The 481401-nt window shown below is 32.7% G+C and overlaps 25 protein-coding genes, 2 long non-coding RNA genes and 36 other non-coding genes across 77 annotated transcripts; 43 read left to right on the forward strand and 20 right to left on the reverse strand.

The window, feature by feature from the left end:
• Nucleotides 1-10710: 10710 nt before the first annotated feature.
• On the reverse strand, nt 10711-40959 carry LOC144843019 (dynactin subunit 6-like). The gene is made up of 9 exons (XM_078699661.1): nt 40950-40959; nt 20563-20644; nt 19518-19582; nt 19102-19207; nt 18468-18556; nt 17952-17999; nt 17359-17501; nt 12060-12213; nt 10711-11208 (listed from the first exon to the last, which is right to left on the reverse strand). The coding sequence occupies exons 2-8, from the start codon at nt 20580-20582 to the stop codon at nt 12100-12102; spliced, it is 585 nt and encodes a 194-aa protein (XP_078555787.1). The 5' UTR covers nt 20583-20644; nt 40950-40959; the 3' UTR covers nt 10711-11208; nt 12060-12099.
• On the forward strand, nt 21699-23642 carry LOC144843026 (ornithine decarboxylase antizyme 1-like). The gene is made up of 5 exons (XM_078699675.1): nt 21699-21983; nt 22171-22316; nt 22405-22556; nt 22768-22853; nt 22946-23642. The coding sequence occupies exons 1-5, from the start codon at nt 21899-21901 to the stop codon at nt 23056-23058; spliced, it is 582 nt and encodes a 193-aa protein (XP_078555801.1). The 5' UTR covers nt 21699-21898; the 3' UTR covers nt 23059-23642.
• On the reverse strand, nt 23931-40436 carry LOC144842932 (AP-4 complex subunit epsilon-1-like). The gene is made up of 22 exons (XM_078699548.1): nt 39879-40436; nt 39641-39712; nt 39333-39456; nt 38782-38977; nt 38440-38599; nt 37873-38039; nt 37547-37620; nt 37283-37405; nt 34735-34844; nt 34281-34420; nt 33593-33702; nt 33047-33162; nt 32711-32923; nt 31955-32038; nt 31637-31751; nt 31401-31548; nt 30787-30958; nt 30264-30374; nt 29313-30056; nt 28995-29197; nt 28454-28608; nt 23931-28085 (listed from the first exon to the last, which is right to left on the reverse strand). Exons 1-22 carry the CDS (start codon nt 40008-40010, stop codon nt 27931-27933), a joined length of 3624 nt encoding a protein of 1207 aa, XP_078555674.1. The 5' UTR covers nt 40011-40436; the 3' UTR covers nt 23931-27930.
• LOC144843008 (transcription initiation factor IIE subunit beta-like) lies at nt 40440-43452 on the forward strand. Its single transcript, XM_078699652.1, has 7 exons — nt 40440-40591; nt 40856-40991; nt 41142-41371; nt 41902-42084; nt 42376-42472; nt 42696-42811; nt 43208-43452. The coding sequence occupies exons 2-7, from the start codon at nt 40856-40858 to the stop codon at nt 43310-43312; spliced, it is 867 nt and encodes a 288-aa protein (XP_078555778.1). The 5' UTR covers nt 40440-40591; the 3' UTR covers nt 43313-43452.
• Nucleotides 43453-45958: 2506 nt separating this feature from the next.
• Nucleotides 45959-49068, reverse strand: LOC144838243 (uncharacterized). Of its 3 annotated transcripts, none has more exons than XM_078693665.1 (5): nt 48915-49068; nt 48315-48355; nt 47843-47998; nt 47178-47402; nt 45959-46869 (listed from the first exon to the last, which is right to left on the reverse strand). In XM_078693665.1, the coding sequence occupies exons 1-5, from the start codon at nt 49016-49018 to the stop codon at nt 46115-46117; spliced, it is 1281 nt and encodes a 426-aa protein (XP_078549791.1). In that variant the 5' UTR covers nt 49019-49068; the 3' UTR covers nt 45959-46114. The 3 variants fall into 3 exon arrangements, with proteins under 3 accessions (XP_078549791.1, XP_078549746.1, XP_078549852.1); XM_078693620.1 differs by having other exon boundaries at nt 47732-47998; XM_078693726.1 differs by having other exon boundaries at nt 45961-46869; nt 47732-47998; nt 48919-49068.
• Nucleotides 49069-50482: 1414 nt separating this feature from the next.
• Nucleotides 50483-54132, reverse strand: LOC144843001 (hydroxysteroid 11-beta-dehydrogenase 1-like protein). The gene is made up of 5 exons (XM_078699639.1): nt 53924-54132; nt 52487-52617; nt 51968-52265; nt 51564-51692; nt 50483-51276 (listed from the first exon to the last, which is right to left on the reverse strand). The coding sequence occupies exons 1-5, from the start codon at nt 54006-54008 to the stop codon at nt 51041-51043; spliced, it is 879 nt and encodes a 292-aa protein (XP_078555765.1). The 5' UTR covers nt 54009-54132; the 3' UTR covers nt 50483-51040.
• Nucleotides 54133-55089: 957 nt separating this feature from the next.
• Nucleotides 55090-72556, reverse strand: LOC144842973 (uncharacterized). 2 transcript variants are annotated; one of them, XM_078699609.1, is made up of 8 exons: nt 72367-72556; nt 68823-68976; nt 68169-68230; nt 66738-68004; nt 65353-65468; nt 60565-60709; nt 57415-57476; nt 55090-55963 (listed from the first exon to the last, which is right to left on the reverse strand). In XM_078699609.1, the coding sequence occupies exons 2-8, from the start codon at nt 68924-68926 to the stop codon at nt 55095-55097; spliced, it is 2625 nt and encodes an 874-aa protein (XP_078555735.1). In that variant the 5' UTR covers nt 68927-68976; nt 72367-72556; the 3' UTR covers nt 55090-55094. The 2 variants fall into 2 exon arrangements, with proteins under 2 accessions (XP_078555735.1, XP_078555742.1); XM_078699616.1 differs by lacking the exon at nt 72367-72556 and having other exon boundaries at nt 68183-68230; nt 68823-68892.
• A 3353-nt stretch (nt 72557-75909) lies between these two features.
• LOC144834899 (adhesion G-protein coupled receptor G7-like) lies at nt 75910-149797 on the reverse strand. The gene is made up of 21 exons (XM_078689883.1): nt 149704-149797; nt 149048-149170; nt 147004-147126; nt 146779-146907; nt 146492-146614; nt 146269-146391; nt 99554-99676; nt 82727-82852; nt 82376-82636; nt 82062-82174; nt 81186-81393; nt 80785-80886; nt 80159-80289; nt 79918-80064; nt 79290-79647; nt 79015-79193; nt 78598-78765; nt 78353-78462; nt 77879-78144; nt 77690-77759; nt 75910-77398 (listed from the first exon to the last, which is right to left on the reverse strand). The coding sequence occupies exons 1-21, from the start codon at nt 149795-149797 to the stop codon at nt 76960-76962; spliced, it is 3516 nt and encodes a 1171-aa protein (XP_078546009.1). The 3' UTR covers nt 75910-76959.
• On the reverse strand, nt 120577-131957 carry LOC144842990 (adhesion G-protein coupled receptor G7-like). Its single transcript, XM_078699627.1, has 15 exons — nt 131953-131957; nt 130084-130203; nt 129508-129768; nt 129231-129343; nt 128736-128943; nt 128345-128446; nt 125547-125677; nt 125306-125452; nt 124666-125023; nt 124391-124569; nt 123949-124116; nt 123711-123820; nt 123205-123470; nt 123010-123085; nt 120577-122718 (listed from the first exon to the last, which is right to left on the reverse strand). Exons 3-15 carry the CDS (start codon nt 129608-129610, stop codon nt 122280-122282), a joined length of 2400 nt encoding a protein of 799 aa, XP_078555753.1. The 5' UTR covers nt 129611-129768; nt 130084-130203; nt 131953-131957; the 3' UTR covers nt 120577-122279.
• LOC144842964 (adhesion G-protein coupled receptor G7-like) lies at nt 120577-197663 on the reverse strand. Of its 3 annotated transcripts, none has more exons than XR_013612207.1 (15): nt 197499-197663; nt 194780-195040; nt 193230-193342; nt 192418-192625; nt 192044-192145; nt 191709-191839; nt 191468-191614; nt 190839-191196; nt 165578-165756; nt 165146-165313; nt 164891-165000; nt 164397-164662; nt 164237-164306; nt 162438-164004; nt 120577-121519 (listed from the first exon to the last, which is right to left on the reverse strand). XR_013612207.1 is itself a non-coding variant. In XM_078699590.1 (14 exons), exons 1-14 carry the CDS (start codon nt 197635-197637, stop codon nt 163566-163568), a joined length of 2691 nt encoding a protein of 896 aa, XP_078555716.1. In that variant the 5' UTR covers nt 197638-197663; the 3' UTR covers nt 162303-163565. The 3 variants fall into 3 exon arrangements, 1 of the variants encoding a protein (XP_078555716.1); XR_013612208.1 differs by lacking the exon at nt 120577-121519 and having other exon boundaries at nt 162303-163052; nt 163098-164004; XM_078699590.1 differs by lacking the exon at nt 120577-121519 and having other exon boundaries at nt 162303-164004.
• On the reverse strand, nt 150382-159220 carry LOC144852147 (uncharacterized). Its single transcript, XM_078709894.1, has 8 exons — nt 159127-159220; nt 158618-158734; nt 153763-153879; nt 153235-153357; nt 152583-152633; nt 150704-150826; nt 150479-150607; nt 150382-150407 (listed from the first exon to the last, which is right to left on the reverse strand). Exons 1-8 carry the CDS (start codon nt 159203-159205, stop codon nt 150382-150384), a joined length of 765 nt encoding a protein of 254 aa, XP_078566020.1. The 5' UTR covers nt 159206-159220.
• Nucleotides 197664-198392: 729 nt separating the features above from the next.
• Nucleotides 198393-334482, forward strand: LOC144843042 (small ribosomal subunit protein eS26). Of its 3 annotated transcripts, none has more exons than XM_078699716.1 (4): nt 198393-198396; nt 333149-333327; nt 333807-333940; nt 334309-334482. In XM_078699716.1, coding segments are annotated over exons 1-4 (357 nt in total). In that variant the 5' UTR covers nt 198393-198394; the 3' UTR covers nt 334351-334482. The 3 variants fall into 3 exon arrangements, with proteins under 3 accessions (XP_078555842.1, XP_078555834.1, XP_078555825.1); XM_078699708.1 differs by lacking the exon at nt 198393-198396 and adding an exon at nt 223083-223086; XM_078699699.1 differs by lacking the exon at nt 198393-198396 and adding an exon at nt 332182-332287 and having other exon boundaries at nt 333150-333327.
• LOC144843060 (uncharacterized) lies at nt 202673-203624 on the forward strand. Its single transcript, XR_013612220.1, has 3 exons — nt 202673-202789; nt 203178-203204; nt 203609-203624. It is a non-coding gene; the product is annotated as an uncharacterized LOC144843060 (long non-coding RNA).
• LOC144838515 (prostatic acid phosphatase-like) lies at nt 216932-221780 on the reverse strand. Its single transcript, XM_078693948.1, has 10 exons — nt 221674-221780; nt 221278-221373; nt 220595-220834; nt 220012-220104; nt 219621-219713; nt 219331-219454; nt 219090-219184; nt 218860-218966; nt 218446-218621; nt 216932-217946 (listed from the first exon to the last, which is right to left on the reverse strand). Exons 1-10 carry the CDS (start codon nt 221749-221751, stop codon nt 217816-217818), a joined length of 1233 nt encoding a protein of 410 aa, XP_078550074.1. The 5' UTR covers nt 221752-221780; the 3' UTR covers nt 216932-217815.
• LOC144842952 (electrogenic sodium bicarbonate cotransporter 1-like) lies at nt 222707-235862 on the reverse strand. The gene is made up of 23 exons (XM_078699580.1): nt 235733-235862; nt 232519-232661; nt 232257-232415; nt 231821-231977; nt 231405-231565; nt 230696-230932; nt 230068-230231; nt 229711-229953; nt 229479-229572; nt 229160-229298; nt 228795-228969; nt 228572-228705; nt 228161-228373; nt 227527-227779; nt 227284-227397; nt 226997-227164; nt 226686-226864; nt 226201-226273; nt 225926-225994; nt 225343-225516; nt 224585-224728; nt 224235-224368; nt 222707-223730 (listed from the first exon to the last, which is right to left on the reverse strand). Exons 2-23 carry the CDS (start codon nt 232616-232618, stop codon nt 223634-223636), a joined length of 3381 nt encoding a protein of 1126 aa, XP_078555706.1. The 5' UTR covers nt 232619-232661; nt 235733-235862; the 3' UTR covers nt 222707-223633.
• LOC144842939 (sodium-driven chloride bicarbonate exchanger-like) lies at nt 237839-286455 on the reverse strand. 2 transcript variants are annotated; one of them, XM_078699560.1, is made up of 22 exons: nt 286196-286455; nt 281025-281109; nt 277901-278068; nt 273120-273291; nt 264181-264341; nt 263716-263928; nt 262831-262967; nt 259157-259405; nt 257300-257393; nt 256707-256866; nt 256257-256431; nt 254891-255024; nt 254538-254750; nt 254056-254299; nt 253249-253362; nt 252713-252877; nt 252036-252287; nt 251870-251938; nt 251530-251703; nt 251147-251320; nt 243451-243653; nt 237839-241916 (listed from the first exon to the last, which is right to left on the reverse strand). In XM_078699560.1, the coding sequence occupies exons 1-22, from the start codon at nt 286247-286249 to the stop codon at nt 241754-241756; spliced, it is 3573 nt and encodes a 1190-aa protein (XP_078555686.1). In that variant the 5' UTR covers nt 286250-286455; the 3' UTR covers nt 237839-241753. The 2 variants fall into 2 exon arrangements, with proteins under 2 accessions (XP_078555686.1, XP_078555695.1); XM_078699569.1 differs by lacking the exon at nt 286196-286455 and adding an exon at nt 284958-285050.
• LOC144851633 (uncharacterized) lies at nt 287691-288368 on the reverse strand. The gene is made up of 3 exons (XR_013614199.1): nt 288345-288368; nt 287890-287958; nt 287691-287790 (listed from the first exon to the last, which is right to left on the reverse strand). It is a non-coding gene; the product is annotated as an uncharacterized LOC144851633 (long non-coding RNA).
• On the reverse strand, nt 289597-294558 carry LOC144852164 (medium-chain acyl-CoA ligase ACSF2, mitochondrial-like). The gene is made up of 9 exons (XM_078709917.1): nt 294385-294558; nt 292715-292843; nt 292498-292551; nt 291185-291286; nt 290907-291052; nt 290377-290468; nt 290033-290106; nt 289800-289901; nt 289597-289692 (listed from the first exon to the last, which is right to left on the reverse strand). The coding sequence occupies exons 1-9, from the start codon at nt 294556-294558 to the stop codon at nt 289597-289599; spliced, it is 969 nt and encodes a 322-aa protein (XP_078566043.1).
• On the reverse strand, nt 295097-302008 carry LOC144852173 (medium-chain acyl-CoA ligase ACSF2, mitochondrial-like). The gene is made up of 17 exons (XM_078709927.1): nt 301841-302008; nt 301443-301571; nt 301126-301179; nt 300798-300889; nt 300141-300258; nt 299597-299695; nt 299106-299251; nt 298869-298960; nt 298562-298635; nt 298189-298290; nt 297610-297758; nt 297439-297493; nt 297070-297156; nt 296746-296798; nt 296443-296500; nt 296054-296122; nt 295097-295837 (listed from the first exon to the last, which is right to left on the reverse strand). Exons 1-17 carry the CDS (start codon nt 302006-302008, stop codon nt 295760-295762), a joined length of 1623 nt encoding a protein of 540 aa, XP_078566053.1. The 3' UTR covers nt 295097-295759.
• Nucleotides 306134-364610, reverse strand: LOC144843035 (ubiquitin-conjugating enzyme E2 G2). The gene is made up of 6 exons (XM_078699687.1): nt 364601-364610; nt 308689-308814; nt 308370-308451; nt 308132-308250; nt 307591-307731; nt 306134-307361 (listed from the first exon to the last, which is right to left on the reverse strand). The coding sequence occupies exons 2-6, from the start codon at nt 308729-308731 to the stop codon at nt 307249-307251; spliced, it is 498 nt and encodes a 165-aa protein (XP_078555813.1). The 5' UTR covers nt 308732-308814; nt 364601-364610; the 3' UTR covers nt 306134-307248.
• On the reverse strand, nt 311877-330895 carry LOC144842894 (DNA topoisomerase 2-alpha-like). 3 transcript variants are annotated; one of them, XM_078699495.1, is made up of 30 exons: nt 330814-330895; nt 329903-330061; nt 329512-329602; nt 329155-329218; nt 328716-328861; nt 327984-328081; nt 326456-326668; nt 326136-326309; nt 325655-325756; nt 325195-325332; nt 324873-324929; nt 324395-324634; nt 323675-323911; nt 323224-323329; nt 322859-322968; nt 321192-321284; nt 320916-321030; nt 320544-320665; nt 319552-319700; nt 318935-319166; nt 318591-318790; nt 318121-318256; nt 317587-317782; nt 316945-317279; nt 316372-316572; nt 315641-315761; nt 314777-315025; nt 314349-314447; nt 313882-313994; nt 311877-313361 (listed from the first exon to the last, which is right to left on the reverse strand). In XM_078699495.1, the coding sequence occupies exons 1-30, from the start codon at nt 330853-330855 to the stop codon at nt 313167-313169; spliced, it is 4533 nt and encodes a 1510-aa protein (XP_078555621.1). In that variant the 5' UTR covers nt 330856-330895; the 3' UTR covers nt 311877-313166. The 3 variants fall into 3 exon arrangements, with proteins under 3 accessions (XP_078555621.1, XP_078555612.1, XP_078555629.1); XM_078699486.1 differs by having other exon boundaries at nt 314777-315028; XM_078699503.1 differs by lacking the exon at nt 330814-330895 and adding an exon at nt 330528-330662 and having other exon boundaries at nt 314777-315028.
• LOC144842910 (uncharacterized) lies at nt 334987-382059 on the reverse strand. 4 transcript variants are annotated; one of them, XM_078699518.1, is made up of 8 exons: nt 382017-382059; nt 368200-368485; nt 347420-347774; nt 346443-347000; nt 343132-343989; nt 341121-341514; nt 340220-340926; nt 334987-339935 (listed from the first exon to the last, which is right to left on the reverse strand). In XM_078699518.1, the coding sequence occupies exons 3-8, from the start codon at nt 347567-347569 to the stop codon at nt 338229-338231; spliced, it is 4374 nt and encodes a 1457-aa protein (XP_078555644.1). In that variant the 5' UTR covers nt 347570-347774; nt 368200-368485; nt 382017-382059; the 3' UTR covers nt 334987-338228. The 4 variants fall into 4 exon arrangements, with proteins under 4 accessions (XP_078555644.1, XP_078555637.1, XP_078555652.1 ...); XM_078699511.1 differs by lacking the exon at nt 382017-382059 and adding an exon at nt 376692-376814; XM_078699526.1 differs by lacking the exon at nt 382017-382059 and adding an exon at nt 368642-368657.
• A 4639-nt stretch (nt 382060-386698) lies between these two features.
• On the forward strand, nt 386699-390644 carry LOC144838684 (uncharacterized). The gene is made up of 2 exons (XM_078694164.1): nt 386699-386743; nt 387206-390644. Exon 2 carries the CDS (start codon nt 387233-387235, stop codon nt 388916-388918), a length of 1686 nt encoding a protein of 561 aa, XP_078550290.1. The 5' UTR covers nt 386699-386743; nt 387206-387232; the 3' UTR covers nt 388919-390644.
• Nucleotides 390645-408070: 17426 nt separating this feature from the next.
• LOC144834908 (melanoma receptor tyrosine-protein kinase-like) lies at nt 408071-457439 on the reverse strand. The gene is made up of 29 exons (XM_078689895.1): nt 457265-457439; nt 449206-449580; nt 444814-444939; nt 436214-436279; nt 433335-433447; nt 429229-429277; nt 429055-429141; nt 428503-428623; nt 427882-428049; nt 427084-427286; nt 426377-426518; nt 425786-425861; nt 425483-425610; nt 425265-425355; nt 425053-425124; nt 424461-424700; nt 423784-423839; nt 421038-421179; nt 420746-420781; nt 420460-420573; nt 418534-418629; nt 417918-418103; nt 416867-417022; nt 416583-416658; nt 416107-416253; nt 415705-415802; nt 415455-415616; nt 413810-413915; nt 408071-411935 (listed from the first exon to the last, which is right to left on the reverse strand). Exons 1-29 carry the CDS (start codon nt 457332-457334, stop codon nt 411517-411519), a joined length of 3921 nt encoding a protein of 1306 aa, XP_078546021.1. The 5' UTR covers nt 457335-457439; the 3' UTR covers nt 408071-411516.
• Nucleotides 457440-457808: 369 nt separating this feature from the next.
• On the forward strand, nt 457809-469223 carry LOC144843064 (transmembrane protein 237-like). Of its 2 annotated transcripts, none has more exons than XM_078699747.1 (15): nt 457809-457925; nt 459425-459479; nt 460322-460372; nt 460484-460711; nt 461493-461603; nt 461712-461793; nt 462201-462244; nt 462850-462984; nt 463474-463574; nt 463940-464163; nt 464579-464655; nt 465527-465614; nt 466426-466455; nt 466974-467095; nt 469144-469223. In XM_078699747.1, exons 1-15 carry the CDS (start codon nt 457920-457922, stop codon nt 469221-469223), a joined length of 1434 nt encoding a protein of 477 aa, XP_078555873.1. In that variant the 5' UTR covers nt 457809-457919. The 2 variants fall into 2 exon arrangements, with proteins under 2 accessions (XP_078555873.1, XP_078555863.1); XM_078699737.1 differs by lacking the exon at nt 469144-469223 and adding an exon at nt 467630-468549.
• Nucleotides 468082-471717, reverse strand: LOC144843075 (uncharacterized). The gene is made up of 5 exons (XM_078699759.1): nt 471645-471717; nt 471163-471539; nt 470810-470961; nt 470326-470608; nt 468082-469809 (listed from the first exon to the last, which is right to left on the reverse strand). Exons 2-5 carry the CDS (start codon nt 471491-471493, stop codon nt 469664-469666), a joined length of 912 nt encoding a protein of 303 aa, XP_078555885.1. The 5' UTR covers nt 471494-471539; nt 471645-471717; the 3' UTR covers nt 468082-469663.
• A 252-nt stretch (nt 471718-471969) lies between these two features.
• Nucleotides 471970-473654, forward strand: LOC144838852 (uncharacterized). Its single transcript, XM_078694397.1, has 4 exons — nt 471970-472286; nt 472484-472629; nt 472785-473214; nt 473361-473654. Exons 1-4 carry the CDS (start codon nt 472070-472072, stop codon nt 473510-473512), a joined length of 945 nt encoding a protein of 314 aa, XP_078550523.1. The 5' UTR covers nt 471970-472069; the 3' UTR covers nt 473513-473654.
• A 1691-nt stretch (nt 473655-475345) lies between these two features.
• Nucleotides 475346-475417, forward strand: Trnac-gca (transfer RNA cysteine (anticodon GCA)). The gene has a single exon. It is a non-coding gene; the product is annotated as a tRNA-Cys (tRNA).
• Nucleotides 475418-475482: 65 nt separating this feature from the next.
• On the forward strand, nt 475483-475554 carry Trnac-gca (transfer RNA cysteine (anticodon GCA)). Its single transcript has one exon. It is a non-coding gene; the product is annotated as a tRNA-Cys (tRNA).
• A 202-nt stretch (nt 475555-475756) lies between these two features.
• Nucleotides 475757-475828, forward strand: Trnac-gca (transfer RNA cysteine (anticodon GCA)). Its single transcript has one exon. It is a non-coding gene; the product is annotated as a tRNA-Cys (tRNA).
• A 65-nt stretch (nt 475829-475893) lies between these two features.
• Trnac-gca (transfer RNA cysteine (anticodon GCA)) lies at nt 475894-475965 on the forward strand. The gene has a single exon. It is a non-coding gene; the product is annotated as a tRNA-Cys (tRNA).
• A 65-nt stretch (nt 475966-476030) lies between these two features.
• Trnac-gca (transfer RNA cysteine (anticodon GCA)) lies at nt 476031-476102 on the forward strand. Its single transcript has one exon. It is a non-coding gene; the product is annotated as a tRNA-Cys (tRNA).
• A 65-nt stretch (nt 476103-476167) lies between these two features.
• Trnac-gca (transfer RNA cysteine (anticodon GCA)) lies at nt 476168-476239 on the forward strand. The gene has a single exon. It is a non-coding gene; the product is annotated as a tRNA-Cys (tRNA).
• A 63-nt stretch (nt 476240-476302) lies between these two features.
• Trnac-gca (transfer RNA cysteine (anticodon GCA)) lies at nt 476303-476374 on the forward strand. The gene has a single exon. It is a non-coding gene; the product is annotated as a tRNA-Cys (tRNA).
• A 65-nt stretch (nt 476375-476439) lies between these two features.
• On the forward strand, nt 476440-476511 carry Trnac-gca (transfer RNA cysteine (anticodon GCA)). The gene has a single exon. It is a non-coding gene; the product is annotated as a tRNA-Cys (tRNA).
• A 201-nt stretch (nt 476512-476712) lies between these two features.
• Nucleotides 476713-476784, forward strand: Trnac-gca (transfer RNA cysteine (anticodon GCA)). The gene has a single exon. It is a non-coding gene; the product is annotated as a tRNA-Cys (tRNA).
• Nucleotides 476785-476849: 65 nt separating this feature from the next.
• Trnac-gca (transfer RNA cysteine (anticodon GCA)) lies at nt 476850-476921 on the forward strand. Its single transcript has one exon. It is a non-coding gene; the product is annotated as a tRNA-Cys (tRNA).
• Nucleotides 476922-476986: 65 nt separating this feature from the next.
• On the forward strand, nt 476987-477058 carry Trnac-gca (transfer RNA cysteine (anticodon GCA)). The gene has a single exon. It is a non-coding gene; the product is annotated as a tRNA-Cys (tRNA).
• A 339-nt stretch (nt 477059-477397) lies between these two features.
• Nucleotides 477398-477469, forward strand: Trnac-gca (transfer RNA cysteine (anticodon GCA)). The gene has a single exon. It is a non-coding gene; the product is annotated as a tRNA-Cys (tRNA).
• A 405-nt stretch (nt 477470-477874) lies between these two features.
• Trnac-gca (transfer RNA cysteine (anticodon GCA)) lies at nt 477875-477946 on the forward strand. Its single transcript has one exon. It is a non-coding gene; the product is annotated as a tRNA-Cys (tRNA).
• Nucleotides 477947-478011: 65 nt separating this feature from the next.
• Trnac-gca (transfer RNA cysteine (anticodon GCA)) lies at nt 478012-478089 on the forward strand. Its single transcript has one exon. It is a non-coding gene; the product is annotated as a tRNA-Cys (tRNA).
• Nucleotides 478090-478154: 65 nt separating this feature from the next.
• Nucleotides 478155-478226, forward strand: Trnac-gca (transfer RNA cysteine (anticodon GCA)). The gene has a single exon. It is a non-coding gene; the product is annotated as a tRNA-Cys (tRNA).
• Nucleotides 478227-478428: 202 nt separating this feature from the next.
• Trnac-gca (transfer RNA cysteine (anticodon GCA)) lies at nt 478429-478500 on the forward strand. Its single transcript has one exon. It is a non-coding gene; the product is annotated as a tRNA-Cys (tRNA).
• Nucleotides 478501-478702: 202 nt separating this feature from the next.
• On the forward strand, nt 478703-478774 carry Trnac-gca (transfer RNA cysteine (anticodon GCA)). The gene has a single exon. It is a non-coding gene; the product is annotated as a tRNA-Cys (tRNA).
• Nucleotides 478775-478839: 65 nt separating this feature from the next.
• On the forward strand, nt 478840-478911 carry Trnac-gca (transfer RNA cysteine (anticodon GCA)). The gene has a single exon. It is a non-coding gene; the product is annotated as a tRNA-Cys (tRNA).
• Nucleotides 478912-478976: 65 nt separating this feature from the next.
• Trnac-gca (transfer RNA cysteine (anticodon GCA)) lies at nt 478977-479048 on the forward strand. Its single transcript has one exon. It is a non-coding gene; the product is annotated as a tRNA-Cys (tRNA).
• Nucleotides 479049-479113: 65 nt separating this feature from the next.
• On the forward strand, nt 479114-479185 carry Trnac-gca (transfer RNA cysteine (anticodon GCA)). The gene has a single exon. It is a non-coding gene; the product is annotated as a tRNA-Cys (tRNA).
• Nucleotides 479186-479247: 62 nt separating this feature from the next.
• Trnac-gca (transfer RNA cysteine (anticodon GCA)) lies at nt 479248-479319 on the forward strand. Its single transcript has one exon. It is a non-coding gene; the product is annotated as a tRNA-Cys (tRNA).
• Nucleotides 479320-479384: 65 nt separating this feature from the next.
• On the forward strand, nt 479385-479456 carry Trnac-gca (transfer RNA cysteine (anticodon GCA)). The gene has a single exon. It is a non-coding gene; the product is annotated as a tRNA-Cys (tRNA).
• A 70-nt stretch (nt 479457-479526) lies between these two features.
• Nucleotides 479527-479598, forward strand: Trnac-gca (transfer RNA cysteine (anticodon GCA)). Its single transcript has one exon. It is a non-coding gene; the product is annotated as a tRNA-Cys (tRNA).
• A 65-nt stretch (nt 479599-479663) lies between these two features.
• On the forward strand, nt 479664-479735 carry Trnac-gca (transfer RNA cysteine (anticodon GCA)). Its single transcript has one exon. It is a non-coding gene; the product is annotated as a tRNA-Cys (tRNA).
• A 64-nt stretch (nt 479736-479799) lies between these two features.
• Nucleotides 479800-479871, forward strand: Trnac-gca (transfer RNA cysteine (anticodon GCA)). The gene has a single exon. It is a non-coding gene; the product is annotated as a tRNA-Cys (tRNA).
• A 65-nt stretch (nt 479872-479936) lies between these two features.
• On the forward strand, nt 479937-480008 carry Trnac-gca (transfer RNA cysteine (anticodon GCA)). Its single transcript has one exon. It is a non-coding gene; the product is annotated as a tRNA-Cys (tRNA).
• Nucleotides 480009-480073: 65 nt separating this feature from the next.
• Nucleotides 480074-480145, forward strand: Trnac-gca (transfer RNA cysteine (anticodon GCA)). The gene has a single exon. It is a non-coding gene; the product is annotated as a tRNA-Cys (tRNA).
• Nucleotides 480146-480210: 65 nt separating this feature from the next.
• Nucleotides 480211-480282, forward strand: Trnac-gca (transfer RNA cysteine (anticodon GCA)). The gene has a single exon. It is a non-coding gene; the product is annotated as a tRNA-Cys (tRNA).
• A 65-nt stretch (nt 480283-480347) lies between these two features.
• On the forward strand, nt 480348-480419 carry Trnac-gca (transfer RNA cysteine (anticodon GCA)). The gene has a single exon. It is a non-coding gene; the product is annotated as a tRNA-Cys (tRNA).
• Nucleotides 480420-480484: 65 nt separating this feature from the next.
• On the forward strand, nt 480485-480556 carry Trnac-gca (transfer RNA cysteine (anticodon GCA)). The gene has a single exon. It is a non-coding gene; the product is annotated as a tRNA-Cys (tRNA).
• Nucleotides 480557-480621: 65 nt separating this feature from the next.
• Nucleotides 480622-480693, forward strand: Trnac-gca (transfer RNA cysteine (anticodon GCA)). Its single transcript has one exon. It is a non-coding gene; the product is annotated as a tRNA-Cys (tRNA).
• A 70-nt stretch (nt 480694-480763) lies between these two features.
• On the forward strand, nt 480764-480835 carry Trnac-gca (transfer RNA cysteine (anticodon GCA)). The gene has a single exon. It is a non-coding gene; the product is annotated as a tRNA-Cys (tRNA).
• Nucleotides 480836-480900: 65 nt separating this feature from the next.
• On the forward strand, nt 480901-480972 carry Trnac-gca (transfer RNA cysteine (anticodon GCA)). The gene has a single exon. It is a non-coding gene; the product is annotated as a tRNA-Cys (tRNA).
• A 64-nt stretch (nt 480973-481036) lies between these two features.
• Nucleotides 481037-481108, forward strand: Trnac-gca (transfer RNA cysteine (anticodon GCA)). The gene has a single exon. It is a non-coding gene; the product is annotated as a tRNA-Cys (tRNA).
• Nucleotides 481109-481173: 65 nt separating this feature from the next.
• On the forward strand, nt 481174-481245 carry Trnac-gca (transfer RNA cysteine (anticodon GCA)). The gene has a single exon. It is a non-coding gene; the product is annotated as a tRNA-Cys (tRNA).
• Nucleotides 481246-481310: 65 nt separating this feature from the next.
• Nucleotides 481311-481382, forward strand: Trnac-gca (transfer RNA cysteine (anticodon GCA)). The gene has a single exon. It is a non-coding gene; the product is annotated as a tRNA-Cys (tRNA).
• The last annotated feature ends 19 nt before the right edge of the window (nt 481383-481401 follow it).

Genomic DNA, 481401 nt, shown 5'->3' on the forward strand with positions numbered 1-481401 from the left:
GAATGATGTAAAATATTATCATTTTACAATATAATGTGTAATAGTAATAGTATATATTTATTTATAATAATGATAGTAACAATAATGATGATTAATTAATATTAGTATTTTTTATTGCTATTTTTATAAATTCTAGTTCTATTATATTCCATTCTTATATCACTCCATCAATTCTGGAGATAAACCTATGACGTTTGCTGTCAAACGGCTCACGAAAGATCATTTTTATCATCAAACAATATTTACAAAAGTCTCGGTATATTTGTGAAACCATTCGTTTATCTCATCGGGTCACGTCCCTCAAAATAATAAATTAGTCTTCTAAACCTATCAAGTTATCTCGTATAGGCCTAGTGGTAGTCAAAGTATGACTGTTGACACACACGTTTAGGCCGACGGTTAAAAACATATTTCTTAGCTTTTGGTAATTTGTAACCCATTCTATAGTTTTTCAGTAGTAAAATAGCAATAGAAGCGGGAATACAAGCAATCACATTTCCTATATGAAACTGTATTGTACTGTATTGTATTAATAACTTGGATACACTTGTTGCCGCTTGTTTTGTTCTGGTCACTGATTGGTTAATTTATCACGTAACTTTATAATCCACTCTGTTTGGTGACTTATTTGTGAGGGCGCTAGACGATGATTTGTGTTCAGAGAGCCTTGTAAAAGTTTCTCTGTGATCAAATTGTTTTCTTTTTATATTAAACAGAGTAAATTACAATTTCTATACAAAGTATAATATTAGACGAAATGTCAGATCAAGATGTAATAAATGTATTCGTGTAGGATTTTGGTCGACAATAATTTAAATGATTTAGTCGTAAAATAGCTTTCATAATTAATACAGTAATAATATCATGAAATTATCGACTTATAAATTAAATGCGAAATAACAAGAACAGTATCAACATTAATCATGAGTGTAAAAAGTTAATTACCAATTACCCGACGAAAACAATATATTATGTGTAAGAGATTATGTAGAGATTATACACATTTTATTTTTGTATTTTATTATTTTTTTTTTTTTTTTACTAACTACTGAACTGCTTTTATTTGCACTTTGTGAATTGTGACAATGAAACAAACACTTCTGTGTTCTTCTTTGGTTTCTAATTATTGTTCAGACATAGATTAACATTTTTATTCCCCGGTGACAGCAGACGCGGTTGGTTCAGACCCGATATTTTATATAAAACTCATGAAGATTGAAGGAAAATAACACTGTTTTTGGAAGAAATTAGAACTTCAATTAAATACATCATTTTACACAGAATGGAATTAGGGCAATAAAATGTTAAATGAATAAAAATGGCGATTTGGTTGTGGTGCAACAATAATAATTAAGCGCTAAGAAACTGCGCGAATTGGTAAAAAACAAAGGCGCGCTATTTAATATTCGGCCTATAATCAAAGATAGACATAACTCAAAATTTCAATAAGCTTTTGTGACGTCACCAATATTTATCGATCATATTCAATAGGAATAATGGTTGGTACTAACCAAACATACATACAACATAATGTAATAGAACTGCCGGAACCGATTGCTCTGTGCTATTTTTTAAAAATTTCATATTATTTTTTTTTATTATTAAAACGTACTATGACTCTTATGAGATACTTTATTTTGTATAAAAGATTATATTAAAAAACGTAATTTTTACAAAATAATCTTAATTTGAACATTTCGTAACGATTTGCGATGTTGTTTTCAATAAAGCTAACACAGCCATTGTGCTTAAATCGAGGTTAATTGCAATGTATGTTCTAAATGAACATTACGGTAATCAGAATAGCAATAATAATCGATTTCCTTAACTATGTTTACTACGATACTACCTGTGTCTCGGTGAAGAATTTAACTCTTTCTCGTATGCACTCTAAAGAATCCAGTTCATCTTTCGGAAGAGTGTACTCGGTGTACTGTCCATTCGACCTCTGTCGTTGTGGACACGAACGGGCGGCCGTTTAATGGCAGCACTCGACACGAAGTTATTGTATGTGCCGTCCACACATGTGGGCAATTCAGCCCAGTTCTGTAAGTCACGTTATCCCCAACATTTACATTTACACTCTAGACTACCCGAAATTTGGAAAGATTCTCACAAAAAATGTTGAGAGTTTTAGTCAGAACAACCGAAGTGTGGCAACACTCGACACGAACTTAGTATGTGCCGTCCACACATGTGGGCAATTCAGACAAGAGAGTTTTTAGTCAGAACAACAAAAGCAAACATTTGAGACGATATCGACATTTTCAAATGTGTATTTCAAGTTAAGGAGGCTTTTAAACATTGAATGTAATTCCTATACAGTATATCAAATCGCACTAACGTTATTTTGATTGATTGATTGACTTTAGTCGATGTTCTTCCATACAAAGTAATATTGAGAATGGAAAATAAAGGTAACACAATGATGCAACGGCTCTTAGCATATAAACATGCATTTGATCATTGAGTTACTACTGACGTATTTCTCTATAGGCCTATTTCAAATATAAAGAAAAAAATACTTACTTATAATTAACGAAGAATTGAAGAGGCAGCAAACTATGCAGTTTACTGTATTCTATATTTCACGTTGCGCGTTTCAAGTACATACGTTGAGCCAAATATAAAGAATTAACGCGTTTTGAGATGGATGAGACAGAGACAATACCGATGTGATGCTTATCTCAAAGAGAAGCGCGTAGTCACTGTTGCCGGGAGGAAAATGAAAATAAGTCGTAAGGTTTGCTTGTGTTCAAGGCACGATTAAAAGTGTATTGCAGCTAAGTGATTTCTCGTTAACAACTCAGACACAAACGGATGGATTATGTGCGGATGCTATCATTCGATTAATAATTAGTGTTTATCGCGTTTTGTGGGACAACGCGCATATCGTGGAAATGTGAGAACGGTGTGTGAAATCGAACCGCTATTGGGTGCGCTCTCAAAGATCATTAGGAGCCATCTTAAGGCAATATAGAAACACAAATACTGACCACTGGTCCCAAAGTCATTTATAGTTTAGATGCCGCATTAAGGTATATTTCAAATAACATGTCCATTTATAGAGTTTTAGATTGGGGTACTGGATGGCAATAATCAAATAAGGAATTGTTATTTTTCAAATCATTTTAGTATTTCGACTATTAATAAATGTAATATGGTAATATTATTTAGGCTATAGGCCCACGTGGCTCTACACCATAATACGGTAAATTCACGATGAAATTAGGTGAAACAAACACTGTTTTGAAACGAAACATTGGTAAAGGAACATTGCAGCATATACAATTTAATGTATAGAGTGCATTATAATTTGATGGCTTGTTTTCCACTTTTAAATGAAATTAAATGTATCGAACCTCTCTTGTTTGTTGTTACAATATTGGTTCAGCCCTGTCACTCAAGCAAAAATCATCTTGTAACCCATTCTATTAAAACTTAACATTCTTTTCGATCTATTTTGTCTCTTTTAAAAACGTATGTCTGTAAAGTCGGACAATAGCGTCACCACAAAAGCAAAGTGTGAAAAACGAAGCACCTTTGGTGTTGTTGTTCTCGGTTGCCATCCAGATTTCAATGGTATACTTAAGTGTCAGTCATCGACCCAAAAAAGTTTCAGCTAATTGTTTAGTTTAAAAAAAAGAATATTTATTTGTGTGGTAAAAATTAGTGTTAGTAGTGTAGATTAATCGTTAAAAAATTGCCTAAAACTTTCTGACAGTTTGGAACATGATGTTGTATACCGTGTTGAGATGTGTTCATTAGGTATGGAGCTTTTGATTGGTGAGGAGGGGGGACTGGATGACTATAAACAATTATTATTATTTTTCAAGAAGCAATTTAGGGTTAGGCACAGCAGGCTATGGGATTTGCGGAGATACCGTATTTTAATAAATGTATTTATATAGGCCTATACGCGAAGATGTGGATACAAAATAATGTGAAATGCTTTCGGCGTACTCATTAGCAACCCAAATTACGAACTATGTAAAATCGCAACGACTTTAGGCCTATATATAGACATTTCAAACTCCGCATCCTGTGTTATTGTTATTGAAGATATCTAAAATATAAACAAATTACTCTAACAAAGGTTTAATTTTCTAGGACAACATCGATACCCGCAGCTATGAAACGTGTGTATAGTTTTATAAGATAATAAAGCTACGATTCTATTGGAATGTACATTTTGAGATGACACTGTTGTGCACGATTTGTATAATATGGGAATATACTAGTGCACGCACGCACGCGCGGTAGCGACCGGTTGGATGTTTAATATAATTTGGATATTTAATTGTTTAGATTGAATTTGTATTTATTTATACGGATACATTGCTTAATGCATTGTCTCCCTGAAAAAAACCCCAATTTGCATTTGTTGAATAGGCCGCATAACAATAAATTTGATCAATAATAGGATGAAACCGTAGTTTTAAGAGAAACCCATTGCTGCTCTCCGTGTGTTCAAACTTGTGGGTTTAAACATGTAGATAGCACACCGTCCTTCGGATGAGACGTTAAGCCGTTGGTTTCGCGTGCAACATGGTTCACTCTTTGAAAAAAAGTATATGGGATCGTCTCCCGTTGTACTTCCCAATGGACCACGCTCGAAACAAGTCCACGGACCTTGCGCAGCATCACTATTTTTGTTAATATGTTTTGGCCAAAAGTGAACATTTAAAACTACAAAATCGCCCGGTATTCAAAGTTTGATTTTTCTTTATTTTTCATGTTTTTTTTTGGAAAAAAACATCTTTAAGTTAAATATTAAAATGAATTTTCTGTGTCGATGTCTTCAATATTGTCATATACCTTAGGCAGTGTGTCAATTAGAAACATCTCCTCATTCTAATTAGTTTACAACGACAATGGAGTTAAGACATGTTAACGTTAAGGTCATCCTTTGCATTTAATATTAATAATCGATAACATTTTGCTAATGACAATGTAAGGTCGAGTGTCCATGCTGACCGTTAGTATTGTGTACGTGTAGTCAATAGAATGAGCTGTGGTTCACATCGTATACTAGCCCATATCTACGTAGGAATTATCCCCAACCTAGCATTTTTGAAATGTATATATACGGTGGTTACCTCATCATACAGATAGAAATATCAATAATAATTAACAATTCAAATTCAACCAATAGGGCTAATCGTTCTCTCATATTTTAATTTTTAAAATTCATAAATGTCATATTTCTCATTCTTAAGAGATAAAATAAGTTTAGACACTCGGACAGGTGTATAAATATGGCTACATAAAATGAACAGGTCAACGAAATCAAATTATTTCTAATAGGATGGACAAAAAGATGATAACAAAAAAAATCAGCTGTTGCGCGTACTTTTGTATATTAACAGAAGGATTAAATTAACCTATTTAAAATCTACACTCAAATTGGAAAAAGTGGCTACAAAAAGTTGTGTTGCAAGATAAAGTCCGATAGAAAGTGAGGTTCACTTTTTGGATCGATCCCACTTTTTTATATGGTTTATTTGGTAATTGTAATAATTGGTGTAGAATTAATATACAGGATTAGTTTGTAAGTTTAAATTTCCCGGCAGACAGCTTTCATTTTCTGTGACACTTTATGCAAATTACCTTTAGTAAAGTCTAGGCTTCACGTGTGCACATCGTTTCATTTATATATGAAATGTGTACGGGTGAAAGCTAACTATTTCTCTCAAAGCCTACAAAATAAATCAGGTATTTTGAAAAATTAGAGAAACGTGATTTCCATTTTAAAATATGAATGTAAAAAATCAATGTCAGTTGGCACGTTGTTAAAGAGATAATAATGTTTCTGATCAAACTGTTGTTTCCTCGTAAATGTCTGAAAATATGACAGGCCTAGTTAGTTAATGAAAACGTCTTATTTAGGATTGAGAATAACAGGAAGAGAAGAGGATTGGACGAAGAAAGGACATATAAATTACTAAATAAATTATGCTGTTTAAAGGATGAAATGATAAACAAACAAGGCTTGGTATAAAGCGTATTGGAACTATGTAATGAATATTGGGTCAAAGTGGAACTTGGGCTTACTCCTTTTGAATAACTAAATGGAGAGAGCGTTTTGTTTGGAAGAAGAAAGTTTGATGGCGACGAATTAAATTCCACATCGAGAGACAAGATTCCAGAGCAATATACCTTACATGAGAAATAAAGACAAACGCATCTTGTTAATGTACTATTCTGGTAGGTTACCATGGCCACAGGGCCACGCGTGTCAACATTTATTTTAAATTAGATATAGAATCTGTAAATATGCCTTAAGATAGCTGATTAAACCGATTCAAATAACATTATTAGCATCGTAATTCCCCTATGGGTCTGATCTCTATCTAATGACCAATTAAAACCTGTGCACCGACTGTGTTAGTAAGTCATCTATCAGTTTAAAAATATATATTTTAATTTGCATTCAAAAAGTGGCACCATTTAGATACGGTAGTAATGCGTTTAAATGCATATTACGTAACATCATGCGTAAAGGGCGTGTCACATTCAATGTTCTACTGAAGGCGAAGAACTCCCCGCCAAATGTCATGTCCATGTTGATAATCATTAAGATCATCGTCATAATATCTCAACACCACATTAACAATCCTCATTACCAACACCACCACCAATCTTTATCATCATATTGTTTGCTCCGTATATCGCGTGTGTAAACAATATTTATTTGCAGAGAGAATATTACTACATACTAAAATAATAATTATTATCATATACGCAGGGTGATCATAAGCCTTTTTAGCTCATGCAGCAACGAATATACGACATAAGATTGATAAATATTGCATGGATATTAATAACAATACGAAGAAAAACAAGGTATCCTAGCAACGCGGAATGAATATCAATTATCATTATATTTTCAAGTCAGTTTTCCAAAATGGAAATTAATCGGAAGACTTACAAATAATTAATGTTTATCATTTTCACAGTATTTCGTTTTTGCTAAGTAAAGAAGTTAAGAGGCCTACAAAAGCACATGGAAACTAGTATTTTATAAGATATATTGTCCCCCTAACAAAATTATATTTTTTAAATATGTCATTTTAGTCACATTTTGACCAAAAACTGGATCGAAAAAAAATTGCCTTAAAAAAATGTAATTTTAAGCAAAATATACCTAAATTGTCTGTCAGACAATGGTTTTTGGTTAAAAATAACCGTTTATTTTGTCGTTTTTATAAGTTAAATAATTATTTTTATTGACTTTTTTTTCTACAGAGGTGAATAACTGTATTAAAACTGTGAAATGACCTATTTAAAGTCTGATTTTATTAATCTTGAATTTTCATGTTTTTAGGGGACAAAATATCTTTAAGTTTGTTTATAAAATATAAATCTTTGAAACAACATTAAAGATGTATTGTCCTCCTGAAAAAATAATTCTTTGAATATTCCATTTTAATGTAACATAATGGTTATCCACCTTGACCAAAAATTGGATCGAAAAAAAATGCATTTACCTGAAAAAATGTAATTTAAAGCAAAAAATTGTCAAATTGGCTGCCAGCCAATGAATTTTTGGTTGAATTTATATAACCATTTATTTTGTCATTTTACAAGTGAAAACACAATTTTTTTTCGGTTTTTTTTCTATGGAAGTGATTAACTTGATTAAAACTACAAAATAACATATTCAAAGTATAATTTAATTAATCTTCATTTTTCATGTTTTTGGAGGACAATACATCTTTAATAATAATCCAAATTTATTTTTCTTTAGCGGTTATAAGGATTTTTTCGTGGTGCTACAGGACTCATAATGTTATAAGATTTCAAACCCGGAGGAGCTACCCTTTAAAATGAAATCAAATATTAATACGGAATCCAGAAGGAGGTAGTTTAACCTTTAACGGTTATATTCTTAAAAACTAAGCCCACCGACAATTTTGTATACGGTCATCGGACCGGAATCGGGCTCAACCGTATATACTCCAAACAATACACACCATCACGATAGGATTTAATTTTTCGACATACATTAATGTCATCATGAAGATGATGATCGTAAATTTTAACTCGCATGGAAAGCGATGTAAATTACAATTCAAACTGACAGATATGAAATAATGCATTGATCATACAGTATTAACCACACTGGTATGTTAACACCCCAGCCTCTCCATTGAGCGTTTTTCAATTCCCATTATTCAGTGTTGTCAATTCACATGAGCAATGTTACCACGTCATCCGTGTTTAACTGGGGACAGCAAAATAAATTTGTCTTCAAATTTATCTTTGTCTCTATCCGCAAACGTCACCTTTTTTGAGACAATTAACTTGATTTATCTAATTCACTAATTATATGTTTTATATTGTATGTGCGGTAAAACAATAAAACAACAAAAACTACTTGGGCTACCACCGTCATACACAACACTGACATCACAGCATAATAATCCACACGACATATTTAAACAAAATGTTTACAATAACACAATAATTATCAAATTGTCTATGTCTCGTTACTATATCTTTATTTTTCATAAATAAATATGAAATATATATTGACGACGTGGGCGATTGTAGTAGGCAAGGTTCTTGATCGCTTGGGAATTAAGTAATGAGAACTGGAATAGGTCTGATGTCTTAATCAGTAATATCAATTTAACAGGGAATTAAGTGTACTTTGTCAGTTCTTATTTTACTTGATAACAATGATCAAATCGGCATTTAGTTTATGTATACAGGTTATAAATACACTAATTAGTGCAAATGTGCTTTTGGTAATTGCATTTTAAATAGGCCTCCGTAATTTGAATCGAGTTTCCAATGATCAGCGTGTCATTCATATAACTTTAGACGGACATTCGGGCTACAAAAACACAAGAAGGAGATAAATATTTGTAACGAGTTTATATAGGTTAATCTAAAGGTATTAAATAAACAGTCTTATATTATACTGTATACAATTATCGACAATGAAATAATGATTCGAGATGGCACCGACGGTTTTGATTATGACCTAATTTTTTTTCACAAAACTAAACATTTTTCCCCATGATTTTTTTTGTATTTTGAGTTTAAGGCAGGACCACAATGCAAAACAGGTTTTTCTTTTACCTGATTGTGTAATCCTGTATAAAGAAGTTGTTAAATAAATAAGGACGGTGGTCATTGCATGTCCGCGTAACGGTAACAACAGACAAGCATGCTTACAATAAAGACGATGATACGTTGTTTACGTGTACTACGATTACGATATGTGAACGTACACTTGGTAATCTTCATCGTATAGCGTTGTTATACATTTGCGTTATAGTGCCACGTTTTCCGACTGATTTCCACAATGTTAATATAATTTATAATGTTTATACTCATCTTAATTTGTTGAAGGCGTTATTATCATCATTATTGACTTCTTAGAAAAACAAGTACGAACTAAGTCATTGTATTGGCTTATTAAGAAACCATAAACAGCAGACTTATACCGGATTAATTAAACCTAAACAAAATAGTACATCTAACAAAAGAATCAGCATAACGATACTGATCACAACAGTACTATAAATATTTTAAAAACGTGTGACCTTCCATGTAGCATTGCCGGAACCCATCTGTCGTAAAAACGGCTTTTATTTTAGAATAATAATGTTTTTCATCCTGCGACTTTAGTAGGAATTTATGCAAATGACGTAATCATTTGATACTATGTCGCCACCTGGGCATGACGTCAGAAATGCTTCGCAAGACGTGAGTGTCTCCATACCGAGCTCTAAAGCTCTGTCTACACTATCAAACTAGTAGTAGTAGTAGTAGGAGTAGTATTATGGTAGTGATATGCCAAATATCGTCGTATCATCATATCCATATAATGGACACATCATATTTTTTTTGTCACATAAAGTTTGATAAGTAGAAAGAGCTTAAAACATGGCAATAGCAACATCAACGTTGCAAACACTTTTTTTCCTAAGGAACAGGAAAATATACATTTCTATATTTTATAATAAATATAATTGCAGTATTTCTATAATTACGCTTTATCCGCTCCAATAGAACACTGTCGGATAATAGGGATAATAGAACAATATTAATTAGAAAACCACTGCCAGAAATTACAGATGCAAACACAATTCGCCTGACGATTATTTATTTATGTTACTATCATTTGTTGCCACACAGAACAATATTAATAATGAACACAATGTTGATGTCAATTATTAAATATTGATTCATTCTGAAAAAAAAAATTAACTGAAAACCAGAACCCGTTGGGATTTTGGTTAAATCTTAACCGTTCAATACTGTCTTTTTCATAACTTTATTAGACACATACATTAACAGATGTAAATGTATTAATACTTTTTTTGCTTTTCATGTTTCGGGGGACAATACATCTACAATAGGCCTACTAGTTAATGGTAGCAGGCTATGGTATATACTCTGTCGAAAAACACACAACGTTCATACTTAAATAGATCAGGTATTAGGCTACGACCTCCAAGAACAAATCTTTGTAGAACTAGAAAATCCCTCGTTGTAAATAGCATTCATATTTTTAATTCTAATGTAAGACGATAATGCAATTTTTAAATAGTTTTACATTTTTAACTTTTTATCTTGTATTTTATCTGCTATAGTTCTGCACGTTTTAAATTGTTGCAATATTGTTGTTTTAATCTACCAAGCAAAGTGAATTTCCATTTTTATGGACAAATAAAATTTCTTGAAACTTGAATCTTGAGTTCACATTTATTTATTTCATAGAATAACACTGACATGTTCATTGTATTTATAGTATATATATAGTGCTAGTGGTAAACTGTATTTTGTCTCATCTAAGTATGGCAAGACAACATGCAATTGATACAATATCGAAGGTACTACTTGTGGTACTCCAATTGGTCCAATTTGAACCGAGATGAAGCTGGTTTCTTGACAAACAAATTAGAACCCTTGGATTTCAACAAAATGACTGGCCTCTTCTCAATCTATATCTCTCTCACTTTGCTCCATCCAGTCTTGCTGCATCCAGTATTGCTCCAACCCATCTTACTCCAACCCGTCTTGCTCCAACCAGTCTTGCTCCAACTAGTCTTGCTCCATCCAGTCTTGCTCCAATCAGTCTTGCTCCAATCAGTCTTGCTCCAATCAGTCTTGCTCCAATCAGTATTTCTTGAGATTCATGTACAGTACAACAGCATATTGTTACAAGAAGGTGCCTGTATCCCCAATTTTCTGTAATGTAAAAGGCAGTATCATAGGTAAATTCTGTAATACAGTGTAACATATGTATCACATGTGATGCCTATGTTTAGGTTAGGGTTAGGTTATGCTTATTTGATACATATATGATCATATGTATCATATAATTTGCCTTTGCCAAATTACAGATACATTCCTGAGAATTGACTAGCTTTATCCCAATAGCTGGAAATAAATCTATTACCAGTGCTTATTTGTTAGTAAAACTTTAATTCAGAGATTAAATAGTCCCAATTTGGCTACAAACAATATTTGACCAATAAACTCAGTAGGTGCCTTCTAGATAAAATAGGTTAAATCTACTTTTACTAAAACTTGAATGAATCAACTATGTACTATTGTTCCATCTGTTGATATAAATAAAATACATAAATAAATTATGCTCTATACTGGAATTGATCATACAGGTGTAGAACTAACAATACTGGAAAATTAATTTGCATGAATTTTTAAAAATAATTCAAAATGTTTGTTTGGTTAAAACACCCATATGACGATGTTAGAAACGTTTGAACTTAGTATTCAATAAATTTAATCTATATGCTATTCTCATAAAGAACTGATTAAAGTTTTTGAAAAGATTTTGAGGTTTGTCGGCCTGAGCACCTCAGCTGCGGACGACTTAAATTTAAGCATCTTAAAACCATCGCAGGAAATAAGTGAATGGTTTATTGACAGTTTCTAGGGTAACAGTATAATCATGAACATTACTGGCACCATCATCATTAAATTGCATGTGTAACCAAGACAACGGGTAAACATTGGTTTTATAATTTCTGCGGCTGAATCTAAAACTTGAAAAGATAATCTATATTTAATGTTACCTTGAATGGACTAACACAGGCTTGAAATAGCTGTTGCAACTCATTTATCAGAAGTAGAAGACGATGTTGAAGATGCTCTTATTTTTGTTGACTTCTTTAGATGATGGTAATTTGGGAGAATTTTCATTAAAAAATCCAGCTGCAATGTTTGTAGCTAAAAATAAGATAAAAGAAAAATCAATTAATATTTTTTTGCTGTAAAGTAATCAAGAAAAAAACTTCATAAAAGCTAAATATACACACTATAATTGAACGTGATAAAAAGATGTAGATTATCAGTGGATAATAATACAGGAGGAGCACTATCTAATCTTTTTTTTTAGAAGAATCAATGAGAGGTGAAGGTTGCTTAAAAGTGTCTGATAATTAGAAGGCATGACATAAACAAGGTCTCTGATTAGAGGTTACTCAGACATTTTGATGATGGAAATCAACAAATACATGTCTTTGGCCTTGTAGATTCCCTGGATATTAATCTGTATAAAAAAAACATTTTAGCAAAATTTTACTAAAGTAACATACACTACCCTCAATTTTACACGATCCTCTTTAGCGGCATGCATATTTCATGTGAAAACTATGGTTTTGTAATTTAAATTACATATATGTTAAAATTTCAGGAAACAAAATATGTTTATGGCCATTTTAGATTAATAGAGAATTAAGAACTCGTGACTGGAATAAAATATAGATACGATGTAGCTAATTTGCATAACACTTAATTTGCATAACAGAAGGTAAGGCGGATGGTAGATAATACTTATGATCACAATGGTACTTAACTTGAGTATGCAAAGAAAAACAACAAACGCGAGAGAAGGAATTGACAGTATAATATTATTCTTAAAATTGGAGACAAATTATTTGCATTCGCTATAAACCTAATATTGAACTTTAATTTCCTAAATAGTAGTATGCTAATAGTATGTGTAAAGTAGGTATAAGATCACAATTTAATTTGCAACAATTCAGAAAAAAATACTTTTAAACCAGCAAATACAGAGCGAGAACTAGCCTACCTTACACTTTTTCTGTTTGGGAAGGGAATATATGTTTTAAAGAAACATTTCATATTATCCGGTTGATTGTAATACAGTAGAACTACAAGTCTCCCATCACCCCCTCCTTTTTTTAACAATTTTTTTAAAATTCAGAGGACACCGCTATTAAGGGGATACTTTATTGTGAACAAATGAGGAAATATATGTTTTAACACTGTGGACAACCTCTATTCAGGGGACACAACTTTGTTTCGTCCTGAATGTGTCCCCTTAATAGAGGTTGTAATGTAAAAACAATCTGAACCCTCAAAATGCATGCTTGCATCATTTGTCTAATTTTTGTATAATTAAAGACAATAAATAATTGATATTATATCCCCACGCCATGATCAGGGTCCTATCTCAAGTGCATCTACAAATTAATAATTTTAAAAGAATTAATTTTTCAAGGGAATAAATCAATTTTCTGAAAGGTAATAAAAATTGAATAATGATTATGAAAAAACATATGGTTTTTTAATCAACAGCTGCTTAGCATATTGTCGTACGTATTATGCTAAACAAACCAGAATGGAATCTATTTATTGAATATATTATGCATTTAATTATGAAAAATTCAGGTGTTGTGGTGAATTAAATGAGAAAACACATTTTTTATTACACTATGCAACGCCATAATGTCCCATCTGAAAGATGAGACAATGAGGAAAAAGTATCTTGCCTCAGATACGTCAACATTTATAGGGATAAATAAACTATTTTTATATCGCTCCAAGCTAAACAGAAATCAAAAACATTTGAAGAGCAAATGGAAGTGCTTTTTTGTGGTTATAATTAATGTGGTAAATAAACATTGTTAATAAAATTATTTAATCACAAGTCATTTTTCCTTCTTCAATTCACAAATGTAAGACAATGTTCAATAAAATATGAAATAGTTATTAAAATAGGAATTTTTAAAAAAAATTGTTTTATTGCACCATAAAATACACATGTTGCAGCATCGCAATATTTGATGATAGATAGTGGAATATAAATGAGAACAATAATTGTCAAATGACAATATCTTGTCAACGTGGCATTTATGATATAAATATAAAACATGTATTCAGCAGTCGATATAAATCAGTCATTTTAGGATGAGCCTGTGTGGCACAGGAGCCCTAAACATTCAGTTATAAGAAGATCTTTATTGAAGTTATACTGGAGTTATCAATAGATAAATTAAAACATTGGTTTCAGAGGTTTCCATTTTTATAGTATCAAGAAAACATAGGTGATTCCAAGCCGAAGTAAATTCTAAAAATTACAATACAAAATATATGACAGAGCACTTCATTATGGGAGTGTGTTCCCAGATGTGTTTGCTCCTAAACATGACCTGGGTAATAATGTGAAGTGCTTACAGGCCTTGTGCATTAAGCGCTATATAAGATCAAAGTATTATTATATTTTTAGGGCCTGTGCTCCTATGCTAAAATACTTCGCAACAGCCAAAGAACTTTAGATGAAAAGCATATTAACCACCAAGCTACAAGTCTTGTTTTTTTGTTATATATATGCTTAGGAAATGGATTAGAAAGCTACATATGTTTTCAAATTATAAATGTGTATTAAATCACCATTTACACTTATGAAGTGAGTTGTTTTTCAGAAGAAAACATTGTAGCAGGATTTGAAACAAAGATCTTAAAGATCAAGAGCTGAATTTTCCTTTTCTTAACTAAGTCTCCCCGATACCATCTATTCAGTATACACAGGGCCGGCAAAGCAAGTAAGCATATTAACCACAAAGCTCTGCACCACCATATTGACTAAGTAATAATGTACAGAGGTCATGTTTAGCAATCTTACATATATTATAGTAATATGCCTGAAACAACATCATCTTAATAATCCAATATATAAAACAACAGAGTGTGTAAATGAGTTTGTTCTTTATGATATAAACGCTCATAATTCATACAATTTCATATATTATTATAGATTGCATTCATCAATCTTGCTCATGTTACATTTATGATGAGCATGAAGATATCACAAATAATAACTATAGTGGTATTTGCTGGCATATTTGCAGTTTAATTATTTCTTGACTAGAATAGGTGCCGCCAGAGATCTGAGAGTGCAACCGACCTATTTTTGTTCGAAATTACAAATGCATATTTATAATATGTTACAGCAGACTCTCTGATATTTTGAGGCACCATCGTGCCTCTTGGTATGGTGCACTTTTTCACGACTGTTTGTATTAAAAAATACCCTGATACACATTTATTATCTACACTTCTTAACATGGACCACCTACAATGTGTTTCCATCCATTTTCCGCTTTTGAAATATACAAAATGTTGCTGTGTGGCCATTGTTTGCTATAATAGATGTCCGCTTTTGAAATATACAAAATGTTTCTGTGTGGCCATTGTTTGCTATAATAGATGTCCGCTTTTGAAATATACAAAATGTTGCTGTGTGGCCATTGTTTGCTATATAATAGATGTCTACTTTTGAAATATACAAAATGTTGCTGTGTGGCCATTGTTTGCTATAATAGATGTCCACTTTTGAAATATACAAAATGTTGCTGTGTGGCCATTGTTTGCTATATAATAGATGTCTACTTTTGAAATATACAAAATGTTGCTGTGTGGCCATTGTTTGCTATAATAGATGTCCGCTTTTGAAATATACAAAATGTTGCTGTGTGGCCATTGTTTGCTATAATAGATGTCCACTTTTGAAATATACAAAATGTTGCTGTGTGGCCATTGTTTGCTATAATAGATGTCCGCTTTTGAAATATACAAAATGTTGCTGTGTGGCCATTGTTTGCTATAATAGATGTCCGCTTTTGAAATATACAAAATGTTGCTGTGTGGCCATTGTTTGCTATAATAGATGTCAATACCTAAGATTTTTTCTAATACTAATAGCACCCTCTATAGTTTGATGTATTTTTTAACATTTCTATAGCGGCTCTATTTGTTTGGCAATGGTTTCATAAATTTCCTTGATATTTAATTTTCCAAGTCAGAACCACTGTTACATTAAGATATTCAGTTTCCGAAAAAATATGGACAAATATATAATGAACAGTAAACATTCAAATATAAGTCACATTTTAAAGCCAGAAAATCTAAACCATAAAAATATTATATTTTGCAATAAAAAATACAAAATTAAACAGCTTTAATCTAAGACAGGAAATGAAATCATTTACTTTTACATTAGTGTTCTCTGCTGAATAAGAAATGATGATAAAGTAAAATCTATTGAATGTAGATAAGCAAAGTGCAAATTAGGAAAGAGATAAATTAAGTACAGATAATATTCCTAATACCATAGCAACGTACTAATTATCATGAGATATAGCGAAGGCCATGATGAAAGGCCAAGAGATGGATGCATTATTGTTTTCCTGTCTATTGTTTAGAACATATTTATATTTTTCTAATAATATTTTGTTTGGCAAAACAAACAGAGTAAGCAATCATCATCAGTGGCAAGTTAATATACTGACGTTAAATATAATCTATTTTTACAGTCATTTATATAATTTAGCGTCTTCAATTTCAGTAATCATTTACATTTTGCTATTCTCATAACTATGTATTATTTTTGTTATTAGTATCTGAAAATTGCTTCAAGAAGTTTTCTGCTTATAATGAAATTTGTAAAAATGACAGGCTTTCCATTCTAATGTGCGCCTGATGAATGCTAGTGCTATAGTTGAGAATCAAACTTTATATTTTTACCAAAAACATTTTAAAAGGTTATACTAAAAATGCAAAAGTTTAAAAAATTGCTTTGGATATAATATGAGCTATGTTGATATAAAGTTTGGTGTACCGCAAACTTTATATCAACATTTGATTTCGCCACCTTCAAACAATATAATATAAGCTATCTTCTTCAAAATGAAGTAAGCTGATGGAATATTAACAACTTATAAATTTAACCCTTACATTAACTGAACACATTACAAAATAAATGATTGATGTTGTTGTTAATATCCCATAAGCATGCTCTGGACTTCATTTTAATAATACGAACATATCTGTATAATCATGAGGGCAGCAAATATAATTGTATTTCCTCTAGGCCATAGGTTCTCAATTCTCAAAATTGTCTCATGTATACTGCATGTATACCTCATAGACAATACTTAGCTTTACAGATCTATAAAGATGCAGCCAATAAGATATATTCGAGCTTTTCTTTCGCAAAGCAAGTTGATAATGCTGATACTAAATCATGACTAATTATATGTTATTTGACCTTGCTGTAAAAAAACTTACTTGAGGCTTTTCTGCTTGCACCCTTCGACTGCAGTTCTCACCGAATACAACAGTGTTCTCGGCAAGAACTTCACTACTGGTAAGCTGGCAAAATGCTCCTACTATACAACCATTAGATAATTCTGATTTATGTCCTACAACAGCTACAAAAAAGACATAATTAAAATAAATAAAGCAGTCTAGAACAGCGTTCCGCAACCTTTTTTGACCGCGACCCTGTGATCCTATTTTGGGAATTTTCTCACACACCCCATGGCGGGGCCTTCGGCAAAGCCAATTTTGTTAAATGACACCCCTATATGGCTGGAAATGGTACTCTCGCACCTAAAAATCTTGATAAATGGCACCTCTAGTTGGCCGGAAATGACACTCTAATAATAATAGCGCGCTCGCAATTGGAAAAATGATTGTAGCCTACTTTTCCGCCGGTAAACACATTTTCTCATATAAACTGGTACTATAATAGTATAGCAAACTATGTTAATCTTATTATTAATCAAATACTACAAACAAAAAATGAAATGAATTAATTTCCTTGTGACAAAGCAAATATTTTGTTGTCAAATGCAAGAATTAATGTTCATATTACCCACCTTTTGATTCTATAATATTATTATTACCAACCCTTAGAGCTTCACAGCCTGTGTAAAGGATGGTTAAGTGGAAAATACTAGCCAATTGAGTGCTATTGAATTATGTACACATGTTTTACTAGACTTAGTGTCTGAGATATGATAATTTATCTTCTTACAGTAAGACTTTGCAATTCAATTGAGTATTATGTTTAAAACTAATGCTTTTTATTTAAAGTCTGACAGTTCTATTATTAGAGCTTGAAGGATTTGATTCTTGAAAAATTCCGCAAGTAGAAACAACCTTAAAAGACAACCATCTTTGCCGAGTCTATAGTTTTCGTCTTTGGAAAACTCCAGTAGGCCGAAAGCTCTGTCTACATTATCAAACTTTATGTGACAAAAAAATGTGATGTGCCCATATATGGACATGAATGATGTCATATTACTACCATATATATTGGTATATCACTACTATATTTGGACAGAGCTTAAAACAACCACACTCAATTTTATAATAATTCATTAGAAGGATACGACAGCCAACTTCCATAACATTGTTTGCACCTATGATCATTGTCTGTTTAGTTGGCTGTTGAGATGATTCTTCATTTGTCATTAATTTTCTAAAAGAGAAAAAATATTCAGTAATACATGCAGTGTGGTAAAAGTAAGAAAGAGTCAGGAATGAATCTATATGTTATATTAGTTGCCATAAAATTATTAAATAACTTGCAAGGTAGAATTAGAGACGCTTTTCTTTGACAAAGCTTTTAGTTAATTAAGAAAAGGATGACAGACATAATATAAATCTGCGGACATTTTGATAATTAAGACAGAAATGTTCCCTATTTGCATATACAGTAGATGCTCACACTCAAAATCAATAAAAGAATTCTTAGTGTCACCTGCACGGAAGACCCTTATATAAAGCCAATTTCTATGGATTTTATTTACAGTACCTGATCATATATTTGGGCATACCCTGCCATGTTAAATGAGGACTCATCTTACACACACACTTAACCCTAAGTTATTGTATTCCAGCTTAAGTATTGTATGTATGAAACAACATGTGTGCAATAAATAATCTTTTAATTAACAAAGTCAAAATGTTTTACATAAACAAATTTTACTCTATTTATATGCATAAAAAAAAATATTGACATACTTATTAACGATAACAACTTGTTCTTCTATCAGATTACTTTCGCCAATGATGATTGGTCCACCTTCTGCTATGATCCTGGCTTTGGGATGGATCACAGTACGAGCACCTACAAAAAAGGAATGTCTTTTACATCTAATTTACATAAAGGTTATTGTTTGATCAATCATTTCTTCATTTAAAATAAATATTTACAAAGTTATGTTTACTTTCTGCAATATTGGCTGATTGTTGAAGTGTTAAATTACATAATTTTGCATAAAAATTAATAACGAATTAAAAGAAACCAGAGATTATTTGGTTAAGGCTGAGAATTTCACATGGGATTGGTTGTTCTGGCATTTTTTTTTCTGAGTCTGTGAGGTCTAGATTTAGAGATTTCATTAAATCTAATTATTTATTATAAAGAAGAACCTTACCAATTGTAATGTCTCCTTTCAGTTCTGCTTCTACACATACAACAGCACCTGGTGCAATTTTAACACTAAACAAAAACATACATTTTATTGTATGCACCTGTATCATACCAGTGGTACAGGTAGTAGCAAAGAACTTATAACACAAGAATCTCCTGTTCGTCCGAAGCGCGTAACAATTTCGAAAGGCATTGTGGGATAGAATAGAGCTAATGGGTGGCGCCATTGTGAGCCATGGAATAGCGCGCCCGCATCAAATTAGAAAGTCAAAATCATAGAGGGGATCTGCTAATACTATAGAGGGGGGATAGAGTAATTGACTGAGCCCTCTATAGGAATTAATAGTTTTGACTTCCTAGTTTGGAGGGGGCGCTGCTCCATGCTGTGAAATGGTGTCGCCCAGTTTGACCTTTTAACCCTGTACTTCCGATACTGTGTTTTGAATGCAAATTGAAGAACAGGAGATTCTTGTGTTATAAGTTCTTTGGTAGTAGTGACAAACTCGGTCTCCATACACAAGTTGTACTGTTTCTTCTATTCTACAGTGGATTGAGCAGTATATATGACATCCATAAGTATTAGTCTGTAGTAGGACTCCCAAGATTTGGAGAGCATGGGCATATAATACTTTAGGTCTTCTTCAATTCAATGCAGAATATGAAGTTAGAGATAGTCCTCAGTACATATGATGAAAAATTCTTTATTTTTATTTAATTATTCAATTTCAATCATAATATTCATAGATTTAGAATTGATAAGTAAATATGCATTGTAATAATAGACAGTACACTATTGTTTCAACCCTCTTTAATACTAACAGCTATTTTATTATTTGTTATTTACACTAAAATCAGGCGTAGGCCTTGGTGATCACTTCCTTTCAAAGACTGTAAACAAGTTCACACTTGCTTTGGTTGGGTTAGGATTAATAAGAAGTGGGTGTGTCTGTCAAAGCATATGGGGCCTAGGCCTGCTATAATATGACTTAGAAGATGGTTATTGATAATAAATTCAAAGTTAAGTTAATAAATGTACTTTAAAATATTACCTTGGTCTATGAGAGGTCATATTCTAACCTATTTGTCGTGAAATATCCAAAAAATAAAAGATTTAAATAAGCTGCAGAGCACTCACGACGTATTTTTTTCTTTATTTTGGTATAGCGCCCCCATTCTATGAAGGGCATACGCTGCCAAAATTGCCTTCAATATAAATTACACCTTCCCACCCGGCCCACCACCACACACGCCCCCGTCGTTGTCGTACCAGGAGGCATTACTGGACCACTTTAATTAAATTAATATTTCTGTTAAAAATGTGTTGAAAAAAAATATATACATAATTTTACTCAGCAAAGTATAGCAAATCACCATCTAGACGAATAAGTCGCATTTTGGATCCCATAAATTGAACATAAAACAATCTTCAAAGAGAAAAAAATTGGCCCACCACATTTCATACAAACGAACGTCTTATATTATATGCATTAAAGATAATTGTACCGCTGAAAAATAATTGTTAAACATTTGTTTATTGAATTTAATATCACAAAATAGTTTTCACTTTGACCAAAAATCGGATAGACAAAAAAAGATTTACCTGAAAAAACTGCAATTTAAAGCATGATAATAATAACATGATTAGATAATGGTTTTCTGATAAATTTAGTTTATTTGGTCTTTTAAAAAGTGAAATCATTATTTATGTTGGAAGTTTATTTTACGACGGAAGAGAATAACTTCATTAGGAGGAGGGGGGGGGGGGTGGAATCTTTGAAGATGGATGTCCCAAAAGTTCATTCAATAAGGAAATATTTCAATAATTATAATAACAGTACATGTACAAAGATGGTAGCTTTACATTTTAGACGAAACAGTTGTATTTTTGGGTATTTTATTCAGTGTGTGTTTATTGCATAAATTCAAATATGTTAAAATCAAATGTGAAAAAAGGGTTTTAACAACTGGATAGTAAGATTGTGTCATTGAGGCATTGAAAACATTTTCCAAAAAAAAATGTATTCAGGGAGGCCAATTGTTACAAACAATGAGCTATTTAGAAAAAAAATAATAATTTGAACTTTGCATGCAACAGGGAATTATGAAAAAATGTAGTTTGCGCCACCATACCAAAAATAGAAAGGCTGCCCTCTTGATCTTGCTGCTGGATGATCGACTGGAAAATTAAATTGCGTCATTTGAGAAATATAATTCGCTGCCTTGGTTTGTTTTGTGACACGTACCGTAAATCCCAACGAAAAACCTTCAACCAAAGTTACTTTTATACTTAGTAATACGTTTTACAATTTTAGGTTGTTCTAAATAATATCTAGATGGTTATATCAACTAATAAAACCACGTCCTTTGACCAGAATTTTATACACAATGAAGAAGAAACGTCGCAAGGTAGCAGATCTTTGTTTGGCAGCAGCGGTGGAACGATCTCGAATATTAAAATGGAAGCCAATCTGTAAGTATCTTAGGCCTAGGCCTCATTAGTTACAGTAGGGTAGGCCTGGATGTATCGGAGGAAAGATTAACTAGCCTAGGCCTAGAGTAGATAACTTATTTGTTTGTTTTTTGTGGGCATGATGATTGATGTCATTGTCAACCGTAATTTTTTAAAGAAATATAATCTATCATCAACCTTATTACAGGGAGCGTGGAAAACTGCATTGCTTCAAACTTGGCCGCCGCCCAGGGTGGTGTTCCTGATGATTCTTCGGGTTTTGAATCCTTCATACTCGAAGGGTCAGAAGATGAATCTGACTTTGATGACTTCTTCGTCAGTCGCCTTTTCTCAGTAAGTCACAAGCTTCATTGACAATATAATGTGAATATAATATCAATATTAAATACATATTTTTAAAATGTTTTATTGTATTTTGCAGAAGGGCGATCCATCGAGCACCTCGGAGAATCGCATCTCTTTGAGGTTTTTGCACAAGCTGACGGACAATTTAATCGTTAAATGGGATGCTGTGATGTACAAGAGCTGCCTCTATGTAGAGATTACTGATCTGCCAGACGGAAGTAGAGACAGGTTTGTGAAATAATTTCCCCTCTTTCAAAATAATAATAAACAAGGTAATATAATAATGTATTGTAAGTAAATTAGGCTGATCATATTACTTTACCAGTCTCTTCCGGATGTCTGATCTTCACTTCCTTTCAGTGGTAATACATATAATATATCATTGATTGTAATTGAAAACAACTAGAGAGATACTAATTTTTTTTCCTTTTTTTTATAGTTTTGTTTCTCTGCTTGACTTTGCTGAAGAAAGTCTGAAGTGCAGTCACGTGGTGGTTTGCTTCCTAAAAGATAATAACATGAGAAGTAAGTTTTGTAAATACTGTATACATTTAAATAAATAATGATTAAAATATTTTAAAGTAAAATTCTCATTCTCAATATTTTTTTTCCCTTAGGTATGTTTATAAAGACTTTCATGTATCAAGGATTTAGTGCATTGGCGCCACAGAGTCCACTGGTTTTGAACAAAAACACTGACTATTTCTTCATGGTGTATGAAATTGACTAGTCCTAGCCCTAACTGACATGGATTGAAGTGTTTTTAAATACTATAATGCTTTTTGTTATTACTACATGTTATGTACTTTGCTTTAAGCTTTAAATTCTGAAAGCGGTTATTATTGTATTTTGTATAAATTTATGCATTTATGAATTAAAGTTGAGCAAATAAATAAAACTTTACTGTATGGTAAAATTAATCAAATAAAGCATAATGTTGCAGTATACAAGTTTGACAAATAAAGATAAAATAAATTTATCGCTGATCCTATTCATAAAATGTGATTAGTTTGCATTTCCCTTTTTCGTTATCTTATAATAAAAGTGTTGTTTATGTATGCTTGTTATATTTAAGTTTTTGTGTATTAAAGCTTTATGTATTGTAGTACTGTATATTTTAGTGTTCTAAAAAAAAGGTATTTAACGGTGATAAGAAATTAATAAATTGGCTATATTTATAGGTAAAAAGCCATTTTTTTTTTATTGGGAAGAAAATATAAACGTATATGGTTGGTGCTTTATATTAAATATTTGTACCGAATTTACACTTCAGGTTTGCACATTAGTACCAAATAAATTTGACTGATTGCTAGATTACTGTGTCAAGTGTTTTATATATGATTGTGTGCAATTTTGGAGTGACACTGTGGGTTACCACTGAATGAGTTGCCATTTTGTGTTAAATACTTGCAATGAATATTTTAAACACATGGTAAAAAACACCATATGGTCAATCAATTGAATATACCGATAGTGCCCATTTATGATTACAACTTGCACATGGTCATTAATTGAATATCATTTATTTTAAGCATGAATACGATCAATATATTCATATTGGAGCGACAATAAACAAGACGTAAATATTTAATAAACATTATGAATATGATCTACATCACCTGATATGGATTTGAGTAAACAGGGAACTAGATCTACCAGGTTTTAGCCAGTATCATCTTGCAATGCAGTTAATAATCTACAATGTACATGAAGGGAAAATAATTAATAATTTATTGTATCTATATCCTGTAGTACAAGACATATGCCTGCAATTCTTGTACCATTAATGCTAACACAAATATTCTAACTAATAGGCAATCCCAATAATGGAGAAATAAGTACGCTACCTCCTGCATACAAATTTCACCTGTCTGAACATATGATTATTGATTGTCACACGTACAGTACTCTGTTGGTGACACGATCAAGCCTATTCACACTTTATCATACATGCTAAGGTCGAGGTCAAAGCATAAAAATACATTAAATCAAAAGCATGCAGTTGCATACTTGATTTTTCTGCGTTTTTATAACCATGACTAAACGGAGTTAGAAGTGTGTTAATGGATCTATATTTATTTTATTTTACATATTAATATCACCTGGAATGGGAAAACTATGCTTTTAAAATGTAAAATATTAACAAACTGTGTAAAATTTCAATGCAATTATTTGTATTCTCAAAGAAAATTTTAAAAAAAAAAGCACTTTTCGAAACTAGCCATATGAGGGGATCCAGAATATATACGGTGGAGAACTAACATACAATATTACAGTTTGTCAGATATAGATATCAAAAAGTAGTTTATAATTTCATTTCAGCTGTCAAAAGGGGAAGACCACGCGCTACCCTACTGCCTCAGGGGCAGTAGCAGGACTATTTTAAGGGGTTGCCCAAGAGTCCAGGTAGGCTGTAGATAAATAAAAAAATATGCTGACCACCGGTAAATTGTGCGCGGTATTGTTGACTGCTGGTTAATTTTATGCTGCAGTCTGTCAATTTACATATAGGCTCTTCCAACCCTGGATCTAATTTTAATTTAGTGGCAGAAAAAATATTTAGTATGAAATTAAGGGTGTTGCCTGAGCAACTGGGGCTACACCCCTGAATTGTTTTCCATTTAAATACACTTTAAAATTTGTTATTCTATCTACAATAATAAAATCATACAATAATTTCATAGAAAGGAAAGCATATTATAATTTAGTGTATCCTATCCTAGTATATACTCAGCTTGAGTCGATATCTCAATGTATACTCTAACTACACTTTGAATATATTCATTTGATAAACTTGTTTGCTCATCGATCAATAATGTGTCGGTAAGGCAATATTCAACATCAGGCTATGTTAGAATAAATCTCCAAATCACTATCCATCAATCAGGCAATGTGTATCTTGATATGTTTGTTATAATAAGTAGTTTCATTATCATTGATTGCATACTGCTGGTTCACATGAACTTATGTGAAATAAATTTCATTCATGGAGGTATTTTATGCTTCTATTTTATAATTTCGATTCTTAACTTCCAGGTCCTGTACAAAATTGAATCACCATTTTTAAATGGACAATTTGGTTGAAATTCATTACCTACACAGCTGCCGGCACTGAATGTGTTTATAATCATATTAACCAATCTTTGAACTAACAATACTTTCTAAAAACCATTTGGTCATGCCTTAACTACAACTTTTGTGAGGTTTCCAATTCTAAAGACCTCCATCCTAAACAAAAAGACAATCATGCATTGCCTCAGATAATTACATTTAAGCTGGTAGCCATGCTTGGAAGGCTGTTCTTGTGTCATAGGCAAAGTCTGTAATACAGAAAGTATATGCACAGTATCACAAGTACATCTTATTCTGTTAAGGTTAGGCATATTGCCTATGATACAGGTGTCACATGTGATTGCTGTTCTTGTGTCATAGGCAAATTCTGTAATAATACAAGTATATCCACAGTATCACATATACATCTTATTCTGTTAAGGCTTATTGCCTATGATACAGGTGTCACATATGATTTGCCTATGATACTGATTATAAATTATAGATACAGTGCCAAGAATGAGCTACAATATTCATATGCAGTGCAACAATATAAATATTGTTATAATCATTCTTTGTGCACTCTATTGATTTTGTTGCCACTTTCGCACAATCATACTAGTCAATATAAACAGCATATAAATGATTTACGTTTACATATCATACATGGTTAATCTATTACGAAGGTCACATCAAACAATAAAGGGGAGGCATAAAAACAACGCTAGATGGGATCAAATAATTCTACCAGTCTGAGGTGTCAAAATTAGTAGGACACTCTAAAAAGGAAACAGGAGCATGCGTCATCTATAAAACAGATGGCTGGAATCTCACCCAATATTATTAAACCAATAGGAAGTCTGACAAGTTTATAACTGTACTGTAATAATCCTCTATTTTTTGGATCATAAAAAGAGTTCAATTTCCATGCAAATTTAACTGATGATACTAGCCACAGCTTCTTTATAGTATGATAGATGCAATTTGCTTATGGCGCCGGCAGCCAATGTATATATATTGCATTGTAATCAATATAATGAAATTAATTAATACTGTACTACAGCCTAGTCAGTTCAAAGTGCAAGGTAAAGTTTTAAATAGACAAAATGGTTTCTTTAATTAGCAATTGTCATTATCAATCCATACTCTTATTGATTTAAGACCCTGACATTAGTTCAATATATAGAGGATTATCAATACATTATAATTTATTTGACCTTTTTTATATAATACAAAATAATTGGTGTTTTTAGGCTTTTCATGATTTTTTGACATAGTTTAATGCCTGGTTTTAAGGTTTTTTTGCACTACTGCAAGGCCCCTTGAGCTCCAGGCCCCTGGGTTTGGCCAGTGAGCACTCATATGCGTTACGCCACTGTTTTCAGTTCAATGCATTACAAGATATGATAAAATGTACAGAGTAAAGAAATATTAATCAAATCATAACTTTGAAATTCACATTTCTTCATAAATGGATAAACTGAGTAATTAATTTATTTGTAACTGATTATTTGTATCATTATCCTTTGTTACATTATATTAATTCTCAAAGATTGGCTAAAACATCAGACATTTTTATGCTTTCGGCGACACTTTATTCAGCGACACAAAGTACTGTCGTAGCGAACCAGCGAGCAGTTTATCTAAAACACTTGATTGTTTTTATAGTTATATTTTTATTTATTTTCCTTTTTATATTATTGTTCTTTTTTTCTATATTAGATTATTAATATCAACATATCAAGAAACATCAGTATTGTATAATACTGTATATATGAGCAAATTTATGATACACTAAATTATGTATAGATTTTTTGCCAATTTTTTAACCAAAACAATTTAACACAACCTGTTGACTGGGTTTTGACCATTGGCTTCCTGCCTTTAATCCACCCTTGAACCTGAATTAACTGCAAATCCAACTACACTATTTGTTGAAAATAGATGACTGAATTTCAGAGGATAAGAAAAAAAATACAGTATGAGCTGTGATAATGGACAGGTCATAATATACAAAATACAGTATTCATTAATTATAATCAATAATAATATGCAAAAAGTCTGTTTATATATACTCTATTACTATACTATACCTTTACATTCATGTCTAATGTAAACAATTTTGATAGTACTCTGATTGCCTAATAGATGTATATAATTAATTCATCAGTTATTACACTATTTTAAGTATTGCTTATCAAATGTAATTATTTCTAGATAGCTAATACCGTTAGGGCCTACAACAGGTTGATACGATGTTCAGACTGCTGGAATTAAAACACTACACTAAAGTTTCTTGGCTTAGTGTTTTCATGATTTTGAGAATATTATGAGCATTATTAACATCTATAGTGTTTTCTATTTGGTTTAAAATGAGACTTCCCAATTTTCTTTTATGAGTAATAGTTGCACATGGGTTATGATTGGTTAAACGTTTAATTTGTTTTTACAATCACCAATTATTAATTCATCTTTATTGGAGGGTTTGTTTTTTTTTCAATTCAAGAGGTTTTTTTTAACATCATATGTTCCTAATTAGAAAGACCTGATACTACTTGAACAATTTCTTAGTCTCCTGAACCAGACATTCTGCCAGTAGTTTGCTAGTTGTTCTGAACCAGAGCTGGATGGATTTCACATTGAAATTGACATGAAGTAAGCATGGAGTGGAGTCTAATATTGACCCCGATGCTATACCTTCTTCACCTGAAATTGAAAGAAATAAAAGTTTTTTTAAACCTTTGTCTGGGAAATATAGTATGATTAAGCTTTAAAAGCAATCAAGCAACTCAACAATGGTTATTAATAACAATGATAATAATTCTAAAGCTCTGTCTACACTATCAAACTTTATGTGACAAAAAAATCTGATGTGCACATATATGGACATGGTGACATCATATCACTACCATATTTGGGCACATCACACTTTTTTGTCAATCTAATGTGATAGTGTAGACAGAGCTTACTACTAATATCTCTCTTCACTGTTTTGGAGTTATTTCCTTTTCCTATTTACCAATAATCAGTAGATTAAACCATTGACGAAAAAAATCCTGCATGATTTAACTTGCCTATAATTTGCACCTGGTGAAAGTTAAGCTTTGTGGTTAGCGCTTCTAGTAACTGCTCAATATTTTTCCATCTACTTTTCTCAATGTTTAACTTGCTTTCAAGCATTGAACTCTGCCACTTTTTACCAAACTCATCTGTAGTAAGTTGCAGAGGCCTAAAATCAAAGACATAGTTAGTTGTAGAAATTGTTAATCTTAAAGTTTATTTTACATGCCTTTGGATAGACAATGAAAATGGGGTAAGTATATTTCTACTATAAAATATCAGTTACCAGCATGAAATTCTATGCTGTAGAATTTTTTACAGTATATAGGTTTTCTATCTGTCTCATTAAGAACATGGGAGGATCCAGGATTTTTCAAAAGGGAGAGTGTTAACATTATAATATTCTGTCAAAAAGAGATATCAAAAAGCTGGCAAAAGGCTGGAGCACATTCTCAAAATGCAACCCCTGGACACATCCAACAAGGTTCTCTCAATTTATTATTGGTTGGTGGAAATAGAACACATATGGGCAGCAATATTGGCAGGCATATTTACCTGATAAAATCTGTTAAAGTGATATCAGTTGAGAAAAACAACTTCTGTTGTTTTTTATTAGTATCTCGGAAACACAGATGACCTCCTAAGTTCATGTTTAATGACGGTGATTTATACTTGAAATATATAGCTATATTTTCTACTGAACTAGGGGGTAAACTCTCCACACTCCATTTATTTATTTCTTGGTCATTTATAGAACACTGAAAATAAAAAGAAAGTATATCAACATGACAGCTCAGTACAGTATATGTCTACCATACAATTTGTTTTAAATAGTTTACAGTGAAATAAGTAAATAAATGACACGAAATTTACCTTTAGATTACTGGGACAGTTAAGTGTAATTTCAATATCCATCACGTTAAAATTTCTGCTTTTGTTGACTAAGAAGAGAAGGACTACAAAACAGTCTGGCTTCCAAATTCTGCACATTCTTAAAGACATGACATCATTCATACACAACTCATGATGCGTTGATGACGAAGGGTAACATTTTAGAGATTCTGGGATCGCTGGTATGACATCATCATCCTTGTCTAATAAATGTGTGTGGTTGTTTATTGATAAATTAGCATTTGGAGTTATTGCACTCTTTTCAGATTCAGCTAAATACATCAAATCTGGTAAAGATTTGTCAATTCTACCTATTGCACCAGAATCTGGCATATTGGCTATACTATTTTGGTTTGTATAATCATTTTGCTTTGGTATATTAATCTCTTCGACAATGTTCATATTTTCTTCAATATTCAGCTGTTTGTCTGTATGTGATGCATTAAACAGATTATGTGGAATATTATAAGTAGCATGTGGCATATCATCATGTGACACAAAATCTAAATCATGTGATATCCTGTTGTTTTCATGTGATTTCATAGTTTCATCATGTGAGTGTTGACTCTTCTCATGTGATGCATCCTGTTCATATGACTCAGGATCAAGTTTTCTGTCATTGTCAAGATCAAGAAGATTTAAATCGGTAATCATGGTAACGTCTTTGTCTAGCAAACGATCAGTATTTCGATCTACTTCATCCAATGATCGAATTGAAATGCCATTCTGAAAAATGTATAACTTATTTAATAAATATACCTAAAGTAAAACCATTATTACAGTACTTGAGCTGTGGTAATAAAACAGTAGTATACTGTAAATAATATTTTTCTTATTATGAACAGCAATATGCTATACAAACTAAAATAGATTACACTATCTATTTCATGATACAAGTGTACTACTTAATACAAAATATGTCATCATACTTACCTCAACCTGTTGGTTTGACATTCCACCAAATAGTTTATCTGCTAAAAATTGTTTTTCTTGATTGGTGACTGATTCCTCACTTTGTATTGCTGATGCAGAAGCTGAACTCAACTAAATAAAACAAATATATAATATAATGTATCGTAATTATATATAGAATAAGCCACTTTTAACTTTCAACCTGCCTAGGACTCACTTTAGTTATCCATCTTCAGGACCCAACAAGTGTTCTTATATAGGAGGTGTTCCTTTAATAGGAGTTTACTGTGGTATTAAGACATACATTGCCCCTTGTAAGTGTCCACTTAATAGGGTGTTCCCTGAATAAGTGTTGGGCTTGGGTAAAATGAGCAGCATTTCATTTATTTGTTCAACATAATGTCTAATCAAGTCAATCAAGCTCTATAGGTCACAAGCCAGAAGTCCTAGATTTGTTTTCCCCCCAAATTACAACATAATATACAATTAGTTAAAATTCATAAAAACGAATACATTTCATGGATCTACAACAATTAATACTAACCATAGCAGGGGTTTTAACTTTGCTCTTGGACATTGGTTGAAATACAATTGGATCTTGATTAGAAATATCTGTGTTCGATTCAACCTCAGTACTAGTCTTTGTAACAGACATCTTCACATAGCCTTTCTTGTTCCAGACTTGTCTAACACCTCCTAGCTGCAAACTGTCAGTGCTGCGGATAATAACATAAACACTTACTTATATTACTAATAAGTACTTTTTTTCAGTACTGTATCTCAGTACTGTATCTCAGTACTGTATCTCAGTACTGTATCTCAGTACTGTATCTCAGTACTGTATATCAGTACTGTATCTCAGTACTGTATCTAAGTACTGTATCTCAGTACTGTATCTCAGTACTGTATCTCAGTACTGTATCTCAGTACTGTATCTCAGTACTGTATCTCAGTACTGTATCTCAGTACTGTATCTCAGTACTGTATCTCAGTACTGTATCTCAGTACTGTATCTCAGTACTGTATCTCAGTACTGTATCTCAGTACTGTATCTCAGTACTGTATCTCAGTACTTTATCTCTCTCCAGTAAAAACATCTCCAAATTATAGTTTATAAACGAAGGTTTGGTAATGTTTGATAGTGTAGACTGTGGTTACCTTTCATCATGTTTTGATGAGTTATCTGATCCCTGTGTTGATGTGTTGTCCAATATATTGAAACTTTTTGGTGGTGTACTGGTGCTGGCAAGAGATGTAGTGGGACTTTGGTATGGTTCGAACTTAAGACCACCGAGCAGTGTCGCACCTGTAATTAAAAACAATATATAACTTCCTTGTATAGAATAGATGTGGACAGTTATATGGCATTTTTATCTTATTTATTTTAAACTTACTAACAACTCTTCTATTGCGTTCAGTGTGTCTTTGTTGTCTTGGTATGTACGGGGTAGCCCCTTCATCCAATGCGTCACTTACATATTCATCTAAGAAAGACAACGTGCTATCTACCTGAAAAGTGTAATTAACATTAGATAGCATAAACATTGGGTAAAAAAATAGATTAAATATTATGTTATTAGAACTATGAGGAGATATGGCTTATGCCTGTGTATCGTATCATGATGAGTACTACTGTACTGCTGTATCTCATCTGCCACGCCCTATGATCCTCTAGGTCATGGGACAACTAGAACTAGAATTATGTAAGTTACCTCATTTGCTAACTGTTGAGTTGCTAACCCTACATTTTCAACTAATTCAACATCTTGGCAAAGTTCCTTCAATTCAAATATTCTCTGAAAAGTTAGATTGAACGATTTAAATATAAAAACACATGTATTACTACACAGAAAAATACTTATTATTACCTCCGTCAAGGAGGTTATGTTTTCACCCCTGTATGTTTGTGTGTGTGTGTGTGTTTGTGTGCCTGTGAACAGCCTGGAGGCCACAGTTTTTATCCGATTCTCACCAAATTTGGCAACAATGATCTATGCCCCAAAAGTTCGGACGAGTTCGAATTTGAGGGGGAAAGGTCATAGGTCAAGGTCACAACTAACAAAAAACTATTTTAATGCCTAGAGACCACAGTTTTTATCCGATTCTCACCAAACTTAGCCACAATGATCAATGACACATCATATAATTGTGGTTAAATTTTGAAGGGTCAGGGTCAAAGATAAAGGTCCACAAAAAACTAAAAAAAACGAAATAAAAAAAAAAAAAAAACCTCAGTGGGACTTGAACCAGCGATCTCAACTGTGAGAGGCTGGATACATAACCATTACACCACACTGTCATCGACAACTTTGTAGTGTGCAGTTAACATATTTACACTTAGAACTAATAAAAAAAATGTAAAAAAAAAATATTCAGGGGGCATTTTATGTAGGGAATTTTACAGTAGGCGGAGGTTTGTACTCTCGGAGTACCCTCTAGTTATTTAATAATATTATTTTTTAACATACCTGTCTTGTTTCTACATTGCTTGTATTCATTCTGTTCTCCAATACTTCAGGAATTTGTGTAACTTTTGATTTGCACAGAACCTTGCCTAACGAAGTTACCAGCCAAGGGGAATGCATACTACAATCCGTGCCAGCTGTTAAAAGTTTGCAGAGAAGATCAAGGACTTCTTGGACAGGGGCACCAATCTCAGGCTGCCAAAATTCACCAACAACCTGGGGAAAATGGATTTCTATACTGTTGTAGTCCGAGAGATCTATTGTATTTTTCTAAAACCTTTTAGTATTACAATTGTAGTAAATGTGACTTATTTGTATTTGTCATATTATCAGACTTACCCACACAGCAATTTGAAACAATGCTTGTGATTGGATAGTAGTAGCACACAGTAATTGATAGTACACTTGGAGGGCTTGCATGTGGACAGCATCAGCATCTTTCCATCGACCTATATCTAAATAATAAAAACATCACTTCAGTAATAGATTGTGTTTAGTCATTACTCGTATAGTATGCACTATACAAAATATAGTGTTATTGTATAAAAGTTTGCATGGCAATATCAAATGTTGATATAAAGTTTGCACCACATATATTTAGTAAAAGAACTGTTGTGTTTCTCGACGTTTCGATTAATATACTTTGAACCTTGAGCATTCTCACTCCTGAGGATGATCAAAGTATATTGATCGAAACATCGAGAAACACAACAGTTCTTTTCAACTAAATATATGTAGTGTACCGCAAACTTCATATCAATATAGTGTTATTGTCGTTGCAATCCATCACTGTTTTTATCCAACAAATTTGAAATTTCAATGAAATACATCCAACTTCTTTTTTTAAAGAAATAAAAAAGGCCTTATGTTTATATATTTCATTACCTTTAATTTGAGTGATAACTTGATTCCTCTGTTGAACATTCACCTGGTCACCAGCTATAAGTAATACTTTATTGATTGTGTCTACATACCACATACAGTTCTGACCATAAGTGAACATCCATAAGGTACAACAACAAATAAATTATGATGCAAAAAAATACCTATTGAAATTTATGCTTGGAAATTTATTTCGGTTTCAAGTTTTTGAGAACATTACAGCGTTTCATTAGGCTTTTATTGTTTGTTAAAAGTTGTTACACCAGAAAATTCCATATGTTTAACCTCATTAAGAGTGCAGAAACACTACATCAACCACTTATATATCATTCACTCTGACCACAGGGTTAATCCATGATACAGAATAGTCTCCCTTCCGCAGTTGTAAATTCAACAAGCGTTTTTAACTTGAAGAACAAGAAATCTTTATAAACTATGGCACGATCGACGATATTTAACGTAGAAACGGAATCATGCATGTGCATACAATTCAAGAACTGATACTGAACTGATGTAGGAGTCTTGAATAAGCCTATTATCAGAAATATTCTGAAATAACACACTTATATTTTATTCACACTGATAAAACTACTGAGACTTTCTTGCAAATATTCTTGTACTTATTTGACGATTACCTCTAAATTATAACTTATTTCTCCATGCCCTAACATACACCAATCATAAAGGATATTTGTTTGCCATTTCAAAGATTCTTTGTAAAAGGGTTTTCTTAATGTAGACATCCTTATTGTTTTCCAAATATTCCAGATACTGGTTACAGATGACATCAACATTACTTGATTTACACATCTTATACAGAAGCTCTAATGTCTAGATATAAGACACAAAATAACTTTTAACCAAATACTATCAATTCATAAATATATAAATATATTTGTGTATAAATGTTTTTATTTTTAGTAAGTTGTACCAAGGCAATCTAACAACAGGGAGGGTGAACTCCGGCGATCAAAGGGTTTACTTGTGGCTGTGACACGATCATTTCCATGCCCAACAGTACAATACTGTTGGTATTTGTCGCAGCCAGAACTAAGATCAAAGGACTGTTCCTATCTTGGCAAGGTGAGCTTAGTGTCCCGTTGTTAGATTACCTTATTTGTACACCATATTATATAATAACTTACCTTAATTTGTATTGTGTTATCTGAATCATTCAGACAGTCAATAACCATCATCTGATGTTTACCTGCATGTGTGGCGTCTACTTGCACAATACAGCTTAATGCAGTAATACCTACAAACAATTTTAGTTATATATCATTAGAAATGAATACACAATAGGTGTAGGTGGCGTAAACAGGAAAACTGGCAATCCTGGAGATTCTTAATGGGAAAGCCTGGGTATTCCGCCTGGGTATTCCAATGGGAAAGCCTGAGTATTCCAATAGGAAAGCCTGGGTATTTCAATGGGAAAGCATGGATATTCCAATAGGAAAGCATGGATATTCCAATAGGAAAGTATGGATATTCCAATGGGAAAGCCTGGATATTCAAATGAAAAAGCCTGTATTCAAATGGGAAAGCCTGGATATTCCAATGGGAAAGCCTGGATATTCCAATGGGAAAGCATGGGTATTCCAATGGGAAAGCCTGGGTACTCCAATAAAAAAGACTACAGACTCCAATGGGAAAGCAAGGAAACCCCCAATGGGAAAGCAAGGAAACACCCAATGGGAAAGCAATGAAACCCTCAATGGGGAAGCAAGGAAACCCCCAATGGGAAAGCCAGGAAACCCCCAATGGGAAAGCAAGGAAACCCTCAATGGGAAAGCAAGGAAACCCTCAATGGGAAAGCAAGGAAATCCTCAATGGGAAAGCAAGGAAACCACCAATGGGAAAGCAAGGAAACACCCAATGGGAAAGCAAGGAAACCCTCAATGGGGAAGCAAGGAAACCCTCAATGGGAAAGCAAGGAAACCACCAATGGGAAAGCAAGGAAACACCCAATGGGAAAGCAAGGAAACCCTCAATGGGAAAGCAAGGAAACCCTCAATGGGAAAGCAAGGAAACCCCCAATGGGAAAGCAAGGAAACCCTCAATGGGAAAGCAAGGAAACCCTCAATGGGAAAGCAAGGAAACCCTCAATGGGAAAGCAAGGAAACCACCAATGGGAAAGCAAGGAAACACCCAATGGGAAAGCAAGGAAACCCTCAATGGGAAAGCAAGGAATCCCCTAATGGGAAAGCCAGGAAACCCCCAATGGGAAAGCAAGGAAACCCTCAATGGGAAAGCAAGGAAACACCCAATGGGAAAGCAAGGAAACCCTCAATGGGAAAGCAAGGAAACTCCCAATGGGAAAGCAAGGAAACCACCAATGGGAAAGCAAGGAAACACCCAATGGGAAAGCAAGGAAACTCCCAATGGGAAAGCAAGGAAACCACCAATGGGAAAGCAAGGAAACCCTCAATGGGAAAGCAAGGAAACCCTCAATGGGAAAGCCAGGAAACCCCCAATGGGAAAGCAAGGAAACCCTCAATGGGAAAGCAAGGAAACACCCAATGGGAAAGCAAGGAAACCCTCAATGGGAAAGCAAGGAAACTCCCAATGGGAAAGCAAGGAAACCACCAATGGGAAAGCAAGGAAACACCCAATGGGAAAGCAAGGAAACTCCCAATGGGAAAGCAAGGAAACCACCAATGGGAAAGCAAGGAAACCCTCAATGGGAAAGCAAGGAAACCCTCAATGGGAAAGCAAGGAAACCACCAATGGGAAAGCAAGGAAACTCCCAATGGGAAAGCAAGGAAACCCTCAATGGGAAAGCAAGGAAACCCTCAATGGGGAAGCAAGGAAACCCCCAATGGGAAAGCAAGGAAACCACTAATGGGAAAGCAAGGAAACACCCAATGGGAAAGCAAGGAAACCCTCAATGGGAAAGCAAGGAAACCCTCAATGGGAAAGCAAGGAAACCCCCAATGGGAAAGCAAGGAAACCCTCAATGGGAAAGCAAGGAAACCCTCAATGGGAAAGCAAGGAAACCTCCAATGGGAAAGCAAGGAAACCCTCAATGGGAAAGCCAGGAATCCCCTAATGGGAAAGCCAGGAAACCCCCAATGGGAAAGCAAGGAAACCCTCAATGGGAAAGCAAGGAAACCCTCAATGGGAAAGCAAGGAAACCCTCAATGGGAAAGCAAGGAAACCCCTAATGGGAAAGCAAGGAAACCCCCAATGGGAAAGCAAGGAAACCCTCAATGGGAAAGCAAGGAAACCCCCAATGGGAAAGCAAGGAAACACCCAATGGGAAAGCAAGGAAACCACCAATGGGAAAGCCAGGAAACCACCAATGGGAAAACAAGGAAACCCCCAATGGGAAAGCAAGGAAACACCCAATGGGAAAGCAAGGAATCCCCCAATGGGAAAGCCAGGAAACATCCAATGGGAAAGCAAGGAAACCACCAATGGGAAAGCAAGGAAACCCCGATGGGAAAGCCAGGAAACCCCCAATGGGAAAGCAAGGAATCCCCTAATGGGAAAGCCAGGAAACCCCAAATGGGAAAGCAAGGAAACCTCCAATGGGATAGCCTGAAAACCCCAATGGGAAAGCGAGGAAACTCCCAATGGGAGGGCATGGAGACTCTAATGGAAAATCCTGGAAACCCTAATGGAAAAGCATAAAAACTCTATTGGGAAACCTGGATATTCCATGACAAATCTGGAGGCTTTCAATAAACTTACCCAAATATTTAAGATTGTGATTAGTTGATTTCAGGAATTTATCAATACACTTGGAGCATGCTGCCAGCATTTCCTGCGTGCATTCTATCTTTGTTATCGTCATAATACATTCATACTGTAATGCTGTGAAAAATCAATTTATGAATTTATCATCAAAAGCAAAATATTTCGCTTCAATATATACACTTGCAAATCAAATTTAACCTTGGATATTTTTGTGTACTATTTTGAATTTCAGTCAAATGTAAATAGTTTATTGTTTACCATAAGAAATGGAACTGGATTGCTTGGTTTGTTGTAGAACATCACACAGAACATCATGCATCAAAGAACTAGTCCTGTTATCAATAAATAATATATCAATCCAATTACTCTTTGATTTTACTTTCCTCAACTCATCTTCTTCTTCGACAGACAGAGAAGACAGTCAAATGTAAACAGTGCAAACAATTACCAATGTGTCATGTTAGGATGTTGAAGAACAAATCTTTTGTGTGTGTAGTTGGGCTTGCTGATTGAGATATTTGGTCATTTTAATTTGCCATTTCAAACCACATTACATTTTTAAAAATCCACATAAAAGAACTTACTTTTGATCTCCTTGTCCTAATATGGACAGCATTTTGAGAATGTTAATTTGAGTCCATGGTGCAGGGATGCCATTAAAGTTAAAATCTTGATGTAGCTTATGATGTACAATTTGATGCAGAATCTTTACAAGGCTGGGTACAATATCTTTGTACTTCACATAATCTTCCTATAAATACAATCAATAGATGACCATTTTGTTTAGATTGAGATCTCTGTTAACATAACTTCGACTGCTAGCAACTAAAAATTAAAACCAATTTTTTGGAAAACCAATATTTATGGGACATTTCTATTCAGTAAAAACACTTCTTTGGGAGAGAGCCCTATTAAGTGGAAACTTATCTGTGAAACAATCAAGGGGAAATGTATCTTTTAACACTATTTGAGTATTAAAGGTGTCCCCTTAATAGGGGTTATACTGCATTTTAAGTTAAGTTCCTTATTCCATGAGTGTATTGTTCATCATACCCGTAAAGCTAAAACTCCACTCTTAACATATTCTTGAGAGCACAGTGAATAGGTATTTAAGTGATATAAGCTTTATTTATACAAAATACAACTAATACCTTTATAAAGAACTTAAAGACATGTAAAGCAGCCGACATTACAGCAGGTTTTGAATCACACAAAGCCTTTTTAAATAATTCGTAACTCTGAACCATTAACATTGGTGACTTTCGGTAGAATGAAAACAGCGCCATCACAGCTTTCTTTCGTACAACATCCCTAAGTGATATAACATACAACGGTAATTATTATTATCATTATTATTATTAACGTGTAAATCTTTTTTATTGCATTATCTTTGCTGATGATAATTTATCCACACCTTTATACAGTATATTATGCTTTTTGGATTACCGCTGGGTGGTTTATATTATATATTCATCTTTCTGTTAACCATTTACCTTGGATGAGTGCTAAGGTTCTCAATAAGTGGTAGAAGGACTGGAATCATGTCAGCAGTGCCCAGGTACGAGACTGCTGTCAGTGCCATGCACACTTCTAGAAAGTTAGTGCTCTTTAGATCACGTTGAAAGGTATTCACCATTAGTACCAACAGCTCATGATTCTCATGTAACAGTACACATATTGCTAAGTATCCTGATACAGTTTAAAAACAAATTGTTTATTCATTAATGACAACGTACACTTAAAAACTACTGTATATTGGTACCTGGAAATGGAAACTAAAACTTAAAGATAAAATTAGTACTATTTTCATCCAGACATATGTTGCACAACTAATCTGATTTGTTTGATTATACAGCACCATTTTTAAAGAGGATGTAAAGAGGTTGTAAAGTTACCCTATTATTAGGGTAAATTATGATGAAAAATAAACAGAGTAGACAGTCTTGAATTAATCATTAAGTTGGGTTATCTAGGCCACACCTCCAGCCAGCACACAACATCCATAACATTGTGCTTAATAAGTAATACTGTAATTGAGATTTACCAATTCGTTTTTCTTGTAGATTTGCTTGTTGAGATAATTTAACAGCATGAATATGGCACGCTGTTGTGTCATGCCCAAGCATCTCACAGTATAGTATACGAACAATGTACTCCTTGATCTTGTGCTAAAAAATAAATTAAATTATATAATCCTAAAAAATAAAATTGTATTCAGCAAGAGCAATAGATTAAACTCAACAAAGAAAAAGATTAAATAAAAAATAATATAAATCACATTGTACTTTTTGAGACTCTCTAAGTTGAAGGTCTACATTTAAACATAAAATTAATTAATAATTATTCATTTACCACTCCATTGTCTGGTTGAGACAGTTTCTTTTTCAAAAGATCAATTTGCTTTTCAATAATTCTGTCAACTTCCTGCAAAAAAAAAAAGAAAAAAAAAAACGTCATCACAAATATACAGCAATAATTTCAATTTAACTTTATTTAAACATTGAGGCCCTGATAAATGCATGTTTGTTCTTTTCTGGGGCTATATTACAGAAAAAATAATTATTAGGCTTTTCTAGAAGCAGACACTAACCACTTTTCCTGATCGCTTGACTGTTTGCAATAATTGATCAAAACCTGGTGAAATATCCAAATTCCGTGGACCAAAATTTCCAGTGAAAAAGTTTGACACAGAATTTAAAGTTTTCTCCATTATATCCGACATGCCGATTACTACTCGCTAGGCCTACTCACAATCATCGCAATCATTTTAATTATTGTATGGCTAAAAATGTAAGCCGAGGCCTAGGCTCAGTTCTTAGTAAATATTAACTGCTCTTTTCCCTGCGTGCACTGCTACTCTGTATGTTAATGTGCACTCTGACTGCCTATCATCGTGTAGGCCCACTAACTAGTCTCTACTAGGGGGACTAGACTAAGCCTAGCTGCCTGGGCTTATAGAGTAGTGACTGACTGACGTTCGTATAATACAATGTCACTTTCAAAGTTCATTGTTAAGTGCAATCCATTGGAGAAGCATTAACACATAATTAGCAATATTTCGCTACTTTTACATTCTACTACTACTCTTCTTCTAGGCTTAGGTCTCTAGGCCCTACATCAGGTTGCTATTTCCGCAGATTCCCCGCGGACCAAAACAAACAAAACAACCCATCCGTTCCAATGGAGAGAGAGGGCGGTATGCATGTTTGTGTGAGAGAAACGAAGGGTCTGCATCAGAATAAATAAGTTTATTTTTGTCAATATTTGAGCTACTTCAGCATATCAAAGCAGATAATAACCAAGGTTTCTATATTCTTGATCAATTTCTTGTATTAATTATAGGTATATGTTATATTCTAGTACTGAATGAATGTCGATTTACTTGTTCATTCTATGCTAAGCTAGGATCATTGAATAAATGAAAAGAGAAAAGGCCGTCTACAAGCCGTTTGCCACACATTGAGAGTCATTTCGCACCCAATAATGCAATAGCAGTAAAAAAAAAACTGGGCTTATTGAAATGGTGTATAGATTGGAAGTAACTTAAAGACACATTTTTTTATTTAGATGGATCAGTCATTGATTAGTCAACGAGAAGCCTTTCAAAAGAGAGCATTGGCTGTTCCTGTTATTGAGAAGAGAAAACCTAAAACAGAAACAAACTCACAACCTCCTACTAAAAAGAAAAAGAGGCCTCTTCCAGGTAAGTCTTGCCTTGAATTAATTAAAGTCCTTACAATGAGTTTATTGCTGAATCCTTCATGAGTATTTAATTCTTTCTCCACTTGACTGGCCTGTTTAAATTGTTTGTATTAATTTAAATATAATCTAATAATTGTTTTTATTTTTGTAGATTTTAAAAATGAGAAGTCAAACAAAAATCAAATTGGACATGGACTCTTTAATAATAAAATGTTTCAAGGAACGTCAAAGAACAAATTTAGAATTTTAGCAAATATTGTCAACTTTATGAGAGATCGGTTTAAAAAAGGAGATAACTACAGCCTGACTGTAGATGAAATACTGGATGAGACGAACATGATGGATATTTCAACAGCTAATAAAGCCTGGTTGACAAATGATGTAAGGCTGTTTTCAAAGCGCTGTCAAAAAAATGTGATGTGCCCATATATAGACATTATGATATCATATCACTACCATATTTGAGCACATCACTACCATATTTGAGCATGTCACACTTTTTTTGTTGTCAAACTTTGATAGTAGACAAAGCTTTACATATCTACATTATATTAGTTTATTTTTATGTTCTGTTCTATCTATCTACTCTATGTTATCTTTATGTTGTGGTTTTTTTTCTCAACAATTTTCTTTAGTTCTTGCAGCTCAAACGAAGCTATATTGAGTGCAGATGAAACCTGATAGGCCCCATAACTGCTGTAACATCAAAAATTTGAACAAGAACATCGGAGTTAACCCACAAATTATGCCCTGGGTTATTATAAAGTACACACTATATATGTATACATATAAGGGAGCCTCAAACTCTTTTTCCTATTAATCTTTTCAGCAATTTAACCCTCCTTTAAGAGTTTATACACCGGCTCTTCACCATAGCACATTTTCAATCAATATTCTAACTTCTTTTTCAGGCATTACCAAATAATCCTAAGATTGCTGCTGAAGATGGAAGATATAAATACAAACCAAAATTTAATATTCGAGGAAAGAAAGAATTACTACGACTTTTAGACAATTACGATCAACATGGTAAAGGAGGGATCTTATTTGACGATGTAGTTGACAGCCTACCACATGCAGAGAAAAAAATAGAAGTGAGGCTGCCCTCTTTGTTGAACATTATTATTTTAATGTACTTTGAATTTTAACAGTAATGATAGAAACTCAAAGCAGTAATGCTTAAAAAATAAAAGAAATGTGAAACGGTAAAGACAAGAAATTGGAAAGTGAAAAAAGTCAAAGAGAAAAGCAACACAGGTACTTAACACCTGTAAAATAAAACATAAAAAAATTTCTTTTATCCCTATTAAATATTACTATTTTTTAACATAATTTTGAAAAGTATAGTGACAAACTAATAAAATAAAATTTATTCTGACTTTCAGGAATTAAAAGATCGGGTAATCATAGTTACACGGCCAATAGATAAGAAGAAAGTATTATTTTATAATGACAAAGGATGCCAATTTACTGTTGAAGAAGGTACAGTATAGAAATCTGTGTAAAATGATGTTAGGGGGAAGGGGGGATGAGGGAAAGGGGTAGAGGAAAAGCGGAGATTATTGAATTGAATTGAATTGATGAAGCCAGAAGAAAAAACAGACATAAAACATGTATGATATACACTATCATCTGAAAAAGCATGTATTTGCTGAAATGCATACTAGAGGTTGTTTGCTTTATTGTGGTTTGTTTTCTATTCCAGAGTTCAGGAAACTTTGGCGAGGTGCAGCAGTGGATTCAATAGATGAAAACAAAATTGATGAATATCTAAAGAAGCAGGGAATCACGTCTATGCAAGATTCAGGTGTTAAGAAATTTGTAAGTAAATTGATTTTCAGATGCACCTTCACTAGCGGTGTAGTGAAGACAATTGTGAAAAACATCTCATTCTCTAGTGTTGTTTGTGTCAACCTCCTTTTTTTATGCTGTGCCATCAATTATCTGAATAATAAAATATAAAGCTCTGTCTACACCATATTTGGGCATATCATTACCATATTTGAACATGTCAAACTAGTTTGATAGTGTAGACTGAAATAGTATATCATGGTAACCACAGTGACATTTGCAAAATGATAACCATGTACTGTAATTATTCACTTGTATTACTCGTAATATCCTGTATTATAGTAAAAACAATTTATATTAATTGATTTATATATTTAATTGATTTATACAGTGTATTTATTATTTACTTGATTTATATATTTTTAGACCCCAGTACAAAAGAGAAGAAAAGGTGGAAAGAGAAGAAATAAGCCACTATTGAATGAGCACGTGGCAGATCAGTTGAAAGACTATACAGAAGGAAACAATTGACATTGATAATCTTGATCAACACATGAACATATGCACTAAGGATACACAAATGCTGCTGTGCCGTCATAATTTACAGTGGAATCCCCAAATCCATGGATTGCCTCTAAGCCTACTAGATCCATACCTGTCACTTCAACTAATGCAATGAATGTTTCGATATAGCATTACAAATAAAAAACATCAAGAAGTATATTGATATTTTTTAAGGCTTAATTTCATGTATATTTTGTAAATACAGTAAAAGATGGAATACCTTTGTTCTTTTTATCTTTATTTATTATTGCTTGTGTATGGTGATAACTTAATTAAAGGGAGTACCATTGCATCAGAGAGCCAAGTCAGAGAAGTAAACATCTGACCAATCACTGATGTACCAATGACGATTGATTATTACCCAATAAATCTGTAAACGTACGGACTGCTAATAAATGAAAAATAGACAATAAGATTTCACGTTAAAAGGTTAAGAGAGTATTGCATCATTTTAGATGAATGAACTTGGCAATACTAACCACTACCCACATTTTAATTGGTTACTGGATGCTGTTGATAGACATTAACTTGTACCCAGTAAACTTACAATGTACCCATAAACAACAGATTAATTGTAGATTCTATATTTCCTATCAATTATTATGCATATCGTGTACAAAATGACTAACCGTTTGTCAGACAGGGATGTGACGTAGCGATACTCGGACAGGGAAATACCAAGGCGACCTTTGTTTGTTATTTGGTTTTTCCTAAAAGCAAGTCATTACCTTATAATCAAGACAATCACTTATGTAGTACTTTACAAGATATTAGTAAATTACGTGCTAAAGAAAATTTTCTCAATTTAATCAGAATATTTTAAGAACGTCACATAAATGGGTTGTTACTTTAAAGGCTATATCACGGTCACTCGATTGTTTCTATTCAGATCGATCCAGCAACCTACAGCATTGTCATTTTAAAATACATAATTATTATTAAATGTATAGCGAGGTAAATGAGTAGTAACTATATTACGGTATCGACACGTCATAAACGGATTAAGATACATCGTAAACGGATTAAGATACATCGTAAAAGGATCGCGGAACGTCGTAAAAGGACCATCGACACGTCATAAAATGACCTCGACACGTCATAAACGGATCTCGACACATCGTAAACGGATCGCGGAACGTCGTAAAGGGACCATCGACACGTCATAAAATGACCTCGACACGTCCTAAACGGATCTTGACACATCATAAACGGATAGCGCCACGTCTCAAAATGACCATCGACACGTCTAAAACAGACCTCTAAACGACCTCTACACGTCGTAAACGGATCTCGACAAGTCGTAATCGCTCAGCGTCAACTAAATTCGAAAGAATGGTAGTTTCACTTCTATCGATACCGATACCTTTTTGAGTATTGAACGTAAAATGTAACTCAAGACAAACCAAGTTACTTTAGAATAAATATACAGTTTGATTAGCAATTGCCTAATCACGTTCATTGTTTTCGGTTTATTTTACATCACTTTGTATTGAGAAGGAAACAATTGGAAACAAGTGATCCATTATGTCGACGACAAGGGAAGTATTCCAAATGGTAATATAGGAAATCAATTTCACTAGTGTACCAAATTTAACTTTCCAGAAATGGTAATAAACTTAGAGGTTCCACACTACACTACGTGTATGAAATTCTGGAATCGAAATTGAATGAGTATCTATGGCACACCGATGCTTATCTTATCACGTGCGCACTCTAAGTTGAGAAAGTTCTGGAGATACCCCTTTTGCATTATACTTTTGATTTAAGACTCAGTAAAGTTATAAGCCAGGAGAATAATCAACATAATCGTATTAGATGATGTTCTATAATTTTAATTGTTAGCTTATTTTGGTCTATAGGGATTGTGTTGTCGTAATCTTGTGTCACATCCGGGCCTTTTCAATGCTATTATTTCCCTTTGATTAATCCTTTAAAACAGTTTTCACAGGAACTGATGTTTCTAATTTCAAGTAAACCGTGATTTAATCGATAATTTAATTTTCTACCGGAATAAAAATAAAATTTAATATATATAATAATATAATATATTACTGCGTTAAAACTATCTAGTAATATCCATAAACATGTGACAAATCATTGTAGGCTACTTTTTGAAACCGCGTATCACACAGGTCTGGTAATTAATCTCTAAGCAGTGTATTTCTGCCCGAGATATGCATGGCTGCATTCGCGTGCGCAAATTTGAGTTTACCGACCGACCGACCAACCAACCGACATAGTGAGCTGTAAATGTCGTGTACCGGTAGACATTTCATATAAACTTCAGATCTATGATGTAAATTAATCCATGTAAAAACACATTATAATGTATAATGGTAATTTAATAGTATACAAATAATGAATGTTTATGAGTGTAATGGTACAAATAATGGCATGAGGTGAATGATGAAAGGTTATATATCAACATGGAATGGACAGGAATTTATTTAGGTGTTATATAATATACAAATAATGAATTTTCTCATTATATTTATTATGGAGCTGTTATTTGAAATTGTATTAGGTCTATAAACTAAATCGATACACTTCTGACAATCAAAATGTTATCTGTAATGAAACCTTGTGAAGTGGAAGTGCTTAAAACTTGGTTAAAAAAAACACATCGAGTAAAAACGACGCACAAGAACTAGAAGCTGGACTGTTCAAATTTTTAATTATCATAATTTTATAACAAAGAACTCATAAAACACAGAATAAACACTAATATAAGCCTGCGTTTTCTATACATATAAATTATTATATTACAAATTATTTGTCAAGAGTAAAATATTTAGGAAGACGATCGTCGTCGCGACGTGCTTCAGGAATGCTTTCTCCAAGTGATTGGTACTCAGACGACGTCTCAGCAAAACATGCACCAACCACTTCTTTCTCTTCGTCAGATTTCTCCAGTAACTGATAATGATGCTGTTCCTTGTCTTTAGTCGTATTTAATTGAAAATAAACCGGTAATGGAGTTGTATTGGGAAGTGTGTCCGAATTGGACGCATTTGGAAGAGTTTCAGCTGGAGTTTGATCCGTTGGTATCTTATCATTAATTTTCATATAGGTGTGTGAAGGATCTCGTTTGTTGTCATCTCCTTGCTGTAGCACTCTTTCTGGAAGGACTTCCTGCGCTTCAAAATATACACGTTCGCTTAAGTTTTCTTGTTGGCTTTTGTCTTGATTTCTTTTTAGACCAGTGTATATCGTTGGTCGGTCAATACGATGTAGGCCGTGATTTGTGTTTTTAGCTCGCGCATTATGTCCATGGAAGCCACTGTAGACCGATGGTCTGTCCGTTTTGTAGAAGGCATAACCAGTCGTAGGATCGACTACTTTTCCCATGACGTCTGGAAGACTACAATGTGATAGCCGGTTGTCCAACATTTCGTCGTCAACTTCAGCGTAACAAGCACCTGGTGGGACGGACGTGCGAAGGGTTGACGCAGAAGCTGAAAAGAAACCTCCACGAAGACTACTTTTCCCGTCGTAAGCTTCATTTCCAACCATGGCAATTGAACCTAAATAGATAAGATATAGTTGAATTAATTGCGACGTGGCAATGTGATTCCAATACTCTGTATCTATGATTTTAGGACAAACATGTTTTTATTGTTACCATATTTTAAAATAGTCATATCACAACCTAAGAATTTAGGAGCTATGCTTTACTATACTAATTTTTTTTCTATGGACTTTGTCTGAAATAAAGTTATTATTATTATACTCGTAAATCTCAATCTTTAGGTACAGATCTACAACTTTGGTGATTAACCGACATTTTATTAGACGGCGTCAACAGTAAAACTGACCCGTTAGGCCCACTTACCGTCTTTTTCGTATCTTTTTTCATAACTTTCTATGATTTCTCTACGCATTCTCTCGTTCTTTGAATAGCAGACGTAACACGTGATAGACGTTGCAATGACTACAATGCCGACAGCAAGAGCTCCTGTAATCATCCCGATTATAAAATCCTTACTAAAAACTCTATCTTCTTCATCATTTGTTGTATTGTTCCTTGCAAGCTGGTTATTCTTTTTTAAATCTGGAACTACGTCAAAGAAATTAATGATTTTTTTATATAATTATCAAAGTAGGCCTACATAAAATCATAATTTGTCTGTTACTACTCTTTTACTATTTTTTAAGATGATGATCGTAAATAATTATATAGGCACGACTTTATTTCAAAATCAAATAACTCTGAGAATTGTACGATTGACTTTATAAAATAATCAAATATTTCGTAACATTTTAGTACATTTTCAGAGACCATCAAATCGGAAGTCACGCCACGCTAGCCACACATCCTGTTTTTGGTTTCCTATAACTGGTTCAACTATTGTAAAAGTAAGATAACAACAAGATGCCTTTGTTTACTTTTCGTTAGTGGCTTTTCACTTGGTTCAGTGACGATCCTGCTAAAACCTGTACTTGGTCTTGCACTAAGAATGTCAGTGGTTATTGGTAGGCTTCTTGTTAGTCCTTTACCTGATGTAGATACTGGTAGGTGGTATGTTGTTGGGAGATTGGTTGATGTATCTATAGTAGTACTGTCTATGGTATTGTCTGGGGTCGTTTTCGGCGAACAATCGCATTTTGTACACGTCTTCATCTTCTTCAGACAACATTTTTCACAATCTTTCTCTAAAAAAAATTGCCATGAACGATGTTTTTTATTGTTGAATTTAGAATAATGTTTTTGAGTGAATTTATTCATAAGAGAAGTGTGTTGTTAACATGTCTACTACAATAAAAGTATGTTGGTAAGAGAATATCCTCGGATTTCGGTTCCATACACGTGGAAATACGAGGTTTTTTAGATTGTAAACGAACATAGGCCTATTTGTAATTTCAACCAGGGGGAACTATTAACCAATCCTTTTATCAACAAAGCTACTCGCCGCACGGAACAAAGTAATTAACAAATATAATCCAATATTACTTAATCCAAATGACATACCGTTACCCGTTTTCTTTGGCGAATCACAGTTCCCTCCTCCTCTAAGAAAATATAAGAACATTATTATCAATATAATAGCAATGCAGTTGAGCTATGATTAAAAGCATTATTTTTACAAAAATAAGTGGGCCTAACTAATTTGTGGTTTAGGCCTAATATTTTAGTTCGTGTTTTTAATTCTAGCGATAATGTAGGCGTCACTGAACCTTAAATCCACATTTAATTCGTCATAAAACAATTTGCATTTCCTGTTATTATGATGCTATCGTATTATGTTTATTATAAACGTGGAGGAAACATATTTTTACTTCCATAACAAAGCAATATCATTAAAAAAATTGCCTCAGCGATTCAACTACTAACTATTTTGGATTCATTGAGGGTATAAGACGTGCTTTTTCAAGAGTAAGACTAAATAAAATATACGTCTCGTTTTTCGGAACTTAAAAGATGCAGTCTCTATATCTATGAGTGGCCCGAAGGCCTACTTTCCAAACGACTCTTTTTCTGCAGTGTATTACAGAATGGAGGTAGAGTGCATCAAATAAAACGTAAGACATTTTTTTAAATTAAGCTATAAATACAAGAACGTCTACTTACTCACAAGTTGGTACCGATATAGGACCTGCCATACAAAATACATCAAGTGATAAACAGGTTACAGCAATTATAACAAAATAAAATCCACATTTTGTTTTTGTCATTATTATTTACTACTTTTAACCAGTTTTAACACACCGCCACAACCCGGTATCACGACGATTTAAACACAGGAACTAATTCAGTATGTACATGTAATCTTCTTTTAAAGGGTTTGCTGCTGCCAAACCACACAGCGTACTTCCGGTATAATATGCGCGTTTGTTATTGGCAAACTCGTCATCTTGTTGAAACACTTCATAAAAAAGAGACAATCATCAGCTTTAAAGAAAATCGTAGCAATCTTCAATCCATGAAAAATACACGCAATCGTGTCTATAGCTCTGTAAGTGTTTGAATAGACAGAGATTAGTCATTATGTAGAATGCTTTACGATAAACAGTTTTTAAAATATATTTCAAAAAACATTCATTATTTTAAACACCGCGTGTTTGATCCCTCGAACTAGTCACACTGGTTATAAATTTATGATTGACGACATTTAATAACTGCGATTGTTATACTTAGATTTAGATTTATACCCCCATGATCTAACTATAAACCTCAAAGCAAGGTTAGCCGGAATGTAATAAATATACGTCTCGCCTATTACACTTCATCTGTATTTCTCTATTAATATAATTAAAAATGATGATGATTTTATAAATACGACAAGTTTAGATACAGAGCAAAATAAGCGTAAATCATCGGCACTGTCAAATTAGGAAATCAATATACAAAAAATAATACGCTAAAATTAATATGATTATGTTAAAATGAATATGCAAAAATATGATTACGTTAAGAAATGAATTTGCTAAAATTATGATGTATGTTAAGAAATGAATTTAAAAAATGAATGTGTTAAGAATACGTTAAGAAAAATGAATACGCTAAGATATGAATACTCTAAGAAATGAACATATTAATGAATATTTTAAGATATCAAGATTATGAAATGTCATTATGAAATGAATATATTTTAGTAATAAAAGAAAAAAAAACTGCCAAATTAGCACGGTACTCAGTGACGAATAAGCAACTCTAAACAACGTAAATGTAAAAACCATTTTCCGAGGATGCTAGGTTTCTACTAATTCAGAACTGAAACAAATGTTCAGAACTGAAACATATAAAGTAGTCATTATTTGTTTAAAGTGCAGTTTAAAAACAAAACAAGAACATTTACGCTGGAATTTGCAGTGTAGACTCATCCGGGTAGACCAAAGAAAAAAAGTTAACTGCCCGATACTGGCGGCGAAAACGCAATCAAAGCATGAACACCTCGTAATGACTTATTATTTCTAAAACATTACCTAGTGTTAGTATTAATTACAACATTAAATGTAATTGGACTAAGTGCAGAGTTTATTGACCGAAATAATGTTTTATTTCTCAATTACTTTTACCGGTTCTCATCGTCTACTTTAACCACAGTCGAATCCTGTTTTGGTGAACATACTTCCTCTCAAACAAAATGGAGATACACGCAACTTCCACGAAACAAATTGAAATTTTTCACAGAAATGTAAAGAGAACGTTTTATTTTAATACTGATTAAAAGTTCCATTATTTAATACAAAATTTTACTTACAATTTGCAGCATTGAAATCTATTTTACAATTAATATAAAATTAATACAAATCAATAAAACATGATTATGGTCCAAATCACTGTTTCTACATCATTTTATTTTTTCTTTTCAATTTTTATTATCGTTATACTTTAGAGAAGATATCAAAATCTTGCCGCCCTGAAGAGACAGCTTCATATTCACAGACGGTGCTTATTACTGGGTGCTGCTTGTCGCCCTCCTTTTGTTCAATGCATGCATGCGTTTTTTAAAACATAAACATAACTTTTAATCTATTGTAACTATAGATGTATATTTATCTAATAAAAATATATATTTCGAGATGCTTGCTTTGTTTTGTAAGCCAACAAAAAAAAAGTGACATGTTGAACTACCATATTTAACCCCTCCCAAAAACATCCAACCCCATCCCAATATCCAACCAACCACTTTTCGTATTTAAAACCCACCTCACTCAATCCAACCATACCAATCCAAACACACTTCAGCTGTACTACTTTTCAGCATCAGGTTTTATTTGAAATCTGACGGCGCTGTCTATAATATCAGGGATCCAATCACGTAAAAGAACCAAAGGTTTCATGGAGAAAGGAAAATAAACTTCACGTTGTCTAGTAACTGTACCTTTGATGATTGCCAAAGCAGTGTCACTTGCAGAGGTTTTAAATAAAAAGTCGGTGTTCAATACATCCTTGGAAAATTCTACAGCATTTGTTGTGTTAATACTCCCTGTTGAATGGAAAAATAAAAGAGATGAATGCAATGATGTCATCATTTAAGGTGTGTGACATCACAGTAATGAGGGCTAATGCTAAAATAAACATATATACAAAGCATGCTTGTTGATGTTGTGCACTCTTTGTGTTCATAATCAGTGTACCATGCCTCATCAAATATATTGTGTCAGTTCTGGGGTACATATCATTTCGCAACCTGAGCTGCACTGACGAGATCTAATAAGATTGAAACAGTACTGTCTGCAGATTGGATTATATATACATATATAAGTTACCTACCAATAATACACAATGTTATGGACACATCTTGTTCTTTAAAGATCAGCTCCTGTCGTAATGCACCAAAAAAGCCACCAAGAGCAAACTTGGAGGCACTGTAGGATGCCGAGTATGGTATGCCTACTTTTCCTAAAGAAAGAACAAATCCAACATTATTGTTCCTATAAAAATCCAGTATAACATTCATATGCTGGTATTATTAACTGCAAATATGAAGCATACTCACTATAGAATAGTATAATATATTTGAATAATATCCTTTTATATATTTACATTATTTGTAGCTAACTTGAGAGCCACAATATTATAGAGGGGGCTATTACACAATTGTATTATCTCTATTAATAAATACTGGTTAAGAGAATTCTCATAATACGAAACAGTATCTACAGCAACTACTGTACCTGCAAAAGATGAAACCACTGCAATAGATCCATTACTAGCATCTAACATTGGTAACGCTTCCGTTGCTAGACTGACATATGCATTAAAATTTATGTTGATGACATCATTCAATCTCTCCATATCACCTTTCCATGTTGTCAAGTAGTTTGACGTTATATGGTTTAGTATGAGATAGTCTAGGCCACCAAATTTATTTTTAGCTTCTTGTATAAGCTGTTTGGTGTGATTCATATTTCCCATGTCGAGTGGGAGATAGAAGGCCTCTTCTGCACCTAATTCTTTACACTTTGCTACAACCTAAAATAAAGCAAAAAATATCTACCATAAAATTCTTAATATAATGTTACTTTTACTTCAGTTCTATAAGCTTATTACTTATTATTTCCTATATAAATTACTTAAATATATATCCATAACCAACAAGGCCTGTGGTTACATTTTGTTAAATCCCAGGTTTCAGCCAAAGGAATCGAGTCATATTTATATAAAAACAACCAAGATAGCAAAAGCTGTGTTACCTTGTGTAGCACTGCCTCCCTCCGTGCAGTTACAATAATTTTAGCTCCAAATCGTGCATAATGGTAGGCAATCTGCTCACCAATACCAGTGCTTGCTCCTGTTATCACAACTCGTTTCCCCTTAACCGATTCTATATCGGTAGAAATAGAACACAGATTTTTGGTGGTTATGCAAAATGGATAATGTATTGCATCCACTTCAGTACTCAGGGTGACAAGTTATAGTGGGTTCATGCATAATATTGTCTCACAAGTTTTTAAAAAATGGACAATTGAAATGCTACAAAAATTATCAGTATATATGCACGGTTTTGTTTAACAGTGCTTATGCACGGTTTTGTTTAACAGTGCTTATGCACGGTTTTGTTTAACAGTGCTTAAGCACGGTTTTGTTTAACAGTGCTTATGCACGGTTTTGTTTAACAGTGCTTATGCATGGTTTTGTTTAACAGTGCTTATGCACGGTTTTGTTTAACAGTGCTTAAGCACGGTTTTGTTTAACAGTGCTTAAGCACGGTTTTGTTTAACAGTGCTTAAGCACGGTTTTGTTTAACAGTGCTTAAGCACGGTTTTGTTTAACAGTGCTTAAGCACGGTTTTGTTTAACAGTGCTTAAGCACGGTTTTGTTTAACAGTGCTTATGCACGGTTTTGTTTAACAGTGCTTATGCACGGTTTTGTTTAACAGTGCTTTATTAGATTAAAAAGCAAATTGTACTGTATGCCTCACTTGTATTTGTTATGAAGGTACAGTACAGTATGTCACACCATACAACTTTTTATTTACAACTTATGGGAGTATGGGCTGTTTTGCATCTTCTACTCATATTTGTGGGTCTTTATTATGACCAAAACCAATAGAGGGTGCTATAACATATCAAAAGTGAAAAAATAATTAAAAATTGTCATGCAATTTTTAAAAGTCGACAATAAATGGTTATTAATTCACACAAAATCACATATTTAAACAGCAGCATCAATTACAATTTATTAGAAATATATTTTGTTTAATACAAAAAATTAACATTAAAATAAAAGGCCTAAATGAAAAAATACAACAGTCATTCAAAACTATCAATTTAATAATAGTTAATCGTTAATCCAAGTATACTGTGGGTATAGTGTAGCCTAGCTAGTCTAGCACATACCTACAATCTAGGGCCTAGGCCTAACTAGAAAGGTAGAGCTAGGCCCCTACTCTAGTACTACTCTAGATCAGTACTAGTAGTAGAAGTGGCATAACTGTGGGCATAGCCTAGTAGTGTAGCTAATACCACGTCTACCTAATTGGAAAGATGGAGTGGTGTAAGGGGCTAGAGCCTCTATCTAGACTAGGCTACACTTTTTCTCCTCTACCTCTCTCTATTCTAGTCTAGGCCTAGCTAGCACCGCTTGATTTGAGGAGTATACTGGCAGATTATTTGCACATTTCTACAAACCTTCATCAAATCCATCATACATAAAATAGGCAACTGCAACCATTAAACAAAGTACATACAACACATTCTTGGTAAGGAACGCCATAGCTATATTATTGACCTTGACCACCTAATAAACTACATGAATGAATGAATAGCATTTCATAACTAAACACATGCTGTGTTCGATTCAGTCGGTCACATGACTTTATATCCAGGGACGTGTGTTACGTAACTACGGTATTTACTTCACATTACGTCATCGGAATGCGTATCGACAGTGAAGAGGCCCACTTTTTGACTCCGGACTACAGTATAAAAAAGACAGGCTTTTAGTACAGATATTCAATCATGTTTTTAAAGAATAAAAGATGCTATATTTTCTACAATTTTGTATCTGACAACCACCATAGTCGATAAGTGACTAAGTATGCAACGCCATATAAAAAAAGAATTGTACAAATAAAGTGATAGAATTTGCTCTTTTCTTTAATGATCCACTGAAAGTAATGTGAAATGTAAACTAAACGATCTTCATCAAATTCATAGATTAATTGAATAATTTTGGTCATTATATTATATAATTGAATTTATATTAAAGAAAAACTATTTATAAATGCACAGTGATTCCTAATCAATGTTTTTTCAAATCTGCTGCATATTTCAAGAATTTATCCTTAATATCCATCTAGAAATTATTATAGAACAATCTTTATCAAATTTTAATCTATCAATCACGTCTTGTATTAAGACATAATTTACATAATTGTTAATAAATATATAATCCAACATATATACATCACATGAATATAGCAGAGATGGCAACTAAAAGTAATATTCATCCCCCCTTTGCTGCTACAATTAATATATCTAGCTCCCTCTATAATTACCATATAATTACCACATCTAGCACTCTGCAGTTGTTAACGTGAGTAGGTTATAATGTTTATATCTCCCTCTGGTTTAATGTTGAGCTTTGTATTACTAACGAATAGGAAGCGATTAATATATTTAATTTATTGATAAATGCTGGTAGATGTTGGAACATTTCGTACCATTGAAATAAAAACAGAATTTAATTAGGCTAAGTTTGTACTACATAAACATTATTTGAATAAAGAGCTATAAAAAGTTTAGGATGATATGATTGCCTTGACCAACTCTGTTCTTAATCTCCAGTTGAGTCTCTAAATCACCTATTTAGTGATCCATAGTTATTGCCTGTTGGAAAGACAGCCTTCCCAACTCTTACTGATTTTGGACCAAATTCAAGCTCATTATATCCATCTTGGACTTTGTTTTCCTTTTGTAGTCTGCCATAATTGCTGTTATTTCCATTGAGCTTACTCCTTTCTGAACTAATTCGTTTCCGCCTCTTGGCACTGTGACCTAACAAGTCATATTCATTCTTTTTACTTTTAACAACAGGACCTAATGTATGATGTCGCATCAATGGGTTTGTCACTTCTTCGTATGTGTCAGAGACTTCAAATGATTTTGACGGACCCGACACATTAATGGTGATATCCTCATAGTTATTAGGAACGGGTAAACATTTATCGGTTTCTCCATCACTGATGCTATCGTAATCATCATCTTCATTTTCTGGTACCATTGGTTCCAGAACGTAATACTGATGCTGCGACGACATAGGTTTTGGTTCGTCAGTTTGAGCTTCGTTAAGGAAATCATAACAATTATTTTCAGAATTGCCTATTTTATCAGAATCTTTTCTCTCTATTGATGAATAAGCTTCATCGTAAAAATCCGCATTGCTATCTGTTGGTTTATCTGGTGTTTCGCATGTGTTTTGTGCTGGTAGCGCTGGCGGAGTTGAATATGTGTACTCGTTAAAGCTGCTTGTTGAGTGACACATGTTAATCTCAACCTCTGTGTAACTGTTATCATCAAGATCAATTGGACAAGAAGTTGAGTTGCTCGCTATAATATCTGGTGTGTCGCCCTCTATATGTAAGCGAGTAGTGAATTCACATACGCCACTGTCACCAGATGAAGTGAACGTCTGTATTGTAGTCCTCATATTGTAAGGTCTATCAGTACCTTAGATACAAACAAATGTAAACAAAAATAATAATGTGGGTGCATAATAAATATTCAATAACGTTATGTGGATAGGAAAGGGAATTTTAAGAAGAGTCAAACTTTATGAATAAGAATACAGTACATAATAATAGATCAGTTGGCTCTTCCAATCTTCACTTTTCTCACTCTGCTTCCACATGAAGTATACTACCACATTCAAATTGCCTAGTAAAACTATACACACCAGGGCCTCAACACTTTTGTTTGGTATGCACCCCGATGTGTCTAGAGATTTGATAGACAATGTGAAAGGGTACAATATTAACATTAATCATTAATTATATAGCACCCATTTCTATTAAAAGCTCATAATCAGCGCCTTTTCTTAAATTTGTAGGATTGTTAGCTTAACATTACTAGAAGTAATTAAATGATATAAAGATAGATTAATACAGGCGGTTTTGCGTATGATGGGTGATGTCGGCCATCCCCTAAATGATCAATTTATTCGATCCCGAAATGGTAAGCTCTGTGTCCCTAAGACAAGAACAAACCGATCCCGTTTCCCACAAAAAAGATAGGATACTGTAGAGTTAACGTATCATTGTGCAATTCTTCCTTTTTAATATTGTATTTTTAATAGTTTTAATAATTTTATGATAGAAGCTTTAATCTGTATGTATTATATATAACCTAGCTTTTAATGTATTTTTGTGTATTTTATTGTAATCTTCTGAATTTGTATATATATCTTTTTTTATATTTCATGCCAGTTTTTAATGTATTTCCATTTTATATTACTATGGACAATAAAATAGTATCAGTACTAGCATGTGTACTGTGAGCTAAATTCCGTATAGAAAGTAATAACAGAAAACATGGCTTGTATGTAAAAACGTTTAAACTTTGCTTTGTTCCATATCAATTCATTATTCACTACTGTAATCATGTTTCTATTGCATAATTAAACTTGTCCTAACAGAATTCAACAAAGTAAAAGTTGAAATTTTGAATCAATGTTCATTGTTCTTCTTGCATACATTTTCTTGAAAGAATATTTGCATGCCAAACAGCTGAAATTTCCCACTTGTGGTGCCGATAAAATATACAAAAAATCATAAGTTATTCATTCAACATCCCGAGGGAATCCCTAAAATCTCTGTTTGAAATGTTGAATATAAAATTTATGTAATCGACCTATATGCTGTCATTAAATATGTGCAGTCAAACTCATTATTTTATATTCATGAAATAAATAAATAATGTAAGTTAAAAAACATAAGAAATTAGTTGGCATCCCATAGAAATGCATACAAATCTTTGTTTAAAATACTGTGTATGGAATTTATAAACTTGGCCTATTAGTTTATCATAAAATATAGTCTACTACATTCTGTTTGATTAGTTAGAGTTTTCAGCATTACCATGTATACAATGTGTTTCATTAACAACATAACCGGAATACATACCATTTGAAGAGTTAATAGACACGACATCATTCATATTTTTAGACCTTGACCCATGTTTGTACCTAGTAATATAAAAGAGAGAACACATAATCAGTATCTAACTGTTGAAGATTAAATCATACTTTGAATAGGTTATTTTGTAGTTTTAATTAATTGAATCACTTGCGTAAAATTAAACAAATATTTTCACTTATAAAATCAACCAAAAACTATAAGACTTTTTTTAAGGTAAATAATTTGGGTTTCTTTCGATCCAATTTTTGGTCAAAGTGGATAACTAGTATGTGACATTAAAATGTCATATTTAACAATACTTTAAAGTGATTTTAAACCATATGTACATACAAATATGGATTTTAACTCATCATGGACCATGACTTGTCCGTACATATATAAATATACACACTTGTTTGGTAACCCTCTTAGCTACTTTTCAGAATGTATATCTCATTATATTATTCTATGATGTTCACATATTTCTTTGTAACAACAATTCATGCTTAAGCAATTATTCATAATATCATTGCAATGTTACTGCATTCCAGACATTTGATATTCTACTCATGTCCAAGGAATAAATTCATAATGTTCTCTAATTTCATTCACTTCCAACATGATGTATTTCATGTGAACTCATATTTGAAATGATTTGGAATGTTTAAACCAATTATACTGAATATCACATCAACAGATTTCAATAGTGGATTGTAAGTTTATGGTGCCACTGTATATTAGTGGCTAAGTTGAAAATATATCAAACAGTGGTAAAGAAGGGGGAGGGGGGAGGGGGAGACAGACAATCTTTTATTTAATGGGGTTTAAGGACAAGAACTCACATACATTGATGTACTAGAGACAGATACTGGTATGCAGAGAGAAGAACTGGCTGTCACAATGGCAGATAGGAAATTATGGAGGAATCTAGTCATATAAATTTGGGAATTTTGGTCCCGGAATAAGTACTTAAGTAAAGGACACTAGTGTAAGGACGACAGATGGGAAAGAAGACTACTTTATAATAATTATAATTATAATCTAATGGATTGTGTGGGAATACAGTACAGTATGTCTACAAACTTTTCTTGTAATGCAAATTAAATGCTATGAAAAGTTTATTGCGAAATGTCACTGAGCAATTGTACATTTTTGGAATTAAATGCATTGCGGATACAGACTAATAAATGTAATTGGAAAATTAGTTATGTGAATTGCATAGAATAATTGCATATTAGATTGAAAGATATGCTATACATCAAACGTGCCAAATTTTGCCTGTTTAGGTTCTTTGATAATGGCCACACGATTTTGGATATCGGCCAAAATTATACTAACTTTTGAAATATTGTATTTTAACTAAATGATATATTTAAATGACCAAGTGATTGTGTTGAATAAGACAATTTATATGACACCTAAATAAATTTCTGTCATTTGATTGGATGACTGTGGGTCACTTGGCATGAAATAGTATGTACTGTTTCGTGATCATGTAATAGTACTGCACTTTTTTCAGCATAAAATCCAATAGCAGCATTTTCTTTACGACGCAACTCTCCTTCACAACAAGATCAGAACAATGGCAATGACAAGAATTTACTTAAGATGTTCTATAAAACAAATAATGAATGTTTTTATATTCTTGAATGGTAGAAATAATTTTATTCGGTGTAATATGAAATTCTATTATCACTCAGGCTTCACCTCGTGAAAATAAAAATTAATTTTTCACCTCATGAAATTGTTTGTATTGCACTCATAAACAATCATTATTTGCAAGGAGTGACCATGTGTTTTAAACTTTTACTAATAGTCAGCTAAAACTTTATGAGATGTCAGGTTTATGTTTATTGAAAGTAATCAAATATAATGTACCACCATAATTGTTTAATATAATATCAAAACATTTGATTTTCATTTTCTTCACTGTTTGATAAACTATTCTAAGGTGTATATTCTTTTACTGTAGTGATTCCAATCAATGATTGAGTTGAATTAATATCATGGTTGAATGGAAGTGTCTTGTCCTTTCCTTTTATAAAAAGATTTTAAACTTTGATAACCCAGATACAATATACTGTATAAATCATTATCTTTTTTTTTTTTCTCCTCATTGTGGTATCTCTAGATAAAAGATTTGAACTTTGTTAAGACTGGTTTTATTTTATATCTTTCTGAGAGGATCTTTGACAGTATCCTTGAAATCACAGATCTTTTCACTATCTAATTCAATAAAAGTTCATTCAATCAATTTTTACGGGCAACCTCCATATAATCAGTCAAAAGAAATAATAAATTTCCCAACATTTCAAATTTTCAGAAAACGTAAAGTGTGGTTAGTGGAATTGCATATAAACCTACTTTAGTATTGGGAAATTATACATATTTTCATAAAGAGAAATAGGTCTGTTTTTTTATTTTATAATACATTGTCAAAAAAGATTTATACGATTACGAGAGGCTATCAAAAATCATTGTGTGCATTAAATTCTCAAATAGGCTCCAGAGATTCTATAATGTTTATTACATTGAATATCACAAGACACAGAAGCATTGTTTATGGCTTTTTGTAAATTGCTTGGCAAGAACAAAATTATAAAAATAATAAAATCAATTTTTCTATAATCTCTAGGCTCTACTTTTTAACAATATAATTTATTCGTTATTATTTTTTTCCAATTTGTCTTCAATTTCTGAATTTCTGTTTGCAGTTTAAGTAACATTTGTGCAGGCAGAGTAACGTCTAGAGTTATAAATACAGAATATCGCAATAAATATAAAGTTACTTAATCATGGATTATTGTCATCCAGAGTATGATAGAAATATGAACATTTTTGCTTTTCTTCTTATAACAATATACTAATTTTCATCACAATTATAACATAAATGATATTACAATTTATCAAAGTGTCACAGAAAGTGGTTCCCTCCGACTTTAGTGGGGGTGGGGGGATATTAAAAGCTACGAGGTGCCAACTCATCTAAAATAACCATGCAGAATTTATTAATATCAATAAGTTTTGTTGGCTATAATGGATTCCCACTCCTTTAGCCATTTTTTCAACAGGGCCAAGATTTTGGTAAACCTCTACTCCAAATGATGCACTGGGTAAATAATTGACAGTAAATAAATGTTAAATAATAATACAAACCCTTTCTGATAGATCCTTGTACCAATGAGAATGATTAACATAAAAATTAGAAGAAAACTCAGTGTTGAGGCTGAGATGATGATAAACAAAGGAAAATCACTATCTCTTTCTTCAAGTACATAATTCATAGCAATTGTAGAAGGACCTGAAATAAAAAAAAACAAATATAAACATCAGTATATATTTGATTAATATTGCATTGCAATATAAAAAGTTATGTTATTTATGTTAAATATTGATACATAAAGAATTAGCGGATTCAAGATTTTTAAAGAACAGGAGGAGCGGGGTGAAAGAAAGGAGAGAAGGTGCTGTCCCTACTGTTCTATCTTTTATTTAATATCTACAAAATGTAAAGGAAGACAGGCCAGAATCCCCCAGACCTTAACATTTGTACATCAAAGAGCATAAGAATGTATTATACTGGGAATACACCAAATTGTATTTTACAAGGCCAGTAAAAACTTAAATTAGATCTATAATAACCAGGGAAGAATGAATCTTCCCTGATAATAACATAATACAATCATTTTTCTAAACTAATTTACGATTTATCATCAAGGGACCAATAGAAAACAACTGTTGAGTTAAATACATACATTATAATATTTTAACTTAAGATATATATTAGTAACATTGTTATAGTCAGACAGGCAATGGTTAAATTTGAATCTCTGGAGACAGTAGTTAATACATTTTGATTGTTGGCCATAAACTGTCTACTTGTTCATCTTTCATAAAATACTTTAAACACACTATATATACAGAGTTTGAGTAAGTACTTTGATTTTGTTTAGTAACCACCCCTCCCCTGAACCCCATACCCTCTCTAATGAAGAAATACACACCAAATGGTTAGCTGACGTAATTTCCACAAACATAAATCAAGATGTTTACAACTAATACACAACATAGGGTTTTAAAAGAAGATACAAACAGGTGTTATAATTAATCAAAGTAATTAATATAATTCTCATCAAGCAATACCCTAATATATCATCACAAATACACTAATGTCAAGGTGTATACTAATATATCACAAATATACTAACATTAAGGGGTATACTAATATATCACAAATACACTTAATATATGAAGGGGTACACTAATATATCACAAATACACTAATATATGAAGGGGTAAACTAATATATCACAAATACACTAATATATAAAGGGGTACACTAATATATAACAAATACACTAATATATGAAGGGGTACACTAATATATCACAAATACACTAATATATGAAGGGGTACACTAATATATCACAAATACACTAATATATGAAGGGGTACACTAATATATCACAAATACACTAATATATGAAGGGGTACACTAATATATGAAGGTGTACACTAATATATCACAAATACACTAATATATGAAGGGGTACACTAATATATCACAAATACACTAATATATAAAGGGGTACACTAATATATAACAAATACACTAATATATGAAGGGGTACACTAATATATCACAAATACACTAATATATGAAGGGGTACACTAATATATCACAAATACACTAATATATGAAGGGGTACACTAATATATCACAAATACACTAATATATGAAGGGGTACACTAATATATGAAGGTGTACACTAATATATCACAAATACATTAATATATGAAGGGGTACACTAATATATCACAAATACACTAATATATAAAGGGGTACACTAATATATCACAAATACACTAATATATGAAGGGGTACACTAATATATCACAAATACACTAATATATGAAGGTGTACACTAATATATCACAAATACACTAATATATAAAGGGGTACACTAATATATAACAAATACACTAATATATGAAGGGGTACACTAATATATCACAAATACACTAATATAAAGGTGTACACTAATATATCACAAATACACTAATATATGAAGGAGTACACAAATATATAACAAATACACTAATCTATATTATAAGTGAGAGAGTTTGTACGTCTGTTTGTTTGTTCGTTATACAAATTTTTGTTACTGCACGTAACCTTACACATGGGGTATCAAAATGACCGGTATTGTACCGGAAAGGTTCTAAACTACATTTCAACATCATCCGCCATCTAGGATCCAAGTTAGGGACCAAAATGTGGTCAAAATGGCCCACTTTCGATGTTTGTTCGTTATACAAATTTCTGTTTCTGCACGAAACCATACATATGGAGTATCAAAATGATCACAATTGTACCCGGAAGGTTTTAAACTACATTTCACTAATATATGAAGGATATCAAATACACTAATAGTAATTTAAAGGGGTACACTAATATATCACAAATACGCTAATATCAAGCAAGGTGTACACTAATATATCACAAATACGCTAATATCAAGCAAGGTGTACACTAATATATCACAAATACACTAATATAAAAGGGTACACTAATATATGACAAATACACTAACAAGGTGTATACTAATAATATATGAAGGGGTACACTAATATATTAAGAATTCCATTAGTAGTATTATAACATCTACAGTAGCACCCGCTAGGCTTGATCTAAAGATGATATCTACTCCTCCATTAGTTGTAAAATGAATAGCGGCTGGTTTTTAAGGTTTTACAATATAGAATGATTGATATCGTCAATATTCCTAACTAACGTCATACAAGATGTCACTTACCGTACTAAAACCTTACTTTGGCGATTAATCTGATATACAGCATGCAATATAAAAGTCACTAGTGCTAATACTAAGTTATAGTTTATGACCAAAAACTAAATGCAAAAACACCAACTTAACATTAATAATCAAATCTCTTTAATACAACTATAGTTTCTTTATAGTATACCATATAGTTGTTTTATAAGTATATGTCAAATTATCATTGATCTAACTAGTATTTTATGACGGATTGGTAGCCAGAGGTATTAAAAAGGAAATGTTGTTATTTACAATGCAATTTCATTAGTTGGTTTCAGGTGTTTCTCTGATAGTATATATACATACATACATATTCACAATACTATCAATTATTAGTACAGCTAATAATTGTGAGAAGGAGCCACTGCCTGTGTCACTTTGACAAGTAATATCGTTTTATGTTAAAATGATTGTTTAATCAAATATAAATAATTTAAGTATGATGACTTAAATGAGACTGTCTGCTCCATTAGGCAAATGGGAATCAAGTATTATATAATATATACAAATTTATCATTAGATTTTAAGAAATTTAATACTCTAACAGCAGACTATTTGACGCATAATATACTATTTAATAACACTAAAAATATAGGTCTCATTTCCATATGCTTAAAAATGGATAAAAGGTGATTACATTTAATTTATCGAAGTAACACTATCATTATCATTAAAAACAGAGTGACACAATTTATATGTGCATATTATATCTGAGATAGGATATTATGCTGATGATGTTGTTTTATATTTTACATGATGGGGAAGTTTGGATGACAGTAATTATCATAAATAAAGTTAGGCCTATATATAGTTTTAAAACTAACTTCTAAGATTTTTTTTTTCTTTTTCAAAGTTCCTAAATAATTGATTACAGTATTTTTAAATTGTTAAATTACTTGTTACAAACAAGAAAAATAACATCATTCTTTGGAATAATTATTTGAAAAAACAAAAACCAAATAAATATAGATTAAATGAGTACCTTTAGCCCGTCAATAGTACAATAATACTAAAAAAGTAGAAGTAAAATGATTTACTTGTTGAGTACAATAATAATAATGTATTCTCTACAGTAGGCCTACAAAAACCTCAGTAAATTTGCAAGGCTTATCAGAATTAGCAATGACTCAATATTCGCATTTTCTCGTTTTATGAAATCCCATGACTACAAAATGTGGCTTACGTCTAGTATACATGATTCATTGTATGTATGGTTGCGTCTTGTTTATTTAGTGATATGTATTGATAGTTTGTATATTACGATTTTAATAACATGTGTAAAGAACCTCTCGATGTTTGGCTATTGTGTTCTTTATTTTTTTGTTGAGCATTTTAGACTCAAACTGCTCTTAGTATCACTCTCCTACAGTATTTAATTATTGTACATACAAAATAAAAACAATAAAGGTCTATAGGTGTCTATAAACATGATGCATTAGAATCCATTGCTGTTTAAGTACAAAATAAAACATGGATTGTATACTGCAATATAGTTTACAATATTTCTGTTTTTAAAATCTGTAGATGCAGTAATTACACAGAGTACATTGAATTTCCAGTAAGGAATGATTAATTGAATACATTAGTGCTTGTTGTTACATAAACACATTAATGAAACATGGGAATTTTAATACGTATTTGATATCAAATATTCAAGGTTAAAACAGATTCCATATGGAAATAGAAATTGATATACTGGTAAAATGAGGATGTTAATTAAGTTAATAAACAATTTTTATAGATTATTATAAATATTGGTAACTCCTGGGACTGGAGTTGATGAAACATAATTATTACATAGAAACTTGCTGCTTTATAGGGAAACTATATGATAGCCCACACTTCTTCATCAAATTTAAACAAGGAACATTCATGCAGCTCATGTTTAAATATTCATTCATTCATATACATTTAATTCATCAACAGTTTCAGATAATTTAAACATAAAAATTAGAATAACTGTTGATAGGGCCACAAACTAGAATTTGGAGCCTTGTTCATGAGGACCTTAATTAAAAACATAAGAAACGAAAATACAGTGGGTAAAATAATAAAAATGTAATATTCTATAGAAAAAATGGACTATAAACAGATTTTAAAGACTTACTTTGGGAATATGGTAAAGGACAGGCACCATTGATGGGGTTACACATCCCATGATTACATGTACATGTATGTAGACAACTTGGGCCAAAGAATCCTCTTGGACAAGAAACATTACATCTGAGAATTAAACAAAATATATATGAAGATACAAGATAATGTCTATTGCCTTTTCCAATGTTTTGAATGGGATCGTAAAACTGGATCATATGAGAAAATAATTAATAATTACTGTAGGCCTACTGCCTTATATTCCAATCTCCAAAATTAGAATTCTTTAAGTAATGATCAATGTGAAGGTATAAGGTTTACTGAGTCAGACATACAATTATTTAAAATTTGTCTTGCTTAAATTACAAGATGATGGTTTCACTTTGATTTGGATGACAGTGTGCTACTTTAAGTCAAACAATGAGTCATGCAGATAAATGATATACAGTAGTCTACAGGTAGTTACAACACTATGACATATAAGAGTACTGTATTACTCGCATGTTTAAATATAATTAGTTATTTAATCATTTATAATAATAATAATAATAAATAACATTTATAAAGCGCAAGAGACAAAGGTTTCAAAGCGCTGTAATCATTTATGAATAATAAGAGTTTTTATATTAAAAAAAAACATGGAAAAACCTGTGTTTATTTAGGATACCATGATTATAAGTTAAAACAGAAATAAAGTATCAAACTGGATATGTTAATAATAATTGCAGATAGAACATTTTTCGAGAAGTTGCATTTAAAAATTATAACATAAACATTGCATAGATGAAATATGATAAACTGTTTGTGATGACTTGTGCTTTTAATAGCAGACCGCTCATTAAATACCATTTCTATATGATGAGTTATAAATGGACTAAACTGATGGTGTTATGATGAGGTTTCACCCGACACATTAAAAGCAGTATACATGGTGCCATTTATGGAAATGTATCAAGAAAACATTTTGAATGTTTCAAACATTTTATGTTTAAAGTAAACATTAAAGTAAATTATAAGACATCAGAAGAAGTAGAGAACATGATAATTATATAAGTGTATTATTTTAAGAAATAAAATTGTACAAAACTTTATTAAATTGCAATATTTCTTTGACTTTCTTTGAATTTGTTGTATTTCTTATCTGAGCACATTTCTTTAATATTGTATAAAGTGTAACATTGTGTAGTCCACAAGATCTATTTTGCACTACAGTATGTAAGTACTATTAAACATTTATGCAGGGCATGGTAAACTGGTAAAGGTACAAATTCTTTGTTTGGTATACTCAATATATCAAATATTCCCACTAATTTGTATTTGTAAATATCTTGACCTAAGTAAAAAGATTGATAAATATATAAAATAAAAGTACAGTACTTTTAAAAACAAAAATCTTACCTTTCACCTTTAAATCCTGATTCACACATATCACACGACCCATTGACATGGAAGCATACATTGAGTCTTGGACATTTGGGGCATGTTAAACTACATGCAGGACCAAACAATCCAGGAGTACACATTGCTTCACATTCAGCTCCTGTCCAACCAGGTTCACAGTTACATTTACCAGAAACTGCATCACATGTTTCATTACCACGGCAGTTGCATTTATTTAAACAGCTTGGTCCGTAGTAGCCTTCAGGGCAAGGTAGTGTGCAGGTTGGTCCTGAATAGCCAGCTGGACAAACACATTCATCATAATCATCATGGCAGATAAGTGGACCTTCGCACAAGCATTGCTCACAGTTGATTCCGCCTCTAGAAGACTGACACATCTCTTCACAGTCTTTACCCTGGTACCCTGCATCACACAAACATGTGCCTGTTTCTGGATTACATTGTGCCCCGTTCTGACAAGTACATTTCTGTGCGCATTTATACCCGTACGTACCCTTCAAACATGGTTGACGACAATCTTCCCCTCCCCATCCTACCAGACACTCATTTAAACACTGACCTGTGACATGATGGCATGGTAATCCTTTACAGTTGCATTCCTCGCTGCATCCTATCCCATAATAATCACTATCGCAAGGAGAATTACATGATCTACCTGTCCAACCATTTGTACAATCACATTGTCTCGTTGCTGTATCACACATTGCATCATTTGCGCATAAAGTACTTTCGCAGTCCGGTATACATTTATTAGGATGAATACTTGGATCGCAAATCTCACAGTGCTTGCCAGTATATCCTACAGAACAGCTACATTGTTTTACAATTGTGTCGCACACACCTCCATTCATGCATATTGCATTACAATAATCAAAACACTGCATTGTTGTTGATGCAGGTAAACATATCTCGCATCTTTCTCCACTAAATCCAAGAGGTTCACACATGCAGATCCCATTAACACTGCTGCAATCTGCGCCATTAAGACAGTCACACTCTTCTCTGCAGTACCTTCCAAAACTTCCACGTGGACACTGTTTTTCACAAGTGTTGCCGATGAATCCAGGAAGACATACACAGTCACCGTTGACAGGTTCGCAGTCAGCACCGTTAATGCAATTGCATTCGTACATACAGTCTTGACCATATCTACCAATATTACACGGGAGCTCGCACTTAGTGCCCTCCCACCCTGGAGGACATAGGCACTTCCCTGTGTTCATATTACAATTCCCACGAGAACAATGAAGCTCATTTGAACATTCTAAAACAAATTAATAAATATTTATTAATAAGATATATTATTTAGACACGGTAAAACATTTCATGACATGACATTGGCTCAACTTGGTCAATTACAAAAACATTATCATTATCTTTATTATCTTTCACATGCATTAATGCTTTTTAATTTAAAATGAAACATACTCCATACAACACACATGTTCCCAACTTGATCGTACCCATTACAACAAAACCAGAATCCGGTCCTAAAAAAGACAAAATTCATACAGTATTATACAATTAATGAATGTTGAAACACTTCATAAACATTTATGTACATACAGTATGTATAAAATGAGCATGTAATAGATCAAATGTACATGAATATAACAAATTTGATTGTCATGTGTTCTGTATTCCTTCAATCAAAGGGTCTCTTCTACTTAGGCCGTGTTTCCACAGCCACAAATTAACCGATAATTAACCGATAAACTGCCCTGTGGAAACGGTTTAACCGATTCCACTCGAGAAAAATTAACTAATAATTATCTATCGGAAAATTATCGGATAAATGCGATAATTTTTAACCTTTGACATGAAGGAAAAATTGCTGCGCTGTGATTGGGCATCTGGTTGTTTGGTAATGACTGATCATGCGCACTATATTGGTTAAAAAATTAACCGACAATTTTTTTTTGGCTGCGGAAACACGGCCTTATACATATATTTTCAGTAACCTGAGATTAGTGAAAGCGTTTTTATTTATTCTTAAGTACATACTTAAGCCATGTTTCCCACCAGAAATGTTCCACTGTGTAACAATCTTTTTATAAATAATCGTTTAATTTGTTTACTTACTCTTTATCTTGACATGCGTTTGGTACATATGATGACAATTGGGTACTGATGATTCTTGCTTCCATGACAACCATAAACAAAACACAACATGTGAACAGTGCCATTACTATGTGCTATTTATAGAATGTCCAGTTCCTCTCCAAACATTATTGATCTGGAATGTAACCAAAGTAATTATTCAAATGTAAATGTAATGTAAAAATACATATGCAAATTTAAAATAGTATGCAAATTTAATTTGTTTTCTTCATTAAAGTGGCAAATGCCACCTTTAAAAAACTTTGGGCATGTCAAAACACCAGTTTTGGTGTCTTTATCATTTATTTTAGCAGAATTTTATTTGAAATATAGTATACAGTAATTATACAACAAAACAAATTGCTAGATACTGTAGATAGCTCATTTTTATAATATATGGATTATACTTCTACCTGTCAAATAAACTAATCCGCAGATTACCACTCAGTTTGATTCATCTAGATAAAATACTTGAAAACAGATTCTTAAATTAGCATACCATACCTGAGGTAAGCATAGATAGACTAGGCCTAAAGGTTCTAGCCATCTCTATAATCCATTCATAAAATGTCAATTGACAATTTTACACTTTACCTTTTGAACTGTCAATGTCGATTGAATTAAAATATTTTATGCATATCAGTTTTGGATTACTAATATTTGATTATAATAAGACTTATTTATTAATGTCAAAAAATACTGATAACTGTTAAGTGGCTTTTATTAATTATACATACTTTATATATCTATATACTGTAGAGAATACGGATGTATTCTTTATGAAACATATGATAATCAATCAATAATAAACATATTTAACAATATTTGATACAGCATAGAAGAATTAATTTAATTAACAAAATTATATTGCATACTACCAGTTCAACATGCTTATTATAATACCTTTTTTTTAGGATAATTCAAAACAGTATGTTTAGGAAAAACAAAAATAGTTTTTAATTAAGTATGTTTATAATCCCCCCCAAAAAAATGGAAATTGGAAAATTTCGAAACCAGTCACTAATTTAAAATTCAGGATAAATGAAAAAAAAAGTTTGTGAATAAATTAACAATCATTTTCTTATTGGAAATTTTTAAAAACAATATTTGTCTGGTTGTAATGGTACAGTTTTTAGCTGATGAAAATGTCCTTTGTTGGAAGATGTTCATGGGTTCACTTCTCAAACAAATTTGTTCAACTGTGACCAACACTTATTTTAGGGAGGAAAATGCAACAGCTAATAATAGCTGAAAAACTGACAATAAATGGAGATAAACTACAGAATACTAGAATATTCCCACTACTAGTTATGGAATATCATTATCCCCATGACCTTTATTTATACTCTTTCTATGCCTTTAAAAGCAAAATAATATTTATTGTTAAAACTCTACAACAGATGTTGTACTGTAATTTCTTTCCTCATTTCTTGTGACCATTGATCACCACCATGGGATGTCTTGTCTTTATCTGTTAATCTGTGGTCACTGAACCAGAAAAATATTGTGTGGATATGCATAAGGCTGAATTCCATGAGCTACCTTTTCCCATTTCCTGTGGTTACTACATCATCGCAACATGTGTTTTAAACTTTCATTTTGTCATGTAACTTTTATTCAACACACTATACAAAATGGAAGTTGGTGAGGTATGGGTTGCCCTGGTTGCCCATTTCAACATTTTATCCTCAAATGGTACACATTTGGAAGCAATGCAAAACCTACTGTACTGTAAGTAATGTGACCATTGACGACATGAACTGTCACTTGTGATTGGTCAACACACTTGCGTTGCATATAATATGTTGTTGCATTGCGTCCAAGTTTTTAGACAAATTTTGAACACAAACTACAAATGAATACAGGGCAATATGGGAGAATCTCAAAAGTCAATTCATTTCCAAATATACTTTTATACAAACAGCTGTATAAGTATTTGCGGTCTAAAAATTCATTTATACCGTGTACACAAACTAATTAAATGCACTTTATCATATACAACCATCTTTCATAGGCCTAACTGACCGATAAACCTTTTATAGTGTACTGGGTACAATTACTTTTAGCAATGTCATCAAATATCTTATTCATATCCAATTTCTTCCCTGTATTTGGAACAATTACAATTAATGGAATTTAAGTAAACTTAAACCACTGCATGTGTCAATGAATTAAATCTGCTGTACCCAACAGGAATTTGTTTACAACCAAAGATACAGATTTAAAGGTATTTGACAACTACTTGTTAAATTCATGAGAAATTTTGGTTTTATAAAAATGAAAACATCTTTACATCGTTATTTATGCTCCATTTAACGTATATAGCAAATCTTTACCATTTTTTTCCTAATATTTTTATGTAGCTATTCTGTGTATTTATAATCAAATATATAATTAATTGGTTGTTAATTTTGACCAAATATAACAGGCCTTCCTTAGTAGAGTAGTAACAAATTGCTGATATAGTAAATTATAGTAGAAATGATTAATTGGATTTTACTTTTACTTAGTAACTCAAACATGGAGTTTGAGAAAAAATAAATTCCTGATAAAACTTCAATTGAAACAGAAAATGAAGAAAAAAAAACGTTATGCCAAAGGGGAAACTGTCAACAAATTGCTAAAAAGGAAAATTAAAGGCTTAAAAAGTGTTAATTAAGTCATTTTATCTTGCATAATTGCCTCTCATTTTAGGAACACACCTTAGGCAAGTAGTAGTAGTAGATAACTTATTAAGGAGTTAAACTTGAAACATACAAATTGAAACTTAATAAATAATAATGGGTCAATTTATTCTCCAGGGAAGCTCTATCAACAATCACAATTTAAAGTGACTCATTTTTTTCATACATGTGTCTACTAAAATGCTAGAAAAAGAAAATACTGTGTATTGTATTCCAACACCTTGAGTTTAAAAATCTACCAAATGAGTCATTATTGGTTTTTTGCCATAACAGAATTGGGATACAGTTCAACATCTAGATGCAAAACTCAAGGTCATGAACGTTTGACATATAAAATGGTTATTATAGGAACAGCAGGTAAAATAGCCTATTTTATGAACTGAGTGATCGTTTTGTATATATTACAGAAACTGTTAAAAAAACTAGATTTTTTCCAAAAACATACTGTATATGTTTCAATATTTAAAGTTATTTATGCATAAATATTAATTTGTGGTCATCACTTGAGTCATGAATCTCATGTTCATAGGCCTAGTTCCACTGGGCAACAAAAAGTCATTGACCTCAAAATAATCTTTGTTGTATGATTATTTTGTGGTTTACTGATCTTTTAGTTATTAGGCCTGCCACTTTTCATATTAATACACTATTCTAGTTACTACTACCTAGCTAGGTATACATATTTACTAAACAACATAATTCAGGAAATTGTTAAATAAATATATCCACAAAAAGTATAAGCATTTTTATAGTATGTTTGTGACAAATCACAATCAATGTACAAACTTAACTACATACACGCATATAATATAGTAGTCATAGTACAACATGCTCATACTTACATTAAGTAAATACTTTGGTGATCACATCCTAAAGGCACTATCCAAAATAATACTTGCTGTAGAAAAATGGGACCAGTGTTTAGAAATCAATTATTTCCTGAACATGGCAATGCGTTCATATAGCACACAATGAACACACACTGACTGTCACGTTCCACTGACTGAACGTACATAAATATAATATCTACACTTTCTTATGACAGAACCTCATGAATGAGTGTGGTCTGTTATCCCATGGCTTTACACACAAGACATGGTCATGGATCACTGATCTCAAATTAACCAATCACCACTTGCATTGAGATGAAGAAATATACTGTATGAAGGCTTGAAAAGTATACTCTAACCATGGTAAAGAATAAGTTACTCCATGCTCTAACCAGGTTACAACTCCCTGCTCTAAAAAGTCTAGGGATTGTATCTCCACACTAAACTGACATTTATGAATTGCTACAAAACCACACCATTAAATGTCATGTTTATAGCAGTATGTTTACTAGGACTGAACTGTTCATATGTTTGATTATTGTTCTGTTCTGCCAGCTGTCCCATGCATATCATGTGTTATTTGCCATTTACGTTTATATGTTTGTTGGCAATAAAGTGAAATGTGGGCTTATCAAATAGTGTACAATTGCAATGATTTTTCTAATTTTTAAATTGGGTAAGAGAAAAAAAAGAACACCAGTATTTGATTATCAATTACTTGACTCAACTCAATTTCAATAAAACATTCTTTATTTTCGTTTGCATTTGTCATTCACAGTACAAAATCTTCGCCCTTGGTACATAATTAATTCTTTACCAATAAATCATGTACGCCCACCATATATTGGTATAATTGAACCAATATGCGAAACGCAACCACCATAGGGTGACAAACCACCTGTGTGATTGAAGGAAACACTACCTTTCAAAGACAACTATAATGTCAAGGTTAGAATGTTTACCTGATTACAAACAATTTGGCAGGATGAGAAGGTATGACTTTTAATGGCTTTAACATTTACACATTAACTTCACATTATTTAATTAGTATCTATAACACCTAAATAAATTTAAATTCCTGTCATTTGATTGGACGATTGTGGGTCACATGACGGGCACTAGCATGCACTATTTAACGATTGCTAAAGCCAATCCTTACATTATGGCATTATTTGTACCATTCCACTCATAAACATTCATACAGTATACAGTCACTTATCCTAAGCAATGCTAATTGATTTTTAAATCTTTTTAAAAAGCACTGAATTGAAGAGCCCGCTAAACAAAGCTGAAAATAAAATAGAACCAGTTCATGAGAGATTCAAAGGGTATACAAGTCATCAGACATAATAATTTAATGTTTGAAATTCCGGAGGCTGAAGTAAATATAAACACTACAACCCATGGTAGATAAAGATATAATTTAATCAGAAATTAAAAATATTACAATTTAAACTAAATACATTAACCATGAATTAGGACAAGGGTTTACTACGAAGCAATCTTTTTTTTTATAGAAAATATTCTGTGGTTTTAGAACAATTGGTCGTCGTCGTGTCTATATATAGTTATAGAGGAAGTTCTCACAATGATCAATAGTGATCAAAAGATTTAAATAGTGAATTATATTATGTATCATTGTGTTAGATAGATAGATAGATAGACCGGATACAGCAACTTGTCAAAAAGTATGTGAATTTAAATGGTATTGAATAAACAAACTGTGCTTAGATTCATGTTCACAGACAAGGAAGGAAGGAATATGTTGCCCGTAATAATATCATTTTTTTTGTATGCGATTAAAAAAGTCATACACTATGGAACATAACAAAACATGATTGGTTTGGTGCATCCGTTGTGATACTCCTTCCATTTTAAGCCAAATTGCATCTCAAATGTCTCGATATTTATAGAAAAAATGTCTTTTTGGTAGTGTAGTATGTAGGCCTTATAGTCAGGTGGCTTAGCGACTAAAACGTTACACGGTGGACAAAAGCACCAAATTTGGCATGAGGCTTCTTTTAGGCGTACTAATTGATTTTTGCCTAGGAGCCACCCGATCAGCTTCCGATTTTCCAAGATGGCGGCCAAAATCCAAAATGGCTGCCAGTAAATTGGTATATCGTATATCTCTGGCTGTAAAAGTTACAAATAGACAAATAATGTACTGAATCGAGAATTTCTGAGGTCAGTAAAACCGATTCAGGAAATATTATATAAAGTGAGTTCCAAGATGGCGCCCAAAAATAAAAATGGTAGCCATTGAAATTGAAATACATATAATCGTATACAACGTCACAAATAGCCAATTCCTAATGTATTTTAGTCTACAAATCAGAAGGAAAGTGCAAGCATTGCATTTTATGAATTTTTTAACTATGCTAGTTATAAAAACCCATGTTATCAAATTTCTAAAGTTTTTCCTTGACCTTTGACCTCAATTTGAATATTTTAATCCAATTGAAAACAAAATAACCATATCTCCGCAACACTTACATTAAATTAAATAATTTTAGTGTCAAATTATTTGGAAGATGCCTATGCGATTTCTGCAACCAGAATGATATTCCAGTTTAGGCTACTGGCAGCCATGTTGGATTTTGGCCACCATTTTAACAACAAATGACCCATGTCATGCAACATGTCTAAAATATGTTTCAATGACCATGAATACTTATGTTTTGATAGTTCATTTGCCTATATGTGACTTCTGCAACAAATGAAAATGTGATTTTCCAATTTATTGGCGGCCATTTTGGATTTTGGCCGCCATCTTGAAAAATAAATTACGACCAGAGTGGCTCTTAGGCAAAAATCAATTGGTAGGTCCCAACGAAGCTCCATGCCAAATTTGGCGCTTTTGTCCACCGTGTAACGATTTCCTCATTTTTTGTTGTTAAGCCACCTGACTATTATGAAAGTTTCAGTGGACTATAAATAGCGCAAATTAACTTTATGTAACAATGTTCTTTACCTAATGGGTCAAAGCGTTTTTTTCACTTTTGATAAAGAAAGTAAAGCTAGCAGAGGGTTGAGATAGGGAATTCTGTTTCGTTCTTAAAATCCAAATTAAAAAAATTATTTAAATTAATGCATTACTTATTGACACATACATAAAAAAATAAAAGGAATGGCTGGACAATCATATAAAAGTGCAATTATTGTACACTCTACAAATAATAAAATTAATTATGTTTAATATATATAATAATCTTTATTGTGTTCAATACATTTTTTCAAATTGATTGAACATTGGCCCCTAATGGCACAAATCCTTACATTATAAGGCCTAGTTTAAGTAAAAGTGTCTATTCAAACATTTGGCAAATTGTTACATTTTCTTGATTTATTAACTTGGCTATCTTTCAGCTCTTTGTAAACCCAGTGACCATTCAGATGTCGAGAGACTCGAGTCAAATAGAAAATAGATAGCATTGCATTTGTCTTTGAATTCAAGTCTGTCAAATGTATCTTATATTTGTTATTATTTTGTATTCACATAAAAAAAAAGAAATACTGTACTACATTAAAAAAAAATTGTTTATTCATCTGTGTATCCTATTATACATCTGTGTATCATTAGTATTATATGTGGGTATATATATAGTAAACACACAATCTATTTCATAAGTATACATTTTCTGGGTAAATAAAAGAAGTAGGCCCCTTTAATCCTAAATATATTTTTATTTTATTTTGTATTCACATACAAAAATTGAAATACTGTACTACATTTAACAAAATGGTTTATTCATCTGTGTATCATTAGTATTATGTGTGGGTACATACGGTAGTAAACGCACAATCTGGGTATATATATTTCTGGGTAAATGAAAGAAGTAGGCCCCTCTAATCAACAAATATATTTGTTATTATTTTGCATTCACATAAACAAATGAAATACTGTATCCTATTATACATCTGTGTATCATTAGTATTATATGTGGGTAAACACAAAATCTATTTCATAAGTATACATTTTCTGGGTAAATTAAATAAGTAGGCCCCTTAATCAACAAATATCAAAATAAACAACCTCAATCACCAACGAAATACTGAATACTTTCTGCTGAAATAAGTTATGTCTCCATGCCTAAACTAATAATATTTCATAATTATATTCAATCAAAACTGTAAAAGTCAACATTATTTATAAAATGAATTAAAAAAAAAATAATTAAAGGCCTAAAACAATAAGTGAACTTATGTCTAATGGTTCCTTCGATTCTGATCATCATATATATTGTTGATTCAACACACTAACATTTGGTGTGGCCATTGTTTGATGCTCATATTGTTTAAAATCTACACTCATCAGACAGAAAATGTTAAAAAGTAAATATACACATGGGATCAATTGGTACTGTAGGTACCATACATTGAATTTTGTCAACCTAATATAAGCAATTCAAGAGGGCATTTTGTTTTGTTTGTCTCTTGGAGTGAGTGCGCAGGAAGTGAGCAAGAAATAACAAAACATTTATATAGTTCAAATTGTACAGTACAGACCATCGATGAATAAAACTCACTCACCACATTCATTGAGATTAGTTTTAAATGAGTGACAAATGTCATTATCCCTCTATATACTCACCTCACACTAGTCTAAGCATGTCTGGCTTGGCTACTTGACGGGTTAGTGCCAAGTTCTAGGCTACCCTGAGAAGTGGAAGGCAGCTCACTTGTCCCGGTCACGATCATACAAATATTTTTCCAGTAATTTCTAACTTCTTTATTTCTAACACAATACATCACAAAAATGAGAAAGCCCTGCAGTGTGTTAAAGATACAGAATAATAGGTTGTTGATTCTGGAAGCCTCTCCAATCGCAAAGAATCCAAAAAGCCATGTCAAGCCCATTACCAATGTGATACTAATTGCATTTTGCAACATTCGGATTCCATCATTTTTCTTTTGCCTTTGAAACTTTCCACGTTGGGACAAGCTATGCATCACCAGAATAAACACCATTGTGTTGAACAGCAGTGCAATAGCCACAGGAACAGCAACACTTACATACATTCGACTCAAGACCAAAAAACAACTGGGAAAAGAGATAATCCATTTATATACTTTGAGAAAAAATGAGGTCAATACAAAACAAATAAATAAAGATGTTACCAACACTTGATTTAGTAAAATAAGTTATTTATAAACATCACATTTTTGCCACAATATGATTCATTTTGTCATAATTTACATTTTTTTACTTTAAAATAAAATTTAATGACAACAAAGATCTAAATTTCGGAACCATTTTTTAAATTTTAAATTTGACCAATAATAAATTATATAATATTACTGTATTTTTGTAAAATTATGGTGCATTACTTACTAGTTATTTTCATCTACATATTCATCAATATTCACAAAGATTGTGGCCAATACAATAGCAGCTGGTGCTCCTGTAAGAGACAATTTTTATTTCAACACTCAAAACTCACTGTGACCAATTTTTACTGTATGTTTTGTGAATGATACAACAAGTTCATTTACCTGATTTAAAGTAAATATTTAAACTCACCCCATGCAAAAAGAATGGATTTAAAAAGAAAATTGGAAACATGGGAATTCAACACTTTCACGAACAGATAATACATCATTACAGCTTGCACGGTCATCCAGAAGATTGAAGAAAGCAGAAAGTAATGCAATATCGCCCCCACAGCAGTACACCCATATTCATTGCGCTTGTTTTGGTCGATTCCTGCAAGGAACACGATGTACAGACAAAGCAATGAGGCACATAAATTACACAGGATTTTCTTTGGTTCAGGTTTTCTTAAATTTCTAAAAGAAATGGTACAATTATCATATTTAGAAAAAAAAAATATAACAATATAGGCCAATTAATAAGATTATTAAGAAAAATGATAAATCACTAAAAATAATATACAGCTGTTGGTAATTATTTTGATGATTAACTAGGACAAGTAGACATGGTCTAGCTTAATAAATAAATATTTATTTTTCAAAGGATATCCCATATTATACTTACCTATTAGTTAAGAAAGTTAACAATGTGAGACTAAGCCCTGTTATTGATAGAGCTAAACCTATTTTGGTGATTACTTCAAGAACTGGATCATCATCATGAGGGTAAAAATCCTATAAAGACAGTAAATTGGCTTAAAAACAGCAAACACGGTTCTATGTTCTGTGACTTATAAAATGTTATTTACAAGATTAGAAAATTAAGAAAGCTATAAATATTTTATATATACATTAATTAAATTACTGTACCATAAGAACAGCAAAATTAGTGAGATGATCGCAATTGCAGTACTGTCTATCTCTACCATCGAGGGATCCACCAATGAGAACACATCCCTCACTTGACCACCCTCCAATACCATTCTCCAATTCAAAATCCCAAAAAACACATTCAGTGTTATCGTTTTCCTCAGTTATCTACACAAGAAGAATGCAAACATAGGCCTACAGTATACTATGACAATTAACACATTGGTTTTAGGGTTACTTTCTCTTGAGCAAATATTTGAACTTTCATGAGCTTAATATGTGATTATAAAATAATAATGATTTATTAAAAAAACACCCAAATCAAAATCTTCTCTGTAATAATTGTAAAAAGGTTAATTTAGAAGACAACAATTTGAATTTTTTAATCAGTTTTAAATAATTCTTTCTAAAAATTACCTCTGCTGGAATGAATGTGGTTGTGAGCGGCTCAGATAAAGAAATTGAATCTGGTGTGTCTGGGACCGAGAATGAAATAACTGGGCCATTGGGTCTCCGCTTCAAACTGTCATATTGAGGTGATTGAAATAGCCTACTATTTCTGTATGCAATCACAACAACCCGAAAATTATCACTGCCTAAATTGAACAATTACAGATACGTTGAGCAAAAAAACATAAAAATAAATTAATGAAACATACTGACCATGTAATTATGAAGATACAAACACTTACCATTTTTATTCATAATTTCTGATGTGATAATTGGTGGTAATTCAATAGAAACTTGGACATCATCAGGCACTTTATTTCCTTGTAAAGTTGTGACATCTTCCAGGCCGTTTAAACCATCTGTTGACCCATATGCCAATCCAGTGCTGCTTACATCATCAGTATTTAACATCTGTCCAAGCACTGCAACATTCATCATACTTTCTTTGTAAACACCATCTTGTAGTCCAACTTGCCCGATCTGTTTTTCTAGTGACACAAGAATGCTTGTTGGTGCTTGCGACATCATTTGACTTTCCATCAAAATCTCTTCACCTATACTAAACAGGTTATCTACTGAACCAACCATTGATGATGTCACCTAATATTGATATTTAACAAAGGAATGTATTTAGTTTTTTAGCCTTATGCCACTTTTCCATTACTGAACTGCAGTGCAACAGAATTATGAGGATTTGAAATTGTACTACGGAAGCAAATTTTTCTTTATCACAATTTTTTATATTGAAAAAAGCTTTACAAAATGTTACTTCAAAATTGTAGTAGGAAAACAGGGAAGACAAGATGATTATGTTTTCTTTATTACTTTTAAATCGGTTGTTAACTAATTGAACAACTACAAAAAACTAACCACTGTAGAGTTGGAATTAACAGACACAATATCCTGCAGAATAACAGCTGTACTTTCAAGTGCACTGTCGGTAATCTCATCAGTTCTCAAAGTTATGTTGTACACATCCTCACTTACAATCTCAACATTATATTCTGTTACATTCATCTAAATGAAAAAAATGTCTTTGTTTATCACTGGAAATAAGGTATTAAAACATCTACAAGAACATTTAGAGATAATATGAGTACAATCATCTTACGGCTACTATTCTTGCAAGTAGATCTTCTGCAGTTGCCTCTCCTCCGCAGTCGGATATCTCAGGTGTAGAGTACCACATAGCTGTACTCAATCCATCACTAACACAAGTCCAATTAGCCGCTGGCTCACCATCTAAAACAAGAAGTTTACATTTAAATTTATTAAATTACATTTGCAACAACCCGGACCTAATAGTGTGATGTACACAGGGTGTGCATAGCCCCATATACAATTCAAAATAAAGCATAAATATTTCTCCCTTTTTGGCAAATAAGTGAGTGAGTAAGCGGATAAGCCGAGAGGGTAAGACAGTGGAAACGTAATCCAAACATCGGCAAGGGTTCGAGGCTCACTCGCTCCATGGTTCTGGTGGTAGAACAAGTCTTCTTGGATAAGGACTATAAACCGTAGGTCCAGTGTAATCACATTGCTCATGTGCACTATAAAGAACCTAGTACATCTTTCGAGACAAGTATGGGGTTACCCCGGACCACTGTGTCATGGACAGATGAGAGAGCGCCTTGTAGTGGCTGAACTGACCCTTAGGGGAGAAGCATGTAGAAAAGTGTAACATCTGAGTCTACAGCGAAAGAGATTGTATTAAGCACTATACAAATTTAAACTTACAATCTTTTTTTGTTTCATCACACTTTTCTTCTGACTCGGCAGTGTGTCCAACTAAGGTATCAGGAAATGTATAACCATTATATTCATCTCCAAAGCACATTTCTGTGAAGACAAGTCATCATTCTTACTTCTTAATGTGCTAATTGTGTAGATATTGGAATTGTTAAATATTATAATTCAAATTATTTATAGTCACTTTGTGACGAAATTCTCAACTGGTCAGTGGATAATACAATAACAACTGTCATACATACACATTCACTAAGCGATTTAAGTATAGAAATAACAGTAAGTACAGTTATGAATAAACTTATTATGTCGGGTATTTAGAGACTGGATTGGTGGGTGGTTGAAAAATGTTTTGCCCATCAAACAAAACTACTTATTGTAATTTACTTTACCAGCAGTTTTAACATTGATGATGTTCGGGTCAAAATATCCATTTGAATTTATTCCAACTTGCAACAGTGATGACAATAAAATATCAATATAGTCTTTTGGTGAAACATCTAACATGTACACATAGAAGTTGAAATCAGCAACAACACTTCCTGCTTGAAAACCTCTCACTTGTATGTAAGGATCATTCGGCAATGACGAGTCATTCAACTAAAAATATAAATAAATAGTTTTGTATCATTGTATTGTGGTTTATGTACAAACTTTTTCACTTTTTTCTAAGGGGTGGGTAGAAAAAAAAAGTTAAATGTTGAATAAAATGACTAATATGGGAATGTGAACATAAATTAGGAATGCCAGGGCATGGAAAAGTTTCCTAATACAAATTTAAACTGTAAGTAAGGCTACATTGAACAAATTTTAAAATAATATTTTGCTATTTATATTAAAATCCCTTCAAATTCCTTGCCTGCTTTTATTGTATTATAACTATACATTCTTCAAGAGATCTTGCACATCTACTTCAGAGTCTCTACTCGCTCATTCCATCCATCCGTCAACAAAACATTATAGTTTTTGTTCCTTTTCTTGGGCCTCTGTTGCCCTTTGGAACGGTTTACCAATCTTTATCTGTCAGGCTACTACAATAGCTTATTTTAAGGCTGCTCTGAAACTCGCCTTTTTAACTCTTATAGTAGTTTTCCGCTTTTTATATCTTTTGTTAAGCGCATTGAGGCTTTGCATAATGCGCTATATAAGTCAAATTTATTAGTATTATTATTTAAATCATTATAGGAGATGAGTTCAAATTGTATTATTTAGTAAAAATTTAGTATTTTAAGTAAAGTTGCTTTCAGAAATTGAAGTAAACAACTTACAAATGCTGTGATAGTGGCAGACATCTCTTGATAATCAACGCTAGATGGATTCTGCAAACTTTCAGTAAACTCCAATTCTTGAAATATCAAAGTGACCTGAAACGTTGACATTCCTAAAGACAATATAGCATAACCAATTGACATCATACGTTCAATTAATCTTATTATATTATACAAAATCAAATGTGTAAATAAATAAGACACAGAGAACCCCACAAAAAATAGTATGTTTAAAAACCATTTATAGGTGTGTTTTGATGCAAATGATATTAATAGATGGAAATGATGTTTCCACTAATAAATGAATGACTCACCGATAATAGTTTGAGCAGCTTTAAAAGAGGTGCTGATAATGCTGGAATGTAGACCAACACCTGAGCCACTACACCAGTAATAACCTTGTGCACCAAACGTCATTAATACTGATAGCACTTCTTTATTTACAGAATCAGTAATAGGAACATCATCTTTGAACCATTGCCAATCAACAGAATTGTCAATCTTACAATAGAGAGACACTGTAGTATACAAACTCACTCTATTTGAAAGTGGAGATCTTGAAACAAAAGGAGGATCTGTAAACCAAAATAAAAGTGTTAATACTTTGTTTCACTAACTAGTCTTATGTGTAGGTCTATATGTAGTCAACAAGAAAAAAGTCTTACTTGATTGAATTTCACAGAATATTCCTTCAAATCCAGGTGCACACACACAATATGAACCACAAGATGATTGAAGACAGGTTGCACGATTCTGACATAGATTTCTATCACAGGCATTGTTACCTGAAACTGAAATTGCAATTCAGATACAGATACAGCAGATTATGTTTATTTATTATTAGTAGCAACACAGGGCCTGTTTCTGCTGCATATCCTCAAAATACTGTATAAAATATGGTATATTTTATACCATATTTTTTAGTACCCCGTTTCTGCTAGAAGTACTATCTTTGGTGGTCGTCTTAAAGTTCATCTTTTTTATCCAACCTGCCTTTTGATCCCCCAAATTGGGGACAAGTATTCCTTCCTTGCCCGAATTAGAACTGCTTTCACAGTCTGTTTGTTTTGTTATTTACTTGTTTTTACGACGACAAGTTCGCACACCCCATACTCTCCTTAAATTTTTTTTAAATTATCTTTCTAAATCTTCTAAAGCTTACAGAAAATCAAAATATACGAAATTTTTTATTGGCAGCAAAAATTGGTACCCAAAATACGGTATAAATTTATAAATACCATATTTTATCAACAAATTTGGTGGGCAAAATATGGTATTTACTTGGCAGCAGAATCAGGGCCACAGACAAACCCAATGTAGTTAAGTACTGCATATTTCAGAACAGTTTGTTATATTGTCTGTCCATAGAAACATACCATAATTCATAAGAAGTAATAGAAAAACGGTATCTAAAATTAAGAGTATTGTAGCAAAGCAAAGTGGCAAAGTAGTATAAAAGAAATTTTTTTTTCCAAACTTACATGTCTCACAGAACTGTCCAGTGTAGCATGGTGGACAGCTACATGTGTAAGCAGTACAGGAACCAGCAACCTGGACACAAGCACCTCCATTTTGACAAGCATTATTGGAACAAGCATTTAATACTGAAACATTGAATAAAAGATATATTCTACTTTCTATTGATATAATTATTACCTCCGCCAAGGAGGTTATGTTTTCACCCCTGTATGTTTGTGTGTGTGTGTGTGTGTGTGTGTCTGTGAACAGCCTGGAGGCCACAGTTTTTATCCGATTCTCACCAAATTTGGCAACAATGATCTATGCCCCAAAAGCACGGACGAGTTCGAATTTGAGGGGAAAAGGTCAAGGTCACAACTAACAAAAAACTATTTTACTGCCTAGAGACCACAGTTTTTATCCGATTCTCACCAAACTTAGCCACAATGATCAATGACACATCATATAATTGTGGTTAAATTTTGAAGGGTCAGGGTCAAAGATCAAGGTCCACAAAAAACTAAAAAAAAATAAATAAAAAAATAATAAAAAAAAAAAAACATCAGTGGGACTTGAACCAGCGATCTCAACTGTGAGAGGCTGGATACATAACCATTACACCACACTGTCATCCACAACTTTGTAGTGTGCAGTTAACATATTTACACTTACATATACACACTAATAAAAAAAAATGTAAAAAAAAATATTCAGGGGGAATTTTATGTAGGGGAATTTTAGAGTAGGCGGAGGTTTGTACTCTCAGAGTACCATAATTTCATCTACTTTTTGTGTGGCTTTTAAACTTACATGTCTCACAAAACTGTCCAGTGTAGCATGATGGACAGCTACATGTGTAAGCAGTACACGAACCAGAAACCTGGACACAATCACCGCCATTTTGACAAACATTATTGAAACAAGCATTTAATACTGAAATAGTAAATAAATTATATTTTAATTTCTCTTGAATTACTTGGTACGTGAATAGAATTCCTTCTGCTTTTAAACTTACATGTCTCACAGAACTGTCCAGTGTAGCAAGATGGACAGCTACACGTGTAAGCAGTACAGGAACCAGCAACCTGGACACAAGCACCTCCATTTTGACAAGCATTATTGGAACAAGCATTTAATACTGAAATATGAAATAAATTATATTTGAATTTCTGTTGATATACTTTGTACTTCAATAGAATTTTATCTACTTTTTGTGTGGCTTTTAAACTTACATGTCTCACAGAATGTTCCGGTGTAGCAAGATAGACAGCTACACGTGTAAGCAGTACAGGAAGCAGAAACCTGGACACAACCAGCTCCATTTTGACAAGCATTATTAGTACAAGCAATTAATACTGAAATATGAAATAAATTATATTTGACTTTCTGTTGACATACTTGGTACTTCAATACAATTTCTTCTACTTTTTGTGTATTTTTTTAAACTTAAGGCAGGCATACACAGTCATACATTTGTCTGTCATACACATCATACAATGTATGATCAGACAAAGTCTGATCATACATTGTCAGATACACACACATACATTTGTCTGTCATACATGACTATGCATAGTAACAAAATGGCAGACAATAGTCAACATCTGGCTGCTTGTGGGCTCATAATTTCTTTAATTTTACGAAAACAAAGAAAACAAAGACGGCGGAAACGCAACGTATGGGTGCGGACATGGATTGCCAGGAGGCAACATTTAGGCGCTTACCATACTTTAGTTAAAGAATTGTGCTTAGAAAATCAAAACGATTTTAAAAACTTCCTGCGCATGGATAAGGCCACCTTTGATGAGCTTGCAAATTTAGTGGCTCCATTGATAAGCAAGCAAAACACTACGATGAGAGAGGCAATTCATCACAAGGAAAGATTAGCTGTTACTCTAAGATTCTTGGCAACCGGTTAGTTATTTTTTTCGTTGAATCACTTTATATAAATTAACTAATTGATTACTAGGCCTAGTAAGTACTACTACTTGAGTTCTAGGCCTAGCCTATATAAACTAGTAAAAGTCAATACAATCAATGCCAACATTGCACTCAATATTTATTAATCAATTGATTATGATATATATTACATTTGCAATATAAATTATCTTTACCAATACTACTTTAAACTACAATATATTATATTACCAGTCGATAATCACCAGGGATCATTATAATCTGACATTTTTTAGATTTTAGTTAATTTTATAGTATATTTATTATGTTTTAAAGTATATTAAAGAATAAATTTGTACAGTGGAAATATTTATTTTCTCAAGCATGAAAATTACTCAAATGTTGCCCACATTGGTACTGGATTGAAACTTTGTCATTAATAAAGGTTGTAAAACTGTTTTTCTTATAGGAGATTCATATAAAAGTTTGGAGTATACATACAGAATTCCTGCCCAGACAATTGGTAAAATTGTTCCGGAAACATGCAAGGCTATTTATGAAGTTTTAGCAGACAAGTATCTTAAGGTGAGATATATATTGATTGATTGATTAAAAATTTATTTAAAAAATGTCCATAGTAAGTGAATCATTTTGAGCTTCAAACAAAAGGCAATTTATTTTGTGTTTGGTGATTAATTTTAGTTTCGGATCTTTAATCGCTTTCAGTTCATCTACAATGTAATTTGCATAATTTATATCTGGATCATCTTTTGCAGCCGGTTTGTTTGTAGCCATATCCAAGCAAGTGATGGCCTTTTCCAGAAGCTTCTGCTCATCAACCTCACTTTTTTTGTTTAATTTTGATTTTTTAAGGGGTCGCTTTGTAGAGAATGATGTTTCTGCAATATCAATATTTTCTTTATCTTCTGTTGCTGATTCTTCCTCCATGTCCTCAAGCATACAATCAGCATCTTCAAGTGGTGTCTAAAAAATAGATATTATTATATGAGTTAAAATATTTGATTCATGGCTATAAAGTTTTACTTCATTAATCTTGCAGGTCCCAAATACAGAAGATGAGTGGCAAAAGATAAGTCATGAGTTTGCGACGCGATGGAATTTTGATAATTGCATTGGGGCTTTGGATGGCAAGCATGTTGTAGTATCTGCGCCGAATAATAGTGGTTCTTACTATTTCAACTACAAGAACAGCTTCAGCATTGTTTTACTTGCATTGGTAGATGCAGATTATAAGTTTTCTTATATTGATGTTGGGTGCAATGGTCGAGTTTCTGATGGGGGTGTGTACAAAAATTCAACGCTTTCAGATGCTTTAGATAAAAATCTGCTGAATATCCCTGAAGCCAGACCTCTCTTTGAAGATGGTATATCTATGCCATATGTTGTGGTTGCAGACGAAGCATTCCCATTAAAGAAGTACCTGATGAAACCCTACAGCTCAAGAGGCCTTACTGAAGAAAAGCGGATATTCAATTATCGCTTGAGCAGGGCACGAAGAATTGTGGAGAATGCTTTTGGAATTCTGTGTAATCGTTTCAGAATCTTTCTCAAGCCAGTTAATCTACAACCAGAATCTGTTGAGAAGATTGTGCTGGCAGCCTGTGCGCTTCACAACCTCCTCAGGGGTCAAAGTGCTAATAGAAACGTTTATACACCATATGGCTATACAGATGTGGAGGACAGGATAACGCATGAGGTGCATGAAGGGCAATGGCGACAGGAGCCTAAAGCAGGGGAAATGATACCTTTGGCTCCACAGGGTAGCAACTTTTACAGCAACGATGCCAAAGATTTCAGAGACAGATTCTGCAATTACTTCAACTCAGAGGGTCAGATACCATGGCAGTGGCAAATGATATAGATGCTTTATGTGTGGCGACATTAGGCTATAATTTCAAAATAAACGGATCCTGTTATATATTACTCAATAGCTTACCTCCATATTACAAATTGTTTTTCTTGAGGACAGGCTATCGTTTAAAAAAACAAGCCTATCCATAAATCTCCACCGACTTTTGTATCTCTCACTGGTCCCACTACCACTCTTTCTTACCCTCTCTTTCATTCTTTCTCGTCTATATTGGCTTCTTATATTGTTCCATTTTCGTTTAATTAGGTCCACTAAAATTTAAAAACAATTTATATAATTTTGATGATGTCAAATACTGTAAGTGTAAATAAGTAATGATTATTACTTAAATAACAATGATTTTTTATGATTTCAATACTTTAAACTGAATATGCAATGAATACATTATTACATTGTATGTAGACTTATTGTTAAATACTGTATGAATTGCATTTAGTAATACAGTACTAGAGTTTTTTTTTAATATTACAGTATAAATATTTTGGCAAAACATTAGAAGAAAAATAAAGATATTGCCTATACAAATAGTAAAAATACTAGTTTGTTTTGTAAAATTTGTTTTTTACTTCTCCTATAATTTACTAACTAAGCTAGGCCTAGCCTAGGCTAGTCTTGGCCTACTAGCCTACTACTAGTAGTAGGCCTTTTCTACCTTTAACTAGGCCTAGTAGAGGCCTAGCTAGACCATATATTATTAAATAGGCCTACTATTATTATGATGATTTATGGATGACATGATATTTAAATTATAGCCTAATAGGCCTAGCTAGCCTAGGCCTAAGGCTAGTTTAGTTGTAGGCTAGGCTAGCCTAGATAGGCCTCCTAGTAGGCCTAGTAAACATTTAAAAAAAAGATCTAGCCTAGCCTAGGCCTAATTTGAACCACCATGGTCTAGGCTACTAGGCCTACTGATTTTTATAAAAATAATATTGGCTGAATTGGGTAAGGACAATAAGCATTTTGGCCAAGGCTAGGATAGCCTTACACTTAGGTTTCGTTTGCTTTTAAGTGGACTGAAGCACTTCTGACAGGCTTTTAAATTGAGTTCTAGCCTAATGCCCTAGGCTAGGCCTAGCCTAGTAGGCCTATAGTATAGCCTAGGCCTAGCTTTAATCATACCTTCTGATTCCAACCGTTCAGCAATTTTACTGTAGGTTGCCGTCTTGAGAGTTTTATTGTGATAATCATGGGATTTAACATCCCATAAACATGGATTCTCTTCAAAGAGATCAATTAAATTGTCAGTGTCAATAAAATCCTCGCGCTCAACCATCTTGATCTTGCAAAAATAAAATAATAGTCTGTCAAAATCTCTGTGCTCTGATTGGTCAATAGTTAAAATTGTCTTCAGACATTCATAATACATGTATTATGAGTAGAGCATTGTTCTACTCTCATCAGACACTGACAGACACATAAAATGGCAATCAGACAAAGTCTGATTTAGGCATACACGATCAGATTTTGTCTGATCATACATTGTATGATGTGTATGACAGACAAATGTATGACTGTGTATGCCTGCCTTTACATGTTTCACAGAATGTTCCAGTGAAACAAGATGGACAGCTACATGTGTAAGCAGTACAGAAACCAAAAACCTGGACACAACCAGCTCCATTTTGACAAGCATTATTGTCACAAGCATTTAATACTGAAATATGAAATAAATTATATTTGACTTTCTGTTGACATACTTGGTACTTCAATACAATTTCTTCTACTTTTTGTGTGTTTTTTTAAACTTACATGTCTCACAGAACTGTCCAGTGTAGCAAGATGGACAGCTACACATGTAAGCAATACAGGAACCAGAAACCTGGACACAACCAGCTCCATTTTGACAAGCATTAGTTGTACAAGCATTTAATACTGAAATATTAAATAAGTTATAGTTTACTTTTTCTTGATATATTGTAGTTGGTAAATGAATAGCTTTTCATCTACATTTTGTGTGGCTTTTAAACTTACATGTCTCACAGAACTGTCCAGTAGAGCAAGATGGACAAGTACACGTGTAAGCAGTACAGGAACCAGAAATCTGGACACAAGCAGCTCCATTTTGACAAGCATTATTGTCACAAGCATTTAATACTGAAATATTAAATAAAAGTTATATTTTACTTTTTATTGATATACTGTAGTTGGTACATGAATGGAATTTCATCTACTTTTTGTGTGATTTTTAAAACTTACATGTCTCACAAAACTGTCCAGTGTAGCAAGATGGGCAAGTACATGTGTAATCAGTACAGGAACCAGAAAACTGAACACAAGCACCTCCATTTTGACAAAGGTTAACATCACAGGAATTTATGTCTAACACTAAAATAAAAGAAACATTTTATTTTATACTTTCTCTTGATACAGTTAATATTAAGAAAATATAATTTTATCCACTTTTTGTGTGATTTTTAAACTTACATGTCTCACAGAATGTTCCAGTGTAGCAAGATGGACAGGTACACGTGTAAGCAGTACATGAACCTGAAACCTGGACACAAGCAGCTCCATTTTGACAAAGGTTATTATCACAAGCAGTTGCTGAAGTGAATTATAAATGTCAACGATACGTTATAAGTAACCAAATCAACTTCTGTTCTATAAATCATATCGTCTATTGGTTTTATGCTTTATTTCTTTACTAGGGCTTACTATTGAGTGAATAATATGTACACTAACTCAAACAATTCTATACAGACCAAACTTGAGTGCTGCAGGTAAGTGTTAAGAATGTTATTGTTACAATGCTTTCAAACTTTACCTGTTTCACAAAATGTTCCAGTGTAGCATGATGAACAACTACACTGGTAAGCAGTACAGGAACCAGAAACCTGGACACAAGCACCTCCATTTTCACAAGCATTATTAGTACAAGCATTTAATACTGAAATATTAAATAAATTATATATGAATTTCTGTTGATATACTTGGTACTTCAATACAATTTCATCTACTTTTTGTTTTTTTTTAAACTTACATGTCTCACAGAACTGTCCAGTAGAGCAAGATGGGCAAGTACATGTGTAAGCAGTACAGGAACCAGAAACCTGGACACAACCAGCTCCATTTTGACAAGCATTATTGTCACAAGCATTTAATACTGAAATATGAAATAAATTATATATGAATTTCTGTTGATATACTTGGTACTTCAATAGAATTTCATCTCCTGTTTGTGTGGTTTTTAAACTTACATGTCTCACAGAACTGTCCAGTAGAGCAAGATGGGCAAGTACATGTGTAAGCAGTACAGGAACCAGAAACCAGGTCACAACCAGCTCCATTTTGACAAGCATTATTTTTACAAGCAATTAATACTGAAATATGAAATAAAATATATTTGACTTTCTGTTGATATACTTTGTACTTCAATACAATTTCATCTACTTTTTGTGTTTTTTTAAACTTACATGTCTCACAGAACTGTCCAGTGTAGCAATTTGGACAGCTACATGTGTAAGCAGTACAGGAACCAGAAACCTGGATACAAGCAGCTCCATTTTGACAGGCATTATTAGTACAAGCATTTAATACTGAAATAATAAATAAGTTGTAGTTTACTTTTTCTTGATATACTGTAGTTGGTACATGAATAGAATTTCATCTACTTTTTGTGTGATTTTTAAACTTACATGTCTCACAAAACTGTCCAGTGTAGCAAGATGGGCAAGTACATGTGTAAGCAGTACAGGAACCTGAAACCTGGACACAAGCAGCTCCATTTTGACAAGCATTATTAGTACAAGCATTTAATACTGAAATATGAAATAAATTATATTTGACTTTCTGTTGATATACTTGGTACTTCAATACATTTTCTTCTACTTTTCGTGTGATTTTTAAACTTACATGTCTCACAGAATGATCCAATGTAGCAAGATGGGCAAGTACATGTGTAATCAGTACAGGAACCAGAAAACTGGACACAAGCACCTCCATTTTGACAAAGGTTAATATCACAGGAATTTATGTCTAACACTAAAATAAAAGAAAAATGTTATTTTATACTTTCTCTTGATACAGTTAATATTAAGATAATATAATTTTATCTACTTTTTGTGTGATTTTTAAACTTACATGTCTCACAGAATGTTCCGGTGTAGCATGATGGACAGCTACACGTGTAAGCAGTACAGGAACCTGAAACCTGGACACAAGCAGCTCCATTTTGACAAAGGTTATTATCACAAGCAATTGCTGAATTGAATTATAAATGTCCATGATAAGTTATAAGTAATCAAATCAACTATGGTTCTATAATTCATACCATCTATTGGTTTTATGCTTTACTTCATTACTAGGGCTTACCATTGAATAAATAATATGTACACTAACTCAAACAATTCTATACAGACCAAACTTGAGTGCTGCAGGTAAGTGTTAAGAATTTTATTGTTACAATGCTTTCAAACTTTACCTGTTTCACAAAATGTTCCAGTGTAGCATGATGGACAGCTACATGTGTAAGCAGTACAGGAACCAGCAACCTGGACACAACCAGCTCCATTTTGACAAGCATTATTAGTACAAGCATTTAATACTGAAATATTAAATAAGTTATATTCTACTTTCTATTAATATAATTGTTATGTAAATAGAATTTCATCTACTTTTTGCGTAATTTTTAAACTTACATGTCTCACAAAACTGTCCAGTGTAGCATGATGGACAGCTACACGTGTAAGCAGTACAGGAACCAGAAACCTGGACACAAACACCTCCATTTTGACAAACATTATTGTCACAAACATTTAATACTTAAATATTAAATAAAAGTTATAATCTACTTTCTATTGATATACTTTGTACTTCAATAGAATTTTATCTACTTTTTGTGTGGCTTTTAAACTTACATGTCTCACAGAATGTTCCGGTGTAGCAATTTGGACAGCTACATGTGTAAGCAGTACAGGAACCAGAAACCTGGACACAACCAGCTCCATTTTGACAAGCATTATTGTCACAAGCATTTAATACTGAAATAATAAATAAGTATATTTTACTTTTTCTTGATATACTGTAGTTGGTACATGAATAGAATTTCATCTACTTTTTGTGTGGCTTTTAAACTTACATGTCTCACAAAACTGTCCAGTGTAGCATGATGGACAGCTACATGTGTAAGCAGTACAGGAAGCAGAAAGCTGGACACAAACATCTCCATTTTGACAAGCATTATTGTCACAAGCATTTAATACTTAAATATTAAATAAAAGTTATAATCTACTTTCTATTGATATACTTTGTACTTCAATAGAATTTTATCTACTTTTTGTGTGGCTTTTAAACTTACATGTCTCACAGAATGTTCCGGTGTAGCAATTTGGACAGCTACATGTGTAAGCAGCACAGGAACCAGAAACCTGGACACAACCAGCTCCATTTTGACAAGCATTATTAGTACAAGCATTTAATACTGAAATAATAAATAAGTTATATTTTACTTTTTCTTGATATACTGTAGTTGGTACATGAATAGAATTTCATCTACTTTTTGTGTGATTTTTAAACTTACATGTCTCACAGAATGTTCCAGTGTAGCAAGATGGGCAAGTACATGTGTAAGCAGTACAGGAACCAGAAACCTGGACACAACCAGCTCCATTTTGACAGGCACTATTGTCACAAGCATTTAATACTGAAATATGAAATAAGTTATATTTTACTTTTTATTGATATACTGTAGTTCGTACATGAATGGAATTTCATCTACTTTTTGTGTGATTTTTAAAACTTACATGTCTCACAGAACTGTCCAGTGTAGCAAGATGGGCAAGTACATGTGTAATCAGTACAGGAACCAGAAAACTGGACACAAGCACCTCCATTTTGACAAAGGTTAACATCACAGGAATTTATGTCTAACACTAAAATAAAAGAAAAATGTTATTTTATACTTTCTCTTGATACAGTTAATATTAAGATAATATAATTGTATCTACTTTATGGCCCTGTTTCTGCTGCCAAGAAAATACCGTATTTTATACGGTATTTTTTGAATACCGTATTTATACCGTATTTTGTTGGCAGCAGAAACTGCGCTCATAAAAAAAATACCGTATTTTGTATACCGTATTTTCCCCACAAAATTTGTGGATAAAATACGGTATTTACAAATTTATACCGTATTTTTTGTACCCTTTTCTGCTGCAAATAAAAAATACCGTATTTTGTTTGACCTACGACATGAGGTCAACATCGTCTTTTTATTTTCTGTTGCTGTTAGCTGTATAGATATATTCGGCGAAAATGTGGAGCGAAAGACGTCACAGTATTTACTATATAAATCTGTGTGGGGAAGGAGGGTGTGGGGAAGGAGGGTGTGGGGAAGGAGGGGGAGGGGAAGCTAAATGTCCGGCCAACTAAAAGGTAATAAAAGGGACAACCACATTTATAAAGACATTTCTAAAAAAATAAAGCAGGAGTACGGAATAGACTTGTCTCCAAAGCACGTAAACTCAAAGCTAAGAGCCTGCGAAAGCAGTACAACATTGCAAAAGACAATAACTCGGGGAGGAACGAATTTAGTTGTCCCCATTACGATGTTTTCTGTGCTCTCACAACATCTCTATCACTAGGGCTAGCCTGTTGAAAGTGAGGTATTGCAACTTTTAATTATCGACCAAATTAAAATGAATGGCAATTTGGGTAAAAAGGATGAAATTTAACACGACCACCCAAGAAGTATTGTTAGCAGAAACGGGGTACTAAAAAATACGGTATAAAAAATACCGCATTTTATACCATATTTTTATACCGTATTTTGAGCAGTTGCAGCAGAAACAGGCCCTAAGTGTGATTTTTAAACTTACATGTCTCACAGAATGTTCCGGTGTAGCATGATGGACAGCTACACGTGTAAGCAGTACAGGAACCTGAAACCTAGACACAAGCAGCTCCATTTTGACAAAGGTTATTATCACAAGCAATTGCTGAATTGAATTATAAATGTCCATGATAAGTTATAAGTAATCAAATCAACTATGGTTCTATAATTCATACCATCTATTGGTTTTATGCTTTACTTCATTACTAGGGCTTACCATTGAATAAATAATATGTACACTAACTCAAACAATTCTATACAGACCAAACTTGAGTGCTGCAGGTAAGTGTTAAGAATGTTATTGTTACAATGCTTTCAAACTTTACCTGTTTCACAAAATGTTCCAGTGTAGCATGATGGACAGCTACATGTGTAAGCAGTACAGGAACCAGAAACCTGGACACAAGCACCTCCATTTTGACAAGCATTAGTTGTACAAGCATTTAATACTGAAATATTAAATAAAAGTTATATTCTACTTTCTATTAATATAATTGTTATGTAAATAGAATTTCATCTACTTTTTGTGTGATTTTTAAACTTACATGTCTCACAAAACTGTCCAGTGTAGCATGATGGACAGCTACACGTGTAAGCAGTACAGGAACCAGAAACCTGGACACAAACATCTCCATTTTGACAAACATTATTGTCACAAACATTTAATACTTAAATATTAAATAAAAGTTATAATCTACTTTCTATTGATATACTTTGTACTTCAATAGAATTTTATCTACTTTTTGTGTGGCTTTTAAACTTACATGTCTCACAGAATGTTCCGGTGTAGCAATTTGGACAGCTACATGTGTAAGCAGTACAGGAACCAGAAACCTGGACACAACCAGCTCCATTTTGACAAGCATTATTAGTACAAGCATTTAATACTGAAATAATAAATAAGTTATATTTTACTTTTTCTTGATATACTGTAGTTGGTACATGAATAGAATTTCACCTACTTTTTGTATGGCTTTTAAACTTACATGTCTCACAGAATGTTCCAGTATAGCAATTTGGACAGCTACATGTGTAAGCAGTACAGGAACCAGAAACCTGGACACAACCAGCTCCATTTTGACAAGCATTATTAGTACAAGCATTTAATACTGAAATATGAAATAAATTATATTTGACTTTCTATTGATATACTTTGTACTTCAATAGAATTTTATTTACTTTTTGTGTGATTTTTAAACTTACATGTCTCACAGAATGATCCAGTGTAGCAAGATGGGCAAGCACATGTGTAAGCAGTACAGGAACCAGAAACCTGGATACAAAAAGCTCCATTTTGACAGGCACTATTGTCACAAGCATTTAATACTGAAATATTAAATAAGTTATATTTTACTTTTTCTTGATATACTGTAGTTGGTACATGAATAAAATTTCATCTACTTTTTGTGTGATTTTTAAAACTTACATGTCTCACAGAATGATCCAGTGTAGCAAGATGGGCAAGTACATGTGTAAGCAGTACAGGAACCAGAAACCTGGACACAACCAGCTCCATTTTGACAGGCACTATTGTCACAAGCATTTAATACTGAAATATGAAATAAGTTATATTTTACTTTTTATTGATATACTGTAGTTGGTACATGAATGGAATTTCATCTACTTTTTGTGTGATTTTTAAAACTTACATGTCTCACAGAACTGTCCAGTGTAGCAAGATGGGCAAGTACATGTGTAAGCAGTACAGGAACCAGAAAACTGGACACAAGCACCTCCATTTTGACAAAGGTTAACATCACAGGAATTTATGTCTAACACTAAAATAAAAGAAAAATGTTATTTTATACATTCTCTTGATACAGTTAATATTAAGATAATATAATTGTATCTACTTTTTGTGTGATTTTTAAACTTACATGTCTCACAGAATGTTCCGGTGTAGCATGATGGACAGCTACACGTGTAAGCAGTACAGGAACCTGAAACCTGGACACAAGCAGCTCCATTTTGACAAAGGTTATTATCACAAGCAATTGCTGAATTGAATTATAAATGTCAATGATAAGTTATAAGTAATCAAATCAACTATGGTTCTATAATTCATACCATCTATTGGTTTTATGCTTTACTTCATTACTAGGGCTTACCATTGAATAAATAATATGTACACTAACTCAAACAATTCTATACAGACCAAACTTGAGTGCTGCAGGTAAGTGTTAAGAATTTTATTGTTACAATGCTTTCAAACTTTACCTGTTTCACAAAATGTTCCAGTGTAGCATGATGGACAGCTACATGTGTAAGCAGTACAGGAACCAGAAACCTGGACACAAGCACCTCCATTTTGACAAGCATTAGTTGTACAAGCATTTAATACTGAAATATTAAATAAAAGTTATATTCTACTTTCTATTGATATAATTGTTATGTAAAGATAATTTCATCTACTTTTTGTGTGATTTTTAAACTTGCATGTCTCACAAAACTGTCCAGTGTAGCATGATGGACAGCTACACGTGTAAGCAGTACAGGAACCAGAAACCTGGACACAAACACCTCCATTTTGACAAGCATTATTAGTACAAGCATTAAATATTGAAATAATAAATAAGTTATATTTTACTTTCTGTTGATATACTTGGTACATGAATAGAATTTCATCTACTTTTTGTGTGGCTTTTAAACTTACATGTCTCACAGAATGTTCCAGTATAGCAATTTGGACAGCTACATGTGTAAGCAGTACAGGAACCAGAAAGCTAGACACAAGCAGCTCCATTTTGACAAAGGTTATTATCACAAGCATTTAATACTTAAATATTAAATAAAAGTTATAATCTACTTTCTATTGATATACTTTGTACTTCAATAGAATTTCATCTACTTTTTGTGTGGCTTTTAAACTTACATGTCTCACAGAATGTTCCGGTATAGCAATTTGGACAGCTACATGTGTAAGCAGTACAGGAACCAGAAACCTGGACACAACCAGCTCCATTTTGACAAGCATTATTAGTACAAGCATTTAATACTGAAATAATAAATAAGTTATATTTTACTTTTTCTTGATATACTGTAGTTGGTACATTAATAGAATTTCATCTACTTTTTGTGTGATTTTTAAACTTACATGTCTCACAAAACTGTCCAGTGTAGCATGATGGACAGCTACACGTGTAAGCAGTACAGGAACCTGAAACCTGGACACAAGCAGCTCCATTTTGACAAGCATTATTAGTACAAGCATTTAATACTGAAATATGAAATAAATTATATTTGACTTTCTGTTGATATACTTGGTACTTCAATACAATTTCTTCTACTTTTCATGTGATTTTTAAACTTACATGTCTCACAGAATGATCCAGTGTAGCAAGATGGGCAAGTACATGTGTAAGCAGTACAGGAACCAGAAACCTGGACACAACCAGCTCCATTTTGACAGGCACTATTGTCACAAGCATTTAATACTGAAATATTAAATAAGTTATATTTTACTATTTCTTGATATACTGTAGTTGGTACATGAATAGAATTTCATCTACTTTTTGTGTGGCTTTTTAACTTACATGTCTCACAAAACTGTCCAGTGTAGCAAGATGGGCAAGTACATGTGTAATCAGTACAGGAACCAGAAAACTGGACACAAGCACCTCCATTTTGACAAAGGTTAACATCACAGGAATTTATGTCTAACACTAAAATAAAAGAAAAATGTTATTTTATACTTTCTCTTGATACAGTTAATATTAAGATAATATAATTTTATCTACTTTTTGTGTGATTTTTAAACTTACATGTCCCACAGAATGTTCCGGTGTAGCAAGATGAACAGGTACACGTGTAAGCAGTACAGGAACCTGAAACCTGGACACAAGCAGCTCCATTTTGACAAAGGTTATTATCACAAGCAATTGCTGAATTGAATTATAAATGTCCATGATAAGTTATAAGTAATCAAATCAACTATGGTTTTATAATTCATACCATCTAGTGGTTTTATGCTTTACTTCATTACTAGGGCTTACCATTGAATAAATAATATGTACACTAACTCAAACAATTCTATACAGACCAAACTTGAGTGCTGCAGGTAAGTGTTAAGCATTTTATTGTTACAATGCTTTCAAACTTTACCTGTTTCACAAAATGTTCCAGTGTAGCATGATGGACAAGTACACATGTAAGCAGTACAGGAACCAGAAACCTGGACACAACCAGCTCCATTTTGACAAGCATTAGTTGTACAAGCATTTAATACCGAAATATTAAATAAAAGTTATATTCTACTTTCTATTGATATAATTGTTATGTAAAGATAATTTCATCTACTTTTTGTGTGATTTTTAAACTTACATGTCTCACAAAACTGTCCAGTGTAGCATGATGGACAGCTACACGTGTAAGCAGTACAGGAACCAGAAACCTGGACACAAACACCTCCATTTTGACAAGCATTATTAGTACAAGCATTAAATACTGAAATAATAAATAAGTTATATTTTACTTTCTGTTGATATACTTGGTACTTCAATACAATTTCATCTACTTTTTGTGTGGCTTTTAAACTTACATGTCTCACAGAATGTTCCAGTATAGCAATTTGGACAGCTACATGTGTAAGCAGTACAGGAACCAGAAAGCTGGACACAAGCAGCTCCATTTTGACAAGCATTATTGTCACAAGCATTTAATACTTAAATATTAAATAAAAGTTATAATCTACTTTCTATTGATATACTTTGTACTTCAATAGAATTTCATCTACTTTTTGTGTGGCTTTTAAACTTACATGTCTCACAGAATGTTCCGGTATAGCAATTTGGACAGCTACATGTGTAAGCAGTACAGGAACCAGAAACCTGGACACAACCAGCTCCATTTTGACAAGCATTATTAGTACAAGCATTTAATACTGAAATAATAAATAAGTTATATTTTACTTTTTCTTGATATACTGTAGTTGGTACATTAATAGAATTTCATCTACTTTTTGTGTGATTTTTAAACTTACATGTCTCACAGAATGTTCCGGTATAGCAATTTGGACAGCTACATGTGTAAGCAGTACAGGAACCAGAAACCTGGACACAACCAGCTCCATTTTGACAAGCATTATTAGTACAAGCATTTAATACTGAAATAATAAATAAGTTATATTTTACTTTTTCTTGATATACTGTAGTTGGTACATTAATAGAATTTCATCTACTTTTTGTGTGATTTTTAAACTTACATGTCTCACAAAACTGTCCAGTGTAGCATGATGGACAGCTACATGTGTAAGCAGTACAGGAACCTGAAACCTGGACACAAGCAGCTCCATTTTGACAAGCATTATTGGAACAAGCATTTAGTACTGAAATATGAAATAAAAGTTATATTTTACTTTCTATTGATAAAATTGTTATGTAATATAATTTCATCCACTTTTTGTGTGGTTTTTAAACTTACATGTCTCACAGAACTGTCCAGTGTAGCAATTTGGACAGCTACACGTGTAAGCAGTACAGGAACCAGAAACCTGGACACAAGCAGCTCCATTTTGACAGGCATTATTGGTACAAGCATTTAATACTGAAATATTAAATAAGTTGTAGTTTACTTTTTCTTGAAATACTGTAGTTGGTACATGAATAGAATTTTATCTCCTTTTTGTGTGATTTTTAAACTTACATGTCTCACAAAACTGTCCAGTGTAGCATGATGGACAGCTACATGTGTAAGCAGTACAGGAACCTGAAACCTGGACACAAGCAGCTCCATTTTGACAAGCATTATTGGAACAAGCATTTAGTACTGAAATATGAAATAAAAGTTATATTTTACTTTCTATTGATAAAATTGTTATGTAATATAATTTCATCTACTTTTTGTGTGGTTTTTAAACTTACATGTCTCACAGAACTGTCCAGTGTAGCAAGATGGACAAGTACATGTGTAAGCAGTACAGGAACCAGAAACCTGGACACAACCACCTCCATTTTGACAGGCATTATTGTCACAAGCATTTAATACTGAAATATTAAATAAGTTATATTTTACTACTTTTTGTGTGGTTTTATACACTTACATGTACAAGCATTTAATACTGAAACATTGAATAAATTACCATTTACTTTCTTTTGACTTATATCTTTCACTCACAGAACTGTCCTGTGTGGCAATTTGAACAGTTGCACAAAGGTTAAAGACACTTCCCTACAATTTGTGACGTTTTGTAAAAATAATACATATATATTACTTTAAAAACATTAAACCAGGTCATTCCTTGTCTTAAATGTACGTTTTATGATAAATTATGAAAAAAGTGAGAAACAATGCACTACCTAAGTAGCTCGCGGCGACTGACCTCTCGTGGACGGTCTTTAGGCCTAGCCTAGCCAGGCTTAGTTTTGTAGGCCTAGCTGGTAAACATCAGTAACGTACGAACATCGTACGCTAGCTATATACCTAGCCTGACGTTGTATAGTTGCTGCATTAATTGTCTTTCTATTTTTGCCAGACTCCGTTGATACAAATTGGGGAAAACGGTATTTTCGCTGAAAAGTTAGGAGTCTTCCATTTGTTTTGGCCTCACGATCGATCGAAAAGTGGGTGAATTACAGAAGAAAAACAGAAATATCAATCTGCGCGCAATGCATTTTGGGATTTACCGCTATAATTATTAGAATCAACTTATTTTTCACATTTTTAACCATTTAAAGACGGAAAAAGTTATCGCAATAGGACCATATAGTATTATTTTTACATTAACTATAGTTTGTGATCTTAAAATAGATCTAAAAAACGTAGGGAAGGTGTCTTTAATATCACAAGCAGTTGACAAGTGTCATCGATAATTATAAAAAATATTAAACAATTTAGTTTAGGTTTAGAGCGGAAAAAGGCAATGGATAGCAATGATTTGCCAGAGGAGCAAAGGTGACAAAATGGAAGGAAAACCAAGTTCCGTAGTTTGAATTAAAATACTATTGCAAAATACATTGCCTAAATCCAAATAAATTTAATATTTATTATGGAATTAAACGTTGCCAAGCAAAACTATGATTTTGATCTTTTTCAATTTGAATTCACAAAAAGGTCAATAAATTGAATTATCTTGTTATATTATTATTATTATTATTATTACTACTACTACTATTATTGCTGCTGCTGTTGTTGCTAACCAAAGTCTGATAAAGTTTTAGTTTTAAGAAGGCCCCTTCACTGTGGCTATATTACAGTTACCGACATGGAGCTTTCACAAATGGAAACTGCTTCATTTGATGGCAAAAGAGCAATTGCATAAAAAAAATGTTAGAGCTAATCCATGTTTCATATTTCTCAATATTATTTTTTTTACAAATACTTATCAGCTAGGTCAGTAAATCTGTATAAACAGGATTACCACTGTCATTTTTTGCACGGGGCCCTCCATATTATAATTAATTATAAATCAAGCAAGTCTACAAGAAGGTCCATTAAATATGTTAGAAATGTACCAAAGAAATTTAATAAGCTTGTACTCTGTGTAGAATTGGTATTCTCAAAATTCATTCACTGTGTGTGTGTGTTATCAGAGAGAAGGTTGTCTCATGGCCCAGCCCGGCAGGACATTTTAACCTAGGCCTTTACTTTACAAATCTGAATATATAGTACAATAGATTACTTGCCTGTTTCACAAAATGGTCCAGTGTAACATGATGGACATGTACATGTGTAAACTGCACAGGAAACAGCAACAGTGTTACATGTAGCTTCATTCTGACAAAGGTTATCACTGCAAGCATTCACAGCTAAAACATTAAATAAACCTTCTTTTTTTTAAAAGGTTTTAACCTTTTTACTAGATACCGGTTTCACCCTGTATAGGTATGTGCACAGGACACAAAAACAACATGAAATAAAACATACTGATTGACAGGCATTATTATCACAAGCATTTAAAGCTGACATTTTAAAATGATATAGACCTATAATTACAATCCTCTCAAATTAGGACAGACAACAAGACAACAATAATACTAAGCCATGTCACACATCCACAACTATTCTAATCTAACATAATCTTTCTTTTACACACACATGACAGTGAAACAGTTTTACAATACAATATAAGCTGAGACATAGACAAAATCTGAGCTCACAATCTTCCGTAACACAAAAAACAAAAATGTAACTTACAATCTATATTATAAGTGAGGGAGTTTGTACGTTTGTTTGTTCATTATAATACACACTTTTATTACTGCACGCATCTATACATATGGATATCAAAATTACTGCAATTATACCGAGAAACTATAATGCGCCATCTTGGATTCAAGTTAGGGGCCAAAATGGGGTCAACATACCCACTTTTCCTCACTGTTGATGTTTGTTTGTTATACAAATTTCTGTTTCTGCATGTAACCATCCATATGGGGTATCAAAATGACCGCAATTGTACAGTACAGTACTACTGGGAAGGTTTTAAACTACATAAAAAAAATTCCTTGACTCTGGGGGTTTCAAAAGTGGGTTGAGGGGTTGAGGGGATGATGGGGATTTTTGCTTGGGCTAGGGGTAGTAGGCTATCAAATTGACCAGAATTGTAGGACATTTTTTTCATCATCAATTCAAGTATTTTAATCATCCCTGAGAAGGGGTTGGGGATTAGAGTGGGGGTAGGTTTATCAACATGACCGTATCTGTACTCAGAATGTTCAACATAATTTGTACTGGAACGTCTTAAACACATCACCCAGTATGGAATGTGATGGGAGGGGGAGGGGGAAAGAAACTAAATTAAAAAAATGTCATGGGGTGGGTATAATTGCTAGTATGAATATAAATAAAAAAGACTTGGTAAGCCTGTTTTCCTGTCGACATCATTCGACGCTATCGTCGTTGATCGTTAACAGTTCAACGACAATCGTTTGAAAACGATCAAGTTGAAATAATAACAGTAGCGGTACCTTTTCCTGTAAATCGTTAACATTGCAATGTTTACGTAGAAGATCGCCGATTATTGTTAACGATAGCGTCGAATATGACAGGAAAACAGGCTGTAGGGAGGAAATAAGATATGATATACTTCATATTCATTTTAAAGTGTTTCTTTTTAAAAACTAAACAAACCTGTTTCGCAATTATTTCCTTCAAAGCAACTTTGACAGCTACAACTATATGAAGAACCAGAGACAGCACAAATTCCATTATTAACACATGGGCTTGACGAGCAGGGATTTACTGAAAAATTAAAAGAAAAAACAATACTACATAAAACATCCCTAATAACTGTATAAAACAGTGTGTGCATAACATGTTTCAAGAGGTTTGGATCAATGCGTGATATGCAATATTACAAAGTAATGAATTGTGTGTGAGCAAAGAATTTACATTGTGCCATAGATATATTAAAGTAAAAAATGGCCCACAGTTCACACAATAGTAAATGCGAGGTATAACCTGTGTCTAACCAGCCTAACTGAACTGAAATGCGCACAGGTGTGGACGACACATACAAGAACTTTCTGTAGTGTCGTGTTTGGCACGCCATAGTCAGCTGGTTTTAGTAATGAAGTAGCATCTCTCACAAAATCGTGTTATTCTATTCATTTGACACATCATTACATTGGCGAAGAGTATGGCGACATTCACGATACCCGCGCATGCCTCTAGACATGGATTCAGACTATATGACTGAAAGCTGGCATCGATTTGCGCAAAGATTTGAAAAATTTTGAAATAGCGACAGGCGTCAAATTCCAACCCGAGGCAACACGCGTCGCTACACTCCTGTCAGTGATCGGACAGCACCCTGTTAACACGTTCACATGGGACGCCGAAACCGGCAAAACAAAGATCGACCTTGTCTTAGCAAAGTTCAAGAAATTTTGTGATGGCAAGCGCAATATAACGTATTAGCGATATATTTTCAACAACAGAGTTAAAAAAGAAGTGAGAAATTCGATTCCTTTGTCACTTAGCAGAAACATGCAAGTTTGGTACCTTGAAAGATAGCCTCATTCTCGATAGGATCGTGATAGGGAACGCCTAATCCGTACGAAAAATTTAACACTAGACACAACGATATCTAAAATATGTGCAGAAACGGCAGCTTTCGAACAAGCAAAGCGGGTGACGTGTCTGATGCAACTCATTAACACACAGGAACACGACGTGCGTTCACAACAAAAACAAAATTACCAAAGCACATGTACATGCAAGCCGTTTGAGAAAAAGTTCAGCAATCTGCATATACTGTGGAGGTGAGTGGATTTCACTAATAACCGTTGTAGCAATTAAAGCCCAAGAAATCGGACGAAATACGCATCTCTGTGGACATGAGGGCCGCAAACAAAGCGATAAACAAAGAGAGACATGTGACACCTACAATCAATGACATAATCAGCATTACGGAGCCGTAATGTTTTCAAAGATTGATACGAACGCAGGTTATCATCAGGTAATGCTAGCGCCAAAGTCGCGACATATTACTGTCTTTTTGACACATGTTGGCCTCTTCAGATATAAACGGTTAAGCTTTGGAGTTTGCTCAGCAGCAGAAAAATTTCAAAATGTTATTCAATCAGCGCTTGGTGGACTAAAATAAGTCATATATAAGCAATGACATATTAGTGTTTGGTAACACAGAAGCTGAACATGCCAGTAATCTCAAAGCCTGTATGCAGTTACATTAAACAAAGCTAAGTGTGAATTCTTCAAACGCAGCGTTGAATTTTACGAACACATATTTAGTGATACCGGAGTATCACCAGCAGATCCTAAAAAGATTGTCTCACTCCAAAAGCAGCAGCACCGACCTCTAAAAAATGCCGCTTAGAAAGCCTACCCACAAAAACACACCATGGTCCTGGGGTAAAGAAGAACAACAAGCATTCGACACACTAAAGAAAACACTAACCAGCTCGCTCGTCATGGCCTATTTTGATCCAGAAAAAAATTAACAATCATAACTGACGCAAGCCCAAGTGGACTCGGGACTATACTAAGTCAAAGCGGTCAGCCGCTAGCTTACGAAAGTCGCGCACTTACAAGCGTTAAAACAAGGTACCCTCAAATAGAGCGTGAATTGCTAGGAGTCGTATGGGCAATTCAACACTTGTACTTATGTTGCAGCGAATTCAATGTAGTGACAGATCACAACCGATACTTACGCTATTCAACAATCCGTCATCGAAACCACCACGTATCGAAAGATGGATCTTAAAAATCCAAGCCTACAACTACACGCTGAAGTACCAACCAGGACACACAAACCCAGCTGACTATATATGTCAAGACACAGCCTTACAATAAGCGACGAAAACAAACTGGACACCTAAAATAAATGGAAGTTAAGCTCGAGGGGCATGTAGTTGCCTTTTATCTCTTTTCTTTTTGTCTACATTTCATCACTTATATTGATGTTTGTGTGCTTTTTGCTATATTTTCTTATGGATGAATAAAAGAAACTTATGTGGACACAGGACCTCCAGTTTTAAGTCTTTACCAGAGCATTGTTCAATCGTCAAAAAGTGAATTGAACCTGTGCCAATGTATAGCTATGGTTTGCGATGCCTCTGACTTAATTGCTAGATCACTTGACTCAAATCAGATAAAAACACATACAAATTATAATCAGCAAATAGAACATCATTCTCATTAGCAAATCCTTCAAACATATACTAGTTGCTGGATTCCAGCATCTATGGGAGCAAGAACATTGGCGAAACCAAAGTTGGTGTAACTAAGATGGTTTAACATAACACTATGCATATTTATTAGTACATTGGCAATATGGTGCATTTATGTTCCATCATACAATTACCAGTAATAATAGCCTTAATGTTTAAACAAAACACTACATGGTGAAATTAATTTAGATATTTATTTAGAGTACCTTCTTCACAAGCAGCTTGACATGAAGCCAAGTCAGCAAAGTTGTTGTCATTTCCATTACAATAATAAGCAAATGCTTCACAATTTGAAGATGCACTGTTGTAGTAATATCTTAATTCAGCAATGGCACCTACACATGTAATCTGGTCTCCACTGGCCAATGGTAAGGCACAGATTTCTGAAAGAAACATTTAAAAAAAAGTAAAATCAATAAAAAATCTAATATTATTTGTTTTCAATAAGTATAAATAATAATAAAGGTTTTATATCCATGGAGGTATAAAATATTGTATTAAATGTTTTATACTGTACCTCTATGGTTTTACCTCACCAGTTACAATAACGAATGCAAAAAAACAATGCTTTTCATTTTAGATTCATATAGCATACATTTATAAACACACGAAACTAGAACATTGTATTGCAACTACTCAACATACATACATACTGTACTATAAATTGATTTTTGTACATATAAAAAAGTGGAACACCACCACCAATCAATCATACTAGAACTGTTTCTAAAGACATTCAATATTCGGCATAGAGCAATTGTTATAGTAGACATTAAATAAGTGATCTAATGTTCATTATACAATAATTACACCAAAGGCAGCAGTATAATACAGATTCTTACAATATGATTGTTAAAAAAAATACAGAATTGAGGAAGTTGTTTCTTTCACACAAAGACCTATACTGCCTTTGAATTAGCCTCATCACTACAATCACACAGAAGAATAATATGGCCAAGATACTGTAGATACTTTATCAACATATAAGTTCTTTACGAATAAACATAGACACAAATATATAGAAAACATTGTCATTGTAGACCCACTGCAACATCAAGTTTACCCACATCATGCAATAATGTTAAAACTAAACACTACATGCTAAAATTAATTTAGATGTTTACACAGTACCTTCACAAGCAGCTTGACATGAAGCCAAGTCAGCAAAGTTGTTCTCATTTCCATTACAATAATAAGCAAATGCTTCACAATTTGAAGATGCACTGTTGTAGTAATATCTTAATTCACCAATGGCACCTACACATGTAATCTGGTCTCCACTGGCCAATGGTAAGGCACAGATTTCTGAAAGAAACATTTTAAAAAAAGTAAAATCAATACAAAATATAATCTTATTTGTTTTGATAAGTATAAATATTTTATATCCATGGAGGCATACTTATACAGTTTTAGTTTTTTTAAGGGTTATAGTACATTTATTTCAAACAATAATAACATTATCTAAAAACATTACATATAAAAGAACTATAATTATTTGAAACAATAGCTTAATATATAATTTATATAACAATTTCTTTAAATGCTGTCAATGATGAGAGCCAACATTCCAAAGAGATCACTCTCCGATGAACAAATAGGGAGATTTTAAAAATGATGTGGCTTATACAGTAGTTAAAAATGTAACGTTATCTTGCAGTTATACCAGGGAAGAGTTAACAGTTCCCTGGTTATACTGATTCATTTGATTGGTTGGTGTAGTGCCACTGTAGTAGGACCCGGTATCACCCAGTAGGATTTTATGATATCAAATGTTATCAAGTGCATGCTAACATTATATTTAATGTTATTGTGATATTTAATTGTACATTTCATACAAATGTAAAAACTGTCAAAATACTGATTATATTATTACAGTAGGTAAAAAAATCGTTTTCGGCCACTCTTTCTAAAAGAAATCATTCTTGTAAATAAATGAATAAATCACAGAGGATTTAATTTCTCTATTTTCCAATCAAAAATCAATCAATCTAAAAACTAATTTGTATACTGTATTTTAGAAATAGAATTCTCTTAAAGGGAAACAAACAAAAGGTTAATTCACAAATGAGTTTACCTCAGGGTAATACTTAAAGGACAACTTGACCGAGAACCATATTTTAACAACTATTATTAGGGATGTAAATATAATTTCAGAACAATTGTGAGATGTATGCTATTGCCAGGCAAGCTCGGCAATCAATCCATATCCGTAAATTGCTGTGTCCTGATACTTTAGCGGGATAGGGACTGAAAATTCATCATTAAAAAATAAAAATTCTTGACTTATATCATAATCAACATAATTGTAAATATAATTATTACATAAACCAAAGATAATAACATAGATATTGTTTTTTTATAACAATGTTTCGGCCAACCCTAAAATCTCATGTCCCGATCGTACATCTCCAATTTTATGATCGGCGTATATATTGATAACAGGACTTTTGTTCCTGAAAATATTGTAAAAAGTTAGTTAATCATGATTTGATGCGATTTTATTATTCAAAATACATCTCTACATACATTAAATTTCACTCTTTAAAGTTTTTGTTTGGAGAAAGCTTGTCCCGCAGTTTTGTGTCATATACCGTCACATAATTTAAATGTGCCATCTACAGTTTATTGAACAGCGGGGAAAAAAATTGATTGTGCTTTGTAAATATGCAAAGATATGGAAATAAAACTAGCTGCACATTATTTTCAATAAAAGAGGATTAAAGCTAATAAAACAAGGTTTTAGAAAAATTTCAGTTGCATACCTTTATTGAACGTCATATCCGAACGGTATAGAACTCATTAAATAATTATAATTTCTGGTTTTTTTTCAACTGGAAGTACAATTTATTCACGGTATCTAGCAGTATGTACCCCGTCCCCGCTGTTAGACATGCCTACAGGGTGATCCTGGGCTGTCCTAAGCTAAATACATCATCTCAGAGCTGACCGTGATGGAGGAGCCAATGGCGGATATGACTTTTTGTTATTGGCAAGGCCTTTTTTGTTGTACATTTTGTTTTGTATATTTTTATTATGTTATTGGTCAATAAACACATTCAAATTATATCTTAGTCATTTCCGTCACATGATTTTTGAGGTTCGTCATATCCATCACGGTTTCATCTCCGTCACATGGATATTTTATCCCTTTAAATCCTAAAATATTTCAGTAATGAACGCAATTATGTGGTACAATTAAAATATAAACAATATATGTAATATTTTGTTCAAAAAAATCAGTGACAGTCATACTATTTTCTGAAAATTATTATTTTTTGGAGTAGTAAATGGTTTTGAACGTATAACATTATACTAATAAATGTTAAAACAATAATTTTTTTGATTAATCGAGAAAAAAATACTGTATGGTATATTTATAATTCCTAACCCATTAATTTTTTCTATCTTTGTATATTCCATAAATGTCACGGATATGACAGTAACATAGAACCATGTATTTATAAATACGAATAAAATACCAAATATATAATAAAGATTGCGCCAAACATACGCTTTTCATGTAATACATGTTCATTTATCGGAATAAACTAAACTAAGTTTTAAAATCTATTTTTTATAAACCTGAAATTAGACACCTTTACTGAAGAATGACAGGCCCTAGCATTTATTTTTTTGTTATTATAAAAAAATATATATGTTACCAAATCAATACCATTAATACAATTAATTACTAATACTAAAATAAAAACAGAATCTAAGCGTTATTTCATAGACAAAATCTAAAAATAATGCATGAACTACAGGAAAACTCAGCGTGCGAATTCTTTGGCACAAAAACCGGAACATTTCATGGGTGTTGTTTCTTGCTATCCACCTAAAAATAGACAGCAAATTACCGACCAGGGTGCTAAGCTTTTGGAAAGGATCAGTACATTAAGAGACATCACTTTTGATAATTATTAATTATTATAATTGTCCAAGCATTGACCTGAATCCTATAGTGATTTCACCGGCATTTACTCATTGTCTTATGTACAAGACCAAGTTACTAACTAAGTTATTTCTTTGTTCAACTGCTCTTCATTAAAATCTGTTGTTAAAATTTCTACAACCAAACTCTTAAACTTGTGAGTGCAATGGGATTCATATGAATCGTATTAGGAATAGATGAGTTCCACAATCTGATAGTTGGCCCTATTATATGCCATTATGTATATTGCCTGTCAATTTGTACAAAGATTTCTCAACACTGACTGAGAAGGAATCGCTGATCAATGTGAAGTGTCTTAACCAAACTCTAGGACGTAGATTTTGCAAGGTTTTAATTTGTTCAGATCTCTTTTTTTGCAGCATTTTACAATTTACAATGTTATTGTTAAGCTTCTTAATTATGATTCCTATTGCACTAATTGGTTTGGAACCCACCAAATAAAATTGCAAGTTGTTGATTTTAACAGCTTTAATGAAGAGCAGTTGAAATGTTACAGATATATTCGATAGTTTAGTTTTGCAACTTGGTCTTATACAACATGTAGACTAATTCCAGATTCAGGCCAATGATTGCAACACATTAACACTGATTTTATTACTCATTGTTATACATAATGCATAATTCCAGACCAGTTTGTCCATCTTTATATTGGGGAAGCTGTACTGTACTTCAGTATAATTAATCTTGGTCCCTAAAATATTTCAAATTGTCCATGCATATGGTGATAAGCAGGAGTAATAGTATACCACCTAATTTTGGAATTTGCTATAGTTTAATATTCAAAGGTAGGTAAATGGTCTGAAATATCACATGCAATTGTACCAGAATGTATTGAATTACTAACAACATTATGCACTTATCAATTGTATGACCCACTATACGACCCCCGGGAGAGGTGCGTCATGGGTGCGTCATTTACATATAATTACTGACGCAGGGGTACGTCAAAAAACCTAGAAGGTACGTCACATCAATGAACAAGGTGTGTCAATGTCCGTCACTTTACCACCCACCATATCATAAACAACATGGTCACAGTGCGTCAAAATGGGTGCGTCATGGTCACCTAAAGGTAAGTCACATTTTTGACGCACGGGTGTGTCATGGTATTCAAAGGTATGACGCACATCGGACAAATGACGCACCTCTCCCGGGGGTCGTATAGTGGGTCATACAATTGACAAGTGCATTAGTATAGATATGATCTATGATTGTCGATGACATTTTCGCAATCCTTGTAGGAATGGTTATGATTTGATTTAAATTAATACCCGTAAGTTAAGGCTGCAGAAAATTCATCTATCGACTTATCATCGTCCGATTTGGACAGATCAATATTAAAGTCTCCTAGCAGAATACATTGATGTTTATCTATTTTAATAGAATTAAGAACATGTATTAATATGAAATTCATGTATACATTACTAGTGTTTAGCTTTCTATAAATAACACAATAATAAAGTTATTACAATCTGAAACCTCTAACTACAAAGATTCGTATTTGGAACAGTATTGGGAAGAACTTTATATTTAATTGAAGAGTGAATAATATATGACATCGATACTATATTCCTCGACGCAATTTTCATTGCATCGACGCGATTTTCATTACATGATGTAAACGGCGTTCCATACTTGTTATGAACAGTGTTATATAATATGGCTCTGCTGCGCTTTCATATGCCTAGGGCGCCTATGCCTAGCCTCCTCCCTAGGCTAGGTAGGTAGGCTAGATACACTGGGCTAGGCCTACTAGGCTAGCTAGGTATCGAGTCGGTCTGATTATTTTGACCGCCGTTTATGAACGCTTAAATTACACAAACCAACAGTGGTGTTGGTAGTCTATGAGTGAGATACCTACCTGTATAGACTCTACATATGCCATTATTCCCAATATGGACACCCCTCGAAAGGAAAATGGAATAGTCCAGGCGCCGTAGCGGGCCGTACAAACGTCTCTCACGCATGACATCGTCCTCATATTCCGAGATCCACGTGATCACGGCGAGGGGAGGCGGGAGGGATTGCTATACAGGTAGGTATCTCACTCATAGACTACCAACACCACTGTTGGTTTGTGTAGTCTATTTCGTGAGATCCCTACCTGTATAGACTCTACATATGCCAGAGTAGCACCGGCATTAGGAGGAGGGCGTGATTGTGACTAAAACCAAACTTACCCTACTTAGAAGGCCGACAAATCGCCGACGCTACGGTCGCCTGGGACGAGACAACGTCCTGAAGGTAGCACGATGAAAAAGTGGTCTGAGCTCTCCACCATGCCGCCGCTAAAATATCCGAAACGGGCACACCCCGAAATAACGCCCACGAAGCCACTGAGCCACGCACCTCGTGCATATGAGCTGGCGGCGGCAAGCGTGAAGATGCACGCATACGCTGACTTGATGGCGGAAACGACCCAACGGGCTATCGTATCCTTAGAGGCGGGGCCATGGGGTTTTATTGTCGTCACAAACAGATGTGACGTTCCGTTTCGTAAATGTTGCGTGCGATTAACATATATTTGTATCGCACGCACTGGGCACCAAAGCCTGTCTTCTCGCACAGAGGAGTGCGAGGAAATTTTAGAAATAAAAATGGTTGGTGGAGAGTGATTCAGGGTTTGGGTCTTTGCTAAGAACCGTGCTCGGAAAGTGAGACGAACATCGTTGTTCTCAAACCGAATATGGCCAGGGTCTAAGGAAAGTGCGTGAATCTCACCCTTACGCTTACATGACGCTGCGGATACTAGAAACGCAGTCTTAATAGAAACCTCGAGCAGAGAAGCTGAACCAAGGGGTTCGTATGGCGGTTTTGTAAGGGCCTCAAGGACCGAGTTTAAGTCCCACCGGGGAAGCAAAGACCGCACGGGAGGTCGAACATTAAACATTCCTCTTATCAGCATCGATAGTTCTAAAGAGGAGGATACTGACGATCCGTCGGGAAACCTCGGTAATACTACCGCAATAGCTGACCGGTACCCCGCTATGGTTCTGACCTGGAGTCCCGACTCAAATAGGTCATGGAGGAACCGGGAGACTTCGCCTAGAGAGGCGGAATGAGGATCGATTTCATAACCGGCACACCATTGATAAAAACGCTTAAGGCGGCTGTTGTATAGTGTTCTTGTCGACTCCCGTCGAGACTGGGCTGCCAACAAGGCAGGCCCGTCTGGAATTCCTGCACTTCTGAGGCGATTCCTGACAAGGGCCAGGCAGTCAGCGTCAGGGATTGCAGGTTGTGAAGGCCCAGCCGGGCCCGGGATTGAACTAAGAGATCGGGCCGAATTGGCAGGGTCCTGGGCTGAGAATAAAGCAGACTCAGCATTGTGGGAAACCAAGTTTGGCGAGACCACCATGGAGCTACCAGGAGGATTTTGCATTGATGGCGGCGAATGTGAGATATGACCAGAGGGATGAGGGAAAGAGGCGGAAAGGCATACGCCCACATCCCGTTCCATGAGATCGACAGGGCGTCGGAGGCCCAGGCCGTGGCTTCTGGGTACCGGGAGCAAAAAATCGGAAGTTGAGCATTCCGGTTCGTCGCAAACAGGTCGATGAGAGGTCGTCCAAACGTGTTGAAGATCTGTTGGACGACGGCTGTCGATAACATCCACTCGGTCGGAAGGACAGAGCCCTTGCGACGGGAGAGGGCATCGGCAATCGTGTTGAGTTTGCCGGGAATGTGAATTGCTTTTAGGTGGATCCCCTGCTGGTGGCACCAGTTTAGGAGCTGCCATGTGTAACAACACAGGGTTGGGGAGTGCGTCCCGCCCTGACGGTTGATGTAAGATACCACCGTGGCGCTGTCGGACAGCACCAAAACAGCCTCCCCGTGACATAAGTGGAGCAGGCTGTGTAGAGTATTTGAGACTGCAAGAAGTTCTAGGACATTTATGTGGAGGGCTGATTCCAACATGGTCCAGGTTCCCGCTACCTGCTCGGAGGGCGCATGACCGCCCCACCCAGAGAGGGAGGCGTCGACGGTGACTCGCACCGACGGAATAGGATCGGAGAAAGGTTTTCCCCCGTCCAACCCTCCTGGTTGAAGCCACCACTGAACGTGAGAAGCTACGAATGTATTTAGCGGGACCTGGGCCAGAATGTTTCTGGAGGAAGGGGAAAAATGATAAAGGAGGTGGAGTTGCATCGGACGCATGTGAAGTCGGCAGCCCGGAACTAAATCTACGAAACTCGCAAGGTATCCCAGAACTTTCAGCCACATCAGGGCTGGAGATGATGGTCGGGACAACAGGAGTTTTATCGCTGCCCGACAGGTCTCTATGCGAGCTTGTGATGGGAACGCCAGGGACCGAATGAGATCTAGACGGGCCCCAAGAAACAGTGGGGACTGAGACGGGGTGAGAACTGATTTTTGATAATTGATAATGAAACCTGCGGCTTCTGTGATCTTCAATACAAGGCCGACGTGGCTTACGAGGGCCTGTTTGGAATTTGCGAGAATTAGCCAATCGTCCAGGTACATGAAGATTCTTACCCCCATCGAGTGGAATACTGCCGCCAGTGCCTTGACTACCCGAGTGAAGACCCGTGGGGCAGTGGACAGACCAAACGGAAGGGCTCTGAACTGGTATAGTTCCCCGTCCAGGAGAAACCGTAGCCAATGACGGTCCTCTGGGGAAATGGGAATGTGGAAATAGGCGTCTTTTAAGTCTAGAGATGCTGCCCAGTCCCTGGGACACAGGCCACGTAGGACCGTGACCAGCGTGTCCATTCTGAACCTTACCGGGATTATAAACTGATTTAAACTTCGGAGGTTGAGAATAGGACGCCAACCCCCCGATGCCTTTTCTGTGAGAAATAGTGTAGAAAGGTAGCCTTTTGTAAGGGATGTGAGAGGGACTCGTGAGATTGCTCCCTTCTGCATTAATTCTTTGACCCCATCGAATAAGGCCTTCTTCCTGATTGGGCAGGAAGGAATTTGAGTTGGCTTGGCACCTGGTAAGGGTTAGTGGCCCAGCGTTGCGAGCGAGAAGTGCGACGGTCACGACGCTTAACGCCGCCAGACGCTTTAGAATTGGTTTGGCGACGCGCCTCTAGCTCGCGGGCCCAAGCCTCTTCCCTTGATGCGAACAGACCGGAAAATAAATCTTCGGACTGGAAGGAAGGGGAATCCATGAACCGTTCAAAATGACCCGGATCAATAGACGACGCACGCAAGACGTTTGTGCGCCGGGCATCCCCTGCCGAGACCACTACGGTGTTGAACTGATCGGCAATAAGCCCCATACATTCCCGGAGAATGGTAACGGCGTCTGGGACCAACGTCGGAGCCGCCTCATTGTCCGAGAGGAATGAGAGGAGGATCCCGCAGATGTTAACAGCGCGGATCCCTTCCCGGGCAGCCCTATCCTGGGTGCGCAGGGTACTTTCCAGGATTGCTTGCGTTTTATCCGGGAAGATGTTCGCTGATGGCTTTAATTGCTGATCATCCCGGAGCCGATTCTTTGCGGCCCGGGGTATCTGTGGTTCCCGAATCATTGTTTTAAATTGGTCTTCGGGAACGGGGAAGGTGCTTGCCAGGCACCGGGCCGATGGTTTTATGACCTTAGCGGTCCTTAATATTTTGGCCTGACGGTTAATTCGTCTCAGCAAGTCTGGGTGGATCCCCACAACAGGCACATTAGAGGTCGTCGCAGTTTGGGAGAGCGAGTCCCAAAGGCCACCGCCCAGAGAACCTCCAGAAGCATCAGGTGTTTCATACGGGATTCCCAAGTGGGAAAGAATACCCGGTAGCGCCCTAGAGACGAGCTGCTGAAGTCCAGACGGGAGAGGCGTATCATCGTCAAATTCAGGCTCCGACCCATTATCTATGTCAGTGGAATCCCCACAGACCCGCACCTCGATACCTGGATTGTTAAGCGAGGGGACGGGAAGAGGTGCACTGGACGATCCAGTTTTAATACGCTCCGTCTCCTCTAGGGTCTTACTGACTTGCTCTGATATTAATTTCAGCATATCCGGGCTTAGCACCTGAGGTACAGGCGGCGGGTCAGGGAGTACGACCCCGGAGCTAACAGACATGGCTCTACCAGGGGGGCTAGAGTGCGCCAAGGCCCACTCATCGGCGGTAATGAACTTCGCCGCAGGCCAGCGTATGCATACCTCGCAGGTCGCAGATTGGCTGCATTTGCGGCAGCGCGGGCACGCCAAATGGCGGTCCAGCTTCGTGGACGGGCGGGGCCCGCCACACACGGAACAAGCTGCGGCTTTACGAGCAGACATGGCTACAAAACAAGTAAGGATACTGTTGGTAGAAGCTTCCTTCACAAGAATGCTAAACACAATAAATCCACAAAGGTATGCGTTGCTAGCCAGGTGTCCTTTGTTATTGTTCTTTTAATTAGTTTTCCTTCAAGGTTTCAAGGTCACACGTCCGCTTTCCATGGAAAGCGAAAGGAATATGAGGACGATGTCATGCGTGAGAGACGTTTGTACGGCCCGCTACGGCGCCTGGACTATTCCATTTTCCTTTCGAGGGGTGTCCATATTGGGAATAATGGCATATGTAGAGTCTATACAGGTAGGGATCTCACGAAATAGACTCATGAACTTTTATAATTAATTTACTCACCATCGTTTTTTAGTATAAGGGTTAGGCCGGTGGGTTACATAAACACCATCGTCTTTATTCACCAAATAATCACCGCGATCGTATTATTAAAAAAGTTTTTAGTGCGATATGGTTGAATGATTCCAGAGCATCATTTTGGTGTTTTAATTCTAGCTACGGGCCAATAATAGACAAGTCTGTCACCAAAGCGCGAAAATTTCAAGTAAAAAAATATAAATGTTGAATTCTGTTTCTTTTCCCTATCTGGATAATGAAGTGTTTCTTCAAAATACCAGACTAAACATTTTGGCAAATTTAAGCCTAATACAGGTCAAATTAGCAATTGAAGTGAAGTACCTATCTGTTGTATGTTAACAACAGTGAAAACTCATGAGGTAGATTTTGACACGCACTTGTGACGTCACAGCAATTTAAGGCGGAAACGGCGGTGAGCACGCGCGGCGATATCGTCTATCTCGTGATTGTTCTGAAATCATATTATGTAAAGTATATAGTATAGTATATAAACTAATATATAAACTTACGAGTTTCACATCTGGTTCCAGTATAGGTACTTGTACATGTGCATGTGTAAGATATACCAACATTAGTACAAAAACCACCATTGAGACACGGAGAACTGTCGCATGGACCGTTGGCTGGAAAATAAGAATCATTATACTTAGTTAAGTACAACATTGACATCAACAACAGCTTCTACATCATCAGACCAACAAACCAAACAACCAAAATTATTATTAATCTCTCTTCTAGGTTTAGGTGGTGATGACTGTAGCAAGCAATACAATAAATATGTGAGTAGGCCTACAAAAACGTAACATACGTTGTCAGAATTATTAACACCTTATAGGCCTACAGTAAGTAGGCTCATTCTCTACTTATTTGTTTTGAATGGTTTTGATTCGAATTGACACAAATATTAAGTAAACCTACATTGTGAAGATGTAACATTTACAAGAAACGAAAAAATGATGCCACACACTAAGCGCTTCATTATTTCTGTAAAGCTGTAATCTGAAAAATAAAACTTAAATTTATAAGTCAATTTATGAGTAGGCCTAAGTTGATTATTGAGTTGAATAATGTTTTTTTATACACCTCGGATGATGATAATGATGATGTTGTTTTGTCAGAACGAATCCAGTTAACTGCCTGATGTTTCGGTAACGTTATAATTATATACGTATATTGTTTGGTTATGTAATCATTTTGCTGTGCTCATTTTTCAATTCCATTCATGTTAGACATAAGAGGTTCAAAATATAAGTCCTAAGTTACAGTATTCATGAAAATAATAACAACAGCAACAGCGACAGCAGTAGCGACAGCAATAACAATAATAATAATACTAATTCTACGATACATCCAACCATAAATAAACAAATGACTTTGTAAGTTTTTGTGGCTACTATTCGAAAAATATTCCATAATACTAGGCGAATATATATTTTGTGTTTATTAATTTTAATATTAACTAGCGTACAGATTATAGACCATCGAATGCATTGGTGCAATGTGTGTGAAGAATGGGAGTATGGCCTATACTTTTCTGTAAGTATCAACAAAAAATTAGTAAATTCATAAATTAAGTTCAACGTGCGAAACTATAGTTTTGGTGTATGTTAGCTAATGTTGTATAAATGTATTGTAATTAAATAATGGGACTTCTAAACTCACGAACCAATAAGTGCAAATTCTTCTTTATAAGTTACTGGACCGCAGGGTAAAGCAAATAGAATAAAATGAAAGGGAACGCATTATGATTGTATAAAGAAACCCAAACTAAATAAATAAATTGTAGGTCTCTCTCGAAATTTCATATTGAATTTCAAAGTTTACTTCAAATACGATACAAAAACCTTCTTTGCTATACAAAGTAAAAATAACGTTTGAGAGATACGTTTCTATAGTCACTAAAATGTTAAAAATGACAAGTTTATGGGGGAGTGTGCAGAAGATCACCCTCCTCATCAAATATATAATAATATATTACCTGAAGGCTAAATAAAGAATGAATGAATGAATGAGCGGTTGCTGATTATGATTATTATTCTAGAGAAATGTGCCATAATTATCAAAGTTTTTTAATCTAATATTAAATAGCATACTAAAATTCTTAAAAGTGTTTTTGGCACTAAATTTTACTTTAAGAAATGACAAAGTACAATGAATGCATTGGTTCAATGTGTGTGGTTGGTGGGACGAAGAATGAGAGTATAAATATGGCCTATTCTTTTCTGTAAGCATCAATAATAAGGAAACAAATTAGTAAATTCATCGCGATTTGGTTGATTTTACGTTCATAAAAGGGTGAAACGAAACTATAATGTGGGTGTATGTAAGGTAATGTTGTATAAATGTATTGTAATTAAATAATGGGACTTCTAATCTCACGAACCAATAAGTGCAAATTCTTCTTTATAAGTTACTGGACCGCAGAGTAAGGCAAATAAAACAAAATGAAATGAAATTTTGATTGTATATAGAAACCCGAACTAAATAAATAAATTGTAGGTCTTTCTTGAAATGTCATATTGAATTTCAAAGTTTACTTCAAATACAATACAAATACATTCTTTGCTATGCAAAAGAAAAATTACGTTTAGAGATACGTTTCTATAATGTTAAAAATTACAAGTTTATATAGGAGCGTGCAGAAGATCACCCTCTAATCTAATATAATAACTGGTCTTCCAAGGCCGTAGCAAGAGGTTAAAAGCAGATGAGGCAAAGATGCTTTAAATATAATTATATATATAAAATATGACGATATGTGCTGGGGAATTGGGGTGGGTGGTGAAAACTGAAAATTTCAGTTGAGGCGAGCGCCTCGTCTGCCTCATGCTGGCTACGGCCCTGTCTTTCATGCATCCAAGCCCCCACCACCTATTTTACCTGATGATTGTAATTAACTATAGGCCTACTAAACTAGTACCAGTTTCCGATGAGATTTACCAATAATTCTGTTTTTTAACCGCCCCGCATGGAAATTGATAGCTAACCTATATAATGCTATAAAATGTTTTTAAAAAATGGAAAAACAAAATGCTTTACCTTAGAAAAGGAACAAGAATACTAAATGTGTTCTGCTGTTGTAATATGGTCACTGAAACTAACTATCATGTTTATTTCCTTTTCACTGATTAAACATTGGTATAAAGAACCATTCGATTGAATACGAAAAATCTCAATTGTCATTTAAAATGTCTTTATGTTCACAAGAAATAAGTGTTATAAGCTCCACTAAACACCAGTGGGCTAGTTCTTCACGTTCACCCATGTTCTGGTTTCAGTTGGTAGAACTAGTGAAATGTACGATATTTACTTTATAATGGTTCTTGATTATTGTATTGCATGCATGTTTTAAAGTACTGTACAACGTCTTGTTGCGATAATCTTCGGCGTAAAATCAAAAAAGACAATGAAGTTATGTATTCCAGATACGCACGATTATAATGTATAAATAAATGTTTTTTATGATAGCGTAGGGAATTCTGTCCAGTTGTTTTTAAAATCCGAATTTCTTTACGTTGAACCGTTCATGACCGTACGTTTTTTTTTTATGGCAGGCGAACGACAATGTCAATTAGTCTACATTCATCTGTATGATGGATGAAACTAAGCACATTGGTTCGTTCGTCCGTTCGTCGATCAAGAGCTTCTCTCGTCCAGTGTTCACCCTGACCACAGAGAAGACAATGCCATAAGAGTCAGAAGTGCTGATTTCAGCTGGGGACCCTAACTTCATTTGTCTAACTCGAGAACTCGATATTGCCAGATGGTCTCGCATCCAAGCTCTTCTTCGGTGATCCGAATTAAAACATTATTTACTAGTGCACTATTCATTAACATTAAAAAGAACTGACTGGAAAATCATTATCAATTAAGTATCAAAGACAGTGATGTAGGCCTACAACTAGTTTATTAATCTGTGTATCATATCATGTGTGGGTACATACAGTAGTAAATAAACATAGAAAATAATCTATTTCATAAGTATACATTTCTGGGTAAAAGAATTAGACCCTAGACAAGTTACATTTAATCAATATGTACCACCTAAATCACCAACAAAATAAATATACTTTCTGCTTTCTGAGAGGACGTTACCTACTGTTACCAGTAATATGTGTTGATAAAATTACTGAAAACATTCCCTAAACTAATAATATTTAGTAATTATTTTCATTTAAAACCAAATGTAAAAGTGTTTTTTTATATTTGTTATTATGTATTCACATTTAAAAAAATAAAATACTGTAGGCTACTACATAAAAATAAAATGTTTATTAATCTGTGTATCATATCATGTGTGGGTACATATAGTAGTAAATACACATAGAAAATAATCTATTTCATAAGTATACATTTCTGGGTAAAAGATTTAGGCCCTAGAAAAGTTACATTTAATCAATATGTACCACCTAAATCACCAACAAAATAATATACTTTCTGCTTTCTGAGAGGACGTTACCTACTGTTACCAGTAATATGTGTTGATAAAATTACTGAAAACATTCCCTAAACTAATAATATTTAGTAATTATTTTCATTTAAAACCAAATGTAAAAGTGTTTTTTATATTTGTTATTATGTATTCACATTTAAAAAAATAAAATACTGTAGGCTACTACATAAACATAAATGTTTATTAATCTGTGTATCATATCATGTGTGGGTACATATAGTAGTAAATACACATAGAAAATAATCTATTTCATAAGTATACATTTCTGGGTAAAAGATTTAGGCCCTAGAAAAGTTACATTTAATCAATATGTACCACCTAAATCACCAACAAATAAATATACTTTCTGCTTTCTGAGAGGACGTTACCTACTGTTACCAGTAATATGTGTTGATAAAATTACTGAAAACATTCCCTAAACTAATAATATTTAGTAATTATTTTCATTTAAAACCAAATGTAAAAGTGTTTTTTATATTTGTTATTATGTATTCACATTTAAAAAAATAAAATACTGTAGGCTACTACATAAAAATAAAATGTTTATTAATCTGTGTATCATATCATGTGTGGGTACATACAGTAGTAAATAAACAGAAAATAATCTATTTCATAAGTATACATTTCTGGGTAAAAGAATTAGGCCCTAGACAAGTTACATTTAATCAATATGTACCACTTAAAACACCAACAAAATAATATACTTTCTGCTTTCTTTGCCAGTAGGCTTGAGAGGGCATTATCTACTGTTACCAGTAATATTTGTTGATAAAATAGTACAGAAAACATTCCCTAAACTAATGAATATTTAGTAATTATTTTCAGTTAAAACCAAATGTAAAAGTCAACAAAATGAATTAAAAAAAACAATTATAAAACAATAAGTAAACATATGTTTAAAGGGTCCTTTGATTACGATCGTCATATTATATATAGTTAATTAATAGTTGTTGTGTCCATTGTTTGATGCTCATATGGTTTAAAATCTTGACTGGTCAAACAGAAAATCTTGACTGGTCAGACAAAAAATCTTGACTGGTCAAACAGAAAATCTTGAAATGTTAATTAATTAATCAACTGTTGTGTATTATGTATTGAATTTTGTCTACCTAATATTATATAAGCAATTCAAAAAAGTATATTGTTACCGCACTAAATTTAGGTAGTAGGGACGGGGGATGGGGTTCGGGGATGAGCAAATAAAAAATACTAATCTAATGATAAAGCAAGTTAGTTTCGCAATATAGCTAAATATATAACTTATTTCTCCATGGTTACATTTTGCTTAGAGAGAAAAAATGTTTTGATTAATAATCCTATTTTGTTTTCAAAAGTAAAGAAACCCTTATAAATGTTCCAACCACCAACTTTAAATGGTATTTTGTTACATATCTACTTATTGTAGATGCATGATAATTGGTTCTAAACGATGATTAATTCCAAACATATTTCTAAATATACTTGCCCAAAACACTCAATAGTGCCTTCTTAATGTCTAACTCACTAAGCATGTCTGGTTTGGCTACTTGACGGGTTAGTGCCAAGTTCTAGGCTACCCTGAGATGTGGAAGGCTGCTCATTTGTCCCGGTCACGATCATACAAATATTTTTCCAGTAATTTCTAACTTCTTTATTTCTAACACAATACATCACAAAAATGAGAAAGCCCTGCAGTGTGTTAAAGATACAGAATAAAAGGTTGTTGATTCTGGAAGCCTCTCCAATCGCAAAGAATCCAAAAAGCCATGTCAAGCCCATTACCAAGGTGATACTAATTGCATTTTGCAGCATACGAATTCCATCATTTTTCTTTTGCCTTTGAAACTTTCCATGTTGGGACAAGCTATGCATCACCAGAATAAACACCATTGCGTTGAACAGCAGTGCAATAGCCACAGGAACAGCAACACTCACATACATTCGACTCAAGGCCAAAAAACAACTGGGAAGAGAGATAACCCATTTATATACTTTGAGCAAAAATGAGTTAAATACAAAACAAATCAGTAGAGACGTTACCAACACTTGATTTAGCAAAATAAGTTATTTATAAACATCACATTTTTGCCGCAATATGATTCATTTTGTCATAATTTACATTTTTTAACTTTAAAATAAAATTTAATGACAACAAAGATCGACATTTCGGAACCATTTTTAAAATTTTGAATTTGACTAATAATAAATTATATAATACTACTGTATTTTTGTAAAATAATGGTGCATTACTTACTAGTTATTTTTTTCTTCATCTACATAGTCATCAATATTCACAAAGATTGTGGCCAATACAATAACAGCTGGTGCACCTGTAAGAGACAATTTTTATTTCAACACTCAAAACTCACTGTGAAAATGTATTACTGTATGTTTTGTGAATGATATAGCAAGTTTATTTATCTGATTTAAAGTAAATATTTAAACTCACCCCATGCAAAAAGAATGGATTTAAAAAGAAAATTGGAAACATGGGAATTCAACACTTTCACAAACAGATAATACATCATTACAGCTTGCACGGTCATCCAGAAGATTGAAGAAAGCAGAAAGTAATGCAATATCGCCCCCACAGCAGTACACCCATATTCATTGCGCATTTTTTGGTCGATTCCTGCAAGGAACACGATGTACAGACACAGCAATGAGGCACATAAATTACACAGGATTTTCTTTGGTTCAGCCTTTCTTAAATTTCTAAAAGAAATGGTACACAAATCATATTTAGAAAAAAAAATGTAAACATGTATAAATCCAACAATATATTAAAAAGATTATTTTAAAGAAAAATGATAAATCAATTAAAATAATATATAGCTGTTGGTAATTATTATGATTATCTAGGATAAGTAGACATGGTCTACCTTAAGAATTTAAGAAAAGGGAAGGGCTCTATACATTAATGTTTATTTTTCAAAGGATATTCCATATACTTACCTATTAGCTAAGAATGTTAATAATGTGATGCTAAGCCCTGTTATCGATAGAGCTAAACCTATTTTGGTAATTAATTCAAGAACTGGATCATCATCATGAGGGTAAAAATCCTATAAAGACAGTAAAATGGCTTAAAAACATAGCAAACACGGTTCTATGTTCTGTTATTTATAAAATGTTATTTACAAGAATGGAAAATTAAGAAAGATGTTATATATACATAATTAAATTACTGTACCATAAGAACAGCAAAATTAGTGAGATGATCGCAATTACAGTACTGTCTATCTCTACCATCGAGGGATCCACTAATGAGAACACATCCCTCACTTGACCACCCTCCAATACCATTCTCCAATGCAAAATCCCAAAAAACACATTCAGTGTTATCGTTTTTCTCAGTTATCTACAAAAGAAGAATGCAAACATAGGCCTACAGTATACTATGACAATTAACACATTGGTTTTAGGGTTACTTTCTCTTGAGCAAATATTTGAACTTTCATGAGCTTAATGTGTGATTATAAAATAACATCCAATGATTTATTAAAAAAAACAACACCCAAATCAAAATCTTCTCTGTAATAATTTTAAAAAGTTAATTTAGAAGACAACAATTTGAATTTTTTAATCAGTTTTAAATAATTCTTTAAATCTTTTTTTCTAATACTAAAAATTACCTCTGCTGGAATAAATGTGGTTGTGAGCGGCTCAGATAAAGAAATTGAATCTGGTGTGTCTGGGACCGAGAATGAAATCACTGGGCCATTGGGTCTCCGCTTTGAACTGTCATATTGAGGTGATTGAAATAGCCTACTATTTCTGTATGCAATCACAACAACCCGAAAACTATCACTGCCTAAAGTGAACAATAACAGATACGTTGAGCAAAAAAACATCAAAATAAATTAAAGAAACATACTGACCATGGAATTATGAATATACAAACACTTACCATTTTTATTCATAATTTCTGATGTGATAATTGGTGGTAATTCAATAGAAACTTGGACATCATCAGGCACTTTATTTCCTTGTAAAGTTGTGACATCTTCCAGGCCGTTTAAACCATCTGTTGACCCATATGCCAATCCAGTGCTGCTTACATCATCAGTATTTAACATCTGTCCAAGCACTGCAACATTCATCATACTTTCTTTATAAACACCATCTTGTAGTCCAACTTGCCCGATCTGTTTTTCTAGTGACACAAGAATGCTTGTTGGTGCTTGCGACATCATTTGACTTGCCATCAAAATCTCTTCACCTATACTAAACAGGTTATCTACTGAACCAACCATTGATGATGTCACCTAATATTGATATTTAACAAAGAAATGGATTTAGTTTTCTAGCCTTATGTCACTTTTCCATTACTGAACTGCAGTACAACGAAATAATAATAAGGATTTGAAATTGTATTACGGAAGCATATGTTATATAGGATTCTTTATCACAAATTTGTGTATTGACAAAAGCTTTATAAAATGTTATTTCAAAATTGTAGTAAGAACACAGGGAAGACAAGATGATTATGTTTTCTTTATTACTTTTAAATTTGTTGTTAACTAATTTTACAACTACAAAAAACTAACCACTGTAGAGTTGGAATTAACAGACACAATATCCTGCAGAATAACAGCTGTACTTTCAAGTGCACTGTCGGTAATCTCATCAGTTCTCAAAGTTATGTTGTAGACTGCGACACTTACTTCCTCAACATTATATTCTGTTACATTCATCTAAATTAAAAAAATGTCTTTGTTTATCACTGGAAATAAGGTATTAAAACATCTACATGAACATTTAGAGATAATATAAGTACAATCATCTTACGGCTACTATTCTTGCAAGTAGATCTTCTGCAGTTGCCTTTCCTCCGCAGACCGATATCTCAGGTGTAGAATACCATATAGCTGTACTCAATCCATCACTAACACAAGCCCAATTAGCCGCTGGCTCACCATCTAAAACAGGAAGTTTACATTTTATTAAATTCAGTGGTGGCGCCAGTGGGTGGGGGGGGGGGGGGGGGGGGGTTGGAGGGGGAGGTGAAGGGGGGTTTCGGGGGGAGGGGCGGCGGCTACAGGGGCTCTAGCCCCCTCGTCGGGGAGCCTAGCCCCCCCTCCCCCCCCCCCCGTCGGGGAACACGGGTACTTTTTGTCGGGGAATATAATATACAGTAAAAAACGTTCGCGTTCACTTCATATAGCTTCAGCGCCTTTGACCGTGAGAGTACGTCAGAGGGCTATTATGCACTTTTATGCATTCATTATTGCCAGCGATCTAACTACTAAACAATAGCTAGTACGCACTTGTTTGGCGGTATCCCTTTGTACGAATCGTTCAACGTTGGGTCGAGACATGTGATATTATGTTCCATCCAGGGACCAAAATGTGTAATGTAGTTATTTTCCAGGCAAAGTTTACTGAAGGTTACCAAAGGGAACACGGGTACTTTTTGTCGGGGAATATAATATACAGTAAAAAACGTTCGCGTTCACTTCGTAGCTTCAGCGCCTAGAAAACCGCGACGTTTCATTGACCGTGAGAGTACGTCAGAGTGCTATTATGCAATTTATATGCATTCATTATTGCCAGCGATCTAACTTACTACTAAACAATAGCTAGGTACGCACTTGTCTGGCGGTATTCCTTTGTACGAATCTTTCAACGTTGGGTCGAGACGCGTGATATCATATTCCATCCAGGGACCAAAATGTGTACTGTAGTTATTTTCCAGGCGAAGTTTACCAAAGGGAACATGGGTACTTTTTGTCGGGGAATATAATATACAGTAAAAAACGTTCGTGTTCACTTCGTAGCTTCAGCGCCTAGAAACCCGCGACGTTTCATTGACCGTGCGAGTACGTCAGAGTGTTATTATGCAATTTATATGCATTAATTATTGCCAGCGATCTAACTTACTACTAAACAATAGCTAGGTACGCACTTGTCTGGCGGTATCCCTTTGTACGAATCGTTCAACGTTGGGTCGAGACGATATCATGTTCCATCCAGGGACCAAAATGTGTACTGTAGTTATTTTCCAGGCGAAGTTTACCGACGGTTTACGTCGTGTACTGTGTCGACGTACGCTACACTACAGCGAAAACTAATTATGTTAATTGTTCTTATGTTCACCAATCAAAGAAGTAACCTTCTGTACCGCGGGGCACCTAAAATAAATATTTCATCCATTACTAAACAAAAAACATGCCATTTTCGCCAACATCTTATTATAGCTAAGTTATTAAATTTTCAATGTCCTGTATGTCATGAATTTCTCACCACTCGGAAGACCAGATGGTACGCACGCATACACTTGGGAGGAATAAACTTATTTCCCCCGACTGAAAAAGGTCTACGCTTGCGTTTTTTAAGCCTCTAGGCCTGATGTTTCCAAAGTATAAGATGCAATTTTTTGAAGACCTGCAGCTCTAGTTTTAAACATTTTCTTAGCTCAGTCACAACCGTGATAGGGACTTATATATTTTGTTTCATGTTTTGAAGTATAATAAGTCCAATTTCCGGGACCTCCAACTCTATTTTTCTAAATTGTCTTAGCTCCATCCCAACCACGGTTGTCTGGTTCTGTAGACCTGTAATTTCGTTTCATAGTATCATTAATGTATAATTGCAACTTCCGGGGACCTAGCAGCTCTATTTTTCAAAATTTTCTTACAGATCAGCTCAAGGCACACATTTACAATTGTTGCACCCCCAGACAATATAGGCCTACCTCTTCGCCTCTTCGCGTATATTAATTTTTCTATGCTACAATTTGCCAGATAAATATAGGCATAGGCCTATTTTGAACTTTTATTTTTTAAATTGAAAAATATGGATTGAAACAGTCATCGCGCATTGTTTTTTTGCACGCAGTATTTTATTTATGCATTATTAAAAATGGAAAATGTGGCTACCCTAAATCTGATTAAAATGAACGCGTTGCTTCCGGGGGCTTCGCGCACTGGACCCCCACCGGGGGCCCTCGGCGGCCCCCTGGCCCCCAGCCTAGTGATGCTCACTTCGCTCGCATAGCCCCCTCGTCGGGGAAAGTAACCCCCCGCGTCGGGAAGATCCTGGCGCCACCGCTGATTAAATTTGCAACCCGGACCTAATAATGTGATGTACACAGGGTGTGCATACACCATATAAAATTCAAAATAAAGCATAAATAAGTGAATAAGTGGCCGAGCGGGTAAGACAGTGGAACTGTAATCCAGCCATAACATTAACAATGGTTCAAGGCTCACTTGCTCCATAGTTCTGGTGGTAGAACAAGTTCTCGGATAAGGACTATAAACCAAAGGTCCAGTGTAATCACATTACTCATGTGCACTATAAAGAACCTAGTACTTGTTTCGAGACGAGTATGGGGTTACCCCTGTGTACTAGTTCACACTCAGCCATTGTGTCGTGGACAGACGAGAGAGCGCCTTATAGTGGCTGCACTGACATGAAGTGACCCTAAAGTGTAACCACCATGCATAGAGATTGTATTATGCACTATAAAAATTTAAAACCATAAAACTATTAAATATTGCTTAACACATTGAAGAGTATTGCTAGAGTATTTGCATCAAAATGCGAAAGCAAAGTAATACTAAACTAAGATAATATTTTCTTACAATCTTTTTTTGTTTCATCACACTTTTCTTCTGACTCAGCAGTGTGTCCAACTAATGTATCAGGAAATGTATAACCATTATATTCATCTCCAAAGCACATTTCTGTGAAGAAAAGTCATCATTCTTACTTCTTAATGTGCTAAATGTGCAGATATTGGAATTGTTAAATATTTTAATTCAAATTAGTTATAGTCACTTTTTCAAATTCTCAACTCGTCAGTGGATAATACATTAACTGTTATACATACACATTCACAAAGCGTTTAACTATAGAAATAACAGTACAATAATGATTCAACTTAGCCTCATTGTGTGGGAAATTTAGAGACTGGATGATGAGTGAAAAATGTTTTGGCTATTAAACAAAACCATTTATTGTCATTTACGTTACCAGAAGATTTAATATTGATACTGTTCGGGTCAAAATATCCATTTGAATGTATTCCAACTTGCACAAGTGATTCCATTAAAATATCAATATAGTCTTTTGGTGAAACATCTAACATGTATACATAGAAGTTGAAATCAGCAACGACACTTCCTGCTTGCAAACTTCTCACTTGTATGTAAGGATCATTTGGCAATGACGAGTCATTCAACTAAAAGTAAGGAGTCGGTCGGTAAACACTAACTCAAATTTGCGCACACTGCAGCCATGTATATGGCCTTGTTAACTCTTTTTTCTCTTAGTTTTCCGCTTTTCATTTCTTGCGCATTGAAGCTTTGCATAATGCACTATATAAGTCCCATTTATTATTATTTAAATCAATATAGGAAATGAGTTCAAATTGTGCTATTTGTTATTTTAAAGTAAAGTTGCTTTCAGAAGTTGAAGAATACAAAAGGCAAGAATTCAGCCATAAAAATATAAACGATAACAACTTACAAATGCTGTGATAGTGGCAGACATCTCTTGATAACCAACACTAGATGGATTCTGCAAACTTTCAGTAAACTCCAATTCTTGAAATATCAAAGTGACCTGAAAAGTTGACACTCCTAAAGACGATATAGCATAACATATGCATAATTGACATCATAAGTTCAATTAATCTTATTATATTATACAAAATCAAATTTGTAAATAAGACCAAGAGAACCCCTAAAAATAATTTTGAGCAAAATATCTATGATGCAAATGATATTAATAGATGGAAACTCACCAATAATAGTTTGAGCAGCTTTAAAAGAGGTGCTGATAATGCTGGAATGTAGGCCAACACCTGAGCCACTACACCAGTAATAACCCAGTGCATCAAACGTCATTAATACTGATAGCACTTCTTTATTTACAGAATCAGTAATAGGAACATCATCTTTGAACCATTGCCAATCAACAGAATTGTCAATCTTACAATAGAGAGACACTGTAGTATACAAAGTCACTCTATTTGGAAGTGGAGATCTTGAAACATAAGGAGGATCTGTAAACCCAAAATAAAAGTGTATATATATATATATATAATAAACTCATCAGGCAATGAACATTAATTCTAAACCGCCCGGTGATATACTGAAATTTAATTAATTAATTAATTTGAAACGATAAAGATGAGGAAATCTGTGAGAATGAGAAAAAGTCGCCCCAACCGAGACTCGAACTCGGACCGTCTGCTTGATATGCAGATGTCGTAACCATTAGACCACTGGGGTCTATATATATAATATATATAATACTTTGTTTCACTAACTAGTCTTATGTGTAGGTCTATATGTAGTCAACAAGAAGAAAGTCTCACTAGATTGAATTTCACAGAATATTCCTTCAAACCCAGGTACACACACACAATATGAACCACAAGATGCTTGAAGACAGGTTGCACGATTCTGACATTGATCACAGGCATTGTTACCTGAAACTGAAATTAAAATTCATTGTACAGATACAGCAGATTATGTTTGAATTGCTTACATTTATATGTTGTATAATTTTTGATTTTGATTTGATTTGATCACTTTATTTCAGAATAAATATTCCATATAATATACAACAAATAATACAAAACCGGAAGATCAAACTAAAATAGGAGTTTTTCCCACTTAGTGTAGAGCTTTGAATCTCGTAACAAATGGTTCGTGGTACACCTAACCAGATCGTTTTCACTATTCACAATTCTTAATCTAAAACCATAGACGCACTTACGTACATGCTCGTAGAAAGAGGGAATTCTCCTCGTGGCAAACATATTACTAGCACTACAGTGCTTAGGTAATCCTAGCAACATTCTCAATGAATTGTTGTAGCACACCTCCAAAGATTTAATAATCTTAACAGTGTGGTTAGACCATAACATACAACAGTACAGATTAGTACAAAACGACCTGAACAGATTACATTTAACCTTCACATTACATCTACTAAAACGTCTACAAAGAGTGTTACCTCGAATGCAAAGAGCTCGATACTGGCGATTAATGTCATTAGAATCATCTAAATTATTACGTAAAATATGACCTAGGTAAGTCACTTCATTGACGTAAGATAATATATCATTATTTAGCATAATATTTGATACCACTTCACCATGTTTCTTCTTTGGAGAAAAAACCATACAGACAGATTTTTTTGCGTTATAAATAACATCATGTTCTAAACCATACTGCTCACATATTTTAACCATATTTTTTAACCCATAAAAAGATGGAGCCATAATAGTCATGTCATCAGCATAACTTAAATTATTTAGGACAGTATTTGAGGTTCTACACCCGTAACCACATCTACTAAGTGTTACATTCAAATCATCAATGTAAACATTATACAGTAACGGAGACATGATTCCACCCTGTCGCACTCCGTTTCTTACATAGAACCATCGGGAGATGGATCTTCCCCATTTAATACAAAACTGTTGCTGTGAGTACCAACACGATAACAATTTTACAATTGCGGTTGGCATCTTTCTGTTTAACAATTTCTTAAAAAGAGTCCAATGATTTACTCTGTCATATGCCTTAGAGGCATCAAGAAAGCAAGCATATACAGGGCTATTTTGCCGAGTATAAAATTCAACAACTTGTTTTAAGACAAATATACATGTATCTGTGGAGTGACCCGATTTAAACGCAAACTGATGGTCAGATGACTTAAGGCTATCTCCGGACAATAATAATACATACATAATAATAACTACATTTTATAAAAATAAAAATAAACTTTTTTCATGTTTCTTTCTTTTTCTAAGTTTTCACCAGAATAATTCAAATATGGTCTTATTTGATAATAACATTTTCTTTATATAAAAAAAAATTAAATACACATAATTCTGTTAAAATCAGCAAATATAACACAAACGCCTGTGATGTTAATGTCGTGGTTCGGGAATCCTTAATATTGATTTGCTAGGTTTAGACCATTAAGGTTTGGTTTGTGAAGCCATGTATCCCATGCAACAAAACAATACGCAAGATGAGGCTGCATTTACTCTGTATCATTTATTTTTCTAAACAGGAACAAACCCTGTATAAAACAACGTCATAATTATTATTTTTCCAGCAGTGTAATATAATTCAACAATAAAAACAATCACAAGCAAGCTTACTATAATATGGTCACTTCACTAATTATCAATTAGTATTACTGTATATAACATTTAACGAACTTATACCTGGATCCAATACACCAATTTCATACTACTAATCACATCAACCTGGTAAGTTATCCAATTAACTTCAACATGGTATGTGATACAACTAACTTCAACATGTATGCTATCTAATAAGACAAAGCTGTATATCAAAGAGAAATTATAAACAGTGAATTCATTGTCGTTACAAATAATGAACGATAACAACTTAACTCGGTTATGCACATGGAGTAATACTGTAAAACATTATGGTTGTATAGAAAATAATTATCTACTCACAGTATTGGCGAGAATCCACACTTAAAAGAAATACAGTATATAACATGTCTTACTCAGACAACAACTAAAACAACTTCTGCAGAACCAACGCTCACGCAGCCTATTCGATATAATCATTCACCTGATATGCAAATACGCCCGCGAATACCAGTAGTGAACAATAGCAATGCAATGCAATATATTGCGCCACCAATAATGTAGGTATAAGAAACTTCGGAAGCTTTCCGATCCATTACAATTTCCCCGCTTGGATGCCCTTTTGACCCAAAAGGAGCGAAACAAACAAATTTATTTTTGAAGAGTGGACATGGGTAAACGATATCGATTTTTGTGAACACCTTTTGTAGAACGAGATGATCGCCTTGGAATTACTCCCGAATCATCACGCTCAACATCTATTTGTTTATCAGAATTCACATCTACAACAATCTTAAAACTTTCAACATCATCGTCAGATTCAGACTCACAACTTTCATCTTTATAGTTTACATCCGCTTCTAGACCATCATACGGCAACCACTCATTCCAATCAAAATGTACCGGTTCTTCCACCACACTCCTAGGATCTGATCGCAATCGTCTGCGGTTAACATAATTCAAAGGACCCCCAACTGCAGAGCGGATACCAAAAACGTCTGCTTCTTTGTTAATAGTCTCAACAATATATGAGTGCTCCTCGAACTTATTAGCCAATTTATGTCTAGTATTAAAATGTCTTCGGCGAAGTAAAACCCGATCACCAATTTCTAATATTTCCTTCGGAGAACAAGACTTATAACGATGCTCTTCTTTAGCTGCTGCTGATTTGATTCTACGTGAAACCACTTCATATGCCCTCTTCATGAGATCAGCTTCTTTAGTCAAATAATCCTCAGACCAATCTTGTTCCGCACCTCCAATAAAGTGATCTAATGGAATTAATGGTTCACGACCAAACATAAGAAGATACGGTGTTACACCTGTAACGGTATGAGGGGTGGAATTATACATAAACACAATATGCTGCAGCAATTCGGGCCATTTGTGTCGATCTTTCGGGCTTAAAGAACGCAATAAACTGCATAAGGTCTTGTTGAAACGTTCGCACTGCCCATTACCTGCAGGCCAATACGCCGTAGTGCGAGATTTTGTCATGCCATAAAGACTACATATACCTCGAATAATTTTACCCTCAAAGGATCTACCTTGATCCGAATGTAACCGTGCTGGCACACCATAATGGGAAAACCAATTATCTCTCAATACACGAGCCACTGTATCAGCCGTCTGATCTTTACATGGGACCGCTAGTGAAAACTTACTAAACACATCAGTCATAACAAGAATGTCCTCATAGCCTCCCTTTCCACGATCCATCTTTAAGAAATCTATAGCAAGAATCTCTTCGGGACGAAAGGCTAGAATATGACGAAGAGGGGGTTTGACCGTTGGTGTAGGGACTTTACTAGATACACAACTAAAACACTTGGAAATATGCGTACGTACATCACCGTTCATACCTGGCCAGAAACATCGACGCTTTAGAAGTTGTATAGTCCGTTGAACTCCTTGATGAGCCCATTTATCATGACATAAATCTATAAAAAGATTGCGCAAATTAGTAGGCACTAACAATTGATGAATTTTACCATGGATATCTTCATTGATCTCTCTATACAGAACTCCACAAATCTCTCTATAACTTGTCCACTGTCTCAACCAGCCCAACATTCTAGAATTATCTGTATTGTAGCGGTCACCAGGACACCATTTTTCCATCCATAATTTCCAGATTTCTCCCAATTCCCTATCTTTCTTCTGACATTCTGCCAACTGCTCATGAGAGTAAGAAGGAAAAATAGACAATGCCTTGTTAATACTACGTGATGATTGATCAATTTCAATACGTGGTTTACACTTATTAATTGAGGGATGAGAATCAACATATATATTAAGACATGAAGCGATAACTCCTAGATCTGACTTAAAATCTGTACACACGCTAATCGGACGACGACTTAAAGTATCGGCACATTTGTTGCTAGAACCTGGCTTATATTTGATTTCAATATCGAACATAGCTAACTGAGAGACCCATCTCATTTCTGTAGCGCCAAGCTTTGCAGTTTTTAAATGCGCTAAAGGATTATGATCAGTAAAAATGGTAACCTTTGAACCCTGAATGTAAGAAGCGAATTTATCCACCACTGCCCATTTTAGCCCCAACAACTCCAACTTAAAACTCGATAAATCAGGGTATCGGCATTCAGCACCACGAAGACTTCTACTTGCATAAGCAATTGGATGAAGAGAACCATTAGAGTCCTGCAACAAGCAAGCACCTAAACCTTTCAAACTGGCATCTACTTCAATAACAAATGGTTCATCAAATTTGGGATATACAAGAACTGGGGGTTTAGTTAAAGCATTTTTTAATTCAACAAATACAGCTTCTTCAATTTCAGTCCAACGAAACCTGTAGGCCTTCCCCGCTTGTGTGTCAGACAACCGGGTTACCAAATGCAAAGGCGCAGCAATTTTGGCATAATTACAGATAAACTTTCGATAGTATGAAGAGAGTCCCAGAAATGATTTAAGTTCAGTAATGCTGTTTGGCGTTGGCCAGGTCAGTATCTTTTCTATTTTCCCATAGTCTACAGCAACTCCAGCAGATGAAATAACATGACCCAAATAGGTTACCTCCGTCTTAAAGAAATCGCACTTCTTGCCCTTAACCTTTAACCCATACTTAAACAATCTAGACAACACATTTTCTAATCTAGATAAATGTTGTTTAAACGAAGAAGAAAATATCAAAATGTCATCCAAGTAAATTACAAAGTTAGTGATCATAAATAGAATTCTTTTACATTTTTATAAAATGTTCCATATAATTTGATACTAAAATTATTTCATTTAATCTAAGCGTTGCAAAGATATGACCATTATGTTCTAAATGGTTCAAAATATTCAAATTGAGGTCAGAAGCCATATTTTTGTTATACCTTGCCAAGCTTTTCTTAAGCTCTACAAGGGTTGCTTCTATTTTACTCCTATAATTTGCTTTAGCTACACAAATGTCTCACTTCCCTGTTCATTTCATTTTCATATTTAGTTTCGGTAAAAAATAAACGTTTCTTTAGTGATCCGTGGCTTTTTGTTGGAAAATACCATTAATTGTTTTGATGGAATTACCTGTTCAACACAGTTATTAATATACGCGGTAATTACTTCGAATTCATCCAGATCCGGCGACGAATTGTAACAAACATGCCAATCAGTGTAGTCAAAACACCCTCTTAGGGTTTCAATACTATCTTCTGTCCAAATTTTAACTGTATTAACCATTGTCTTTGCTCCCTTAACTAGAGGGGTATACTTAGGAGTAACCGTATGGAATTGTGGTCCAAGAGGCGGGAGAGCAAATGATGTATACGCATCACGAATGACATACCGCATGTATATATTTAATTCGTCCATTTTATTTTTAATAGACCTTACAGTTGACAGAATAATTGTAGGTAATGGTAGACGGTATTTGTTGTTTGTTTTATTCCTCCTTTCCTACCTCGCTTTCTTTTCCTGACTTGAGTATGTCCGTAAAAACCATCTAGTGTAGATCTGGTACAAGGCGGGTGTGTTTGACCGAAGATTCAACAGCATTTCCCAAGTAGGGCCTATCACATCAAATATCCCACGAACAAAAATACTGAGCAGCGCCCGTCCCAAGTATTGCATATTTTTCGGAACAGTTTGTTATATTGGGTACTCAGACGTTATACGGAATGCCATGCCGACCATAAATTTTGTCTACAGGACATTGGGCAACCTGGAAATTGGCCAACAGGACTTTTCGCTGACAGGACTTTTTGCCAATACTGGTTGGTCCTGTCCTGTTGACGAAATGACCGGTTGGTGAAATGTCCGGTGGCCGAATAGCCTGTCGACCAATTTCTTTCTGTTTATATTGTGTCCATCCATAGAAACATATCAAACAGAAGTATATTTAGTATTATGCAGTATTAAAGACATTAAAAATACACAAAGAGCCAAGATAAAGACTTCCATAACAGTGTAATGTAAATTAAGCATGATTGTGTAGCATAGTAGAAAAATAGTAGAAAAGAAAATAAATTTTTGTGATGTTTTTAAACTTACATGTCTCACAGAACTGTCCGCTGTAGCAATTTAGACAGCTACATGTGTAAGCAGTACAGGAACCAACAACCTGGACACAACCAGCCCCATTTTGACAGGCATTATTGGAACAAGCATTTAATACTGAAAAATTGAAGTTATATTTTACTTTCTCTTCATATAGTTGGTTTATAAATACTATTTTATCTACATTTTGTGCTGTTTTTCAACTTACATGTTTCACAGAACAGTCCAGTGAAGCATGTTGCACAGCTACACATGTATGCAGTACAGGAACCAGAAACCTGGACACAAGCAGCTCCATTCTGACAGGCATTATTGGAACAAGCATTTAATACTGAAATATTAAATCAATTATATTTTACTTTTCCTTGATTTATTGGTACGTGAATAGAATGACATGATCTGCACACACACGAAAATACATAGGGAATTAGTCTATAAGGTGAACCTGTATTTATAACATACCATCCATTGTTAACTAAAAATCTAAAATTAATAATATTAAATGATCATTTTATTAAATGCAGACGAAAAAACGGCAAAGGATATTCTGTGAGCCTGGCAACTCAAGATGCTTATAAGTAGTATTTAATAAAAACAGTTTGGCATCTTCAATACGTCCATCAGTCTATACGCTGATTGTAAGTGATCAAGCATTGGTTTTAAGGTAAGACAAGATATAAATGCTTTGATTATCCGTTCAAAAATCTTCATAACTAGAGATGTAAGAGCAACTGGTCTTTTATCATTTAGTTGCTTAGTACTATTGTTTTTGGGTACTGCAATTATAGTGGATTTTTCCATAATTTTGGTGTCATACATAAATTTAGCAAGGACTTGAAGAGGTGATGAAGAACACCACACAGTTGGTCCAAACAAAAAAAAACGTTTTACCCTCAATGTGGTCAGGACCATAACTCTTTTATCAATATTATTCTTTCTATTTGTATTATTTTTAATATTAATATTTTGTGGAACTTGATCCTGTCTTATTTAATTATTTATTGACACCTGATTTTCAAATCTTTGTGTAAATGTAAATTAAGCATGATTGTGTAGCATAGTAGAAAGTAAAATTCATTTGTGTGATTTTAAACTTACATGTCTCACAGAACTGTCCAGTGTAGCAATTTGGACAGCTACACGTGTAAGCAGTACAGGAACCAGAAACCTGGACACAAGCAGCTCCATTCTGACAGGCATTATTGAAACAAGCATTTAATACTGAAATATTGGATAATTAAGTTATATTTTACTTTCTCTTAATATAGTTGCTTTATAGAGATTATATTTTATCTGCTTTTTATGCTGCTTTTAAACTTACATGTCTCACAGAACTGTCCTCTGTAGCAATTTGGACAGCTACATGTGTAAGCTGAACAGGAACCAGAAACCTGGACACAACCAGCTCCATTTTGACAAGCATTATTTTCACAAGCATTTAATACTGAAATATTAAATAAATTACAATTAAATTTCTCTTGATATAGGTGGTTGTAAATACTGTATTCTTTTATCTACTTTTTGTTAATAATAATAATATAGGCCTATTTATTTTCCTCAAAAAATATAAATAATTGCATAATAAATGAATAAAAAATACAGGGCAGACAAACTGAGGAACAAGTCCCTATAACATTAAAGGTGTTGACTGCCCTAAGAAAAGACAATATAAATTATAATTTGAATTTAGAAATTAAACAAAACTTTAAACTCAATCATGTTTAAACTTACATGTTTCACAGAACTGTCCGGTGTAGCAATTTGGACAGCTACACATGTAATCATTACAGGAACCAGAAACCTGGACACATGAGCCTCCATTTTGACAAAGGTTAACATCACAACCAGCTATCTCTAATACTGAAATAATAGATAAATCATATTTTACTTTCTCTTGCTAGAGTTGGTATTAAGAGAATACAATTTTATCTAGTTATTGTGTGCTTTTAAACTTACATGTTTGACAGAACTGTCCTCTGTAGCAATTTGGACAGTTACACGTGTAAGCAGTACAGGAACCTGAAACCTGTACACAACCAGCTCCATTCTGGCAAGCATTATTGGAACAAGCATCTAATACTGAAATATTAAATAAATTAAAATTAAATTTCTCTTGATATAGGTAGTTGTAAATACTGTATTCTTTTATCTACTTGTTATTAATGACTAGCAGTAACCTGTGCTCTGCACAGTCTTTTCTACCTTAAGATGTGGTTATATACTTTGCATGGGCAAGTATAATAAAAGCGCACTCTGATAAAAGTATGTTGACAAATTATCAAAATAAAAACAAATTGTATCAAAAATAAAATTCGGAACTATTTTATGGCCGTTGATTTTGTTATACACTATCTCTTCACTTTAAAATATCTGTAAGCTAAAACATGAAAGCAATACTGGATATGGAACTTTAGACTTTACTTTTTACTATTCAGACTTTTCGAAAATAAAAGACACTAAACAAAAATTGTGCTGTGTGAATTAGTTAGATGATGCGAAAGTATAAAATATCAAACTATATTATTTTGGGTGTTTTCGTGGTGTAGGCCTATTCATTATTTGATACATATAGATAAAAATAAAAAAGTAGACATAAATCAAATGAAAAACACATTGCTGCGGAAACACAGATTGTTAAGTTGTTTTCATGTTCAATTTGTAATCGTTTGTTTGTGTGTGTTTTTTTTTTATTTACATTTTTTTTATTTCAGTAGTTTTAATATTTTGCAATTCTTTTGGTTTGGGAGATTTGTTACCTATTTGCTACTTTTGTAATATTGAGGAGGGCAGACAAACTGAGGAACAAGTTCCTATAAAAGTTGCCCTAAGAAAAGACAATATAAATTATATTTTGAATTTAGAAATTAAACAAAACTTTAAACTCAATCATGTTTAAACTTACATGTTTCACAGAACTGTCCGGTGTAGCAATTTGGACAGCTACACATGTAATCATCACATGAACCAGAAACCTGGACACATGAGCCTCCATTTTGACAAAGGTTAACATCACAACCAGTTATTTCTAATACTAAAATAATAGATAAAACATATTTTACATTCACTTGATATAGTTGGTATTAAGAGATTGCGTTGCAAAGGCTATTTTGGTTTCAATGGGTCAAAATATTCAAATTGAAATCAGTGATCAAAGATGAAGTTTAGAAATTTGACAACATGGGTTTTTTTAACTAGCATGCTTCATATTCATAAAAAACAATGTTTACAGTTTCCCCATGATCTGCACACACACGAAAATACATAGGGAACTAGTCTATGAGGTGAACCTGTATTTATAACATACCATCCATTGTTAACTAAAAATCTAAAATTAATAATATTAAATGATCATCTAGATTAAAATTTATTTTCAGTTTCCTGATCAGTACAGCATTGTATTAAATGCAGACGAAAAAACGGCAAAGAGTATTCTGTGAGCCTGGCAACTCAAGATGCTTATAAGTAGTATTTAATAATAAGCGGGACTTTCAAACGCAAATTTTTCAATGCGCCCATCCGATACTATCATAACTCTCAAAGTACATTTAACATGTCAGAATTATGTATGTGTGGAGATATTGAATTAAACCCTGGTCCACAAAATGGCAGACATTACGGAAATAGTAATCATCAACCCGGAACGAATACCATTGTTTGCAACAACAACAATCAAGCTCAAGTACTTCGAGGGAATACCCAGCTTGATTTGAATGCAGGTGGCAGCCGGAGATCCCCAACGTTTGATTTTATAAATCAATGCAAAGGATTACGAATTGCGCACGTCAATATAAACAGTTTAACGGACAAAATCGATCAACTCCGACTGTTATTGCATCGTACTCAACTACATATTTTGGCAATTTCGGAGACTAAACTCTCGGATATAATTCACGATAATGAAGTATCACTACCTGGGTATACTCTCCTTCGCCGTGATAGGAATAGACATGGAGGAGGGGTGGCAATGTTTATTGCCAGCTCATTGTCTTTTACCCAGTTAATCGTGGATCCTAAACATGCTAGTATCGAATCCCTTCTTGTAGAAATTCATGTGGCTTCAGTCGTAATACGGGCATCAGTTGTCTACAGACCCCCAAACTCGCCTGCGATATATTTTACTCATCTTGAGAGTTTCCTGGAAGACTATTGTGATTCCAAGGATTTTATCATGCTAGGCGATCTTAATGTGGACATGCTGAAACCACACACGAATAGAAACAGTCTCATGCATATCATGGACTTATTCAATCTGACACAGATTATCCCGAATGCAACGCGTACGACCAGAGACTCTCAAACGTTAATTGATGTTATACTCACAACCAACAAGGAATTACACGACAACAATGCAACGTTGTCGTCAGACATAAGTGATCATGACTTTATTTTTACATCAATACGTACCAAACCCCCCAAGAATGTACATGATCAGCGGACCTTCAGAGACTTCCGAAATTTCAATGAGGATAACTTCATTAATGACCTGAAAAAACTACCTTGGAACATAATTCCTCAACTTGATGACGTGAACGTCTGTTTAAAAGTTCTTCACAATTTCCTTGGTGGAGTAATTAATGTCCATGCTCCAGAAAAAACGAAACGTTTTAAAAAAAGTTTGCCCTTGTGGTTAAAAGGTCGTGATGACATATTGATTCTGATGCACGAACGTGATAGATTAAAGTCAAAGGCAAAACCAAACGGTCAAGCTGAACTATGGTTACAAATTAAAAAATTAAGAAATCAGATTAATAAAATGTGTAGAAAGTCAAAAGTTAATTATTATAGGAACTTTTTAATTGAATCTGCGAATGACACCAGCAAGATGTGGAAAGGAATGAAACATTTGATCTCATCAAAGTCTAACTGGTTGCCATCTTCTGTTAGGATCAATGGTCATGCTTCTTGTAATGAAAATGAAATTAGTAATGCATATAATGATTATTTTGTAAATATAGCTACTCATCTTGACAATGCACTTGCAGCTAATAATGTTGATCCATGTTCTTACTTACCTTTATTTGATTCTCAATTTGATTTTCAGAGGGTATCTTGTGAGTCTGTCCTGGAGCAGCTTAGTCGATTGGACTGTGGAACGTCGCTTGGAGTAAATTGTTACCCTATCAAATTGCTCAAGTTGGCAGCCCCTGTTATTGCGCCTTCTGTGACATTTATCTGTAATCTTTCACTTTCATCTGGTATTTTTCCAAATGACCTAAAAATCGCCAAAGTTGTTCCCATATATAAAAGTGGGGCCAAGGACGAACTCAACAATTATCGACCTATATCCGTTTTACCGATCCTTTCTAAAATCATTGAACGCGCTGCTCATATCCAACTCTATGACTATCTTACAGCACAGAACATTCTCTCAGATAACCAATCAGGCTTTAGGAAACACTTCTCTACCACTACAGCACTTACTAACACATGTGACAACTGGCTCGATGCTATGAATGGGGGTCGCCTCACCGGGTCAGTTTTCATAGATTTAAGAAAAGCTTTTGACACGGTCAACCACAAGATCATGCTTAGAAAATTGACTCGGTGTGGTGTATCCTCATCTGGCATCGAGTGGTTCACATCATTTCTAACTAACCGCACTCAAACAGTTAAATTCAAAAACACTTATTCTAATTTTCTCACCATAACACACGGTATACCTCAGGGGTCCATTCTTGGACCCTTGTTATTCACAATTTACATCAATGATCTTGCCACTGTTCCAGAACATGGCACTCTTGATCTTTATGCTGATGATTCCACCCTCTATTATTCGCACTCTAACATACATATAATTAACAGAAACATCAACTCTGACCTCTCACTAATTAACACATGGCTCACCTCTAACCGATTATCATTACACACTGACAAAACTGAGGCGATGTTAATTGGCGTCCCTCAGCGGCTTAAACACAAAACAATAGACGTATCGATTGCTGCACAACCGATCAAAGTAGTAACTAACCACAAACACTTAGGTGTGCACATTGACAATCAACTTAACTGGCATACCCATGTCAGTAAGTTGAGCTCTACACTTTCTTTCAAAATCCACACACTTGCACGAATTAGAAAATATCTTGACAAACGTACAGCACATTTATTTTACAACACATTAATTTTACCACACATTGACTACGGTGCTCTTCTCTGGGGCACCGGAAGTAAAACAAACATTAATAAGATTCAAAAACTTCAAAATCGCGCTATGCGTGTAGTTCTTCAAGCTCCGCCTCGCACCAGCACTCACATTCTTCTAACATCTCTACACATCATGAATGTGTCACAGAGGGTGCAGTACCAGGTAGGCTGCCTAGCTTTTAAAGCTATGAACAATATTGCCCCTCGATACATCGCCCAACGATTTTCCACTGTTCCGATACACTCTATGAGGACTAGGGCTGCTTCCAGGGGAGACTTACTGGTACCCAAAGTTAAATTGGAATGTTTCCGGCGCTCTTTTATTTATTCTGCTAGTATTTTATATAATGTATTACCTTCTGTTTTGAAAGAATGTACCAATATTAACTCGTTTAAATTTAATTTTAAAAAACACATTTTATCGTAATTGTCTAATTGAATTTTTTTTTTTTTTTTTTTGATAATTATTTTTTTATATAATAGTTTTAAATTTAAATGTATATAGTAGATTCGTATTAGTTAAGTATAGTTTTATATATTTTGTCATTTTTAAGAGGGCCCCTGAATATCAGCTGGCCTGCGGGTTCAGCTGGAAGGGTTACCCTCTATAAATAAAGTTGAAAAAAAAAAAAAAAAAAAAAAAAAACACAGTTGGTCCAAAAAAAAAAATGTTTTACCCTTAATGTGATCAGGACCATAACTCTTATTAGGTTATATGCATTATCATACATATAACCGCTTGATTCTGTCAGGATCTTTATTAGGTTATATGCATTATCATGCATATAACATCTTGATTCTGTCAGGATCTTTATTTATTTGTTTATTTATTCTTTCCTTAGCACTATTTTGTCCGTGAATTATCTTGATATCAGTTTCATCTAGCTAAGTCAATTTTTCAGAATATATTCCTTATGGCCAGGAATCGATGTGGTTATGTTTTCATGGTGCGCAATCAAAAATTACGTGGTCTACGTTTGTAATCATATCTTCACAAGCATGAATCACAATTAAACAAAATTTGGTACTGATAAATGTCAGGTCATATTGCATCATATGGCAATAAAATTACGTGCGTAGTGCATATAACGCTTGCGTACGTGCGCTTAAAATTTTCAAAATTGTCCAAATTTATTTTCGATGAAATTAGAGTACGTTTCAGGCAATTTTAAGCGTTTAAAAAATTGCCATGAGTGCGCAGATTTTTGCACGCGCACTGCACGTTAAACGTTAATGCGCACTCTTTTTGCCCGATTTCTGTTTTACAACATTTCTTTAATAATATCATCATATTTGATTCACTTTTCAACTTGAAATTGCGTTATACGAGCACGTCAAAAGTGACAGGCTACGCACATATAAGTTAACAAAATGGTGAAAATATGCTAAATTTAAAAATTAATATAGATCGTCAGAATGCTGGGGAATACCTATTTTTTTTTTCATTTTCTTGAAGTGTATGTATCATATGTATGATTTATTATCAAATTAAGAGAACAAAAGTTGATTAAGTCAAACAATTTATGACATTTTCTTAGGCCAAAATAACAAACTTAACATTAACTTTCTTCCTTCAAAAGTTCATATATTAAAGTTAAAAGTATATAGTTTGACAGTGTATCATTTTTTTACATTTTTAAGGATGTCATCATAGTAAAAAGCTATAATTCATTGCGGTATGTAATAATCTATCTGCACCAAAGTGGTTACTGCATAGTATAAATACACGGAGGAATTTTTCTGCAACTTTTAGTCAGTTGTGTATGGCTCGGTGGTCTGTGCTCGTGTCTATGGCATTCAAGGTACCGAGATCGAGTCTCACCTTGGGAAACGAAATAAGATTTTTTAATTATCCGTATTGTTTGTTAGTTATCCGGATTCAGCGGATAACTCCTTGTAACTGTATGAAATCTTTTTTTTTTTTTTTTTCTGTATTATTCTTTCTTTCTGTCAATTTTGTGTCTCGTGTAACTCAAAAACGTGTAGACATAACATTTTATAACTTTGTCAACATGTGGGCATTCACGTGAAATTGTGCACCTCCTATTGTGAATGACGTCAGAGTTGCGCAACATGACTTACGCGCGTTTTAATGAATTTCGCGTATTTAACATAAATCGAAAACCATATAACATTTTAAATTGAAACTTACTAAAAGTTTAAGTTATATCCTGCGCTAACTGACTGTGAAAAAAAAGGCATGTTTCACACAAAGTTACGCGCGCACGCACGTTTAAAATTTCAAAATGCGAAAAATTACTTAAAATTACGTCATACGGGCACGTTGAATTGGATAACTTACGTGCGTTTTTGATGAAAAAGTTAAAAAATTTGTAAAAATTTGTCAAAAATATATATAAGTATACCCTTTTTTAAACAGTCGTAGTTTCTAAACTAAACGTTATTTTTATTACCTATTCTGGAAGTTCATGAGTTGTAGATATTGGGTCATGCATTAATATGGCTAACCGAACATTGTGACGTCATCGTGTGGCCACGCGAATATAAAATATAGGATTTTTGTATCTTTCGTCATAGCGTATCACATTTAATTGAGCGCATCTTCACTTATCCGTTTTTCATTTTCACCCCGATTTTGATATTTTGTAGGTAAATGAACTATCTTTCGCATGAGTTAAAAATATTTTAATTTTATGACGTCATCATGTCGAAAAAATTTAAATAACGTGGGTCACATATTTTCTTCTTTAAAGTAACTTTCAATCTGTTATAGCTCGTCAGAATAAAAAGCTATAACCATGATTAAACGTTTTCTGGAAGCTATTGGATTGTAGATACGAATTCTTGTGAACATTTTTTCAATCCGACGTTGTGACGTCATTATATGGCCAGTTGAATAAAAAGTCGTATTTTCATCTTTTGCGTCATAGTTCATCACATTTAAAAGAGCGTGCATCTATATTTTACGTATTCAAATTTCTTCTACACGTTAACATGTTGTTGCTGAGATAATGCTATCTTAGTGTTTCATTTTGATACAGTCGCCATGTTAAAAATAGGAATAAACGGGGTGGTCCCGTAATTTCACCTATTCTACACTGTATATGTATACGCATACAGATTATACTGTATATACTATATGACAAAAATTGACAGAATTCAGCACTAACAGCATATGATATTCTTCAATTCAGGTCATAATGCCATAATCTTTTTCCGTGTGCAAAATTCCAACGTATGACGTGCGCGTGGCGTTTGTTGTGCGGATAACTAACCCGTCAAAGTGACGAGTTCAAATCTAGTTCAATTTTATTTTTTAGTGTATAGATTATACACATAATAATGAAATCTAGATAAAAAGTAAGTAATGTCTTTATTACTATGTAACAATGTGGTTTATGACATTATACGCAGAGGGATCTTTGACCGGATTATGATACCGGCTATTGTATTCGCGTTAGCAAGATCCTATCATGTATTCTGAGAAAATCAATCAATCAATATATCTTTTAAAAATCAATTATCTTTATTTAAATCAATGCATATAACCTATAATTCGTCATAGTGACGAATTAAATTCTAGTTAACATTTATTTTTCCTAAAAATGTTTTTATGTTATTTTTTTCAATATTAGGCCTAATCTTTCTATTTGTATTATTTTTAATATTAATATTTTGTGGAACTTGATTCTGTCTTATTTCATTATTTATTGACACCTGATTTTCAAATCTTTGTGTAAATGTCAATGAAGCATGATTGTGTAGCATAGTAGAAAATAAAATTCATTTGTGTGATGATTTTAAACTTACATGTCTCACAGAATGTTCCAGTGTAGCAAGATGGACAGCTACACATGTAAGCAGTACAGGAACCAGAAACCTGGACACAAGCAGCTCCATTCTGACAGGCATTATTGAAACAAGCATTTGATACTGAAATATTGAATAATTAAGTTATATTTTACTTTCTCTTAATATAGTTGCTTTGTAGAGATTATATTTTATCTGCTTTTTGTGCTGCTTTTAAACTTACATGTTTCACAGAACTGTCCAGTGTAGCATGTTGGACAGCTACATGTGTAAGCTGAACAGGAACCAGAAACCTGGACACAACCAGCTCCATTTTGACAAGAATTATTTTCACAAGCATCTGATACTGAAATATTAAATAAATTACAATTTACAAAACTGACAAACTGAGGAACAAGTTCCTATAATATAACCTTAAAGGTTTTGACTGCCCTAAGAAAAGACAATATAAATTATAATTTGAATTTAGAAATTAAACAAAACTTTAAACTCAATCATGTTTAAACTTACATGTTTCACAGAACTGTCCGGTGTAGCAATTTGGACAGCTACACATGTAATCATTACAGGAACCAGAAACCTGGACACATGAGCCTCCATTTTGACAAAGGTTAACATCACAACCAGCTATCTCTAATACTGAAATAATAGATAAATCATATTTTACTTTCTCTTGCTAGAGTTGGTATTAAGAGAATACAATTTTATCTAGTTATTGTGTGTTTTTAAACTTACATGTTTCACAGAACTGTCCAGTGTAGCATGTTGGACAGCTACACGTGTAAGCAGTACAGGAACCAGAAACCTGGATACAAGCAGCTCCATTCTGACAGGCATTATTGAAACAAGCATTTGATACTGAAATATTAAATAAATTAAAATTAAATTTCTCTTGATATAGGTAGTTGTAAATACTGTATTCTTTTATCTACTTGTTATTAATGACTAGCAGTAACCTGTGCTCTGCACAGTCTTTTCTACCTTAATATGTGGTTATATACTTTGCATGGGCAAGTATAATAAAAGCGCACTCTGATAAAAGTACTTTGACAAATTATCAAAATAAAAACAAATTGTATCAAAAATAAAATTCAGAACTATTTTATGGCCGTTGATTTTGTTATACACTATCTCTTCACTTTAAAATATCTGTAAGCTAAAACATGAAAGCAATACTGGATATGGAACTTAAACAAAAATTGAATTGTGAATTAGTTAGATGATGCGAAAGTATAAAATACCAAACTATATTATTTTGGGTGTTTTGGTGGTGTAGGCCTATTCATTATTTGATACATATAGATAAAATAAAAAAAGTGGACATAAATCAAATAAAAAACACATTGCTGCGGAAACACAGCTTGTTAAGTTGTTTTCATGTTCAACAATGTATCAAACCATTTGTAATCGTTTGTGTGTGTTTTTTTTTTTCATTTACATTTTTTTTATTTCAATGGTTTTAATATTTTGCAATTTTTTTGGTTTGGGAGATTTGTTACCTATTTGCTTCTTTTGTAATAAGTGTGGTCTAGCAATAACCTGTGCTCCGCACGGTCTTGTCTGCCTTAGTAATAATTCGCATGGGATGTATTATAAAAGCGCACTACTGTGTGAATACTAATCTAGGTGCGCAACAGAAAGTGACTGTTAATCAGTCGTTAGATTAAAACATTATAATGATAAAATTTAAATATGAATTAAGTTATAGAATTAAGTATTGGAATAATAAAACAGACTTTAAAATCAACACAAAAAGTGCACTCACTACTCGAAATTAGATGATGCGCTCGGACACAAACTTTTATATCTGATATTTTGTGGAAACAGGATTTTGAAATCATTTTATTTACATTTTTAAAATGTTAATAGTTCTTATATTTTGCAATTTTTGTGTGTGAGGTTTGGTATCTTTTTTGCTACTTTTTTAATTACATTGTGGTTTAGATTTTTTGCTTTAAGCGGAGATAATTATTATTTACACATATTGCGGAGTCGAACCTACTAAGCATTAATTTCAATGGCCACAGCGTTTTACTCACTGAGCCACACCGTGATTTACAACATCCATTCTGTTCCAAGGATAGGTGTAATTAATTAAAACTTCAACGACGCAATTAGTCGATACGGTTGGGCGGCTGCCAAGACTAAACACTGTTTTAATTCGGCGGCTCGACATGGTGTTTGTAGATCATGCCATTGCGGTACACAACGGAGAAGGTTGTGTAGTTGATACGTGACGTAAAAACTTGCGAAACGTGGTCAAATTACTGTTATTTTTTGCATTTGAGATTCGTAAAATAGGTAAGATAAGATATAAATGCTTTGATTATCCGTTCAAAAATCTTTATAACTAGAGATGTAAGAGCAACTGGTCTTTTATCATTTAGTTGCTTAGTACTATTGTTTTTGGATACTGCAATTATAGTGGATTTTTCTATAATTTTGGTGTCATACATAAATTTAGCAAGGACTTGAAGAGGTGATGAAGAACACCACACAGTTGGTCCAAAAAAAACAAAAACGTTTTACCCTTAACGTGATCAGGACCATAACTCTTATTAACATTTATTTTTCATAAAAACGTTTTTATGTTATTTTTTTCAATATTAATCTTTCTATTTGTATTATTTTTAATATTAATATTTTGTGGAACTTTATCTTGTCTTATTTCATTATTTATTGACACCTGATTTTCAAATATTTATGTAAATGTAAATTAAGCATGATTGTGTAGCATAGTAGAAAATAAAATTCATTTGTGTGATGATTTTAAACTTACATGTCTCACAGAACTGTCCACTGTAGCAAGATGGACAAGTACATGTGTAAGCTGAACAGGAACCAGAAACCTGGACACAAGCAGCTCCATTCCGACAGGCATTATTGAAACAAGCATTTAATACTGAAATATTGAATAATTAAAGATGTATTGTCCTTTTGTCAAATTCCAAAAAAATAAAAAATAAAAGATTTGGAAAAAAAGTGGGTCATTTTGAAGTATCATAATAGTTATTAACTTTCACCAAAAATTAGTCAAAAAAAAATCATTGCCACTTTGTATGCATAATCATAAAACTTCCTCGCGATCTGTGTGAAAACACCTTCTCAACCGTGACGAGTTGTAAAAAATCCTAATTTGCATCATGCATAATGTATAATCATGGTTTGAAATCTTTGTTTACGTTCGCTCGCGATGATTTTCCAGACGAAATGTAATCAAATTAATTTAGCTGTTAATTACGTAAAATTGTTGTTTTTGGCTCGAATTTTCAACTTAAAGTGAATAACTTTAATATTACTTTGATATGGCCAATATTCCGACCTTCATTTTTTTGTTTCAAGGGACAATACATCTTTAAGTTATATTTTACTTTCTCTTAATATAGTTGCTTTGTAGAGATTAAATTTTATCTGCTTTTTGTGCTGCTTTTAAACTTACATGTCTCACAGAACTGTCCTCTGTAGCAATTTGGACAGCTACACGTGTAAGCAGTACAGGAACCAGAAACCTGGACACAACCAGCTCCATTTTGACAAGCATTATTTTGACAAGCATTTAATACTGAAATATTAAATAAATTACAATTAAATTTCTCTTGATATAGGTGGTTGTAAATACTGTATTCTTTTATCTACTTTTTGTTAATAATAATAATATCTTTATTTTCCTCAAAAAATATAAATAATTATATAATTATATATAAATCCAAAGGCAAATTACTGAAAAAAATGACAATGCTGTGGGTATCAGTGGCTGGATCTCAATGGAGATACAAAAAAAAAAGCGAAAAGCTAAATCAAAACGATAAAGTAAACAGCCAGAAAACTTAGCAGAGCTTTCGGGCAACACTAGCCCTTCATCAGTGCAAGTGAGGGAATTTGGATAAAGCCATAGCATATGAGTTGGCAAGTGCTGCCTGGGTAGACAGGAATAAAAGAAATATAGCAATAGAAACAGCGTGTTGAATAGTGGGTGGAGACTGAATAAGAGTAGAAAACAAAGAAGGTAGCTTGGTAGAGACATAAACAATTTTGGTATATATATAATATATATATATATTATATATATAAATGAATAAAAAATACAGGGCAGACAAACTGAGGAACAAGTTCCTATAACCTTAAAGGTTTTGACTGCCCTAAGAAAAGACAATATAAATTATAATTAGAAATTAAACAAAACTTTAAACTCAATCATGTTTAAACTTACATGTTTCACAGAACTGTCCAGTGTAGCATGTTGGACAGCTACACATGTAATCATTACAGGAACCAGAAACCTGGACACATGAGCCTCCATTTTGACAAAGGTTAACATCACAACCAGCTATTTCTAATACTGAAATAATAGATAAATCATATTTTACTTTCTCTTGCTAGAGTTGGTATTAAGAGAATACAATTTTATCTAATTATTGTGTGCTTTTAAACTTACATGTTTCACAGAACTGTCCAGTGTAGCATGTTGGACAGCTACACGTGTAAGCAATACAGGAACCAGAAACCTGGATACAAGCAGCTCCATTTTGACAGGCATTATTGGAACAAGCATTTAGTACTGAAATATTAAATAATTTATATTTTACTTTCTCCTGATTTAGCATGGCATGTGAATAGAATTTCATCTGCTGCCCATCGCATTCTTCAATTGTCGCCTATTGTATATTGCATCCCAGACTAATGGATAAAGAGGAATTAAAAGGTGCCCCAGCTCGAATGGCACTAATATCGAACTTGCGGTTTAGGAGGAGTTTCTTGAATTAAATTTCACAATATTCTTGAAAAAACTTATTCAATGTCAAACTATTCTTGTCAAGAAAAGGTTCACAAATTCAAGTATTTTACTTAAAATAAGAAACTAATATTATACTATCCTTATCAAGAAATGTTTTTCTTAAATCAAGATTGATCATTTTTTTTAAAGCAAGACGTATTTTACTAAAAAAACAAAGTTTCTTAAATTAAGTTCCGCAATACTCTTATTTTAATTTATTTGTAAGAAATATTTTACTTAAAATAAGAAGTCAATATTTTATTAACCTTATTAAGAATAATTTTGAAATAAAGATTGACAACGTCTTAAAAAATCCTTATTTTGAGAAATAATAATAATATATAGATTTGCAAATTCTTGAACATATTTATTTTAAGAAATATATTTAAAATATTGAACCATCCTTATCAAGAATATTTTTGCTTAAAACAAGATTTTCAATTCTTGAAAATAATTATTGTGATAAATATTTTACTTAAAGATGTATTGTCCCCCTGAAAAAATAATTCCTAAAAAAATGTTTGTTGAATATTCCATTTTAATGTAACATAATAGTTATCCACTTTGACCAAAAATTGGATCAAAAAAAATGTATTTACCTGAAAAAATGTAATTTAAAGCAAAAATGGTCAAATTGACTGCCAGCCAATTGATTTTTTGTTGAATTTTAACATTTATTTTGTAATTTTGTAAGTGAAAACATGATTTTTTTTATTTTTTTTCTATTGAAATGATTAACTTTATTAAAACTACAAAATAACATATTCAAAATCTTTAAAATAAGAAATCAATATTATACCATCCTTATCAATAATAATTTTGCTTAAATTCTTTAAAAATCTTTATTTTAAGAAATATTTTACTTAAAATAAGAAAGCAATATACACTATCATTATCAAGAATATTTGTTCTTAATATTAATTAATTATTAATACTTATTTTGAGAAATATTTGAGTTAAAATAAGAAGTCGCATACTGCTGTGTATCCATCATTATATATCAAGAATATTTTTGCTTAAAACTAGAAACTAAAAATTCTTAAAATAAGAAGTCAATAGAAACAAAAATCGTTATTACTATAGGCTTTTTGATTCAAAATAATTTGTAATATTCTACGATACTATGTAATAGACCAGGGAAGATTGTAATTTCACTCTTCCCTGCGTAGGCTTACTAAAGCTTGGTTCCTACTAGCAACGCAACATAACGCTACATAAGAAAATGCCCTTCCAATAATTGTGTTTGCCCCCACTTTGCATCAATACGTCGCTAGTGGGAACCACACTTAAGTAATGATAAACAATAGCCTACAGTACTTTAGTAAGTCCATATGGTTCTTAGAACAAATATCATTTATATTAATATTTAGTAAACAAATGATGTATAGTGGTTGTACACTTCTAACCTACAAGTCTTAGTTCCTTGAGTTTTGTGTCACTGTTTTCATCTCAAATAGGTAAGGCTTTTGTTTCAAGCAAGTCAAAGATTAACATTTTTACACGGCACTCAAAAGATACGGCAATAAGCACACAAACTTACATATTTCACAAGTTTCTCCTGTATAGCAGACTGGACACGTTCCATTGAAAACTAATAAAACAGTTGACAAAAAAAAACACATTTAAAACGGCATTAAAATCTGTAATTGTTTGTGTACTGTATGTTGCTTCTGAGAATTTGCGGTTGGTTCCATTTGTCATCAGTATATTCTTTCCGCACAATATTCTACAACTGGATGTTCAAATCGGATTGTAGAAATGGGCAGTGTCATTATCGATCGCATGCCCCACAAGAAACGATGCCGTAGGTCGATACTTCATATGCAGGCACAGCTGATCCTATAATCTGGAATTTATTTTATTCATGCCAAATATAATCAAATTTCGATCAATACACACGATTTATTTATTGTCATACACATACAGTAAGGATTGTTTATTAGTTGGTGTAATGATATAAATATTTTCATGAGTTGAAAGATAAAATGTTTTTTTTTAGGACATCTGCATATTAATTAAGCAGAAGGTTCCAAGAGACATTTTTTCAAACAACTAAAAAAAATATGGAACTTTTGCCTATGAACTATGCTCTACGCGATTATGAGATCATGTTCCGAACATGAGCACTGTTTCAATAATTTGACAGTATTATTTATACACATATATGACGGTGAAATGATGGTGAAAAATACCTTCACAGTTATCACCGGAGAATTCATCTTGACATATGCAAATGTAGTTTTCTCCAGTTGAGGTCTCGAGACAGGTTCCTCCGTTAAGACATGGTTCGGATGAGCAAGACAAATCAACTGAAACTTAACATTGATAATAATGATTTTAAATAGTGCCTATGAAGCATTATACGTGTATCATTTCTTGTTATAGCCTAGATCGCACGACAAAACACATTTACATATATGTGTATAAATACGGAATAGTACAAATATAGAAAAGAACAACTCCCTGGTATAGTTCACTGAAAAACAACAATACAATTTGTCATTTACTGTATCTTTTGAATTGCACCCAAATAATAGAGATGCTTTTCTATGCCTGGGTGTTGAATTTGGACTGGATGTTTTATTTCAAATTGTATGTATATTTTTTGTTTGATTGGATTGGATGTTCAGACCGGATTAGTAGATATCTTTAAGTCGGATCATGGAGTAAAGAATATTCTTTACTCCATGGTCGGATTGTGAGAAATTAATTTATAATACCTTCACAGTTATCACCAGAGAATTCATCTGGACAATTGCAAATGTAGTTGCTTCCTGTTGAGCTTTGAAGACAAATTCCTCCGTTAAAACATGGATCGGATGAGCAAGACAAATTAACTGTAGCATAAAATTGATTATAATTAGCATGTAATTGAAACCTTTCATCACAATGTAATTGTTATTATTTAAAAACGTGGATAGCCCGGGACGCATTATTGTTTTTTTTTCCTATTAGGTTAAGGCAGAAACTATAGAGGGCCTGAATCCACACATGAATATTCGCGACTCAACGATCGACAGGAAAACATGCAACATCGAGAGAAAAAGAGAACATTAGGCCAACTTCGGCCACAGACAATTTCGGCCACAGACAATAATACTACCATATCTATGGAACGCCCATAGTGCCATTGATAGAGGAACAATGAGACACGACAATGTAATACAGGATTATCGATTTCATTGTGTTTTACTTTTGTTTTTTGTTTTTACACAGGAAAACACGGACAGAGACAAACTTGGCAATTAATTAATTAATTAATAATGAAAATAAAATACGAACACGTATTTTGTAGCTAGGTGCCATGATGAGATAAGAAACAAAGAATTACGTAGATACCGATATTTCAGAGTACAAAAAATACAATACGGTTGAAATTAAAATGTATAGTTTTTACAAATAAAAGAAATGAATTGAATGAGGCCTAAGTGATACTAATTGTATGTACATTTTTCTATAAATATAAAACGAATTGAAGTACGTAGGGATATATACTAATTTTATTGTGTCGAGGTACAATAAATATAACTTTGAAGGAATAAGAATCGGAAGAAACAATTAAAGAGTATATAATTATTAAGAATTAATGTTGTAAGATGTAAATGAAACACTGGTAAATAAATGTTAATAGAAATGCGTGCGTTTGTTTTTGCGTGTAAAATTTTACCTAATAAAATGAACTTGAAATATTAGTAAAACACCACTACCCAAGAGGAATTATGCGAAGGCATTGAAGAATTTTTTTTTAGATATGTTTCTGAACAGGCTCGGAATGAATTTCTGCCTGTGTGCGTCATGAGAAGGTACGTGGAAAACCCCATCCTATGGGTCGTTGATTTGTCCGTAGTCATTGCATTTTGCCGGGGATTCCCCATCATTTAAGTATTTCCGTAGTACCCTATTTATCTTCATTTCCCTACGTCCCCGTAATATTGGGCCGAATTTCCGTAGTAATTACGGACGTTCCAAACTTTGAAATAACAGTGTTTGATTGCTTCTTTCTGCAAATTTCTTTCATATTTTCTTTTCCGGAGTGTGGTTTAAGCAACACTGTTGTACAGTTTAGTGGATAAATGAAAATAAATTTTTTAAATTGTTGTTTTACTGACTTACTTAGCATTTTTTGAAAAATAATACAATTCAACGTTTTGCTCAATATATTTATAGCAGCAATTATTAATTGATAATAGGCCTAGTAATTAGTTTGGGGACTTCCTCTGACGTTCGCATTGAACGCAACAAATGTTATCCTTAGTCGCATTTCAGGCCCGTAGCCAGGGGGGGTTTTTATGGTTCGGGCGAACCCCCCTTTACAGCGAAATATTTTATTACAAAGAAATATTTTGGTTGTGAAGGTCGTTTTAACAATTAGGCTAATATCAAAACATTCAACAATGATAAAATGCCCTGCAACTCTGTAACTACTTTATGACTAAGCCTATCAAGTTCCGGGTCCGGATGGATATTGTATACGATGAAATGGAACTCAATTTTAATTTAGTGGCGGCAGAAACAACATTTAGTATGAAATTAAGGGTGTTGCCCGGGCCACAAGGGAAACACCCCTGGGTCCGCCCCTGGCTATAATAAGCATTGAATTTGCCTTCTCACCCAAATTGTGCTTTTTTTGGGGGGCTTGTAACTTGAACGCAAAACAAAATACCGAGTGAATGATCAAACAATCGGCGGTGGTTCAGCACACAGAGCACGCGCATCTAACATACGGCAACAAATATTATCGTCCTTTAAATAGTCCACGTGTGTGAGGAGGAGGAAAAAAGTACGATCGTTTTGTTTAATGGTAGCATGCTGCATGAGAGTGTTTTTTCCGGCCAATTAGAGGTGCCATTTATCATGAATGTTATGTGCGAGAGTACCATTTCCGGCCATCAAGGGGTGTCATTTATCAAAATTCGCCTCAGACCCCACCGGGTTGGGGGGGGGGGGGGGTTGGCGCGGGGCAGTGACCCAAATACTTAGTGTCTGAACCCCCCCTTGACAGATCCTGGCTACGGCCCTGAGTATAATGTATCATAGAGGATTATAGTGATACACTATAGTATCTATGGTATCATGTACTGTAGTTCACATGACATCCGATTATTTTTTTTCTAGACCACCAGCCGATACGTACTCAAATGTATCAATATCACCTATTTACATTGGCATATTTAATTTCCTCAACAAATTGCTGTAAATAAATATTATAGAGAGCTATAATAAGCAAACAAAATTCGCTTGCCTCAGGCCCCACCCCCAGGTGGGGGGGGGGGGGGGGGGGGGGGGGGGGAGGGGGAGGTGTGACATGACCCAAATACTTAGTGTCCGAACCCCCCCTTGACAGATCCTGGCTACGGCCCTGCATTTTTATCCGAATTATTACTCATTTTGTTTGTATATTGACATGATATGATATGTTCATTTATTCTGTGCATGTTAAAATATGACCTGAGCTCCATGATTAAACATTGAATTACTCCTGTGTTGTATTAAAAACCAATCAAATTAATGAAGACGACAAAGTTTTATTAAATTTATTTTTTTTATCACTAATTTTCTTCTTGATTCTGCTTGTATTGATGTGTGAGTTCCTGATATTCCTCTTTGTTCCTTAGGTCACCTAAGCAATGGAAGGAAAAACGTTTTAATTAAATTTCTTTTTTTTTCTTAGCATTTCTTTTTTCATAGCCAAACTATTAATACGTCTGTACTAAGAGAGTATTTAACTGTGTCACTGACAGTTGAATTTGTTTTTCGCCAAGACTCCATGATACAACTAAACTGGAATGGAAACAACAAATCTAATAAATGCAAATTGTAGTGGAATAACGTTAAGAATGATAACACTGTAATGTGTAGTAATAGTCATAAAAAATACTATACAACAAAGCATGAGATGCGATAACTAATAGCAAAAACAATAGCACGGTCTAATATATGCGTGAATGGCGCGCCATAGAAATCTGTTGTGGCCGAAACTGTCTGTGGCCGAAACGGTCATATGCCCTACTACCTAGAGATAACGATGCAACATTAAAAGTTAATATCACACATTTCCTGTTGATATTTTGTATCAATATTATGATTAAGAAAGAATTATGAAAATCTAACTTGTAGTTTTCGAAATATATAGGGTCCAAAACATCGCTGAAAAAAATCGTTTTTAGCCACGAACAATGTAAATAGATTGCGCCCTCAGTCAGTAGGAAATCGTATGAACTTTTAAAATTACCGTTTTTAGTAATAAATTGTGTATATCAACATTGTAAAATTCAAGCAAATATGATATTACATGTTTATTTATTAAACAGAGTGTTTATTTAACCAAAGAATTTCAATACATTATTATTATCTCGTGTATTGGACATGCAGCCCTCTCAGAAAATTCTTCCACAGACGTTTTTTGGACCTATACATTTAGTCGAGTTTACAAAATTCCAAAGACTGTCATCCGTAGATATATAGCTTTCGCGTTGATAAAGCTTCTTATTGATTAAGTCCTCTGGGAATATAGCTAGCTGCCTAGAGGCGCTGCGCAAAAAATAGGGGGTCACCAGCTATCTTGAGGAGCAATCGATTACAAATAGGTACATTTTTCATAAATTTACACTAAATAGTACCCATTTTTTAGCACACGGTTATTATTAAAGTTAATTTATTTTGCAATTAATCATCAAAATTAATGAAATCTACTACAGAAGGTATGAAAAACAAATCGATTGCAAAAACCATTTTTCTACACTATATGTATGAGCTGTGCGCACATATGGCATACCTCTATTGTATGTTTAGCTCTCTGGGCTGCGGGCTGCAGTAGTTAGTTTTACCTTTTACTATTTGTTTTGTATATAAATAAAACATTTTGGATCTCTCTATTCAAAAAGATAAATCATCCTTTAGATAGACCTACTTTAGCTAATGATACTAACAGTAAATCATGGTTCATTAATTTAAATGACCTCTGTGCATAGGTATAATGGTTGGATGGAAATAATAATTAAATAGTGCAAAACGAAAACAAATTTGAACATTTGGAAATTCTCAAAATTACCTGAAATGTACGCGAAATTGATTAGAAATTCTTTTTGCGCATTTTTAATTTTCTAATTTCGTGTGAAACACGCCATTTTTACTCCATAGAAAGTTGACCCATAATATGAATTATAATTTTATTAAGTTTCGTGGAAGAATCTTTGTTGGTTCTAAATTTATGATCAGGTCATAGAAATTCATAAAATGAAAGAATAACAAAAAAGATGAAAAAAAGATCTTGGCAATCACAAGGGTTATCCACCACAAAAAGAGAAAAAAAAAAGAAACAGGACAGTAACAAGGAGGTATTCGCTATAGTGCGGATAGCGGATAACTAAAAATAAACAGGAGAGTAACAAGAAGGTAGCCGCTATAGTGCGGATAACAATTATTTAATGAAGAAAGTGAAATAATTAAAACTGTTATATTTCATGTCTACACTAACTTAATTGTATCTGTTCTGAGGGTCCCAAATGATCAGCAAATGCTGGATGGATCACCCTCATTAAATATGTTTAAAATAAAAAAAAAAAAAAAAAATACCTTCACAGTTATCACCAGAAACCCAAGCTGGACAACTGCAAAAGTAGTTTTCTCCAGCTGAGCTTTGAAAACACGTTCCTCCGTTGAGACATGGTTCAGATGAGCAGGACAAAATAGCTGAAATATAATAGATAGTAATGGGCCTATGCTTTTTAATTTGTATATGAACAAAACCTTACGAAATGTATCTTTATATTCAGAAGCGTGTTATCAATTAACATTAAATACTGGTACGGTAATAACATATGGCATACCTCTATTGTATGTTTAGCTCTCTGGGCTGCGGGCTGCAGTAGTTAGTTTTACCTTTTACTATTTGTTTTGTATATAAATAAAACATTTTGGATCTCTCTATTCAAAAAGATAAATCATCCTTTAGATAGACCTACTTTAGCTAATGATACTAACAGTAAATCATGGTTCATTAATTTAAATGACCTCTGTGCATAGGTATAATGATTGGATGGAAATAATAATTAAATAATATAATTTTAATAATTTAAACTCACATTGTGCAGAAGTTAAATTTACAAGAAGAGCAGCAACAATTATGCCACAAACTATGCGCATTGTTTGGTTTTCGCTCATATAGTTCAGTAAGTTGAAAAAACAAGCTGAAAATCATACACATTTAGGTTACTCATTTATATACACTGTAGGTAGTATGATACTGTCTGCCTGATGTTTGTTTCTGTTTTGAAATATACATGGTTGACGAACTTAGTAATTAAGCCTATATATAAGCGTTCTCCAAATCTATATTGAAAGGATGTAAGATTGCTTTAAGGCAACCAAACAGTGTATGTAATTCATGACAAATATTCTTTCTAAATGTATAATTTTTTAAAATATGTATACCATTTATAAACTTTGGTTTATGATAATAAAAGAAATTAAATTATGGTTTTTCACAATGATACATTCAATATTTGAATGAAGGAAAAAAGTAAATGTTTTTACCTTAGTCAGTAGACGAATATCAAAACTATGTAAAAATACTCGGTTGTTCCTTGTGAATATAGGTAAGCCAGTCCTTATAATATTATTTTACAAAATAGTAAAAGGACATGGCCGATCCCATATAATTATTGTCATTTAAATTTAAATTATTAAATGCTATATGCTTCGGTACAGTAAACACAAGTAATTGTAACTGTGCTAATGTTGACTGACTCCCATGAATCGACAAGCTGGTTATATTCTTTGTACATATTTCACACACTTACAGTTATTATTGTTGCAAATCAGCTTTGTTATAACTATTTTTCACACATCATTAATTTATTTAAAATTTGGGAAAAAGATAAGAACGTTCATACAAACGTTTGCCATTTGTTTTATTACAGATGTAGATCAATAATATAAATTAATTCAATTCAAATCTATTCACCTTCCTTAGGAGAAACATAACAAATACTGTACAGTAAAATAAAGATTCACACAAATCATAAAAAGAAAATAAAAAATAATGTCAAAATAAATGTCAAAATAATTGTGAAAAATGGATAATCCGCCCTGACGAGTTCCCTTCAAAATGTGTATTCTACCGATACAGTTATTCCACTTGACCCTGACATGTATGTTGGTATACCAGTTATGCATACACCTCCACCAGCTGTCAGTAACGACTCTACATACTTTTTTGAAAAATGATGGAATGATTAAACATTAGTAGGCCTATAAATAACCATCCGGTTGACAGACACATCGACAGATATTAATTGTCATTTAAAATGTCTTTGTTCACACGAAATATGCTATAAGCTCCACTAAACACCGATGGGCTAGTACTTAACTCATGACCTGGTTTCAATTGGTTCAACCAGTGAAATGTATGATATTTACTTTATGATGGTTCTTGATTATTGTATTGCATGCGTGTTTTAAAGTACTGTAGAACGTCTTGTTAATCTTCGGCGTACAATGATATATTATATATTATATATATAATAATATATTAATTATAATATTATAATGTATGAATAAATATTGTTATGATATAGTAGGGAATTCTTTCCAGTTGTTTTTAAAATCCGAATTTCTTTGCGAGACCCCAGCTTCATTTGTTTAACAGAACTCGATATTGCCAGATGGTCTCCCATCCAAGCTCTAAACTAAACGTTGCTTAACTTCTTCGGTGATCCGAATTAAAACATTATTTACTAGTGCACTATTTATTAACATTAAAATGAACGGACTGAACAATCATATAGGCCTAAGAGCGCAGTTATTATTAGACACAAACAAAAAGTAATTTAATCTATTTTAGTGTTACAGATTATACATTTTTTCAAAATTCAAAATAATTAAATAGTTGTCTCTATAGAAGGAATCAATTGTTTCATTATGGGTTATACGAGGGCCTAGTTTAGGTAAAACTGTCCATTAAAAAATATATAGCAAATTGTTACATTTTCTCGCGATATAATTGATTAACTTGGCTTTCTGAATGTGAATCATGTCAAATAGTTACATTTGCTGATGATACATGTATCACAGGCTTAATTGTAAACAATGATGAGAGCACTTATAGAACTGAAGTTCATAATTTAGTTAATTGGTGTGATAGAAATTGTCTTAGTATCAATGTACAAAATGTATAGAAAATTTGATCAATTACCTTTAGGTATCAAAGTCAGTGATGTAGGCCTACCACTAGTGAACATAAATACTTAATGTATATGGATAGATGAAAAATTGTCATGGAATACTAGCACTGCCAACGTATATGCGAAAGCAAACCAAAGATTGTACTTTTTGAGAAAATTAAGAAACTTTAAGATTGGTAAAGATGCTCTATCTTTTTCATCAGGCTGTGATACAGTCCGTATTAACTTTTTGCTGTACTGTTTGGTTGAATAGCATAGGCCTATCTAAACACAATTGAAATAAATTACAGAGAATAATCAAAATGGCTAAGAAGGTAATAAGTGCAGACGTGCCATCTATTCAGGATATCTGCAATAAGGCTATAGAGAAAAAGCTAAAATGTATCATTAATGACAAATTCCACTCTCTTTTTAATTATTTAAACTTTAGTAAACCAGGTATCCCTTGCAAAAGGAAGACCGAGCGTCATAATAATTCATTCCTTTCATGTGCAATTAGAATATTTAATAAGCATTTTAAACAATAAGTGTTCGTTATTTTAAAATCTTAATCTTAATGCAATTTTATCAAGTCCAGTTTTTAACATTTTTACTGTTTTAACCTTTTACTGTTTTTACATATTTTATTATTGTGTTTTGTATGCATTTGCGTTAACTATTTTTATTGTATTTTTTAACATTGGAATACGAATTTCAATTACTATGTATTTGACAGTAAATTTTAACTTGAACTTGAACTTTCTTTCAGTATTGCTCTTTGGAACTCAGTCATATATTGAGGAACCACGGGAAAATTGAAATGGGACATGGATCAGGCAATGCAAATTGTCTTTGAATTCAAGATGTTCAAGTCCGGAATGTATTTTACATCTAATCAGTTTGGAACTGCTTAAAATCGAAAATGTCTATAGGCTATTTGGCATACGTTATACTCATTTGAAGACGAAGTGTTTTTATATTTGTTATTATTATGTATTCACATTAAAAAAAATAAAATACTGTAGGCTACTAAATAAAAACAAAATGTTTATTAATCTGTGCATCATATCATGTGTACATACAGTAGTAAATACACATAGAAAATAATCAATTTCATAAGTATACATTTCTGGGTAAAGGAATTAGACCCTAGACAAGTTACATTTAATCAATGTGTACCACCTAAATCACCAACAAATAAATATACTTTCTGCTTTCTGAGAGGACGTTACCTACTGTTACCAGTAATATGTGTTGATAAAATTACTGAAAACATTCCCTAAACTAATAATATTTAGTAATTATTTTCATTTAAAACCAAATGTAAAAGTGTTTTTTATATTTGTTATTATGTATTCACATCTAAAAAAATAAAATACTGTAGGCTACTACATAAAAATAAAATGTTTATTAATCTGTGTATCATATCATGTGTGGGTACATACAGTAGTAAATAAACATAGAAAATAATCTATTTCATAAGTATACATTTCTGGGTAAAAGAATTAGGCCCTAGACAAGTTAAATTTAATCAATATGTACCACCTAAAACACCAACAAAATAATATACTTTCTGCTTTCTTTGCCAGTAGGCTTGAGAGGGCGTTATCTACTGTTACCAGTAATATTTGTTGATAAAATTACAGAAAACATTCCCTAAACTAATGAATATTTAGTAATTATTTTCAGTTAAAACCAAATGTAAAAGTCAACAAAATGAATTAAAAAAAACACCAAAAAGTAAACATATGTTTAAAGGGTTCTTTGATTACAATCGTCATATTATATATAGTTAATTAATAGTTGTTGTGTCCATTGTTTGATGCTCATATGGTTTAAAATCTTGACTGGTCAAACAGAAAATCTTGACTGGTCAGACAAAAAATCTTGACTGGTCAGACAGAAAATCTTGAAATGGTAATTACTTAATAAATTGTTATGTACTATGTATTGAATTTTGTCTACCTAATATTATATAAGCAATTCAAGCATTTTGTTACCGCACTAAATTTTCTGAGTGAGTAGTGGTAGTGGATGGGGTTCGGGAATGAGCAAAAAAAGTCACTGCAATTCAAATAAAAAATACTAATCTAATGATAAAGCAAGTTAGTTTCGCGATATAGTTTACATTTTGCTTAGAGAGAAAAAACTTTTTTGATTAATAATCCTGTTTTCAAAAGTAAAGAAACCCCTTGTAAATGTTCTGTTGAGTACAACCACCAACTTTAAAGTGGTATTTTGTTACATATCTACTTATTGTAGATGCATGATAATTGGTTCTAAACGATGATTAATTCCAAACATATTTCTAAATATACTTGCCCAAAACACTCAATAGTGCCTTCTTAATGTCTAACTCACTAAGCATGTCTGGTTTGGCTACTTGACGGGTTAGTGCCAAGTTCTAGGCTACCCTGAGAAGTGGAAGGCAGCTCATTTGTCCCGGTTATGATCATACAAATATTTTTCCAGTAATTTCTAACTTCTTTATTTCTAACACAATACATCACAAAAACGAGAAAGCCCTGAAGGGTGTTAAAGATACAGAATAATAGATTGTTGATTCTGGAAGCCTCTCCAATCGCAAAGAATCCAAAAAGCCATGTCAAGCCCATTACCAAGGTGATACTAATTCCATTTTGCAGCATTCGGATTCCATCATTTTTCTTTTCCCTTTGAAACTTTCCATGTTGGGACAAGCTATGCATCACCAGAATAAACACCATTGCGTTGAACAGCAGTGCAATAGCCACAGGAACAGCAACACTTACATACATTCGACTCAAGGCCAAAAAACAACTGGGAAGAGAGATAATCCATTTATATTATTTAGATCAAAAATAAGTTCAATACAAACAAATCAATTCCAACACTTGATTTAGCAAAATTAGATATTTATAAACATGTTTGCCGCAATATAATTTACATTTTTTAACTTTTGATCAACATTTCGGAACCATTTTTTAAATTTGACCAATAATAAATTATATAATATTACTGTATTTTTGTAAAATTATAGTGCATTACTTACTGGTTATTTTCATCTACATATTCATCAGTATTCACAAAGATTGTGGCCAATACAATAACAGCTGGTGCTCCTGTAAGAGACAAGTTGTATTTCAACACTCAAAACTCACTGTGACCATTTTACTGTATGTTTAGTTAATTAGTATAGTATTTAAACTCACCCCATGCAAAAAGAATGGATTTCAACAGAAAATTGGAAACATGGGAATTCAAGACTTTCACAAACAGGTAATACATCATTACAGCTTGTACGGTCATCCAGAAGATTGAAGAAAGCAGAAAGTAATGCAATATCGCCCCCACAGCAGTACACCCATATTCATTGCGCTTGTTTTGGTCGATTCCTGCAAGGAACACGATGTACAGACACAGCAATGAGACACATAACTTACACAGGATTTTCTTCGGTTCAGCCTTTCTTAAATTTCTAAAAGAAATGGTACACAAATCATATTTAGAAAAAAAAATGTAAACATGTATAAATCCAACAATATATTAAAAAGATTATTTTAAAGAAAAATGATAAATCAATTAAAATAATATAAAGCTGTTGATAATTATCATAATTTTCTAGGACATGGTCTAGCTTAGTTAAGAAAAGGGAAGTGCTTCATACATAAATGTTTATTTTTCAAAGGATATTCCACATACTTACCTATTAGCTAAGAATGTTAATAATGTGATGCTAAGCCCTGTTATCGATAGAGCTAAACCTATTTTGGTGATTAATTCAAGAACTGGATCATTATCATGAGGGTAAAAATCCTACAAAGACAGCAAATTGGCATTAGAAAAGATCATTTAAAAAAAAAAAAAACACAGTGATGATATGTTATTTATAGAATGTAATAAAAGAATGGAAAATTAAGAAAGATGTTATATATACTGTACATGAATTAAATGATTGTACCATAAGAACAGCAAAATTAGTGAGATGATCGCAATTACAGTACTGTCTATCTCTACCATCGAGGGATCCACTAATGAGAACACATCCCTCACTTGACCACCCTCCAATACCATTCTCCAATGCAAAATCCCAAAAAACACATTCAGTGTTATCGTTTTCCTCAGTTATCTACACAAGAAGAATGCAAACATAGGCCTACAGAATACTATGACAATTAACACCTTGGTTTTAGGTTTACTTTCTCTTAAGATATCTGAATTTATAACATCCAATGATTTATAAAAAAAAACAACACCCAAATAAAAGTTTGCTCTGTATTCCTAAACTGTAATAATTTAAAACAATGAGAAGTTAATTTAGAAGACAACAATTTGAATATTTTTTAGTTTTAAATAATTCTTTAAATCTTTTTTTAGTAATACTAAAAATTACCTCTGCTGGAATGAATGTGGTCATGAGCGGCTCAGATAAAGAAATTGAATCTGGTGTGTCTGGTACTGAGAATGAAATAACTGGGCCATTGGGTCTCCGCTTCAAACTGTCATATTGAGGTGATTGAAATAGCCTACTATTCCGGTATGCAATCACAACAACCCGAAAACTATCACTGCCTAAAGTGAACAATAACAGATACGTTGAGAAAAAAAACATCAAAATAAATTAAAGAAACATACTGATCATGTAATTATGAAGATACAAACACTTACCATTTTTATTCATAATTTCTGATGTGATAATTGGTGGTAATTCAATAGAAACTTGGACATCATCAGGCACTTTATTCCCTTGTAAAGTTGTGACATCTTCCAGGCCGTTTAAACCATCTGTTGACCCATATGCTAATCCAGTGCTGCTTACATCATCAGTATTTAACATCTGTCCAAGCACTGCAACATTCATCATACTTTCTTTGTAAACACCATCGTGTAGTCCAACTTGCCCGATCTGTTTTTCTAGTGACACAAGAATGCTTGTTGGTGCTTGCGACATCATTTGACTTTCCATCAAAATCTCTTCACCTACTCTAAACATGTTATCTACTGAACCAACCATTGATGATGTCACCTAATATTGATATTTAACAAAGAAATGTATTTAGTTTTCCAGCCTTATGCCACTTTTCCATTACTGAACTGCAGTACAATGAAATAATGAGGATTTGAAATTACAGTACTACGGAAGCAAATTTTATATAGGATTCTTTATCACAAATTTTTATGTTGAAAAAAAGCTTTACAAAATGTTACTTCAAAATTGTAGAAGGAAAACAGGGAAGACAAGATGATTATGTTTTCTTTATTACTTTTATATTGGTTGTAATTGTAATGTAATGCAACATTTATATAAAGCTATTTCATGAAGATCAGAGGGCTGTGGACTTAGACTTTTCAACAACATTCTTCTCCCCTAAGGGTCACATCATGTCATCGGCAGCCAACTACGGCGCTATTACGTCTGTCCACGACAGTGTGTGTGTCTACTCATTAACTAATTGCACAACTACAAAAAACTAACCACTGTAGAGTTGGAATTAACAGCCACAATATCCTGCAGAATAACAGCTGTACTTTCAAGTGCACTGTTGGTAATCTCATCAGTTCTCAATGTTATGTTGTACACATCCTCACTTACAATCTCAACATTATATTCTGTTACATTCATCTAAATGAAAAAAATGTCTTTGTTTATCACTGTAAATAAGGTATTAAAACATCTACAAGAACATTTAGAGATAATATGAGTACAATCATCTTACGGCTACTATTCTTGCAAGTAGATCTTCTGCAGTTGCCTCTCCTCCGCAGTCCGATATCTCAGGTGTAGAATACCACATAGCTGTACTCAATCCATCACTAACACAAGTCCAATTAGCAGCTGGCTCACCATCTAAAACAAGAAGTTTACATTTAAATTGATTAAATTACATTTGCAACAACCCGGACCTAATATTGTGATGTACACAGGGTGTGCATAGCCCCATATACAATTCAAAATAAAGCATAAATATTTCTTCCTTTCTGGCAAAAAAGTGAGTAAGCGGATAAGCCGAGAGGGTAAGACAGTGGAAACGTAATCCAGCCAAACATCGGCAAGGGTTCGAGGCTCACTCGCTCCATGGTTCTGGTGGTAGAACAAGTCTTCTTGGATAAGGACTATAAACCGTAGGTCCAGTGTAATCACGATGCTCATGTGCACTATAAAGAATCTAGTACATCTTTCGAGACAAGTATGGGGTTACCCCGGACCACTGTGTCATGGACAGATGAGAGAGCGCCTTGTAGTGGCTGAACTGACATGACGTGACCCTTAGGGGAGAAGCATGTAGAAAAGTGTAACATCTGAGTCTACAGCACATAGAGATTGTATTACGCACTATACAAAACTATACAACTTACAATCTTTTTTTGTTTCATCACACTTTTCTTCTGATTCGGCAGCGTGTCCAACTAATGTATCAGGAAATGTATAACCATTATATTCATCTTCAAAGCACATTTCTGTGAAGACAAGTCATCATTCTTACTTCTTAATGTGCTAAATGTGTAGATATTGGAATTGTTAAATATTATAATTCAAATTATTTATAGTCACTTTGTGACGAAATTCTCAACTGGTCAGTGGATAATACAATAACAACTGTCATACATACACATTCACTAAGTACAGTTATGAATAAACTTATTACGTCAGGTATTTAGAGACTGGATTGGTGGGTGGTTGAAAAATGTTTTGTACATCAAACAAAACTATTTATTGTAATTTACTTTACCAGCAGTTTTAACATTGATAATGTTTGGGTCAAAATATCCATTTGAATTTATTCCAACTTGCAACAGTGATGACAATAAAATATCAATATAGTCTTTTTGTGAAACATCTAACATGTACACATAGAAGTTGAAATCAGCAATAACACTTCCTGCTTGCGAACTTCTCACTTGTATGTAAGGATCATTTGGCAATGATGAGTCATTCAACTAAAAATATAAATAAATAAATAGTTTTGTATCATTGTATTGTGGTTTATGTACAACCTTTTTCACTTTTTTCTAAGGGGTGGGTAGAAAAAAAAAGTTAAATGTTGAATAGAATGACTAATATGGGAATGTAAACATAAATTAGGAATACCAGGGCATGGAAAAGTTTCCTAATAATAATAAACTGTAATTTAAATATTTCAAAACTGTAAGTAAGGCTACATTGAACAAATTTTAAAATAATATTTTGCTATTTATCTTCAAATCCCAAAATTCCTTGTCTGCTTTTATTATATTATAACTATACTTTCCTAAGAGATCTTGCGATCTAGTTCAGAGTCTCTACTCACTCATTCCATCCATCCGTCAACAAAGCATTATGGATTTTGTTCCTTTTCTTGGCCTCTGTTGCCCTTTGGATTGGTTTTACAGTAGTTTTCTGCTTTTTATATCTTTTGTTAAGCGCATTGAGGCTTTGCATAATGCGCTATATAAGTTAAATTTATTAGTATTATTATTTAAATCATTGTAGGAGATGAGTTCAAATTTTATTATTTGTTATTTTAAGTAAAGTTGCTTTCAGAAATTGAAGTAAACAACTTACAAATGCTGTGATAGTGGTAGACATCTCTTGATAATCAACACTAGATGGATTCTGCAAACTTTCAGTAAACTCCAATTCTTGAAATATCAAAGTGACCTGAAATGTTGACATTCCTAAAGACAATATAGCATAACAAATTGACATCATAAGTTCAATTAATCTTATTATATTATACAAAATAAAATGTGTAAATAAGACACAGAGAACCTCACAAAAAATAGTATGTTTAAAAACCATTTATAGTTGTGGTTTGATGCAAATGATATTAATAGATGGATTAATAGATGGAAATTATGATTCCACTAATATGAATGAATATACTCACCAATAATAGTTTGAGCAGCTTTAAAAGAGGTGCTGATAATGCTGGAATGTAGACCAACACCTGAGCCACTACACCAGTAATAACCTTGTGCACCAAACGTCATTAATACTGATAGCACTTCTTTATTTACAGAATCAGTAATAGGAACATCATCTTTGAACCATTGCCAATCAACAGAATTGTCAATCTTACAATAAAGAGACACTGTAGTATACAAAGTCACTCTATTTGACAGTGGAGATCTTGAAACATAAGGAGGATCTGTAAACCAAAAATAAAAGTGTTAATACTTTGTTTCACTAACTATTCTTATGTGTAGGTACAGTATGTAGTCAACAAGAAAAAAGTCTCACTTGATTGAATTTCACAGAATATTCCTTTAAATCCAGGTGCACACACACAATATGAACCACAAGATGCTTGAAGACAGGTTGCATGATTCTGACATTGATCACAGGCATTTTTACCTGAAACTGAAATTACAGTTCAGTATTGTGATGCGCAGTCAAAACAAATATAGCAGATTATGTTTAATCATTGCATACGTGCCAACACTTCCGTTTTGGAAAAGGAGACTCCCGAATTTTAGATTTGTCTCCCAGCCTAAAATTGCAAATTGTTCTTAAACAATTTGAATTTGATTTTTGTGTGCCTAAAGAAACGGATATTTTAGAGCGACACAAGTTGATTTATTTTCCATATTTTTTTTGTTTTGTTTTTGTACATTGCAATATTTGTTGTTATATATGTGTCCATAGAAACAGACAATAATTATATAAACATAATTATACTTAGTATTTATGCAGTATTAAAGGCATTAAAGACAAGAGAAAAACTTTCATTGGTGCATTGAAAATCAAGCATGATTGTCTGTAGCACAGTAGGAAAATAGTAGAAAAGAAAATGTATTTGTGTGATGTTTTTAAACTTACATGTCTCACAGAACTGTCCGCTGTAGCATGTTGGACAGCTACATGTGTAATCAGTACAGGAACCAGAAACCTGGACACAACCAGCTCCATTTTGACAAGCATTATTGGAACAAGCATTTAGTACTGAAACATTGAAGTTATATATCACTTTCTCTTGATATAGTTGTTTTTTAAATACTTTTTTATCTACATATTGTGCTATTTATAAACTTGCGTGTCTCACAGATATCTTCCAGTGTAGCATGTTCCACAGCTACACAAGTAAGCAGTTAAGTACAAATATTTGATACTGATATCATTCTCTTTTCTATTTTTTAAATCTTTAAATAAAATATTGCAAAATTAATGTTGGTATAGTAGCCTCTTCATGTTGGTTTTCTTAATAACATTATTAAACAATTATCATAGCAAACTTTCATTTGTTATTTTATAATTCATATTTTTTTTTTTGTAGATTGCAATATTTGCTTTAATTTTAATTGTTGTGACAAAACGTAGCTCATACAAAGTTAACACTAACACTTAATAGCACAAAATTTATAGTATTAAACATAATAAGCTTAAAATAAAATGTTACAATGATTCATTTAAAACTTACATGCCACTTTCAAATGTTGTGCTCAATTAACATGAATTAAGAGCCATTGACTGTAAGAATGAAAGAAATATCAAAAATAGTGGCAGACTAAAAAAAATGGATTTCTTTCAAATTTTGCACATGGCTATATATGTGTTGAGAGAAATCAAATATGAAGTATTTTTTATTTCACACATATATTTCCATGGCAACGGCCAAATTTGTGTTTTTGACAAATTTTGTCCTTTTTTAAGGTTTTTTAAAATGGATATTGGTACTACTTTGATAAACGATATTTTTGTTTTGTTCATTTAATTATAAAAAATAATTAGTGTATGCATAATAACAATGCATTGTGTACCTGTTTCATATTTTTTTTAAATTTTTGATTTCATACTTTAGGAGATACCATTTATTTAAAAAGGGGTGTTTTTCACTTTTTTTAAATTGTTAAATGCAACTAAACTTTACTTCACCATAACGCCCAAAGTGGTGTATTTTTTTAGCTGATTTATTACAAATAGGTAGTTCTAATGTTTAATAATTGATTTCTAAAATAAAATACTGGGTTAATTTAAAAATCTACAAGCAATGTTGCGAGAAACATAGGCATTTTTATAAAAAAAAAACATAGTATATTAGTAAAAGCATTTTATTTTCTTTGATTATCTGATTTGAAACTCATTGGTCAGAAAAATTCTTAATGTTTTATATAGTTCTAGTTGTGTTGTGAGAAAAAAAAACAATATTTTTAATTATAGATTCAGTAATTCCCAGTTTTATGTCATTTTATAGGTTTTCCTCTGGAAATTTGAATAAATTATCAGATCGTTGTGAATTTTAATCTTTGCAACAAATTACTCCTCTCTTATTTTGAAGCTCCTCTTTCATTTTTTTACTTCTTTTATTTGCTAACTTAAGCAGATCCCACATGCCCATCCACCAGCACTTTCGACTACCACCCCCCCCCCCCCCCCCCCCTACTCCGACAATAACCACAAAAAGATAAACTGCAACACTTTGGTCGATCATCCACTATAGAGTGTCAAATGCATGCATTCAAGCACCACCCACACTGCCGCTACCATCGCCCCAACCAATATACGGATTCAAACACCTCAATCCCACCCCTCCCCATTTGTCCAAGCCCCCACCCACCACAAGTTAAAAATTGCAATGCAAAAGATAGGACATAAAGTTAAGTTTTTAGACCGTCGCCTCCAACCCGCTAACTATTTCAAACTCCTGGATCCACCACTTTCCCCTCCCCAAAATTGAACCAATCAAAAGTCAATGATATACTCAGGTATGTTAATGCTACATAACAAATATTGAAGCCCTGATGTGAAATTTCATTTCATTTAAGGTCAGCATGTAAAATATCACACTTTATATTAAACATTGGTTTTAAATTGAAATTCTATATTTTTGTTACTGTGATGGTTGGATTCAGTAATTATTATTAATTAATAATTATCTGATAATTATTTAATTTCCCTTAGTTATGCATAGCAACAGTTACTATGGTAACTAAATATTCTTTAGATTTTTCATACCTATCTTATACAAATTTAAATTTGTAGATTATTAGCAGGCATGCCTTATTTGCATTTTCAAATTACCGTTTTACAAGGTCATATTCGTAAGGACTTTCTTCTGTGATTACTTTTATTCATGAAAACCCCATATTTTATTTACAGCGGGCACCTCCCGTAAGCGGCCAGTTCTTCCTATCTAATTACTGCATTTGGTACCTACCGTAAGCGGCCTCCCGTAAGCAGCTGCGGGCACCTTTTTATACTAAAAATTAGATTTTTTGTATGATATATGACCTCCCGTAAGCGGCCACCCGAAAAATGTGATACTTATTGCATGGACCTATGAATTAGAGGTCCATGTTTCTTTATATATTAGCTTTATTTCGAAGCGGTTTTAAAAACATTACTGTGAAGAGATGAGAAAACTACACAGATTTTGACCGACCATTTTTCATATGATAAATTTAAAAGCTTTTAAAATTTGTCTGAAAATGCTAAAAAATACTAAACCACCTGATTATAAATAATAATACAATTAGCTGGAAAATTGAGAGGCTCGTTTCGTTAAGAATATCGTGTATAGCCATAATACGTGATTTTGGCCCTTTATCGGCAGAACCTCCCGTAAGGGGTCACCGCCTGTAAGCGGCCACTTTTCCAGGTCCCGAGGGTGGCCACTTACGAGAGGTTCAACTGTATTTAAAAAAACAATTATCCTTAGTTACGCATAGAAACAGGTTCTAAGATAACATAAATAATACATTTTGACATAATTTGACCCAACAAATGACACAAGGTCAGACATTTTCTGGGATTCAGTAGATAAGTAAATTTGGGAAAAAGTAGTAAAGCTATGTAATCAATTGTTTATAGTCATTAAACCCCATATTAAAAATATTGTACTAAGATACGTAGAGAAACAGTTGCTACAATACAGTATATAGGTAAAATGCTGCTGTCATTTGACCTCAATATGTAAAATATATGTTTAAGATAACACTAAAGGTCAATTTTTTACCTTTATTCAGATTTGTCAAGACTTTCTTTCTGAGATTATTAGGATTCAGTATTTAAAGTAAATTTGGCAAAAAGTAGAAATGTAAAACTATGTAGAAAAAATGTTTTGTATTTATGAAAAACCCCTTATTTTTAAAATATTTTCGCATAGAAACAGTTACTATGGTAATATCTTGACCTCATTTGACCTCAAAATGAATGAATTTACAAGGTCAAGTTTGTAATCACTTTAAGATTATTAGAATGCAGTAGAAGTAAAATTGAGAAAAATTACAAATGCAATCAATTCTTTGTATTCATAAAAACGCCATTTTTTATGTTTTTTTTAAAAATTACTTTCCTTAGTTACACATAGAAATGGTTGCTAAGGTAACACTATAGGTAAAAAATGAAAATTGTTGAGAATTGTTATGAACTATCTTGTAAATTTTGATCAAACATTAATAGTTGTAGTAAAGTGGGGACCTGTCCTGTTTTGCATTCTGACCCCTTTTGACCTCAAATGACCTATTTACAAGGTCAGATTTTTTGGGAGGTCTTTCTGTATCTCTTTACACAAAATAGATGTAAAAATTTATAAAAACCATTGACGCAATTATTTCAAAGTTTAACATTATTTTCCATCAACTAAATATTTCAATGCAAAATACTGTTTTTCTGGCAATTAATTGAAATAAACCTGGCAACACATTCTCCTATTTTATCTAAACTATTCGTATGACTCAAGTAGCATTATGACAAGCCATATATACATTTTATTATTGGATTAGCCATATTTAAATTGTGTTTCACGTGTTTTGTTTGTTGATATTTTGTTTGTATTTTGTTGTATTTTTCGTATTTTCCTGGCAACACAAAACCTATGTAAAAAATTTACCCCAGTGTTTTTTTCGTGATTATTGTTGACAAACCTATTGACTATCAAATTACAAAACCTCATTGATATAAAAACACCACTTTGGAAGTTATAGGTACGTTTATGAGGTATACTTTTATAAAAAAAATATTTTTTAAAAACACCCCTTTTTAAAATAATGGTATCAACCAAACTCCATTTTGTAAATTTTTTTTCTACATTAAATGGAACTCAATACATTTTGTTTACACTGCTATAAACAAAAACTGTATACTGTAAGTATTTTTGGTTAAAATAAGTATACAAACTTGTACTGTTTCACTATAGAAAATCTGTGAAAAATGGCAAAAACATCAAAATTTGGATAATTGACCGTTGTCATGGCAACGGAGGCTAAAAATTAAAATGAATGTTGTAGATATGCTTTTTATTGAAATGTCTATTCATGGTAAAAATTTGAGAGAAATCCATTTTTTTACATCTGCCACCAAATCTTTGATTTTTACAGACAATGGCTCTTAAATGTTCATTGATTATTTATTTTAGGTAAATAGGTAGGTCTTTCCAACTTGCCTGCTTCACAGAGTGCTCCAGTGTAACATGATGGACAGGTACATGTGAATGAAGTACAGGTACTAACAACAGGGGTACAAGTACCTCCATTTTGACATTGGTTAACACTACACCCACCAGATGAAACTGAAACATACATAAATGTTGTTTGAATTATTTAAGCTGATTGAAATGAATAAACAATACAATGTGCAAGGTAAAGTAGCAGATTATGTTTAATTATTGCATACGTACCAACACTTCCGTTTTGGAAAAGGAGACTCCCGAATTTTAGATTTGTCTCCTGGCTTAAAATCGCAAATTGTTCTTAAACAATTTGAATTGGATTTTTGTGTGCCTAAAGAAACGGATATTTTAGAGCGACAAAGTTGATTTATTTTCCATATTTTTTTTGTTTTGTTTTTGTACATTGCAATATTTGTTGTTATATGTGTGTCCATAGAAACAGACAATAATTATATAAACATAATTATACTTAGTATTTATGCAGTATTAAAGGCATTAAAGACAAGAGAAAAACTTTCATTTATTTATTTATTTATTACCATCTTTACTGAGGGTAGCCTATCCAGTTCCGAAAAGGACTGATCATTTAGGGCCCTCGATAAAACATACATACAGTACAACACATAAAATATTAAATATTCAAATGACATAATATAGGCCTATAAATTGGTGCACTGAAAATCAAGCATGCTTGTCTGTAGCACAGTAGGAAAATAGTAGAAAAGAAAATGTATTTGTGTGATGTTTTTAAACTTACATGTCTCACAGAACTGTCCGCTGTAGCATGTTGGACAGCTACATGTGTAATCAGTACAGGAACCAGAAACCTGGACACAACCAGCTCCATTTTGACAAGCATTATTGGAACAAGCAAGTACTGAAACATTGAAGTTATATATTACTTTCTCTTGATATAGTTGTTTTTTAAATACTTTTTTATCTACATATTGTGCTATTTATAAACTTGCGTGTCTCACAGATATCTTCCAGTGTAGCATGTTCCACAGCTACACAAGTAAGCAGTTAAGTACAAATATTTGATACTGATATCATTCTCTTTTCTATTTTTTTAAATCTTTAAATAAAATATTGCAAAATTAATGTTGGTATAGTAGCCTCTTCATGTTGTTTTTTTTAATAACATTATTAAACAATTATCATAGCAAACTTTCATTTGTTATTTTATAATTCATTTTTTTTTTTTTGTAGATTGCAATATTTTGCTTTAATTTTAATTGTTGTGACAAAACGTAGCTCATACAAAGTTTGTAATTGTAGTTTTTGCGTCAGGGAGTTGAGTAATTAGATGATTTTTGCCCTACTCTGACGTAATTTGTACTTTATAATAAGTAAATTTGAGAATACTTGCGAAAAAATTCGCAAGTAGTTCTCGGGTGTGACTCGAACCCAGCCACTAGCTAGCCACTAGCCATCAGCGCAAGCTCGGTGGTCTAGAGGTATGAACGCCAGGCTAGTGATCTGGAGGTCGTGGGTTCGAGTCCTACCCAAGAACTACTTGCGAATTTTTTCGCAAGTATTCTCAAATGTACTTAGTATAAAGTACAAATTACGTCAGAGTAGGGCAAAAAACATCTAATTACTCAACTCCCTGACGCCAAAACTACAATTACAATCCTGTTGGTGCAGTACCCGCTGCTTACTTGGGCTCGAATCTAGCCACTAGCCATCAGCGCAAGCTCGGTGGTCTAGAGGTATGAACGCCAGGCTAGTGATCTGGAGGTCGTGGGTTCGAGTCCCACCCAAGAACTACTTGCCAATTTTTTCGCAAGTATTCTCATATGTACTTAGTATAAAGTACAAATTACGTCAGAGTAGGGCAAAACATCTAATTACTCATACAAAGTTAACACTAACATTTAATAGTGCACAATTTATAGTATTAAACATAATAAGCTTAAAATAAAATGTTTTTTTATTTAAGCTGATTTAAATGAATAAACAATATAATAAACACATAGAAATAATTGCTTGTGTTTTTGTACACTTTGATTATTTATTTTAGGTAAATAGGTAGGTCTTTCCAACTTGCCTGCTTCACAGAGTGCTCCAGTGTAACATGATGGACAGGTACATGTGAATGAAGTACAGGTACTAACAACAGGGGTACAAGTACCTCCATTTTGACATTGGTTAACACTACACCCACCAGATGAATCTGAAACATACATAAATGTTGTTTGAATTATTTAAGTTGATTGAAATGAATAAACAATATAATAAACACATAGAAATAATTGATTGTGTTTTTGTACACTTTGATTATTTATTTTAGGTAAATAGGTAGGTCTTTCCAACTTGCCTGCTTCACAGAGTGGTCCAGTGTAACATGATGGACAGGTACATGTGAATGAAGTACAGGTACTAACAACAGGGGTACAAGTACCTCCATTTTGACATTGGTTAACACTACACCCACCAGATGAAACTGAAACATACATAAATGTTGTTTGAATTATTTAAGCTGATTGAAATGAATAAACAATACAATGTGCAAGGTAAAGTAGCAGATTATGTTTAATTATTGCATACGTACCAACACTTCCGTTTTGGAAAAGGAGACTCCCGAATTTTAGACTAGAGGGTGCGCGAGCGAAGAGGGCGAACCCTATATCAATGCTTCTTAGTACGTTCGTGTTCGGATCCGCGATATGTGTAAAGAATAAGTGTCACCGCTTAAAGCAAAAATTCAAAACTAGACCACAATGTAATTACAAAACTTGCAGATTTATGGGTTCATTGGGAACTTTGAATATTATGAATTAAACATTGTTTTGTGAAATAGAAAAAAACCAGAAAAATATAACATTCTGTTAAAAACATCTCAATAGTAGACACTTTTGTATTGAAGAAAAAAGATATGATATACTTCATATACATTGTAAAGTGTTTCTTCTAAATAATATAAACAAACCTGTTTCACAGTTTTTCCCTTCAAAGCAACTCTGACAGCTACAAGTATATGAAGTACCAAAGTTAACACAAATTCCATTATTAAGGCATGGGTTTGGCGAGCAGCGATTTACTGAAATATTAAAAGCAATAAAAATGCTGGTTAACAATGTTGGCGTACAAAAGTCATAACAATTGTACAAAACATTTTTTATCACTATAGAAAAATATTAGTAATTTGTCAGGTTGTTTTGCTTGCTTTTCCAAACGACACGAGAACCGTCCCTGGAGCAAGAACCTGACCCCACGTTTGTATGCATAGTACACATGTTCCAAGTGTATTAATTTCGTTTGTGTTTATTTTTCCAGTCAAACATAGCTAGTATGTTAAGTTACAGATTAATATTATTTATGATACTGTGCGTACTAGTACTGGTGCACCACAAGGTACCGTATTGGCACCTTTTTTGTAGACTCTGTACACGTCAGACTTTAGGTCAATATCCTCGAGTTGTCCAATGATAAAATTTGCGGACGACTCGGCTATGGTTGGACTTATTAATAACAACAATTCTTCTCTGTACCTTTCTGAGATTATTAGATTTACCGATTACTGTGGCAACAATTTTCTTGAACTAAACATAAATAAAACAAAAGAAATGCAGATTGATTTTCGAAAACATAATTGGTCTGACAGTATGGACCTGGTATACATTAAAGGAAAGGAAGTAGAGATTGTTAACAATAATATTAATAAGTGTCTGGGAGTAGTGTTTGACTATAAGCTTAAATGGGTGGATCATGTTGACCATAGTAAGAAGTTAAATACAAGACTGTACTGCTTGAGGAAACTCGTTTCGTTTGGGGTAAAGCAGGATATTTGTAGAATCAGTGATGATATCTATTTGGGGTTATTGTATGTTGGGCTGGGAATATCTGTAAGGGGGATAAAGACCGAATTGAAAAGGTGCTGGGTAGAGCGGAGAAAGTAATTGGTTTGTCTGCAAACGCTTGACTCTTTCTACAGCGAAAGGCTTGCCGATGTGTATTATGCTATATTGGAAGACACCAATCATCCTCTTCATAGCAACATTATCGGCTCTGTTATCGTTAGAAGTGGTAGGATGAGGACGGTGAACGCACAGACGGACCGTTACAAGTACTCGTTCTACCCAGCTGGGATACGACATTATAACAAAAGATTTGTTAGATAGTTCTTTTTTCCTTTATATTTATTTTAGGCAAGCCAAGATATGAGCACTGTAATTTCCATTATAGTGGATAATAAAAGGAATCTGTATCTGTATGTTTAATGTACAACAGGCCAAAAATGCACAGAAGAAATTAGAACATTTAAATGGAACATCATTGTGATTAGCAGAACCTCCACAAACGTATATCACACTTGATTTTTTTTTATAAGGCTGAATAGATACATATAACCATACAAATGTATTAAAAGACCAAATTGAACTTCTATAAATTGGTTATAATGCATAATACATGTTATAATTTGTCAATTTTGAACTTTGACCCCTTATATCTCAAAAACGCTTCCTATCCTGATTGATTACCTAACTGGAACAGCTAATATTCGCCTGGTAGGGCCCGGTAGCGCCCGGTAGGGTTATATGATATAAAATGATACCAAGCAAATGTTATTAACACACTTTAGTGGTAAATTTAACTTAAATATATTTTTATTTTCCAGAAACAATTTAAAATCAAACTTTTCGATCGTCCCAACGCGTCAAAACATCGGTACATCACTTATCACCAGAGGGCGGAATGTACAAATGGCACACCCATAGTGCCTTTAACGTTTTGACGCATTGCGATGATTGAAAAGTTTGCTTTGATTTTAACTTGTTTCTGGAAAAGAAAAATATATCTAAGTTAAATTTACCACTAACATTTGCTTGGTATCATTTTATATCATATAACCCTACCAGGCGCTACCGGGCCCCACCAGGCGAATATTAGCATGACCGGCCTAACTAAGGTTGAGAGATTGCCTTGGCTTTTTGACTAAGATGGGTTGAGATAATTAATACTACACATTGGTAATGTGTTTTTATCGTCCATCATGCAATTACTAATTTACTGTACCAGAATTTGAACATACAACAATGAATGGCATTACTGTGAACTATAATGGTGAAATTAATTTACTAGATATAAATTAGAGTACCTTCTTCACAAGCAGCTTGACATGAAGATGAGTCTGCAAAGTTGTTCTCATTTCCATTACAATAATAAGCAAATGCTTCACAATTTGAAGATGTGCTGTCGTAGTAATATCTTAATTCAGCAATGGCACCTACACATGTATCTGGTCTCCACTGGCCAATGGTAATGCACAGATTTCTGAAAGAAACATTTTTGTAAGGCAAAATTATATTAAGTAAGGGATTTAGATAGGCTAGCTTAGTAGCCTCTAGTAGGCCTAGCCCACTACACTTGGACTTAGGCCTAGATTGGTAGACGACAGCATGTATTAATTTGGATCTACATTAATTAATTAATATTGCTAATGGATATAATATTACCATTCTAGGCTATTTATGTTTCAAAGATAGTGTGTAGGCCACTAGGAAAGATTTGGATTTTGTTGACGCCCTCTATGAAGAAAAACTTTTTGCCATCATCAATTGTCAACTCATATCTAATACATTTGTATGTGACTAGTCAAAAGTGCAAATTTGAAAAAATAACAAAATATATATTTAAATGTAAAAACGAACTGTAATTGTTGTATAGTTGTTTTTTGCTTGTTTTCTTTCTCGGTATTGAGGGGAAAATTTTGAGTTTTTGGTGGTGTCCCTGAATAGGGAAACCCTAAATACTATTTATTAATGAGATACACCATTAAGTGGACAATTTATCGAAGGTATTACTGTATTTTGGTTTGGTCAGGATTCTTAGCAGCATCCAACACGCAGCAGTAGCCTACAATTAACAGCCACTTAAAACATTTTTTCAAGCAGGCCTATCATAGAAACTTACGAGTTTCACATCTGGTTCCAGTATAGGTACTTGTACATGTGCATGTGTAAGATGTACCAAAATCATTACAAGCTCCACCATTGAGACATGGAGAACTGTCACACGGACTGCTGGCTGGGAAATAAGAATTTATACTTATTAGTATATATTGAGTACCCTTCAACTAAATGGACATCAACAAAAGATTTCTACAGCGTTAAAAACAAACATTTCACAGTTTGTTTAACCAACTGATTATACCTGTTAAATCTCTCTCTTATTTCTCTCAATATAAACGAACATATAGGCGCATCCCCTTGTCATGAATTGAGATCATGAGTTGTGTAATACGGTAAGGCCAATGTTGTACTTATTTGTGTAGCAGAAACGACATTTAATTATAATATTAAATAAACCTACAAACAAACCTTATAAGAAGAGAAAAAATGATGCAACACACTAAGCACTTCATTAGTTTTCTGTAAATCTGTAATATGAAAAATTAAACTTTTGTAAGTAAGTTTAGTATTAAATATATTATATGAGTAATGTTTTTTATAAATCCGATGATAACAATGATGATGTTTGTCATAATTAGTCCAACAATAACCTTTAAGTATGTAGCTATTGGTATCATGTGTGGTTTGAAATTGTTTTGCTGGACTATATCACAATTCATAATGTGTTCGACCTTAGATGTTTAATATAATATTTTCTTCAGGTCTTAAGTATAGTATTAGTTAATTCCACGATAATTCCAACTATAACAAAAGACCTTTGCAAGTAATCGTTTTTGGTCGAACCTAAATATGGAATAACCTCCAAATGGCATTAAACATTTGGAGATACATTTAATTTATAAACAGTATATAGATTTTATTTTAAGCAATGTTGCAATTGATGGATAAGCAAGCCTGCGAGCTATAGCCTAAATCCTTGCCTCCTTAGATTTCCGTCTGTCTTGTTTTTGTTACCTATGTTTAAATGTATTTCGATTTTTTAAGGCTAAATAAAGAATGAATGAATGAGCGGTTGCTGATTATGCTTATTATTCTAGAGAAATGTGCCATAATAATCGAAGTTTTTTAAATCTTATATTAAATAGCATATAGTACGGGTTATTATGTCTTCCAGCTCGACATTTGTGCCAAAATAGATTTTTTAAGCTAATTTTGTTATTCTTTATATGCTGAATCCAAAAAAAGTTAGGTGCCACATAGTAATTGGGCAATAAAACAAATCACGTGACCAATTAAGGTCAAGAGGTCAACATTTTTTACCAAATACTGTACTGTTTGGTATCGTTGGATAGATATTTTTATTCTGAATACAGTTTTATTATGTTTGTTTGATTTTCATTCTACTTTGTCATTGTCCATTTATATGTTTTATAATATATTATATATTATCTTAATACTGAAGAAGCACGGTACCGGATTACACTTAACTTCAATGTTAAGTTTCCGAGTTAGGCCTATTTAAAATCAAAATAACTATAGTCCGCGATCAAAGGTGAAATAAACTGTTATCAATTCACATCTTTGTTTTGTTTCGTTGGATAGCTTTTTAAATACTGAATCTATTTTATTTTTAGTAGTCTAAATTTCTGAAAGTTCCCTTTGATTTTTACGTATGGTTTGTGATTATCGCAATATAAATCCTAACTATACGTTGTTATTATCAAAAGTCACATAGAATAATTAATCAAACTATACTTGGTAATTTAACTTTAAGAACTTATCGGAAAGAAGGGAAACAATATCCGCTTTTTGTTTTTTGTTTTGTTTTTTATTGATTACCACACAAACTTAATATGATAATTAAGTAACAATAAACATAAGAAAGAGGTGTGTCTGGTGGGCAACTAAGTTCAAAGAACTTTAAGGCTTACCAACCAGAAAAAGATACATAAACATAATCACATAAGACGAGTAAGATATGATAGTAAGAATAAATAAAGTAAATAATAAGTAAAATATAAATTATTAAATAAATGAATCATAAGTGTATAAACTTTAGCATTTGCATAAGTAATAATAAGTTAACGTAGTATTTAAGTACAGTTCAGATCAAAAAAAAAACTATTTAATTATTTATCATATTCAGAGACTAAAAGCTTTTTGTAATTGTAATTAAAACTAAAGACTGTAAATATTCTGTTTAACTCTTGTGAGATAACACTCCAGAGCTTAGGTCCAACATAAAAAAACAGAGCTTTCCAGCAATATTCAAATTAGTTTGAGAAAAAACAAAATTTATTTTACCTGCATTTCTCAGTTATATTTATCAAAAATGCAGAGGTGTTTTATTAAAGAGTGCGACCAGCTTCGAACACACACCGGTAGGGGATGGAATCGGCTTTTCAGTCATCGGTGCTTTTTTAATTATTATTATTTTATTGTTCTCGGTCATGATCCCATTGTATCCGTTTGTTGTTCGTATTTGTATTCTTATGAGTATGAGCATATGCCACCGATTTAATTTACCTCCGCCAAGGAGGTATATGTAATCGGTAGCGTGTGTTTGTTTGTTACTTGGCAAACAGAATTTTGCCAAGTATAGTATTTACTTTGTTTGTATGTATGTATGTTTATATGTTTGTTTGTTTGTTAGCACGATAGCGCCTACAGTTTTCAAGTTATCGTTTTTGTGTGTAGATAGGTATATGCTTTCAGACCATGCCTATTGAAAATCAACAAAATTGGTTTATTAATAACTTCACAAATAACAAAAATGATATTATTTTCAGAACTTGATTTAATGTACCTGCTTTTTAATGGAGTAATCTTAAAAAACCTATTTCTTTTAAAATCCACCCGCTTGTTTTTCGCGTTGCTGTTCCATTGTTAGTCAACTGAAGCTATTGTTAATTGAAAGGCTTGTCACAAAACCATTACACCAAACTCGCATACGCATGCTTGTAGTGAAATTAGCCTAAATCACAAACAGCATTAAGACACACACAAATATATATATATATATTTTCCCGGAGAAATCTTATGTAGGAGGAGAATTTTACTTATGCACTCTCGGAGTGTCTTTCTAGTTGTATATTCAATACATTATGTTATCATCTGAAACGGTGGAAGATTATTCGCCTAATTATATACAGTATAGATGAGCTGTTTTCTATCCTGCTACAACATAGACACCACTGCACTGGATATAGTTATAAATAAAACTACATTAACTAGCAGATAAGACAAATCTAGATTACTTTCCAAAGTTACGTTTCTGCTGTAGTAGTTGTATGAACTTGCTCGAATAAAAGGTACTAAAATCAATGACTTTACCTCCAAGATCAATCAACATGTTTGCATCGCAACTAATTTACCTGCAAAGCAATGGTTGTTTGATCTTATTTTTTACTTGCGAAAACCGGGCATATCTAAGATCTTAATAGTTAAACTTAACTTATACTAAAGTATTTTCACACAATGAAATTGTTATTATAACCAGATAAATGTTACCAACATTTGAATGAAATTGTAAAACCAATAAGAAAAACCGTATTTATCTTTTACATATGTGACTTTAGCCTACTAATTGGTTCAATGCGTGTGGGGTATTCTTTTCTGTAGGCCTAAGCATCAACAAATTAGTATATTCATCACGACCTGGTTGATTTGATGTTCATAAAACGACCGAAACTATAGTGTGGGTGTATGTAAGGCAATGTTGTAAAAATGTATTGTAATTTAATAATTGGGACTTCTAAACTCACGAACCAATAAGTGCAAATTCTTCTACTCTACTGGACCGCAGAGTAGCAAACAAAACAAAATTAAATGAAACGCGTGTATAAAGAAACCCTAACAAAATAAAGTAGGTCTCTCTCTAAATTTATTGAATTTCTAAGTTTACTTTAAATACGATACTTTGATATACAAAGTAAAAAAATTACGTTTCAGAGATACGATTCCTTAGTCACTAAAATGTTTAAAAAGACAAGTTTATAGAGGGGCGTGCAATATCACTCTCCTCATCTAATAATAACAGCTCTTCTGTAAACTGATTCATCTTTCACCAATAAATAACAGCATTCTTGTCCGCATCCAAGCCCCCACCACCTATTTTACCCGAAGGAGGTAATTACTATACTACTATATAGGCCTACTAAACTAGTACCAGTTTCCGATGATTCGAGATTTACTAATAATTCTGTTTTTCTAACCGTCCCGCATGGAAATTGATAGCTAACCAATACAGTCTGATAATGCTATGAAATGTTTAAAAAAAATGGAAGAACAAAATGCTATTAATTTTTACCTTAGAAAAGGACAAAAATACTAAATGTGTTCTGCTGGTTGTAATATGGTCACTGAAACTAACTATTATATATATTTCCTTTTCACTGGTTAAACATTAGTACACATAACCATTCAGTTGACAGACAGATCGGCAGCTCCCAATTGTCATTTAAAATGCCTTTATATATGTTCACACGAAATATGCTATAAGCTCCACTAAACACCGATGGGCTAGTACTTAACTCATGACCTGGTTTCATTTGGTATAACAATTAAATGTACGATATTTACTTTATGATGGTTCCTGATTATTGTATTACATGCATGTTTTAAAGTACAGTACAACGTCTTGTTGCGATAATCTTCGGCGTACAATAATGAAGTTATATATTCCAGATACGCACGATTATAATGTATAAATAAATATTTTTATGATAGAGTAGGGAATTCTTTCCAGTTGTTTTTTAAATCCGAATTTCTTTACGTTGAACAATTCATGACGTACGTTATTTATGACAGGCGAACGACAATGTCAATTAGTCTACATTCATCTGTATGATGGATGAAACTAAGCACATTTGTTCGTAGTATCGTCGATCAAGAGCTTCTCTCGTCCAGTGCCCACCCTGACCACAGACAAAAGGCAATGCCATAAGAGTCAGCAGTGCTGATTTCAAATGTCTGATGGGACCCCAGCTTCAGTTGTCTAACATAACTCGATATTGCCAGATGGTCTCGCACCCAAGCTCTAAACGTTGCTTAACTTCTTCGGTAATCCGAATTAAAACATTATTTACTAGTGCACTATTTATTAACATTAAAAGGAACGGACTGAACAATCATATAGGCCTAAGAGCGCAGTTATTGTTAGACACAAACAAAAAGTAATTTAATCTATTTTAGTGTTACAGATTATACATTTTTTCAAAATTCAAAATAATTAAATAGTTGTCTCTATAGAAGGAATCAATTGTTTCACTATGGGTTATACGAAGGCCTAGTTTAGGTAAAACTGTCCATTAAAAAATATATAGCAAATTGTTACTTTTTCTCGCGATTTAATTTATTAACTTGGCTTTCTGAATGTGAATCATGTCAAATAGTTACATTTGCTGATGATACATGTATCACAGGCTTAATTGTAAACAATGATGAGAGCACTTATAGAACTGAAGTTCATAATTTAGTTGGTGTGACAGAAATTGTCTTAGTATCAATGTACAAAATGTAAGGAATATTTGATCAATTACCTTTAGGTATCAAAGTCAGTGATGTAGGCCTACAACTAGTGAACATAAGTACTTAGAAGTATGGATAGATGAAAAATTGTCATGGAATACTAGCACCTGCCAACGTATATGCGAAAGCAAACCAAAGATTGTACTTTTTGAGATAATTTAGAAACTTTAAGATTGGTAAAGATGCTCTATATTTTTCACCAGGCTGTGATACAGTCCGTATTAACTTTTTGCTGTACTGTTTGGTTGAATAGCATAGGCCTATCTAAACACAATTTAAATAAATTACAGAGAATAATCAAAATGGCTAAGAAGGTAATAGGTGCAGACGTGCATCTATTCAGGATATCTGCAATAAGGCTATAGAGAAAAAGCTAAAATGTATCATTAATGACAAATCCCACTCTTTTTAATTATTTAAACTTTAGTAAACCCGGTATCCCTTGCAAAAGGAAGACCGAGCGTCATAATAATTCATTCCTTTCATGTGCAATTAGAATATTTAATAAGCATTTTAAACAATAAGTGTTCGTTATTTTAAAATCCTAATCTTAATGCAATTTTATCAAGTCCAGCTTTTAACATTTTTACTGTTTTGACCTTTTACTGTTTTTACATATTTTATTATTGTGTTTGTATGCATTTGCATGTAACTATTTTTTAACATTGGAATACGAATTTCAATTACTATGTATTTGACAGTAAATTTTAACTTGAACTTGAACTTTCTTTCAGTATTGCTCTTTGGAACTCAGTCATATATTGAGGAACCACGGGAAAATTGAAATGGGACATGGATCAGGCAATGCAAATTGTCTTTGAATTCAAGATGTTCAAGTCCGGAATGTATTTTACATCTAATCAGTTTGGAACTGCTTAAAATCGAAAATGTCTATAGGCTATTTGGCATACGTTATACTCATTTGAACACGAAGTGTTTTTATATTTGTTATTATTATGTATTCACATTAAAAAAAATAAAATACTGTAGGCTACTGTTTATTAATCTGTGCATCATATCATGTGTACATACAGTAGTAAATACACATAGAAAATAATCAATATTCAAGTATACATTTCTGGGTAAAGGAATTAGACCCTAGACAAGTTACATTTAATCAATGTGTACCACCTAAATCACCAACAAATACATATACTTTCTGCTTTCTGAGAGGACGTTACCTACTGTTACCAGTAATATGTGTTGATAAAATTACTGAAAACATTCCCTAAACTAATAATATTTAGTAATTATTTTCATTTAAAACCAAATGTAAAAGTGTTTTTTATACTGTATTTGTTATTATGTATTCACATTTAAAAAAATAAAATACTGTAGGCTACTACATAAAAATAAAATGTTTATTAATCTGTGTATCATATCATGTGTACATACAGTAGTAGATAAACATAGAAAATAATCTCTTTCATAAGTATACATTTCTGGGTAAAAGAATTAGGCCCTAGACAAGTTAAATTTAATCAATATGTACCACCTAAAACACCAACAAAATAATATACTTTCTGCTTTCTTTGCCAGTAGGCTTGAGAGGGCGTTATCTACTGTTACCAGTAATATTTGTTGATAAAATTACAGAAAACATTCCCTAAACTAATGAATATTTAGTAATTATTTTCAGTTAAAACCAAATGTAAAAGTCAACAAAATGAATTAAAAAAAAAACAATTATAAAACAATAAGTAAACATATGTTTAAAGGGTCCTTTGATTACAATCGTCATATTATATATAGTTAATTAATAGTTGTTGTGTCCATTGTTTGATGCTCATATGGTTTAAAATCTTGACTGGTCAAACAGAAAATCTTGACTGGTCAGACAAAAAATCTTGACTGGTCAGACAGAAAATCTTGACTGGTCAAACAGAAAATCTTGACTGGTCAAACAGAAAATCTTGACTGGTCAAACAGAAAATCTTGACTGGTCAGACAGAAAATCTTGACTGGTTAAACAGAAAATCTTGACTGGTCAGACAGAAAATCTTGACTGGTCAGACAAAAAATCTTGACTGGTCAGACAGAAAATCTTGACTGGTCAAACAGAAAATCTTGACTGGTCAGACAGAAAATCTTGACTGGTCAAACAGAAAATCTTGACTGGTCAAACAGAAAATCTTGACTGGTCAGACAGAAAATCTTGAAATGGTAATTACTTAATAAATTGTTATGCACTATGTATTGAATTTTGTCTACCTAATATTATATAAGCAATTCAAGCATTTTGTTACCGCACTAAATTTTCTGAGTGAGTAGTGGTAGTGGATGGGGTTCGGGGATGAGCAAAAAAAGTCACTGCAATTCAAATAAAAAATACTAATCTAATGATAAAGCAAGTTAGTTTCGCGATATAGTTACGTCAAAGGGTACATTTTGCTTAGAGAGAAAAAACTTTTTTGATTAATAATCCTGTTTTCAAAAGTAAAGAAACCCCTTGTAAATGTTCTGTTGAGTACAACCAACAACTTTAAAGTGGTATTTTGTTACATATCTACTTATTGTAGATGCATGATAATTGGTTCTAAACGATGATTAATTCCAAACATATTTCTAAATATACTTGCCCAAAACACTCAATAGTGCCTTCTTAATGTCTAACTCACTAAGCATGTCTGGTTTGGCTACTTGACGGGTTAGTGCCAAGTTCTAGGCTACCTTGAGAAGTGGAAGGCAGCTCATTTGTCCCGGTTATGATCATACAAATATTTTTCCAGTAATTTCTAACTTCTTTATTTCTAACACAATACATCACAAAAATGAGAAAGCCCTGAAGAGTGTTAAAGATACAGAATAATAGGTTGTTGATTCTGGAAGCCTCTCCAATCGCAAAGAATCCAAAAAGCCATGTCAAGCCCATTACCAAGGTGATACTAATTCCATTTTGCAGCATTCGGATTCCATCATTTTTCTTTTGCCTTTGAAACTTTCCATGTTGGGACAAGCTATGCATCACCAGAATAAACACCATTGCGTTGAACAGCAGTGCAATAGCCACAGGAACAGCAACACTTACATACATTCGACTTAAGGCCAAAAAACAACTGGGAAGAGAGATAATCCATTTATATTATTTAGATCAAAAATAAGTTCAATACAAACAAATCAATTCCAACACTTGATTTAGCAAAATTAGATATTTATAAACATGTTTGCCGCAATATAATTTACATTTTTTAACTTTTGATCAACATTTCGGAACCATTTTTTAAATTTGACCAATAATAAATTATATAATATTACTGTATTTTTGTAAAATTATAGTGCATTACTTACTGGTTATTTTCATCTACATATTCATCAGTATTCACAAAGATTGTGGCCAATACAATAACAGCTGGTGCTCCTGTAAGAGACAAGTTGTATTTCAACACTCAAAACTCACTGTGACCATTTTACTGTATGTTTAGTTAGTATAGTATTTAAACTCACCCCATGCAAAAAGAATGGATTTCAACAGAAAATTGGAAACATGGGAATTCAAGACTTTCACAAACAGGTAATACATCATTACAGCTTGTACGGTCATCCAGAAGATTGAAGAAAGCAGAAAGTAATGCAACATCGCCCCCACAGCAGTACACCCATATTCATTGCGCTTATTTTGGTCGATTCCTGCAAGGAACACGATGTACAGACACAGCAATGAGGCACATAAATTACACAGGATTTTCTTCGGTTCAGCCTTTCTTAAATTTCTAAAAAAAATGGTACAAAAATCATATTTAGAAAAAAAATGTAAACATGTATAAATCCAACAAGATTGTTTTAAAGAAAAATGATAAATCAATTAAAATAATATATAGCTGTTGATGATTATTATGATTATCTAGGACAAGTAGACATGGTCTAGCTTAAGAAGTTAAACAAAGGGAAGGGCTCTATACATAAATGTTTATTTTTCAAAGGATATTCCATATACTTACCTATTAGCTAAGAATGTTAATAATGTGATGCTAAGCCCTGTGATCGATAGAGCTAAACCTATTTTGGTAATTAATTCAAGAACTGTATCATCGTCATGAGGGTAAAAATCCTATAAAGTACAGTAAATTGGCATTAGAAAAGATCATTTAAAAAAAACAAACAAACACGGTGATGATCTGTTATTTATAGAATGTAATAAAAGAATGGAAAATTAAGAAAGAAAGATGTTATATATACATGAATTAAATGATTGTACCATAAGAACAGCAAAGTTAGTGAGATGATCGCAATTACAGTACTGTCTATCTCTACCATCGAGGGATCCACTAATGAGAACACATCCCTCACTTGACCACCCTCCAATACCATTCTCCAATGCAAAATCCCAAAAAACACATTCAGTGTTATCGTTTTCCTCAGTTATCTACAAAAGAAGAATGCAAACATAGGCCTACAGTATACTATGACAATTAACACCTTGGTTTTAGGTTTACTTTCTCTTAAGAAAGATATCTGAATTTATAACATCCAATGATTTATAAAAAAAAACAACACCCAAATAAAAGTTTGCTCTGTATTCCTAAACTGTAATAATTTAAAACAGTGAGAAGTTAATTTAGAAGACAACAATTTGAATATTTTTCAGTTTTAAATAATTCTTTTATTTTTTTAGTAATACTAAAAATTACCTCTGCTGGAATGAATGTGGTTGTGAGCGGCTCAGATAAAGAAATTGAATCTGGTGTGTCTGGTACTGAGAATGAAATAACTTGACCATTGGGTCTCCGCTTCAAACTGTCATATTGAGGTGACTGAAATAGCCTACTATTTCTGTATGCAATAACAACAACCCGAAAACTATCACTGCCTAAATTGAACAAAAACAGATACGTTGAGAAAAAAAACATCAAAATAAATTAATGAAATATACTGACCATGTAATTATGAAGATACAAACACTGACCATTTTTATTCATAATTTCTGATGTGATAATTGGTGGTAATTCAATAGAAACTTGGACATCATCAGGCACCATATTTCCTTGTAAAGTTGTGACATCTTCCAGGCCGTTTAAACCATCTGTTGACCCATATGCTAATCCAGTGCTGCTTACATCATCAGTATTTAACATCTGTCCAAGCACTGCAACATTCATCATACTTTCTTTATAAACACCATCTTGTAGTCCAACTTGCCCGATCTGTTTTTCTAGTGACACAAGAATGCTTGTTGGTGCTTGCGACATCATTTGACTTTCCATCAAAATCTCTTCACCTATACTAAACAGGTTATCTACTGAACCAACCATTGATGATGTCACCTAATATTGATATTTAACAAAGAAATGGATTTAGTTTTCTAGCCTTATGCCACTTTTCCATTTACTGAACTGCAGTGCAACAGAATTATGAGGATTTGAAATTGTACTACGGAAGCAAATTTTTCTTTATCACAATTTTTTATATTGAAAAAAGCTTTACAAAATGTTACTTCAAAATTGTAGAAGGAAAACAGGGAAGACAAGATGATTATGTTTTCTTTATTACTTTTAAATTGGTTGTTAACTAATTGTACAACTACGAAAAACTAACCACTGTAGAGTTGGAATTAACAGCCACAATATCCTGCAGAATAACAGCTGTACTTTCAAGTGCACTGTCGGTGATCTCATCAGTTCTCAAAGTTATGTTGTACACATCCTCACTTACAATCTCAACATTATATTCTGTTACATTCATCTAAATGAAAAAAATGTCTTTGTTTATCACAGTAAATAAGGTATTAAAACATCTACAAGAACATTTAGAGATAATATGAGTACAATCATCTTACGGCTACTATTCTTGCAAGTAGATCTTCTGCAGTTGCCTCTCCTCCACAGTCTGATATCTCAGGTGTAGAATACCACATAGCTGTACTCAATCCATCACTAACACAAGCCCAATTAGCCGCTGGCTCACCATCTAAAACAAGAAGTTTACATTTTATGAAATTACATTTGCAACAACCAGGAACTAATATTGTGATGTACACAGATATAGTGGATATAGTGGATGCATTGACATGACGTGACCCTTATGGGAGAAGCATGTAGCTGAAAAGTGTAACATCCGAGTACACAGCGCATAGAGATTGTATTATGCCCTATACAAAACTATACCACTTACAATCTTTTTTTGTTTCATCACACATTTCTTCTGACTCGGCAGTGTGTCCAACTAATGTATCAGGAAATGTATAACCATTATATTCATCTCCAAAGCACATTTCTGTGAAGACAAGTCATCATTCTTACTTCTTAATGTGCTAAATGTGTAGATATTGGAATTGTTAAATATTATAATTCAAATTATTTATAGTCACTTTGTGACGAAATTCTCAACTGGTCAGTGGATAATACAATAACAACTGTCATACATACACATTCACTAAGTACAGTTATGAATAAACTTATTATGTCAGGTATTTAGAGACTGGATTGGTGGGTGGTTGAAAAATGTTTTGTACATCAAAAAAAACTATTTATTGTAATTTACTTTACCAGCAGTTTTAACATTGATAATGTTCGGGTCAAAATATCCATTTGAATTTATTCCAACTTGCAACAGTGATGACAATAAAATATCAATATAGTCTTTTGGTGAAACATCTAACATGTACACATAGAAGTTGAAATCAGCAATAACACTTCCTGCTTGCAAACTTCTCACTTGTATGTAAGGATCATTTGGCAATGATGAGTCATTCAACTAAAAATATAAATAAATAAATAGTTTTGTATCATTGTATTGTGGTTTATGTACAACCTTTTTCACTTTTTTCTAAGGGGTGGGTAGAAAAAAAAAGTTAAATGTTGAATAGAATGACTAATATGGGAATGTGAACATAAATTAGGAATACCAGGGCATGGAAAAGTTTCCTAATAATAATAAACTGTAATTTAAATATTTCAAAACTGTAAGTAAGGCTACATTGAACAAATTTTAAAATAATATTTTGCTATTTATCTTCAAATCCCAAAATTCCTTGTCTGCTTTTATTATATTATAACTATACTTTCCTAAGAGATCTTGCGATCTAGTTCAGAGTCTCTACTCGCTCATTCCATCCATCCGTCAACAAAGCATTATGGATTTTGTTTCTTTTCTTGGCCTCTGTTGCCCTTTGGATTGGTTTTACAGTAGTTTTCTGCTTTTTATATCTTTTGTTAAGCGCATTGAGGCTTTGCATAATGCACTATATAAGTTAAATTTATTAGTATTATTATTTAAATCATTATAGGAGATGAGTTCAAATTGTATTATTTGTTATTTTAAGTAAAGTTGCTTTCAGAAATTGAAGTAAACAACTTACAAATGCTGTGATAGTGGCAGACATCTCTTGATAATCAACACTAGATGGATTCTGCAAACTTTCAGTAAACTCCAATTCTTGAAATATCAAAGTGACCTGAAACGTTGACACTCCTAAAGACGATATAGCATAACAAATTGACATCATAAGTTCAATTAATCGTGACAAAATCAAATGTGTAAATAAATAAGACACAGAGAACCCCACAAAAAATAGTATGTTTAAAAACCATTGATAGTTGTGGTTTGATATGGAAATTATGATTCCACTGATATGAATGAATATACTCACCAATAATAGTTTGAGCAGCTTTAAAAGGGATTCGGCCACAGACAATTTCGGCCACAGACAATAATACGACAATATCTATGGAGCGCCAATGGTGCCGTTGGTGGGGAAACAATGACGCGACAACAGCATAATACAGTAATATCGATTTCATTGTGTTACCTCTTTGCTTTTTGTTTTTACACAGGAAAACAACACGGACAAACTCAACACGGACAAACTACAAATGTTGCAATTAATAATCACTATACAGTGAATTTGAAATAAAAATACCAATTACATATTTGAGGGCTATTTATATTTTATTAGAAATATATACAAGAAGAAACGAGGAGTTAAGTAAATGATACTAAAGTTTATGTTAAATATAATGTGTCGGGGTAAATGATACTACAGTAAAGTTTAAGATAAATAATATATATATATATATATATATATACAGCAAAATGTAATTTGTCTAAGTGATAAGAAACGTTATATATAGTAACTTTATTCAAAAACTGAAAAGTAACTCTCAATTTCTGACAAGTCTTGTAATCCATGCATTAATATGTAACATTCCTTAATGAAAAATAAATATATATTAATATAAGAAACGAATTTAAATTATTACTTAGGCCTATACTTATTTAATGTGTACAAATAATTTTGTATTTTATGTCTAAAGAAAGGAATTAGAAAGAATTATGCAAGTGATAATAAAACTTTAATGATATAAACGTTATTGATCGTAAACGAATTAGTACGTAGGCCTATAATATATAATGTTTCTTGGTAAAATAAAAAAGATTTGAAGAATTACTAAAGTTATAATAAACGTTAATGAGAGTAAGGTTTAAGATAGATATAAGAAACGAATTTGAACGTAGGCATATACGTATATATTTAATGTGCTGGATTTCGAATGTAAATTTGTAGGCCTAAGAAACGAAGAATTATTAAAGTGATAATAATGTGGTTCGAAAATGTTTAATAAAACAAATTAAATTAATTGTTTGTTTTTCGTCTTTGTTTAAGAGCGCATTGTGCAAATAAAATCAAGGCGCTAAAAAAAAACAATACACAGATTCCTCAAAGACGATCCGTTTCGGTGTCATAATAAATCATAAGTTTAATTAATTTTATACATTATACAAAATAAAATGTGTAAATAAATAAGACCCAGAGAACCCCAAAAAATAGTTTTGAACATAATTTCTATGATAAATGATATTAATAGATGGAAATGATGTTTCCACTGATAAATGAATGAATATACTCACCAATAATAGTTTGAGCAGCTTTAAAAGAGGTGCTGATAATGCTGGAATGTAGACCAACACCTGAGCCACTACACCAGTAATAACCTAGTGCGTCAAACGACATTAATATTGACAGCACTTCTTTATTTACAGAATCAGTAATAGGAACATCATCTTTGAACCATTGCCAATCAACAGAATTGTCAATCTTACAATAGAGAGACACTGTAGTATACAAACTCACTCTATTTGAAAGTGGAGATCTTGAAACATAAGGAGGATCTGTAAACCAAAAATAAAAGTGCTAATACTTTGTTTCACATCTCTGTGAAGTTGGTTACTAGTTCCTAGTTCCTTATTCAATTAAAGGGACAGTCACAAATATTTGAAAAAACAGATTTTAATACGTAATAACTGTCTAATTGAGTTGTTATTGCATCAACATGTTAGCCTTGACCTCCTCTACTTCTTGCGGTCAAAGTTCAATAACGTTTTATGCATTTACGCCCTCTACGGCGAATAAGTAACTAGCTTTTACGAACGTTATAACACTTGACCTACTAAATATTTTCAAAATATTTTGGTATAGATCGATGACCCTTGACCTACTCTAACATTTTCCACCCTAGTTCCGCGAACTTTTTTGCATCTACGCCCTCTACGGCGAACAAGTAACTGGCTTTTACGAACGTTATAACACTTGACCTACTTAATTTTTTCAAAATAATTTGGTATGAATCGATCACCCTTGACCTACTTTACCATTTGCCACCCTAGTTACGCAAACTTTTTTGCATAGTTTTGCTATTATAACGTCTATAAGCCTAAACCGTTTTCAGGTAGTTTTTAAAAACATTATTTCAACATTTATTTTTGTGCGCTATAGACGGGTACTGTAGAAAATATAGATTAAAAAATATTGCAATCGATCACAACTGTTGTATTGTGTTGAAAACGACTATTATCACTCAAGGACTAATGTGCGCTTTTAATTGTTAATTAATAAAGGATTATTAATGAATATGTTTTCAGGTAACAGTTGATATAATGAAAGTACAAAAAAAACACATTAATGCCTATTTCACTTAATTGTTTAGTGGGTACTGTACTAATATAGTTTAAAAATGTTACTGTATATTGTGTTTAAACATGGAGTAAAGAATTGTTAATTGAATTGTTAATTAATTATTAATGAATATGTTTTCAGGTAACAGTTGGTATACCGGTAAGGAAATTATAAAAAAAAAACACATTAAAGGCCTATTTCACAATATGTTAATTTTGTTGTTATAAAGTCTATAAGCCTAAACCGTTTTTCACACAATATTTCACCCAATTGTTTAGTTTGTGAGGTATAGACGGGTACTGTAAAATATAGTTTAAAAAAGGTATATTGTGTTTAAACGACTATTATCACACTGAATATTGTGCGCTTTTAACGGCAACAGTATTAATGAATATGTTAATTTTGCTGTTATAAGGTAGTGTAAACTGTTTTTAAGTAACAGTTGCTGTAATGACATTTGAAAAAACCGTCAGTACAAACTTGTTTGTTTGTGCGCTTATAGAATGGGTACTGTAAGCAAGTTTACAAAGATATTACATTTGATCGATTGCAACTGTTGCAATTACTGAGAAAAAGTAGGCCGGCATAACAGCATTTAATGAAGTGGGGCGGTATTGAATAAACTATGCAGTGTGTCGTCACATGTTGACGTAAGAAGTTATTTATTAGTTTTAGTTTATATACTAAGATAGAGTCTACTTTAAATGCTGTTTTAATTTCAGATAGTTATGTTTTACTTGTGTTGAAAAGTCTTAATGAATAAAACGGAATAATGACTTGTGGTTATCGTTTATAACCAAACTGTTGTATTTGTGTTTGCCTCAGAAGTTCTTCTAAAATCGCATGTTGTGTAACAAGTCAAAACAAAAATATAATGAATTCGCCGTAAAAGTACATAGGTACAAGTTCGTGGAACTAGTTTGGCAAATGGTAAAGTAGTCAAGGGTCATCTACCCATAACAAATTACTTATTCGCCGTAGAGGACGTAGACGCAAAAAAGTTCGCGGAACTAGGGTAGCAAATGGTAAAGTAGGTCAAGAGTGATCGATTCATACCAAAATATTTTGAACAAAATTAAGTAGGTCAAGTGTTATAAGGATCGTAAAGCCAGTTACTTATTCGCCGTAGAGGGCGTAGATGCAAAAAAGTTCGCGGAACTTGGGTGGCAAATGGTAAAGTAGGTCAAGGGTCATCGATCCACACCAAAATATTTTGAAAAAATTAAGTAGGTCAAGTGTTATAACGTTCGAAAAGTCAGTTACTTATTCGCCGTAGAGGCGTAGATGCAAAAAAGTTTGCGGGAACTAGGGTGGAAAATGATAGAGTAGGTCAAGGGTCATCGATCTATACCAAAATATTTGAAAATATTAAGTAGGTCAAGTGTTATAACGTTCGTAAAAGCTAGTTACTTATTCGCCGTAGAGGGCGTAAATGCATAAAATGTTATTGAAATTTGACCGGAAGAAGTAGAGGAGGTCAAAGCTAACATGTTGACGCAATAACAACTCAATTAGACAGTTATTACGTATTAAAATCTGTTTTTTAAAATATTTGTGACTGTCCCTTTAATTGAATTTGAATAAGGAACTAGGAACTAGTAACCAACTCATTTCTTTGTTTCACTCTAGTCTTATGTGTAGGTCTATATGTAGTCAACAAGAAAAAAGTCTCACTTGATTGAATTTCACAGAATATTCCTTCAAAGCCAGGTGCACACACACAATATGAACCACAAGATGCTTGAAGACAGGTTGCACGATTCTGACATAGATTTCTATCACATGCATTGTTACCTGAAACTGAAATTAACATTCAGTGTTGTGACGAGCAGTCAAAACAAATACAGCGTCCATAGAAACAGACCATAATTATATAGACAGAATTATATTTAGTAACATGCAGTATTAAAGATGTGAAAAAACAAATACACAAAGAGCCAAGAGAAAGACTTTCATTGGTGTATTCAAAATTAAGCATGATTGTAGTAGGAAAATAGTAGAAAAGAAAGTTTTTAAACGTACATGTCATCACATGACTACCGCTGCGAGGATCGTAAATCGTATATATACTCGAGAACGATGATGGGGGGAGAGAGAGAGTCATTTTCGCGTAATTATCGTGTCCCTGTCATTAATCATATAAATTCTCGAGTTCGATGATATTGACTGTGTAATTTTCGTGTGGCAATACTCGCGTTAAACAAAAGTCATCTACTGGATCTTGAACTCGCGCCGCGATGGAATTGTCACTCCATCACAAGACAACGCTTCATGCGCTGCGCCACGGAACTTGCTTGAAGAAATTAATCAACTAAACTATTTAAACTATGCATATATAGCGCCCTCATTTGTTATTAGTCCTCCCTAGATGTGATGAAAGACCATTTGTGATTGGTTAATACTCACAGTAGTAACCGGTACGCGCGCGACGCACTGAACATCCGGTGATTCGGCTCGAAGGAAGAAGACGAATTATTATTTATTCGGCCTATGATAATATTATTATTATTAATGTAGGTTTATTGATGGAAATTCTTCTGTTATTATTTAAACGACCTAGGCTAGTGAATATTTTATTGCCAAGGAATCATTTAGTAATTATTTATCTGTATATTATTCTTCGCAAGGTAAGGTGTCTTAGGCAGCTTGTTTACATACAATACAAAAAGGAGGCCTAGCCTAGCCTAGCTTCACCCGACCCAGCAGACTTGTTCTTGGCTATGTAATATAACAGATATCGCCTTTTATATCGGTAAAATATAAGATTTAACATCCCCTCGGGATGATATTATGTTCTCGGGGAATTATATATAACCCTCAGCTGCCGCTTCGGGATATATAATATTCCCTCGAACATAATATCATTCCCTCGGGGATGTCAAATCTTATATTTCACCTCTAAGCAGGCAATATCTGTATAATATTTTACTTTCTCTTGATAGAGTTTCTTTGTAGAAATTATATTTTATCTACATTTTGTGGTGTTTTTAAACTTACATGTTTCACAGAATGTTCCAGTGTAGCAATTTGGACAGCTACATACGTAAGCAGTACAGGAACCAGAAACCTGGACACAACCAGCTCCATTTTGACAAGCACTATTGTCACAAGCATTTAATACTGAAATATTAAATAAGTTATATTTTACTTTTTCTTGATATACTGTAGTTGGTACATGAATAGAATTTCATCTACTTTTTGTGTGATTTTTAAAACTTACATGTCTCACAAAACTGTCCAGTGTAGCAATTTGGACAGCTACATGTGTAAGCAGTACAGGAACCAGAAACCTGGATACAAGCAGCTCCATTTTGACAGGCACTATTGTCACAAGCATTTAATACTGAAATATTAAATAAGTTATATTTTACTTTTTCTTGATATACTGTAGTTGGTACATGAATAGAATTTCATCTACTTTTTGTGTGATTTTTAAAACTTACATGTCTCACAAAACTGTCCAGTGTAGCAAGATGGGCAAGTAATTTAATTACACAAACCAACAGTGGTGTTGGTAGCCTATGAGTGAGATACCTACCTGTATAGACTCTACATATGCCATTATTCCCAATATGGACACCCCTCGAAAGGAAAATGGAATAGTCCAGGCGCCGTAGCGGGCCGTACAAACGTCTCTCACGCATGACATCATCCTCATATTCCGAGATCCACGTGATCACGGCGAGGGGAGGCGGGAGGGATTGCTATACAGGTAGGTATCTCACTCATAGACTACCAACACCACTGTTGGTTTGTGTAGTCTATTTCGTGAGATCCCTACCTGTATAGACTCTACATATTCCAGAGTAGCAGAGATGCTGAACTAAGGGGTTCGTATGGCGGTTTTGTAAGGGCCTCAAGGACCGAGTTTAAGTCCCACCGGGGAAGCAAAGACCGCACGGGAGGTCGAACATTAAACATTCCTCTTATCAGCATCGATAGTTCTAAAGAGGAGGATACTGACGATCCGTCGGTGAACCTCGGTAATACTACTGCAATAGCTGACCGGTACCCCGCTATGGTTCTGACCTGGAGTCCCGACTCAAATAGGTCATGGAGAAACCGGGAGACTTCGTCTAGAGAGGCGGAATGTGGATCGATTTCATAACCGGCACACCATTGATAAAAACGCTTAAGGCGGCTGTTGTATAGTGTTCTTGTCGACTCCCGTCGAGACTGGGCTGCCAACAAGGCAGGCCCGTCTGGAATTCCTGCACTTCTGAGGCGATTCCTGACAAGGGCCAGACAGTCAGCGTCATGGATTGCAGGTTGTGAAGGCCCAGCCGGGCCCGGGATTGAACTAAGAGATCGGGCCGAATTGGCAGGGTCCTGGGCTGAGAATAAAGCAGACTCAGCATTGTGGGAAACCAAGTTTGGCGAGACCACCATGGAGCTACCAGGAGGATTTTGCACTGATGGCGGCGAATGTGAGATATGACCAGAGGGATGAGGGAAAGAGGCGGAAAGGCATACGCCCACATCCCGTTCCATGAGATCGACAGGGCGTCGGTGGCCCAGGCCGTGGCTTCTGGGTACCGGGAGCAAAAAATCGGAAGTTGAGCATTCCCGCTCGTCGCAAACATCCACTCGGTCGGAAGGACAGAGCCCTTGCGACGGGAGAGGGCATCGGCAATCGTGTTGAGTTTGCCGGGAATGTGAATTGCTTTTAGGTGGATCCCCTGCTGGTGGCACCAGTTTAGGAGCTGCCATGTGTAACAACACAGGGTTGGGGAGTGCGTCCCGCCCTGACGGTTGATGTAAGATACCACCGTGGCGCTGTCGGGCAGCACCAAAACAGCCTCCCCGTGACATAAGTGGAGCAGGCTGTGTAGAGTATTTGAGACTGCCAGAAGTTCTAGGACATTTATGTGGAGGGCTGATTCCAACATGGTCCAGGTTCCCACTACCTGCTCGGAGGGCGCATGACCGCCCCACCCAGAGAGGGAGGCGTCGACGGTGACTCGCACCGACGGAATAGGATCGGAGAAAGGTTTTTCCCCGTCCAACCCTCCTGGTTGAAGCCACCACTGAACGTGAGAAGCTACGAATGTATTTAGCGGGACCTGGGCCAGAATTTTTCTGGAGGAAGGGGGAAAATGATAAAGGAGGTGGAGTTGCATCGGACGCATGTGAAGTCGGCAGTCCAGAACTAAATCTACGAAAGGTACCCCAGAACTTTCAGCCACATCAGGGCTGGAGATGATGGTCGGGACAACAGGAGTTTTATCGCTGCCCGACAGGTCTCTATGCGAGCTTGTGATGGGAACGCCAGGGACCGAACCAGATCTAGACGGTCTAGTGGGGACTGAGACGGGGTGAGAACTGATTTTTGATAATTGATAATGAAACCTGCGGCTTCTGTGCTCTTCAATACAAGGCCGACGTGGCTTACGAGGGCCTGTTTGGAATTTGCGAGAATTAGCCAATCGTCCAGGTACATGAAGATTCTTACCCCCATCGAGTGGAATACTGCCCCCAGTGCCTTGACTACCCGAGTGAAGACCCGTGGGGCAGTGGACAGGCCAAACGGAAGGGCTCTGAACTGGTATAGTTCCCCGTCCACGAGAAACCGTAGCCAATTACGGTCCTCTGGGGAAATGGGAATGTGGAAATAGGCGTCTTTTAAGTATAGAGATGCTGCCCAGTCCCTGGGACACAGGCCACGTAGGACCGTGACCAGCGTGTCCATTCTGAACCTTACCGGGATTATAAACTGATTTAAGCTTTACGCCGCCAGATGCTTTAGAATTGGTTTGGCGACGCGCCTCTAGCTCGTGGGCCCAAGCCTCTTCCCTTGATGCGAACAGACCGGAAAATAAATCTTCGGACTGGAAGGAAGGGGAATCCATGAACCGTTCAAAATGACCTGGATCAATAGACGACGCACGCAAGACGTTTGTGCGCCGGGCATCCCCTGCCGAGACCACTACGGTGTTGAACTGATCGGCAATAAGCTCCATACATTCCCGGAATGGTAACGGCGTCTGGGACCAACGTCGGAGCCGCCTCATTGTCCGAGAGGAATGAGATGAGGATCCCGCAGATGTTAACAGCGCGGATCCCTTCCCGGGCAGCCCTATCATGGGTGCGCAGGGTACTTTCCAGGATTGCTTGCGTTTTATCCGGGAAGATGTTCGCTGATGGCTTTAATTGCTGATCATCCCGGAGCCGATTCTTAGCAGCCCGGGGTATCTGTGGTTCCCGAATCATTGTTTTAAATTTGTCTTCGGGAACGGGGAAGGTGCTTGCCAGGCACCGGGCCGATATGGTTTTATGGTTTTTGTACACTGTTGAGCTATAATAGTTTTGTATTAAAGTGTGTATATTTAGTTTTTTTGTTTCAAGTGATTAAACTTATTTTTTAGATTAAATCTGATGACACATTAACCAATTGAACTAAATTAAATTGTTATTGAATTTTAAAAATTAAAGAAAAACTAGGATTTTGATGGGTATCAACAAACATTGTAATATAAAAATAGTAAACAAACCTACTGTACATGTACTAAGTACTAATCATTCTCTTTTCCATATTTTAAACCTTTCAATAATGTGTTGTACACTTTTCCAACTCATATAGGTATAGTAGCCTGCTCATGTTGGTTTTCTTAATAATATTCTTAATCAATTATCATAGCAAACTTTCATTTGTTGATTTATTTTTCATATGTATTTTTTTTTTGGTAGATTGCAATATTTTCTTTAATTTTAAGTGTTGTGACCAAAATTAATGTTAACACTAACATTTAATAGTGCACATCTCTATAGTATTATACATAATAAGCGTGAAACAAAATAATGTTATAATGCTTCATTTAAAACTTACCTGCTTCACAGAGTGCTCCAGTGAAACATGCTGTACAGGTACATGTGTAAGCAGTACATAAACCAGCAACAGTGTTACAAGCACCTCCATTCTGACAAAGGTTATTACTACAAGCACGCACACCTGTAATATTGAATAAGTATGGTGAAATTATTTATCAATAAAATAGTTTTTGTACACATTGTTGAGCTACTAGTTGTATTGCAATGTATATATTTATTTTTTTTTTGTTTCATTTAAAATGATTAACTTATTTTTTGTGGGTAATTTTCTAGATTAAATCTGATGACACATTAACCAATTGAACTAAATATAATTGTTATTGAATTAAATGTTGCAAAGAAAAACTAGGATTTTGACAGGTATCAACAAACATTGTAATATACAAATAGTAAACAAACCTACTGTACATGTACTAAGTGAGGTTTATACAACATCATTCTCTTTTCCATATGTTAAACCTTTCAATAATGAATTAACATAGCAAACTTTCATTTGTTATTATTTTTCATATTTAATTTTTGTAGATTGCAATATTTGCTTTAATTTTAAGTGTTGTGACCAAATGTAGCTCATACAAAGTTAATGTTAACACTAACATTTAATAGTGCACATCTATATAGTATTAAATATAATAAGCTTGAAATGAATATTATAATGCTTCATTTAAAACTCACAGAATGCTCCAGTGAAACATGATGGACATATACATGTGTAAGAAGTACAGGAACCAGCAACAAGGTTACAAGCACCTCCATTCTGACAAAGGTTATAACTACAAGCATTTAATACTGAAAAAAAAACATGAATTACCCCATTGTCATGTATTCTGCAATTTTTTTTTTTAATTTAGAGATTGATTGATTGATTATCAGAAGAAAAAATTTGTACAAGTCTGCAGGTTTTTTTGGCATATGTTTTTCGTTGGCCATGAATTTGACATAGTTTTTACTTAAAGATGTATTGTCCCTTGAAACACAAAAAAATGAAGATCAAAATATTCTAAATTTAAATTGGCCACATCAAAGTAATATTAAAGTTATTCACTTTAAGTCGAAAATTCGAGCCAAAAACAACAAGTTTACGTAATTAACAGGTAAATTGATTTGATTACATTTCGTCTGGAAAATCGTCGCGAGCGTAAGTAAACAAAGATTTCAAACCACGAGTACGCATTATGCATATGCTCATTAGGATTGTCAGTTTTATTACAGTTAGTCAGCAATCTGTGTTTCATATGTGGTGACTAGTTTCACATGCGACAAATTGGGACTCGGCAAACTGGGATTCGGAAAAGTGGCCTACTTACATGTTTCACAGAATGATCCAGTAAAACATCCTGGACAGCTACACGTGTAAGCAGTACAGGAACCAGAAACCTGGACACAACCAGCTCCATTTTGACAAAGGTTATTATCACACGCATTTGATACTAAAATATAAATAAACATTCTTTGAACTATTTAAACTGATTTGAAAGAATAAAATGGATTTTTTCCATCTAATTGAAGGTCACAAACTACATTTTATACAAAATGATTATATACTATATTCTGCCAAAAAAAAAGACAATTAATTCATTAATTAAAACGAGACAATGCCATGCTAGGCCTATTAGCTAGCGTACAATATTCGTACAATACCACTGTTTACCAGATAGGACTAAGACTAAGACAGTCTGCATTCAATGCGAGCTACTTAGGTAGTGCATTGTTTTTCTCTTGTTATCATAATTTACCATAAAACATACATTTAAGACAAGGAATGACCTGGTTTAAAGCTTTCTGAAGTAGTATAATGCATTTTTACAAAATTGCAGGTAAAGTGTCTTTAACTTACATGTTTCACAGAATGATCCAGTGTAGCATGATGGACATGTACATGTGTAAGCAGTACAGGAATCAACAACAGTGTTACAAGCAGCTCCATTTTGACAAATGTTATTATCACAAGCATTTAATACTGAAATATCAATAAATATGTTTTACTTTCTCTTGATACATTTATTTATATTGTATTTTTGTTGGGATATATATGAATATACAGCCTTTATTGGTGCATTGTTATAGTTTCATATTATACAAAAAAAATTACAGTTGCTAACGATAATTTCCAAATCAATTTTAACAAGAGCAGGTTCCACAGAGAATTTCAGTATGAACCGGTGTTAAGCAGAATCAAGTTTTGTAGTTTAAATTATAGAGGAAATAAGTAAATTTATTTCTATTTAGATTAATTTAAGTTGTACAGGACACAAACGCAATTACTAAAAGCTTTTATAATACCAATAATCTTAAGTAAAACTTGCTAGATGATATAATAATTATAATCTTCTGGGACAGCTAAAAAATAATCTTTCTTGTACACACATGTAGGTGTTTACACAGTTTACAGTGCAATATAAGCTAAGATATAGACTAATCTTCCTTAACAGCTACTTACAATTTTTAATATAAATAAAAAAATAGCCATCATTTATCATAACAATTTATGATAATAAAATTGAAACAGAGGTGGTCTGTAACTTAATATGTAAAGATTTCCAATATTTAGCGCCAAAAAAAGAAATAATGAATTGACCCTAAATACTATAACTGGGTATAATAGTCAAATTATATTCTTTAGAAGTAGAGTGATTTAATTTCTTTAACCAGCCACCTGAAAAGCCTCCTTACCTAAATTACAATACATCATGTTCTAAATATACAGACAAAACAGAAACAAAACAGAAAAAAACACCAAAAAATATTAACATTCTGTCAAAAACATCGTAATAGTAGATACTTCAGATTTTGTAGGGAAGAAAAAAGATGATATACTTCATACATTGTAAAGTGTTTCTTTTTAAACTAAACAAACCTGTTTCGCAGTTATTTCCTTCAAAGCAACTCAGACAGCTACAAGTATATGAAAAACCAGAGGCAGCACAAATTCCATCATTAAGGCATGGGTTTGGCGAGCAGCGATTTACTGAAATATTAAAAGAAAAAAAATGCTGGTTAACAAATGTTGGCGTAAAAAAGTCATAACAACTGTATAAAACATTTTTTATCACTATAGAAAAATATTAGTAATTTATCAGGTTGTTTTGCTTGCTTTTCCGAGAGAGAAACGACACAAGGCCCTGGAACAAATCGAGCCAGAACCTGACCCCATGTTTGCATGACACAATGTATCAGGACAAAAACGCACAGAATATAAATGGAACATCATTGTGATTAGAAGAACCTCCACAAATGTATATCATATCTACGGGAGTAAGCAAAAAAAGGATCATCTGGCCCGACCAAGGTTGTTAAATTGCCTAAAGATGGGTTGACATAATTAATAATACACATGGTCATGGTAATGTGCTGTTATCGTCCCAGCATTTGAACATTACAAAAATGGAAAAAAACTAAACACTTCTACATGGCGAAATTAATATTTTATATTTACAGTACCTTCTTCACAATCGGCTTGACATGAAGCCAAGTCAGCAAAGTTGTTGTCATTTCCATTACAATAATAAGCAAATGCTTCACAATTTGAAGACGCACTGTTGTAGTAATATCTTAATTCAGCAATGGCACCTACACATGTAATCTGGTCTCCACTGGCCAATGGTAATGCACAGATTTCTGAAAGAAACATTTTTGAAAGGCAAAATTATTAGTTAGAGATTTAGTAGATAAGCTTGTAGTCCATGGGATTTAGACTTTTAACTCACACAAATTGCAAGAAAAGGTTTTTTTGATGAAATGTGTTCTTTAGACCCTACTGAACACATTTATCAACGTTAGGACATTTTTCGACAACGGGAAGTAGCCTAATTTGCATAATTAAAAATGGCCGCCATTTTTAATAACATACTCTGTATCTTGGAAACCGCTAGTCACAGATACTTAATTATGGTGTCAAAATCGTTAGAATATATGTTTTTATATTCACTTTAATGAAAAAGTTTGTCCAAAAATGAATGGAAGTGCTATTTCTAACATTATTGACCTTTGACCTTGAATTCTCATATCTCAGCAACCACTAATCGGAGATATACAAATTAGGGCTTAAATTGTTCAGAAACTACACATTTATATCCAGTCTAATGGCATGTTTTTGCAAAAAATGGCGGATTCTAACATTATTGACCTTTGACCTTGATTTATCATATCTTAGCAACCACTAATCTGAGAGACACACAATATGGCTCAAACTGTTCAAAAACTACATATTTATATTTAGTCTAATGGCATGTTTTTGCAAAAAATGGCCGATTCTAACATTATTGACCTTTGAACTTTGCACTACATACAATCGCATAACTTTGAAAATATTGTACATATGAAATTATTTTTAGTGTCAAATCATTCAGAACATACATGTTTCTATAGAGTCCAATGACACATTATGTCCAATAATGACCTATTGTATGGTTATTAACATTTGAACTATATTTGAAAAGGATTTTCTAATGGATGTCCACATGAAGAAGATTCCGGGTTTAAAGGCTTTTCAAATATAGTTCAAATGTTAATAACCATACAATAGGCCATTATTGGACATAATGTGTCATTGGACTCTATAGAAACATGTATGTTCTGAACAATTTGACAAAATAATTTCATATGTACAATATTTTCAAAGTTATGCGATTGTATGTAGTGCAAAGTTCAAAGGTCAATAATGTTAGAATCGGCCATTTTTTGCAAAAACATGCCATTAGACTAAATATAAATATGTAGTTTTTGAACAGTTTGAGCCATATTGTGTGTCTCTCAGATTAGTGGTTGCTAAGATATGATAAATCAAGGTCAAAGGTCAATAATGTTAGAATCCGCCATTTTTTGCAAAAACATGCCATTAGACTGGATATAAATGTGTAGTTTCTGAACAATTTAAGCCCTAATTTGTATATCTCCGATTAGTGGTTGCTGAGATATGAGAATTCAAGGTCAAAGGTCAATAATGTTAGAAATAGCACTTCCATTCATTTTTGGACAAACTTTTTCATTAAAGTGAATATAAAAACATATATTCTAACGATTTTGACACCATAATTAAGTATCTGTGACTAGCGGTTTCCAAGATACAGAGTATGTTATTAAAAATGGCGGCCATTTTTAATTATGCAAATTAGGCTACTTCCCGTTGTCGAAAAATGTCCTAACGTTGATAAATGTGTTCAGTAGGGTCTAAAGAACACATTTCATTAAAAAAACCTTTTCTTGCAATTTGTGTGAGTTAAAAGTCTAAATCCCATGGACTATAGGTCTAGTAGGGTAGTACTAGGCTAGTAGTAGACAAGCCTTATTATTACTACCCTAGGCTAATAGGCTAGTCAATCTAGCAAAAAAAAACAGCCCAAAGTGAAACAAATTGCAAACAGAGATTTTTTTTTAAATGGTCATATATGATGAGGAGATGAAAATTTGAGCATCACACCTCTGTCACTCATCCCGAAGGTATGCAAATTAGCTTAAATATGCAAATTAGGGTGAAATTACAGGGTAACCATATCTCAAAAACTACTAGTCCGAGAGAGTTGATTTTTTCACTGATTTATTCAAAATGTATATATTTATATTTACTCTAATGAAACATTTTACGAAAAAATGACCGGAAGTACAACATTTGACCTTCGACCCCATTTCTCAATGTTTGCATATACAATGTGACTAAAATGTCTGTAGAGACTTTATTTTGCCCTCAAATGACCCAGACATAGGTTCCTAATAGCCAGCATAGGACCACTTTGTAATTCCCAAAATACACCTTTGTCACACACCTCGAAAGTATGCAAATTAGTAGTACAATTTAAATAAAATATGCAAATAAGGGAAAAAAATTACAGTTGTCCTATATCTCGAAAACCACTAATGCTAGAGAGTTGATTTTTTCACAGCCGTATTCAGAATGTACATATTTCTATTTGCTCCAATGAAACATTTTACAAAAAATTGACCGAAAGTATGACATTTGACCCTCGACCCCATTTCTCAATATTGCATATATAATGAAACTAAAATGTCTGTAGAGACTTTGTTTTGCCCTCAAATGACTCAGATACAGGTTTATAATAGCCAACATAGAACTGTTTAGTAAATCTCAAAATCACACTTGTATCACTCACCTCCAAAGTATGCAAATTATTAGTACAAGTTACATAAAATATGCAAATTAGGGGGTGAAATTACAGGTTCCTATATATCGAAAACTACTAAGACTAGAGAGTTGATTTTTTCAAAAACTTGTTCAAAATATACATATTTATATTCGCTCTAATAAAACATTTTACGAAAAAATGACCGGAAATACAACAATTGACCCTCGACCCCATTTATCAATGTTTGCATACATAATGCGACTAAAATGTCTGTAGAGACTTTGTTTTGGACTCAAATAACTCTGATACATGTTTCCTATAGTCAGCATAGGACCGCTTTGTAATTCCCAAAATCACGCCTTGGGATCGTCATGCACCTCAAAATTATGCTAATTAGTAGTACAAATTACATAAAATATGCAAATAAGGGGGTGAATAAATAAATAAATTACAGTCTTCCCATATCTCGAAAACGATTAATGCTAGAGAGTTGATTTTTTCACAGCCGTACATGTACATATTTCTATTTGCTCCAATGAAACATTTTACAAAAAAATGACCGGAAGTATGACATTTGACCCTCGACACAACTGGTGCTGACCGGGGTTCAATTCGGTTTGGGTTTTTTTTTGGCATGGTTGGAATTCCCTTTTTTCATATTAGTTTATGTACAGCGCTTAGAGGTTTCACAACATTAGGCGCTATATAAATCCAGGATATTAATATTATTATTATTATTTCTCAATATTTGCATATAATGCAACTAAAATGTATGTACAGACTTTGTTTTGGCCTCAAATGACTCGGATACAGGTTTTATATAGCCAGTATAAGTCAAGCACCCCGAAAGTATGCAAATTAGTAGTACAAGCTATATGAAATACGCAAATTACAGTGAATTGCCTTATGTATGCCGAAAACGCAACTTTCTTGTACTACTAATTTGCATACTTTCAAGCGAAGTAACAGAGGTGTGATTTTGAGAATTACTAAACAGTTCTATGCTGGCTATAGAAAACCTGTCTCTGGGTCATTTGAGGCCAAAACAAAGTCTGTACAGACATTTTAGTTGCATTATATGAAAATATTGAGAAATAGATTTGAGGGTCAAATGTCATACTTTCGATAATTTTTTTTTTCGATAATGACCCAGATACAGGTTTTCTATAGCCAGCATAGAACTGTTTAGTAATTCTCAAAATCACACCTCTGTTACTTCGCTTGAAAGTATGCAAATCAGTAGTACAAGAAAGTTGCCATATCTCTCTCTCTCGGTCATTAGCGCTTTCGAGATACATAAGGCAATTCACTGTAATTTGCATTTTGTACTACTAATGTGATGAATTGAGTATTGAGGGCGCTGCGTAGTCATTCTGTAATTGGAATACAGGTGACACTGTGTGATAAAAGACCGTGCGTAAGCAGGGCGGGTCTTTTGTTCGTTTTGTTTCAGGCTCTCGCTATGTTACTACAGTTTTGTTTGAGAGTTTGTTTAAGCTATTGCTATGTTCTTATTTTGTAAGTACTAAGCTTAACTTGTATATGTATAAGCAACTGATTTACCATATGTTAACTATAATCATGCTTACAATTAATGAAACTTGCATTTACAATATTTATCTTAGTTTTGCTCAGTCGGAAGTATAATAATCAGGAGTTGTTATCTTGTTATCACGAGTTGATGCTGTGTCATACATACGTTGGTGTTGATAACTTGAGGTACTATTATATTGTGATTGTTCGTTGTTGTATTAGTGTTGTGAATTATTACATTATTACTTATTGTTATAATTGACTGTTAGATACAGTGGCAATTGTTATTTGTTATTCGTATTTTGCAGGGCTTGAATCTTGAATCTTGAATCTCGAATTCTTGTACCTGAAATGACTTATGCCTATGTAATGATTTGATGCTGAAGTACAATATATACGAAACTAATAAAATCGCACTGAAGGAAAGAAACCAAGTGTTTTCTCCTCTTTATTTGTTCGGAACCACGACACTAATTTGCATACTTTCGAGGTGCTTGACTTATACTGGCTATATAAAACCTGTATCCGAGTCATTTGAGGCCAAAACAAAGTATGTACATACATTTTAGTTGCATTATATGCAAATATTGAGAAATAATAATAATAATATCCTGGATTTATATAGCGCCTAATGTTGTGAAACCTCTAAGCGCTGTACATAAACTAATACGAAAAAAGGGAATTCCAACCATGCCAAAACGAAGGCGTGATTTTGGGAATTACAAAACGGTCCTATGCTGACTATAGGAAACATGTATCCGAGTTATTTGAGTCCAAAACAAAGTCTCTACAGACATTTTAGTCGCATTATGTATGCAAACATTGATAAATGGGGTCGAGGGTCAATTGTTGTATTTCCGGTAATTTTTTCGTAAAATGTTTCATTAGAATAAATATAAATATGTACATTCTGAACAAGTTAATGAACAAATCAACTCTCTAGCCTTAGTGGTTTTCGATATATAGGAACCTGTAATTTCACCCTCTAATTTGCATATTTCATGTAACTTGTACTAATAATTTGCATACTTTGGAGGTGAGTGATACAGGTGTGATTTTGAGATCTACTAAACAGTCCTATGTTGGCTATTAGAAACCTGTATCGGAGTCATTTGAGGGCAAAACAAAGTCTCTACAGACATTTTAGTTTCATTATATATGCAATATTGAGAAATGGGGTCGAGGGTCAAATGTCATACTTCCGGTCAATTTTTTGTAAAATGTTTCATTGGAGCAAATAGAAATATGTACATTCTGAATACGGCTGTGAAAAAATCAGCTCTCTAGCATTAGTGGTTTTCGAGATATAGGACAACTGTAATTTTTTTCCCTTATTTGCATATTTTATTTAAATTGTACTACTAATTTGCATACTTTCGAGGTGTGTGACAAAGGTGTGATTTTGGGAATTACAAAGTGATCCTATGCTGGCTATTAGGAACCTATGTCTGGGTCATTTGAGGGAAAAATAAAGTCTCTACAGACATTTTAGTCACATTGTATATGCAAACATTGAGAAATGGGGTCGAAGGTCAAATGTTGTACTTCCGGTCATTTTTTCGTAAAATGTTTCATTAGAGTAAATATAAATATATACATTTTGAATAGATCAGTGAAAAAACCAACTCTCTCGGACTAGTAGTTTTTGAGATATGGTAACCCTGTAATTTCACCCTAATTTGCATATTTAAGCTAATTTGCATATCATCGGGATGAGTGACAGAGGTGTGATGCTCAAATTTTGATCTCCTCATCATGACCATTTAAAAAAGAAAAATCTCTGTTTGCAATTTGTTTCACTTTGGGCTGTTTTTTTTGCTAGATTGACTAGCCTATTTGTCAACTCGTCGTATCTAAATCATTCTTATACATGTTTGTATGTGACTAGTCAAAAGTGCAAATTTGAAAAAATCACAACAAATATATTTTAAATGAACTGTAATTCATGATAATCAATATACCTGCTCAATACTATGAATTTCGAACAAATAAGAAATAGGCCTGTTCATTTATATCGTTATTAATACAAAAAAAATAGTTTTCATTGTTTCAGTTTCAATTCTTCTCAATTTCTTGAGTCCAGATCATCAATTAGTGTTAATTGTTGTATAGTTGTTTTTTGCTTGTTCTCCTTCTGGGTATTAAGGGAAAATGTTGAGTTTTTGATAGTGTCCCTGAATAGGGGAACCCTAAATACTATTTATTAAGGAGATACATCTATTTGTCGAAGGTGTCCCTTTAATAGGGGTTCTACTGTATTTAAACAATTTTGGTCAGGATTCTTAGCAGCATCCAACACGCAGCAGTAGCCTACAATTAACAGAAAACATTTTCTCAAGCAGGCCTATATAAACTATTATAGAAACTTACGAGTTTCACATCTGGTTCCAGTATAGGTACTTGTACATGTGCAAGTAAAAGATGTACTAAAATCATTACAAGCTCCACCATTGAGACATGGAGAACTGTCACATGGACTGTTGGCTGGGAAATAAGAATTTATACTTATTAGTATATTGAGTACCCTTCAACTAATAGATTTCTACAGCGTCAAAAACAAAGATTTCACAATTTGATTAACCAACTGATTATTAATCTGTTAAATCTCTCTCTTATCTCTCTCAATATAAACGGACATATAGGCGCATCCCCGTTGTCATGAATTGAGATCATGAGTTGTGTTACGGTAAGGTTATAATTATAATTAATAATGTTAATGTTAATGTAAAGTAATGTTATACTTATTTGTGTAGTAAAAACGACATTTAATTAAATATTAAATAAACCTACATTGTGAAGACGTAACATTTACAAGAAACGAAAAAATGATGCAACACACTAAGCGCTTCATTAGTTTTCTGTAAATGTGTAATCTGAAAAATAAAACTTTTGTAAGTAAGTTTAGTATTAAATATATTATATCAGTAATGATTTTTTATACACTCGATGATAACAATGATGATGTTGTTTGTCAGAATTATTCCAACAACATGGTGGTTTGAAAATGTTTTGCTGGACTAGATCACAATTCATAATGTTTTAGACCTTAGAAATAGTATAATAAATAATATGATATTTTCTTCAGGTATAGTATTAGTTAGAATAATAATTCCAACTATAACAAAAGATCTTTGCGTGGTCGAACCTAAATATGGAATAACCTCCAAATGACATTAAACATTTGGAGATCAACATTTAATTTTAAAAACAGTATATAGATTTTATTTTAAGCAATGTTGCAATTGTCTAAGGATGGATAAGCAAGGTCTAAGGATGGATAAGCAAGCCTGCAAGCTACAGCGATTTGAATTGCTTTTGCTTATCCTTGCCTCCTTAGATTTCCGCCTGTCTTGTTTTTTTACCTATGTTTAAATGTATTTCAATTTTGAAGGCTAAAGAATGAATGAATGAGCGGTTGTTGATTATGATTATTATTCTAGAGAAATGTGCCATAATTATCGAAGTTTTTTAAATTTAATAAAAATAGCATACTAAAATTCCCCTCCTTTTTAAAGGTGCTTTTGGCACTAAATTTTACTTTAAGAAATGACAAAGTACAATGAATGCATTGGTTCAATGTGTGTGGTTGGTGGGACGAAGAATGAGAGTATAAATATGGCCTATTCTTTTCTATAAGCATCAATAATAAGAAAACAAATTAGTAAATTCATCACGACTTGGTTGATTTGATGTTCATAAAAGGGTGAACTGAAACTATAGTGTATGTGTGTGTATATGTAAGGTAATGTATAAAATGTATTGTAATTTAATAATGGGACTCACGAACCAATAAATTCTTCTTTATAAGTTAATGGACCGCAGAGTAAGCAAACAAAATAAAATGAAAGGAAACGCATTATGATTGTATAAAGAAAGCCGAACTATATATATATAAATCCAAAGGCAAATTACTGAAAAAATGACAATGCTGTGGGTATCAGTGGCTGGATCTCAATGGAGATAAGTAAAACAGCCAGAAAAGTTAGCAGAGCTTTCGGGTAACACTAGCCCTTCATCAGTGCAAGTGAAGGAATTTGGATAACGTCATAGTATAAGAGCTGGCAAGTGCTGCCTGGGTGGACAGGAATAAAAGAAATACAACAAAAGGAGGCAGGGTGGAGTCTGAATAAGAGTAGAAAACAAAGAAAGTAGCTTGGTAGAGATATAAACAATTTTGGAATGTAACTAAAAAACAGCTTAAATGGTGGTTAATATTGAAACTTAAATTTTGGTAGTCAATGGAATAATTTTGCCGATCTTGGAGTATGTTCCTAATGTTAAGTCCAAAAGGTTTTGTGGTTTAAGTTGTAATTCCCAGTGGTTTTCTTTGTCTTTGCGAGTTTTGTCGCTCCATTTGACATCGTGGTCTATTGCAATTACTCTGAAATTTTCAATCGAGTGACCAGCTGAATTAAAATGTCTGGCTACAGGTTGATCAAGCTTTAATGTTTTGATAGCTGATCTGTGTTGTGTCATTCTCATACAAAGAGTGTTTTTTGTTTCTCCGACGTACTGTTTGCCACAAATATTACAGTATATGAGATAAATGACGTTTTTGGTTAGACAATTAATTGATTGTCTTATCCGAAAAATGCGGTCAGTTTGGTTACTCTTAAATTTTTCAGTAGAGTCAACCAATGAACAAGTTTTGCAAGATTTGCCGCAAAGGTGACTGCCCAAATTTTGGCTGTCGTGAGAGTTAATTTCACTCTTAAATTTGCATCTGACTAATATATCACGAAGGTTGGGAGGTCTACGAAATGCAATAATGGGTGGTTCCGGAAAAACAGTTCTGAGACGTTCTGTGGACTGTAGAATGGGCATATATATATATATTTATCGTTTCAAATTAATTAATTAAATTCCAGTATATCACCGGGCGGTTTAGAATTAATGTGTGTTTATATATATAAAAGTATCTCTTCGGAGATCCCGCCTCGTGTATAAAAATACTGAAAGATGAGGGCGTATCAATTTGATCTCTGTTGCGCGTGCGTACAACTGAGGACTAATGCTGTTCCGCCGTAGAGTCGCTATCCAATTTCCTCATCTTTATCGTTTCAAATTAATTAATTAAATTTCAGTATATCACCGGGCGGTTTAGAATTAATGTTCTTTGCCTGCTGTGTATATATATATATATAAACACAGTAGGCAAAGAACATTAATATATTGGATTTCAAAGTTTACGATACAAATACCTTCTTTGCTATACAAAGTAAAAATTACGTTTGAGAGATACGTTTCCTTATAAGTCACTAAAATGCAAGAGGTTAAAAGCAGATGAGGCAAAGATGCTTTAAATATAATTATATATATAAAATATGACGATCTGTGCTGGGTGGATGATGAAAATTGAAAATTTCAGGCGAGGCGAGCGTCTCGTCTGCCTCATGCTGGCTACGGCCCTATCTTCAGTAAACTGATTCATCATTCACCAATGAATAACAGCATTCATGTCCGCATCCACGCCCCAGCACCTATTTTACCTGAAGGGGATAATTAACTATATAGGCCTACTAAACTAGTACCAGTTTCCAATGATTAAATATTTAAAGATCAATACTAATAATTCTGGGGGTTTTTTTCAGTACCGTTCCGCATGGAAATTGATAGCTAACCAATACAGTCTGATAATGCTATGAAATGTTTAAACAAAATGCTTACCTTTACCTTAGAAAAGAAACAAGAATACTAAGTGTGTTCTGCTGTTGTAATATGGTCACTGAAACTAACTATTATATCTTCCTTTTCACTGATTAAACATTAGTATAAAGAACCATTCGGTTGACAGACAGATCGACAGCTCCCAATTGTCATTTAAAATGCCTTTATGTTCACACGAAATAAGTGCATAAGCTACATTAAACACCGATGGGCTATTCGTTAACTCATGAGCTGGTTTCATTTGGTATAACCAGTGAAATGTATGATATTTACTTTATGATGGTTGATTATTGTATTGCATGCATGCTTTAAAGTACAACGTCTTGGTGCGATAATCTTCGGCGTAAAATCAAAAAAGACAATTGAGTTATATATTCCAGATACGCACGGTTATAATGTATAAATAAATGCTTTATGATAGGGTAGGGAATTCTGTGAGCACCTCGTCTGCCGCATGCTGGCTACGGCCCTATCACTGATTCATCATTCACCAATAAATAACAGCATTCATGTCCGCATCCAAGCCCCCACCACCTATTTTACCTGAAGGGGGTAATTAACTATATAGGCCTACTAAACTAATACAAGTTTCCAACGATTCGAGATTTAAAGATCAATACGAATATTTCTGTTTTTAAAATAACTAACCTATTCAGTCTGATAATCCTATGAAATGTTTTAAAAAATGGAAAAACAAAATGCTTACCTTTACCTTAGAAAGGAACAAGAATACTAAACGTTCCAGAGTAAAAGTGTGTTCTACTGTTTCAATATGGTAACACTAGGATCACTGCAAATACCAATATATTGGTATAACCAGTGAATTGTACAATATTACTCTTATGGTTCTTGATTATTGACTACATGCATTTTGAATCTTAAGCGTATAAAATAGGTAGACAACACAGTATCTATATTCCAGATACGTACGATTATATGTATAAATGTTTTTATAATGGGCCTACATATTTTCTCTCCCTCAAATCTGTGTATGATATGAAGCAAGAGGTGATGGTGGTATGAATGTCATCCAATTGCTTACATAAAGCTCTGTCTACACTATGAAACTTTATGTGGCAAAAAATGTGATGTGCCCATATATGGACATGATGTCATATTACTACCATATTTAAGCATATCACTACCATATTTGAACACATCACACTTTTTTGTCACATAAAATTTGATAGTGTAGACAGAGCTTAAGCTAAGACTCACAGTCTAGGTATTTTAGTAATGAAGACAACACAAACGACAACATTAAATCATAATTAGGCCTATATTATAATTATATAATTAAAATCAATGAAATCACTATTGATAAAATAAGAAAACAAAATGAATTATGTACAGTTTCGAAACAGATACGGTACGGTGGTTGGCCAGATTCTTTTCGCCATGCCTTACGGGTTTTAAACATTGTAATACAGTTATAAGAGTTATAAGCACGGAAGAGTAGCCTACAATCTCTTCTCTGGCAAGAACTTACTAACCTTTTAAAATATGATCGAAGACCACATGTTTATCAATTGCAAACGGGGAACAAATTTATAAATACTACTACTAAAGTCTACTTTATCGTCTGAAATGTTCAACCAAAAGAAATTAGAATATTCTCCTTATGATTGAACAAGTTGATGCTCGGAAAATAGTACATTTGAGATACGTTTAAAGGATGCAAGAGAATACAGTTTTAGCAATGTTTTAACATAATATGTTTCTCTTTTGGTTTATAATAAAATGTTATATTTCTGTGTGATCCTACGACTCAAGTACAAGAACCTATGTAATGTTCCGAGCATTTTCTAAAAAGGAAATGCGAGAAATGATCAACTATTCTCGTCTTCCGATTCTTCAGATGATACAGAGACTTTCATGTATTGTCATAAAGTCTCTCCGTGTTTGTCGATGAGGTAACGTTTGTGGCGCTGTTTTACTTCACTTCGACAAAATAGTACGGCCAGAACCAGCAACATAAGGAACACAGCTCCAGACATAAATGCTATGATAACGTCTAAAAGGACACAAAATAAAATGGGCATATCATAAAATCATAACATATGGAGATCACTACTATTCTTTATATTGTAAAGTACGAGAACATAGCAAGCTATTAATATTTATAGAAACCTTAATTATTATTATTGAAGTATATTAATCTAAGTGGATTGGTGAACGCAACATTAGTGTAGTACAGTAGAATGTTTCAACAAGGGGATGAAATTAAAGTACTTGGCCACAAAGGGCGCATGTTGATATTTCGGCACATGTTAAAAAAATAAAAAGTGTTCTTTTTTTTCTTCTTTTTTTTGAAGTTATTAATGAACGGTTTTTCTTGAATTTCAATAGGCATGTTCTGTAAGTATATACCTATTAATTTAATTTTACTTGGCAAAATAGAATTATTCCAAGTAAAAAAAACAACATTGTAGACACTTAGGCCTACTTATGCATTTTTTAATGAATAAAAGATAATAATGTGCAATAATAATGGTAGTACACTGAATGCTTACATTCGTTCATATAGAAAGGTAGTCTGCATGCGGCATCCAGATCTCCTGGTAGAACATCAGCAATCAGGCCTTTGAATCTTGCATATGGGCATAATGTATGGTTACATCCTGGTATTTCAAGTACATACGGATCTGCATTCGTGTCATTCTTGTACCATAGATTCACATAATACGTTCTAATGATAAATTAATAATAAGTCAATTTGGTTCGATATATTGTAGGCCTACTACTATGAATAATTAGCAAAATACGCAAGAATAAATAACCATCTATTTACTAATTAACTAACCAAGTGTCAAATCAATGAAATGATAATATATTATTTAAGGTAATAATAAATCAATATTTTGTATTAATGTTTATGAAATGACATTTTAGTCTACAACGATTCAAGTAATAGTAGTTTTTCTTACTCGTTGCTGTTTTTCCATAGTTCTACTCCTACACATGCGCCGTAGGAAGGCGCAACACCATTGTATACACCTAACGCTGACATAAGTGCCACAATCGTCGTATCGTGCTGCAATAAAAACAATGCAACATCTACTATTGAGGCATTTTATTGCCAATTTGATTATTTGCTTTTTAAAAATGTTAATATAATATTGTTTTTGTTCTTCGATCATTATATTTTAGTATTTACCATTGAGTACATGTCCATACGTCTTTGTTTCTCAAGTGGCAGGGTAGATATAATTTTCTGATCCATATTCGATACAAGTTTTTCGAGTAGAGAACCTTTAAAAAAATTATAATATGTATGTTTTGTTAATAAGAAAGGTTAAAAAACATTACGTTAACAGTTAGTTAAAGATCTACATATATACTACAAATTTGTGCAGACAGTTTGTTTATTAACCGTGCATTACAGTTATAATACATACCCCCTATGAGTCGTTGTATGCCATGCTGTTTGTAGATGTACGTTAGAAACGCGTCACATAACGTCACAAGTTTACTATAAACGTCATCTGTGATCCAATCTGGTTGTGTATGATTGTGAAATCTCTAAAATGAAGATTACAAAGAAAAGTTTCTACAGTTTTATATATTTCAACTGATGGTGTACCATACTGTAATAAACAATAGATAAAATATATAAATAAACAGGGAACTTTCTAAATATTATATATAATATTCTCTTAATCTCTTATATTTAAAACAATTTGGTTACCTCAACTTTGATTGGATCAACAAGGCTGTAAACATCAGACATATTTAGCGAGTGTCCATATCCTGCACTTCTTGAAATATTTTTCAAAAATTCCTGTACAAAACAGAATTCAATATTTAGTGCCTAGGCCTATAATACTTATATAAACTATTGCAGTTTCGGGTAAAGAGCACCTCATGATTTACAATGTGGCATGCCTCCTTTTTTTTTTAAATAATGCAAGGTTTTTCCGAATGTTAAACGATAATTAAATTTGTTAGTACGTTTTGTTTTGTTTTATCTCATCTTTATTATCAAAACGAATGCCTAGGAATGAAAATGAATAATTATAGTACCCGGATGTGGTACCACAGCGATGTATATTGATTACAACGATATACATATCTCTTACCGCATTTTCGATGTCCATTTTCTTGAGCCAATCACCTTTCAACATGTTCATGTATAACAGATGATAATACGGGCAAACTGTGACGTTTGGGACCTAATAAACATTATTAATTGATTACTACACAATTAGGCAATTATCAATCTAAGTGATGCTAAAATTGCATTAATTTGAATACTAAAACATGCCACTGAATATAGGGTTAAGTTATATCTGCATGATTAAAAGGAGAAGATGTTGGGCTTTTGTAGATCTAGATGTTATACTTTACCATTTTTATAAATTATATAAGTTATTTGCACATTTCTTTCATTTAGCTACTGAGGCTGGAATACAGATGTTAAGTTGGTAGTACTTATTAGTTAATTACTAATTCTTAGTAAGCCTACTTTTATATTAATATTTAACTTTTGCATTATTACTGGTACAGTGTTACTGGTGAGTACACGTAGTACGAGTGGTACGAGGCATTGCTATTTGTTTTCACTACTGTTTTCTCCCTAAAACAAGTGATAATGAACCTACATTACTCAATCTCTTTTCATGGTTACTCACTCCATTCGTTGAAAATTAGTTGTATACTTACGTAATGGCTATATATAGAACCCGTATGCACTGGGATTGGTTGCCATAGTATGGAATTGTTCCATGTCTGCCGATGGTCTGGAGGGTAGAGACCAGCTAAGGTGCATTCTGCCGACATTAGTGTCCTATCCACATCTGTACTGACCACTTTCAATTGGTATCTTGAATAATCTTTACTGAGGAATCCATTGTATTTTTGTCTTAGAAACTGGCCTAGTTTATACTGCTGACGCATCCCAGTCTAAATGCAATATAATAATAATAAAATGCTATAGGCTTAATAGTTAATAGATAATTACTGACAACCAAGGAGAGAAAGCGAGAACTAATATCTAGTCATCAGGAGCTACTGAACATGATGAGCAAACATAGTTGGTTTTCAGTATTGCTGGACCTAGGCTCTGGAACCACATACCTTTGCACATTAACAAACATTATTATTGAGCAACTTCAAGTCACTACTCAAAATTCACATTTTCTAATAGCAGCGCCATGAGCAATGACTGTTTGAATGGCGCTATATAAATGGAACGAACGATTGATTGATTGATAATAAGTAACAAACAGTAATGATAAGTACCAACGATGAATATGACTATAAAGAGGAATATGGAAAATAAGGCAGAACTACCAAAAATTTAAAACGGAACTTTCGTTCGTCAGTAAATGTAAAGCATTACATACCTGAGTTAATTGTCCAAATCCTTGTTCCCAAAAGTCCTCCTTATATCTGGAGTTTGGGTACGTATGCATTGGAGATCTATCTCCATGGCGATATATCTAAATTAGTAAAATAATAATCCAGGTTCCATTACCAACATACAAATAAAAAAACAATTGTTAAAACAATATTATCTAACATAGTAAGCATAAATGTATAATGACAAACTTTAGAAAAAACAATTGAAGTACTGTACTTAACATTATCATCTTAAAAATATCTCATACTGTCCTTTAAGGCTATTCTAGAATAAAGGCCTTTCAGTTATGCTTTGAGAATACAATCAAATCTAAACAGATAATGCTTGATTTGACTATTAAAAATAGGATAGACAAACATTTAACATATAAAATACTTACCAAATTTACAAATTGCAATTCGTCGGCGTTAACTAAAATCAGCAAAATACCCGAAAAAAATAATTGCGGTAAAAACATACTGACGAGTAAATAGGTTGCAGATACTCTGTGAACAGAATAGAGATATGCAGTGTCTCTAACAGTCTACCTGGACTTTTAAAATCTCAATTGGCCACTTAAAAATGAATATAATTATAACGGTAGGAAAATACTGTTTATACGTATAAGTGGAAGTCTACGTAAGCCAAAAAATTGTATATAGGTAATGACGGAGGTCCAAATTCCTCGACACGTCATCATTACTGGATAGCAGAAGAAGTACTAGCGTGTACAAGAAGGTGCAACGATTGTTATAAAAGTGCGACAGTACACATCACCACCCAATTCTAAAAACACGCCATTCGATTCCACAATTTTAAGCCGATGATAAGGTTCTTAAGATTCGAAAATTAGGGCCTATGTATCTGGTCTACAGTCTGACTTTAATTTGGACAAACCGTCAGAGTTTGGCAAACTTTGACAACTGCATGAAAAAAAGTTTGCTTAAAGGCCCATTTACACTAGGACGATAATGATCGACGATAAATATAATTATAAGCATGCATTTGTTTTACATAAAACAAAAGAAATTAGAAAGGTTTTCGTTCTAGAACTATAAGACATTCATTTATGCTGTCTTTGATAAAAATAATATTTTTAAAATTCCAATCAAATGACGCCATGATAAATAAAAACAATAAAATCATTGTATTGTCACGATATTTTTGCTCTTGCTAATCATGACGTCGTGTGAAAATATAATTTTCATCAAAGGAAGCGTAGATAGTTATTTTATAGTTCTAGAATGAAAAGTTTTTGTATTTCTGTCCGCACTTTAGTCGAGCAGACTCTGAGTTTAAAAACACACATTTGGTGTTAGTTTGCAAGTGGGCTTAATGTTGAATTAGCTATCTATTTCTTGTTTATGATATAAATAATGAAGGAACTATTTAATTTTTGTGTAATGTTTTATTCATTCAAACCAAACACATGTGATTGAAAGTAGCATTTCATATACATTACTTTTTTTCTACACAACACCTTTCTCCAATATTGCAGCCGATTTTCTCTTTCTTTATAAACAACTTGTACGTTCTTTCTTACACCTCATTACATTATTGCATAGCTTTAAAGAATATTATACATTTATTTGTTTGTCATGTTTTCTTGCTATATTGTTAGTTAATTATTATTTAAAACAAAAAAAACCAAATATGATAATATAAATATCCTTATACATTGATATTTATCTGCTTTAAGGTAAAATAGAAACTCAATCATTTCAGTAAACAAAAACAAAAATATATATACAATAAACAACATTATCCTTTCGAATGACGTAACGTGAATATGCATGTAACGTACCGTGAATATGCATGTGACGTCGTATAGCTACTAGAATGACGTACGGTAATATGCAAATTCATATCGGTCTTTCACGTTACGTCATTCGTAGAGATGGAATCTACTGACGATCAATTGGGTTTCAAGTGTTATATTTTCTCTTAACTGGCTTAGCTTGCTTATTTCATTTCATCGGAATTTGTTATTAGAATCGATAATTTACATCACTTAAAACCATAATCATATTAAACACTAATTGATATATAGCCTTCATTAAGATGACAAATATGCACTACATAGTTTACGTATAAAGTATAAACTTAAATAGATCAGTTAAAACCTCTATCCGTGATAGATTGCAATAAATGTTATAATAATCACCCTAAATAATTCATTCATACAAGTATATTAAATTATACGGATACCATTTCCTTTATTAGGTCTTATCCCCTCCATCATGTCTGTGTATGAATTAAAATGAATTCAGGCATTTTTACCTAATTTGCATATTGACCCAACAGGGAATAAGTTTGTTTGTAGGGATTACTTGTTTTTAATCCTTTTAATATTGTAATTTCTATAGTTTTGTTTCCGCTCTTGCTGGCATTTGGATCGTCACGGCGTCTGCAGATTCGTCAACTTCCTCATCGACTTCTTTAATACCAGAAGCATGTCTATAAAAATAAATGAAATTAAGTTATAAATAATATCGAAATATGCGGAGAAGCTTCCCAATGAATCCGTCACAAAAGCTTCGTTACCGCTAGAGACGCAAAACGTAACGCAACGAAATTGGATTATTCAAAGAGTCGCTTTCCATTGGCCAAATCGCTTGCGTTGCGTCTACGTCCTTGCGTTGCGTCTCTATTGGAAATACCCGGCCCTCTCGGTTTGTCCTGATCAGGTAATGTAATTTGCCGTTATGCGTGGTTCCCACTAGAGACGCAACACAACGACGTAACGCAACGTAAGGGATTTGACCATTCACAACCGATGGATTATTCGAACAGTCGCTTGTCATTGGTCAACTCGCTTGCGTTGCGTCTACGTCCTTGCGTAGCTATAGAGAAACGACGTAAACTGAACAGTGTTGAAGTCGTTTCTTTACCCGTTTTCACTGGACAGTTAGTTGGATAGTTAATTTCATTTTTATTACGTAACATAATGATAAAGGTTACCTCATTCTGAGTGCATTGGTGCCTGTGATTGTCTTTCCATCTTCAGTGTTAAACATTATCTTGTCCGCTGGAACAGTAAGCGTTTGACCTCCTTCCAGAACTACACTGATCGTACCTCCACGTGTGCGAATTTCCTTTAAATATAAATAATGTATTTAAAACACAATTGAACACACAATTTGGTTTTATAGGTACTGTATCATGGTCACAAATGTTCGGCTCGAGAATATTGTATTAAAATCAAGATTGTGAGGTAGTTTGCCTATTCATCAAATGCCTCACAATCATGATTTTCACTCGAAAGTTTGATCATACATGATTATATGGTATAAACTATAATAATTAATTACCTCTTCTTTCAACTCTTCTTCAAATCTGATTTCGTCTTCTCGGACCTTCTTCGTACTCTCGGGTATGATATCATCTAAATAGCTCAATTCATATTCAGTGAAGAAATACTCCATCACCTTTCGGATGACTACGAGTGCTAAGACCTACAAACAAGACATTACTAAAATTAATAATTCGCAATAAGGATTAAGGAAGCCGGTCTCGCATTGGTTGATCAACATGGAGAGGGTGGATTTGTCTGATGTTCATTTTGAAACATACAAAATGCAGTTCATATCAGGGATGTGATAGCGCTGTTACAATCCGTTATGCTTGATTAATATTAATGAATGACGTAATGCATAAATGGTCATAAATAGAGAGCATGGGTTAAAGAAGGTGTAGACCTACAGTATGCCTTCATGCAACAAGCCAGATATGTTTTGTATTGACCGGAATAACAGGAGGAAGCTGTGCATAATTCATCGTTCAAAGATGCGTCTCATGGGTTGACACACAGGCCAACTCAGACTGCGTCGTACGACTGAGTCGTCTGATTCGCCTCGTCGGGAGAAAATTAAACATGTTTAATGTTCTCCAAACTACGCCCGACGCTATGATAAGACGACTCGATCGTCTCGTCGGGATTCAACTCAGACAGCACCACACCGTCTCGTAAGACGCAATCTGAGTTGGCCTTAAGAATTATAATTTGACGTCCTCGGTATTAGCTACTTAATGATTCTACATTAATATATATATAAATATTCAAACTTACCATGAGAGGGAAAATGATACCAGCCTTAGACTTTTTGATTACCCATAACATGGCCAGACAGATAGCTTGAATAAGGGTGAATATATGAACACGCCATAACTTAACATGTCGAAGGAAGGTGTAATCCGGCTGATATTTTGCTGGTGTGATCACCAGGAAGATACGTTCTACAAACTGTAAAAAAAGGTCTGATTAGTCTACAGCCATCGAAATATATATTGTAAAAGCATTCTCTTTGACGAGACGACGGTAATCTATTTACACTGTTACGCTGCCTATAATTATTGTTTATAAAATATTAACGATTCATCGGCACTATTTTAACTATAACATGCCACTACTTATAGCCTAGATTCTGGACTGGGATTCAACTTAATTAGTAGTAAAAAGGTAGAAAAAAAAACTATTTTGGCACATATGGCGTTTCATGCGTATAATACTTATTATTATGCTCGGATCGGATGTTGTTTTCAGACAAAAATTGAAATGCCGACAGGTGGATTAACATTAAAAAATACAATAACTACAAAAGGAAAGTCTAACTACTACTGAGTAATATTGAAAATAATGAAGGGGTAATTACCTGAACACCTCTGAGAGATGAAATTCCCATATATAAGAACACTCCATATAAAACAGGCATAGGAATAAACTGAAAATAACAAATAAGAACTAAGTATAGATAGTTTATATGAGAGCTGAAAACAGTATAGTATATTGCTATTTGCCTTAGATTATTGTTGAAATTCATGTTAACATATGTACACCTTTAGGCATAATTAATGTGCCATTAATACTGGATGTTGTAGATATGTTACCAGTAACCAACAAAACACATTCGAATTATTGTTAACTTACAGATAAAAAGTCCGTCATCAAAGATGAAAGTCCTATCATGATAAAAACTAATAAACCAGTTACACGCTGTTCCCTGTAAAACGTTGAATTTAATAAAGTAAGATTGTTAGTTTTAAACAACAATGTTATTGGATGTTCACTGTTATAACTGTTGGCATGATATTGCGGGAACGTTTGTGTCATGCTCTCTTTATATTATTTAGTTTATATTTATATTTTTAATGAGATTCTACAATAATAAATATATACATTTTTGCTTGAATGACATGGATATTATAATGATAAATCTTTATACTTTTGATTTGTATACAGATTTTATAAGCTTGAAACAGGTCATGTAGGAAAAAAGTGGCTGATGCAAATTAGAGCAGAATCGGATATAGTCAATGCTAGTTATAATATGATTTGTATAATGTACTCCAAATAGAGTTATTACAAACCCAGTTAACTACTTATGATATACGTATAGAAGAAAAAATCTTTACCTGCAACCCTGCACTTTAGGAGGCTCTCCTGGTATTTTTGTTTCTGACATGACCCTTAAACTATCCACGTGATTGATAGACAATACGGTTGCAGCAACAAACCATGGTAGACCCAAAAATGACATGATCAAAAGACCAATACCGACAATCAACAAGTCCAAATGATAGCCATAGCCTTTCTGTACAAAAATGACATCAAACATCAACAAAAGTTCTTTTTTTGTTCGTGTTCGTCTGCAGCCATTACTAATTAATATTCATGAGGTATACTTTTGACACATTAATAATTGCTATAAACGCATATTATTTACCTTCAGTTTGTTTTCTTTTCGGTTAACAATGACTGCTGTAATCTGCTGGTCCATAAAGATGAGAATAGAGCAGAGAAGAGCTGGAAGGATTGCCACGATACATAACCACCAAGGATTGTCCTCTGGGAATGGATTCACAAACCAACCTGTTCGTTCAGGATTTGTAGGCTAGGAAAAAACACAGAACAATTAAAACGATCGTATAATGACCTGTTTTATCTCCTCTCTTTACACTATTCCGTTTATTTATTCCCAAACTCCTCTTCCAGACCTGGATTTACACTCACCTGGAAGTTAGATGGGACGGTCAGTTTTGGCGTCGGTAGATCCATAGCCCAGTCAATAAGCGCCATTGCAATGAATGAGATGAAGACACCAAAATCAGAAATCAGAAAGCGAACCTAAAAACAATGTATTTAATTAGTAAATCACAATGATTTTGAATTCGTTTTAGTTTTCGTTTATTCCTATAGGCCTACTCATAATTTTGCACTTTACATCACATAAATTTGTCTTTAATGACGTCTTACCCATGATGGGAAGAATCGAGAAAACCTGAACATCTTTGTTGACATAGCAAGAACAAACGTCACAAGGAAGAGGATTACAGAGAAGAAAAATACATCTGGCACTGGCATATCTTCACAGTACTCTCCTTCAAGCTCTCCACCAGTGTCCTGACATTCCCCTGGAGAGACCATTGCAAAACTGCTGTTGACGTCAGTGTTGTTGTCTAAACACATACAGTCGTACACTGGATATGGATCGTATAATTCCAGATTTCTGTGATTCGATTAAAAAGAATGAATTTGAAAAGATTTTTAAATGTTCAATATATTAACTAAATGATAACATTAATGTTGCCATTTTGTATTGGGATTGTTGTTGTTTGTAGTATTGATATTATCAATATCCTTATTGTAAACAATACCATGCCATTACCATCATCATATTCAAATTCAAATTTTACAGTAGAACCCCTCTTTTGATACACCCATTATAAAGGGGGCATACCTATTAAAGGGGCACTTTCTATCAAACAAACGAGAGGCAATGTATATGTTTTAACATGACAGCCTATAAAGGGAACCCCTATCAAGGATACACTTTATTAGGTCCCGAAGCCTGATGTGTTCTACTGTATCTATTATTATAAATACTCACCTAGCAACAGGATATTCATGCAACACGTCAATCATATTATGGAACGCCTCAGCTATAAAAATGAATGAAATCAAAGCCGAGAAAGATTCTTCCGTAAAACGAGTAAAGTATCGAACCAATGCACTGGCATCTGTCGCAACAAGCACTATACATAGGAAGCACGTCCATATACCAATCCATAGACGAAATGATAAATAGTACCACCCTAAGCTCCTGGAAAAAATTGTTGTTATTACTTTCAGTATTAGTTCGTAGCAAGTTAAATTTATCGACATAATGATATTACAATATAGAAATAAAAAAACATTGGATCCATATACAGTATTGGTAATAACGACTAATTATAACTATTTTTAGGTATCAGGGACACTCTAGTTACGAAATTCATATTACTAAAAAAGCTGTACTTACTCGCAAAGCTTAAACATAATTTCTTCAAAAATTAGAATGGGTCCTGTACTTCCAATAATGGTAAGAGGTTGTCCCGAAAATAAATGATACATAATACCACAGATAGCAGCGCCTAATAAACTTTCAAATGCTGCCTGAAAAAGCGAAAAGATATTTTTTTAGTTAAGGATACAAGATGTTTTTTTTAATATCTGATTGTTACTTATAGACAAATTAAACTTACTATATTATCATTTGTGGCAGCACCTAGAAGACCTCCAAATGTAATGATAGGTGTAATACAGGCGATGTACATAAAGATGAATGACGCAAAACATTGGATATTCAACGCGTCCGTGAAATCACTGAGGTAGAAAGGAGCTTTGGTTTTTATGTCCTCAAGCAAACCACCAAATATCCTATAGACAGAAATTCAGAGTTAGATTCCATGATATTTAGACAACTACTTTTAAGCATTCTTAAAGGTAACCAAACAATAATATGCCACAAAGATAGATACACATAAACGGTACATTATCTGGTCCTACTGATAAAAAAGATAAGGAATGCTTTTGTAAAGGAATGAAAAGTGTCAAAAAGATGAATTACTTTCCCGTTCTTTGAAGCGTAAACCCGTGCCCTTCTTCCTCCTTCTCATTATCTTCACCTTCTCCATCAAGTCTTCTTCGTTTATCTTGTGATATGGTCTGCTTTGGCGGTTCGATTCTAATTGAAGGATCCCAGCTGCCTATTTAATAGCCAATAAAAAAAAACCATAGTTTAAATCGTATATTGTTTGCGGTGCTGTAGGCAAATATCGTGTATGGCACCTTCTTGACACAAATGTATGGACGTTACACCAGTATTTACTATCGGTATGTTTTTTATGTGATAGATTCTCTCTTTTACTCCTTCTTAAAATGCATACCTGGAGGCAGCACAGTTACTTGATCCATGAACTCATCGATACCAGCCAACAAATCTTCTCTGCTTCTTGCTTTGTATGCAACCTCTTGGAAAACCTGTTATAACAAGAACATTAGCATTAAACGTTGCCATAAGTAACACACAGACCTACTTTCTTCTGGATAATGGACACACTTTTTGATTGTCAAACCATTACTTCTACTAAAAGATATAACATACAAACCGTTGCTTACTTCGTCAGACATAAGTGTGGCGATACACCTTCCAATTTCGTGGTAACGTCTGTTGTTTTTTGTTGGTGGTCCAAGAAGAAGGAAGACAAATCTTGTTGGGATTGGAACTTCAGTAAGGTCATGCAAGATAGAGCCCTCCTGAAGACGCACAAATGCTGTCATTGGTGTTTTCAAAAACTCCACTTCTCCAACAAGAACATTGGCTGCTTCTGATCCCGCTGGTACTTTCTTCATAAATTTGGCCTAAAAGAAATTTAGATCAAAATCAACATTGTTTAGATTTTTGATTGAATTAGTTTTTATTCCATTTTCTACGATAAAAATTGGCTTAAATACGTAAATGAAATCATATCTTACGGTGGCTGATCGTTTTTCCTTGTCTTCAAACTCTAACGTGCCAAACGACCCACGACTGGTGGCACTGCTCGCCAGATTGTCTGATGATTTGTTATACTTGCCAAAGTTAGGTAATGATGCATTTTTCCTGATTCCACCACTTTCTGCGTCTTTCGCTAATGCAACTAAAAATAGATATGAAACTTATAGATTTCTAAAAGGTTTGTAAGCCTACTGTATATTGATACCCACTCAAGTAAATGTTTTTGGAGTCAAAATATTAAGTTGTAATTGTTTATATTGTTTATTCAATGCAGCTTATTTTTAATTGGTTTATCTCATTATAACTTTGTTTTGTTTGGTTTTGACTTAATTTGTGCTACTTAGTTTTGTTATTTTTGTATTTTATAAGTAATGATGGAGTAAGAGCAGTTTTCTGTTTGGGCTCATTCCTATTACTTGCTCCTGGCAAGATGAATTGTAAAATGTACTTTTATGAACTTTTGCCGAATAAATATTATTATTATTATTAAAAAGTATTAAAATCGGCATTTATATTCGATACCCGGGTAAAACTATTATAGTTTATTGAAGCATGTAAAACATCCTTCACACTAAATGGCCCTGCTGTATACGTTATGACACCCACCTTGCTCCATACTTGCTGACCCAGACCCACTAGCAGTTCGTCCAATCTCAGATAGTGTTCTGTCGATTCCGGGATACAAACTGCTCCTTCGCCGGCCCATGTTCTTATCAGTCTGCTTCTCTGATTTTGTCTTCTTCTGCTTGTGATGTCTATGACGTTGGAGAATAGCATCACGAACACTAGCTCGATCATTCTCCTCCAACATACCACGGTTAATTATGTTGTCCAATGTAAGATCTACGATAGTACAAATACATACAATAATTACAAATGTTCGATTCATGATTAGTACTAATTTATTCTATTTACTATTTCAAATTATTCATTCATCAACATCATTATGTATTAAAGTTCCTCTTTTTGCTGCGTAGTAGCTATTTATATTCTGGACAGCAAATTGACCTCTCGTCACACTTATTGCTTGTCAGATCCGAAAGTTCACTGTTTGTCTACAAAATATGGCCTAAGACGACCTAGGCTAAGTTTACGGCTTTCGCTTTCTGCAGTGAAATCAGTTATTGATTGTACACTTAGTTCATAGGAGGTATTTTGTTATCCAATGAGAAGCGTTCTAATATAGACATTTGGTTTGTGTCTTTAGGAGGGTCCTGCGTCATCACTAGGCATTATAGGCCATAGACATCCGCACAACACTCATTTGCACTTTCTAGTTACTAATCTCTTACGTAAAAGTAAACTGTTAACCTACTAGTGATTTCTATTAAATTCTCAGCATCCATGTCCAACATTATCGATCCATTCTTGATACACCTTCTTAGCTCAAATAGACTGTGCATAGATAGTGCAGCGACGTGTGGCTTACTCCATCGACCAGCTCCATGATCTACATTCTCTTCGTACTTAATCCACCTGAAAGAAACCATGAAGGAATCGTAGGTTGTTCAAAATCACATTATTTATGTTTCTCATCATGATATTACGCCTCGTTTCTAACGTAATATATTACATGTTTTTAATTGTTTCTTAAAAATCAGCATTTTCACGTCAAGATATTATGAGCAAAATTCAATCAAAAAGTTGAATAACAGTCATCACCACCTCCTCATATTTATCCCCCAACCAAACTTAATTAACAGCAATACAAAATGTAACTCTGCAATATACCTGGCAGTTTCTTTCCACTCGAGTACCTGGCCATTCTCATCATAAAACAACTCCTCCATTTCAGAAAAGATTGGGTGCCTTGGACCTTCTTTTTCCTCGTCGTCACCATAATGTTCTCCCTCACCAAGTAAAAAATGGACTCGTTCCGAATACTCCTCTGTAAAAAATACGATTGTCATTTTTATATTGATCGATTTTCTGATTCAAACTTTAAAAATTTGGCCTATACATATATACCTGGTACTTACAGTGTATTGAAAGATTGGCTCAAAATCGAAAATGAGTCGTTAATACCTCACATATGCCATAAACAAAAGACAACTCGTTGGTTGGTTGTCTATCCCATTTTACATGCAATATACGTGGCAGTTTATAGAGGTACACGCCACTTATAAATCTTTCCACTCCGTCTAATTCATAGTTATATTGTACTTACTTCCTCCACTCAAAAAATCTCCACCGTTCGGTAACTCCTTTGTAACGTTGCCATTACCGGTACTTTTTTTGGGTTCTCTGTGTCTGTCTCTTTCATCTTTTTTGTTACGTGAATGTCTTATTGGTAGATGTATTCCAACACACATATCTCTATGGTTACCTGCAAAAAACCATATTAAGAAAAATATATATAAGAAATTAGATATTTAGATATTAGATATAATACCGTACAAAAATCGGGAATGCCGTTCACTCTCACTTACTAATAGCATTTTGAATTTCACGGTTGTCACGTCCAAGCGAAGCAGACCGTGTGTCTACTATCACCTCGTCATTATCGTCTCCAGTCGGTATCGACATCATCTCGAAGTAAGGTATATACTACGCTTCAGAATAGTGCCGGTATCTGAAATATATAAGAATATTAATATACCTTGAGAAAAAGTTAACTTTAATCGATTGTTTTTACACACTGTCCCTGATTTGTTTTAAATGATGATCAATCTCAGGTTTAAAACATGTGCATGCGATTCCCATTCTCGTTTTTGTAATGCAACACAGTCAGAGATAAATCTCTATAATCAAATAAAATTATTTAATATATATTATATTGTAATCTGTCTTTTATCATTTTTTTATATGTATCGTACCGGTTCAATATCGAAATGATGTTTCCCTATTCTACACTATTCATACGTTGGGTAACCCGGATGTTTCTGATTATCCTTATGACACTAACGTACAATAACAACCATTCAATAATTGAGGTATACTGTACACATGGGTTAAATAACAAATCTCCAACTAATTACTAAATATTACATGTTAAATTCAGACGTTGATGATGAATTCTCGTACCAACTTCTAGCTACCACCGTAATAATTATTATTGATCCAACACACGAATGTATGACAATTTTAACAATGACAGATACATAAATTATTCAACAAAATAACTAACCAGAGCCAGTCTATCACACCGGATATAAAAATCATGTTCAAGTGAAAATTTGACAGTAAAATCCAGAAAAAAATATGACGGCGTTTGCCTTTCATAGACAAGAAATTAAAAGACAAAAAAAAAAATATATTCATAAATATTCATGAGAAGTGTTTTTCAATTAATAACGGATCGGAGTTTCTGAACTTAAAATTTGGTTCCGCCTAGGAACGCAACGCAGGGACGTAGACGCAACGTAAGCGATTTGATCAATGACAATCGACAATTCGATCGTTGTGGTTGGCCAAATTACTTGCGTTGCGCTTACGTACGTTCTTGCGTTGAGTCCAAGTAGGAACCAAGCTTTAGGATGAGAAAGAAACAGAACATTATGATAACGTGGATGAAGTGTGAAACACAAAAAGGAAGCTGCGGTTAGAAGTAATCTCACAACTGACGAATACGCTTAGATGACCAGCTAAATAGTCCGAAACGTGTGGAGGTTGCCAAATTGATATTTTACATATAAAGGTCAAGAAAGGGTATTTTGTAAAATTAAGTCTTAATTATCTATTTCCCGCCAGACATCCAAGAGTCTCTACACAAGGCAACCTGGGCCGGCTATGATCTATCTTCAAATAATATAACAATATAACCTATGGCAATATTAGAAACAATGTATATACCGTATCTCTTTATACAGAAATCTTGAGTTAGTATCGTTTAAATAATTAACTTTCTCACTATGCTTCAAATAGTTAGTTAATAAAATCTTATATTGCGCCGGTTTCCATTACAAATTAGATGCTCATGGCGCATTGACACAACAATGCAATTAATGAAATTATGCAGTAAAGTCAAAGTCTGAGCTGATGATAAAGGTCTGAAGCGCGCAATCTCGGTTCTATCTTTGATGTGGGCATGACTTTGAAGGCCATGTTAGTCAAATTTCTAAGTCATCATCTTTTCATTTGAGAAAAATTTGTCTCATCAGGAAGTACCTGAACAATTATGCTACTGAACAACTATAAAGAAGCATAACGATAAAGCATAGGTTTACATTTAACATAAGACAAATAACATTAGAATATACTGCTACATATCATAGTTATCAAACATAATTATGAGATGAGTCATAAAAAGTGTGAACATTTATTATTATGAGCGACAGCTAAATTCATAATGAAGTTTAATCCGTTGTTTTGTATACAAAGTGTCAATGTGACGGGAAATTATTACAAATTGTATCGGGATGATGTCACAAATTAAACCAAATATGACAAATATTACCAAGGAAGAGTTACATTATTATTATTGAAGTCATTTCACTCCCTGATACTACACAATGTTCGACAAGATGTAACGTTTGGTTTCCAGGTACAACAACTCACACATGTAACGAAAAACCGAACTTAATAAATTCGCGTTATATAATTAAGACTACTACAACTACAGTGTCACATTAGCACTTATATATCAAGGGCGTAGGCGCAAATGAGGTTACTAATCACAAGCGATAGTTCTGTGGATGCTCCATCGTGTAGTGAATGCTCAAAATACTTGTGCGCTTACGTACGCTTTTGCGCTGTGCGCATCCAAGTGAAAACCAATCTTAAATAGTGAAAACCAATCTTAAATAGTGAAAACTTTGTTACGAAAAAATGTAGCAGCACCTGTAATACCGTTGATCTATGCGACAAATTTGCTATCAAATGGGAATTACAAAGTGCGAATTTACGTAAGGCATGGTTTATAGAGGTTTTAACAAAATCATTACAAAATATACTATATTATATATATTGCAATTGTTACAATGTTCAGCCGATAATTTATTAAATAGTTACATAGTGGATACATAGTTGACACGGAATCATTTCTGAATAGGATATATAGATAAGAATGCTTTACAATTGTTATCCTCTACAGGTCTATATTCGAACTATTTTGAGTTTTGTTTGATAGGTGCATATCCTAAAACATACATTGCTAAAGATTAAAACAGTATTTACTAACAAAATAATGTAAACCGTTTGTAGAGATAAACATTAACCGATGCAAACACAGACCTCTTGAAATGCTATGTAGGGTAAGGGTTCGTACAAACAAAATAAACGCATTAGAGGCAATTATTCTAAGGATGTTTGTGTTTAATCATAAAATGTGTAAACGGGTTGTAAAGATAAATAGTAGAATAACAGAATTCATGTCAACACCTCAACATCCTATTTAAACAAAGTTGATACGTTACTACGCACGTTAAATTAAAACTTCTTTTTGTAGATCTAAACTTATTCCGGAACATACACTATTAAGAGCATATTGTTATCATATAAAATAACGACAAAAATGTGATTCCTTATTATAGTATGTACTAACAATTGTTCCATTTTAGAATAACTTAAACGAATTTGTGTCGAATACATCAGATGATACATCACTAATTTAATATTGTTTGCTATTAAAAACACATTCCAATAAGTATTGAAAACACTCACAAATGCTTGTAAATTTAGGTTAGCTGTATAACTGCTACTTACCTTTAAATTGTACGATATATAAAGTTTCCCCTGCCAGCAGGAGCAATGCTGATCCAAGAACGTAAAATTCAAAGAATCACTCCCTAGCCTGAGTCATTTGAGTAGAGGAACAAGTTTAGCAAAGTTTTTGCTTATAAATGCGGAAAGGACGCGGCCACGGTTACTGAGTCATACTACGGATGGTTAGATTAAGCCAAATTTGGAAAAGAGGAAAACATTATTATAACAAGCCAAGGTGCTGAATTTGTAACTCAGTTGTACATGACACAACTGAGCACACTTCGGACATAAATGTGATTTTCGCATCATATGGAAAGATGTTAAGAATTAGAATCACACTTTGTGCAAAAAAAAAATACTCAAGAATGTGCTCCTCGAATTTAACTAAAATTGCACGCGAGTATCTTGCGTGTTATTGTATACAGCACTATACAGTTAGACCATACGTTCTAGTTGTACAGTTCCATCACTTCACTTACTCACTCTTGAACGATAGGTTTAATCGTGTACTTTGATTTCCATGAGAAATCGATAATGAAAATTGCAATGTTTATAAAATGATAGCAAGTTTCCTACATATTTGTTTACTATGATTGTTATATAAGAAAAAAATACAATCGAACGATTCCTTCTTTCAAATTTAACTTCCTCTGGTACGTTGCACAGAAAAACAATAAAAATGGAAAAGCAAGAAAGAAATTTGCATTATTTTCATGGTTCACACGATTTTCTATCGAAACCATTAACTAAACTGCAATATTTCATCTTTCTGGGGTTCAAAAGCATTGGCTCTATAAAGACATACGATTAACTACAAAAACCAATGGGTATAATAAAATCCTAATCATAACATGCAATACTACAATTAAAAGACTTTTGAAGAAGATAAAGATGTGGGAAAAGGAACATAGTTCCAGTACACCGTCTCTTGAATGTGTCACCAAATGTCTTGTTTTAGACATTCACTCTTATTTAGGTTATCCAGGGAGTCGTTAATCGGAGCTACCTCTATGCGTATGACGAGGGAAGAGCAACTCTTCCGATCCTTGGCATGACTAATTTTCAGAAAGACAAACAAAATGAATTACCGTAAATATTCTAATAGTAACCCACACTCTAATAGTAACCCCCACTTTTAATAGTAACCCATAGGGGTTACTATTAGAGTCACAAAAACTATTGATCGTTTATGATGCAGTCGTATTTTGAAAATAAGGAATTAATGCATATTGATCTCGGGAGTGGGGGGAAGGATTGAGTGGTTTTTAGTTCAACCAAATTTGTTTATTCGTACTGTTTTAGTATTTTGCTATGAGTTGCTGACCGGAAAAGTTGGGGTGGGTTACTATTTGCAGGTGCCTAAATTAAGATTAGTAATAGTAACCCACTACTCTAATAGTAACCCCCTTCTAATAGTAACCCACCCTAAAAAACAATCAAAGAATAATAACTCAGGGTTACAATTAGAAGATTTACGGTATGAACAGTGAAAAAATATTCTATATTAAATATTACAAAAATAATACCTTTGTCCAAACGGGAATACCACTGTTGTGGTCATCAAAATAATGAAATCTTTCAAAATACGCAAGATGACTAGCTGTATATCAAAATGATAGTATGATTGTTCAGTTCTGTCATTTCAAATGGTTTATCAAGGCTCAAATAATGTGTTATCTGTGGTTTAAATAGATGAACCAACCAGCAAGTGTTAGGGCGGTTTACATTTTGGGTAGGAAATCGTATCACCTTCAACCGGGGACAGAGTCCAATACTCATAATCACTGTGGGCCATCAGTTGAAAGTTAATGTACATTAAAAGAATAACTGTTAGATCTATTAATAGTACGTTTTGTATGAATATTGTATGCAGTGTAGTAGGCGTACCACGCTGTGCAGTTGCGTAGACTTTCAGTAATACTGAATTGACTGCTGCATCAAAATACAGCTTTGGCGTGCCATATACACCATTTTTTAACAAATGACCATAGGCCTAATTATACTAGATAGATGGTTTTTCTCAGCAGGTTATGAAAGCATACCATAGTTTATCATGCTAATATCTGTAAACAAATAGTACAAAACAATAATGCAATTAAAAATGTGTTTATAGGATTAACAATTTGACCAATTTATTATTCACTGAAAATTATGAAAACAAATTCGCGGTTAGTTAAGAAAAAAAAAAGTGACACATTTAAATTCATCAGCACTTAAAATATCAACTAATCACGGAATGAAACCAATAAATATAGGATACTAATAAAATTTCAGGGCATAACCACATAAAATAAATAGGAAAGTATCATATATTTATCGGCTATAACTTAAGATATTTACACCACACAAATATCAAGGTTGCTTAATCTTTCAACGGCGGTTCGTGCGCCCAGTCTTTTCTAACGGAAATAATCACATCACTTAAATATCATAATATAATAATATAATATCAAGAACCTTTTAGGAACTGTATGTACTATTGGAATGCATTACTTTATTACTTGTAAAATGCTTAACTAACACGTGAATAACAGTGGCAGATCCAGTAAGCGCAACATTTTTAAGAAACGAAAACTTGTTTAATTGTTGACGTGTACACTTCCAAATGACCCAAACATGTCATCAAACCAACCAATCAAAAGAACGACTGCCCTCCCCCGCACCCCCTCCAAATAAACAATATCTTTCTCATTGTGGATCTGTCACTGAATATCACCTTATGTCAACGATTTGTAAACTAAAAATGTAATGAACCATTATTTATTTGTTCTATACTGAATAACAAACACATTTTACATTGGCTTAAATGTTGTAAGGAAGCACTCTCATTTCTCCACAAAATGGTGTCGTTTATACATAATCTAATGACACACTACAGATGGCGGATACGTGGTCCAACTCGATTTTGAATACATTTACTGTATACAACATTCCACTATTTAGCAAAGCACCACATCTTAAATCTAATCCGGCATGTAATACAAGTGTTACATTAATTGGGAGTACTGAGCAGAGAAATATTACATGTTCAACTGAAGTAATTGTCATCTATATTATTATTATGTCGAGTCCTATTGAATTGTCGTTCACAGAGTTTTGTCAAATTATTATCGGTTTTTGTCTATCAGGCTTAAAATGTATATTCTTATATTTGCATATTTATGTTCTTAATTAACCCAGCATTATTCGGATCTAAAAGATGATGCCATTGTTTATCTCGGTTACGTTTAGGATTAGGATTCCCATATTCCCTGAGTACACTATCACATTCATCGAAATATCCGGGATTCGGAATTGTAATACATATATCATTGTATGAAATCTAGTTTCTTATTTTACTTTACCAAGCTTAGACGTACCGGTAGGCAATATGAAGACATTCGATACCCAGTAAAGAGCTTAATACAAACACCATTAATACTTGCCAACATTTATACTTAAAATTAAACCTACATATTACTACTTCAGCTTCTATTAATTTTTAGAGTACCGTTTATATCGCAATTTACTCAACCTAAAATGCAAGTTTATTTAAAGCATTACTACAATTAACACTTTATTTCATGTGGTATACGATTGGGTAGACGTCACTATTCTTTTGAATTATGTAATTTTTCGTAGTTTTAATGAATTCTTCTTACGAGTACGGTACTTTACAACATGAAAGGAAATACACTAAATATTTGTGTATAACGTATATATTTACGTATACCAGTTGCGTTTAAAACTAAAGTATATCGGAAAGAAAATAGTGAATGAACACAAGTGGTGGATACACCGTAGGAAAGAATCTATCAAGTACTAAATGTTACAATATTCAATCATATATTGACACATGTAATTTCCCCACTGATCTTTTATACATATGATAAAATGCCACTTTGTTTTACTCCGATAATAGTAGGCCTACTTTTTGTCTCTGATTTGATGTCATTGACTGCATAAGAACAGTTTCTTATATTAATCCACTATTTAGAGTCAGCCTCATAAGCCCTTAATCCATAAAGATCTAACCTACATACATTAAATATAATATATGTTTAATTGGTACAATAAGTATAATCCTATATCATATTATATACTCCACTGAATGAAACAGACTTCACCCGAATAAAAAAATAATTTCTGCAGAAATGTACAGGTTCTATTATATTTCATTTCAACAAGGTGGTGGGTTAAATGAAAGGACCGGTGGGTTTGAAGGGAGAGGGTTGGATGTTTACTAAGACTGTACATGTCTCCCTCCAAACTAAAAGAGCTGAATAAATGGAAATAGAACAACAATGTGCATAATGCTTGGTTCCCATTAGAGACGCAAAACAAAGACGTAACGCAATGTAAGTGACCAATCACAAGCTATGGATTATTCAAACTGTCGCTCATTGGTCAACTCGCTTACGTTGCGTTTACGTCCTTGCGTTACGTCCTAGTGGGAATCAAGCTTAACAGTTTGAAATGTGTAGTGCGACGACAAATAGGTATTTTAATTCTACATGATCTTTTTCAGAGAAAAAATATATTAGTATAAGTATACACACAATCCTATTACAAGATTTATTAACATACTCTTGATTTTTAACTTACAATATACGAAGAAAACGTAAACTCTGTTGGTCCCAGGTGTGAGCTTGACTTACCTACTATAGAATATAGTAATCACTGGTTTGACTAATTTTTTTTAATTAAAAAAAATAACATTTAATTACGGAGGACCGATAATAGTATTGCCTAATTATGGTGGTAACTATTTCTCTTAAAACATTTTATCTATTTAAAAAATACCTATTTTAAGACAAAATCATGTGTGTTTTATCAATAGTAAGTGTATTATATGTGTACAACCTCAAATCTATAATGATTACACAGTAGTAAAACCCCCTTTCTGTGAAATTAAAGAGGGGAAATATATTTTCCACCACTACAGTAACCCTTAATAAGATTAGTAAGGTGTTGAGGCCTGAGGGTGTCATCTTAATAAGAATTCTACTGTAATTCAATCACCAAACTTACAAACAAATTAATGTGATTAAACAGAAGAACTTTTTCTAGGAAACATAATATCATAAATAATAAAAAATTCATTATTTAACTTTGCAAGTGCAATATACATTTGCCATAGGTAAGATAAAATTAATCTAACTAATGAATTTTAAATAAAAGGCTGGTTTCCACAAGATTGCTACAAAGTTCCATGCAGCAATACTGTGGAAACAGTCATATTAATCTTTGCTGTACATTTAACTAAAGCACTTAATAATTTAAATTGCGAAAAACAAATTGCTATATTATAAAAAAAAAAAGAAAAGAAAGAAAAAGTACAGTATGATAATAAAACAAAAAAGGTATTCAAAAAATGAAAGTTATTTTAATAAAAATAACAATTTTTGTAATTGGTGATCAATAAAATGTAATGAACAATTAACAAATGATGATTTTACAATCGCAGATTAATCAAAACGATTGTATAAATGATAGTTAAAATCAATCATATATATGATCCAATATTGTGACTAATCAAGATTTCAATGATTATGATGTGTCATGTCCAATAAAGACCAAAGCTTGTTAGTCGTGTTATCTATATTTATAGCATTAGCATGAAATTGTTCATTTGTAAATTTATAACGTATTGTTTGATTTGCAAACTATTGATGTTTCAGTGATTTTCAACATCGTTTGAACTTGCTTTTTTTACCGACGCAAGTCAAAATGTGCATACTTTTGATACTCGACCGAATTTCATGAATCATACAAGATTTCAATGATTATGATGTCATTGATACTCATTCATCTCAGTTCCCACCACCATGCATGTTACCTATCAATCAGGACTAAAATTATTATATATATCTATAAACTTTTATTACAAGGCTTAAATAGTCTTGCTATAAATAGAATGATTTTTTTTTTGACATTCCTGTGAAATATATTGCCGATAAAATTTCAGGTTTTCTTGAAACTTTGAATGAGATAGAAGTTCAATGATTGATAATAATAACAATAACCTTTGTTTCATTATTTCTATATAGTAGTTTCAGCTGATTGTGTTAGTATTTCTGGAACTTCAATTATTATATCGCCATCTTGATTACCTGGGGCCAATAAAGGCGCCCTCTCCGGGCTCGGACTACCTGGTATTGTTGAGAGTTCTTTTCCACAATTGTTCATTGCTTTTTCTTTGGCTCTGTACAAAAAAAAAAGACAATTATTATAAAATGATAATAATGTAACATATCCACTTAAAATTAAGGCTATGTTTTGTGAGACCATGTTGTGAAGTCTATGGCAATATATAAATTAATACATTCCCGCCGTACCACGCCAAGAGGATTGAAGAGTCGCTATCCAATCGAGTTTGAACAATACCATAAAAGCCCCAGTGGTCTAATGTTTAGGACATCTGCATATCAAGCAGAAGGTTCCAGGTTCGAATCTCGGTTGGTGTGACTTTTTCTCATTCTCACAGATTTCCTCATCTTTATCGTTTCAAATGAATTAATTAAATTTCAGTATATCACCGGGCGGTTTATAATTTATTTTGTGCCTGTGATGTTTATATAAATAAATACATTTATTTCTTGGAGCTGTGTGATGCAAAAGTCAGTAACATTTATATAGCAGTTTTCCAATTATGTTTAAGTAAACAGATGGTGTGAGGACTGCAAAAACAGATAGTAAAAGAGAAAGATTAAGTTCATTGGGTCCATGTGTGAACTATTACACTGAAATTAGGTCACAAATCTAACAAAATTGAAAAAAGGACGTTGTTTATTTAAGATAAACTTTACAATAAGGGACATAATAAATGTCAAGTATTCAGGAAATTAAGTTAAAAAATGCAATAAAATATAGCTATATAGAAATGATAACATTTTTAAAAATCCTTCGGAACCACAATGGAAAGAAATCGCATTTTAGCATTTTTATTTTATTGTGTGTAAATGTCGTATATCATTCCTATTTATCCAATTTTAAATAGTTGTATCTTATCTTGTAAATTGTTTCTGCATTTACTTATACTGCCAAATGAAATCAGTAAGAATTACAGTGGTTTATGACGTTTTGAATTGAAGAATAACTTGAATTTGTTCTTCTGTACTAAGTCCACGGTAAATAGGTAGATTTTTAAATAGAATATAATAGTCATACAAAATACAGTAGCAGTAGAAATGGGTTCTTCATGTCATGGTCTATTAATCGCTTCTAGGAAGAAGGTCAAACTTTGAAAGTAAAGCATTTACTAATGACAAGTTTAAGGGTTAGTTGTAGCATTGTTAATTAAATTAAGTTATTCTGTCTAAATACATATCTTCCTTTATGACTTTTTGAAAGATCTTGACCACTTCCTAAATTTATTATTCATTTTATGATAGAATGAAAAGAAACTGAGTAATTGATAAGCTACTTCAAAATAAACTTTCAGCTTCAGCTGCAACAATAGAACAGTATGATACCATTGATGAAGCTTGGATGAAGGTAATCTAACACTGAGCTCCCCTTGCCAAGATAGGAACTTGTAACAGTCCTTTGATCTTATGTCTGGCTGCGACAAATACATTATTCTCTGCGGCACTAGGTATCTGTTATGTCACAGCCACAGATAAACCCTTTGATCTCTGGAGCTCAGCATCCTGTTGTTAGATTGCCAAATTAAGGAGGGGAGGAGCCAACCTAATTGTTAGATCTTACAAAAAATTAAAGAAATCCACTGTACTTACTGCTTATATTCTATAGAGTTCTTGCGTGATAGCTCAGCACTACTAGCATTGTTCACCAGCGCCTTCCAGATTCCTGTTTTTGCCATCTCATCCGATATATTGATCACCTTCCTATCGGGATGGAATTCTACCTTCCCGACGGGAATGCTTAACATATTGCCATCGGAAAGTGGTAGTCTAATTGATCCTGGCATGTTTTTCATCTGTTAATGACAAATTACAAATAAATTCATTAGTAAAGTAATTGTGAACAAAATTATCAAGATATTTGTTACACAGCTATAATACAAGTTTTGTTTGATAGTATCATCTTCAAGTTGTGAGAATTCGAATTACAGTAGGTCATCTAGGAACCATACGGTGGCCACAGTACATAGCCTACCATGAAACATTGCCTACCATGACAAATACACTGGGGTAACCTCCTACTCTTCTGAAAGATGCACTTGCTTCTTTCAAGTACACACACGCCATATGGACCTCCAGTTTAAGTCATTATTCGGGAAGACTTGTTCTACCACCAGAACTATGTATTGTCCTGACCTATACTGATTTTATGGCTATGGTTTTTCATCCCAGATGATGAAGACTATATATTTCGTTGAAACTTTTTATAGTTACAAAACAAGACCATTTTTTCAAAGCTGATTATGAGATATTTGTTGTCAGTGACTTAAGAAAGTACACAGTAAAAATAATCGAAGATGAAAGATTTGTTAAACAGAGTTTATCAAACTATTTTTTAATGAATGAAGGATAAAGATTAGCACTTTAGATTATAATTGTCTACAAGGAAGACCTTAGGCTCCACTGACGATAACAAGAACAGTGCTTCTTCACCGGGTTAATTGGTTGACTAAACCTCTTGGAGACAGGCTAGAAAATGACATATTTTAATCATTTGGATGGACAACTCAACTAATTTAGATCAAGTTTTTTGGTAAATATACAACCTTTTTTTTTTACTTAATCGTGTTCCAGTAAAAACTAGTATAATCTTAAATGGCCCATGAACATAATTACGATATAGGAATATATACTATATTGAAAGAAAGTTATTTTCAGGTAGATCTCAAGTACCATGTTACAGTAGTTCAATGCCCGAAAAGAACATGCTGGCCAAGACATAGAATACTCCAGACTTTATCATGCGACTACATTCAGTTTAAGCCAGGGGCAGATCCATTTTTCAAATGAGGGAGCGATAGCATATTAATAATCTGTGAAAAATAGACATAAAAAACAGCTCATAATTTCATTTTAACTGTTAAAAGGGGGAGTGCATGCCTGCTCCAAGCAACACCTTGAACTTAACTTAAATGGGATCGACCGTGTTCTCCCATGTGATTACACCCAGTAAAATCAGTTAAGTTACAGATCAAGTAAAATGAGTAAGCATTCAGGCTGGTGACAAATTCCAATATTTGTTTGTTGTTTGTACAAACTAATTGGATATTAATTAAATTAAATGCTTATTCAGTAGGCCTAAACAAACTTAATTTACTGTACTGGATATCATCACAGGCATTCTCCAAAGAAAATGTTAAATGAAATAATTAAACATAAATAGTAGTTACTAACTATACACATGGCGGTAAAAATAACAAGAACAACAGGCGTTGTTTTATCAGTCTTGTAATTGGCTGTTGGTAAAATCATCAGGTCTCTATTCACCATGTTTTACTTTCCCCAACTTCTATTCTTGGACTTGTGCATCCTGTTTGACTAAGCCGGATGACGACGTCATCAAGTTCATTCAAAGTACATGTCCTTAAAGGACGTTTAGGTAAGCTAAAAATTCAGCGTGAAGCCTGGATGGTGAAATACAACGGTAGCAAGACATGTGTGTGTCTTGAGCTGAATACGCATTGCGGAAATATGTAACAGTCTATTTACTTTAGATGTGCCGGGAATGTTAGATTTGAGAATAAGGTTTTGTAGAGTGACTCTAGGTGGTACATACACTTTCCTGACAAGGTGTATATACACTTTCCTAACAAGTATAGATTAGACAATTGGCATGTGCAATTTTAAGACATTGACTGTCTTATCGAATAACCATCAAGTTTGGCTCACATATTTAGTAAACAAATACAGTACAATAATATCTCTTCCAGGAACGAAAAGTCTTCCAAGATCAGACTTTTATTATGGCCCCAAATGTGTATCTTAAAATGCATTCTAAAAATAGACACTTGTAGGTCAGCCCAAAGGCAGGTTCTCAGCATTGTATATTATTGATTATATCAATGATAATCAATAGAACTTTCAGCATTGTTTAAATACTACAAAAAACGAAAGCTTTCATTCAGCTGTTGATTAATCTAAAGCGATGATCTAGGGGCATGAACCTAATTCAACAGGAAAAACAGTCAGAAAGAAGTGCCTGTCAAAAGTGATATAAAAACTGAAAGGATAAAAATAGAGGACATTTGGACTATACTACGGGAATCTACTCTGAGAATCAGCTGTCCCTAACAAAAAGGAATGTTACGATAGTAGAATGCAGGCAGACACTCAATTGACTATCTTGGAGAACGTTACGCCCAGTCGATGCAGGACAATTGTCCCTATTAGTGATTCTCATCATTTTGTATTAGTACAAGAATATTGGATGGTAGCAGATGCATAAATCTTTATGAAAAGGCCTTGGACTACTCACTGAGATTAGAAGAAAAAATATAAAGTTTCTTAATTTTTAATTATTAAAAGGGTAAGAAAAATAAACTGAAAAGAAATAATGCTACTGCACTCTACCACAATAAAGTGAAAAGCACATAATATACAGTACATATTTAGGGCAATAGAATTGTAACATTACATTTTTATGGAAACAAATACATAGACTTAATATCATAATTTTGTTTCAGATTACATTTTTTTTTAATTAGAAGAATCTGTTTACAGCGATATATTTGGCTTCTTGATAATCTGCCAAAATAGTGTATGGTTTAATTGTTATACTCTAGGTTATTTGATTTTTGTGCATGATTATATAAATAAATGCCGAATATACAAAATATTAAAATAATAGTTTTTCAATAATGCTCTATTTGTTTAATTTTTGTTAATATTTATACTATGTTTATTTCAATAATATTACTAAAATAACTTCCTTTTCACTTGCTTCTTTCTACTTTAATTTTTCTTTCCTTTCCTTCTTGAGTCATCCTATTAAATCAATTTATCTTGCACGAATTTTCTATCAAAATTATCTAAGACTGATCTAGGGATGCTACAGATTTTAAAATGACTAAGAGATTATACTTGGAAAAATGAAATCAAGTACATGACAGTAATATAGAGGGCAATCTATAAAAATTGGGGAGTTTTCTATTTTCAGAGTTTTATTTGAATCAAAAGCGTCAGCTTATACGTATGTATATTTATCTTCTCATCTTCCAAATCCCTTTCTGCGACAAATTTTAGTTTGTTGATTTTTTTTTCGCTTTAGTTTGAATTGCGAAGCAGGAAAATTGCGATGGAAATGAAAATTGCAGCTATCGCTCTTGTAGTGGAAAGGGCAGCACAATTTTTCTCTTATGTGAAAAATTGGATACGCACGAATAAATTTGCCTAGTGGAAAACAGGTTTTAAGCTAAGGGACACACTTGCCTTTAAATAGTGAGTGAATAGTCCTCAAATACAGTATTTGATTTAATTGAAATACTCAGTAAATGGAAATATCTAACTTGTGTGTGATGTGAATACGAATACCACCGGTCACATGAAAGAGAAAATTATTAAAATATGCTAGAAAAAAGATAAGAAACCTCGCTATAAATGACGTCAAAGGTTCTTGAGTATTTGTTCTGAATTACGTCATAGTCTACCTCCTTATTCCCTAAAGCAACAATCAGTTGTTACGCAAGTAATAACACATATCATAACGATAAGAATCTTGTTTCCTAGAAAGGCAATTATGTCAATAAAAACCTGTCTATGCTAAAAACTGTACTATTCACATTAAAATGTCAAACTTCACACCTTCAGAATTAGCTAGGGATAAGAACCTAAGACACCTAAAGGAAATAATAAGGTCACATTTTGCTCATGCTTTTTGTAAACATAGGCTGGTCTTGTTTCGTTTTTTCAAATTTCCAAATAAGGACATTTTTTTCCATTATAATTATGTTTTAATGTTTATTGCCTATTGCTGTTTAGTAGATAGAAGCTTTATTAAATGATTTGCATTTATTGTGGATTACAGTGTCAGTCTAGTATAGAAAACGTGCATGTTCAAGGAAAAAAGGACTCAATAAAAGTTTCTATCTTTTTAAAACTAATAACTATCATTGTTTTATCTGTTGGAGTCACTCACCCTTGAATCTAAATGAAGGTTGAAATTTATTGCATCATGGATTTTTTTAAACAGATCAAATTATTTTTCAAAATGGCTTTAACATTGTCACATAGTAGTACTGATATGGAGTACAATATATTTCAAAATTACAACATGTTGCGCAACCTTCCACAAACCCAGGGAAGTGGTCAGTTTCCTAGCGCCCTAATAAAGTAGACACAGTACCCAGTATTCAATGCTCTGGTGTCCTAATGCCTTTTAAATATTATATATAATAAGCAATTATTTACATCAGCAACCGTAAAAAAGAAAAACAGATGTGAGAATCAATATCATAAGGCATTTAAATGCCTTATGATATTCATTCTCAACCGAAATTGTGGTGGTATTATACATGATTTAGCTGAAAAACAGATGTACAGGCAATTGTTACCATTTTCGTAGTAGTAAACAAAAATGAACTGTTATTGTTAGTCTCAACATAGTCAAGGGTAGGGTTTAAGTAATTAATTACATCTAGATCAAAGTTTCATCCATTATAATACCCATGTATAAGACACTATACTCAATTAATCACACTAATTGATAGAAAAAGTGTAAATATCAGTTAATTTGACAGGAAGAAAGTAGGAGGGCACTGTACTGAAGGCTACCCCCTATGTCCATGACGGTCACGCCACTAACACAGGACATGAGATCATGTCGTGGGCTGATAAGCTAGGACTTGTTTCAATTTCCTTTCCACTCTTTATTGGCTTCCTCAACCTAAATCTATGCATGTCTTATCAATCCATAGGTATCAAATGGTGAATAGAAATTAATAAAAACTAATTTTTGCAATGGCACCTTTCGGGCATTAATGAGGCATGGGAAGGTCGTTAGAAATGTGACTGGCACAATGCTTGTTGGGCATTATATACAACCTTGTAGCCATGTTTGAAAATCATGTGTGTCACTATGAGCCACATATCAATGTCTCTAATAGACAACAAGCTAGCTTGGACACATTTTTGCTACAATAATTCCAATATATGTAGCATTTGAGATCTAAATTCTGTAGTAATGACTTTAATTTGTTTACTACACAAATAATACAGATAAACAATTTATATTGGCACCTGTTAATCCAAGTTTCTAGATGTTTTATTTCACACTTTGAAGCAAACTTATTTATTTCAAATAAATTCTCAAAAGAAAAATACAAAACTGAAATTGAAAAGCCATCATTCACTAGAATCAGGTCGGATTGAACAGAAAGATGAATAAAATATCAGTAGTTAAAATCATTAAATTAAAAAGCAGGTCGATGAGATGAACAGTAAAATAAATTACTCAGCTTTGAATGATTATTATTATATAAACTTAATTCTTGGCGCTATAAAATTAATCCAAGGTTTACTCAAAGTGAAAGTAATGTTAAAAAGTAGACGATGAGGAAACTAAAATGACCGCAAAAAAAGATGGAAAAGTGATCCACCTGCCAAATTGATGATTGGCTTGTGTTCAATAAAACAATTCTTACGGCAAGCATTTGTTTAAGAATTCTGCAAACAATCAAATATTCTTGCACAGAAATGTGATTGCGTGATGGTCTGGGGGTTGTATAGCTAAGTTATTGTACTCACTAGGTAGGTGGATAAGTAAGGGCTTACATAAATAATTGAAGTTTAGTACTCGCTTGGTTAGATGAACAGGTGCTTATGTAAATAATTTAAGTATAATACTAGCTAGGTTAGACAGAAAGGGGCTTATGTAATTAACTAAATTATAATGCTATCTACGGGTTATGTTAAATAACATAATTCTTGCACAGAAATTCGACAGCTTGATGAGCAGGGTGACAAAATTATGTTAAATGCTATTACTAGCTAGGTTAGGTGGGCAGGGCTTAGAAAACATCCAGGATTACAGCACAGGAAGGATGATGTTCGGATGGCACCAGCAGATCTAGGGAACTTTAAAAAAAGTAGAATTGGAGGTCAGTTGCATATACAACACTTTCACTTTCAAATGAAAAAAAAAAATAAAAAACGATCATGAAGTGACCAAGATTTAACACATCCGAAAGAACATAATACAAGCCACTCAGAATGTTAACCAAACCAAAGTAAACATTCCCTTATCTAAAGATAACTGCTTGGATTTGTTGCGTGTATTTGACATCCACAAAATGTAACTGTAGTTCTATGTATGTGAATTATAACTCCTATTTACTTTAACTAAACTAGGGCATGAAAGTTAACATTCATATAAGTCTCCTATGGGGCTTAGAATCACCCTTGCAAATTTAATAGCATTCTTCAGAGAATTCATACAGAAAATGATTGATATGCTCAGTGAATGATGGACTTTACTACGACTCATAAGAGATAACAATCACCCTTGAAAAGTAAATAGGTTATAGCTTAAGCCTTATATTTATTATGTGTTGGGTCTAGATACAGATATCCAAGTGGTGAATAAAGAAGTATTATTAACAAATCAAGGTTAAAAGTATGCAAAAATAAATTATGCACTAAGATTCGATTTTAGAAAGTGAATACATTTAATTAAAAGTCAGCAGGAAAATAAAGGAAATTGGTGAAGGTAAAAACAATTGGTAGGGGCTTAAAAAGGTACTCAAGAATTGCAAAGACTTTAATTAGGAAAACAAAATCTGTCATCACAAACTTTAAATCCGCTCACTATCAAAACTGCTTCCTTTTTGTTTAAGAAAAACATTTAGAAGAATATCATTACACCAACTAATTTCTACATTCTTGACAATCAATCACCTCATAGAAATGGAAAATTATTAAATTCTCTACCACAACAAGAAAACTCAATCAAAATCAGCTTTGAAAAATCAATGTCATCTCTTTATTTTATTCTTAAGTAAAATAGCACCCTTGGTCATGATTAAGATTTGGACATTTTGGAATTCAATTATTTTTAAAATACTCCTTACTATTAATACACACATTGATTGGATCTTACAAAATATACTTTTTTAATGGAAGCCTTAAATATTGCATAAAATTGTACAAACAAATATTAAAAATTGATGAAAATAGTAATTATTACTGGTATTACTACATTAAAATGGCAGTGATAAGACAAAAAAATGATGAAAATATAAATCAGTGACTTTTGATGCAAAGAAGAAACAGAGCGTAATGTTTTACAAATTGGTTTGTGAGTATCGCACTCTTGCATCATAGCATTTTGTGTCATGCAAAATCACTGTCTACATCTACTAATACTAGTTTCTAAGACCTGCTACCAATGATAAAGCAAGCAGATAAAAGAAAACAGATAACCAAATGTCACAAAATGAGTTGAACATTTAAAAAATATAAAACGGATAAAGGAAGACACTGAATTTTAAGAAGTGAAATGCAAAGATTGAATCACCTCCTCACAAACCGCCATTTCCCGCTCTTCTCGCGCTATCATTTCCTCTTCTTTTTTCTTTTGGTCCAATTTGTCGCGCTTAACTCGTTCAGGCATAACATCATCCAGCATGCCCAACTCTCGTTGCGTGAATACATAGTCAAGTAATTTACGAACACCTACAGTTCCCAGAACCTGACAATGATACATTAAGAATCATATAAACAATAACAGAATTGTAAAACAGAAACGTTAAAGTAGTTTTTTTTTCTATGCTGGACAGGTTTGAAATCATTTAGTGTATGATCTAGAGACTTGTCTGCAAAGAGAGGTTAAGATTGTTCCAAAATGGATTTTAGAAGGAGATTATAACCAAAGTGAGGGCGATTGGTAAATTATCTTACCATGACTGGGAAAACAAGTGCCGCTTTCGTAGTCTTCATAATCCAAAGTATAACAAGACAGCTAAGTTGAACTGCAGTGAAAATATGAACACGACGCAGTTCAACTTGCCGGAGAAAGATGTAGTCAGGTTGATGCTTAGCAGGCATAAAGAACAGCTTAATTCTGTCAACAAACTACAAAGATTAAAAACAGATATAACAATAATAATATCCTTGGCAACTTTGAAGCTGAGAAAAACGGGTTGTAGTATCATCAAGAATATATATAAAAATAAGCAAAAAAGAGAAACATAGAATTAAATGTTAAATAAGAATATCTTAAGAAAAAAAAGATTGTTACCTGCACTCCTTCTAGAGAGGACACACCCATATACAGAAATACACCATATAACACAGGCATTGGAATAATCTATATAATACAAATACAAACAAGTTAAATTTCAACATACAAGAATACAGGAAAGCAGTGAGTCTATACATCACAAGAAAAAATGAACACTACATACCTGCAACAGAGGCGTCATCAACACAGCTAACCCAATCAAAATAAAGACAGCAAGACCTGTTACACGTTGCTCACGACATCCAAAGAACTTTGGTGGTTCTCCAGGAGCTGAGCACTCAGACTCTACCTTAAGACTGTTGACATGGTTGATGCTGAGGACAGTGGCTGCTACAAACCATGGTAGCCCAAGTATTGAACATAATGCTAACATTACGGCAACTACAGTCAAATCAAGGTGATAACCAACTCCTTTCTATAACGTAAAGCAAAATATAAAGTATAATAATGTCAACCCTGTAAATTTCTCGATACTGCATTATGGGGAAAATAGTTCCAGAATACATCATTTGATAAACATTTCACTAGCTAGCAACCGGACACATGGCTGTAGTAGGTGTGTACCTTATTTATTCCAAATGTAGGGGAATAAGCTGTTAGGAGCTCATTGTACTAAGCCTTGGCATTATGTGGTAGGGTGGCCAGTTCCTTTCCATTCCAACTTGGAGTCGTCATATCAGGAATAGAACCTGGGTCTTTCTGTATGATGGTCAATTGTCCTAAACACTTGGCTACTGTCTTTACCTTCCAAGGTTTTATTACATATTTTCAATCTCAAATTAAAAACCAAATGAGTGTACACTAACATCCTGCTGGTAATAAAAAGTATATTAATGTTACCTTTAATTTGTTCTCTCTTCTGTTGACAATGACAGCTGTGATTTGTTGGTCCATAAATATAAGAATAACTGCTAAGAACGCTGGGATAACAGCAGCTATGGCTGTCCACCATGGATTGGTTGCAAATGGTGGCACAAACCAGTAATCTCTGGTTTCAGCTGTGGGCTGAAACAAGTCATGAAAAACAAACTCAATGAGAATATTCACATTATAAGATTCTGTGGTGATAACAATAATACTTTAGGCTTATATACCACATTATGCTAAAGCTTTGGTGCGCTTAACAGTAAAAATAAAATGACGGATAAACGGGTGAATTTTTAAAATTGTCTTATCATTAGCAATTAATGTTGCCTGAAAGAAAAATTCCAAAGACAAATGTGCAACGATGACCATAATGCTTTGATAAATGGATGAACCGTCCGAAAAAAAATTGCAACAATTTATACACGATAAAATCATGCAATATTTGTAGCACACAGTATTTTATAATTTAATTGTGATATTTTTCCTTGATTCATGAATATGCATCATACCTTGAACGTTGCAGGAACATTTAATTTTGGTGTATCAACACCACAAAGATAATCAACGAAAATCATCACTACCACAGCAGAAAATACGGAGAAATGGCTGACAATAGTACGGAACTGAATGAAAACAACAAAGAAATAATAAATAATTATTATATCTTATACAAAAATATTAATTATTTTATATAAACATTCTTAATTGTGTTACATAAACATTTTAATTGTTATATAAACATTCTTAGTTGTGTTATATAAACATTCTTAGTTGTGTTATATTTACATTTTAACTATGTTATATAAACATTCTCAAATATGTTTTTCTTAATTGTGTTATACTGTATAGACATTCTTAATTATGTTATATAAACATTTTTAATTATGTTATAAACATTCCTAATTGTTTATTAATATTAACTTAATCAATTGAATATTAATAATCAAACAAATATCAAAACCTTCATGAGATGAGGAAAGAGTGATTTCACTCCTCTCTGGTGAGGACATACACATAAAGTTGACTCAAAGACAAGTAAAGTTAAACATTGCTTTTAATTACCAACTTGGGCTCGAATCTAACCCCTAGCCATCAGCGCAAGCTCGGTGGTCTAGAGGTATGAATGCCAGGCTAGTGATCTGGAGGTCATGGGTTTGAGTCCCACCCGAGAATTACTTGCATATTTTTTCGCAAGTATTCTCAATGTACTTAGTATAAAGTACAAATTACGTCAGAGTAGGGAAAAACATCTGACCAATTACCAACTTATTAACACAACATTATATTATTATGATTATCAAGACATGGTAACTTACTGCTGTTGGAAAATAAGGAGTATTCTTAAAGATTTTCAGCGTATATGCTAACTTGAAGGTTCCGATCATCAAAATAGTTGACATTAGAAACTCGTCCGTGAATTTTGTATCGCTAGGGTCATGGTACAACGTGCTGTTGATACTGCCACATACTTCAAATAAGTCATCCTCACGGATTATATAATCATATAACGTAGACTCGTTTCTTTCGCAGGAACAGTCATATGTTGCATTGCCGATGGGTCTAAACAAAAATATATAAACAAACGTGATTGAAATCTAAAGATCTGTCTACACTATCAAACTAGTTTGATAAAAAAAAATGACATCATCATGTCTATATATGGGAACATCACATTTATAAAGTTTGATAATGTAGACAGAGCTTAATTGATCTATATAAAAATCGGCTTAATATATCAAAACATGATGGAATTAAATAATTCTTCCATAATCAAAATATTAAAATCAAAAACACTTACGCATGCTCACCACCTTGTTTATAAATAGAATAGAGTTTATGGAAAGCCTCGAAAATAAAGATGGCAGATATTAGAGTTGAGAAACTCTCCTCCGTGAAACGAGTAAAGTATCGAACCAATGAACTTGCATCTGTTGCTACTAGAATTAGACATAATACAGCTGTCCATATACCAATCCACCAACGAAATGGCAGATAATCTAATTCAGTCGACCTGTGGAAGGCAACAGAATACTAGGCTTACTGTGTGTATAGGAAAATACAATTCATATGATGCAATAAATAAAATGTCTGTAAATTTAGTTTGCATGTTTATGTTGTTTGTGTCATTCTTTTAATAATAGAATAACTTACTCGCAAAAACCAACTAAAATTTTTTCATAAATCAGAATAGGTCCAGTACTTCCCAGGATGGTAAGTGGCTGACCAGCAAACAAGGAAAATGCAACCCCACATATAAAGGCACCAAGTAGTGACTCCAATGTAGCCTACAAAAAAAAATAGATTAAATATGTTATATGTTAATGCTAAAAGATAGGAACTACCAATTTTTTTGTGTTTACAACACAATTGTGATACTATATGCGTTGTATCAAGATTTGATTTGTTCATGAGGAAAAGGCATGTTCTATACCAATTTTCAAAAGACTTTCCATGCGTACAATAAAAACAAAGAGCCTTTAGTTATCTGATATACAGTAAAGTAGTTAATTTGGAATTCCGTGTTTAATGAACTTTATTGCATAATTATTTTTTGCTTACTCAATTATACATTGCATTCTGAATTAATTATTTGTGGAAATACTTAAATATTTTGAGAGAATACAAGGATTTTCCCAGAGCTCAGTAGATGGAATGGATATCCTGAAGCCTGCAGGATTTACTTTTGTATCACATGTGATTATCCTTTAAAACTCATCTTTATCCAACTTGACAGAGATGAAGTGTTCTGATAACATTTATAATCAATGTTATCTAGATGTGACTACAAATTGTGTTTGATATCCTAAAGCAACTAATCATAATACAATCACTGTTACAAACGTGCACATTAATGCGAGTCCATGTGTAGCGTTTCATACATCATTACAGATTAATACACTGAAAGAGTGCCATCACACATATAGTGACAAATAGTAATGATTTGAATGCATAGGCAGCTTTGTGTTAATTCTGATTGACTGAGATTATCATCCTTAAGCTTGTTTTGAAATGTAGTGTGTTGAATTTACGCCACTTACTGTTAAAGTACAATGAACCAATCATCTTAAATTTTAAGTCTTATATACTAAATATCTTAGTATATAACCTTTGATTGCCTTACTTAAAGTCCAGACAAATGGTCTTGACAAGGGACACAATGCAAGTAAGAGATTCAAGTTCCAACCTTAGAAAACTAAACACCAGTGGCAGTATTCACCATTCACACTTAGGCTAAGGGAAATACTTAAAAACTCTCAACACAATTTAAAGGGAATACTTAAATATTTATTGAGTTAAGTGAAATACTTAATATTTAAGGGAAATTAAGTGTGATTGGTGAATACGGCCACAGAACACTGTACAACATCAGATACCGTGAGCTCACCCAAGATATTTCAAATTTTTATATCAAGTGGATTATATTATGTATTGATAACTAATGTATTGATAATGTGAAATCAACCAATATGCAGCATTACATTTTAGACATTCATACTTAATTTTCCACATGACTAACCATTTGTTGACCTGTAGCATCACCTAGTAAGCCACCAAATGTGATGACTGGTGTTATACAGGCGAAGTACATGAAGAATATTGAAGCTAAACATTGCAGATGTAGAGCATCGGTAAAATCTGACAAGTAATGGCGTCCTCTACGTTTAATATCCTTCACAAGTCCACCAAATATTCTACAGTGAGTAATAATAAAAATAAAAACATTAAAAAATAAAATATTATGATCACTTTCAGTGTTTTTATTGAGGCTTTCAGCATAATGCGCTATATCAAGTACCAGTTATTATTATTATTATTATTACTACAGAATCCCAGTAACACACATATTCATAAATTTTATGAAGATATGTTCTGCATAACACATGAGCTTTACAGTTTCCCTACTCCACTGTATTTTTTATGTTGTTTATGGATAATAAAACCAGATCAGAAAGATTTAATATATTACCGTCCTGTTCGTTCAAGACCTTCTTTCTTTTCTTCATCTTCTCCATGATCACCTGAGTGACCATTTGAACGGCAACCATCGTGATGGTCAAGCTCAAGACGGTGAGTGGGTGGTGGTGCTACTTTTGGTGGTTCAATGCGAATATTTGGATCCCATACACCTATAAAAATTGTCGAAAACAAACATTAAATGGATGCAAAGTTGTTTGTTTAGTAAAAAAGAGGATTGGAATATACATACGTCCATATATCAGTTATCAATAGTGATTTTGGTAAATTAAAATAATAATAATAATATGTCATTCTTGTATAGTGATTAATGCTCAAATATTCTACTCGCTTCACATTACTACTCAGGTCATGTATGGACAGCTTCAATAACTATGCAGCTGGTAATCACACTGCAATCGTGTTTCACCCAACCATGTACCCATTTACACCAGTTTGGAGTGCGGCAAACGTAAGAAAAGTTTTTTGGCCAAGGTGACGAGTGTTGGTTTCAAACTCTCGATCTTGCAGTCAGAAGTCAAATGCCTAACTGTGCCAAATGCCCTTACTGAAAAATGATAACTATGTTTCATCATGCCTTATTACCTGGAGGTAGTACAGTGACCTGATCCATAAACTCATCAATGCCCGCAAGTAAGTCATCTCTATTATTTGCTTTGTAAGCGACTTCATGGAAAACCTATCAACACACACAAGAAATAAATATATTATATATAATGTCCATCTATCCAAAAAATTGAAAATATGCAATATCAAATGGCTAAATATCTTTTAAAAGCACCAAGGTATGTTGCAAAGGAAGCCCTTTATGGTGAACTTGGATGGCAATCGATTGAGTCCATACTATCGGATAGAGGAATATCCTACTTCAAAAGATTGAAAAACATGGACGAAGGTCGTTTACCAAAAGTTCTGCTAAGAGCGCTCTTTGCACTTGAAAACACTTTAAATTGGAATTGGCTACATAATATAAAATCTATTTTAATCAACTGTGATATACAAAAACATTTTAACTTAGAATATGCTAATAATTGGCTTAAAGGTTTCAAAGAAAAAAACACTATAAGAGATAAGATGAAATGGCTTGAGAATGCTAAGAATAAACCATCACTAAGTAATTATATAAGGTATAAAAATGAACCAAAACTAGAAAAATACTTATTAGATAAGTGTAACTACCATGCTTCAAACCTAAAATTTAAAATTCGCTCCAATTCACTACCACTTGAAGGTAGAAAAGAAACATGGTCACCTCAAAATGCAGGTATATGTTTATTGTGTAATTGTAATGAAAAGGAAACTGTATATCATTTCGTATTTGAATGCAAACGACTTGAGTACGTTAGACAACCAATACTCATAAACCTTAAAGATGAGCTAAACAACAATAATCTATCCATGTTCTGGGAATTGTTTACTACTAGCTCTCTAGATCTTAAATACCACTTATTCTTCGATGATCTTGAAATCCATAATGAATTTAAAATTACACCAAATCAATTGACCCATGATGTATACGAATTAGCAAGTAATATTTTCGACAAACATTGTAAAATTTTTCTGACCATGGCTTGGAACACACGAAATGATATATAATACAATTCCTTCTCAAACTTAATTTAATCTTTTTCTTAGTATTTAATCTTTTTCTGTTTTCTTAAATTTTTTTTTTTTTGTAATTTGTTCTTATGTCTAATCTCTTGTTTGGTATTTATATTTAAGTATGTATGTATTATTTTTCACTGTAAACTTGTTGCACATCTCATTGAGACTGTGCCTCTGATTTAAAAGAGATACAATAAAAGTTCAGTTCAGTTCAGTTCAGTGAATTTGATATCTCCTAAGGCTGTGTTTCCGCAGCCAACAATTAACCGATACTTAACCAATAAACTGCCTGTAGAAACGGGGTTTAACTACTCCCGCTTGAGAAAAATATAGATAATCTATTATTATGACATTTTTGGGATTGGGCACTTGGTTGTTTAGTAATGTCTAATCATGCGCACTTTATTTGTTTATTAATTACCTGATTGGTTAAAAAAATTAACCGATAATTTTGTTATGGCTGCGGAAACACAACCATAGAAGATCCTCTCATGAGCAACTAATTGTTGCTAACTCATTATCAAGCTTTAAATCAGATGTCAAAGGCTAGATCACAGTAAACAGGCGCTGTTCAGATTTTGGGAGGAATGAAAACAATTACAAAACGTCCACTCCATAGGTTGATTTTTAGTCGGATTATTTATCAATTTTTCTCGTTGCATTTTCATTTTCTAAAATTGATTAGAACTTGACTATTCAATGTAACCAATACCACATAATACAAAATGAACCAACTTGATAACAAGGATATGCTTATATATCAGGTGTAGTATATATCTTTGTAAAATATTAGAATGACATGTCTTTTTTCTTATATATAAAGTTAAATTTACTAACCTCGTCAGACATGAGTGTGGCAATGCATCTTCCAATCTCATGGTAGCGAGTTGTCTCCTCTGATGGTGGGCCCAGAAGGATAAAAAGAAATCTAGTGGGGATGGGAACCTCTGTCAAGTCACCTAATAATACAGAATGCTCTAACCGGACGAATGCAATGACTGGTCTTGACAAAAAGCCAACTTCTCCGACTAGGACATTCGATGCCTCTGCTCCTGCAGGAATTTTCTTCATGAAATGGTGTTTTGCCTAAAAGACAACATCATAACAACAGTATAATAGTATCTGATTTTAGGTCTGAAATTCCAAATGCAGAAATATTTATTTGTTGTATCTGTTAAAGGTAGAATGGGATCAAATTAGATAATAAATATACAGTGAAATGTTTATCTAAAATTAGAATTATAAAGAAAATAAAATTGAGGCCAAGGAAATTATATTAAATATATATATATACAAAATGTGTTTAATTGGTACTGAAAAAGAGGTCTGTAATAAATATTTTTTATTATTTACAGTATTATATCTGCATTAAAAAGAATTAATGTTTTTGTTGCAATAATTATTTTAATCAGATTTAATCAGTTTATAAGAGTAATCTTTACTACTATACTGATATCAATTCATTTATGTATCATTCTTATTTATATTATATAATAAGTTAATCACAGCAAATCATAACTAAATTCTTCCACCAATGTGCTCCCCTTTAACACATAACTGCATACCCTAAGAACAAAGCAAGCTGGATTTGTTTTCTATTGCTGGTACTAGTAGCATTGCATACTACATGAGCCAAACTAATGCATGTCTCAAGATACACAAACTGAGCGTAATGAACATTTTGCAGCATTCTTGATGATAGCAATGTTCGACCTCTGACCCTACTTACCTTGAATATCTCAATTTCTCTTTTTGGTTTATTTATCTTAGCGTTGAAGAATTAACAAGAATTTCCAAGTATGGAATTTAATTTCTAGTAAAATCTACGAATTTCTATTAATAAAACCAAATTTATCATCAAGTGAAACAAACCTTTCCCAGAATATGACACAGAGCGTTACAGCAAATAGTAATTTGAACAATCTTATCTTATAATTATAATTAAAAGAGTAAAATATGCTAAACGACTGGTGAAAAAAAAAAAAACAGATTATTTTTTTAAAGGAAAGGTTTCTCTGTACAAAGTACAAAACAATACTTTGCACTCGAAAAATATGAACAATGACTGAAAAATACCCGAGGAAAGGTATACGTAACAAGTAACCAATGAAAAATCATCATCATCAAGTTCTCTAAGCAAATCCCTCATTTAAGTTCTCCCTATTCAAGTACAAAAGAGAAAACTACCTGCAGCATATTTTATTAATCACATTGGTAAAGATCTGCATACACTATCAATCTTTATGTGAAAAAAAAAATTGATGTGCCCATATATGGACATTATGATGTCATGTATCACTACCGTTTGGGCATATCACTACCATATTTGTGCACATCACACTTTTTTGTCAAAATAGTTTGATAGTGTAGACAGAGCTTAAGATTTAATTCCATCCCAATGGGACAAGCTTAAACCATTAGAAGTAGAATCCCACCACATCCTATCAAGATCTCATTACACCAAGAACCCTCAACCATAAATCCTGCTCAAACTTTTCACTTTTTAATAATATTATATGTTACATCATAACTCCAGTATCCATACGGCCAGAACTTAGGGCAGACCGTAACATTTTAGAGTTGTCAAATAAACAAAGGTGATGGCGCCATTTATTTAAATGAGAAGTGAAAAAAATATTTGAGGTCTGATTCAACTAGACAATACCGTTTCTTCGTGCGTTGAAATTGTTTAAATATTAAATGGAGTATGAAATGAACCAATTCAAACTTAATACTGTATATGACCAAGTATTGTCTCAGGGTGCCTAGTTGCGATAGTTGAAAATTAGGGGTGGGATTATACAGCTACTTTACACTAACAATAGATTCATCAAAGTTTATTTTTAGCCTAAATTAGTGGGTGAGATTATACTCAAGGATAGGATTATACTTGGTCATATAATTGTATAATAAATATGCTAATTTCATCCACTTTTTCTAATTTTACCATAAAATCTATAATTTATATGTAAATTTAAAAGCTGCAAATGTAATATAAAGTACATTTATCCAAACTAGTGTATGGACGAATTTTTCTTACTTGCTTACGTGATTCGATTTACTATATGTGTGGTATTGCATTGATAGATAAAACTATATGTGAACTTAGTGTGAACTCAATGTTACTTCAAATGTCACTTACAAAACGAATGTAATGTTAATTTCTGTGATGTTAATTTAAAAAGCAATGCTATATTAGTATATAGAAAAGGAGGAGGGTACATAAGATAATAAGTTGTGTCTTAGTGCTTAAGTGTTAAAATGTACACTCTACAAAACAAATAATTTTATATAAAAAGATAAAAAATTGTAATCTTAAAAGTTGGAATTTAATATTTGTGATCATCGTGATAACTGGTTGATGGTACTGATTTTGATATTGATGATAGTGATGATGAGGCAATTGTTATGATAATGTTAATAACGATGGTGATATTGATATATGATAATGACGATAATAAATGATTTACAACACTAATGATAATGGAAAAAATGTAATTTGAAGACATTTGCCCAACAATTGATGACCCAAAAAATGTATATTTTGAAATGAACTTTGCTATGAAACAATTTTTTGTTATAAAATATCTAGCAAAAAAAATTACAATAATAAACTAATAATCACTTGATAGAAATCAATACACTAAAGTTGAAATAGGTTATGTACACTAATTACACATTTAAAAACAACTGCAATAACTTTATGGTTGCCATGCCAATAAAATGGTTTGACAGAAATAAAAACACTTGCCTCATGTGAGATATGAATATGTTTCACTCGCTTCTGTCCATCAGTAGAAATATTAATTAAATAATTCAAATATTATAAATATATAATGAACATGTACAAACAAAAAAGCACTTAAAATTCATGTGTAATGTGAATCTACTGTAGGCATAATCTGTTTTGTATTTTTAAGTCTAAATCTATGAATTGTAAAAAATGAAAAAAAAAATGAAAATAAAAATTATACTTATATTTAAAACTTAAACAACATAATTTAGGGATAAAATACATACAGTACATACAAGTTTATAAAAACAACCATATACACATAAAAGGCATATTTAAAAAATGTAAACTAATGATGCTTGCTGATTTTAGAGTTATCATAAATTTGATGAAATTGAATTAGTGTAAAAATGTTTTCAACCAATAACCAGGAATGTCTATTCTAAAAGGATAATAAATTCATTATACTGACACATTAATAGTGATAAATAAAACACATTCTAGGGTCCTTGGTTCAATTTTCGATTTTAGCTACGTACAAAGATACTTATGGGCAAAAACAGTACCATTGTTCAAAACGTCATATTCATTATTATAATGAGAGTTTAAGGTGACCTTAAATAATTTTTTTTCAGCTGGTAAAACAAACCACTTACAGTATCACTATCATCAAGCATTCACACTGAAAACCGGGTTTGAAACATCAAAGTAAATGGCTATCATAAAATACTAATTTGTCATCCTGTCTGTTCAAATGGAATATAGCAATCAATTTTACCTTCATACTTTGGGCACTTGGAACATGAGGTAGACTACCTGATGGGGGTGTACTACTACCGTCAACCACTCCTAGATGCGAGCCATGTGAAAAGCTCGTCCTGGGCATGGCCGGTGTTGATTGGGTCGCAGACAAGGCTGTTAAGAAACATAACAAAATCCTATGACATTAGGGAAAATCTACATACTGTAAATAGGGGGAGGGGGAGGTGGAGGGTTGGAATGCTAACATTTAGTATTTCTGCATCAAGGAACTCCTTTGTGAGTCAAAGACCAGTCCCTATTTAACAGAAACTTTATTATCCTTAGTGTCCATGGGGAGATTTTTATTCTGAATAACAAATTACATTCAATTCATGAACATAATTTATGAACGCTGAGTTTTTATACATTTTTATCTTATTCAGATAAAACATATTGTAAATGTAACATAGTTGCTATATCAGTTTTCTTAGTATGTTCCTTTTCTATCCATTAGTTATTACAGACATAAATTTATGGTAATAGTATCTCAACATTCAAGAGCAATTTTTCCATTAACCTCTCTATACACTACGGAATACACGAATACACGTTTCAAACAGCTCAAAGACAAAAAGTCTAAGCAATCAGTCACGTTTTCTCTGCTAAAGAATACTACAGTGGATATCTTTAAAAAGTAAACATGACTGGCTTATAACAGAATCACCATCATTTTTACTATAGCATTAGCAAAAAAGTCATCAATAATATATAATAATTTTATAAATATATAATAAATTGTATTGTTCTTCAATAGTGAAGAATCATAGTTTTTAACAACCAATGAATGTAGCTACACGTTAGCTTAGGATGGGTGAAAAATATCAGTAGAAATAATTGTAAAACTTTTCCCCCAATTTTTTACCTTGTTCCATATTAGCATGATGATAGCTGCCTGACAGCGACCGTCCGATATCTACAAGCGACCTTATGCCCGGAAGCAAGCTGCCGTGTCGCTTAGAGTCTCGATGTTTCTTTTCGTATTGATGTCGATGACGACAAAGTAGCGCCTCTCGAACGTTGGATCTGTCTTCTTCATCAAGTTGACCAGATACAATAAATTTATCGAGAACAAGATCTATGGGGAAAGTGAACTTAGTGTTTAGAAATTCTTAAATTATTAAAACACATTTACACTTGCCAAACCTAAAAGTGGACATTATACGCCAGTGTGGCTTTAATATACATGAAACAATTGGAGTTCATTGAGGGGAAGAACACATGTTTATCAGGTAAAGTGTAGGCTTTCTAGCGTAATGTACTGTAGACATAAGAACTAATATGTCATTGACAAAGTGAATAAATGTGAAAAGTTCAGGATCAAACATACCAGCAATTTGATCAAGATTCTCAGCATTCATATCAAGGCATACAGTGCCCGTGAGAATGCAATTCCTTAGTTCAAACAAACTGTGTAGTGACAGTGTTGAAATGTGTGGCTTACTCCAGCGATCTGCACCTTCCTCCACATCCTCTTCATATTTTATCCATCTTAAAAATATCAAATAAACAATTGTAATAGAAACCAGGGATGGGTTTCAAAAGGAGGCTAAATTGGAATCAAGTTTCTTGTATAACTATAGTATATTAACACAAAAATCAGATGAAAAAAGTAAGTAAAATGATTTTACATAACAGTTTTGATAACTCCAAAATAATTTGGGTTAAATACTATGAATCTAGTTATAATAAAGTATACAATAAAGTTTACATTATCACATACAGTAAAACATATCAAGAAACAACAAGTAAATAAATTAAATTTCAACTGTTAAATTTGCTGATGTTTGAGGACAGATGATTGTAATGATTAAATTAGTATCCCAATATTTCTTGATTGGGCAAATTGAAGTTAAAAGAGTTCATAATTATAAACTAATGTCCAATATATCATTAACCAACCAGACAAATTAAATAGAATGTGAAGTGTATGAGGATGTTTATTTCAAAGTCAATCGCTGCTTATGATCAAATTTTAATTTCATAGATGGACATCAAAATTCATTAAAATCGTATACTATAATGTCCAGTATATCACTGATATAGACAGGTACAGATCCTTTTTATTCATCTTCATCTAACTGATAGATGCCTGTATCAGAGGTATTTTTAACTGACTATTATTTCTATTCATTCAGGAATTCATATCATTGACGAACATACAAATTGGAGTTGAAGTGTGCTGGACAAGTTGAGTGTCCAGACCACAACAGATGGACAATTAACAATGTTGATACCATATGACACAAGATAGAATGATCCTTAATGAACTAAACAATTAACAACAATACCTGTAACAAAATGTTCCTTTCATAATTAAGGAAGCTATCCTATTTTATAACACAGATAAAAAAAATTGAAAGCTAAAAAAATACAATTTTATTTTCAGAGAAATTATTATGTATGTAAATAACAAGTATGTATATCTGTGATTAACATTATTTATACTATGCAAAAATATCGTATTACAGATGAATACAGGTTTTAACTATATTGCGTGTCAAAAGGTGATCTGCCATAAAAGTGAAACATCAATAAATTATAAATAATTATTATTTAGGTCTATGCAACACATGTTTTCTAAAGGTTATTCAGTTGTGCAATGATAGTAAAATAATGTTGTAACTGTACAGACACCACGATTGAATATTGATTTTGGTAATTAAATATTTATGACAAGTTTTTTTGGAGGATTTAAATGACCATAGTTTTAAACATTTCAACAAAGGTTATACAGTGACAAGGTGAATGCATGGTTAACTTTACATTATAAATTATAGATACTCAAGATGACCAGCAGTTTTGTTTGATTGACTTACATTTGTCATGACAAGTATTTAAATATCTAAGTTGTCCACGCAACAAATTCTAGATAAAGGTTATGTCATTAAAAATAAATGTTACACAATGTGTAAGTTCCTTAAAGGGAGCACTTGATACTACTGTAGATTTATATCACACAATGTGTGTAACGTGTTCACCATAAGGATAGTTAGAATATATCACACAATGTGTGTACAGTACGGGTTCACCAAGGAAACTAGAGAGATACTGTGTCACACAATGACATGTACTGTACAGTACAGTATGCAGCTAAATAAATGACACACAATGTAACCAGAGCAAGTACAGTATTTAGATGAATAAATACAAATACTTAAATATTTTCATAATGAATTTGATAGCATTGCTGTCTCTGCTATTGACACGGCAAACTCATTGTTGACCGGTAGACCCTATGGGGGTGTTGCAATATTGTATAGGAAATCACTCAGCAACATTATAAAACCAATCTCCTTTGATAATAGCAGGTTAATTGGTATTGAGCTTGGGGTAGATAGAAATAAGACATTAATGATTAATACGTATCTCCCATACGAGTGCGAGGAAAACTTTGTTATGTTTATGGAGTATCTTGGAAAATTAAATTCCATTGTAGAAGAATTTCCACTTGGAAAAGTAGTTATTCTGGGAGATTTTAACGCTGATCCAAAGAAACGTTTTGGTAAAGAATTAATACAGTTTGCTAATGAATATAATTTTATCATGACTGATTATGTATCACTTGGAATTGATTCTGATAATTTTACATATTTGAGTGATGCACACGGTACAACAAGCTGGCTTGATCATGTTGTTACATCATTCGGTGCTCATCAATGTATTTCTAATTTAAGCATTTTATATGATATTATTGGCTCAGACCATTTTCCTGTAGCGTTTGAATATTCAGTGCCAGCATATGATAACTTTTCCAACGAGGGCCTATATCCACACTGTAGTATTAACTCTGACTGTTATGTAAAAGTAAACTGGGACAAAGTATCAACAAATGATATCGATAAATATTGTATGATTACTGACCAACTTTTGAGTAGACTTAATGTAAGTAGTGAAGGTTTTACTTGCTCTCATGACAAATGTTCGAATGAGGAGCACATCAATAATATAGATAAGCTGTACAATGATGTTGTTAAGTGCCTTCAACAAGCATCTGATATTGCCTTCAGTAACTCAAAAAGGGGAAAGAATAATACTAATGCACATATCGTTCCTGGATGGAATGACCATGTCTCGGATTTACATAGTATTGCTAGAGAAGCCTTCTTGTTTTGGAAAGAGAATGGTAAACCCAGAAATGATCCATTATATGAAGCAATGAAAACATCTCGCTCTAGATTCAAATTAGCTCTTAGAACTTGTAAAGCTAATGAAAATCAACTCAGAGCAGATTCTATGGCCCAATCGTTTACTCAAAATGATTATCAATCTTTCTGGAAACAGATTAAGAAATCTAAAACCAACTCTAACATACTTTCCAACTCAATTGATCAGGCTAAAGGTGAAGATGAAATTTGTGAACAATGGGCTAATCATTATGAATCATTATTTAATTGTATCTCTGATGTTTCCAATGAAAAGTGTGTTAATGATACGTTATATACACATGCATACGACTGTTTATGTACTAATTCTTCGCAAGTTAATGATTTTATTAATAAACTCCCCATGGGTAAATCCCCTGGATTTGATGGTTTGACAGGCGAACACATTAGGTATGCGAGTAAGCGAATCTCTGTAGTCCTCAGTATATGTTTTAATGCCATGATATCTCATGGTCATGTGACAAAAGAGATATCTAAAGTTGTGCTCATACCAATTGTGAAATCTAAAACAGGGGATATTACAAGTAAAGACAACTACCGTCCTATTGCGCTTGCATGCGTGATGTCTAAAGTGTTTGAGTCTATTCTGATTTATATGTGTGGTGATACACTTGAATCAAATGACCGACAGTATGCGTTTAAAAATTGTCATTCAACTGAAACATGTATTTTTATTCTCAAACAGACAATCGAATTTTATAATAGAAATGGTAGCCCGATTTATGCCTGTTTTTTAGATGCCTCCAAAGCATTTGATCGTATTAATCATTGGACACTGTACAAGAAACTGATTAATAGGGGAACCCCCTTGTATGTAGTTAGAGTTCTTGTGTCTTGGTATACCAATCAAAGGTTTCATGTTCGGTGGGGAAAGTCACTGTCTAGAGACTTCCCAGTTACCAATGGTGTTAGACAAGGTGGAGTTATGTCTCCTTTACTTTTTAATATTTATATGGATGATTTAATTGTCAATCTCAGTATGTCTCGCAATGGATGCGAATTACACGGTATAAAACTAAACAACCTTAGTTACGCGGATGATATGGTACTTATTGCACCATCTGCCTCCGCATTACAACATCTAATTCATATGTGTGAAAAATACTCATTAACGCATGATATATTGTATAACAAGAAAAAATCTGTATGTATGTTATTCTGTCCTACAGTCAGGAAATTGTCAAAGCTTCCCACTTTAAACTTATTTGATTCGGAGCTTGACTTTGTTAGAGTTTTTAATTACTTGGGTCACACTTTGACACCCGATTTGAAAGATGATACGGATATCAAACGACAGTACAGGTCATTGTGCATAAGAGCTAATACACTTTGTAGAACTTTCTCAAAATGCTCTAAAAACATAAAGTGTTTTTTGTTTAAAACATATTGTAGTAACTTATACTGTGCCTCTTTGTGGGCAAATTTTAATGTAAAATCTATGGAAGCACTAAAGGTGTGCTTCAACAATGCCTTACGCCTGCTCCTTAATAAACCTAGGTCATGCAGTGCCAGCACCATGTTTGTAGAAAACCACATCTGCTCGTTCTACGAACTACAACGTAAGGTGGTGTTTGGCATGTTGTGCAGGTTAGGGAGGTCTGACAATATTGTCATAAAATGTATTCATGAATTTGCTTTTCCTTCATCCACTCTACGTAGTAGATGGATGAAGCTACTGTATAGTTCTAACCACGTGTCTATGTAACGTTGGTTTTTTTTTTCTTTCTTTATATATCTACATATTTATATATATATATGTGTATTCGTTATTTTTGTTGCTGAACTATGGAGAATTTTTTTTCCGAAATAAAAGATGAATGAATGAATGAATGAATGAATGGGTGTATGGAGTTCAATAAAGGCAAACCAGGCAAATCCCACGATGTGTTGTTTCTCAAGGGCATAGGCTACAGTACTACATATAACCTGACTAATGTACCTAATGTACAAGCAATATTATGTGACATTAACTTGCAGTTCATTAAATCAGTTTTTATTTTTGCACAACATTTATTTTAAAAACAGCACATTTTATTAGTGAATCCCAATGGACGCTAAATGAACTTAATGAATGAATGAACATCTGTATGACCTCTTGTACTGTATGCTGATATAGATGCTTTTGATGAAGATTACATCAGTGCTGTGACAACATTATGTGATACTGTAGATCATCATACGACATCAGGTGATACTATTAACTACTACAGATATAAGCTAAACAGGAAATAATAGTAATAATGAATAGTGTACAGTACATGGTTCAGGTAAGGTATCATGAATCTAAAAATAGACCTAGGCAACAACCTAGGAGTACCACATTGTGTCCACAAACTGGTAAAACTGTAACGATGAATAAAGTGAGGAAGCATATCACAATGTCCCCATGTGCACAATGAATTATTATGACGTAACAAATTCATAAGACCTATTGTGTAGGCTGTCGCAAATTGAAAGTCTCTTCATTGCATTGCAGTTCGGATATTAACAGGTACAATAGTGACAGTGGCGTCTTAATTCAAACTGTGGAGGTATACGTGTACGGTTCCTTTTTTTACTGTTAAATTCTTTCAAAGGACCTCATTGGAAACAAGTTCGTAGAAGACTTTTATGAGTTATCCTTGGCATCCTTCTTGTTTTATTCGGTCTTATGTCTCATGGTTTTTTATATATGCTATTTTTAATTGTATGTCTGTGATTTATTATGTACCGATGCCGAAATAAATCAAATCAAAATCAAATCAAATCGTATGTAATGTAGCCCTCTCATGTGAACTTTCAAGAGGCCGCACTGATTACCTTGTACAGCATACTGTATACTGTATAAGATTATTTTTCATCCTTGTGCTTATTCATGTGGACCATTTTGAAATTGGTCAACCTATCCACGTTGACCATTTTACATAAAACCTCAAAACAAGACTTAAACTATCCCACTGATCATGAATTACTATAATATAATTAAAAGAGTATGGACCAAAATAGACAACTATTACAATAGACTATAACCAATTAACTGTGTATCATTGATTGATTGACCTCTTATCCAGACTGATGACAGTGTGTAAATGTTAAAAGGTTGTACCAGATCAGATTGCTTTAACAGTCTCGTCCAATACATACTTGTATTTCTGTACTTTATAATAAAATGATATAGTTCATTAAGTCATTACTAATAATGATTTCTAGTATAGAGAGCCTTTTTTGCTTACTGTACAGTACTGTAGCAAGCCAATCAAAAGTTGCTCTGTTTTTTATTTTCTGAATATAAAAAACATGTCCATGCAAATACAGTAATAGGTATGGAATAATATGGTGCTGATACAGTATTCATTTTACATAACCTTAACACTTTTTTGTTCAGTTCAAAATCTTGTATCTTTTTAAGTAGGCCTAAAATATTATTTCTACATAACAGTAGTTAATTATACAAAGTGCAGTATCCAGTAGTCATCACTCACTTCAGATAAAAATAAAACCTCCTACTGTAGTTAGTCTACAATGATCTGTTATTAGTGAGCAAATATGGAATATGTTTAATGAACATTTTAGCAATAGCAATTTAGTGTTAAAAATAAACCAAATATAGATTAAATCATTCAAAGTGAGGGTATGTCTATTGTGTATAGAATAGAATACATACAGTATAAGATGGGGAGAATTATTGACTGTGAGTGAGGCAGAGCTGTTGAATACACAGGACAGGTACCCTTTCAACAAATGAAAATATTCTCAACATTCAGCAAATACAAAACATCCATCAATTTATTATTTCATTGAAATGGGAGAAAATAATGCACAGAACAGTACATCATAATATCAATATACTGTATTCCATAAAATTAAACTTGCAGCACTTCATGGTTAACCCATAGAAAGCACATTTTGCATTACGCTAATGCATTTTTAAATGTGTATTTTCTAAAAGTAGCTATAAAGACTTACTATATTAATACTTTAAAGAGAAGCAAAATTTGTATAATTCGCTAGTCTATTAGTCTGACTATTATTATCTTTTATTAATCTGTATTAGTTCTGTTTAAGTGTGCCAAAGACAAATTTATTCATTACTTTTTCAATATAGATAATCATCACTTTAGTGAAACTGTACTTCACACACCTAATACAATAGAACCTACATTTTTTGTAAAGTCACACTTTTTTTCCCTTCTTTCTCTTGTTGTGTAAAAGTATCAACTTATTACAAAAAGCAGCATCTTGGTTTGTACATTGCCTAGAGTGACACCTGTTTCATGATCAAAAACCTTAGCGCTATAATAGTTGGAGCATGGAGGAACATGATGTGCAAGGCAGGAAGAAGTAGAGAGATGGTGTAGCAGCCTGAAATGAGTGACAGTCAGTAACCCCTTGGAAGAGGGAAAAAGCTGACTCAAATAAAAGATGATAATATAACCAGAATTTCAATTTAGCCAGTAAATATAAATTGATTTTCAGTATTTACAGTAATTTTAAATTAAAAGACATCAAATCAACATAATGAAAATTTGAGGAGATACTTCATACTTAATGAGAAAACTTATCGAGATAATTCTATGAATAGAACAGTATGCTCGGAAATGTATTTGTTAATTGTTTTTTCAATCAATATAGCATATTGCTATGAACAGAAGGGATTGGTCAATGATTTCCACGAATTGATTATCAACAATTTGTATTTGTAATATTTGTAAGTGGTAATAACCTAAGCGTACAGTAAAACAATACAGTTAACATCCCCGTTTTGTACAAGAGTGTCCAGTTTTGGGCCTATACAAGAATGTCCAGTTTTGGGCCTGTACAAGAATGTCCAGTTTCGTGCCTGTACAAGAGTGTCCAGTTTCATGCCTGTACAAGAATGTCCAGTTTTGGGCCTGTACAAGAATGTCCAGTTTTGGGCCTTTACAAGAATGTCCAGTTTTGGGCCTGTACAAAAGTATCCAGTGTTGGGCCTGTACAGGAGTATCAAGTGTTGGGACAAGAGTGTCCAGTTTCGTGCCTGTACAAGAGTGTCAAGTTTTGGGCCTGTACAAGAGTATCAAGTTTTGGGCCTATACAAGAGTGTCAAGTTTTGGGCCTTTACAAGAATGTCCAGTGTTGGGCCTGTACAAGAGTGTCCAGTATTGTACCTATACAACAGTGTCCAGTGTTGGGCCTGTACAAGAGTGTCAAGTTTTGGGCCTGTACAAGAGTATCCAGTGTTGGGCCTGTACAAGAGTATCAAGTTTTGGGCCTATACAAGAGTGTCAAGTTTTGGGCCTTTACAAGAATGTCCAGTGTTGGGCCTGTACAAGAGTGTCCAGTATTGTACCTATACAACAGTGTCCAGTGTTGGGCCTGTACAAGAGTGTCAAGTTTTGGGCCTGTACAAGAGTATCCAGTGTTGGGCCTGTACAAGAGTGTCAAGTTTTGGGCCTGTACAAAAGTATTCAGTGTTGGGCCTGTACAAGAGTATCAAGTGTTGGGCCTGTACAAGAGTGTCCAGTTTTGGGCCTGTACAAGAGTGTCAAGTTTTGGGCCTGTACAAGAGTATCCAGTGTTGGGCCTGTACAAGAGTGTCAAGTTTTGGGCCTGTACAAAAGTATTCAGTGTTGGGCCTGTACAGGAGTATCAAGTGTTGGGCCTGTACAAGAGTGTCCAGTTTTGGGCCTGTACAAGAGTGTCCAGTATTGTACCTATACAACAGTGTCCAGTTTTGGGCCTGTACAGTACAAAGGTATCCAGTGTTTGGCCTGTACAAGAGTGTCCAGTTTTGGGCCTGTACAAGAGTGTCCAATATTGTACCTATACAAGAGTGTCCAGTTTTGTGCCTGTACAGTACAAAGGTATCCAGTGTTTGGCCTGTACAAGAGTGTCCAGTTTTGGGCCTGTACAAGAGTGTCCAAGATTGTACCTATACAAGAGTGTCCAGTTTTGTGCCTGTCCACAAAATTGTGAATGATGCGATATTAATTCAAAATGCAACCAGGTGTCAAGTTAATTAAACGTCAGAATATCATTACCATTTCAAGTTTTCTTTAATTTATCAACTATTAATAAAAAATATAAGCAGCATAATGGTAATGATGAGTTAGAAATTAAAAAATCAAATGTATTTTCCCCTCACCTGGCTGTTTCTTTCCATTCTGGTAATTCCCCATCAGCCCCCTGATATAGCTCATCCATCTCTGTAAACACGTCATGTATTTCATGCTCACCGTCATCACCGTTTTCATCCTCACCTAATATGAAGCGTACTCGTTCTTTCGGTTGCTCAACGTACTCTGTACATGGTGGCTCTATGAGAAAATAATTTCAAATTTGTTAATGAACATCATAAAGATTATATTTTTAAATGCGAAAAGAAAGTTTTTGGCTTCCTTTAGGGTTAGTGTTAAAAGTGATTGTAACCATAGGAATATTTAGCATTAACAACTTAATTTATAATAGGAATTAGCATAATTTGTGTAAAACTTGACATAATAGGCTAGCTTATTTAAGCATCTTTCACACCAGCTACATTCGGACTCCCGCAAATAAAATCCCTCTTAATTTCTCAACGCGGCTACTGTACAGTATTTATTTATTTATTTATTACTATCTTTACTGAGGGTAGCCTATCCAGTTCCAAATAGAACTGATCATTCAGGGCCCTCGATAAAACATACATACAGTACAACACATAAAATATTAAATATTCAAATGACATAATATATATTAAAGGCTTAAAATTTACAATGATTATATAAAATTCATATAAAAGTTAAAATCGTTGACAGATAAAAAATATATATAAACATAGAACGAACAATATTAACTGGAAATAAATTTTTTAAGTTCACGTTTAAAGGAAATAACATTTTCAGATTGTCGAATGATTTTAGGAATCATATTAAAATACATAGGCGCTTTATAACTGAAACATTGTTTAAAAATCTCTAAAGAAGGTCGAGGAATAATATAATTGCAATTAGAGATGGATCTGGTAGTAGGTCGACCTCCGGGCTGAGTCCTGGTTAATCTTCCACTCACTACGTGGCTAGGTCACCCTCTTGAAATGGTAAATAATTCAATAAATAAAATCAGTAGTAGAGGCCTACAATATTCATTTTCAAAACATTGCTTTATTTTTTTTCTTTACATTCTTATTATTTAGGTGATTGATGATGAAGTCTCAATTATATAAAAGTTGATGAATGCTTTGATACTAAATACAGTTGTTTTTTTATTATGATTGCAGTTGTACTAAGCATGCATACTAATTACCTATCTACGTCACTGAGAGCTAGCTTCATCATATCACATTATATAATTAATTAATTGTATGATTACTATGGTAACTAAAGTGATCATTTATTATAAAATTATCTAGGGTCTGTCCCGTTAAACTATTACATTTTTAACTAGACATGAAACTCGTCACTTTGACGAGTTAGTTATCCGCACAACGACAAACGCCACGTGCACGTCATACGTTGGAATATTGCACACAGATAAAGATTATGGCATTATGACAAGAACTGAAGAATATGATATGCTGTTAGTGCTGAATTCTGTCAATTTGTGTCATATAGTATATACATGCAAAGAGTATAATCTGTATACATATTACATACAGTGTAGAATAGGTGAAATTACGGGACCCGCCATTTATTCCAATTTTTAACATGGCGACGGTATCAAAATGAAACACTTAAATAGCAATTTCTGGAGGAAATTATCTCAGGAACAACATATTAACGTGTAGAAGAAATTTGAATACGTAAAATATAGATGCGCACCCTTTTAAATGTGATGAACTATTACGCAAAATATGAAAATACGACTTTTTTTATTCAACTGGCCATATGATGACGTCACAACATCCGATTGGCAAAATGTTTACATGAATTCGTATCTACAATCCAATAGCTTCCAGAAAACGTTTTAATCGTGATTATCACATTTTATTCTTACGAGCTATTACAGATTAAAATTTACTGTAAAGATGAAATTAATGACCCACGTAATTAAAATTTTTAGGCATGATGACGTCATAAAAATTAAAATATTTTTATCTCATGCTAAAGAAAGTTGATTGACCTACACAATATATAAATTTAGGAGAAAAAGGAATACAGATAAGCGTGATGCGCTCCATTGAATGTGATGAGCAATAACGAAAGAGACAAAATCCTAATTTTTACATTCGTGTGGCCATACGATGACGTCACAATGTTTTTTTAGCCTTATCGATGCATGATCCGATATCTACAACTCATCAACTTCTAGATTTTGTAATAAAAATAAATGGTTCACGGTTTACTTTAGAAACTATGACTGTTTAAAAAAAGACATAATTTTGACGATTTTTTAAGCTTTTTCATAAAAAACGCGCACGAATTGTCTAATTCAACGTGTTCGTATGGCGTTATTTAAACTGGAAAAGGTCTAAATTGTTTTCAAAATTACTAGGAAAGACTTGAAAAATATAATTCAAGAGAAAAAAATATGTTTTTAACGCTACGTGCGCACCGCGTGCGTAAAAAATTGCGCGCCCGTGGGAATTTTTGACATGCTCAAAATGACAAGAAACGCATAAAAAGTTGATTAGAAATTAATTTTGCGCATTTTGAAATTTTAAATGCGCGTGCGCGCGTAACTTCTTGTGAAACATGCCATTTTTAATCCGTAGAAAGTTTGCCCCTGATATGACTTAAATTTTGTCAAAGTGTCAATACTAAATGACTTTTGGTTTTTAATCTATAATCAATCATTGAAATTCATAAAATTGCGCGTAAGTCACGTTGCGCAACTATGACGTCATTCAAAAATAGGAGGTGCACAACTTCACGTAAATGCCCATATGTTGTCAAAGTTATGAAATGTTATGTTTACACATTTTAGAGAAACGCGACTCACAAAAAGGAAGGAAGGATCCAAGAATAATACAGAAAAAAACTATTGATCCCATACAATAACAAGGAGTTATCCGCTTGGTATACCAAGCGGATAACTAATGAGTTTGTATTCACAGACAGGAAGTACAATCATTTACAGATTTGAAAAACAGAAGGAAAACTGGTTTATTTATAACAACATAATTCTTCATGTATCTATCTCTATAAAAATAATCTATTTGACAACAACAATGGTTAGTAGAAGTACTGTATTATTGTTATAGAAATCAATAGTATTTTAGTACCTGGGATGCTTCAACCAGTATCTTGTAATGTTAGTGTCAGCAGGAGAGGATCTTTTGTAACAGAATCCTACAGAAGTGTCATATTAAACCTGAACTTTATTTTTATTGTTGTACATTAGTCCATTATCACAATTATTATGCTTAAATTAAATTCTGCTTGCGGCAATAAAATAGGACAAAAAAATATATACTGCAGTATTGTCCATGCGCATGTACTGTAGATACTGTAGAGCGTAATGTGCACAGCCATACAATAAGTAAGCAATATTGTAGTAGTGAATGTCATTCATACCTGTACAGTATACAGTACTGAACAGAAGGGGAGAATTTGATCAGTCCGACAAAAAAAAAAAAAAAAACCTGCTTTTATTTATCAACAAATTCAATTTACTAAAAAAACCCACACATTCTATCAGAAACTATTTTCATACTATTTTTGTTTTAAATGTGTTATTGTTATGTTCGATATTATACAATTATGAATGATCTTTGTGTATACAATTTTCAATATTTTCTTCAAAAACAGGTTACTAAACAATGATTGTTAAGTAACCTTGAAGTTCATTTTTCAAAAGTATTAACAATCGAAGACACCAGACATTATCACTGGTATCATAAAATTTTGAAGATAAACTTAGAGTATACTGTATTATGTCATCGATGCTTAATTACCAATTCATTGTACAGTATGCTGCAGTTTACAATACTTTTTGATTATATCAATATTAAATGTTTGTTTTCTGGTTGATTGAATTCAGTTATTTTTACTATCCACTAAAGATTTTTACGACATTCTAAGAACACAGAAACATTTCGATTCTGAGAGTATGTTATAAAAAACATGATATAATAATCGGCCTCTATGTAAGTTTATTTAATTTGAATTCTCACAGGCACAATAAATAGTATACTGTACATACTAAGTATTAACTAACAAAAAAATAAATGGTAAATACTGTACACTAGTAGAAAAGATTAAATGAAAGGATCATAGACAATTTTGGGCTTTAAATAAGACACAGGTTCAGAGCATACAGTACTGTACTGTAGTACTAGTGATAGAAGTCTTCTCAGATAAGGACTTAAAACTAGAGGTCTAGTATACATATCTCGCTCATGTGCACTTTATAAGAACCCAGTAAAAATCATGTATATACACTAATATGAAGAATTAGACTCTTCATTCATATTTTCTAAGTTGAACAGTAAGTACAGTAGTGGTAACTAGTACTATAACATCACTGTCAATATATGGATAGTGTGTCACTCTTTCAGTATTTCACCAGTTCATCTAATTTACATAACCAGTGATAACAAATACAGATAAGATAAGTCCATTTCTAAAATCAAGATACAAACAGATGGAAAGCACTCCATAATTAGAACCTTTATCTAATTTCTACTTAATTGTCAGCTGTGATAGACCGCCCACATAATTCACTACCTTTTACTATAAATATGCTTAATCTATTTCCTCTATAATTAGCTAGAAATCACAGAGAATAGCAACGTGCTAGTGGGTTAAAAGTTCAGTTCAGTATGGGTTAACATAATTTCCTAGCTAACATGGTAAATAGCTCAGTTGGTGTGTGACGAATTTCCTCTGCGAGTACATTTAAATGCATCATATACGTAGGTGTCGACTCCTGGGTGAAGGTGGTGGGCAGGGTGCCACTTAGATTGTTAAAAAGGATCGTGACGTGATGCCTAATATCATGACTTACCTACTGGTGTTGCCCTCGTTGTTGGTGGAGTTGCTCCTCCAATCTGTATAGATATCCCATTGCCATCATCATCTCCGTTACCTTTCTTCTTCTTACTTCGGTGCTTATGTTTGTGTCTATTTTTAGATTTTAAAGGTATGTGAACGCCAACAAACACAGCACGATGTCCTAAAATAACACAATATGGAATATTAAAGAATGTTTTAATCGATAAATAAAGTGTGTAAGTACAGTACAGCTCCCAAGTCTGTGAAAAAAAAAGTGAATTTCGAGTCCTGATGGGTCAGTATTCCCTACTACAGAACCAAAGTAATCACAAGTTTATTTCTTTCTTCTTTATAATAAATACCTGTCAGTATTACAAAAGCAGAAACACAAAAACACAAGAAATACCTACCACACCTCTATTACATGGAAAGGGTAAAAGGACAATCAAAGGTGATAATTGTCTCCAATACACTAAATAACAATAAATTATTTACTGTTGAAAACTGAAGTATTGGATTATTTTTTGAAGAAAATAATTAAGTAATTAACAAATTCAAATAATTTTAATTGCAACATACAGTACTGCAAATCACATTTGATAATTAGACACACAGTATAGGGATACGTACCTGTATACTTCTGTATAAACTATAATCAAATAAAACTTATATATGATATTCAGTCAGTGTAATCATATACATCAAGAAACGCAAGATAATAAATGAAAATTTTCAGCAAAAATAAACTGCTTTGTCATCTACACTTAATAGATTGAGAGATTTTCAATGATAAGGCCTTACATGTATTATTAACCTTATTTAAAAAACATCAGATAATATAAAAATCTATATAACCCCCCTTGAAAATGAATCAACATTACAGTATGCTTATGACAATAAAGCTACTATAGTACTCTAAAGGAGTACTAGTAGTATTTCAGATTATATGTATCAAGCCAATGATACTGTAGTCAAACACATATCAAAAAAGCAAACAGAACAAACATTATGGCTGTGTATTATTTTACAGATTTATTTGAATTAATTATTTATTCAACTAGTTTAGCTCAGTCATCAATTTGAATAAAATATTAGACCAAATTTCTTTATGACAATAACAGACAAAGTTGACAATTGAATTTAAATAAAAGATGCAACCTTTATAACAATACATACAAAATGAAAACCTACAGTAACTCAGAGAAATTATTCCATAAACTTTTACTTAATTTTGACTTAATTAAGGAAATGTTTACTATTATTGATTAAAGGCAATAATAAATAAATTGAGATCTACTGTAAAGCGGGTTCAAGTTCTTTTTTTTTTCCTAACAGCAGAAAGTGTACATTTCACTTGAGTCATTCACTCTGAATGCATAATGCTTGATTTTTAGATGGCATAGGGCTGTGAAAGATGGGCTACTAAAAATAAAATACAAACCACCTGCCACCGGGTACCCATTTATACACCTCGGCAGAGAGAGACCAACGTACTGTAAGTATCTTGCCTAAGGATACAAACAATGCTGTGAGAGTTGGATTCAAACTCATGATCTATAATCCAATGTTCAACAGACTGCATCACACGCCCTCACCACACAGCAGAAATACAGCCTTACTGTATAAGTAAACATTGTCATTAATTAGGTTTATATACAGTACAGAAAGAAATTACTGCTTCGTATCTACGCGTAGCCTACGCGTAGGTAGATCGTAGGTCATTGTTCTGTCCTACGATGTATTGTTCGTAGCCTACGATGTATTGTTTGTAACCTACGATGTATTGTTTGTAGCCTACGATGTATTGTTCGTAGCCTACGATGTATTGTTCTCTCCTACGATGTATTGTTCGTAGCCTACGATGTATTGTTCGTAGCCTACGATGTATTGTTATGAAAATTATTTAGGCGCGCCTACGTAGGGTGGTTCGTAGGGTTAGTAAACACCATTGTCATTGCCTTTAGAAGCATTGACAATGCAAACAAACGATGTATTGTTTGCTAATTAAAATCCTATCTAAAGTTAGTAGACGTCAATTTTTGTAACCGCCCTATGCATCGGTTATCCTAATTTGGACGGAAATCCGCAGACGAAATGACATCGGGCCGGTGGACCTCAGCTCACGTAGAGAGAGTCGAGGCTAGCCTGTTTCGGCGGCCTACACTAAAAATTATTTAATCCTACCTTGGAATTCCTACGAATTATAAAAACAACGACACCTAACCTAACAAAATATATGCAAAACAAATATATATTCCATATTAAGATTTAACATAGGCCTGGCTTAGGCCTTTTAAAATGATTACGACATGTGTATAGAAAAAAGCCCGACCAGAATTTGGAGTGGAAAAAACATGTGAGCAGTTTCAGAGAGAGAGTATTATGTTTCATGTCATGTGACACAAAATCCAGGTACACGATCTTATTAATCGTCGTCAGACCGGCAACCACCCTCTCGTACTAAGTTAAAAAAAACACGTGAACGATTGCGGTAAAGCAGAGAGTATCGCGTTTCATGCCATGTGACCAAAAAAACTAGGTTTGTATTAATTACGGTCTTCTGTCGGCAGTCTTTTTGAGCGACCGATTGAACGTTCTGATACTATATTTAGAATGAATTGTTTACAATCTTTTTTTCTCGGCATCGTTTCTGGATGGACTAGACGTTCGCTATATTAGTTGGCCTGTTCGTTGCGGTTCACCTGTGTTGGATCGTGTCTCTACGTTTACATGGTGGGAAATTTATATTCGCCGTTGAGTAGGTAAACATGCACGAAGGAAAAGATTACGATTAAAAAATATTATTTATTTTTTAGTAATTTACAACTTGGTCCTCCGCCAGTTAAATTTAACACATTAATTTCACACCTTCTTAATTACTTCACTAAGAACATCGCAGAGTTGTTTATATAGGTTACGAACTCCCTACGAAGTTCAGAAAGTAGCTCATTGAAAGTTGTTTATTGAGGTTACGAAGCCAAACAATGGAACCTACGAAGCCAACAACGTAGCCTACGTTCTATCTACGAAGCTACTTCGTAGGAAAAGTTGCAGTACTTTCTTTCTGTACTGTAGTTCCACTATCACCAGGATCTCCAAGTTACAGAACAAAAAATCAATTACAAACTAGAAATTACCTGCAATTTCTCCTTCCAAGTCACTCTGAAAATGCCTGGCCTGCTGGTTGCCTTGATCTACTACAGGTCCTGGATCTTCCATATCCTGAAAAAAAAGAAGTTAATTTACAGTTAAACTCTTTATCATACAGAGCAGATGAAATCTAAATGATACAACTGTAGATGTATATCTATGAAGTTCAACAATACAGTACTGTAGCTAATAGAAAATGAGACAAGGATATCGTTATAACATTACAGTGCTGACTTCAGGAAGAAATCAATATACAATGACTTCTGAGAACTGAGAGTATAGCAGCCTTTAATACTGTATACTTACAGTAATTAAGTTTCCATTGCACTAACTTCCATCAGCCCTGATCAACTATATACTATAATAATATACACTGTCTGATAAAACACACTCTAGACAGACAAAATACTTATTTGAACAGCAAGATAACAGTCTATATTACGTATATTTTTAATTCTGATATCAAGTTAGATGTCCTTTAGATCCGGTTCAAGAATACTTTATATTAGATGATTAAGCACTAATATTGAACAATTTAAAGGTTATTTAAATAATCAACTTGAACATAAGTAGGCCTAACCATTAAGGTGCATAGTACATTAATACAATGCTTTATTCCTCTACTGACCAAAGTAATTATTCATCAATTGTAATTGCTTTTTAATAACTGAGCTACTTTTGATACAGGTTGGTATACAAAAACCAACAAAAGTATTAAGAATACTCTCAAAGTAGGCTACTGTAGTGCTGTACATTACATTTAATTTACATAAACAAATACAGGATGTCATTATCAATATCATCAGGTGATAACAATAGCTTGATAATTCCATTTAAAAAAGTTATTTCAACATGTATTTACTGCACAGTATGTCATCATTCTTGTATTTCATTTCTTGGGAGTACTGAATAGTATGTACCATTGTGCAATACATTAATGTATGTTTTAAGTATTTAGTTGTATTCTGTTTATTTATTTATTACTTATTTTGCTATTGCTCAATTGTATTGCAGTATTCTGTATTAATAAGTAACTGTATTAGACAGGAAGAAAAAGACAATAGATTTAATCTGATTTTGAAAATTTAAACATAAAGTGTTCATGGAGGAAACCGAAAAACGTTATAGACGTCACTTTGATTTATAGCAAATTATTTTTTAAAAGAAACAGTGAACAGAAATTTCCAAAAATCAAATAAGAAAACAAAAATACTCTTTGTGAGTGAGTAGTTCAGTGTACTGTACTTTACCTAGAGTTATTGTACTGTGCATGCAGATGCAAAATTATATGTACAGTATACAATTAGTCAATATGAAGAATATAGTAACTGTACTATTTAAAGATGTATTGTCCCTTGAAACACAAAAAATGGAAAACAAAATTTTCTAAATTTAAATTGGCCATATCAAAGTAATATTAAAGTTATTCACTTTAAGTCGAAAATTTGAGCCAAAAACAACAAGTTTACGTAATTAACAGGTAAATTAATTTGATTACATTTCGTCTGGAAAATCATCACGAGCGAAAGTAAACAAAGATTTCAAATCACGAGTATGCATTATGCATGAGACTAATTGGGATTGTTTACAACTCGTCACGGTTGAGAAGGTGTTTTCACACAGATCGCGAGGAAGTTTTATGATTATGCATACAGAGTAGCCAAACAAACGCGTTGCATTATGAGATATGTTTTGATCAAAAACTTTGACTGGAAGTCAAAGTTATTTTTTGAACAAAAAAACGTCTGTATTTCAGTTAAATTATTATTTTTTGACTAATTTTTGGTGAAAGTTAATTAAACTATTATGATACTTCAAAATGACCCACTTTTTTTCGAAATATTAAAAAAAAAATTTTTTTGGAATTAGTCAAAGGGACAATACATCTTTAAATTAAATAAAAAAGAATATGAAAAGCAGAATTTTAAAATACAACAATTACCTTTTTCTTGACCATGGTTAAATTAATAATGTACTGTAATAGTTTATTCAAAAATCCTTGTGGAGTCTAGAGTACAGTAGTATTTCCAATCGTTATAACAATTTTTCAAAACAATCTGCCTTCTACTACACTATTTATCCAACTATGACAAGATGTCAAAGGATACAGTATCACAATTATTGACCTTATGAAATTTGTTCTTCCTTGAATTACAACAGGATTGAACAATGTAAGTTGTGCTTTGTTTCCTAATTCAGGCCATAGGAATTTATATCCAATTAAGTTTTTAATACTGTAACTTCACAGCTTTATAATATCTTCTTATAGAACCTTGGTTTTTATTAATTCTGTATCGATCATAAATATAAAACAGGAAACAATGTGTATTAATGATGGAAAAAAAACATAAAGTGCTCCAGGCAATTAGATTTGGATAGTTTAAGTTTGTGATCCTGCTACAGTATATCAGTTTTGTATTATTAAAGACATCTTCCCTACGTTTTTTAGATTTATTTTAAGATCACAAACAATATTTAATGTAAAAATAATACTATATGGTCTTATTGCGATAACTTTTTTCGTCTTTAAATGGTTAAAAATGTGAAAAATAAGTCGATTCTAATAATTATAGTGGCCCGCTATAAATCCCAAAATGCATGGAGCGCGGATTGATATTTCAAAGATATCTTTAGTAATAATTTCCGTAAGTTTCGTAACATTTTTAGTAGTTTAGTTTAATGTTTTTTATTGTATATGTTCGTGTTTGTCTGTGTTCCCTCCTGTAAGTGGTGAACCATGAGTTTACTGTTGGTTGGGAAATGAATAAATAAAATGTGGAGGCGCTGCGATAGTTTTTGCCTACAGTACAGTATATGCTTTATACATACACTGTGTTTTTTTCGATGGATTTTTTAGGCAATCAAAGCAATACAATGATGTACAGTACTGTAGGCCAATCTTTTGGCTACAACGTCATCTCTGCAAGATGGCTTCTGTAGCATGAAAATCATGTATTGAATACACCTAGAGTTAACACTTTGACTGCCAGAGGTTTTTCCAGTTAGAAACTGCCACCGCCAGCGTTTATAGCCCAATTCGATGTTTTTATTAAAGCTGATTGAAACTATGTATGTCATCTGATTTACATGTAATAAAATAATCATAAAGATTTTAGCTTTACAATGGTACCAAGAACGATTTTCAAATCGCAATATGTAAATCGTAATAGTAAAATGAAAGTATGATGATATGCAAAACCCTACTGTGGTAAATAAGATTCTTCATAATTTGACCTTAAATTTTATATCCCATCCCTGTTTTTCACAAATATGTTATGTTATCAGGGGTCATACATTTTGAATTTAAAAAACTGATTGGGATTATTCCGAAATTGAAGACCACTCTCTGTAATAAGAGATGTTGTTTGTTGTTGATGCGTTGTGAGGAATGAAAAGTTTAACAATATTTTAACTGATTTTAACATGTTTCTAGAAAGAAAAAAAAGAAAGCATGTTAATAAATAAAATGTAATTGACATTATTTGATATCATAATAAGCCCCCACCAGACGATACCACCAAGCGTGGATTTATATACTGTGTAGTAGGTAGATAGTATGACTGGTTATTATTAGTTATAAAATATAAATCAATGCTTAACACCATAAAAAACAAGTATGAACTTGAAATGAATCGGACTCCTCCCTAACGCCATCATATGCAGACTATCCTAGGCCTATTATGCGTCTTTTGTTTCACGAGGAAGTTTACCTTGCTTTCATCCGACGCTGGAGAGCGTAAAGCAAGTCGTGAATTCTTGGTCTCATCTTCAAACATTTACCAATTCGCTAGGCCTAGCTAAATCTACCAAATTACCTGTCAATTAATTCTTTTTTATAAAAATAAAGAACAGGTAATTAAAGCTATATTGCTGACAAAATAACCATTGTAACATTTATTATAATTAGCTTAGTCTCATACCTCTATTTTATTATGTATTATTCACCTCATCAAAAATGATTGTTTTGGACCTCCGTGATATCATCAGCGCACACACACACAATTCAAGAAACTCGAGCACGTTAAAACACACTTCACTAGCTCACAACAGTTATTGCGGAATCGTCCATTATATACAAACAAAATACAGTTTTGCCCTGCGTCTATTCAATTTGAATGTTCACAATAAAAACAAGTTATCAATTATTATATTTTTATGATATCTATTTTATTCAAGGTATGTTATTGAGTAATGACAACAAAGGTCCATTCGTAAACAATCTATTGTGTTAGGCTTACCCCCAATCTAAAATTGGATTATCCCACAATTAGTGTTGTGAATTCTTTTACACAGTATCAGAACAGCTGATTGGTGTACAATGGTTTTTTTTCAGTGTGTCCTTTTGTGGCTTTTCTTAACCGGTAGTACATTGTTTTATCCTTTTGTTCTTCTACTTCCACAATAAAAAGGATAATAATATTAAGAAATTATTCCTTACTCTCATTTTCTTACCAAATGTATTGCCAACATCATGTATCATGTCTGATTTAGGAGTAATGATGATACATTTTTATGACGTAGGCCTACTATGTGTTGAAAAATTGTTTAATACATTTACAGATCAATTAAGACAACGTATGGCACAATGTGTCATCATACACCCACGGAATTTAGAAACGTCCATTGGTCAAAAAAGTTTCATGCTTACAAAACCGCCATATGCCATGATGATCATGATCATGACGTTAGGCTATAGGCTACATGACGATGTTGAAAAGGATATGATTAGATCATAGCAATAATGATGATGCTCCCAGCTTCGATTATAAATTGTAACGACAATGACATGTATAATAATAATGATCGGCATATAAATATTGATCTAACTGAATGGATGTATGCTGTCTGTACCGGTCGCATCTTAAGTATTATTTCAGAGAAAATAGTAAACTAAACGTGATAATCAAAGCTGCATTAGAGATGTATTCTCTAGTGCAATTAGATAATAATTAAATGAAATCCTGATTAAACCGTCTTCTTAACGAATACGTCCGCATTCAATGATACAATTAATATTTTTCTTAATTCAATATGAAAATGCGTGATGCTGTCACACTGTAGCATTTTCACATAAACGACCGGATCCTGCCCATCTTCATCTAATGCAACAACGTCTATAAATAATATAATAATAACAATATACATTAATATTTCTTACCTTCTTGATTATAGACGTCGGTCGTGTTGGTTTTCTAGTTTCAGCCATTTTCATCCGATTCAACAACAGTATAATATACTTATTGCTAATATACAGTTAAGTGCCAGATTCATCCGTAGAAAATGAAGTCGGTTTTTTGCTAATCAACATCCAACATTAACATAACGTCTTCGATGAAAATATCATGCACTGCATTGGTTGCAACTGACATGGCTTCTAACATGATTTATAATCTGCTATCCCCGATGGCGGTCTTTTGAATACACTTTGGTCGTCAAGATTTAAATAAGATACAAAGTATGATATTCATGGTCAATTGTGTCTCTCTAAAGCAATCACCGCGCCTACTTATGCAGCTTTATCTCCAAAGTGTTTAAATACATTTTCAGATAACGCATATAGTAAACCAGGCTAAATACTAATGCATTTCATTTTCATAACACATGAAGAAATCCGTGTTTGCTATTATTCAAATATATTGCCTTATACTATATTGCAAACAAAAGTCCTGACGGGACATTGTTTTCTGGTGATGAGTATAGGGAAACTTAGGCCTTATACCATGTTTATATTGTACTTTGGATGGATAATTCGGAGTACTCAAACAAGAACGGCAACCAAAAATAGAGAACAGAATCACTAGGCCCTATATGACACCATTTCATGTTAATAGGCCCAAAGTTAGATTTGCATTGATTGATAGCATTCAAAGACATTACATTTTTCTAAGCTCTGATGTTTCCAATTTGGGCAAGAGAAGGACCGTTTTCTTTTTAGTAGCATTTTCCAAACATGAAATACATTGTATATAAAGTACGGTATGCGTGGTCCCTATTTATGTGATGGCGCTGTGCTACTCTTCGTTTTATGTGTGATTACGTAAAATACGATTTTTGATTCAGAACACTCGTAACATGTCATCGTAATGACGTGCGAATTATCTGTGAACAGATGGCGTTAAACTGGGCGCGCTTTCTTAATTATAAATATGGATAAAGTAGGTCTATACAGACAAAAATAGAATTGAAAATGTATTCAGACTTTTTCATGTGACGTCACTTTAAAGAACGAGGTAGAAGACAACTAAAACAACAGTTAAGCAAATCATTATCAACTTTATTGGTTATTATACAGTACACTGTTATTGTGCACAATATCAAAGGTTATTTAGTTTTATATATAATTAGTTAATTTACCATATTTACTAATTCATTCTGACTAATTAATATTCAATTGTAGACATTTTTTTTAAAAGACCGACATTTACGATTCCATCTGAGATAAGAACTAGCATGTCAAAACGGTATAAGAGAATAATAATAATAATATCCTTAAGTAAGTACATTTATTGTCATTTATAAATATATATAAAAAAACATTTACATTGAAATTAATTGAACATTGAATCTCATTATTCATTTTAGATATACTTAAATTTAACTTTTTTCTAAAACAAGTAATACATGATTTAAGTGAAATATATAATATAGATTTTTCTTCTAAACTGATGTTATTAATTCAAATGCCTTTACTTTCAAAATATGCTCATTTTTAATTCTGTATTCCACTTGCTTTGTAAGAGCTTTGCGGTCAATCTGAAAAAACCCGCATACATTACACAGTTATTGACATTGTACATAATTATTCATATTCTCATCGCAATAATATTGGATGATGAATGTTATTAAGCCTACCTTTCCAACATCATTTGTCGTAAAATGATCGACTATTAGAACATAACCAGGTAAGTTTGCGTCTCGAACCTAAAAACAAACCAAATCCCACTTTTTAATTTGCAATTTTAACATTAATTAATTTGGTACTTTTTTCGTTTTCTATTGATTGTTCGGCGCTTATAGAGGCGTCCTGCATTTTGCGTTGTATAAAATCATAAAGCGTCGGCAGAACTTTAAGTTGTGTTGCTCAAAATTTGGAAAACACATCAATACCAGGAAAAAGTTTCTTGGAACTAATATTACTAACCTTTCCACTTTAAGTTGTGTTGCTCAAAATTTGGAAAACACATCAATACCAGGAAAAAGTTTATTGGAACTAATATTACTAACCTTTCCACTTTGAGTTGTGTTGCTCAAAATTTGGAAAACACATCATTACCAGGAAAAAGTTTATTGGAACTAATATTACTAACCTTTCCATTTAAATAGGCAACAATATGCTCTCCATCAATAGTTATGTCATCTTCTGGCCTGTAATAATAATATTAAATGTGTTTACATTGTGTGATACTGTACCTAAATACACGTGTATGTTGGTGCAGCATCAGTCATTCAATAGTTATATTAATACATTAATATAAATTTGTGCCGGGGTGTAATGAATGGAAAAACATATACACATTTCGGGTGGGTGGTAAGCACTTCCTTTTTAACAAAACGAAATAACCTGATACGTCTCGTCGAAAACAAACCTTATACATATGCAAACCTCCATTCCAAGATGTTCATCTGGCACTCCAATTACCTGTGGACAACACATACAATGTACTTCGATAGTTGTGCCAATTTCAATGTTTTTTAGAACTTAAAATTTTTGTTTTTAATTTTTTTTAAATCATCAACTTTATACAGTCCACAACCAGGTACAAAATCTTTAAGACTGTATTAAATGTCAGTATTTAAATTTCAATTTCTGATTACTAGTACAATTCACAAAAAATGCTCATTAAATAACAAGTATAAGTATTTATTTGTTGTTAAATATCATAACTCTCTGTTATTCTTTCATTTGTAATAATAATAAAAATAATATAATAAAAATAACTACAAATATCTCACCTGAACTTAGTTTATTGAAGGATGTTGTGAAAGAATATTTTCCATTGAAGCTGGGAACACCTTAGCCTCGCCTTTATTTATCAATTCCTATACACATACATAATTATTCAAATTGGATACTGTATAATAATATGACATTAGGGTATAAACTGAATGTTCAACAATGGACATTTATGAACAAAAACTGGGGGCTATAGTATGGACACGTCTTGAACGTCACTTCTCTTCATCTACCAGTGCTATTAAACACATTGTCCATTATGTTCCAAATTTCCTCCCCTCTTTCAAACGTGCTACATAATTACTGTGTACAAATTAAATATTACAGAAACAAACAAGTTGAAATAATTATACTTAATACCGTTTTTCTACCCAGTATCTCAAAATTACCAGATTTATCAAACACACCAAGATCACTGAAAAAGAAATCATTTTCAGTTATAGTAGTAATAATTTATTTATATAATAAATAATAAACAAATACCGTAATTGCAACACGAAAAATAACATTATACCCACCATACCAAAAAATAATAGTAAACGTAATATACCCTGTTTTAAACCATCCACGTGGTGCCAAAGCCTCTTTCGTACGTTTCTCGTCATCTAAATATTCCTTAAACATATACCAGCAGAACGACACCACACCTCACCCACATTGCCAAGTGGTACACATATACCGTCATCATTAACAACTTTGATCTACAATAAAGATGATTACTAATCGGTTTACATTTAATATAAATATAGATATAGAGATGCATTAATTACAGCCTATATAAACAATTAATATAACAGGTCTAAATTACTTCAACATTTGCAAACGGGTTGCTCGGCAAATGACGGAACTTCAACGAATCCCATGGTATCGAAGTTGTTAAGAACATTGCCTCTGTCGATCCATATGTCATCTACAAAAAAACATATTACATAAATAGATTAACGGAGATTATTTAGATCGACATGTCATTGTTGCGCGATATCTGACGACACATCTTAATTTCAGTAAAGAATATTTGCAGGTGAATGTACAATTTCTTACTATCACTTGGCAGTTAGATTTTCTTTCAAAGTTCTCCATCAGATCTACCGGTATATTGGATCCTCCAGTACTACCTGATAAGAACAAAACAACAATCAAAATGAGGATTGTCTATGTATTCGTCGATACATAAAAACCTTATACTGAATATTTCACGTTATGTTTTCCAGTGGAAATGCTGTAACTCCACTTTCAAATAGCAATGTTGTTAAATCGCTTCCGTTTCCCTCTTATTCCACATCGTTTATATATTAATTGCAGAGAAGTATTACTTTTAATTTAACGAAAGTAATTAAATACAAACTATTTATAGTTATATATTTTTTTTAATGAATGATACTAACACACAGTGAGCGAGCTTAAGTCGTATTTGCCAATTTCTTGGTAGTTCACAAAATTGTAAAAGTCGTTAATCAGAAATAGTAGATCAGTGCACCTATGGTAAAGAGAGTTATAAGTAAACGTATTGATAGAAATTCAAAATAAATAGACATGGCAAATCATTCTTCTCTGCTTTATAATAATAACATGTTAAGGTTGAATGTGTACAGTGTAGGCTTAATAATCAGCAATTTGAAATGTTTAACAATTTCAATTTTGAGATACAGGTACTGTCTTCTTATATCGTTCTTGTAATATTAAATTTCTTATTATATCTTATATATGTACAGTTGCTTAAGTTGGAGATAATCAAGTTTGAATTAATGAAATAGGTAATGAATGAATGAGTAGACCTTTTTTTCAATTTACATTAAGAACTTCATTGAAAAGGTTTCAGAAACTGAGTTATTCTCACCGTTGTTAGGCTTTCACATTTATTATGTCGACGTTTATCATGTTTATTAAGTAGGCAGAACAATAATAACATTCTTACCGTTCATTTTGAATTGTTTCTAAAGTAGATTGAATGGTATAAGTTGGTGACGCAAGTACTGCAGTTATACCGACCACGAGAGGTGGCATTACCAAGGATACCTCTCCGCTAACGTGTGTGGAATTGCGGCCCAAATATCTGCGATTCTGCGATAATAACAAAATGTAGTGACTACTATTATATGTACAGCACCTGTACTTAAAACCAGTATTAATGTAGTAAGAATTTGGGAGCATCTCTGATACACTCAGGCCATAAATAATTCAGTCAACACTTACTAGTTTGTCCTTCGTTTGGTCAATGTAAGATATCAACACTTTACATCCATTGATAGCACTGAAATGTGTATGGACCACGAGCTTAGGGGGTCCTGTGGAACCCTGTTTAAAATAGAAAGTAATACAATGTTCAGCAACATTACTGTGCATTTACTGTCTAATTCTACTAAATTGTGTCCTATACTTCCAATGGTATACAAATTATCATTGCAAATCATTTGCAAATAGTTTTAATAATGCTAACCATGGTGTTAAGCCTAATAAGAAAGTTACATCAGTAGCCTAGGTCTTACCGATGTACTAAATATATCACAGTCATCATCCGGGGTAACTTCATTTTTTCTTTGACTGAACATTTCTCAAATCTGATTTTCTCAATCTCATCAAGCGAATATGTACTGTCAACAACGAAAATAATTATGATTAAACAATGTCAAAGATAGGCCTACAAAATTATTGGAATTGTGGAATATGTGACACAAGTTAATATTTCATTTTTTATATTGTAATTTGTTTATAAATGAAAGGAAAATAATGTAAATGTAATAAGGCAATAAAGATGGCATGAGGAATAAAAATGGAACATTCAAGGTTTATAGAAAGGAATAAAAAAGGTAATATATAAAACAAAATGAAATTTACTGTACCAGTACCTTTTGTTGTCTCCCACGCCAATGATAATATTTGGAAGTCTAAGAATATAATTTGAAACATTACCGTATCACATAATTATAACTAATGATATTTTACTTTTAAACAAGGCCAACAGTCGCGTGCTCTCAGAAAAAAATGAACTTTCAAAAAGTAATGTACTTTAAAACTTTTCTGTACATCAAAACAGTTAAAAAAGTACAGAAAAGCGATAAAACGCATAGTGATACCGGACCGACAGACAGACCGACAGACCGACCGACCGACATAGTGAACTATTGAGTCGCGTCCACGCGATTAAAAATTAGTAATTATTATATTCAATAGTCTACAATGGTACAATGCTTTGAAACATAAAATAGATGATATATGCTACTGTATTTACCTTATTGTATTGTCGGAACATTCCTTGATCTCTTCCAACCTACTGACTAAGTCACTTGAATTCCTCCCTATCACAATTACTTTAGAATCAGTCTGTGTAAAACAGTAAAATAATCTTTTCAATGTAAAGGCAATACATTTCGTTTGGGCAAATCAACATACCACATATGCGATACGATTGGTACAGCGAAACTACAATTGCTATGCTATGGATTTATTTAGCTAGGAATTGTGATATATAATTTCAAAATAAATTACACATGATGAAAAATACTTACGCGGTGTAAGATGTCTTGTACGCTACTGTTAGTAAAGGTTGCACGAAGTCGAACCTGTCAACAAATAGAATATTTTAGTGCTATACCAAAGAAGCCTCATATGCATCCATTCATTTTCTTTCAAATATCTTCTATCTAAAATATTTAACATTGATTTGATGGACAGATATTGTTTTGTCAATAATGATGATGGAATAAGTAAGTCGTAAATTCTTACAGAAATAAGGCCAATAGATCTTGCAGCGGCTACGCAAAGTGGAAATTCCATGTGCACGTCTGTCCAAATAGGAAGTCTGTCACCTTTCTTCATGCAAAGAGAGAAAAGTCCAGCAGCTATGTTTTCAACCTAAATGTTAAGGTGCTTATTTGAGGCAAATCCTTCAAATTGTGATAACCTTCTAAAACTTGGCACACGGTTATTAATTGTATCAAAAACATAAAATGGAAGGGTTGCCCAACATTTGGTCAGGGGAAAGCAGCCATTTTGGAAATTTACGGTATAATTGTATACATATGTAATACTATATGCACTGTTCAAAATCATGTGTATTGTGTTTATACTGGGCTACATAAACAGGTACAGTATGTCTATCAAGAATCTCAATGTGAATGTTGGTCTAATTACAAACTGGCATGCCTTTGGTGTTTATTTTGAACCTATATAATACTATCCATAGAGAAAGATTCAGGACGACCCAATTAATCCTTACACAAAAGAAATTAGTTTCAATTTGCTTTAGCTCTGGATGTCATATTTAAAAGAAAGCACAGGAAATCGAATCGAATCTATTACAGTGAACTTTGAACAAATTTAAAGGGTTCCCAACAAAATCAATTTTCCTCGAATTAACCCAAAGCATATTGCCATAATAATAGAGATCAATGTTTAGTCCTTTTGCCATTATAGAAACACGAAATACTTTAGGAGTATTATGCTGTTTGTATCTTAAATTAACAAGGCCATATACATGGCTGCAGTCGCGTGCTCAAACTTGAGTTAGTGTTTACCGACCAACCGACCGACATAGTGAGCTGTGAAGTCGCGTCGCGACTAAAAAATAAATGTACTTAAAGGCAAATGCAGTCGGCAAAAGGCCGTGCTTGGTTTAGTCAGTGAAAAAGTGAAAACATTTTTCCAAATGAAGGAAGATGTTACAATCAAAGAAAATGACAAAACAATGCCACACGCCTATATAATTTCCAAACGTGCCACCCTCTTATCTTTTTCGCCAAGCATAAGTGGTGAGACATGGTGACTTGCACCGACCATGACATGTATCATGTACCATGACCGGTATAATGTTTTTTCAGAGGATTAAACATAGCCCCTTGTCGAGCAGACTGGGGTTCCCTTTTATTACGCACACTAGTGTAGCCTACAAAGTTTACGTGCGAAGACAAGAATTACATTCCTACAATGTTGTAGGATTAATGTGGGGGAGGAGCTACTGTATTAGTGAATAATCGGAACAATATAAGCCATCTTGGAATGTTTAGCAATTGATTAGAACATTGGCTCAAACACAACCAGCTTGATGATAATTATGCAGACCGTTTAATCAAAACTGCTATAGTTGGTGGTATGTTGTCATATGATGGCTGATTTTTTAAGAAAAAATTAAATTCTCTATGGAATGATCCCCTGGTAGATGACGCTAGATTTAACATTTTCACCAAAAAGCAACATACCATTAACTGAAGGTTTATCATTTTCCCAGCATAATTTTGAATTAAGATCAATTAGCAGTTATAGTAAAAAAGAATGATTTCTCTCTTTCACATTATTGCTGTAGTGGTCAAGGTCAACGCGGTAAAAGTTCCCTTGGCTTTGGAAATGAAGACATTTTAAAACTGGACTATTCTATCCCAACCATTATTCTAACTTACCCTATCTTTGAAGTCTGTAAACGTTATTCGCTCTTTATCTTCCACAAACACGTACATTTCTCGATCTGGGTGGTCAGAAACACGTTTTTCAAGTAACTGATGAGCTGTAAGTCCAATTAGTGGACAACTGTCTTGTGAAATTGCATAGCTTGTATTATTTCTTTCGAGCTCCATTTTCTACCAAAAAATGTTTATTTCGATGCTTATGAACTAGGCCTACATCAAGTATTTTAAATGCTCAAGCGCGCAGGTAAAACATACGCAATTTTAATAGCTGAGTAAAGAAGACCATGATTTTTAAACATTTTTAATTTATGAAACTTTTAATTATTTCAGACCATAGCAATTTTAACCTTGATCAGAAAAAAAATTGAAGACTAATACACTTACTTTGTTTAATTTATACAATTACCGACAGGATGCACCAGTAGGTGTAAGACAGATTGTTGTTGAGCAAAACTGAGATGACTGACAGTATACGTGCCAGTCGGAAAACCATTCATTTCATTTTCATTTATTTCGTCAAGACAGAAATATAACAAACAAAAAAACAAAAACCCATGACGGTGACGGGATTAAACAGAAGCAAACTGAATTGCTGTATACATTTTCACGGCCGCCACTCACTTTGAACAAAATACACAAAAACACGCTGCTTTTACTTACAATCAAAGATTTATTAGGCGATTCACACTAGACGGACTAGTATCAGTCCTATTGTCAAGGATTAAAATTTATCTTTTCAGATTCAATTTTATCTCCAAACTAACTCCAAACTCCAAACAATACTATTTGTTCCATGATTTTAAGAGCATTAAAGGAACAAATGGATTACTCTCAAATCAAATTTACCATGAATAGGCAGCATATCTGTGACATTCATTTGATTTTGTTTATTATACCTGGCCGTTGCAACAAAGGCCAAAATAATATAGTAAACAAATAATTGAAAATGTATTCAGATCTTAAAGGACAAGGTTAGAAAACAACTGAAAGAACAGTCAAACAAATCATATTGTTATTATCCACTTTATTGGATATTATACAGTAAATATTAAAGGTTATTGGATGACTTTCTAAAATTTCAGAAAATTGTTTGATATATAATTTTCATTTACCATATCTTATTCATTCTGGTTAATTCATATTCAGTTGTAGAAAAGAACAACGTTCATGATTCTATCTGAGATATCGAGCATGCTGCTCCTCTTGCATTTAAAATGTGTTAATTTTAATTTTATTTGTAAATGAATCTCAACATTCATTTGTACACATACCTTCATTTAACTTCTTTCAATAACAATTAATTACTATTAGTAATACAAGGTTATAAAATATATAATATAGATTTTTCTACTAAACTGTCGTTATCAATTCAAATTCCCTTTACTTTCAAAATATGCTCATTTTTAATTCTATATTCAACTTGCTTTGTAAGGGCTTTGCGGTCAATCTGAAAAAGCCATACATTACAGTTATTGACATTGTACATACTTATTGGATGATAAATGTGGAGCTGTAGCTTGGTGGTTAACCAACTCCACTCCCTAAGCCTCAAATGAGACTTATAAGTACGATAAATTATAAAATAGTTTATCCATCCTGTAATTGGCGAGTTTGTGCTGTTGGATGCGTATGAAATAAAAAAAAAGTATGTTATTAAGCCTACCTTTCCAACATCAGTTGTCGTAAAATGATCGAATATTAGAACATAACCAGGTAGGTTTACGTCCCGAACCTGTAAACAAAGATAACAATATTTAAAAAAAAACAAGCAATAAAGAATATACGAAAATTAGAGTAGACTTACTCAATGCACGAATAATATTTGAATAATAAAATAGCTTCTACACAACACGGGATATTCTCTTCTCTGTCTACCCATTGATTGTAGCTCAATTTTCAAAAATGTTGACCTATCGAAATCGCTCCGTTATCACAGATTATGTAACAATTTGGAACACAACAGATAAACCAATCACTACTGCGTCAGAAGAACTAAAGTTTTGTCAACAAGAAATTGTTGATACCAGGAAAACTATAACTGTGATTACCAACCTTGCCATTTAAGTAAGCAAAAATATGCTCTCCGTCGATAGTTATATCATTTTGTGGTCTGTAATAATATAAATATATATTATTGCATTGTACCTAAATATCTTACATGGTATAATTAATGGTATATTATCCTTCATGGATGGCAAAATAGGTACACATTTCTAGATTAGCCTATAGGTAGTGAGTATTTTGTCATTCTGGTGTGGCGTTTAGGCCTACTAGCAACATTGTATTGTGCATTCTCCTGCTTATTTTGACTTTCTTGCAGGTTAGCGTCCTTTTTAACAACACAAGAAAACAAACCTTATACATATGCAAATCTCCATCCCAAGACGTTCATCTGACACTCCAATTACCTGTGAACAATAAATACACCCTATAGTTTAAACGATAGTAAAATTATAGCGAGGCGCGCTCTTCCATTAAAATGTCGTGGACCAGGGAAGAGTGAATAATTGGATAGTCGCGAAAGCCCGTACGAAAACAAATTCGTCAAAGCCTATAAATACGATAGGGGAATCGATTATTTTAATAACTTTTTGTCTATTTCTTAATCAATGCATCTATAGGTACGACGTAATACGCAAAATTCCACAATAACTACATAGATATACTGCTTTATCTCACCTGAACTTGGTTTATTGACGGATGTTGTGAAAGTATATTTTCCATTGGAGCTGGGAACACTTTTGCCCCGCCTTTATTTATTATTTCCTATACACAAACATAATGATTTTCATTTAGGGTCTATGTTACTAAACTGGAATATTTTTGAACTACACCTTATAATTGTTTTTAAGAGGGAAGGGGAATGAGCATAATTTACTACCTAAAGGCTCCCTGTAAAGTCTATTTTAGAAACCCCTTTTGATCGCCTCCATTCCTCCCTCTCGTGTATGCAGAACTGATTCTGAGACTTCTTTCTCAAATATAAAACAACTAAACTTAACGTATAAATTTTACATATTTAAAATTGAAATGTGTATACATAACTACCGTTTTTCTACCCACTATAGCAAGAATACCATATTCATCAAACACACCAAGGTCACTAAAAAAGAAACATGTTAAGTTTTAATTCCCTATCAACTAATAACCTTTCAGGCGTAACTAATATAATGTATTTATTTAAATGCGAAAATAATATTAATAATAACGCACAATTACCCTGTTTTAAACCATGCACGAGGTGTCAACGTGTCTTTGGTACGTTTCTCGTCACCAAAATATTCCTTAAACATACCAGGAGAACGACACCATATCTCGCCCACATTGCCAAGTGGTACACATATACCGTCATTATTAACAACTTTGATCTAAGAAGATGTTGGGCAATTAAGTAAAACGATATGTGCATATTATTGTTATAGTAAATGTATTTTTTTAAAGATGTATTGTCCACCAAAAACATGAAAATGAAGATTAAGAAAATCAGACTTTGAATAGGCCATTTCACAGTTTTAATAAAGTTAATCACCTTCGAAGAAAACCATTTTTGTTTGTACTTAGGCCTATAAATAGACAAAATAAACGGTTAAATTCAACCTAAAACCCATTCACCTCCTGCAGTCAATTTGACTATTTTTTGCTTTAAATTAGAGTTTTTCAGGTAAAAATTGTCTTCGATCTAATATGTGACATTACAATGGCATATTTATATAAAAAGAAATGTTCAGGGGACAATATATCTTTAGGCCTAAACATTATGATAAACAATATAAATAAAACTATTCCATTATACATTACTTCAACATTTGAAAACGGTTTGCCCGGCGAGTGTCGAATTGTCGGCGAGTCCCAATGCGTCGACGATGTTAAGAACATTCCCTCTGTCGAGCCATATAACATCTACACAAAACAAGCAAACTTCATGAGCGGATTAAATAGATTGTAAATCTTGCTTTGGGCTACTACTATTACTTATTGCCCCTCCAGTTGAATTTCTGTTTTCGCGATGTTATTTTGATATTTCTTAACATTTCTTTTTCTTAAATATTAATCAAGATCAACAAAATGTCTATCTAATTAGTGTGTCAGGAACAAAGAGTAATATAATATGATCAAGAAATATGTAAACGGGAACACTATCTAATTTTCAGGTGAATGTACAATTTCTTACTATCACTTGGCAGTTAGCTTTTCTTTCAAAGTTCTCCATCATATCTACGGGTATACTCGATCCTCCAGTACTACCTGATATAAGACACAAAACTCAAATTGAGAAGTCTCATTCAATCGATTAATAAAACTCTATTGTTGAAGTGTTTCATTTGTTAATGCTTTCTTTCTTATTCTATTTATTCGACTTATTTATTGAGGTATCCGAAGAGGATTACACAGAATTATTCAAATGAAAATCATTTTGTCAAATTAAATTATTATTTATTTAAAGTGAATATTGAGATAACGAAATAAATGATACTAACATACAGTCAGCGATCTTAAGTCATATTTGTCGATTTCTTTGAAGTTTACAAAATCGTGCAGACCCTTGATTAGAAATAGCGTATCTGTGCACCTATAGTAAGGAATACATAAGTATAATAAATATCATCTGGTAAACAAAATAATTAAATAAAAGACTCTGAATGGATTGGTGTACCATCCTATTGCATACTTATTTTTCGGATTTATTTTGTTGATTAAGTAGGCATTACACTTACCGTTCATTTTGAATTGTTTCTAAAGTAGACTGAATGGTATAAGTTGGTGACGCAAGTACTGCAGTTATACCGACAACGAGAGGTGGCATTACCAAGGATACCTCTCCGCTAACGTGTGTGGAATTGCGGCCCAAATATCTGCGATGCTACGATAACATAATTATTGTCTATTATTAAAGATGTAATGTCCCTCAAAAACATAAGAAGAAAAATAATAAAATCAGACTTTGAATAGGTTTTTTCAGGTAAATAATTTTTTTCGATCCAAATTTGGATAACTGTGAATAACTAGGCCTCTGTAGCATTAATGACATATTCAACCAAACAATTAGAACAATTATTTTGTCAGGACAATATATTTTTAATATTCACAACATGGGTGACCAATGATTGCAGTTCAAATCATCAATGTTTGATGGGAGCATAGCTTAAAGAATAGTGCACTATCTTGATACAACATACGCTCTAAATAGTTCGTTCAATATGCTTACTGGTTTATCCTTCTGTTCAATGTAAGATAAAAACGTGTTACAGCCATTGATACCACTGGAATGTGTATGGACCACGAGCTTAGGGGGTCCTGTGGAACCCTGTTTTAATGAGAAAGTTATAAATTACATTGATGTGCGGTATGTTTTCCATGATGTTGGATTCTACTATTATATAGATAGAAGATACCTCAAAGGGCACCCAATGTCATTGCAAATAATGTGTTCACATGGTCTTTGAAGATTCTATCTTACACTTTAAATCTAATAAAAATCTTTAGCGTAAAAGGTTTTATCCTAGAACTATAGGATAATATTTCCACAAGTCCAATCAAATGGCGTCATGATCAGTAAGAGCGATAACATCGTGACGATATAACGATTGTTCTTATTGATCATGACGTCATTTTGGATTTTAAAAAATTCTATTTTTCAAAGACAGCATAAATGGTTATCCTATAGTTCTAGAATGAAAACTTTTCTAATTTCTGTATATTGTTGTAAGAAAAATGCCTGATTCATTTATTAGTCTTTTCGTAGGTCTTACTGATGTACTAAATATATCACAGTCATCATCCGGGTTAACTTCATTTTTTCTTAGGCTGAACATTTCTCTGAATTTAGGTTCAAATCCGATTTTCTCAATCTCATCGAGCGAATATGTACTGTCAACAACAACGAAAAAGATTTGATACAAAAAAGAACAGTATCGAAGATAACGAAAGTAGAAAGAAAGGTTAAAAGTAGAAAGTGTGAATAATGAAGAAGTTGATATTGGTGGAAATGGAAAACAAATTATATTAATGAAATTCACATTAATTAAAAATTGATAAGATGATTATACAATAGAAAAGTCGAGATACACGAAAGGAACAAAGTTTATTGGAAATTAGTCATATGCAAGAAAAAATGAGATTATAATACCCTTTGTTATCGTCTCCGACGTCTATAATGGTATTTGGAAGTCTGAGAAGATAATTTTGAACATTTAGCAGAGCATTTGATTTAAATATATATATAGATATGTTCGCTTGCTGAAACTTTAAAGAGCGTTTCGATTTGCGGCGATTTGCGACCACGCTTTGGTATGTCGTTGGTATAGTCCGACATCTGGACCTAGGCCACCAAAATTGTGCCGAGGAGAGAAATTATTGACTTGTTCCAGGTCGTCGCAAACAAAAAGCTCAATATTATTCATATTTACCTGATCGATTTGTCGGAACTCCCCTTGATGTCTTCCAATCTATTGGATAAGTCACGCGGATTCCTCCCTAACACAATTACTTTTGAATCAGTCTGTGAAAAAACAATTATTTAAAAGCATTACAATGGCAATAAATGTCGCTTAGCCAATTATTTCCAGCAATATCAATGTAATATACGATAGAAAGCATAATCTTCTACTTTAAATATTGCATTCAACACGATTTCTTCTTGAGTCAAATATCAAGGTCTACGTGACAAGTTTTGTTAGTGAACTGGAAATTGTGATTTTAATATTCAAAAGGTCTAAATGGTTTTAAAAAACTTACACGATGTAAGATGTCTTGTACAGTACTGTTAGGAAAGTTTGCACGAATCCGAACCTATCAACAAAATATCAAGATCATGAAACCAAGCTTTATTTTCTATAAAATATTTCACATTTCAAAATTCACGTCTGATTCAGTCTGTAGAATTGATCAAACATCTTACCTTAGAATAGGCATTCATTCCAAAACAAATTTCAAACTGTAGATCATATTATAAAATACATTTATCTTTAAGCTATCATATTCTACCTATAATATTTAAAACATTTTTGAATTTATACGGTGTATTTATTTTCACTAAATTAATAAAGTCTTACAGATATAAGGCCAATAGATCTTGCAGCGGCTACACAAAGTGGAAATTCCATGTGCAGGTCTGTCCAAATGGCAAGTCGGTCACCTTTCTTCATGCCAAGAGATAATAGTCCACAAGCTATGTTTTCAACCTAAATCAACACAATTATAGGCTATTTAAGTAATTTTATTGTTAACGTAATCTTTTCCATAGTCGCTGCATGGGAAATCTGAAATGATGTTGATTTGACCGTAAAAGCCATGTAATCGTCGTCGTTATCAGGGAGACATCTCCCTGTCGTTATCAAGTAAAGTTATCAAACAATAAACATAATCAGTCTCGTTAAAATATACCTGTTCAATGCTATTTAAAAACAATATTGTTCACCACTTGCATATTATACAACCCTGGGTTCCTTACCCGATCTTTGAAGTCTTTAAACGTTATTCGCTCTTTGTCTTCCACAAACACGTACATTTCTCGATCTGGGTGGTCAAAAACACGTTTTTCAAGTAGCTGGTGAGCTGTAAGTCCAATTAGTGGACAACTGCTTAAACTTGCGTAACTTATATTTCTTTCGATCTCCATTTTCTACGGGGGAAAATGAGTGTAAAATTATAAATAGATACCACTCCCATATAATGTAGGCCACTATGTAATTTCGTGTCATTTTTTTGTTAAAAGCAAAATGCCAGCTGATTTAGTGTCTTTAGGATGTAAAGTAATAGACAAAATATGTTGCCATTTTTTAAAAAAAGCTTAAGTGTGTCAAATCCAAGATGGCCGCCAATAGGTAAAATATCCAATAAATGTACCATATTGGACAAAGTAACACCCATTATGAATAATATTTTAAGTTCAAATTAATGCCATATGGGTTCTCTGCTATATAAGAATTATTATAAACCTATAAATTATTCATCAGTATTCTGACATTTTGAATTTCAAAATGGCCGCCATTTTTAAAAAATGGATTAAATTTCTTATTAAAACATGTGCAAGTTATGACGTTGATTGAAATCACATAAAATGATAGGCCTATGACAACAACATGGTGATTAACACAAAATGGCAGCGTCTTTCAAACAAAATGATACGTCACTTAAAACCTTTTTCTCTGCATTTTTTCTAGCGAAGTGTCAGAAGTTGTAGAGAGAAAGCAGAGTTAGTTTGTACCTGCTTCTGTGACGTCCTTTAGAGATGTTTTCCATTTAAGATATTTGTGTCACTGTTGTATAGGTAATACAAGTTCAGTTTCAACAAAAGCACTGGCCTCAACACTGTTTTCACAATGCTACAAAAAGTTCAAAAGCCATATAATTCACCGGGTCGAAATAAGAATTGCTTTTTGATGTCATCTCTGTCCACCTCCACTCATCTCGGGCAAGAGTCATCACCAGGCATTATCTTGTCTGTCCCTAGTACATGAGTTTTTATACCACAACCATGTGCACTCATCAAACCTGTTTATAATGGTGGTCCATCTGAGATGTATAAAGCGCACATATCTACAAAGTGCTCAAGGCGCTTAATAGTAGAAGATAAGAAGTGGGAGTTAATACTGTAAGGGCGTGTGGCGCAGTGTGTTGGACGTTGGACTACCGATCGTCAGACCTAGGTTCGAATCCAACTCTCGCCGCATTGCTTGTATCCGTAGGCAAGATACTTTACTTACGTTGCCTCTCTCCACCCAGGTGTATAAATGGGTACCCAGTTAGATCTACACACAACTTTGCGCTGGTTACCGGCTGCATTATGGGAGTATGTTTCCATACGTGTTTGATCCCAAAAAAAAAAAAAAAAAAAATACTGGGGTAATAATGCTTGTAAAGCGCCTTTGAGCATGATTACTCATGAAAAGGGCGCTATATAAATGTGGTATTATTATTATATATATTATTATTATTATATATTATAATGCTGCCTATGAAGCTTGTGAATGAGCTGTATCTTTATTTCCTTCAAGATTCTGCCAAAAGTTGACAGGTTGAAAACTTACCAACCATACTGGTGACGATGGCCCTGAAGGTTCAGAAATTTAATTACATGGCAATAACGTATTTATTATTTAACATCATATTTATACAGGATTTCACAATAAGGTATAAATACACTTTTTTTATATTGTGGTCCTGTCTGAGATACAAAAATTGAAATACAAGTTTCACTTTTATGAAAAGAAATGAGATCTATAAATTAGAATTAGAAGTACGTAATTGTTGTTGAATATTTGATATCAATGTAAGTTGTTCCATACTTTTGCAACTCTAACTAACGATTAGGTAATTTAAGAGTCATAGTGGGGTATTATATATCTATCATATAGAGAACATTGACAACTTTAGACAGCCTTATATTTAGACAATCCTATGAGAAGTGACTATTTTAAAACATTCTGTACAAAAAAAAATGTTGAAATCCAACATATTATCGCTTTACATAGTTAAGATTGTATAATGGGTAATACCATCAAAACGGACTTGTTCCCCATTCATAATTTGTGTTATTGGTGATATTCTGATTTTTAAATAGGGTTATTTGAATGTTGGCGGCCATCTTGAATTTGGTCCTTTAAATGTCTTTAGAAAAAATGGCAACATCTTTTTTTTCATTCCTTATATTATCAAGATCAAAGTTTGCTTTTAACAAAAAATATACACGACATTCATATAAACGACATACCAGCCTGCACTAATATGCAATTCTGTTGGTAGGCTGATGACCGCTCGTAAAGATCATGGATTTTCGTATCCGCTCTAGTAATCGCTCTTATATTCAAGTTGTTCCACAAATACTAGCCTGTCGTAGGCTCAATACTTTATTCACTCGTGGACTTAACTGGCTACCGTAGGCAAATTCTATTCACGCCGAACTGTGCCGCCTCGTAAGGGGACGCATGCTAAGGGGACAACGACAATAATATTTAGACGCCATTTTGGACGCTAAATAAAGATCGCATATAATGCTAAAATTTCATAAATTTCATATTGTTTACCGAATGTGTTATGTTGATACAGTAGGACAAATTTGACCTCGAGGCTCTCTATATATTACTTTTTGATACTTTTACTATTTTTTACTTTTATTTCTAGACAAAGAAATCGTAGATAAAAATTGCGACCACACTAATTACAGAAATGTAACTTACTTTTTTTTTAATTGTATACACACACAATTCCCGGCCTGTAAGAAGCAGACTCCTATTGAACTCTGGCTTACGTGTCACAAAACAATTCACTCAACAGGATTGAACCAATGAACAGATAACCAGCACTATCAGCAGGTTTGTTTGCAAGTCGCTTATGAAAGTGAAAACACAAATCACGACATGGACTCGGACAATTGACCCAATTGCTTCGGTTATAAATGACAAATTTATTACAAACAGAGCATGACATTTCTGTTGATTTGTCTTCCGGTCATCATAGCCGTAAAAGTTATTAAAAGGACGTCAACGTCCGGAGGTCAAACAAATACAGTAATAACAGGTTAAATGGACACAAAATCGATTCGATAATACAGTTATCTTGAGAACGCTTAAATGGTTATTTGCCGTCAAAAAATGAAGGAAATTTAATCAACTATTGCTTCTTCATAATAAATACACCCTACAGAAATTAAAGTGATCTATGTCCCAAAAGCTCGGACGAGTTCGATTTTGAGGGGAAAATGTCATAGGTCAAGGTCACAACTAACAAAAATCTATTTTACTGCCTATAGAGACCACAGTTTTTATCCGATTCTCATCAAACTTAGCCACAATATCAATGACTCATCATATAATTGTGGTTAAATTTTGAAGGGTCAGGGTCAAAGATCCAGGTCCACAAAAAAAAGAAATAATAAAAAAAAAAAAACCTCAGTGGGAATTGAACCAGCGATCTCAACTGTGAGTGGCTGGATACATAACCATTACACCAAGTCTCATCCACAACTTTGTAGTCTGCAGTTAGGCTATTTACACTTGGAATATTTATATAATTATATTTTCCGGGGACATTTTATGTAGGGGAATTTTACAGTAGCCGGAGGTTTGTACTCTCGGAGTACCCTCTAGTTAAAGATACATTTTCCCCCATATTTGTTGAATATGCCATTTTGATTGGCAAAAATATCGGGAAAAAGAATTATTTACCTGAAAACACTGTTATTTAAATCCAAATTGGTTTGGTTTGCGTTTGTCTTTATATCAGTAAAAACACTAATTGTTTTCGTTTTTTATTTTACTAAAACTACACAATGGCCTATTCAAAATCTGATTTAATTAATTTTTGGGGGACAAGACGAAGTTGTGGTATGTGTCATCCTGACCTGTGCGCAATTCAGCCTAGTAGCATGCAAGTAGCAGGTTATTCCCCATTTACAATTTAATTAATTTGTTGCGTCAAAATTGTTCAATTCTCATGCAAATTCGTTTTCGTACAGTGATATTAAACAATGATAAATACATAATATATACATATAAATTTGAGGATTTTCAGAAACCATGAGGAATGACAATGGATCTCATCCGAGTTGGACTATGGCTACAAATTACGACGCTCGTATCTGGAAAAAGAAGATTAACGATTTTATTTGAATTCGCTATACAAAATGTAGCTAAATTTTACATCACAATTTAAATAAACACAGGTCAGTCAATACTATCTGATTGTAAGCGTTGTTTATTTTTAAATAAAATTAACATAGTACAATTGGTCCACTTTATAAAGGAACAAGATATAGTAGAGACTCACTATATAAATGTGCTAGTTGCTTTAATTGACATACAATGGGCTTACGTTTTTCGTTGCCTAAAAACGAGAATAAAGCGTGGTTCCCACTAGAACGCAACGACGTATTGACGCAAAGTGCTGTATTGCGTAATCACAAGTGAGAACCGACGACGCAATAGTGCTGCAAACATCGCAGGCGGGGGAAAACACCATTATTAGAAGGGCATTTGCTTACGTTGCGTCGCTAGTGGAAACCAAGCTTTAAGCCTAACCGGCAGTCCGCTAAGAAATAACATAGATTCTATATTTGTATTACTATTATACGTTACTGTGTGAAGAAGGGTTTAACTAAAGCTTGGTTCCCACTAGGACGTAACGAAAGGACGTAAACGCAATGCAAGCTTGTTGACCAACGACAAGGGACAGTTCCAACAATTCATCGCTTTTGATTGGTCAACTACCTTACGTTGCGTTGCGTCTTTGTGTTGCGTCTCCAGTGGGAACCAAGCATTAGCTGTTGGTCAAACCATCTAAACCCTATATAGATACTTCTCTCCAGGTAATGTTAAACAGCATTAAAACTTGTTTTTTTCTTGCACAGTACCTCAAATTACTGGTTCAAAATTAGACTAGAACACATATATATGGCGTTTCATACCGAAACGTCGATAAAAAAAAGACAATAAGGCTTGGGGCAAGTCCAGTACAAAATATTCATACTCATTAGTTTATTCAGCTTTGATAGCATGTGAAACATATTTATATCAAATTATATCTTTCATAATCTATAATTAAGAACGTTATCTTAATTCCATATTGATATCAATTTATACTGTAGATATCATTATTGTTCCTTCAATATATAATTATATATTAAATTGGAAACTAACCTTAAGTGTATTTTAAGCTCGGTCTACACCGTCAAACTTTGTGACAAAAAATGTAATGTGCCTATATATGGACACGATGATGTCATATCACTACCATATTTGGGCATATCACTACCATATTTAGACACTTTTTGAATAACAAGAAAAAATAAAAATCTCTGAAAAGAATAACTGACCTCCCAGTTACTCTTTAATAAAAATATATTATTAAATATAATTATTCTTACAATCCTAAAGATTTTCTAACGATTTCTTGCGCTTTTTCTTCAAACCTTTCTCGATCATCACGCCACATTTTTGATGCATCAACGTTTGCGCCACTTTCATCATTTGGTTCTGAAATGAAAAAGATGGAACAATATTTTTACCAATAGTATAATAGTGACAACATGCTATCATTCTTTTTCTTCCCATTTGATTTCTTGTCTAATATTATGACATAGCCAAATATTTATACTCGTATAGCAAATAATGATTTATTATAGTTACAGTTTGATTAGCTAAGTTCATGAAAAATTATCACTTTCACAAATCATCAAGTCTATAATCCAACAGTATTTTTTACCTGCTAACATGCTTACTACCGACAATAAAATCTTTTCAACACTTTGTACAGGACTCCACCTTTCAGCACTTGTTTCATACCCCATAGGATCATCACCAGGTGCGTGAAGTATTGATATACATACACGGCCATCTGAATAAACTAATAAAGACAAATTATCCATCAATGTCTTCATTTAAACAATCAAATAGGACATAATTGTGTTTTGGGTTTTCAGTGATCTGGTTTAGTAGAGTGGACTATAAATAGTAACCTTCAATAAGAAATGTTTGTTTTCATTAATCATCATTTTAAGTCCATTAAGCCGGATTTCCACTAGGCGAATTTATTTGTAATCATGCTATCATTTCCACCAAGTTTCCCCTAATCGATATTGGCCATTGTTAAAACATTGTTTTCCCCAGTTTAATTCAAGGGAATATGTACCACTGTGGATATGTGCGCTTTATAAATCTTATCTTATAATAGTACACTCTATATACAGTAGCAGTACATACTAAAATAACTACTTACAAACTGATCCAAGAATAATCATACTCACTATTAGGGTGAAACATTTCACATGTGAACTGCATTTTAGGTGGATTTAAAGGGTAGTCATTTGGAAAATTAATTACTGCTTGAAACACACCACCTTCAAAACAAGTGTCTTCTGGGCCACTAATAAAGTAATATACAGTATTAGAAGGTACTACAGTATTATTGATACCAAATACAACAATATAGCCTATAGAGTTAATAGATATACCTTATCCATGGTTGTTCAATTCAATACTTACGTTATGAGAGCTTCCCATTCAAAAAAATTATCTTCATTTTTTGGACCAGCTATGATACCTTCAGGTGGATTAACACTAAGTTCTGAAAAAAAAAACATTTGGTACCCTGATATCTATGTAATACAACTTAGTTCCGACTAACCTAGGGCCGGCTATATTAATCTACTAGGCCAAACAGTTGGGACGAATCAACCACACTACAGCAATACAAGGGACAAGAATAGTTAAAGAGGACTATATTGACGACAAGCCAACCTCTGCCTAGAAAAGTACATTAGTTGCTACTCGGCAATAACTTAAAATAATCATGATAAATTACGTTTATACTCAGCCATAAGTCTTTTTAAAGCATTGCCAGCCATTTTTAGTCGAATTATTCATAAACCTATTATTTAATGGGTCTTTTTCTAGCACACATGAGAAATGCTAAGCCTCTTGTCTTGATCGATGTCGACGACAGTTGTTAAAGAGAGAGCAGTCGGTCGATCGCCGGGGGAGGGAGCAATTGAGTTCGAGAGTTTTAGTATAGTCTGCGCATGTTTAAAAAGTATATTACGTCATAAATGGATTACGTAATCGAAAGATGTATTTAAGATTAATTAAATTAGACTTTGAATAGGTTATTTTGTAGTTTTAATAAAGTTATTAATTTCATGCTACATTTATTATGCAAGAAATTTACTTTTTACCTGAAAAGGGAGGAAAATGTAGGTTTAGTAATTTGGGTTTTAATGCATTATTCAAGATTCAATCATGGAGTAAAGATTCAATCAATTGTATTGTCACCAAGCACTGAGCAGTACCTACTACACATGTACTATTTACAAACAATTTTGTATATGTTGGTACTAAAAATAATAATACAGAATCATTTTTTTATAGGCTCTTGTAAGGTGGAATACATTGGAGAAACTGCAGATTAAATAAAGTTTCAGAGACTGGCTGCTATATGATTATATTCAGTAAAACATATACAAACATAATTAATTATTCAACATCTATGTTACTGCCTGGATGCAACATTTTTTTAACAGTACAGTAGTATTAACAGTACACACACTGTGAAATGTAATGTCAATGTTTTATTTTAAATTAAAAAAAATAAGACACCAAAACAGTCTTTATTCATTATTTAGACAACACTGTTCAAATGAGCAGGGTAGGTTTTCATCCTATACTGCTCACATGAACTGTGAATTTTGTTTTTTCTGAATTTAATGTTAAAAGTGACCGTTTTTTTCCTGAAAATCATGAAGTAAATTGACACAGACAATATTTATTCAACATTTATTTTAAATGACTTTTTCCTAAATGTATTGTGAATGTTTTCTATAAATACAAAAACAAGACAGAAACATTTTATTGAAATTTCATTTGAAAACTGTTTATAATGATATGAAAAAAAATGAGACAAAGACTATTCAAAAAATTAAAATGTATTTATGATCATAGTAAACAACCGCGCATTATATAAACAACCCAGTTCACATGTCGTTTTAGGTTGACAACCTACACTGCTCATATGAACTGTGAATTACCTGAAAATGATAGCAAACTTGCTAAAAAACGACTAGAGCAAACCATGAACATGAAAGGACATGGACGATAATAACAAGATTATGATTTCAGTTTTTCCGAATTAAATGTTAGAAACAATGTTTTCTTTTTTAAAGTAATGAAATAATTAGACACACAGACAATATTTATTCAACGTTTATTAATTTTTAAAATTTTGTTCCTAAAAATGTATTGTGAATATTTTCCTTAAATACAAAAACAAGACACGGAAACATTGTAAGTGTTGACATTTTATTTGAAAAATAGAGAAAAGTGGCAATTATGTTATGATGATGTGAAAGAAAAACAACACAAAGACTATTTTCTTCATTTAAATTTATTTAGGTTGACAACCTATACTGCTCACATAAACTGTGAATTACCTGAAAATTATAGCAAACTTGTGAAGAAACGACTAGAGCAAACCATGAACATAAAACGACATGGACGATAGTAAAAAGAGACTACAAAATGATACCGCAAGATGCCAGTAGACATCATGGCAAAACCATAAGTAACCTAGCCTAGAAACTAAATCTTACTTGTTTTGAAGCTTGGGTGCTTGAAGCGATGACTTGCTGCGTTAGTAACTTACCTTTGGGCTTCTGTTTCCTTTAAACAAAAATAGGGCTAGAAATAAACCAGTGCGCAAAGAATAGGGGATTGCACTCTGGGTGTTGTATCATGCATTATCTAAAGAGTAAAAATCAAATAACAAAATATTATTGTGTTATCTTAATTACCATACAATTGTAAAAATATGACATGCATAATGGTGTTTAAATAAATAGCTCATTAAGCTGTTATGGTCATATAATACTAAAAATAATCATTTAAGTTTATATAACAAAAATCAGAACATATATAATGTCTACGACACACGTCAGTTATGTTAAATAACAGATTTAAAGGCAATGTGGTTTCAGAATTGTTTTAAATTATGAGCTACTGAAAATTGTTGTAAATTGTGTCAGCAGCTCATACGTATGAATTAGTGTACATTTTCAAACAAATAAAACACCTACCTACTACTAACATTAGTCTTCTCCTAGCTGTCTCCTCGGCGCTGTCCGCATACCAAAAGACAGGAATTTAGGCCAGACGAAGTAAAACTTAGTATGCAAATTAGACGATGGACCTAATTATTACTTTGATTGGCTGAGGGAATGACGCATTGGCTGTTGATTGGCTTATTTAGCAATCACTGTTGCCGCGTACTCTGAATATTCAGGCACAATACGATTGGACGACGTTTTGACTTTACGTCTGCTGGCAGTTCTCTTCTCACTCCCCCTGATAGGAACTCCACTATATATTGTATGTTGACTGCTCTCACTCCCTCTGTTAGGAATTAAGCCCACTTTCTCCGCGCTCCCAGTGTGGGTAAATTACTATTAGTTGGTTTCAATGTTTGTAAGCCTAATCAAACTAATATTATTGCACCAGTTTCTGAACATGGCAGGCGGAGCAACAGGTTGAATAATTCTTTTCACTAGTGCATAGGGGCGGGTGTGTTATTATTTATACATATACATACTAGTGTATTTAGGCATCTGCGTTAATATGGCTTTAGAAACTTTTACCAAATATAGAGGGCGCTAGACATTTTTTCAATGCCATCACAGTCCACAATGGCAGAAAGTCTACAGTAGATCTGTGTATTCAATTCTCATGACATCTACAAACGACCACCAGACAAGCGTTTCTTTTAAAATTAGTGAAGTTAAAGTAGAACACAATCAAAATTCTATTCCAGAGGTATACTTTTTTTATACCTTAAATACATTTAGCACTCTTAATTTTGATAAAATTTAATTGGAATTTAATATATAGCATTCTGTTAGTGTAAGATGTGGTAAAAAAGTTTATTACATACAAGATAGCATTGTTAGTTAACATAACCTAATATTTATAACAAAATTACAACAGTAAAAAAAACACAATAGACTATTATCTTCAAAACATTTGAAATTATATTTACAGGATTCCACGCAGAAAATGTGATTATTATACCACAATTTATTATTAAAGCTTACAGAAATTACACTGTATCCTAAATGCTGTCATTAGATTACATTTGGTCATGGTTAAAAACTCCCACATGCTTCAAGTGTTAAAAATGTATGTAGTTACACTCTGAATAACATTTAACTTAAGCAATTTAAAATATTACACTTGCTGGATCCATTTAAATACACTACTGCCAGGGTTTTTTTTTTCTTTTTTATTTCTAAAAATCTGTTATCATTTTAAATATTTAAGAAAACTAAACAATTTACGGATACAAGTTATGTTTTTGCTGCACTATATGTATTACAAAATTTTAAAATATTTTTTTTAGGAAGAAGTGCATAACAAATTTTGATACTCAAACTTCAACTACTGCATTTTTACTTCATTTTCTATTAACAAAAAAACGCATTTGAAAGTACAGAATTTAAAACAAGCAAGTGATCATCGCATAAAAGGGTTCATCATCACACTAAAAAAGTGGACTATTTACATGAAAAACTACACTGTTTTAGTACAGAAAGTATGTGACATTAAATTAAATTATACACAATTAAATATATAGATTCCTTAATGAGATCATTCATGGAAAGAAAACAGGTTGGCTAATATTATTATCATTACATTCCCTAGTTGATTTCAACCAGAAAGTAACTTAAGTTAAAACCAATCTAAACTGAATTTGTGTACAAAGTTTATTCAGTGGTTCTGTTTTGGCCCAAAGGAAAATTACTTGTTCATACTAGTACATGAAAAAAATAAAATTATTAAGTGTTTACAGTGTCAATTAGGTAGAAAGGGACAGTGCCCTTTGCCCTTACTTAACAAGTTATAGTATGCCTCAACTTAAGCAGCAGGGTAAAGTGCCCTTACTTAAGTGACATGTTATACAGTAGTATGCCCTGACTTAAACAGCTAGGTAAAGTGCCCTTACTTAAACAGCAGGGTAACAACAGGTAAAGTGCCCTAAATCAAGAACTAAATTTTCACTATTCTACACTTTTATTTTAACAAAAAACATACAAATATTAACTTTTAAACACTAAAAATACATATATATTGTTAGGAGTTGAAATAGAATTGTTTCACTTAACTCTATTTTAAAAGCACAATAAATTACAATTTGTTTACAGTTTTATATTAAACCAGAAACCAAAATACTGGCACTACTAACATAATATTTAATGTTGAACCAGCTCAACTGGTATATTATATATAAATATACTTTCCTTAAAAATCACTGTCTTCATCTATGACCTCCGGCTTCTCTTCCTCCTCCTCATCATCATCATAAGTGTACTTGACAGTGGTACGTGCTCTTCCACCAGCACGTGCTGGAACGACAGGACTGCTAAGCTCACCATCATCCTCATTAAATGATAAGTCGCTCTCACCTGATGACCACTGCATCTTCTTTTTCTTGGGCTGTTAGGAAAAACGTCCAATTTTTAATTACATAACATAGAATTATTGTTGTCTACTAAATGTTGAAAATATGAATTTAATCATAATCATTTTAAGGAATATAAAATGTATTTCTAGGAGTAATTTAAGGGGTTATTGAGTAGATTAACTGAGATGAGAGCTTATTTGAAGAACTCTCCACAATAAATAATTCTCTCATTTACTGTTATTATTATTATATTATTTTTCTTTATACTGGGTGACCTCTTCAGTCAAAGACTGATCTCCTAGAGGGCTTAGTCATGATCAGTGGCTGTGTGTGACAGTGTGTGCACATGAGCTAGATGTGTATACACTGGCCCTATGGTTTATAGTCCTTATCCGAGAACAATTGTTCTACAACCAGAACCATAGAGCGAGTGAGCAATGTTATGGCTACGTAATTACAGTTCCACTGCCTTAACTGCCAATCACTAGCTCAACTGTTAGCCATGAGTAGGATTTTGGTAACCTGTAGCTTCTCAATCATTTCTGCATTTACCTTGGAAGCTTTCTTTGCTGCTGGTTTCTTGACCGGCTTCTTTGTTACTTCCTCATCAGAATCAGAATCAAGTAATATTGGCTTCTTTTGCTTCTTAACCGGTTTGGCATCATCTATTAAATAGAACAGTTGTTAGTAGACTTCATTATTACACAATGACAACAAAATAATTGACAAATGGTAATAAGGTATATAGTCTAGTATTTTTACTACTAGACTAATAGCTTATCAAAGCTTATAAATGAATGCAATTTCTTGAAAAAATGAGAAAACTAGTAAGCAGGATTAAACGACATTGAAAAACCATCACCTTTACTTCAACAGGTTCGTAGTTGAACAGTCAAGGTAGATCAAGGTCCGTCACTATGTTTTCAATTCTTAATGTTTGAAATAAATTACAACAGATTGGACAATAAAGTGTTTGAACTGAAGCGTATATTATGCTTGTTTGTGAAAACAATATCTACCTGAATTGCTAGATGCTTTTTTGGGAGCTGCTGCCTTCTTAGGGGCAGCCTTCTTCTTAGGCTTGCTTGTCTCCGCTGTGCTTGATGACTTTCCAGTTGCTGAACAAACATAAAGTAGGTAAATGTTTAATTGTTCATAGTTCTAGTATAGTTTCATTTATTTAGGCAACATACATCTCAAGACGAATAAACTGTTTATTATATTTTAAGATTCCTGGTACCAGGTGGTTACTGTACACATTATCTAAAATGCTGTAATTGGCTTTTAAATACCCATAACATTTGGCAACTAAGAAAATTTCCAGATTCAGATTTATAGGTCATTTCGGAAATTCATTACAGATTGTTCTCACTCATACAAAGGGTAAACATTGACAACATTATAGGTAACTTCCAAAACATCCAGTACTATTATATCCTCATTATACCTTTTTTCTTTTCTGCTTTCATCATCTCATCAAACGCATCAATCTTATCAGAAGCACTATCAGACTTCTTATCAGAAGCACTATCAGACTTCTTATCAGAAGCACTATCAGACTTCTTATCAGAAGCACTATCAGACTTCTTATCCGATTTCTTATCATTAAAATCGTCATCATCATCATCTGACCAATTGTCCAATCTTGGTTTTTTTGTTGGTTGAAATCCTAACTTGCTTTGTTTCATCTTGTCACCTACTAAAAGATGGTTAAAAATGTTACTGAATCATGTTTTGTAGCAAGCTGACCAAAAAAAGCATAGGAACTAATGCTATCGCACAACAATGCAAATCTCAATTCAAAGTCTCAATTTCATAATGAAAAGAAAATTAATTAATGTAATTATGTAGTTAATGTTAAAAGCCTCATTGATTAAATTTTATACATTATATTCCTCTCATGTATTTATCAAAATAGAACCAAAATAAAACAAATGCAGCAGACTATTTTCTTATATATCATTTATTCATAAATTACATTTAATATTTATCATTACTATGAAAAAAATGAATAATGGAAGGTTTTATCACCTTATGATTATTCTTAAATGTTTCCATAACGTTCGGAAAAAATTAGGGTTAAGTTCTAAGCCATTCCGTAGTGAATTTACCAACCAACTACTGGCTTGACGACCATTTGCAAATGTAGTGCTATAATTTTTATTTAGGAATTTATCTGTGGTCAGTTTTGAAAATGGTAATAATCTAAAATTATAATTCTGCATTGCATTTGTTTTATAATATTTTGGAATAGATGCTAGGGTGGAAAATTCTCTGAGTGGTGGGTTGTAGAAAAGTTGTAAGTTTGTACCATTAGATGCTTTGGACTTGTCTTTAGCAGCCAGTCGTTCAGCTAGTGACAACACGGCTGTTTCTTCGTTTGGTTCATCCTTTATAAACAGTTCTTTCTTGATGTTGTCTTCTTTTGGTTTCTATTAAAGAAATATGAAATCAACTAAGTATGAGTGAGTGGTTGAGCAGTAGAAGATAGAGGAACTGTAATCCATAGCCTTATGACAAGGATTTGAGGCTCACTTGCTTCATGATTTTGGTAGTAGAATGAGTCTTCTCAGATAAGGACTATAAACTGTAGGCCCAGTGTACACAAAATGCCTGTGTGCACTTAAAAGAACCTAAGTACATCTTTCGAGTAAGTTAAGATGGACTAGCTCACAGTCACTGTTGTGGACATACGCTGTAGTTGGCAGCCGTGACATGACAAGAATACAAGACATGATCACTAAATACCTCTAGCTGCTGCTTTGCGTTGTTTAGAATATCCATTGTACATTAATACTAGACAATAACCTATGAATATTCATTAATGGCCATTATGACACCTATTTACTAGGGTATCTCTTTATATAGGCATATCCATTGAATTTAAAGTCTCTTCACCTTTTGTTCATTGGCTACAATAGTAATTGCACAATAAATGCATTGGTAACCAAATAGTTATGAGATTTATTTAAATACAAAAGTACTAAAATAATTAAAATGTCCATGACATAATTATGGAGCTACAAGGCTACTACAACTCACCCTTTTCCTGGAAACTTTGGCCCTCAAAGCTTCATCGATTCTAGGTAGAACACGACGTCCCATAGGAGATGGCCTAGTTTCAGCAAGTACTACGCGTTTCTTTAGCTTGCCACCTCCAAGTTTATTTTTGGCTTTTGTGGCAGCTTTTTCCGCAATTTTGTCTCCTGCAATTAAATCATCTCTTTCTTTCTGTTCAACAACCTATTTCAGAGAGCAAAATGAAGTTTTTTATGTATAAAGTTAAAGAATACAAATCAAGTGTTGTGCCTAGGAGAAATGACAAACAATAGTGTAACATTCAGCAATTACAAGAACATCAAAAGATCTATTTTACACAATTCATGCACAAACCTGTCAAAGGTATGTAACTCCAGTCTACCATGTCAATGTGTTCGTAATTATAATAATGATTTGTTTTCTCTTTTAGGGAAATTTAAAACATAACCTCCTTAAAATAAAATTTACAACAATAATATTTTTCAGTTATTGAACAAGATAAATGAATTAAATGTAAAGCAAAACTAATAATCTTATAATAAAAAACATTTTCAATAAAGAAGAAAAGAATTATACCTCCAATTCTTCTAGGAAACTTTTGATGTCCTCTTTCCAGAGTATTTTGGGGGATTTCCTCCTGAGGGTTGCAAGTTCTTGTGCTTTGCCATCACGATTCTTAAGTAACTCGTCTTTCTTCTCCTTAGTCAAGCTCCACATTGCCATACCAAGTAAATAATTATAATCAGGGCCAGATCCTGAACTTGCTGATGACACGGTGCTCTCTGCGTCGTCTACTTCTTCCTCTGTGTCAGTATCAACACTGGCCAACAGTTCTCGGAGGGCTTTGACAGGGTCACTTTCATACCCATTGCGGAGAAGTAAGCTTATCATGTCTTTCTTTGTCTTGTTTTCTATTGTAAAAAAATATACACAAAATAGTAATCAATAATCTTGCTAAGCTGTTAAATCATAAACTTTAATCAAATCAAATCATTGCAGAGAGGGATTTGGAAGATGTAAACATAAATATACATGCGTATAAGCTGGCGCTTTTGATTTGTTCAAAAAAATTCACCTAGTGGAAAATTAGCTTTGGAGATGGAACCACGCTTTTTATTCCAGTGCCTAAAAGAGTAGCCTTTATCTAACTACAATGACCTACTTCCTAAAGAGCCACATGCATGTTCAATGACCCTTGCAACAATAACACAAACATACCGACAACAAGTTTCCCTTCAATTTTCTCTAAGATGAACCTAGCCTGGTTGTTCAGTCTGTTGCTTTCCGCTTCCAATAACTTCTCCATATGTACCTTACGCTTGTGGTAGTAACGTAAACGGAGATCGTAGAAATCTCGCAGGATATCTATGACACTTTCATAACGTCTGATACAGCCAAACTCATCAAATAGAACCTAGTTTAAGACACAATGTAAAGCTCTGTCTACACTATAAAATTAGTGCCCAAATATAGTAGTGACATGATGTCATCGTGTCTATATATGGGCACATCACACATTTTTGATAGTGTAGACAGAGCTTTAGCTTTGGTTTATATTTCACACAACATCCCAACTACTGAAATAACTATAGAATGTTATTATACCATTACACTTGGGCATGGAATAGAAAACAGTTTGTAGACTATACCTAAATAATGTATGTCTAAAACAAATAACAAATAACAGTGTGGGAACAACATGGTATTTATTTGCTAAAATTTGGTACATATTTTTCAAATATAAATACTCACCATATTTTGAACTGATAAATTAGTTTGTAATTTGAAAGCCTTGTGAAGTCCAGTATGCTCCAACTCTGCCAGCTTAGCCTCTGCTAACTTTACTACAAACCTGACAGTCGTGTCTGTGTGATATTCCTTGTAATCTCTAATAGTATATAATGATGGCAAATAGTGATTTTCAGGTTTTTACAAGACACAAGGGCTAGTGTTAGGGAGCTTTCTTTACTGTATAAGCATGCAGGAATATTGGTACGCGTTTCCTCACTGTCTACACCAACACATGTTTGATGGTTTCTAGGTCCAGGTGATGATCGACGATATATGAATTGACCTGACCTAGGTTGGTTATCAGCCATTGCAAATTGATAGCTCCCTAACAATTTGAAACAATAATGGGTGTTTTGTTGTATATTGTAAAAACATGCTATTCAACAATTTTTATTGGCCTAAAATCACACAAAAAATAGTTAGTTACTCACTGTATAACAGAAGGCTGTTTGTCAGTGCCATACAACATGGGCTCCAGCACATTCTCCTTGTACGTCTGGGTCCATGTTCTGACTGGTAGTTCAATAATCTCTATGGTGTTATTGTCAATGATTGATATTTCTCCCATTATTACATACTTGCCCGTTTCAATCTCCTCGATGGTGCCTTTAAAACCTTTGTACGATGGCAACTATTAAAAATAAACAAATGAAAAGATAATGAAAAACACTCAGTGGCACTAAAGTACCATGCATGTAACTTCTATGGTCGAGGGTTCAAATCCTAAAGTTAGCATTATCCTTTGGCATATTGATCACTGTTGTTAAATGCTTACCATTGGTAGAGGCTCCTCACCATCAATCATCTTTGACAAATTTGCAACTATTTCTCGGATGTCATAGTTTGGAACTTTGGTACTCCAACCGGTACCAATACCGTCTGTGCCGTTTACAAGTACCATTGGAATGATTGGGCAATACCATTCTGGTTCTATTTTCTGGTTGTCGTCAAACTGATGCTTTAGTAGTGCATCATCATCTATGTTGAATAAATGTCTGGACACAGTACTAAGGCAGATAAATAATAATAATAATAAATAAAACTTAATACAGCATAAATTGAAATAGGACTATATTTAAGTAAATAAAACAATGATCTTCACTTTACATATATGCATCCATTACTTATTTTTGTATTTTTTATTCAAAACATAGGAGCCAAATGCTGAATGAAAAATTATATTTTAATATAACTATTCAATTAAATTAAATATTATAAAATTACTCATCATTTTATTGGACACTAAAGATTTTGTAGTTATCAAGAAACACCTGAACAGTCAGGGGAATATGAGGTTTTATCAGATAATCTATATTGTTTTAACAACTCTTGTAACATGTCCACAGTGCTGATTTCCCCCCCCCCCCACCTAACCGTAAACAGTATTCTTACCTTAGTTGTGTGAAGATATACCTAGGACTGGCTGCATCCTTACCGCCATGCAGTCTTGTACCAAACTGACCAATTGGAAGCAGTAGATTGAGGTTGTTGCTTCCTACATAATTCTGGGCCATGTTAATGATAGTGCTCATTAAGGAAGTCTGTATAGAATAATGATGAAATATTATGTTATATATTGTTCAGTATATGACTTCATCAAACTGGAAGCAAGAGGTCACACATTCATATCTATGTACAGCATGGATTTTTCTATGAATACCATTAACCATTGTTTAATCCATTAACATGAATTTACTAATTTGCTCTTACCACATACATTTGTTTATTTATGATTTACAATAATTATAACATACAAATAATAATAATAATTCATTATTGGCTCTTACCTCACCGTGATGGTAAGCTGATATTTCCTAATTTGCTCTCTACCACACATACATTTGTTTATTTATTTATGATTTACAATAATTATAACATACAAATAATAATAATTCATTGTTGGCTCCTACCTCACCGTGATGGTAAGCTGATATTTCCCAATTTGCTCTCTACCACACATACATTTGTTTATTTATTTATGATTTACAATAATTATAACATACAAATAATAATAATTCATTGCTGGCTCTTACCTCACCGTGATGGTAAGCTGATATTTCCTAATTTGCTCTCTACCACACATACATTTGTTTATTTATGATTTACAATAATTATAACATACAAATAATAATAATTCATTGTTAGCTCTTACCTCACCGTGATGGTAAGCTGATATTTCCTAATTTGCTCTCTACCACACATACATTTGTATATTTATGATTTACAATAATTATAACATACAAATAATAATTCATTGTTAGTTCTTACCTCACCGTGATGGTAAGCTGATATTTCCTAATTTGCTTTTACCACATACATTTGTTTATTTATGATTTACAATAATTATAACATACAAATAATAATAATTCATTATTGGCTCTTACCTCACCGTGATGGTAAGCTGATATTTCAGCGACAGAGCCTGCCATCTGTGCCACTTTCACCTCTCTCTTCTCATATTTTTTCATTGCTGCAAACAACACTTTTCTCTGGCCAGGCTTTAGACCTATGAATTTAAACAAATGAAACTGTAGCTATTAAAGAATTATTTATGGATTTTCTTGATGATGACACAGTATAAGTCAAATTCTTTCGCTATCTTCTCTCATGCTCCTCACCCTCCAAGTACTATTCTCTTCCAAAATTATCAACTACATTTAGTATCCAATAACAAGCCAAAGTTACGCCTGTGCTATCAACAGTATCTTTAATAGTTATACAGTCATTATATACTAGAAATGAACTTGGCTACCTACCATCAACCATGCTTGGAATTGAACGCTCATTGTCAGCATTTGAGAACAATACAAGTTCTTTGTTTATGAATTCATTGTACGTGATGTGTCTTGTATCTTTGTTGTACAAATACATCTTAAAAAAGTTTCATTTTTAGAAGAGTTATCATTTTAAAATCAATATTAATTCAGTGCTTCTGAAATTTAAATGGTTAAAAATGTCTAGCAAAAAATAAAAAACATACTGATTCAGCTTAATTATATCCATTATTTAGTTATAAATACGTAAAAACTTACATCTGCAAGTCCGTCTTCTCTTCGTCTTTTACGTTCCTGTAACCATTCTGTTAGCCATTCTTTCCTGTCGTCTGCTTTCTTTTTGCTGAATGCCTACAAATTTAAGTGAAATTGGACTACTGCATTCAAATGTAATTATACAGCCTTTATGGATATACAGTAGAACCTTTTACGTACCCTGATTTTACGTTCCCTGGATTTTACATACGCTTAAAATGACTGATGATGTCATCATTTTCTTACATTGAACGTTATTGAACGTGTCCATGAATATAAATATCTTGGCACGTTCATAGATGATAAATTAAAATTTGATAAGAATACTGATGAGATTGTTAAAAAAGGGGATCTAAGGCTTTAATGGTTAAGAAAACTTAATACTTTTAAAGTTAGTAATGTCACACTTAAGTTGTTTTATGAATCGGTCATCCAATCTATTTTAGTTGTAACATGTATAGCATGGTTTGCGAATCTAACAGAGAATAAGACTAGACTAAGGAGAGTGTGCAAAACAGCTTCTAGAATAATTGGTTCAATTGTTAAAGATGTTGATGGTGTTTATGAAAAACAAACGTTGAGCAAAGTCACAAAAATTATGGGAAACAGTTCTCACTCATTACACAATGAATTTATTGTAAATAGATCAGGGAGAGTTAGACCACCACGATCAAATAATTCACGTTTTAGACTATCTTTTGCTCCAAATGCTATTCATATTTTTAATTCATGTTTTAAGAGAAGTTTGTAATACCGATTCACTATTGTGCAGTATTTTATAAATATTTTTGTGTAAATTGTTTTATAAGTATTTTAAATGTTATATATGGTCTTTTTATATTTATATTCTTGCCTAAGAAGACAATTTTCATAATGTAATTTTATTTATTTTATGACGAATAAAATTTTATCTATCTATCTATCTATCTATCTATTGTGGGCGCAATTTAACAACAACAAAGCACAAAGCCATGGCTGTGTGCGGAACTCTACTGTGTGAGACAAGCTACACAGGTGCATTCTCCCTACAGCAGCAAATGTTTTTAAATTGATAGAAAATACAAGAACATTGATATTTTATTTAAACATCACACAGCCTGTATATACTGTACTTTTGTAGTTAGGCCTCACATCTTGCTAGGCCTGCTAGCCTGGCCTAGATTAGTCTAACTAGTGACCACCTGCCTGCACGCTGTACACAGTAAAGTGGGCAAACACAGCAGCCTTTTTAGCTACGAACGATCTACGTATTTGGGGGTCAATTTAAGGTCAACCTGGATTTTACGTATGCCTTTCGGTCCCGTACCGTACGTAAAATGAAGGTTCTACTGTAATTGTTGTTGAGCTAGTGTATGACACAACTTAGATGCAGGAAGTGTATACAAGCAGATAAAGTGAATCGCCTCCTATTACTTTTTTCTGGTGGATTGGAGTGACGATTTTTTAAAATGTACTTGGATAGTTTGCAAAATATGAGAAGATAAGTTTATGTTCTTCAGTACATAGGGTGCTTTGGATTTTCGATGAACAAAGAACAAACAAGGTCAAACCTTTGTTGAAGTTAGGATTGAGGATACCTGTTTAAATATATCTGCATGTGCACAATGTACTAAGATGACGTTTGGTCAACGAAAGCTCCGTAATATAATTCCCACATAAGGACTACTTACCAATTCAATAGCAGCATCATCCTCAGGACCTGCGTATCTGAATGGAATACGATGTCTCAACATATCAGAGAAATACTCTTTAGCCTCTTTCATTGTGCTGGTACCCAAACCTAATAGTACATCACAAACAAATGCCACAATTTTGTCAATTTATGAGTTGCTTCCTGCTGTCTTCAATTCAAAACCCCAAAAAAAAAAATTCTTCTTGAGGTCTGAAAGGTCTCAAGTTGTAAACGTTAAAAGATACATCTGGAATACCAGAAAGGGTATCTTGTGAGGGTAGAATTTACTGTATACTTGCTTAGCCTAAAAAAAGAGTTCAAATTGATAAGTTCATAGGTAATTAAATAACCAAAAATGCAAACCTTTGTAGTATTTTATCTTGTAGGTTTTCCAGTTTTCTGTTTCTGACTTCCATTTTTCAAACTCAGGAAGAGAGAAGAAAGATTTTATATCATTCGCCTTGGTAACCTGAAAAATAAATTAACAATTACTTAAAGATGCAATGTCTCTCCATAACATGAAAAATACAGATTAATAAAATCAGACTTTGAATAGATTATATTACTTATAAAATGACAATTTTGCTTTAAATTACAGTTTTTTAGGTAAATAATTTATTTTTTTCGATCCAATTTTTGGTCAAAGTCGATACTTATTAGTTGGTATTAAAATGACATATTCAACAAAATACTTTTTTTGTTCAGGGGGACAATATACATCTTTAACACAATCAACTATCACATCAGTTTTGATTCAAAAATGCAATCAGAAGCCAGTCATTGTGGCCAAGCCAATTTCAGAGAATAAACAAACCTTAACAATAGGAGTAATAAACTCCTCTACAAATTTGTACCGCAATAGATGAGGCCAGTTAGTTTGTATGAAGTTGATGAGCAGTCCCTTGATATGAGAACCATCTTGATCCTGATCTGTCATTATCATCACTTTGCCGTAACGTAGTGACTTAAGGGTAGACTCCTCCGAGTACTTGTTTTTGTATTGAAGACCAAGAATCTTTATGATGTTGTTTATCTCTGCATTCTCCATAATCTACAACAAGGACCAATAATTTAACATGCTCTTGGTATAAAACAGACCTTCATTTAAAGAAATAAGAGGAGAGCACTCAATAGATCCCCATAAATTTTCAAGGAGCTCGATCTTTTAATTTTGTTTTTACTATAATTTGAAGTTTAGCAAGTTCATCGATGAAAAATTATATTTATATTCTCCGTCATGGGAACTTTCTATTCATGTACTTTTGCTCTTCTCAGATCGTTTTTAGGAGCGCGGAGGAGCGCCAGCGCGATCACGATCGATCCTTTTAAATGAAGGTCTGATAAGATAAATAATACGAAAAAATCCTTGTTTCATTCCAATATCAAGGTCGCTTGAAATGTCTTGTTGAAGTGTACGATAATAACAATATTTTTTAGCATATAAAATATAGTTTACATTACATCAACTTAATAAGTCAAGTATGCTCAAGTATAACAATCTTTAAACCAAAAGTCAATTGAACAAAATATATACCTGTTTATGTGACGCTTCACGAACGTTCAAAAGTTTACCCCTCAGTGGGAACACACCATAGCGATCACGACCTACCACACCTAGACCACTGACAGCCAATGACTTGGCTGAATCTCCCTCTGTTAGAATTAGTGTACAGTCCAGAGAATGTTTCCCCCCGGCGTTGTTGGCATCATCTAGCTTTGGAATACCCTTCAATTTAGAATGTTTTGTTGTATGGCATTTCTTGTCAAGTTGACTCTGTAATCAGAAATTCAGTAGCACAGTATTACTTAATGCTTACAACATACATTAATTTTATATTGATGTATTTATATTGGCAACACTTTGTATAGCTGCTGCACCGAAGGTATATAGGTCTAATTTGGCACACAAAAGATAAAGAAAGTAGAAATCAATTTATACAAGACTTATGAGAGACACAAGAGTATACATATGCTTTAACATTTATAGGCATAATTCATTATTGAATACGTACCTGAGCTTTAAATTTCATCCAAGACATTACACTCTCCACAACTCCACATCCCATTGCCTAAAAGTAGAAATAAATAAAGAAAATAAAATAATATAGATTGTATTAACTTAATAAATTAGTTTCAAGGTATTCTTCTAACAATATGGAATAGATATTTTTTTTTAAATATGAACTCATATTCAAGATTGACTTAAAATGAATAGATGGACAAGGAAGCTACAGTATAGGCTTCTTGGGTGCTAGGTAAAACTAGATAGATAGGTAAATCTATACAGAACAATGGTATTCATAATGAGCGTATTCTTATAAAATAAAACCTTACCAGCTTGAAGAATTTGTCACTAAGTTCACACTTAGACCCAAATTTCTTAGCCTGCAGTGTCATGTTCTCTTTGGTTTGAGAATCGAAAGACGGATTTTCTATCAGGCAGTTTATGAACACCCATAAATGATTTTTGATCTAATAGAAAAAACAAAACATTCATTCATTGCAATCAATATTAAGTATAGTAGTGGAAACTGTAGATTGGTGGTACCACTTGGTTCCAACTAGAGACGCGAATCAAAGACGTAAGCGCAATTATTGTGATTCGACCAATCACAAGCAATGGATGATTCAAACCATTGCTTGTCATTGGTCAACTCGCTTGTGTTGCACTTATGTAATTATGTTGCATCGTGCGTCGGAACAAAGCTTTACAAAGGAGCATCTATAAAATGTTTATACATGTGTACAGACAAGCCAAAATATAGAAAAAGAACAATCATGAAGCAGTGCCTACCTGAAACGGCTTGATATTAACGCCACCTTTGTTCTTCTTCTTAATGGTCTCCATTAATTTTGTGACAATTTGGTCAGTGATATAATCTGTATGTCGTCCACCCTACAAAAGAAACAAGCAGTTACTAAATAAATCAATTATAATGAGAACTTCTTAGATCTGGTCTTAAGCTACAATAAGTCAATGCTTGGTGTTTGCCCTATTTTGACATAATTTGTACATTGAGAATACTTGGGTGGGATTCGACAACCTCCAGATCCATAGCCTGGCGTTCATACATCTAGACCACCAAGCTTGCACTGATGGCTAGAGTCAAGTCAATCCTTGCCAACAAGTGCATTGATGTTCGAGTGACAACATCTTAGAGGAAATTTCCAAGTTTTTAATAATTTCCTTTAAAAAAATAGCAAAAAGCAATAATTAGGAATCACATGCTTATTACTACTGTCACCATCATCATCAATTATGAAATATTGCTTACTTTAGTGGTAGCAATACTGTTTACAAAGCTGACTTGCTGGAATCCCTTTTCACTCATACAAATGCAGACTTCCCATCTTGGATTAACAACCTCATGTACTACTTTCAGCTTGTTACCCTCTTCATCCACTTTGTCCTTGAGGTAAAAGTCAACATAAGACTTGAAACCATTTACCTAAAATAAAAAATAGTACAGTCTATTACAAATGCCACTTACAATCAAAAGTCCATATTCAGGAATATTCTATTCCTTCAAGGGGCGTTTCCAGAAACAATAAGTGATTTTAATCATTTACATTTTTATAAGAATGTTCTACTTACAGGTAATTTCTTTCCATTCAAGAACACCTTAACTCCTTTGGCAGCACCAGCTATATCGTATGCCCTTCTTGTAAGTAGAGCCACCGTGTCTGCATCAAGTGATTCCATATGGAACTTTGGTAAATCTGGCTTGAAGGTGATCTCTGTGAAGTCTTTGCCATCATATGGTATAATCTTGTGTGAACCAGCTTTACTCATGTTGTCTGTCCATGTCTGTAGACATTAAGTGTCAATGTACTTAACATAGTAATCAGGGATATAGCTAGGAAATGTTGAGGGTGGTAGAAGAAATGTTGAGGGTGGACATTTAATAAGTTTGCGAGCGGAGCGAGCAACATTGGCTGGGGGCCAGGGGGCCGCCAAGGGCCCCCCACCAGGGTTCAGGAGCCGATGGCCCCCAACAAAATTTGCTATATTGACCTTTCTAAGACTCATTTTAATGATGTTTCATATGTGTAATTTTTTACATTTTTTTGTATTATTAATATTAATAATATCATCATTGTTCAGATGAATGATTTTAATAAAGCAAAACATTACTTTTACCATGGGTGTAATTACTAATTATACCTCCCGGTTATACCTCCATGCTTTGACAGTGTAAGTGTACGAATTATAAAACAACGACACCTAGGCTAGGACACCAACAAAATATATGCAAAATAAATATATATTCCATGTTAAGTTCATTGTGTTGGATCGTGTCTCTACGTTTACATCGTGGGAAATTTATATTTATATTCGCCATTGAGTAGGTAAACATGCACGAAGGAAACGATTACAATTAAAAAATATTATATATTTCTTAGTAATTTACAACTTGGTCTTCCGACAGTCAAAATTAACACATTACTTTTCACACCTTGTTACTTCACTAAGAACATCGTAGGGTTGTTTATTAAGGTTACGAACTCCCTACTAAGTTCAGAACATAGCTCATTGAAAGTTGCTTATATTGAGGTTATGAAGCCAAACAATGGAACCTACAAAGCCAACAACGTAACCTACGTTCTATCTACGAAGCTACTTCGTAGGAAAACTTGCAGTATTTTCTTTCTGTACCTTGCATAAATTAAATTTTTTTTTTATTTAGCCGAGGGTATTTTTTCAAGATAAAAACCTCTTTTTAATATTCATGCCACACAACTACATCACGATGTACTATATGAACGAAAGTACATTTCGCCAGGTATGCGGCCGTGGGGCGATGAATGATGATGAAATCGCGCACATCAAAGCTAGCAAGCTTCTAGATTTTGATGTTCAGTCAAGTGGAACTTGGGCGTACCGTCCAATCAGTGACAGTTCTGCTTGGTTGATTTTCAAAGCTGTGTGTTTTGTGCTAGGCTGCTGCATTGTGCGATGTTTGTAAATTTATCTAGAAGGTCTGATAAACTAGCTTGGTGCTATTAGCTACCTCCTTGGATATTGTTATGTAATATTTTACACAAGGCTAGTACCACGACATCCTCGGCATGCCCACTCTTTCGTAAACCTTTTTGTCAAACAAAATTGATATAATACTCACTTGACTGAACTTTTTCTTGTATTCTTTGCATGCTGTTACTACTCTAAACTTTTTACTGAATATGTTACATAACTTTGCACCATAACCATTACGCCCACCTAAAAAAATGTAAAAATTATTTCATTATGCACCACCACAAAACATACCATAATCCATGTACTATGCATGTTCATGTATTTTGTTTGAATATGTGAATTTTTTGTGGAAGTCCATTTAGTTACAGTATCGAAGTGTTGAGGAATGGATATGTTAGAAGACAGTACAAGTTGCTTTACCTTCCTACCATGTCTTTTGGATAAGATGTTTAACTTTGTAACGGTAGTCGTGTCGAGGGGCAAGACAATAACGATGGCACAAAATTATTCAATGTACAAAATATAATATTTAATCAATCAAAAGTAAGATAATAAAACAATGTGAAAATGTAGTGATTCTGACTGATGTTATAGTCTTAAGAATCAATACCCGAACTAACTAACTTAACTACAAAACATATATTTATATTAAGGGGACGGGAAGAACGACTAATTAAATGGTACCACATCCTGCTTGAATCGAATGTAGTGTTCCAAGTTAAGAAGACATTGGGAAGAGTAAGGGGTGAATACCCTGTATGACTAGGGTTTGGACCCACCATGTTACAAACTCCTTGTCCCGTATACATAAAAAGCATGAAAAAGATCTTGGTACTCATTAAGGTATGCAATAATGCCACCGTGATCAACTACTAACCTGTTACTTTACGCTCTTCATCATCATAATTACTTGATGTTAACAAATGACCAAAAATCAACTCAGGTACAAACACTTTTTCAGTTTGGTGTTCAACAATTGGGATACCTTTACCATTGTTCCATATAGTGATGGTATTATTTTCACTGGAAAAAATGAAAATAAATTCAATTTCAATGTGCCATAATTCCCATTTAGTGAAAAACATAATGTGCACATAAAACAAAGCCATCAGATGACCTAGAATGTGTGTAGTTAAAGAGGCAAAAAGCAAATGCTAAAATGATTGGCTATCACCTGCTTAATTCAATTCACAAAATGCATCAATCCTGTTGATCATTCATCGTCAAAAATAAAACAAAAGATGATCATTTGTTGGTTTGTAATAGAGGACAAAAAAAGAAAGAGGACAAAAAGAGCATAGACTAAGTAGACTTACGGCTCAATAGTGATCTTAATAGTGTCCATAGATGAATCTCTCTGTTTATTATCAGCAGCATTCACTGAAATATAAATAGGATAATAATTAAAATACATTATATCATTTATGTAGCTTAGCTTAGGGTGATGTACCAGCAGGTTAAGTTTAGTGGAAAGAAAATTGTACATGTACTAGTTTACAAATTTAAGCTGGACAGAAGGCTTAAAATAAATGTTTTGATTCAGAAGAAATTCTAGCATGGTCACCTCAGCACATCAACATTTATGATAAATTAACAAATTGGATCAATAATAAAACAGAAACAACTACTTATTTAATAATTAAAAATCATTAGCAATATTGGACATTCCTTACCTAGGATTTCATCAAATATTTTATACAACCCAGGTACAAATGTAACCTCTCTATTTACAAGACCTTCTTCTCCATCATGTACCCACATTTGCTGTGAAGAAAAACATGTTTAATTTACCTTGATTTACCAAGTTGATATTTGACATCTAAAGTTATGCTCTGGTATATCCTAAAATTACTGATTCATTATGGGGCGAATTTTAGTGGATGATGCTTCCAAAACTTCTCTAAAAGGCTTTTAAATTGGTTAACATTCATTGCTTCTAGGGCCAAGTTGTTCCATGATTATGTTTTGATATAAACTCACCGATTAAACCAATTGCATGTCAAATATTCAATATTATATTTTTTTACCTTGAAATGGAAACTGATTATATTATTACTGTAATACCTGTTTGACGGGCTCAGTGGATCCAATGTAGGAGTCTGGTCGAAGCAGTATATGCTCCAACTGTGTCTTCTTTTGGTAGATTCTTTCCACTGACATCCTCTTATTTGATTTCTTCTGGTGTGGTTTTGTCTCATCTCCACTATCATTATCAAATATAGTCTATAAAAAAGATACATATCATTAGAAGAAGTAAAATATGGGCAACTGTGTGTGTAATTTTAATGTATTAGAAAAAAATGACGACAAGATTTAATTTAATAAAGTTTGTTTCTATTCAGGGACGGGTTAAACTTGAAAAAAAATTATCAATATCGAAATTGTCAATTCCATGAATTATTCTATATTTTATTAATAGGCCTAGGCCCTAAACAAAATTTGCAGTCCTATTTATTTCATCAAACAAGTACTATAACCATACCGTTAACTCTAGAGGGGTGTTCCATATCACATCCTACCACATACAGCTAGGCCAACACCTACTCTAGACTGAGGTAGGACCTCTAGGCTAGCTAGCTAGGTAGGGGGTTACTACTAGGCCTAGCCTAGGCTAGTTAGTAGGCCCTCTGTGTATCCTAGGCCTAAGTTTTAAGACAATTATTTACACTAAGTTCTTTATTCATCTTACCCTCAACGGTGTTGTGGCATCCATAATTAACCATAAACTTCAAACAAATCAAAATCAAAACAAAGATATGTTCTATACTTATTAGGAAACTTCCGTCGTTTTTTTCAGCTGGATGACAACAAACCAGAGAATATCGCTCGCTGCTTCTGCTGATGCTGAACGTGTGAAGAAAGTTCCCGCGTATAATAGATAATTATTTAAATTTAAGAATCTGATTGACCAATGAGGTCACACTTCTCATTCTTAAGAGGGCGTAAGTATAAAATAAATAAGAACATAAACTTACCACCCACTTTAGACCTTTTTTGGAGTCTGCTTTCGATTCCATTATAATCGTAAATATACAAAATAATTCCTAGGTGTCTTTCAGTACCTTTGTATACGGTATCTGTTTTCTAGTTGGTTTGCTAACGTTTCTGTCTACTTGTTTAAAAAAAACACCGGTTGGTGATCTGACGATTATTTTCACTCAGTCTTTGTCACAGGAGGGAAAAATCTTCATAGATCCTAATTAAAATTCCACTTACAGTTACAAATAACTTCAATAGGTATATAAAAATAGTCAGATTCTCTTTTCAAACAAAATATTGATTGTATAGCCTCTATCATGCCAAAAATACAATATATATTCTTAACCTTTGCAGCTCAATGGAAGCAGACATCTTGCTTACCGAGTTAAACGATCACAGACTATTGTGAATGTATATGTTGTCCCATTGGACAAGAATTAATTGGTATCCTGTCATGATAGACTTAGTTAGTAGCTGTTGAATCTCATATGTATTATTTATTATTCATAAAATAAGTGTACTGTATATTAAATTCCATTTTTTTTAATCAAGCAAGCACACAGTTGAGTTCAAGAAAAAAATCGATTTGGTACACATGTTGGTGGTGGGTCCGGTCATAGTTCAAACAAAGAACTAATCAAATGATAATGATTCCGGTCCCTATAGTCTTTGGACAACATGACTGGAATTAATTTCCTACATTTCAAATAACGACTTCACTTTAATACAATTTTTGACAAATAAAAACTAAAAAAAAGTGTTTAAAATGATTATCCGTGTAGAAGCATATGGCAATGGGTGAAACCACTGTGCGACAGGATTGAATCCTTTAACTTTAAAAAAAATAATAAATCATAATGACGATACACAAAATGACAAACACAAAAAGGGATTTAATTAATGTTAAAATATTTAACCCGTCCGACAATAAACATAATTTTGAGTGACCATATCTTTCAGTTCAGTTCAGAGTTCAGACCATATCTGAGCATAGAATTAACTGAATTAGCCTAAAAAACTATTAAATTCAGTGAGATAGACCTATACTTCAAGTAGTAATGTTTTGAACACTCCCGAAGTATTTTTATTTTTAACACGGTTTTGTCGTACACATTTTAATTAACTCTCATGGAGGAAATATACCTGACCTCCACGCAACAAAATTGAGAAAAGGCATAGCGCCATCCATTATTGACTGCGTATGTGTGGAGTAAACAACATCTTATGATAAACCTTTTTTCAACAGAATTACTACGCCAAATAAGAAAAATAAAATATATTTTTATTTACGCGGAAGGTGTATTAGCAAAAATACATAATAGTTTTTGTTTTTCAATTTAGTTAAATAGTTTTTTTTGTGTAAATATATTTTATGGAATGTTTACAATATATTATTTTGCTCACTACTTTTTTACTTTATCCATCCGCTTCAATGCGTAAAACGGCCTTTTTTCGTGTGCAGTGAATATGGTGAGGTTTCAGTCACATGTGTAGGCATTAATTTGTTAAATACACTATGAATTGGCTTTATATTTAGTCAATATTCATCACATAAACATTTATTAAAAGTAATTGTTGTACATAGATACTTTTATACGCGTATTTTTTCATCTCGTTGCGATATTTTTATGGTTCTTCGTTAGCCCATCTCACTCGGCAACTTGCTTGCACACCTTGATTGACCGCTTCTGCTACTTTTTAACTGTAGAGAAACCGCAGTGCTGCCAATACCCACTAATTTCAGTCTGGCTAGGCCTAGCTTACAATAACTTAGACATGACACCTATAGTTTGTCTATAGATAGGCTAGGTAGGCGTAATCTAATAAGTCTAGGCTTCAGAGAGGGCAATAGCAAATGATCAAATTAAGCCCAAATTTCTAACCATTTTATTTGATATTAATTATTAATCTTTAGTACTGTAGACAAGCAAACGTAGAAATCACGGTCGAAACAAGAAAGGGCACGAACACGTCCACATTCACCATATGACTACGTAGTCAAGTAGCATGGGTGTCATGAAAACAAAAGATCGCTACTATTTCTATGTGATGACGAGTTTCTTTAATTTACCCTGCAATGCAGACATAAGCATGACAATATATTTGACTATTGTTGTTGTGTTATATAAACAGCAGGAACATTAAATCATTGGTTTTTCGTGCTTTTATGGTTTAAAATTTAAAAACCATTAAAGCCCCGTGACCATTGAACAATAACTTAAATAATTCAAAGCGTAATCTAATAAGTCTAGGCTTCAGAGAGGTCAATAGCAAATGATCAAATTAAGCCCAGATTTATAACCATTTTATTTGATATTATTAATCTTTGTAGACAAGCAAACGTAGAAATCACGGTCGAAACAAGAAAGGGCGCGGACATGTCCGGCCAGTGCGCTGCACCAATTGTGGACGATGTGTACCAAAGGACAAATCTATCAAAAAGTTTGTCATACGTAACATTGTTGAAGCTGCTGCAGTAAAAGATATTGAAGAAGCCAGCGTATACTCTGGTATGACAAGAATCAAAGATGCATTAAATATTTTAAATGGTTTTCTGCAAATGAGCTTTGAAATTCTAAATGCAATTGCTAATTAATTGCAACATGTTTCTATTAATTACAGTTTCTGTAACAGATATTGAAATGAAATGTATTCAGTTTGTTTTTCTCCCATCTTTATTTTTAAGCGCTTTGGGACAATATGTATTGTTAAAACTGCTATATAACAACATTAAAACAATTAACCCTGCAAGCAGACATTGAATGAAGTGGCATTACATCTGCTTGGTTCATATTTAAATGCAGGAACATTGAAACAATGGTTTTTACGTGCTTTATAGTTTAATTCAATAACATAAAAGCCCCGTGACCACTGGACAATCTTGCTTTACAAGTATAAACTATTTAAATTGAATATGCTAAATCATAATTGTAATTTAAATTTATTTTCATACAGATTAATGTTACATTTACCAATTTTTCTGTTCTAGTTTATGCCCTTCCGAAACTGTATGCGAAGTTGCATTACTGTGTTAGTTGCGCTATCCATTCCAAGGTTGTACGTAACAGATCCCGTGAAGCAAGACGAGATAGAACTCCACCACCAAGGTTCAGTCCAAGAATGGTAACTTATATACCTCTTTTTACTTTCATGGTGCACCATATGACTATGCAAGAATGGCTTTTCGACTTAAGAGCTGTGTAGTCAAGTAGCGTGGGTGTCATGAAAACGAAAGGTCGCTACTATTTCTATGTTTCTAGGTTTCTTTAATTTACCCTGCAATGCAGACATAAGCATGACAATATATTTGACTATTGTTGTGTTATATAAACAGCAGGAACATTAAATCATTGGTTTTTCGTGCTTTTATGGTTTAAAATTTAAAAACTATTAAAGCCCCGTGACCATTGAACAATAATTTAAAACAGTTGTTAAGAATTTTAAATGTATGAATGTATTTAACAATGTTGTTTTCCCGATTTATTTTCTAGTTGAACACTCAACAGAACAGACCAGGTGGACCCAAGCCATAGACAGATATACAATGCACCCACAAATACAATACTAGCGAGGACTGTATAGCTAATGATTGAAAATAACTGGCTACTGATACGTCTGTATAACAATTAACATCATAATAAATTTGTAAATGTGATAGTATTGAATATGTAGTTTTGTTTGTTTTGTCCTGCTTGGATTCAAGTTTTTCACTAATTAGATATATACTGTACTTTAATGACAGAGTATTATTCATCCTCAATTGAGAAAATATGGATTAGGCCCTCAACAGCGCAGTGTCTATCACGAAGATAGCTGAGATGGACCGCTATCTCCAGTAACACCCTTCTCTTCTGAAAGATGCACTGGGTTCACTAACACTCCTGTGTTATGTCTTTATTTGACCAGCAGTTAAGTTGAGACTTAAACCTGTGCCAATTTTATGGCTATAGTACAACGCTTTTTGCGGTGCTGCCACTTGACTCGACACGTTCGAACCCAGGCTGCACGCCACCCCCCCCCCCCCCCCCACCACCCCCTGTGACTCTACTCGGTCATATATAATTATATCGTGGAAATCTCACTTGATGAATAGTTTACTAATTTACTGGTAAAGAGGTGGATAGGGGCAATGCAATAAATTCACTAAAAAAAACGACAAACTATTTAAATGCATCATACAGTGTACCACTGGTACAAATTTATTTTTGAATTGCAGTCAAGGCACTTAATAAACAAAAGCCCATCTTCATAAAAACAAAGGTAGTGTAGAGAAAAGAAGCGATTATATTTGACAGAAGAAACATTGAAGAAAATAATACCACTTTTGAATATTGTTATTATACATGTCCTAATAAATGTAACATAAGTAAAATCAGCTCTCCCAAAACCAAACATAGGAAACCAGAAAATGAACCCAGAACCGGACTTTCCTTGCAAGGAAGTGATGAATTCGGATTATTGTTGAAATCATAACGACGATAGTGTATAGAAAAATAAGTGATTATATTTTACAGAAGAAACATTAAAGAAAACAATTTCACTTTTGAATTGTACATGTCCTGATAAATGTTATTGTAGCACTCGGCTCTCCCAAAACCTGAACATAAGAATCTAGAAACTTTCCTTGCAAGGAAGTGATGAATTAGGATTATATTGTACAGTACTTGGTTTCAGCCCAATAAACTGAATTTAAACTTGCAAAAAGCCAACAAACCAAATGAAAGTGATTACAGAACTGCTTACTGTACAACATTTGTATCAACATTAGGGATTAAAATACCCTTCGCACACTCTTACATATAAAATGTACATAGAATAATATATTTTTACTGGCCATTGATTATAGTACAAAAATATATGACTGACTACACACAATTAGTCAATACAATAATTGTGTATCAATTTAGAATAACATTGTAATACAAGACAAATAAAAAATAAATTAATTTGATAAAGTTTTATCGACAAGATGCCATGTCACTGTGTAAGACATACATAGAAAAAATTCCATATTGGTTTATAATTTTATATCTAATACGATTGTAGACATTTTCATTGTCTCCCTCTATATAAACATTTTTATTTTGTTTGTTCACCATTAACCTTTGCCTATCAAGGGGGTGATCCATCCAGGGGGTTGCTCTTGGGGTGTTCTCTCGTCCCTTTTGACAGGTAAAATGAAAGTATATACTTTTTATATCTATTTTCGACAACAGACTATTAACCATAGATATATATAGTGTTTTAAAAAATCTTTGATCCGCCCAGGCTGCTGTCAAAGAATATCATAAAATTTGTAAACAAAATTGGGTTATACTAATATTTACCATTAGTATACCCTTTAATATTTTCTCCCCTTTTAGTGAAATTCCTGAATCTATTATATCAATTTACCAAGTTTAAAGGTCTACACGACTGCCACTTTTAATACATTAAACATAAGTTTTGACTCAGATAATAGTGCACAAAGTTGTTCTACATTGGGACAAACATGAGGCAAGAACATATTAAGTGTACATTCTTTGTTCTACAAATGAGCTTATAGACATAAGGGTACAGTAGTATTAAAGAAGACTGTTGTTTGCATACTGTTAAAATGAACTATCTAAAATCTTAAACTGATCAAAACATATACTGACCATAATAATCCGATTATTACTGAATTATAATTTTGAATTTGATTTAGAAAGTTACTAATGAATATACTTAAAAAAAGTACATTTAATTATTTCAATACAACAGTGTACATCATTTACCAGGCCATGTGTAAATAGGTCTTCTTATAATAGCAAGCAATTAGCAACAACTATTTGTCAGTGAACCACAGTATAGTACCACACAAAATACTACTGGTTAAATTACCAGTGAACCATGTAAATACATTATCACACAAAACACCACTGGTGATGTAAAACGCCCACAAATAAACACCACTTCCAAAGGATTCACCTTCAGCTTAAAACAGTTTTCCTTGGAACCAAGTGGGCCCGGAATGATAACAAATGGATTAAATAAGACCATCAAAAGGTAATAATTTGGATACAAAAGAGATATGTGTAGTCAATATATAATGATTTACTGCAGTGAGATTATCAGAATAACAGTTATTTAGCAGAATGATGATTCAGATGAGAAAAAATACAGGTATAAAATGGTTTAAATGAGAGCTTACTGACAAATTGGAATGACAAATATTTAGTAAATAACAATTTAACATTATTTTCAGATACACAAGCAAACCATTATTATGTACAATATGTTTGTAACAATTAATTTACACTTTGTTTCATATCTAGAATACAGACAGCATAAACTCAACATAACGTTGAAAATGTTCATTTATACAGAATAAAAATAATTTAATACTAATTAATAATAATTACATTTATTATGTACAGATTTTAAAAAGCAATTGTGAATTTGCAGCAAAATAAATAAAACGAGCAGCACATTATTCTGATCAAAATCACAATAATAACTAAACTGCTACTAAAAACTGCAATAATAAAGAAATGGTGTCACAATATGTGATAACACTCTATTTATAATTTTAAAAAAACCTAAAAAGTCATTTTAGTTTCATGGATATCAATTCTATGATAATATTAATGGGGTGTTTTTAGTACATTTTTCTGTACATTCTAAAAATAAATTGGTGAATCACTGTTTTGATTGGCAAATTATTAATTTATGTAATTTACCTTATCATTTATCAAACTTCATCAGTTTTATATTATTGCATTTGAAATGTGGATGTATACAATAAGGGTAAAAATCATAAAAATAAAGATTACAAATTGTAAAATTTATGGTAATTTGTGGTAATACATCCACTTTTAAAAAATCATTATAATAAAAAAAATAAATAAAAAAGCCAAAACATTAAAACAATATTTTAAACATTCTGTACATGATTGTGATTGGATAATTTTAACTTTAATAATTAATACCCTTGAGATTTAGCTAACGCTTTTATTTTTATTAGTATGGTTGTAGTATATTGTGAACACACAATTACTACCAAGGAAAAATGAACACAGAAATTCATATAATTTTTTCAAATAACTCCTATGCTAAATCTTTTTTACAAAATCATGTTTCAAGAAATATATTGAATAGAAAAAAGTACAAATTATTTCAGAATTTTTCAATAATCTAAAGAGGTATATATAACCTTTTAATTCACAAGTTTTAAAACAGTAATTTCAAAAAATATCTATTGTTTCATTTGGCAAATATGTTAAAAGAGCTGAATGGGTAATATTTGGCAAAAATGTGATAAAATACATAAAAATGTACAGTAGTACTACAAGTTAAAACTAAACAATAAAAACATTAAATAGCTGCATCAATTTGTACTAAAATAAATTGCATATCATGGTCATAGTTCAATAGATCAGTTTTTTTTTCTTTAAGCAGATGCAAGTGACAAGGTTTCTTGCTTTACAATCGCATTTACTTGATATCGCTCTGCCTCAGCTAAATGCATCACGCTAGCATCCACGTTCTCGGACCCATTTTGATGAGGTTCTTCTACAGGCTCGGATTTCACAACTGCAATCCTGTCGCTATCTTTTGAAGCACCTTGATTAGTATTATTGTTTTGCAATTCAAGCCGCCTGTGTTTGCCTTTTGGTCCTCGGTGATATTCGTGTGGCTCTCTCTGTCGATCATGCATCTCAACTTCTGAGTTTTTAGCAACTTTTTCATTTAGTTGCTGTCGATCTACCATGTTCTGCCTAGTTACCTCTCCTTGCATATTTTGATGTCTTTCTCGCGATTTTATTTCCCTCTGCCTTTCAATCTCTTGTCGTTCCTTTTCCTCTACTTCTCTCTGTATTTTCCTCTGCCTCTCCCTTTCCTGCATTTCTTGTTCATGTAGTTCTCTTCGCATTTCTTTTTCCTGCATTTCCCTATGCCTTTCTCTTTCTTGAATTTCTCGTCGCCTTACTCTTTCATGTATTTCTCTTTCATGTAATTCTCTTTGCATTTCCTTCTCCTGTATGTCTCTCTGCCTTTCTCTTTCTTGTAACTGTCTCTCTCGTTCTTGCATATTTCTGTGTCTTTCTTTTTCTTGATCCTGATGCCTCTCCTGTAAGTCTACCCTTCTTTCTGACAACTGCATTTCTTTATGTAAATTAGCTTGTCTTTCAAATTCCTCCCTCTGGCGGTTTTGTAATTCTCTAAGATTTTCTTGTTGCTGCTGTAATTGCTGAGCCGCAGAATGAACAGAGATGGTTCCTCCTTGATAGCTTATCTGTTGTTGTGACACTAGTGGAGCAACAGTAGCACGTGGCTGAGCTCGGATTAAGTTTGGCAATGGTAGGCTTACACCTATTCCTTCTTGTAAAGGATAACCAGGATGAAACTGCAAATTTGTAGTTTGTGGGTTTGTTCTTTGAGAAGGAGGACCACCGCGAAGTAACTGTTGAACCGTCACAGAGCCATATCTCTGAGTGTTTAATCTTTGCTGTTCCTTTTGCATAAGGGCATCCCTACTTGTTACCTCAGTTCCAGGGAAAATTGCCACGTCACGATTTGCTACTGTAGAAGGGGCTGGATAATGCGGTGGTCGGACAAGCTGCACAACACCAGGTCCTGCACTAGGATATTCGTAAGATGAAGGGGGAACTTTACTACCCCTGCCAATTGAGTAAAGAGGAGAGTTATCGACCAAGATCATTCGAGTTCTTGCTTCACTTTCAAGTTGTGACTGGGTAAGGTATGATTTGTTTGATATGAGTTCAATAGCAGGTGGTCTGCGAACTGCTCCTTGATGGTACCTCTCAGACAGGAACAAATCTTGTTGTCCCATTTTTGCTGCTGCCTCTCTTGCAGCCTCAACAAATGCGTCTCTTCCAGATTCCCTTGTAGCTAGCCGGGCATTTTCTATATGGCTCGATAAATCTAGAGGAATAGTATTTTCAATTTGACCAGAGGATGTTGATCTAACTACCTCCATTGCATTAACTTGCTTCTGGCTGAGGTCCAGTGGTGTGGGTCGTTCTGGCGTTTCTCCTGACTTGCTTCCTCCTACTCTTAGATCTAAGGCACTTGTGTATGATTGTTTATGTTTTTCAAAGCGTGTATCAGATGATGAGTTTAACATCCGCCAGTTCTGTATGAGAAAACAAAGAAAATACTATAAATAAGTATATTTTAAAATGGCATAAGTAATTTCCAAATAAAGATTGCAAATTCCAAACTCATTGGTAATTTCACAATTCAATGACCTCAAAATTAGTATAAAGTAATTTTATGTTTTGCCTAATTACAATGTCAATTAAAAATATAAACTGTAATATTGGATTCATATCTTTCATGTTACATTACAACTATATTGTGCATTGAACATTTTTACCAACTCAAATGGTGTCAAATTATATTTTTAAAAAAACATACCTCTTGCATATTTTTACATAATGGTGATGATAAATCTGAATCTGTATCTGCTGATTGTGTCTCCATAGATGACAAAGACATACCATCATCCCCAGCTGGTTTTCCACTTCCTTTTTCCGACATATACTTCCCAGGATTCACATCTTTTTCACCACGTATCTCTGCATGCCTCTGCGCAGCAAAATGCAGCTCCATTCCGTCAACACTGTTACAGATGAATTCACAATTTGGACACTGAATAAACGTTATAGGATTTCCTTGACACATGCAATGAAACGCAAGAAGATGTGAAAGACCATCTCGAAATGGTTTAGGAGCCTGCTGCTGAGGCGGCATATTATATGGTTCTTGTTCTTTTTCATTACCAACTTTTATCGATGAAGACCCTGCACCACAGTTTGTTCCAACAATAACCAAAGGGTCTTTACTGGCAGATTGATCAGTTGGGTTTTCTCCGCGATACTGTCCCGGTTGATTAAGCGGATTGTTTTCAATTATCATAGCATTCTTTTTCTTTCTTGGTCGTTTTGAAAGGGTTGGATTGTAACCCTGCATCAACATAGGCATGTTGGCCATGCCAGCAACAACAGCTGGGTTTAATGTTCTGACTTCAGATATTTTAGGAATCGGGATGGTCTTCATAAGATCAATTCCTGGATAACGTATATTGCCAGAAGGAGGCTGCAGCATGTGGTTTTGAACAACATCTAAAAGTATAAAGATTGTTTTTAAGATTATTATATTTTCATAGCAAACTGTAAAAAGTTTTTATTTTTCCATACTATTAATATAAAAGAATGTAAATTTAAATTCCCTTGTTGGATGAAAAAAAGTCATTTGGTTGAAGTTTTTTAACATTACTTTTATAAAATGTGCATAATAATATTAAAAGTGCCATTACCACTCCTGGGAAAGGCTTCAACTGGCATTCTCTGCAACGGAATCATCTGAATCCGGGGAAATCCACCCGGAGGTGTTGATGGAATGAATCCTTGAGGAATGCTTGCTGGATACATAGTCCTTGTGGATGGAGGAACTCCAGGTATGATAACTCCTGTGGGAAGTTGAGTAGCAGCACCATTAGACACAACAGGGATTGTACGACTGGCCGATGTCTGAATCAGAGGAGGTGGACCAGATTGATGTTGTTGGTCTTGACGTCGCAGTTTAAGCAAAGCTCTGATTGTTTCATTTTCTTGGTATGTTCGCTCAGATTGTTGGCTCGGCTGCGGAGATGCTTGACTAGACATGTTACTTTCAGGCATTGGTGTTACCTCATTGTGTGGCAATTCAACCTAAAAAAATATATATAAATATACAATATTATTTATTCCTCCCAATAGTTTAAATGATATGTAGTAATGTACGGTATTATTATTCAAAGTTGTTTTGCTTTTTAAAGGAAATTGTTTAACTTCTACATATTACTATTATTGACATATTTTCATGGGATCAACAGTGTTGACTGAACTTTATTTAATTATAAGTAATTAACAATAAATTTACATAAATAGGAATTTTCCTGTATAAATTGAAAATTTCATGTTTTAAATACATGTACATTCCAAACACTTTTTTCAATAATTCTTCATTTTTCAAACTTTTCTATTCCTTTAACATATGTAAAAAATAGGTTCTACTGTGATATTATGTATATAATTTAATGCAAAATCGCAGAAATAATTATTATCATTAAATTTCATTGCGCATATGAATGATAAAATCTGCAAATCTTTGAATCATTCCATTCATAAAAAACGTTGATATCATTTTGCTAAGAATTCCTACTAAATTCTTAGCTTGTAAATCCACCATCAGCCTCACAGTTTAATTGCATTTGCATCACAAATTTAAATGGAATGACGTCAACCGCTGACGCTACATAATAAATATAACTGGAATATTTTATTTTAGCTAAAAATAAGCATAGTACTAATGGCTAAGAGTGTAGTTGTTTCGACCGTAGCGCGTCAAATATTTTCATTTATCGTTACAGACTCTAATTTAGTGATCACGTTGAAATAATTTGTTACTATTTTCATCACCCAGACATCATATGCACTGCTAAATGACGAACACGACAGTTGTCATGACAACAAGGAAATGTGATAAATCCCAGCAGCTAACTAAATTTGCAATTCAAGAGAAAAGTTCCTAGAAAAAATTCTTAGTTCATAGAAGTCATCCTAATAAAATGTCAAGATAGAATAATGAATCTGATTTGCCAGTGGATGATGACTAATTTAACGTCCGACATCAATATTCTCTGATAGCAGTCTGTTGAAGTAGGTTACTTTGAAATGTGTCCATGTTTATTTTTATCTAAAAAATGCATTGAAAATTCAACATGTTTATACTAAAAACACATTTTAATATGTATATGTTGACTTTGTAAAATAGTCAGTTGAAGTATTTAAAGTTACTGCAACCCAGATCTCTGTACAGTATTACATGTTAACATTTATACAATTTTAGACAATATCTAGTCAATTAGTACCGTACTCAAATAGTAGGAAACCTCCCTATTAGGTATCTTAGGGGGATTACATTTTCAAACTAGGTAGTTTAAGTCTGGAAATTTTTCTAAATTACTAAAAAAAAAAAAAAAATAAGGTTGTGCCTCCACAGAAAAGACTATCTTTTATTTACCTTGTTTGACCCGTACTTTTTTCAAGGCTAGTCTATTTATAAATAGGCTATACAATTTTTGTTTTATCAAATGGGAAATACAGTAAATCATCAGGTGTTCACAAATAATTGTCCAAAATCTGTTTTCTTAGAATAAAAAAAACCCAAGGATATACAAAAGGTGAGCTGACAACAAATTATAAAAAACTTCCACTTTTGACCGAGCAATACAGTACATACAGTACAGTGCCTTTGAAACAACAATTAATGCATCATGTTCTTACCTGTGTGTGTCTATTAGTATTAGAAGGTGTAGGCAAGCTAAGTACCCTTGGTGGTCTGTGCATTCCAGCAGGCATATGCAGTGCTGTTGGTGAGAACTTGTCAGGCTTTGAATGACTGGGCGACGACACATTAATACGAAGAGGACTTGCCGGTAGTGATTGACTGGACATATGTAAAGGATTAGGAGAATGGTAGTTAGGACTCTGGCCTAATGACCTAGGTTGGCTTACAGATATCTGGGGTTGTTGAAGTCCTGAGTGGTGCGAAGATGTGGATAACAGGCTAGGTGATTTATCACTGGTTGTCTCGGGTGAAGTGTTCGTTGATACAAGATTTGACACTTTAGGTGCTGATTCTTTAGGAGAAGCTGGTGGTGTAGCTGACACAGAATTCCTGGGGCTAGACATTGCAGGTGACAAAGACGGTTTAGAAAAAGGTGAAACCGGATTTGATCTGTATGGCGACACAGGTGACCTTGGAATCGGCGATGACGCTGGTGACCTTGAGGGTGACCGTGCTGGGCTTGGTGATCTGGATGATCGTCCATACTTTGGACGAACATATTTAGACCCACGAAAAAGTTTTGGATGGCAAGCAGTTGGAAATTTAGGAACAGGAGTTGGTAATGCTGGGCCCCCAGACTCCTGAATCTTTTTGCAAGGTACACAAACAACCATGCCAAAAAACGCAGTTTCTCTGCCATCCGTAATAATCTGTCTCTGGCAAATAAAACAACGAACACCACCTGTGCTTGCTTTATATTGATTTATATCAGGCTTCTTAAACAAATCTTCAGATGTTGAGGATTTCTGTGAACTTGTATCACTCTGACCTCCCTGTTGTTTGCTCTCATTTGACTGAAAAATTATAAAAACAAAAAATTATTTTGACTAAAAAATATAAACACAAAAATTATATATTTATGTATTTAAGACAAACACTAATGATTTTTTTAAATTGATAATTGTACAATGAATAACTAGCAACTGAATGAGATCTACTGTATACCTCCAAGCAGATAAAAGCACAATAAATATCATTTATATAAATGTATATATTAAAATTATCTTTTACTTGATTTATATTCTATTTATTATAACCTCTTAACCTCTTTTCAGATAAAATATTAATAATTTAAATTGTTGTATTTGTTTTAAATGTTTTGTACCTTATGTTAATGTTTTAAATTTATTTATGAATATAATATATCTGTGTGATCCACTACACTACATTGATATTGAAAGTATTATACATAAAATAAAGAATAAAAAAATTCATGGTATACCCGGGCCCCTATGAAATTGACACTTTTAATGTGGCAAAACAGCCACTCCTCTGCCTTAACCATGCGGCCATTCACTCACTCATTAAGTAGCCACTTTGTTTTTGTACCAAAGATATCCCTTTAAATACCACTTTATTTACTCAATTCTGTATTTATATTAACAACTCTAAATGATTTCGTCATTTAATAGTATTATTCTGCTAAGTAATGGATATATTCCAATCATATGGTTAATTTAATATTGAAATACTTGACTTAGTAAATGAACAATAAAAGTGCTATACAGTGTAAAATACTTGACAGAACAATAAACGGATAGACAATACTTGACGGGGCAATAATTGATAGGGCAATAATACTTGATAAGACAATATTGATATTAAAATCAGGATGTGGATGTCCTAGGTGACAATTATTTATTCATACATCCTATATTTTAATGTCTCTAAATGATATTATTGTTCGCAGTACTACGAGCGGGATGAGGATGTATGGGGGCGGTCAGATGAGTACACTCTGTAAATATGGTATTAAGATTATAGTAGGTTTCTTTAGTAGCACAGGATGACATGGCACATACTATTACATTTATAGAAAATTATAGTCTAGACTGTATTTTAATAAAAACAAGACATATAAGGGATAATAACCAGATCTCTGCTGGGACAGGGGCTCCTATTTTGATAATAAATATTTTCATGTAACAGGACTATGTCTTGTAGTAGTACATCAATTGAATACTTTTATGAAAACATTTTATAACACCACTGGGGATGAAATTGATGCATTGCGAATAACTTTTATAATTAAAAAAAAAACCACATACAACAGAATTAATGAAAAAATAATTTCATGATTATTGAAAATTAATACTGTATTGTTTTTGTTGGTCAACGTTTACAATTTAGAGATTACGTCAAGTATGTCTGCTGTGAAATTAACATTCAGAGTCTAACAATAACATAACATACTGTATTTGATATGAGAAAACAACAAACATTTGCTGTAAATGTCAAAAGGAATACATAGATGCTATGGTAAAAATTTAAATTTTCTGTATTGTGTAGATTTAAATGTTATAATCTGCAAATTAATCTTGTAAAATCTTGATTAAATCTTGATAATACTTTAGTCATTACTCCCACACATGCACAAATTTACATTCATTTAAATAATTGATGATTTAAATTTTTTTTTAATTAGAGTAGTCATTCAAAAACTACTGCACATCAATTTAAAAAGTTAAAAATTTGTTGTTAAGTTTTAAATTATTATTTTTAATTTAGTTTGTATTGCAGATCTAATTACAAATTGTAATGCAAAAGATAGGACATCAAATTATAAGCTCACCATTTTTAGGCCCTGGGCCCTCCCTATTTCAAAATCCAGGATCTGCCACTGTATTGCATAATATTAAAATACAGATTTTCAAGTATGATAATAAATTTAATTCCCAAGCCAACATGTTAGCATATGTCAAGAACATTACATTGTTACATTAACATTTTCCTATGTTGGACATCTACTAATTGTGGCCATTTCAACCCTGGACAATAACATGCACTTTACATTATGGATCATTATTGCATCAACAACTACTGTATTTTCCTTTTTTATTGTATTTGAGACTAAATATTTTTTTCAGATAACTTATTTGGTACATTTAAATACACTTTCGATCCTTATGAAAAGTAATCTGCATGATGTGATGCAATTCATTACAATATGAATACTATCTGTCTGATATGTGGGTGGTCGGTTTTTGTTGTTTATTCTGTTTTGTCTGATTGACTGCTTGTAAATGTACCATGTAATTTTACATATTCATAATTTTTATTTTCTGATAAATGTATTTTAATTTTAGCCCACAACAAATTTAATCATATGTGAACAAAACAATAGTTTTTTTATAATTATTATTATGTGGGATTATTATTCTTTTGAGATAACAATCACAGGACTGTAAGCTAAAGCACCAAAAAACAGTGCCACTAACAATTTCTAAAAATGCAGAAGAAAATATACCTGATCTGCTTGTGATGGCACACTCTCCTTATTACTCAAAACTTCAGGTTCCTCATTGCATTGTTTTTTAGCAGAAGGTTCCTCTGATAATTCTTGGATTTCTGCCGAATTCTGCAACCGTTTCAAAGAATTCTCATCCTTATTTGCTTCCGCTTCTTTTGGTAATGGAACTTCAAAATCTAAAATAATAGGTTGTATATTTTGAGCTTCTTTCCTTTCAGATGCGACGCCCATCCCAGATATTCTTACAACCTCTTCCTGGTTTGTTTTTTGTTTTTCAGTTTTGTTTTGGACACTAATTCGGTCTAGAACCACGGATAGCTGCTTTTTCCTGGAACGTTTTTTCTTTTTTTCCTCTCCATAAAAGCTGGCATCAATGTTTTCAGGTACTGTGTGTGAGAAGCTTGAGTTGGCATCAGAATCTACCTCGCTGTCAGTTTGGCTCGGACACTCACTGACACTGGATGGCGACCAGGTGGCTAAGCATTCTAGATTTCTATTTGTGTCCGAGCGATCATTGTGTTCCATATGATGCCAGCCTCCGTTCATTGGTATACACTAAAAATAGGTTTATACAGTAAATATGGTATCAATAAAATATATTTTCCCTATATTGTACATTAATTAAACTTTTCAACAATAGGTAGGCTTGTGAAGGTTATTTAACAAACGTTTTATTACATAGATTTTTACTTCCAAATATCAATTAGTCATTGGTTTGACTAATGCTTTTTTATTTTTAAAGTAGACTACCAGTAAGGCTGAGGAATTTGATTTCCTCATAGAAAAAGAAAAAAACCAGCTAATTTTAATTGCAATATTTATTGCTACAATGCTATCCATAAACAAATTATACAAGATCAAAAAACATAACAGACAAAAATATATGTTATAGCATAGGATAACATTTTAAGCTTGAAAGCTTGTTTCAGGCAGGGTCTCTAATTAAACACAAAAGACAAAAAAGTAAATAGTACCTCTTGATATGCGTTGTATTCATTGGCCATATCACCATCACGCCAGGCCTGAATGGCACGTTTCTTTACCGGCTTATTATTCATTATCGTGCTGTGAACAACATTACGATCACATGGATAACCTAAGGGACTTCTACCATAGGGGAACATATATGGATATGGACGGTTTTTCCCCACGCCATAGAACCAGTTTCCTCGAGGGTGACGAGCTGAATAGATGTGCTGTGGAAAAATGCCAAATTCTATACCGTTCAATGGTGCAGCAAAGTTGTTGAGGAGTAAGGTTTTAAGATGGTGTTGATATGGCTCAGTGCCCTCTAACACGTCTTCCTTCTCTTGAAGTTTACTCTTTAACCTGTTATTCAAGAAGAGAAAATAAAATTGTATTATATTATACTAAAAATTTATTTATGAATCCAGGAAAACATAGACAGCATTCAACAAATGATTTGTTTTGTTTTTCAAAATCTGCTTAAATTGTAAATGTTTGTAATCAAATAAAATTTTAATACTAAACGGACTAGTTGTAAGACTGTTAGTACTGTTCCATGTACTGAAGAATATGCTGAGGATTTAGGAATGAATGCTCACTAATAACAGTATGACCTTTAAAATACGGACTTCACACAAAACTCAAATCAACAGAATATTTTACCATAAACCAAATCAACACCTTATGTTCCATCGCATACAATAATGTCCACGAAATAATGAAATACTTTGAAATAGTGGTAGTAGAAGATTTAATAAACGGTTTTGATATGAACTCAAGTATGCAAATGATCACGGATTAGTGATTATGCACAAGGATAAGATTTCAGACAGTGTGCAACAGACAGGATTAACATGGATTAAAGGGATTACGTTGTAATCCAGAATTCTAAGAATTCAAATCTATATTTCAATAATTATAATCAAATAATAATTGTGAGATAAAAAAAACCAGCAAATATAATCAATAATATAAATATAATAATATATTTTATTGGCATTTCGGTCAATGATCCAATTTCAGGGTAGGGAAAACTCTGATAGTTAAAATGGCACAAATTACACTTCTAATATTTTTAATTTAATTTATTGAAAACGACATAATTTTTATTTTTTTTAAATATGTCAGTGTTATAGTATCATCTGCAATGACGTCAAAGTTTGAAATATTCCTTCCATTTCAAATTCTTTTCTCAGAATTTGGATACATAATAATAATAATAGTAATACATTTAAAATAAATTTAATCTCAATGTGCCAAGTTTTTTTTATTAATGACTCAATTAAAAAACGTCATCCAAATTCTTTCAAATTTTAATTATATGTTCCACTTGTATAATTTATACAGTATTTATAATAGAAAAAAGTCTCTACGCAATTTGCATTATATTGTGTTAAGCAAACGCCCACACATGATTTGGAATAGATCAAACAAAATACTGCTGGTTTCGTATGAGATGGCATTAGATTATTCTAAACAGATTTAGCAATTTGACGTCATCAATTTTTCCTTTACAAATATCACATTAAAATTTCTTTATTCTTAATCATATATTTCAATCTTCAAAATAGAGGAATTTAATTTAAATTTGTTTTTCCTTTCCTTTTGTGTTTTATTATGGTAATTCAATGCACATGGGGATGAAGAAAAAATATTTACGATACTGAAAACAAACATTATCTTGTTTATCTTTGGTTAATCTTAAACTAGTGTCCTACATACTTTATACTCTTTTAAGTATACTACCTGTAATCATACCTCCATTCTGTAATGAATTGTATTGTTATCAATGCATTTTCATTAGTATTATACACATTGTCCACAAATATAGTATAGGTCAAAGTTCAAACTATGTCAGTACCTACCTCTACTTCCTATTACATAACTACTCATTAACACTGCTATCCTCCTACCTTAAAATAAGGTCATAAATCCATATTTTAAAAGCATACACAAATATTAATGTTACTTTATACTACAGTACACTGGTTGTATAGAATAAGCATCTCTCTAGTTTGCTTTACCAGGTAGTAAAGACTGAGCCAGGCTACCTGGTTTCTAAGAAATGACATGCCATGTCTAAGAATTTTGACAAGCTAGCATATTAATATATTCGCACATTCCAATATCCAGAGGAAATCAGCTGACTCCATAGAAACTATCAATTACACTTTGCTACTTGGTCACATGCTCATGATGGGAGTAATAACAAGCATGATTACAATATGCTTGGCTCATCTAAGATAATGTTACAAAATATAATCAATAAGAAATTAAAAGATAAATATCAATAGAGATTTAATTTAGTGATTAATGATTACAATATGCTTGACTCGTCTAAGATGATGTTTAAAAAATATAATAAATTAAAAGATAAATATTAATAGAGATTTAATTTAGTTTTTAGGTCACATGAAGTTCATTACCATAGATATTTTCTACAAATTTTTTTTTTTTTTATTACTTTATTATTGCTTTACTGCAAACCTAAGAAACATCATATCAAAAATGTTATCGTGACAGCAACCTTTAAAAAAAAACAGCAAAATAGTATAAACGTGCTATAATATAAAGAACATTGTGATATTATATCAATAATCAATATTTTTCACAAAGATATCTCTAGCTGAACATCATCATCAAGTTTTCAACTCGCAATTTATTACTTATAAAATGAACACATAAAATACAAATACTCTAAAGAATGTTAGTTGAATAGCAAAATTATTTCATGAGTTGATGACAAGATTGATTGTTCTATTTAATGAGACAGAATAGGAGAGTCAGACTTTCAACAAATGTTGTTCAACAAAAAATATTCTTCCCATTCATTATTTGTTTTATAATATGCGTATTGTTCTAAAGCTAACTTTAGAATCAGAATCAATGTCAAAATGAACACTGTAGACAGCAGGCTATTCAGAATGTGGGATCTGATTTTGGCAGCGGAATATAGCAGACGATGTGATGGGATTTCAAACACGCAGTCACCAGCCTTGCATGACATAAGATTCTCCCATGTAATAGAAGCATTAAATATAACGTTTAATGTATAATAATAGAACTATACTCAATGGCACAGGATATGAAATCAACTTTGGATACCTCAGGTATTAATAAATTTTATCAATTTTTATCAATAAATAAATCCAAAGGAAAACTACTGAAAAAATGACAATGTTGTGGGTATCGTGGCTGGATCTCAATGAAGATACAAATAAAATAAGAAAAATCAAATTAATTAAAATTAAAGTAAAGCAGCCAGAAATAAATTGCAGAGTTTTTGAGCAATACTAGCCCTTCCTAAGTGCAATATAAGTCCTATTTAGTACAAACTATTAATTATTATTATTATTAAGTTCAATGTTGAAACAAACTATTTGAAAAAAAAAATTGAGATTAAACATATTCACAAACAACTTCATTATTTCAATGTTTATCTCAACATTTGTCCAAAAAAAAGATTAAACTAATTACTAATTATAGTTCTATAATAACATTACAATAACAAATTCATAAGAAATAAATTCATAATAAAAGAACAAAAAATACATAAGAAGTAAATTACTAAAAATATTAATCACAAAAATTTCTGCCTACCAGTGTTTGCTCATCATTCTCTCATGACACAATTGCAAAAATGTTTGGAACATGAAATAGTAACAAACTTAAATGAAACCAGACCGTCAGATCAGAAATGTTTCTTGAATGCAAAGTGGTAACAATTTATGATGTAGCCAGTTTATAAAACTTTCCGTGATTCTGTGAAACCAAGGTACCAAACAATTCCTGGTTTCAACAGGGGCCAACCATTGTTATCAACAACCTTATCAAAGTATGCTGCATCCTGATTGGTTCAAGCATATTGTTGCCTCATGAATATTCATTCAGTACATGTTAATATCGTTAAATATTAATAAAAAGAATACTAAATAAAGTTATCACCTTTTTTCAATGAAAATGCTAAAATGTTAAGATAATTATATTTTTATTACTTTGCCATTTTTGTGGACAATAGTTTTAAACGAACATTAAATAATAAAAGTATTATGATAAATGGTACTTTACCTGGATGCATAAAAATTCATATTTTTGTTACTACAGTATTGTCATTTAAAAAAAATATTGATTAATTTAAAGATCTTATAACAGATATTTATTCATGACAGTAATTTTGTATCACAATCATTTTTTTTTTAAATAGGTGATTAGAATATCTTAATTTATGGTGTATGTATAAGTTAAACTTCCAATTGCTGGCACCCGGATGTAATAGCAACAGTCAAATAATAGAAAATGTCTTAAATGGGACAGTGACAATTAAAACAAGGCACCTCAACCATAACTTTGTAATTGTATTATTGCATCATCATTAAACAGTTTTCATGATCAATATTCATTCAATCATTTCAACAACAAAAATAATACAAATAAAAACAAATACAAAATATAATCAAGAAGAACTTCTTCAGCTTTTCTACAATATATTCAAATATTTACAGTAGGCCTATTACAGGACTAAATGATTATTCGTCCCCAATGCTACAGACTGTTGTATTTTTCTATTCACTACTGTACCTTTGACCTTACCCAGAGTTATTAAATCCATGAGAGCATCAACAAGTTAGTGTATTAGAATTTGGTTAGGTAATGTTACTAAATTTAGAGTACACAACACAGTGTAAATAAAGCTGTCTTTTGTATAGATCAGTACGGTCCCTGGTTTTCAAAGCAAGAATACTCTTCCAGGGATTAACTAAATTCTCAGAACATTCTGCCTACTTGGAATAACCATAGTTCCTGCTAAAATAATCAAAGTAGTGTTTAATGGTCTAAAACAGGAAACTACAAGTAAAAAGGAACAGTTTAGGGGAAATTCCAACGTTTTTCCATTTTCACAATTGACAATTAATCTTTACAAAAAGAGATTTTGTTATCATTAAATAATTAAATTTTATACATATTGACTGTAATATTGAAATGATAACCAAAAGCAAAAAATTCTTTAAAATTATTGAAGCAAAGTTTGGTAGATATTAAATAAGCTTTTATTAAATTATCAAGCAGATACAATATATAGTTTTTAACTCCTGTGATAATAATTTCATTTACGTGTATGTGGAGATTGTGAATTTGTACATTTTACCGTCTAAAGGAATTTAAACCATGGTATGCAACATTCCTACTCTATGGTGTATTGTACAGTAGCTTACAATTTGAGAAGCCAAGAGCACATTACTGCACCTCAGTTTAGCAGCCCTAAACTAATACATCCCTCAAAACAAAAAATGAATGGATTTGTAGAACTTTATTTAATGCTTAAAGAAGGACTTGGATTATTTTTACTGATTATTTTCTATAGTATACAGTATTTTATTATTGTTTTTTTCTAGTGTACTTTCTTTTTTACATGATACACAACCTCGTAGAAGCTTGTCGTCATCATATTAAAATAGTAGTGATATAATTAGAAAAGATTACTATCCAATATGGAACAAGCACAAAATATAAAACCAAAAAAAAGAGCATTGTATTATTTAAACACATTATGACTACAAATGATAATAATAACTACATCTGTTTTTGCTGAATCCTCTGGTGTGTTTGTTTATGGCACAAAAGGTTACTATGTATAGTTACATACCTTGTAAATTCCGAAACAGGATTTCTTAGAACATACAAGTTGCCCGGAAAGATGCAAGCTCGTAGAAAAACCAAATTTCCTAGCACAAGCTGCCTTCACCGAATTTACCTAGTAATAAACAAATTTATCAGTTGAATTGAGGATATATTAAAAAGTGAAGTCTTTTATATATTTGACTTAGATTTCAATGTGGTGATAAATATTGCGCTATCAGTGACGTGGTTCAAAGTCCTAGGCAATTATAAAAAATACACACAAAAGCTGATACTGCAATACTTTAAAACTATTACCGCTTGCCAATTGATAAGGAACTGGGTGAAATCCATTGTAAGGCCATCGTATTGCTTACTGTTTAGATTTAATATGTGATAAATTCATTACATATTAATATTGCTATCATGGATGTCAGTCTTTCTTATTTAAACAGTTTCTACTAGATTACTGCAATGTTCAATATGGTATACTAAATAAATTGCAATTAGCTGAATGTTCACAAACTGACCGATATTTTATCATGTCAATCTAAGGTAGGGGTAGTTCAAAGTTTATAAAGATGTTCTCCAACCTATCCAAACCAATAAACTGTTTAACAAGGGCCTTCACTCCCTCCCACCTCACACATTCACCTAACATGCATGAATTAACTATTTGATTCACCAAATAATTGTTTATGTACCAGGTTTGTAGGCATCTACAACAGAACAACAAATCATTTATGTTTCACTTTTATCTGCCAATCTCCCATTGTTTGCTATGTTAATCAACCACCTTCCCCTACTGAATCTATTCCCTATTGTGTATATAAAAGCTTTCCCCTACTGGGTCTGTCTTCTTCTCAGCACTGCTGCTACTGGAACTAGGGTCTGTCTTCTATCGAGTCTCTACAGTCGCCACTGTTTGCTAATGCTAGAATTTTATCAACAATATTCCCCTATACAGTTACTATAAAGCTTTAAATATTATTAATTGTGCAATTATGACATTATATTATACTGTTATGTTTATCAAATATTGGCTATAGGCCAATGTGCACACTGACTGTTATTATATCACAATATGACCTAAATCCACTTGGTTATAAAATACTAAAATTAAACCACACAAGGGAGAATTTATACTGTATCCTATTTGCAAACCACAACTTTCACTGAATATAACCAAATACGGTTGTGTTAAATAGTCCTTCTAATTGGTGGTAGCAAAATTAATATACTGTAATTTAATACTGTTATCCTTTTCCAAGAAAATGTATAATGCACGATGGCAATTTTAAATTTCCCTGATTATACAGTAATGATAAATGTTTACACAAATTGTTTATTATACACCTCAGACTTCCTAAGTCTCCCAATAACCGGTAGAGTTTCTTGACATTTAAATTGATCATCTGTCTGCCAATAAAAATATGTGCACTTCTGATTAATTTGGATATTCAAAAAAACATCCAAATAGTGCGTAAATTTTGGACTCTATTGGTTAATAAATGTGAAAAATGCGATGGCAACGCAATTTCCACAAGACATACCCATGTTTTACTATAGATGGTGTTACCTAAATTTGTTCAATACCGCCCTCTATGTCTGGATACATATTTAACAATATAGCACCCTCTATGGTTTGGCCATGCATTCATAAAGTTTCCAGATATTACATTTTTTCAAGTTTGAATAGTAATGAGTAGCAACAAAAATTGAAACATAACAAATTGAATTTGCAGAACTTTACTAATTTTAAATTAACATAATGATGACAAAGAAAAAATATTAACAAATTTTTTTGAACTGTCATGAAAGGTTATGTTGTCAAGCTGTGACTACACTATCAAACTACTGTAGTTTGACCAAAAAAAGTGTGATGTGCCCAAATATGGTAGTGATATGACATCATCATGTCCATATATGCGCACATCACATTTTTTTGTCACATAAAGTTTGATAGTGTAGACAGAGCTTTAGATATTTGTCAATTTGGAATATTAAGTACCAATGAATAAGTTGACAGGATTCACACTTCCTCAATATAGTATCAATGCCATATGAAAGAACTTTTGATTCAGTAGCCTTTCACACAAACTAGAATCAAACTTCCATCCAGACATAGGGAATTCATTTTAACCATGTAGACAGCAACAGACCTCATTCTCTTAATCTGGTTTTCCACTAGAACATAATGGATCTATCTACCTATAATACACTATTGAATTAATAAAAGAAAAATTATACAAGCATGAAGAATTTAGCTACAAAAAAGCGTGGGTTGAGTAAAAAGAAAAAAAAGGGGTTTGAAAAATGAAATATGATGCGATCTTATTGACTGACATTTTCCCCCAACAATAATTATACACTAATAATATTTCATATTTTATTTACTCTCTGTGGACAGGTATCGAGAGTATCATAATAATAAATGACTGCACCATGATACATCCTAAATAGAAATTGCATAACATTATGTAGAGTTCATCAGTAAATACTATCATATGAATGTTTAATAATGTTATAATTTACTTGCAGTAAACAAAATAGATGCTAATCATGTTCATGATGAGGATGGTGAACGTTACTTCAGGCAGGTAGATTAGCGTTCACTAAACCGGAATCAAGTTTAAATGGATGCATGAATAAATGAATAATACCAATTTGTTTAGCAATGTGCTTACTGTAAATAAAGTTCCTGGGGCACTATTTTGTAATATTGCAAGATAACTATACAAAAATTGGTATAAAAATGAAGTAAATTGGTATCAATTGTCGGGGATATAGCCTGAGAGGTATAGCAGTGTGTGTAAAAACGTTTAAATGATACAATTCATAACAGTTCATTTACTGGCATTATGAAATTCTATTAAGTTCATATTTTGTCTGTCCTTGGTTATCCCAAAAGTGCTGTTATTGTAAGTAGACAATATAGGATTTTAGGATCATTTTAGAATACAAAACATAGTCACTGACTGAAAGAGAAATGATTTTAAAATACAATACACCTCTGTATCGCATGTTTGAAAACACATACAGTACTGTAATACTGTACACAAATCTAATATAGGGTGGTAATAAACCAATGTATTTAATGTTGACATTTGAAACCCTTATCATTAACTCGCTGTTTACTGCCCTCAGACATTTTACACAGAACAAAGTGAATTACTATATTATTAAAAAAGCTGAATATTTTTTAAAGACACTGTTTCTGACTTTTTACACTCAACCTTGTTTGATTTAAAATATATTGGATATAATTTTAAAATTTTCTTTATAGCATTACTAATCAAACTGAATTTTTAGTCTAGAAAACTTAGTTTTGTATTTTTTGCTAAACAATTTTATAAATGAGTAGTAGTAAGGTACTTTTGTATAGCTTTTTGTTATTTTCTACACTGGCAACATTTTTCCTGGATTACTACTGTACTACTAAAAGATGTCAACGAACTTTCAACTACAATTGTTAAATTATGGAATAACATATCAATTTATGCTACATCAATTCATTTGAATTCTAATATTTCAAATAATAGGTGAATAGATTGCTTCACTAAACAACTTCAGTATACAATTGAGTTTGATGAATCATGAAAAGCATGAAAGTTGGAAAACCTTTTAAAGACGATTCTAGAAACAATTGGTACTGGAAAATTTGGGAAAAATAATATACATTGCAATTGATTATTATAAATTCAACAACAGTTGTATATTTATCCATGAGTATGTTTAGGATGATGAGCACCATAGGGACATATCACATGGGTCTCATAATCGTAATCATCAACCAGAGAAGCCTACTGGTTTTTTTTTTTAATTACTGTTTTGGTAGACAATATATCTTCATTCATATTTTAACTTGATAAACTTCAGGTGGACTATTATATAATATACATTTTAAAGAAAAGAATTCCAATGTGTAATTTGAAAAAGAAAAACGACTGGATGGTGTAGTATCTTATATGTGTGTTTGTTTGTCGTGTGAACAAATTGCCAACCAATTAGGTTGATACAATTTGCTAGCGGCAAACACTAGCACTACACCTAAATAAATAGTGTTTTTTTTAATAGAATTGAAATTGATGATTGTGACTGTGTTTTTAATGCATTTCATTTGCTGCTTTACAGTACACGGAACTAAATGAATGAATATTTTGGGTATTATAAAAATACTGCTTTAAGAAAATGTTGCAGTAACACTCTCTAAATTGTTTAAACAATTCTTCTAATTTAAAAAATAGTTGATCTTCTACTATAAACAGACATTATAATTTTTTTTAATAGATACTCTTTTAATTGATATAGTTTAGTTTCTATTTAAGGTTTTGTATAACACTAACAGGTCAGTTTTTTCCTGTATGATGAGTATCATACATCACTAAGTAGAATAAGTTGAATGCTTCAGCATAAATTAATAAAATTATCTCTTTTTTGTGATGTCAGTAATGTGTTCATTTAGAAAGTTTCAGTAAGTTACTATACTGATGTGACTAGATGACAATTATTACTTAGAAATATGGATATCAAAATATTGCAAATTGCTACAACTACAACTCCACTTTGTTATACTGTATAGAAAAAATAAAAGTATCTCGCTTCATGAATAAAATACTGAAAGATGAGAGATTATCAAATTGATCTCTGGTGCACGTACATATAATTGAGGGACCGACGTACCACGCCTAGAATGTTAAAGAGTTGCTATCCAATCAGGTTTGAACTATACCATGGAAGCCTCAGTGGTCTAATGGTTATGACAATCTGCATATCAAGCAGAAGGTTCCAGATTCGAATCTTGGTTTCATTCTCACAGATTTCCTTATCTTATCGTTTCAATTTAATTAATAAATTTTCAGTATATCATCGGGTGGTTTAAAATAAATGTTCTGTGGTGTCTATAGTGTTTATATACATCCTATTGTGTTTATAATATACAGTATATATATATATATATAAATCCAAAGGCAAATTACTGAAAAAATGGGTGGGTATCATTGGCTGGATCTCAATAGAGATACAAAAAAAAAGCGAAAAGCTAAATCCAAACGATAAAGTAAAACAGCCAGAAAAATTAACAGAGCTTTCGGGCAACACTAGCCCTTCATCACTGCAAGTGAAGGAATTTGGATAACATCATAGCATAAGAACTGGCAAGTGCTGCCTGGGTGGACAGGAATAAAAGAAATACAACACAAGGAGATAGGGTGGTGAATGCTGGGTGGAGACTAAATAAGAGTAAAAAACAGCTTGGTAGAGATATAAACAATTTTGGAATGAAACTAAAAAACAGCTTAAATGGTGGTTAATACATTAATATGTATATGTTTATATATATATATATGAGTATGCCTTGAACTGGCTAATAGGTAATCTATACCAGTATTTATACGTTTATACTGCCTAATGATGGAATATTTCTGAATTGTAATGATATTTATTAATGCTACCTGCATCATCATCATTCATGATTTGATCGATACAAGACTTTTTGTTATTAAATAGTAATTTATAAACATATGAAGTAGATAAAGTAATGTTAATATTTCTTGAAGATTGGTTACCACTAGTAGTACACAATGCAGGGATGCATTAGTGCAATACAAGTAATTTGACCAATCATGATGTGATGGACCAATCATGATGTGATGGATCAATCATGATGTGATGGACCAATCATGATGTGATGGACCAATCATGGTGTGATGGACCAATCATGGTGTGATGGACCAATCATGATGTGATGGATCAATCATGATGTGATGGACCAATCATGATGTGATGGACCAATCATGATGTGATGGACCAATCATGATGTGATGGACCAATCATGATGTGATGGACCAATCATGATGTGATGGACCAATCATGATGTGATGGACCAATCATGATGTGATGGACCAATCATGATGTGATGGACCAATCATGATGTGATGGACCAATCATGATGTGATGGACCAATCATGATGTGATGGACCAATCATGATGTGATGGACCAATCATGGTGTGATGGACCAATCATGACGTGATGGATCAATCATGACGTGATGGACCAATCATGATGTGATGGACCAATCATGATGTGATGGACCAATCATGATGTGATGGACCAATCATGGTGTGATGGACCAATCATGGTGTGATGGACCAATCATGGTGTGATGGACCAATCATGGTGTGATGGACCAATCATGATGTGATGGATCAATCATGACGTGATGGACCAATCATGATGTGTTGGACCAATCATGATGTGATGGACCAATCATGATGTGATGGACCAATCATGATGTGATGGACCAATCATGATGTGATGGACCAATCATGATGTGATGGACCAATCATGATGTGATGGACCAATCATGATGTGATGGACCAATCATGATGTGATGGACCAATCATGATGTGACGGACCAATCATGAGGTGATGGACCAATCATGATGTGATGGATCAATCATGATGTGATGGACCAATCATGATGTGATGGACCAATCATGATGTGATGGATCAATCATGATGTGATGGACCAATCATGGTGTGATGGACCAATCATGGTGTGATGGACCAATCATGGTGTGATGGACCAATCATGACGTGATGGACCAATCATGATGTGATGGATCAATCATGACGTGATGGACCAATCATGATGTGATGGACCAATCATGATGTGATGGACCAATCATGATGTGATGGATCAATCATGATGTGATAGATCAATCATGACGTGATGGATCAATCATGACGTGATGGACCAATCATGATGTGATGGACCAATCATGATGTGATGGACCAATCATGATGTGATGGACCAATCATGACGTGATGGACCAATCATGATGTGATGGATCAATCATGACGTGATGGACCAATCATGATGTGATGGATCAATCATGATGTGATGGATCAATCATGATGTGATGGACCAATCATGATGTGATGGACCAATCATGAGGTGATGGAACAATCATGATGTGATGGACCAATCATGACGTGATGGATACATCATGATGTGATGGATACATCATGATGTGATGGATACATCATGATGTGATGGATACATCATGACGTGATGGATACATCATGATGTGATGGATACATCATGACGTGATGGATACATCATGATGTGATGGATCAATCATGATGTGATGGACCAATCATGATGTGATGGACCAATCATGAGGTGATGGACCAATCATGATGTGATGGACCAATCATGACGTGATGGATACATCATGATGTGATGGATACATCATGATGTGATGGATACATCATGATGTGATGGATACATCATGATGTGATGGATACATCATGACGTGATGGATACATCATGATGTGATGGATACATCATGACGTGATGGATACATCACGACGTGATGGAACAATCATGACGTGATGGAACAATCATGACGTGATGGATACATCATGACGTGATGGATACATCATGATGTGATGGATACATCAAGACGTGTTGGACCAATCATGACGTGATGGACCAATTATGATGTGATGGATACATCATGACGTGATGGATACTGTACATCATGACGTGAGGGACCAATCATAATGTGATGGACCAATCATGACAGGATAGACCATCATTGGTCAAATTATCTGTTTTGCGCTTACGTTTTTGCGTTGCATCTTAGTGTTTCATCTTGTGTTTCAACAGAAAATAAGATAACTTGAGATGATAGCCTTTTAGTCTAACAATGTAATACAGACATCAATATTTTGTTTGTATGCATTTTAACCTGAGCATTGGTCAATGTTTCGTTATTATATAAATATAATTTGTGATACTCTAGCATTGTGTCTGTTTTGCGCAATAACTCACATACAACTACTTATTCCTATCATCATTTAGAAACAACCTTATGAACTCAATATTATCCAATATTGCAAGTTATCATTATATAAAAAAGGGATCAATAAATACATTAATAAAAGTATAAATACAGGCATATAAGACATTAAAAGTCATAGACTATCAAACAATAAAATTGCAATTTGTTTTTTCTTGATCAATATAATTTTCCAATTTGCATAGCTTTACAAAATTACAATACAATTGTTCGAGTAAAGGAAAGTACTTAAGTAATAATAGGAAAATTTAAAATGAAAGTTAGTACTAAACAATGGTTACATGCCCAATAGTCATTTTCCACCATAAATCCCTTGAATTATACATTAAAAAAAATTAAAATAACAATCATCATTTCAAAGGATAAACTAATTGTATTGATTAGCCATATCAAATTTGCAATATGAAGATCCAGTTTATACCATTTATTTTAAGATTGTAAACCGTTATATAATAGAAGATTATAAGAATAATAATATACTGTAATAGTATTCAATGGTTTTTTCATTTTAAAATGTATAAAAAAGAAGAGAGAATATACAGTAATGCAACAGTAAACACAGTTTAAGTTAAATGTATTCATAACTAGTATCTGTAACAAATATTTTTTAAATTAAACAAATATGGAGTTTTTTAAAAATAAAATTCAGGCCTTGTCTTTTTAAAATTATAGCTGTGCTACAAATTGCACTTGTCAATACATTCAGGGGTGTGCCGTTTGTATTTTGGTGTATAGAAGTTTACCAAATTTAAGTGTGTTGTAAATCACACTCCTCAAGGGCAGTTTAGCAGTGTGTTACTGTACAGTAGGTGAGTGATCGCATTTGCTCACTCAAAAGAAAAGGCCTGACATGCTACGCTCACGCTAAGGTCAAATTTTCTTTCGCAAAATGTGCGAAAGGTCACCGATTTTTTTTTACGCAAAATTGTATTGAGTTTTAAAAACCATGAAAATGGCTACATTTTTCGGTAGATACATCAAATAAATATGTAGGTTGTTGTCTTGCATAATTGTTTTTATTTTTATTCATTCAAAAATTTGTGATTAAAATACAAATAAAACATGACCGCATTAAAAAATGTAAAATGATTTACAACTACTCGCCTGTACAATTAATAGGCCTCTCCTAGCGGAAAACTCGTTTTAATTTATTCGAGTGACGCGAAAAAAACGTCATTGATGGCAAGTAACGCTAAATCGCTGTCACTTATTATAGGCTGGCGAGCGGCGAAGTCGTTGTGGTTTACATAAAACTTTAATATTTGAAGCTTAGGCGGACGAAGTTTGAGTTTTTAAAGAAAAATTATTTTCGCAAGTTTTGCGAATGATATACATTTTTTTTTCGCAAATTGACAACTCCATTCGCAATTTGCGAAAACGCGAATGGTTTAGCGTGAGCATAGACATGTATAATACTACTGTAATAGAAGAAAAAAGTGACAAAACAACATGATTCAAAACTATAAAAATTGGTCTTATCTATTTTGACTTAAGTTTAGTATACGTAGTCTCACATAGTATTAATTTTCTAAACTATTGCTAAACAATCATTTTTTTTATGAAGAAAAACGATATTATTGCAGAAATATGCTGGTTGAATGAAAGAATTATAATACATAATAAAGAATCGGAAGTAGAATAATGATATCACCATAAAGGCTTATTTGACTGGTAAGATCCTAATAATAAACGTTTCTATATGGACAGACAAGAAGTACAAATCAGTTTGAGTAACTTGTGATGTGAGTAACGAGTTGAATAGGCATACTGTAGACCAGGGCCGTAGCCACTAGTGTTGGCAACGTTTCAACCTAACCACTTTATCGGTCTACACTATCAAACTAGTTTGACAAAAAAAGTGTGATGTGCCCAAGTATGATAGTGATATGCCCAAATATGGTAATGATATGACATCATCATATTCATATATGGGCACATCACATTTTATTGTCACATAAATTTTGAGTAGACAGAGCTTTACATAGAACTGCAAGAATTAAACATCATGTTTAATACTACAGTATACATGTATAACAGACGGAGAGAAAGTTATCATTGATTTACAGGAAAGCAGAGTTATTGCACATTTCCTTTCATTAAAACTTTCTAGGAATCCTGTTCTATTTATTCATAAACCACAGAGTTTCCTTTCATTATTCATAGCTTGAAATAAAAATAATACAGGCTTGTTTGTACTAGAATGAAATTATCAATCAATTTATTTAATTTATTATTTTTGGGCAATACAGGAACAGGTTTAGATCAAGTCTATATACAGTAGATCACTGTCTACCAGTGGACAATAACAAAGGTATATAAAGTTAGGCTAAGAGAAATTTAAAAACCACTAAACAAACCACTTAAGGAAAACCCTTCAACATTTATTGACTTCAGTTCACTTGAATTTGGCAACATGACTCTTCAGCCATATAAAAAATTTGCATGTAAAAGAATAGGGATACCTTTCTTAAACTTGCAAACATTTTATATATTTTTTTAATTCTCTTTATTTTAGTTAGAATTTTATTAATAACTCTGTGGTTCCTGTACCTTGAATTGCTATACATTCTATCATTTTTAAATTCTTTGTATTCCAAATTTATATTTAGCGGAAATTTCTATATATAAAAAAGGATACAAATGCAACATTTTTACATCACTGTATTTTAATTTAGCCCTGAGGCGCACAAAAAAGGAAACACATGTGCATGTTCTGTACATACAATACAATGTACAATAAGCATTACAAACAGATTACTAATGTTAAAGACACCTTCCCTACAATTTGTGACGTTTTGTAAAAATAATACATATATATTACTTTAAAAACATGAAACCAGGTCATTTCTTGTCTTAAATGTACGTTTTATGGTGAATTATGATAAAAAGTGAGAAACAATGCACTACCTAAGTAGCTCGCGGCGACTGACCTCTCGCGGATGGTCTTTAGACCTAGCCTAGCTAGGCTTAGTTTGTAGGCCTAGCTGGTAAACATCGGTAATGTACTAACATCGTACGCTAGCTATATACCTAGCCTGACGTTGTATAGTTGCTGCATTAATTGTCTTTCTATTTTTGCCAGACTCTGTTGATACAAATTGGGGAAAACCCGGTATTTTTGCTGAAAAGTTAGGAGTCTTCCATTTGTTTTGGCCTCACGATCGATCAAAAAGTGGGTGAATTACAGAAGAAAAACAGAAATATCAATCCGCGCGCAATGCATTTTGGGATTTATAGCGGGCCGCTATAATTATTAGAATCGACTTATTTTTCACATTTTTAACCATTTAAAGACGAAAAAAGTTATCGCAATAGGACCATATAGTATTATTTTTACATTAAATATAATTTTTGATCTTAAAATAGATCTAAAAAACATAGGGAAGGTGTCTTTAAGTAAAGTCTATACACACAGCCAGGTTCTGCTCTACTATATGAGATACAATTATATTTTACTGTGTATTGTGAGACAGACTTCCAAGCTTGTTTTTTTCTCTTAAAGTAACATTAACAATGAAATTTAAAATGATAACATTTTAATACTGGTTTTATTATCTTTCTATCTATGCTTATTGCACCATGCACAATGAGGAAAGATTTGCTGGTGTGAGGGTCTATTTTAGTCATTAATCGCGCCCTCATACTTACTTACTCATGTTACATTTGGGGTACAGAAGAAGGCAGTGATAGTCCTGTCGTCCATGCCATCGACGAATTAATCCTCCGATATCACTCATCTTGTCTCATGTTTATTTGTCATAAAAACTTTCATATTCTGTGTGTTGGTTTAATTAATTTACATTTTAACTTCTGATTTGTTTCCTTAATAATATTGATTAAATTATAATAGGCCTAAATAGTATTTTAAAATAGCTTTGGTTGAATCAAGTTGATCGTTTTATTGATTGCGTTTAATATCTGACATCTGTTTATTATTGTTAAACTTACTTATATTCCGTCTTTTGTCATTTTGTAATACTTATACGGCCATTTTGTGATAATAGCAAATGTTGTAAAAATAATAATAATTGTGACCTTGAAACTAAATTCTAAACTTAACAATAAAATATATAGTTGCATTCATTTATAGTCTCCTTTTCTGTCTGTCCAGTGTTTGAACTAGGACCTTCATTATTAAACTCAGTCTTATTCGCTTCTCTCACATATTTATCGCTTCTACTAAATTATTACACATTGGACGAGTTCTGATGGTGACACTGGCACATACTGTAGTGATTTCTATCTAGGTCTAGACATCATGACAAGATGGTGCTAAAATGCTAACAGTTTCTGGAGATGCATGTAAACAAGAATTGTTAACTACTGAAGTGCTATATTCCTATGTAAATAATCCAGAAGTAAATTTATATTGTAAACATTATCAACTAAAGAGTCAACACAAACGCAGCTTAAAGCAATGGAGAGGGTGCATCAAAATCAGATTGAAGTTGCTACAGTACTACGCATATTAAATACATATGTTGATATTTTTTGTTGAGAGTATTACCTTGAATGTACAGTATGAATATGAGCATATTTCTACAATCCTATCTAACTTGCGTTGTTTGTATTCAAGATCCTAAATGACAGTGCTCCTGCTTATTTATCTGACCTTGTGGATCGTTACGAATCATCCCGCAGAGGCCTACGATCATTGTCACAAAACCTTCTTCAAGAGCGTAGAGCGAAAAATCAGTGGGGTCAGAGATCTTTTTACGTTGCGGCCGCAAGTGTATGGAACAGCTTACCAGCAACAGTTAAATGCTCGACTAGTCTAAACAGTTTCAAGACCAACCTAAAGACGTCGCTATTCGCTGATGTTCTCGCACGTTGTTAATGCACAAAGCGCCATGAGCGCCACATGGGTGGAGGATACCGGCGCTATATAAATTTTCATTTATTATTATTATTATTATTATTATTAAATGTAAGAAATTAATACTAACAAATCAAATACAATAACAACACGATTTAATAAAGCTGTACTACATTTAAAAATTAAATTGTGTCTTGATTTATATTTTCAACAATACAGTATTGTGGCCATTTTGAAGAGTCCGCAACCTGTTTGATGTGATATAGCTCTCTAGCTGTACTGTATAATACCTAAGGTTTTGAATCAACAAACCGTATCAATACATATTCCATAAAATGCCTGGAGGATAAAAATTCCTTCTAACTTTAGATTTCTCCCAGGCACACAAAAAGCTGCTAAGAACTGACTACCTACTGAGGCTAATACAGTCTGTCTACCTTATCGCACTAAAAGTATCCTTTGATAAATTTACATTTAACAAGATAATAGGAGAGTTCAGAATGCAGGTAAATCACTCCTACTCAGTTTACGGATATAGTCAATTTCTTTGGATCTTGGCTGCACCCACAAATGAAATTACATTATTGCCTAAAATAGTAATTTTACTTTTAGATAGATATATAATCTTCCAGCGCATTACTTATTGTATACTTTAATAAAGCTATTTGAATTTTAGATAATAATATTTTACTTTATTTAATTATTTTTTCTACTTTTGTTGATATTTGAAGATAAGTGCATTGAAATTCAATTCGATAATTTGCATATTTTTTTTTATCTTTAAACTGATAAAATTATGTTTTTTTCTATAAAATTTAAATTATGTTGTTTGTTGTAGGGGTTGCGAATACTAACATGCTTCTTATGATGCTAGATATAATAATAGTTCATTCTTATATAGCGCATATATTAAGCAAGCTCTCAAGGGGCTGCACATTATTACCCTGGTCATTTTAGATATGTTATGTCATTTTTTTATACAAAGAGTTTCATTCAATACAATGTCACAATATCTAGTTAGTCCTGTTAAATGTTAATATTTTTTCTCGAAATGTTAGGTCAGTACACTGGATAACAAACAATAGACTAAACGTAGTGGGTAGATAGTGGGCGGCTAGATGGTGGGTGTTACAGTATTATAACTGTCAAGAATTTCAAAATTTAGCAATTACTGTATAAGCTTTGGCCATCTTCAATTATGTTTCTGTACTGTAAAGCCGAAATCATATTTCCATCTGGATTTTGGAATTTTAGGTTAACAGCACGATCAATTCTGAACTTTCTGAACCAACTTTCTCATCCTTTTTTTTTTATATTTTCTAACATTAACTTTTCAAATTTTCAATCTCTGATTTTATTTATTAAATCCACAAATCTAAGATTGTATATTTTGTATGCTTTTTTCTATTAAGCAACAGTCGTGTATAACGAGTATAGCCACCAAACAAGATTACTTTTCTGATGTTGGTCAAAACATGGAGGCAATAAATATTCATTTCTTCCATGGTCAAATTAAGAATTATAAAAAGAATGTAGACAGAGCTTAATAACCATTCTTTTATTTATCATGTCCATATAGGGGCACATCCTTTGTCACATAAAGTTTGATAGTGTAGACGGAGCTTTAAGTTTCTACAAATTACTCAATTCTAGTAATGTGTTGTCTAAAAGGATGTTGTCTGAAATGTATGTTTACGAGTTTATATCGCTCTTCTTGGAAAGAAATAGGCAAATGTTGGTTTATTCAAGGAAGCTGGGCACGACTGCTATACCATTGATTACTAAAATGTAAATCCACTGCTGTACACAGTATAGACCTATAATACAGTGTTGTTCTTTTCAATTTTAAAGTATATGATTTATGATTATTTACACAAGCAGTGTGGCATACAAACATAATCTGTATAATATTAAAGATACATATTTACTTTAATGTTTACCATTGATATCATATCAAAATATGGCAATGCATTATGCCAGCACAATTAACATTTTATGATAATTTAATTAACCAACTGTTGCAAATACAGTGACTATCAATATACACAATTTGCTGTGCAAAGTGATAATTTATTAGTGTATATTTAAGTACAATTATGCTGCTGGAATAATGAATATAAAATGATTGGTTTAAATTCTGATCAACAAAGAATTAAAAAAAATAACCCTTTTTAAAATAATTTTCTAGTATTAAGGTGATATATAAATTTAAAAAAATTATTTTTTAATAATGAAAAATATAATATTAATAATTACACCATTGGTAGGCTACATAGTCCATGTACGCTTAACCATACGCTACTAAACCTCCGGTGTTGACCTTCATGCACTACTGTAGCTTAGAATAAAGCATACAAAATAACAATAAAATCATAGATTTGTGGATTTACTAAACAAAAACAGAGATTAAAAATGTAAACAGAAATGGAAGTTGATTCACAGCCTAACTATAATATTTACAAGTGAAAGAATGTGTTAAGTACTTACCTTTGATTTTGCGCTGAAATTATATCACATTCCAGTCTGGTTTCTGTGAAACGATTATTCTTCCGAGAAGCTTGATAGGCAAGCCCATTGAACTCTGGTCACAACAGATGTGGAATACGTGGAAACGGGGTTTAGCGGTAGCCAATACAATCCTACACAGCCAAACGCTTGACTAAACTATCATATTACAAAGTATTGTATTGACCTTTTCATAGAATTGCATACAGCAGACTCTCACAAAGACGGCTGTCTGTGGAGGCTACATTCAATCAAGCCTGTTTATTTTCTGTAAGAAAAATTAGAAGTGCAAAAGTTAGAATTGTTGGGAAAACTACTATTTTATATATGTGTGAAAGGAAATATAAATTAATAATACTACAATATTAGTAGTAGTACTGTAATAATAACTCTTTTTTTGTACTGTATTATACGGAACCCTGACCTTTTTAACAAGAGTTCATTGGTGGGAAAATATGTACTTCCTGACCTAAGACAATGCCAAATACAAGCTATATCCAATACAATAGAACAATATTATTCTATTAGGCAGCTGATAAACACCGTCAGTGCAAACATTCAAATGCTGTAGGTTATTTAAAGTATACAGTTTTAAAAGTTTCACAATTACACATTTTAATTTTTATCCAACACATAATAAATACTATATATTGTTAAGGATATTTATTTTTTTTTATGTTTTTACACACTTGGTCTTAAATAAACAATTAAAATTAAATTATAATATTAATTAAATAATTTATTATTAAATAATAATAATACAGTATATAAATAATAAACAAGTCATTTTCTTTTTTGCTTCCAAAGACAGTAAAAAAAAACTTATAATACTGTATATTTGTTTATAAAATAATATACGGTACATAAAATAATAATAACTGAGGAAGGATTACAGTAGTGTTATCCGAAAGCTCTGTAATTTCCTTTTGCAGGTTTTATTGTACTTTATAATTTTGATTTGCACTTTTCTTTTTTTTTTGGTATCTTCATTGAGATCTAGGCACTGATACCCACAGCATTGTCATTATTCAGTAATTTTTTTTTTTTCATCCATAAAATAATAATACTGACAAATCAATGGTTGCTTTTAAAAATCAATGCCATTATAAAAATTTGACTACAGGATACTGTATGACGTTCAGGATGTGTAAAGGTACATACCACATCCACCATCGTTGAGGCTAAGGTGTGTATACCGAAGCCCTATATATTTAAAATTACAAGACATCTGTAAAAGAAATTACAAATAGTAGTACTGTACAACTGCACAATTTCATTCTTCCAAAAAAAAAAAAAGACTTTTAAAAGGTTATCCCACGGATATACATACCGCTGTCTAAACCCTGATTTTGTTGATAATGCAAGTTATTAAATAGTTTTATTGTTTTAAGACTTCTCAAGGCTTTTACTATAATTTAGGGATATGATGAATTTCAAGAGGAAATTCATGACTATAATATATGAAAGTATTTCTGTGAATTTGACTTTGTTTATTTAACAATTCAATAACCCAAACTATTCTGTATTAACTGCGATAATACTCAGTCATACATAGTGGCTTTTGTTTCTACAATAACTATATTTTAGTAGTTCTTGTCATATCTGAGTACTTTTATAATTAAATCTAAAAACATTGCTCCAATCAATTTTCCCATGACCATTGAACAAAAATGCTATGTTAGTTACACAACAAAAATCATTCTGTACATTTTTTTCTCCTCAAAATAAGTAAAGTAAGTAAACATCTTTTTACCTCAACAAAACCTTTACTTTCTGTTTATTTTGTTTCCTTGGACTTTTACACTTGAAACCAAATCAAAATTGTGGGTTTATTGTAAATTTTCATGGTTTGATACATTTCCACCAAACAGTACTAAAAAGGTTGAAATTTACAATTATAATTTATAATGAGTACTGAAAATAATTGAATGATTTACAGTACTAGAAATAATTATAATTTGATTGACTAATAGTATTAAAGCAAACTCTTTGTATAATGAATAAATCAGGTTTTTTTCCACCCACACACATTTAAACAGATAACAGGGGGAATGCTATATCAATCACTCAATAGTGATATTTAACTATTTTATACACAACAAATCCTAAACCAGTAGAACGAGTCTTCTTGGATAAGGAATATAAACCGTCCGTAAAGGTCCAGCGTACACATAGCTCATGTGTACTTTAAAGAACCTAGTACATCTTTCGAGACGAGTATTGGGTTACCACGATGTACTAGTCCACACACAGCCACTGTCGCACACCGGCAACCAAACCGGTACCCATATCAACTGCTTTAGAGCATGGTGTGGAGGGTGGTTGGACACCCACAAGGGCATCACTTCAGGAGAACCAACGACGGCCATCCAGAAAAAAACCCTACCAGCCCGGAGAGGAGTTAATCACCACTAGGAAATATGGCGTATGCCTGAGTGTCGTATCATGATGAGTACTACTGCATCTCGTCTGCTACGCCCCTACGTACACTTAAGAAATGCTAAAGACAAAACCTGATTTAAAAGAACAGTAGGTAATCAATATGCAAAGTGATCAGAAAGGTCGGTTTTTGGACTGATTCAAATCAAATTTTTTCAATTACTATGTCTACAAATATTTACATTTTAAGCAAGGTACAGTTATAAAAATATAATATACAAAGTTCCTGATGGTGATCAAATAAAGATCGAAACAATGATTTTATACTAAATATTACACAAAGTATTGAATTATCTGAATTTGTCTAGAATTGGAATAATACCTACTGATCAATATCTCATCCATCTTTCCATTACAGAACAAGTTCTACTGAAATCAACAAACAGGATTGGAATAGAAGGGCTAGTGGCACTCACAAAAGATAGCATAAAGTGACTATTATATGCACAGTAACACACCAAGTACCTACCAGCAAATATGCATGATTTGGAATAAATACATTTATCTGGCAATTTCAATAACTTTCCTAACATTTTTTATGACATTCACAAATAATAATATTATTATAAAAAAAGAAGCAAATTATTTAAGAAAACAATTTGAAACATGATGTACCTTTGCTGGCAGGGATAAGTTTCTAAAACTGTAAACCTACAGTTGAAATAAAGATGTTTATCAAATTTCCCCAGCACCCTCTCTAATACCATTTTTTTGTCTACTATTGTTTGTCTATCCAGGCAAGCTAAAAATAGAGAGTACAATTAGTGGTGCTATAACAAATTTTTCCACCTTTAACCCTTTACTTTATTTATAGCATCAATCAATATAGTAACGTACACTGGATTTCACTGTAATGAGCATACATACAGTAGTACATACAGTATAAACATTGTATTTAATTAACAATAAAACCAGTATACATTGTAGATATTAATATTTTCCATAAATTGGTTTTTTTTTACAGTAAGTGATTGATATATGTTGTGAATGTGATGCAATAGTGAATTATATTTAAAATTTGAATATATAATACATTTTAAGTCTTAATCTTCCAACTAGACAACAGTATTTGCTAAACATGAAGTCTACAAACAAACAAATAAAATGTGATATCTGCCAATTGCTAGGCAACTAAACCATGTCTGGTTATAAAAACTAAGGAAACCAATATACCCTAAAACGGATGCAAATAATGACAGATAAGGAAAAAGACGAGTCCCCTGGGCTGTGTAATTTCTCATTTACAATCTCTACTCAGTTACACTTTGCCTGTAAGAAGGAAACAAAGTTTCCATGGGAATCAGACGTTTCATTGAAATACTTTTCCCTGATGAGAACATAAGAAACATGATGTCTAAATCTACGGCTCAGGAGAATGCTAAAATTATGGATACTTGCTACTGTTTAGTGAATGGCTGTAGACAAAGCTAAAGAGGCCATTAAAGCATTTTGTTGATGTTGATGTAATATTGAAACAATAGGATAGCAAACAAACTATCTAGGCCTACTGTACATTTAGGTGAGGAGGCATCTACATTCTCTATTTTACTTTCAATTATATTTGATTTTTTTTATACATTACCAGAAAAGGATATGTTTACATTGCCTTCTCAGTACCACAGAGCATCCGTACTTATGACTGAGAGTGAGCATCTGTTGCTACTATCGTCTTAACCATAGGGATATATTCTGCTACAATATCTGCTTGAACCGAGACCTAATGGAATGACAGGCAAGACCCACCATCAACCATCATCACATGAATTGTTATTTAACTATAGGTTCTTGCAATTATCTTCCAGAAGATGGTCCAAGCAACAAATTAAGCAACACAAAAAAAAACAGAAACAGCATAAACAAGAAATATTTCTTACAAAAAACGCTGCTCGCTTATTGACGTAAAAGTTTTAAAGACATATCGTCAAAAAATATTTTTTATTTCAAATTTGTTTTTGAATGTGTCATTTTATTGTCACATAATAGTTATTTTACCTGAAAAAAATGTAATTTAATGCAAAAAATACTTAAATTGTCTGTCAGACAATGGTTTTTGGGTTATAATTAAACATTTCTTTTCTCTTTTTATGTGAATAAATATTATTTTTTTGTTACAGAAGTGAATAACTTTGATATGAAACACAGATTCAATTTCTGTCACTTTATTTTATTTCTAAGGTCAAGTCTGGGGGTCACTTCATAAAGCTAGATACTTCAAGTGTAAAGTATCCTATTACAAACAAAAACTTTAATGGACTGTTTTGATAATAATTCAATGATTATCTGACAGAGAATTACAGTTATTATATCACTTCAATCTGTTGATTCGCGTCAACCAATCAAAGGGCAAGAATCCAAAATCGTTCAACCGTGAGCCCTCATAGACTCTTTTCCCAGACGTTTTTTGGGTCCAGCAGCTGGGACCTAAAAATTATAGTCCTATATAATCCTTTTTTAGCAAAAACGTCAGTGTCTAGTACTATAACTGCTGCTTGCTTTCAGCTTATAAATAAGTCATCTCTTGTGACGTAGCGGGCTAGAGCAGCAGCGTGAAAAGGAATAAAAACAGCATATTTAAAGACACCAGACCTGCAAATGTTGACATACATAAAATGTAATGTGTAACCTTAAATTAGGTTTAAAAAAAACGTTGGTCTAGTGTCTTTAACTCTCTTTATTCCTGAATTGTTGACTATACCAAAGGATTTGTGAATTTTAATTAAAAGTTTGATATAGGATAAATTTCAAATTCACAGAAAGACCTAGACACTTCTAAGAAACATTAGCGAGGTCTGAATTCGCTGAAATATTAATAACATTTGAATATCTTTATTAAACAACAAACTTTGTTATATTGCAAGAATTTGCTTTACCAACGGAGCTTCATGCTTAAACTGTCAGGAAACATTTAAACAACATCCTTATTGTCATTTTTTTAAACATTTCATCCTGTAATTGGTCTTAATAACTACCTAGAATCAATTAAAGTATAGTTTAGTCTTCCGCAATTTATGCAATATCATAAATACTAACTTCATTGTTTATCGTAACTAAATGTGTTTACGAATACATTAACGCCAATTAGCATATAAGATGCTGATGGATAATAAATAGTGTGTTTTATTGAGTACAATAAATTCAAATATTATCGTCTAAGAAGATACTAAATATCATAAATAGATTCATAAATAGAGAAAAATTGTTACTATAGTATTGCATTGTTTAATGATAAAATACAGTAGGCCTAAGTGTGTTTATGAATACATTTCCTTCACTCAGCATTAATATTCATATCAAATTTTTTAAAGAGAGATAACAATGGTAGAATAATTACTGACCAACAATGCGGTCGATATCACATTTTTTTACGCGTTTAGCATTCCATTGTTTATCACAATATAATGTGTTTATGAATACGTTTGTTGCACTTAGCATTATTACTGTAAAATTAAAGTACTAAATGATAAAATTATCAATATTATACTTCACATATTTATGGAAACACTATATTTGAGATGTATAATTTAAGAAACGATAAAGTGCAATTGCTAATGTTACGTAATACGTTTATACGAAGTGTTCAATAATATACAGTTTTCTATTATATTAATAAATTCAAATTAAATTAAATAGTGCGTCTAGGAAAACCTTATAACATACTGTACCATATAACTACCATTAGTATATAAGCAACTGTATAGTAAACTGTATTGATAAAACTTTCTTTAAAATATTGTTATTGAGTAGCCTTAGTGTATACCTTAATTTTATGTTCAAATTAACTTAAAAACTGTTGTATTTATTATAATTTAATTAAAATATTTGTTTGATGTGAATTTAAATTGTAGGGAATAGTGGAAAGGTTGGGGTGATGAACATAACAAGACTTTATAATTTATAAACCACATGTATTTTAAAAATTGTTATAAAGTATAGTAGCATAAAGATTATTATCTTTGATTTATCAAGGCCCTGACGAGACCAATTATTTACAGTAATGGTGTATTGTGTATTCTAGCACAGCTTTTTTAATCGCACTCTGAAATATTTTCTCATGGATTTGGCACCAAGTCAAGTTTCTCTATAAATAACTATAGAGGGCAGCATTCATTTATTTCTTCCTACTTTACACTTTAAAGACTTCAGACACAGAATACAAAAACTATTTTACAATAAAACAGAGACTGCCTTAAAGTGCATATCGTACACATTGTGATCAAAAGCTACTGTAGGTTGAAAAAAATATTGTGCAGAATGCAATCACATACAAATACTGTACAATTCATTTTTCTCCTCTGACAAAAATGATAAAGCCCAAGTGAGTTATCACATTGCCATACAACACAATACAGTATATTATCTATTGGGCAAATGCAGCTTACGCCATTTATTGATACAATAGGGAAAATTGCCTCATAATTATCTTTAACAGTCAACTTGCTGTACACACCATTGAATGTTTTTTAGATCTAATTTAAGATCACAAACTATATTTAATGTAAAAATAATACTATAAGGTCCTATTGCAATAACTTTTTTCGTCTTTAAACGGTTAAAAATGTGAAAAATAAGTCAATTCTAATAATTATAGCGGCCCGCTATAAATCCCAAAATGCATTGCGCGCGGATTGATATTTTTGTTCTTCTTCTGTAATTCACCCACTTTTCGATCGATCGTGAGGCCAAAACAAATGGAAGATTCCTAACTTTTCAGCGAAAATACCGGGTTTTCTCCAATTTGTATCAATGCAGTCTGGCAAAAATAGAAAGACAATTAATGCAGCAACTATACGTCAGGCTAGGTATATAGCTAGCGTACAATGTTTGTACGTTACTGATGTTTACCAGCTAGGCCTACAAAAGACCGTCCACAAGAGGTCATTCGCCGCGAGCTACTTAGGTAGTGAATTGTTTCTCACTTTTTATCATAATTTACCATAAAACGTACATTTAAGACAAGGAATGACCTGGTTTAATGTTTTTAAAGTAATATATATGTATTATTTTTACAAAACATCACAAATTGTAGGGAAGGGGTCTTTAACTAAAGCAGGCATATTAGTTACATATGATATAACAAGCTCTGTGCTTTCTCATTGCATATAGAGGGCATGCATACTTGTAGAGGTAGAAGATATTACTATAGTTATAGCAATAGGTATTATACTTAAACTTGAAAGCCAATTAGGTAATAAAGTGCTTTGAACAAAATGGGATCTGAAAATAACTGCTGTACCTGTTCACAAATTTTTAAATTCAAATTTACACTACTGAAGCTTAATAATTCTGTTGGATGGTATAACAAAAATAATAATTTGCAATTGAAATAAAAGTTATTTATGTAACCCTGATGTTTTGAAGAAGCGAGTAAGTCCACTACTCAATACAAAACATATTACTTTGCTTAAATTGAATAATTGTTTTGGTAATGTTATAATTTGTTTGAGGTTTGTTTATATGCCGTTGACATTCTCTCGTAGACATTAGCTGATTGGTCAATTTGATATCCAGTAGTGATCATATATATTTACTGAAGAGAGTCACAATAAAGGTACACGAAGTCAAAGTAACAACACTTTGATAATACCTAAATGGAATAATACTCAAGGTAAAAGAACTTTTAATTACAGATCTACAAAATTATAGAACTTTCTACCTAACAAAATAAAAAATGATCTTTATATGACAGTATCAACTTTCAAATCACAAATTTCAAAACTTTAATTCAAAACTAAATCTAATTAATGCTCAATGATTAAAACTTCTTCTTGTTTAAAAATCTCAATTAATTCTGTTTTTACCTTTAAATGTGCTTACTTTAATTGTGTTAATTTGATTTTGATAATTTTAGGTTTGATTTTATATTTTCTTTTGTCCATTTATATACTGCATTTTGTTTACATTTATGTAGTTAAGAACTGAACCAATTTGGAAATCAGTACATTGTATTAAAAGTGTATTTCAGAATAAAGAAAGATTAAATAAATAAATAAATAAGTGAAGTTTACTCTGTAGTTGTATACAGTATTATATAATACCTCTGATAAGTGAACTGCTGCCCTCTATAGTGAAGGTTAGGGAATGCATGGCACATAAGGTTTTCTGTAAAATAAATTATACATCTTCTGATTAAAGTGGAAGACCATTTTTCTGTGGCCCAAATCAATACAAAATAAACTTTACAATAGAATCACTTTATTTAACCTAATCCATATTACCTCAATGAGTGCCAATTAACCTGTATTGTGGCTGTACAAGCTGTATGTGTGCAATAATAGCTTAGGACTAGGTCAGTTTTCAAATACAGTATACCATTGCTTCTCTATCATGGACAAAGGGTCGAAAAGGCAATTTGAAATATATAATATTTTGATTTTACCCTGACCATATTTATTGTATTTTAAACACTAATTTTGAAAAAGAAATCTGTAGGCTACTGTACACCAGATATAACTGATGTCTCATCACAAATCAGAGGTCATTCAAAAGAAAATTGTACAGAGAATAAAAACATCCTTCTTGGGATAAAATGTTTATAAACCTTAAACACTGTACAATCAAGCTGGCTAGAATTGTGTTATTAGGTGATCATTTAGAATAAAATGATCACCTATTGTTATTGTATAAAATCTTTATTATTATTTTTTTTTTTTTTTTTTTTTTTCTTTTTATTGTTTCTGTACACTATTTTGTGTAACAATTATCTCAAAAAGTTTAATGTCAATGATTACAAAAATTTCAGAATATCTTTCAAATAATATAACTTAATCCTAATAAGCTTTCCAGCGTGATCACTCATCCGTGACGACATTTATACGCCATTTTGCGAAATCACATTATCAATCATATCTCCAAAATTCATTATCACATATTAATGAAATTCACTACACGTAAACTTCAGATCAAGGGTAAAAATATTAGCAAATAAAAAGTTGCGCGTTTCAAGGTCATGCATGTGAAACCGCGCGCTAAAAATTTAAAACGCGCAAAATTAGGTGTTGATCAATTTAGAGCATGAATTAGGCCATTTGCGTGTTTCCAAAAATTACTGCGCAAAAAAAAATTTTGCGCGCGCGATACTTAAAAAGCATAAAAATATGAATTTTTTTTACAAATCTCATTCTACTCACCATCCTTAGTACATTCACCAAATTTGAGTCAGTTCCGACTTAAAATAACGCTATACGAGCACGTTAAAAATGACAAAATGCGCACATTAATTTTACAAAAGTTCTGAAAATGGTGAAAAATAGGTCTTTTTTAAAATGAAAATAATTCTTCAGAATGCAAGATGACCCCCGATTTTTTTAACTTATTCTGGAAGCCATTGAGTTGTAGATATGAATTCATGTACACATTTGACGTACAAAATGTTTTGACGTCATCAAATGGCCACTTGAATTTAAATATTAGGATTTGTTATCTTCTTGTGTAGATTATCACATTCAACAGAGCGCATCTTGGTTACGTGTGCTCGAATTTCGCACAAATTTCAGTATGTGCTTGCTTAATTAATTATCTTTATCATAAGTTGACACTATTTTCATTTTATTGACGTCATCACGCGTAAAAACTTGAATAACGTAGGCCGTGTAATTTCACCTTCGCAGTAAATTTGAATATCTTACAGCTCTTCAGAATTGAAGGTTACCTTGATGATTATAATTTATTATGAAAGCTGATGAAATGTAGATATTAATTCATATAAAAATTAAGCCTATCGGATGTTGTGACGTTAACATATGGCCAGTTGAAGTGAAAAAGTAGTTTTTTCATATTTTTCGTCAAAGTTATACACATTTCAAAGAGCGCGCACAGCGCTTCTACGTGCCAAATTTTTTTCCAAATCTTATACTTTTTTGCTCAATTAATTATCTTTCGAAATTGTCATCTTAAAGTTTAGTTTGATAACGTCATCATGCCAAAAAATTAGAACATGTGTGTCCCGTAATTTCACCTATGCTACACTGTATATAGATATACAGTATATACTGTACATATGGCATATAGGCACAACTCAGCACTATAAGCGTATATAATAGGATGGCATACATCAACATTTTCCGATCGTATGTTAACGTACGTGCATGTTTAAAAAAAAATAATTTCAGTAAAATGATCACCTATAATTCGTCAAAGTGACGAATTAAATTCTAGTTATAGAATTTGTTTCTGTTCAAACTGTGAACAACTTTAAAGACAAACGTAAATTGATATTGACTCCAGCAGAAGGAATGGTTACAGGTCCTGAATTGTATTTGAAGGCCTACAGAGCGTATAGTTAGTATTTTAGAAGCTTTATTAAATATTATTATATAATATTATTAAATAAAGAAGGACACAGAACTTTTCACATGCGGACCTTTACACATGCTTGCTCAAAAATGTAGTGATATGCGCAATGTCTAACAAAGATTTGGTGGTTGACATGGTTGCTTTACCCGATTCAGGGACGATTCAGCCCTGAGACGATTCGGCCCGGGACTATTCGGCCCACTTTTGGTGGGACTATTCGGCCCACTTTTGGTGAGACGATTCGGCCCATTTTGGGCCGAAACATCCAACTTTGTGGGCCGAAACGTCTCACTTTAGACCAAATTCATATTCATTTTTTTTGGTATTTATCAAGTTTTTAAAGGTGTTTAACAATCCGTATTTTATTGATATTGACAAAGTTGATATAATATATATAATAAATTACTAAAAAAACGTAATTTTATACTCAATTTATTACTTGTTTATTTCGTGCATTCGCGAAGCGGCCAACAGAGGGCGTAACTTGTTTACATCGTTCGCGTGACTAAAAAATGATCATTTTCGACAATGTTTTCAAAATGTTTGCTTTATTGCATCTTTATCCCTAGTAGTACTACCCCATAGTCTCTCTGAAAATAAAGTTTGGTGAAAAAAGCTTATTTATGCTTATAAATGCACATCAAAGCCGATAAATGTAAGTGTGCCAAATCGTCTCAGGGCCGAATCGTCCCGGGCCGAATAGTCTCTGGCCGAATCGTCCCACGCCCGAAGCGTCTCAGGGCCGAATCGTCCGCTACCGCTTTTCCCAGGGAGTATCCATATTTATCTTTTCTCTGGCTCTATGCAAGGGTCCTCCTAAATACCAAGACCTACCAAGACCTACCAAGAACTACCAAGACCTACCAAGAACTACCAAGACCTGTCAATTTAAAGTGTTAATTTAACGAAATATGATATATATAGACTTCTAATAGCATTTCCAACAATAAAACCTCAATTTTAGCGCTATATAGACACCAAAAATGTTAAATAATCGACAAGCTTCGCGTTCGCGAAACGAACTGAGTTGATGCATACATTGCGTCACAAATGTCCGTATTGCGTCAACTAGTATGACCTACCAAGAACTACCAAGACCTGTCAATTTAAAGTGTTATTTTAACGAAATATAATATATATAGACTTCTAATAGCATTTCCAACAATTAAACCTCAATTTCAGCGCGATATAGACACCAAAAATGTTACGAAAATGTTAAATAATCGACAAGCTTTGTGAAATGAACTGAGTTGTTGATGCATACATTGCGTCACAAATGTCCGTATTGCGTCAACTAGTATGGCTCACTGACACTCGACGCAGTTCTCCTGTCATAGGCCTACTGGGTCGTAGGCCTACATTTAACATTTTTGGTGTCTATATCGCGCTACAATTGAGGTTTTATTGTTTGAAAAGCTATTAGAAGTCTATATATATTATATTTCGTTAAAATAACACTTTAAATTGACAGGTCTTGGTAGTTCTTGGTAGGTCATACTAGTTGACGCAATACGGACATTTGTGACGCAATGTATGCATCAACTCAGTTCGTTTCGCGAACGCGAAGCTTGTCGATTATTTAACATTTTTGGTGTCTATATAGCGCTAAAATTGAGGTTTTATTGTTGGAAATGCTATTAGAAGTCTATATATATCATATTTCGTTAAATTAACACTTTAAATTGACAGGTCTTGGTAGTTCTTGGTAGGTCTTGGTAGGTCTTGGTAGGTCTTGGTATTTAGGAGGACCCCTGTGCAATGGTGAGGACAAATTAAAATATTAAAGGAAAAAGTAAAGTTTCAAATTCATGGCTTTAACATACTTGTGCTACACCATTCGGCCACGCAGCTGGTTTGTAGAATTACCATTGACATATCTCTGCTCACATTGCGCCCTCTATATTTACCGTACCTTTAGTTTTTTAGTAGTATGGATACGGCCATATCTATAGACAAAATGTTTTTAAACTCCCTGCTTTATCAATTTACCAATCCTCTAGATGAGATTGGTAAACACTGCTTTCATTAGGTCCTCCTAAATACCAAGACATACCAAGAACTACCAAGACCTGTCAATTTAAAGTGTTAATTTAACGAAATATGATAATATAGACTTCTAATAGCATTTCAAACAATAAAACCTCAATTTTAGCGTGATATAGACACCAAAAATGTTAAATGTAGGCCTACGACCCAGTAGGCCTATGACAGAAGAACTGCGTCGAGTGTCAGTGAGCCATACTAGTTGACGCAATACGGACATTTGTGACGCAATGTATGCATCAACAACTCAGTTCATTTCACGAAGCTTGTCGATTATTTAACATTTTCGTAACATTTTTGGTGTCTATATCGCGCTGAAATTGCGGTTTAATTGTTGGAAATGCTATTAGAAGTCTATATATATCATATTTCGTTAAAATAACACTTTAAATTGACAGGTCTTGGTAGTTCTTGGTAGGTCATACTAGTAGTAGTTGACGCAAAACGGACATTTGTGACGCAATGTATGCATCAACTCAGTTCGTTTCGCGAACGCGAAGCTTGTCGATTATTTAACATTTTTGGTGTCTATATCGCGCTAAAATTAAGGTTTTATTGTTGGAAATGCTATTAGAAGTCTATATATATCATATTTCGTTAAATTAACACTTTGTCTTGGTAGGTCTTGGTAGTTCTTGGTAGGTCTTGGTAGGTCTTGGTATTTAGGAGGACCCCTTTCATTGCCTGTCATCTACCATCATTACATACATACATTATTACTTATTGCCTTAATATAATATAATATAGAGTAGGGTTCGGCTAGGCCTAGCTTGGACTATTAGTAAGCAGAGCCAGTCAGTAAGGAGAAGAACTTGTGATGGTACACATCAGCATCCCAGCAAACAGTCCGTCGTGTGTGGGATAATGATGGTAGCCTGATCGCGATCGGAGGATGAACAAGAACAAGAATAAGATTCGATATTAAAACAATAACATGCAACAAGAAATTATAAATTATAACATGTCATGAGCTACATGTTATCATGTTGACTTACATAAAATCAGGGAAACACATTTTTACGTACCTTTTTTATTGCATGCTGGGGGCCCATGCGTAAACAACAGAGGTTATTCGCGGGCATTTACCCTAACAAGTGACCCCACGAACACACGAATCTTGTTGTTTATTCCAGGAAAGGTGGCGCTTTTCTAATGAAAGCGGAAGTGGGATAACAATCAGTGCACACAGTGCGAGCAAGCGTGTCTTTGTTGTTTTGGGAGCAGTTATCGAGATAGTAGAGTTTATACATTTGTTCTCCGATGGATCAGTGATAATTCCATTATTATAAGGTATTACAATGTGATGGCTAGAATTTAATTTTTTTAGAATATGTGTATGTTATTAGTAGATAGAATTATATGATTTTTCATTCCGTGGTAGGCAGGAGAAAGGTGATTCATCCAATAAAACTCACGTAGGAGCAAGTCTTTGTTTAAGCAGTGCAGAGCGATTGTGCCTTGTCTGACTGTCAATCAATAAACAACAACTCTAGACTGACACTCCGTGATGACAGTATTAGTTGCCTAGCTAATTTGATTGTTGTACCGCTGTGATTTCTATTTTACTGATTTAGCTACTTCTAAACCATCTATTTTATTTATTTCGAGGACTGCATTATTATTAGCATCAAGAAGGGTTTGTTTTATTTCATCACTACACTACCTTGCAAACAAATGTGTACCCTTTTGTTTTTGTTATCCGAAAATTGTGGACACAATAGATTAATGGAAATGTATTGTTTCAGTTTAATAATAGGATTGGTTTTCAAATAAACCATTGTTTTGTGTTTTATTTTGTACCCAAGGCATATTTAAATGTTTACTTGCTAAATTAAGTAAATTTTATAATATAAACTTACTGTGCTTTTGCTTTGCTTATTAATTCTAAATATATCATATGTAATTTTAGATATCCTTATGACAAATCAAAATATTTTTTGTGCAATTTTTATTTTAAAGAAGCACTTAAAAAGTACAGCAATAGCTGCTGTATCTACTGGAGTATGCCAGCCTAATCGTAAAATCAGTTTGTAATTTGTCTACCATACTCATTTGAACAAATCTCTACAATTTCTGCATGTCTCTTTGTTGTTTAAACTTAGTTTAAGCATGCAGAAAACAAACTTCTTCATCAAGAATTTTCTTGTTACTAAATAAAAATAAATGTTGTATAACTCTTGATTTTTAGTTTTAGACCGGAAAAATACTGATGTTCCTACCATCCTGATTTCTCCAGGAGCCTCCCAAATGTATATATCCAATCTCCCAAATAATAACAAAATCTCCAAAAATGTTGGTTTCAGATAGATAAAAAACATTTTTCAACCCCACATTTACTGTCTGAATTATGTTTTTTAAAAGGTAATTAATCTCTGTATTTAATACATAATTACATCCGATTAGTTACTAGAATTCAACATAACCCATACATTAACTAAATACTGAATGTTATCTTGGGTATGCAATGTGAATCTAGCTATAATGTTGTTGGCTAATTTTGCAAAAATCAGGCTTACATTTTGACCTTTAATTAACAATTTCCTTTGTTTATAAAGACTGTTTTTTCAGGCATAATATTAAATACCAAATGCAACCATTTAAAAGATACAGTACAAAGCTTTTACAAAATCAATGGTGGTAGAAAAAAACATTGTTGTATAGAAAACCTTAAAAACGTATCTTGACATATTTGTATAAAATAATGTGTCTTGATATCCTACCTAATGCTGTAGATTCATACTAAAGATGATAATACTGTATATGTTACATTCATACAGTACAATCAATGGAGAAATAGTGGTATTCAAATGTACAAAATTGCGGATGAAGAAAGTTAGATTTGAACATGAAATCCCCAGTATAAATACATTTTTTTACATTATTTACATTAAATGTACATCTGTGGGGTGTGTCTGCATAAGATGCTTTTTTTTTAAGTCTCCTTAAAAAAAGTTACAGAGATGAATGCAACCTATTTAACAAAAGGGTTATTTCTCTTTGCCCTTCATTTTTACATACAGTATAATAAAATTCTATAAAGCATTTTTTCTTCCAAATTGTAGCAGCTGTTAAATTTTATTAATAATTTAAGGTTGTTATATGAACCTATACCTACATTATTTTTTTTTTAAACATATAATGTAAAGTTACATCTATCTTTAAACATAATACTCAACATTTAATAGAAAGGTTAATTTTTCTGTGTCACAATCATTAATTATTACTGTAATGTTTAAAGTTTATGTGAAATGTGCTTATTTGTGTGTTTCACCGTACAATACAATTATATTATTAGTTGAAGATGGCTGTTTTATAGTGTCATATATATGTTATTGTGTCATACTTTCTTTTTTAGATTGGGTTTCCCAAATTTGATATGAAATTGTAAAAATGATAAAATGTTATGTATCTCGGTATCTTTATTTTTTTAAATTAAGCTAAATTTATTTTTGCTTAGATCTTAAATGCACAACAGTTGAAAGCAACCCGTTTATTACAACTTTAAAAAGCTTTTAAAAAAGTAAACTTTAATGGTATAAATATAGAATTTAAGTACACTACCTGATGGGTAATAATGTTAACCCCGTAAACCTAAAAAAAACATAGCAAACCCCGTCATATCAACTTAAGTGATTGCCTGATCAGATAAAAATCAAAATAACCGTGGTTCTTGTTGACTTACTGTAGAATCACATTTACATTTGAATACATGATCTTGATATTTATGGATACTGTACATTGAGAATGTGTTGGAATGCAAAATGATTCTTATTTTTTTGTGTAAGTTTTTTGATATTTTACAGACTATTTTATGCCTAGCCTAGACCTGGATAAACTTTAATAAATGCATGATTTGATTGTTGGCTAATTATTAGCTTAGAACATGTATTTTGTACTGTTTAGTACTTTAAAATAACAGTATTTTACAGAATCATAAAAAAAAAAAAAAAAAGTTTTTAAACATTAAAGTTTACTTAATTTGTATAGATTCAAGAAATTGTAGTGGTCCACTTTAAAATGGAAATTCATTTTGCTTGGCATAATTAAGACAAAAAAACTAACAAGAAAAATACATCAATTTGCAAAAGGCAATAAAATACTATTTAATAGGCCAATTTTAAAATATAGTTCTTTTGCACACTCTAGCTTATACAGTATTATATTAAGTTATTACTATTACTAGTTATTATTAGTAACTGTATATTAATCATTAATATTTCAAATTATTATACTGTACTGTCGGAAATTTAAGTTCAATTGTCTTTGCTGCCTATAGAATCATTAAATTACCTTTTAGTTGTGTCTTAATATATTTTTGCACATTTTATGTTATACGTTGTATCCTACAAAGGAAATTTAATTTCCTCTATTCTACTGGAACAATAAACTTGATCTTATATTTTAAAGTTATCAAAGTTATATTTCTTTGTTGTTTTATAGAATAACCAATGTATTGTTCACATTGTTTTGGACTACTATTCAGTAAAATACTACAGTTTAAAATAAGAATTAATGAATTTAAATTAAGATATACTGTGAACTAAAACTGTAGTAGGCCTACATTTTTACTTATATTTTATTTTCTTTATTATGGAATTATGAATTATTATTATGATTTTATTAAGATTAAGAAACTCTTTTAAACTCAAGCAAGTACTTTACATTTAAACAATATATCAATTTTATTTATTATGGCATGCTTTTGACTAATCATGGATCCACAAATTAATACAAAAACTAACAAATTATTTGGTTTAACAAAGGATTTTGTAATATTTAACCTATACACTTTATAAGTTTGTAATTTTCAGATGTTAACTGTATGTTGTATACTTTATTATTAACTAATATTAATGCCACCCGCCATCTTTAAAACATAGACATCCTATTTATATAACTTATTAAACTCGTACATTAATCATCGGCCTTACTCTTCCTCTGAACATGAGAAACAGATAAGAAAAAATGTTGTAATCTACACATTCTAGAAGCTTTGTGAATCATAACTTAATTTGATTTTATTATAAACTATTTTAAGCAGTACTGGTATAACTGTAATTTAATATTTCGATCATGGATATAGTTTAATGCAGTACAAATTATTTTTAGAGCCCTTTATAAATTTCTAATGACAATACAATTACTGTTAAATTGTAAGGTAATTGTAAACACTATTCACACAAGTAATATTTTGTACATTTACTGCTAACTCTTTAAACTTGACTCTGGTATTGATCAACTTTTTTAAAATGTCTAAACGTACAGTAGTATACAGTACATAACCACAGCAATAAGAAACAAGGCACAGTCATTATGCAGTACTGAAGGGTGTAAGCCCATGCACAGTACTATCTCACGTACATGTCTTGATATGTGGGTAGTGGTACTACCCATTACCCAGTTTGTGCTATTTCTGGAGTAATTTAGAACGAGTACTCATTTAAGAGCCTAATTTAAAACAAAAACATACTGTACTGTACAATATGCACAAATTATTCATAATATAAATATTTATCATTATCTTTACTATGTTTCTAAACAAAGTATAAATTTAGTGTATTTCTGTGAATAGTTAATTATTACATTTTAAATGTCACTGTTTAAATAGATTTATGCTGGTCTACATGATCTGTGCAGTAGTTTCTATAAAGATCATAAAATAATTTTATTTTTTCTTGTTTTATTAGAGACAGTAAAGAGAACATTCAAGTTTGAAACCCAAGAATAAACTGTAGACCAGAATATATGCCAGGTAAATATTTAAATTTCAAATTTAACTACCAGTAAATTGCTACTCTAGAACTTGCAATTAGAGACGACTTTAGGAACATGGGCTGCCTAGTTTAATTATAAGGGGGAGGGGAACAAACAGTTATTAATATTAGAGTAAAGTCAATAATTCTTTTATTTGAATATATTTCATGAGGATAGACACATTTAACTCTATAAAAGCTAACCTTATCTAACGTACAGTAATTATTTTATGTTCTGTAACTTTATATTGATTTTTCAGTATTTTAACCTGCAGAAGTCGGTACTGTATACAGTGTTCTTTTAAAGAGATGCATAATTTAAAAATCTAAATCTTTTACTTTTGTGATTAAAATGGTTTTGAAGTAAAATTATACTGTATGTTATTGGTGCTCTTCATTGTTGGTTTGAAATATAAAATTTAACTTTATACTAAATAATATTTTGTAACATTTATTTTCAGGCTTTTTAACCAAAGATAAAATAGAGAATGGGGCGAACTAGTACAGCTACGACTCCTGAGGGTCACATGATTCGCTTCCAGTGTCATCACTGCCCGTATTCATCACCAAATAAACACAACTTGATGCTTCATATCAACTCACATCGAGGTCATCGACCTTACCAATGTCACTACTGCCCGTATGCAGCCTCCCAACCGTCCACCGTTCGTACTCACACACGTGTCCGTCACCGTGATAGATGCAAGTACAAATGTATTCACTGCGAGTTTTATTGCCAAAAAGAACGTGCAATTTCTCTCCACCTGGAACGGTACCACAGCATCACAACATACTCTATCGCAATGTATCTGAATTCAAGCTTCGTTGACGACCAATTTGCAGCGCCCTCTGATGGGATAAGCGTACTTAAAGGTAGACCAAGTATCTACGACCGACAAGCGAGGATGTCTACTTTAATGAACTCTAATACAAGCATGAAACCAGAATATTTAAAAAGTTTAAACATGGAGAATATGCTCGCATTGCATCAAAATTTAGCTAACGCCACCACGCCACCAGCGCAGATGCAACTCATGAATAGTGAATACAACGCTATAATGGACTACACAGTTCAACAACAAAAAGAAAAGGCCAAAGTAATTAATGACAACGGTGTTAAGCATAATGTACAGGCCCAGCCAATGGACACAAGTGCCCCTCTTGACTGTTCGGTGAAATCATCGCAATCGCCCACTCACAGTAGTGAACCTGATACTACCGATGTATCGGACGCGATGTCAAACGATATGGAGTCACATTACGAATGCGACCAATGTGACTATGCATGTGCACACGAGTCACAATTTATTAAACATTTGATGACGATGCATAAAGATAGTGGTATCGTTGTCGTAGATCCATCGCAGGAAGGTAGCGTAGAGTATTCATCTACCAACGCCGAAGCAGCAAATTCACATGCTACAACTAATGACCAACCTGAAAATGGCGTTACTTCCAATCACAAAACTTTAAATGGAACTGAGGACAACTCTTCAGATACTATGACAGATTCCAATTCTAAAATGACAGCATTAAAATCTGAAAGTCATTCAGAATTTTCCAAACAGCCATTTACCCGCGATAATGGCCGCCCTCCAGTTTATGCAAGCGCAAATAATATCTATGTAAATACTAGTAATGCTATATCACACGCAAACGCAAACACCGTTGTATCTTATATGTACGATGCAGCATTGCCAAATAAAGCAGCGTTTATCAAAACTGAAGCGGGCATACTTCCAGAACATATCAATGGTACTCATAATCGTCAGGTGGATCTAGGAAGTGGCAGTAATCGGATACCATCCAAACGAAAAATGTTAAATCCTGTTCAACGGCTGGATAGAAACAGAGCTAGCCCGACAGTTTACCCCATAGACAATCGGTCACCGCCTCCTGTACCAACCAGTCCAACCAGTATCCCGCATGACCAATCAACGCAAACTAATAACCACATTGCAGAAGATCTACGACAGAAGCAGGAACAGCTACAATTTCTGTGCCCGCACTGTAAGATCATTTTTCCGGATAACTTGTTATTCGTGATTCACCGTGGATCACATGGATTCAATGATCCATTCCAATGTAATATGTGCGGATACAAAGCGATAGACAAGTATGAATTTACGACACATATTCATGGATGCCCTCTATCGAAACAATCCCGAGATTAGGTAAGAAAGAAGTAAAATGTGTAAATCATTTAGTTTGGTGAACAAAATTATTATTACATTCTTTCTCCTTTTTTTGGAATAATGCAAATTCTTAAGCTTTAAAAAAAATTGTTTTGTTTTGAAAAAAAACCTTTTAATTTAGTGCATTATTTTGTGCTTTTCATACTTAATTTATGTGGTATTAACTAATAGAGGTTTATACTTCACTTGTATGTCTTCATAATTTATTGATAGTATAAGAAAAAATGAACAGGGTTCACTTGTGAGATAATGTTTTATTTATGTCATCCTTTGAGATATTTGTAACATATAAGCCAAAATAATACCAGTTTATTATATAGTATTTTCACAGAAACACCTTCAAAATAATATTTATTACTAAAATGAATGATAACCTGTTTGCAATTTATTGTTAATTATATTGCTTTTTAAATATCCGAACATGAATTAAGATAAACCGCAAGTTTTATTCAGCCAACACAAACATACATCATGATCACCAAATTTTATCGGATTTCCTTTAGTCTAGGATGTATTGAGAATTATTTAATTAGAAATAAATAGGACAAAGGAATTTTGTGATATATTCCGTCTTATACAGTTAACGTGTGCTTCCTCAGATAACATTTTTTTTTAAAACTCTTCAAGCAATTTAGTCAACGTCCGCTAAAAAACAAGATTTACTTAAATATAACATAGCATAGATTATCAGATTAGAATGCATGTATTCTAAACTCTAAATTATTGATATCGGTCTGTATAAGGTGACTCTCTTTGTTCTAGCTAAATGTAGAACACATGCTTAGCATTCAAACAAAGAAGGCCAATCAACATTAAGACAGTTCTTCTAGTAGACTGCGAGAGAGTCATATTTTTCTGATAGTAACACGGTATTAATCCTCACCAGAGATTTAACTCAATTCTCATGAGATTTCTGGCATTCTATATAAATCGGCTTCATATGTTGTTACATGAAACATAGCGACATTTACTCCGTACTCGTTATATGCTGTAATTTCTGATTAGTTCACGGCCTTTAATTAATTTGAATCTATCGTTTGATCATGTATCTGCGTGCCATACTCGTCCGATTCAATGTTTTACTATCCAAAAAATATACAAAGAACGTTGGAATTCATAAAGGTCTTTATATTAAATCTTTTGTTTGCATGCATGCACTGTATAATTTGCCTTGTTTAGCCATTTGTCAGAAGAACAATACACATGTTTGCCTATGAATTGATAAAGCTCCTATGGTTAAGAAATCTGGGCTGGCGATATTTACATTTTAATTGGTTTTCACAAAAAAGTGTTGAGTGGTATTGTTTTGAGTGGAATGAAAAGCTGGTTAGCCCAAGGCTATTTTCAATGTGTTTGTTCAAACTGGGTTTTTTGCATCTGTCATGTGTAAACTGTAATATACTTTTTGCATCAAATTATTGATTATTATTAACCGAGACCAAGTTGTAGCAGTACTATATTACCGTTTTTCTATTTTAATTATTTAATTATGTTACGCGTTAAGGAAATGGTATTACATACGTCAGACCTTGAAATATTTACTGTAATTACTCCACAAAATGTTGATTTATTGGGATTTGCAACCATTTTAAAATATAAGTACAGATTTTTGCTTGATTTAATAAAATAGCTTTAACAAACAAACATTCATTAAATTGTAATTTTTAAAGAAATGGGAGAAAATGTTCTTTTATAATTAATAGTACAGAACAATTATGTCATAAGATATATTTAAAAATAAGAATTAACATAATAACATTATTGTTTGGTATTTCATGGATACTCTTTAGAGTTAACTTTTTCTGTAGTGAGTTGTATTATACTTTAGAGCCAATTTATTACTCTGAATATCAATCAAAATCAAACTGTATACACATCTACATTCTTAGATATATGTTATACTGTACAAACAATGTTGTTTTTTTTTAAATTTGAAACAAATGTCTTATTTGGGTTAGATTAGATTACATTTATCTCAATATGGTGGGGTCTATACCAGACATTACTTGAACTCATTAGATCATGTATGATAGCAACTCATTATGTAAAGGGGTTAATATATTTACATAGCTGCAGATGACATTACATGTCTACATGTCTTATTGTAAATTTAGCTGACGTCACCATCCATAGGCCATTCACCGCGGACATGCAAACAATATGAATGTCTTTTGTGACGTTCTGTTTACACAATGCAAGTATACTGGATAGATAATGAGATGATATAAATTACACTATAAATTATTGATTTCGTTGCTGCAAATTTAAATTTTCACTATAATTTTTTATTTATCTTCTTCTTAAAAGAAGTAAATATATTCATTTCAACATTTGTATATAATTGGCTATTTAAATGTTGCAAAATTTCATCCATGATATTTATAATTGGCAAGACCAGACTTTAACATTTGATAAAATTAATATTATTATATGATGAAAAAGATATAGTGATCAGTTTAATAATTATAAAATCAACTAAACTGCTATACAGGTAATTTTATGCCAAGTTCTACACTGTAACTTGATATTCTATAAAATGATGGTAGTGCTATGGTCAATAAGTAATTATAAAGCGCTCTTAGATTTTTTTTAATGGTCAAATATGGGCAGACAGTTAACATTGTATCAAAACCTTGTGGTCAGTCACTCCAGACCTTATACTAATGAAATTAAATTGTGTTTATCATATTTTTAACTTATTGCGATTTGAAAATCAAACAAATTATTTAAGAACTGGTGTGGCAATAAAAAATATAATATTAGTATTTAAACTCTATGGCGAGTGGTCAGTAATTTTAATTTATAATGAATGTTTTTCATATCTTAATTTCCTTTGTGTATGAAGTGCAAATAAGAGACAAGTTGCCCTAAGCAATCACCTAAAATTTGTCGTCCTAATTTCAAAGAATGTTCAAGCAATATTTAGTAGTAGTACTTTATTTCCGTTTATTTAAAGATTTCGGTTTTAAATAAAAACATAACAAAATGTTATTATTTTAGTAGTATTAAGTTTATTTTGGGGGCTTTTATGTAAAAGTAATAATTTTGTTTTGCCAATAATTTTCGTCACCAAGTATTTCATTACTGCAAGACCAAAGAGTCGTTACAATTTGATTTTTTATACCAAGTTTTTAATTTAAATTTATGTTAGTTTTAAGTAAGAAAAACATTATTATGTTTTTTAGAATACCTTGCATGTTCCTGTTTTATCAATGTAAATAAAGTTTGGTTAAACAATATACTACAAATGTACCTTTATGAATGCTATTTATTAATCTACATTTCATGTAAGTAACGTTTAGTTAAGAAGTCATAATTCATTCGTGAAGGTCACATAGAAACAAATTCTATCATTTTTTTTGTAGATTATAAGGTATTTATTGTACATATAAAAACAGGTTTAGTGTTTATTAGAGTCGTTTGTGTTGTACGTACTGTACTAAAAGTACAAGGCTTATTGTAGTAGTTTCTCTTTGTAAATATAAACTGTACACAAACATGTACGCATTGCTTTTTGTAGACTGTTAACATTTAAGTCGCTAAAAAATGTTTAAAAAACAAAGTCAAGTCCAAAGAATCCATTTTATGTTAATATTGTTAGATTTTTGTTTGTGCTTAGTTTGTACAGTTGTTAGACTATTGCATGCTGAATTGTTTATTAGAAATGTACTGTACTTAAAAAGAGTCTTGCTCTTGCTCTTATTTAGCATGTGGTTAGATAAATGTGACTGAAACCTATTTTGTCTAAAAAACATTTAGCATGGTCTACCGATATTTAAAACATTCTAACTTTAATATAACTGAATGTATGAAAAATGATGGTACTTTCAAATTTGGAAACCGATGTTTTCCAAAAAAAACAACCAAAGATGATAGTTATGACCCATGTGTGTTGTCAACAATTTGCTAAAATTCGAGCTAACTTTTGAACAGCTCAATTTTTCTGACTACTACTACTTTTCCAAACTCTGTTTTGATACTAAATTAAAATAACTAAGACACAATTACCAAAAAACAAAAAAAAAACAAAAAAAAATAGGTTACAGAAATTAATTTGGAATGAAGAGTTTAAAAAGTGGCTATAAAGTGTTTTCTTTATAGATATGAATACTGTTATTTTGTCAAATATATTCTGTAGCACATATAGGAATAAAAATGCCAATTCTATCAACAAGAGTAGATGACTAAGTTGATTGAGTGCTATACATATTCTGTGTGCTAAAGTTAAATCAAATAGATAATATCATTGGTTTAACACCATTTGTTACAGTACATATGGTAATTGTTTGTGATAACTATGCTTCGAAGTATTTAATCTATAATTTATACCAAGTCAAGGAACTTTATTTTGTAAAAGTGTCCCAGTATTATATCAGTTTTATTATATTTATAATTTTTTTTTTTTTAATTATTTATTGTACTAAAAGCAAGTGTGCTGTTTTATTAAAGTGGTTATCGTTCTGTGAATGAAAACAAACTTGTATTAGGTGCCAAATGTAAGGGATTAATATATATCAGTTGTGATTGTTTAACATGAGTTTAGAGTGGTGTGCTGACTGCTAAAGTGGTGTTACTATTATTGATTCTATTTATTACGTATAGTAGTTACATAAATTATCAATCAAGAGTTGACATTTGTGTAATCATGGATAGGTTGTGCACTGCTGACATGTTTTATCAATTTAATTTAATAAACAACTCAATTGTAAAATACTGCATAGAATTATAATATAATCACTGTATGTGTTGGTGAAGAATTGAGTCAGCAGCAGTCCTTTCCCTGGAAGATTTCACCCGCTATTCAATAATTACTTCCAAAGTCTGTGACCCACCCCTAATATCCTTTTATTGAAAATACTGTATTTTACTATGATGAATTACATTTTGTATGTTGCCATCACATACAAGTATGGTTTGGTTGTATTTAAGAGGCCAAAGTACAACATTTTCCTACTGTTTTTAATAACATCAGTAAACACACACATTTATGAAGCCTCTGTTGTCAATTGTCTTTGTACTTATAGCAATGTAGTATAAGATACTATACATACTGTTGTACTCTGTATACTGCTAAGTCTGTAATTTAATATGTTAAGAACATCTTATTTATTTGGTAATATAATATGTTTCTTCATTGCTAAGTATATTTCAGACATAATTGTAATGTTTGAAAGCATCTACTGCATACATAATCAGACCATATTTTACAGAAACATAAATGAATATGCATATTTTATATCAGAAATTCCTACTGTTTGATGTTTTTATAACAATTTTTGAAAGGTAATATTTTCTCTATAACTTTTATCAAATCAAGATTGTAAAATTTATTCCATTTTTCAAAGATAATTGTTAAAAAGTATAATAATAATAATTTATTTATGTGTCGCTAAAAAAAATAACATTTTAAATTCTTTATGTCAACCATGTTTAATAGACAGACTCACAAAAGACCCATTATAGTTGAAATAATGTTTTTATCAGTCCAACTTTCCACAAGGCTGTGGCCAAGGAAGGTTCGAACGAATCCCTTGGTTGCTGAATTGCCCCTTCTAAACTAGAGACCAACAATTTTTGCTCCTTTTGTGGACAAATTATCTCCTCCCCCCCCCCCTTTTTTTTTTAATATCAAACAATTCTGGCTACAGGCTTTTTTGAACAACATTTAGTTTCCTAATAAATAGTAGTTTTGTCATATCAGTTTAGTATCAAAAACTAAGCCCCACATATATATATAACATTTTAGTAAACATGGAAACAAACTTTGAGCACTAAGATCTTCCTGAAAAAAAAAGAAATCGCTTCCATCTTTAACGATTTGATACCTTGCTGATATACCAAAGAATAAACCAAAGTAAAATGAAAAAAATTTACTTTAAACAAAACGGAAGAATTCATTTTTAAAATGTAATTGTACTGAGACTAATTTTCCTTGTAAATGCTGAGAATCGGCAGTAATAATATTATAAATTTGTGAATAAAATATTGTTACAATTTATGTAATATGACATTTAATTTACAGGCCATTATGATCACTGGAAAATCCTGAGTTGCTGAAACTCCTACTGAACATGATTTGTGTGTTCTTAAATTATCAGTATTTTTTAAAACGAAAGTTAAAGACACATTGATACTCTATATAGAGCTTAGTTGTGGATTTACCAATGATTATTATTAGTACCCAGAAACGTGGTATTATAGCAATATTGTATCATAGTTATGTGGCTCCTTATTGACCATTTAATATGTGGAGGAAATGATTTCCATGATGGGTGCAAGACCCTATCCGCCATGTGTGTGTGTTCGTTCAAAGAACAAAACATTGTTTAGGCTATACGTTTGTATGTTGAATGTAGTAGAAATAGCATTGTCAATTCAATCTATGTTTCAATGCCGGATCTGGCTAGACATAGTAGATTACTAAATAAATCATTGAGAATGTAGATGAGAAATACATGGTGTATATGTGTGTTTATTTACGTAGTTAAAGTTTCAATCACATGAACTAATTGAGACAAAATAAACTGCATAATTCTTATGTATTGTTCACCAATAGTGACATGATTTGTTTTACAAACAATACAAAACAATAAACACCATCACCTGCACTGTAAACCTTTTTTTATGGGGTGTGTTACCAATCAGAATAATTTCTTGATAAATTATTCATTCGTTCTTAACAACATAATCATCATTTCCCAAGCAAGGACATCATTTGTAACCTTTAACCATTGCTTGATTATTGCCACTTTAGTAAACCCCCTTCTCCCACCCCACTTTTTTGTTCCCATGTTCAAGTGGGCTCTTTTTACAGTAGTACACATCAGTATTTGGTATTCAACAAACATTGGTTTCAGTTTTGCAATGTAAACATCTGTGTCTTAATGGTTTAGATCCTAGCTTACCAATCCAGAGTCATTGGTTCAAATCACAGGATTTTTCTGATAAAATAAAAATACTGAAGCTTAATAATTCTGTTGGATGGTGTAAAAAAAAAAAAAATTTGCAATTGAAATAAAAGTTATTTATGTAACCCTGATGTTTTGAAGAAGCGAGTAAGTCCACTAGTCAGTATAAAACATTACTTTGCTTAAATATTCTACAAGCAAAGACTACTATTAAAAGCATGGAACATATTTCTGTATGGTAGGGGTACAGACAAAGGATACCGGTATATACAATTCAGACTCTTTGTAGGCCTATAAATCTTTAATTTATGACAAAGAATCCTATATTATTTGCCAACATACATAATATATTATTTATTGAGACAGCCAAGTAGGTTAATGGTAAACTTTTCATTGGCCTACCAGTATGTTCTCTTTAACTAGGTAAGTTATATGGGTGCAATATATTTTTGTATAGTGTCATATATACTCATTATTAATTATGGCAATGTATGACTTGATAATTCATAGGTACCAGCAAAAACCAAAACTTCATCATAATTTTAGGGGGAAACATTCATACATATTATTATTGTATTGATAAATAAAGAAGAAAGAAAGTTGTTTACATTAGGCTTCTGTATTTAAATTTGCATTTTTTTGGTTCTCATTGTAGTTTTTCACACCACCACACACAAATCACCCACAGAAATACAATAAACTTTTCAAGATGGTCCTCACATAGCAATCACGTTTGGATTGGCCTGTATAAATACTGTATGCTGAACAAAGAAGTGTTAGGATCCCATAATCAGAATCATTGAAGGGGAATACCCTTCCCATCTTAAATGCCATTTGATAAACTTTTCTTTTTTCTGTATTGCAATATTCAGAAATTGATACAATATTAAACTACTATATTTCAAAATGGCTTCAACATAACACCCTAAAAATCCTGTATGTTTTAATGGAGCATAACATTATATTTTATTTATTTTAAAAGTTGGCAGTATCCCAGGCCTATAATAAAGTACAGTATCATATCATATTTAAAAGTGTGCTATATATAGCATGCCTATTAATACAATTTTTACAAAAACAATACTGTAATGATGCATCTACAGTAGATTTTACAAATTATTACAAATATATATTTCTGACAAAGTGATAGGATGTAAGAAATGAAAAAGATAAAATATGTCACCACACCCTTTCATTTATGCACCCACAATAATATCAGAAAAGCAGGAATCACACATTGACTTTATACAGGAATGAATACAACGGTAGCCTGCAATGTAAATCAGTGGGATTGCCAGCCATGAATATTATGTTTAAAAAAAAATCAAATTTAAAAGGGATTGTTCTCCATCCAATCTCCTTCGCACTGCCTCCTTCCCCACCAAACCAATCCCCATCATTCTGAATCACTTCAGATTATGTTCAGAACAAACATACAGTACAACAAACAATACATGTACAATTAGATTAGTTTTAGTAACATATTTCTGTAATGCTCTAACTTTTTTTTGTAACAGATGTGATTATAGGCTCCAGACAGAATTGATGGCATACTATAGAATTGAAATACAGTTGAGAAATAATGTATTATAAACATTAATCATTCATGTCACGCCACATATCCATTTTTCTGTCTATCTATTTTTATCACATTGATATTTTATACATGTCCTTGCGAAAGCAGCATACGCATGTAACAATGTGTTTATGCATTATATTTTATTATATCGCCATTATATAGATTTTAAATCACTATTTATTTGAGAGTATTGGATTATATTTCTCAGTTTCAAAAATTATATATTACACTCATATTTCCTCATTTAAATAGTTTCTTTTGATAATTTGTTTTACATGTAATATTGGGTATTTTATTTTTACAGGCATTAGACTTTGGGAATTCCCCTCTCCTTTGATTGTTTAACAATAAATATGCATCTATAAAGAGAAAATGTTTGTTTTTATGCCATATTTAGTTGTAATTTAATAATAAATTAAATTTAGAAGATAATATAATTATGTCATTCATATAACAAAAGAGATTTAGTTTAAAAATACGATAATTATACAGTTTATCCATCTTGTAATTGGTCGAGTTATGAAGTATAAACAAATTAAATAAACATTTATAATTACATTATTTGAAACTAAAATAACACATTTTCATGTAGTATGAGGGATGAAAGTGATAGCACCAATACCAAAATAATACCACATCTACTTCATTGCTCTTCACTCCTGCTTCTTTTGCCTACAAAATTGATTGCAAAACTAAAAAAAAAACATTTTAGTAATTATGACTCTACTGAAAATACATTAATCTATTTATACATTATATAAATATCATCATTCCTTGTGAGTGATTTATGTAGAGATCTCAGAAAGATCATCTATATATATATAGTTAATATGTTACAATACTAGCGTCTACCTGTTTATAACAATCTATTAATATCACATGATTTATTTTCAAATGCTTAATATGTTACATTTACAAATAGTTCTTTGAAAAACAACATTAACAAAACAATGAAACATTATAGATGAGTATTTGAATACCAATGTGATTTAGTGTTTGATTTGATAGAGTTATATCATGATCCAGAATATTTAATTAGTAATTAATTTAATATTGATTTATTAATTAATCAGATCTATTTTGTTAAAAGTGATCTTCATTAAGAATAGAAAAATGGAGTAATTCTACAATTAGGATATATTGTCCCACTTAATAGTTGAATGGTACAATACTGAATAGTATTATAGTCATAATATTTATTCACTATTCGAGAAAAACAATTATTTACCTGAAGAAAACAAAGTAAATCAGAAACCCTTGTCTAGAAGTGAAATTATTTTGTTCATTTTTTGGGGAAGAGGGTGGGGGGGGGGGGTGCACAGAGGGGAGAGAATGAATAACTTAAGCTCTGTCTGATGTTCCCAAATATGGTACTGATATGACATCTTAATGTTCATATATGGGCACATCACATTTTTTTGTCACATAAACTTTGATAGTGTAGACAGAGCTTTAGAGACGGTTACATTAATTTTGCTTCCTTTGCCCTCAGGACAAGACAATTCAAAATATATTGGTATAATATAGTGTACACCTACTGTCATGTTTCCAATTTATTTTTGCAATATAAAAATAGCTGTAAATTCAAGTTCTAAACAAGGCTTTTCAATAACCACATAGTGTGTCACGTCTTCACCCACCCCAACCTCTTTTCATTATTAGTTTTTTTTCACCACAGTAGGCCTGTATTGTCTATTTCTATATTCATAAATATATATGCATAACAATGTAGATTTATCAAGAATAATTTGTATATAATATATACTTTATATGATGGATAATTATTGATTACATTATATATTTATTTTATAATTTTTTTTATATTTTATTAAATTATGCAGGCAATATCAATTGTTGTGTGAAAATATAACTTTAGACGTACAGGACAAGTAATCACACATTATTTTATATGTTATACTAGGCCTACTGGTGTGCATTCAATTCCTATCTAACAATGATTAATTAAAAAGAAAGCAACAGGTTTTTTATCACTATCTTTTGATTAGAAATGTCAGATTAAGAATTGAACTTTTACCAAAAGACATTTTGGAAGTTTCCTTCATTCAATTTAGTTTAATTTTCTAATTAATTATTAGTGTTTATTCAAACATAAGTAAGACTTTTGTTTATAGTATATGAATATTTATTAATTTATTTGTATATATTTATTTTAAAGTGCATAGTCTTAAATTTACTGGCATCACTCAACTTACAAAGAGTTTTACTCAAACATTTCACTTGAGATACACAGGTACTTTCTCACATTGAACTACATTTTGTTAACCCACTTTCATTGAGAGTGCAGCTGAAATATGCTGGTGGTGGTATATTTATAATTACAAAAAAATAAAAAATTATACAAACAAAAAATATATTTGCACTGATGAAGGGCTAGTGTTACCCAAAAGCCCTGATAATTTTGGATTTGTTTTGATTTAGCTTATTTCATTTTGTATTTCCATTGAGATCCAGCCACTGAAACCCACAGCATTGTCATTTTTCCAGTAATTTGCCTTTGGATTTATATATTATATTGTATATTTATCTGTGGCTGGATCTCAAAAGCAAAATTAGAACGATAAAGTAAAACAGCCAGAAAATAATTTGCAAAGGTTTCAGGCAACACTAGCCCTTCATCAGCGAACTACATTTTGTATTTAAAATTGTTTAACTCTCATTGTCATTCGATTTATTTACACCTTGCTTCAACTAAGGAGTTAGTAACTCCTTCAACTTAATAGTAGGTGTAGTTAACATCATGTATACATATATATGTATATGTCCACCCTGCTTCTTATTCGACTTGCTTACATAAATATTTATGCCGCATCATATATTGTATAAACTACAGTAATTATATGGTGGGTGTTTTTGTTTTGCACTGCAATATTAAATTATATTCATAACTGTAATATTAAACTTTTTGCATTTGACCTACTTTCATTTACCTTTTTTGAATTGATGCAAAATATGATATACTGTATGTATTTGAATAAATGCTCTGCTTTGAATAAAGGCCCTCTCCCACCGCCATAGAACATCGTTTGGACTCCCCTGGGCATTTATTGTCGTTCTTGATTAAACGCCCCGCCACATGCATACAGTATACTCTACACACAATAATGTATTATAACACATTTCTATTTGTATTTATTCATGGATTACTAAGCATTAGTATACCATTTTTACTATATTTTATCACTTCTTGATATTATTGGGTTGTATTTTTTCATAGGGGGCATTTATTTGATTACATGTTACCATAATTACACCCAAAAAAAGAAATGCTTCCCTTAAAATAGGATCACAAACTTACCAAAACTTAACTATTCTAAAGAAAATATTAACAATTAAAATGGTCCAATAAATAGAAAAAGAGAGAGAAAAAATAGTATTGTTTCTTAAAATGTTGCAAAGACGATTCATTGAATTTGGTTTTTGCAATGTTTGTGATTTAGTTGTGCAGTATTTAACGAGGGGTAGTGATTTTCAAAAGCTTGGCATTTCTCTCAAGCCTGCACTTTTTGGTTATCCGCACTTGGCGGATAACCCCTTGTTATTGTCACGATCTTTTTTTTTTTTGGTTATCCGCAACTTCTAAGTTGCGGATAACCCTTGTGATTGTAAATATCTTTTTTTTTTTTCATCTTCTTTGTTCTTCTTTCTTTCCCGGAATTTTGTTGCACGCATATCTCTCATCCTTGTCAACATAAGATTGTATAACTTTGTCAAAAGATTGACCTGTAGCTGTAGATGTGCAAGAGACTTTGTTATATGACGTTAGAGTCGCGCAGCGTAAGTTACGCGCGATTTTATGAATTTCAATGATTGATCATAGATTATAAACCAAAAGTCATTTTGTATTGACACTTGGTGAAAATTTAAGTCATATCATGGGAAAACTTTCTATGGATTAAAAATAGCATGTTTCACAAGAAGTTACGCGCGCACGCGCATTTAAAATTTCAAAATGCGCAAAATTAATTTCTAATCAACTTTCTACGCTGATCATGACATTTTGAGCATGTCAAAAATTCCCACGCGCGCGAAACAAATTACGCGTAAGGTGCGCACGGAGCATGAAAATCATGTGTTTTTCTCTTGAATTAAGATTTTACAGTCTTTCCTAGTTATTTTAAAAAAGATTGACATCATTTCAAATTAAAATGACGTCATACGAACACGTTGATTTAGACCATTTGCGCGCATTTTAGTTGCAAAAGTGACAACATATTGTCAAAATTATGCCTATTTTTAATCTATTATAGCTCCTCCGGATCATCCATGACCCCCATTTTAAAAAATTTAATATGTAAGCAGATAAGTTGTAGATATGAATTCATGCAGAATCTTTACCCCTCGGATGTTATGACGTCATCGTATGGCCACACGAATGTAAAATATAGGATTTTTTACTCTTTCGTTATTGCTCATCACATTAAATAGAGCTTATACGTACTCCATTTCCACAGATATTTTAATACTCTCTAGGTCAATCAACTATCTTTCGCATGAATTAAAAATATTTTAATTTTTATGACGTCATCATGTCTAAAAACGTAAATAACGTGGGTCACTTATTTTCATCTTTACAGTAAATTTCAATCTGTTATAGCTCGTCAGAATAAAAAGTGATAATCATGATTAAAACGTTTTCTGGAAGCTATTGGATTGTAGATACGAATTGATGTGAATATTTTGCCAATCAGATGTTGTGACGTCATCATATGGCCAGTTGAATTCAAAAAGTCATATTTTCATCTCTTGCGTAAAAGTTCATTGCGTTTAAACGAGAGCGCATCTCACTTTTACGTGCCCAAAATTCTTCAAATTTGTTTTAATGTAAATTTTTAGATAATTATCTTCTAAAATTGTTATCTTTATATGTCAATTTGATGACGTCATCGTGTTAAAAATTGGATTTAAAAGATGGGTCTCGTAATTTTGTCTATGCTACACTGTATATAACATATACAGTTTATTCTGTAAAATACTGTAATATGGTGTATGCTACATAATAGGTACAATTCAGCACTGTAAACATATTTATTTCATGTCATAGGATGGCATAATAATTGTCGAGGTTCATATAGTTAAGTATGTGCATGTTGCGTTTGCGCGGATAACCCGAACTCGTCAAAGTGACGAGTTCAAATCTAGTTTTTCTATATTCTTCTTTCTTTCCCAGAATTTTGTGTCACGTGTATCTCAAATTCTTCTTAACATTACATTGTATAACTTTGTCAGAAGATTGACCTCTATCTGTAGAAGTGCAGGACAGTTCGTTTTTTTACTTTAGAGTCGCGCAGCGTAAGTTACGCGCGATTTTATGAATTTCGCGTATTTAACATAGACTAAAAACCAAAAGTCATTTTGTAATGACACTTGGTGAACATTTAAGTCATATCAAGGGCAAACTTTCTATGGATTAAAAATGGCATGTTTGACAGAAATTTATGCGCGCACGCGCGTTTAAAATTTCAGAATGCGAAAAATCAACTTCTAATCAACTTTCTACGCGTTTCATGTCATTTTGAGCATTTCAAAAATTCCCACGCACGCGCAATTATTTTACGCGCGCGTGCGCATGTAGCGCAAAATTATAATTTTTTCGCGTGATTTATGTTTTTCCAGCCTTTTCAAGTAATTTGACCAATTTTTTAACAATTTTGCCTTAAAATCACGTCATACGAGCACATGGAATTGGATAATTTGCGCACGTTTTTGATGAAAAAAGTTCAAAAATTCGTCAAAATTATGCCCTTTTTTAAACAGTCATAGATTCTAAACTACAAGGTGAATTTTATTGTTTATTACATATTCTGAAAGTAGATGAGTTGTAGATATCGAATCATGCATCGATATGGCTAACCGGATATTGTGACGTCATCGTATGGCCACTCGAATATAAAATATAGGATTTTTGTCTCTTTCGTCATAGCTCATCGCATTTAATAGAGCGCATCTCCACTTATCCATATTTCATTTTCCCCATGTTTTTATATTGTCTAGGTCAATCAATTATCTTTCGCATGATTTACCATTTTTAAATTTGTTGTGACGTCATCATGTCCAAAAGCGTCAATAACTTTGGTCACTTATTTTCACCTATTCTTCACTGTATGTAGTACGTATACAATATATAGTGTAAACTGTTTATACTTAGACGTGACACAAAATAGAGAGCGCACTAACATTTTTTCAATGGCATAATCGTTTTTCTGTGCGCAATATTCTAACGTATGACGTGCGCGTGGCGTTTGCGCTGCGGATAACCTAACTCGTCCGTAGTGACGAGTTCAAATCTAGTTCATTTTGGTCTTGTTTCAAATTTTTATGTAAACAAAATTAAATTTAAAATATAGTTTTTCTATAACTATCATAAATTATTAAGTAAAATATTTTCAATAACAGAACGAATTTTGATTTCTTTTTCTTCAAAATATGTCTTTAAAAATATCTGTTTCATATTTTTGTGGTCAATATTTTATTGAAATTATTTATCCAAACATACTGTATATTGAATAAAATTATGAATGAATTTGATTATATTAATTAAAATCTTAAGAAAATAATTAAAACATACCTATAGCTGTGGCAAACAATGGCAATAAAAAAACATATAGAAAATAACGACATTAATATGCCATTTTAAAATTTGGCTTAAACTGTTTTCATGGTTTAGTCATTGTATTGCGATGACTAATGGCTTAACAGGGTGAACGACATGTATTATAATCATTCGAGATGTAATTATATATTATAAATGTCATCAATCATTGGTGAGTGCTTTAAATATCATGTGATTTCATGTGGAATCATGATGGATAGCCGTCTGGTGAGCAGACAACGACTGGTCAACGATACCCAACATGACTTTAGCAGAAAATCTTTTTTTTTTAAATGGAATAAATAATTAATGTATTAATGTTTGGTATAGCATTTATTATTTCAACAAATATAATTTTGTTGCGCTTTTCTAGCTCAGAGCATTATTTAACAAAAACATGTACTGTTTACATTATAAGCAAAGCCATCTGTTATACAAATACTTTATTAAACAATGGGACACAAATAACGGCTAGACAATGTGTTCTTTGTTCCTATTGAACGACAAATCTATTCTTTGTTCTTATTAAATTAATATTATAGACATTTATAAATATTATTAACTTTTACTGACATTATACCAATTAATTTTTTATTGTGGTGTTATCGGAAATGCCAAATTTGTCAAAACTAGTTTACCGCCTAGTCAAAACATAGTATGATGACACAGCCGACCCATTCCTATTTACCCTTGAGTTTTAAAATGCAAAAGAAAAAACATTAGGTAAAGTTCAGCGCACTTGATTTTTAGCTTCTCCCCCATCCCCTCCCTCCTTCTCCTCTACCTCCATTTCAAAATTCTGGATCCACAACTACAACTCTTTTTCAAAGCATACACATAAACTATGTGACAAAATTAACACATAATAAAAATGTGTATTCCACAAGCACATACTCTACATCCAAACATAGAGATATTATAGTTCACTATAATATCTCTATGATCCAAATAATACCTGATAATTTAACAAGCTTTGGATAGTAACAATTACAACAAAATAAGATACTTATTTCCAATTGTACCTGTAAAAGATTTAGGGTTCATAAGTAAATGAGTTTCAGGTAAGCATTACTCACTATAAAAACATAGACAGGTAGTTTAATAAAAACGAAAAATAAGGCAATATGAACCGAATTTAAACTAATTATGTATGAAAATATTAATACTGAACTGAAAAAAACCCAAAAATATGAAAGATAAAGAAATTCTTAACGGAGAAATTCTACCTACCTGTTTAATATTAAGTTCATAATTTTATCCTATATTTATTTTTGCCTACGGTTAAAAATAAATTTAATATTCTATCTAATCTAGGGTTCAGTTAACTGATTTTTATACCAACATTTGAATTGAATTTATGATGCTACATATGTTCAATAATTATTTTAGTTTATAAATATAATGTTTGCTGGTATTATGTGAAGGCAGACAGTCAGTTGTAAATCACTCTGAAAAGGATGTCAGTAAACAATAAATGAGTCTCCATAATGTCGTATTATATATAAATTTATGTCAATTTTATGCAAAATTATTATCCCCTATATATGGTTAATTGCTATCCAGTCTGTACTGTTCTTGGTTGTTTTCCACATTTTGAACAGAAACTCAGAATTTAAAAATCTGTATTACTGGCGAGGGAATTTCCTTTAAACTTATAATAACTTTACTTAATTAACTATGTATGTGTATGATTCTATTAAATTTATAAATAATTGTTATTTAAAAAATTATTTGAACTTTCTCAACTAATTAAACTAAAGGAAACTGAAGTGGTAGGCTAACTAATGAGACAAGCAAAACAAAACACCAATTTAACAGTGGAAGAATTCAATATATAAGAAAGTGAAACATCCGTAGTAAGACAAAGAAACAACATTATCAAATAACAACCAACAGCCTATAACAGAAAATGCATTTTAACTAAATTGTGGAACGTGCAAGATGGAAACAAATGAAAATAAACAAACACACCAAACTGGCAAGTGCAAAATAAATTACAACTACAAAACAGAACCAAACAAAGTTTTTTTTTTTTAAGATCAAACGTTGAATCATGTCTTCCCTCACATGTTGGAGCATGGAGGTTATTGTTTTTTCCATTTTTGGAGTAAGTTTTATATTATGTTACATTATCTTTCTATTCATAATTTCTATTTTTAGTTTCCACATTTAATATATACAGTACTACACTATTTTAGGGATAGGCTAATCTAAATACCAATATGATTAAAAATCGTTCAGCTATGCCACCACAAACCACATTTTTGTTGGTTGTCTCAAATTTCAGGTAAACTTATACAATGGTGATCTTCTTAAATCACAGTATGGGTCAATAACAAAGGATATTAAATGCAGTATAATGCAATATAGAATGTAATTATATTATTAATGTAGACATTAAAATGAACACAACTACTGTTGTAAAACTACCAATATAAAATCATAGACGCTTCTTCAGCACTACTGGTAGTTCTCATCATGTATGGTCTATGCACTGTGAACAATTACTGCAAAACGTCTGTATAACTACTGCGAAAATTCTGCTGCATTACAGATGTACAGAAATGGAGATAAATACTAGGCCTATGGATTTTAATTACTGTATATCCTCGGGTATAATCCCACTTCCGGTCTAATCCCACCTCCTACTTTATGTCTGAATTCACAAACAGGCATATCTCCAGTTATAGTCCCACCCAGTATTGATTTTTGGTCTAGATTTAGGACTCTCTCTAACCAGTTTAGATGTTATGTGTTTTTACAAGAAATGCTTACCCATTGTGTTTTTTCCCTGAACCAGGGTTTCCCCAGGTATAGTCCCACCCCCAAAGTTGGCCCAATTTCATGTTCTAGTGGAGTGGGATTATAGAGGATATACAGTACGGTATATACAAGCGAAAACCTATGATTCGGCCTAAATATGGAGAACCGTCTGTAAATCAAATAAATGACCCACACCAACCACAACAAAAAGCCCTGCTTCCGGTTTATCTTCAACAGTACGCATGTCAAAACACAGCAAGTGAAATAATCACATGGCATCACAGCAAATGTAAAAAACGACCAAAAGTTTCTATTTACTACGGAAATTTTTCATCATATAATATAAATAGAAATATATAAATTTTATAGAAATGGTTTGGTATAATATAACAGGATTTTTTTTTTCATGAAACATTACAAAAATAAAACAATAATATTGAATTTATTATCTTACTTTTAATTATTAAACATGGCTTCCAAATTTGGTATTCATAGCATATCATTATTTACACATAAATATAGTTGCGATTCTACATAATAAAATATTAACTACGAACGTACACAGATCAGTTGAGAAAAAAAAACGTCATTTTACAAAAAAAAACGTTTTTTGATCAGTGTCAAAATTCTGTACGAAATAGAAATATCAAAGTATCCTTTTTGCTATTTTTTTCCGTTTTATGTTGTATGTACAAATTTTTATAACTCAATATTTTAGGTTTTTAGCTCCTTCACCACAGATCTACTGATATTTGGGTGGGTAGTAGGATTGAGTTCCTTAAGCGTACACTTACAAAGAATATAGTTATGTTGTGATGAAAAATAATTTTTAAACATTCTGCATCTGTACAAAAAAACAGAACAGGTATATTTAATGTTCGTATGGGCAGAATTTGTAAAAATTAAGCTATGCATTAAGCATATTATGTACATCAAAATATGTGCACATGATGTATGCTTACCTATGATCTGAAGTGATGAGATATAACGTTCTCTGTGCAGATCATCATGCACTTGTATATAACACAATTTTAAAGTTGAAAGAAACTCAAATATACCAACATACGATACAAACAAAAATAGGTGTCTTTTCTTTCCCTGCGGACTGTACATGCAGAAAAGGTGTAAATGCAAAGAAATTCCGAAATACTCAAAATGATAAACGTACGATAACATCATTTTGACACAAATGTTACACACGTATACCACGCTATATGTTACAAGAAATATGCCATGTACGATGACATATGACCTGAAGATTATGAGCACCGAATTTGCTAGCTGGATGTGATTATACATTGTGCATGAAACGATCAGTAAAAATATTGGATCATCATTCAAAAAAAAAAAAAAACTTTGAAAAACTCTTTAAACCAATGTGTGTGAAAATAAATACTAATAGTAATAACAATTTGTCATATTGTTCCTGTACAGGTAGTGAATGAGATATCAGAATATGTTTAGTTTTAATAAACAAAGAAATAGATTACTTGCAATTTAAGTAAAGAAATGACATCTTGTTATATAATAAAAGCAGCGACAATAATGAATACATTTTTTACAATTAATCAAAATTATATTTGTTTTCCAACTGTCTACAATGAATGATCGTAATGACTATTATATAACTGTAAAACATTAGATGAGGCAAGATAAACAACAGGGGCAATGAATATTAATACATTAAAACATCACACTTATAATCAAAAATGTATACATAATTACAAAAATCATCAACTAAATTATAAACTAATTTCTAAAATATAAAATAACATTAAGTAGATGAGATATAAATACATGAAAGAACAGATAATTATATAAAAAGTTAAAATATTAAGCTAATTCTAATCAAGACAAATTATAAACACATGCATCATCCAAACCTTAGTACATGTAAAGGCATCATAATCAATCAAATCAAAAACATTAAATTATAACAAACATTATTCTTAACATTATTTTTTCCCATAAACTACCTGCAGAGACATACTGATTGACTCTGTAAAAATTTAAAAGTTGTTTTTGCTTTTCCACAAGTCTTTTCTTTTTATTACCCATATGTAATGTTTATCTTATCACTCAATCCTAGTTTAAGCTGCAAGATCATCACACTTTAGAATCAATTATTATAGTTTGATTTAGGAGTAAAAAACTAGCTGTTGTTACTCCTTCAATGACTTATATTGTTTAAATAACTCATCATAATGCTAAGCTTTGTTTACACTATTAAACAAGTTTGACAACAAATGTGTTATGCTTAAATATGGTAGTGATATGACATCATCACATTTTTTGTCACATAAAGTTTGTAGACAGAGCTTCAAATAATGAATATATAGGTTTGCTAAAATGATAAGAGAAATGTTTTACCACATACCATGATGTATAAGGCATGCATACACACATTTTAACAAAATAATTATTAGGAAAATCAGTAAAAATCATATTACAATAAAACCAATAAGAAATGCAATGCAATGCAAGTTACCAATTCAAATAAATCATATTTTTTTGTAAGCTAATAAACAAAAAATTATCACGATGCTTTAATAGAGATAATTATTGATCATATTTAGTAAAATACCTAAAGTAGGTAGTAAAACATAATTATTGCAAATATGTATTCCACAATTATTTCCAATGCTGGTTTTCATTCAAATTTGCAAAATCATTGCTAATTAAAATAAATTGCTTTTTATGTTTGCCGTTTGTTAAACTTTAATTTCTGGAAACATTTGGGTTATTGTTTGTTGGCACAATTTACTTTTGAAAGACACTTCTTATTGCACAACTAAAACAACAAAACAAACGGTTTTAGTTCATCAAAATCTTCTGTGGGTTCAATTCATTTTGTTGGAAATTTATTCAGCAATATAATTTTATTTCTTTTCATGGAACAATTTAATTTCTCTTACAAAATTTTATTAATAAAAACTTGGCATTTAGGTAAGTATAATGGACACCATGTTAAAACAAAATTATTTAATAACAGTACTATAAAACTTAAGTTAGTAAATTAATTGTTGATATAATACCATTTACAGTAGTTCAGTTTGGTTAAATTTGCAACAAAAAACCAACAGAAAACAAATCTTTTCTAAAATTGAAATATCTGATGTTTTTCAAACAGTATATACAGTACATTTGCTCTATATTATTGTAGTTAAAATAATATATCTACTATTTTGTACTTACTGTATGTGTTGTACTGTAAATACGCATATGATTTAAAGCTTAGAGAAACCTTAACTAACAAAGCTATTTTTTCTACAAGGTTTTTATTGTTTGTAAAGCCTAATGCATTACTATAAATATAATTTGTCACCCTTATACCCTTTTCACATCTGCAAAAAGTAACAACATGTAACAAGGTTTGCATAGTGTGAAGACAATTTTGTGGAAAATCTACTGTATAAGAAAACACACTGATGAGATGCCTGTTTTTTTCCCGAGATGTCCAAAGTTTTACAGCGCATGTGTAATAGCCATGCACAAATAGCGGCCAAACTATACTTTCTCACAAGATTTCTCAAGGTTCATGTATGCGTGTATGAAAACAAATCCTATCTTCTTCTATGTCATTTTATATACATATTAATAATCCTTATTTTCATTAAAATTTACAAGAGAGTCCTTACCAAATGTTAATTAGAAATGCTGAATCCTGAAAATCCATTACCGTATAAATTTAATTATCGTGATTTATTCATAAATTGCATATTTTTTCTCAATCATTAAATGTTGTAGATTATTCTAATATTATGAGATTACTGGCAATGTTCTATCCAAAATACATAAGAATTTATAATATAGGCACCGATGTTTGTCAAAATCTTTTTAAAAACATTAAAAACAAATAACTACACCAAAATGCATGTTTCAATTAAATAACACTATTTACACTCCTCAATTCACTATGCCATCATATTGTACACATTAGTAAACACCACTATGCACAATGATGGTATAGTGTATTATAGACAAAACTTTAATATAAAAATACTTATACAAATTTACTTATAAACTATATAATACACGATACTATTAAGAATTAGCTGTACTTATCACATAATGAAAAAACATAAAAAAATAAAGTAAAATTCTTTACAAAATTCAATGTAATGACAACATTCATTATAATTACAAATAGATCAGTTTAGCTTAGTTTTACTGGATGCAACATTAAGAATTGGTGCAGTAGAACACATTCATTGAACATCATACAACATTGTTGAATAATCGCGCAATACGACAAGCATCATTGCATATTAACACGTACAGTTGCGAATGTTCTCTTAAACATTCAAATGTTACTAAGCATAAAACGGTCATCACATAACTACACAATTTGCTAATAAAGGCATTAAAGCATTTCGATATAACTATTACAACTTGATTACTGTAAAGCCATTGTGTGACTCTAAATCTTAGCAATTTTACAAATCAAAAATTGATTCTATTTTGTTCGTAACTGGAAAATTCCCATACTGTTTATCAAAGCCTTCAAAAAATATATACATCTTTAAATGAACACTTGTTGTATATAAACAATGGTGTATTCCGAGTAAAGCCAATGTACTTTTGGTAGACATAAAAAACCACAAAACCAACTAACAGACAGTATATCTAGTACAGATGGAGCCTCTATTCTGTACTGTATAATTATGCACTATTTACAGGTTTTATATATATATATTTTGTGGAATTTAGCTAAGCCTCAGACCGATGACTCAAATCTTCCTCCATTAACCAATGGGTCTTGTTCTGCTGGCCGCGACATAACCTGCATTTGGTCATCAACATATACGTTTGAAACTGCACGTGGTCGTATACCCTGAAGTGGTGCGTCACTCGATATGCCATTATCGCCGCATGTGTCATCATTTTTGGCTGCTCCTTTCTTGCCCTTCTTGTTATCTTTTGGTCCCGTTGGTTTACGATCCCATGGATTTTTACTCTTTAGTTGTGGGCTGGAATCAAGTGTGTTTAACGAATGATATTCTGGATTGTCAATGTGTGGACCGATGGCCATTGAGTCTCCTGTGACCTCTGATAAACCCATGTAATCACCCAGGTTACTAGAGTTTGCTGGAATTGTTGGTGCATCTCCGTTCACTCCCACACTTGTACGTAATCCTAAAAGGAAAAAAGACACAAACATTTATGATTATTTACACTTCAAACAGGCATTTAAAAATCTTGATACTGCATAGCTGGTAGATAACATGCTTGTAAATCTAAATACACATTTTAAAAACATCAAATCAAACTGGGAAGTGTAATCTAGAACTATTCAGGAGATACATTTATAACATACACAACATTCATTTCAAGTACATTCTACGAAAATGCTCAATAGTTATGCTGTTATCAACACCAGGTAAAATATTATTTTATATATTACAACAAGTGTTCTGAAGGACCTCTTGATCTACATTAGAATCTGTTTAATATTATTAGTAAAATGTGAGACCATGAAATGTTTATTATAAAATCCATAAACCCCTTCTTGTTAATTGTCAAAAAAAATAGGGTTTTATTTGAAATATCAAAGATTTTCTATTATAAGGTAACCTTTTATAAGTTAATTCATTGGAATAGTTATATAATTGTAACTTATTTGTGATCTGTTTGTCTAATGTAAGTACAATATATAATAATATAATTAAAATAAGTATCTTTTAAATATTGGCCATTTCAAACTATATTTAGTAAAATATCCACAAAGGTTAAGAAGAATATTTTAAGTTACTATTTTGGCTGTATTCCGGTAAAATTTTTTCTTCTCTCTAATGTAATTTCCATGTTTTAAGGTATATGATGGTATTGTGTTTTATGTGTTCTCTACAATTTCAAATTATGCATTTAAATTCTAATGCTGATATATGTAGTTTTACTCTAAATCATAATATTGAAAAAAAGTCAAACTAGAAAAAAATACAACATATTAAGGTATACACAAATTCTTTGGTTAGTTCCTTTTTATCTCTGTCAAAACATGAAGACAAGGATAGATGCACAGACAATACCTTGTTTAAATGGGCAGTTATAGTATATAGTGTGGATTGTCATTACTTTGTAAATTTGTAAAAATTACATAGCATGGCAACAATTGCACCTGGATGATAAATGGTGGTTTACTTTTGTTAATGTATACAATTGATTGTAATTTTCATGTAAGACTTGCCTCAAAGTTATTGTAATGTTTTAAGTAGTTAGTATTCCTTTGATTCCAGCTCAAGTATATGTATGACAACATGATGTTATATTTTGTTACCAATATTAAACAGAATGTCCATCTAGAAACTACACTATATACTCTGTTAATGTATAGTGCCCTCTAACATTGTTTAACTTGTTTGTTTTAGTACTTAACTAGAGTGCATCTGTACACTTACTCACATGCCTTATGGAATACAATTACAAAATGATACACAATATTTAGAAAAAGATGAACCAGAAAAGAGAGCTTTGAGAAATGTCAATGAATGAATGGATGAAACATTTAGAAGTTGGGGTAGAGAGTAAGGCAACCAAAGATTACAAAGATAAGGTGAGGAATGAAGTGGACTGGAGGAAAATGTTACAAAAGTACAAAAGTGTGGAGTGGATGATGCAAAATGAAATGGAGAGATCTAAAGAAAGAAAATGTTAACAGCCGTTTATTCAATATATTCTCCACACATAAAAAAAATGATTATAATAATTATTATATTAACAAGTTCGATAGTAATTAAAAACATTCATGTGATGATCCTTACTTACTCTTGTACCAAAGAAGAACGAACAAATAAAACAGCTAAATAATCACTTCAAAATAATGCAATAAACCAAAATTTGAATCTTTTATATTATAAATATTTATTGTTATATCAGCTGCATAGCACAATTTAGCAAAATAAAAATTGTTAAAAAAAAAGTTACAGTCTGCTGACAAATGAATGATGTGAAAAGAGATTGAAATGCAAGGACAAGAGAGAATATTCGACCAATCACAATAACCATCTCACCTGATTCCAATTCATCTTCGGACTCTTCCATTTTTTCTTTGATCAAATCCTGATAATGATTAACAGGTTCCTCATTAATATATTCAGCCTCCCCTGGTGGTATACCCTGTAGAAATAATGGTTTTAGCCACTAACTTTAAGATGTGTTTTACTGAACTAAGGTTATTTTAGAGTAGTTAAATTCGGCGTTCTATGATGGATATGTCAAGCATACAATATAATGTGTGATGTATAAAACCGTTGCGCTTAAGTCCTTAAATATGTGCAGTGAGTTTATATTTGTAGTTTCAGATGAATAATAAAGAATTATAAAATGAAATGATAACATATTCCGTGGTAGGTGCTTTGTAATAGTTATAGTATTTTATGTAATGAATACATTCAATGAACATAGCCATTCCCTAGCCAAATGATACCATGCATACAAATACTGTAAATATTATAGAGGGCTCCTGAACATCTACAAATAACAACAGTATTCTCTTAAATCAGACTTTATGAAGTTATATATGCCAGTAGGTAGTTGTAGAAGTATTGGCATAAACAAAGAGCAACTAATTTCTTTAGGACTGTCCGAGTTCATCTCTATCAGTTTTGTATTTTTCATGTTTTTCTTTTTGTTTCTACTTCCTTTAAAAATTAAACCATGAAAAATGTTTTTTTCCCTCAATGATTAAACCATTTTCTGAATGTGACACATTCACCACAGAGCCATACAAAACCGACTTAACACTTAGGGGATAAGAATGTAGTTGGAAAGTGAAACAAGTCCACCAGAGAGCCATGCAAAACCGACTTAACACTTAGGGGATAAGAATGTAGTTGGAAAGTGTAATAAGTCCACCAGAGAGCCATGCAAAACTGAATTAACATTGCAACTGGACACTAGTTTAAGTAATTAAGTAGTTTCTTGAGAAAGGAATACACCAAGATCCATGCAAATCATGCAGCAACATACAAATTACTATGCAGTTAAATATTTTATTTTCAAATCAAATAAAATGAACATTTATTTATTATTCAAAATGAAAAAGTCAAAGTATAATCAATTGGACAATCCAATTGGAACTTGTGTAGGGCAAGCAAGCATTTGCATTATTATTATGTGAAATCTGCATTCTACGAATATCGTACAAGAATAGATATATGCTCAATAGTATAGATACTGTTTGTTAGTTACTTTAATAGTGCAGAGAATAATAACAATGTCTACATGACAAGAAATAAATGTTATTGATGGTAAAAGAAACTAACACAGACACTCTTACTTTCCATCTGTTTTGAACACACACACACACAAAGTAGTACACTTTTATAGCAATGGTGTGTCCGTATATACATCATATGGAAAAATAGGTCCATTTAAAAAACTACATCTCAAAAAGAAATACAACTGTATATTTTTATATCTAATTAAAATCGTCAACCTTTCAATATAAATAAATACCCATTTCACATGGCTTAGCAAAACTCCGGAATTTGCAAACATTGAGTCGCACAACATACAAAATGTATACGTTTGGAAATTCCAGAGTTTTGCTAAGCCATGTGAAATGGGTATTTATTTATATTGGAAGTTTATCGATTTTAATTAGATATAAAAATAAAATAAATATCCCACTGAGAACACACTAGTATTACTTACGTCAATTTCAGTAGACAGATCCATTGGAGTGAGATAGTCCTCAGCCTCAACAAGAGCATTACTACTAAGTATACCATTCTGACAAACTGCATCATCATCATCAAAGAAGTCGCTATAAAATTCTTCTTTATCGAACGTTGGTAACTGCTTCTCATCATCATTCTACAAAATTTATAACATAAATAATATGAAATCATGTGAAATTCCCAAAAAATGAAACATCAGGACTTATGAACTTTTCTCTCCTTACCTCAATTACAACAAATCTCTGTGGGTCTTGAGCCATCTTTCCAAATTCTTCAACAAGGAAGGAAAACTTTGGTCGTGCAGTTGGATCAATAACCCAACCTGTAAACAAATTTTAAAACATTTTGTGAAATTACTATAAAACAAACGCATTATTAAAAGTTATATTATTTGTAAAAATTACCTATACTGAAAATGGCATGAAAAACTTGATGGTGAATTGAATGCCAGTATGGTACAATGTATGCATCATAGTTGCACAAACATACCATTTTGGGAATTTGCTAGGCCTACCAACTCCCAACATGTGGACGTCTTGAGCTGCTATGCAATGTATTGACATAAAGCTGTCATAGGCTAATGAGGGTTTAATACAAATGGGTCTACAAAATGAATAATAACTTACACTTAAGTAACAACATGTATACATCTATAGTGCATATCGTGGGCTGTTTAAGACGTTCTCCTTTATCAATCAGATCAAGAATATCTCGTGCTCGATGACCTTCATATGGTTTTGACCCAAAGGTCATCAATTCCCAAATTGTAACACCTATATGGGAGAAAAGTCACATGTTAACTTTATTCTATTATTAAGGTTTTTGTTTTTCTGATCCAACTACTATTATGTTTTATAGTATTGTGTGTATGCTTTGAGTGCCAATTCAATTTTATTTAACAACTGAGGCCTAGATCAACACATGGTTGTTCTTACTTGGGGCCATATACATACACAATTTCAACAATGTTTAACACATGGAGACAATGGTACTGCAACCCTTTGCCTCTCCTTAGCACACTCAAGTCTATGTGTTTAAATGTTGCTGAAATCAATAAAATAGATAAATAAATAAATACAATATTTGCTAGTCAAGAACTTACCAAAGCTCCAAACATCACTTTCATGGGTAAAAAGAGCATACTTCAAACATTCAGGAGCTAACCACTTCACAGCAACCTAAAATAAAGGTCAAATAAATACACTTAAATTACGGTCAATGAACAATCAATTTGCACATAACTAAAAAGTTTATATATGTAATGAAGATGATAGTTGTGTTATGAACTATTGTAATATCACGTTTCAATTGTAATGTAATAATTAACAATTGTATGTAAAAATTAATTAACAATTAGTGTAACAATTCAACTAGAGGACAATGTACCTTTCCACCTTCTGCAAGAAATTTCTGCTGATCTACATCAAGAAACTTTGCCAATCCGAAATCTGTAATTTTTACTTGATTGGGACTTTGTACAAGAACATTTCTGGCTGCCAAGTCTCTGTGAATCAAATGTTTTGATTCTAGGTACTCCATACCCTAAAATTATTTAAAACAAAACGTATAAATATATCAAAATATTGTATTCTCATAACATCTTTGTGTTTGTTTGAAGTAAACTGTAAGGCTAAGCCTACACTATCAAACTAGTTTGACAAAAAATTGTGATGTGCCCAAATATGGTAGTGATATGACATCATCATGTCCATATATGGGCACATCACATTTTTTCGTCACATAAAGTTTGATAGTGTAGATAAGGCTTAACAACAACTCATTTTGTGAAACTGTACTTATTGTAGTTAATACAATTAGTTGTCTGCTGACCTCTAATTCAATATTCTGAAATAAAACTTTCCATGACAATCAGATAGAAGTAGATATATTTTTTTAATTTATTTATTTCAACAATATTTTATGAGGGTGGTCCATCCAGCATCAGCTGATCATTAGGGACCCTCAAACAATACAAACAGTAAATACAAAATAAACTATAAAAACACAAAATTAACAAAGATATAAAAAAAATATATATATATATATATATATATATATAAACACATTAGGCAATGAACTTTATACAGTAGGCCAACAATAAAAGAAGGATAAAAAGAAATAAAATCAGAGAGAGAGAAACAGGTGTTTTTTCAAAAGAGATTTAAAGGAGAAGAAATTTTAAGAGTTACGAATGCTTAAAGGTAGAGATTTGAAGAAAGAAGGAGCATTGAAACTAAAAGAAAGTTTAACGATTTCAAGGTAAGGACGAGGGATAAGAAGATCTCCTTCTGCCCAACATGGGCAGCAAATAAATTGTTTAATAGGGTTTGTGTTTTAACAAATATACAACTCCATTTATCAGTTTGTATTAGTTGTATCTATCTAAGTAGTCTTAATTTTAAGACTAGTATTGATTTACATGAAAAAGAACAAATACCTCGGATATTTGCATACTCCAGTTCAAAAGATGGTATGCACCAATCTGATTATGGTTCTTTCGGACATAGTCTAACAATGCCCCCAGTGGCATAAGCTGAGTAATCATCATCATAGGCTCAGACATACAGACTGCAAGTAGACGTAATACACAACGATGCTCAACCGTTGCCATTACACCAGACTCCTTGAGTTATAAAAAATGAACAAAATGGATTAAAACAAATATAAATAAATAAATAAATATAATATATAAAATAAAATAAACATTAAAAGATCTATATGGATGTATCTAGTTATTACTATGTACCTAGTTGACTTAAATAATACCTCTATCCTTTGAAGTATGTTTATAAGAATGAATGGAATTGCCATTTAATCAGACACCAGAATCACAATTTTCTAGTTTTTACAATTTTGGCTTTCACATAATAAAATTGGTTTTAAAATCAATAATAACAAAATAATGAAAATTCCAGCGGTCCTCAAATAAAACAAAATGCATTTTTAAACAGTTACTAATCTAATACAGTAGAAACAGAACCCCTCATTTAGGACATTCAGTGAGAAACTTTGTTTTGTCCTAATATAGGTCTACTGTACACTTTTGTACTTACAGCTAGTAGCTCATCACTAGACGAGGGCGACATATCCTGAAGAACTTTGATAGCAACTGGAATTCGAAAACGTTTATTATCAGGAACCCAAAATCCCTGAAAGTTAAAGAAAAGAATATGCTGTATAATTAAATAAAACCCAGTTGAAGTCTTTGGAGGGATGGGGGGGGGGGGGAAGTTGGAAGGGGGCAGGGGTGATGATGTTATTTGGTCACTTTTTGTGGGAAAGTGAAGAAAAAAGGTATAGAGATGATATTGAGACATTGAGAAAGATTTTTTTTTTAATCAGTGCATTTGGAAAAAAAAAAACAAATTAAATTAATATATCACTTACAAAATGTAATTTGATATAATAGTTCATAATTATTATATATAAATTCAGTGCTGTAATTAATAACTTATAGTACTCTAATAATTACACAAACGTTATTTCATGAGATGCTCAAGGGAAATTGTTTGCAGATTCATTTAAAAACCTGTCATTCTTGATAGCTTTTTGTGATTCATTGTTCACTGGACACTAATATTTAAGTCTTTCTATAATTACTTTTTACACTGCAATTTTTATTATCGGTGAATAAAAATTTGTTTTGAATACTATACATAACCACACAGATTTAATTTATTAACGAGTACAATTCCATGTTAGAGTGTAATCCCACCACCTACAGTAGTTAAGACTAAATTTGGACACAAGACTCTGTCTGGTCAATCCAATATTAAAGGAAAGGAACAACCTAATATTTTACCTAACTATTATAAAAGTAACCCTACCAACTTAATATTCAGAACAATTTATGTTTAAATCGGATTTGTAGTTTTCTAGTAAACAGGATTTTAAAGCTGTTTTCAAGACATTTGAAAATCGCCATCTTGTGCTCATGGCAGCCTGTTTGTGACGTCAGATACGGCCGACGAACATTTTAAGATTCGCGGTTGCATTCAGCGCTTCTATTGGCTAAGCGAATCCGCTAATATGATTGGCTAATAACGCGACATGCGGTCATGCAGGACGGCGATGACACGGTATGAGCATGCGCTGACTTGGTAAACAAACCTTCGATCGATCTTTTCTTCTGCAAGCCAATTCGTAAATCTTTCAGCTATTGTTAATCTATTGTTACTTTTATTGCCTAGCTGTTTCAAACGGGATTTGGTAGGGGAATTAACTGACAAACCTTCCAAACGGAGGCTGTTGGTTGACGATGCAGTGTCTACTTTATTTTTGTTCAACACGAGTTCTAGGCCTAGTGTAAGGCATACAGTACAGATACACTGGCCGCAAGTACACCATTCTTCGACGGCTTGTTATGCTCAAGAATGTTCTTTTTTCCTCATCAGCACGATGCAAAACTAACTCTCTTTCTATATATTCTGGTTCCAAATTTTCTGAATTATAAAAACTCCAAGCCATATTCCGAAAATATTAAGTATGTTAGGCTATTTAATTGATTTTATTTATGGTTATATCCCGCACTTCCATATTGAAATACTGTACTAAGACGATGGACGCTTGGATTTGCTTGAATGCGTCCACCTAATCTGACGTCACTTAATTGCTCTTAACCTGTCAAAATGGCGCTGTTCAATTTCCGATATGTTGTCGTTTAAAAGTCTATTTTTTAACTAAATTGCTTACTATTGTACCTTGAACCATTGTAATCATGTTTTTATTATATTTATCTATAAGCACAATGGCACATTTAGCCCAGGGTGTTCCTTTCCTTTAAGGCATTCAGGGAATAATCACACCCACTATTTATTATTCCTATTCCCCTGTAACTATATTCATTGTACATAAGGATTTGAATCTAATCGCAATTCGGATATTACACAGTAGCAAGTGTACATTTTGCAATATCTATAGTATAAACATTAATAATTTTACTTGGTCACACTCGGTAAATACTGTTACTTTACACTTACACTGTAGACTGTACCAAAGGCACCAGCTCCTAGTTCAGCGCCTTTTATGATCTCCGTCTGTTTAATGATGGTCAACTTGGCTTTATTTGGAGCACGCCCACTTGCACGAGCAGTCTACAACAAAGAATTAATAATACGTATTGTTCTAACAGAAACTGAAATAGCCATAGATTATAATGTAAAATTTCAAGATAATTTGTTGTGTTAAGTTTATTTCTTTGTTTCTAAACTCTGCAAAATAAATTATAATATTATAGGATAATAAATTTCTATGTAAAATACTTACAACTCTGTTGAACTTAGCATCATGTAATGGTACTTCCTAAAATAAAAAAAAGATAACATTTAAATCAAATAAAGGTTTATAAAAACCACCGCCAAAGAAAAATGCAGCTCCTTGATGGTAAGCTGCCATGGATCCATCGAGGCCCTAACCCAAATTTCCTCAATTTGAAGATTATCATCATACAAATACGAGGGATGAGTGAATTATTTCACTCTTCCCTGCAAATACAAAGTATTTAAGCAGGTTTGTACACAACAAAATGACCTAAAAACTTGGAAGAAATGAAACTCACAACAGCTGCTGGTAAATCATAGTATTCTTTAGATTCTTTCTTTCGTCTGAAGTAGCAATAAAAGACGAGCATCAGCATGACTATGATTGAGAGAACGGCACAAACCAGACCAACCACTATTCCTACAACGTTGTCATCCGACCTAAAAGAAATAAAATACACACATTATGATCAAATAGCAATCAATCACTTATTTGAAGCTTTAAAACTGTCAAAAACAATAAAAAATCAAATGTTTTATTTTCAAACTACTTATTCTGTTAGCACAAGACGTAGCATTATTCAAATTTTATTCACATTTTATGCAAACATATGCAGTAGTGTTTAGTGCAAACTTCATGCCAATAATCTGCAAATGTTGTAAAATGCTTGTCTTATTATAAACCTGAATAGAGCCAACCAAAGATGTTTTTAGTAATACAATCCAAGCTTCAATTTGATTTCAAGCTAAAAATTAAAAAATAAATATTTTTTAATCCAAGATGCAGTTATCTGGTTACCTAACAAATTTGATTGCTCAATTTATTCTGCAAAACAACATAAGAAATTGAATAGATACTCCAGCTTTGATTTAGTATTGGTCTAGCATATACCACACTAAGGCCCTGTTCAGACCCATGGCGTTAGACCGTTTTAGCGTACGACGCTAAAAGAATGTGTGTCTGAACAGTTGGGGATTAGCGTACAACGCGTTGTACAACGGTTGTAGCGTTGTAGTGGAAAACGGTTGATAGTACCGTTTTAGCGTACGACGCTACTGTAAGTCAACGTTGTATCCAATCAGAACGTTTCCTGTTATGACGCGAAACAAGGTTTGACCTAGGCTGACATCTTGTATCGTCAATGTGTGAGAGATGGATTTCAACAACAAAAAGGCCAGAATAAATAAGGCCTAACTAGGCTACAAATACAACTGTTAAAAAAAAATAGGCTACAAACTACATGTATCAATTGATTACCATTATATTTTCTAACAAATGACATAAATAAATTCACCTTGTATTTAAACATAGTGACTACGACCCCGTCCCCTTTTAGGCCTAGGCCTAGCTAAGAGCCATTCACGCATTTCATTCAAGCTAAAAACTAGCTTGGTGGGACATCAAGTCACTCATTCATATATGAGGCAGACTAGACTGGACAAGTTTAATGCTGAAAACCCCCTAACTCCTAAAAAATTCAGTAAACAAACAAGGGGAGCTGTGTCATTTTTATTAGCAAGTTAAGGGGTTTTTTTAACTGACTGGTCTGGACTAATCACAATCAATTTTTTTCCACCCATATGTGATTAACACAATCTCCATCTTCATCATTTGGAGGCCTGCTTTATTTTCGTAACACAAGAGCCTGGGGAAAATGTTTTTTTACTACAAAATAAAACAATAGAAATATAAATTTGGCTTTACTATATTTTTCTTAAATAAATGCTGAGGTATGTTTTATTTACGGCAAATGTTGTCATAATTGTAGGGCTGAGATCTAGGCCTATATACAGTGGAAATAATGATGAAAACACGTGGGTAAGAGCACATGAATATGCAACTAGAACCAACCTAAATGACGCACTTCCGTTGTAACGATAATCGTACGCTATGGGTCTGAACACCTCATTTTTTTCTCTGCGGTTTGTAATGTGACCTTGCTAGTAACGTTGTACGCTAAAACGGTCTAACGCCATGGGTCTGAACATAGCCTTAGTGACATGTATGCTATTGTGCCCTACTAATAATGATTACTTAAGAATGATTTTGCATGTCAAGTCTCTTATAAGGGAGCTTTTGATTTGCGATGACCAACCTAGGTCAGGTCAATAATTGTGTTGTTGTTGTTGCTGGCTGCCTGGACCTAGAAACCATCAAACTTGTGTCAAGGTGAGGAGTGAGGACACATGTTGTAGTTTGGTTGTCAATCATCGCAAATCAAAAGCTCTGTATTATTCTATTCCAAGTGAACAACAGAGGTTGACAAAAATGATATCTTAGTATACAGTAAACTAGTACTATACTTAGTATAGGTTGGTACTATACTTAGTAAAGGACAACTACTATACTTAGTATAGGTTAGTAATGTACTTAGTATAGGACTAATACTATACCAAGTATAGGTTAGTACTATACTTAGTAAAGGACGACTACTATACTTAGTAAAGGACAACTACTATACTTAGTATAGGTTGGTACTATACTTAGTAAAGGATGACTACTATACTTAGTATAGGTTAGTACTATACTTAGTAAAGGACTAATACTACACTAAGTATAGGTTAGTACTAAACAGTACGTTGTGCAATTGTTTTTAATAATCAAATAAATTTAAATTCTTTTAAGGCAATTTATTACTGCAATACAATTTAGATTAGATTTGATGTTTCAATTTAATTAAAATAAGTAATTTTTTTCTATATTTGAATAAATGAATATACATTCAGTTCGTGAATAGAAATTGAATGCTTTAATTTATGAATAATAACTTTTCCACTATTTAAATCAATTGATAAATGTTTAAAGCTTTATATCTTGTAATTTCATTAGTTTGAAATTGTTATTATATTCCTGCGATTTTTTTTAATGCAATTAAATTCAGCTGCCGACAAAATGTTATACCGAAATAAAAAGTTTAATATAAATAAGACTACTTTACTTTACTCAGGCAATTTTTTTCTTTTGTATGTCACAAAACTATTTAGTACACTCCATTAAGTACATATTACCAAAACTATTACCACAATATATATAGTATTTCTTACCCATCAACACAAACACCTATCGTCAGATCTTTAGGGCAAGACCGAACACACTCAAACTACAAGAAAATAATCAACATCATAGTTAGTTTAATGTCTTTATGCTGAGTAGACTTCTGACTGCTCCACCTGGGCTAATTTGGTAAAGGTTTTGGATGGGATCTTTCTGAGATGACCTATTGTGTGCAATTTGTTTTATGGTATAAAGTCATAAATAATATTTTAAATGTGTATGGAGATTTTAGAGTTATTGGTAGGGTCGTATGTGACCTTACTCTGATCTTTGGTTGGTGTAGCTCTGCGAAATAGAATAGTATGGCTTTGTTTGCCTGAGTGCCTTCATTGAGCCTGAGGATGTGGCCAAACAGTCACCATCTAGCTTCCATGGCTGGACCTAACTGTTAAAATCACCATCAGTGCAGTGGACCAATTAATCATATATACCTTTCGTAAATACGGTCGCATGCATAGGAAAATACATGGTAGATAAAATCCAAATTTAGTGAAATAAAATTCTCCAAAAAGATTATGAAAATGTTCACTATCCTGACATTGTTATACAATCATGTTTATTTATTATTATTATTTAACTTTATTTCCAAATATTGTAATATAACCACGCACTGTGGGTTACAAAATAATGTTTATAGTCTGTAATATACACATTTTTTAAAACTTACTGTTCCTCCATTGAAGTCAATCTGTGCCTTGGCACATGTTTTACAGTCCTTGGCAGTTGGCCCATTACATCCACTGCTGCATTGTTCATGGCACTGGATGCACTTTCCATTGAAAGCACCCTGATTTGAATCACACTTCTCCACACATTTACCATCAACACTGGTTAATATACAGGACACGCAGTCATCTGAGCTTGGACCTGAACAATTTAGACAAATGCTGTTGCACTCTCGACAAATCTGTACATACAATAATAACAAGATGGCTTGAAATTAAACATATTCACATCAATTACACATTTATTTGACTTAATAACTATATATTTTCATAAGTTTGAATGAAAGTTCATACATGCTGATAAAAATATAAGATGTTTTTTAAACGTTGAAAATTCAAAGTACTGTATGTTGAATTGTGTGCTGTAAACTCATTTAAAAAACATTTTATATTTTTATAAGATTACAAATTTTATTTATTATTTTGTAAAATAATATGACTGACTTAATTCACATTTTAATTAATATATTTTTGCTTCAAACTCTAACAGCAAAGCAACCTGACACACAATTAAAAAAGTTTAGTTATACTTACCCTAGCCTCTGCTATAGCTTTTATTTCATAGAAATGCTCACTACAGGATGCCGTCCTTGGTAGACATTCCCTCTAAAGTGGGTCAAAAATAGTAATACTAATTAGAAAGTAACAAAATCAAGTTAATGAACATGAAACATAACATTCCAACAAATGGAACATTCTATAACGTCCAATGCATTTTGTTTTTAAGTAACGTAACAAGGACTTACAATCTCATGTTTATTCTGATCATGGTCAATCTTAGTAACATAACAATCATCACATCCACCTTCTCCTTTAATGTGCGATTCACCAGTACATCTGCCAAATGAAAAAAAATGTTAGTGAGACAGTTGTGGCTGTGCGAAGGGTGGTTGTGCACTGGGTGGCTGTGCAAAGACATTTTCATGGTACCATAACAACATAACCTGAAACTTTGTTTACTCACCCCAATACACAATCTTTATGGCAAGGTCTGCATACTTTATCAGCATCTGGGTATTTATATTCTGGACACTCTTCTTTGCACTTATCGCCATCTTGGAAATTTCTACAGCTCAGACATTCAGAAGAACTCTATCAAATAGAAATTAAAACATCGAAATGAATTCTATATACAGTGTATCAAACCAGTCAGCCAGCCTAAAAAGAAACCTCTAATTACTATTGTTAAATATCTTGCCATTTGAAGTAAAGTAGTAGGATTTTTTTAATCATTGACTAAAAACAAGGTTATTTATCACCAACTTACTGGTCCAGTGCAAGTCCCATCACACTGTTTGTCACATAGGCCGCATGTTTTATTTTCATTATGATATTCATATTCACTGCAGAAATGAAAAAGAAATGAATAACAAAATGAAGATTATCTGAAGGTTTTCATGGCAAGGATACGCATTAAAGAAATACTTGTCGCAACATATTATTAGTTCAATTCTATTAAAACAAATTCTTTACACCTGTATTCTTAGCAGAAGTCAATATTTTCTCATATCACAACAGCAATACATAAAGAAGTAATATTAATTGAAGATGAGTTGTAGATGAGATGCTTAGCTACTACTTCTATGATCATGGGCTCAAAGTACATTCAGTAATTCTCAGGTACAGTAGAACCTCTCATGTAGGACACCCCTGTCTAGGGGACACGTTTCTGTTGAACAAAATGAGTGGTAACCCTTCTTTGGGACAACCCTATTTAGAGGATACCTCTCTAAGGGAACACTTTTCTGTGTAATATATGTTTGAACACTACATTGAACCCTTTAGGGGAGAGCCCTATTAAGGAGACACTTTGTTGGGTCCCTATAATATAACTATAAAATAATAAAATCCAACAAACCCTCTTGAAGCGTTGCAAAAATTAACACATCTGCTACCTTCTTTACTTTCTAATTTAAAGGATTCGCAATCATAGCAATTATCTGCTCCAACATCCCAGCAACCCCCATAGCATTCTTTATCACATTTATAGCCCTGAGCTTCTACAAAGCAAAAACAAAATATCATGTGTATTAACTGAGTGAATGAATGATCACCATTGTAATTTATTTGTCTAAAGTTCACAAATTCCATTTCCAGAATTTGTTTTAGTGTTGTGTTTACATAAATGGATATATGACCTTTTTATTTTTATGCTTTTTTAAAAATAAATATAGAATCAATGAGCTCTAGTTGTACTTTATTCATTAAATTATGGTTTATTGCAAATAATAATGTGACATTGAAATGGTCTATTCAGTAAGAATTTTTTAAAACTATTTTTTCATGGGGACAATATATTTCCAATATATAAATTATTAGACTAAAAAATGAAATAGATATTTATCAAATAATACACTCAAAAGATGTAGAAAAGCAATAGGTAGATTCTGTAACAATATTTACTTCAAGTTTGTTTTTCCTCGTTGCCTTTGCTGTTAACTGTTTTGTAAATCACATATTTGCCCACTAGGATTGTATTCATATACCAAATAAATAAATAAATAAATGATCATTTTCATAGCCTAGTCAAAATATGTGGGAAAATTGAAGCAATAATTAACGTACCACAATCCCCTCGCAGTTCATTGTTAGAGATGCTAATTTTCTGCTTCTGATAATCTGAAAGAATAGCAGTCCACTTGTCCTCTTTTGCCAGACATAAATTTTCATTGTTTGTAATTTGTACATCGCCTCTTTTAACTGATTTCAATGAACTTAATGACAGTGTTTTCAACACTGATGATTCGGATATAATAATGCTTTCTTCACTGTAAACAAAAAATAGTAATTTTAAATTAATTAGTAATAAAAATTGTGTTAAATAACTATTCGTATTATGTAAATATGTTTGAAGGTGTATTGTCCCTTAAATCATGAAAAATAAAGATGAATTTTAATTTTATAAAATTTACACGTGCTTACATATGGTCTCTCCCAGTCAGTACCGCCGCAATCGGCGATGCTTCCGTGTCAATTTCGCAGTGGGTGGCACAAACAAATAAGACGATATACAGTATAGAACCATTAATACTACAGTAGGCCTACTGCTAAAATGCAGATGACACGAAGCTGACATAGACCTAGTCTGGTATTTAGGCTTAGGTACTGTATTGTACAGTAGATGTTCAAATTACTGTAGGCTAGGCCTAACATGCGGTGCCTCGTCTAAGCTTAGACATCTATTTGACCTTTTTAATACAAAAGTATTTTAAGGTACGTTATAGGCTTAGGCTAGACTTTTAACTAAAATGGCGTTTGCAAAATTATCAACACACGAAAATGTAAAGTGTGTTAAATCGCGAAAAATTATGTACGTGAAAATTATGGCATATACAGTAACTAAAATTGACAATAAATATTTACCCATCCAGCTCATCTCCATGTACTTCTTTTAGATTGCGTAAAAACTTCAAGTTAATTACACCTGATTGATCAACACCAAATATCCTTAGGTAACCCTTTATTATTTCAACATTTTCTAAAGCAAAAAGTTCTCCATAATTCAATGGTATGGTACCACTAAATGGATTTCTAGAAAAAAAAAGATAAAAGCACCTTATTTCTGTTCATAAAAATGTCTATATAGATAACATTTTTAATTATTTTTTTCTGCATACAGTTAAAAAGTCCCATTCCCTACATTTTTTAGATCTAATTTAAGGTCACAAACTACATTTAATAAAACAAAAATACTATGGTCCTATTGCGATAACTTTTTTCGTCTTTAAACGGTTAAAAATATGAAAAATAAGTCGCTATAAATCCCAACATTGCGCACGGACTGATATTTTTGGTTTTCTTCTGTGATTCACCCACTTTCGATCGATTGTAAAGGCCAAAACAAATGGAAGAATCATAACTTTTCAGCGAAAATACCGGGTGTTCCCCAGTCAGTATTAACGGATTCTGGTAAAAACAGAAAGACAATTAAGCAGCAACTATAGACAAATATAGCTAGTGTAATTATTAAAATTATATTATTACCCATGGAATGTTTCCCTATCTATGATCACATTGTGTTTAACAACACGACAGTTTTTATATGTTGCAATATTGTCACCACTGACGACAGTATTCTTGGTAGTAAAGTCAACTCCAAGACAAGCTATAAAAAAACATGTTCTTAACTCATTAGTATACTGTTATACTGGTTCCTGATTGAAAGTGGAAAGTGCATTAAAGCTTGGTTTACATGAGATGCAAAACTATTTAAGAACTGATAATATATAAGGATAATGAGATAATCTAAAGCTATGTACACACTATCAAACTAGTTTGACAAAACAAGTACGATGTGCACAAATATGGTAGTGATATGATGTCATCATGTCCATATATGGGCAAATAACATTTGTTTGTCACATAGAGTTTGATAATGTGGACAGAGCTTTAGAGAATATTGTTTTATATGTTTGTTTGTTCTGTTGTATTTTTTATATATTGTACTTTTGGCTGAATAGAGAATAGAGACAATGATCTGGATAACATTTTGATGAGATCAATTAATGTTTTTAATACTAGCAAGTGAATACTTACAAATAGATTCTTCACATACACCATTAATGTTTGCCCATTCTGGTCGGCACTGCTCCTTGCATTTTCCCTCATCAAGTACTAATTCACCTAGAAAAGAAAAACTTGAAATGTAATAAGGTAATAATCTTGTTTTCAATAAAATAATCTCAATCTTTAAAAATAATGGGTATATACCTGGGCAGGTCTCCACACAACTGTCACCATTAAGAGCATTGCGGCACAACTATTAAAAAAATCAAAATACTGTAGTAACCATTATTAACAATCCTAAAATCATAGATATATGAAATATATTATAGAAATCTGTATTTACAAAAACAATGAAATGATATAAATAAAAAAAAAAGGTAACAATTATAGCATTTATCTGATAATTATCTAATTTGAATGATATATTTATTGGTACATTTTTTGCGAGCCCGTTTCCACAGGAACTTTATCGGTTAATATTTGGCTGTGGAAACATGGCCTAAGAGAGAATAACACTTCCCTGATTCTACAGTCAAAAAAGATCAATAGAAAGTTTATTAAATTTTTACCTTCAGATTTTTAGGAAAATTCCTAATGGGTACACTTCCATTAGGAAGGAATAATTGTGAGTACAGTAGTATGAAGTATTATGTATTTCCATTTTATGGGGAAATAAGGTACAGTACGTTTCAAAATTGGAAAGTGGCGGAAATAACTACTAAATGACTAGTTTTTGTATTCAAATCAAAACAAATAAAGAAACATCATCAAATCTATTTGAGTTCTCATAACATAAATTCAAAATTTTTTTTTACATATTATACAAAATCTGTGCTATAACGTAAAAAGTATAAAGCTATGTTCGTTCTCATAGAACACATTTACTAATACATTGGGGCTTAAGGGAGTAACATTTTCTTTGAAATTTTGAAATCAATACACGTGATATAAATGGATAAAACAGTTTATATAGTCCTTGAGAATTCCATGAGGATTTGTATGTAAAAAATCATTTTAACAGTAAAATAATCATAACAATTTCCCTTATTTTTGCAATAATTAAACCCTTCAAGTACCATATTTATAATTTTTAAAAGTGAAATGTAATGTTAAACCACTAAACATTACTAAAACAACATTAATATATCTTTTTTACTAAGGGCCTGTTTCTGCTGAGCAGAAATAATCGATTATTAACCGTTTATTTTTTTAATCGATTATTTTTGGGCAGCAGAAACGGCGCAAAATAAAATAACCGATTAAAAACACTCAATCCATTGCGTGTTTTAATCGATTATTTCTTGTTTTAACCGATTATTGCGGAGCAGTTTTGAGCTGCAACACAAATAGCGATTATTGACCCCACTTTGACCTCTAGAGTATGGCAAACTCATTCACGTCACAAAGCATGCTGTTTATTTGCGCGATATCGACGACGACGATCAGCAAAACAACGATCGCGATGTAGACCGAATAACAATCAAATGTTAAACAATTGATTTTTATTATTTTGTGGGGGAGAATTATACCGAGAGACTCCAGGATTTTGTGTTACAAGTACACCCTTACATCCCACCAGTCCAGGCTAACGATGTTTTACATGTCCTTTTGTAGGCCTGTTGTCTGTTTCGGTAGAAATATATAGCCTATAGTAGGCCTAGCAGGCCGAAGGTAGAACCAACGAACGGCGAAACGAACTTTTCTCGCCGACGTGTCTTTATTAATATAACATCATTATTCTGTTGTATGTGGTACGGTAGTAGGCCTAGATGTTTTACAAATAATATAGCTTTACGTAAGAGTAATTTTTAATCCTACATGTGAGAGTTTAACGCAGCGATAGGATGTAAACAAACCAACTCTCATCGGCCTTTCATAACTTGAATGCGCTGTGGGGGGAATGATGACGTGATTTTAAAAACCGATTACCTGAATAACCGATTAAAGTCGTAGCAATTTTCAATTGCAACGCGATTATTTTTGTGGTTTGCGGTGACTGGAAAAAATCGATTATTTTGATTTTTTCAGCAGAAACAGACCCTAAATCAGATCACACAAGTACAGTATTCACTTTATTTAAGATTGATTACGGTACTTTTTAAAATACTTTTGTTGTTTTTCTTTGTTTTAATCTTGTACATTTAAACTTTAGAGTAACGCCAACAGTATGTAAACCATTACAAAAAATATGAATTCCAAGAAAAATACAACAACTTTAAAAGGCATTAGAAAACCAAGATTACCAGCCATAGACAGACATCAGATTAATCTTATGCAGTAAATAGATAGCAAAAAGTTATAGCTAAAGTAGTCAGTCATGTCAATATCACACATATTGTGGGCTTCCTGAACATCAGAGGTCAACTATTATTGTACTACAATATTTAATACTGTGCTGTGTTGTTTACCACACCAGGTTGTCAAGAGGTAGCTCGCTCTTGAACTTAGTTCCATTTTTCATAATTGCTTTACTTCTATTGTGTTAATTGTTCAGTTATTGTGTGGTATGGCAATGGTAATTTACAATAACGATGATCTTGGATCTTGATATCCTTGATTGAAATATCTATATTACTTTAATATAGTTACAGAAAATATCTTATTTTCCAACAAAACAATGCATATTGTGGGACTGATACCAATACAGTTGGACTACCAACCATGCATAAAAGAGGGTGTAAAGACTCAAACTTTTGAAAACAGCTTCTGTATGTCAATTAACAAAGAAAAAAAACAGTTCGAATAACATTATACAATTATTTCCATTACAGTACTATTTTTTTTGTAACTTTATCGGTACGGTAAGAAGGAAGCCATCTCAAATGACATTACACGGCAAGCACTAATAGGATACATTGTACTGCTGATGATACAGTAGTTGGAGAAATACTTTCAGTGACTTATGTATTGAACCAGAAAATAGGTTTATTAAAACCTCTTGGACATAAATTGTTTCTATTCTCAAAAGGAACATCACGCCATTCATTTTAATAGGTTTGTGGATGATTACCAGCTGGATCCAAAATATGTTTTGCTAGTAATTCTAAGTAACTAAACTAAAATAAACTTTGTATAATATTACACCATACTGTAGAATTAAACAATACAACAGTTGCGGTTGAAGAATTTTTAAATAGGAGAAGTGGGTTGGTATCAAGGTGTAACATCTAGGGAGGGGCACCTATGTACAACTAAAATATTGATACATTTACATACATTTCCAAATGTGCAAATTGCTATTGTTGATATTCAAATCTAAATTTTAATCTAATTTGTATTGTCCAGCCATGTACACTGTACATACAATTATTATACTATATAAAGGAAATTCTTCTTTCCAACAAAAACGTTTTGATACAAAATGATAAAATAATGTGCATATTGCTCTATAATAAGTTTTAATTTAAAATCCAACAGTAAGTAATCAGGTCTAAAGGTCTATCATCACAAATGGAATGAGAACACATCATTAAAGATGATTGTAAATTAAACTTTTAAATACGGATATAAACATCGTTACTCGTGCTATCAATTACAAAGTATATTTTCTCTTTTATTTAATAAAAAGGATAATAAAAGATTTAACAGTTGGAAAATATCCTAAACTTTAAGCAAAATGGAATTATTTATGAAAAAACTACTGTAATACATGTTGTTAATGTTAATAGAATTCAAATATAATTATATACAAACGTTGGATAGTATCGTACACATTCATCATCATCAGTGGAAACATACATTTCCATATTTATATCATTTACTGTAAAATACACACAGAAAATCATGTTGCTTTGAGACACAAAAAGTACAACTATCGACAAAATCTTATATATTCTATGTCCTATAGCAGCTGGATAGAAGCTATTGCAGCACATACTTGTAAAGAGAGATGATAAACAGTTTTTCCTTCATATCTTTCACACAGTTTTTGGGACCAGCAAGTAGAGTTGATGTCAAAATGAGTAATAACCTCTACTTCATGTAACACCTTTCTAAAAACTTTTCTCTACAATAACATATGTTATTTGATATTTCCAATTAGAATTGAATTCGCACAAATTATTTTTTAATTGTTTAATTTGAATTTCTGTATAGTTTCTATATTGCCAACAAATATTTTATATTAATTGGTTATTTATTTCTCAGCCTAAACCTGCTCTTAAGCTCTACACTATTAACTATTTTGACAAAAAAAGTGTGATGTGCCTAAATATAGTACTGTAGTAATATGCCCAAATATGGTAGTGTCATGACATCACATTTTTTTTGTCACATAAAGTTTGATAGTGTACACAGAGCTTTAGACTTACCAAACATTGATCAGGTCCAGATCCAGTACAACCTCCAATGCAGTTGGCATCACAACATTGGTCAGGTCCGGGTCCAAAGCAACGGTTTTCACATGATGAATTACATTTGGTTACTGCAATCACATAAATAAAAATATAATACGAAAATATTAATATTATAAAACAATTAGAATGTGACACCATCATGTAGAATATGTTTTTTAAATACAGAAAACTGAGGAAACACAGACCATTTCCTTTGCATTAGTGGTCCATGTCCTCTAGCATAGTGCAGTGCTTATGTTTATCACATCAGGAAACTATCTACATTTGAATGGGTATCAACAGCTTAATATCTCATCAAAAGATGAGAAAAGGAGCGGAATGTCATGGGCTCTCGATTTTATTTATCAGAATTTAGTCTTTAGTTTTCAGACTAAAAGAGCGGATTGGTAAGCACAATATGGTAAGAAACACAAAATGGATGTTACTGTAGACATTGTATATCTGTGTGATGTTGTGGAATGTTTTAAACATGTGGAATAATAAAGTGATATTGTATTGTATTACACTGTAGTTACACTATCCTTGCGTGTTGCACCAGTGGCCATACGGTGAGCATGTGCCCTCTCCCCCTCAATGTGACATTAAGACTAGAATAACCAAGAGTTAAAATGTAGTGGGCCTGCATGTGCCCACATGGATATTAATCTAAATTAAATTCTTATTTAATTTTGTTTCTATAAACTACTAGTATTAGCTGTAGGCTCTTGTGAATGTAATCAACATTTATAAGAAAGGTCGGGCAAAAGGTAATCGGGAAAGTATATTTCACATCCAACAAGATAACACAAGAATAATTACAAACTAGGAATTAAGCAAACGCAGATTGAAAAAAAATATGAAAAGGTTTGTTAATTATTGTTTTCTAGTACTATATGAATGTAAAGGTCACAGCTTTATTCAAGTTGATTAAAACTTATTTTGAAAATAAGCCAATGTCTTTTGGGTTTAATTTATTACAACATGCACGTTTCTGCTGAATTTTAAAAGATTATTTATTTAATTTTTATATTATAAAGCTTTATAGGTCTATAAGTTTATTGTTGCTACTGCACACACGTGTATATTTTTTCCCTAAAAAACAGAAACTTTATACACTATGCATAATAGTACAGGGTAATACCATTGAAAGGGTCACAATACTGAAACTACTATAAACTCCTTATAATCAGGAAATCACAAGAAAAAAACATGCATCTGACAAATTATTATTATTATTATTACTTTGTTTACCCAGGGTATTAATAACATATTCAAACAGTATATAATTTGAAATTGAGTAATCAAATTGGCTTGTAGATTTTTATTGGTGTTTCTGTAACTGTAAACAAGGTCTTGTTGAGCAAGAATATACAATGGATGACGTAAATCTAAAATTTGAGAAGGAAAATAATCACAATTGAAGAAAAACATTAAACAACACGTTCAAAGATAAATACACTACCCTAGATTACTCTAACTATGTAAAGCAAAACCGATGTTAAGAATTATCTAGAGTTGCTCTCATGGCAGTACTGTATATAAATTCACGTTTAATATAACGGGAAAAAATGTCTACTATCCGACTATCGGCGTGTGATGTTAACATTGTTCGCATCGAGGGAATTTCAACGCGGTAATCACACATAACATTTACTGGATTGATATACGAATATCGTGATAAAAATCGTAAGGAAATGTATGTTAATTAATGAGTGAAATGGGGGAATTGTGTGCCATAGTTTTACCCACTCTTTAATAATAATAGTGATTTAACCGATCATCATTATAATTGTATTAATAAATAATATACCCTACTGGTAATGTTCCCTGTAAAGTTTATATTATACTTATAATTATTCTTAATTTATTAATGATAGTAGATATTAGATATCATGATTATTAATGACATCGCTCATAAAAATATATTCTAAATTTCATGCAACATTGTGTTTGAGATTAGTTTTAAATCTCTCTACAATATTTGAAAGGCATGCTTTCTGTTCGTAGTGGTACTCCTTTGATCTTAAGCAAATCCTGGAATAGATAATAACAATAAGGTCATAGGTTAAATTCCTATTCTTTAAATGCCCCAGTTATTGTAGCATGATGAAAATAATAATATATCATATTTTCAATTGTTTTAAAAACAAAATAAATGATTGCATTGTATAAAAACTGCACAGAGTGCACTGCATTTTCATGGAATGATTTTGGTTGTTGAACTAAAGTAGAAAACCACTTCTTTTGGGGGCACCTCTATTTAGGGGACATTGTTGAACCCACAAATGTGAAAACGCATCACCCACAAAATGTGAAAACAACCACAAATGTGAAAACGCACCACCCACAAATGTAATAACGGCCACAAATGTAAAAAAAAAATCAAATCAAATTTAGTGCTAGACTCAAACAACTCGACCAAATTTGTTTGGGCCTAGCACTAAATTTGATTTGGATTTTTTTTCCATTGGTGGTCGCTGTTTTCACATTTGTGGGTGATGCGTTTTTACATTTGTGGTTGTTTTCACATTTGTGGGTGATACGTTTTCACATTTGTGGGCGTTTTCACATTTGTGGGTGATACGTTTTCACATTTGTGGGCGTTTTCACATTTGTGGGTGATACGTTTTCACATTTGTGGGCGTTTTCACATTTGTGGGTTCAACAGACATCCTTATTAGTAGACACTTTCCAATGAAACAAATGAAGGACAATTATATTTTAACACTACAACCTACTCCTATTCAGGAAACAATACCCAAGGTGTCCACTTAAAAGGGGTTTTACTTAATGTGTTGTAAAGAATGTTTAAATATCAACTATTACAATATCATATTTTTCTTGACAATACTTACATATCTGACACATTTCAGGACCAGAGCCCCAACAGCCTCCTGTGCAATTGCTATCACAGTCACCACCTACAAAATAAATATATATAAATAAAATGCTGTTATGGTACAGGTATGTATATAAAATAAGAATATTATGAAAAATGGATCATCTGAGTCTGTGAAAACATTTACTGGTTTTTAAATACCTGTAGCGGGACAAACATACATTAATGATTCTCAAATTTTAAAATTCTTCTAATTGTTCTATTTAATCACTTTGAGTGAACATAATTGAATGTACAGTATGCAAATTAATATTGGTTTTATTTTACCGTAGAAAATGACACAAGCTTTCCCAAAATTAGAAACCTTCCTAGTGTACACGCTTAAAATTCAGAATGCACTTAATGTACATAGTATGAATGATGTTTTTAAATTAATTATAATCAATATTAATCAATATTCTCAATACACAATACAATGAATACTGTAAACACAAAATGTATCATCATCTTCATATGCTATACACAGAGCTAAATACTTAAACATATTCTAAACATACACCCAGTTTCTATATACAAAGTTCTCGTTTCCAATTAGATTCATTTGCCTAATTGAACTCTGTGTATATTTTTCATCTAATCACCTCATTTTAACTTTCTCTTGATAGATTACCAGACTAACACAATTTACTTTGTGGAATTGTTTACATTTCACCCTAACGTACGACTGTTATAAATCGTGATAACTTCTTTGGAATTTCAATGGGCACTTCAAGTGGATAAGGCAGCCAGGGTGTATAATATTTAGAAAATATTGAGCTTATCATTCAAGACAGGCATATAGCCGGCCATACGTTCTATAACAAATTCGTCCAGGGTGGTAATGTACATCTACAAGGGTGGGTGCCAAAACACATTAAGTGGCAAATTTGGGGTCAAAATTAAGCATATAATAATATGTCTGCCCTGCACAAATACATTCAAGCTAGTTTGTAAAGAACTATGTAATTTTGCATAGTTTAATGATGAGAAAACACATTTTTTTGTTTTCTTTGTGTGAAATTTTTTTTCTTCCAAATTCTTAATTTTGATCTAAAAACCTTATATATTATTATTATTATTATTATGGCAATATCATCACAAATAATTAATCTTTTTGGTGATTATAACATTTCTATCCTATATTCAATGTTTTACAGCTATTTGGTGATTAAAATAATGGAAGCTATCAATAAACTTAATGAATAATCATGTCACCATTTATACACAAACACTATAAAACTGCTCTGCATTAAAATATTGATGGAAGAATCAGTAGGTGCACGTTCACAAATGAATCACGGTCAGTAATCAAGCAAAACTGTTCACATGATAAATCCTGCATCATGATCTTTTTTCATTGATTGATTTTTACTTTTCCTTTTCTTTCTTTATCCTAATTTCTTTTTTAATGCTGAGCTAGTGTCTTTTAAATTACAATATATTTTGGTCTACCTGGCTTTGGCAGCCAGTGGCAGAAATCATAATAAAGTAGGATTTCTCTTAATCCTATTAGTATTGACTTAAGACAATAAATATTTCAGGATTCCTATTAAAATGGAATTTATTTTTAGATTTTATAAGGGTAATTGATTTTCTAAAGCCTAATATGAGTGGTGAATACGGCCACAGGACTTGGCTACCATATCAGGACATCGGAAATTACTTTAACATTAATTTATATATTACTCCATATCTATATGATTGAAATACTGTATATAATCAATTGTCTTTAAATGTCCATACATTTCTTAAAACATATCATCTAAGAAATACTGGGATAATTCAACCTCTCCTCCATCCAATTCTGCATACTACATACCTCTCACAAATTGGTTGGAATGCTATTTTATGTCCCAGCATGCATCATATAATGATGTGAAGTTCTTATGCGCATGTGGTAATAGAATAATATGTCATATATTATGATATGAAGGATACAGTTATGAATGAAGAAGGAAAACAACTCAATGCCTATTACTAGTTTAAATGGAGTTGAAGATGTAGTAATGTGATGTTTTTTAAATCTTGGCTTTTGGCTTTTAAATTTTGTATGCACTTCCAAAAGAAAAAAAACCCTACTGTTATATTAATATTAATATTTAATGATATACTATATTTTGTATTAATTTTAATTACTGCATGCTGGACAAATTGAAAATCTAAATTTAACAATTAAAAAAAACGTGCGGTTAATACCTTAATTGTTTTTATTTTAAAATACTGATTAAAGGGATTTTCAATCATGTATTAATTATATTAATTCAATTGATGAATACAGTATAAAGTATATACCAAAACAAATGTCACTATTTATTATTGCACTCTATATAATACATGGTTCAGATTGCCCAATCAAATGCATCATTACAGTAGTACTGTACTGTATAATAATATATTAAGTAAATTATATTATAATTGGATATCATTGTTGTCATTAAGAATCATAGATACACCAGTTCAGAATAAAACACGAGATATTTTTTTAAATACTGTACTGTGTATTATGTTATTTTTATTCATTGATGTGATGATCTAATAATTAATAATATAGTAAGTAGATAAGACAAGATAAGAATCTACGAACTTTCGTTCATGGTAATAATTTTTTGTTGACAATAATAAATTTTGATCATATAAAGCTATAGTCAGTTAGTTTTTATGGCCGCTATAGTCATTTAGTTTTTATGGCCGCTGTAGTTTCACGTCCAGGATATGAAATTTAGCTGATTTTAGCTGTATCAAAAAAATCACATCACTCCACTCGTTATGAGGGGGAGGACAAACAGACACTATTTTTAACATTTGGACTTATACCGATTAGTTCATTTTAATTACTCTTTTGTTAATTTTTTATGTAAACTACACATATTTGTGCAGAATTTGATGTTTTTCTTACAAAACATACTTGTCATTCATCACCATGTTCACTTTCTTTAAAAGATGCAAAGCCATTGAAAAGTTCAACCAATAAAACACATGATCTCTGGCTCCAGCATGTTTAGTAGAACATCTCATGCAACATCTCAACAATGCTTATACAGAATCATGCATGCATTGGATAAACGAGAGCCTATGGCAATTTAGAAAACATCTTTTTAAAGCCATGATGTAGATTCTCCTCTGTTAACGCATCTATCAGGCTTACCATACTTATTTTAATCCACTTTCAAATTCCAATTGTCAAGGCTGGTAAAGATTAAACAGCAGTAAAGATGGATTTGGCAAAGAAATAGGCTCATCCGTGTGAACCATTATTCATTAAACTGATAATATCTTGTCTTATCTTGTAGACAGCCATATTCAGCTCATCTGACAGTTCATCTGTTTTACTTGCTGTATCTAAATCTTACACGATTGTCAATGTATTTGTAAAACTAGCCATTGTATTTAATTCATGTATTCATAACATGTATGATGTATTGTACTTGTCAAGACGTCGACTAGAAAAGAACTACAGTATTTGTATTTTGTTGTACACTTCATTGAACCTCAACTTCTTATCACAATTTTTTCTAGTTCCATTGAATTTTTATTCAGTGCAAAGCGACAGGATTACTTTAAATTATACTTCTGATTGACTCAGGAAAGTGAATGACCCACATTTACTTACAAAATTCTTGCTTTCCAAAATGACATAAAATAAATCATTATAAATATTTAATTGCTTATTTTATCCTTACTAATATCCTATTATCAAATCAGTTAATTATATATTGACATCATTAGTGTAGTTTGAAAAGGTTCTCAAAGATCAAGCAAAAAAGTTCAATTACGTCATGTGTGTTTACAAAAGATAAAATGCTTTCAATTAACTATTTTTTAACTAACATTTATAAAACAGACAATATATCATTAGGAAGATATTGGCTAGCAAATTATCTGTTTTTTAATTTAAAAACACAAAGTAATTGGAAACACACTCCATAGGTATTTAGATGACGACTCTACTCTAGCCTAATCAAAACATGAGACTTTTCAAATTTATAAAAAAGGTTACTTCTTTGCTTGTTGCACAAAGATTATTACTTGTATTCATCATCTTATATTTATAATTCAAAACTTATGGCTTGATTCTGTGTACTGTAACATAAATACAGTTTATGTCATGACCTTAATGAGCTTAATGGTATTTTGAGCACAATTTTATGCTAAATTATGAATTTATGAATTCTAAATAAAAGATTGTATAATTCCACAAAGTGAAGTCTTATGATTGCTACTAATTCTTTAAACTGTTTTAAATTCGCAAATCTTTTGATAGGAGTTTAAAGACAGTAGTGTAGTTAAATAGTTTATAATATATAAGCTTAAAAAGTCATAAAAACATTGTGGTTGTTCTACTATTCTTTTAGGGGTGTTCTTCATAGTATTATATCTATTACTTTTACCAGGAAGTTATTTTACAATTCCCTGGTTTTTTTTACCGTAGCCAACATGCATTTCAAAACGTTAACTTATTTTGAATCCGTACTTATAAATCGCCTAATGTACAATGTACTGTACAACTTTAATAACTTTTAAAACAAATATTCTGGTCTATGGAACAATCTTGGTTGATGAACATAGAAATCATAAATTTTCAAGAAACCTCAACTTTTACAATGCTTTTCACAACACTTTTCTTAACATTTTAATACAATGTTGTTTGTATTGATTGATTGTGGAGAATATTTTCATTTATCAAAAATATGAACAGAAAACCACCGTAATATTTTGTATTAAAACCGTTTACTGTTCTAAAGTAACTTTTATACAATGAATCCACTGCTTCCATCTTTAATTAATGTCAAAGGCTATTGGAGGCAGAATGCTAGGCCATTTAATAATGCTTGGATTTAAGCCACAGAGAAGATGATGGTACATACTACAGGTTGGCACTAGAGATCAATAAAGGCAATAACCTTATCATGGAATTCTGGATCTTGGTCCAGAATGTTTGCATACCACTTAATTCAACCTTTATCTTGGAATTCTATTTTCTAAAATTTGGTACCGATTATACTAAAATTATAACCATCCGTAAGGATCCAAGTAACTGATGAGGATATTGGCTTACGAACCCAAATTGGATTATCAACGCATTAATGATTACAATTTGGAGACCAAGTCTACTGCATTTTAAATACGAAAAGTATCATTACAAGCCAACCAATCATTTAATAGTATTTAGTAACGTTTGATGTTCTCCACTGATCTTTAAAAGTATTATATTCCACAGTATCCAAACTTTAAATCATGCAGACATTTGGGATCATGGTTGCAGGTTATTTTTGGAAGCTTGGTCTCAAAAAATAATAAGCTGATACCACCTACCAGAAACAGAAAAGCATAATACAGTATGTTATGGTACTGTATGTTAAAATCTACAGAGTTTATGGTTTCATATTGTGAGGTCACATTATAATTAGCATCACCCACTAGTTGAGACCTATGGAGATGTATGCCACATATACAATTCAAAACCAAACTCTGTACAGTTAGGCCAACATTATACAGATATTGCCTGCTTAGAGGTGAAATATAAGATTTGACATCCCCGAGGGAATGATATTATGTTCGAGGGAATATATATATCCCGAAGCGGTAGCTGCGTGGCGCAGCGATGGAAGCGTTGTCTTGCGATGGAGCCACCCGAGTTCAAATCCAGTAGATGACTTTTGTTTATCGGCGAACGCGAGTGTTGCCACACGAAAATTACACAGTCAATATCATCGAACTCGAGAATGTATATGTTTAATAACAGGGGACACGATAATTACGCGAAAATTAATCGGTCAATATCATCGTTCTCGAGGATATATACGATTTACGATCCTCGCAGCGGTAGTCACGTGACGCAGTTTCAACCAATCACGTTCACGTATTTACATAGGCTATGTAATATAATACAATAAGTTTACAGTCTCAAAAAGGCATAAATCTACATTCATAGCATGGAAGAAATCTTGATTTATTTCCTCCACTGTCATGAGAACAATTTGACTCAATAAAACATCAGAAATAGGTTAACTTTATTTACATATTTAAAAAAACAAACATATCCCTTGGAGGGTATCTAGACCTTTTATAGTGTTCTATGCAAGATGTAAAATCAAGCTGATATAACAAACTTACTGTACAGTGTGTTGAGCTTTCTTATAAACAAAATAATGCTTTTTTGTGTTAGCTATTGAATTGATGGAACTCGATTTTATCTTTGTATTCAGTACAATAATAAGTTTTTATAAAATAAGTTTGTAAAACATCACAACCGACCTTGTCGCTCCACAATTTAAGCTTTTGAAAAATTTCACCCACATGTATACACGTGTTATGGAGCCAAATAACAATAAGTAATTGTTCCTATATGCTTTTGATGCCGGCAAAGCCTATTATTATTTCTATTTTCTTATGATTCTATTATTTATTTCTGTAGCCTTCCAGGTGCCTTGCGATTAATATAAAAACATCATATTGTTAGATAAATAGGTACTTATTTTGGAATTTATCAGCAAGTAAGTTCGGCATGTGGCTAACTTAAAATGAAAGTCCAGATTATTGTATAGAGACCACTCGTTAGTTTCTTTTTAAAAATATTTTAAATACAAACATATTGTTGACACCTGATTTTCCTAAGGTAATATTTTTTAAATCATACTGTATCTCTAATAAAAGGATTTCTTATTTTAATACTTTATATCAAAATCCAGGAAAAGAAATCATGTAATACAGTACAATAAAAAGGAAGGAAATAAATGTTTGATTTGATTAGCGGTACAATCTCAAAGAGATCTCGTGCGAAAAATATCATTGCTAATAAAAAGGATTTAAAGAATTTTGTTGACAAAACTGATACTGCTGCACAAGCACTGTACAGTATAATATTTCTTGAAACTAAAATAATTCCAGCAGCCTATCTCAATATTAATCTTAAGACCTGGATGGAATGATTTATGACAGTACATATAAATAAATATCATTGAAGTTTACAGTGCATGTCAACAAAGTATCACAATTGTGCTAAAAAATAATCGTGGCTTAAAAGGAAGGAATGGAATAATTATATAAAAAAGAAGCTTTCTTGAACAGACTTAAAAAGACTATCAACAACTAATAGAATGGTTCCCTTAGGTAAAAGAGTTTAAGTTTGACCGTAACTTCAACTTTAATAAATAATAAGTTCATGTCCTAAGCCCCTTGATAACGCAAATGCGTATACAATTTAAGCTCTTTTTAACAATTGTATCTCCTTAGGCATCCACTAAATTGATGTGTTTTTTTCTAAATTAAATTCGGGGTCATTGAGTAAATTTCTACCACAACAAAGTCAATAATAGATTATATTTTTGTTGTTGAAAATATATATTTATGATGCAATTATATAAACTACCTCACATTGTAATTTAACGCTTTTCAAAACGATAACCTCAAATGTAACGCAATAAGATTAGTGCTGGCGGTAATAATAATTTTAAGTTGATTTTTTCTCAATAAATCAAATATAAACAGTTTTCAGTTTCTGTAAGAATATGTTTTCTGTTTTCAGTTCTATTGTATTTCTTGTGCCAGGCATTATTATATTACCACAGTAATCAAAGGGTCTGTTTCTGCTACATAACGCAAATTAACCGTTTATTTTAAAATGGATTAAAAATGCGAAGACTGCGTTTCTGCTCAATTTGTGCTCCGAAATAACCGGTTAAATCAATGGGTGGTCCTGGCGGTTAATTCAAACGTTACTTTCGTGTAGTTGACTCGGGGTCAGCAGCTGTCAACCGTTATTTTGTGTTGCAGCCAAAAGTTGCTCAGCGATAACCGGTTAACCGAATTGAATGGGTGCTTTTAACTGGTTACCACAAATTTGTCCTGTTTCTCCTCCCAAGAAAATGGAGAATTTATTCACACCGATTTTAACAGGTTATTTTTATGCAGCAGAAACAGGCCCATAAAAAGAAAGCAGCATGGGCCTTTCCACTATTTTATGCCAGATTGGTTTATTATGTTTTTTTCCATTTATATTTCAAAATTAAAACAATGAAGTAACCAAGAAGTTTTCTGCTGTTATTTTATTTATTTATACTGTATATATATGTTTATGATTATTTGTTCATCTCTTAACAACAAGACATCACATAAATATGCAATACATTGACGTTTTACATTTAAAATCTTTGTTACGGTACATTAAAATGTCCATTAAATAGAAATGACGTGTTTAAAGTGACAATAAATGGTGACTTTCCCTCTCAAGAGATACAGTATAATAACAAAAACAAGGATAAAACATTAATTAAACTGCATTTTACTTCAATTATAAAATTCGCATTTGCATTTACGATTTTCTTTGAATGATCTTAGTTTCATAACTAATTTTTTTTTAGATTAACTAATTTTTTGTTAGCTATGGTGTTTTCTGCAATCAACTTTGGTGCACACTAATAAGATTTTTAATAATAGGCTCTAGCTAGGTTTCTCTCTGAATAACTGTACTATACATAAGTTGATGTCATCAGTGACATTTCAAATATTGCACAGTATAATATTATATTACAGTAATAATTAATAATATAATAATTGTAATGATTTAAATATACCTACATTGTATTAATGGATAGGTCACTTCTTTGTCAGCGCTAGTATCAATCACAATATCTGTCCAGTCTATTGAAGGGGCATGGCAAAGCTCATAATTTTTTAAAATCAACACGCCGCCTTTTGTAATTTCTGAAAAATAAAAGCAATAAAATCGGTACATAAAATAGGCAGTATTCCACGTTTCAAATTGTAAATTAGTCAAAGTCGGTTTATAAATGCTTTATTCTATAAATCAAAGGTACCCAACAGATGAGGTGTTTTTTAGAGAATTAACTGGTTATTTGAATGTTATTATCTATACCTGTATACAGTATCTAGATAAAGGTGTGGTGAATTCTTTTTCATTTTTGGAAGAAAATAATCTGGGGCCTTTAAATGATAATTTCTACTTTTAATAGAATTTTTCATTTTTAAGAATCCAGTTTCTCCACTGTCACCAGGAATTGATGACCAATTAAGAGACGACTTCAAGGTCTATTGATGACTGAGTGTATCATCATTGCTTGTTATTATTCACTTAAAATTCATAACCACAGAAACAGGATCAAGGGGACAATACATTAATACAAGGACAGGAAAGCCTATATGAAAGAGACAAGGCCAAATATGTGTGTAAAACATGGTTAAATCATATTTCCATATAGGATAGAGATTAGGTTTCCTTGTGGGATTATCATTCATACAGTGTATACAGTACTGTATAAATCAAATACTGTAGTGTTTGGGCTTAGTAGTATGGAATGTAGGCCTATGGTCATGTTTAGAAGACACCATTCCTACTAAAAACGTATTTAATGTTTTAAATGTATCTTGGGGTGGGTCAAACTTATAAAGTCTTTCTGACTTATATGACTCTCCCCCCACATGATTACTTCATACTATTTATTATCATGTATTATTATATTGTGGAAATAAAATTGAATTGAAATATCATAAAGGTCATAAAGTTAACATAATGAATAAATTCTGTTCATAAAACAATGTTAAGAAATTGCACTGCATTGTAAAAGATATAAGTTCAAATTTTCAGAATTTCAATATACAAAATAATCACTATCTAATTGAAAATAGAAATTTGCTCAAAATAATGATCAAGTACAGAAAAAAAATATAATCACTATAATGTACAGGGAATAATTTCGTCAGTGTATTACAAAAAAGCTGTACAAAACAACCATTTTGCTACACATTTCTAAAATTGTGTAGCAAAAAATATAATACAAAACTATGTTTCTTGACTCAAAAATCAGTTTGATTAGCAATATTGCTAAACAAAATTTTAAAATGAAATTTTTCCTTGCTGTATCTTAAAATTTTAGTATCAAATCAAAATGAGACTGCATTTGATGCAGTTTTAAGCCATAAATCATATGACTATTACAGAGTAGAGTGTACAAACAACAGTATTAAGAAAGATTAACAAAAACATAAAAAATGAGTTTGTAAAAGATTGTAAATGCTTCTAGATTTAGTCATAAAAACAATTGACACCACTATTTTAGCAAATCTGCATGTTAATAACACTACTTACTACTGTATAGTGTACAGTAGACACATCCCAGGTGCACACCTACCGTATATTTCGGTGTATAAGTCGCACCTGTGTATAAGTCGCACCTGTGTATAAGACGCACCCCCTAACTGAGAGTAAAATATCGGTATTTTTTATATCGTCGATGTATAAGACGCACTTTATATTTCATCAAAACAATTTTTTTTAAATTGTAATCAATATTATTGTAATAATATATTTTGTTATATCTACAACGGCGTCCCTTATTTAGGTTTTTTCTTACCTAGGCTCGGCCGCGCCCAGCCTCAACAAGTTCTTTCTAACTTGTTATTCATGAGTTTCGCACCCACAACATCGAGTGCATGACCGTGCATGTGTGTGGGCTAGCCTCGCTCGATCATTTCGAGAGGGCGCACGTTTTCACGGACAATCGTATTCGATTAGTATCTATGTATCCGAGAAGTGTGTACGCTAGGTCCATGCTATAATCAACTGGAGAATATACTAGTCGAATACCGTACACCATGTGGCCGCCAAGAAGGGCTTGCGCTGGGGGTACGGCGAACATGCGTATAACTATAAATAAATACTATTCCAATCGTAAATGTTTACAAATGAAATTTTATCGGAGCGCCTAAAACAGCTCCATAATGAACAAATCTTTTCATCATATTTAGTATAACATCACGCTAAAATGCCTTGAAAACTAGGCAGAAGCAGGTTGCTGTTACGTTAGTACACTGTAGCTAGGCATAGCCTACTCAGGCCTAGCCAACGAGGTGACGATATGTACAATCTGTGTGGTGAGGCATTTATGTTCAGTGTATAAGACGCACCCTTAATTTAGAGGTCAAATTTGCGTGTCAAAAGTGCGACTTATACACCGAAATATACGGTACTACAAAGGCTTAAAAAGCTATCTCTGCATCTGTAGTTTATCATTGCTATCTCCATGCCAGACTTAACCATACATCATTCATAAGCTCAGTTATCTACATTTTATTTACATACATTTGGTATTCATTCATTTTATAAAGAAACATTTATGCAGTCTATTACGAATACAGTCGAATTCGCGTAAGTCGAAAAATCGCGAAAGTCAAATTTTTATGAAAGTCCCAATTATTTCCTATACATTAACTGTGTAATTTTTATTTGTAAGTCAAATTTTTCTAAGTTGAAATTCGTCTAAGTCGTCGTCTTTTTGCGGTCCGAATACACACATTCTTTGATTTATATCGTATAAGTCGAAGTTACAAATCACGCGGCAACAACGCGCTAAAAAGCCGATGAAACATACGTAATTCGATAACGACAGAGGTGATAATGTCTAATACTGTGAGTTGTTTAGCGTTGAGAAATGAAGCGGCATTTTGTGGGTACCTATTTTGTGCTAGACAGATGGCAATAAACAATGGGTACAGTTTTCGAATAAGAACCGAAATGTATTTATATGTTTTCTTATTGTTGCGGCTTAAACCATAAAGAAAATAGAGTTTGTCATTGCCGATAAAGGAGGCTTAGCATTTATTAGGCCTAGCTAGCTAAGCAAACTCAATTAAAGAAGGCTCATCGTGTGGGCCGCGATCGCAACAGGGTCTACTAGCTAGGCCTAACCGTAGTGAGTGGGCCTAGGCCTAGCAGTTTTTTTACAAAATGTATAGTCGAAGTTCGCATAACTCGAATTTTTATACTAGTCCCCTTAGATTCAACTTAGGCGGAGTCGACTGTATTACTAGACTACAGAAATGAAAATGAGAAACAAGTATTTATCCTGTCATAAACACTATATATAATTTAATAAAATGAAAATGGAGTGTGTGGAAAGGAAGAGAATATAGAAAGAAAATCATCCAGAAATTTCAAAGAGAAATGACATGTTTGTCGTGTTATCAAAATGAAAACTTTGTTTTGAGCAACTGCTTTTGTAAATTATGGCAGCCCCTGATTAATAAGCTACAGTAAAACATATTGATGTAATAAATCAAAAATAAATATTCTGCAACAGGGATTTTTTGCTAATTGATTAACTAACATGCAGAAACACATGTACCCAGTATCTATACTGTGTGAACATCCCATTGATTTAATCTATTGGTACCCTAGTGGTCAACAATATATCATACAACTACCTAACAGTCAGGAAGTTTGTGGTTAATAGGAAAACTAATGGAAGTCATAGAGGCTAACAGAGGGTACTGATAATGATGACATCATAGCCAAAAACCTACTTTTACCAATGAGGTAAACAGTTTACAGTACTTAACATGAAAAATGATGACTTGAACATTTTATATAAAAAAAATAATTAAACCTTACTACTTTTTTATTATCTCAATGACAATATTGTAATCATCCAACAGGAACATTGTTTTATTGCTATTGGCATTATGGTAATTACAATATTTACAGTTAATAATTCGTCAATATCTTGCAAGTTAACTGTCTAATAAATAGAATGCGCTTATAGATGAATTTACTGTCATTTTCAGAGAATTAGAATAATCCAAGCAAAGAATAAAAAAACAAAAGGTATTGATTATACAGTAACTACTGTAGCTCTGAAATATAGTAAAACTAAATGTGTTCTTGACCCTCAATATAAGTACTAAAGATCAATTCAACCTGGTTAGGTGTAAAATACCTTACTATTGTACACAAGCTCTATTGTTGTGTTTATAAACTGCAGTACAGTAGGTCAAATATAATATTTCTTTTAACTGTATTCACACAGACGTTTATCTTACAGTGATTAATATAATTAATCCAAGAAATGTATGACTTCTAAAAAAATAAAGACTAGTAATTAGAAGATTAATTTTTACAACTTTTACAATTTCTATATCCTCGGCTTCCACTGTCGATGTATTTTCTTTACTTACCTTTTAATGAAACCAATCGCAATTCCAATAAACCAACAGTTCGTTCCGCAATCGCAGCGTCGCTACTATTTTGATTGTAATTATATGAAACATACAAAGCACTATCTTTAAAAACTTCTTCTCCCCGAATTACAGTCAATTTTGGCAGAGGAATATAAGGTATATAAGATTGGGTCACAAGTACATATCCAGACACGTCTTCAATATCATTCATAAATGAGAAATCTATAGATGTATCCTGTTGGTACGTTATTTCCACATTTCCAATCACGTGTGTGCAGCCTGTGAATGTATTTCGCATAATTGTTGATCTGTAAGCAGCTTCAGTGCTATTGACATAATCTGCCTTCCAATTTGTTCCTTTGCAGTATATAGCTATAAAAGAAAAAGAATGATTTGACTACAATGTAAATGTATTTTACATATTTTAGTTTATTAATATTAATAGGCATTAACTTTATATTGTATCTTTTTTTATCTGTTGTGCATAATAAAATATTTAAATAATTGTCTTTATTTTTGTATTAAGGCAGAACAGGTACTATGCTGTAGGCGACTAGTCAGAGGTTCTAGTAGACTGTGTGTTTTGACTTTACCTAAAAGTAAAAAGATAAATATTTTGCCACACACCGACTGACAGTGATGAACTAAAATTAAAAAAACTATGGACTTGGAGCAAGTCTACGTAGGGAACATGTGAGTGTTAAGACAGTTAAGTATTAAAAATGTTAATCAGCTGAACAGGCAATTAAAAATGCCATTTAGAATGTTCATTATAAATTCAACCTAAATTGCAGGTACTACTAATATACACCATACTGTACTACTCACATACAATTATTACCAGAAGTTAACTGTATTTGATTTTAAAAATCTACTGTATAATAACTGTATTAAAAAAACTGTATTGAGTGTGATAATTTAAAATTTTAAAAAAAGGATTTAATACTATTGGTGGTGATGTTCTTCCTGATCTTGTCTACTACGCGGGTCAATGACATGTCTTTAAATGAGAACGGCAAATAATATTGATTCTTTGTAATAAAAATACATATCACAATAGCTAGCAGGAAACAATTGAATCCTTCCGGTGAGGAATACCTTATTACAGTTAGTAGTTACCTCCGACAAGTGCTTTTTACTCCTACAGTATAATATTGTTTCTATGTACGTGGTTCATGATCAAGAAATTTGGAACCCTCTCTAATAAATTCATTGTGAAATTGAGCTGTGTACCATTACTTTCTAACAGTACTGTACAGAAGGTAGAAGGAGCCCATTTCCATGATATTGAGTTTCGTTTAACTATCTTACACTTACAGTATAACTATATCAGCCAATCAATAAGTATGTAGTTAATCAGCCTATAAAGCCTATACTTTACTAAGGACATTTCAGTTTGACTATTTATCTGCCTTGAATAATTTGATGCAGTTTTAGTTTTCCCATGGCTTTACCAACATTTAACCAGGACTACGATTGAATCATCCTATGTTTTTGTTTTATTTATTGTCATTATTGAAGAAATTCAGAGTGGACCCTTTTTGCAGACTCAGTCAGCTACAATGCAGTCACCTATCTTGAACGAACAACAGGGGCTGGGATGGACCAACACCAGGGTACTGTACTATAACTCCCTACTGGGCAGGCGAGGCAGTGGTCAGTAAAATTGGCCATTGGTCTTGGTAAATTTAAACCCTGAGGTAACTGCCCAGCATTCGAGTTAGACTTTCTAGTTCAATCCAGCTGGCGACTGTTTTTTTTTTTAGCATGATAATTTAATTACAAGTGGGCAAATGTTAATGTATATAACTATGTCTCCAGTTAGCTTAACATATGGAAATAAACAGTACAGAGATTCCAATCAATCTATTTGTACTGATTTTTTAATTGTTTGGGTCTCACTAAAATAAAATTTAGGATAGGGAGTTGGGATGTTTTGAAACATTTTTTAGTGTTTTCAAGGGCAGGATTCATGTGCAGTACCAGTTATTGTAAGGTAACTTAAGGGCCTAAACATTTTTAAATGAACTTAAACAGGTAATGTCCTTTTCTCTTGCATTGAAATTTTAGAAATGTCGCTGTTCGCCCAAGAAACTTCCTAGAATAACATTTGTATGTATGGTGGGCTGTACAATGTTATACTGATGCTGTTCAGGTTTCTTTCATCCAGTCTTACGTCACACAAAAAGGCCTAATTAACTAGATAGCAGGCACTTTACATAATCATAATTAATCATCACGTTGTTATCAATAAGTACAGTATGGATGTTTTTCATAACCTTTGACCCATGAATCACTATTCATTACAATAATCAGTTGACTAAATTAACAAAGTTTGCCTGTGGATGAATCTGTCAATATTACTCAAACAGCTTGAAGACTACATTGTGTACTGTATAAACACAGAATCAGCAAAATAACCTTTTAAGTCTATACTATTTATAAAATAGGTACAGCAGGTCTCTAAATTAAAAGTATTCTCTGTACAAGTACCATACTCGTATAACCCATGTTTGCGTATACTTTCACCCACTATTATTTAGGCTAAAATAGGAGGCTAGACTAGGCCTACTGTAAATGCTAAGCCTAAATTTTAACGATACTGAGTACTCTATTTTCTTTATGATTTAAGTTGTAGGCCGCTACTACAAGTCACAATAACAAGAATGAAACTAGAAAATTCATAAATCTGAGTTTCCCAGATCAAGAAAACTTGGATAGATCTGAGAATGAGATCCAAGTTTTCTAGAAACCCCACAAGACATGATTCCCTTGTTAATACAATTCGAGTATTAAATCTCATCTCATAATTTTTCCCAAATACCCAGGCCAATTCACTATAATACAGGTATTCTATTTCCTCATACATAATAGACAGATAATGTACAGCAGAAATAAACTCATAACTGTACCATGACCACTCTTTTTTGGGGTTTGTGAGATCAATCCAAGAACCACTTGTCCTAACCCTCCAGCATAATAATTTTTCAGCAGGAACATTTTTATACCTAACAAAGGTTGGGCAGAGTTAGAACTATAGTACTGTATGGTATTTGTTTACAATTTGTTATACAGAATGTAAATATACAATTTCACTTTCATTATACTGATACTGTAGTTGATTCTGTACACTATATTTCAAAGAAAGTGAAAACATTATAGAAGCTATTATGTTATGTTTGTAGTTTTGTTTTAAAGTTTGTAGTTAATTTAACAGAAGGCTTATAATAGAAGAAGCTTACTAATTAATAAGCTTCTATTTCTAAAAGAATTATTCTAAAAAAATTTAATATTAATATTAAATTTAGATATTAAAACACCACATTTTCAATACAAAGAGGTTCTACAGTATTAAGTGCATATCAATAATACAGTTACAAGTCTGTCCCATCTTTAACCTGTAACCTACCACCTCAACAGGGTCAATGTTCACTCTACCACTAGGCCTACTAGTACTAGTACTTCACAAACTTTGTATAGGTAGTGAAGTCATCATTGCAGTAGAATTTAGATTTCAAGGACTTCAAAATTACTTCCATTTTATTAAACAATCATTAGCAAGCAAACAACACCCAACAATTGAAAACCCCCAAAATAAAATTCCTAAAATTGTTTTAGAATTGAAGAGAAAAGACTTTACCCACATGATGTTACTACAGTATTAACATATGATGGGGCGTGTGGTAATTATAACCTTATCTTGTGATGATGATTGATAGAATGGCTTCCTTCAAGGGAAATACCAGAGTTGTAATTTACAATCTCCCTGTGAAATACTGTACTGTACCACCATGGAGGTACTGTATCTCCATGACTGTACTGTACCTAGTAGACAGGGGAAAATGACTGTAGTCATAGGGCGCGTTTATACAACACGCTATTACACGCATATTCAACACGCCTACGAGAAGCGTGTTGTATAACACCAAAGAGATTCCGTGTAATGAGATTTTAATTGCAAAAAAGGCTACTTGGCTGAATCCTAAAATTTTGTGGATTCCCGGTTGCTGTTGGCGTGTTGGAAGTGTCCTCAGGTTATTGTTTTGACCTCTCGTTAAATATAAGTATGTGCTGTGAAAATGTTGACCAAATCTAGTAGATAATTGTGCTTTTTTTGCATATTTTAACTGATTTAGCACTTAACATTAACGCTAATTAATGTTGGCATAATTTGGCAAAATGTAGCATAGTTTTATCCTAATTCTAAAACATTTTTTTTTAATTTCAAAAGCAGATTTAACAAATCAATAACTGAATAAACTAAATGTTTAACGAAATCATCCGTTTTATTAAAATCCTTAATAAACTAATATTAATTCATAATGCATGCGAGTATATATACAACTTAGGATTATGAACTATGGTATAACACGGTATTACGATTTAATGTATAACTGCAAGGTTTTTGTGGGGTGTAACACGCTAAAAATTAAAGACGTGTTCAAATTTAGGGTGTTGTATAAACACAGCCATATACTGTTTAAAATGGTCGGTTTCGGCTGCATAGGGCCGAATAAACCGTTTATTTCAAAATAGATTTTAAATAAAAATGTTTATATCAACTGCATTTCTGCTCAATTTTTACTCCTAACTGTTTAAATCAGTGGGTGGTCGTCGATGAACTGTTTTCAATCTGCTGTAAATATGAAATTATTTCAGAATGCGATAAAAAAATACAGGTATAGTAAGAATGTTTTAGTCGGAGGATTAAAATATATTAGAAAAGTAATATGTACTATTTTTATAGCTATAGTTTAATAAAAAGAAAAATTGGTTTAGGGTTAGCTGTATTTTGGGTAATTTTAATTTTATGGGCAATTACACTGGCACTAAAACATATGTAGTAGTTTGCCTTCATTTAAATGCAATGTGGAATGTTATATAGAACTGAAGGTCTTATCTGATGATTTATGTGCATTCTACCAAATTGTTAGCATTATAAATAAAATCCAAGGATTGTCACAAAAAAAAAGAACTTTAGATCCAATTCAAGGTAAACTAATAAAAGTGTGTTAACACAATTAATAAAAAAAGATGCTTGCTTTCTGCAGCCCAGAGTTGTGTAACCTTCTACCTTCATTCAAACTACCAAAAATAAATAATTTAAACCTTCAGCAATGAGCAGACAAATCCAGCATCATTTTTGTTATATCTAGTATTAATGCATAAACGTTTTAGTTTATAGAAACACACCAATAATTCAATAATGGTACTTCCTATGTTATTTTATGACCTCCAATAAAAATGCAAAACAATGGTTGCACATCATAAAACAACATTGATCCAGACAATGATAGAGGCCGGGTAATACACAAAGCATATATAATCAAGTTAAAGAAAAATCTTTATTGTTTTTTTTCTCATGATATCGCACCTTATAGCTACAAGTACTGCTGTGTAATTAATAAACTATATACAGCTGTACTGAAAAAAGCATGGTTAAATCACAAAATATCAAATTTGTGTCCTACAGTATAATACAGAGTAAAAATGAGTAAAATCCAAACGCCTTTCTAACATTAGACCCACAACACATTACATCTTATACCCTTATACTGTACACTCGCATCACCTAGCAAAACTTCAGAGATTACTACACAGGGACATCAACACCTGTGTTTCTCACAGCACTGTGTCCGTGCCAGTGTGTGCTCCGGTGTGTTGATGATTTGTGCCAGGAGATATGAAATATAATACTCCACAGTTTTATGTAGAAAGCATGGGTAAATATCTCATTATACAAATTGGTGGGTTATACTGATTATTCACGGCTGTACTAAAAATGTTAAGATCATGAACAACCTAAATAAGTGATAGAACCTTGTTTGGGTCATTGCATTATGAACTGTAATATCAGTAAATCCCACACTTAATCCAATGCATATTACAGTAATGGGCCTTGCAACATCAGGAAGATATCAGGTTCATTCCATAAGTTTTCCACCTCATAAAAAATGCCAGAAGTTCAAGTTACTATAGAAATTTTTTTACCTGCAACACCCATTGTTCCTTTTCAGAATACAGTACTATATAGACTAATACTATAACCAGGAAAGTAAACAAACTACATTATAATATATATTTGAGTGGCATTTGGTTTAACACACTAAATAAATAGTTAATAGTGTTTGTTACCTGAATCATAAATACAAAGATTATTGTTCTATTGAATCTCTATTCTGATTTAAAGACATAGAACGTGTGAAATATTATTATCTATCAGAGGTATACTCCTGCAATAATTGAATTAACAGAGCTGAAAAGGAGGTCGTCATATTCAGAAAACAGATTATTATTAACCTTGTGGACACTTTCTCTAATTAAAATTATGATTGACTTGTTCCTTTTATGACAGTAATTCAGTACAGTACATTAGAAACTAGACCAGCGTCCCGCAAAATGTTTAAATCGCAACCAATCACATTTTGTTTGAGACCAATTGTTTAAGCTGTAACCATGGTTATGGAAAGGGTCTACAACACAGTATAATTAAATATCGTACAGATACAGTACATGGCGTTACTGTCTGAGACTGGCTATGTACTGTCTGGGACTAGCTATGTACTGTCTGGGACTAGCTATGTACTGACTGGGACTAGCTATGTACTGTCTGGGACTGGCTATGTTCTGTATGGAACTGGCTAAGTACTGTATGGGACAGGCTACTGTATGTACCGATTGTCTGGGACAGGCTATGTACAGTACTGTCTGGGACTGGCTATATACTGTCTGGGACTGGTTATGTACTATGTCTGGGACTGGATATGTATTATATGGGATAGGCATGGTTTAGCGAGCAGGAAAAAAACCCTGAACTAATGAAATTTTGTAAAAAGCTCATTTAACAAAAAATATTGATTGTAATTTAATTCATTTAGGTGCAGCAAGAAATCAAAAGATAAAGTTGACACAGGGTTACTTGTAAATCAGTTTACTGATCCATGAAGATTAGAAAAACGATTCCTGGCTAAGTGCAAATCCTATTGTGACCTAAAGTCGGTAAAATAGAGTAGACTATCTATAATGACCTGAAAAGTTCAGGGAGTTGAAACTGTTGGAGGAAATAAAAGTGACACTTTTATACTGTATACAAGGTATAAACAAATTTATTATTATAAACAATGTTATGGCCCAATGAAAAGTGAGATGACACTCTTTGCAGTTCAGCAGGAAATCAAGTGGACTTAACTACTGCCGCAATGATTAAATCAAAAAACCAAAGTATTGTTTTAAAATAATTGAGAAAGTTATTCTGAACGGTAAATTTGCTTACAAATGTTCAATGAATATGTTCATGGAATGTTCCAAATTAACTGATTAAATGAAGTCTTTATATTTTAGAATGTAGCTTTCTTTTGTGAGCAAATAGAATACTTTATGCTTATTTTCAGGTACAAAATAGCCTTGGGTTGTGCAAAGAACGAGTTAATACAAAATCAGAGGATCAGTTTTAAAAATAATATGCAATCCTGATGTGTACATTGTTTCTTATATTAGATGTCTAATAACTTATTTATTCAGTATACCACTACCAGAATTTGAACCAGCTTTATAAATTTTAGTGAGAAATTATTGTTTTTTTAGGATTAATAATAATTAAAGATATGCACTGTAAAGAAACAAGGCTACCTGGCATAGTATATATATTTTTTAATTTATTTATTTATATAAACATAGAACAGCTTCGGCTGGATGGACCACTCTCGTAAAATATTGTTGAAGTAAACAAATAAATAAATAAAATTCTAAACTGCCTGGTGATATACTGAAATTTAATAAAGAATAAAGAATTTTGTTCTAAACTGTTGAAAATTATTACTAATTATACTTCTGACTGTCATTTCTTTTTATTTAATAATTGTTAACTATTATTATTTTCAGTCTATCGACCTCCACCTGTCCACTCGCCTTATCACAGTACCCGCCACCTACCACCAGCTTGGTCCTGTTCTTCTAGTGGTCAGCAGCCAGGCAGGACGGAGATGTACCTTGCTTCGTCCAGCCTAGAAAAAGAATACAAAATGAAAGGGGGAAAAAGTATGATTAACTGGCTTACCCTCTTTAGATTCTGTTATCCTAAACCATATAAAAAGGAAAATCGTGTATCTCCATAACGTGTAAGCCATTATCTTTTATTTTTATTGCAATTCAACATACGTCTGCTTAAAAAAGAAGCAACACAATATCAACACACCACTACCACCACTGCGCTCAAATACAACGTAACTTCTTCTGACTAAACGTGTTTCGCAACAACCCACACACTTGACATCAAAGGTGAACGCCCTTTGAGTATCACGGTGGTGGCGTAAACATGATTTAAAGCGCCACCAGCCACCAGGTGGATCATATTTGGCAAGATATTTGTTTATAGAAAATAAGTATAAAAACGACCCTTTTTTCTCATGATTACGTTATTGTAATTGACTCCACTAAAACAGCAATTTAAAAAAAAATATAATTGATAGCGATAATAGCGAAAAGAATAATTATTTCAATATACAGTGTGTACACAAGTCACGTACCACACACACCGAGCATACAACAGTAGTACACCTGTACTACTTTGACTGTTGGTGGCGCTGTGATTAAATACAAAATAAACTTTATTGATTGCCGTACTTACATATGCGAGAGAAATTTTGAAAATATACAAAAAATAGACTATAATTTACGGATGTTCCCTAAGTGTATAGTTATTTTTATCAGTGATGATGGTAAATAGATAATTTAGTTGATCGGTTGATTAGACATCTTTTAGATTGAATGTAGCTAAGTTATTGTGACTGCATATTTTCTTATTTAGGCCCCCTGTAGCCGATTTTGCTAGTTTTCTATCAAAACTGTCGCCAGTCGAAACCAATTTCAGCCCTTTCAGAATTTCAAAACAGGCAATGTCATGTGCCTAGGCTAGTAGTAGACTAGGCCTAGATGGGAATCCGACCAAAATGGACTACATAGCAACGGCAAGTTTAGCCAATTTTGACTAGGCCTAACACGATTATTAAATCAGCAACAAAACAAATTACGGATTTGTTGCTCCATCATGATTAAATATTCCCGTTAAAATTAAATTTTGTACCTACCATACGAATGATATATAGGCCTAGGTAAGTATATATTAAGCTAATAATAGGCTAGCTAGAGCAACGTTCCGCAACCTATGGATGGGTCGCGACCCAATGTTTGAAAAAAAAGAAATTGGGAATCGACGACGGGGCAATGGACGCTTTTGACGCATAGTTCGTTGTTAATATACAAGTGGGCAATCCCCTTTTAGGAAGTGGATTCAATAACCCACAAACTGGTTCTACGACGCTAGTTTGAAAAGGAGTGTGTAACTTGACTGAAAAACTGCGAACTTTGATGTACCGATGGTTAGAACTTTTACAATGAACATTAGAATAATAGAAAGAACAATATAAACAGATCCATCCCAAATTACAATCATAGCGATGTTGTTTATACCCTAGCCAGGGGAAATCTTTATGGTTTGGGAGAACCCCTTGACAATAGCATTGAAAGCAAATATGTTTACCGGCGGAAAAAGTAGGCTACGATCGTTTTGCCAATTGCGAGCGCGCTATTATTATTAGAGTGTCATTTCCGGCCAACTAGAGGTGCCATTTATCATGATTTTTACGTGCGAGTACCATTTGCAGCCATCTAGGGGTTTCATTTAACAAAATTCGCTTTGCCACAGGCCCCACCATGGGGGGAGGTCTGTAAGATCAAATACGCAATGTTGGGTCGCGAAAATTCTCAAAATAGGATCATGGGGTCGTGGTCAAAAAAGTTTGCGGAACGCTGAGCTAGAGTAATCTTGATGATTACTAGAGAATGTTTTGTATAATGAACAAGAAAATCCCAATGAAATATAATTTATACACAGTATTTATACAGTAGCTATGGTAGATAAAAAAAACCAGTTTTGATTAGAAAATACTTTCTAGAAGCAATATAAAAGTCACAGTAGTAGGCCTACAATTTGTTTGCATTTGAAAACATACGACATTGTAGGCTAGTTATATTTGCTTTTAAATTTTAGCATATATTTAAAAAAAATGAATTCCATTAAAATGCTGTTGTGTTTTTTTAAAATATGAAATTATAAATATTGATGATGTCAATACAGTTTGTATTGTGCTTAAACAGTATTTTACATGGTACATTTTGTTGAGCTCAAGAATTTATCAGGTTATATATTTTGTTACAGGATACGCCAAGTAAACGAAGAAGTTTACCTCCACTTGGTACCAACATTGAAAATGGTAAATTAAAATTTTATATTTAAACCAAACCTATTCAATTATACATGGTAATAAAAACTAGATAATTTTGAACAATTAGAGCATATTTGGTAATGGTGTGTGTACAACTTAAATAACATGATGGTTTGTACCTACTTTTAATGCTGTGTGTACCACAATATAGATATTTAAGCGAGAAAGCAAAATTTTGAAAATAAGTAAATTGGCCTCTGTATATAATCTATAGTATTGATTAGGTTTAACTTCATGATCATTTGTATCATAGAGAAGTAAAGTAAGAATATCATTGAATGTATTAACATACATTTATTATTTGATTATACATGTTACCATATTACACCAAAAAGCGCCTCCCTTGATTAAACGCCAAATAAATATGGTGTATAAAATTATGTTGTAGTAAAACAATGTAATGTATATTATGTTATCAATGTTTCTATGCCATGCTCCTTTACTTCTAGTTTGTTTTTAGAATAATAATGTATGATCTATTGTCTTTCTATGAATGCATTATCTAATGAAAAGGTTATTCATTGGTTCATAAGTTCAAACGTCCATCTTTTTATTAAAGACAGTATAACAATTTATTAAAAGTATAATTAATATTAATTAAAATAAGAATAAAATAATATAAATACATACTACTCTAATTAAACACTTAATTATTTTGGTGCATTTTTTATCTGATGTCGGTCTAAATACACCCTGTCTTTTTTCCTCTAAAAATGTTAGCAGATATGAGTATAAATTAATCAGTGGGTCATAATAAAAAAAATAGTATAAAAAAATATTATTTTGATTAATGTTGTGTTTTATTTTTGCTTATGTTTTTTTTTTCATAGATGTTCCATCTCCTAGCAGAAGGCGAGTGAAATCTAAGAAAAAACTTGAAGGTAAAAATACTAAAATTCAATTTTATTGGTAATTTCTTTCAAATGTCTAGACTTTAGACTTTACAAAATCTATATTGAAGGTAACGATATGAATATATGAATTGTTTATAGTGGATGCAAGTGATTCACAGCAGTCAGGTATTAATAAAAATGCAACAACCGTCTCTGAAGAACAAGGTAATCCTAGTACAGATGTCACTGATGGTAGAAAACGAACACGTAGAAAAAAACGACCAACTTCAGGATTTGATCCAGACAGCGGGGAAGGTGAGAACATGGACGATGATGTGCCTATAAACACATCCAGAACATCTAATGGAGCTCCAAGGCGCAAAAGAGGTAAATTTAAATTGTTTTTTTATAAGTTTTTTAACATAAGTATATTCAGATTGTGCGACACCACACCCGTTTATAATATAATTGCCACACTGAAACCTATGTAAATAGATGCTAGATTTCTTATACAGTAATGTAAGCATTTATATTGTAGTTGAAATGTACAATGACTGGAAAGTATTATGACTAAAGTGTTTTGATTAAATGTACGTACATGAATGCACATCTATTAAATTAATGTCTTCCCAACTTCCAATTGCTTTAAATAGCATCATAGGTGATCTAAATTGTATTGAACTTCTTCTAAGGGTCATTTATTCAAAATCTCAGCAAATTCATTTAATATTATTACATATATTGCCCTGTTTCTACTTGCAAGAAATAACCATTTTTTATTTTATTGTTAGAGACTTGCATTATGAACAACAAGTGTTATGTAATGATAAGTAGTAATAGTATACAAAATCAAATTTGGAATAATAATAGGAATGATAATTTACCCTTACATGTAATTGCACTGAATATTTAAGAATGCTTGAATCCACGGCATTGCAGTCATACCTCTAAACCACCGACAGTGTGAAATTGTTATGTAGTACCCAAGTTCTTCATGATTACATTAAAAACAGCAAAATCAACAAATGATTACGATATTTAAAGAATTGTTTTTACCAGAGTGTACACAAACAATGAATAATAGTTGAATTATTCAATCTAATGTTTTATAATTAATAGAATTATTACTTTTGTGATATTTTATTAATTTTTAAAATCTTAACTTCAGAAAGCGCAGCTCGTATTCAACGTATTCAGAGGTCGGTAAGCGATGATGGCTTAGCTGAAATTCCAAAAAGTTCTGCAAAGAAAAAACGTCGCCCACGATCAAAGCTTATTGGTGAGATACGTATTATTTAAAGTTATATTTTTTACTGAACATTGTTGTAGATGTGATGAACTCAATAAAAAGAAACATAGAAATGTTAATCATTTTTTTTTAATATAGAAAGCGAGGATGATGCAATTACTCCTACAGGAAAACCACCGGCTGGTCGTGGAGGAAAAACAAAACGAAAGAAAACGCCAAAGTATGTTGATAATTAATTGAGAAGCATTTATAGCTGTCTGTGATATATGCCAAATTACATAGTTTTTAGCATGGAGCTATAAATTATAGCTCCATGTTTTGAGTATGGTACTAACCATTCATTTTCATGCATGCCACTCGACTATGCTATTGAGTCTAACAGTCATTCCTGGCATAATCATATGTTTCTGACGGTGCGGAATGCTCATTCATTCAGCCGTGTAGTCGCTTGACCGTAATAGACGATAGATTGTTAATATCAACCATATGAAGTATGTCTGTCTTGTAATTGTCTTCTTTTAAATTTATCTACAATATACTTAAACTGTCTAATTGTAAGAATTTGAGAAATGAGAAATATTGTAATTAAAAAATGATTTATTTTGTATTTAACCTCTTTTTGTGTAGGTTACCTGGCTCTGGGGATGATGATTATTTAGCTGACGGAGAAGGTATTAAAAGATTAAATAAATTTGATTAATTTTGTCTAATAAAATGTGTGGAATATTCCATGATATTTTATACAGATGTATTGTCCCCCAAAACATAATATATAAATAAATAAGATTTATAAAAAGATTTTATAGTTTTAATAAAGTTATTCACTTCCACAGGAAAAAAAACCCACAAAAACACTGATTTTACTTATACAAAGGCAAAATAAGTTAACCAAAAGGTCATCCAATCAACTATTTTTTTCTTTACGTTTTCAGCTAAATAATTTGTTTATATTGTTGGTCAAAGTGAATAACTATTCAATAAAAAAATTGCCTATTAAAAAAATTTGTTTGGGTGGCAACAATCTTTAAACAATTGCCATCTCGCATACTTTTTCTACACTATCAAACTAGTTTGACAAAAAAAGTGTGATGTGCCCAAATATGGTAGTGATATGCCCAAATGTGGAAGTGATATGACATCATGTCCATATATGGGAACATCACATAGCGTTTGATAGTGTAGACAGAGCTTTATAAAACCAAATTACTAGTAATCGAACTTCCACAACTCAAATTTAGAAGAACATTTCTAGACATGTTTTATTTTTGATTTACAGCTATGTCAACTATAGAGTTCCTTGTATCAGCAGAGGATATAGTAACCGAAGATAGAACGGCTGATTCTAACCAACCAATTACAGCAGCAACTCTACCTAGTCAACCAATCCCACGACTTTTCATGGAAAGAAAAGGTAAAAGGCCTGTACTTTGAATAACCCATCCTTTGGGACATCCCTATTCAGTACTCTTCTGTGAAACAAGGGCCAATATATGTTTTAACACTGAAAAAAAAAACCATATGTATAGTGTGATATTTGTTTCAGTAGCACAGTATTTTTCTTATATAACTGGCATTTATCTGTAAATCTTTTTATCCGCACCGATCAATGTTAATACAAGCTACATTTTATTTAAGACCTTTAGTTTGTGAAATTTTGTTAACACATTTGGAGTTAATACTGTTAAATCCAAGCTCTACAACTTTAGAAGTCACTTAGATTTTTCTAAGATGCACTGATAACTGTAGATGTAAACATAACTAAATAAACTAACAATTGAGAGACATTAATCTGTTACAAATTGTATTTGTCAATCAATGCAACCAAACACAAGTTACTGAACTTTTTGAAATTGGTACAATTCATTTTAAATGCTAATTATTCTTATTTGGTTGATTTTAGATGGATTTAAGAGTGAAGATAAAGCAAAGATGGCAAAGAGGCGGCAAAAAGAAGAAATGCCGCAACCAATCACAAGCAAGACGACAACAGAAGTTGCAATTGTATGTCCATGTATTGTTTTTTTATGGTTTTTAAAAGAATTCTTTGTTTTAGTTTTGTATTTATTTAAAAAAGGTTACACTTAAATTGTGTGACTTATTAATTGATATGTAAATGATGCTTTGTTGATGTGTTGTTATTTTTTTCTTTTTATGCTGTTTTTAAGCTTTTGTTTCTAACATAAAGTTTATTATTACATTTTATAATACAAAAAAGATGATTTTATGCAAAAAAACAATTCATCTATATTTTAATAATAGTTGAAAATGTATCACTTTTTATGTGCAGAATTCAAGTTCTTTATTTTATCAGTATTTTTTACATTTAAGGACTGACTGAAATTTAAATTTATTGTTAATATTTTTAGGCTGCTCATAAGATGTCTCTGACGTTATCTCTCTACTGTCACGGCTTGCTAGCAGGTTTCGCTCTATGGCAGTGTATAGTCGTGTATTCATTAAGTCAAGGATACGATAGTCTACCGTTTGATGGAGATACAAGTTTTTTAATTCACTACAGTTCTTTAGCGCAACCAACTTCAACTATTTATTACCTCCTGTTAGCCCTTTGCACTGTTTCAATTTTTGATAGGTAAGGTTACTTCTTTAGTATTTATTGGATATGTATTATACGATGGATATTTGTATCTTGCATCATATCAAATACTTTTTTTCTCACAATACTTTTTATTTTTGTCTTACTAATGATTATAGCAATCAACTTTTATAATATTATCATCATTAAAACATTTAAAAAAACACCCCCACAAAAACATCTCAGTCGTATTTTCCCCATAATTTTGGATTTTTTTTTAATGTCTGTCCTCATTTTCTTTGTAATTTTTTATGTATTTTGATATACTTTATTTGTTGATATTTTTATATAATAGTATATTGTATAATTCCAATAATTCAAAAGTTGCAATAAAAGTATTTTATCTTCATGTAACAATTTCCTGTTAAATTCTATTTGTGGTTGATAACCGTTTAACTTTTATTATCACTAGATTTGATGTAGCTAGACCTGACAAGAAACTTTTCAGAGCACTTTTAACATTTAAATCTGGTGCAATAGCAATCTTATGTAAGTAAATAAATTGTATCATCTATAATAACCAATTGTTTATATAGATCATTACTGATGATGATGTATGAGAAACTGTCAGCATGTTTGTTATTCTACAAATGTTACAAAGCTTTCATGCAAATAGCTAGCATTTATTGATTGTACAGATATATCACTTTGTCTAACATCAAAGAAAAATCATAATGTTTGTTACATACTTTGGCCTAGTTGTTTTGAATAATACAGTACAGCTTTATGAATTAAGACTAGTTTTCGTAAAGCTGAAATGCTCTATCAATGAAGCGCAGCCAGTGTCGCAAACAAAACGCAAAGACAAACTTATTCAATCGCAGATTTGCCAATTTAAATTATATGTATGTTCAAGTTTTTTATTTATAATAATAATAATTAAGGAAATTTAATAAGCATCAAATGAACATTTAATCATAGTACTATCAAAAGATGATAAAAATAAATGAATAAATATAATACAAATTGTGCTAATAATTGGTCATTGGTACTCTATTTTCAAAAGTATGCAATGCAGGTCAACTCTATTTTTAAATTACTTGCCATTCCAAAACTCTTGACAACCACATTGGATATACTACATTGAATGATTTTTTTTCCTTTATTGGCAATGTTGTTGTTATTCTCTCATTATTCAGTGCCTGAGAGATTTGAATGTCAATGAACTGCTCACAACTTCACAACATACACTAGACTACTCCCTATATAGTGTGTTTCAATTAAAATTGTGTTGATGAAATTTAAATAAAATAAAAAGCATAACCTAGTCTAGCTTTGTAATGTACATGTGTATATTACTGTTATCTACATTGGTTGTTTTATTTACTTTATCATTTATTGTTTGTGTTTTTTTTATCAGTGTATTTTTTAGCACTTATATTCAACGTTGCACTTGCTGCTGTTGATGACAGAATTAGCTTATTTACAGTGACCGATGTCGATTTCTGGTAAGCCGTAACTAAAATCATGATCTAATTCAGGATTGTTTAACCAATTGCGTATTATTACATAAATACATTAATTAAAGATGTATTGTCCCCCTGAAAAAAATAATTCTTAAAACAATTGTTGTTCAATATGCCATTATAATGTCACATTAGTTATGCACTTTGACCAATAAGTGGATCAAAAAAAATATTATTTACCTGAAAAAACTGTAATTTAAAGCAAAAAATAGTAAAATTGGCTACCAGCCAATGGGTTTTTGGTTGAATTTAACCATTTATTTTGTCATTTTATGAAGTAAAAATATTGATTAACTTGATTAAAACTACAAAATAACCTTACCTATTCAATGATTGATTTTATACTGATTTTATTAATCTTCATTTTCATGTTTCTTGGAAACAATACATCTTTCAGTAGAAGCTAATTTTTAAATTATTCTAGAATAGAGAGGCAGAGAACACAGAAATAGTCAGTGATGATGGCGAGTCATTACATTTGATTTATGAGCTGGCTCAGTGACATTTACATAACATTTACACATTTCTGAACGTTCTATATTAATTCATTTGCAAGTCAACATTGCATTTATTTTCAGCTTTGGTCATTGTTAAGAGTAGTATAATGTGTTAATGATTAATGCAGTGATTAGTGTTTGTTGCTCTGAAATTTACTTTCCATTTAAAGTGAATAATTAAATAAGTTATTCTTGGAGTTATTAACTCAAACTTAAGTATTTACTTATATATCTTTGATTTTGAGACCAAAAATATAATACAAAAAATAACAATATTATTTTGGGGTTTTTTTTAGTGACCCTCAAGATCATGAAGACACGCTATGGTAAGCCACAGATTTCAATCATTCCAGTTTCAATAATAATACAAATCAATTTCAATAATAATCAATCAATTACATAGTTCGACGACAGAATACTTACTCAAACATAGAACTACGGTATAGAAAATACAATATTTTACAAGTAAATTGTATTCAGAATGTTCTTTGTGACAGTGACATGTCTAGACGCCTCTTAACAAGTATAAATTGTGATTATTAATAACCAATCAATGTTATAGTTTTAGTAATTACACCATATATTTTTTAGTACAGAATTAAAAAATATCAACTGTAGAGAAATATAAATGATTTATAGTCTTTGTTCTCCCCTTTTTATTTATGAATTTCTTAAACACACATACTTTCTTAATATATTTTTTAACCAACCATGAATCAACCAGTTTGCAATAAAGAAATAATATACATTTAATTTAATGAAGTATATTATTATTTTTATTATAGAAATTGATATATTAAATTCATATAGTAAAAATAAATTATTATGATTGTTGTTTTTATAGGCCACCTGATGATATTGAATCACGACTTTCAGCATGGAGAGGTGTTAATCTTGTGAGGGCGCTACTTTCTATGTTTGGATGGTTATTAATAGCATTAGCTCCGATGACTGACTTCACAACTGGTAAGATTTCTGTCAACTATTCTGTCTTAACATTACATGTGATTTTACAGTTAATAAGATTTATTAAGAACACATATCTGCTAATGCAGTAATGTCCGTAAACCTAAAAAAACTACAAAATCTAGACAAAACCCATTGCATTCTAGCACAAAAATAACTCGCAGTGTTCTCAGTTATGTGAGCATCTAACTCGACAATTAAAAACTATATAATAATTATTATCATAGCATTTTTCCATTTAATACAACTGTACCTGGTACTGTTGTTGGTCCCAGTCCTCCATAGAAATAGAAAGGCATAATATAAATTCTGTTACGTACTAGCAATTTTAAACATTAATAATGATCAACATTTAGTTGCATAATTTTTTTAATATATGGTCTATAATTTTTTTTCGTATACATCAATAAATGATATCCTTACTATCATAAAAATCTTCAAACAATTTTTATTTCTAGAATATATAATGCATACAGTTTCAGAGATTTTTCAAATACATATTTAGTTTTAATTTACTTTCTCCTAATTTTGTAGAGCATTTGTATGACAGTGAAGAACCATTGTGGGATGAACAACAACAAACAGAGTTGAACCAGGTACAATCAAGTGCCTAGTGAACTGACTTTGTTGTGGGGAACTTCTAAATTGCAGAGACCTACGCATTGTGTTGTTTGTCATCACCTACAGTAGGCCTAGAGTCCATCAATACTCTAGATCTGTACTGTCAAAGACATCAAGGGAGGAAGCACATCTCATTGTCCGTACATGTGAACATATGAATTAACATAGCATAACTAATATCTAGGTACTAAAGTAGGTCATCAAAAATCGGAAAAACCCCCCTTTCACATGCCTAGCCAGCATCTAACACAGTAATACTATTAATACAAAATCAGTGTGGAGTATTTTTAATTGTTTGTAAAATGAGTATTCAAAATTTGAATTCAAACAGATAATAGGCCAATTATTTTAATCATGGAGGAAAAAATGTTTTCCTTTATGTTTTAATGTATGGAAACATGGTAGCAACCACCGATGTAAAACCTTGGCATACATTTTGCAATTTTAGTTTTATACATGTAGATTGTGATGTAAATTTTAATTGACGGACTATACAGTACCACCAATGTTTTGTATATATTGTATTGTACTTTTAAGAGTGTTACACCTTTTAATAACAAAGTCATTTTAATAATATTTATCATAGATATGTAGTGTTTTTATACAAACCGTTACCACCAAATGTTTAAATTTGTATAAACTGATGTACATTTTAGTGGTTAGTATTGTAATATTATTTATTTTAAATCTCTATACAAAGGCATTCCATGTTGTAGTCTAAGTAATAATTGTCTACTGTATCTTATTTAAAGCAATTGTAATAACCATCCAAACGTAAAATTCATTCCATAAAATTAGTTATGTTTCAATTAAAGGAATATAATAGCTCCAAATTCAAGCATCATTTTTCAGGTCTTTTTAATCTTATCTCGAAACCAAAGCTTATTACATAAAATAAGTTTATTAGAGGGAATACTGTAACATTAATGATTAACAAGGAAATACCTCAGGACAATATTCTATTTATTTCTTCATTATCCAGAACATTCTATTTTTTAGTGTCCAATGTTAAATCTAAGGGCATAATGGAATATATACATAATGCAAAAATATGAAGATTTTTTGTGAGTTGAGTCAAAAATTTAATTGGACTACTTTGTTTTAAACCAATAATATATTTATATCTTAGCCTGTCTCATATGTTTAATTAAGCTCATACATTTATCGCATCATTGCACAAGTGTAATAAGTGCTACTTTAATTTAATATGATGATTAATTATTAAAAGTTATTTTATTACATCATTGGGCAGTGGTAAAATAAATGGCTTGTCTTTGTCAATTTATCAAATGTTTTAAATATTTTGATAATAAACTTTACAAAACGTTTACAATTCTATTAAATCTTTATTACGATATAATGCATACAGTTTCAGAGATTTTTCAAATACATATTTAGTTTTAATTTACTTTCTCCAAATTTTGTAGAGCATTTGTACGACAGTGAAGAACCATTGTGGGATGAACAACAACAAACAGAGTTGAACCAGGTACAATCAAGTGCCTAGTGAACTGACTTTGTTGTGGGGAACTTCTAAATTGCAGAGACCTACGCATTGTGTTGTTTGTCATCACCTACAGTAGGCCTAGAGTCCATCAATACTCTAGATCTGTACTGTCAAAGACATCAAGGGAGGAAGCACATCTCATTGTCCGTACATGTGAACATATGAATTAACATAGCATAACTAATATCTAGGTACTAAAGTAGGTCATCAAAAATCGGAAAAACTCCCCGTTCACATGCCTAGCCAGCATCTAACACAGTAATACTATCAATACAAAACCAGTGTGGAGTATTTTTAATTGTTTGTAAAATGAGTATTCAAAATTTGAATTCAAAATGTTTTAAATATTTTGATAATAAACTTTACAAAACGTTTACAATTCTATTAAATCTTTATTACGCTTGTTTAAACGTTTTTTTTTTATTTTAAATATTTATAATTTATTCACAGAAACCGTGAATATGTTTATAACGGCTCGATACATGTCTAATTTCCTGTTGTACTGGAAACCTCCGTGCATTTATAGATTGTTCGTAGATGTGTCGTCCACCGTAACGTCCGCCACTAGTTAATGTTGCATCAGTAGCTGAAAGATAATGTTTATTTTCTAAGAATGCATAAAATATTGCCAGTAGATACACAACTTCGCATTTACTAGGACAATTTATTAACGATAGTGAGCATAACAGTATTACCTTTATGGTATGGATGCTGCGTTGTATGATTTGCGAGGACCTAGGAACTATTTAATTGTCATGTTCAAGTCATTGTGTGCATACAGAAATGATTCATTACACAGTTTTGAGAATTCTGGGTATAGGCTTCAACTAATAACACAATATGTGTAGGTCGTAGGCTTTCGCAAATCAACAGCTTACTATTCTAGTGACTATGCAGTATAAAGCTCTGTCTACACTATCAAATTTTATGTGATAAAAAAATATGATGTGCCCATATATGGACATGATGATGTCATATCACTACCATATTTGGGAATATCACTACCCATTTGGGCGCATCACACCTTTTTTTTTCAAACTAGTTTGATAATGTAGACAGAGCTTTAATCATGTACACTACCTTATATAGACATCTAACCTACCTGAATTCATTGCACCTGGTTTCCCAGAATAATCGGGAATATCATGAACACTTGGCATCGTATGCACCCCAGAAACATGACCATTGACCAAAGGTGGTTGTGTGCGAGGTTGAATATTATCACGTCTTGCAATTGTGCACTCGTTGGGAAGAGGACGTCTGATGTTGGGGTCATCTAAAGGTCCTGTACCAGGTGACCACTGTAGCGAGCCGTAAAGTGGCGCTGAGAGTCGATGAACTTGTGATGTCTGGTTTAATGCATCTGTTACATTGGGTGCAATTTGCTGGAAAAATGATCAGAGAGAAGTGTGAACATAATTATTACAGTCTAGTATTTATAATATTCATTTTTTTTTTGCCTAATGCAACAATTGCCTTATCATCACTTTTTACTACCATATAGCATCATTAATCCAGAAATGATTTTCTGTTAATATCCAAAAATACAATACATAATGTAAACAAATTCACTTTTATCAACTAACCAGTCGAAAGTTTCTAATCTCTTGCAAATGTTTATCACATAGATGATCCCAGTATGCTTGATCCAGGGCTCTAACGTTCCTGCTTGCATTACAACACGTCTCTTTGTAGTCTACTAAGGCATGGGCTAATTGTGACAATTTGGTTATTAGATCTGTAAAAAAGATGTTTACAAATGTAAAAAAATGTACAACAATTAACATGTTAAAACTTTACAATAGAAACAGGGTCAACCATGGCGAAAGAAAATAATAAATAGGCATGGTTGATAAACTATATATAGTCACTTCCAAATAATAATAAAAAATACTGTGTATGCCCTAGTAGGTTTATTTGACGCCACACACTGACTTACATTTACTCTCAGACTCAAAATCTGCCTTCCAAAAATGATGATGATAATTATCTCTTGTCTCTTCATAAGATGCATCTCTAGCTAATTCTTGGAAGTCTATTTTGAGTGCTTCAAGTTCAGCCTGCAGTTCTGTCGTTTTATAATACTGGACATCATCTAATATTGCACACACATGCTGCATAACTATACGTATAACATTATGCAGTGAATCTGCAGATGTTACATGGTCAACTAGGCTGTTGCTATTGTTGCTGTGACTAACGCCAACCAGCCTCTGAGGCTTGTCTACCGGGGGCCTCACAGCTGGTACAGGTGCTGTTCTTGTTGACATGATCGATGATGTTCTAAGCTAACAAGCTAGGCTTTTTTTAACTAATCTGTAAAACATGAATTTGGAAGTTATTTTAACTTCTTCTGATTTCTTATATAATGAGAATCTAGTAAACATATAATCCAACATAAAATATATAAAACAATGTTACCGTATGTTGTGTTTTCAAAGGTAAATGCCGTCAACGTCTTTCACGTTTTGTGTGTTGTTTACGTTTCCCGTCGCGAATGTAACCACCCTCTTTCAAGAATTTTATAAAAGTACCATTATTATTATTTAATCGTATAAAATTAATAAAATGTATTCTAACAATAATTAAACGGATCGATCCAATTAAACATTCAAATAAATTATTACAAATAATAGCTAATTTTATAATATATTTTGCTATAATTGCGTGTATTTTTTTTTGTTAGATATAACTATTTTAGTTTTTGAGGTCATGGGTTACAAATCGACATGGTAACGGATATAAACAATACGATTTACACATGTTTGATCAATTCGATTTGATCACACAGCACACGAAAAGGAGGTTGTTCTTTTCGGTTACATTTCGATAATTTATGTTGGAAAATGACATCGGCTAATCCAGCTACGTTGCAAACAAGAAATGAATTTCGTAATTCTTGCACAAGTGTTCTTCAGGGATTGGAATGTCTTCATCGACAACGAATTGTTATGAATGACCAAATGCCAGACGTGTTGGCTGAACTTGGTACTCGTGTGAGTGTACTCATGACTCATGTTGACAATGATACAGACTACCACATTGATGGACCTCTTGTTAGATGTAAGTACAGTGAGTCTATGCCTAAATTACCAACAAATTTACTAATGTTTCCATTATTTGTTCATTAGTCGTTTAGAATCAGTGTCTCTGTGGGATGAAGTACAAGGCCTATCGTACTACAATTCAATTCTAGTTTAGCGGCCGACTCTAGAAAGTTCAAATTATTTTTCACTGTGGATCTTCTCTTCTTTTCTCAGATCTGACAGCTGAAACTAGAAAAGCACAGGCAATTATACAGGAAATGAAAAGAACATGCAACGAATCAAATCTTCATATTTGTGGAGAAGCATATGTGGAACAACACATCAATCAACATCTCAAAGAAATACAGTCAGTTTCAAAGGTGTGTTACCCTCCTAAATGGGTTCGTTCGTCGTGGTTGTAATCATTAACATGACATAGGCTAGTCATTCATAGTCGTAAGGCATATAACAACATTTATAAACAGCAATTTTTTGAGTAACTTTTACTTACATACAATTTTTCTATTTATTACAGGATTTAGAACAATATTATAATGATGCTGTTTACAAGAAAGACACAGCTGTACCACCCCCAGTCGAAGTCCAGTCCCCCTGGTCACCTAGATATGTCCCTCCAGAACAGATAGACACCAAATATAGATCAACTCTTAAAACATCTGAATCCCAAAAAAACGTACGATTTAGTCCTCAAAATATTCAATCAGTTAATCAACAAGAAGAGATGATGACGACACAAGATGTTTTACGTTCTGAAGCAATGAACCCTACCCCTGCAGCAGCAGTGGCAACAACAGGGATGGGGTATAGAATGTCCACTGCATCAATCCCAGGAACATTTGAGCATATGCATGAAATGTCTAAAACTCATCCAATCCATTCAGATAGCTGGCCTGAGAATACCACAACTCCCACAAGCGTCTTCGATAGGAAAAAGCCACCACTAGGTATTGTAAAAATATCTTAATTAAAATAACTGCGTTATAAGCAGACGTCCAAGTGCTCGTTTAGTTCTAAGCCCTACTTATTATTTAAAAATACATTTATGTTAAAGTTATGATGATTACCATTGTTTTAAAATTTTTTTTTACAGTTTATCCAGGCCTTCGAGACATGCATAACTACAGAAATTTACCGCAATTTACTGGCCTTAACTTGCCTGTTCCTCCATACCCAAGTGGAGAGCTTGGACTACGAGCTCCACACGTTCAACATTGGGATCATCACAATAATGTTAGATACTAAAAACAAAACACAATATGATCGTTGGATGTTTCAACTAAAAGTCACTGTTCTGTATTAATAAGATCACTTTATTATTTTAAAAATATGATTTTTACATAAATATTATGTATAACTATAAAACAAAGCTGTTTGAGTGTTTTATTTCCAATTTTGAGTTATGTCTTTTCTTAGAATAATTTAATGAACTCCATTCCAATGCTATTTTAATTAAAATTAGCCTTCCTGCTAAAAGACACGCTAAATCCATTGAAGCAATGTGTAAATTCCTTAAAATGAAGACGACAATAAGCAAATTCTTTGATTTCTCTGAACAAGTAACACAAACATTCATAAAATAGTTAATATTAAATTAATACGTAAAACAACTTATGCCAGTACTGAAGGGTTGAGAAATGAAATTGTATGTTTGATTGTGTAACCAATGAAATAACATAACAACAAGAAAATAATAGTCGTTCGATTATTTTATTATATAGCATATCAAACTGGTTAAAATGCAACAAATTAATTCTTAACATATCCAAAACCAATTACATTATTTTTTCAAAACCTAAAGCCACAACAGATAAAAATATATACATTGATAAAATGCAAATTAACCATGTTAATTACAACAGTAGCTTGATCGCTAGAAACGTAGGTATAATTAACAAACTTAAACATCTACTCCTTCAACAAATCCTACTCACATTATACAATGTCTTAGTGTTACCTTATCTTTCATATATTAATTTAAGTTGGGCCGTTACTTTAGATAAGTTTGACACATTGTGCCCATGGCTTAGTTATGAGACTACCCATATTGACTGCTTGTTCAAATTACAAAAACGTGCTTTACGTATTTGTGCAGGGCAATCTTATAGATCACATTCGAAATAACTTTTTTATAAGCTTAACGTTCTAAACATTTATGATTTGAATAAGCTTCAGATAGCTCTATTTATGTTCCGCTCAACTAAAAATATCTTGCCTTTTCATATAAGTTCTCTATTATCAAAAACTGCTGAAGGTCATACACATAACACTGGAAGTTCGATAAATAATTTTATTCCTGATAAGTCGTTATATAAGCCCGTCGTCACTCTGTTTTTTAAGTTGAACCTAAGCTCTGGAGTGTTATCTCACAAGAGTTAAAAAGAAAATGTACAGTCTCTAGTTTTAAATACAATTACAAAAAGCTTTTAGTCTCTGAATATAATAAATAATGAATTAGTTTTTTTTTCTTTTTAACTTGAACTGTACTTAAATACTACGTAACTTATTATTACTTATACAAATGCTAAAGTTTAAACACTTATGATTCATTTATTTAATAACTTATATTACTGGGTTTTTTTTATTTATTTACTTTTTAAATTTTTTATTTTACTTATGTATTTTTACTTCTTATTTTATATTTTTACTATGTATATCTTACTCGTCATACTTGATTATGTTTATTGTATCTTTTCTGGAGGGTAAGCCTTAAAGTTCTTTGAACTTATTTGCCCACCAGCCACACATCTTTCTTGTATATATATATGTTTATTGTTACTTAATTATCATATTCATTTTGTGTGGAAAATCAATAAAAACAAACAAACAAAACAAACAATATAGGCCTATTATTATAATGAAGGTTAATTTTAATCATTTGTGGGACCATGTGGGATCTCAAGAAAGTGTGTTTTGGGGCGAGTTTTCGGCATACAACGAAGAAGATATAGCTCAGTGGTAGAGCATTCGGCTGCAGATCGAGAGGTCCCTGGTTCAAATCCGGGTGTCCCCTTCTATTATATTAATTTAGCCTAATTTATGGTAATAAAAACAGCACATTATTCTATAAAAAACGCACGGGATATAGCTCAGTGGTAGAGCATTCGACTGCAGATCGAGAGGTCCCTGGTTCAAATCCGGGTGTCCCCTTCCATTATATTAATTTAGCCTAATTTATGGTAATAAAAACAGCACATTATTCTATAGAAAACGCAGGGGATATAGCTCAGTGGTAGAGCATTCGACTGCAGATCGAGAGGTCCCTGGTTCAAATTCGGGTGTCCCCTTCTATTATATTAGTTTAGGCTAATTGATGATAATAAAAACAGCACATTATTCGATATAAAACGCACGGGATATAGCTCAGTGGTAGAGCATTCCACTGCAGATCGAGAGGTCCCTGGTTCAAATCCGGGTGTCCCCTTCTATTATATTAATTTAGCCTAATTTATGGTAATAAAAACCGCACATTATTCCATAGAAAACGCGGGGGATATAGCTCAGTGGTAGAGCATTCGACTGCAGATCGAGAGGTCCCTGGTTCAAATCCGGGTGTCCCCTTCTATTATATTAGTTTAGGCTAATTGATGATAATAAAAACAGCACATTATTCGATATAAAACGCAGGGGATATAGCTCAATGGTAGAGCATTCGACTGCAGATCGAGAGGTCCCTGGTTCAAATCCGGGTGTCCCCTTCTATTATATTAATTTAGCCTAATTTATGGTAATAAAAACAGCACATTATTCTATAGAAAACGCAGGGGATATAGCTCAGTGGTAGAGCATTCGACTGCAGATCGAAAGGTCCCTGGTTCAAATCCGGGTGTCCACTTCTATTATATTAATTTAGCCTAATTGATGATAATAAAAACAGCACATTATTCTATAGAAAACGCAGGGGATATAGTTCAGTGGTAGAGCATTCGACTGCAGATCGAGAGGTCCCTGGTTCAAATCTGGGTGTCCCCTTATTTAATTAATTTAGCCTAATTGATGATAATAAAAACAGCACATTATTCCATATAAAACGCAGGGGATATAGCTCAGTGGTAGAGCATTCGACTGCAGATCGAGAGGTCCCTGGTTCAAATCCGAGTGTCCCCTTCTATTATATTAATTTAGCCTAATTTATGGTAATAAAAACAGAACATTATTCTATAGAAAACGCAGGGGATATAGCTCAGTGGTAGAGCATTCGACTGCAGATCGAGAGGTCCCTGGTTCAAATCCGGGTGTCCCCTTCTATTATATTAATTTAGCCTAATTGATGATAATAAAAACAGCACATTATTCTATAGAAAACGCAGGGGATATAGCTCAGTGGTAGAGCATTCGACTGCAGATCGAGAGGTCCCTGCTCCAAATCCGGGTGTCACCTTCTATATATTAGTTTAGCCTAATTGATGACAATAAAAACAACACATTATTCTATAGAAAACGCAGGGGATATAGCTCAGTGGTAGAGCATTCGACTGCAGATCGAGAGGTCCCTGGTTCAAATCCGGGTGTCCCCTTCTATTATATTAATTTAGCCTAATTGATGATAATAAAAACAGCACATTATTCCATATAAAACGCAGGGGATATAGCTCAGTGGTAGAGCATTCGACTGCAGATCGAGAGGTCCCTGGTCCAAATCCGGGTGTCCCCTTCTATTATATTAATTTAGCCTAATTGATGATAATAAAAACAGCACATTATTCCATATAAAACGCAGGGGATATAGCTCAGTGGTAGAGCATTCGACTGCAGATCGAGAGGTCCCTGGTCCAAATCCGGGTGTCCTCTTCTATTATATTAATTTAGCGTAATTGATGATAATAAAAACAGCACGTTATTCCATATAAAACGCAGAGGATATAGGTCAGTGGTAGAGCATTCGACTGCAGATCGAGAGGTCCCTGGTCCAAATCCGGGTGTCCTCTTCTATTATATTAATTTAGCGTAATTGATGATAATAAAAACAGCACGTTATTCCATATAAAACGCAGAGGATATAGGTCAGTGGTGGAGCATTCGACTGCAGATCGAGAGGTCCCTGGTTCAAATCCGGGTGCCCTCTTCTATTATATTAATTTAGCGTAATTGATGATAATAAAAACAACACATTATTCCATATAAAACGCAGGGGATATAGCTCAGTGGTAGAGCATTCGACTGCAGATCGAGAGGTCCCTGGTTCAAATCCGGGTGTCCCCTTCTACATTAGGCATTTCTCTCCCTTAGCAGAATCAGTCCATTTCACCCGGGTTTTTGAAAAAATCCGGGTAATAAATCTTGGTCTGTTTTAAACAATTTAGAGTTCTGACACACATGAGAGGCCAGCTGGAGTGTGACAGACACTTCACTACAGAAATTGTTGAAAACCATGTAGGAATGTTCATGAGCTGTCCAGGTGACCTTGTTGTAAATGACCTAATAGTACCCTTGGGTTGTATTTGATGGGCAGTTAATATAATCAAATTACAATTGTGTGTTTTATGGGCTGACACTCTTGACAGGCCTGTGGACCATTTCTGCTAAGGGAGAGTTTTGCCTCATGATTATATTAGTTTAGGCTAATTGATGATAATAAAAACAGCACATTATTCGGTATAAAACGCAGGGGATATAGCTCAGTGGTAGAGCATTCGACTGCAGATCGAGAGGTCCCTGGTTCAAATCCGGGTGTCCTCTACTATTATATTAGTTTAGGCTAATTGATGATAATAAAAACAGCACATTATTCCATATAAAACGCAGGGGACATAGCTCAGTCTCAGTGGTAGAGCATTTGACTGCAGATCGAGAGGTCCCTGGTTCAAATCCGGGTGTTCCCTTCTATTATATTATTTTAGGCTAATTTATGGTAATAAAAACAGCACATTATTCAACATACAACGCAGGGGATATAGCTCAGTGGTAGAGCATTCGACTGCAGATCGAGCGGTCCCTGGTTCAAATCCGGGTGTCCCCTCCTATTATATTAATTTAGCCTAATTTATGGTAATAAAAACAGCATATTGTTCTGTAGAAAACGCAGTGGATATAACTCAGTGTTAGAGCATTCGACTGCAGATCGAGAGGTCCCTGGTTCAAATCCGGGTGTCCCCTCCTATTATATTAATTTAGCCTAATTTATGGTAATAAAAACAGCACATTATTCTATAGAAAACGCAAGGGATATAGCTCAGTGGTAGAGCATTCGACTGCAGATCGAGAGGTCCCTGGTTCAAATCCGGGTGTCCCCTTCTATTATATTAGTTTAGGCTAATTGATGATAATAAAAACAGCACATTATTCGATATAAAACGCACGGGATATAGCTCAGTGCTAGAGCATTCCACTGCAGATCGAGAGGTCCCTGGTTCAAATCCGGGTGTCCCCTTCTATTATATTAATTTAGCCTAATTTATGGTAATAAAAACCGCACATTATTCCATAGAAAACGCGGGGGATATAGCTCAGTGGTAGAGCATTCGACTGCAGATCGAGAGGTCCCTGGTTCAAATCCGGGTGTCCCCTTCTATTATATTAATTTAGCCTAATTTATGGTAATAAAAACAGCACTTTATTCTATAGAAAACGCAGGGGATATAGCTCAGTGGTAGAGCATTCGACTGCAGATCGAGAGGTCCTTGGTTCAAATCCGGGTGTCCCCTTCTATTATATTAATTTAGCCTAATTTATGGTAATAAAAACAGAACATTATTCTATAGAAAACGCAGGGGATATAGCTCAGTGGTAGAGCATTCGACTGCAGATCGAGAGGTCCCTGGTTCAAATCCGGGTGTCCACTTCTATTATATTAATTTAGCCTAATTGATGATAATAAAAACAGCACATTATTCTATAGAAAACGCAGGGGATATAGCTCAGTGGTAGAGCATTCGACTGCAGATCGAGAGGTCCCTGGTTCAAATCCGGGTGTCCCTTTATTTAATTAATTTAGCCTAATTGATGATAATAAAAACAGCACATTATTCCATATAAACGCAGGGGATATAGCTCAGTGGTAGAGCATTCGACTGCAGATCGAGAGGTCCCTGGTTCAAATCCGGGTGTCCCCTTCTATTATATTAATTTAGCCTAATTGATGATAATAAAAACAGCACATTATTCCATATAAAACGCAGGGAATATAGCTCAGTGGTAGAGCATTCGACTGCAGATCGAGAGGTCCCTGGTTCAAATCCGGGTGTCCCTATCTATTATATTATATTAATTTAGCCTAATTTATGGTAATAAAAACAGCACATTATTCTATAGAAAACGCAGGGGATATAGCTCAGTGGTAGAGCATTCGACTGCAGATCGAGAGGCCCCTGGTTCAAATCCGAGTGTCCCTTTCTATTATATTAATTTAGCCTAATTGATGATAATAAAAACAGCACATTATTCCATATAAAACGCAGGGGATATAGCTCAGTGGTAGAGCATTCGACTGCAGATCGAGAGGTCCCTGGTTCAAATCCGAATGTCCCCTTCTATTTAATTAATTTAGCCTAATTGATGATAATAAAACAGCACATTATTCCATATAAAACGCAGGGGATATAGCTCAGTGGTAGAGCATTCGACTGCAGATCGAGAGGTCCCTGGTTCAAATCCGGGTGTCCCCTTCTATTATATTAATTTAGCCTAATTTATGGTAATAAAAACAGCACATTATTCTATAGAAAACGCAGGGGATATAGCTCAGTGGTAGAGCATTCGACTGCAGATCGAGAGGTCCCTGGTTCAAATCCGGGTGTCCCCTTCTATTATATTAATTTAGCCTAATTTATGGTAATAAAAACAGCACTTTATTCTATAGAAAACGCAGGGGATATAGCTCAGTGGTAGAGCATTCGACTGCAGATCGAGAGGTCCCTGGTTCAAATCCGGGTGTCCCCTCCTATTATATTAATTTAGCCTAATTTATGGTAATAAAAACAGCACATTATTCTATAGAAAACGCAGGGGATATAGCTCAGTGGTAGAGCATTCGACTGCAGATCGAGAGGTCCCTGGTTCAAATCCGGGTGTTCCCTTCTATTATATTATTTTAGGCTAATTTATGGTAATAAAAACAGCACATTATTCAACATACAACGCAGGGGATATAGCTCAGTGGTAGAGCATTTGACTGCAGTTCGAGAGGTCCCTGGTTCAAATCCGGGTGTCCCCTTCTATTATATTAATTTAGCCTAATTTATGGTAATAAAAACAGCACATTATTCTATAGAAAACGCAAGGGATATAGCTCAGTGGTAGAGCATTCGACTGCAGATCGAGAGGTCCCTGGTTCAAATCCGGGTGTCCCCTTCTATTATATTAATTTAGCCTAATTGATGATAATAAAAACAGCACATTATTCGGTATAAAAAGCACGGGATATAGCTCAGTGGTAGAGCATTCGACTGCAGATCGAGAGGTCCCTGGTTCAAATCCGGGTGTCCCCTTCTATTATATTAATTTAGTTTAGCCTAATTTATGGTAATAAAAACAGCACATTATTCTATAGAAAACGCAGGGGATATAGCTCAGTGGTAGAGCATTCGACTGCAGATCGAGAGGTCCCTGGTTCAAATCCGAGTGTCCCTTTCTATTATATTAATTTAGCCTAATTGATGATAATAAAAACAGCACATTATTCCATATAAAACGCAGGGGATATAGCTCAGTGGTAGAGCATTCGACTGCAGATCGAGAGGTCCCTGGTTCAAATCCGAATGTCCCCTTCTATTTAATTAATTTAGCCTAATTGATGATAATAAAACAGCACATTATTCCATATAAAACGCAGGGGATATAGCTCAGTGGTAGAGCATTCGACTGCAGATCGAGAGGTCCCTGGTTCAAATCCGGGTGTCCCCTTCTATTATATTAATTTAGCCTAATTTATGGTAATAAAAACAGCACATTATTCTATAGAAAACGCAGGGGATATAGCTCAGTGGTAGAGCATTCGACTGCAGATCGAGAGGTCCCTGGTTCAAATCCGGGTGTCCCCTTCTATTATATTAATTTAGCCTAATTTATGGTAATAAAAACAGCACATTATTCTATAGAAAACGCAGGGGATATAGCTCAGTGGTAGAGCATTCGACTGCAGATCGAGAGGTCCCTGGTTCAAATCCGGGTGTCCCCTTCTATTATATTAATTTAGC

The sequence above is a fragment of the Antedon bifida genome, chromosome 1, assembly GCF_963402885.1.
Source record: "Antedon bifida chromosome 1, ecAntBifi1.1, whole genome shotgun sequence".
Classification (NCBI taxonomy): domain Eukaryota; kingdom Metazoa; phylum Echinodermata; class Crinoidea; order Comatulida; family Antedonidae; genus Antedon; species Antedon bifida.

What these genes read in the sequence shown, in the direction of transcription:
- LOC144843019 (XM_078699661.1), bottom strand. Translation starts at nt 20,582, where the DNA reads ATGACCTCTCATAGACCAAG. An exon ending in GAAAGGAGACATTACAATTG is followed by an intron (nt 19,208 to 19,517) that starts GTAAGGTTCTTC and finishes CCTTTTTTGTAG; the next exon opens with GTGCTCGTACTGTGATCCAT. An exon ending in CAAGTTGTTATCGTTAATAA is followed by an intron (nt 18,557 to 19,101) that starts GTATGTCAATAT and finishes TTTCTCTTTTAG; the next exon opens with AAAATTAATGACAAATGAAG.
- LOC144843026 (XM_078699675.1), top strand. Translation starts at nt 21,899, where the DNA reads ATGAAGAAGAAACGTCGCAAGGTAGCAGATCTTTGTTTGGCAGCAGCG. An exon ending in ATTAAAATGGAAGCCAATCT is followed by an intron (nt 21,984 to 22,170) that starts GTAAGTATCTTA and finishes ACCTTATTACAG; the next exon opens with GGAGCGTGGAAAACTGCATT. An exon ending in AAAAGATAATAACATGAGAA is followed by an intron (nt 22,854 to 22,945) that starts GTAAGTTTTGTA and finishes TTTTTCCCTTAG; the next exon opens with GTATGTTTATAAAGACTTTC.
- LOC144842932 (XM_078699548.1), bottom strand. Translation starts at nt 40,010, where the DNA reads ATGTCGGATATAATGGAGAAAACTTTAAATTCTGTGTCAAACTTTTTC. An exon ending in CTCAACCAGACAATGGAGTG is followed by an intron (nt 39,457 to 39,640) that starts GTAAATGAATAA and finishes TTTATTTTTTAG; the next exon opens with CACAAGATCAAGGAGTACAT. An exon ending in TTAGGACAAGGAGATCAAAA is followed by an intron (nt 37,621 to 37,872) that starts GTAAGTTCTTTT and finishes TATTGATAACAG; the next exon opens with GACTAGTTCTTTGATGCATG.
- LOC144843008 (XM_078699652.1), top strand. Translation starts at nt 40,856, where the DNA reads ATGGATCAGTCATTGATTAGTCAACGAGAAGCCTTTCAAAAGAGAGCA. An exon ending in AAGCCTGGTTGACAAATGAT is followed by an intron (nt 41,372 to 41,901) that starts GTAAGGCTGTTT and finishes CTTCTTTTTCAG; the next exon opens with GCATTACCAAATAATCCTAA. An exon ending in ATGCAGAGAAAAAAATAGAA is followed by an intron (nt 42,085 to 42,375) that starts GTGAGGCTGCCC and finishes TCTGACTTTCAG; the next exon opens with GAATTAAAAGATCGGGTAAT.
- LOC144838243 (XM_078693620.1), bottom strand. Translation starts at nt 49,018, where the DNA reads ATGACAAAAACAAAATGTGGATTTTATTTTGTTATAATTGCTGTAACC. An exon ending in ATATCGGTACCAACTTGTGA is followed by an intron (nt 48,356 to 48,914) that starts GTAAGTAGACGT and finishes ATATTTTCTTAG; the next exon opens with AGGAGGAGGGAACTGTGATT. An exon ending in GCCAAAGAAAACGGGTAACG is followed by an intron (nt 47,999 to 48,314) that starts GTATGTCATTTG and finishes AATTTTTTTTAG; the next exon opens with AGAAAGATTGTGAAAAATGT.
- LOC144843001 (XM_078699639.1), bottom strand. Translation starts at nt 54,008, where the DNA reads ATGGCGTTCCTTACCAAGAATGTGTTGTATGTACTTTGTTTAATGGTT. An exon ending in GTATGATGGATTTGATGAAG is followed by an intron (nt 52,618 to 53,923) that starts GTTTGTAGAAAT and finishes CTACCGATATAG; the next exon opens with AATCGGTTAAGGGGAAACGA. An exon ending in AGTGGTTTCATCTTTTGCAG is followed by an intron (nt 51,693 to 51,967) that starts GTACAGTAGTTG and finishes TTCTTTCTTTAG; the next exon opens with GAAAAGTAGGCATACCATAC.
- LOC144842973 (XM_078699609.1), bottom strand. Translation starts at nt 68,926, where the DNA reads ATGGCACTGTTCACATGTTGTGTTTTGTTTATGGTTGTCATGGAAGCA. An exon ending in GAACATGTGTGTTGTATGGA is followed by an intron (nt 68,005 to 68,168) that starts GTATGTTTCATT and finishes AATTTGTTTTAG; the next exon opens with AATGTTCAAATGAGCTTCAT. An exon ending in ACAAGGATCTATCAGAAAGG is followed by an intron (nt 57,477 to 60,564) that starts GTTTGTATTATT and finishes TTATATTACTAG; the next exon opens with GTACAAACATGGGTCAAGGT.
- LOC144842990 (XM_078699627.1), bottom strand. Translation starts at nt 129,610, where the DNA reads ATGACGTTTGATGCACTGGGTTATTACTGGTGTAGTGGCTCAGGTGTT. An exon ending in TATCAATATTAAATCTTCTG is followed by an intron (nt 128,447 to 128,735) that starts GTAACGTAAATG and finishes TTTTCTTCACAG; the next exon opens with AAATGTGCTTTGGAGATGAA. An exon ending in TTAACATTCTTAGCTAATAG is followed by an intron (nt 123,471 to 123,710) that starts GTAAGTATATGG and finishes CATTTCTTTTAG; the next exon opens with AAATTTAAGAAAGGCTGAAC.
- LOC144834899 (XM_078689883.1), bottom strand. Translation starts at nt 149,797, where the DNA reads ATGGAGCTGGTTGTGTCCAGGTTTCTGGTTCCTGTACTGCTTACACGT. An exon ending in CAGTTCTGTGAGACATGTAA is followed by an intron (nt 149,171 to 149,703) that starts GTTTAAAAGCAG and finishes TCAATATTTCAG; the next exon opens with TATTAAATGCTTGTTTCAAT. An exon ending in TACTTGCAAGAATAGTAGCC is followed by an intron (nt 80,065 to 80,158) that starts GTAAGATGATTG and finishes TTTTTCATTTAG; the next exon opens with ATGAATGTAACAGAATATAA.
- LOC144852147 (XM_078709894.1), bottom strand. Translation starts at nt 159,205, where the DNA reads ATGAGCGAAAACCAAACAATGCGCATAGTTTGTGGCATAATTGTTGCT. An exon ending in TGGACAGTTCTGTGAAACAT is followed by an intron (nt 150,608 to 150,703) that starts GTAAGTTTAAAA and finishes CTATTATTTCAG; the next exon opens with TATTAGAAATAGCTGGTTGT. An exon ending in TGGACAGTTCTGTGAAACAT is followed by an intron (nt 150,408 to 150,478) that starts GTAAGTTTAAAC and finishes GTCTTTTCTTAG; the next exon opens with GGCAGTCAAAACCTTTAAGG.
- LOC144842964 (XM_078699590.1), bottom strand. Translation starts at nt 197,637, where the DNA reads ATGTTAATTTCAGTTTCAGGTAACAATGCATGTGATAGAAATCTATGT. An exon ending in TGATGAAACAAAAAAAGATT is followed by an intron (nt 191,840 to 192,043) that starts GTAAGTGGTATA and finishes TTCTTGTTTTAG; the next exon opens with ATGGTGAGCCAGCGGCTAAT. An exon ending in CTAATTTTGCTGTTCTTATG is followed by an intron (nt 165,001 to 165,145) that starts GTACAATCATTT and finishes CTGTCTTTGTAG; the next exon opens with GATTTTTACCCTCATGATAA.
- LOC144843042 (XM_078699716.1), top strand. An exon ending in AGAAGCCAGCGTATACTCTG is followed by an intron (nt 333,328 to 333,806) that starts GTATGACAAGAA and finishes TTTCTGTTCTAG; the next exon opens with TTTATGCCCTTCCGAAACTG. An exon ending in CAAGGTTCAGTCCAAGAATG is followed by an intron (nt 333,941 to 334,308) that starts GTAACTTATATA and finishes TTTATTTTCTAG; the next exon opens with TTGAACACTCAACAGAACAG.
- LOC144838515 (XM_078693948.1), bottom strand. Translation starts at nt 221,751, where the DNA reads ATGTTTTTACCGCAATTATTTTTTTCGGGTATTTTGCTGATTTTAGTT. An exon ending in AATTGCAATTTGTAAATTTG is followed by an intron (nt 221,374 to 221,673) that starts GTAAGTATTTTA and finishes TTACTAATTTAG; the next exon opens with ATATATCGCCATGGAGATAG. An exon ending in AAATGGACATCGAAAATGCG is followed by an intron (nt 219,714 to 220,011) that starts GTAAGAGATATG and finishes TGTTTTGTACAG; the next exon opens with GAATTTTTGAAAAATATTTC.
- LOC144842952 (XM_078699580.1), bottom strand. Translation starts at nt 232,618, where the DNA reads ATGATGTCGATACCGACTGGAGACGATAATGACGAGGTGATAGTAGAC. An exon ending in CCTAAAGTGCAGGGTTGCAG is followed by an intron (nt 226,274 to 226,685) that starts GTAAAGATTTTT and finishes AACGTTTTACAG; the next exon opens with GGAACAGCGTGTAACTGGTT. An exon ending in TGATGACGGACTTTTTATCT is followed by an intron (nt 225,995 to 226,200) that starts GTAAGTTAACAA and finishes TGTTATTTTCAG; the next exon opens with TTTATTCCTATGCCTGTTTT.
- LOC144842939 (XM_078699560.1), bottom strand. Translation starts at nt 286,249, where the DNA reads ATGAAAATGGCTGAAACTAGAAAACCAACACGACCGACGTCTATAATC. An exon ending in GGTCTTGAACGAACAGGACG is followed by an intron (nt 256,432 to 256,706) that starts GTAATATATTAA and finishes TACTCACTGTAG; the next exon opens with AATATTTGGTGGACTTGTGA. An exon ending in TGATGACGCCTCTGTTGCAG is followed by an intron (nt 251,939 to 252,035) that starts GTATGTAGTGTT and finishes TGTATTATATAG; the next exon opens with ATTATTCCAATGCCTGTGTT.
- LOC144852164 (XM_078709917.1), bottom strand. Translation starts at nt 294,558, where the DNA reads ATGGAGCTCGAAAGAAATAATACAAGCTATGCAATTTCACAAGACAGT. An exon ending in TTACAGACTTCAAAGATAGG is followed by an intron (nt 292,844 to 294,384) that starts GTAAGTTAGAAT and finishes CTTAACATTTAG; the next exon opens with GTTGAAAACATAGCTGCTGG. An exon ending in ACCCGTTTGCAAATGTTGAA is followed by an intron (nt 289,693 to 289,799) that starts GTAATTTAGACC and finishes TCTTTATTGTAG; the next exon opens with ATCAAAGTTGTTAATGATGA.
- LOC144852173 (XM_078709927.1), bottom strand. Translation starts at nt 302,008, where the DNA reads ATGGAGATCGAAAGAAATATAAGTTACGCAAGTTTAAGCAGTTGTCCA. An exon ending in TACAAGACATCTTACATCGT is followed by an intron (nt 300,890 to 301,125) that starts GTAAGTTTTTTA and finishes GTTTTTTCACAG; the next exon opens with ACTGATTCAAAAGTAATTGT. An exon ending in CTTAAGATCGCTGACTGTAT is followed by an intron (nt 298,636 to 298,868) that starts GTTAGTATCATT and finishes GTCTTATATCAG; the next exon opens with GTAGTACTGGAGGATCGAGT.
- LOC144843035 (XM_078699687.1), bottom strand. Translation starts at nt 308,731, where the DNA reads ATGGCTGGCAATGCTTTAAAAAGACTTATGGCTGAGTATAAAC. An exon ending in GAATGGGAAGCTCTCATAAC is followed by an intron (nt 308,251 to 308,369) that starts GTAAGTATTGAA and finishes TTACTTTATTAG; the next exon opens with TGGCCCAGAAGACACTTGTT. An exon ending in GGTAGTAAGCATGTTAGCAG is followed by an intron (nt 307,362 to 307,590) that starts GTAAAAAATACT and finishes TTTTCATTTCAG; the next exon opens with AACCAAATGATGAAAGTGGC.
- LOC144842894 (XM_078699486.1), bottom strand. Translation starts at nt 330,855, where the DNA reads ATGGAATCGAAAGCAGACTCCAAAAAAGGTCTAAAGTGGGTG. An exon ending in TGAAGAGCGTAAAGTAACAG is followed by an intron (nt 328,082 to 328,715) that starts GTTAGTAGTTGA and finishes ACATTTTTTTAG; the next exon opens with GTGGGCGTAATGGTTATGGT. An exon ending in CAGCAAAGAAAGCTTCCAAG is followed by an intron (nt 313,362 to 313,881) that starts GTAAATGCAGAA and finishes TTTTCCTAACAG; the next exon opens with CCCAAGAAAAAGAAGATGCA.
- LOC144842910 (XM_078699518.1), bottom strand. Translation starts at nt 347,569, where the DNA reads ATGTTCCCCTATGGTAGAAGTCCCTTAGGTTATCCATGTGATCGTAAT. An exon ending in AATACAACGCATATCAAGAG is followed by an intron (nt 347,001 to 347,419) that starts GTACTATTTACT and finishes ACCTATTTTTAG; the next exon opens with TGTATACCAATGAACGGAGG. An exon ending in TATGTAAAAATATGCAAGAG is followed by an intron (nt 339,936 to 340,219) that starts GTATGTTTTTTT and finishes TTTCTCATACAG; the next exon opens with AACTGGCGGATGTTAAACTC.
- LOC144838684 (XM_078694164.1), top strand. Translation starts at nt 387,233, where the DNA reads ATGGGGCGAACTAGTACAGCTACGACTCCTGAGGGTCACATGATTCGC.
- LOC144834908 (XM_078689895.1), bottom strand. Translation starts at nt 457,334, where the DNA reads ATGGCTTACACGTTATGGAGATACACGATTTTCCTTTTTATATGGTTT. An exon ending in GACCTATCCATTAATACAAT is followed by an intron (nt 436,280 to 444,813) that starts GTAGGTATATTT and finishes TTTATTTTGTAG; the next exon opens with GTGGTGACTGTGATAGCAAT. An exon ending in GATAGGGAAACATTCCATGG is followed by an intron (nt 428,050 to 428,502) that starts GTAATAATATAA and finishes TTTTTTTTCTAG; the next exon opens with AAATCCATTTAGTGGTACCA.
- LOC144843064 (XM_078699747.1), top strand. An exon ending in TGGTACCAACATTGAAAATG is followed by an intron (nt 459,480 to 460,321) that starts GTAAATTAAAAT and finishes TTTTTTTCATAG; the next exon opens with ATGTTCCATCTCCTAGCAGA. An exon ending in GTGACCGATGTCGATTTCTG is followed by an intron (nt 465,615 to 466,425) that starts GTAAGCCGTAAC and finishes GGTTTTTTTTAG; the next exon opens with TGACCCTCAAGATCATGAAG.
- LOC144843075 (XM_078699759.1), bottom strand. Translation starts at nt 471,493, where the DNA reads ATGTCAACAAGAACAGCACCTGTACCAGCTGTGAGGCCCCCGGTAGAC. An exon ending in AGATTAGAAACTTTCGACTG is followed by an intron (nt 470,609 to 470,809) that starts GTTAGTTGATAA and finishes TCATTTTTCCAG; the next exon opens with CAAATTGCACCCAATGTAAC. An exon ending in ACCAGGTGCAATGAATTCAG is followed by an intron (nt 469,810 to 470,325) that starts GTAGGTTAGATG and finishes ATTATCTTTCAG; the next exon opens with CTACTGATGCAACATTAACT.
- LOC144838852 (XM_078694397.1), top strand. Translation starts at nt 472,070, where the DNA reads ATGACATCGGCTAATCCAGCTACGTTGCAAACAAGAAATGAATTTCGT. An exon ending in TGATGGACCTCTTGTTAGAT is followed by an intron (nt 472,287 to 472,483) that starts GTAAGTACAGTG and finishes TTCTTTTCTCAG; the next exon opens with ATCTGACAGCTGAAACTAGA. An exon ending in AAATACAGTCAGTTTCAAAG is followed by an intron (nt 472,630 to 472,784) that starts GTGTGTTACCCT and finishes TATTTATTACAG; the next exon opens with GATTTAGAACAATATTATAA.